The following is a 576,716-nucleotide window of genomic DNA, read 5'->3' as shown; positions in this document are numbered from 1 at the left end:
ACTGCAAATTAAAACAACCTTGAGATATCATTTTACACCTATCAGATTGGCTAAAATGATTGAGGAGAAAGGAACAAATGCTGGAGGGATATGGAAAAAACTGGTACACTAATTCACTCTTGGTGAACCATGAACTGATCCAACCATTTTGGAGAGTAATCTGTAATTATGCCAAAGGGCTATAAAGCTGTGCATACCCTTTCACCCAGCAATACCACTACTAGTTCTGTTTCCCAAGGTGATCAGGGAAAAAAGCAAAGAATCTGTTAAATGTTCTAAAATATTTATAGCAGCTTTCTTTGTGGTGGCCATTGTAGGGATGCCATCAATTGGGGAATGACTAAACACGTTGTGTTATATGATTGTGATAGAATACTACTCTGCTATAAGAAATGATGAACTCGATGATCTTAGAAAAACATGGATATATTTGCATGAAATAATGAAAAAAATGAGTAGAACCAGGAGAACATTGTATATAGTAACATAACATTGGGTTTTTTAAATGTGTATCTGTCTTTTTTTAATCACAAAAGTATTTTATTTCTTTCTAGTTACATGTAGAGATAGTTTTCAACATTTGTTTTTATAAGATTTCTAGTTTCAAATTTTTCTCCCTCCTCCCCCCTCCCCAAGACAGGAAGCAACTCTGATATAGGTTATATATGTACAATCACATTAAACATATTTCTGCATAGTCATGTGTGAAAGAAGAATTAGAGCAAAAGGGAAAACCCTCCAAAAACAAAAACAAAAAATAGAAATATTATGGTTCAATCTGCATCTAGATGCCATAGTTCTTTTTTCTTGATTTGGAGAGCATTTTCCATTCTATGAGTCCTTTAGAACTATCTTGGATCACTGTATTGCTGAGAAGAGTCAAGTCCTATCCCACATTTGACCAAACACAATGTTGTGATACTGTATACAATGTTCTCCTGGTTCTGCTCATCTCACTCAGCATCAGTTCATGGTAAGCCCTTCCAGGTTTCTCTGAAATCCACATACTCATCATTTCTTATAGCACAATAGTATTCTATTACATTCACATTCAGCCATCCTCGATGATGGGCATCCCTTCAATTTCCAATTCCTTGCCACCACAAACAGAGCAGCTATAAATATTTTTGTACATATGGGTCCTTTTCCCTTTTTTATGATCTCTTTGGGAAAAAGACCTAATAGTGGTATTTCTGGGTCAAAAGAGTATGCACAGCTTTATAACCCTTTGGGCATAGTTCCAAATTGCTCTCCAGAATGGTTGGATCAGTTCACAGCTCCACCAACAATGCATAGTGTTCCAATTTTTCCACAACTTCTCCAACATTTATTATTTTCCTTTTTTGTCATATTAGCCAATCTGATAGGTGTGCGGTAATACCTCAGAGTTGTTTTAATTTGCATTTCTCTAATCGATAGTGATTTAGAGCAATAGATAGCTTTGATTTCTTCATTACAAAACTGTCTGTTCATATCCTTTGACCATTAGCAACATTGTTTTAAGAACAATTTTGAAACAAAAGTCATTCTGACTATTATAAATATGCAAATTAAATACAAAGGGCCTATGAAGGAAGATGTTATCTATGTCCAGAGAAAGAACTGATAAATTGAAGTATGTATAGAATGGTTTTACGTGTGTGTGTGTGTGTGTGTGTGTGTGTGTGTGTGTGTCTAATGGTAGCCATTTTGGGGGAAGGGAAGAAAAAAAGAAAGTTACAAGGTAATTTTATTGTATATAAATAATAAGTTGTACATAATCAATTTGCAGTTTTATGTGCAGTCATATTTTCTATGTTATGGAAATGCTTGTTTTAGTTCTTAAATTCAGAATAAAATAAATAAAAATGCTTGAAAAGAAATAAAGAAAAGAAAATATGCTACAGTCTGCACTTTGAGGCATTAGGTTTCTCTCTGGAGATTTATAACATGTTTCATCATCAGTCCTTGGAATTGTGGTTAATCATTGTACTGTTAAGAGTTACTAATTATCTTTACAATGTTGTTTTTGTTATAAATTGTTTGTCTGGTTCTGCTCACTTCACTTTGCATTAGTTCATACAAGTCTTTTATAGCACAATAGTATTTCATCACATTCATATATTAGAATTTATTCAGTCATCCCTCCCAATTGATAGGCAGCCCATCAGTTTCCAGTTCTTTACCACCACAAAACGAGCTGCTATAAATACTTTTGTGTATTCCTTTTCCTCTTTCTTTGATCTCTTTGGGGTATGGACATAGTAGCAGTATTGTTAGGTCAAAGGATATTCACAGTTAGATGGCTTTTGACGGGGGGGGGGGGGGGGGGGGGGGGGGTGAGAAGAGTTTGTTTCAAATTGCTGTCCAGAATGGTTGGAGTGCATTCATATACCTGTTCTCCTGCAATACCTTCAGTATTTGTCATTTTCCTTTTATGATCATTTTAGTCAATCTGATGGGTGTGAGGTGATACCTCAGAGTTGTTTTCATTTACATTTATTCATTCAACTCATATCTCTAATCAGCTGCAAAATCCTGTCATTTCTCCCTTCACAACACTTCTCACATCCGACCTCTTTTCTCTCTTCAAACAGCTACCACCCTAGTTTAGGTTCTCATTACCTTTTGCTTGAACTTTTAATAGCCTCTGTGTTCCTTGCCTCAAGTCTCTCTCTTCTTCAATACAATCTCAATAGAGCCATGGAAGGGATTTTTCCCAAGGTGTAGGTTTTTCTGAATCACTCCTCTATTCAATAAACCCAGTACCTACCTATTGACTCTTTTTGGTTTTGTTTTTTGTTTTTTGTTTTTTTTGTTTTTTTGCAGGGCACACAGCTAGTAAGTGTCAAGTGTCTGAGACCAGATTTGAACTCAGGTACTCCTGAATCCAGGGCTGGTACTTTATCCACTGCGCTACCTAGTCGCCCCCAACCCTTTGACTCTTTTTTTTTCTTTTTATGGGGCAATGGGGTTAAGTGACTTGCCCAGGGGTCACACAGCCAGTAAATGTCAAGTGTCTGAGGCCAGATTTGAACTCAGGAACTCCTGAATCCAGGGCCGTGCTTTATCCACTGCACCGACCTAGCCGCCCCCCCCCCCCTATTGACTCTAAGATCAAATTTTATTTCATCGTTCTCATCCTTTTTTAATTTCTATTTTGCATTTTTGTTGTTAAGTCATTCAGTCATGTCATACTCTTCATGCCCCCATTTTCTATGGGTTTTTCTTGGCAGCTAGGTGGTGGAATGAATAGATTACTGGCCCTCTGAAGTTGGAAGGACCTGAGTTCAAATTTGACCTCAGAAACTTGCTAGCTGTGTGACCCTGGGCAAGTCACTTACCCCAATTGCTTTAAACATCTGGAGCCATCTCCAGTTGTCTTGATATATGTCTTCCCACTCAACCCAGATGACTCTGGAGGAAAGAGTGAGTTTGATGTCCTTGCACAGCCCTCCCTCACTTAAATCCACTTTACTGCAAGTCATAACATCACCCCAATGTCAAGTTCCCAAGGTCCCCTTCGAAAAGGACAAACAACAACAACAACAAATGACCCCAATACAAGCACCTACAGTAATATACACCTAATAAAAATTGAAAACCCCTTTCATATGAAGATATGGATTTTAAAATTTTGAAAATAATCATATTTGTGAAGGGGTATTCCCAATCCATTAAAAAAAAAGTTGAGCTAGAGTATCCTCTAAGGATAAGTATTGAAATCTCTCTCTCTCTCTCTCTCTCTCTCTCTCTCTCTCCTCTCTCTCTCTCTCTCTCTCTCTCTCTCTCTCTCTGTTTCTCCTTGCTCTGTCTCTCTTCTCTCTCTGACTCTTTCTGTCTATTTCTGTCTGTGTCTCTCTCTATGTCTACCTTTGTCTCTGTCTCTCTCTTTCCCTTTCTCTGTCTCTTTCTGTCTCTCTATCTCTATCTTTTCTGTCTCTCTCACTTCATCAGCTTCTATTGGTTCAGTTATCATCTCTTTTTTGGGGGGGCAGGGCAATGAAGGTTAAGTGACTTGCTCAGGGTCCCACAGCTAGTAAGTGTTCAAGTTCCTGAGACCGGATTTGAACTCAGGTCCTCCTGAATCCAGGGCTGGTGGCTTTATCCACTGCCACACCTAGCTGCCCCTCAGTCATCATTTCTATACAGATGACTTCCAGGTTTATGTATACATCCCTAATCTCTCTCCTTGAACACTGGACCCACATGACCAACTTCCTGCTAAACATCTCTACTAGCATGTTCTGTTAGTATCCCAAGTACAATATCCTCTCTATGTTGAGAATATCACTCCTCTAGTCCCCCAAGTTCACAGCTTTGGAATCATCCTTGACTCTTTCATCTCCCTAATTCTCTCAGATGTTTGATTCATCGTCAAGTCTTTTTTATTCCACGTCCGCAACATTCATTGAATTCATTTCTTTTCCTCCACTCATATAGCCACTACTCTAGCTCAGGCCCCCATCACCTCTCACTCATTCCTTTCTTTTAAAAATTTTTTAAATTAACAAAAATGCATATTCTGTGTCTTCCACCTTCTTCCCATTTAAAAGAAAGAAAAGAATAAAACCCTTGCAACAAATATGTATAGTCAAGCAAAATATATGCCTGCACCAACCATGTTTAAAATCCATGTATTATGCCATAGATCAGTTTTAGATGTGTGTGTGTGAGTGTGTGTGTGTGTGTGTGTTTGTGTGTGAAAGAGAGAGAGAGAGAGAGAGAGAGAGAGGAGAGAGATAAGGTGGGTTTCTCTAATGTGGATTGGGGAGGGAGGGAGTGAGGGAGCCAGTTTGGAACTTAAATGTAACAAAAAATTAATTTAATTCAAAAGATGTCTTTCCCACATTCTTATTCAATAAATTCTCTGTCAGGAAACTGTTAGCATGCTTCATCTAGTATAATAGTTATGGCATCCCATTGATGACAATTCTTATCTTCAAAGTTGTTTTGTATTTTCCATGTTGTTATACTGTAAAAATTGTTCTCCTGACCCTATTCACCTATTCTGCATCAGTTCTTCCCAGTCTTCCCAGGTTTCTCTAAAGTTGTGCCTTTGATCATTTGTTATGGCCCAATAACATGCCATTTTATTCATAAGCCATCATTTGTTCAGTCAGTCCTCAACCGAAGGCTCCCCTTAGATTACATTCTTCCTCCTACAAAAAAGAGCTGTTGTAAATATTTTTGTACTATGGGCCCTTTTTTAAAAAAAATAATCTCATTGGGGCATAGCCTAGTAATGTTGCAATAGCCTCTTTAATTGGTCTCCCAGATTTCATGTTCTCCACCTATACCACTCTGTCCTCCATAGAGTTGCCATGACATTCTCCTACTCCAAAAATCTTCAGTGTTTCTAGTATGAAATATAAATTCCTCAGCATGCCCTTCTGATAGAGTAGAAGAGCCACTGTTAAGGAGTCACAGGATATAGATTCAAATCCGCCTCTGATGTGTTACCTATATGTCCTTAGACAAGTCACTTAACCTCCATGCCTTCAGTTTCCCATATACAAAACGAGAATGTTGGACTAGTTGTCTTCTGAGACTCCTTCTAACTCTAAATATATGATCCTAAAGGATGCTGAACTTGGAGCCATAAAACTTGAGTCCAAATGTCTCAAAATTAGGAAGTTTGAGTTCTGCCTCTGATCAATATTGGCTAGTTAAGTCATTTCACCTCTCAGTTCCTCAGGCAGCACTCAGTAAATTACAAAGCATGTCTGTATTTGTAGAGAACATTTCCTAATTGGGAGTTTAAAATCAGCTTCACAAGTACAAGGTTATGAAAGCATTAGATTGTAGCTTGGCTGAAAAAAATCTGGAGGTTTTAGTGGACCACAAGTTCAATATGCACCAGCACTATGATTTGCCAACCAAAGAAGCTAAAGTGATCTCGGACTGCTTTGAGAGGTTTAGGACTACAAAAACAATTGTCCCACTGTCCTCTGCTGTGATCAGACCACACCTGGAGGATTCTGGGCACTATATTTTAGGAAGGACATTAATAAATTAGAGAGCATCTAAAGGAGAGCTATCAAGAAGGTGAAAGCCTTGACATTATGTCACACAAGGGTTGCAGATTTCTAGCCTAGAGAAGAGATGCTCTAGGGGAGGCATTATAATCACCTTCAAGCATTTGAAAGGTTCTTTTGTTAAAGAAGGATTTGATTTGCTCTCCTTGGCCCTAGAGAGCAGAACTAGGAGCGATGAGAATATAAACTCGATGTAAGAGGAAATTATGTAAATAAGAGTACAATGGGCAGCCTTGAGAGGTGATGAGTTTCCCCTCATTGAGGACACCAAGCCAACGCTGAATGACAACTTGGGTATCCTGTAGGAGGGCTTCCTACGCAGCTGCTGGTTGGATGAGATGGTTCCTGAGGCTCCATCCAACTCTCAGATTCTATGATTCTCTAACAAGGCTCCAGAAGTTTAGGATTTTAGTCGTGCTAAATATACATCCTATTTTTTCAAAAATGACAGAATTCCCATTCTCCTTCCAGTACTACTGCCAACAGATTCTTATAATCTGAGAACATAATTACCTTCCAAGAAAATCTTGAGACAGAACATATTTAAAATTGCAAAGGGCACCAGAGAGAACACAGCTAAAACAACATGAGAGGGTAATCTAGATAAACAACAAGATTTCAACAACCAGATTTGAAGCCTGTTTTCTTGCCAGCAATGCAGAAGAACTGGATACAAGTTTGATTTAATTCACTGAAAAGATTGACTAGAAAAAATGCATTAAAATCTTTTTTCCCCTGAACCATGGCAAGAATACAAATCAGAAAAGCAAGATTTCCCAAGATGTCTATAACGAACGCATTATATCTAACCGGGAAATAAAAGTGGGGGAGGGGAAACCTAATGTGATCATAGGAAGGGATTGGAAGATAACAGATCTAGACTTGAAGGAACCTCAGAAGTCCTCTGGTCCAATCCTTTCATTCCACAGAGGAAGAAACTGAGGTTCTGACAAGCCTAATAACTTGGCCAAAATTACGAGGGCAGAAAGCCACTGAGTTTGGATTTGAACCTAGATGTCCTCATTCCAGAGACAGAGTCTTCTTCCCAAACAGGTTAGGTTTTCTTAGTGTGCATAATAGAACATAAGCTAGCAAGAAGTTTCATTAGGAGTCCACTCGTACAAAACTGATCTCATTCCTGGGAAATAAGGGGCTGGTAGAAATTAGCTAGAATATAATTTAGGTGGAGAAAATGAGATGAAAATAGGTAGGGAGAATACAATTACAAGGGATGACTTGCTGGTGGGAGTAGGTTTAGGGTGGGGGAGAGGGAAATATTAGGAAATTAAGGTGATAAAAGAAAAGAGGTTCCAGCTAAAATAAGATTTTCTATTTAAGTGAATAAGCTAGATGGTCACCTATTAGGGATTCTTCTACTGGATATGACTTCTTTGGTAGGAAGGAGAGGAAATCAGGGTTGAGTGACTTGCCCAGGGTCACACAGCTAGTAAGTATCTGAGGTCCTATTTGAACTCAAGAGCTCCTGATCCTGGGGCAGGTGCCCTATCCACTATACCACCTAGCCACTCCTGCCTCAGTGACTTCTAAGATCGCTTCCAACATGAAGATTCTATGATTGTATTATATGAAAATTATAATAACAGGATACCTCTGTTAACTATCAAATACTATTAACAACCATCTACTATGAACAATCAAAACAGCTTATATTTCTATAGTACACTACTGTTTACAAGGTGGTTTTCCTCACAATATGCTTATGAGAAAGATAGAACTAACCAGCATGAAAATAACAGGGCCTGAGGGTTTGGAGGCTGTAGGGAAGACAGGTTCTGGTGCTTCTTTAGAGAAGCCCTGCCTTCCATAGGCAGAATCAGTCTTACCATGGTTTTTCGCTCCTCAGCCCCCATCTTTTTCTCACAAGGACATTGTGGGAAAGTCCACAATCGTGACTTGCTCAGAATCCTGTGGAAAGTGCAGACCGATTGTGCTATTCAAATTTAAAGTCACAGATAGTCTAGTCTGTTCTTTTGCTTGGAAGATCATCTCTAAGCCACCCCCTGAATATACCAAGCTCTCTCCTACCTCCAGGCTGCTTATTCTCTTCCCTTGGAATGCCCTCCTCATTCTTCTCTGTTTGCCCAGCTCCTACCCATTGTCCAATGTTCTGACTGCCTTCCTATGAAACCCTCTCTCTCTCCTTTACTCTTAGAATTGTAAAGGGTATGGGGACAGCTAGGTGGCACAGTGGATAAAGCACCAGCCCTGGATTTAGGAGGACCTGAGTTCAAATGCAGCCTTAGACACTTGACACTTACTAGGTGTATGACCTTGGACAAGTCACTTAACCCTCACTGCCCTGCAAAAAAAAAAGAATTGTAGAGGATATGCCTGGCAGAAGGAGCCTGGCAGGGACCTGAGTACTTGCTGGGTCTTTATTACCACATGAAATTCATTGGTGATAAAGCTTACAAAGGATGAGTTGCAGCAACAATGAATTGAATGGATAAAATCATGTCTAAGTCACAGACCCTTGAACTTGAGCTTTTAAAAAGTATGGGGTGGAGGGGGCGGGGGGGGGGGGATAGCTAGGTGATGCAGTGGATAGAGCACCAGCCCTGGATTCAGGAGGGCTTGAGTTCAAATCCAGCATTAAATCCAGACATGACACTTACTAGCTGTGTGACCCTGGGCAAGTCACTTAACCCCAATTGCCTCACACACCAAAAAAAAAAATATGGGGTGGGGGGCAGAGAGAGTCAGAGTTGGAGAGAGGAGAGGGTCTATGAAAAGAGTCTTGAACTTGACTCCCTGGAGAAGAAGCCTGCATGTCGACAAGGCCCCTCCAGAGAATTACATGACCCCAGAGAAGGCTAAGAAGAGAGGTGGTAGCAGGGCAGGAGAGAGAGAACCTCTCATGCCAGGCTCAGGCTGAAGAAGCACAAGCTGGCAACAGTGGAGTGGCAGTGGCAGATTGATGGCATTATTCCTAGAATAAGCCTCCTGGACCCAGTGGAGGAGCCCCCAGACCATGCCAAGTCCCTGAGCCAAACAGGAGGCATTGGACTAAATCCTTCAGACTCAGCAAAGGAGCTCTTGGGCCAAGAAAGCTCCAAAGCCAAAGAGCTACCGAAGATAGAGCCACAATGTGGAGGAGCAAACCTGTATCTCACTCCTCATTGGTACTGAGTTATAGGGATCCTACAGCTCCAAGGCGGGGTGGCTCTTTAGTGAGCCCAGGTATTTTCCTTTCACAAGAGACCCTCATTGCCAAGAAGTTCTTACAAGTCCAAAGGACTTTATTGGTCCCTGGCAAAGATGGGACTCTTCTTCAGAGGAAAGGGATTGCTTGACTTTAATAACCTCAAGCGCTTTTCCCTTGTGGAGAGGTGTGGGAAGCTTCATCACCAGTGATGTTCAAGTAGGGATAAAGGACCAGTGAGTAACTTGGACCCTGCCAGGCCACTTCTGGCACACCCTCTACAATTCTAAGAGGAGAAGTAGGGGTGGGGAGGCTTTATGGGAATTGGGGCAGAACCCTAAGGTAAAACTCTGAGTCTGTAGGACAGGCTGAGTAGCACCTGAGAGGGGGGAGGGAGGTGTCTTCACTGTTTGTGGGCTTGGCCATCTTTCACAGTAGGTTTGTTGTTGTTGGATCAAATAAAACCTGTGCTATATTCAGTGTGTTGCTAGCCTGAATACTTACAAGGGAGCTGAGGGCCCTTTTGCTTTTCTGTAGGGATTCAGATACAGTTCAAATTCTAATGTTCTCAGGGGAAACCATGGGTGGTGGCATAGGCCCACAAAAGAAATTGTATGAGAAGCCACTTAGCTTCAACCTGGTCTGTTTAACTCCAGAGGGTCAGGGTCTGAGCTATGAATTACAGAGGAATGGAATCATGGAATCTAGAGCTGGAAGGGCATTAGAGACTAGTGAGTCCAGCTCTCTCATTTTGCAGAGAAGGAAACTGAGGGCCAGAGGAGGAACTTGGCTTGCCCAAGGTCACACAGTGCCTGGCAGAACCGGGCAGGCACTCAGCTCCCCAACTTGAGCTACCCCTTCTAGCACTTGATTTTCTATTCTCCTCTATTATCATTTAATTGATTGACTATGTTTGGCTTAACTCTAGTAATACTGTAAGCCTTTCCAAGGGAGAGGCAGTGTCTTAATTGTTTTTATATCTACTGCAGAACAGGACACAAAACTGAGCTTACAACAAATCAAAAAGCATCTAAAACGTGATACATATGTGGAATCAAACCCCATTCCTTTTAAATGATATCTTCCTTCAAAGTCCCCCATTTTTTACACATCATCTAGGATTTACTCTGTAGGCTTCCATAATCCCAAACTACCCTCTTTCCCATACCAAATTCTCATTCCTTCAGCTTCAAAGTTCTTAACTATCAATTAGGTAGGGGAAAAATTCAATCAAAGATATTCTCACTAAGGTATGAATGGCTGGCAGGTTTAGCCCTAGTGGGTTAGGGTTTTTTTTTGTTTTGGTTTGGTTTTGGTTTGTTTTTATTTTTTAGTGAGGCAATTGGGGTTAAGTGACTTGCCCAGGGTCACACAGCTAAGTAAGTATTAAGTGTCTGAGGCCGAATTTGAACTCAGGTACTCCTGACTCCAGGGCCGGTGCTCTATCCACTGCGCCACCTAGCTGCCCCGGGTTTTTTATATTTTTAAAAAGAAGCTTGTTGAACCAAGTTCACCTCAAATTGATGGAATTCCTTAGAAATATGCAAGGAGCGGGGCAGCTAGATGGCACAGTAGATAGAGTACCGGCCCTGGATTCAGGAGGACCTGAGTTCAAATCCAGCCTCAGACACTTAACACTTATTGGCTGTGTGACCCTGGGCAAGTCCCTTAACCCCAATTGCCTCACCAAAAAAACCGAAATATGCAAGGAGCATGTGTAAGAAATATGTAACGGGCAGCTAGGTGGCACAGTGGATAGAGCACCAGTCCTGGAGTCAGGAGGACCTTAGTTCATACATGGCCTCAGACACTTGACACTTACTGGCTGTGTGACCCTGGGAAAGTCACTTAACCCCAATTGCCTCACCAAAAAAAAGAAAGAAAAAAAAAGAAATATACAAGTGTATATATTTATGAGATAGATATAGATATAGATATAGATATAGATATAGATATAGATATAGATATAGATATAGATATAGATATAGATATAGATATAGATATAGATATAGATATAGATATAGATATAGATATAGATATAGATATATCTTATCTCATTTCCTTCCAAATTCTCTTTGCTTACCCAAATTCCTCTTTCCTCCAGTGCCTAGGCCTAAAGAACAAGATCAGCATCAGCATCTTGGGACTCCACTTCTGGAAGGAGACCAGCCTTTGCTGTAGATCACCAATAGGCTCCCATTCAGGGTCAGCTCTCCAGGGTCCTGATGTTTGGTCAATGGCGGAGATAGAAAGGCTGGAGGCTGAGAGAGCTCTGACTCTCTTTGAGAGATGCTGCCATTTAACAGGGGCGTCAGGACTGTCACGCTAATTAAAAATACTTCCCTACTGGGAGGTTTTAGAATAACAAACAAAATTGGATGTAGAGGACAGAAAGACGTTTCGTTCTGGCTGAATGAAGCTTAGCATGATCAAGGGACTTTGGAGAACTTGGGACCAGCTTTCGTAATGAATTTATGTTCTGTCCAACTCTAGACACTTGTTGAAATATTGTTATTTCCTCTGTATGCTGGTGCAGTGACAGGCCAGGATGATTTGGAGAAGAAAAAGAAGGCTCCTATTGGTAGAATATATAGGTTTGAAGTGACTTCAGAAAATATCTGCCCTCTTTTCAAAAACTGGAAAACTTCTAAGCTCTAGAAAAGGAAGAGTTAGAACATTTGCATTCTAGTCCTAGCTCTGCTATTAACTCAATCTGTGATCTTGTCCAAATCACTTATTCTCTCTGAACCTCGGTATCCTCTTCTATAAAAAGAGGTGATTAGACTCAATGAAGTCTTTTAGCCCTCCTATTCGATGATTGCAACATAGTGCCCCCTAGGCACCACCTGTCAACTTGGGTTGGGTCCCCTGGAGAGATGCCTAACCCAGGTTGAATATCTTCTTTGTGTCCAAAGTTTATTTCTAAAACTATAGTTCATAGGCCCCCCACCAGTGCATTTTCCTTTAATAATCATCCAGAGGACACACAGCTCAAAGCAAAGGCACTTATTGAAATGCTATGTAGTAAGAACAATACTAACAAAACACCCTCACCCCCACCCAAGGCCTATCTTCTGACAAATGTGTATGTATGTGTGTGTGTGTGTGGCATCAATGGGAAGAGTGAGCACACACATACAGCATGGCAGTAAAAGGCACATAGGTAGTCAAAGCCACTCCCCCCTCCTGCACCAATGGCCTTTCTCTTCTTGTGATGTTCTCACACGGCTTCGCTGCTGGGATCTTGCTTCAGTGGGCACCCCAGCTCCACTTCTCTCCACAACTCCACTCCACTCCATAGATGAATTCTCTGGACCCAGTCTCTGCTGGTACAATATCCCCTCCTGGTCCTCTCCTATATAACTCCATTTTCAATGAGAGGGGAGGAGGTGAAAGAAATCCCCTTCCCCTCACCCCAAGGGGTGAAAGTCCCTGATAGCATGCTGGACTCAGAGTCAGGAAGAACTAGGTTTAAATCCGGTTTCAGATATTTCTAAGCTTTGTAACCCTGAGCAAATGACTTAACTTCTCTCAACCCCAGTTTCATTATCTGTAAAACTGGGACAATAATAGCACACCTACTTCCCAGGGTTATCATGAGGATCAGGTGAGGATACTCAGAGTGCTTTGTTGTTCAGTTGTTTCAGTTGTGTCTGAATCTTCATGATTCCATTTGGCATTTTCTCGGCAAAGATACTGGAGTTGTTTTGCCATTTCCTTCTCCAGCTCATTTTATAGATGAGGAAACTGAGGCAAACAGGGTTAAGTGACTTTCCCAGGTTCATTGTTTGTCCTTCATTCCTGAAGAGGATCATGACATCAGGTGAATTGGATTTAAGTGAGGGAGGGCTCATCCAGAGTCATCTGGGTCCAGTGGCGAGCTATATATAAGGATGACTGGAGACAGCCCCGGATGTTTGAGGCATTTGGGGTTAAGTGACTTGCTCAGGGTCACACAGCTAGTAAAGTCTGAGGTGAGATTTGAACTCAGGTCTTCATGACTCCAGGCCCATTATACCACCAGCTGCCCCTGTGATTATTAAAAGAAACCACCAAGTTGGAATGCAGTCCTTTGGAAAGGTTTTTCCAGCCCTCTCATTCAATTCTCCTCCATTCCAGCTCTTGTAGTGCTTTGGGCACAATCAATATCAGCATTCCCATGAATTTCTTTAACAGCACAAGTGGAATCTGTAAATACAGGGTACTTGGTCTGGTTTGGGGTATTAGATTTCCAAATCCCTTTTAGATCCAGAGCCTTGCATTTGGGAAGGGAACTTTCACTAAGGGGTTCCCTTATAATGCATTTAGAGGTGTACCTGTTACCCTGAACACAGCAAAAATAAAGCACTTAAGATAATATACTGTTTCAGGTTCTAATCCTATTAGACTCAGAACAGTGAGTATGAGAGGCAGCTAAGTGACACAGTGGATAATAATGATAATAATAACTAGCATTTATACAGCTATTAAGTTACTGAAGGTTTCTACAGTATTTAAAGGTTTGCAAAGCATTTTACAAATGTTATCTCAATTATCCTCACAACAACCCTGTAGCAGAGGCAGATGGAAGTAAAGTGACTTGCTCAAAGTCAACACAGCTTGTTGGTATCTGAAACTGGATTTGAACTTAAGTCTTCCTAACTCCAAATCCCGTGCTCTATCCACTGTGCTACTGAGCTACCTGTAATAAGGAAGACCTTAGTTCAAATATGGCCATAGACTCTTCCTAGATGTGTGAGCCTGAAGAATTCACTTAACCTCTGTCTGTTTTAGTTTCCTAAACTTTTAGTAAGTAAAATTAGTCAGTGAGTCAGTCAATAAGCATCTGGTAAGTACTGGCTTTGTGCCAAGTTCTGGGGATGCAAAGGGAAGTAAAAGATAATCCTTGCCCTCAAGGAGCTTACAATCTAATAGGGGAGACAACAAGCAAACAAATACACATGGATGAGTTATGTACAGGATAAATAGGAAATAATTAAGAAAGAGAAAACACTAGAATTAAGAAGGGTTGGGAAATGCTTCCTATAGAAAGTGGGATTTTAGTTTGGACTTGAAGGAAGCTGGGGAAGTCTGATGGTAGAAATGAGAAGGGAGAATATTATAGACATGGGGGACAGCCAGGGAAAATACTCAGAGCCAAGTGATGGAGTGTCTTGTTCATGAACAGCCAGATCAGTATCACTAAATCAAAGAGTGCATGGGAGGGGGGGATAAGGCATTAAAAAGGCCAGAAGGGTAAGGAGAAGCCAGTTTATGAAGGGCTTTGAATGCAAACCAGATGATTTTGTATTTTATCCTAGAAGTGATAAGGAGCCACTGAAGATTATTGAGTATGGGGGTGACATAACTGAACCTTTACTTTAGGTCACTTTGGTGATTTAATGGAGAATGGATTGGAGTGGGGAGAGATGATGCAGGCAGACCCACCAGCAGGGTATTCTAATAGTCCGTGTGTGAGGTGCTGAGGACCTGTACCAGACTGGTGGCAATATCTAAGAGATAATGGGGTGCTACAAAGATGAAATCAACAGACCTTGGCAACAGATTAGATATGAGGGATGAGAGATGATGAGGAGCTGAGAATAGAACCTAAATTGTAACCCTGGTGGATTGGGAAGATGGTGGTGCATTTGACAGTAATAGGAAAGTTGGCAGCAGGGTGTGGATTATGGGGAAAGATGAGTTCAGTTTTGGATATATAGAATTTAATATGTCTACTGGCCATCCAGTTCAAGATATCTGAAAGGCAGTTGGAAATGTGAGACTGTAAGTCAGCAGGGAATAGGTAGATTTGAGAATCATAAGCATAGAATTGTAATTAAATCCATTGGAGCTGATGAGATCACCAAGTGAGGTGAGAAGAGGACCCAGCTGGGACAGACCCCAGTGGGACACCTATCCTTAGTGGATGTGACCTAGATGATGAGTCAACAAAGGAAATTAAAGGAGTGGTCTGATAGGAAGGAGGAAAATATGGAGAGAATGGTACCCGCAAACCCTAGAGTGAAGAGCATGTCAAGGAGAAGAAGGTGATCAGTGGTGTCAAAGGCTGTAGAAAGGCCAAGAAAAATGAAGATTGAGAAAATGGTCACTAGATTTGGCAATTAGGAGATCAGTGGTAAATTTGGAGAGATCCGTTTTGGTGGAATGATAAGGTTAGTAACTAGATTATAAGGGGTTAAGAAGAGAGTGAGAGGCCCCAATTATGATGGATGACTCCAAAGCTATGAACCTGAATAACTGAAAGAAATGGTATCCTCTGCAGAAATAAGGAAGTTTAAAGGAGTGATATGCTTAAGGATAAATATAATGAATTTCATGTTAGATGGATCCAGTTTGAAATATTGATGAAACATGCAAGTAGAGCTGTCTGGCAAACAATTGGTGATGTGATATTAGAACTCAGGAGAGAAATTAGGGTCAGATGTATCTCAAGATATCATTTATGCTCATCACTACTTTAAAATTTCTATAGGTTTTAGATGCATGATGAGATCACAAGTGATTACCGTCTTCCTGTATATAGACACTTGTTTGACTACATATGGCAACTCTGGTAATCACTCAGCCATTCAGTGGTAAAGTGCAGTGTTCTTGTACTGGTAACCCAGTGCGAGGAGGTGAGTTATTCTCATTGTTTCTTAAAGTTTTGCAAGACTGGGTGATTCAAATGAGAGTAGTTAACTCTCCATTAGGCTGAGGTGCCTTTTGTAATATGAAGCATGTGAGCTATGTGTATAAACAACACAAGTTCAAGAACGCATGGCAGTAGAGATAGTGGTTGAAGTGTGTTATTTAAAGTAACTTCTTGGTGTGCTGTGATAGCGGTCAATGTGTACCATTATAAGTTCTGTGACTGGAGAGCTTCGTTCTTTAATTTGTTTTTCTCCTCATACTGCTCTTTTGTTCATTGTCTGGGTTATGAAATAAAAACACTCACATGCAGTATGTTATACAAGTAGTGCTTATGTCTTATTATTCAGTGAAAATACTGTGCATTTAAAAAAATTGCCAAGAGAAAATTGCAAACAATATTAGAAATGAGAACTATTATTTTTAGGAAAGCATAGAAAGCTACACAACTCTAGGAAAAGCAACTCTCAGAACAATAATAGCTGAATTGTCCAAGAAGGACACAAATCCTGGGCTGCTGCTTTAATCCTCACATCTATCAAAGGATTAAAAGTCATTAAAAGTATTGTCAAGTCCTAAAATAAATCAAAGCTATGAAATGAGGAATAAAGTCCTTTAATTGACATAAGAGGGTAGCAAACCTGCCATCCTGGGAGATGTCCAGTGGATTTCCCAACTCCAAGGCCCATACAAAAGCTTCTTATACCTTTAGGAGGAGAGGGGAAGAAGGTAGAATGAGGTAGCAAGGCCTGGTCATGAGACCCCAGTGGCCCTTGGCAATCTGGGCAAGGAAAGCCACCTCGTTCTATTTGTTTTCCCCTTCATGCCATGGATCCCAGTGGAAGGAGGCAAGGATATTAGAAGCTAAGATTCAGCTTGAGTTAGTTGGGCTCCTCCACAAGGCAAACTCCCTAACATGGGGGAGGGGGGACCTAGGGTGTGGTTCAACTCAATGTAATCAAGAGTAAATTTCCTTCCAAGTCATTCCCCAATCGAGAAATGCTCAAAGGATATGAACAGGCAGTTTTCTGATGAAGAACCCAAAGTTATATATTGCCACATGAAAAAATGCTCTAAATCACTATTGATTAGAAAAAAAAGAAAAAGAAAGAAATGTTAGAAAGAAGAAAGTATGTTAAAGACCATGCATAATTTGGTTTCACTTGCATTAAAGAACATGATGAGACATTAAAGCCACAGTCCTCTTTGTATGGAGAAATTCTTGTGTCCAATGTAGCCATCAGAGGGGCTACCTACCCCTGACCTCATGGTTGGAACAGGTTGGTACCAGTTGGAGCCAGTCTTGTGGCTTCTCTGGAAACTCCTCTTGGCTACTGCACCTGGAACCCCCTGTTCTGCCCAGATGTCACCACTCCCCAAGCCTCCCTAGCCTTGAGGTTTTTATAAAACCACTTAACTGTCCCTATTGTTGCCCAGCCTGAGCATTCCTCCCCGCTGCTGCCACTCCCAAGCACTCTTCCCTATTGAAGTGTATTTAAACCTTGCCCCTTCTGCCAATCCTGGGCATGCCGGTACTTTCATGCCACTTGGCATCCCCAAGTGCAATTCCCTTGCCTTTATTAAAGACTCTTGTTGCTGCTACTTTGGTAGTCCTCTTCATTTCAAGTTGTTGCTTGCAAATGGTAGTAAGAAGCTAGCAAGACTGAAAGAACACCTCATATCTGTCTGTTCTGATAATGCATCTAAAGATGCATGCTCTTTTCAAGGGAAGAAAATTCCATTTAAATTGAATTTGAAATGTAATTGAATTGAAAACTTGAATTTCCCATTACACAAAAACTATTTCTTGAAGCATCCTGCAAAGTTGCTTACTAGATTGTCAAATTAAAGATGTCCCCCACACCTGGAGAGTCATTATTATAGCCAAATGCACTTATAAAAGTTGAGCTGGGGGCAGCTAGGCGGCAGACTGGATAGAGCACCAGCCCTGGATTCAGGAGGACTTGAGTTCAAATTCAACCTCAGACACTTAACACTTGCTAGCTGTATGACCCTGGGCAAGTCACTTAACCCCAACTGCCTCACCAAAAAAAAAAAAAAAAAAAAGTTGAGCTGGTTATTCAGACTAAAACAAAGGGCAAAGGGGGAAGTGATTCCATTGTCAAATAATGGAATCCTTTCAAGAAAAGTGGACATTTCTCCTAACACTTTGAATCAGGCCATAGAAAAATTGGTAGCTTCACCAATATAGGTATTCCCTTTGTTATGCAACTGGATGAAACTAAGGAGGTCCCTCAGTAGCTACCTCCTTGTTTTTGTCTGCCCTGTGTATGCTGATATTCTTATCTTGTGAATAAGTCCCTTTAGGAAACTACAAAGGCCACTGAAGTTTTGGAAATGGTGACGTTGTTGAGCACCCTCCTCTTAGATATTTTTTCCTCTCTGGGTTGCCATGACACTACTAACTCTTGCTATCTTCCTTCCTGGCTGACCACTGCTCCTTCTCAGCCTCCCATGATCGATCATTATCCATGTTCACTGTGGGTATAACCCAGTGCTGTGTCTGGGTTCTCTTTTTCTCCCCACCCTACACTCTTCCACTTGGTGACCTTATAAACTCCCAAAGATACAATTGTCATTACTGTGCAGATAAACCCCAGATATTTACATACTTATACTTACACACACAAACACACACACACACACATCTTTAATCTCTCTTCTGCATCATCAATATCCTATTAGGCATTTGATTTTTATTTATTTATTTTTTGGGGGGGTGAGGCAATTGGGGTGAAATGACTTGCTCAGGGTCACACAGCTAGTAAGTGATAAGTGTCTGAGGTCGGATTTGAACTCAGGTTCCCCTGAATCCGGGGCCGGTGCTCTATCCACTGTGCCACCTAGCTGCCCGCATAGACATTTTATTTTTTTTAAGTTCATGACCTTCATTTATTTTAATTTTCAGTTCCAAATTCTCCTCCTCCTTTCATACCCTTTCCCACCCATTGAGAAGGCAAGAAATACAATACCCATTATATATATGAAGACACACAAAACCTATTTCTGCATTAGATATATTCCAGGAAAAAATTAAGAAAAATAGGGGATAGCTAGGTGGTACGGTGGATAAAGCACCAGCCCTGGATTCAGGAGGACCTGAGTTCAAATCTAGCCTCAGACACTTACTAACTGTGTGACCCTGGGCAAGTCGCTTAACTTTCATTGCCCTGCCCCCCCCCCAAAAAAAAAAAGAAAGAAAAAAATATATACTTCAATATACACTCTGATTCCATCAGCTCTCTAACTGGAAATGGATAGCATTTTTTATGATGAGCCTTTTGGAGTTGTGATGGATCATTTTATTGATTAGGGTGACTAAATTTTTCACCACTGATCATCTTTACAGTATTGCTATTCTTGTGTGCATTGTTCTCCTGATTCTGCTCACTTCAGTTTGCATCAATACATATAGGTATTCCTAGGTTTTTCTTTAATCATTTCCTTCATTCTTTCTTAAAGCACAATAGTATTCCATCACATTTATGTAATGTAACTTGTTCAGCCATTCCCCAAATGATGGATTTCCCCTCAGTCTCCATTTCTTTGCCACCACAAAAAAGAACTGCTATCAATCTTTTTTGTCCATGTGGGTTCTTTTCCATCTTTCTTTCATTGCTTTGGCAAATAGACTTAGTAGTGGTATTGTCAGGTTGAAGAGTAATCATAGTTTTATAGCCCTTGGGATATAGTCCAAATTATTCTCCAGAATGGTTGGATTAGTTCATAGTTCCACCAACAGTGCATTAATATATCTAGTTTTATACATCCTGTCCATAATTTGTCATCTTTTTTTCTTAGCTAATCTGATGGGTATGAGGTGATACTTCAGAGCTGTTTTAATTAACAATTCTCTAATTATTAGTGATTTAGAGCATTCTTATATGATTATTGATAGTTTTGATTTCTTCCTCTGAAAATTGCCTTTTCATATCCTTTTATCAATTGGGGAATGGCTCTTTTTATAAATTTGGCTCAGTTCCCTAAATATTTTCCAGGGGCAGCTAGGTGGCGCAGTGGATAGAGCACTGGCCCTGGATTCAGGAGTACCTGAGTTCAAATCCAGCCTCAGACACTTAACACTTACTAGCTGTGTGACCCTGGGCAAGTCACTTAAACCCAATTGCCTCACTAAAAATAAAAAATAAAAATAAAAAAATTTTTTCCAAGTTTCCTGTTTTTCTTCTAACTTTGGCTGCATTTATTTGATTCTGTTAGATATTTTGATTGGCTATCTTTTAGGCATCTCAAATTCAGCAAGTCCAAAACAGAACACACTGACTTCCCCCTGAAATCTACTCTTCTTCTGAACTTTCCCTATTACTGTTAAGGGAGCACCCACCTTCCAATCATTCAGATTCACAAACTCAGTGTCATCTAGGACAGAAAAGTCTACCCTCTCTCACATTCTGCATATCCAGTCAATTGTCAAATCATGTCATTTATACCTCCACAGCACCTCTTGAATTCATCCCCTTCTCTCTATTCATATGGCCACCACCATGGTGAATACTCAGGAAAGCTAGGTGGCAGAGTGGATAGAACACTGGCCCTAAAGTTGGGAGGACCTCAGTTCAAATCTTCCCTAAGACACTTATTAGTTGTGTGACCCTGGGCAAGTCACTTAGTCTCAATTGCCTTAAACATCTGGGGCCATCTCCAGTTGTCCTGATTTATATCTTGCCACTGAATCCAGATGGCTCTGGAGAAGAGACTGAGGTTGGTGGCCTTGCACAGCCCTCCCTCATTTAAATCCAAGTCACTGAAAGTCATTATATCACCCCAATGTCATGGGTCTCTACGAGAATGAAGGATAAACAACAACAAGTTAAGACCCTCATTAGTACCTTCCTGGAATATTGCAGTAGCCTACTATTTGACCTTCCTATGTCAAGTCTTTCCCTACTCTAAATCATACTCCATTGGTGCCAAAGTAATTTTCCTAAAGCACAGGCCTGGTCATGTCATCTCCCTACTCAATAAACTCCAGTGGTTCCCTATAACTATTACTACTACTACTACTACTTCTTCTTCTTCTTCTTCTTCTTCTTCTTCTTCTTCTTCTTCTTCTTCTTCTTCTTCTTCTTCTTCTTCTTCTTCTTCTTGGTGGGGCAATGGGGATTAAGTGACTTGCCCAGGGTCACACAGCTAGTAAGTGTCAAGTGTCTGAGGCCAGATTTTGAACTCAGGTCTTCCTGAATTCAAGGCTGGTGCTTTATCCACTGTGCCATCTATCCCACCCCCATAACTTCTAAGACCAAGTACAAACTCTTCTAAGGCCTAACCACCTTGGCCTGCTTCTTGTTCTCCACAGATGCTCTATATCCCATTCTGTGCCTTTGCACAGGCTATGTCCCCCATCCCTGAAAGGCTATCCCTCCTAACCTCTGCCTCCTGGAAGCCCCGATTGCCTTCAAAACTTGGTTCAAGTGCCTTCTTCTGCATGAGGCCTTCCTTGGTTCTGCTCCCCACCCCCTACCAGCAGTAACTTGTGTCTTGACCTCTAAGACACATAAGGTTATTCTATCAACTTTACATGTATTTCTTATTTACCTAGATGTATCTTTTGTAGTTAAAGAACTACCCCTTGGTTATATGGACATTTTGGCTATGAAAGGACTGGAAATGAATATGTGCAAAAATATATGTGTATACATATATGCACACATACCTGAGCATACACATTCCATATGTGTATACATGTGTACACATGTTCCATATACACATATATGTATATATATTTAATATATAAATATATATGGAACTCTGATAAAATCAGCTCAAGAAGAAACATAGCCCTTCAGATAAAAATGCTTAAAAAGAGATCCAAACTGTTCTGAGAATCTGAGAGAAAACTGTCCCTCAACTAAATGTATGGACCTGCATGAAAGCAGAGCACTAAATGAAGTACAACACATGAGGGGAATTTTGTCCATTTATTCCTTTGCATATGATTATTTTCAAGGTTTTGAGGGATATTGTTAACTATAAATCAAATAACTGTTTGGGAATTGTGGTAAAATGATTAGTAAGGACTACTGGGTTCATACATGACAGGAAGGTGGATTTTGTTGAGTATCATATCCTGAATGTACCAAGTTATCATCTAAGCCCAGGGAGTTTTGTATGCTGCTGTTTAGAGTTGATTCTGGATTTCTGGATTAGTAGAAAATGCTATGAACCTATATGAGAAGTGGAATTAATGTGAGAACTTGGGGAAATTCATATGTGGTTCCAAAGTATCTGTTGGCTAGCAGTCAGAGGCAATTGGCTTTTTGATTTAGAACATATTTTTTGTTATGAACTTATTGTACCCCTAGATCAGCAATATCAAGGGGGTTGCAGATAGATATAATTCTAGTCTAATAATGCTCTCAAAGACTGGAGAAAAGAAAGCTCAGCCTCAGGCGTCTTCTCCTGCTCCCTTAAGACAAATATAACAGTATCCTCAGGAAAAGGATGGATGAGATTCCAGAGAAACCATCAATGCCTCTCCTAAGCTACATTTAGACAACCCATGTAGACATACATATCTCACATGGGCATACACAATCTTATCTGGAATAGAGATGTGTCATGAATACCAAGACGACCTGATTTGAGGCATTAAAAGCTATAGGAGAGAGATAACAAAGAGAAGAGACTAAATATGAGGAGTCAGAAGAGGCCAGGGTAAAAGCCTGAAAAGGTGATTTTAAAAAAGCTTCTTGCAAAAGATGTAATATAGAAACTGGCAGGAGCCAAACAAAGCTGACAAGCAAACTTTGCATCTGAAGTGGGGAGCTATCTGATTGGAAGAAATCTCTGCAGCTGGAACCTGTTAGGAAAGCAGTATCTTTTGCCATTTGAAGAAATTTCCTGGGCTTATTACCTTCTAGCACCATCTATAGCCCAAGTGAGGGGAAAACTCTCTGAGGTGCCTATGTTGCCCTTTTTTGTTTTCTATATCTTAAGAAATGGGAGAGGAGGATTAGAAGGTAAACTTTGCAACTCTTGCTGGGAGCTTTATTGGTATATTTCTCCTAAAAGAGTGTAACATTTTCTTAGCACCTTGCCAAGGGTGGCAGTGTGGTAAAAGAGCTTGAAACTGCCTCAGCAGCCTGAGAATAGATGAAAAGAGCTTTGCACAGCAGCTGACACATAGAGTAACTTTTCTCTAAGAGACCAAGGCTAAAAAGACCTGTATCCATACTCATGAGTTATTTTGGGCAAATGGGATTCTCTACTCATGTGCCTTTCTCCTAGCGTTTCTCTAACTATACACCAACTCTCCACTGTGGACACTGTTCATTGGTAGGAGATTATGACCTAGGTTTATGAATGTATTGTAGTTCTATTATGATTATTTCTGGCTTTGCCTTCTATTGAATGAATATTATAATTATTCCTGCATTTTTTTAATCATTGAGTAAATGTTTTCTGTTTAAGAACCAGTGGTGGGGCAGCTAAGTTGCACAGTGGATAAAGCACCAGCCTGGATTCAGAGGACCTGAGTTCAAATCCAGCCTCAGACACTTGACACTTACTAGCTGTGTGACCCTGGGCAAGTCACTTAACCCTCCATTGCCCACCAAACAAAAAAAAAAAAAAGAACCAATGGTGTTATGACTTGTTTTGTACAAGTAAAAAGTACTCCAGTGGGACTCAAAAGCTACAGTGGCAAGCAGGAGTATATTTCTTCTCTCCCTCCCCCACCACACATACACACACACACACACACACACACATTAACACCAGGTCCTGGAGAAATTGAATTGTATCTCAGTGGTCATGTCCATGGCCACTTTATGCACTCACCACATGTGAATATAGGTTAGGGGGAAAGTGGGCTAGAGAAAGGAGGAAGCAACTGCCATGTTGATACATGCCTATGAGATACTTGCTTTGTGAGTGAGTTGGTTACTTGTCTCCCCATTAAAATATAGCTTCTGAAGGACAAACTTTTAAAATGTTGTCTTTGGATCCCCCAAACCTAGCACAGTGTTTGATAAATGCTTGCCTTAGTTGATTGATTGATTGATTGACAGGGGCCTGAACTTAGAACCAAGAGGACCCGGGTTCAAATCCTCCCTGTGACATTTAGAAGCAAGAGAACATGGGCAAGTCACTTAACCTCTCTAAGCCTCAATTTCCCCACATTGCCTAGTAAAGGCAGTGAACTAACAGTATCTAAGGTCACTTCCAGCTCTAAAATTATCTAGGCTGAGTTCCTCAATCTATTAAAAGGTAACAATAACTGCTAACACACCTATAATACAGCGTTGTGAGGACAAATGTGTAATAAGAAGCTACAAAAAAAGTATTGTGCTATTTTCTGGTGGATTAGTGTTCAAAGGATATGAAAAAGCAATCCTCAAAAGAAAAATTGCAAATTATTAGCTACTGCATGAAATATGGTTCCAAATCACTCACAATAAGAGAAATGCAGATTCCAACTCGTCTGAGGTCCCATTTCACACCTAGCAAATTGGCAAAGATGATAAAAAAAATAGTCAATGTTGGAGGGGCTATAGGAAGACAGGCACATTAACATATTATTGGAAAAACTGTGAATTTGTCTAACCATTCTGTAAAGGTATTTGGAATTAGACTCTTTTTTTAGTGACAAAAATGTGACAAATAATGACAAAAACATGCAAGTCCTTTTACCCACACATTTCTCTAATAAGTACATACATATATAAATGCATGTGTGCATGTATGCATATGCATGTGGGATATACATATGTATACACACGTGTGTGTCTAGTAGGGTATGTATACATGTGTGTTTGTCTGTATAGGCCTATGTACACATGTATATTTACACATATAAATATATGTGTACATGCATATATTTCTCCCAAGAAACAAAAGGAAAGGCCCTATAATATACCAAAATATTCAAACTAGCATTTTTACAGCAGCAAAAATCCCCACTGATGGCTGAACAAACTGTTACATGAATATAATTAAATATTACTGTAATATGAGACAGTGAAAAAATTGGAAAAGCACATAGAAACAGAGTAATCAGATCCAGGAAAACAGCTAAGAAAATGACAAAAAGATTCTGAATGCTATTAAGAATAATGCTATTGGTGAACTGATGATGAGTGAGATGAGCAGAACCAGAAGAACATTATACATAGTATCATCAACATTATGTGTTGATCAACTGTGATAGACTAGACTCTTCTCACCAATCCAACATACAAGAAAGTCCAAAGGACTCATGATGGAAAAGGTTCTCCAAATCCAGAGGGAAAAAAAAAGGAACTGTGGAATATGGATGCTGATTGGACCATACTATTTCTTTTGTTTTGGGTGCTGTTGTTTTTCTGTTTTGAGGTTTTTCCTTCTTGCTCTGATTCTTCTCGTATAACGTGACTAATACAGAAATATGTTTAATGTTACTATGTATATATAACCTATATCAGATTACCTGCTGTCTAGGGGAGGGGAGGAGGGAGGGGAGGAAAGGAGAAAAATTTTAAATTGGAAATCTTATATAAACAAATGTTGAAAACTATTTCTACATGTAACTGGAAAATAATAAAATACTTTTATTTTTTTAATGTTAAATTTTTTAAAAAAAAGAATAATGCAATTGGGGCATCTAGGTGGCACAGTGGATAAACCACTAGCCCTGGATTCAGGAGGACCTGAGTTCAAATACAGCCTCAGACAGTTGACACTTACTAGCTGTGTGACCTTGGGCAAGTCACTTAACCTTCATTGCCCTGCCCCCAAAAAAGAAGACTGCTATTAAGAAGAATGACAATAATCGTAATTTGGTTTTGAGACTGGGCTTCTGGATGTTGTCCAGGAAGAACGTTCAGTGGCCACTTATGGGTCTGATTCTGGTGCTGGTCAGCACACAAGCTTTAAACCTTGCTCTGTTTCTGTTCTTAGCTCCTTAAGCAGCCTGGTGTCTCACCCCACACTCTAAGGGATTCACTTTTTACCAATTCTAATTTATTTTATTTTTAAATTATGAATAAAACAATCATTTCCATAAAATTGTACAATAAAAAAGATGATTGCACATGAAACTGCAAATCTACTGTGCACAATTTGCTTTTCCTTTCAAATATACAACAAAATTATCATGCAAATTTCTTTTTTCTCCTTTTTTTCTTCCTTACCCACCCCTGTGTCCTAGAGATGGCTACCATTAGACTCAAATAGGCATTATATATGTAAAATTATTCTATACATACTTCTATTTATCATCTCTTCTATGGATGCAGATAGTGTCTTTCTTCATATTTCCTTTATAGTTAATTTGGAATTTAGACAAAATAACTTGTTTGCTCAGAGTTGTTCTTAAAACAATGTTGCTATCACTGTATATAATGTTCTCTTGGTTCTACTCATTTCACTCTTCACTATTTCATGCAAGTCTTTCCATGGTTTTCTAAAATCACTGAGCTCCTCATTTCCTACATCACACGTAGTATTCCATCACAATCATATACCACAACTTGTTCAGCCATTACCCAATTGATGGCATCACTGCAATTTCCAGTTCTTTGCCACTACAAGAACTGCTATAATATTTTAGAACATATAGGTTCTTTTCCTTTTTCCCTAATCATCTTTGGAATAGGCCAAGTAGTGGTATCACTGGATCAAAAGGGATTCACTTTAACCTCAGCTTTAGCCTCCTGTAGCTCAGAACTCCTGAGCTCAAACAATACACCAGCTTCTGACTCACCCAGTAGCATAGCAGGCATTAAAGGCGTGTGCCACCCACACCTGGCCATGCTGTATGATTATAATGATCAAGAATCAGCCCTGAAGAACGGTTGGGAAACTATAACTCCCTGCCTTTATTGGAGAAGTGGAGATTGTGGGCGTGAAATATTCCATATACTATCAGACATGTTTAATGTGCTGACGAGTTTTACTGAACTGCTCTTTCCCCCTCTATCTTTGGCAGGAGTGGGTGGGGAGGAAGGAAATAGCATTTATATATTGCCTACTATGTGCCAGGTTAAGGGCTAAGGGCTTTACAAATTAATCTCATTTGGTTCTCACAACAACTCTCCTAGGTAGGTGCTGTTTATTATTCCTACTTTACAGTTGAGAAAACTGAGGCAAACAGGTTAAATGACTTGCCCAGTGTCACCCAGCTACTATGTGTCTGAGGCTGGATTTGAACTCAGGTCTCCCTGACGCTAGGCCCAGTACTCTATCCACTGTACCACCTTAGCTGCCTTCAATCTTTATTACAAGGGATGGTTTGCTGAGAAAGAAAATATACAGAAATGAATTAACATAAAAACAATAAAAGCAATCACTAAAAAGATTAATCAATCAATATAAATAAGGCACAATTTTCAAAAGAAAAAGCATGATGTTGGTAATAGACTAAGCTAGTTTAAAACCTGTTGACGCAGAAGAAAGGAGAGAAATAGCTCACACCTTTCCATTCCACATTAAAGTTTACAAAATACTCTCCTCATGTCAAGCCCTGTTAAATATCTCATTGTCTGTTTCCTCTCCCAGAAGGAAACCAGGAAAAGCCAGGGAACTCCAGTCCCTAAGAGTTTCTTGACTTCCTGGGCCTCAATAGACAGGACTCCCCACCCCCTCCAAATATTACATTTCCTAAATTCTGAAGTCTCTCGTAGGAGGGAAACAGATAGCGAGGCAGAAATTGACCCACATTAGAGAGAAATTCTTCCCTGCCCTAGCCCCTTCCTGTTGCACCGCTGTGAGTGAGGAAGCTTCCAATTAGGCTGCCCATGGTCGCATCTGTTTTATCTTTCTTTTAAATGAAAACAAATGAGGAGTTTAATGGCCTTGAATTAGTTTTTTAATAAAACAAGGAAGTCAGGAAGCCAGCATGGTGGCACACAGCATGGGTGGGCACCCTGCAGACACAAATCACATTAGGGGGGCCATTTCTTGACTCTCTCTGTAACAAAGAAGTTCTTAATCAATCAACAAGTATTTATTAAGCATCTACTATGTGCCACCACACTGTGCTGGACTCTGGGGATATAAGTACAAAGATGGAACAATCCAACTCTACCTATCTTTCCTAATAGGATCATAACTGTGCCTGGTGTGGAAAGGAGAACTGGGTGCTCTGAAGTGAAGAGTTGCCCCAGGACTCTCAGAGAAAGGACCAAAGGCCCAGCACTGTCATCCCAGCCAAAGGTCACTGGGATATTAGTTACATCTTGTATGTATGTACCTGAAGTCAAAGAATCGTAGAGCTAGAAGGCAAGCTAGTTATCCCAACAGCATTTCCCTGGGTAGAGCAGGTATTTTACTAGACTTCTAGGTGCTTACTGAGTTCAACCCTTTTATTTTTGTTTTGTTTTGTTTTGTTTTGTTTTGTTTTTTGGTGAGGCAATTGGGGTTAAGTGACTTGCCCAGGTTCACACAGCTAGTAAGTGTTAAGTGTCTGAGGCCGGATTTGAACTCAGGTCCTCCTGACTCCAGGGCCGGTGGTCTATCCACTGTGCCATCTAGTTGCTTCAACCCTTTTATTTTATAGGTGAGAAGATACTGCAGCCCAAGGAGGGAAAGGGATTGGCCCAAGGCCAGACAGCAAGTTAGTGATAGGAGTGCCACTAGAAGTCAGGTCTCTTGGTCCAATACCCTTCCCAATTTAAGAGTTTCCTAAAATGCTGAAAGGGACCTTAAGAGTCATTGAATACGATCTCTTCATTTTACAAATGGGGAAACTGAGACACAGAGAGGCTAAGTAGCTTGCCCAGAGTCAGTCATACAGCTAGTATGTGTCTAAGGTAAGATTTGAACCCAGGTCTTTTTGACTCCAGGTTCAGCAACCTATATACTTAAAAATGCTTTAGATTTACAAAGTGCTTTGTAGACCTTAAGACTACAAGAAAGGAACTAGTAGATCAAAACCCATAGTATAGAAGGTGTGAATATAACTACCAAGATTTTAGATATATAAGAAGATTGAGACCTCCTGAGGAGAAATTTTGACTTCATAAGTATAAATGAGACTTGATGAGATGGCACCAATGACTGGAATATGATTCTGAATGAGTATAATTTATACAAAAGAAGCCAGATAGGTAAAAGGTAGATAGGGTGGGATAGCATTCTACATTAAGAGGGCATACTGGGGGCATCTAGGTGGCACAGTGGATAAAGCACCGGCCCTGGATTCATGAGGACTGAGTTCAAATATGGCCCCAGACACTTGACACTTACTAGCTGAGTGACCCTGGGCAAGTCACTTAATCCCCATTGCCTCACAAAAAAAGAGGGCATACTAATATGAAGAAATCCAGGAATCAAAGCAATTGGGTAAAGATCAATATAGGGAAGCAATTTTTTCATTGGAATAAACTTCAGACCATCTGGACAGAAAGAGGAAATAAATAATATCTGTGAGAAACAAATCACAAATCTAGATCAGAGATGATATATAATAGTCATCAGGGACATTATTTTTCTAGATATCTGTTGAAACTCTGCTAAAAGCAAAGCAATTAATAACTTCTTGACATATTTTAATGATAATTTCATCCTTAAAAAGTTGGAAGAGCCAATAAGAGGAAATTCTATGTTAGGTATGATTCTCACTAAGAAAGAGGAAGGGGTTGCTGGATTGGAAATTATGGATACTTTGGTGGGAAGGAAGCACTCCTTCCTAGAGTTTGTGTTAGGGGAGAATATAGTCTGGCATGAACCTTAGAAAGGGGATAGGATGAAAACAGCCCTTTCTGGAAAGGTGGCATTACAAATTAATGCTATTTAAATAGAAAAAAATGGATGCAAGGGGTACAAGGAGGATTATATATCATACCTTTATCTGAGGGAAGCAAAAAACAAACAAAAAAGAGTTAAAGAATAACAAAGTAAACCCAAGAAATTTGGGACTGCAGGGGGGGAACTAGAGGAGAGGAGATTGGTTTCTAATTATTATAAGCAAAATAATATAGAAAGATTAAATGGCAATTTAAAATAAAAGGCATATTTATATACATGCTCATGCATGTGTGCACAAACATGTTTAATATAAGAAAGCACAAGCTTAATAATCATCATCTAAAATGTGAATTAATTTTCTAATGAAAAGAAAAAGAATAGGAAGTGAGAAAAATGCCACATATAAAAACATTAAAATATAGATACAAAGAGAGTGAGAATAGGTAAATGGAAGAAAATTTATTGTTTCAAGTTACTCTATAAGAGCAAGAGTTTCAATTATTATCTCAGATAAAGAAACTATTAAAAATGATATAATGGAAAAGAAAAAAGAGAAATTTACATTATACCTAATGGCTCTATAGAAAATGAAAATAGTATTAAAGGTGCATACATCAAATGGCCTAGTGTGAGTAAGCTATTACAAGAAAAACTAGGAGAATTGCAAAAAGATAGTGATAGTAGGAGACTTTAATATTCTTCTCTCAGAGGTGTATAAATATAACAGAAGAAGAAAAATACAGGATCAACAAATTGCTGGGAGGAATAAACTAAATTTTATATGAACATGTAGACTTCTTAATGGGAATATAGATGAATATACATATTTCTTAGCATGCTGTGATACATTTAGAAAAATTATCCATGTGCTAGGGCATAAAGGAATCATAAACATGTTAAAAAGCAGATAAAATAAATGTATCCTTCATCTAAAATAACACAATCAAAATAATAATAAAGACTAGATGAGCAAAAGACAGAGGCTAAATAATAATATCTTGAATAATAAGTGGATTAAAGAACAAATCAGAAAATAATAAATAATTAACTTTTAAAATTATTTAAATTATGCTACTATGTGGCATAGTGGATACAATTCTGGTCTTGGAGTCAAAAAAGGCTGAGTTTAATTCCAGGCTTACACACTTAGTAGCTGTAACCTCTCTAACTCTCAGTTTGCTCATCTCTAAAATAGAGAAAACTGTAGCACCTACCTCACAGGGTTGTATGTAAGATCAAATGACATAACATGTAAATCAATTTTCAACTCTTAAAATACAATATAGTGGATAGAGCACCGGCCCTGGAGTCAGGAGGACCTGAGTTCAAATCCAGCCTCAGACACTTGACACTTACTAGCTGTGTGACCCTGGGCAAGTCACTTAACCCCAATTGCCTCACCAAAAAAACAAAACAAAACAAAAAACAAAAAAAATACAATATAAATACTAGCTATTCTTCTACTTCTTAAATGTAATGGTACTAAAATTTATGGCAAACAACCAAAGCAGTTCTAAGAGAATGATTCATATCTCTGAAAACTTATTTGAACAAAATAGAAAAAAAAGAATCCATCAACTAAGCATGAAATTAAAAAGACTAGAAAATGAATAAATTAAAAGCTCAAAACAATTAAAAAAGAAGAAGTCTTGAAAATTAGAGGAGAAATAGAGAAGCTTGAAAATAAAGGGTATTGAACTGATAAACAAAATCAGAATCTGGGTTTGTTTGTTTGGGGTTTTCTTTGAGACTAACAAAATCAATAAGCCATTAGCTAACCTAATCAAGAAGAAGAGAGAAAAATCAAATTGACAAAATAAAATATGAACAAGATTAATTCAAAACAGGGAGTCAATAAAAAGAATTGTAAGAAGCTATACCAGCAAAGTAGTGAATTCAAAGGAAGTTGATCAATATCTACAAAAATATAAGAACCCAAACTAACAAAATAAGAAATAGAAATCTTAAGCAATCCAATCTTAGAAAAAGAAATTGAACACACTATAAATGAACTGCCAAAGAAGAATCCAGTTGATGGGTCTATAAGGATCAAATTAACTGGATAATCTAAATCTTTAATTCATTTACTACCATGAGGGCACAGTCTGTGCATCCAATCTGACTTAATTTCACTGCAAGGACTTTGATTATTCCTCTAAGTTTATTTAGAAAACTACTTAAACCGTGAGGATAATCACCCTTCCCTTGGACTCAGTAATTCCCCCTTTTCTTGCCCTTGCCATATATCATTTATTTCTATTCGATTCTACATCAAACAGATCCCTCCACTACTCAACCCAGAGTTTACTTTTTAAATGAAGATTTCTTTGTTTATTTCTATTAACCTGAAAGGAAACATAAGTAATATTCTCTTTAATCAAATGTCCACTGAATGTGTTCAGTTGTCATTGGTGATCTCAATCTTCATCCTAGAGCTATTACTGAAAATGGATTTGTTAAGAAAAATGCAGCTGAGTTGGGAGACAGTGACCACAAAAACCTATAATTCATAAAAATCATATCAACTTGATTTACATCAAGACTGAATCAGAACCAAAAAGTCAACAGGTCAGATCAGCAAATCATAGGAAGTAATTAATAGTGATGCCTCCAGTTCACTGTGGGAGTTTGAGAGGGCAATACTATTGCCTTTAGGGGAATAGTCCCATTTTAAGATGTCTAAGTCCTAGATAGGTAGATTGTATGTGCTATATAACTGTTGGGGTGAGAAGAGGTAATTAATACAAAATTTCTTTATAAAACCCAGTGTGGGTAACCACTGTGAAACTGGATCAAATAAGCAGTTCAGAATAGTGGAAAGAGGACTTAATTGGGAGTCAGGAGAACCAGATTCTCTTCCTGGCTTTGCCACTGACTATATGAGACCTTGGACAAGTCACTTCATCTGTCTTACCTCTTCATTTCATTGTAACACTGGGAGTACTCCCCCTCAAATGTGAGTATTCCTCAGCACAGCTGCCCCAAGTTTGAGAGCCTCTGTGCATACTCAAGAGACCCTTTGTGGCATGTGTTTACTTTTCTCTAGTCAGCTAGAGACACAAATAGTTCAAAGCAAAGACATTTATTGAAATAGAAAAGTGGCAATAACATCCTCTCTATAAACCTAGGTTATACCTTCCCACTCATACATCATTAGTGGAGAATATGGATATGCGCATGACTCATACATGAGAGGCACACATGGTGTGTAGTCAGGGTATATGTATTAGGTGGCAACTCATCTACCAAGGCTGAAGGACCACTGATGTCTTCTGGTGCTGTCTGTATGCTGCTCTCCCTGGGCCAACTCCCTGCATGAGTATGTCATCTCTGCTGGGCGTGTTGCTCTGTATTAGTCTTATGGTGATTCTGGGAGCATAGTCTTAGTGGGGAATTGTTCCATAAGTCTTGAGGTGGCCACTTTACTTTATGTCATTCCACTGGTCCCATAGTAGCTGATGTTCTTGGGCATTGCTCCTGCCTCCCAACTTCTGGATTCATCTCTTCAGGGTGAATCACCTACCATCTTACCTTTAGTCTACTAGTGCAGAGGCATAAAACTCATGGTCCAGAAAAACCCCCGGTAAGGGGTTTTGGGGTGGAGGGTAGAAAACCAGCTTAAAATATAATTAGAAAATGTTTAATAAATTAAAATACAATACAACATAGATGGTGTTAATTTGTAGTTGTTTAAGTCAACATATGGCCTACAGGAATCCATTTCCTTTTGAGTTTGATACTACTGTACTAGGGCAGTTGGGTGGCAAAATGGATATTCTATTATATGATGGAAATGCTTGTTTTATTTTATAAATTAAAAATAAAATAAATACTTTTTTAAATGGATAGAGCACCATGCCTGGAATCAGGAATACATAAGTTCAAATCCAGCCTCAGACACTTACTAGCTGTGTGACCTTGAGCCAATAACATAACCCTGTTTGCCTCAGTTTCCTAACCTGTAAAATGAGAAGGAAGTAGCAAATCACTCCAGTATCTTTGTCAAGAAAGACCCAAATGTGGTCACAAAGAGTTGGACACAGCTGAAAACAACTGAACAACATCAGCAAAAACTACTGTACTAGCTTATAGAGGCTAGAACTTCTTATTATAAGGGCAGGCTGAAAACTTATCTGTCATAGCCCTTTCTATTTCATTAGCTGAAGCCAGGCAGGGGGAACTGCAAGTGAAGATTTTCTTTCCTTTTTAACTCCTTCATCTGGAGAGTCTAAGGAACTCTCTGTTATAGAGAACTATCCATCTTACGGTTAGACACAGTCGTCCCTAGCTTTTGTTCCTTGACTAGGAACAAAAGGTAAACTAAGGAGAGGACTTTGTTTCCCTATTTACCTAGTCAGAATGTCTGCCTTTACTCTGCATATCTGTCAGCAGCATATCTGTCTGATTACTTTGGTTTGATATTTTGGGTAGCAAAAATCCTTGTTGTCTCCCCACATCAACTTACTTTATTTTTTAGACTGACCTTGACTTTTCATTCAAAACTGCTTATTGAGATTAGTGGATATTGAGGTCTAGCCCAGGGATATCAAATTCAAATAACATATGTGCTCCACATTTCTTCCATTAATTTATATGCACAACCATCTAAATCCTTGTTTTCTTAGTTATTTTTCATTGGCAAAATGAGCCAATTAATCATCAGCTAGATGAATAATGAGGGCAATACCCTAACCTTACAAATAAGGAAATTTTATAGTCAAGTGAAATGTTAGGCAGCTAGATGGTGTGGTGGATAGAGGGCCTGGTGTCAGGAAAACCTGAATTCAAATGCAGCATCAGACACTTAAAGAGTTGTGTGACACTGGGCAAGTCATTAAGCTTTGTCTGCTTCAGTTTCCTCATCTGTAAAATGGAAAATAATAGCACCTCCCTCCCAGAATTGATGTAAGGATAATTAATGTAAGAGATAATATTTGTAAACATTAAAGTACCATATAAATCGTAGCAGCAGCAATAGTAAAAATAGTTACTAATTAATAAATATTATTTATTATTATTAATAGCAGTGATAGTAACAGTCATAAAAGTAGTAGTAGTATAGTAATACCAGTGATTGTAATAATATTCATAGTAACAATAGCAGTAGTGATAGTATTAGTACTAGTAGTAGTGGTAGTAGTAGTAATAGTAGCAGCAGCAATAACAACAATAGTAATAATATAAGTAGTAGTGGTAGTAATAGTAATAATACTAGTAGGGTACTCATGTATAGCTTATTTTGAATTGCTTGAGTCCTTGTGGGTGGGGGGTGGAAAGGGAGGAAAGAAGAGAAGTTGGAACACAAAGTTTTAAAAAATTGATGTTAAAATTTGTTTTTACATATATTTTGGAAAATAAAATTCTATTTGAAAGAAAAAATAATAATACTAGTGGGGTAGTAGTAATAGTAGTAGCAGCAACAAGAATAATAGTAATAATATTAATAGTAGTGGTGCTATTAGTAATAGTAATAATATTAGTAGTAGGGGTAGTAGTAATAGTAGTAGCAGCAACAATAGTAATAATAGTGGTAGTGGAAGTAGTAATAGTAATAGTAGTACTAGTAGTAATAGTAATAATATTAGTAGTACTGGTAGTATGTACAGAGTAATGAGTATGTACAGAGGCTCTTAAACTTGGGGCAGCTGTGCTGAGGAATACTCACACTTGAGGGGGAGTACTACCAGCATTACAATGCAATGAAGAGGTTAGACAGTAGTAATAGTAATAGTCATAATATTAGTAGTAGTGGTAGTAGTAATTATAATAGCAATAGTGGTAAATGTATTTGACACCTCTGCTCCATGCAGCTACCAAAATTATTTCTTTAAAGCACAAATGTGACTATATCATGCCTCTGTTCAATAAACTCTAGGGGTTCCCTATTGCCTCCAAGATCAAGCACAACCTTCTCTGTTTGGTGTTTAAAGTGCTTTCCTGGCTGGTCCCAATATATTACTGCCTTTCATATACTCAACAATCCAGCCAAAAGACCTTGCTCCCACATGTGCCCTTGCACAGTGTCCCCACTCCAACAATGCTGTCCCTCCTCTCCTCCTCCTCTTTGAATCCTTGGGTTTTCTTACAGACTCAAGTTGGTGGCCATTTCCTAATGAAGTCTTTCCTGATCCCCCTTCCTCAGCTGTTGATGCTTCCCCACTATTATCTCTTATTGATTGTATGTGTATGTAGACACTTGTATATTGTACTTGTTGTCTCCCCTGATAGAATATAAACTCTACGAGGGCAGGGTCCATTTCATTTTTGTTTTTATATCCCCAGCACATGGCACAATCCCTGGTATGGAGTAAGTATTTAATAAATGATTTTCGACTGGTTGCCTAACCCTCAGGGTTGTTTTTAGAAAAAAGCTTGGTAAACCTCAAAGTGATGCAGAAATGAAAACTAATGTTGTTGCCATGCAAAGGCATTGGGATAGGAAGGGGAGTTCGTACATTTGAAAGGAAATAGAAGAGAAGAGACACTGAATTAAAGGAAGCTTATTGTTGTGCTTGAATAACATTAAGGGAGGGAAGCAGCATCCCCCATATTGTGAAAGCTGGTTATTTTGTGCTGAGCATGCTGTCTCACCAGAGCCTTTTTAGGAATGATTCTGTGCTAAGGCTTGAAGAAATCCATTGGAAAGGGGGAAGGGATGGAGGGGAGGAGAGGGGGAGTTCTTGCAGGTGATGAGGGTTTGGGGCATGAGAGATAAGAGCAAAGTTGTCTAAGGCCAGTCTTCCAGACAAGGAGGCAGGTAGAGAGGTTGGATCTTGGTTTGCAATATCTACCCACTTATAAAAAGGGTACTGGGCAGGGGGTTGGGGGAGTCCTTTGCTTCTACTTTTGACAAGAGTGCCATATAGAATGGTAATAAAATGACTCAGTTGTTTACTCTTGGTCAAAGGAGATCCGATGAATTGCCAACAGACCAGACCTCCGACTGGGGGATCTATGTTCTAGGGTCGATCAGTCAGTCAGTCACCATTTATTAATCACTTACTTTGTTCCAAGCACTGGACTAAATGCTGGGGATATTAAGAAAGACAAAAAGAAAGGCTCCTGCCTTCAAAGAGCTCACAGCCCAATGAGGAAGACAACATGCAAACAACTTTGTACAAACAAGATACAGACAGAATAAATTAGGGGTAATCTCAGAGGACAGGCATTGAGGAGTGCTGACAAGGCTTCTTGCAGAAGGTGGGTCTTGAGAAAAGACTCAAAGGAAGCCAGTCAAGTAAGATGGAGATAAGGAGGGAGAGTTATGGGGGACAGTTGGTGAAAATGATAGGAGTCAAGAAATAGAGTGATGTCAGCAAGGAGGCCAACATCACTCAATCACAAAGTATGTGGAGAAAGTGTGTATAAACATGTAAGTGTGTATAAAACATTTTATTTTTTCTAATGACAAGTAAAAACAATTTTAACATTCATTTTTTTAAATGAGTTCCCAAAAAAATGAAATAAAATAAAATAAAATGTTGAGTTTCAAATTCTCTCTTTCCCTCCCTCTCTCCCCTCTTCCCTCCCTGAGAAGGCAAGCAATTTGATCTAGGTTATACATGTGCAGTCATGCAAAATGTTTCAATATTAGTCACATTGTTAAAGAAAACACAGAACCAATACAAAACAAAAACCAAGAAAAATAAGGAAAGGTTGTTTGTTTTTTTAAAAAAAGTATACTTCAATCTGCATTCAGATTGCATCAGTTCTTTCTCTGGGGGTAGATAGCATTTTTCATAAGTCCTTCGGAATTGTCTTAGGTCTCTGTATTGCTGAGAGTAGCTAGGTCATTCCCAGTTGATCATTGTGCAATACTGTTATTACTGTGTACAATGATCTCCTGGTTCTGTTTGTTTCACTTTGCATCAGGTCATGTAAATCCAGGTTTGTATGTTTGTTCTTCCTACATTTTTGAAGTAAAATTTAATTTGTAAACTAATCATAGTTAAGCCAATTAAATGTAACTGAGGCACTAGTCACTCCCATCTAACAATTAGGGGAACACAGCTGGTGGGGGCTTGGGCCAAAGGTGGTAGAGAAAGAGACACCCCACAAACTTTTCAGGGTGATGTAGAGCCCTGAGGGGTAATGAGGCTACCCTGGCTCGTGGAGAGAGGGCCGGACCACACACGTTACATTATCAAGTCCTTTCAAATACACTCTCTCACAGAATCTGAGACCATCAACTCCAACCTATACTTCAACAGGTTGGCCCTACCTGTTCTACAACATTAAAGATATATTTATATAACATTTTCAGGTTAACAAAATGCTTTACACACATGATCTCATTTTAATCTTCACAACAACCTTGTGAGGTAGGTGCTTTTATTATCCCCAAGGATAATAAGGACACCAAGGCTGAGAGGTTAAAGGACTTGGAGACATATAGCTAGCAAGTATCTGAAGCAGGATTTGAACTCAGGTCTTCCTGACCCTAACTCTAATAGTCTATCTAACTGTTGTTGCTCTTTGTCCTCCATTCTCTCTCTCTCTTTTTTTTTTTGCAGGCAAAGGGGGTTAAGTGACTTGCCCAGGGTCACACAGCTAGTAAGTGTCAAGTGTCTGAGGTCAGATTTGAGCTCAGGTGAATCCAGAGCCGGTGCTTTAACCACTGCGCCATCTAGCTGCCCCCTTGTCCTCCATTCTCAAAGAGGACCATGACATGGGGGTGATGACATGACTTGTGGTGACTTGGATTTAAGTGAGGGAGGGCTGTGCAAGGCCACCAACCTCATTTTCCCCTCCAAAGTCATTTGGGTTCAGTGGCAAGATATACATCAGGACAATTGGAGATGGCCCCAGATGTTTAAGGCAATTGGGGTTAAGTGACTTGCCCAGGATCACACAGCTAGTATGTGTCTGAAATGAGATTTGAACTCAGGTCCTCCCAACTTCAGGGCCAGTGCTCTATCCAGTGTGCCACCTAGCTGCCCCCAACTTGAAAAAATCCAGTGGTGGAGAACCTCTGCCTCTTTGGTCATCTCATCTCACTTCTGGACAGGAAATAACTGGGAAATTTTTTTCTTACATCAAGCTGCAATCTTCCTCCTAGTTCTACCCTCTGGGGCCCAGCAGAAGATAATCTCTCTTACAAATGATACATCCCTATATCTATCCCATGAAATAGGCAGGACAGTGATCATTCTTCCTATTTTACAAATAACCTGATGGAGACCCAGAAAAGGCAATGATGTGCCCAGGATCCCACAGCTAGATGACAGTTTGAGCTTGGACTAGAAATTCTGTTTCTTGCTTCTTTACTCAGATTTGCACATCCCCCTGCTAGAACACAGAGCACCCTGTGCATAGAGCTCTCCAGGGTCCCTGCCATCTGTAAGAGAAACAGTTTCCAAGGGGACTGGACCTAGGTTCTGACTCCACCCTCCCACCTTTTAGAGGAGCAGGTTACTACACAAACAGGCCACTGTCATTTGCATAAAAAATACATACTTGCATCATGTCCTATTCAGCTCATCTGGAAAGTCACTGCTCCCTAGAAAAAGCACAAGGCATGCAGATTCTGTGCAGGGAAGCCACAGAAGCAAGGATACCAAATACATATTTACACTTTCACCCGTCCCTAACTTACAAATATGCCAGGAAATGCCTAATAAAGAATTCACCAACCCAAATGAAGTCACACTTCTCCTCACCCACATTGATCCTCCCCATTAATTCTGTCTCTCTGAGGGCGAGATCCCACTGAATATATTCACAATCCTTCTGGGGTTGGGCAGTGACTGGTGGCAGACCACTCAGGCAACCAAATTTTGTGCTCCTGATGAGGGAGCCAGGGGCTATGGCAGAAAAAGTGTTTGTCCTGGGGTCTCCTGACAAGCCCTGTTTAACATATGGGGAATCACTCAAAAGGGAAGCAACTTGTCCAAGGTCATACAGCAGCAGAAGTTCATCTCCTCTTTCATGTCAGGGTTTAGATACTGCGATAATAGCAGGAGTTTTACTGGCAAAGACACTGGAGTGGTTTGCTATTTCCTTCTTCAGCTCATCTTACAGGTGAGGAAATTGAGGCAAACAGAGTTTTGCCCAGAGTCACACAGCTAGTAATTATCTGAGGCTGGATCTGAACTCAGATCTTCCCGACTCCAGGCCCAGCACTGTATCCACTGAGCCACCTAGCTCCCTCTAGACCAAATGACTTCAGCTCTAAGTCTAAGATCCTATCTTCCTCTGGATCATTCATTTTTCAATATAGTATCTTTTTTTTTTTTTTTTTTGCTGAGGCAATTGAGGTTAAGTGACTTGCCCAGGATCACACAGCTAGTAAGTATCAAGTGTCTGAGGCCATATTTGAACTCAGGTCCTCCTGAATCCAATGCTGGTGTTCTATCCACTGCACCACCAAGCTGCCCCTCAATGTAGTATCTTTATCTGTCTAAGAAACCAGATACCCAAAACAGCCTTAATTATATCTACACTCACTTAAGTTGTTTGTTGCAAGGGGTGGGGGGAGGTAGACATAAAATGATTATATTTATTTGTTGTGACCAGAATAGGTTCTCATAATGAGACTTTCCTTTTATAGTACATTTTTATGCTTTATTAATTTTGGATTAGACCCTCTTCTCCCACCATGTTTGATTTTAATTTCTGCTCCAATATCACATTGTGATGTAGAGGTGACTAGCCAGGAGTTATTTTACTTAAGTCAAAATCAGTGGGAGGAAAAGGAGAGAGCAGCAGTCAGACTAGGGGGTGGTGGTGGTGAGAAGAAATATTGGTGGTGGCTCACAGGACAGTCCAATTGCAGGTACAATTGCCCTGGGAGAAGAATCTAGCCCTCACCCCTGAGGGTTTGGGAAAGAAGATGAACCCAGAAGAAAGGCACCATAAAGAGGAGAACTTGGAGGTGAGAACCAATAGAATTGTGGTTCAGGCAGAGTATAAAGATGGCAGTCATGAATCAAAGATCTAGAGCTGGAAGGGAACATAGGGGCCATGGAGTTCAGCCATCTCCCTTTACAGAGGAGGAAACTGAGGAACAAAGAGGTTCAGAAACTCATCCTGTGTCATATAACTGAAAAGTATCTGAAACAGGATTTGAACCTGGATCTACCTGGCTCCAAGTTGGGATGTAATCACTGTGAAGGAAATGCACCCCACCGTGTCAGTGCCCTGAGACATAGCCCCATTTGCCTTGTGCTAGTTACAACTCTGATTCTGGATTCTTGGGAGCTATAGCAGTGTTACACAAGCTTCATGTCCTACCTATCTTTTTTTTTTTTACCATGGTAGAAAGGCTTCAGGTATGAGCGGAGAGTTGAATGTCCTTCATCTGAAGACCAGCAGAGGTCATTGAGCTCATTGAGGCTCATCACCAGATTGGCCACTAATTAATAAATCTTTGGGCCATGACAGACTCATGAAGGCAGCACTTTATTCTTATGGTCTTAGTGGAGAAGGTGCTGACACTTATGAAATTTAATTCAAGAAGCTCTTAGTAATCTCCTACTGTATAAAAGATATTGGACTGGGTGCTTGAGCTATAGAGCCAAAGATGAAAACCAACCCCCTGCCCACAAAGAGCTAACATTCTACTGGGGGATACAATGTGCAAATGTACAAGTAAATACAGGAGGTTTAAGGATGAGGCTAGCATCCACAGCTAGAAGGATGAAGAAAGGAGCTATGAGAGATAGCACTTGTGCTGAGCCTGGAAGGAATCAAAGGATTCTAAAAAGGCACCTTTTTAAGTGAGGAGGGAGAGAATTTCAGGGATGAAGAATAACCTGTGCAATAGTATGGAGGTGGGAAGTTGAATGCTGAGTTGGAAGAATGCTAAATAGATGGGTGTGGCTGGAACATGGAGTGTGTAGATGGAGGTAATATGAAGTAAGTCTGGAAGGGTAAACTGGAATAAGACTGTGAATAGCCTTAAATGCCAGGGGCTCAATATGCCTTGTTTGGGGTCCCTTCTCTCAAGAGTTGATCAATCACTAAGCACTTATTAAGCACTTACTATGTGCCAAACACTGTGCTAATCACTGGGGATACAGAAAGAGGCAAAAGATAGCCCCTGTCCATTACAGTCTAGTGGAGGAGCTTATAATCTAATGGTTTGTATTCTGTTGGGGATACATGTGCATATATAAGTGTAAAGGATAAAATTATCCTATTTCATTTCACCCTGATACATTTACTAGGCAAGAACATATCTCAATAAATCAACCAAAACTTTTAGACTAAGTCTGGGGAGAGTTCTTGCTCAATCTGCATGACATTTCTCAGGCAGCATATTCAAATTGTTTTAGGAAACTTGGTAATGCCCTGTGGACCATGGGTGAAACCAAATGGAGGAGGGTGACCCTTACACAAGTATATGTAATAATGATGATATTAGCTAGCATCTATAGAGTGTGTTAAGGTTTGCCAACCACTATATACATACATACATATATATGTATATACATATGTGCGTATATGTATATGTATACACACACACATACACACACACACACACACACACATATATATATATATATATATATATATATATATATAAAATCTCAACTTGATCCTCACAACAGAGGATCAATCTACCTTCTATCCATCTAGGAGGTAGATGCTATTATTATCCCCACTTTACAGATGAAGAAACTGAGGTAAATAGTTGCTAAATAACTTGCCCAGGGTCACACAGCTCAAAAGTATGTGAGGCAGAAGATAATTCCAAAAGTCCAATGATGAAAAATAATAATCATCTCCAAAGAAAGAATTGATAGTGACTGAATGCATACTGAAGCATAATATTTTTTCTTTCTTCTTTTTTGGTTTGAGTCTCTTCTACAAAATGACTAATATGGAAATATGTTTCACATGATTAATCTATATCAGACTGCTTACCATCTCAAGGAAGGGGGCATGGAGGGAAGGAGAGAAATTGGCACTCAATTTTTTTAATTTTAAAAATTATCTTTACATATAATTGGGGAAAAATAAAATATATGTATCTTTTTAAAAGCATGGGAGGCAGGATTTGATCTCAGATACAGTCTAGTCCTTCATCCACTGTGCCACCTAGCTATGAAATTATGCAGGTCAATTCTTTGTTGGGGAGAGAACACTAGCATCTGGGGAGGGGGAGGATAGAAAGAAAAGGCTTCAGGTAGAAGGTGGTACTTAATTTGAATTTTGAAGGAAACAAGGAATTCTAGTAAAGAATACTAATATTATTCTCAAAGGATATTAAATAGAGAAGTGGATAGATGGGAAAAATATTGTAGACAGAAACTACAGGGTTTGGTAAGAGATGGGGGTAGGGGGCAGCTAGGTGGCGCAGTGGATAAAGCACTGGCCTTGGATTCAGGAGGACCTGAGTTTAAATCCAGCCTCAGACACTTGACACTTACTAGCTGTGTGACCCTGGGCAAGTCACTTAACCCTCATTGCCCCGCAAAAGAGAGAGAGAGAGAGAGAGAGAGAGAGAGAGAGAGAGAGATGGGGGTAAGGGAGGGTGAAAAGGAGTCAAGGATAGCACCAGGGTTGTGAACCTGGGTGCCTGGTAGGATAGTGACATCCTGGACAGAAATAAGGAAGTGTGGATGTGAAGGAGGGGAAAGAAAATGAATTCTGTTTGGGGCATGTCTTAGATTCATATGCCTTACAGGGCATTCAGTGAGAAATGTCTAATAGGTATTTGGTGAGACAGGCCTGCATCTCAGACAGGAGACCAGGGCTGGATATATAGACCCAGGGGTCATATGCATAGAGCTGATCCTTAAACCCAAGGGAGCTGATGAGATTATCAAGAGAGAGACTCTAGAGAAAATAGGGCCCAAGAAAGAGCCTTGGGAAACTCCCACAGGTAGAGAATATCATATGGATGATCAAAACAGAAATATGTCGGTGTTTAATATTGTACTGGAACATTTTATTGGGTTTGTGAAAGCTCTACTTTCCAATTAAAAACAAAACAATTCCGTTTTGTCTGAGTGTCAACTGAGAGTTTAAGAGCCAGTGTTTCAAAATGGAAACCCAACTAAGAAAAATTGTCAGGATCTGAGCATTGTGCTTCAAGGAAAGAGAACTGGTAAACAGGTCACATGGAAGCAACAGAAGAGTATTTCAAGTGCTGTTACATGGAAGTGAGCGTTGCAGACATTGAGAGTGGAAGGGAATTCCAGGCTATCCATAGTACTCTTTCATAACTGTATAAAGACTCTAGACTTCTTCACACCTGGCCTCAGAATTTGATCTCTTCAAGAATGGTCACCAAAGTCTGTGAAAATTAGTGGGGAACCTTTGACCAGTCTATCAGAAAAAAGGTAACCAGCTCTCACTTCCTCCCTCCCTATTTCTCTCTCTGTGTGTCTCTCTGTGTCTGTCTGTCTGTCTGTCTGTCTGTCTGTCTCTCTCTCTCTCTAGCTCTCTCTCCCCCTTCTCTCTCTCCCTCTCCCTTCCTCTTCTCTTTCCCTCTCTTCTCTCTCTACCCTTTCTCTCTCCCTTCCCCCTCTTCTTCTCTGTCTCCATCTCTCCTTTCTCTCTCTCCCCACTTTCTCTCTCCATATGTGTACATATAGGCATGTCTTTATATATACATGTATAATGTATATAATGTATATATCTTGATCTTTATATACATGTGTGTGCAAGGAAAGGCATTCTGCAGAAAGTAGAATCCAAGCTGAGCCTTGAAGGAAGTTGGGGAAGCTAAAAGGCAGAAATGACAGAGAAGAGGAATAGTGTGTGTGTGTGTGTGTGTGTGTGTGTGTGTGTGTGTGTGTGTGTGTGTGTGTGTGTGTGAAAGAGAGCAAGCAAGCATGCTGGTTACCTTCTCTCTGACAGATCTGTCAGAGATCCCCACTAATTCTCATAGACTTTGGCAACCATTCCAGGGCATTCTTGGAGAGATCAAATTCTGAGGCCAGGTGTAAAGAAGTCTAGAGTTTCTATTGTTAATATAAATATATGGATCACCTGGATTTGATGGAGGTGCCTTATTATCCGAAAGTATTTTTTATGAAACCCTGGGTTAATAGGAGCAAAATGTCCTTCAACTGAACTCCAAACTGAACCCAGATAGCTAGCAGGTAAAAGACCCTACTTAGTGACTTCTTTTCCCTCAGGATAGAACGTCCCTATCTCGTGGGGAAATCTAGGCATCCTCATCCTTGCCAAACCCTTTTTTTTTGGAATCCTGTAATCTTATCATGATGCTTCAGTATTTCCTCCATACTTGTTATAACTGAAATTGTTAAACTGCCTTTGCTTCTGGATCATACTATTGAAACTGGTAACACTCTGTAACCCATGGACAAAAAAACCCTCATTTATACCCTCAGAAATGGGGAGTCCCCTGAGCTCTCATCTTAGGAAGGGAGTCTCCATGTGATAATGTTATATTTCTTCCTGGGACACAAAAGTAAATTGGTATTATGTTTTTGTCTGTCTCTGATCTGATTTTGTATCCATGTCCTCTGATTTGGTTAGTAGGAGATTAATTCTCTGATCTGTTTTGTAGGAGGACAGGTATGGAAACTAATTGTAGGAGAAATTATATAATTTTTCTGATCTGTTTATTAATTTTGCAGGAGAGATTAAAGATTAATTTCTCTGATCTGTTTGTAGGAGACAGACACAAAAACTATATTTTAATATTTAACACTATATAGTTATGAAAGAGTACTATGGATATCCTTGAATTCCCTTCTAGTCTCAGCTTCTTCAACATTCACTATATTCAACTATACTCAACATTCACTACATTCCAAACACATACATATATGTAGGTACATGCATATAATAGATGTATATGCAAATGTGTATATATGTGTGTGTTACACTTGTATCTATGTCTATTTCTATAGTTATTTACATATTATCCCTACATACATAGTAGAATGTGAACTCCTTGAGGAACAGGGATGGTTTTTGCTTTTCTTTGTGCTGCCAGCACTCCTGTCAAATTGTTGTTATTGTTGTTTAGTCATTTTTCTGTTGTGTCTGACTCTTCATGGTTCCATTTAAGGTTTTCTTGACAGAGATACTGGAGAAGTTGGACATTTCCTTCTCCAGTTCATTTAACAGATGAGGAAACTAAGGTCAACAGGGTTAAGTGACTTACCCAGGGTCACACGGCCAGTAAATGTTGAAGGCTGGATTTGAACTTAGGAAGATGGGCCTTCTTGACTCCAGGCCTGAGATTCTATCCACTATAACACCTAGCTGCCCTCAAATAGTAAAATAGTAAGTACTTAATAAATGCTTGCTGACTGACTGGCCTTTAGTAAGGTGGAGTGGGAGAGAAATCCCCAGACTATGGCTTATTATGATGATAAGTGACACTCACATAGTGCTTGTATATTTTCTCACAGTAAAAATCCCGTGAAGTAGGAACTAAGAGGAAAGGAAATAAGCATTTAAGTGTTGGCTGTGTGCCAGGCCTTGTGCTAAGAACTGAGGATACAGATCCAAGAAGACAGTCCCTGCCCTCAAGAAGGTTATATTCTAGGGGCAGCTAAGTGGCACAATGGATAAAGCACCAGCCCTGGATTCAGGAGGACCTGAGTTCAAATCTGGCCTCAGACACTTGACACTAGCTGTGTGACCCTGGGCAAGTCACTTAATCCTCATTGCCCCTCAAAACAAAAACAAACAAACAAAAAAAGAAGGTTATGTTCTTATGGAGGAAGACAACAAGGTGAACTCAAAGTAAGGGGTAGGGAATGAAAGTTGGGGCTTGGTTTTGAAGTCCAGAAGCCAGGAACAAGACTTGGGATGGGAATGAAGGTGAGGAGGAATTCAACAATGCTCCCAAGGGGCTCAGTCTTAAAGAGGAACATTTTAGGTTGATAAAGTCAAAGGGGCTATCAGATGCTCCAAGGCAAGAAGACCTCAGGTGCTATGGGAAGTTCCAGGATGAAAGAGAGGCCAGGACATGATTTTGAAATTTGGAAGTCAGGAACAGGGCAAGGAGAGCAGTATTAATACTACAAGTATTATTTTCTCCATTGTGCCAATAAGGAAACTTAGGACCAAACAGGTTGTGACTTGCCTAGGGTAATAGACAGAAGCAGGATTTGAACCCAATTCTTCCTGACTCCAAGTCTAGGACACTGTACTGGAGAGGATATTCCTTACCTACATCTCCTGAGGGTATCTTAGCTAGTCTTTCATTTGCACAAGGGTCGGTTCTAAGTATTAAACTCTGAATGACAGTGAGGAGGTACATAGGAATTGGTCTTTCTGTGTCTGATTCCACTTTAGGCTTGCCATGTAAATATTTCCTTAGTGACCCAGGAAATCAAAAGGTAAGTCATCCTCACCCAGTCAGTCCACGGCCCTGAGCCAATGTCCGCCATGTCCAGAAGCTTCCATCGAGCTCTGTGGAAAAAGAGAAAGAAAGACCGTCACAGCACATTCCACATTAAAGATCACTTAATCCAATGCATTCATTTTACAAAAGAGAAGAGTGAGGTTCACAGGCTTGTCCAGTGTCACAAGCAAGGTAGAGGCAGGGCCAACACTAAGGTATCCACTCCCAAGTTTCTGTTCTTTCAGCTACCCCACAGAGCCTAGAGCTAAGGGAAGTGAGACCCAGGCACAAGACAACACATTAGCATGTGCTAATCAATGCAGTAAGGGAGCCAATGGGAGGAGGTTTCAAAAACCCACTCCCCTTCTGGTACATGGGCTGAATTTAAAGACATCTAATATAAATTTTAAACATAAGAAATCATATAAAGCTTCCACTATTTGCCCACTTCTCTAGTTAGGATAGTATTAGGCTGGGGAAAAACACATAAGAACACAAGAAACTATTTATATATTTAGATAAGCAATCTGAGAAAATGATTAGGGGTCAGCAAACTTGGGCCTGAGGGCCAGATTTGGCCCTCCCTCATAATTTGAACATCCAGTAAGCTAAGAACGGTTTTTATATTTTACAATAAAGTTTTTGGGGCAGCTAGGTGGCTCAGTAGCTAGAGCATTGTCAGGGAGTCAGGAAGACCTGAGTTCAAATCTAGCCTTAGACACTTACTAGCTGTGTGACCCTAGGCAAGTCATTTAACCCCAATTACTCCTCCTAAAATAAAATAAAGTTTTATAATCTTTAACAATGTAAGAGCCATTCTTAGCTCATCGGGTATATGAAAACAGGCTGTGGACAGGTTTTCTCACCTTTAGATTAGAAAGTTGGCCTTGAAATCAGAATGACCTGGTTTCAGGTCCTGCTACCTGTGTGACTGGTTAACCACTTGGTGCCACTGACAATTCTCTAAAATAGCAATTCTCAAACCGTGGCCCAGAGACTCTTTCAGGGGGTCCATAAGGTCAGGTTTGGGGGTTTCTTTTACTGATACTAAGATGTTTTAATTTCTAATACAGTAAATATCAATAGATATAACTCACATTAACAGAAGCTCTTAAGAGGGGGTCCCTCAATAATTTTTAAGAGTGTAAAGGGGTCCTGAGGCCAGAAGTTTGAGAAGCATTGCTTTAAGACTATAGGTTACAACTGAGCTGCTAATCTGCATTGGAAGAGGGTGTTACGTCACCAAGAGTTCTTTATACTGCTGAAATCACAGGTTTGGACCCCCTTGCCAAGATTTTATACTTACATATGTATAAGTATATATAAGACTTGAAAAAAAGGCAATACACTTATTAGGCTATGCAACAAACATTTATTAAGCACTTACTGTGTTCTAGAACTATTTTTTTAAAAAGACATGGGTATGCATATATATAAGTTCACTATATATTTATATACACACATTTATATTACATTTGTAACACAAATATATTTATGCACACATATGAACATAAAAATCTATGCACATATGTTTGAACCACTGTCTTCTTAGCAGTAATGCTCAGAATTAGACAAATTCTTGCTCTGAACTGAAGTTCACAAAGACTGGCTTTTAAGTCAACTGATCCATTTCAGGTAAAGACCTACATTTACTAATTAATCTTTCCAAGAAAGAATTAATTTGGGAACTGGGTGATGAATTGGTTTGGTAATGGGTAGCAAATGAAAACAATGCAGAGCCTATTACAACTTGTCAATTTGCTTAATGCTTTTCCTGCTAAAAGAGTTTTACCTTGATTGACAGCTGGACATCTCAGTGGCCTAGGGATGATTCAGAGTGACTGAGCAGATAACAGCATTAGAAATAATGGCATTTCTAGAGCACTGTAGGGTTTGCAAAGCACTTTACATATGTTATCCCATTTGATATTTATAACAACCTTAGGAGATAAGTGCTGTCTTATTTGACAAATGAGGAAACTGAGCCAGAGAGCAGTTATGTGACTTGCCCAAAGTCACACAGCTAACAATAATAATAAGTAACATTTGCTATGTACTAGGCACGGTGTAAAGTACTATATAACTATTACCTCATTACCATGGGAGGTAGGTTCTATTACTATCCCCACTTTACAGATGAAGAAACTGAGGCAGAGATAGGTTAAGTGACTTTCTCAGAGTCACACAGATAGTGTCTGAGGCAAGATTTGAATCCAGGTCTTCCTGGCTCTGATTCCTGTAACCCTACCCAATGTACCATCTGGTTGCCTTTTACAGAATTCTCCACTGCCCTGACCCACACATCACTTGTGATCCTTCAACTAATGTTTCTACCATTTTCCCATCTGAGGGGCCCTATACTCTTCTTGTTTTTCCTCTCATAGACTCAGAGAACCTTATCCCAGAAGGACTGGGGGAATCTGATTGGCTTCCATGATGAGTTCCTCGTCAAGAAACAGGAGGAAGGAGACCTACTTAGCAGCTAACAGCTTGGCATAAACCATTCTAGAAGTTAAGATGATGCATACAGTAGGCACTAAACAATGCTTATTCAATCTGTTGAATTTGGAAAGGATTTTTGAGATAATCTAGAACAGTTTTCTCATTTGACAGATTTGGAAACTGAGTCACCCCATAAAATGAAGATAATAATCCTTTCCCTACCTAGGTCACATGGTTGTCTGTGAGCCTCAAAGAAGATAATGGATGTAACCCAAAAATCACTACATTGAAAAAAGCTTTTAGTATTAAGAGGGGAAAATGATTGTATTAGAGATGAAGTATTTGGTTGTCTTGCTGATGATAGAGATCCTGAAATAGAGAACTGGGGCAGCAACCAGTGACCCTCTTGCATTAGGTTAATAAAGGAAGGCTTCTCTTATGGAAGTGCTTGAAACCCATTCAGATGGACCTATGGGCCTGCGGACCTGGGCTTTCTTGTCAGTTTTGGAGATAACAATTATATCCCTGACAAATTTTGCTTGTGGGGAGTGTATCAAAGGATGGTAAACAGCTTCACAACCTGCTGGGGAAATGATTGATTGGTACAGTTGAGTGGCTCACCATTGTTATTTAAATGTATATACTTGCCCATCAGCTGAGACTCTGGATGTATTTACAATCTAAATGCACAGAATTCAATTTTTACCCATTTCCTGTTTCTGAAAATTGGGGACACGGGAAAGCCTAGAAATGAATGGGAGGCTGGAAACAGACAAACCCAGAATATGATGGACGTTGGTGGGAGATGAAGTTGCAGATTCACTGTGAGGAAGACCCAGCTCTACCCATGTGATCTTCAACAAGTCACTTATCTCTCCAAGCCTCAGTTTCCCCTTTGGTAAAATGATAGCATTGGACTCGAGTCACAGAATTATAGATTCAGAAGGGATCATCTAATGTAATTCCCACTTCATTTCATAGATGAAGAAACTGAGACCTTAAGAGATAAGAGATTGTATCAAGGTCACTCAGTGAGTGTTAGAGCCAGGATGCAAATTCAGGTCTTCTGGGTCAGTATCTTCCCCAAGACAATCCCATATGGGGTCACAAAGAGTCTGACACAACTGAAAAATGACAGAATAAAAAAACCAAGCCTCTAACCCCATGGCTCATGCTCTTTTCACCATATTACTCAGGCTACAATCTATTCCCAGGCTACCTTTTCAACCTTCTCTGTCACACTCAGTTCCTGATCCAATTCAGGCTACCCTTGTCTACATCTCTCCCCCACCCTGCACAACATATCCTGCATCTCCCTGGCTCATTAGGTTCAGAGAGGACAAATTGGAGGAGAATTAATTAATGGAGAATAATTTTAAAGCATCTACTGTATGCCAGTTCCTGAGGATAGAAATACAAATGTGATAGTCTTTGCTCTCAAGGGTTTTACATTTTACACTGAAGGACGACACATCTAGGGATGGGGAAGCAAGGGATGGGGCTGTGGTTTTGAGATTCACAGGGATTTTAAAGTGGAACAATAGGGCTATTGATTGTCATACCCCTTCTAATAGCAATGGTAGTATTGATTCCATCCCTGCTCCCAGAGCAAGATGTGGAAAATGGCTGTGGGTTGTTGTTTGTGTGTTTTTTATGAGGGGGGTGGGGGAAGTAACTGGCATGACCCATGTTGGAGGACAGATAACGAGATACCCAGGTAGCCCCTCTGGCTTCCTGGATGGATGGCTGGAGGGGAAGGAAAACAGGTTCAGAATCTAGCTAGTTAAGCATAAGTTAAGAAAGGGACAGCTAGGTGGAGCAATGGATAAAGCACCGGCCCTGGATTCAGGAGGACCTGAATTCAAATCCAGACTTGTGGGGAGTTGACACTTACTAGCTGTGTGACCCTGGGCAAGTCACTTAACCCTCATTGCCCTTCACACCCCCCCCCAAAAAAGAGTAGGTTAGGTGAGTTTTCACTCACTCATTCTCCAATCATGACAATTCATGTCCAAGAAAATCCCTAAATTGAGTGGATTAAATGGGGGGATTAAGCAGGAGATAGAGATGGTCTCTGAAGGCTCCCTGTCCTGAAGGGGAGAGGTGGGGCAGGCAGCATATCAAATGTCAGGTTCCCCTGGTGAACTCAAATGAAAACCTTAAGAGTTTAGACTTGATCCAGCTGTCCTGGGAGGCACCCAACAAAAGAGGGTAAAGCCTTGGCTGTGGAACTAGCAATCCTGGGGAATTGTGAGGCACCTGGAGCTTTGGTGTCATCTGTAATTTATAGACAAAATGCTAAGGAGAGAGAAGAAAGGTAAGACACAAACCATGTTAGAAAGAAATGTAATGTTTTCTCTCTCCTGCTGTAAATTATCAAGCTGTCTGCAATAAGCACCCAGAAGAAAATGCAGGATGCCAGCGCTGTTATGAAAAGCGACATTTTGCTGACGTACTAGAGGCATGTCTCCCATAAATCAAAACCAGGCAAAAGTGATGGAGTAGGGGAAAGGGACATGGATCTGTGCTGCTGTCTTTGTCTCCAAAAAATATTCATGGCCCTGAATCCTAAACTCCCCACCCCTAGAAAAGCTTGATAGGGGGTAGATTCCTGAGTACTTTAGGCTCTCAAAATCTCCATACCACTGAGGCTCTGCTGTCTACATTCAATGCATCCATTCCGGGACCTCTGTGTGATTCTTCCTTCCTTGGGCTTTAAGATCATAGGATTTAGAAGATAGAAGTGGCCTTAATGGCATTACCAATGACACCTTGGATAGTGGATCGCATATTGGATTTGTAGTCAGGAAGACCTGCATTAAAATCCTTCCTCATTTTATTAATTATTTGCTAGCCATAATTAATAAATTGATTATTAATTACCCAGAAATGATGCCTTCTGCAGGCTTCATTTTTCATAATCCATATACACATATATTACTGCATAAATACTAGCTACCAGTATTATCTATTGCAACTTCCTTATTTTACAAATTTGACAGGACATCCTAACATTTATTAAGCACCTACTATATGAAAGACTTTGTTCTAGGTGTTGAGCATACTTTTTTTTTTCAATGCCCTGGTCCCTGACCTCAAGAAATACATATTCTAATGATGGGGAAACTGAGGTATTGGGATGATGTGTCTCCCCTAGGTCACAAACCCAAGTCCCTTCACTCCAAGTGCGGTGTTCTTTCTACCCCTCCCTCATATCCTATCACTGAGCTATTATCAAAGGAACTCTTATCCCAAGCCTTATAGATCATAGAATTTGAGGGCTAGAAATGAGCTTAGACCCCAGACCTCATCCATTCCCACCTCCTCATTTTATAGCCCAAAAGACTGAAGTACAGAGAATGGAAGAAATGTGCCCAAAGTCACCTAACCCTGCAACTGTATACTCCTGACCTCACTCACTGCTGTTGTGACCATCTTTGTCTCTGGCAATCTGCCAGCCCATTGCTCAGGAATTTGGGTCAGGAAGTGAGGCAGCTTCACTAGAAACCACTGGTTGGCGTTTCAGATGCTCTGTTCTACCATGTAACAGCCCTGGGCCTTGGTTTTCTCCTCTGTGAAATGAAAGTATTGGACTAGGTGATCTGAAGACCCTTCCTGCTGGGGGTCCTGTGATCTCCAAGTTCCCAAGAATCATACCACGTGTGGAGTGCTGTCTATTCTTGGCTATGTATAGGGTCAGCCCTGGAAGCTGTGAATAGCACCTTTTCTTCTCTCCCTCTCCTCTCTCTGGAGGCCAAGAAAATAGCATGTGTCTGCTCAGTTGCAGGGAAACTTCTTTCTTTTGCTATTACCACCCTCCCCACACCTGCCCCCAGTGTTGAGGGAAACAAGCATTTATGAAGCATCTATTATAGGCCAGGCACTATGCTAATTGCTTTACAAATATCTCATTTGATCCTCACAACCTCTGGGAGGTGGGTGCTATCTATGTTTTACAATTGAGGAAACTGAGGTAGATGGAAGTTATTGCCCAGAGTCACTTGGCTAACAATCTGCAGTCAGATTGGAACTCAGAGCTTCCTGATTCTAGGTCCACCTAACTGTTGGTTACTGATGCTATCAATGGTAAGGCAGATGCTGTCATTTCTGGGGCAGGCATTCAGTGGGGTACAAGGCTGGGTGTCCTTCAACTAACCCCGTCTTCAAAAGTTAAATTGAATTGAAAAATGTTTTTTGAAATAGAAGAAAACCCTGCTTTCCTCACATCTAGAAAAGACAATTTGACACTGTGCAATTTAGAAAGCAAATCAGAGGTTTAGAGCCAGCTCAGCCAATAAGTTTGTTGAATGACTGAAAGCATTCCCCAGGAATCCTTTTTTTTTTTTTTTTAGTGAGACAATTGGGGTTAAGTGACTTGCCCAGGGTCACACAGCTAGTAAGTGTTAAGTGTCTGAGGCTGGATTTGAACTCAGGTACTCCTGACTCCAAGGCCAGTGTTCTATCCACTGCACCACCTAGCTGCCCCTCCCCAGTAATATTTTAACAGCTCCTAGAGAAGGCTTAAAGTATGCAATTTATCCAGCACCTTGTCCCATTAAACACTGTATTATCTGGCTGTTACTCATAAGAACATAGGTCTTGAGCTAGAAGGAACTTTAGACAGAACAATCAAGCATTATTTCATTGAGGCTGAACAGGGGAACACAAGTTCATTGGTTCATTTGGGTTTTTTTTTCCCCTCTCAGGGCAGACCTGTGATTTCCCAATGAGGAGGCTCCCTCCACCAATGTAGGACAGCAGGTATTCTAGCTTTAAGAATTACTTGGGATGTCTAACCCAGGATCACACAGCCCGCACGAGTAGAGGTTTAAAGGATTTTCAATTCAGAGCTTGAAAGGATCTTAAAAATCACCTGGTCCCCTTCCCTCATTCTACAGATGAATAAACTGAAGCCCAGAGAGGTGAAGAGATCTATCCGATGCTGGTCACACAGGAAGAGAGAACCAGAAATCAGGCCCTGGTGCTGTGAGTCCAAGTCCGATGCTCTTATCATTATATCATGGCGGCTTCCTCAGGTGCAAGGATTTGAATGAGGAAGATACCATTCATAGGTCAAAATGACCTGTTTATTGGGCAATGGATAGAAGACAGAAACATGAGCAGCATCAGTCATGAGGTCCCCTCTAGGTCTCAGGATCTCTGAATTCTAGGATATGCAAAAACCCAGGTGTCATTGCCAGGAGGTGGCCAGGTATAGTTTGGGGCTGAGAGTTCTGGTGATGCAAAGGTGATTCTGGCTAAGGGTTGTTAATTCAGAAAGTCCCAAAGCCAGAAATTCTATACCATTCAGTTCACAGGATCAATGAATGCCCACAATAGGGAATAACCAGTTCTGGTTGAGCAGTTAGGAGGGGCTAACCCAGGCAGAAGAAGCAGGCACTATTGCATCAAGGATGGATAGAGGAGTACCTAGATCCATTGGTTTCTTTCTTTCTTTTTTCCCCTTTTGGACCTATGATTTTCTGATGAGGAATGCCTCCATCAATACTACTACTACTAGTAGTATATACTAATATAGTAGTTTAAAGTTTGCAAAGTACTTTATAGATATTATGTGTTTACAAATATTTACAAATATTAGATCCTTATAGCAACAGAAGTTAGGTGCTATTTTCACCTCCACTCTACAGATAGGGAAAACTCTTATAGACTTACGATTTGTCCAGGGTTACACATCTAGTAAGTGTCTGAGGTCAGATTTGTACTCAGTCTTCCTGACTCTAGGCCCAGCAGCTCTATCCCCTACCTGCCTATGGCAAATATTTGAAGTCAACTACATAGGTCAGCAGCTGGTCTAAAATTTACAGCCTTAGAGGGCCACCTGGGGCACTCAGGGCTTAAGTGCTTTGCCTGAGGTCACCTAGATGACATGACACAGGTTTATAGGTTCTTAGGTCTAGCTCTAGAAGGGATCTTAGAGATCCTCTGTTTCAAACCTCTCATTTTACACATGAGAGAACCCAGAGAGGTTGACTTATCCAATGCTACCCCGTAAGGGATAGAGGTGACAATTTTGTTAAGGGTCCCCCCTCCCCCCCCAACTTGTTTTCTTGAGTTGCAAGTTGGTTATCAATTTGAATCCAGGTCCTCTGGTTCCAATTGTCCAAAGAAAGGAACAAGTTCAGGGACATGAAATTAGAAGGAGACACAACGACAATTTGGAGTTACAAAATAGACAGACAAAAGCAAATTTCCAGGTCTCTGCTAGCTAGGTCCTCTGGAAGGCTGCACTCATCACCTCTTTAATCTTTTTTAAAATAGTTTGTTATTCTTATTTTTCAATTAATAAGATTTTAAGTTAACCTCTCCCTCCTACTACTCCCCTCATTAAGTAAAAAGAAAAGGAAAAAAAGCCCCCAATCATAGCTGCATACATCTTCCAGCAAAACAAATCTCTACATTACTCATGTTCAAAAAAGCTTGTCTCTTCCTGTATTTTAAATTCATCACTCTCTATCCTTAGGTGAGTAGGGCAATGCATCTTCATTCTTTTGACTTAGTGGTTTATCATTGCACTGATCAAGTTCTAAAGTCTTTGAAGTCTTTCTCTAAAATGCTGTTTTATAGATTGTTCAATTCCATTTACTTTGTTCCATATCAGTTCATAGAATTCTTCTCAGTTCTCTCTGAAATTATCCATTTCTTCATATCTCATGGAACAATAATATGCCATTATATTCATATACCATGATTTGTTTAGCCATTCCCTCTAAGGAAGATATCCCCTTAACTGTCAATTTTAGGCTACTAAATGTGATGAAATAATGAGATTTAGCAGATACTCAAAGACCCACCTGGAGATTAATCTAGACTGATTGACTCAAGTGAGAGTGATTAACTGCTGATTAGCCTACTTCAAGTTAACTGGATTGTAATCACACCTTGAGAACACCTTCAGAACCAATGGATTTGGATGACACCAACCAATCAGCTTGAAGCAGTGTGTAAGGACCGCCTCTGTTCCAGACCTATAAAAAACTTCCACAATCAGTTTGCTGGAGAGAGTTCATGATTGAAGCAGGCTTATGGCAGAGGACTTGAGGAAAAACCAGACCAGGCTGGAACTCTAGGCTAAATAGGCTTTTTTCTTAACTTTCTGAATTCCATGGGAATATCTGTATGCTTTAATAAATGTTTAATGCCTAAGGACTGGTGCTAAAGCTTCTAATTTAAGGTGACCACAATTTAGATTTTAAACATCACATACAAAAAGAGCTACTGTAAATCTTTTTGGATGTGTGGGTCCTTTCCTTTCTTTCATCTCTTTGGAGTAGAGGTATATCAGTGGTTTAGGTGTACCAAAGGGTATGCATAGTTTCATAACTTCTGGGGAATGGTTCCAAATTGCCTCCCAAAATAGCTGTATCAATAATCCACAGCTCTGCAAGCAGTGTACTTGTCTTCCTGTAGCACCTCCAATATTTATTATTTTCCTCTCTTGTCATCTTTGCCCAGTCTGATAGGTTTGAGTTGGAAACTTAACATTGCTTTAATTTGCATTTCTCTAATTATTAGTGATTTTGCAGCATTTTTATATGATTACTGATAGCTTGAATTAATTCCTTAGAAAACAGCCTATTCATATCCTTTAGCTATTCATCTATTGGGAAATGGCTCTTAGTCTTATAAATTTGAATCACTTCCTAATGTATCTTGGATGTGAGATTTTTACCAGAGAACCTTGTTGCAAAGATTTTTCCCCCGATGCTTGGTCCTCTTCTCATTTTTACTACATTAGTTTTGTTTGTGCAAAACCTTTTAAAATTTATATAATCAAAATTGTCTGATTTATCATGAATCCATTTTATACATAAATCATTTAGTCATAAATATGAATATATCCCAAAGTAATTTCTTCCTTGCTCTTCTAATTTGTTTATGATGTGACCTTTCTATATCTAGGTCATGTATCCATTTGGAGTTTGTCTTGACATATAATGTGAGGTATTGGTCTAAATGTAATTTCTGATGACAAGTAGGATGATTTCAGAAAAGCCTAGAAAGACTTGTATGAATTGATATATAGTGAAGTGTGCAGAACCAGGAGAATTTTGTGCACAGTGACAGCAGTATTGTTTGATGAAGAACTATTCTCAACAATAAAATGATCCAAGACAGTCCCAAAAGGCTATTGATGAAGCATGCTATCCACCTCCAAAGAAAGAACTGATGTTGATTGAACATAGCCTAAAGCATGATATTTTTCACTTTCTTTCATTTTTTCTTTTATTCAAGTTTTCTTTTACAAAATGACTAATATGGCAATGTTTTACACAATTGCACATGTATAACCTATGCCTGATTGCTTACCACTTCAAGGAGTGGGGAGGGGAGAGAAGAAAGGAGAGATTAATTTTGGAACTCAAAATTTTAAATTAAAATGTTTATTATTTTAAAATAATAATAATAATAGATAATAGTTTTTGTCAAATTGTAAAGTCCTTCCTCTAGTCACTGAAATCTTTGGGTTTATTAAGCATTGTGCTACAATGTTTGCCTGGTATATACCTAAACTCTTCCACTGTCAAATCATCCTTTTATTTCTAGTATCAAGTTATTTTAATGATTACTGCTTTGTAGTACAGTTGGAAAGCTGATACAGAGAGCTTCCTCTCTTTTCTCCCAACTTTGTTTTAAATATTATCTTGAGATTCTTGATCTTTTTGTCCTTTCATATTCATGTCCATTTATTTATTATCTCCATAAAGTATTCACTGTGGAGTTTGACTGGTATAGTTACTAAATAAATGCATTAATTCAGGTATTTTAGGCATTATAATTTTTATTATATTGGCTCAACCTACCCATGAGCAATTAATGTTTCTCCAAATATTTAAATCTATCTTTATTGCTGCAAAAAAATAGTGTTTTATAGTTAGATTCATATAGTCTCTGGGTAAATCCTGGTAGATACAATCCCAAATATTTTAAAGCTTCTGTAGTTATTTTGAGGGGCAGCTAGGTGCCACTATGGATAGAGCACTGGACTTGAAATCAGGAAGATTTATCTGACTGTGTTCGAATCTGGCCTCAGACACTTACTAGCTGTGTGACCTTAGGCAAGTCACTTAACCCTGTCTGCCAGAGTTCCTCTTTTGTAAAATGAGATGGAGGAGTAAATGGCAAACAAAGCCAGGATCCTTGCCAAGAAAACCCCAAATAGGGTCACAAAGAATCAAAAACAACTGAACAACAAAAGTTATTTTGAGTAAAATTTCTTTCTAGTTCTTTCTGGATTTTGTTGGTTTTATGTATATGAATTTATCTTAAATACTCCAATTTTGCTGATGTTATTAATTATTTTAATTAATTTTAGTTGATTCTCTTTACCAGAGGAGCCAAACACTTCTGAGTATAGCGGGAATCAGATTAAAATATAATTGGGAAACATTCAACAAAGTAAATTAAATACAATAGAACATAAATAATCTTAATATGTGGTTTTCTAAGTCAATATGTGACCACAGGTATCCTCACATAGGATTTAGTGGCCTATTTCTATTTGAGTTTGACACCACTCCTTGATAGCATCATATCATGTGAGGGAAGTAATAATTTTGTTTCCTTGCAAGGATATATAGATAGACTTATTTGTTTGAGCACACACACATGAGTTTGTGTGTGTGTGTGTGTGTGTGTGTGTGTGTGTGTGTGTGTGTGTGTGTAATCTCTTGGAAACCAACCCTTCATCAGAGAAATAAGATACAAAGATTTTTTTTCCCCATTTGACTATTTTCCGTCTTATCCTAGATGAATGTCTGAGCAAAAGCTTTTCAGTTTCAAGTAACCCAAGTTATATATTTTATCTTTTGCAGCTGATTCTATCTCTTATTTGGTTAAGAATTTATCTCCTAATTCTATTGTGCTGTAAGAAACGATGAGCAGGAGTTCAGAGAAACCTGGAAGGACTTGCGTGAACTAATGATGAGTGAGATGAGCAGAACCAGAAAAACATTATACACAGTATCATCAACATTATATGTTGATCAACTGTGATAGATTATATTTTTCTCACCAATACAATGGTACAAGAAAGTTCCAAAGGACTCATGATGGAAAAGGCTCTCCAAATCCAGGGGAAAAAAAAGAACTGTGGAATATGGATACAGATTGAACCATACTATTTCTTTTGTTTTGGGTGCTGTTCTTTTTCTTTTTTGAGGTTTTTCCTTTTTTGTTCTGATTCTTCTCTTATAACATGACTAATGTAGAAATATGTTTAATGTTTTATATACATATATATATGTATATATATACATATATATTATATATAACCTATATTAGATTACCTGCTGTCTAGGGGAGGGGGGGAGGGAGAGGAGGGAAGGAGAAAAATCTGAAATTGGAAATCTTATATGAACAAATGTTGAAAACTATCTCTACATGTAACTGGAAAATAATAAAATACTTTTATCAGGAAAAAAAAGAATTTATCTCCTAGCTTACCTTAAAATAATAAGTACTATTTATCTAAAACCATCAGCAAGCATTATCTGTAATGAGGATAAGCTAGAAGCCTTCCCAGTACAATCAGAGGTGAAGCAAGGATGCCCATTATCACCTCTATCATTTAATATTGTACTAAAAATGTTAGATATAGCAATAAGAGAAGAAAAAGAAATTAGAGGAATTAGAATAGGGCATGAGGAAACAAAACCATCACTCTTTGCAGATGATACGATGTTATGCTTAGACAATCCTAGAAAATCAACTAAAAAAACTACTTGAAATTATTAACTTTATAAAGTAGAAGGATACAAAATAAATCCACATAAATCATCAGCATTTTTATAAACTATCAACAAAGTCCAGCAATAAGAGATAGAAAGAGAAATTCCATTCAAGGTAACTGTAGACAGTATAAAATACTTGGGAGTCTACCTGCCTAGACAAACCCAGGAACTATATGAACACAACTATAAAACATTTTTCACACAAATAAAGTCAGATCTAACAATTGGGAAAATATTAATTACTCATGAATAGGCCAGGGCAATATAATAAAAATTACAATCCAAACTAAATTAATCTATTTATTTAGTACATGTAAAGAATTAATTATTATTTGAGGTTTTTATGACCCCATCTTTTGGCTAGAATTAAAAAAAAAAACCTCAGCACATGCACTGGCCTCTGGGGCTCCGCAAACAGCATGGTGCTCCACCCACTAGTTATAGCTGTCACCATGGTGCTGGCACCTCACATCATCACCACTCACCGACGCCTACATGAGCCTGGCAAAATTATAATGATTAGAAGCCTAGTGAAGGCAGTCATGTGACTGTCAGAGCGGCCAGCTAATTAGTTGGGTGCTGCTGGGGTTTGCTGGGAAGAGGGAGGAGAACTGACCATTCTAGCTGGAAGCTTGAAGGTGACAGGAGTTCTGCTATGTATTCTCAGCTGATTCCTAGGTGGTGGTGTTTTTTCAGGTTGTATAATTTCCCTTTCCCCATTTTATTTCCTTTCCCTTGATTCTACTGATCCTATTTGTTTGTCCTAAAAGTTTGTTCTTGTTAAAATAAATCCTGTTCTGTTTCGAGGAAGGCTGTCGGTCTCCTTCCTTGCCCCAATATTGCGGCGAGCCGCTTAGCTAACACTCCCCAATTAAAAATTGGTCCCCACATACCATACCAATCAAACTATCAAAAGAATTTTATAGATCTAGAAAAAAATAATAACAAAATTCATTTGGAAGAACAAAAGCTCAAGTATATCAAGGGAATCAATGAAAAAAATACAAAAGAAGTTTGTCTAGCTGTACCAGATCTCAAATTGTTTTATAAAGCAGTAATTATCAAAAAAATTTGGTAGTAGCTAAGAAATAGAGTAGAAGATCAGTGGAAGGATAGGTAAGAATTGCACTATAATAAAGTACTATAGTAATCTAGTATATGATAAACCCAAAGAGCCAAGCTTTTGGAACAAAAACTCATTATTTGACAAGAACTGCTGGAAAACTGGAAAACTGGAAAACAGTATGGCAGAAACTAGATATAGACCAACATTTAACACAGTATATCAAAATAAGATCAAAATGGGTTCATTATTTACACAAAAAGGGTAATACCATAAGCAAATTAAGAGAGCATGGAGGGGCAGCTAGGTGGCATAGTGGATAAAGCACTGGCCCTGGATTCAGGAGTACCTGAGTTCAAATCCAGCCTCAGACACTTGACACTTACTAGCTGTGTGACCCTGGGCAAGTCACTTAACCCCCATTGCCCCACAACACCCCCCCAAAAAAAAAAAAAAAACAAAAAAAGAGCGTGGAGAAGCAATATTGTTTGATGAAGAACTGTGAATGACTTAACTGTTATCAGCAATACAATGATCCAAGACAATCCCAAAGGACTATTGATGAAATATACTATCCATCTCCAAAAAAGAATTAATATCAATTGAACACAGACTGAAGCATGCTATTTCTCACTTTCTTTCGAGGGGTGGGTTCTTTCTCTTTTTTTCCTCTTATTTGAGTCTTACATACAAAGTCATACAAAATGACTAATAGGGAAATGTTTTACATAATGGCACATGTATAACCTGTATCTGATTGCTTATTGCCTCAGGGAGAAGGGCAGGGAGGGAGAGAAAGAGGGAGGGAGAGAATTTGAAAGTCAAAACTTTAAATAAAAATGTTAATTTTTAAAAATTAAAAAGGGGGGAAGTATTCATTTTGTAGCCATATCTGTGAGGGCTATGATCTTTTTCTCTTCTAATGTATCCATTTAGAATGTATTATGGAGTGTGGTATAAGATGTTGGTCTAACCCTAATTTCTACTACACTGCTTTCCAGTTTTCCTAGCAGTTTTTATCAAATATGGAGTTTCCCCCCAGGCAATTTGTGTTTTCTGCTTTATGGCTTATATCTTCCTCTTGGGGTTTTGTTCAAGTTACGTTTTTTACCCTTTTCTGTTGTAAACACAGTGTTATGTTCTTTCAGTTGTTTTAATTTAATCTTCTTTTAAGGCAGTTCTGTTTCCACAGGCTTTCTTTCCCTCACCCCTAATTCCATTTTTTCATTTGTTACCCTTTTCCCTTTAGGATTTTATTAGTTCCTCAGTCCTGCTTTTATCTGCTTACATGATTTCTGTCCCATCTTTTTCCCTCTCAGACAAATAGATCTTTCCTTCTTCTCCTCTACAACTAGTCCTATTCATTGGCTTTTAAATTTTCATTCTTTGTGCCCCTTCCCAAAAAGAATTTCTCTCCCTCTCTTCATTGTCCATCTTCTCTTTCTGTTTACTCTGGATCCTTATTTTCAAATTCATGACTCCTTTGGTCATCTGGTCTCTCTCTTTTCTCTATATTCTTTATGGGCAGGTAAGAGGTACAGTGGATAGCGTGCTGGACCTGGACTGAGGAAGACTCATCTGGCCTCAGACACTTACTAGCTGTGTGACCCCGGGTAAATCATTTAACCTCATCTTTCTCATCTGTAAAATGATTTAGAGATGGAAATAGTAAACTACTCCAGTATCTTTTCCAATACCTTATGGACATAAGTGAAAATGATTGAACAACTATTTTGTTGTTCATCCTTCATTCTCAAAGAGGACCAGTGACATTAGAAGGGTGACTTGCAAGTGAACGGGATTTAAGTGAGGCAGAGCTGTGCAAAGTCCTCAGCCTCATGCAGAATCACCAGTCCAGTGGCAAGACATATGTTAAGATGACTGGAGATGACCCCGATGCAGTGAGAGACCTTGGCTTTTTTAAGCTAAAGTCATTCCCAGGTTTCACTTTGTCTGAGGTAACACCCATTCAATAATTAAAAGCTGGGTGAGAATTGAGGCAAAAGATGACCCAATTTGCCTTCACAAAAGAATCAGTCTGGGAGGTGAAGACCCTCAGAGTTTCTGGCAGAACAGAAGGGAACAACTGAACAATGCCTGAACAACAACTACAAGTTCTGCACATTGGAGGCAGAGTAGTACAATGATATAATCACCTAGTCTCTCTCTTTTCTCTGTATTCTTTATACTGTCAAAGCTTCCAAGGTATGCATTCTAGGGTCTGCCCTCTAGTAACCTTCTGCCACTTTCTTACTAGGGCTTATCCCTTGGGTTACTCTTTTCCACTGTGCCTCCCTCCCAGAATAATGCCAATTATTGTGGGTGTTAAAGAGGACACTGCTCCACAATAGGGATCTTCCTTTACCCTCTCCATTGCCTGGAAATTTCCTCCCTGTGTCCTTGCTCTTCTACTCCTCTAGTTTCCAGTTGCCCCCAGGGGTTCCAACTCCCCCTCCCCACCCCTTTCCCAGGACAAATAGACTTTCCAAGCTCCAAGTCCATCAGACCTTATCCGGTGTAAGATCCTCATTTCTCTTACAAGCCACCTCTCTTCATCCATAGGAGCACTCAACAGTGGAACCATCTCCCATCTCCAAAGTAAAACCTCCTTTCTCTCCTTTTTAATCTTCCCACTCTCCTCCTCACCCACTTTCCTATAGGCTCTTTTCTTTCTGAGGCCTGAGAGGTCACCTTCCTCTCATTGCTAGCACTTAACTAGACCCGAATGCATCTCACACTCCTCTCTATCTTCTGCTCCTCTCCTTCCCTTATTATATATCTTTCCACTTTGTAAAGTAGTCCCACAAAAAAAAGCATTCAGCTATAGGCGGGGTGTCACCAGGTTCTGTCCATAATGCCTTCCTTCTGCGTCTTCACTATTATCTCTACCAGATTTTTGCCCTTACCCCTGTTTCCTTGTGTACATTTAGATTGGTCTTTCTGTTGTCAAATAGTTGCTATTGCCATCCTTGTCTGCTGAATTTATTCACTCCTCCTGCCTTTCTGCTGTTTGGGGTGTTCAAGAAGCAAATAATCTCTTCAGTACTGGTTTTCTTTCTAAAAATGTTTCAACTTTTCTTTATTATTAAATCTCTATCTTATGCCCCATATGATTAAGCTCATATTTGCAGGATAGGTCACCCAGGCCTACATCTTGAGCTCCATTGCTCTTTGGAACACATTATTCCATTCCCTCCTCTTTTTTCTAGTGGGCACAGAATAGTCTTGTGTTATTCAAATGATCTTTCCTTTGTATTTGAAAGTCCTTCTCTTGAAGGATTGAAGAACTTGTTCTCTCTGAATTGAATTATAAAATTTAACCATTATGTGTTCTGGAGTTTGCAGCCCTGGGTTTTTGGGGGTTTTTTGTGTGGCTTTTTTTGGGAGGGTGGGGAGGGTCTGTCAGTTCTTTCAATTGTAATTTCATTTTCTATATTCATAAGTTCTAGGCAGTTCTCTTCCATTATTTTCTTCATTGCGGTGTAAAGATTTCTTTTTTGTTCTGTCATGTTCTTCTGGGAGATTTATGATCCTTAGATTGTCTTTGCATATTCTATCTTCAAGATCAATGTTTGGCTTGCATAGTGAGCATATTCTTTTAATGTTCTTTTTTTTTCTTCTATTCTTTTAGGTTGTCCTTTACTTTGGTATATTTTCATTTCCAATCTGTTGTTCTTCCTTTTGTTTCTTTCATGAGACTTGTCATTAAAGATTCAAGATTTTCTATTTTGCTCATTATTTTTGCAGTAAAGGAAATAAATTCTGTTCTCATAATTCTCATTTTTCTTTTAAACCACTCAGGGACAGCATGCTGTGGCTCCATGTTCTCCTCAAATTCCACAGGGTCCTCTGTCTCATCAAGTGTTGGATCATATTCCTTTATTTTGCAGTATTTATTCATAGATACCTAAACTCATTTACTACATTTAAAAGCCATAATTCCTTCAGTTACTATTTTTCCTGTTGATGTCTTCCTTTTTTTTTTAAAGTGAGGCAATTGGGGTTAAGTGACTTGCCCAGGGTCACACAGCTAGTAAGTGTTAAGTGTCTGAGGCCTGATTTGAACTCAGGTACTCCTGACTCCAGGGCCGGTGCTCTATCCACTGTGCCACCTAGCTGCCCCTTTCCTGTTGATTTCTGTGTTTGTGTTCTAGGTCTTTGAGTTTTCTTCTTCCTCAAATCTTTGGTCTTTTCCCTCCTCATTTCTCTTATCACTCACTTCCTGCCTCCCTCCCCTCTGATTATGGTTTCTTTAGGGGCTGGATCTCTAAGCATCTTAGCCTCCTCCACCCAAGGCAATTTGTGATTCACCAGCCCCTATCTCTGGCCTATCTGACTTTTGGGTAGTAAGAACCAGCCTCAGCTACATACTGTGCTCTTTCCCTCAGACTTGGTGGAGTGCTACACAGCCCCTCACAGGCACAGTGTCCCGTCTTGGTGACCTGCCCCACACTCTCTGTTCCTCAGTTCTGGCCCAGCACTAGCAGTTCAGTGCTTTGTAGCAATGTTGTTTCTCGGTTGCAGCTCTGATAGGCTTTTGCTCCTAAAAGGGTATGGGCAAACTAGCTGCTGAGACTAAAACTTCTACAGCCTATGGTTAGGGTCTCCATGGCATAGGAAAAAGAGAGGGAGGACCAGGGTGTTGGGGTGGGTTTCAATGCAAGTCTCAGTTTACCTGTGTTCTGTACTTGGGTCTGCTAGAACAGACTTGCTGCCAGTAGTGTGGGAGGTAGAGGAAGCGTGCTGAGTGATCTCAGGGTCAGTGAGTGTCATTTCCTGAGTTGTTGTTTTTAACCTTCTTTGGATTCTGGGTGTTATAAACCTTGGAGACCACTGATGTTGCTTTATCTTTAATATATAATTTCTGTTTTGGAGAGGTTTAAAGGGTCATGGAGATGGGAGGAAACTCCTAGATCATCCATCTTGTGGCTCATGTGACCCAGAAATGCTTAAATATCTCCTATTCAAACCTTCAGTTTTAAACTTGGGTCCCACGGCACCATCCTCCATATAAAAGGTATCCTCTGGTATTGTGACCATGGAAATGCTCTTTCCCATTCTGGGTCAGTTCATGATGAGATTGTAGCCATTTGTCTCCTCCCTCTTCCCAATGCAAAGTGCTAAGCCTTCTTATGTCAGTACCTCTCAACTGGGTCTTGGGTTCAGAGGAACACTACTCTCCCCCTTCCCCACTTCTTGTCTTTCTTCTTCTCCTCTTTGTCTGGGGCAGTTAGACTGAATTATGCCAATTACTCCAGGCTTTTTCTCAGCAGAACTCCCAAATGGAGTAGGAGAAGGGCAGAGCCAGTCCCTCCAGACTCAGGCACATTCACTGGAGAAGCTTATACCAAAAGAAAGGGAGACTTTTGTAGTCCCCTAAATACACCCTCTTCCAGATTTTCCTATTTCTGTTCAGAGCACCATAATTACTCCAGTCACCCAAGTTCATAACTTCAAAATCATCCAGAACTCTTCCTTCTTCCCCTCTATCTGATCAGACTAACAAGTCTCCTAGATTCTGCCTTTGGATCATATCTATCCTGTCTCATCTTCTCTAAGCTCACAGACAACATTCCAGTTCAAGCCCTATCGCCTTTTCCCTGGATTAGTGTTTTTGTTGTGGATCAGTCTTGCCAATGTCTTCATGACTCCATTTGGGGTTTTCTTGGCAAAGATACTGCAGTGGTTTGTCATTTCCTTCTCTAGCTCATTTTACAGGTGAGGAAACTGAGGCAAACAGGATTAAGCGACTTGCCCAGAGTCACACAGTTGGTAAGTGTCTGAGGCCAGATTTGAGCTCAGGAAGATGAGATTTCCTGATTCCAAGCCCAATGTTCTTATCCACTGAGCCACCTAGCTGCTGGGAGATCAGTGCTAACATTCTTTAATTAGTCACTCTGCCTCCAGTTCCTCCCTTTCTCAAGCCATCCTTCAGAAAACTGCCAAAATCATTTTCCTGAGGTACATGTCTCATAAACCTTCAGTAGTTTCCCATTGTCTATAGGAGAAAATACAAACTGCTCAGCCTGGTATTTTAAAACCTCAAAAATCTGTCTGCAGCCCACCCTTCAGCCTTAGCTCACATTACTCCCTTTTCTGCACTCCACATTCTAACTGCACTGCACTATTGGTTGGTGTCCATCCTCAACCCTTTATACTCTCTCCTCATTTCTCCCTCTTGGATTCCTTATCTTCCCTCAAGGCTCAGATCAGACCTAACTTTCTCCAAGAAGCCTTCCTCAGCTCCTCCAATTGTTTCTCTTTCTCTCTGTTTCTCTGTTTCTCTGTCTGTCTGTCTCTCTCTGTCTCTCTGTCTCTCTGTCTCTCTGTCTCCCCCTCACCCCCACTCCCGCCCATTGCTCCCTCTGGCTCTTTCTCTCCTTCCCCAGTTTACCTTGTGTTTGCTGATTTGTGTACATATTGTACTCCCCCAGTGAAATGTCACTTCCTGATGGCGAGGACTCTTGGTCTTTGTCTCTGTGTCCGCACCACCTGGCACAGAACCCTATACGCAATGGGTGCTTTTTAAAAAGTTTGTTGCCTGCTTTTATGTTGCAACCCCTGCTTTTGCAGGAGAATCTTTTTTGTTTCTGGTCCCAGGTGTCCACCAGTTTAGGCAGAAAGCTGGGGGATATGAAGGCAAGATCTGCCCGGGGAAACATCATCTCTATTGCTCTCCAGGGGCTGGAAACAGTAGGATGCAGAGAGATGATCCACCTGCCCCAATAGGGGTTACGATTGTGCGACAGAAATTGCAGCTGTTGGCATTATTGTTGTTGTTGATTCTCCCAATACCCCTGTAAGGAAACAGGACTGTGATTATCATCCCCATTGCCAGAGGAGGCCAATGTGTGGAGGCCCATGTGCTGGCACGATGTTAGAAGTCAGGGGTGGCCTAAGGCTAGATTGTGGAGCAAATGCTTTTGTGAAGAGAAAAATCATTTCACGCTGCAGATGACCAACCTCTAAGTCATCTCAATCAGCTTTTCATGTATCGGGTTTTCTTCAAATAGGGACCTACATAAAGCAGCAGCATTAATATACTTGAAAACACAGTGTTGTACATGGCGAGAGTAACAAAGACAATTCTCCCCCTGGTGGATCAGAGGCCAGAGCAGAGGCCTACACCTTCCCTCCTAGGGCTTCTGCAAGACAAACTGGACACTCCTCTACCAGGGGGCCTGGGGCAAGGGGCTAGGGACTGTCAGGGAAAGCAGGAGGTGGGGACTGGTTTCTCTCTCTGCAGCTCTAGGGGGAACGCTCCAGGGAAACTGGAACAGAACTAGATAAGATGTGTTTATATTTTTTACAAAAATGTTTTATTAATGCTTTTTGTTTTTATAGTACTTTTCAATACCACTCCTCCCAACACACACACACACACACACACACACACACACACCTTTCTTCTAACAAAGAAACACAGCTAAGTGAAACCAACACTGCAACAGCCTCTGATGGTGTGTGCATGCCTGTGTGCTTGCATTTTGCTGAAAGAGTTACTATATCTCCCAGCATCCCTTGTTGACATTCAGAGTAACAAACATAGGGGTTCATGGATTCCCCTCCATCTCTCCCAAAAACATAAATGTCTCCTGCTAAAGACTCTGTCTCTGTCTCTGTGTCTCTCCTTCTCTCTACCCCAACCTCCCTCCCTCTCTCTCCCTCTCTCTCTCTCCCCCCCCCCCCCCCCTCTCTCTCTCTCTCTCTCTCTCTCTCTCTCAGTTTGGGGTGGATTCTAAGTCACCGTCTCACTCTTGTGGTAAAGCATAGATTCAGGGAAATAGACAATAATGGGTGATTCTTGGAAGAAAAAATATGCAGATAGACTCCTTCACCTCGAAGTAGGAAGGAGGTAAGTTCTTGGAGATGGAAGATGGGCACCATGCCTGAAACTTCAGGACCCAGAAACCTCAGACACAGTTCTACTCAAGAGATTAAGAAAGAGATCAAAAGGAATTGTCATGGATTCCATCAATCATCTCTGGCCTTGTGAAACAGCATCACTGACCAAAGCCTGACTCTAGAGGTCCTGGGTTCAAATCCTGACTCTGATGCTTTCCTACCTGTGTGACCTTGGGCAAGTCACTTCTCCTCTCAGGGCCTCAGTTCTCTAATCTGTAAAGTGAAGGGGTTCAACTAAGTGGCTTCTGAGGTCCCTTTCATTTCTAGATCTATAGCCCTATGATCTTCAGAAACTTTCAGTATAGCCCACTGAGTGAGAGCACAAACATACAGGTAGGATAGTACAAGGGGAAGAACACTGGCTTTGGAGTCAGAGGACCCGAGTTCCAGTCCCCATTCTGCTACTTACTACCTATATGAGCTGGAACAAGTCAGTTAAACTTACTGGGCCTCAGTTTCCTCATCTGTAAAATTAAAGGATTGGACTAGATGTCCTCTGAGGTCCCTTTCAGCTCTAAACCTATAATCCTATGATTCTCTGAGCCAGACTCCCCCGAAACATACTGCTTTGTCTCCCCCAGACACACACCCAATGGCTAACAGCCATCACTGCAGTAGGAGGGCCGCCTTTATGGGCTGGCTATAGAAAGAGAGACACAGAGAGAGACATACAGAGAGAGACAGAGACAGAGAGACAGAAAAAAAAGACAGAGCTGGACAGAGACCACAGTGGTTATTGACAAAAGCCACTGCCTTCCTGCTCCAACTCCCCACTCAGCAGTCCAGCCTTCTTGCTTTCTCTCACACCCAGACTGATACTTGGTGCCCTTGCTGGGCCAAGTGGTCCCAGAAATAAAGAGTTTAGAACCAGAGACCATAAATGTGATTTTATTTCCCCCAAGTGAAACAGGGGCATTATTTTCCTTTTTAACATTTTTATATTTTCCTGGCTTACAAGAGCTGTAATAACTTTGCCTCCGGCCCTGCTGTCCTGTAGCAGATCATTAGCTCCCTGGAGATACCACCTCTGTTGATGATTCCAACTTAACTGCCTGTGACAAGTGGTCCTGGGCAGAGGAGGGGGGAAAAAAAACACACCACCACCTCACCTCCAAACGGGACCACATTTGCCAATTGGCTTATTAGGAACATTTTGCAGGTTGGTCTTGCTTGATGGAACAGAAGTGCTCCTGAAAGATTTGCCTGTAAAGAGAAGGCAGAAGACTTGACTTCAAATGTTGACTACTCACTAACCACGTGAAATCAAGGTGGCAGGGGGGGGGGGTGTCATTTAATTTCTTTTATTTATCGATAAAATAAAGAGGTTAAATAAGATAACAAATCACTAGATATGTGTGTAGGTATATAATATACAGGGTGTCCCAAAAGTCTTTGTGCAGCTTCAAGTTAATTAAAGCTGTGTGAATGTGTGTGTAATCTCATTGGATCTTCATGAAAGTCCTATGAAATAAATACTACTGCTATTCCCATTTTACAGATGAGACAACTGAGTCTGAGAGATTAAGTGACTTGCTCAGGGTCACAGGGTGTCTTCCTGGCCTTAAGTCTAGCAATCCATCACTCTAGGGTCCTTTCCAGCTCTAAATCATGTCTTTTTCTTTTCTTTACTTTTTTTTGCAGGGCAATGAGGGTTAAGTGACTTGCCCAGGGTCACGAAGTAAGTGTCTGAGGCTGGATTTGAACTCAGGTCTTCCTGAATCCAGGGCCAGTGCTTTATCCACTGTACCACCTAGCTGCCCCCTAAATTGTGTCTTATTAAAAAAAATACTATTTCCCCTCAACTTAGGTTACCCTTTCTTAAATGTTTCTTCTTCTTCTCCTCCTCTTCCTCCTCCTTCTCTTCCTCCTCCTCTTCCTTCTCCTCCTCTTCCTCTTCCTCCTTCTCTTCCTCCTCCTCCTTTTCCTCCTCCTCCTCCTCCTCCTTCTCTTTTTTTATTGAGCTGCAAAGACCAATGACTCCTAATACTTTCAGTTTCTCCACTTAGGTCCCTACCTTCAACACTTGCTATTTGGGAGGACTCCTGACCCAGATCGGGGGCAAGCTCACCCAAAGAATTAGAGGTTCATCACGAATCTTATAAATGAAAAGAAATGTATTAAGAGAGGGGAATATTGGCCAGTATACAGAACACTGTGGAGAACTGTCCTGCTGGAGTAAGAGAAGACCTGGTCTCTTGTATTTTTACAAAACAAAGAAAGGGGAGAGAATTACAAAGCAAGAAAAAATGCAAAAGACTGGGGCCAGATAACTAAGAGGGGATCTTTGATTATGGGTATTAGTAGAATATGCAGCATCCATCCATATCCTGCACATCGTCTCGAAGACCTTAGTAATGCTTCAGTGTAATGGGATCATGTACTACCACAGCTCATACCTGAGGTGGGAGAGAGCTGTTTTCCCTTGGCATTGGGAGGTGGGATCTTTAAGTTTCTTGAGGTCCCACTGAATTCCCACAATATTTGCCTCCTACAAAAACATCATAATGTCATAGAAAGAACACTAGGTTTTAATTCAGGGAGTCTAGATTGAAATTCTTTACCTGTGTAACCTTAGGTAAGTCATTTCCCATTTTAGGCCTCAGTTTTCTTCCTCTCTATCATGAAGAGACTGGGTTCAATGATCTCTAAGGAACCTTCCAGCTCTAAATTTTGTGAAATATATGATGAGTTATGAATAAATACTTTAATACACCAGGATAAAGCTTTACTAGATGAAATCCCTTTGTAAAACAAGGCATCGTCTTATTTGTAAATGTTTGTACTTTTGTAGGAAGATGTTCCCAAAAGCCCTTCATAACCTAGCCCCTTTATACCCTTTGATCACCTCTAGAGGGCAGAACTAGTTGCTGAGGGTGGAAGTTGTAGAGACACCAATTTAGACTAGATGTAAAAAAAACAAGAACAAAAACTTTGTACCTAGAGCTGTCCAAGAGTGAAAGGAGTTGGGCATGGTGAGCATGCCTGTGGTTCCTGTTACCAGGAAGGCTGCGGCTGCTGGTCACCAGCTCAGGGGTTCTGAGATACAGCAGAAAGAAAGATAATTGGGATGCCAGATACTGAATCTGGCACCAACATGATGAGCCCCCGAGGGAGGGGATGGATCAGTGGGTTCAGATAGGCTGTCTAAGGAGGGGCCCAGGTTAGAAATGGAGCAGGTCAGAACTTCCATGCCAATTAGCCCTGGGATTTAGTGGCCACTGGAAGAGGTAAAGAGACCTAGTCCAGGAGAAAAAAGAAATGGGGCAGGGGCAAGGAATGAACTGAAATATTCCACACTGGAGGTCTTTAAACAGAATCTGGGTGACTACTCGTTAGGAATCTTGGAAGGATTCCTTATTGTCAAGTACCGTTTTAATTGCCTGAGGTCTTCTCCATTTCTACAGTCCTATGATTCAGTGAACCCCAAGCAAATTATTTAACCTCCTTGGGTCTCAGTTTCCCTATAAATAAAATGAGGGGATGCTGCTAGGTGATTCCTCAAGGACTTTGTGGCTCTAAAAGTTTTATTTCACTTCCAACTTGTTCCTAAGTTAAATACTTTGGGGCATACACACACACACACACACACACACACACATATACACACATATACACCCCACTCCCTGAATTAGAATTCTTTTGTGATAAAGTCTGGTCAGCAGTTTGGGGAATTTTACTCTATTTGAGAAGCCTACGAACCAAACCCCTTCTCCTGACACACCAGTTCTTTGCTAAGTCACTGCATTCCCCAGAGCTACAAGAGGTACCTTTGTTTCCAGAGGAAAATTTCCAAGAATCACTTGTCAGTCATTTCCTTATTATTGAAATTCTTTCCTAATAGTCCCTGCGAAGGCCTGCCCATGCCAGTTTAGGGGAGTTTGAATGTGCTTACTTGAATATAGCTTTCTAAGGGCTCACATTTTTTTTCTGCATAATTTGACGTTTTTCTCAGGCCCCCACATAATTTTGGATTGTTTGCTGCATTTTAAGTAGGTCCCTTCATTGAGATTCAGGAGAACATCTGGGCCAGGGTGCTTTTCTACAGAAAAGCTGTGCCCCGAGGCAGTGGGAGGTCAACCTCTCTGATCAATGAGAATACTCCAACACTCAAATTGGAGAAATGGAGGGGGTGGCCTAAAGTAAAAAAACTTGTTAGGGATTGGGCTCAGTTGATGAGTTTCCTGGCCAAGAGTGTGTATATACTTGTCTTCTCTCCCCAAGATAGTGTTCCCAGAGCAGAGACAAAACCCTAGGGTCTATGGGCACTTCTGCCCAATCAATCGACAAATATTTCTTGAGGAAGGATAGTGGGAAAGGTACTGGAATAAAGCAGGAGACCAGAGTTTAAACTCTAACACTAACTCCTTGTGTGAAAGGAGTACTGACTCTGAAATCAGAGAACCTAGGTTCAAATCCCATCTCTGATGCCTACTACCTATAGGGCCTTAGACAAGTCACTTTAATCTCCATAAACTCAGGAAGATGAGTCTTCCTGACTCCAGGCCCACTGGGTCATCTAGAAGCACCAATATAGACCTTCCTAGCCTAATTTTTGTTTTTGTTTTTGTTTTTTTTGCAGGGCAATGAGGGTTAAGTGACTTGCCCAGGGTCACACAGCTAGTAAGTGTCAAGTGTCTGAGGCCGGATTTGAACTCAGGTACTCCTAGCTGCCCCATATCCTAATTTTACAGATAAGGAAACTGAGGCTTAGGGAGACTGACTTGCTCAGGATCACACAGCATTTGGATGATCATCAATAATAACAACTAACATTTATATGGCACATTGGGGTTTATGAAGCACTTTTCATATACTGTCTCAATTGGTCCTGATGATAACCCTTCAAAGTAGGTGTTATTTATTATACCCATTTCATAGATGAGAAAACCAGGGCTGAGAGAAGCTAATTGATTTGGCTAGGGTCATTCAGCTGTTAGGTCTCTCCTGACTCCAAGCCCAGCACCCTATTCACTACTATACTGTGTTTCCATGATAATTTAACCACACTCACATCTTGAAATTTACATGAATTTTCTCTTGCTCAGACTTCTAAGGAAATGATCTCCAATCTAAAAATCCATGTGTGGGATATGGTAGCTATTTCAGGGGTTAAAGGTGAATATGGAGTTTTAAAATAGCAGAAGTAAGAAGAGAGCAGAGTTTGAATCCATGGCCTTAAGAAAGGGAATTTAGAGATTTCCAGCCCAGCTCCCTCACCTGTCCCCCTGTTCCCTGTTGGGAAGTAGATCGGCTTGGAGAGTCTCCCTTTCTCCCCATTCTGGGGCTACCACTTAGGCACTTTCCAGTGTTCCAGTTCTAAAAGTCCCTCCTGCCTGCTCAAAGATCACATGTGATGAGCTGAGGCCAGCACGGAGGTTAGGAGTTTCCATTTCCAATTCAATTTGTTTTCCTTGTTAAACCAGACATGCTCTGTCCTCCCCAAGGTTGGGGAGTTGAGCTACACCCCACTTTTTTACTTCTCAGGCCCCCTCATCCATATAACATCTAAGCAAAAGCTGAGGCCTCAGCTCTCCTTAAACCCCACAACTGCAGCAATATGATTGTCTGAAGAATTACCTATCGATTTTTTTTCTTGTAATTATTACAAACTTAATGGAACACAGGGAAAGGAAATGAGTCCTCTATAATTTTTCACTGCAGAAAATCCAGCCTAGTATAAAGAAATGATGGGATTCTAGGGCTGGAAGGGTCCTTAGAGAGAAGGTACTCCAACCCCCTCACTGGACAGAGGAAGAAACTGTGGCCCAATGAGAAGATGTGACTCACCACCCAATGTCAAACAAAGATGAGAACCCAATCTCCACAAAAAATTTTAAAAGATAATGGAACTAAGAAAGAGCAATTGGAGCTTTGTCCCAGGGTACATTTCCTCCCCTTGGTAACCCACTTAAGCCACTTTCCTCATTCCTCAGAGTCTTCTGCTAGCCCCTGCATGATAGTTCAATGGCCCCTGCTCCTTACCTTGTCCCAAGTTTCCAGAGTACTGGACCTGGAATAAGATGATCTCTCTGAGTCATTTAACCACTCTGTGTCTCATTTTCCTTGCCTGTAAAATGAGGGGGCTGAACTCAATAAAATCCGAGCTCTCTTTCAGTTTTAATTCTATGATCCTCGGATTGCCATGGTGGCCTCTTCCAGGGCCCTCCTTCCCCATCCCCACAGGGGAACAAGATAACCTCTCTAGGAGGAAAGCCTTTCCCACTCCTGGTGTGACTCTCCCTAGGGTGGGCTGGCCTCTCCACTGCCCCCCTCCGCCTTCACTCTACTAAATGTGGATCATAGCATCACAGATTTAGAGCTGAAAGGACCTAAGGATGCACAGGTGGTAACTTTCATATCATCCAATCCCCTCATTTAATAGGGAGGAAATCTGAGGCCCAGTTAGCTATATGACTTGCCCAAGGTCACACAAAGTAGCAAGGATAGATTTTGAACCCACCTCTCAATCCAGGACTCTTTCCAAGATGCTATGCTGCCCCTCTGCCCCTGACACAAGAACACCAGGTTAGAACTGCTCCTGCTCCCCCTAGCCCATCTAGTCAGCTTTCTGGTAGATGACCCTCATCCCTCTTCTGGCCCCACTGTGCCCTGGGTGGGCTGACCTCTCTATTCCCCTCACCCCTACCCCTTGACTTATAATAGATCATGATCTTTGCATCTTCACTCTGTCATTATCCACAAGGGGAAAAGAGTTCTCTCTTCCTGTTGACTGAAGGCTGGCTATTCTCTGGAGTACCTGGGCCTTTTCAGAGAAGGCTAAAGTTTGCAGATAAGCCAGTGGGAGATGGGGGCAGGGTGAGGGGGTGAGGACGGAGAGAAGCATATTTTTGTTTCAGCATGTTTGTGCTTCTGTGGCAGGGTAATGTGTAAAGGAGGACTTGTTTTGATAGATCCAGGAGAGGCATATTGAGTTATTAGGTATGAGGAACCTTTCAGAATGGATAATATCTTAGGGAGATTTTTAAGAGAGATCCTTCCTGCTGTCACTGTGAATGGCTCCATCTATTAGACAGGCTATTTACGGTTTTGTTTTGATAAGATAACATCTCTGTTACTCCATTTTTCTTTCAAAAAGCATCCAGAGTATCTCAGCTCTGCCATAATTCTCTTGGAGTTGGCACTATCTCTAGCTAGCAAAGGATGTCTCCCTTAGATCTCTGACCAGGATTCTAAAGCAGTGGGGCTCGTATCCATAAGCCCTAAAGAACCTTAGCCACTGTCCCCACACAGGACTTGCTAGAGTCAGCCCAAGGCTTAGAGAAAGAGGGAGGGGGAATGGGAAGGAAGGAAGGAAGGAAGGAAGGAGGGAGGGAGGGAGGGAGGGAGGGAGGAAGGAAGGAAGGAAGGAAGGAAGGAAGGAAGGAAGGAAGGAAGGAAGGAAGGAAGGAAGGAAGGAAGGAAGGAAGGAGGAAGGAAGGAAGGAAGGAGGGAGGGAAGGAGAGAGAAAGCTGGATGCCTCATGAAGTCAGGAACCCCTGAATCCCCATGCTACATCAGACACTTACTAGCTGTGGGACTCTGGGCAAGATATTAGATTGTGAGTTCCTTGAGGCAGGGACTGTTTTTTTGCCCAGGGCTTGGCAAAGGACCTGGTCTATTTATTAGAAGGTATTTAATAAATGTTTTTTGACTGACACCCTTTCTAGGCCTCAGTTTCCTTACCTGCAAAGTGAGGGTATCAGATTTGATGGCCTCCTGGTTCTCTACTAGCTCTATCCAATGATCCTTTCTATGATTCTATGCCATAAGAGGGGTGTAAGCAAATTGCTCTGGAAGAAGCTATTGCTATGGGCTAGGCTTTATGAAGTGACTTTTGAGATGAGGCCTTGAAGCAGGGTTTTGACAGGTGAGAGGGGGAGGGGGAGGGGGAAGAGGGGGTGCTGCTGGCAGAGAAATGAATGTGCTAGAGCCTCTTGTGACTAATTGAGAGAAAATTTATACACTTTTGGAGAGTTGAAAATGAAAATTTCCAATTTACTGTCAAAAGCTATTTCCCCAGTCAGAGATAAATGAAAATTTGAGTCAGTCTTATCAGTGACTAATTCATTATGATGAGCAGCCTCCTTCAGTTGTTGCACCCCATTCCTATGTTTAGGAAGCCAGTCATGTCTAGCCTCATTAACAATCCAGTCTAAACCTGACCATGTTGGCAACATTGTTCGAAAAAATATACATATAAATACTTATGCATCTACATATAAATATCTATGTATGAGGATTTATCTCCAATCTAAGTAGCATTTGTTAAGTATCTAGGACTTATCTACTAAGTGGAAGGCACTGACCTATCTATGCATTGGGGATAGAAAAGACAGCACACAAAAAAAACCAGGTCCCTACCCTCAAGGAGCTTACATTCTATAAGGAAAGACAACAGGTATAGAGATGAGCATATACACATGAGGAGAGTGAGAGCACTGGCTACTAGAGGGATCGGAAAAGGCTTCCCTTAGTGGATGACCCATGAGATGATCCTTGTAGGATCCCAGGCATCCTAAGAGGTAGAGGTAAAGAAGGAGAACTTTCAGGTATTCCCCATGCAGAGCCAGGGAAACAGAGCTAATTCAGGGAATGGATAACAAGTCACTTTGGCCGAAAGGTATTGTATGTGGTTTTAAATGCCGAGCTGAAAAGTATGTATCTGTCTTCCCATCTCATCAATCAACTGAAACAACTGTCTCCAAAGTTACCAATGAGTTCTTAATTGTGAAATCTAATAACGGCCATTTCCTCAGCTCTCATCCTTCTTGACCTCTCTTCAGCTTTTAATGCTATTGATCACCTTCTTCTTCTTAGTATTCTCTTTTCCCTGTTTTTTTTATTTTGTTTTGTTTTGTTATTTGCAGGGCAATGAGGGTTAGGTGACTTGCCCAGGGTCACACAGCTAGTAAGTATCAAGTGTCTGAGGCCAGATTTGAACTCAGGTACTTCTGAATTCAGGGCCGGTGCTTTACCACTGTGCCATCTAGCTGCCCCCTCCCTGTTTGTTTGGTTTTTTTTACTTCAGAATGCCTAAGTCTTTCAAAGTCGTTTGTCTTTACAATATTGTTGTCATTATTTAAATTGTTCTCCTGGCTCTGTTCACTTCATTCTTTACCAGTTCATACAAGTCCCCCCCTCCCCAGGTTTCTCTGAAATCATCCCCTTCACCACTTAAACACAGTAATAATCCATCACATTTACATAACAACTTGTTTATCCATTCCCCGATTGATGGGCACCCCCTCAGATTCCAATTTTTGTCACCTCAAAAAACCACTATAAATATTTGTTGTATATTCTTAGTCAGAGGTTGTTTTGCTTAAGACTAAGCCCTCCACAAAATAGAAATAGAAAGGATCCAGTGATCACCTCCTGAGAGAGATCTTAAAATTAAAACTCCCAGGTCAAGGAGAAAATATTGCAAGCAACAAGAAGGAAATAATTCAAATATTGTAGAGCCAGTCAAGGTCACACAAGATTTTTCAGCTACAACTATAATAGAGCAGAGAATTTGGAATATGATATTCCAGAAGTCAAAAGAGTTAGGATTTCAACCAAGAATAATCTACCCAGAAAAACTGTATAATCCTTTGTGGGGTGGTGGGATGGATAGTTAATGAAATAGAGGACTTTCAAGCATTCCTGATGAAAAGAACAGGATTAATAAAAAAAATGACATTCAAACACAAGAGAAACATAAAAAGATAAATATGAATAAGAAATCACGAGATCCTTAAAAAGGTTAAACTGGTGGATAGAGCACTGGCCCTGGAGTCAGGAATGCCTGAGTTCAAATCCGGCCTCAGACACTTAACACACACTTACTAGCTGTGTGACCCTGGACAAGTCACTTAACCCCAATTGCCTCACTAAAAAAAAAAAAAAAAGGTTAAACTGCTTACATTCCTAGATGGGAAGATGATACACATAACTCCTAAGAACTTTATCATCATTAGGGCAGTTAGAAAGAGTCTACTTGAACAGAGAGCATAGGTGTGGATCTATTATGTTGGAATGATGTAAAAAAAAAGTAAAAAGATGAGAAAGAGAGATTTACTGAGAGAAGGGGGAGGGAAAGGAAGAAAAGAGGAAATTATCCCCCATAAAAGGAGAAATGCAAGGAAAAGTTTTTGCAATGTAGGGAGAAATTAAGGAAGGGCAACACTTGACACTTACTCATCTGAACAGGTTCAAAGAGGGAAGACTATGTATATGTATATTAATATTTGTAGTTATGAATGTATATGTATGTGTATACACACACACACACAAACAGTGGGGTATAACAATGATCCTACTTCAACAGAAGGGAAAGGGGCTAAGGGAAAGAGAGGGATGATAAGAGGGGGTGTAGATGAAAGGAGTGAGTGGTCAGAAGCAAAACAGACTTTTGAGGAGGGGACAGGATTTTTTAAAAAAAAGAAGGATAAATAGAGAATAGGATGGAGGGAAATACACAGTTAGCAATATAATTATGAATGTGAATGGGATGAACTCATCCATAAAACAGAAGATAGAAGAATGTATTAGAAACCAGAATTCAACAATATATTATTTATAAGAGGAAACATGAAACAGAAAAGACATACACATATAATGATCCAAGACAATTCTAAAGGACGCATGATGAAAAATGCTCTCCACATCCAGAAAAAAGAACTGTGGAATCTGAATGCATATTGAACCATACTATTTCTCCTTTTTTGTTTTTGTTTTTCTTTTTTGAGGTTTTTCCCTCTTGTTGTGATTCTTCTTTCACAACATGACTAATGTTGAAGTATGTTTAATGTGATTGTACATATATAATCTATATCAGATTGCTTTCTGTCCTGGGGAGAGGGGAGGGAATGGAGGGAGGGAGAAAAATTTAGAATTCAAAATCTTACAAAAACAAATGATGAAAACTATGTTTATATGTAACTGGAAAAAATACTATTAACATGTTTTTAAAAGAAAGACATACATAGAGTTAAAAACAAGGGGCTGAAGCATAATCTTTTATGCTTCAGCTGAAGTAAAAAAAGTAGGGGTAGCAATCATGATATCAGAAAAAAGAAAAGCAAAAATAGATTTAATTTTTTTTGGTGAGGCAATTGGGGTTAAGTGACATGCCCAGGGTCACGCAGCTACTACATGTCAAGTGTCTGGAGTCAGATTTGAACTCAGGTCCTCCTGAATCCAGGGCCAGTGCTTTATCCACTGTTCCACCTAGCTGCCCCCAATAGATTTAATTTAAAAAGATAATCAGAGGAAATACATTTTGCTAAAAAGGTACCATAAACAATTAATTAATATAAAATAATGAACAAACATGTACCAAATGGCACACCACCCAAACTTTTGAAGGAAATCTTAAATGAGTTATGGGAGGAAGTAGACAGTAAAAAAAATACTATACTAGTGAGGGACCTCAATTTACCCTACTTAGACCTAGATAAATCTAACCATAAAAAAGAAAACAAGAAGGAAGTTAAGGAGATGGATAGAATTTTAGAAAAGTTAGATATGATAGATCTCTGGATAATATTGAATGGGAATAGAAAGGAGTATACCTTTTCTCAGCTGTAAGTGGTACCTTCACAAAAACTGACAATGTATTAGGGTATAAAAACCTCACAAATGCAGAAAATCAGAAATATTATAAGAAAATTATAATTAATGATGGGTTTTTAAGCATATATATTATAGCTTTAATTTCTTCATCAGAAAACTGCCTGTTCATTTCCTTTGACCATTTCTCAATTGGGGAATGACTTGGATTCTTATAAATTTGATTTAGTTCCTGATATATTTTAGAAATGAGGCCTTTATCAGAAATACTGACTACAAAAATTGTTTCCCAACTTTCTGCCTCCCTTCTAATTTTGGATGCACTGCTTCTGTTTGTACAAAACCTTTTTAATTTAATGTAATCAATTTTTGTACAAAAATTTTTTAATTTAATGTAATCAAAATCTTCCATTTTGCACTTCATAATATTCTCTATCTCTTGTTTGGTCATAAACTGTTCTCCTTTCCATAAATCTGAGAGGTAAACTATTCCTTCCTCTCCTAATTTACCTATGGTATCACCTTTTATGTCTAAATCATGTACCCATTTTGACCTTATTTTAGTATAAGGTGTAAGATGTTGGTCTATGCCATACTTTCTTCCAGTTTTCCCAGCAGTTTTTGTCAAATACTGAATTCCTATCCCAGAAGCTGGAGTCTTTGGGTTTATCAAACAGTACATTACTCAAGTCATTTACTACTGTGTCTCCTGTGCCTAACCTATTCCATTGATCCACCACTCTATTTCTTAGCCATTACCAGATAGTTTTGATGATTGCCACTTTATAGTAAAGCTTCAGATTTGGTACAGTTAGCCCACCTTCCTGTGCATTTTTTTTCATTAGTTCCCTTGATATTCTTGACCTTTTGTTTTTCCAGATGAATTTCGTTATTATTTTTTCTAGCTCTACCTACATGTGTAGTCTGATTGGTATGGCACTGAATAAGTAAATTAATTTAGGTAGAATTGTCATTCTCCCATGGACTCTTTTTCTTGTGTTTGTTTTTTTGCAGGGCACTGAGGGTTAAGTGACTTGCCCAGGGTCACACAGCTAGTAAGTGTCAAATGTCTGAGGCCAGATTTGAACTCAGGTCCTCCTGAATCCAGGGCCAGTGCTTTATCCACTGCACTACCTAGCTACCCCCTCTCCCATGGACTCTTAAGCATTTTCACTGTCTGTGCCTCATGGCTGGAACACTCTCCCTCCTCATCTCCATCTCCTAGATTCCTGACTTCCTTCAGATCTCAGCTAAGGTTCAACCTTCTGCAAAAAGCCTTTCATAGTCCTCCTTAATCTTGATGGTTTCACTCTGAGACTACCCCCACTTTATCCTATATACCTTGTTTGAACAGAGTTTTTCACATGTTGTCTCCCTGTTAGATTGTAAGCTCCTAAAGGGGAGGTTTCTTCTTTTACCTCTCTTCGTATCCTCATAGTGTCCCTGCCGGCATATAGTGCCTGGCACATGGTTGTTGTGATGGTGGTGGTGCCCTTTCAGTCACCTCTGACTCTGCATGAGCCCACTTGGGGTTTTCTTGGCAAAGATAGAGAATTAGTTTGCCTTTTTCTTCTCTAGTTCATTTCACAGATGAGGAAACTGAAGCAAACAGGGATCAGTGATTTGTCCCAGGTCACACAGCCAGTAAGTGTCTGAGGTCAGATTTGAATTCAGGTCTTGCTAATTCCAGGCCTGGCACTCTGGCCTCTGTGCCACCTAGCTGCCCCTAGCACATAATAGGTGCTTGATAAATATTAGTTGACTGACTGAGAGAGGGAACAGATATGACATGTTATCAGCAATAGAATGAATCATTAAGACTTGGCAACTGATTGAATATGAGAGGGTTGTTGTGAGGATCCAATCAGATAAAAATCGTAAAGTGCTTAGCATAGTACCTAGCACACACCAGGTGCTTCATAAATGTCAGCTGCCTATGTAGGTTTGAGGGAAAGGGAAAAGTTGACTGTGACTCTAAAGTGGTGAACCTAATTGAAAGGATAGTACTACCCTCAACAAAAATAGAGAAGTATGGAAGAAGGATGGGTTCCAGGGGAAAAGATAATGAATTCCATCTTGGACCTGTAGAGTTTGAGGGAACTATGGGATATCCGGTTGGACATGTTAATGATTCAGGCTCAGGAAAGAGACTAAGGTTAGAGAGATGGTGATTGAACCTACATGTGTAGTCTTTAAGACAGGGGTCTCAACCTATGATCCATGTACTTGTTTTATTTTAACATTTTAGTAACTATTAACATTTAATATCTTTTTAATATGAATGGTTCCCCTTGTAATTCTATGAATTATATGTGTTTAAAAACATTATTGTGAGGGAGAAGTCCCCAAATTTTACCATACTGCCAAAGAGGCCCAGGATACAATACCAGATACAGAACCTCTGTTTTAAGAGAGGTCTGTCCTTAAGGAAGGAATTCACTAGCACAGGCTGCACAGGCTCTAGAATCAGGGTCTGGGATTTTCCCATCACTTCAAATCAATAGGCGAACTATTTGCTATAAATCCTGCATAATTCACTTAGCCCTATTTGCCTCAATTTCTTCATCTATAAAATGAGCTGGAGTAGGAAATGGTAAACTACTCCAGTATCTCTGCCAAGAAAACACCAAATGCATAGGGGCAGGTAGGTGGCCCTGGATTCAGGAGGACCTGAGTTCAAATATGAGTTCAGACACTTGACACTTACCAGCTGTGTGACCCTGGGCAAGTCACTTAACCCTCATTGCCCAGAAAAAAAGAAAATACCAAATGCGGTCCTGAAGACTCGACTGAAATGAATGAGCAACAACAACAATAAGAAAAGGCCAGTCATCATGAGCCTGCTTCTTCCTTGTCTCAAGGGCTGAAAACTCTACCCATCCATGTGCACCACTGGTATGAGATGGAGTAGGAAGAGCGCAGGAGGCGTCTGCAGTCTCCTCTTAGCTCTATAACCAACAAACTTCTAAACTTTGGGGAAATAAATTCCTCTGTCTAGGACTCAGTGTCTTTCTCAGTAAGATGGAAGGAAAAGGGGTCATATTGGACAAAATGTCCCTTCTGGCATTAATTAAGTCTGTGTATCTTCTCCCTCCCTTCTTTGCAGAGATGAGGGACTCTAGGTGCAGATCATTACATATACTGTTAGACTCAGTTAATATATTGGTTAGCTTTACTGAATTGCTTTTTTTTCTGTCTTGCTTATTCCTTGGTACAGGGGATGGCTTTCTGTGAAGGAGAAAGATATATATGGAAATGAAGGTGATTTAAAAACAAAAAATATCAATAAAAATTTTTAATAGTCTATGCTCTATTTGTTTTATAGGAATTTCCACTCTCTTATTTTCCCTCAGTATGTGAAAGAGAATATTTATTCCCCTCATTCCTTCCAGATTTTCATGTTGGGCATGCATTATGTGTGCTTCCTTTAATAGGGCCTCTTTGAAGTTACTTTGCTCTAAAATAAAGGCCTGCTTTTATAGAATTTCAAAATCGACAAGAGGCCCCATTGTTGTGCCACTGGCTATTGGTTTAGCTTCCTTTTCCTTCTCTTTCCTGCTCTCTTTGATATTTACCAAACCTGATCTCAAGGATGGGACCTGCAGCGAGGTAGCACCTTATGGGACTGATAGAAGCTGGGACCACAGTCAAAGATGCAGATCTCCAGATGAAGGCTGTGGGGCTTCTCCCAGGAGCCGGGGAAGTCTGCTCCCCACCCTTGGGGTGCCCTCCTGCAGGCTTTAAGCACTATTCAAATGCAAGTGACTAGTTTCTTTCTCGAGTCGGGCTCTCCTGATGCCCAGAGGCTTTCTATAACTGGAACAAGTCTCTTGTAAATGCTGCAGTGAAAGGCAAGCAGTTAGGGCACTCCCTGGGGCAGGATATTCAGAGGCTCCACTGATCTCTTGCCTGCACCTCCCCGCTTCTTCCCCTCCAACTTCCTTAAGATCACCTGAGATCATCCAGTCCAGCTGGCTCATTTTAGAAGAAAAGCTGAGATTCAGAAAGGATAAATGACCTGCTCAAGGTCATACATTCAGTAAATGACAGAGAGAGGGGGCAGCTAGGTGGCCCTGGATTCAGGAGGACCTGAGTTCAAATCCGACCTCAGACAATTGACACATACTAGCTGTGTGATCCTGGGCAAGTCATTTAACCCTCATTGCCCACAAAAAAAAATGACAGAGAGAACTTGGATTTGATCCTTCAACTCAAAATACTGTCTAGGGCTTTTTTTTTTCCCCCACTCCCCACCCCCACCCCCACCCCCAGCCCAGATGAGTCAGTGGTAGGGTCAGTACTAGAAGACAGGGTCCACAATTCCCAGTCCCACAATCCTTCCGGTTATCTTCCACTCTCCTCCCCACTCCCAGTTCTGATATTAAGGTATTATTACCTTTAGATCTTACCAAAAACAAGCAAACAAAAAAAAAAGGGTAAATTCACCTCTTTAAGGTTACACAGGCTAAAAGAGAAACATTCCATTGTTTCAAAGGGGAAAAATCCAGAAAAAATAGAGAAGTCTAAGAAATGAGCTCCTCCCCCACCCAGTCACAAAAAAGTGGGGGGAGGGGGAGGGGCAAGGAAGGGGACTATGTTAGGGGGAAGGTCTGAGAGCTTCGCCTGTTTGGAGGAGCGGAAGAAGGAAGGTAAGTCATTCACCTTCTGCCAGGGGGTCCCTGTGCTTCAGCCACTGACAAGGTTTTTGTTCTGTTCTCCATCCTTTCCAGGGGTGGTTGGGAGTGAGTATTGAAATAGCTGATTCTACTGTTTCCAAACCTATAACATCATTCAACATAAAAACACATTGCACTGCTCTACTCTGGAAACATTCTCCAATTACACACCCTGAGAACTGGCAGAGAAGGAGCCCACCCTCTCCCTCCCTTCTCCCCCAGCCCTGGAGTCCTTGCAAAATGGGATCCATGGATATATTGGAAAGGCTACCTGGGGTGAGGGTGGAGAGACAGACTGCTAAACACCAGCCACCCATTAAATCCCAAGCAGTGACTAACATGGCTTTAAGTGACATCTGTAGCTTTCACCGATTCTTCTTCCTTCTACCCCTCCTCAAACACCCCATTCCACCTCCACCCCACAAAACAAACAAAAAAAGTTCCCAGGCACTGGGAAAAGATAAGAGATAGAAACCCCAATTAATAAAATACACTTAGAATTATAGGGGAAGGGAACTGAAGACCATCCAGTCTAGTCTTCACATTTTACAGATGGGGTAACTGAGGCTCAGAGAGCTGTAGTGTCTTTACCCAAGTCTCCTAGACTAGCGCTCTTCCCCCACCCAAAACCACCTCCCCTTACAAAGTAGGCTAAAACTCATTCTTCTGGGTTAATCCATCTCCTGCCCAGGAAATGTACTTGTGGCGCACTTGCATGTTAGTGCAATTAGAGAAACGGCCATCGCTTTAGACATGAGGCCTCAAAAGCCCACAGGTACACATTCATTAAGTAAACAGCAGAACTGGGACTTGAACCCACATCCTTTGACACCAGATCCAGAATTCTTTCCATTATCATGGAAATACTTTGCCTCTTTGCTGAATGAGTTGGAAATGTCTCTATGTTAGGGGGCAGCACACAGGGAGGGGTGGATCAACAGACACAGAGAAGAGTGAGTGGGTTGAACTAGATCTCTCAGATCCTGTCTGACTTAAAATCCTATGACCCCAAATAACAAAAATCAATAATCTCCTTGAAATTCGCTCATTTAGCCTTTCCTGGAAAGGAGCTGAAGAACTATCACAGAATCAGAGGATTAGAAGGAAGCTGAGAGAGTTCCTCTAGTCCAACCTCTCACCCAAAACAGAAATTCCTACTACTGCCTGCTCCACAAGGGAATGCAGCCTGCCGCTGGGAAAACAGCACTGGTTTTCAAGTCAGAAGACAAGAGTTCAAATCCCACCCTATCCACTTAAGACTCAGGCACTCATTTCCTCTCTCTTGGTTTCCTAATTTGTTAAAATGAAGGGTTGAACTACAAGGATCTCCAATATTCCTTCCAGAGGCATCTGGGTGGCACATTGGATAGAGTGCTAGGCCTGTATTCAGAAAGACTTATATTCCTGAGTACAAATCTAGCCTCAGACACTTACTAGCTGTGTGACCCTGGGCAAGTCACTTCACTCTGTTTGCCTCAGTTTCCTCATTTGTAAAATGATCTGGAGAAGGAAATAGCAAACTGCTCCAGCATCTTTGCCAATGGCCAGTTAGTCCAACCCCCTCCTACTTTACAGAGGGAAAGCAGGAACAGAGTAGCTGTGACTCACCAAGGTCACACAGAGGAATTTAGTGGAAGATTGAGGTTTGAACCCAGGTCTCCTTGATTCCAAATTCCAGTGCGCTATGGAAAATATACTGTGCTGTTGTATTGATGTATCTCTTTCAATGTTGTTTCCTCTTGCCCCAGTAGAAAGCTTTTTGTCTTTGTCTCTGTATTCCCTGATACCTGGCACTATACCTATCTCCTAGTGCCGAGTGCATAGCAGGGACTTAAATGCTTGTTGAATTGAATCGAGCTACTTAGCAGAGGGTGTGGGGGAGGCACATCAGCCTTGTGCTCTTTCCACTTAGGCCTTAGAGGTCACCTCTGTATCCCACTAAGGGCCTCATGGAGATGGAGGTGACAAAGAAAGCCTCCTGGTTGTGGTGGCCAAGGCAGAGGGCCACATTCAGAAGGAGAGCAGGTTTTAATTTCTCCAAAGCAGAAACTCCCTTCACTTTCCCCTAAACTGCTTCTTGGGTATTTTATGCCTTTATAAATTTTTATGCCTGACATTCATTCTGCTTATGAAAAGATCATACTTGTAAATGGTAGTATTGTGCATGATTGGAGTTGTAAATGGAAATGGATGGTTATTTTTAAATTCTAGAGGCTGTTTTTGGCCTAGTCCAACCCCCCTCATTATACAGAGGAGGAAACTGGGGACCAGAAAATAAGTGATATGCTCAAGGTCACATAATGTGTTGGGACCAAAATCAGGATTAGAACCCAGGTCTTTTGACTCCCTGACCACAGCACTACCTCCTCCCAGGGGATAATGGGAACAACAGCAGGAGAACTGATTTGCTCCCTGTGCTATTGAGGCAACTTGGCACAATAGGTAGGTAGAAAGCTAGGCAGCAAGATAGCCCTGGATTCAAATCCTGCTTGTTACACTGGCCTGGTCATTTAATTCCTTATACTTCCCAGACAATTCCCTAGGACTTTACCGAGTCATAGGCCCCTCTGGATCTGCCTCAGTGGCAGATGTTCCCATACTAGATGCTCCTCACCCTGGACATACTCACCTGTTAACATGTTGCTTTCAGCAATAAAAACATAGGATTTAGAACCAGCAAGGACAGGTGTGGAACAGAGAAAAGAACACTGGTTCTGGAGTCAAATGACCTGGGTTCAAATCCTGTCTTTGATGCCTACTACCAGTGTGATCTTAGACAACTTGCTTAATCTCTCTGGGCCTCAGTTTCCTCATCTATAGAATGAGGGGCTTAGAACTGATGCCCTGTGAGGTCCCTTCCAGTTCTTAGACTGATCCCAACAATTCATTTTACAAGTAAGGAAACTGAGGCCCATAAAAAGTGGAGCAGCTTCCTCAAGGACACACAGGTGCTAAATATCAGAGCCAAAATTTGAACATCGATAGGACCACAGAGTAAACACCAAGGTGAACTCTTTAAGCCACAATCCTTTTAAAGGGAAGGCAGAAAGGGTTGGGGTTGAAACCTTTTTTGCAGTTTCAGCACTTACCTGGGGATTCAGGAGAGGTGAGTTTTCAGGTATGACTTTGGGCAAAGTCATTCTATTTTTCTAGCCCTGTTTTCTCTTCTGTAAAATGAAGGAGTCTAATTATATTATCTCCCAGGTTCTTCCATTACTTTAACAAAACAGGGGGCGGGGCGGGGGGGGGGGGCACTAGCCTTTATCTCATCCCCAATGTCATGATTCAGAAACAGCTCCTAAGATATTTGAACAATTTTATAAACTGGTTTTGTTTCCAGGGGAAAAGTCATACATTCCAAAGTAAATACAGTCTCATTATTTTCCCCTCCAGGTCACAATGTCCAGTACACTGGGGTCTGTGAGGGAAGTGTGACCCTAAAGAGTGGCTGTAATGATAGTGGGGGCTCCATGGTTCTGCTCTATCATGTACATCTGCTCAAAGCTTCAATACTAAGCCAGATGTGTCATTTCTCTATCGTTAATTAGCACATAGCAATTATCAGTAAAAAGGGTAAGTGCAGAATGCATTAATTGAAAAAAAATTGGAGGAAAAAGGAACATGGATTAGATACACTGTCTCTTTCTCTCTGTTAACAAGACCTTGATAATTCGAGGGTGAGGAATGGAAATCGTGCGTGCATTCATTCAAGAAACCTCCATTAAACACCTGCTCTAGACGTGGAAGGCAAGAGAGACAAAGTGGTCCTTTGCATAGAGGCAGTACCAGCCTCAGAATCAGAAAGACCTGCCTTTCAGCCCTGTCTCTGACACACTCATGCCAGTTGTGTGATCGTTGGCAAGCTGTTGAACCTCTCAGAACCTCAAACAACTCTCTCCACTTCAATGTTAAAGAGGAATTGCTCATTGGCATGGGAGGTGGGGATGTCTACACTGTGAATCCCTTTCACTGATCAATGATCTATCTCAGATCTATTCGAACCATGTTGTTGTTCAGTCATTTTCAGTCACATCTGCCTCTTCATGACCCCATCTGGGGCTTACTTGGCAGAGATACTGGAGTGGTTTGCCATTTCCTTCTCCAGCTCATTTTACAGGTGAGGAAACTGCTGCAAACAGGGCTAAGTGACTTGCCCAGGGTCACACAGCTAGTAAGGGTCTGAGGCTGGATTTGAACTTAGAAAGATGAGTGGGTCTTTCTGACTTCAAGCACGGTGCTCTATCCACTGCACCACCTAGCTGCCTTGCTATGTATCTCAACTGTGCCTCCCCCAAAATGTTCAAAATAAACTATTATACCTTCTTCAGATTTGGGGATCATCACTGGGATGAGTCAGTTGATGTCAGAGAATCACAGAATATTAGAGCTAAAAGGAACCTTAAAATATGGAATGGTAGGGCTAGAAAGAAAGGTTCTTAGAGACTCATCCAGTCCGACTTCTCTCATTTCATAAGTGAGGAAACTGAGATCCTCAGAAATGAGATGGCGTGCCCAAGGGAACAAAATGAAGCTAGTGGCAAAGCCAAGAGCAGGTCCCAGGCCTCCTGGGGGTTTTCCACAGTCCCATCTTAGCGGCTATCCACAGAAAGTCTCTTACCTACATCCTCCCTGTTGTCTGTGCCTTCCCATCCTCAGTGCAAATGTAAAAGATCTGCTCACCTTTAGACTTTCTACACTTCCCTATACTTGCCTAAAGCAGGTGGTTGATTCAGTTATTCTGTTGAGTTAAAATTGGCCCAGCTGGTTGCTTGTGATAATATAAAGTAACAAAAAAGCAGGCTGATTGGCTGAATTTCTTACTTTTCAAAGTTCTCACTAGCTGTTGCCAACTCAAGTTGACATCTAGAAGCATAGATGTAGAGATGGAAGGAGTCTTAAAGCTCATCCAGGCCAAACTCTCCATCTCATAGATGAGGAAACTGAGCCCCAGAGAAATGAAGTGCCCAAGGTCACACAGTCGCAAAGCCAGGATTTTAACCTAGATCCTCAGGACAGCAAAACCAGTTCTCTTTCCCCCATGCCAAGCGACTTCTCTTGTCCTTTGGTCCAAGTCCCCAAAAGCCATCTATAGTTCAGAGATTTGGGTCATCTGATCTTTACAACCACCCCAAGAGTCAGAAGGTCCTGAGTCCTGCCTCAAGGACTCACTACTCACTAGCTGTGTCCCCATGGGAAAGTCACCAAAACCTCTCTGAGGCTCCAACTCCCCATCTAGAAAGCAGTGCTTAATAACACCTGTGGTTCCTACTCTTCAAGACTGTTTTGAGGCCCGAGTGAGATGATGCACGTAATATACTTTGTAAGCCTTCATGTACAATGCTGCCAGGTATTATTATTATTATTTGTGTCTCCAATGCATATAATCTTGGAATCTCAGTCAGAACTGGTAACCTCCCATCCCATGTAGATAATCTCCTCTGTATAACCCAGGCTTGGTTTGGGAACCTCCAATGAGAAGGAGCTCACTACCACCTAAGGTAACCATTCTAACGTAGAATGGCTCTGATAATTGAGTAATTCTTCCTGATGCAGTGTGTCCCAAAAGTGTTCGTGCCATTTTAAGCTTGAACAGTTTAGATGCTTTAGAACTTTTAGAACACTCTGTGTTTTGTTTTGTTTTGTTTTTTTAGTGAGGCAATTGGGGTTAAGTGACTTGCCCAGGGTCACACAGCTAGTAAGTGTTAAGTGTCTGAGGCCGGATTTGAACTCAGGTACTCCTGACTCCAGGGCCGGTGCTCTATCCATTACGCCATCTAGCTGCCCCTAGAACACTCTGTGTTAAGGTATAATTTGCCTCCCTGAACTTAAAGGCTTGTTCTTAACATCCTTTCTAAACCTGTTATCTTCCAGCCTTCCCTCTCTCGTGTGAAGGGATCCCAGTTCCCTTATATCATCCTTAAACTTGACTCCAAATTCCTTCAGATGCTAGAGTTCCAGCCTCAACCCAAGCCTCCAAGCCTTGTTTAATTGTGAGAAGGAAGGGAAGACTGCCTTGTAGCTATCTGCCGTTCTGTTAGGCCTTGTCTCTCCCAGGATTCCTAGACAAAACTCAAAGAGCAGGCAGAGATATCCAAATGCAGGGGAGTCTCACTCCATCCATGGAAGCTAATGGGACTGGACAGGCTGGGCAGCACCAATACTCTGAGCTGCTGCCCTAGAATATAAAAACTCAAGCGGCAGCTGGTTCAGAGATTCGAAGATGGTCACAATATTCAGAAGTTGTTTAAAATACAAACAAGTCACCATCAAAGTGACTTAAGATGAAAGGCTGTAAATATTCCCATAAATTAACCCAGATTTCTATCAATATCATTTAATGGACGGACCATATCCGAACCAAATTATCTGTTTGGTAAGAATGAAGAGTCTAAATTCTCTCTCCACACATCCTCTGTGAGCAACGAATGCCATTTTTCACTGCCGCAGATGGAATAGCAACACAGTGTACCCAAACATCAGATTAAATTAAAATCAAAATAAATAAACATCGGAATGAGTTAGACTCTAACTGAGTTATCTCTAATGGCTCCTAACCTTCTGCTTTGCTTGTTCTTTCAAAAATAGCCTTAGACAAGAGAATGGAGCAAGGGACTAGAGAACTTTCTTAAACTCTCCTCTCAATTCCTTATAGTACACGAAGCATTCTATATCTTTTGGCTCTTGGTCACGGACTCTAGAGTCTCTTCCGTCTTGGGCACAAAATCCCTCACTCCTTACTGTCTGCAGAATTAAGTCCAGACCCTTTGGTCTGGCATTCAAGGCCCTCCTTGATCTGGTCCAAGGAGAGCAGTCATTATCACAAGGCACAAAGTGCTCTCTTTGCCCAGGGTGATTGTCCTGGGGTGGGGGGTTGGGGTGTGTTTTGTACCTGGGAGAGTGTGGTATTTGCTTTGCAATTGGTCTACCACTCCTGGAGTCCCATTGCCATGGTATCCCTCTCTCCAGGACCATCTTCTTCTAGGATCCCTAAAGAGGGAAGCACCAGACTCCTTGAAGAATAGGCCACCCAGCATCACTGCTTCTGCAGGACTGAACTGTGCACTAATGAGCTGTTACTGATCCAAGGGTATTAGAAAACTCCTCTCTCTCTACCAGGGAACCACTCTCAGCTCAGGAGTATGTGTCAGAGCTACACTGGCATCTACCGCGGACATGGAGCTCAACACTGGAAAGAGTGTGACAAGCCAGAGATAACAAAGCCATGCCCTTATTGGCCCACTGAGCAGAAAATACCAGTGATTCACTGAACCTTTAAGGGGGCACTACTGCTCACTATTTTTCCTCTCACACTGTCTCTGTGTGTTTTTGTCTTTTTATCTCTCTTCCCCTCTCTACCTTCCTGTTCTTCCCTTTGTCTCTCTTTCTATCCCTATATATATCTATAGCTCCCTATATGTGTGTGTGTGTGTGTGTGTCTCTGTCTCAGTCTCTCTCTGTCTCTCTGTCTTTATGTGTATGTGTGTGTGCGCATCTATCTCCCTATTCATCGATCTATCTCTCTATCAATCAACCAATCTACCTATTGATCAATCTATCACGCTCTATCTATCTACATAACTTTCCCTCCCTGGTTTTTCCCCACCCCAGGAGAAATGAATTATTTTTCTTTCATTTTAATTTATTTTATGGAATAAAACAAGCATTTCTGTAACACCATAATAAAAAAAGATAATTGCCCATGAAACTGCAAATCTATCATGTACAACTTGCTATTCCTTTTAAATATACAACAGTTATCATGTAAATTTCTTTTTTTCTTCCCTTCCCCTACCCCTGCCCTAGAAATAACCACCATTAGACACAGAAAGGTATGTATATGTAAAAGTATTCTATACATACTTCTATTTATCAGTTCTTTCTCTGGATACAGATAGCTTATTTCTTCATATGTCCTTTATGGTTAATTTGGGTATTTATAATAGTCAAAATAACGTATTTGTTCAAAGTCATTCTTAAAACAACATTGCTGTTACTGTATACAATGTTCTCTTGGTTCTGTTCATTTTGCTCTTCATCATTTTGTGCAAGTCTTTCCATGTTTTTCTAAGATCATTGAATTATGAGTACATGGAGTAGAAACATACATCTTCCAGGGCAAGCCTGAGCTCTGGGTCCTAGAGCCCTGACAGCCTCATGCATTTTTCTTTCCCTGAGCACAGATGACCATACATCAATCCTGAGGCACTTGGAAGCACTCTGATGGGTATGAGAAGTTGGGAACTCCTCAGTGCTCAGGCAGTGCTGGGTGCACTTTGAGAGGAGATCCTGGAAATACTCCAGTACTTCTTAGAGAAAATGACCACTAGTAGGAGGATGAACCTAACCACTGGCCTGACTTACCTAAAGATATGAGCCTTAAAAGATCAAAGGTGAAATGTGAAATACCAATTCAGCAGTCTGACAAATTGCTTAAGGTTTTCTCAACTTCTTGGGAGAATATAAAACAAGAATTCATGTTTTGAGTATTTAATAAAGTATACTTATGAGTCCCTTATATGTAAAGCATTTCTTTTATATGGAGGAAATAAATAGCTACCCCATACCTGATTTACATTGAACATTGAGCACCTTACAAGCTCACAAAAGCTCATGGCTAATGATATGTTTAGAGTAGGAGGGAACCTTAGTTGCCTTCTAGTGCAAACCCCTCACTTTACAAGTGAAGAAACTGGGACCAAGAGAGGGAAAGTGACTTATTATACAAGGAGTAAGCCTCAGAGACAGGATTTTAATTCAAGCCCTCTAATTCCAGAGCTGCTGCTCTTTTCACTGTATACTGATACCTCTTCTATTCTCCCTCTAGACATGAGCCTAACCTAAACTTTAAGCAATTGTCCCAGGACTATCACCAGGGGGTATAGAGAACCAAAGAGTGAAAGAAGGGACCTAACTCCTCTCATTAGTGGCCAGGCTCCCCTAGGACTAAACCTGGTCCTTCATGAGGCAGAGCTGAGAGGGTCCCTTCAGAGGAGAGCAAGACAGTAAACCTCAGTTCCAATAGCAGCAACAGCAACATATTGATACAGTAATATGTAGACAACCTACTTCACTTGGTTATTGTAAGAAAAGGCCTTTATAAATCTTAAAGCATTATAGATACATAATATTAAAGAGTGTCACTATCACAGAAGGTAGAAGGTTTCAGGTGTGGTGAGAGGGAACAGAGTTTGACCTTAAATAACTCAAATGCATGATTTTCATTCTTTTGTATTAGAAATGGGACTTGTGATTAATGTGTAATTGGAGGGAATAAAATATTTTTAGATATGACATATTATGTGTTATATTGTATACATGCAAAAAAAGAAATAGTATTTCTTATTACTAAGCTTTTCACCCCCTCTCTAACAGATTGTGCCAACTGGGTGGAACTGGCATTTTACCTGTGAATGGTCAAATAATATTAATATTTTGTCAATTGAAAGCTCCTTGAGGGTATGTTGTCTTTCCTCACTTTCCTCACTTCTTCACTTCCTCTCATCCTCACTTTCCTTACTTCATCCCCAGTACCAATCCAATCCTTAATAAGTGTTTGTTAAATGATTTATTAAATAGGAAAGGGGGTGTCAGGAAACACTGATGTACTACCCATCAAAATCCATCATTTTCTTCTAACTCACAGGGAGAAAAAAAAAAATAGAACATTTTTCTCTCCCTCTCCAGGGGACTTTTGTTTCTAGTTCTAAAACTCCAGGGAAAGTGTCAGGGTCATTCTTGCTGTTGTTGCAATACTGCGGAAGATTTTATAATGAAAGATAAGATTTTCAAATATTTTGGTGGCATAAGATGAAAGTCTCAAATCTACAGTGGGAACAGATGGTATTTGAAGGCTTGTGTTTTCGCCTTCACAAACCTTATTCATTTCACCTTAACATTTCTGCATTTGCCAGGAAGTCAGTGTTGGAATGTTTCTGGGGGAGGAAGAGGGGGGAATTCTGTGTGTGTGTGTGTGTGTGTGTGTGTGTGTGTGTGTGTGTGTGAGTGAGATAATAACTGGAGGGAAGCCTCACTAATTCTAACTGAGGGTGGTCTAAATTGTTTAAAGTCTGATTTATCAGGGGGCGGCTAGGTGGCACAGTGGATTAAGCACCGGCCCTGGATTCAGGAGGACCTGAGTTCAAATCCAGCCTCAGACACTTGACACTTACTAGCTGTGTGACCCTGGGCAAGTCACTTAACCTCCATTGCCCCACCAAAAAAAAAAAACATAAAAAAATTAAGTCTGATTTATCATTTTTTAAAAGCAATGTTGTTTTGCTTTCAAGTACAATCAGGGCAGCTAGGTGGTACAGTGGATAAAGCACCAGCCCTGGATTCATGAGGACCTGAGTTCAAATCCAGCCTCAAGACACTTGAGACTTACTAGCTGTATGACCCTGGGCAAGTCACTTAACCCTCATTGCCCTGCCAAAAAAAAATCAAGTACACACAATCACTCAACCTGATAAGTGTTTCCAGTACATGTCATAGGATTTGTGGGAGTGTAGATTTAAAGGTGGAAGAGACTTTGGAAGGTATCAAATCTAATTCCTACTATTCTAGATGAAGAAAATAGGGCACAAAGAGGTTAAGAGACTTTCCCAAGGTTATACAGTTAGAAAGGATCTGAAGTGGGATTTGCTGGACATCTTAGGTGGAGCAATGAATAGAGTGCGTGGCCTGGACTCAGAAAGACCAGAGTTCAAATCTGTCCTCAGATATTTTGGGTTCAAATACTGTTTCTGATACTTGCCTTGATTCCGAGGTCCCATCTAGCCTGAGGTCTGAGAATCAACCTGATCCTTGCCTAAAGCATGGGTATAGTAAGAGCCCCATGACCTCCTCTGTAAGGCATTTCTGGGACAAATGCTTTGCAATCCTTGAATCAGTCAATCAACAACAATTTGTTGATCATTCATTCTATTCCAGGAGCTATTCTGAGGATTGGGTATATAAGGTGCAACCCTTACAAAGCTCCGGAAATCCTCATCTTGACTCACACTTGCATTGATGAGTCAAGTCTCCCAGAGCCAAGTGACATTTCCCCCTCAGGGTGCTAGGGGTACCCTTGAGGGGTCAGGATGATTCTTCTCTAATGCGATTCACTTGAGCCCCGATTCTAGTATGTTCCAATAGGAATACCAGCCATTAGTACCTTAGTATCATTTAACCAATGAACGTGGACTAGCTTTTACAAAGGGGTATCTAATGAGAAGCTATAGCAAGAAGACAAGTATAAACATTTTTCACCAACACATGGGGATGCACTCTTCCCTCTACCACTTCTGGGGATAATGGTCTTAAATTTAATGCATGCAATTGCTGCAAAGATTTGCCCCATCAAGTTCATTTCCAATGGAAGAGTTACCACCACTGCCTTTAGCCTGCCTTCAATCACTTCTGTGCTGGGTAGTCAATCGAGTCACTCCTTATTAGGAACCATAAATGACCAGTGGCAGAATGCAATGATGATACTGGATGATATTGGTCACCCCAGAGTGTCATAAGTATGAACTGCTAGTCTACACATGTGCCCTGGACACCTCCATTTTCTATGAGTACCTTCTATTCATATGTCCTGGCCATGCTTGCCCCCTATATTTGTGCCCCTACATGTATGTTCCCTGCCACATGTAATCTCAACATGTGACCCCTTACATGTATGCCCTTGCCACATGGCATACAGGTAGCAAGGTGGCATAGTGGATAGTACACTGCAAATCTTGCCTGATACACTAGCTAATAGTCAAGTCAATCAACCAATAAACATTTATTAAGCATCTACTATGTGCCAGACACCATGTTAAGAGCTAGGGATACAAAAAGGGGCAAAAGACAGTGCCTTCCCTCAAGGAGCTCACAATCTAGTAGGAGAAACTACATGCAAATAACCACATACAATGAGGCTGTATGCAGGATAAATAATTAAGGGTGGGAAGGCAGCAATATTGAGGTGTGGGAAAGGCTTCCTGTGGAAGATGAGATTTTAGTTGGAAATTAAAGGAAACCAGGGAAATGAGTAGGTGGAGATAAGGAGGAGCAAGAACATTCCAGAAATGGAGGACAGCCAAAGAAAATGCCCAGAGCTGAGAGATGGAGTGTTTTGTGTGGAGGTGTCTCTGGATTGAAGAGTATGTGGTAGGGAGTAAGGTGTAAGAAAACTGGAAAGGTAGAAGGGGGCTAGATTGTGAGGGGCTTTGAACATCAAGCAGAGGATTTTATATTTGATACTGGAGGCAATAGGACATATTGAGGAGGGGAATGATGTGATTGGACTTGTGCTTTAAGAAAATTTTGTGACTGAATGGAGGATGGATTGGAGTGGGGAAAGACTTGAGGCAGGCAGACCCACAAGCAGGTTATTGCAATAATCCAGGTGGGAGCTGATGAGGGTCTGCACCAGAGTGGGGGCAGTGTCTGAGGGGATAAGGGGTCATATTGGGGAGATGTTACAAAGGTGGAATTGCCAGGCTTTGTCCACAGATTAGATTTGGGGCCAATGGTGGTAAGACAGAGTGAGGAGTTGAAAATGATTCCTAGGTTTGGAGGATGAGAGACTGAGAGGATGGTGTTGCCTTTTACAGTAAGAGGGAAGGTGGGGTGAGCAAAGAGGTCATAAGGAGAAAGATAATGAGTCCCATTTTGGACACACTGAATTTAAGATGTCTAATGGATGTCCAGATCAAGATGTCTGAAAGGCAGTTGGAGATGTGAGATTGAAAGTCAACAAAAATATTGGGGTAGAAAAGATAGATATGAGAATCATTAGCTCCTCTCAGCAATATATTGATCCAAGACAATTCCAAAGGACTCATGATGGAAAATATTCTCTACATCCAGAAAAAGAACTGTGGGATCTGAATGAAGATTGACCATACTATATTTTTTTTTTAGTGAGGCAATTGGGGTTAAATGACTTGCCCAGGGTCACACAGCTAGCAAGTGTTGTGTCTGAGGCCAGATTTGAACTCAGGTACTCCTGACTCCAGGACCGGTGCTCTATCCACTGCGCCACCTAGCTGCCCCAAGACCATACTATTTTTACTTTTTGTGTTGTTGGGCTTTGTTTTCTTTTTTGAGGTTTTTCCCATTTGTTCTGATTCTTCTTTCGCAACATGACTACTAATGTGGAAGTATGTTTAATGTGATTATACATATATAACCTATATCAGATTGCTTTCTGTCTTGGGGAGGGGGAGAGAAGGAGAAAAATTTGGAACTCAAAATCTTATAAAAATGAATGTTAAGGGGGGCAGCTAGGTGGCGCAGTGGATAAAGCAACGGCCCTGGATTCAGGAGGACCTGAGTTCAAATCCGACCTCAGACACTTGACACTAAGTGTGTGACCCTGGGCAAGTCACTTAACTCCCATTCCCCCGGGGAAGAAAATAGAAAAACAAACAAACAAACAAACAAAAAAGAATGTTGAAAACTATCTTTACATGTAACTAGAAAAAATAAAATACTATTAAGATTTTTTTTTAAAAGCGAATCATTAGATAGAGAAGGTAATGAAATCCATGGGAACTAATGAGATCACCATGTAAAATTAGTAAAGACAAGAGAGCCCAAAACAGAACCTTGTGGGATCCCTATGGTTAGAGGGCATGATCTGGTGAGGACCCAGCACAGGAGCCTGAGAAGGATCGGTCAGATAGGTAGGGGGAAACCAGGAGAGAGAGAGTGGTGTCTTGAAAACTTAGAGAGAAGAGGGTATCGAGAAGGAGAGGGGGATAGATAGTGTCAAAGGCTGCAGAGAGGTCAAGAAGTGGGACTTGTAATTAATGTGTAATTAAAGGGAATAAAATATTTTTATATATGACATATGCATTATATTGTATACATGCAAAAAAGAAATAGGAATGCTTATTACTAAGCTTTGAGAATTGAAAAAAGGCCATTGGATTTGATGACTACAATATCATTGGTAACTTTGAAAAGAATAGTTTCAGTGGAACAATAAGTTTAGAAGTCAGATTATAAAAAGTTAAGAAGAGAGTAAGAGGGGATTACGAGGGGAGTCAAAGGGGAAAAAATTGAGGTGTCCATTGGAGATGGTCTTTTCCAAGAGTTTAGCCACAAAAGGCAGAAGAGTTATAGGATGATAGCCAGGATGGAAGGATCATGTGAGGGTCATTTAACTTCAGTGTACCTCAGTTTCCTCATCTGGAAAACAGGGATGATTAATAATAGCACCTAACTCCCAGGGTTACTGTGAGGATAAAATGAGATATATGTAAGTCATTTTGTAAACCTTAAAGCACTAGATAAATGCCAGCTATCATCATCACCACCATCCCTACCATCATCATCATCATTAGTGAACCTTTCCTATGCATGACTTGGCCATGTGTGTTCCTGAGGCATGTTTACTCTTCCTACTGATTGTGTGTATATTTATATGAGAGTGTGTCCCCAGTTAGTGAGACAAAGGGATGTTGTTCTATTGTTCCTTTTCTTACATTGTCATATCATCACATGCCTTCGCTTTGAACCCATTGTCTCCTGTGGTTCACTAATAAAATTAGACGCATCAGTGGAGCTTATGAGTGACTACAGTTACTCAGAGTGCCTTGAATTTGGAGCAGTCTTTTCTGGAGGACCTGCTCCTAGGGGTGTACTCTTTGTTTTTTGTTTTTTGGTGAGGCAGTTAGGGTTAAGTGACTTGCTCAGGGTCACACAGCTAGTAAGTGTCAAGTGTCTGAGGCTAGATTTGAACTCAGGTTCTCCTGAATCCAAGGCCAGTGCTCTATCCACTGTACCACCTAGCTGCCCCTAGTATACTCTTAGGAAATACAGTACTAAAGTACTTAGTTCCCTCTGTATATGGCAACTCACTTCCACAGAGCTCAGAAGCTAGACTGCTTAGCAGCTATGTGGCCAAACTGTGACAATGAGACCATTAACAGTGAGGAAACAAGATGAGGATCATGGGGGGCGGGGGGGGAAACGCCTTAGAATAAAGAATTGTATTATTTTGGGAATTATTTTGGAATAAAGTTATTTTTTCACCACTGACAATCTATCAGTAGTATGAGCTCAATTGCCAAAGTGATTTTCCCATAGTGACCCTGTGACTCCTCTATTCAATAAATTCCAGTTCTCCCTACCACCTCCAGCATAAAATATTGCCTTTGTTTGGCATTTAATGCCCTTTCCAAACTGGCCCCTTCCAATCTTTTTTTGTTTGTTTTTTTGCTTGGGGCAATGAGAGTTAAGTGACTTGCCCAGGGTCACACAGTTAGTAAGTGTCAAGTGTCTGAGCTCGAATTTGAACTCAGGTCCTCCTGAATCCAGGCCCAGTGCTTTATCCACTGTGTCACCCTGCCCCTTCCAATCTTTCTGGTTTTCTTAACATCCTACAGTTCTCCATAAAGTCTACCATGCCGCCATATTGACCCACTTGCCATCCCTTTCACACAATGCTCCATCTCCTGCCTCCATGACTTTGCACAGAATGGTTCCCATGCCTGGAATGCTCTCTCTCCTATCCTATGACTCACTTTAAAAATCACCTCCTTTCCTGATCTGCCCAGCTGCCCATTGCCCCTCCCATCTCTGGTTACCTTCATCTACTCTGAATTGATATTGTATGTTCTGCCTTTATATATATATATATATATATATATATCCTATCCTCCATCAGAATGTAAACTCTAGAGCCAGGAAAACAATTTATACACTAACAAAAATATTGTAAAGACAAACAACTTTGAGAAAACTTAGTTAACTCTGATAAGCACTGTCACCAAGCACAGTTCCAGGGGACTCATGATGAAAGATGGCGCCCACCCCCAGATAGAGAAATGGCTGGTGGACTCACAGAGTGCAGATGGAGATGGAAAATTTTGGACCTGACTAATGAGGAACTTTTTTTGCTTGACTATATATGTTTGTGACTATATATGTTTTATTTTTCTTGCTGTCTTAATTGGGCTGGGGAAGGGGAGGTAGAAAGGAGAGAAAGTAGATCTGGAAATAAAGTCAAATTTAGTTTTTAAAAGAAGGACAGAAGCTCCTTGAGATGAGAAACCATGTTTTATTTTTCTCCCCAGCACTTAGCACAGTGCCTGGCACATAGTAAGCCCTTAATAATTGGTTGTCTAATTCCAAAGAACTCACGATGGAAAGTGTTCTCCACATCCTGAAAAAAGAACTGTGGATTCTGAATGCAGATTGAACCATTCTGTTTCTACTTTGGGGTTGTTGTTTTTTTCTTTATTGAGGTTTTTCCTTTGTGTTCTGATTCTTCTTTCACAATATGACTAATGCAGAAATATGTTTAATGTGATTATACATATATAATCTATATCAGACTTCTTGCTATCTGGGGGGAGGGAGGAGGGAAGGGAGGGGGTGAATTTGGAACTCAAAATTTTATGGAAACAAATATTGAAAACTATCCTTATATGTAACTTGAAAATAATAAAATACTTTTATGGTAAAAAAATTAAATGGTTGTCTACTGATTAATCAAATTGAAATCCGAATCAGATTCAAAGGTTCCATTTATGTAGTTGAAGAATAAAAAAACCTTTGAAAAACATGAGTACTCTACAAAATGTAAAGCATTGTTAATATTACAATAGGGGAAATTACTTTGGAGGATTTAACATGACTGAAAAATGGCGGAGTCAGAAGATTCTAAATGAGTTGGACTATGGACCATCCTTGTTTGAGTCTGCCCTCTCTCATCTTTGTGCTTTTGTTTATCCCTTAATTAATTTTTATGTCACTCCCTCAAATTCACCTCATACCCATACTTCCTGTCTATGTAGACTCCTCATTGCACTATTAGTGATACAGTTCTTAAGAATTACAAGTATCATCTTCCCATAATGGGATGCTTCTCTTAAGTCTTGATATTGGAAATCAAGTTTCTGTTCAGCTCTGGTCTTCTCCTTATGAAAGCTTGAAATCCTTCTACTTCATTGAATAACCTTTTCCCCCCTTGAGGGATTATTCCCAATTTCAACAGGTAGGTGATGCTTGGTTGTAGTCCTAGCTCCTTTGTTCATTCGTCACACCTCATGCCCAGAATGGACTCCTTTCTCCTCTGCCCATATGGCTGGCTGCTGAATTAGCCCTCTCCCTTCCTCCAACACTCAAGAGGGATCCTACATGAAGCCTTCCTTGAACTGCCCAGTTAAAGTGATCTTCTTCCTTCAAATATTTCAGAGCATTTTGCTTGGATCTCTCCTTCTTTCTGATTTCCTTTCTTTCATAGCAATTTGTATACTTATATTTCCCCTCTTCCACTAGAATGGGAGCCATTTGAGGGCAAGAACAATATTTGTGCTTATTTTTGTATCCCTAGTACTTAGCACAGTGCCTAACACATGATGTGTATAATAAATATTCTTGAGGGTGAAATGGAGAGAATGGAGTTAGGAAAGAGTCATCTTCCTGAATTCAAATCCAGCCTCAGACATTCACTAACTGTGTGGCCCTGGGCAAGTCACTCAACCCTAGTTGTCTTGGTTTCCTCATCTATAAAATGAGCTGGAGAAGGAGATGGCAAAACCACTCCAGTATCTTTGCCAAGAAAATCCCAAACAAGGTCATGAAGAGTCAGACACAACTGAAACAACTGAATGACAACAGCAGCAGCAACAATAACATCAAATACACGTTGACTGAGTGACTGCATATATTTGAAAGTCCTTTCGGGGCAAGACTTGCATTGCATGTGACTGTAGCAAGAGTACAGGCTTGCTCTCCTGGAGGGAGGCCAGTTACACCTTCTGCTCAGTGTTCCTGGGATAACTCTGAGGGGTCACAGGTGTCTTTCTCCAATGCTTTTGATTGGAGCCCTGATTCAAGGGGGTTTTCCCCAATATCAATCAGCAGTCATTAGTGCCCCAGTATTATTTATTAGGTGTTTACAAAAGGGGTATTTCCTGAGAAGATATAGCAAGAACAGAAGTATCAAACTCCCCCTCTCTCCCTAACATAGGGGCACTCTCTCTACTATCCCATCTCAGTCCCTTGGGAGAACTGGCTCAAACACTATTTTCTTTATAGTATTGGGGAACACCAAATTTACTTCTGAATATGGCCAAATGAATGGATGAATCAATTGAGTTTTCTCTTGGCTGGTTTTGATCTATGCTGGGTCAAACCGGTCACTCAAGACTAAAGTTCCCCCCCTTCCTGGCTGCTTGCAAAATCTGGCCTAGATTTCAGTTCCTAGACCACCATTCCAAGCTTTCAAAGCTCACAAGGGTCATAGATGTAATATTCCTTCACCTGAAAGCAGGAAAGAATGATCACAAAGAAACAAAGAACAGAGGGGAGGCCCAGACAGAGAAGACATGAGGAAGGAAGGAAATAAGGATTTATTAAGGGTCTACTATGTGCCAGGCACTGTGCTAAGTGCTTTACAACTACATTTGCTCCTCACAATTCCTAGGGAGGTGCTAATATGATCCCCATTTTACAGAGAGGAAACTGAGGCAGGCAGTGGTTAAATGACTTGCCTGGGGTCACAGCTGGTAACTGTCTGAGGCCAAATTTGAACTCAGGTCTTCTTTGATGTGTTCCAGGCCCAGTACTCCATCCACTGCACCCCCCAGCTGTGGAGGCCTCTCTAGAGACTTGTAGTATGTTTCACTAATGAAATCAATTAGCCTCTCTAGACTCCTTTTTTTCTCCCTGCTTACCATTCTGACCACATGATGGGGTGGAACTGCTCTTCTAACACTCCAAAATGAAAAGCCAGGAGAACAAGCAGTGAGAGGTTTGGGGGTGTAGTTGGAGGTAAATCACCTCTTTTAGGAGAAGAGATACTATTTTCCTTTCATTCTGACTAAGTTAAATAAGCCACATGGCTAGTGTAGGTTCGCTGCCCTTGTCTATGAATAAGGGAGCTTATTCAGACTGAGATCTCATGTGGTGTAGGGGTGAAGCAATAGATTTTCCTATGCCCTCAATAATTCTGAGCCTTATTTCATATTTTTGCTTAAATTCAGGATCCAGCCAGCACCCGTGGGTGGGAAAGGAGTCTGAGCATTTGTAGCTGACCACCCTCTGGTGTCCTGTGGGGAAGTTGCTGCTTTTTAAGAAGGTAGTTCCTCTGGGGAGAGCAGTTGGCTGGTGGATAGAATATGGTGCCACATGGTGAACAACAACCCAGATCTTATACTCCTTCTTTGGATAATTCATATAGTCACACACTGCCTTTCTACAATCTTAAGGAAGGCAGCACAGGCCCTAATACACAGAGCCATCTGCATGACTGCAGTATTTCAAGCATTGCACATAGCCTACATCTGTGCCACCATAATCATTCCCATTTCTATTAAAAAAAACAATGAGGGGCAGCTAGATGGCACAGTAGATAAAGCACTGACCCTGGAGTCAGGAGGACCTGAGTTCAAATCTGGCCTCAGACACTTAACACTTACTAGCTGTGTGACCCCGGGCAAGTCACTTAACCCCAATTGCCTCACAAAAATAAAAAAACAAAAAACAAAAACAAAAACAATGAAAACGATAATTAGGCTGCATGATAACTGACAGGACTCTTGCAACTGTACAACTGCGTCCTGCTTTCTTTGGACAAGTCTAGGGTTATCCCAGAAACCTGCGCATCCCTTAGCTTCTATTGATTTGCTTCAAGTGTCAAAGCTCAGCCCAAGAACCACCTTCTGCATGAAGCATTTCCTAGTTCCCGCCCCCCAAGCTACAAGTACTTTTCCCCCTCATCTTCCCCCCAAAATACATCATAATTTATTTTTTACATATTTGGAGTCTATCTATCTATGTTTGTATTGTTTCTCCACCCCCCCCTTATAGTCTGTAAATTCCTTGAGGGCAGAGACTCATTTCTTTACAGTCCCCTGTGGGTGGTCTGGTGCCTGGCACATAGGTATTTTATGAATGCTTGTTGACTGATTAAAAAACACAAAGGCCACTCACTCCCCGGGGCAGCCCTGGGATGGCAGACTCTGCTGACCTGTGCTCATTGACACTGCCCTGTTCTACAACTGGAATTCAGGCCTCTATACTTCTGGTTTTATCTGATTTAGAGTAAAAGGGGCTTTAGAACTCACTTAATGGCAGCCCCTCATTTTACAGAGGAGACCCATGATCTGATTCTGCATTGAAGAAAAAAACACAAACACCCACCCTTTTAAACCTTTCATAACCTGACCCGCTTTCCAGCCTTCTTACACTTTACACCCCACCAGCTGCTCTGTGATGCTGCCCTCATTGCTGCTCCGTACACATAATTCTCCATCTCCTCACTCTAAGGATTTTCTCTTGCCTGGAATTCTCTTTTTCCTAATCTCCACCTCCTGGCTTCCCCGGCTTCTTTCAAGCCTCAGCCAAAGTCCCACTTTCTTCTGCAAGAAGCCTTTCCCAGTCCTCCTCAATCTCCTTGCCTTCACTCTAAGACTACCCCCAATGTATCCTGTAAATACCTTGTTTGTACACAGCTACACTTGTATAAAGCTATTTACATATTCTCTCCCCCTTTATACTGTGAGCTTCCTTGAGAGCCTTTGGACTTTTCTGCTTACACAGGGCCTGGCACATAGTAGGTGCTTAATAAATGCTCGTTGACTCGACCCGATTTGACTCTAAACCACAGGAAACTATAGCCCGGGTCTGAGGAGTAATCGTTACTTCCCTGTGCTGATGATCTATATATTTTTTTTTAAATTAATTCTCAGGCATGTTCTTTAAATCCATCTTGAGGGACATTTCAATGTGTATTGTAATTAGCCGGAGAGAGCTTCTGCAAAGGGGATGTTTTGTTGTCTGGAGCTTTCCACTTGTTTATATTTAATAGAACATAACAAGGTCGTGCGTGCCCTAGAAAACAGATGGAGGAGAACAGCGGACGCAGGGAGCTCGTGCATCGAGTAATTGCTCTATGGATGAGTTTGCGCATTGGGGAAGAGTAGGATGTCATCTGGGATAATCTTTTCTTCTCCCTTCCTTTCTATATTTTGCACACTAATCATTTCTTCCGGGCTGTGTTTTCCCTTTATTTTACAACCTTAATAATGCTCAGCATTTAGATGGAGACCCGAGATTCAACATGGCCACTCGAGCCCTAATTAATTGATTTCCGCCCTACTTGAGGCCTCTGCTCGCTCTGCTGATTCATGTTGGCAAGCCACAGACCCAGCGTGAGCGGTAGTACAGGCCTCCACGTCAGAGGACAGCTTTCTGATGCTTAATGGAGAATATTTCTATAGGAAAGATAACACCTCATTTTTACTTAACACCTGCCTCCAAAGTCCTGGGGTCGGACCTTCCCAGAATATGAACCAACACCCAGGAGGAGCTGAAGCACTTTGGGAAGCCCCATTGACTATCAGGACACACAGCGGTGTCTGACTCAGTCACCACGTTTTTAAGAGGTAGGAAAAAATGAGCCGGACATCAGTTGCTGTCCCCATATTACAGAAAAGTAAACTGAACCACAGAAAAGGAGACTGACTTTACACAGCTAGTAAATGTCTAATCTGGAATTTGGAAGGCTTCTTTCCATTCCAACACGATGCTTCCATGTGAGAGCTGGAGTGTAACAGCAAGTTAGTACAGGGAATAGAGCACTGGGCCTGAATCAGGAAGACCTGAGTTCAAATCCAGCCTCAAACGCTTATGAACTGCGTGACCTTGGGCAAGTCACTTCATTTCTAATTGTCTCAGCTTCCTCACCTATAAAATAGGGGTAATAATAGCACCTTCCTTGCAGGGTTGAGGATCAAGCAAGATCATATTTGTAAAGCACTTAACGCAGTTCCCAGCACATGGTAGATGCTATGTAAATGCTTATTCCCTTTCCCTTATATTGGAAGGGACCTTAGAACATAACATGTCAGAACTGAAAGATATCTTAGAATAGAGAATGTCAGCACTAGTCAAACCTTAGGAAATAGAGCGGCAGAGCTGGAGTCTTAGAGGTCATCTAGTCCAATTTACAGGGGAAGAAACTGAGGCCCACAGTGGAAAAAATGTTTTGCCCAAGGACACATGGAAGTTAGTTGGCCAACCGGAGTCTAGAACCCAGGGCCAGATGGAGCAATACATGATGGCATAGAAAAAGTACTAAACTATATGATGGGCAGCTAGGTGGTACCATTAGTGCATAGAGCATCAGGTCTAGAGTCATAAAGATTCATCTTCCTGAGTTCAAATCTGACCTCAGATACTCACTAGCTGTGTGACCTTGCACAGGTCACATAACCTTTTTACCTCGGTTTCCTCATTTGCAAAATGAGCTAGAGAAGGAAATGGCAAACCACTCCAATATCTATGCAAAAACAAACAAACAAACAAACCCAAATAGAGTCATGAAGAATTGGATCTGACTAAAAGCAACTCAACAACAACAAACTATGTGATTCAGACTACCAAGGCTTTCAGGGTTCAGTCCACAAGTCCGGGCCTGGACTTAATAATACACAAAGCATACAATCTCTTTTAATATTTTCTAGTGAAATCTGTCTGTTCAGTGATAGCCCATCAACGTTTTGAGGCAAGAAACAGCCTCTTGGGACAATGGATATATGTGGAGAACTGGACCAGAAGTCAGGCAGAGACCTGGGTTCCAGTTCTAGTTCTGCCAGATGTACATAAGTTCCCCATTGAGGGGGCCTCATTCCACACACCCCCAACCCCCATGTAAAACGATGGGGTTGGGCTAGGTGGTCTCCCAGGTCCCTTCCAGATCTAACATTTTGTGTTTTAACACTACTTCTCAAGGAAGCCGTCAGCAATTCCTCCGCACCCCTAGTTGATCTCAACCCTCTTTGTATGTCATGTGGCACTCTGAGCCTCTCACGTAGACTTATCACATATTATTTTGTACACAATTATTTATGTTCATGTCACACCTTCTACTACTAAGTAGACCATAGGCTCTGTGAGGGCAGGCATTATACCATATCTAAACTTAGCATCCCCAGCCCAGTGCTCTTCACATAGTAGGTGCCTAATAAATCTTTTCTTTGCTGAATCCTGTGTTTTAATAGTCCTTCCAGCTCCAACACTCCCTTATTCTATGAAGGTACCATACCCCTGAAATGGTCATTCTTGTAAATTATGAAAAATTCCTCACTAATTTCCTTGTTAAATCTATGTTCTGAGGGGTGAAAAATATATTTCTGGATGTTCAAATTTGGGTAGAGGATTATATATGACAAGGCTGAGTATAGCGCTGCATCTATAATTAATTATTGTTCACACTTAATATAGTTAGATAATGTGGTCACATACTTTCCATTAATTTATGTGATGACTCCTGAATGCCACCTATTCATTTTCCCACAGGTAGAGTTAGATGGCTTCTCAAGTTATTAAATATTTAAATTCCTATTAGAGAGTTAAGTAGCCCAAAGCACAAGAAGCTTTTAGATCTCAGTTCAAGTGGGCAGTTCCCAAGTCCAACTCCCAGCCATGGCCTGCTTAGGGTTTATCTGTAAGACAAGGGAAGGGTTTGAACCAGGCTGTCCATGAGGTCCCTTCCAGCTTTGGCTTCCTCTCTTCTCAACACTTGTCCAGAGCCAATGTCTGCTGTTCTAAGGTCCCTTCCAGCTCAAAAGTTCTCTTTTCAGAGGTCCCTTTTGGCTCTGATGTTCTCTGTTCTAATGTCTTAAATCTTAGAATGTCTTTGTTCTAACATTCTACGTTGTTAGCCGATCCCTTCCAATTGTAACTATGTTCTATATTCTAACATTTTATGTTCCATGGCCCCTCTTACCTCTACTATCCAAGAATTCTAAGAGTCGAGATCTGATGAATAGTCATTGCTGGTGTCCATTTGGGATCGACTTCACCATACAATAAAGTGAGGAAGCTGACTAGAACAAAAGGAAATGATATGGGTCGGGGGTAACTCTCCTTGAGAAGCTAAACCAAAGAATGGACACACCTAAGAAGTAAGGGAGATAAGGCCATTCGGGGTGGCTGCTGCCAGAGGACAGAGATAACTCCAGAAGTCAGAACCACCACCCCTCATTCAAGCTTTCCCCACCCCCAGGTCACTTTTAACCCTCATTACCCCACAAAAAAAAAAGAAAGAAAAAAGAAAGTTCTGAGCCCTCTAAAAGGAAACCCCATTAAGATTGTAGCAGTGAGAGGCACACTCACTATGCCCCACTTTCCATTGCCAGGTGCTCACCCCATCTATCTATAAAAGCTTTGGCCTGTCTTCCATTCAAGAGAAAGAAGTCTCTAAACCATCTCCTCCCCTCGAGGTAGGCTTTGACTTCTCTCTAGGTCACTTCCTCCAGTCCAAATAAAAGATCATTTTATTCTAATTGGACTGTGTGTGAGTCGTAATTCTTTAAAGATGAATACCAAAGAAAAAAAGGGAAAAAAAAAGATAAGAAAAAGATGAATACCTAAGGACCCCCCCCCCCCCCGACCTATTTCCCCTGTGACAGGAAGATGCGTGTCAGGGAGCAGGAGGTAGTAAGTTTGGATAAGTATGTCTCGGCTAGACTATAGAGGGGCTTGAATGCTAGGAAAAAGTTGCTGGATTTATAATATCTGCACAAATACTTAACAAAACATTATTAAGTCAGTGAGTCAATTAAAACCTTATTATGTGCCCAGGCACTGTGCTCAGCTCTAGAAATACATATAAGAAAGACAGTGGGGGCAGCTAGGTGGCGCAGTGGATAAAGCACCGGCCCTGGAGTCAGGAGTACCTGAGTTCAAATCTGGTCTCCGACACTTAACACTTACTAGCTGTGTGACCCTGGGCAAGTCACTTAACCCCAATTGCCTCACTGAAAGAAAGAAAGAAAGAAAGAAAGAAAGAAAGAAAGAAAGAAAGAAAGAAAGAAAGAAAGAAAGACAGACAGTCCCTTCCCTCAGGAAGCTTACAGTATAATGGGGGAAGACAACACTCTGAACAAAGCTTAAAAGGGTGAGAGAGGCACCAGAGGGTACCCAGCTAGGGGTATGAGGGTGATGAGAAGATGCTGAGAATCCAAGCAAGCTTAGTCTCCATGCTAATGAGAGTTCCAGTAAGGGTTGAAACCAAGCAAAGTGCCTGATGGAGAATTAAGTTTTGGGGTTTTTTTGGTTTGTTTTTTTTTGCGGGGCAATGGGGGTTAAGTGACTTGCCCAGGGTCACACAGCTAGTAAGTGTCAAGTGTCCGAGGTCGGATTTGAGAATTAAGTTAACTGGAAAGTTCTGGGGGGCAGCTAGTTGGTGCAGTGGATAAAGCACTGGCCCTGAATTCAAGAGGACCTGAGTTCAAATCCAGCCTCAGACACTTGACACTTACTAGCTGTGTGACCCTGGGCAGGTCACTTTTAACCCTCATTACCCCACAAAAACAAAAAAGAAAGAAAAAACAAAGTTCTGAGCCCTCTAAAAGGAAACCCCATTAAGATTGTAGCAGTGAGAGGCACACTCACTATGCCCCTCAATTTTTTCATCTGTCCAATGGGGATAAAATATCTGCTCTACATCCTCCTCATCCCTGATTCCTGATTACCATCCTTCAAGTCCCAGCTAAAATCATACCTTCTACAGAGCCTTTCCTGCTCTCCCTTAATTCTAGTGCCTTCCCTCTGTTAATTATGTCCAACGTACCCTGTGCTTAGCCTATTTGTACATAGTTATTTGCATGTTGTTTCTGTTAGATTGTGAGCTCCTCTAGGGCAGGTACTGTCTTTTGCCCCTTTTTATATCCCTAGCACTTGGTACAATGACTAGCACATAGTAGGTGCTTGATAAATGTTCACTGATTGACTGATGTACTATTTCTGTGGGACTAAAACAGATAGATAGCTCAGAGGTCACAGAATCACAGAGCTAGAAAGGACCTTAGAGATCTTGTAGTTAAAGCCCTTCATTTTAGACCCTGAGTGGAGAAGTAATCAGCCCAAGGCCATTCAGTGAGTATAGTGAGTAGTAGCTCTGGTTCTAGAAGCCAGCTTCTCCACTGAGTCCATGTAGGGAAATACATATGGTGCCAGCCATGGAAGCATCCCTGTTTTGCAGGCCCACACTTGGATTGAAGTCTGGACATTCGTGAGGTTGGCAGCCAGGGGCCACCCGGAGCCGCAGAGCTCGGTTCAAATGGCCTTGTGCTTCTCACAATCCCACATCCTTATTTACTGTTTTGGATTTTAAACACCGTGGCCTTGGCATGAACTGCCTCAGGATGCAAGTGCAATTAAGGCAGCACTAATTAAAGCCACCAAACACATTAATTAAAAATATACCCAACCATGAGAATAGCGCAGAATGAGCATCAGTGTGGCCCAGGGAGAACAACTGCAGATTCAAATTCTTCAGTCGGGTCAGTTATGGATGCCCAGAAAGACACCTCAGAGGACAGGCAGACAGAGCTGGATTTCGAGGCAGGAGCCCTGGACTCAGAACCCAGTTCTTCCTGTTTGCTACTCTTGAGGAAGTCACAATCTCTCTGGGACTCGGTTTCATCATGTGTAAAACAAAGCAGTTGAATTAGATGATCTTTGAGGTCCCTTTGTCAGTCAGTCAACAATCATCTATTAAGTGCCTACTATGAGCCAGGCCCTGAACCAAGTGTTAGGGGTACAAAGAAAGGCGAAAGACAGTCCCCGTTCTCAAAGATCTCAAAGTCTAATGGGGCAAACAACTGCATACAAATAAGCTAGACACAGTATAAATTGGAGCTTTTCTCAAAGGGAAAGCACTGGAATTTTAAAATCTCAGGATAGGCTTCTTGCAGAAGGTGAGATTTTAACTGAGACTTGAAGGAAGATGGGGAAGCCAATAGGTGGAGATGAGAGGGAGAGTTTTCCAGGTCTGGGAGACAGCCAGCTCTAGATACGTGATTCTACAAATCTAGAAGGTCAGATCTAGAGGAGGCCTTACAAAACAGAATGTTAGAACTGAAAGAGACCTTAGAATGGAGAACATCAAATTTAAGTGATATAATAGACCTTAGAACAAAAGATGTCAGCACTGGATTGGACCCTCGATATGGAATGTTGGAGCTAGACGGGCCTTAGAATATAGAATATCAATGTTAGAAGAGCTCTCAGAAAGCACCAGCCCTGGATTCAGGAGGACCTGAGTTCAAATTGGGCCTCAGACACTTGATACTTACTAGCTGTTACTAGCTGAGCAAGTCACTTAACCCCAATTCCCTCACTAAGAAGAAGAAGAAGAAGAAGAAGAAGAAGAAGAAGAAGAAGAAGAAGAAGAGCTCCCAGCACGTAGAAGAATTTCAGAGCTGGGAGGGACCTTTGAACAGAATTTTAGGGCTAAAAGGGATCTTAGAACATAGAAGGTCAAAACTGGAAGGGACCTTAGAAAGCACAATGTAATAACTGGAAGAAAGCTTAGAACACAGAAGACCAGAACTAGAAGGAACCTGTGAAATCATCTGGTCCAGCCCTCTCATTTTGAAGATGACAGGAAGCAAAGCTTAGAATTAGAGAATGACTTCTCAGCAAAATCAAGATTAAAATCAGGGCCCCTAACTCCCAGGCCAGATTCACCCTTATACACCTAAAACCCTCCTGCCCAGGGAGCCTCACAGAAGGCCAGAAATATCCTCTTCCCTTAATCCAGTTGGCTTCATAACTAGGAATTCCAGCGCCCAGGGAAAACCCAGAGAGAAGAAGAGCTCTCTGGGGTGTGGACTGGCTTCAGAATCTTACTTCGGCAAGAAGCCCCGACACTGTGGGGCAGCTAGATGGCGCAGTGGTTAAAGCACCGGCCCTGAATTCAGGAGGACCTGAGTTCAAATCCGGCCTCAGACACTTGACACTTACTAGCTGTGTGACCCTGGGCAAGTCACTTAACCCCCATTGCCTGCAAAAAACCAAAAAAACAAAAAAAAAAAGAAGCCCCGACATCACTGCTGTTCCAGGGCATCTCCCATGCAGCATAAGTAGCCAGGCTCACAGGTAGCATAAAGTGGCCCTGGTCAGGCACTGTGAGCCTAGGGGAGAGGCACCAGTATCTTCTCCAGGGTGATAGTCCATTACCCAGGCAACAATTTCCGGTTCTCAGTACACAGACCCTGGGAGGAAGGGGGGAGGGGGAGGGGGAGAATGATGGGAACAGGTTGAAAGTGTAAGAAGAACACAAGAGGGGAGGCTAAAGATGGCATTTTGGGCCAGGTGAGAAGTCAGGGACATCGAATACACTACACGTACTGCTTAGTGTGGGACCAGCAGAAGTCTGAGGAGCACAAAGACAGCAGGCTCCCTTGTTAACGTGTGAATAGCTAATAATGGATTGATTTGTTTCTCCTTCCAGTGGTATTTGTGTGACCCTTGGCAAATCACTTAACTTCTCAGAAGCCCAGATATTCTAAGAGTATAATAAGCTGCAGAGTTTATATAATGGTAGAGCGACTTTTCTCACTAGAAATTCTCTATACCAGTGAAATCACAGACCTTTGCCTTAACTCAAAGAAGGAATCTAATGTTGGAATTCTGGTGGGCCAAATATGGATGGAGCAGGGGTGGATTTTAAGATAGAATAGAGGATTTTGATCCCATAATCAAGATTATATGTCTTACTCTCCTCCTCTGGGGAATTTGTCCCACCCCAATAACCACTTTAGGAAAGATGGTCCATGATGAGAGAATAAAAGGTACCACACAGTTTATAACATATTCAGGGACACTCGAAATTTGCATATTTTACATAAATTTGCATGCTTCATTTGCAAGTCCCTAACTCTAAATATGTAAAATAAAATTAATTAGAGAAACCTCTTGCCATGATATTAAAACTCAATATTCGTGGGGTGGGGAGGGGGAAGAGGAGACTGATTGGGATAGTGGAAAGGACACTGAAGGCAGGAGACCTCAAGTCTCTTTCTGTCTCTGAACCTCAGTTTCCCCATGTGTAAAATGAAAAGTTGGACTCTGTGTTTGTTATCCCACTTTTGTAGATCTCACAAGATTTGAGCACAGGGTTGTGGAAACATGTGGAAACATGCTTACTGAATGTTTATTTAACTGAATTGCCCATGCTACAGTATAGTTTCTGGGCTTGGAAGGGATAGGATCTTTTCCAAATAAAGCCCATTCACCAACAAAATGAGGAGGAAATTTAGGTGTATCCTGTGCCATTTGGATTGCCAAATGAATAGCCATTACCATTTGCTCTCCTTGAATCATCATTATCACACTGAGTAGAGAGGAAAATAACAATAATTCAAAAGACAGAGGACACGGGATACACAGGCTTTTAGACTGAATCCTGGTTTAGCAAATACTATGACGTGGAAAGAAGACTCTACGCCAGGAGTTTTCTCATTAGGAGTTTCTATACCAATGAAATCACAGGTCCAATTCAATAAAAACAAAATCTCCTAGGGATCTCAGGCCTTAACACAAAGAAAGAACCCAATGGTGGAATTCCAATGAGCCAGTGCAGAATTTTAGCAAATGATGAAAGACTCCCCACTTCCTATTCCCTCCAAAAATCAAAGAACCCTAGAATACCACTCTCTAGAGAGCAGATTAAAAGAACCCTAGACCATTAGAGCTAGAAGGCACCTGCACTACAGTTAATAGCATGTTAGATCGGGAGTCAGAGAGTTCTGAGTTCAAATCCTGCCTCAGATGCTTCCTAGATGTGTGACACTAGGCAGGTCACTTAATCTCTCTGGGCCTTCTATAAAATGAGAGGGCTGAGCTCAGTGGCCTCCCTAAGCACCCTTCCAGCTCTAAATCCATGATCATATCTTCTTTCTTTCTTTCTCTTTTCCTTTTTTCTTCCTTCTTTTCCTCTTTCCTTCCTTCCTTCCTTCTTTCTTTCTTCCTTCCTTTCTTTTTTTAATAGTGGAGGAAAACTAAGGTCCAGAGAGGGGGAAATGACTTGACCAAAAATTTGTGACAAAGTAAAAATTAAAATCAAGTCCTCCCAGCTCCACAGTCATTGATCTAGTCTTCAAAATCATCAGTCATGTAATCTTCTTTCGGTGACCCTCAAGAATTTCAGCCTGAATCAATGAATCCTTGAAAAGTTTTGTAAGAATCATTGCCTGCTTCTAATATTGTTTCCCTGCTGTATGTTCACGACATATTTTCACAAGTAATAATTAGTGACAGAAATACCTGACCTACTTACAACTCTGCAAATCCCACGCATTTGGCGGCTCCCGAATCGGCTCTGAGGCCGTCAGAGCAACCCTATTGGGGAATCGCTTTTTTTTTAACCTAGTTAAATGATTCTACTTTGGATGGTGTGGGAGGTGCACCTCTGTGCCCCCTGGTAAAACCCCAGCCCTTTTGCCCAACCCATTTCCTACTACCCTCGACTCTGGGGGTTCAAGCCCTAAATCCTTCTGCTACCTTCCCCTCTGCTTCTGCTTTCTCAGAAAGGTCGATTTTCTGTATTTGAAAGGTGGATTATATATGCACATAAGGTTTTTCATAGGAATTTCTGGTTAATTATTTGAATTTTTTTTGGTGGGGCAATTGGGGTTAAATAACTTGCCCAAGGTCACACAGTTAGTGAGTGTCAAGTGTCTGAAGTTGGATTTGAACTCAGGTCCTCCTGAATCCAGGGCCAGTACTTTTATACACTGAGCCCCAATTATTTGCCCCAATTATTTGAATTTTTTTAAAAAAGGAGAGATGATAATGGTTTTGGAATCAGAACACCTGGATTCTAGTCTCAGATTTGTCACAGTAGCTAGATGAATGTCCTGGGTGAATCGCTTCTCTCTAATCCTCTGGTCCCTGCTCTATAAAATGGAGATAATAATTGCAGGCTGCCCTTCCAATTGTGCTGAGTGTTGGAACATTTCTCTAGATTTCAGACCCCTTATCTGTAAAATGAACGAAGTTGGAGAGACGGCCTGAAGATCAATTCTAGCTCTAACCCTATGCCATCATCACACAGAAGGGACCAGAACTTAGACTTCCTGATGCCTAGTCCACAACTCTTTCCATTATTATATATTTGCCTGCTTCTCCCCAAGTACTCTTGCTTTTCCCCCAAGGAAGTTGGCTTCCTTTCACAGGGGGAAGCGTTCACTTACTTGTAAGAGTGTGTGTGTGTGTGTGTGTGTGTGTGTGTGTGTGTGTGTGTGTGTGTGTGTGTGTGTGTGTTGGGACATGGGGGCCTAATAAGGGTGGATCAGTCAAAGGAGAGACTGATGGAGCCAGGAAGCTTTGAAATGTTTCCATCTAGCTGCTCCCTGGGCCAGTGAGATAGCAGTACCCCTGTCTCTTCTCCCCTCTCTCTATGCTCCATTCTAAAGGTGACCAGAGATGTCTAGGCTGCCCTCTAGTGGAAAAAAATGCAGCAGCGCTGCTAAAAAAAATCTCCAGGCTTGAACTCAACTAGGGAGGGAAGTTGTTGGAGTAGTGGCGGGTCTCGACCACATAGGGGGTCCTGAAACTGAATGTGGGGGTGGTGAAAATTTTGGCAACAGTAAAATGTTATGTATACCTATTTTATATACCTATATACCCAGGGTCACATAAAAATTTCTCAAGTGAAAAGGGGTCACAAGTGGAGAAAGTTTAAGAAGCCCCGATCTAGGCAACCCCTGACTTTTTAGATTGGTACCATCCATAGACACGGGCATGCACTGTGGCCCCTCTTTGAGAGACCTGTTATACCTTGCTAGCTTTGAATTCAGGTCAAGAAAACCTGAGTTCAAATACTACAAGCTGTGTAGTCCTGGGAGCTTCTTAACCTATTTCAGGCTCAGTTTCCTCATCTGAAAAATGGGGATAATTCATTCTAATTCACAAGGTTATTGTGAGAAGCAGGTCAGATGATATATAGAAAACGTCTTGCAAGCCTTAAAAGACTACATACACACACACACACACACAAATACACATATATACATATATGTACACATATATGGTTGGTATTGTTTTATTTATTTATTTGGGGTTTTTTTGTTTATTCGTTCATTTGTTTGTTTGTTTATTGTTGATGTTATTATACTCTTTTTTTTTTTTTTTAGTGAGGCAATTGGGGTTAAGTGACTTGCCCAGGGTCACACAGCTAGTAAGTGTTAAGTGTCTGAGGCCAGATTTGAACTCAGGTACTCCTGACTCCAGGGCCGGTGCTCTATCCACTGCGCCATCTAGCTGCCCCTATTATACTCTTAATTGGTTTCCAATGACTGGGAGTTGTTTCAGAAATGACATCTGAGACACAGAGAGCCTGGACTCTTATTTTGGGGAATTAGTGCTCTTCTAGAATCTTCTAGAGGAACTTGAGGAGACTATTCTCTGCCATTCTTTTATCCAGAATTTTCTCTCCTTTGAACTTAGAAGGGGAGGGGCAGGGAATTTCTGCCCTTAGGCTCTGGCTGGTCCTGCCAAGCTGAAGAGGCTCTGAGTACAGATCCAGCAATGGACAGTGTGAATGTTGTCCAAGGAAAAGAGGCGCATCACTAGAGGGAAAGAGGAATTTCTGGCTGTGACAATTTATGAAACCATCTACTGAGGAGGGGCAAAGAGATAGTTATGGTGCTTTGATATGAGAAATCACAGATCTTTTGAAAATCTGAAGTAATAATACTTGATGGCCATGAGGTCACTCCCTTCACATCCTGGTTAAGTCTTATCATGTTTTTTCTTTTCTTTATTTATGTATTCATTCATTTAATTAATTAATTTGTTTGTTTATTTGTTTCTTTGTTTTTGTGGGGACAATGAGGGTTAAGTGACTTGCCCAGGTCACACAGCTAGGAAGTGTCAAGTGTCTGAGGTTGGATTTGAACTCAGATCCTCCTGAATCCAGTGCCAGTGCTTTATCCACTGTGCCACCTAGCTGCCCTTCCCCCCATGCCTTTTCATTAACAAATAACAACAACAATAATTACACAAGAAAAATAGTAGTATTATATAGTATTATTATCTATGATCCTGTGAGGAGAGAGATATGAAGATGATGGTTTTGTTCAGTTGTATCTGACTCTTCATGAATCGCCTTTGGGGTTTTCTTGGCAAAGATACTGGAGGGGTTTGCCATTTCCTTCTCCAGCTCACTTTACAGTTGAGGAAACTGAGGCAAACAGGATGAAGTGACTTGCCCAGGGTCACACAGCTAGTAAGTGTTTGAGGCCAGACTTGAACTCATGAAGTGGAGAGTTCTAGACTTCAGGCCCAGCAGTCTATCCACTGTACCACTTAGCTGCCCAATATAATAACAGCTTGGAAGCAGGCGAGAAAATAGGCTTGTCAGCTAGGAGATGGATGAAGGGTAGGAAGACAAATCCAAGGAAGAAGAATCAAATACTCCCCCAGTAAGGCTGCTATCAAGACACAATTCCACTTGCCTAATGCTAGTTCTGACTGATAATATTCCACATTCGTATGAAGAGAATTATACCAGGAAAAAAATATTGTATCAGAAGTCGGGCATATGGATTTTTGTGCCATTTCTGTAGGTCATTTACTACGCTCCCTGTGTAGCTCACAGGGACTCAGTTTCTACATCTGTAGAATGAAGGGACAGATTTAGAACGTCCCTTTGACCTCAAACATTCCCACGGACATTACCGTCCTTGACTCACTAGTCCATTACAGTTGACTGTATCATCCCATTTGATCTGAGCCTCAGTTTTCTCATCTATAAAACTGAACAGCGCAGTCATGCCTATATCACAGGGACGTCGTGAGGATCGAATAAAATAATGGGTGTGAAGGACTTTACAAACTTTAAATCCTTTTGTAAATGTCAGCTTGGATAATGGATTGTTCTTTCTATGAGCAATGCCTCTGTAATTCGGTGCGGTACTTCAAATGAACACAAGGTGGCAGCAGAGGACTAACTAATTGATTTACTGCTGAAGAGCGTATTCCTTAGGCATAGCCTTTCCCCTAAAAAGAAGGAGTGGGGCAGCTAGGTAGCGGAGTGGATAAAGCACAGGTCCTGGATTCAGGAGGACCTGAGTTCAAATCCGACCTCAGACACTTGATACTAGGTAGCTGTGTGACCCTGGGCAAATCACTTAACCTTCATGTCCTTTCCCCCCCCCCCCAAAAAAAAAAAGAAAGAAAGAAGAATGAATCCATCTACTCCAGTCCCTCATATTGCCTCCAGATGGGGAAACTGATGCCCAGAGAAATTAAATTATTTCTCCTCCTGGCAAACTCAGGATTTAAACATAGGTCCTTTAATTCCAGATCCATCAGCCTCTCCTTACTACACAGTCTCTCCATTAGTGTAGGTTGCAAGCCCAACATGTCTTAATTTCCCATGGTTCTTGTCAGCAAATTCTTCATAGTGACTTTGCTTAATTGCATTGAACAGAGGATCCACCCAATGTACTGAAGGGCTTCCTTTTGTTTTCTCAATATCTTATGGACAATGGGCTGCCTATCTGTGACCCCTCATTCTTCCTCTATGACCGATCCATTCTTTTCCAGTCATACATGTGTATTTGCCAGGTGGCACTAATAGCCACTCACCTGATCTGGTTTGGCAAAAAAAAAAAAAGACCCTGATTCTAAGGAGTCCCCTGATCATACTAGTAGTTATAGCACTTCACCCCTGATGGGGAGAGATGGGGTGCTGTTAGAAAAGAGCCAAGCCCTCTACAATTCTCAGAGAAGGGATGAGTTCCTACTTGGCCTGGCTTCTAATTGGACATTCAAACTCACAGATTAGCCTAGGGGGCCTTCACCTTTTTTGTGGGGCAATGAGGGTTAAGTGATTTGCCCAGGGTCACACAGCTAGTAAGTGTCAAGTGTCTGAGGCTGGATTTGAACTCAAGTCCTCCTGAATCCAGGGCCAGTGCTTTATCCACTGCGCTACCTGGCTGCCCCAGCCTTCACCTTTTTAGTGCCATAGAAATTTTGCCTCATACACTTACTGTGTATCATTTAACTTCCGTTTGCCTCAGTTTTCTCATCTTTAGAGTAGAGATAATAATAGCATTCATCTCTCCCAGGGTTGTTGTGAGGATCAAATAAGACAATGTTTGTGAATCTCTTTGTAAACCACAAAGCACTATCTAAATGCTATTATTATTAAGCCTATGGGTCCCTTCTCAGAATAATGGTTTTAAATTCACAAAATAAAATAAAATGCGTGAAATTACAAAGGAAGCCAATTCTATTAGAATACAGTTATCAAAATGCTTTTAAAAGCAAGTTCAGGGGACAGCTAGGTGGTGCAGTGGATAAAGCACCAGCCCTGGATTCAGGAGGACCTGAGTTCAAATCCAGCCTCAGACACTTGACACTTACTAGCTGTGTGATCCTGGGCAAATCACTTAACCCTCAGTGCCCTGGGGAGGGGGGCAGGGAGAAGTAAGTTCGTTCACACACACACTCAGGTTAAGAACTCCTTACAGCATTAATGTGAAGTTAAGACAAACACAATAACTCAGTTAAATGACAATAGAGAATAGACAAATAAGTGCTAGAAGTGCTCAGATGCCTGCCCAGCTCTGTCAAGCACTGTGTGATCTTGGGCAAGCCGATTTCCTCCTCTGGCCCTCGGTTTCCTTCTCTATAAAATGAGAGAGCTGGACTCACTAGTCTCTAATGCCCTTCCAGCTCTAGCATTCCATGATTCCATTCCTCTGTAATTCATAGCTCAGACCCTGACCCTCTGGAGTTAAACAAATCAAGTAGGAGCTCAGTGGCTTCTCATACAATTTCTTTTGGGGTCCTATGCCACCACCCACAGTTTCCCCTGAGAACATTAGAATTTGAATTGTGTCTGGATCCCTACAGAAAAGCAAAAGGGCCCTCAGCTCCCATGTAAGCATTCAGAGTAGAAACTCACTGAATATAGCACTGGTTTTATTTGATCCAACAACAATAACAAACGTACTGTGAAAGTCGGGCCAAGCCCACAAACAGTGAAGACACCTCCCTTCCCCTCTCAGGTGCTACTCTTCCTTCCCCAGGGTTCCCTACAGACATTCAGACTAAGAGTCCCGTCCTAGGGATGAGACCTTCCCACAAGAAGAAAGCACCAGGATCCAATAGAGTCCTCTGCTCCAATTGTCTAGTTCTTCCCAGCACCTCCATTTTAGGAAAGTGCTCAGGACAGCCACGTCTTCATTTCTCTCTGTGCTCCACTCCAGACTCTTCAGGCTTCCTTCATCAGCACAGGTATCTTCCCCTCATCACTCCCTCCCCTTTCAATTTCTAATTATTTCTGTCTTCCACTATTAGAAAGTAAGTTCCTTGAGGTCAGGGACTATCTTTGTGGTTCCATTTTCAGCATTCTGCTTTCCTTCTTCCTTCCAATCCCTTAGCACAGTGCACATTTTAAACACGTAATAAATACTTGTTGACTTGATTTGATTTGATTTGATTCCTTGACTCCCAATCCTTCTTGGCCCAGAAACTACTTCGCTGGCTCCAGGGGACTTAGTCCAATCATTCTTCTGCTTGGCTCAGGGACTTGGCATGGTCTGGGGGCTCTTCCTGGGTCCAGGAAGCTTGGTCTAGGAATAATGCCATCAATCTGCCGCTACCACTCCATGTTGCCAGCTTGTGCTTCTTCAGCCTGAGCCTGGCATGAGAGGTCCTCTCTCTCCTGCCCTGCCACCACCTCTCTTCTCAGCCTTCTCTGGGGTCATGTGGTTCTCAAGAGGGGCCTTGTAGACGTGCAGACTTCTTCTCCAGGGAGTCAAGTTCAAGTCTCTGTCTATAGCCCCTCTCCTTTCTCCAACAGACTACCCATCTAATTCCTATAGTCATCCATGTTCATAAGCTCCGAATTATCCTTTCCGGCCCCTCTCCCTCACCCCCCATATCCTATTCACTTCCAAGTCCTGTCAATTCTACCTTCACAAAATCTGTGTCTGCCCATTTATTTCCCTCCATTCACATAGCCACTAGCTTAATTCAGACCCTCATTGCCTCTTGCTTATATTATTTTTACAGCCTGCTGATAGATCTCCTTCCTTCTATCCTTTCTGCTCCCCCATCCATCCTCTGCATACCTGCCAAAATAACCTTTGTAAGTCATAGGTCTAACCATGTCACTCCCTTGCTCAAGAAATTTCAGTGGTTCCCTATTGTCCCAATGGTTCCCTATTGTCTCTAGGATAAAACACTAAATCTTCATCCTGGCTCACATCTACCTCTTCAGAGTTATTTCGTATTACTCCTATTCACATACTCCTTGTATCAGAACAGGGGTTCTTAGCTTGTGGCACCCAGGGGCTTCCCTAATTTGACATTCCATCTACTGGCACCACCTCCCACATGCTGGCTGTTCCTAAGAATACGCTGTCTTCAAACTCCTACCTTTTAGAATCTCAAGATTTGCTCATGTATCTTCTTCTCCTGTAAAAAGCTTTTCCTATTCCTGTCCTTCCCAATCCAGAAATTAATTCCATTCTACTTATCTATGTACATATGGTGTCCCCTCCCCCAACAGAATGGAAGCTCCCTGAGGAAGCACACTTTTTTGTTTTCTCTTCAAGCCTAAAGCAACACCTAGCCCAAGCAGGGGCTTCCTAAGTGCTTATTTAATGTATTCATATTGCCACCTAGAGAGGAGCAAATCACATGCTGGATCGTACAATTTGGACTATGGAGGCTAGAGGAGGTCTGAGGAAAGGGAATTCAAACTAAGGGGGACAGTGATTACGAGGTTTCGTGGAAGCCTCAGAATTTGCAAGCTGGACCTTGAAGAACATGCGGGATTGAAACCTGCAGTGAAGGGACAGTGAATTCATACAGATGGCCACAAGATGGCAGGAGAGAGTCATTTCAGACTGCCCTTCTCACATTCGAAAACATCAGTGATGGACGGGACCTTAGACCCCAACTCAAGTTCAGAAGCTCTCGACCTATACTGTGTCGTGGTCCACTTTGGCAGTCTGCTGAAGCCAGATCCTCTCTCAGGGGGAATACATAAAATAAAATATATGAGATTACAAAGGAAACCAATGCCACTGAAATAAAGATAGAACTTGTTGGGGGGGGGGGGGACAGTGAGAGTTAAGTGACTTGCCCAGGGTCACACAGATACTAAGTGTCAAGTGTCTGAGATCGGATTTGAACTCAGGTCCTCCTGAATCCAGAGCTGGCACTTTATCCACTTCGCCACCTAGCTGCCCCCAGAACTTTTTTCCTATCCGAGTTCCCAGCCCTCCTGAAAGCTATTGAGGACCACAAGCTAAGAACCCCTGTTCTGATACAATCTCTTCATTTCACAAATGGGGAGCCTGAGGTCCAGGGCAGAGCAGCTTCTTGCCCAAGGTTGTACAATGAGAGAGAGACAGCTAGCTTAGTCAGTTGATCAATGAGCCATCTATTAAGTGATTACTCTGTGCCTGGCACTGTTGCTAAGCTGATAGAAATACAGGCAAAAAGAAGGGCAGTGCCTGCCTTCAAGGAGCTTGCATTCCAATGGAGGGAGATAACTCATAAAAGGATACTGAAAAGTGGAAAGATGAGGGAGAAATGAAGCAATGGCTAGGCTGGAGGAACCATCCCATCAGAGGCAGGGGCCCTAGGGACTGGGAGGCTACTTCCAAGATGTGAATTCCAGGGCTGAAGGGATCTTCCAGGATGAAGAGGTTTCTGAAGCATGAAGAAATCTGGTTTGCAGCCTGGTAAGAAATGAAAAGATGACTGGCCTGGGAATTCTCCTTAAAAGGAGGTTCTGGGAGGAGTTATTCAGTGGCTAGAATGCTGTTCTGGGAGTTAGGAAGGCCTGAGTTTTAAACCCGCCTCAAATATTTGCTAGCTGTGTGACCCTAGGCAAGTCACTTAACCTCTGTAACATCTGTAAAATGACACTAGGAATAACATTTAGCTCACAAGTTCTGGGTAAGGATCAAATGAGGCACCTTGGAAGATACTTCGGGAACTTTACAAGTGTAGAAACAGATAGAGTTCACTCGGAGGCAGAGCTTATGTGTGGTGAGGACAGATGTCCTTGAGGGTAGCTCAGAGAGAAGCAGAATAGGCATCTCTAGCCCAGATCCTTCCCCAAGGGAGACCTTCATTCCTGCCAGGAGGGGAAGGAGGATACTGGCCGGAGGCCACTACTATCCTGTCCTCAGAGAGGGGCTAGAAATATATCCATCCATTCCTCTAAATATAGTTTATCTAGGAGAAATGACCAGGGTCCCTCTAACTTTTGGGTTTTTTCTCATTTTGGGGGTGAGTAGAGAGGAGTAATCCAAGCTTGACTCCATTCCCACCTAATATCAGTTCACAGTGAATACATAGGGGGCAGCTAGGTGGTGCAGTGGATAAAGCACTGGCCCCAGATTCAGGAGGACCTGAGTTCAAATCCAGTCTCAGACATTTGACACTTAATAGCTGTGTGACCTCGGGCACATCACTTAACCCTCATTGCCCCAGCAAAACCAAACAAAAAACCAAAAAAGAATAAGAAACACTGTGAATACATAGAGAATAGCAAAGCTGCCCATTTATCCAAAGCATAGCAAAAGAGAAATCAAAGATACATACAGAAGAATATGTACCAGACAATAGAGAAGGAAGGCACTCTCCCAGTGGGAGTAAGGGAATTCAGCTCAACCAAGAGAGAGGGTCCTGGATCTCACCCAAGGGGAAACTCCCCAAGTTTCTAGAGTGACAAGCTGGGAACAGGGATGTAATGGAGACTGCCTGCTCTGCTTGTGTCTAACCACAGTCTTTTCCTTCAGCAACCTGAAGTGGGATTGGCCTCTTCCATTTTCTCTCTTGAATCTGGAAGCCAACTCAATGCTCAAAGAAAACTTTTGCTTGGAGAGCCCCCAAAGGAAGACTCCCCCTTGAAGAGTCCCCAAAGGAAGGGACCCCTGAGACTGAAGTTCTCATCTCTCACCAACTCCTCCTGGCCCTCAAATAGGACAGAGTGTTCATCTCCACCAATAAGGTGTGAGGGCCTTATCAGATGCCAGTTGGCCAGGATTCCATCCAATCACAAGAGGAATACATGAAAGAGCAGACATTGAACTGTCACATGAGGGGAGACATGCATGAAGTCAAGGTATGGCCGAGGGAATGGCTTTTGACAAATGTTGAGGTTGGTTTCTCTTGGTTTAATTTTTCCCCACAATATTGTACAGATGGCTGGAAGTTTTCATCCCACCCATCTCATTCTACACCTGACTTCTATGCCCCTCCTATATGCCTGATGACATGGACGTCTCAATTCTGTTAAGGGCTAAAATTCTAGCTAGTCTGTCTAAAATATCTAATGAGTGGTCGCCAATAAATTATAAGCTTTAGCAAGAGTTAGGTTTTTAAGCATTTATTAAGGAGAATAAGAATTTGGTAAAGAGAGAGAGAAAGGCCTAGATTCCTATCTATTAAAGGGAGAGCACATTTCTAGCTCCCTTCTCCGCCAGCATCCTCAGGAAAAAGACCGAGACTGAGCGCCAGTCTCTTCCTTCCTCCTCCCACTAGTCTGCGTCACTTCCTGATGCCTGGTCTTGCCCTCAAAGACCTTCGCTTCATGGGCAGAACTCTTCTACAGTAAGTATCCAGCAGGTGGCGTTATTCCAATCGTTACAATTCCATGCATCTGATTAAGTCTGACTCAGTTTCCTACAATATGTTCAGTGACATGGACATATATCCCATCCATCTATTTTAAGTCTGGCATACTGCATGGGCTATAAATATTGTTCAAGTGTAGGAATGCCCATATCCCATCATTTCTCTGTTCTTTTATGGTAACCCCCATAATTATCTCAGGTGTCATGATAAATACAGTGTTGGATTTGGCCTTGACATCTGTTACCAGTTATATTAGATTTTTTAATTATAAATGACATGAGGATAATTAGGCAGGTGATGCAAAAAGTGATGAAACAAAGATAAAAATTATTTTTTAAAATAAATATCACAGCATTTGTCTTCTCAATTTATCCTCAACAGGGGGGACTATAGTAATATTAAGTTTTAGAGAATGTTTCAATTATTGTTTTATTATATGTTTCATGTATAACAACTAAGATTCTGAATTCCCTTAGGCATGTTTTTGAGAACTCTCATTGTTTGATTTGATTATTGACAAAGCTATTTTAAAGTTGTGTTAAGCTCAATTTTATAGTAAAGTTTCCTGGCTGATTACCAGCATCCACATATCAACCCCTGAAAAGACTTCCATTCCACGACTACACCCAGACAACATCCCAAGAATCATCTGAGAAAAGACTTTCCAAGACTTTAAATGAACAGTTTTGTTTTGTTGGGGTTTTTTTTTCCCTTCTGTTGTTATGTACACCATTTGTAATACGTATTCTCTGCAGAAGCCCTCCCTCTGCAGACTGTGTCAAAGTGTGAGTTCTTGAGGGACCACCCCTCTGGGCAAACTTTCCCCTTTCTCCATTTTCTGTATTGTTATTGACAGATTGTTTGTTAGCAAAGGGTATTATATTCTGTTTTTTATTGTTTTGTCAAGGAAACACTCCGTGTTCCTCAAAGAAACAAAGGGGGGACTGTAGCAATTAGAGTGATGTCACCTGCTGGAGAGTTACTGTTGGAAAGCTCCACCATGAGGAGAAGGCATCTGAGGGCAAGCCATGTGGCTTTTCCTTGGCGTCAGAAAGTGACATTTACTCGTGGGTACTGTCTATCAAAGCTACCAGCCAATTAGCTTGGAGCTGAGTGTGCTTGTGGATGGGATGTTCCCAGTTTCACAGGAGGCTTGTTTCTCACTCTCTTTCTGGAGGACCACAGGGGGGAGAGGAGCTGGAGACATTGGCTCCCTGAGATAGACAGCTGAATCTAGGCTTCTTTCTCTCTCTTCACCAAATTCTTATTCTCCTTAATAAATGCTTAAAAGTCTAAACTCTTGATAAAGCTTCTAATTTATTGGTGACCACTCATTAGATATTTTAGACAGTATAGCTAGAATTTTAGCCCCTTACAAAGGAGAGGCTTGTACCAAATGGACTGTTGTGCAGAGGTCACACAAGTGCTCTATGGGAGCTATTGTTGCTACCAGGCCTCCAAACTCTCAGCCTAGTGCTCTTTCTTCCACATCACCTTCCTCTCTAAAGGAGCCCTGTTTCCAACACCAGGCACAGTAAGAGGAGGGAGAAACTCTTCTGTGGCACACAAAGCACACCGAGCTGCCAGCTTCCCCCTTTGTATATGACAAGTGGTAAGAGATTTTCATTTTGATGCCAGGTGTTTATGCCAGCGACAGGTGCCACAAACCATGCCCCAAGAAAGGGGCACAAATACTGGAGAACTCCACTGGGGGTCAGGTGGTGGGGAAACATTCTTCTGCCCACGTGAAAGAGATAGAAACCTGATGAATCTTTCGGAAGGGCAGCAGGGTGGGATGGGGAAGGACCCACCTAAATTATCATTGCACAACTGAGTGCTGAACTGTTGTTTCTACAAAGCAGAAGCACTACAGGTGCTGCCAACACCCTCTGTCCTCAGCACTGGGCCAAAGCCCCATTGTCCCACAACTAGTTTGAGCTCTGTTAGCTCAAGTTATGCCTTACCATGCCTATAGGGTGGTTAATGAAGTGGACAGGATGCATATTTGGGGAAGGACAGTGTTGCCCTCTCTCTGGGGTGATGATGCTCCTTGGCTCTTTCTTCCTTACAGAAGCATGACTGTGGCAGCAGCCCAAAGCAGGCCATAGGCCCTCCTAGCTCACAGTGGGTAGCTTGTAGAAATTCCAGGCTGAGGACTTCTAAGCAACATAAGGCAGGGGACTGGACAGGTAGAGCAGGAACGCAGCTCTCGGCAGAGGATCCATTTTTCAGCTGAATATAATAGCAAGTCTCAGCCCGAGTCATAACAAAACCCTATAAACTCTCAATTAAAAAATGCATTTGGTTTCTCCTTACTCTCACTTTTAGGAGAAAGAGACCACTGATCATCAAATAAGCAGACAGGTAACTTGACTTCCTGGTTAAAGAACCAGGCTCAGAATTAGGCCAGGCTTCAAATCCTGCTTCTGACTACTCTTGGGTCGGTGACCTTGGACAAGTTATTTTGGGGTCTTGGTGCCCAAGGCATCCATCTAAGACTAAGTTACAGAGCATCTGTCTATTTGCTTTGGTAGAAGAAATTTATCACTGGAAGATTCCTAACCCTAAGCTCAGTCTATGCAGCACTTTACAAGTCAGAGGAATTTACAGTTTACCTAGGTTCTTATCCACAATTACCAAACTGTGATGTTAAGAACTGGGATTATTAGGCTACCAGTGACTCGCACACAGTTAGGCAGGAACCATGCCGGTATATTTCCCCTCCCCACAAAGCCACATAAAGTGATGTTCAGATGTTGGAAAGGCGGGGGTCCCTCTGCTTTGGAACTCACCTTTTGCCTTTCCAAGGTAAAGGGCCCCTTTCCAATGGGGAGTGAAATTATTTAAGGAACTGGTCTTTTCTCCGGGCTTTCTCTTCACTTAGCTGGCAGGGGGCGTGTTTCCTATACACTCCATCCTTGGCAAACCCTCAGGTCTGCTTCCCAGGATGGGGGGAAGGGGAGGAGGGCAGGCAGGGATGCTGGGAAGAAGCTGGGGGAGGGGGGATAGTAGCGCTTAGACCTATAACACAGTTAAGTATATCCTTGTCAGCAGATGCCTCTATGTGTCTTGTCAGGGGTGATTCACTGAGGATGTGTCCTGAAGGCAAAAGAAGAAACCAAAACTTGGCTTCTATTAGTGGGGCAGGCCTGGGACAGACATGCTGGCATCAGGGAAACTGAGTGAGGATAACTTTAGCTCTCGTCAATCTGGCCCGTCCTGGAGCTAGTCAGTGGAACATCTTCTCAGATGCTGATCTGCTTCCAGATGCAAAAGCATTTCCATGAACTCAGTCCAGATGCTGCCTCCACACATCTGTTTAAGTACAGCCTTGTCCATCCCTTACTCCACAGAGTGTTGAGTAAACAGCCTAGTTTATGCTCATCTGTGCCTGGGGAAATGGGCCAATTCGGAAAACATGTTCCCAATTAAGTGGAAAGACAAAAGCTTTTTATAGGGGACATGTTAACAAACTCGATGCATTCTCTCTAGACAAACCGTTAAGAACCAGCGAAGCCGAAGCCGAGCCTAGCCGCTCCCAAGGATTCCAAATGGCCTCATTCTCATGCAAGCCTGCAAGGACCTGCAGCACACTTCAGTACCAGCCCTCCCTGTGTGGTGGCAGCCCCTGAAGGCTGAGAGCTTTCATGGGGGCAAACCCATTTGCAGAGAATAAGGAGTTCAAATAACAGCCAAATAGGAATAATAATCAATGGCCCAGGTTCCCACACTTTGTCCCAACCCTCTAGCCAACAACTCCGGAAGACAGCTGGAAGTAGAAAACGAGGGGGCTGACCCAGTCGGAGCAAAATACAATAACAATAGGGGGCAGCTAGGTGGCGCAGTGGATAAAGCACAGGCCCTGGATTCAGGAGGACCTGAGTTCAAATCCAGCCTCAGACACTTGACACTAGCTGTGTGACCCTGGGCAAGACACTTAACCCTCATTGCCCCTCAAAAAATAATAATAAAATTTTTTAAATACAACAATAGTAGAGCAGAGGCTCAGAGATGAATGACTACCTGACAACTTGCCCTTTCAAGGATTCAGTTTCCTCATTTTGTAAAATTGCAGAATTAGATGAAGTGATCTCTAAGGTCCATTCTGTTCCTGAATCTAATTATCAACTGCTGTTATCAAATATTATTATCCTTAACATATATATTATCCTTAAGAAACATCCCACTATTGCCAAGGAACTAGTGGGATTGAAGGGAACATCTGCTTTAGGGTGACTTGGTAGCAAAACTGTTAATAAACATATGTCACTGCCAATAAACACACACATACACACACACACATACACACACACACACACACATTCAATCTTGGGGGGAGGGGAGAGATACAATAACCAAGCCATAACTATTTTGTATATTTATGTATACTTATACAGGTATATGTTGTCTACCCCCCATTAGACTATTAGCTCCTGGAGAACAGGACCTGTTTCAGGGCTTTGCACAGTGCCTAGTCCATTAAGTATTTAGTAAGTGCTTGCTGATCAAGTGATTGAACTAGCAGTTCTGGTCGGGGGTAATAATGATGGTAATAACAATAATAATAGCAGTAATAGTAGTAATAATACCAACTGATAATCATAAAGTAGTTTAGGTTTGCAAAGCTCTTTACACGTACTATCTCGTTTGATCCTTACACTAGTCCTATGAGATTAATGCTACAGGTATTATTATCCCCTTTTTAATCAATGAGGAAACTGAGGCTCGCAGAAGTGAACTGACTGTCCAGGGTCACAAAGCTAGTAAACATTCAAATCAAGATTTCAACCTAGGTTTTCCAAACTTCTCACTATACCAGGCTACCTCTAATAAAACAAAAAACTTGGTAATCCTCATTTTTAAAAAAACATTTATTTGAAGGTGGCAGGAAGATGCCTTAGACCATGGAACACAGGATCCCATGGTTGGGAGAGATGCCAAGACACTGACCTGTGGCAAGGAGATGGGTCACCAAGGTTTGGCCTGACTGCAGTTGAGGAAGTGACTAGGGGCGGAGGAGGGAGCAAGGTTGGACAAGTCAAGAAAGCACTTACCCTAAAGTACAGATAAAAGGCTAAGTAGCTACTAATTGTGACAGTGACTACCCTGCCTGAAGGCCAGGTGTTACATTTCACACCTTCCCCAGGGTTCTTGAGCACCCTGAAAGGGGCCTGGGACTATCGAGTCTCTGCCACTGGCTCAAGCTCCTGCCAATTGTGTTCCCTCAACTTTAGGGAGGTCCCCAGCACCCCATTTCTGTTTAACAATGTAACAGTCAGATTAGCTTTTACAAAGGAATATTTACTTCACAAGTATAACAAGAACAAACACACAACCACCCCCACCCCCAGTGCGGGAAATGACCTCTTAGGTGTAGTCCTGGTGCCCCCCCATACTTACACCATCTCAGCTTCCATAGACAGAAAGGGATTTGGGGTCACGGCTTAGCTTATTTGCTATACAGCATCAGAACTACCAAGTTCCAAGTCTGACACCCTTGGGCTCATTTCCCAGGAACCCTGGCTTCCAAGGGCTTTTGTGATGGGCAGGTAGCAGCACCAGGACTGGAATCCTGACTCCAAGCTTGGCATGGCCTCAGCTCCCAGGTCTGGGGAATCTCTTACCTGTATCTAGAACTGAAAAGGCAAGATAAAACAACCAAACCCCCAAGCTTGCTTCTGAAGGGTCACAGAGTCTACAGGGAGAAGGGGAAAGTAACCCTTCCTGCCTTTCCCCAACGCTTGACCCCTCACACCCTTGCTTTGGGTGAACAAGACCTCTACCCCATGGAGAGTGAGACTGTCCCAGCCTTCAGCCCATTCCATCTATGAGGCCAATGGAGAGAAGAAGCTCCTCGTGCTCACAGAGAAGATGAAACACAGGATGTCTTCTTCCAGCAACAGGCCCCTGCCATCCATCTTAGGTGATCTGGGCATACCCAACGGCCAATTACATAAGCTTCCTTGTTTCTAGCTTCTAAAGAAGCACAAGAGGTAGAGGCACTCTTGTGTGCTCTGAGACAAAATCCCAGTTACCCCACCCTAGTTACAATTTTTCAAAATCAACCCTAATCAAGGCCTTATGGTGTGACTGAAAGAACCCAGAAACCCAGATTTTAGTCCTAGCTCTAGATGTGTGGATTGAGCAATGGACTCTTCAGGCCTTATTTGCCACAGACAGGCCATGGGACCTTGGTTGGGCCTCACTCTTTTCTGTGAAGTGGGTGGGATGAACCAGAAGATCGCCAAGCCCTTTTCCAGCTCCGACATCCTCTGCCACGGCCATTTTTAACTGTCTCAGACCACTTTAAGAGAAAGGAATGACTGGGGAGCTCTTCAGGGGCCTGCCTGAAACGCTCTTACAGCAACAATGGGCTGGTCCCAGGAGCCATGTTTGTTTTGCCTTTTCTGGAACACTGAGCTCCAAAAAGGAACAGAAGGAAGCACTGTTGGAGAGTAACATGTATGTTTGTTGGGGGAGGGTGTGGGATCAGAGAAAGCCCTCCCTGTAGACTTAGATCAGCCCAGATGCTCCAAATCCCGCAGCAGCTTCATTTTGCTGGCTCAGGAGCAAGGAACTCATTCTTTTCCAGCCATACGATCTCTTAACGACCTTCTTTCCTGAAAGGCAAGCCAGGTCTCTCTTCCCCAGGCTGCTGAGCCCTTTGCTGAACAGGCCCTTCCTTTGGCTTCCCTTCCAATCCCTTGGCAGGCAGCATCAAGGGGTACAGAAAGGGGGGAGATGGGAGGATGGAATTTCCAGCCGTTTTTTTTCTAGGTTAGTTAGAAATCATAAAGGCTACCTTTTGAATGGTGGTGCAGTGAGTGTCAAGAGACTCATCTGCCTGAGTTCAAATCTGGTCTCAGATATTTACTAGTTGTGTGACTCTGGGCAAGTCGCTTAACCCTGTTTTCTTCTGTAAAAATGTAAAAATGAGCCAGAGAAGGAAATGGCAACCTCACCCCCAAGTATCTTTACCAAGAAAACCCCAAATGGGGGCATGAAGACTTGGACACAACTGAACAACAGCCACCTTCTGAGTGGGCCTCATTATACAATGACTTAGTCTTAAGTATAAGTGGTCAGTATAATCATTGAAGTCTGCTGTTAAGAAAAGAGGCTTCAGGGGGCAGCTAGGTGGTGCAGTGGATAAAGCACCAGCCCTGGATTCAGGAGGACCTGAGTTCAAATCTGACCTCAGACACTTGACACTAACTAGCTGTGTGACCCTGGGCAAGTCACTTAACCCCGATTGCCCTGGAAAGAAAGAAAGAAAGAAGGAAGGAAAGAAAGAAGGAAGGAAAGAAAGAAGGAAGGAAAGAAAGAAGGAAGGAAAGAAAGAAGGAAGGAAAGAAAGAAGGAAGGAAAGAAAGAAGGAAGGAAAGAAAGAAGGAAGGAAAGAAAGAAGGAAGGAAAGAAAGAAGGAAGGAAAGAAAGAAGGAAGGAAAGAAAGAAGGAAGGAAAGAAAGAAGGAAGGAAAGAAAGAAGGAAGGAAGGAAAGAAGGAAGGAAGGAAAGAAGGAAGGAAGGAAAGAAGGAAGGAAGGAAAGAAGGAAGGAAGGAAAGAAGGAAGGAAGGAAAGAAGGAAGGAAGGAAAGAAGGAAGGAAGGAAAGAAGGAAGGTAGGAATGAAGGAATGAATGAAAGAATGAAGGAAGGAAAGAAGGTATGATGGAATGAAGGAAGGAAGGAATGAAGGAAAGAAGGAAGGAAGGAAAGAAGGAAGGAAGGAAAGAAGGAAAGAAGGAAAGAAGGAAAGAAGGAAAGAAGGAAAGAAGGAAAGAAGGAAAGAAGGAAAGAAGGAAAGAAGGAAAGAAGGAAAGAAGGAAAGAAGGAAAGAAGGAAAGAAGGAAAGAAGGAAAGAAGGAAAGAAGGAAAGAAGGAAGGAAAGAAGGAAGGAAAGAAGGAAAGAAAGAAGGAAAGAAAGAAGGAAAGAAAGAAGGAAAGAAAGAAGGAAAGAAAGAAGGAAAGAAAGAAGGAAAGAAAGAAGGAAGGAAAGAAGGAAAGAAGGAAAGAAGGAAAGAAGGAAAGAAAGAAGGAAAGAAAGAAAGAAAGAAAGAAAGAAAGAAAGAAAGAAAGAAAGAAAGAAAGAAAGAAAGAAAGAAAGAAAGAAAGAAAGAAAGAAAGAAAGAAAGAAAGAAAGAAAGAAAGAAAGAAAGAAAGAAAGAAAGAAAGAAAGAAAGAAAGAAAGAAAGAAAGAAAGAAAGAAAGAAAGAAAGAAAGAAAGAAAGAAAGAAAGAAAGAAAGAAAGAAAGAAAGAAAGAAAGAAAGAAAGAAAGAGGGCTTCACTTCCCTGGGATCCAGTGGGTACCTACAAGTTCAATCAAAAGTCAATCAGGCAGCCTCAGACACTTGACACTTACTAGCTGTGTGACCCTGGGCAAGTCACTTAACCCTCATTGCCCTGCAGAAAAAAAAAAAAAAGCCCAGAGTCAGGAGATGCCTTGCATATGATCCCTCCTCTCCATAGCCCGTTATCACTTCTAACCTAGTCAATTACAACAGCCTCCCAACTGGTGTCCCTGCCTTGGCTATCCCCACTCAGTTCATCTCACACACTGCTGCCAACATAATTTTCCATAAGCTCAGGTCTGACCACGTAATTCTTTTATTCAACCAACTGCAATCATTTCCTATTACCTTCAGGATTAAATAGAAACTCCTCTGTTTAGCTTTTAAAATCCTTCCCAACCTGGTCCCTATGTACTTTTCCAAAGTCGTTGGATGTTATTTCCTCTCCCTTACTCTGCAATGCAGCTGAACTGGCCTTCTCCCTGTTCCTCACACACAATATTCCATCTCCCTTCTCCATCCCCTTCAATTGGCCATCCCACAAGCCTGAAAGTGCACTCCCTCCTTACCTCGACTTCAGTAACAGTTTATGTTTACATATATATCCAGGGTCACATAAAAATTTTCTCTGGTAAAAAGGGGTTGTGAGTGGGAAAAGTTTAAGAAGCCCTGTTCTAGGAAAAGATCCTGGAATGGTTTACCATTTCCTTCTCCATTTCATTTTACAGATAAGGAAACTGAGGCAAACAGGGTTAAGTGACTTTCCCAGGTTCATACTAGTATTTGAGGTAAGATTTGAACTCACGTCTTTCTGACTACAAGCCATGCAATCTATCCATTGTGCCACCTAGCTGTTGGGAATATCTGGTTCAATTTCCTCTTCAGTTCTAGCCTACATCAAAGGTTGAAATGTTTACTCTGAAACTGTCATGGTTTCATGACATCAAATAGAAGATATTTTCCTTCTTTTATCAGGTAAAAATCTCCACCTGCCAGTAGGCCAACAGTAGAAAGCAGAGTCGCGCAACACTGGTCTCATTCTATCTCAGTGACTACAAATTCCCCACCAACATCCTGCCTGCTCCTATCACAGTCAGACCCCAGTGGCTTCAGGGATTGGAGTGACTTCTGCTGAATCTGTTCTCTGATTTATAGAAGACTATTCCACCAAGAGAATCAACATACTCCCCAAATATTTTCCAGATTTATGCCCTGAAAAAAGACTTATAAAGGAAACATGTCCTTCCCAGAACTGACATTCAAGGCCTTACAGAATCCAGAAATTGCATGCATCACAGAGAGGGAGGCTTTGCCCAAGCTGGATGGGCACTCCCATGAGACCCCAGGGACCCTATAGTTGTGTGATGAGTCAAAACAAAGATTTTGCCCTCATTCAACAGGTATCAGCGGACAGGTAAAACCATTCTCAGTGATTCCCCCCAAGGCCCTGGCCTTTCTGGGGAGGAGGGGGATGGGAAAGGCATACTTCAGACACTGCACAGTTACTCAGAGGGGCAACTGCTAAAGAGGAGAGGCTTCTGTCATCTAGGGTAAAAGGGGGCTGATGGACACCATATCACCCCCAGCCTCACCAGCAGGACAGAGCTCTGAGCACTGCCCCTTCTCCTATCCTCAGGATGCCCTTTCTCCCTTCAAGGTTGCCCGTGATGTTCATTCTAACTTGAAGGAAATTGGGTTGGGAGTGACTAGGTGGCCTTGAGTAAGTCACTCCCCCTCTATGGGCCTCAGTTTTATCATTTTTTTAATTTTTTAATTTTTTTTTATTTTTTAGTGAGGCAATTGGGGTTAAGTGACTTGCCCAAGGTCACATAGCTAGTAAGTGTTAAGTGTCTGAGGCCGGATTTGAACTCAAGTACTCCTGATTCCAGGGCCGGTGCTCTATCCACTGCGCCACCTAGCTGCCCCAGTTTTATCATTTATAAAGTAAGATTGGGCTGGTTCGTCTCTGAGGTCCCTTCCATTTCTGACATTCTATGTTCCAGTAGCCCTTGAAGTTGTGACACTTTGGGTTATAGGTTCTTAGATGCCTTTCAGTTCCGGTATTATGTATTCTAACATTGTCTTGCTCCTCCCAAGGCACTAGGATAATAAAGGGCCACATTGCTGTCCTTTAAACAGCTTTCACCTTCCAAAGAGCCATAGGTCACACAGCTATAGTTGGTGTCTAAGGCTGGATTTGAACCCAGGTCTTCTTCCTGCCTCCAAATACAACATCCTATCTACTACCATAGGCTGCATCTCTAAATTGAAGCCTTTATGAAGCACCTTAGCTGATGTTAAACTCCTTGCCACAAGGCCCTGGCATGTTCTATAAACCAGCCACTTGGAGCCCAAACTGGCATGGGTTACATTGCTAAGTCTAATGTCCCACAATTCTAGAAATCTACCATTCCAGATCTGTGAAGAAATGGTCCCTGGGAAGTAGAGATGCCCGAGGGGATGGGTCCTGCACCCACCTGACAATAAGACAAACCTACCTTTGATGGTATTATATCTGACATTTGCTATAAACTGTTATATTTGGGGGCAGCTAGGTGGCACAGTGGATAGAATGCTGGAAAGACCAGAGTTCAAATCCAGCCTGACACTTACTAGTTATGTGACCCTGGGCAGGTCACTTAATCCTGTTTGCCTCAGTTTCCTCATCTGTCAAATGAGCTAGAGAAGGAAATGACAAACCAGTCCAGTATCTTTGCCAAGAAAACCCCAAATGGGGTCATGAAGACTCAATCGAAAAACAACAACAAAGTTATATTTTGGGAGATGAAGAAAAAAACTCCATCATAGATCTGCAAGTGAGCTGCTTTTATCCATTCATAAGTTGCTGTGGGCAAAAAATCATCACCTAGTGTGCCCCCCACACCTTCCGTTAGTGAGCTTCCCTACATTCAGCTGGGCAGCTTGTTGCCACATCCATATTAATTGGCCACATTCCTATGATGCCTTAAACTTTACAAAGTATTTTCCTCACAACAAACCTCTGGGGCAAGCAGTACAAAGTTATATTCATTTTATAGATGAGGAAACTGAGGCCCAGAGAGGGGACGTGACTTGCCCAAGGTCACACAGCTAGCGTCAGAGACAGAAGCAGAACCCAGGACGCCCAACCCACAGAGTTCCAGTACTTGTTCTATTACATTGTCTTCCTTTTCCAGATCAGGAGAACCAACCAGAGCTTGTGTGCCACTGGTGTAGCTTTCAAGAAGCAAGGATTACCTCTATACCACAATGAGGCACCACAGTAGGATGTGAATCCATGTAATAGCATGTTGCAGCCTAAGAGTGTGAGTTATATATAGAGATACACACGCATATATAAATACACACACACACACACACACACACATATATATTCATATACTCATACACATCCCAGAGTCCTGTAATTTGGCTAAAGTGCTGACTCTTTGCTCCCTCTCCCTCTCCGGTCCGGCGCCCAAGTGAGTTGGTTCTGCCCTGTCATCTCTCCCGTGAAGGCTCTATGTAGCGGGTTATGTTGACAAGGCGTCCTGCATGCCAGACAAGCAGGGTAATTATCCTCCCTGCTTGGCAGAGCCAGTCCTGAGCAACTTGGGAAAGGAGAAATTAACCTTGGGCACCTTCCACCCTGCCGTCTTATGGTGCCCTGTCCTGCCCCTCACAACATTCGAGGCTCCTAAGCTGCTTCTTGGCCACATAAGGAAAGTTGGGAAAGAAAGTTGCTAACAGTCCAAATTTAGCAGTCATGATTGCATATATGTCATCTTGTTTGATTTTTGAAAGGGTCAGGCAGGGGAGGGATTAATATCCCCATTTTAGAGAGAAGGGAACTGAGGACCAGGGAGAGGAAGCTGTGGAGAGAAAAGCAGATTTCAAATCAGAGAACCTGAGTTCATATCCAGTCTCTGTCACTTACTGCTTGGGAGACCTTGGAGAAGTCACTTGTCTCTGGGTCTCAGTTTTCTCCTTTGTAAAGAAGGGGATTAGATTAGATGATTTATAAAGTCCCTTCTAGGAGCAGCTAGGTGGTGCAGTGGATAAAGCACCAGCCCTGCCTCAGACACTTGACACTTACTAGTTGTGTGACCCTGGGCAAGTCATTTAACGCTCACTGCCCCACAGATATGAGAGAGAGAGAGAGAGAGAGAGAGAGAGAGAGAGAGAGAGAGAGAGAGAGAGAGAATAGATAGAATAATAAATATGTGAATGAATTAATGAATGAATAGATAGATAAATAAATAAATGGATGGATAAATTAATAAATGAATTAATGAATAGATAGATAAATAAATAGATGGAATAAAGTCCCTTCTAATTCTAAACCCTATCATCCTATTGTTCATCCAAGGTCATACAGCTAGTATATATTAGAAAAACAATCTACCATTTTTCTACTATACCACCCTGCCCATAATAACAATTATAATAATTCATATTAATACAATGCTTTAAGGTTTACAAAGCACTTTCTTCAGAACAATGCTTTGAAGCAGGTAGTAAAGTGTTGTTGTTGTTCTAACCAAGCCTGTAATTTCATTGATCTAGGAAACTTCCTGGTGAGAAAACTCTCTCTACCAATGCCTATTGGCACCTGCTCTGAAGCTTACAGCTGTTGAAGCCTTCCTGGGCTAGTAAGCAGGTAAGTGATTTGCCCAGGGGCACACAGTAGGTGTCAAGGGCAGAATTTGAACCCAGGTCTTCCTGACTGAGAGCAGTCCTCTATCCACTCTATCACAGTGACCTCCTAAAAGCAACACTCACTCCAAAATGAGGAAGTTAGACCAGATCAGCTATCCTCAAAGGGGGTGCTCTCATTAGGTGCCCCTGGAGTCAGAAGGAATCCCACGTGCATGTATGTGAGCCTCTCTCAGCCCTCCATGGTACGCCTCAATTCCTCACAACCAAAAAATAATCCTGTCCACAGTATTAGAAAGAAAAACAACTTTGAAGACTTTCGAGCTGTGATTGATGCAATGTGGCAAGGCAGGATTCCAGAGGGCTGAAGCTTTTTCTCTGACCTCCTGACAGAGCTGACGGGCTCCAAAGGTAAATGAGATCCATCGTTTTTTGGACCCAGTGATGTGGGAATTTGCCCGGCTTGACTCTGCAGACTTGTTACAATGGTTTTGTTTTTCTTTGTTGCTATTCTACAATGGGGGAGGAAAGAGGGGGAGAAGAAGTGGGAAGGAGAGAAAATAAACACATTAAGTGGGAAAAAATACTCAAATAACTTTTAAAAAAATAATTAGAAGCAAACAGCCCTGTGAGAAAAAAAAAAAACAATAGTCTGAAAAACCACTGGACTAGATTATCTAGAAAGTCCCCTCTGTTTCTTGGAGGATTCTCCAAGCCTCATTTTAAAGATAAGGAAATCCAAATTCAGAGAGTTCTGTGATTTATTTGCCCATGGTCACGTAGCTAGGAAGCGTGAGAGCTGGGATCTGAACTTGGGTCATAACAATAGCTAACATTTATCTAGAACTTGAAGTTTTGCAAAGCACCTTATAAATAATTATCTTGTTTTATCCTCCCACCAATCCCCAGGGGTTGGGGGTGGGGTGGGGGGTGATATTATTATGCCCACTATACAGATGAGCAAACTGAGGCACAGAAAAGTTTAAGTGATTTGCCCAGGGTCATATAGCTAATAATTGTCTGAGGCTGAATTTGAAGATGAACCCTATCTTTCTTTCTTTCTTCCTTCTTCCTTCCTTCCTTTCTTTTTTCCTTTCTCTCTCTCTCTTCCTTCCTCTCTTCCTTCCTTCCTTTCTCTCTTCCTTCCTTCCTTCCTTTCTCTCTTTCTCTCTTCCTTCCTTCCTTTCTTTTTTTCTTTCTTTCTTTTTGGCGCGAGGCAATAAAGGTTAAGTGACTTGCCCAGGGTCACACAACTAGTGTCAAATGTGAGACCAGATTTGAACACAGGTCCTCCTGAATCCAGGGCCAGTGTTTTATCCACTGTGCCACCTAGCTGCCCCCCTGAGGTTGAATTTGATACTCAGGACTTCCTTTATTCCCAGTCCAATTCTCTCTCCAGTGAGGTCTGTGACTGAGTCCAGTACCTATTTCATGCTGCCTCGTATATGCAGGTTAGGAGTAACTAAAAAATGATGGACCTAGTTTCCACAAATCACCCAGAAGAATCTATCTTTTTACCTCCCAGCCACTTGTGGACATGCATACATTGCACCAGATAGTGGCTAAGCAGTGTCTGACCCATAGCAGCACATACTTATTGACCTCTCAGCTCCCTGCCAGCTCGAACAGTCTAGGATCCCATGTAGATTGAACTTCTGGCACCCCAATATGAGGAGACGAGGCTGCTTAAAGAATAACAGCAGAATCTTCCAGCCGCAAGATTTCACTGTGTACTGATAATGTCCCGTTATCTTTCTGACCAGGAACAAGAAATTCCAGGGCCAGTGAGAGCCGAGGTGCACCGGAGCCTAGTATCAGGATGCAGAATGAGTAGAACACAAGCAAGCCTTAGTTCTTGGGGGCCTGAGACCGAGGCATCCAACAAGAGCGGCTCGATTTAACCGGAACCCAAACAGAGAGCTATTTTAAGGACATCAGACAGTCTTAGTGTCCTTAGCCTTCTGAGAGTAATTAGAAACATACTATTCAAACTGATAAAAAGGAAAAAAATTGTAGATGAAATTTTTTTCCTCTAGCTTCTCTCTATACTCCAGGAGCTGAAGGGCCCCATGCTGGATCCCAGCCATAGCACTGCCAAAAAAGGGGGGGTGGGGGGAGAGGAGTTCCTGCCTCCTCCAGACTCGTGTGAATTCCTTAGCAGATGCTGCCAGCTCTTTTCTCCGTGGCTGACTCCTGTGTACTCCTATATCTCCCTGGTGGTGACTGATCCTGGGCCCAGACCAACTCTGAATAGACAGGAGAACAAGAGATTCTAAGAGGCTTGAGTGGAAGACGAAGCCCGCCTTCCCATTTGTTTTCCCAGTTGTTCCTTGGAAAAGATCCCTCTCGCCTTTCTCCCAACCCCCATAGTGTGGATGTTGGAAAGTGGTGGTCTCTTAGCCCTAAGTTTTAAGAGCCTGTCAGGTGGTAGGGAGGATAGGACTTGAGCTATACATAAGGATACACAAGGCAGGAGCAGGGAGTGATGGAGGCGACTTGATAGGTGGGTGCTAAAAAAATAAATATTAGGCTGACATCCATCAACTGGCTCTTGAGGAGCCACCCTAAACTCTCTGTCATCTACCCCCAGCTACCCACAACCACCCCCCTCACCAAGGCAATAAGGGCAAGTTAAGGCTGACTTCTGTTGACAACACCACTTGTCCCCTTCCATAAACATCCCTTAAGCCATATTCAATTCAAGAATCCAATTCAACAATGATTGACCACCTGTGCACTGCCATGTGTTAGGCACGAGAGGGAAATTCAGAGATGAAAAAGGGACAGCATGGGGCAGTGGAAAGGGTATTTATTTGATTTACAGTGAAAGGTCCTGGGTTCAAATTTCGCTTCCATAACTACCTATGTGATCTGGGGCAAATTCTTTAATCTCTCTGGGACCCGGTTGCTTATTCTGTAAAGAGGCCTAGATGACCTCTAAGGTTGCTTCCAGCGCTGGGTTTATGTTTATTTGATCCCATAATAAAGCCTTGGCAGCTGTCCTTCCCCAAGGAGTCCAGCGTAGAGAAGGAGAGATAAAACATGTACCCAAATAACTATAACATCGAGAAAAATGCAGTAAGTGCACAAGAGAGTATGTGATCAGAAATGAGGAGACAACCATGCTCTTGCCCTCCTTCCCCTCCCCCTTCTCCTCCTTCTCTTCCTTGTAGGCCAGGTCAGAGTTAACTCACCAAGCCCCCACTCATTCTTGTTTCTTCTCCTTCCAAGAAATGTCTTCTGGGGCCATCAAGCTCATGTAGAGAGGACTGAGGTGGGGGTGGGGAAGAACAGGGAAATATGGGAGGTTCCCTCTTCTCCCAGGATTCTGAGCAGAATTCTCAGAAGCTCGTCGGGCACAAGATCATCATGGCAAGAAGAATAAATATGAGTTTATTTTGTCCACCAAAGAACTACCTGGAGTTCCTTTTTGATCCCACTGGTGCAGAATCTTGGGGAGCAGGGACATTGGCTAATGCCTCAGTCTCTAACGATGATAGAATAGCTGTCCCAAGTTGGCCAGGTTGAAGATGAGACAATTGATTCCTTCCATAGAGCCACTGAGCATGGTTTCCTGTCTCAAGCAAACATTGGTGACATCACTGTCAGCCCCCTCCCCAGTGCCTAGAGAATAAATGCCAAACTCCTTAGCCTGCCATTCAAGTTCCTGCATGATTGCGGCATCAGAGGATTCTACTGTGAGCTGGCCCCACCCCATTTTCCAGATTGATTTCCTCCTAATCTGGTACAGGAATCTTTTATTCTAGCCAAGACCATCCACTAACTTCTCCCCAGCCATACCCTCTTATTCTTTTTTTTTTTTAATAATAAACATTTTTATTTATACTTTGGGGTTCCAATTTTTGTCCTTCTTTCCTTCCTCTCCCCTCCCCCTCCCCAAGGTGGTAAGCAATCAGATATGGGTTATACATGCATGATTATGTAAAACATGACCATATTTGTCATTTTGTACAAGAAAACTTGATTAAAAGAAAAAAATGAAAGAAAGTGAAAAATAGCATGCTTCAGTCTGTTCCACCAATGTCCGTTCTTTCTTTGGAGGTGGCTAGTATGTTTCATCAATAGTCCTTTGGGATTGTCTTGGATCATTGTATTGTTGAAAATAGTCAAGTCATTCACAGTTCTTCATCAAACAATATTTCTGTCTCTGTGCACAGTGTTCTCTTGGTTCTGCTCACTTCACAATACATCATTTCATACATGTCTTTCCAGGCCTTTCTGAAATCATCCTGCTTGTCATTTCTTATAGCACAATAATATTCCATTACCATCATATACCACAGTTTGTTTAGCCATTCCCCAGTTGATGGGCATTCCTTTGATTTCCAATTATTAGCACCCACAAAAAGCTGCTATAAATATTTTTGTACAAATATGCCTTTTTCCATACTCTCTTATTCTTAAAGATGAATATGATACAAACCCAGTATCGTAATAGCTTATGAAAGCAGTAAGAGATGGTAGAAATAAGTCAAAACGAGTCAAAAGACCCAGTCTAGAGCAAAATCATTGCTTTTCCTATTTCCTTGACCTTGAGCAAGTAATTTAATCTCTCTTGCCCATTATCATTAACTATAAAATTAGATGTTTGAATTAGATGATCTCAAAGGTTCCACCCAATGTCAAATTCAATTAAGTATGTGCATCTAACTATCCTAGGCACTGGGAATACAGAGATGGAAAATGGCAACTGTCCCTATCCTTAAAGAGGATCAATCTACTGGGCTAGGGGAAAAGGGAGAGGCATGGTAGATTGTACAAATGATCAGAATGGAAAGTAGAATCCAATAGGATCAAAGGAAAAATGCAAAGTACTCTTGGGAAACTTGAAGAGATCACTTTCAGGTGGGAGATCTGATATGGCTACAGGAAGGAGATGGCATGTAAGCAGAATCTTGAAGGAAAAGGTTTTTAATAGGTGGAGACAAGGAAAGAGTATGTTCAGACAATGATCTGCAAGGAAGCACAAAGAGGCAGCAAGGTGAGATTACACCTAGCAGTTATGTGTGGTTAAAACAAATGCACAAAGGAGAATAATGTGAAACAAGAGTACGTTAGGGTCAGATTGCAGAGGGTTTTAAACATCAGACAAAGGAGTTTGTATTTTATCCTACAATACATAGAGAACCACAGGAGGTTTTAAGCAGGAGAGTTGCACAGTCACACATATGCAATAGGAAGATAATTTTGGCAGTTGTGTGAAGAATAGACATTTTTCATCCACCTGGCCTTTCCTATGTGGATGGTCAAGCTAAACTCTTTTGACTGGCTATGGATTTCTTCCAGGAGACTCTGAAATTTTCCAGGGTTGGTGCCATTAGCATGATGTCATATACAAACTGGAATATTTGGAAGATCTCACAGGGAATACTTCAACTTGTATTCTGCCCTTGATCTCTTGTATCACAGTGGCAAATACATCTGGCGAGCACGTGTATCTACTTGCCTTACCTCTCCCCCGATGCTTATCAGCAGAGGTTCATTGAATAAGGTTATTTATGTTGTTATATTTTTAAGAACTCAAATGATTGGGGGCAGCTAGGTGGTGCAGTGGATAAAGCACCGGCCCTGGAGTCAGAAGGACCTGAGTTCAAATCTGGCCTCAGACACTTAACACTTACTAGCTGTGTGACCCCGGGCAAGTCACTTAACCCCAATTGCCCCTCAAAAAGCAAACAAACAAACAAAAAAAGAACTCAAATGATTTTGATATATGGGTGGAAGATGTCATATAAGAAAAAAAAGTCTTTAAAAAATGCTTTGCTCTATAGAAACAAATGTTTTTTTCATAGTCAACCAGATCTAAGTACAGTGGCATATTCTATTCTTTGCATTCCTGAGTCAATTGTCAAATGGTAAAAACGTGGTGTACTATAGACAGTCCATATGATAGATAGATAGATAGACAGACAGACAGATAGATGTGTGTGTATATATGTATACACATATATAGTGTAATATATACACACACATATAGTATATAGTATACTATAGATAAAGCTCCCTGAGCCCAACTACTACTCTTAGCATGGGTGGGAACAGATGGCAGTAGATCATCAATAAGGAATTTCAAAGGTGGAAAGGAGAAAAAAATCATCACAAGAAAAAGTATGATAGGCAAATTCTTGTCCTCATCCTAGGGGATACAAGTTGATGTTGCTTTAAAGACCTTAAATTTCTTGTTCCTCGATCTATTAATTTCCCATGATCTATTCCTCCAATTCATCTTGTCATGCATCGACATGGCCATATTCTTGATCTTGGAAGTCTTGTAGTAGACTTCCATGTTCATGATAGGAACAGGGAAAGGAAGGTGCATTTTTATAGCACCTATGTGCCAGGCATTGTGCTAAGTGCATTTTACAAATATTATCTCATTTGAGTCACAAGACAACCCTGTGATATAGATGCTATTATTATCCCCATTTTACAGTTGAGCAAACTGAGGCAGGCAATGGTTAAGTGACTTGCCCAGGGTCATACAGCTAGTATCCAAGATTGGATTTGAACTTGGGCCTTCCCTGATTCCTGGCCCATAGTTCTATCCACTGAGCCACCAGCTGCCTCTGATCCCTGAAATTCCTTTATCTGATTATAATCTTTTATTTTTCCATTTTCCCCTATACTTCACAGTGTCTGGCTCCCTTCTTTGTGCTAACCACGACCTCTAATTTCTCCATCCTTCCATTCATTTCTGGCTTATCACCTTACACTGTCTATACTCTCCTCCCTTCCCTATCTCTACCTCTTCAGGAATCTCTATGCAGTTTCCTACACTTGAATTCCTTGCCCCCTTGACCTACTGATCTTGTCCTGCCAAGTCCCACTTCTAGATTTCTCCCACCATCCATCCATCCATCACCTTCACTCCAAGTCACATGCTGCTGAATGGAGTTGAAGGAAATCATAAAACTGATGATCTGGTTAACTATAAATTTATAGTATCAGGGTTCTCACCACAGCCCAACTTCTCCTCCCTAATTCATTCACTATTCAACTCTCTAAAGCAGCTGTTGCAAACATGTTTGTCTCTCTTTAGACCTTCTCTCACTCTCTTGCTGGGAGCTGCCTCATCTCCCCTCTCCCTTATCTCATATCACTCAAACATCTTCTCCAACTATGTCTCCTTTACACCCCCACTATCAGCCACACTCTCTTATCTTCAATCTTACCTCTCTCCCAGCTGCTTCCCTGCTGCCTATAAACACACTCAGATCTTTCCATCCTTAAAAACCCCTCACCTGATCCTACCATTCCCTCTGGGTATTGTCCTATATCTCTTCTCCCCTTCTCAACTAAACTCCTTAAGAAAACTGTCTATACTGGTGCTCCTACTTCCTCTCTCCTCACTTGATTCTTTTTTTTTTTTTTGTGCAGGGCAATGGGGGTTAAGTGACTTGCCCAGGGTCACACAGCTAGTAAGTGTCAAGTGTCTGAGGCCGGATTTGAACTCAGGTACTCCTGAATCCAGGGCCAGTGCTTCATCCACTGTGCCACCTAGCTGCCCCCTCCTCACTTGATTTTAATCCCTCTGCAATTTGACTCCAGATCTCATCATTAGATTGAAACTTCTCTCTCCAGAGTGAACACTGATCTCTTACAAAACTAATGGCCCCTTTTCTCACTTCTCATCTTTCTTGAATACTCTGTAGCCTTTAACGTGGTTGATAATACTAACTGATATTTATATAGTTCCTCCTATGTGCCAGGAACTGTGCTAGGTGCTTTACAATTATCTCATTTGATCCTCACAATAACCTCGGGAGACAGGTGCCATTAATTGTGCTCATTTTACAGATGAGGAAACTAAGATAAATAGTAGTTAAGTGACTTACCCAGAGTCCCAGAACCAGCCAGTATCTTAGGCCAGATTTGAATTCAGGTTCCAAGCCCAGCATTCTATCCACAGAGCCACCTTGCTGCCATCTTTTCCCCGTGGATATTCTCTCCTCTCTAGATTTTCTTTACACTGCTTGCTCTCTCCTAGTTAGCTTATCTAGCTTCTTCTCAGTCTGCTTTGCTGGTTTCTTATCTATGCTATGCCCATGACTGATACTTGTCCCCCAAAGCTCTGTCCTGGGCTCTTTTCTCTCTACTCTCTCACTTGCTAATCTCATCAGCTTCCATGGGTTCAATTCTCCTCTATATGCAGAAGATTCTCAGGTCTATATATCCAGCCAGAGTCCATCTCATGAGCAACTATCCCACATCACCAGCTTCCCTTTTGGACATCTTGAACAGGATGTCCTGGAGCCATCTCAAATTCCCCATGTCCAAAACAGAACTCATCATCTTCTCCTCTTCCCTTCCTCCCTTCCTAACTTACCTGTTATTGTCAAGGATGCCACTAACTGGGAGCAGCTAGGTAATGCAGTGGATAAAGCACCGGCCCTGGATTGAGGAGGATCTGAGTTCAAATCTGGCCTCAGACACTTGACACATACTAGCTGTGTGACCCTGGGCAAGTCACTTAACCCTCATTGCCCTGGGGGGGGGGGAGAAAGGATGCCATCAACCTCTCAGTCACCCAGGCTCACAACCTCCTTCATCCTCATCTCCTCACTCTCATTCACTCCACACATTTAATCTATTGCCAGATCTTATTGGTTTTACCCTCACAATATCTCTCATTTTCTCTACACGAACATAGCTACCATCATACTTCAGACCCTCATCTCCTCTGATAGGAACTATTTAAATAGCCTTATCATTGGTCTTCCTGCCCTAAGTTTCTTCCAAACTCTACTCATTTGCTAAAGTCCCACCCCCAACTTAATAGGCTTCAGTGGTTCCCTACTTCTTATAGGATCAAACATAAACTCCCCGGTTTGCTATTGAAAGTCCTTCACAGGGTGGCCCTAGAGACTCAACAGGGCTTGGCATCAGTTTGATCAGAGAAGGTAAAAGCAAATACTGGTTCTGCCATACTGGGGATGCCATCCACAAAAATAGGAAAATTGAGAGATCAAACAGTTTCAAGGAGACAATTAACTCAGTTCTGGACAGGCAAAATTTGAGGTGTTGTTGACAGATGCAGGTGGAGATATGAAACTAGAATTCAGGAAAAAAGCTTAGAGACTGGATATATAGACTCTGGCGGTCATCTTTACATAGATGCTGGTGTATCCCAAGAGCAGATGAGATCACCAAGGGAAAAAGTATAAATGTCCTAGGATAGAGCTCTGAGGGACACCCACACTTAGGGAGCAGGAGAAGGAAAATGAACCAGTGGTGAAGACTGAGGCCATGTTGTCAGACAGGCAGAAGAACCAAGAGGGAGTAGCTGACACTAGTTCTCTGCTGATCTGGAAAGGGGCACTTCGGTGGAACCACGGAATCAAATTACAAGAGGATGAATGAGTGGGTGAACAAAAGAATAAATGAATGCATGCATGGATGGATAGATGGATAGATGGATGATTGGATGGATGGGTGGGTGGGTGGATGAATATGAAAGCATTTATCAAATGCTATGTGCTAAGAACTGTGATAAATTCTGAAGAAACAAGTAGAAGCGAGGTCATCTCTGCTTTTACAGAGCTCACATTCTAATAGGGGGAAACAACACAGAGGAAGGTTCAACTACAGGGCAGATGGCAAGTCCCAGAGGTCCTTAGGGCACAGAAGCCGGGTCGTTAGTAGTGATGACAATAAGTGAGAGTATTCTCCATGGGCTTGACAGTGAAGGGAAGGAGGAAAGATTCCTTTTTTTAAGATGATGCTAGAGGCCTGAGGAAGTTTACAGGCAAGAGGGAAGGGGCTTAGCAAATAGAGAGATATTGAAGGCGAGAGAGAAGAGGAATGATGTATGAGCCAACATCCTAGAGATGAGAGGGAATGGATCCAGTATGCAATGAAGATCTAAATACTGTAATCTGAAAAGACAAGGACACGGCTAAGCATAGCATAAGGCAGGGTGTCTTGCTACGTCAGTCTGTCTGAAGGAGGGAATAATCACTTATGGCCCCGGGAATTAGGAAAGGAAGAAGTGCTGTGTAAATGAGGCCTTGAAATAAGGGGGGAAATTGAATAAGAGTGGAGAAGGGAATAGCATTAGCAATTGGGGAAGGTATGTCTGGAAGACTATGAATAGCCCTAACTGTATTCAAGCAGGTGGAATAATGAGAAGAAAGAATGGAAGTTCGGAGACTCTCAAACTAGACCAGGAAGCCTCAATCTGACTCAGGGTGCAGTAAGAACATAAGCAGAGCTGAGCATGCTGCCCTACAAGGAGAAAAGTGACTGTCAGCCCCACACAGAAAAGTACCAAATGGTTCTTGTTTTGTTTTTGCAGGGCAATGGGGTTTAAGTGACTTGCCCAGGGTCACACAGCTAGTAAGTGTCAAGTGTCTGAGTCTGGGTTTGAACTCAGGTCCTCCTGAATCCAAGGCTAGTGCCTTATCCATTGCGCCACCTAGCTGCCCCCAGTACCAAATGGTTCTTTACACAGATGATATGCTTAGAGAAGAGAGTTCTGTGTGGGATGCCCACCTCCACAGGAATGAATCTCTGTGAGTAGCTGCCAGGATGGAGCAGGAGATGTGAGCCCAGGGGGAAGACTCCTTGGTCATAGAAGCTCATAGGAGGTCAGAGCTGGAAGGCATCTGAAAACATAGATTGAATGAGAAGAGACCTTAAAACATACCACAGAACAGCTTTTTAAAAGGGCCTTTGAACATAGAATGTTAGCACTTAGAAGATTTTAGGACTTGGGATGTTGGAGGCAATGTGGTTCAGTGGTCCATTGAATTTGGATCAAAAGACCTGGGTTCAAAGCCCTATGTGACCTTGACTGACTCACTTAATTTCTCTCGGTTTCATTTTCCGCATCTGTAAAATGAGAGTGTGGACCAGACAGCTTCTAAAGTCCCTTCTCGGCAGCTAAGTGGCAGAATACATAGCCTGGAGTCAAGATGACTCATCTTCCAGAGTTCAAATCTGGCCTCAGACACTTACTAGCTGTGTGACCCTGGGCAAGTCACTTAACACTGTTTGCTTCAGTTAAGAAACTAAAAATAAGCAGAAAGAAATGGCAAACAACTACAATATCTTTGCCAAGAAAATCCCTAATGGGGTCACAAAGAGTTGGACATGACTGAAAACGACTAAACAACAAAAAAGTCCCTTATAAAAGTCCCTTTTAAGATTATGATCCTAAGGATCTAGAACATAGAATGTCACAGATGGATCCTAAGAGTTTAGCACAGGGCCTGACACACTTCGTAAATGCTTATTGGCTGACTGACTGGATAGATCATATAGCATCTAGGAAACTGAGGCCTGGGGAGGGAAGGCAACAGGAAGAGGTTAGAGGCAGAGCCAGGACAATAATCCCGGGTGTCCTTTCCTCTCCGGCACACTGTCTCCTTAGGATTCCACCACAAGCCCTGGGAAGCAGCTTCTTGCTGAATAGGAGAGCTGGACATCCCAATTAGCCATGCTGTGTTAACAGTAACCGTGCATTACAGAAAGTTAAATGCCATTCCTTTCAGACGAATGCCCATAAAACCAGAGCTGCAGGAAACAGTGAGATGCAGCAACTATAAAAAGCAACCAGATGCCTGCTGGGCTCCTTAATTAATCTGAGGCCAGCCCCTACCTTGGCAATGGTAGCTCTCCAAGGGCTGAAAGAGAAGACAAGCCGTGGTGTCATTCTGGAATGGAAGCTTATGCAAAATGGGAGGAGAGTCCTTAAACAGTCTCCGAACTTGCTGCTTTATCAGAGAAAGAACAGGTTTGTGGTGTCGATGCCCATGAGGCTTTGGGCACGTGTTGCTCACCTGAGACAAATCACCAGGCTCCAGGGGATTTCATTCAGAACATCTGGAACACTTTTTAAGCCTCAGTCACAGGAGAGAGAAGAGCCCTTTGTTACAAGCTGTCCTTCCTTTGATGATGAGTCTTTAGTGGCTCTCCCTGGCCTGTCCCTCTAGCCTAAGGACCAGGGCACTCCTTGATCTGGGTCCAGTTTAACCCTCCAGATCCCCCAAGCTGTACCCAGTGCTATAATCAGGCCAGATGAAGAGTCTCAACTCATGTTGGGGCTGGGGAAAATGAGAGGTATTAAATGGCTTAGACAGTCAGGATGGCAAAGAGAGCACTGACTTTCACAAAGTTGCAGGTGGCTGTCTCTGGCACCTCTAAGACTCGCCATCCTTCCTGAAACCAATCCCACCAAGGACAGCAAAGGAACACACCAGGGGCTGAGGGAGGCAAGTGGGATAAGGGCTGGTTACCGTGCAACCAGCAGTGATTCATTCCCTCCCTCTCAATCTCTAATGCAGCAGAGGGTGGATAATTTCCACCCTCAACAGGGAGACCCATTAGGGAGACTCTAATTAAGCCTGGCACATTAGCAGGTTTGCCAACAAATGTGACGCACATCAAGGACCCCCACATCACTCAGTCTCTTCCTGGCTTTTAAAGAATGTGTTTGCATGGTGGGGGATTAATGCTTGGGGGAGAGGGGGCAGCAAAACCTATGGATTAGACCAGTTGAACTGGTTTTAAATTGACCTAGATTCTTTTCCAGGCTGCTCTTAATAGCTTCCACTAAAAATGGGTAGTAATGCACTTAACCTCCCTCTGCCCAGCCTAGTGGCACACTGAACTGTAGGGTTCCTTACAATGCAGATTGTTAGAGATGGCTACCAGTTTAGAGTATAGCAAATGAGAGTAGGAAAGGCCCTTAGAACATAGACTGTCAGAACCGGAAGAGACCATAGAACATAGGATATTAGAACTGGAAGAGACGGGGGCAGCTAGGTGGCGCAGTGGGTAGAGCACCGGCCCTGGATTCAGGAGGTCCTGAGTTAAAATCCAGCCTCAGACACTTGACACTAGCTGTGTGATCCTGGGTAAGTCACTTAATCCCAATAGCCTCAACTTATTAAAAAAAAAACAATTTAAAAAAGAACTGGAAGAGACCTGAGACCATAGAATGTCAGAGCTGGAAGGGACCTTAGACTGACCACCAGCACTTGAAGACACCATAGAACATACGACATAGAGAGGACCCTGGAACAGGGAATGCTGAGGCCCTTAGAACGTTGACTGTCAGAGGTAGAAGATCCCTTAAAACAAATTAGAGCTAGAAGGGAGCTTGAAGCAGAACAGGGGCCAAAGGGACTCCAAGGGCCATGCAGCACCATCTCCCACCCTCTATGGGAATCCCCTGTATAGCATTACTGACAAGTGGCCATTGAGTCTCTACTCCAACCCTTCCCACCTCTCCAGGCTGCCGTACCATTGCTGGGTGAGCCTGGTTGTTTATATTGAGGGAAAGTTAGGCTCCCTGTAACCTTCTTCCATTGTTGCTAGTCTTTTCCTCTAAAGCCACATAGACTAAATCACCTCTCTCATCTACCGGGGTTGGGCAGCCCATCCCAGTCTGTGTCAGGTGGTGACTGAGAAAGCTGCTCTGGGCCAAGGCTGCCCAGCCCACTCCCAGACACCACCACTGAGGGGTTTTCAGAGCTTCACAAGATTTTTAGCTAGAAGGGCTCTTAATGGTCATCCATTCCACACCCCTCATTTTACTGAGAGCCAGAGGGGCTGTAAGATCATAGCCATAAATCAAAAACTAGAAGGAACCTTTGAAATTATCTAATCCAACCCCTCATTTTACAGAAAAAAAAAACTGAGGTACAGAAAAGTTGAGCCCCTTGCCCCAGGTCTCACAGCAGGTGTAGGTAGAGGCGGGATTCAAACCCAGGTCCTCTGGCTCCAAACCCAATATTCTTTCCATACTCTCTGATGCATTTTGCTCAAGAGCATACTCAGTAGGTAGTGGGGTTGGCATTAAAACCTAGCCCTGTGGGGCAGCTAGGTGGTGCAGTGGAGAGTACCAGCCCTGGATTCAGGAAGATCTGAGTTCAAATCTGACCTCAGACACTTAACACTTACTAGCTGTGTGACCCTGGGCAAGTCACTTAACCCAAATTGCCTCACCAAAAACAAAACAAAACAAACAAACAAACAAAAAAAAAACCAGCCCTGCCACAGATTTCAGAGAAACCTGGAAGGACTTACATGAACTGATGCTGAGTGAGATGAGCAGAACCAGGAGAACATTGTACACAGTATCAACAACATTATTTGTTGATCAGCTTTGATAGACTTGACTCTTCTCAGCAAAACAATGGTCCAAGATAGTTCCAAAGGACTCATGATGGAAAATGCTCTCCAAATCCAGAAAAAAAGAACTATGGAATCTAGATGTAGATTGAACCATACTATTTCTATTTTTTTTCTTTCTTGAGTTTTTTTTTTCTTTTTGGTCTGATTCTTTCATGACTAATGCAGAAATATGTTTAATGTGATTATACATATATAACCTATATCAGATTGCTTGCCGTCTTGGGGAGGGGGGAGGGAAGGGAGGGAGGGTGAAAAATTTGAAACTAGAAATCTTATAAAAACAAATGTTGAAAACGATCTCTACATGTAACTGGAAAATAATAAAATACTTTTATGAAAAAAGAAAATAAATAATTTTTTTTTAAACCTAGCCCTGCCCCCACCTCCAGACCCAAGGCTCTGGGATCCACACTGCAGCAGCCTGATGCTGAAAGTCTTCAAGCCCCATCTTGAATCATCCCCTGCCCCAAAGCACCCCCAGGGCAGGATGCAGCTGGCCAGAAGAGTTCTTTATTCCAAGGTCAGATTCCCATTTCTCACCCTCCTTGAACCCCAAGCTGGGAGAGGGCTATGTAAATGTGGTCCACTGTCCAATGTGCCAATACTACCCTAATAAACAAATCTCTCAGCCCCAATCACTCGCAACCTGGAGATGGCATCAGTGATGTGTATCATTATAACTTAGCAGAGGCTGTGCTCACTTGTGCACCATTTCATGATTTGTTTACAATATCTTGCCTGTTTTCCAATTACTTACCAATGCAACAATAATCACATATCCATTCATCCACCACCCACTGGACCTCTCCAGCTCAGATTGATCAGATCCCCAGAGAATAGGTGTTAAAAAGGAAGCAATAACCAATGACTCTCCAATCTTACTCAGCCCTACCTCCAAAAAGCCTCTTGACTTCGGGTTGCTTGATTGCTAAGTCTCAGTTTCCTCATCTAAAAATGGGTATAACTATGCTTGCACTATCTACTTCATGAGATGTTATGAGGAGCAGGTCAGATGGGTGTAAATTGTTTTATATAATTGCTTTAGATGGTGATGATGGTGGTGGTGGTGGTGGTGGTGATGATGTCTTCCTCATAAGTTATGTGTGGGTGATAAAAAATGTCAAACCAAGGTCCCAGTTCATTCATTACTCTGCTCAAGAGCCTTCAAATAGATCTCTGTTTCCTATCTCATCAAATCCACATTTCTCTGCCTGACCTTCAAGCCTTTCATTACTTACAGCCATGCTACCAGAGCTAGAAGGTACCTTAGAAATTATTTTGTTTAACCCCTTTGTTTTGTTTTTTCAGAGTTTTCAATTGTTATTGATATATTTTGTTGTCAGATCATTTTCATATCCAAAAATATCTATCCTCTCTTTCCTACAAGAAAGCTATCCTTTATAAAAATGCGGGGAAAGGGAGAGAGAAGGGAGTGGAGATAGAGGGAAGGGGGGGAGAGAGAGACAGAGAAAGAGGGACAGTGAGGGGAAGAACTCAGTTGGACATAGGATATCATATGTAATGTTCCATACCTGGTGCCCGACACACACCCCCCAACTCTCAAAGAAGGAAGGGGATTTTGTTGTTCTTTCATTTACGTGGCTTTAATCCCTTCATTTTAAAAATAAGGAAACTGAACCCCATAGAGTTGAAGTGACCCACCCTAGGTCCTACATCAATGGTGGAGCTTACATTTCTGCCTTTGAGCATCTTTTGCAGGGTGGGGGTTGGATGGTGGAAGCCCCCAGTTTTCCTCCACCAACACAAATGAACTCCTTGAAAGGGAAGGCCTGTGAGTGAATTCTCTCTTTGCTGACAAGGCAGGAGAATCCATCTGTTTCCCCATCACCCCCATAACATACCTACTTGGTGGTCCTGACACCTGGCATGGGCATTGCTCCAATCATTCCATCTTTACTACTAATCAGCCCAACTTTTACTTAACTTGACATTACTTCTTTACTAGTTAATCCAAGTGTGCTGGAAGGGGAAATTTCACCTAGGACTCCTGGGAGAGAAACAGCAGATGCTTTCTGGAGCTTGACCTTACCAGCTGTCACTAGGGGCCTTCCCAAGGCCAATCCCTCACCCACAACCCCCAGCCCTGGGCCTGAATATCTCCAGTCTGGATATTCTAGGCCAGCACTATTCTAAGCCAAAGCCCCCACCCTCTTCCTCTACTATTTTTAGAAGGGAGGCCTAGTAGGAAGTTAGTGTAAACCGTCCCAGAAGAAAGCAAGGTCAGTCTCTGGGGCACTCCACCCCATTGGCTAGTCTGAGTGGGCCCTATCCCCTGGAGAGGGGAAAAGGATCAGATCAGTAAAACTAACCAAAGTATCAACCACGTCTGACAGTATATATTTCACACCCATAGTGCTCCACCCCCACAAAGAATGGGGGTGGGAGGGACTAGTGGTTTTTCTCTTCTTCAGGGTCAAGTTTTGTCATTTTAATTATAGTGTTTAGTTTCTTGGGTGGTTGTTTCCATTTATGTTGTTTCTATTACATTGTTGAAATTATATTGTTAATTTCTTCATTTTAAAGATAAGATAACTGAGGCCCATATAGGCCAAGTGACCCACCCAAGGCCACGCAGGTTGTTACTGCCAGAGCCAATATCTCAAATCTTTAAACATCTGCTGTGCTTACTATCTATGTCCTTGGATATAGGCAGAAGCCCCCAGTTTTCTTTCGCCGCCACTGTTAAGGTGTTGGAAAGGTAAGGCTTCTGACTGTATTTGTTGGCAGAGGACAGGAAAATTCGTCTCCATCACCCCAACTTTTCCATATCATGCCTACTTGGTGGCATCTAGGTGACATAGAGGATAAAGTGTCAGACTTTAGAATCTAGAAGACCTGAGTATGAATCCTACTTCAGACACAAACCTGAGTGACCCTGGTGACCCTGGACAAGTCACAACCTCTCTTGGTCTCAGTTTTCTCATCTGTAAAATGGAGATGATAATAGCACCTAACTCAGGGTTGTTATAAGGATTGAAAAAAGATAACATTTATTAAGTGCTTTGTAAACCTTAAAATGAAATATGAATTCTAGTTATTATTATAAATAGCAGAAAAGGAGTAAGTATTTATATAGTACCTACTATGTACCAGGCAGTTAGGTAGCTCAGTAGATAGAGCACTGGACTTGGAATCTGGAAGACTCATCTTCTTGAGTTCAAATCCAGCCTCAGATACTTACTAGCTGTGTGACTCTGAGCAAGTCATTTAACCTTGTTTTCCTCAGTTTCCTCATTTGTAAAAATGATCTGGAAAAGGAAATGGCAAACCACTCCAGTATCTTTGCCAAGAAAACCCCAAATGGGGTCACAAGGAGTCAGACACAACTGAAATGACTCAACAAAATGTGCCAGGCACTGCGCCAAGTGCTTTTAAATATTATTTCACTATAATTTTATTGTAACACCATCATTGTCATTTTTATCACCTCACTGACTGACTATGGGAGTAGAGTGCTGTTCTTTTATTTTTGTGTGTGTATGTGTGTGTAAGGCAATTGGGGTTAAATGACTTGCCCAGGGTCACATAGCTAGTAAGTGTCAAGTGTCTGAGGCCAGCTTTGAACTCAGGTCTTCCTGAATCCAGGGCCAGTGTTCTATCCACAGTGCCACCTAGCTGCCCCGAGTGCTATTCTTTTAGATGAGAATGGGGATCCTTTGACCTAGGGCACAAAATCCTGGGCATTTGCCTCCCAAGATTGGGAGTAAATAGTTGTCTTTTCCCCCCTTGCAGACACAAATCATTCATTCCTCTGAATCTCAGTTTCCTCATTTGTAAAATGAGGATAATAATACAAGTCCTATCTCACAAAAATGTTGTAAGAATCAAGGGTGTGCTATGTGTGTCTGTAGGTGCAAGCATCACATAGGAGGCCCATCAGAGGTAGGCATCTATAACCTGGAATAACCCCACTCTGGGTGACTCTGTCATAGAATCTCTGAGTTGAAAAGGACTGTGTTGTGTTATTCAGTCATTCAGTCATGTCTGACTCTTCATGACCCCTTTATATGGGTTTGTTTGGTGTTGTTTTTTTTTGCAAAGATACTGGAGTGATTTGCCACTTCTTTCTCCAGCAATTTAAGACAGAGGTTGAGAGATTGGTCCAGGGTCACATAGTGAATGTCTGAGGCTGGATTTGAACTCAGGATCCCCTGACTCCAGGGAAAGCTAGGTAGCACAGTGAATAGAGCTCTAGGCTTGGAATCAGGAAGACTTATATCCCTGAGTTCAAATCTGGTCTCATACACGTACAAGCTGTGTGACCCTGGGCAAATCACTTAACCTTGTTTGCCTAAGTTCCTCATCTGTAAAATGAGCTGGAGAAGGAAATGGCAAAGCACTCCAGTATCTTTGCCAAGAAAACCCCAGATGGGGTCACAAAGAGTTGGAAACAACTGAACAACAATTTATTGACTCCATTCCCAGCACTCCATCCACTGAGCAACCTACCTGCCTCAAACATTATCTAATAATTTAGTTTGTTTTTGTGCAGGAATCACTTCTACTGCATTCTTTGCAAATGGGAGGGAGAAGGGACTAAGCATTTATATAGTACCCACTATGTGCCAGACACTGGTGCCAATGCTTTCAATTAATTAATTAATCAGTCAACTGATTAATTGACTGATTGATTGATTGCTTGATAAATGACTGAACAAATAAATTGATAGATAGACAGACATAGACAAATAGATGATTAAATAAATATATAAGTAAATGGATGGGTGAACAAATGGCCAGATAGGTGAATAAATAAGTAAGTAAATAAATGTAATCTAATTTGATCTTCACAACATCCCTGGGAGGTAGGTGCTATTAGTATGCCCATTTTACAGTTGAGGAAACTGTGATGGGCAGAGGTTAAGTGATTTGCCCAGGGTCACATAGTAAGTGTCTGAGGTCAAATTTGAACTCAGGTCTTCCTAACACCAGGCTCAGAGGTCTGTCTTCTGTGCCAGCAGCTGCCTATTCGTCCAATCTATTTTTGGAGACCTCCAGTGGGAGGGAACTGGCTCTCCCAATTTCATCTTTAGTCACATTTAATTATTGGGACATTTTTCATTACTTTGCACTAAAAGCCTCCTCTTTCCAATTTCTACTCATTATGCTTACTTCTGTCTCAGGAGTCAAGAGGTTAAAAAAAAGAAAGAAGGGAGGAAGAAAGGGAAAGAAGGAAGGAAGGAAGGGAGAGAGGGAGGGAGGGGAAAAGGAAGGTGGGAAGGAAGGAAGAGAAGAAAGAAAGGAAGGGAGGAAAGAAGGGAGGAAGAGAAGAAGGAAGGAATAAAGGAGGGAGGGAGAATGGATTTATTAAGTGCTTATTATGTACAAAGCTCTAGGGATATAAATAAAAAAGTAATCAGTTATTACTCTCAAGGAGCTGCCATTCCAATGGGCAAGGCCACAACAATAAAAAGTTTCAGCAGCATGTTAGATGAAAAGGTGCCAGGTCCTTGGGGTACAGCAGCCGAGTGGATAGTAATGCTTCTTCTTTAATATCATTGCTTCTGATAAGCTCCTATCATTCTCTGATATGGGTTTATCCATTGATACGGCAGAGCCAAGGACTTTGGTGGCAAGACTTCTCTCTTCTGGGTCTTCATCAGGATCAGGTGCCAGGCTGCATCTCCACAGGTGTTGTTTCCTGGAAAGATGCCCATAGGCACCAGGCTACCAAGGCTCTCACCACTCTTGGTCCTGGGCCAACATGTGAGGTGGGGCCCATGTTATACCAGTACATAGTTTCAAGAATTCAGTGGTGGGGCTTTTTCCCCCTTCCCTTCCTTCTCCTTGCCACATTCTTCTACTCTCCAACCTTCTGAGTCAGGCTAGGTTTCCCCTCCACCTCTTCAGACTCTTTTCCTTTTTCCTTTTATTTTCTAAGAAAGGATGAGGAAATTGGGGAGCAAGGAGAGAAGCTGCTTTGAGGCCCAGTCCAAGAGGTGCAGGTTGGACACTACAGACACCAAGAGATCATAGAAAGAGACGATTTGGGATGGAAGGCAATTGGAAGATTCCTCTGTCCCTGAAAGTAACACACCTATAGGTGACTTGGAGGAACTATGGGGGTAGAGGGAGGTCTTTCACAGGGAGGCTATGAGGGACCGGGATAATTCATAGATGAGAACTTTGGCCTCCAGATAATTGAAAGTGGCCCGTGGCTTCCCCTATCTGACTCAGTAGCCCAGACTTTTTAAGAGCTTCTTCTCCATAACCCAGGATGGTCTGGCTATAGCTTCCAGTGAAGAAAAGGGGAGATGGCACACCAAGCCCCAAGAGCTGGCTTCCTGACATCTTCCCCCACCCCTCCCACTCCTCCCTCCTTAGTCCCTAGGGTCCCAGGAGAGAGACAATGGAAGTGACTCTGTGGTGGAGCTGGAGACAGATTAGATTAGAGAACGAAGCGGGTTAACTATGGTTTAGGAATCGTATAATTTGTGGGAAAGAAAGAGAGACGTGGTTTCTTCCCTGTGTTTATGTTGCTCCTAGCCCAGGGTAGGGAAACTTGATCCCAGCGTGGCTGGTGCCAGACCCTGATTTGATGCCTGGCTCTGCTTCAGACCTGGAGATGGTTTCACAGAAACTTGAATTGTTAAGAGTTTGAAGGGGTCATGAGATCATCCTACTCATTCTACAGATGGTGAAACTGAGTTCCAGAGAACTGAGGTGACCTGGCCCAGGTAACACAGTGAGTTAGTGGTAGAGCCGGGGCTAGAAACCAGGGTTCCTGACTCCCAGGCCAGGCCTCTTCCCACTATATAGCCAGCCTGCTTTTCCTGCTCAAAACTGTGCTGGGGAGCAAAGCTTTCCACACAATTTATGGTCTGGCTTTAAGGGAATAGTAGCCAACAATTTGGGTTGGTGAGAATGGGTCTCCAGCACCACGGGAGGCTGAGCCATCAGCCTCATTCCCCAATGCCCTAGACAGCATACACTGTTCCCCCCACATGGGGCCCCCAGTCAATTCCTCAGAGTTCAATTCAAAACTCATTTCTTAAGTGCCAACTATATTTCAAATACTCTGCTTGACACTAGGCATAGTGCCCCTGTCCTCAGGGAGCTTATATTCTACTACTGCATATAGCATCATAATAAATGCTATACAAAAGTTAGAATCCATAAGTTGTTGTTGTTGTCGTTGTCAGTTGTGTCTGACTCTTCGTGACCCCATTTGGGGTTTCCTTGGCAAAGATACTGGAGTGGTTTGCCATTTCCTTCTCTAGCTCATTTGACAGATGAGGAAACTAAGGCAAAAAGGGTCAAGTGACTTACCCAGGATCATACAAGTAGTGTCTCAGGCCAGGTTTGAATTCAGGAAGATGTCTTTCTGACTCCTGGCCCAGCACTCTATCTACTATGCCATCTGGTTGTCTAGTAAGTCAGTAAAACCTGGGTTCAAATGCCACCTCAGACACTTACTATCTGTGTGACCCTGAGCAAGTCACTTAACCTTTCTTAGTTTTAGTTTTTTCATCTGTAAAATAGGGATAATAATAGTGCCTTCCTCAAAAGATGGTTCATAGTACTTGAAAAGCATTTTTCAAGCTTTAAAGGGCCATATACACCAGTCGTTGGTGCTGCTGCTGCTGTTGTTATAGCTGGAACTCTCATACTCAGGAAGTGTGTCATAGTTTCAGCACTGCCTCCCAGAGTCACTGCCATGTTGTCTCTCTCCCCCCAGTTTACTCCTGCCCACAGCACCCAAGGACATGGTTTGGAGCGACCTTTCATGGCATCATCTGAAAAAGTGAGGGATGTCCCCCTCCTCCAAGGTTCAGCTCAAGCCAAGTGTTTGCCAGGAAGTCTTCCCTGGCCCATATTAGCTTCTTCCTTCTCAGGACTCCACATATTTACTGTGTGAGCCAACCTGATGGCCCTTAGCACAGATTGGCTTGTGCTGTTCTCTCATTAGCTCTTAAGTGAGCATCTTGTCTCCACAGTAGAACTCTAAGTTGCATGAGAGCAGGGATTCTATATACTCCTTATGTATTCTCCATAGCACCCCATGCTGTTCTAGGCACATAGCTGGTACTCAGTGAATAGCATCTGCAGTCCCCTTAATATCTTTCAATTCATCATTCCCCAAACTAAGCAGTCCATGGAACACTTTCTGGCTTTAAAGATATCACACCACGTACTAGCTATGTGACCCTGGGCAAGTCACTTAACCCTCATTGCCCTGCAAAAAAACAAACGAATGAATGAATAAATGAATGAATGAATAAACAGATAGAAAGATTGATAGATTAATTAATTAATTAATCAATAAAAATGGGGCAGCTAGGTGGCGCAGTGGATAAAGCACAGGCCCTGGATTCAGGATGACCTGAGTTCAAAATAGGCCTCAAATACTTGACACTTACTAGCTGTGTGACCCTGGACAAGTCACTTAACCTTCATTGCCCTGCAAAAAAAACCTAAATAAATAAGATATCATGGGGCTCCAAACACTGTCCCAGGCACTGGAGGGAGATTAAGTCAGTGTCTGGTGGTGGAAAGAAGGCTGGGTCTCATATTGGAAGACAAAAGTTTAAAATCAGGGCTCCGCTGCTTACTAACAGTGTGACCTTGGATAAGTCACTCAATCTCTCTAAGGCTTTTGGTTCTTTAGATCTAATATGAGAGCATGGATCTGTTTTATCTCTAAATCCTATTCCCATTTGAAACATTAACTCCTCTCCAGTTCTAAATACTATTTATATTCCCAAGGTTAAGGGGAAAGAGGAGTTAAGGAAATTTTAAAGGAAAATAGAAGAAACTGAGTCTTTTCATACCAAAAAGATCACCACACATAATAAGTACTTTGAGTACATACAGAATTTCATATTTCATATTTGACAGGGGAAAATATTGCAATCATAGGAATGTTCTTACACAGCCCCTCTGCACACCACGGAGGAAGCCAGTGTTCCACAGAACAGTCTCAGAAATCCTGTTCACTCAGTACGCCCCTCCTTCCCCAAGGGCAGAAGGGGCCCACATATTTCTAGGCCCTAGGTCACCTCCTGTGGAAGCCCACTACTCCACATTGTCTGCAGAGTCCAGTGCTTTTACACGGTGTTTGGGAAGGGCAAAGTGGAAAACAGCTGTTCTCTGGCCTCTGTGAACTCATGCTTCCTAGACTGGAGGAAAAGCACTGGGGGGAGGGGAGGGGGAGCCCCCATGGCTAATTGTTGCCTGAAATTGTTTTATTTCAGCTAGCGCTTGTTGCATGCCCATTTAGGGGCATGCTCACAGCTGCAGCCAGCCTGGAGAATTTCCAAGGCTCAGAGTCAGATGTACCTCTAGATTCCTCCACCCCCTGCAAACCACCATCACCTTGGCCACTGTTGGACTGAGCTCTAGAGGCATACTAACCTCCTAGGATCAGAACGTCTTGGAATGAAAGTATTAGAAAGACCCCAAGTTCTGGGGTTTTAAATTTTGTTTATTTTTAGGCAAGGAAACCAGGGCCCAGAGACTAGAAATAACTTAGGAACATGGGTTTAGAGCAGACTGAGATCCTGGAGGCCATCTAGTTCAACCCCCTCATTCTACAGATGAGGAAAGTGAGGCCCACAGTGGCCAAATGACTCAGGTTCATAGTTAGAAGGGAACTTTTTTGTGGGGGGGGGCAATGGGGTTTAAGTGACTTGCCCAGGGTCACACAGCTAGTAAGTGTCAAGTGTCTAAGGCCAGATTTGAACTCAGGTCCTCCTGAATCCAGGGCCAGTGCCTTATCCACTGCGCCACCTAGCCGCCCCCCAGAAGGGAATTTTCAAGTCATCTAGTACAACTGGCTCGATGAAGTAACAAGCATTTAAGCACCTACTATGTGCCAAGGACTGTGCTAGGTGGTGAAGATACAAAGACACTAATGACAACGGTCCCTGCCCTCAGGGATGTTACATTTTATCAGAGGAGACAGCACATACAAATACAAGTAGAAACTAAATAAATACAAAGTCACTGGGGGTAGGTGGAGGGGCACTTGGAGGAATCAGGAAAAACTTCTGGTAGAATATAAAGCTAGAGATGAGGTTTGAAGGGAAGGAAAGACTTTAAGAGACAGCAGTGAGAAGGTGGAGCATCCCAGGCATGGGGAACAGCCAGTGAGTGCCAAGTCAGCAAAATAAGAGATGGAATGACATAGAGGTCTGTTTGGTAGGAACACAGGGTATGTGAAGGAGAGTAATGTATCAACAGGCTAAAAGGGGAGGTTAAGGTCAGGTTATAAAGAGCTTGAAATTCCAAGCGGGAGCCTAGATTTGGTCCTAGAAACAATAGAGTTTATTAAGTGGAAGAAGGGAGGTTGGCAGGGGGTAAGGGTGACTTAACCAGACCTGACTAATCAGGAAAATCACTTTGGCAGCTGTGTGAAGGATGGGTTGGAGAGGAGAAAGACTTGATTTGGGAGACAAATTCAGCGGTTATTGCAAGAGTCCATGGAAATAACAAGGGCCTGAACTAGCAGGTAAGGGTCTGGAAGCTAGAGGTGTTGTGGAGACAGAAATAACAAGATGTGGCAAATGGCTGGAAGTGGGATAATGGCAGAGAGTGAGAAATTGAGGATGACACAGGAGGTGCAAAGTTGGGTAAATGGAGAATCGGTAAAACCCCGAACATTTTGAGATGTCCCAAAGAGGGAACGTGACTTGCCCAGGGTAACACAACTAGTAAACAGCAGTGTTAGTGCAGAGGCCAGGTCTCCTGAATTCCCATCCAGGGTTCTTGTGCACTGTTACCTGATGAAACCCTTTGCAATACTCAAGCTAGAAGGTACAACCAGGCATAAGATCAGGAGAACAGCCCGAAGAACCCCCCAGTGAGGCAAAGCAGGCCCCTGGACAGATCTTCAGAGGCTCTGACACTACTGCTTCCCTCATTCTGAGGGAAAAGAGTCAGTGCCCACATCCTTCCCCCCTCCCAGGTCCTGGGCCATCTGCTCTGTTATTGTCTGGGGAAATGGAACATTAGTTTCAGTGCGGCAGGGAGGACCGGTTCAACCTTTTGAATAGTCTGGGATCCCCGTTTTCCAATGTCTCTAGTCTTTCCTTGCTAGCAGCCCCCTGACTGTTTCCTTTCATGGGAGCCCACAGATTGTTCCTTTGTCACCAACTATATGAGCTCAGTTCCTGAGAGTCCCATGTGGTGGTGACATCACCAGCTTCTGAGGGTGGGAAGAGGGACCCAGCAGAGACATCTAGAAGGGGATAAGGCCCAAGGTTCCTTCAGGGTCTGAGAGAGGAGGGGTCCAGCTGATGGCGACAGAGGCATTAAGAATGAGGAAGGGAGGGGCAGCTAGGTGGCACAGTGGATAAAGCACATGCCCTGGATTCAGGAGGACCTGAGTTCAAATCCGGCCTCAGCCACTTGACACTTACTAGCTGTGTGATCCTGGGCAAGTCACTTAACCCTCATTGCCCCACCAAAAAAAAAAAAAAAAAGAATGAGGAAGGGAGACAATCTTAGACAATGATGCTCCCCAGTGGGTTTGCCTAAGTAAGTGCTCTGAGAAAACACTAAATCTCACCCTCAAGTCTCCAGGGAATTGGGTTTCAGATAAATGTCAGGCTGTGGAAGCCAGGAGCTTTCTGAGGGGAGATTTCAGCCAAACATAGTGGATTCATCCCAGCAATGAAGGCACCCCTTGATCAAGGTTGTGTCATAGCCCAAGAGACTACTTGGCCAGAGTTACACTGGTAGTGTAAGGAAAAAACAGCAGTGTCCCACCAACAGCCAGTCCCACTGAGCCATCCACCCCCGCATCCCATCTTTGGTATTTATTTCTGATTCTCCTCCAGATGTTGTCCCAGCTAACAATGGCCCAACCTCCTCACTCCCAGGGGAGCTCAAGCACTACTTGAACTTGAAGTGGGGAGAAGGAGGAGGATAGAGAACAGGTCACAACGACTAACAAGTGACCTTCAAGTGGAGACACCGAGTAAATGATGCAGGGCATGAAGCCAGGGAATGAAGATTAAGGATGTTCATGTCAGTCTAAGGAGAACTCAGCTGCCAGATTGCTGGTGAGCTCAGGCATAGCCATTAGTGGGTCATATGAGTGAAATTGTTCTTCTTCTTGTCTTAATGACTCACTTCCAAACCATCAGATCAACCCAGTTCAGGCACATAAATCATCTACTTCTAGATCTAGTTTCTTCCATGATAAAAATCCAGCCAGGGTCAGTACAGGGCACCAGCCCTAGCTAAAGTCAAAGGCCCAAAGGATGCTTGGTTCGGCCCCTTGAGCCAGTCACCTAATTTCCTCTGGGTCTCAGTCTCCCCCTCTGTAAAATGAAGGCTTTGAGAGGGTTTGATGACCTCCAAGGTCCCTTCTTGTTCCAACAGTTTATGTCTAGTGGAAATATGTTTAACATGATAGTAATGTATAACCTATATCAAATTGTTTGCTGACCTTGGGAGGGGGAAACTTGGGGGGGGGGACTTGGAACTCAAAAAATATCTTTACATGTAATTGAGAAAATTTTTAAATTTAAAATAAGAAAAAAAACAATTTATGCCTAAAGCCGCAGAACTGTATAACCCAAGCTTGAACGTTCTCTGTGGGCCTAGATCACCTTTTAGAGAGGGTCTGGAGGGAGAGGAAGAACCAATTTCACAAGGCAAAGATGGGGGAGGGAAATCTCTCAGGGTTTAGTGGACTACATTCTCAGCATATGAGTCAACAGTGTGATAAAGCAGCAAAAAACGAGGCTGCATTAAGGTACAGGATCAAAAATGAGGGAGCCTCAGCCCCCAAAGTAGACTGTATCTGGAGCACTGAATGTTTAGACACATTTAAGATAGAACACAGGTGCTGAGGAATGTTCAAAGGAGAGTGACCAAGCTGGTGATGGGCTTTCTCTTTCTTTCTTTCTTCTTTTTTTTTGCTTTGAATAGAATTTTATTTTCCAAAATATATGTAAAAACAAATTTTAACATCAATTTTTTAAAACTTTGTGTTCCAACTTCTCTTTCTCCCTCCATTCCCACCCCCACCCACAAGAACTCAAGCAATTCAAAATAAATTATATTTTTTTAAAAATAAGTGATATCTCACTATATATCTAGACCTTTCATTTTTCTGTCTGTTTTGTTTTGTCTTTTGGCGTGTTATTTTTGCAGGGCAATAAGTGACTTGCCCAGGGTCACACAGCTAGTAAGTGTCAAGTGTCTGAGGCCGGATTTGAACTCAGGTCCTCCTGAATCCAGGTCCAGTGCTTTATCCACTGCATCAACTAGCTGCTCCCATGGGCTCTTTCATTCCAAATGAGGCTTATTTGATGGAATTGAGGGTGCTTGGCCCTGAGGAAGAGAAGATTGAGACAGGACATAATACCTTTCTTCAAGTATTTGAGAGTAAGTCCTATGGAAGAGGTCTTAGATTTTTTTTTTTGCTCCCCACCCCTCAGGTCAGAACCAGGAACATTGGGGCAAAGTTGCAAAAAGACAAGTTTCAACTTGTAAGGGAAAACAACCTTACAATGATGTCCATCCAAAAGGAGAATGGATTCCAGTGGGGATTTTACTCTAGAGGCCTTCAAGAAAAGGCTGGAAGGTTGCTTGTCAGGAACAGTGAAGAGGGATTCTGGGTCTCCAAGACACAGGACAGAAATGGCCGCTCTTTTTAATTTTCAGCACTGTGGTCCTCCCACTCTGCCCAACACCTCCCCCCACTCCCCAACCAAGCAGGCAGCAAAGGCTGAGCTGCTGAGCCAGCAAAATCTTATCCCCTGCAGTGAAAAGAAAAAAAGAAAAAGAAAAAAAGCCAAGCCCATTCCCAAGTTCCCAGAATAATAAATCCTATTTCTCTAGGGCTCTATGTTTACCAAGTATTTTTCTCACAACAATCCTGCTATCCAGGATTATTATGCCCATTTTATAGCTAAGGAATCTGAAGATCCAAGAGGCAGAAAGGATATCCCTCTCCTGCCATCTTCATGCCTCACCTATCTGCTCCAGACTCTTCCTAGTTCCCACCCTGGGGCCCTGGGGTCTTGACTGGTGAGAATTCTCCAGATCTAACCAGATCCAAACCCACCACTCTGCCCACAGGCCATCTTCATACTAAATTGCCACAAGTTACCCTTCCCTCCACCCCCCCCCATCCCTTTTCTACCGCTAGCTCTGGGAACCATAATCAAATCAGCACTGCCATTCCTGGAAAGGATGTGTTAACCATTTACCAGATAGCTCCACTCACATCCCTGAGTCTTCCCAGACCAAAACACTCCTCCTTGGCAACCCTGTTCCTAATATCTCTGTTATCTTCCTTGTAATGCAAGCTCCATGAGGGTAGGGACTGTATGGATTTTTATATTCTTTTCCCCAATGCCCAGAACATAAGTGCTTAATAAATGCTTGGCATTCATTCTTCATCTACATAGGTTTTCCAGCTCAATATAAGGCAAAACTTGCAAATATGTGGAGTTTTTCATTAAAAGTGGAATGAGTTATTTGGGAGAGAGTAAGTTCTGGGTAGTAAGTAAATATTGGAGAAGAGAAGGTATCCAAGTAGAGGCTTGATGATGACTTAATGGGAATGTGATAGAGGAAATTCCAGGGCAGATGTGGATTGGACAAACTGACCTCTAAGGTGCCTTTCAACTCAGATTCTATTTTTGTTGCTTTTGTTTGTTGTTTGTCCTTCCTTTTCTTTTTTTTTTTGCAGGGCAATGGGGATTAAGTGACTTTCCCAGAGTCACACAGCCAGTAAGTGTCAAGTGTCTGAGGCCGGCTTTGAACTCAAGTACTCCTGAATCCAGGGCTGGTGCTTTATCCACTGCACCACCTAACTACCCCTGTCCTTCCTTTTCAAAGAGGACCAATGACATCATGAGGATGATGTCTTGACTTGCTTGTGAATTGGATTTAAGTGAGGCAGATCTGTCATCAGCCTCACTCTCTCCTCTGGAGTCACTGAAGTCCGATGGCAGGACAAAGGTCAAGATGACTGGCTATAGCCTGGGATGAGATTCTGTGATTCTGGTTTTGTTCCTCATCCCCACAGAAGTAGAACGTCTTAGTGTTGAGAAAATCTTTGAGAACCAAAGCAGGCTCCAAGGGCTAGTTAGCATAAGACCTTTTCTCAGATATCAGCATGAGCACAGGTCAGAGATGGAAAGGAGCTAAGACAGTCTCTACTCATCCCTTCCTTTAACAGATGGGGAGTGCAAGGCCCAGGGAGGGGATGTGCCCAAGGTCACACTAAGTTAGTGCCCAAACCAGGCCATGAACCTAACTCTTAGATCTCTCCTCTTTCCTTAGCCTCTGTTCTCAGTAGCAGTAGATGTTGGAGGGTGGTGGTAGTGGATGGTCTTGTCAGATAGGGTCCTTCTAACAAGAACTGAGAAACCAAATAGAAGAACTGAAAAAGAGAGCTTATCCAGATTTGGTGACTGTCAAAAAAAAAAAAAACAAGCTCTGCTCTAGAGCCCTTTCCAGTGACCCAGTGGCTGCATCTGAACTCTCTGGTTTCTGCTGAGGGCACCACTTTCCTTCTAGTCAACCAGGTTCACCATGTTAGTCATCCTCCGATCATCCCCTCTACCCACGTCCAATCAGTTGACAAGTCTTGTTGATTTTACTTCCACAGTATCTCTCATATCTGCCCCCTCCTCTCCACCCCCACTCAAATCTCTCCTCTTCTATCCATTCTCCACACAGTTGTCAAAGTAATCTGATTAAGTCCCTATCCCTCCACTACTCAATAAATCCCAATGGATCCCTATTACCACTAGGATCAAGTACAAACTCATCTAGGTTGCATATAGAGCCCTTCACCACCTGAGTCCAATCTACTCTTCCAGCCTGATTACCCACTGCTCCCCTTCACATATGTCCAGCCAAAATGGCTTTCATGCTGTCTTCCATCTCCCATCTCTGTGTCTTTGGACTGGCTCTCTCCCAGTAGGACATCCCGATCCTCACCATTGCTTCTTAGAACCCACAGTTTCCTTTAAAATTCAGCTTAAGCTCTACCTTCTACACATGGCCCTTTTTAATCCTTCCAGCTACCATCTCCTTCCAAAATTTACCTTGTCATTATTTTGTGTGTACTTACATGTGTATGTGTTGTTTTCCCAATAAAATGTAGGCTCCTTTGGTCAGTCAATCAGCAAACACTTATAAAGCACCTACTATGTGCCAAGTACTGTGCTAGTCACTGGGGATTCAAAGAAAAGTAAAATACAATCAGTCCCTGGCTCTCCTGGAGCTGACATTCTAAAGCGGAGGCAGAGCAGGGATGGGGAGACAACAGGCAATTAAAGTTACATGCAGGATAAATACAGGATAAAGCTATGTACAGGATAAATCAGAAACAACCAACAGAGGAAAGGCACTAGATTTAAGAAGGATCAAGAAAGGCCTTGACTATTTATTTCACTTTTGAGTTTGTATTCCCAGTGTCTAGCACTGTGTCTGGCAAATAGTAAGTGCTTAATAAATGCTCATCAGTTGAATTTAGTTTGGCCTGTTTGCTATTTTTTTCCTGCATCTCTATCCCTTTTACCCCCAGAAAACCCCCATGTGTTGTATGCTTACACACAACAAGCTGCAGAGCAGTGTGGGGTAGGGGAAGGAGTCCTGTACTGAGAGGCAGGAGCCCCGAGGACCAGTCCAGGATAAGCCACTGACTCTATAATCTTATCACTTCCCCTCTCTGGGATTTGGTTCCTCCTCTGTAAAAGAAGGGGATTGGACTGGATCATCTCCAAGGTCCCTTTGTGCTGTCAAACTATATGCCTTGGACTCAATGAGATTGGGTTCTATCCTGAGAGGCAGAATCTGGGTAGAAGAACCAATTTGGCCTGTGGAGCAGACAGACAGTCCCTGGGGGCCCCAAGAGAAGAAATGGGTGACCAGGAGCTGGTCAGGATTAAGACATGTCTGGGGGGATTTGCACCATTAGAAAGCTCTGTCCCTAGACCAGCTCCCATAGCAGGCTGGGTGGTCCTGAATCCAGCCTCCTTTTCTATAAATAGCCTTCCTCCCTTGGGGGGGGGGGAGAAATGAAATCTGAGGTCACCAGCTGGAAGAGCTCCACCCCCTTGCAGCTGTTTAGCCTTCATTTCCCCCTGGACTTGACACTTCCAGCTTCTTTTGATTGCTCCAGCCCTTGGAGTTTGCCATGAATTAGCTCCGGGAACGTTGCAGACCCATCCAAGCAAAATCACCCCAGCTCCACCCCCTCTAGCAGATGGCTTGCATTATCAAAATGGTCTGACTTCCACATTCTCTACAATCAAGGGCCTTTGGGAGGAATGGAAAGGGTAGGTGGCCTTCCTTCCTCTGACTGCCTCCCTTCCCCCCAGTATATTTATACAGGTGGCTGTGGCAATCAAAGACAGAAACAGAATAAGAAGTCCTGTGGATAGAAAAAAGCACCAACCCAGAAAACCTGGGTTCCAGTTCTGGCTCTACCATCAATTAGCTTTGTGACCTTGGAGAAGTCACTTCCCCTCTCTTGGCCTCAGTTTCCCAATAGGTTATATGATACATATAGATGAGGTTACCTCTAAGGAGAAATGTAGTGAGGCGCAAAATGAGATAGTAGGTATAAAACACTTTATAAACTTTAAAGTGCTATATAAATTCCAGTTATTGTTATCACCACCACCATCACCATCCTATAGTGTGACTAGGCCTTCAGTCTGGTGTAGCTTCACTACCTGAATCTTCTACTGAACTCCTGCTGAGCTCAAGCAATATTCATAAAGCAATGCAGAGGTGTGCTGGTAAATGTTTAACAACCAGGTTCTGGGAGGGAGGGTGGGGAATGTATTCCCATACACACTTAAGTTTAATCTACCTCATTAACATTTTCTTAAGTCTAGACAATCAACAAAACAATAAATCAAACCCTGATTTGTAGTCATTGCAGATTTCTGAGGTATAATACTTACCCTAAAAATTGAACAATTCCTCTCCAGAGCCAGCTTGAGCTGACGCTAGCATACCCTTGTCTCTGAGCATCCTTTCAGCTCTAACATTCTTTGGCTTTATGGTTCTAAGTAGATAGTAATTGGATCCAGCAGAAGACAAAGCACTAAGCCCCCAAAGGTGGAGAGAGTTGATAAATGACCTAGTCTACTCCAGGGAGCCCTGGTGGTGCGGAGAGATTTCACAGAAACCTTGAATAGGAGCTAGTAGGTTGAACCAAGTTTGTGAAGGGCTTTAAATACCAAACAGAGGGGTTTTGTGTTTGGTCCTAAAAGATACAGGGAGCCACTGGAGCTTCTTGACTTTCCCTAAAGTAAAGCAAGCAAAGGCAGAAAAAGACACAAGGGAATGAGCACCACAAAGCAATCCAAAGTGTGTAGCTAAATTACAAAAGACAAGCAATATCTCAGAGAGAGATGAGATGACACCTCCATCTACTCCTTTGCAAAGTGGGTACTCCTGTCAGTGGGAACATTGCATGGAATGTTGGCTTATTCCATGTATTGATTGCTTTTGTGGCGGGAGTGTTCCTCTTTTTCTTTTTAATTCTTTGTTACAAGGGATTACTCTCTGGGAAGGGAAAGGATGCAGGGGAAAACCAAGTGATATAAACATTTTAAATATCAATAAAAATCTATTTTCAAAAACACTAATGTTCGTTGAGGTGGTTGGCCTGTCACAAGCACATGCCCCTATAGCCAATCAGTTCCCAAGTCTTGTCTTTTCTACCTCCATACCAACTCTGAGCTCTGTCCCCATGTGGCTCTCACACTAACTCAGCCCCTCGTCACCTCTCATCTGTGCTATTGCAATGGCCTCCTAATTGTATTCCAGTTTCTCCCCTATCTAATCCATACTCCACACAGCTACCAAAATAATTTTCCTAAAGAATAATAAGACTGACCATGCCTTGCTCCCTGCTCAATATGTTTCAGTTTATTTCAGGATAAACTATAAACACCTCTATTTTGTATTTTAAACTTTTAACAATCTTGGTCCAACCTGCTCTTCCAGTCTTAGTGCACAGACTTCCCTTGATCAACATTCCAGCCAAACTGCCCTTAGCTGTACTTCCTTCCTTTTGCCAAGCCCCTGGGTCTGGAATGCATTCTCTTCTCACCTCCGCCTCCCAGGCTCCCTCATTTCCTACGAGGCTCAGCCCACCAGAAGCCTTTCCTGACCCCTTTAGCTCCATCCTTCCTCCTCAAATTATCATATGTTTGCATGTTACATTCCCCAGGAGAATCATAGATTTCGATGATGGCTGAATAAATTGTGGCATATGAATACAATGGAATATATTATAATGCTATAAGAAGTAAGGAAATAGATGGTTTCAAAGAGATGTGGAAGAATTTACATGAACTGATGCGGCATGAAATAAACAAAACCAGAAGAACAATTTGTACTATAACATTAGTATTATAAAAATGAACAATTTTTTAAAATGAAAGATTTTGAAGAAATTTTTAAGCTCGTGAAGAATGAAATGAGCAAAACCAAGAAAATTTAGACCAAGATAACACTTTGAAACAACAAACTATTTGGAAAGGTCTCAGAACTATGATGGAGGCCCATTCACAATTCCAAATGACCAATGATGAAACACATTATCCATTCCTGAGAGAAAAGAGATAAACTTAAGATGCAGAATGATATCCCTACATATGTACTCACATATATGTCAATGAGGGAATTTGTTTTGCTTGACTGTGAGAAAGAATTTATGCTTCTTTTCTTCTTCTCCCCCCCTCCCCACAATGGGGTGGGGGTAGAAGGGAAAGAAAAGAAAATTGTTAATAATTTCTTTGTTTTGTTTTGGGGGGCTTTGGGGGGGCAATGAGGGTTAAGTGACTTTCCCAGGGCCACGTAGCTAGTAAGTGTCAAGTGTCTGAGGCCAGATTTGAACTCAGGTCCTCCTGAATCCAGGGCTGGTGCTTTATCCACTGCACCACCTAAAATTATTTTAATTAAGAAATTGGGGGTGCTACAGATATAGTGTGTCACATACACTTTCAAATGAGGTCACTGAATTGTTTTTTGGCTTGTTTTACTTTGTTACAAGAGACTTCTCTGTGTGTGTATGTGGAGGGGGGGTAATCTGTAAATGTAATAGAAAAAGAAAACACGTCAATAAAAAACATTTTAAAGAATATCACAAATTTAGAGGGGCAGCTAGGTGGCACAGTGGATAGAGCACTGGCCCTGGATTCAGGAGGACCTGAGTTCAAATCCGGAAATTTAGAAATGGAAGAGACCTTAGAGGTCATCTAGTCTAACTCCCTCATTTTATAAATGAGGAAAGTGGGGCCAAGAAGCAGGAAGTGATTTGCCCAAAGTTTTATATAAGTAATAACTGACAGCATCAGAATTTGGGCATAAATCCTTTGATTTCCGGACCCAACATGTTTCCTTCTGCACCATGACCTTTTTTTTTTGGGGGGGGGGAGGTGGCGCAGGGCAATACAGGTTAAGTGACTTGCCCAGGTTCACACAGCTAGTAAGTGTCACATGTCTGAGGCTAGATTTGAACTCACATCCTCCTGAATCCAGGGCCAGTGTTTTATCCACTGAGCTACCTAGCTGCCCTCTGTACCATGAATTCTTGTGCAGGCTCGGGATATTTTTTCTTTTGTCTTTGTCTCCTCAGCATCTAGCACATAGTAAGTGCTTACTAAATATTAGATTAGATTGACAGCACATTGAGGTTCAGGGTTGGGGTATTGAGAGGGGAGGAGGAAAGTGGAGGGAAAGCATGTCATGGGGATCTGCCACCTCCTGCAGAAATAACCCTTGGATAGTTTACTTTGGAATGATTAAGTATTTAGACAATTGTTTTTTCCCAGCATCAATCATTTAAAAATAGCAACAGAGAGATTGTAGACATGGAATGCCCCTAATGATTGCTCCCAGTTCTACTGCTGCTGGAAAAACTATAAGCCAGACTTCTAAGGAGGAAGGTGACAAAGAGGGAAATGGAAATTCAATCTGTTCCAGTATACCCCCAAATTTAGAATCGAAAGGGACCTTGTAGATAATCTCATCCAGCCCTTTGATTTCACAGATGGGCAAACTAAGACCCACAGAGGAGAAATACCTGGCCAGAGGTCACACAGCCAGAGCCCAGACCCCCTGAGTCCAAACTCAGTGCTCTTTACACTAGACAGATGATTGCCAGAAATGGAAAAAAATCATGGGGGTTAAGTGTGGTGTATAGGATTATGCACCCCCCCCAAAAAAAAGTGGGAGGGGGTGATTTTTGCACAGTGGAAAGGAATGTTTCCAAAATAAGTAGAAAATAAGCAGAGTGGGAGGAATCTTTGTGGTAAATATGGCTGCTTTAAATCTGACATCCAGAATCCATTAGGAACTAAACTAAATGTGTAAAATCAATACCCATTCCCCAGTGGGGAATGAATTACATATCCAAAAAAAATGTCAACAGACAATGTTTGAAGGAGAAAATACTAACTCATAATAGCTACTTGAAAAATTACACATATTTTGAAAATTGTACAGGGCTTCTAGTAATCATAGAAATGTAAACAATTTAAAACAATTTTACATTATACTTTCCCCTCTTTTTAATCATTTAAATTGTCCCAAAAAATCATTAAAAGTGATCATATTCAATGTTCCCAGGGCTATGTGGAAATAGGCTCTCAGCTACATTATTGACAGGATTGTAGATTGGCATAAACAGGTGTCAGTGTATAGTAAGAGCTGCAAAACGTATCCAACCTTTTGCCTTCTACTAGGGCTATACCCTAAGGATGTCATTAAAAGCAAAGACATAGCTGCATAAAAATGTTCACAGCTGTTTCATCTGTCATTAAAAAAAACTAACCTGGAAACAACCTATAAAGTTCAGCAGCTGGGGAATAGCTGGATAATAACAAAAGTTGGCACTTTATATATACAAACTCTTTTGAGCCTCACAACAGCCCAGCGAAGGAGGTGCTATAATAATAGTATAATACATAAGAGTATCATAATAATATAGCAGTATTATATAATAATAATATAATATAATATTATGCCCATTTTACAGATGAGGAAACTGAGACCAACAAAAGTTAAATTATTTACCCAAGGTCACACAGTTAAGTGTCAGATACAAGATTTTAACCCAAGTATTCTTGATTCCAAGTCCCTTGCTCAATGCACTACAAATACAGTGTTTCTAATAATGAATGAATGATGGTATCATCAATACGATAGCATGGTACAAAGTACTTCATGGCATATTCAATAGTGATAGAGTGTTGTAAATGGAGTTGAGGACATCTAGACTCCTGGATTTCCACCTGGAACATTGTGGAACCTCTGATAGGTCACTTAAACATTTCTGACTTTCAGTTTTCTCCTCTGAAAATAGGGATATTAGTAGCTATAGGATTGTATGAATGCCAATTTCTATTATTATACTATTCAAAACAAAACAAAATTAAAGAAAGGAGACAGCAAGATTTTCCACACACCAAAATACAGCACCAAAGGTACAGGCTTTCTTCTGCTAAAAGCCATAGATAATAAAAATAAGAATTCAGCCTAGGTGAGCAAAGTACTATGACCTCTTGTCTTTCACTTACCTTTTATTCTGGGTCAAAATCATCTACATATCAAGCCAGAGAGAATCTTGGGAATTCCTAACCCTAAATCAAATAGTTTTTTGTGATAAAGAACTGGAATCCCTTGACCTAGGAGCTAAAAGGAAAGTCTTGATTTTAGCCTAAGGGCACTCTTCCTGGCTTTTGTTAGTTGGGTATAGTGGCTCATTGACTGATTAGACTGCCTTTACCACAAAGATGCTTTCCAGTCACTATAGGAGTCAGTATAAATGAGATGAAAACCAACACTGCTCAGGAAAGGAATAGGGGAATAGGAGATTCCCAAAGGGCCATGTGTAGCAACTTGCCCAGGAGAAGACCAGGAAAAAGAATGGGGAAGGAAAATAACTATGATATAACACATAAGTGCAGGCTTAACAAAGAGAGTTCCCAGGAAAGAGATCTGGCCCAAGGAGAATAGATTGATGACATTACCAGAAGACATCAGTGGTCCTGTAGCATCCAAGGCATAAGTTGACCTTCTTTGTATGTACTGTAGATATATGTTTCCTGGGCATTGCATGATCCCTTTGAATGTCCACTCTTCTCATTGATGGAAAATGTATTTGTGGCACTGTGCCCCAGGTTTATGGGAGGGATATTTCATTATTATGAGGAAGAGCTGTACAAAGCCATCCCCCTCACTTTCTCTTCCAGAGTCACTGGAGGATAGCGGCAAGGCAAAAGTCAAGATGACTGGAGAGGCCCCCACCCCAAACTCTTGCCCTCATAAAGGAGACTTCAAAATACAGTGATATTTATCAAGAGCATGGAAAAGGAGAGGTACCAAAAGAAAGGAAAAGGGCAAATGTCACAATTTTCAAAAACAGAGAACAGAGTTTTCAGAACACAGACTAGTGAGGTTTTTTTGTTTTCAACATTTGTTTTGAGAAGATTCCTAGTTCCAGAATTTTCTCCCTCCCTCCCTTCCCTTCCTGCTCCCCAAGACAGCAAGCAATCTGATATAGGTTATATATGTACAATCACATTAAACATGTTTCTGCATTATTGACTTAAATTACTAGCAAAATTCTAGAACAGGTCATTAAAGAGATGGGTGGTGAATATCTGGAAAGGAAAATTGTGATTACAAAGGGCCAGCATGACTTCATCAAGAACAAGTCATGCTAGACTAACATTACTTTCTTTTTATAATGGACTTATTAACTAATAGAAGAAGGGAATGCTGAGGATATAGTTTATCATTATTTATCATTATCATTTATCACATAATTATCATCTCATACTATTCTTGTGGGAAACATGGAGAGATAGGGATGATAATATGATTAGATAAATTCAGAGCCAGTCAGATGGCTGGACTCAAAGTAGAATCGAACGGTTCGATGTCAACATGGACAGTGGGATATCCCAGGGATCTGTGCTTAGCCCTGTGCTGTTTGACATTTTTATCATTGACTTGGATAAAGACACAGGTAGAATGCTGCTCAGATTTGCAAATGACACAAAGCCAGGAGAGATGATATAATAGTAGATGAAAGAGTCGGGATCCAAAAGGATTTTAGCAGGTGAGAGCATTGGATGAATGTAATAAGATGAAATTCAATAGGGATGAATGTAGAGTCTTGTTCTTGAGTACTAAAAAAAAATCAACTTCACAAGTACAAGAGTGGGCCAAAAGTCACAATGCTTTAATAACTTTTTGAAATTTATTTTTTCTTTATTTTTTGCCATTTACAATATTTTATTTTTTACACATAATGTAAATTCATTTCTATATACCATATAAGATTTAGTATTATAAATTTAAACTTGTATTGTAAAAATTGATATTGTAAATTAAAAATAAAAGAGTTATTAAATACTGACACCCCTTTTTGACTTTTGGCTCACCCTATATAAGATGAGGGAGATATGGGTAAAGTGCAATTATTCAGAAAAGGATCCAGGGATCTTAAAGGACTCATGAGTCATCACAATGATGTGGCAGCCAAAAAAAAGTTGTTGTCATCTTGGACTTAATTAGGAGGGGCATAGTTTCTAAGAATAGGGAAATATCCTTGTGGGTGAAGGGCAGCTATAACCACAAGGTAGGTTTGAACCCAGAACCAGTTCTAGCTGACAATAGAACCACTAATCACCTCCTCACCTTGCCACTCAGAAAGAGAAGCAGGAGCAACCCAAGTTTGGCCAAATCAAAGGAGAAGACAGGACCACCACCTACCATCCTTCCAGCAGCCCTGCCCTCTTCCCCAGTCATTCTGAGAAGGACCAGGAGCACCTGTATCCACAGAGCAGGCCAAACCCAGACCCAGGCCCAGCCCAGTGTTTGTCCTTTGTAAGAACACTTGGAGAACATTAGTTTAACCATTGATCTGACATCCACCATTATTCCTATGACTCCTCCTTTTTCTTCCCATATCCCCTTATAAATCAATTATTGGCCACATAGGAGCAAATTGAGCAAATTGGAGGCAGCTAGGTGGCTCAGTGGCTAGAGATCTGGGCCTGGAGTCAGCAAAACTTGAGTTTAAATCCGGCCTCAGACACTCACAAGCTGTGTCATACCCTGCCTATGACCAACTGCTCACCTCTTCCACTTCCACTGTGCCCTCTGGAATTCCCATTCCACATTAAACCAACTCCCCTTAATCTTCAACTTCTTTCTCTCACACTCTTTCCATTTATCTCTTACTGAGACCTGGCTCCCTGCTGACAACACTGTGTACCCCACCATCCTATCCAGCTCTTGCTGTACCTTATTTTATTTTTTTAATAAAAAGATTTATTAGGAGAGAGGAATATAAGGCTGGGAGACAGAATCACTATGGAAAATCTGTCTCACCTGAGTGAGAGAAGACCTGGTCTTTTTTATGTTTACAAAACAAAGAGAAAAGAAATGTAAAAACTGGGAAGGGCAAGATAACTGGTAGGGGATCTTTGAATAAAGGGGTATCAGTAGGATATGCAGCATCCGTCCATAGCCTGCATATTATCTTGCAGACCTTGGTGTTATTGCTTATCTTGCTGCATCTTCTTTCATACCTTGGACACTAGTCCTGGGAAAGCTGAAACACTCCTTATTTTTTGTTGCCCCTCCTTTGAAGTCCACTCAATTGAAATTTTCAGCCCAATTCAAATGGTGAGGACTACAGTATATCAAACCCCAAGGCATTCTTCTTCCTTTTTCAGGGAGTCAGCTCTTCTCTTACCAGCTACTGTCCTTATACAAGGGGACTTTAATATTCACATACATGCTACCTCAAACTGCTTAACCTCCCAATTCCTCAGCCTCCTTAAACTTCTATCTACCACAGTCACACATGGAGGGTCACACACTAGACCTCACCCTTCCCTAGAGATGTTCCACTCCCCTAATAATAAATGCTGACATTCCCCCAGGGTATGCTGGAGCCAGCTCAAACCATCTTGCCAATCATTCCATTTTCAGTGTGAGCATTTACACTTTGAACGAACGCTACAAATCAGGGCTTCATTTATTGTTTGGTTGATTGTCTAGAATTAAGAAAATGACGGAGAATATGTTAATACATATTAAGCTTAAAAGTATGTTGTGGGTATTTTTTCCCCAGAGAGCTGCTAGCACACCCCTGCATTCCCCTATTTGACCACCATAACTGTCTACCATTCCACATTTCCCTCTATCTCACCCATCATAAATCTATTCTTTGCCCTTGTTGAAATCCATCACTCCTACCTATCATACCACTTTCTCAGGCCACTGCCACTGCTCTGACTTCATTTTCCTTCCTCCCCTAAATAATTAACCATTTCAACTCTACCCTGTGTGTCCCCCCCCCCCCCGCCCAGGCAATGAGGGTTAAGTGATGTGCCCAGGGTCACACAGCTAGCAAGTGTCAAATGTCTGAGGGCAGATTTGAACTCAGGTCTTCCTAAATCCAGGGTCGGTGCTTTATCCACTGTGACACCTAGCTGCCCTCTCTGCCCTGTGTTCTGATCTTGAATCCCTTGTCCCCTTGTTCTGTTATCACTCAACTTCTTCCTTCATTTGCCTCCCACACTCCTAATCATGAGCTGCTAAACAGGGCAGAAGGTGAAGTCTCACAATTATGCTAACTGGATTTATTACAGATTCATTCTACCCAAGCTCAACTAGGTTTTCAGGGCAGAAATATAGTCCCTTTTATTCCTCACTAATTGATTCCTTAGGACAGTTAAGTGGCATCATTAGTCCTTTGGGATTGTCCTGGATCATTGAATTGCTGAGAATAGTTAAGTTATTCACAGTTCTTCATCAAACAATATTGTTGTCACTGTGCACAACATTCACCTGGTTCTGCTTACTTCACTATACATCAGTTCATGCAAGTCTTTCCAGGCCTTTCTGAAATCATCCTGCTTGTCATATCTTATAGCACAAAAAGATTCCATCACAATCATATACTATTCTCCAATTGATGGACATTCCTTTGATTTCCAATTCTTAGCCACCACAAAAAGAACTATAAATATTTTTTGTACAAATAGGTCTTTTTCTCTTTTTTGGGATGTTTTTGGGATATAAACCTAGCAGTGGTGTTGCTGGATCAAAGGGTATGCACAGTTTGATAGCCATAGTTCCAAATTGCTCTCCAGAATGGTTGGATCTTTTCACAATTCCACCTTTATCAGAGATACTTGTTTCAACTATTTTCCCAGTTCTCTGCTTTCCTTATAATTTTGGTTACATTCATTTTGTTTGTGCAAAAGCTTTTTAATTTTATATAATCAGAATTATCCATTTTACATTTTATATTGCTCTCTATATCTTCTTTGGTCCTAAAGTCTTCCTCTATCCAAAAATCTGACAGATAAACTATTCCATGCTCTCTTAATTTTCTCATGGTATCACCCTTTATGTGTAAATCATGTACCCATTTTTACCTTATTTTAGTATATGGTGTGAATGTTGTTCTATACCTAGTTTCTACCTTATTACTCCTCAGTCCTTTACAATCTGGCTTCCAAACTCATCATTCAACCAAAACTGCCCTCCTCCAAAGTTACCAGTGATTTCTTCATTGCCAAATCTGATAGTCTTTCCCCAGCCCTCATGTCTCTTGATTTATCTGTTTTATTTGCCAGTGCTGATCACTTGCTATATATTCTTTTCTCTCTGGGATTCTGTTGCTTTACTCATTCTTGATTCTCTTCCTACCCAGCTAACTACTCCTTCTTGGTCCCCTTTGCTGGTTCATGATCCATATCATATCCCCTGAGTGTTCTCTCCTAGGTCTTCTCTTCTTGCTCTACACACTCTCAGTTGATAACTTCATCAGTTTCTCTCTATCCGTCATTTCCATAACTATCATCTCCATGTAGATGACTCTGTCACACAGGCACATAGACACACGCAGAAATACATACACACACACGCACACACACACACACAGATAGAGAGAGAGTACTCTGGCCTCACTCTACCAAAGATAGACTGCCTCCATTACCTTTAGGGTTTCAGGGGTACCTTTCTTTACTACCCTCAGCTCAAACTTCCATTTTGGGTGTGTTCCCTCTACTGTAAGCCACCAGTGAGTAGTGTTCCAATTCCATCCATTTAACCAACTGACATCCATTAAAATTTTAAAAGGGATTGTTACTTTGAATATATAGCAGGAACAGCAGCACGTCTCTCCCCCACCCCCAATACCTTAGAGATCCACCCTCTCATATCTCACTTCAATCTCTGGAAAGAATGGGCTCAAATGATGGAGTTTCTACTTAGCGTTGGTCTCTGATGTTCAAGTCCAAATGCAACATCAACTCTGGATGAGTCTTCATTTCAACTATTTCTAGGCTAGGTGGGACCTCAAAGGTCACTCCTCAGTCTTCAGGCATCAATGCTAGGCTTCTCAAAAAACTCAGCACGAGCTCACCTATGGACTCCCAGACTCCTGAACCTGAGATGACTCTCCTGACCTTTTGAAACTCACAAAGTCATAGTCTCCAATCTCTTTCCCCTAAAATGAGAAGACAAACACCAAGGCAAAGAACAAAGACCTGCATTCAAAGGCCACATGTCAACCTGTGATGAGAAGGGTCTGAGGCCTCTCCCCCTTATAGCATTGTCTCCTACCAGACGCCTCAGCCACAAAGAAGTCACATGAAGGATAAGGTCTTGGTCACCTAGTGCCTTTTGAATGTACCCCAAGTTCCATCTTGGCAGCCAATCAAAGAGGTTACCCTTCACCATAGGGCAGATTGAAACCAGTTACAGAACATGTGTGCATGTTCCAAATCTCTTCAAGGTACTCCTATGTCATCACATGAATCTCCTGGGAAGTATATATGTGTGTATGTATATATATGTATATATGTATATGTGTATATATGTGTATATGTACACATATATAGTATGTATATATTGTATATCTATTTGTATCTATAATACGTATGGGTGTATGCCTATACACTTGTATATATAAATATGTATATACAACTATATATAAGTATGTGTATATCCAGCCATATAATTATTTATATATAAAATAAATTTTTATATATTTACACATAGACTGTTCTCACTTTTATATGTATAGTTCACTATATACATTTACACATAATCCCCTGCTCTCCCATGGGCTTCAGTCTTACATCACCAATTACCTGTTAGAAATGACAAACTGTACGTCTCAGAGACATCTCAAACTCACCATATCCAAAACCAAACTCATTATCTTTTCTGCCAAATTTTCCCCTCTTCCAAATGTCTCTCTTCCTGCCCAAGGCACTATTTTTCCTCCAGTCTCTCAGGCTCATGACTTCACTATTAACCTCAACTTCTCTTTCTCTTTCTCTCTCAAATCTCATAGTTAATCATCAGTTACCAATTTTTGCCATTTCTACTTCCACAACATCAATTCCATTGTTCTCCTTGAATCCATGACATGGAAGGACTGGTGGGGAGGTAGAGTCTGGAGAAGACTCAGGAGACACTTCATAAGGATCTTCAGGTATTTGAAGGACTACCATGAAGAAAAAAGGAGATTTGTTTTGTTTGGCTCCAAAGGGCAGAGCCAGGAGCACTGGGTGTATGTTGAAAAGAGGTGAATTTAGGTTTGATGTCAGCAAAAAGTTAACAACTGGAGCTATCCAAAAGTGGAACGGGCTGCCCACATAGGTGGTGGCTTCTCCCACTTGGAGATCATTAAACAGAGGATGGTTAACCACTTGTTGAGTATATTACTATAATGGGGATTCTTTTAGTGTAAGCGCTGGACACTGAGGTACTTTCCAACTCCCAAAATCTTTTTTTTTTAGTTTTATTTTTTAAATGAATAGAAATCTATTTTCTTTCTCTCCCCCTTCCCTATCCCACTGGGGGAAAAACAAAGAAAAATTAATTCCTTGTAAGAAATATGTATATGGGGGCAGCTAGGTGGTGCAGTGGATAAAGAACCAGCCCTGGATTCAGGAAGACCTGAGTTCAAATCCAGCCTCAGACACTTGACACTTACTAGCTGTGTGACCCTGGGCAAGTCACTTAATCCCAGCTGCCTCACTAAAAAAAAAAAAAAAAGAATGAAAGAAACAAAGAAACAAAGAAAGATGTATAATCAGATTAAATTCCCTCATTGGCCACGTTTAAAAAGAAAATAGGCTTCATTCTTCACCCTGAATCCATCACCTCTCTGTCAGGAGGTAAAAAGCCTGCTTCATCATTGGTCCTCTGGAATCATGGATGGTCATCATGTTGATCAGAGTTCTCAGAAGTTTCAAAATTGTCTCCACAGTGTTATTGTTATTGGAACAATTGTTCTCCTGGTTCTGCTCATTTCACTCTGAATTAGTTTGTAAAAGTCTTCAAAATTGGGGGCAGCTAGGTGGCAGAATGGATAAAGCACCGGCCCTCTATTCAGGAAGACCTGAGTTCAAATGCGGCCTCAGACACTTGACACTTACTAGCTATGTGACCCTAGGCACAGTCACTTAATGCTCATTGCCCCACCCAAAAAAAATAGAAAAAAAGTCTTCAAAATTGTTCATTTTTATAATATTGACATTATAATATATATTGCTTTTCTCATTCTACTTCTTTCACTATGCATGAGTTCATACAAGTCTTTCCATGTCTCTTTGAAATCATTTATTTCCTCATTGCTTGTAGCTCAACAATATTCCATTACATTCCTGTGTTGTTGGTTCAGTCATTTTCAGTCATGTCTGACTCTTCCTGACCCCATTGCGAGGTTTTCTTGGCAAACATTCTGGAATGGTTTGACATTTCCTTCTCCAGCTCATTTTACAGATGAGGAAACTGAGGTAAACATGGTTAAATGACTTGCCCAGGGTCGCACACCTGAGGCCAAATTTGAAGTCAGCTCTTCCTGTCTCCAGGCCCAGCGCTGTAGCCACAATACCACCAAATTGACCCCACAATTTTTTTCTGTGATTCTGTGTTCTGTGAAGGAAACATTGGCAGATGGGAGGGGAAAACACTGGCCTAGGTGTCAATAGACTTAGATACTCCTGGCTCTATCACTGTATGTATCTTGAGCAAGTCTATCTCTGGACTTCCCATTTCTAAACTTCAGTATCCCCATCTGTAAAGTAATGGCTATGTCTAGGCATGGTCCCTATCAACCCACTGATGGAGTCCTTTGTGTGGCATTCATGACATCCCCCAACTAAGGCATGAAATTCCCCTTACCAGTTTAACTCCCTCTTAAGTTGTGAATTCTGGAGACTTGGAATGACTTGTTGATACCACATGGAGAATAATGTATTGATTCATCCACTCAGGCTACATCCTTGGATGTGACCTTTACAGGAGAGGCTGGAGATCTGTGGAAACACAAAGAATAAGAACAAGGAGGTCAAATGACAAAGAGAAGCTGGTTAGGCACTCCCTTCTCTGTTCCCTGGAGGGAAGCTTGTGCATTCACACCAGGGCATCAGTACCTGATGAAGAGGACCAAAGGAACTCCTGGGCCAAGCATGAGTCAGAGCCAAGGTGCAGCAAAGAGGGACAGTTACAAAATGGAGAAGCAAATCTAGACGTCTTCTTTCACTGGTATTGTGAGTTATGTGGACTGTGTTGGTTCCCAGAAGGGGGTCAGTTCTTTAATGAGCCTGAATGCCTTCCCCTTGGGGAAGGAGGAAAGAGTTAAACCTCAGGGTAGTCCTTTCTGTCTGAAGAACTTCATAAGTCCCTGGGGGAGGTGGGACTTACTGAAAAGGGAAGAAAAACTGTCTTTACTGTTTATGGGCTAGGGTGCAAGTCCCTTGGATTTTCTCTTAGGTTAAATATAGTCTGTCCTGTAGCCAATGTTTTATTAGCTTGTGCTTACATGGGAACAGAAGGCCCTTTTCTTTTTTGTCATAGAAACATAGGCAGAAGCCAAATTCTAATGTTCCCAGGGGAAACCCTGGGTAGGAGCACAAGCCAGAGTGTGATTCTGAGAGAAACTACCAAGATTGAATCCAGAACCTATAAACCCAGAACTTTAGTTCCAGGTCACAAGTTACATTTGTGGGGCATCTTCAGGGATGCTCACACATCTATTCATCCATTTATCTATCTATTTATTTATTCATCTGTTTATTTATGTATCTATCCATTCATTCATTCATTTATTCGTTCATTCATCCATTTGTCTGTTTATTTATTTAGTTGGGGTTTTTTTATGTATTGCAGGAGGTGGCTGGGAAGGCTAGCCTTTCTCAACTAGTACAGTTATCCCTTCCACATCAGGATTTTCCCCATCAAGGTTTCAATATATAGTGGGTAATCATAAGAAATTAAATGGGAATTTTGGGGGAGTTTTGCATAAGCCACAGATGACCAGCAGATGACACAGAGCCTATGACCAAAATATTTAACCCAAATTTTACAATAAGGTACTGTAAACACCACATAAAAGAAAAAAGAAAAAATTTAGACTTCTCTGGGATGAAGGGAGGGCCAAAAAATTTTATGGGGATTTTCCAGACTGGGATAATTGTAGTCTTGAAATGCCAAGACAGGTGTGAAACTAGAAGAGTATTGTTTTGTTGTGTGGTTGGAGGCAAGTTGTTGTCCAATTGTGGGACAGCTGAACCCTTACAAAGGACTATTGACTTGAGGAGTATACTAAGTATGACAAGGATACTACTGAAAAGATTTCATACAGTGTCACCCACTTCTCATCTAGAGCGCTATTCTGGAAAGAGGACAGTTTGATTGCTACACTGAACATACTGCCCACCACTGTCATACCTCCCAGGGTCTTGGGGATATATTCAGAATCCCAGCTGTAATCTTGTGTGTTGGAAGTAATTATAGTTTAATTTGCAGGGACTGCAAAATTTTTAAACTAGAACAAGGGTTCTTAAACTAGGGTCTGTGAACTTTTTTTAAAATTTTGATAACTATATTTCAATATAATTGGTTTCCTTTTTTATTCTTCTGCATTTTGTTTTATGCATTTGAAAACATTATTCTGAGAAGAGATCCCTAAATTTCACCAAACTGCCTAAAGGAGTCTGACACACAAGATTAAGACTAAGACTCCCTGATCTAGAGGAATAATGCTACCACCTATGAGACCTTAGACAAGTCACATTGCCCTTTTGTGCCTCAGTTTCCTCAATTATAAAATGAGTGATTATGAGATGTGATGTTTTGTCACACTTTTTATTAAAGATATAGGGAAAGTCCACTTTTTTGGATGCCAATTTATAATTTCTGGGATCTCCCTCTTAGTTACTGAAAATTGAAAGTTAAATTCTGGTGTGGTTTTTTTCTAGAAAATATGCTGATTTATTTAAAATTTTCTGCACCATCACCAAAACAGTTTTCATTTTGGAGCCTTCTGTCTCATTATTTGGTTGGGGGAGGTAGTTTCTTTTATACATAATAGCTCACACTCTTGCTCTAAAGATCAAGAAAAAATTCTTTTTTAATTTGGTACATATTAAGCTTAGATTAGTGATTCCCATACTGGGCCATAGACCCCTAGAAGCCCAGGGAGTGAGTTATTGAAAGGGGTCCCAAAACCTATGAGCACCACTTATTGTCATTTTAATTTTTATTTAGCGCCAACAAATTATCCAGATAAACAAACACTTTAGGATTTGTTCCTCTATACCATTCCCTCAGCCTCTTGCTTTGGTTCTTCCACTCCTGACTTCCAGCCCTGTCTCTTCCACACATAGCCAGGTGAGACACTTCTGCATCTCCTGCAGCTGTGCCCTCCTAACCCTGCTGGGCCTTGGCTCTGAGGATACAGGCAAACACATCTCCAGGCCTCAGAGGAAGCCAACAAATCCACCCAGATCACAATTGCTCTTCTTGGTATTCTACCAGTTGTGTGCATTTCTGTTGCAACTGAGCAGGCCCAAGGGACTTCTTTTGGAATTGTAGGACCTGAACATCACCACCACCACCACCATCACCACCACACTGTGACTCTTTCCAGCAAGCAGCATCATAGACATGCATAAGGCATCAGGGGGTGGAGAAGCCTCAGTTCCATCTTGGTGTAACCACTAATGACAGGATACCAGAAGTTCTGGAGCTTAGTCTGTTCACGAGATCTGTATTTTTAGCCCCAGGCCTGGGAGCTTCCCAAGTCCCAGACAGAGGTTCAGAGAATGCACCACAAGTGTATAGTTTAAAAATTCTAAGCTGATGGGAAAGTCTCTCCTGGGAAGGGGACCTAGCCAACATTTGTTAAGGACAAGGATCTAGGTTGGCATTTGAACAATTCACCCAACCCATTTTCAAACTTTCAAACTTTTATTTTATTATTATTGTTGTTGTTGTTGTTGTTCTTAAATTTTACCCATTTTTTGGTTTTTATCTATTTTTTGACAGTGGTGGTCAGGAGTAGGGATCAAACCTGTGATTTTAGGGAATTCCCTCTAACAATATAGGTCAACACCTGCTCTAATTTTAGAGTGTTGCCTGAAGCACTGAAGCTTGAAGCTAGGTGGTGCTGTGGATAGAGCACCAGATCTGGAGTCAGGAAGACTTGAGTTCAGATTTGACTTCAGACACTTACTAGCTGTGTGACCCCAGGCAAGTCACTTACCCCTGTTTGCCTCAGTTTCCTCATCTGTAAAATGAGCTGGAGAAGGAAATGGCAAACCACTCCAGTATCTTTGCCAAGAAGAGTTTGAAATGATTCAACCAACATTTATCCTGTATATAGTTTACTTTATATATATATATATATATATATATATATATATTTGTTTGCATGTTATCTCCCCATTTGATTGTAAGCTCCTTGAGGGTAGGGACCATCTTCTCCTCTTTTTGTACCCCCAGCACTTAGCAAAGTGCCTGGCATGTGATAAGTGTTTGCTAGATGTTTATTGATTATTGGTTGATAAACTATGCTGTTTCTCATTGAAGCTATCTGCATTTATGGTACAAGGTGACATCCAAAATAATAGGAGAAAATGCATAATAAGGTTAAGGTAAATGGCTTTAAAGGAATCAGCCCTAGATATAAGCACTACAGGAACTGGCTTCATGTAGATCAACCTAGAACTCTCCCTCCCAAGACCAGCTCTAGAACTGTTCTCAACTGGCTGCCTGACCCCTACTGCCAGGGAATGGCTGATCATTTAAGATTTGGCATTCTAAGAGTCCCTGTCTCTTTTGGGGGGGGCGGGGCAATGAGGGTTAAGTGACTTGCCCAGGGTCACACAGCTAGTGAGTGTCAAGTGACTGAGGTGGGATTTGAACTCAGGTCCTCCTGAGTCCAAGGCTGGTGCTTCATCCATTGTGCCACCTAGCTGCCCAACCCTGTCTCTTAATAAGGGGTTTGGACCCAGAAGATCAAGCCCCTGAGATTGGACTAGGACAACATGTGAGGCAGAAGGATAGATATTTAGAGACAAGGGGTCTGTCTGCTTTATCTCAAATCGCAGCAAGCTCCTTGACAAGGCAGCCCTGGGCAAGGAGAGTCAGGAAACAAAGCAACCAGCAGGAGAGCAGGCTTATTTGACTGGTGGCAAGCCCTGATTTGTGTGCTCACTCAGGACAATAGCCCTTTGTAGCAGGGGATGATGGGAGAAGTGGGCCAAGCCAGGAAGCAATAGGGGTGGGACATCAATAGAGCCCCCCAAGATACCCAATGGACTCTTTCTTACACATCTCTGAGGGAGGGAGAGATGAGGCAGAGGCCTGATCCTAAGGTACTGGTTTGAAAGGTGGACCCTCTCGTTGAGAACGCGGGCAGAAAAGAAAAAAAGAAAAAACCAGGTCAGGGCTGAATAGGCTCTTTTGTGGGAATAGGGAAAGTAAACGACTTTGTATTCTCTCTTCCTCTCAGGCAAGTGACCTATATAAAGGGTGAGATAGCTCAAAATCAAGGCCCAGCACACAGAACCAACTTCACTGGCAGCTGTTGCTGTTCAGTCACATCTGATTCTCTGTGACCCCATTTGGGGTTTTCTTGGTAAAGATACTGGAGTATCTTTTTCCTTCTCTAGCTCATTTTACAGATAAGGAAACTGAGGCAAACAAGGTTAAGTAACTTGCCTAGGGTCACACAGCTAGAAAGTGTCTCAAGTTGGATTTGAACTCAGGTCTTCCTGACTTCAGGCTCTGCATTTTATCCACTGTGCCACCTAGTTGCCATCTTCACTGGCAGGGACAGCCCTAATTATGTTTTTCCTACTTACCCCACCCTCCCCACTGCCCTCTGGGGCTGAGCAGAACAAGTCCAATGCCCCAGAGGAAGTCTCTGAGGAAGAAGTGGCCCCTCTTCTTGCCAATGCCAGCCCTTCTACTGGTGCTCTTGATCCCATGACCTCATGTCTCCTCTGGGAACTTACAACATTATTCTACCCCTTTTCTGTTGTTCTCCTTCCCCTACCCCTACCACCACCTCTAATCTTTAAGATGTCTTTAACCACTGGTTCCTTTCTGCCCACAGAAATCCTCATTTCTCTCTCTCATCCATAGACAGACAGACAGACACACAGACACACAAAATGACTTTGCCATCCTCTTCAAGTTATGATAATCCTATATCAGTTTTTTCTGCAGCTAAAATCCCTAAGGAAAAAAAAAACTTAGCACCATTGTCTCACCTCCTATTCATTTTTCAACTCCTTGTAATGTTCCACCACTAAGCTGAAATTTCTCTTCAGATACTTTGTTGTTTTTTAGTTGTTCCAGATTCTTCATGACCCCATTTGGGGTTTTCTTGACAAAGATACTGGCATAGTTTGCCACTGCCTTCTCCAACTAAGTTTACAGATGAGGAAATTGAAGCAAAAAGGGTTAAGTATCTAGTCCAGGGTCACACAGCTAGTATCTGAGGTTACATTTGAATTCAGATCTTTCTGACTCCAGTTCTGGTGCCCTATTCACTGCACTGCCTAGCTGCACAAGCTTCGAGTTCCTAATGTCTCCTAACTAACAAATCCAATGACTTTTTTGGTCTTCAGCCTTCCTGACCTAGATGCAGCATTTAACACTGTGGACCAGTCCTTTCTCCTGAATACTTCCTTCTTCTTGGGTTTTTAGGACACTGCTCTCTCAGTTCTCCTCCTATCTATCTGACCCTTCCTTCTCAGTCTCTTTTGCTGGATCATCATCCATACCCTGCCCCTAAGTGTAGGTTTATGTCAAAGCTTCATCCTGGGCCATTGCCTTCTGTGTGGCATTCAAAGCCCTTCCTTACCTAGCCCCCTCCTACCTTTCCAGTCTTTTTACACCTTACTACATACTTCTTACTTCTATATAGATTTTATATGTATTACTATATCATATTATCACATATTATATATTATATGTATTATTTCATTTTTTTATTTTATTTTGGGGGGGCAGCTAGATGGCGCAGTGGTAAAGTACCCACCCTGGATTCAGGAGGACCTGAGTTCAAATCTGGACTCAGACACTTGACACTTACTAGCTGTGTGACCCTGGGCAAGTCACTTAATTGGTGCCCCAATTTTTGGTGGGGCAATGAGGGTTAAGTGACTTGCCCAGGGTCATACAGCTAGTAAGTGTCAAGTGTCTGAGGCCGGATTTGAACTCAGGTCCTCCTGAATCCAGGGCCGGTGCTTTATCTACTGCGCCACCTAGCTGCTCCCGTATTATTTCTATATAGATTCTTTTTTCTTGGAGATCTCATTAGCTCCCATGGATTCAATGATCAACTCTATGCAGGTGACTCTGAATTCTAATATTTGCCATAATATCTCTCTGGTCCTACATTACCAACTGCCTGTTGGGCATCACCTACCCATTCATAGGCACTTTAGGCTAACCTATCTAAAATAGAATTCATTGGCTTTTCCCTTAACTACACCCCTCCTTCTAATTTTCCTATTTTGTTGAGTACATCACCACCCTCCCAGTCACCCTCCTAGGTTTACAAGTTAGGAGTCATCTTTAACCGATACTCATTCATTCTCCTTCATCTTCTACATCAAATCAGTTGCCAACTCTACCCCGACAATGTCTCCCCCCATCTCCTTCTCCCCAGTCATTGTCACCATACTAGTTTAGGCCCATATCACCTCTTCCCTTTACCATTACTAATTGGTCTTCCTGCCTCAGGCCAATCCATCCTCCACAGCTGCCCCATTGATATTCCTAAAGCCCAGCTGTGACCATACCATTCCTCTGATTCAGAAGTCTCTGTGGTTCCTCGGTCTTTTAGGATCAAATACAAACTTCTTTCTTTGGCATTTCCAAGCTTTCACAGTCTGGCTCTGGCCTATTCTTTCACATGACTACCCCTTCCGCACTCTCTGCTTCAGCCAAATTAACTTCCTTGGTGTTCCCCAGGCATTACGTTGATCTTCTCCTTCCATGCCTTTACCCAGGTCTTCCCTCCACCCTTCCCCAAACACCCCTCCTTTTTTATCTCTGACTCTTGGGATCCCCGGCTCCTTTTAAGACTCAGCTCAGGCATAGCTGTTTCTACATGGGTCATTACTTGCTCCTCCAGAGTTGTCAGTGCTCTCCCTTCCTGAAACCACTTTGGATTTATTTTATATTTGTGTGTCACTGAATAAATCATATCACTCCAGCAGAATATAAGCTCCTTTAGGTCAGGACCTATTTTATTTTTTTTCTGTACCCCCAAGGCCAACCATCTGAATGCCTTGCACATGTTAAACATTTTAAATGTTTGTTGAATCAAGTTCCACCTAACAACCCTTCTAATACCCAAAGAAAGGTATCCTAGCCCCTCCCCCTTTTTAATATTTTATTTATTTATTTTGGCAGGGCAATGAGGGTTAAGTGACTTGCCCAAGGTCACACAGCTAGGAAGTGTCAAATGTCTGAGGCCACATTTGAACTCATGTTCTCCTGAATCCAGGACCAGTGCTTTATCTACTGCACCACCTAGTTGCCTAGCCCCTCCCCTTTTAACCAACCCTCACTTGTCATGATATTAATGCCCTTCACCATCTGATACTTTGGGAGAGAGAACATCCTTCTTCTTTCAAATGCCCTTCTTAATAAGCGGCATCCAGAAATGAACACAGTAATACTGTTGTGGTGTGACCAGGGCAGAGTGTAGTGGGCACCATCTCTCTCTCATTTGGGACACCATGTCTCTTTTGTTTTGGTTTGGTTTTTTTGTTTTTGTGGCGGGTTTTGTGGGGCAGTGAGGGTTAAGTAACTTGCCCAAGGTCACACAGCTAGTAAGTGTCAAGTGTCTGAGGCCGGATTTGAACTCACATCTTCCTGAATCCAGGGCCAATGCTTTATCCACTGCACCACCTAGCTGCTCCCCACCATGTCTCTTGATGTAGCTTCAGATCACATTAGCATTTTTTAATTTCCATATCATATGGATGGCTCATATTGAAACTAGAGTCCAATAACCTCCCTTAACACCCCAATCTTTATCAGAGAAATTCATTCAGCCATCCCCCTCTTATTCGACTCTGCTTGAAATCTGTTGATATGGGGAACACAAGGCAGACCACTCCACTTTTTAACACCTCTGATTTATGGGAAATTCTTCTTTACATAAAATCTAAATCTGTCTCTTTACAGCTTCCATCCTTGCTCTTAATTCGGCCTTCAGGGACCAAAAAGAACCAATAAAATCCCTCTTCTACATGACATCCTTCCAGATACTTGTAGTTACCCAAGCCTTCTCTTCTCCAGGTTAAACCTCAATAGTTCCTTTAGCCAATTCTTGTGGGGCTGGTCTTTAGTCTCTGCCCATCCTGGTTGTGCAGGCTCCTCAGCTGGGATGGCTTAGAGATATCTTTGAAATGAGACAGCAGGCAGGATGACAGTTAAGGAGGGCATGGGGGGGTGGGGTAGCATATAAAGAACAGACATGTGAACTCAAGAAGATTAGCTGTCCAAGTTGGGGCAAACAATACTAGACCCTGAGGCTATCACTGTGTCACATCCCAGTACATCTTATGAACAGATCATTAACTAGGCATGCTTTATAGACCTAAACCTGGAAGGGGCCTTAGAGGTCATCTAGTCCAGACTCTAAATTTTACGGATGAGAAAACAAAGACCCAAAGGGTCACGTGATTGTCCCAAGGTGACTCAGCTGATAAATGAATGAACTGTGATTCAAACTTAGATCCTCTGACTAAATCCAAGGCTTGTACTCTCACAATAATGGCACTGAGTCATCGAGGAAAGACTGAAGGATAATGATAATAAGACGAGAACAAGAATAATGAGAACTCTTTTTTGTGTGGGGGGCAATGGGGGTTAAGTGACTTGCCCAGGGTCACACAGCTAGTAAGTGTCAAGTATCTGAGGCCAGATTTGAACTCAGGTACTCCGGAATCCAGGGCCAGTGCTCTATCCACTGTGCCACCTAGCTGCCCCGGAGAACTCATTTCTAAAGCTTTTAAATATTTACATGAGGGTCTCCTCACAGCTACCCTGGGGAGGAAGAATGGCATGAAGTAATTGCTACATACATTTATGTGGCTTGTGAATGGGACAGACTACTGCACTTTGGGAAATGAGGATAGGGAAGGTTTCAGAGAATTCTGAGACTTGTACAAACTGATGCATAGTGAGGTGAGCAGAACTAGAATGATTTATACAGTAGTAAGGATAAACAACTTTGAAAGACTTAAGAATTCTGATCAACTCAATGACCAGCCACAATTCTAAGGGACCCATGATGAATGCTACCCACCTCTTGACAGAGGACTGATGAACTCAAGGTGCAGAATGCAACATATATATTTTTTGGACATGATCGATATGGGAATTCATTTTGCTTGACTATAATAGCTAGCATTTATATAGTCTTTTAAGGTTTTCAAAAAAGCTTCACAAATATTATCTCCTTTGATCTTCACAACAATCCTGGGAGGTAAGTGCTATCATTATCCCCATCTTACAATTAAGGAAACTGAGGCAGAGAAGTTAAATGACTTGCCTGGGATCAAAACTAGAACCCTACAGGTTGTTGCTTACAACCTGTGTGATCTTGGACATCATTTAACTTCGCTGGGCCTCAGCTCGATGCCACTCACTACCCTTTTACTTCTACTGCTGCTGCTGCTGCTGGTCCACCCCCCAAACCAGATGTCCAGAGACTACCATGCTAAGCCATTCAATCTGCACTTCCTGGTACCGTACATCCTTATCTTCATCCCAGCCATTCCCCATCCTGCCATAATAGTGCGTATCCTCTCCTCAGCCCCTCTCTTCCTTCTGCCTCTTGCTCAGAGAACTGCAATCAAATCAGGGTCACCTTTGCCTCTGGAAATGGAATATTACTGTCCTACTCTAGCTTCCTGGACCATAACTCCCTTGCCTGACTGCCACCACTCACATGTTCTTTCTCCCCATTAGAATGTAATTACATTCCTTGAGAGTTGGTATTGCCTCACTTTTGTATTTGTGTCTCCGGTACTTAGCACAGTAATTGCCATGTAGTTAGTGCTAAGTAAGTGTTTTTCATTTACTCATTCACTCACTCATTCAGCTTCCTGGATCAGGGGTTCTTAAACCTGACACCCAAGGGGAACTTGGATGAGAATATGTAGAATATATGTGTGTGTGTGTGTGCATGTGTGTGTCTGTGTGTATACATATATACATATATTTACATAAATATATAGAAAACATATAATTATGTAATATTATGTGTGTATGTTTATTTTTGCCAACTTCTCATTGAAATGGCATTTCCATGGGAGCAGCTAGGTGGTGCAGTGGATAAAGCACCGACCCTGGATTCAGGAAGACCTGAGTTCAAATCTGGCCTCAGATACTTGACACATACTAGCTGTGTGACCCTGGGCAAGTCACCTAACTCTCATTGCTCCACAAAAAATAAAGAAAGAAAAGAAACTTAGCATTTCCTTCCATTAAGAAGTGGCTTAGTGTGGGGCAGCTAGGTGGCAAAGTGGATAGAGCACCGGCCCTGGAATCAGGAGTACCTGAGTTCAAATCCAGCCTCAGACACTTAACACTTAATAGCTGTGTGACCCTGGGCAAGTCACTTAACCCCAATTGCCTCACTAAAAAAAAAAGAAGAAGAAGTGGCTTAGTAGATAAAGCACTAGTCCTGGATTCAGGAGGACCTGAGTTCAAATCTGACCCCAGACACTTGACACTTACTAGCTGTGTGACCCTGGGCAAGCCCTACAAAAAAAAATAATAATTTTTTTACATGTTCTGAGAAGAGTTCCATAGACTTTGCTAGACTGTCAACAGAGTCCATTATGCCAAAAAAGTGAAGACTTACCAGACTAGACAGTCAACAGCTAAGTTTAAATCTATGCTTCTCTGACCCCCATGAAGTAGACGGTTAAATGAATGTTATTCCCAATTTGCAGGTGAGGAAACTGAGGGTCAGAGGAAGGGAAATGACTCACCCAGGATCACACAACTAATAAGATGTCAATCTCAGGATTAGAATCCAGGTCCCTTGACTTCAAATGCAGCACTCCCTCCATACACCAGCTGGATTCTTTTGTCCAGGGTACTATTTAAGAAGGCAAGGAAGCATTAGCTGTGGAAATTGGAAAGATTTCCATCTCAGCTGGAGAAAATAGAACATGTATTGACTGAAGGAGTAATCTGGAAAATTCTCCAATGGGGACCAGCTCAATCTCCCCATGGTGCCGCAGGATCAATGAGATGCTGCAGCAGAAATATATCCAAATCAATCATCAGCCATTATAAATGGTAACAGTTTCTAAACATGGCTCTGCCTCTCCAGGCTTCAGCTTTGTCAGGGTCTTGGGGCCTGTGGAGAGTCTGAGATGTTTCTGACATAGAAACAGAGGCCCCTTGCTCTGGGGGCCAGGATTCTCAGGCTCTCGCCTCCCTGTCTCAGGCCTCCCCAGGGAAGGGGAGTGTTCAGGGATGGACCCCTGGTGCAGGGTATTGCTAGGAGCTTCCCACTTTCCTGGGCTGTCAAACAGGAAAAAGCCCTCCCCAACTTTCCCTGCCCCAGTGTTTGGTCTTCCCTAGCAACAAACCAAGCTCCCTGGGATACAGCCCTGGAAACACCAAAAGCCAAGCTTTTCAAGCCCCATCTTTTTCTAGATGGCTTTGGAAATGTATTACAGATGTGGGGATACTTGTATGTGTGTGTGTGTGTATATATATATATATATACGTGTGTGTATGTGTGTGTTTCCCTCAGAAAATAAATGTGGTTTTGTTCCAAGGAAATTGGCCAGCACAAGGAATGTTTCTTAGCTGCATTAGAAGGCCCCCTCTCTGCCTCACTCCCCTCCCTAGGCCTGGGCTCTCATTTGACCCCTTGCCTCTCAATGCGGACATAGTTGGTGAGACTTCTGACTAAGCCCCTTGCTCTGCTGTTGACTGGGTTATGGCGAAGGGTCAAACCACCTCTCTGAGTCCAGTGCCTTTCACAATGAAACAGGCTTATTCACCATCCCCTGAAGGCAGTTCATGCTTTCCAGCCTTCATGTCATTGCCTGACATTTTTTCCCCTCTCCGGAATTCCCTTCCCACTCCTCTCTCCAGATGCTATATTCTGCAAGACCCAGATTAACTCCCCCCTCCTCCAGGAAGCCTTCCCTGACTACCCCCAGCTGTTAGTGATCTCTCCTTCCTCTGAACCCCAGCCTCACTCATCCTTCACATATACTACATGACTGGTGTGTTGTGGTCATTTATGTCGGTGTCTTACCTTCTCTGTGAGGCTAAAAAATTCCTAGAGGACCCAGCTTGTGTCTTAGTCTCTTCTGTGTCCCCCATGCATCCCAGCAAAGGACTTTCATGCATTCTCAGGGCAGCCTGGTGTGGTGGGGAAATGTGGGGAAAGAGGCCCTGGGTTTAAATCCCCAGTTCAGCTCCCGAGTTAGTCCCTGTCTGACCTCCAATAATCATCTTATTGTTTCTGGCCTCAGTTTCCTAATCTGAAAAATAAGAGAGCTAGTTCATAGGTTTCTAACTAATCATAGATTTAGAACTAGAAGAGAGCTGACAGTCCATTTAGTTCAATTCCCCTCATTTCACAGATGAAGAAACTGAGGCCCAGGGAGGTTGTGTCTTACCCACTGTCACACTGGTGTTAAGAAACAGAGCTGGGATTTGAATCCAGGTCCTTTCCCAGCTCCAAGTCCTCTGATCCCATAAAATGCTCGTTGAATAAAAGAATAAATTAACAAAGTGGATTGGGATCCGGGTGATCCGGGTCTGCGGCCAGCAGAGCTCACTGAGCGGGGGCAGTTTCTGCTGTTGGGAGAAGCCCCAGGTTCATTCCTTAGACTCTGCTATAGAGGAGTCACTGAGCCTGGGCTCTTTCAGGAGGGATGGAAAAACCATTATCTGCAAGATGACATCAGTCTGTAAAAATGCGTGCCTGGTGTTGCCGAGCAAACCCCAAAAGGAGAGGGGAAAGTGAGTCTAACCATGGAGAGAGAGCAAGAGAGAGAGAGAGATGAAGGGGAAGGAGAAAGAGAAAGAGGAGGGAAAGAGAGAAAGGAGGGAGAGCCAGAGAGAGAAGGGGGGGGTGGACTCTAGCCACAGAGAGAGAGGAAGGGTAAAAGGAAAAAGAGAAGTAGAGAAAGGAGAAAGAGAGAGGGGAGGGAGAGAGGGAAAGAGGAAGAAAGGAAGGGAGAGAGAGGGGGAAAGGACAGAGGGAGGGACAGAGGGAGAGAGTGAGGGAGAGAGCAGGGGAAAGAGAGGGAGAGGAGAGAGAGGCAGAGAGACAGAGAGACAGAGAAAGGGAGAGAGAGGAGAGAGACAGACAGAGGGAGAAAAGGACAGTGAGAAAAAGGACAGCGAGAAAGAGGGAGAGAGGGAAATAAGGGGAAAGAGGAGAAGATAAAAGAAAAAAGAGAAAGAGAAAAAGGAGTGAGAGGTTAAGAGGTAGAAAGGAGAGAGAAAGCAGGACAGAGGGACAGAGACAAGCAAGGGAGGAAGAAAAAAGAAAGGGAGAGAAAGAGAAAGGGGAGAGAGAGGGAGAGAGAAGGGAGAAAGGGAAAATGGAGAGAGGTAGAAAAAGGAGAGAGGAAAAGAAAAAGAGAAGAAGGAGAGAGAAGAGAGAGGGACAGAGAGAAAGAGGGAGAGAGGAAAAGAGGAAGGAGAAAGAGGGAGAGAGGAGAACAGAGAGAAGGAAAGGGGGAGAGGGGGAAGAGAGGGTGGTTGGGAGGGAAAGAGAGAGGGGGTCGGGAGGGCAGCTCCCCTCCTGCCCTCTGAGCAGCCTTCGGGGGCTTCAGCTGGGGCAGTTGGATATCCTGCTGGCCACTCAGAGCTACCCTTGCCCTAGGCCAGGTTGTTTTTCCCATCTGGGACAATGGAAGTAGACATTGTTGGCCTTGTTTCAGGCCTTTATCACACCCAGGCTCGGCCAGCTCAACCAAATTGTGTAGGAGGTGAGCCGTTGTCGGGAAAAGCAACCAGTCTGAGAGCTAAGGAGACCTGACTCTTAGTCCTGGGCTCTGTCACTAAATCTCCTCTCTTCTTTATAAAATGATAAGGAGGTGGACTAGATGACCTCTAAAGTCTCATCTGGCTTTGAATCTGTGATCCTGTGACCTCTATAACCCTCTCCAGCTTTGACATTCTGTGATTCTACTAAGCTTTGAAGTCAGAGGACCTGAGTTCAAATGCTGCCTCTGATACTAACTACCAGGGTGACCTTGGACAAGTCACCTAACACCCCTAAGCTTCAGTTTCCTCATCTGTTAAATGAGAGGGTTGGACCACACGGCCTCTGAGGCCCCTTCCAGCTGATCTCTTATAGCAGGAACCATCCCAGAGGTGGCCATGATGAGAGCAGCAGATCAGAAAACCTGGATTCAGGTCTTGCCTTAGCCATGAACTAAGGGCAACTTGGTAAAGTGCATAGAGGGCTTTGTGAACCAAGTGACCCTGGGCAATCCGTCTCTATAAGCCTCAGTTTTTTCATCTACAAAATGGGGATAAAAATGCTTACACTCCCTAACTTAGAGTACCGTTGTGAGGAAAGTACTTTGTAAACCTTAGTGTTCTACGAATAGGCTCTATAGTTCTCCACAGGGTTATCAGTTGCTGGGGTCACCAGTGCACTTTAGAGAGGGTTAATGCATCTAGCCTTCCCTATTTTTACTTTAAAGCTCCATACAAGCCCATTTGTGTTGGTACAAAAGGTTGCCCCCCAAAGTGCTCAAGGCATTCATTCCTTTAAGTGGGTTGAACATGCCAGCCCTGCATAAGGACCCCACAAGCCCACATGTCATCAAGTGTATCTCCCAGGGGTACTTACTGGCTCTCCTTAGCTCCTGTATCCTTGGCCTCATGACACCTTGGGATCAGCAATTACTACTCGAAGAGGTCTAAGCAAAAAAAAGAAGTTTGAGAAGGACCTCTTCTTCCTGAGCATACAAGGATAACTTGTAACTGGCCTAACACACTCTATGGGTACAAGGGGATCTACTTTACCAAATAGAGCCATAAAGAACTGTCATCTGTGAATGAGGAGGCCTGAATTCCTGTCCCAGGTTCTAGTCCTACTAACTAGCCATGTGATTTTGGTCAGGTCACCTTCCCTCTTAGAACCTCAGTTTCTCCAAATGTAAAATGACAGGTTTGGATTAAGTAGAGACAGAACAAATTTTGGAGTCAAAGGACCCAGGTTCAAATTCTGACCCTGTCACTCACTGCCCATGGACCATTGAACAAATCACTTTGATACAACCAACATGTATTAGGCTCCTAATATTTGTGAGGTGCTGTGCTACGTGCTAGGAATGCGTTCTAAAAGAATTCAAAATGGATGGGGAGGAGGGAGGAGAAAAATAAGTGAGACACAAGAAAGACCGTAATAGCGACAAAGGATGTAATCGGACTGCTGCACAGTTCTCTGGGGAATCTTGAGGCAACTGGCAGGATGACCCAGATGATGACCCAGGTCCTTGAGAGCTCTAAAGCCTAGAGGACCTAAGGAAAGCAGCGGTTTTCTCCCTCTTCTCCTAGATATCTTTTTTTTTGCAGGGCAATGAGGGTTAAGTGACTTGCCCAGAGTCACACAGCTAGTAAGAGTCAAGTGTCTGGGGTCACATTCGAACTCAGGTCCTCCTGAATCCAAGGCCAGTGCTTTATCCACTGCGCCATCTAGCTGCCCCTCTCCTAGATATCTTACTGATGCAAGCCTACTGTTCAAAGATTAAATTTCTCCTCATGCTGCTTTCAAAATGGTCCCCAGTTTCAAATGAGCCTTTTATTGCTCATAAAAAAGTCACAGTTTTCAAAACGCTTGCATATCCAGTAACTATATACCTGTAAACATCCCAAAGTATACCAAAGCATGGCTTTAGGCAAGTCACATGACTGGGCCTCAGTTTCTTCAGCTGTAAAATGGTAGAGTATGGCCTCTGAAGTGCCTTTCAGTCCTAAATCTACAATCAGTCCAGCAGAGTGGGAGGTCCACAGGACAGGGACCAAGGCTTAGCCAAGTTTTGTGTTTCTTTTCTTTTTTGGAGGTCACTGGGGTTAAATGACTTGCCCAGGGTCACAAAGCTAGTAACTGTCTATGGTCAGATTTGAATTCAAGTCCTCCTGACTCCAGGGCTGGTGGCTCTATCCACTGCACCACCTAACTGCCCCTTGTGTTTCTTTTCAGTGCCCAATACAATAGAAGTCTGCTAGATGGCTGATGAATGAATGAATGAATGAATGAATGAATGAATGAATGAATGAATGAAACAAACATAATTTCACTTGATCCTTACAAAATCCCTCTGGAGTAGACAGGGTGGAGATGATTTGTCCTATTTTACAGATGAGGAAACTGAAGCCAGGAGAGGAAACTTTAATTCCTAAATGCTGCGGTGTTTACTTTGGCTGCTCAGAGGCTATTTGTGCTCTGCAAGTTAGCATTATTGAAGTTTAGGGCTTTGCCTTCTTCAAGATGTCTTTCTGGATAGATCGTCCAGTTGTTCGCAACCATTTTCCAAATCACCTTTTATTTATTTTGCATATATCCTAGATTTATCTAAGAACAAGTTGTACTCCCCCTGTCCCATCCCCAGGAGAATGTGAACTCCTTGAGAACAGCCATCGTCTTAATTTCATATTCCTATCCCCAGCACAGCGCCTGGTATATAGAGTTAGGGACTGAACCTGTAATTTCATTGATACAGGGTGCCCCCAAGCCTTTAGAGCAGTATTATTAACATATTGGGTATTAAAGCTTCGATCTATAAGCTAATAAAGCGAAAAACTTCACTAAGACTTTTGGGACAGCCCGTATAAGGAAATGGTGGATGAGGGGACTTCCTCTTCCAATGTAGTCAGAGGGTCTACAACTTGAACTCTTGGAGATGTGCCATGGGCATTAGGCTGGCAGCCAAGTGGCACAGTGGCTAGAGCATCGGGCTTGGAGTCAGGAAGACTTCATGAGTTTTAATGCAACCCTAGACATTTATTAGTTGTGTGACTCTGGGCAAGTCACTTACCCTGTTTGCCTCAGTTTCCTCAACCCCCATACTAGGTTCTCTGGGCCCAAAGCTAGTGGGGTGGAGGCAGATTTGAGGGAGCTGACAAGGATCCTCCTGAACCAAAGCTTGAGAAAGACTGCTGAGGCAAGCAGGATAAAGAAAAAAAAAAGCTTTCCTTCCAGAAGGGAGAGAAAAGCAATTTATATTTCTGTCCAGAAGAGAACGGAAAGGAAGAGCTGAGCCTGAAAATAGAAAGCAGGAAACCGTGATTCAGGCCGGGCAGTGCTGGCCTGCGGCTTGGCAGAGCCCTTTGGCCATCGGGGCCAAGTGTAATCAGAGTCCCAGAGGCCAGTGAGGAAGGGTCCCCCCATGCATCGGCTCCCCCAGCCTGACATTCATGGTCCTGGTGCCAGGAGGCAACCCCAGGGCCGGCACTTGTCAGGGACCCACCCACCCCACACACCTACCCTCCAGCCCCCTCCCCCAGGCAACAGGGGCAACACCGGGGACCTAACAGTTCTGCCCTCCCCCGGTCTCCACTCCCTGGTAGCCCCAAGCCAGGGCTTCTGGTGCCTGCCACGGACCTCCCATGTAAGGAGGGGCTGAACTAGGTGCTCCTCGTGCTGCTGCCCCTCTCCCCCAATCACAGGATCAAACACCTAGAGCTGGCGGAAGGGACCTCGGAAGCCACGGGGTCTATCTCCCTCATCTTACAGATGGGAAAACTGAGGCCCCAATAGGCTAACAATACCCACAGTGCTTGTGTTCACAGAGTAATTTATAGTTTCCAAAGGACTTTACCATTTATTCTCTCAGGGGGAGGGGGGACTTGAAATACTCCTGTGAGGAAGAGAGCTAATCTCCCTGAATTTCCATCATCATTTTACTGACAAGGAAACTGAGGCCTAGAGAGGTAAGTGACTAATACAAGATCACACAGTGAGATAGCAGCAGAGCGGAGACCAAAATTACTTTCTAGGGACAAGAAACTGGAACCACAATAATGGGGGGGGAGAGGAACAGACCTGGTGGACAGGCAGTCTCCCCAGATTTCCAAGTTTTTCTGCCCCCCACCATGGTCCTGACCAAAGTCAGATTATACACCCCAAACTCTAATCTCCCTCCCAGCCCTCAAGGGCTGCTAGGATACCAAAGGGGCCCCCCCTTTCCTTCTAGTTTAACCAATAAAACTACACAATTCCCCATGATCCTTCTTTCTACTTCACAGAGCTGCCCCAACCCCTCATTTAAGGTGGGGGTGGGGGTGGGGGTGGGAGTGGCAGGGAATAGGAAAAGAAAGGGTTACATTATAATAACTCATATTTCTATGGTGCTTTACGGTTTATCAAGGGCTTCTCACAACAACTCTGTGAGATGGTCTAAAGGGTTCCCTCCCAACCCTCCCCCCCTTTTTACAGATGAGGAAAATGAAGTCCTAAGAAGTATAGTGATTTTTCCCTTGGTCACAAATGTGAAGTGTTAGAGGGCAGAGTAAAGCAAATTGTTTTTGAAGCTTTCCTAAGCCCTGGGGAACCACCTTCCCCAAGCTGGAAACAACCAGGAATGTTTGCTGCGTCCATTTCTCGTTATCTCTGGGAACACAAGGGTTTCTCTGTCCTGGCACAACTTGACATTGTGTCTACTAAGGGCACCGGGCACATCTGGCAGCGGCTGAGCCCTGCCTCACCCGCAGTTCAGGGGAGATCATGGAATCACAGACCTCATTCCAGCAAGAAACTGGAACATACGAAAAACAAGGAATTGCGAAGTCCTGTTTCATGGAAGAGTGTCAAGATCTTAGATTTAGAGCTTTAAGGGGCCTCAGAGACCATCTCATCTGATGTCCCAGTTGGGAGTCCATAATAATGGATGACCCAGAGAGTGGGGTGGGGGGCAGATAAGCACTTTCTTTAATAAAAACATATTAAGCAACCCCCAGGTCAAAGCAATCCACAAGGCAATGGAAACAACTAAGTGTATAGATGGGGGCTGGCCCTATAGCAGGCCCTTTCACTGATACTTGTTGATTGGTTTAAGAGATACATACAGTGAAAAAAGCAGAACCCAGAGAACAGTGACTACAGTAATGTCACTTAAAGCAACACCAAGGAACAACTGAACTCCAGATAAAAAACTAATCTTGGGGGGAGGGGGTATCTAGGTGGTGCAGTGGATAAAGCACTGGCCCTGGATTCAGAAGGACCTGAGTTCAAATCCAACCTCAGACACTTGACACTTACTAGCTGTGTGACCCTGGGCTGACTTGCCCCGGTCTCATTTGCCCTGCCCCAAAAGAACAAAAACAAAAACAAACAAACAAACAAAAAGCACAAATCTTCAGCCTGCAGTACCAATATGAAATATGCTTCCCTCCTCCTGGGAAAGAGGTGGGGTACTACAGGTGTGTAAGGGTAGATAGGCCTTCAGACATAGTCCCTTTGTCAGTTGGGCTGTTATTTAGCCTTTTCTTTGTTACAAGAGAGGGTCGGGTTTGGGGAGATGTATTAGGAATTGAAAAGCAAAATCATCCATAAGAAATACAGCTTCTTAAAGATGGGGAGGAAACTCAAAACCTAAATGAAAGAAAATTTCCTGGGGCCTCAGTACCCCTCCAGAATCCTAGAACTGTCTTTTTATTCCCAGCTCAGAGGGTCCACAGCTAAGGCCCAGATCAATCCCTCTCCAGGCAAGGTTAAGTCAGATTTCTGGCCCCTTTCCACTCTCACAACAGCTAAGTGGTTTTGGGGGTGTTAGAGTAAGGAGTCAATTCAAGTTTCCATGCTTCTGATTGTGCCTTAGATGGGGGCAGCTAGGTGGAGCAGTGAATAAAGCACTGGTCCTGGAGTTAGGAGGATTTCAGTTCAAATCTCACCTTAGATACTAGCTGTGTGACCCTGGACAAGTCACTTAACTCCAATTGCCTCAGATATCTGGGGCTATCTCTCATTTAAATCCAATTCACTTCAAGTCATGACATCACCCTGATGTCATGGTCCTCTTCAAGAATGAACAACAGGGGGCAGCTAGGTGGCACAGTGGATAAAGCACCACCTTGGATTCAGGAGGACCTGAGTTCAAATACGGCCTTGGACACTTGACACTGACTAGCTGTGTGACCCTGGGCAAGTCATTTAACCCTCATTGCCCCATAAAACAAAAACAAAAAACAAGAATGAACAACAAGTATCCAGGACCACAAAATATGGCCTTCTCATTTTATAGATGAGGAAACTGAGGTGCCAATTAAGTAATTTGCCTATGGTTACAAAAAGTATGTAGCAAAGTAGGGATATGAACCAAGTTCCCTGAGAATCCAGATCCAGCCTTCCACCCACTACAGAGCTCTGCCTCCAAGAAGCAGGCTCACCAGGGGAAAGGACAGCTGAGTGGACAGTATACATGGAAACTTCTTCTCCCAGGGCTTGGAGAATAAGGAATAAAAAAAGATACAGGGTATTCCCCCAAAGGAATCCCTGTTAGAGAAACTTAGGGAAATACTAAGTGCCATGTTATAAATAGGAATTGGGGGGCCCAGAGAGGGCAAATGCTTTCTCCAAAGACACACAGTAAGAGAAGGAAAGACCAGAAACTAGCTCTTCATCTAGGGGGTCTGGGCTATGTCAGGCTAGTCAAACAAACGTCCAGGAGGCCAAGCCCCCAGCTGTGCTATTTTACAGATAAAATATTCAATGCAGGGCTCCTTCAAACAGTTGCCCGGCTCCCTAGTGCACTTAAGGGTTTGTCTACAAACCATTCATTCATGGTGAGAAAAAGGAGTTGGGTAAGGAAAGGGGAGTCTCAGAGTTGTTCTAGGTCTATAAAAGGAGGGGAAAATCAAACTAGGGGAATGGGGAATGGCTCACCTCCACCATGGTCACTACCATGAGCCCAGGATGACGTAAAATGATGGGCAGAACCTTAGACATGACCTGGATTCAGGAAAGCCTTTCCTGATCCCCTGGACAGCTGGTGTCCCTCTTGTTCTTACTCACTTTGTATTGTTTTCCCTCCTATTTATGTGTGTTCTTGGATATCTCTCCCTTACGCTCTTTGTGAGTAGGCACTGTTTTGTTCATCACATCTGTATCTCCGGTGCCTTGCACAGAGTAGGCACTTAAATATTTGATCGATTGGAAAGAGCATTAGATTTAGGAGCAGACAGCATGGCTTGAAATCTGAAATTCATAACCTACTGCCTGGGTACCTGCAGCCAATAACTTAAACTCTTCCAAGCCTCAGTTTCTTCATCTGTAAGATGAGGGGATTGGACTAGATAACTAAATCCCCAATCCATCCCTCTCATTTTACAGACAAACATAGACTGTCAGAAAAGAACATTCAAGTGTCCCTAAAGATAATCTGGCCTGCCCCCCTTCATTTTACAGATGAAGAAATTGAGACTCAGAGAAGGGAGTGACTTCCCCAAGGTTATCCAATGAGCTGGTTGACCCCACACCCACATGATCCCCACAAGTCAACAGGAGACTATTTTCTAATGAGTTGGCACAGTCAGCGGATGCCAGTTCCAAAGGCCAACAGTTTGCTCAATGGACTTCACTGGGAATAATTTCACCCAGTACCCACTTTGAGGCCTTCACTATTATTGTTTTCTCTTGATCAACACTTGGCTGGAGGGTGTGGAAGGCCTTAGCAGGGGCCCGTGTGAAAAGGTCATAGGATCACAGTTGGTTTTGATTAAACAGAGGCTCAAAAAAACCTGCATATTTTCAGAGAAGGGGGGGAAAAGTAGCTCTTTTTTTTTTCTCCCTGTCCCAACAGTAACGACCCAAACTGAGGTTTGTCTCCAATTTTCCATCCACTTTCTCTTTGGGGTAGAAGCCCAAGAAAGAACATTTCTTGGCAAAATGACACTTTGGTAGAAGTTTATGAGATCATGCAAACAGCAGTGAGAACAGACAGCCACGTGCGAAATCCATGAAAGCATTGACCGCATGATTTTGACCTCAAGGTGAATATCTCTGCTACTAAAACAATTAGGAAGTGTAAAGAACAATGAAGAACCAATGGAGATCTTAGAAATATAGACTCATAAAATGTTAGGCCTGGAAGAGCCCTTAGAACATAGAAGGTTAAAACTGGAAGGGACTTTTGGGACCATCTCATCCAATTCCTCTTTTTACAAATAAGGAAACTGAGGTTCAGGGGGGTGAGATCTGTCCATAGTCAAATTGTGAGTGGGGTCAGAGCTGGGATTAGGACCCAAGTCCAGAGTCTTGCCAGCCAGCTTTCTCATGATGGTATCATGTGGGTGTTAGTATTTTACACCTTTCCTGACTCATGCACCAGATAACGGTCATTTGAGTAGAGAAGCCACATGGGACAGAGTGGATAGAGTTTTGGATTTGGAATAGGGAAGACTTGGGTTTGAACTATGAACAAGTCACTTCAGTTTGGGGGGTCTTGGTTTCCCCTTCTGTAAAATGGGAATAATATTGCCTCCCTTACAAGGTTGTGAAGAACAAATGAGATACTAATGCACGCAAAGCACTTTGCAAGCCTTCAACACTATATAAATGTCAACTGATCTTACTTGCTGGGCGCCCCAACAAAAAATGAGCCCTTCCCTTAAGGGACTTACCGTGTATTTGGAAAGATCAAACTGAGGCTCATAGAGCAAGCTGGGAACACTCAAGAGAGGCAGCAGGTCACATTGGTAAGATGCTGCTTTCCGGGCCTTGCCATTCATTTGCTCCTGCAGCATGCTTTGGGGGTGGGAAGGGTAACTCAGGGATCTGTGGCTGGATTTCAAAGGCCCTTACCTCCTTACCCTGTTTATCACAGAGATGGCTGACCAGGGCCCAGAGAATGAGCTCTGCCCCTCCGGGCTACTTCATCAGGGGAAGTTTAGGAAGTTTAGAGGAAGGGAATCAGTCATCGAGGCCCCACTCAGTCAGAGCAGCTATCTCAGTTTAAAGGAAGTCTCCCTTTTCACCAAACAACACGAAAGGGAAGGGAACCGAAAGCCAGTTTCTAGAAAGCAGTCAGAGGCGCTGTCCCCGAGCAGGGCTGGGGAGGGAAAGCTGTGGAGAGGGTAGCAATAGGCCTGGGCCATCGCAGAACCCACTTCCTGGCCTCCCTCCGGTGAACTGGGGACATGAACTTTAGCCTTTCTGACTAATACCAGCGGCTCCCTCTCTTGGGGCTGTTCTTGCCTGTTCCTCCAGGCAGATTCAAGGCAGCGGTGCTAGCTTGAGCACTGGTGACGCGATTCCGTGACTTTCCTGATTCTTGGCTATCAACTCTAGCATAAGAAGGGACCTCCAAGAGACCTGAGGGACCCGACTCACCTGACTTAAATTTTTTTTTTAACAGCAGCTCTCCAGAAGACAGGGGACTTATCCAAGGTGACACATCAGGTTAATGACTGATCTAGGATTTAAAACCCATGTCTCCCAACTCCCAGACCACTTTTCTTTCCCCTGTACTGTGAGGGATAGGGCTGGGCCGTTAGAAGGGAACTATGCGTGAAGGAATATTCACACTTGGTGGGATGGTGTCATTAAGTGGTGGTGGGAGAGAGAGTGATCCAGCCAGTAAAAAACCTGTGGCACGGAGGGCCTCAAGACAAGGGAGCCATGCCGAGTCTGGGCCTTAGCCTGGAGACAAACTATACTTTGAGATAAGAACACTCAAATCTGGAGACCCTGCATCTGAGTTTAAGTTCCAGACCATTTGTGGTCCTCAGCCCTACCTCACCACCAATCGCCTAGCGCTCCTCATTTCTGACTCAGCTGCCCATGAGCCGGAGCAGCACCAAGCTCCCCCAGGCTCCCCCAGGTGCAGGAAATCCAGGGACAAAGGGTGCTGAACAGAAACCTTCCTGCAGGTCAGCTGGAAACTCCCTCAGCTTTTCCTCCCGCTTAGGTCCACAGGAGCGGCGGCAGCTAATCTGCAGAGAATCGGCCCTTTCTTTGAACTGTCCCTGAACAAGCTGGCCTTCAACAGGATCACTCCTTTCTATCTCTGGGACCTCAGTGCCCCAGAATACTCTGTGGGATCATTGTTCTCCCCTCTGCTTTCAATGGGAGACATTCTGCCCAGAGGCCGGGAGTGCTGGGAACCGGGCTCTCCCCCAGCTAAAAATAACCCCGCCGGCTGGCCGTAATTGTTTAGTTCTTGCTCCCTTATCTGTCCCCCTGGAGGTCAGAAGCCAACTTCAGCCCAGAGCACAAAATGCTGTCCCTGACTCTCTTTTGGCAGAGACATTCCAGTGGGCTGTTGAATTGCCCAGCCCCCAACCCACTCCCCTCTGGGAGAAAGGCAGCTGGCTCTGGAATTTAGTACCTGGGCCAAGTCACTTTCCCTCTCTAGGCCTTTTTTTTTTAATATTTTTTTTTCTAATGAAGATCCTCTTTCTCTCTATCCCCCTCCCTGCCCCTGCCCATTGAGAAAACAAACAACAACAACAACAAAAAAAAAAACAAAACCCTGTAACAAACATGTATAGTCAAGCAAAAAAAACAAAACAAAACAAAAATCCTTTCATTGGCCACATCCAAAAAACATGCCTCCATCTTAGCCCAAGGCCCAAGATTGTTTCATTATCTTTAAATTATGGGGATTGGACTACAGATGAGAAGACAGTGACTGACACATAGTAAGTGCTTCATAAATGTTTATTGACTAAGATCTTTTCCAGTTCAAAATCCCATGATCCTTTTCATTTAAATCACCCTCTTCCTCTTAAGAGAAACTGGCATCCAAGATAGTACAACTCAGCCAGCTCAGGCTTCTAGGTGCCAAGACATGAGAGTATGCCCCCCTCCAGGAAACCTACTTTCATTTTTAACAGGGTCTTTTGGGAGATCATTCTTTAAACCCAAAGCTGGGGGCTGGGACTGTCTGCCCTCTCCCTTCCCCAAGTTGAAGCAGGAAGTCCAGTTGTGGTGGCATGGCACCCACCTTCCAACACAGAACTGCAGATTTACTACAGGCAGGGTCTTTAAATGAGAAAGCCTATTCAGAAAGGTTCATTTTTTTTCCATTTCTCAAACTTTATTTTCTTTGAGTAGCCTAGAGCCTAAGCCAGAGGGCCCCAGTGGTTAAAAATAACATGGAACAGCACTAAATTGATGGAATCAGAGAATTACAGAGTTGGGGGAGGAGGGGCGATGTCAGATATGATCTCATCAAACCTTTACCCAAAGCATGAATTCTATCTACACCCTCCCTGATAAATGGACTTGTAGTCCCCACATGAAACCTTCAATGACAGGGAATGCACCAATCTTCCAAAAGCAAGTTTCATTGGGGTGGGGGTGCAGAGTTAAGACAGTGTTTCCTCCTTTTTAAAGGTAAGGAGCTAAAATCTCCACCCCCTCTAATACCTTCTCCCCTCCTCCCCCCCACCCTCTCTCCCACTCTCTCCCTCCCTCCCTCCCTCCTTTCCTCTCCCTCTCCCTCCCCTCTCTCTCTTCTCCCCCCCCCCACATAAATTCCATTAATTGGTCCTGTAGCCCTTGTCCTCCAGGACCACACTAAAAGCATTGAATCTCTCTTCCACAGGACAACCTTTCACACATGGGAACATAGCAACTCTCCCTCTCTCTGTTCATTAAGACCCATGCTAAACAACTCCAGTTCCTTCAACTGATCCTGGTATGGCATGGTTTCAAGACCCCTCTCTATCCTGGTATATCCCTTGGATATGCTCTACCTTGTCAATGTTCTTCCTGAAATGCAGCACCCAGAAAAAGGCATGCTGTTCCCTCTGCGATTTTACCAGGCCAAGGACAATGGGACCATCGCAGTGACTGTTAGACGTCCATTAGTGCAGCCCAAAATTGAATTAACTTTTATGACAGCCACATCCCACTACAGGTCTGTATTGATTTGACACTAATATGCTCTCAAGGATATTCAAGCCAGAAGGGACCTCATAGTTCATCTCCTTTATCTTACAGTTAAGGCCCAGAGGGGGCTGATAATATCCAACATCACAGTGTTTCAGTGACAGAGCCGGTATTAGAATCCACATCTTCTGATGGGAGGCTAGCCTTCTGTCATCTTACCATCTCTGTGGTGGCAGCTACAAAAAAAAAAAACAAACCCAGAAACAAAAATCCAAACTCCAAATCAATTCCCTCCCTATTACTTAGCATTTGCAGCAAAAGGAACAATCCTGATAAAAAGAGCCAGCTCAAGGGTGGGGATGAAGTAGGAGGGAAGAGGAAGACAAATGCACCATACACTTCTCTTTTGGGACTATTTTTAACTTCACCCCCTCAATTGTCCAAGAGGCCAGCTGGGGCCTAAGGCATAATGGAGAGAAAGCAGAAGCTGACCCTTTGACTTGAGCAGATGAAGGGAATGGGGGGGAGATGGAAGGAGGTTGGGGTGGATGGATGGAGTGGCATGAAGGATGAACCAGAGTGATCGAAAGGAGCATTTGTGTGCCAAGTACTCTGATGTCACTGTCCCTGAATCAAGAAGGAAAGCTGGGCAGGCTCTTGGCAGGTGTAGGGAAAAAAACACCTGGGCGGGTTCCAGAGGCTCTCGTCGTGCTCAATTCTGAAGGAATGAAGCCACGTTAGTTCTGCAAATGGCTGAGGCTGAGCAGGGTGAGGTCCCTGCCTCATAGTGGGAATTCTGGGAGGAAAGAGGGAGGGGTCTGAGTTAAGCCAGGGAAGAGTGGGGAGTGGAGTTAGTTACTGACACTTATGGGGACACATGCAGCTGGAGAATGGTGAGAAGTTGGAAAGAAGAGCCCTGGGAAAACGATGCCCAAAGCCACGGCAGTGCCCTCCTGGCCCATACTTGAAATTTCCTCACCCACCCCAAAGAATCGTAAGAACTCCGGTTCTGGGATCCCATTTCGGAGCTGGAAGGAGCACAGACCACAGACTGAAAACACAACACCCAGTGTCAGGCATGAAAGGTGCCTTAGAACACAGCATGTTAGAACAGAACCACAGAGCTGCAGGACGAGCTGAGGAACTGCAGAATCTTTCTTCTAGGCAGCCCAACCCCATGCCCCCTCTCCGATGTAGTCAGCCCTTCCACCACACCTGGCCCGTAGCTGCTCCCCTCCTGGGATCCTAGATTGCATCAGCTGAGTTGGCGGAGAGAGCAGGAGGCCTGAGAGGGATGGATGGACTTTGTCATGAAGAGCACAATGACCTCCTAAATAGGCACGAGGTTGTCAATAGCCGTGCCATCGGCCCATGTGGCTGTTTCGAGCAGCAGAAGATGAGACCTCGAGAGCAGCCTGAGGATTACCCAATCGATTTCCTCTCAAGGACAGAGAACCATAAAACAGAAGTCAGTGCACATCCCAAGCCCTCAATGTCTCAGTCTTTTCTCTCATTACAGTTAACACTTTCTTTCACCTTCCTAGAAGGCCTGTGGGGCGTGTGCAGAGGTGCCCGTCGATTCCCAGGCTTATTCATCATCACCACAATAATTCCCGACACCTGCATAGCCCAGTGTAACAACAAAGTTCCTTCCGGTCATTGCCTCACACAACCCGGTGAGTTAGCAATTGTTCCCAGTTTGCAGGCAAGAAAACTGAGACCCAGTGAGGCTGTGCAAGTGGCGGAAGCCGGTCTATAACTAGTGCCCCCCAACTCGCCATCCAGCGCTCCTTCTGCTGGGCTGCGCTGCCTTTTGGAATGTGAAAGTTGCATCTCTAAATCTGCCATAATCTGAAGGTGGACCTGGAGGTTGGTGTCTTGGCTTTCTTTCTCCTAACAAGTCTCTGGGGATGTGTGACTTTAGACCAGGAATGAGAGCCACTCTCCCCCTTCATTGAATTCAGAGGACATAGGAGCTGCCTTCTGTGAACTCGCTCAGAGGTGGCTTACCCCTGCCCACTCCCAACCCCAGCCCTGACCATCCATGGTTGACCTTTGGGTTCCCATGGAAACCAACCCCAAAGGGAATAGAAAGCCAAAGAAGTCAGGATTCAATTTCGTTGAAACCAGCTGCCCCAGTTCCATTAATCCCAGTCCAGTTTCTTTTAGATGCTGTATGTGGAGAGCCAGGAATAACATTTAATAATGCTTTGTTCGTGACCTCTCAGGTATAAATAGATCATCCATGGCAAGTGGCAGCAGGATGCATTGGGGAATTAACATCAGCTGCAAGGTGGGGAGGGGGCAGGAGACTTGGGTTCTTCCCATCTCTTCCACTGACCCTGTGACCTTAGACCTTTGGGTCCTCAGCTTCTGCTTTGCAAAAATGAAGAGCTTGCACTGAGTGTCCTGTAAGTCTACAATTCAAAGTTCTATGGGGACCAACATCAGGAGAATGGTCTAGCCTTAATTTTGGAGAATTTCTATGGACTGGTTCCAGAGCTACCCTCTCTAATCCAAGGTATGGGCTCCTCAGGGCAGGAACAAGACATCTGTCTCCTTGTCTCTTTCTACCTACGTTCCTTTCCCAGAGCCTCCAGGTGGAACTTGTCCAGTGAAGAACAGAACAAGGAATCCTACCTGGGGGCTCCCTGTCCCAGCCTAGGCACATCACCTCAATTGGGAGCTGCTTTCCCTCAATCAGCAGCAGCTGGGATGTTGCTCTAGAATGAAGATCATGTGTGTGTTCCGTGTTCTAGTGTTCCTGTCCCACTGCTGACAGAGATTCAGACCCAGGAGGCAGGGAGTGAGGAACCCAAACACATGCCCACCTCTTCAACACTCGTATTCAGGGATCATTTATTAAGTCCCTATTACATAGCAGGCACTGGGGAAACCCCCAGTAGACTATATGCTCCTTGAGGGCTGGGATTATCATTCATTGTCTTTGTATAAACCCTGGTGCCTTTTGCACATAGTAGGTGACTTAATGAATGCTTGCTGGATTGGATGGGATTCTGACAGCCAAAGCCTGGTGACCAGAGCTAGGAAGAGGCTCCGGCAATGAAACAGTGGCTTCCTGGAAGGCAGGCTACCCATAAATCCCAACCTGGAAACTGGGGCCAGGCCAGGAACACAACTCTGGTCTCTGGCCACCTAACAAGTTTCCGAGCACTGGTATCTGCTGACCGACCATGTCAATTCTCTTTTCTCAGGACCCCAGTCTCTGACATACCTAGTGCCCAAACCTAGAAAAGCCTCCCGAAAGGAGGGGTATTTGAGGAAGAGATCAGATGGGGGAGGGGGAAAGAGGCTGAGAGGGATGATAGGTGTGAGTGGGAAAGGGAGAACGTTAAGAATCTAAGGGTCTCACAGCAAGGGAGTAGCAGAGTCAGGCAAAGAATCCAACCCACAGAGTAAGTTTCAGTGCTTCTGGTCCAGGGCTCCCACTGAGGAGGAACGCAGGTCAACTCCATATTTTGGGAGGCGGCCCCTGGGTCCCCATTGTCCCACTGGGTAACGAGGATGATGAAGTCTTAATGACCTCAGGGAGGTCTGTTAGAGTTCCTCATCGCTCAGAAAGGAGACTCATCAGCCCAGTCTCAGCTCTTATGGGGAAGCCTTCCCAGATGAGTCTAACCCACAGTGCTCCCCAAGCAGCTCAGCTCCCGCTGCATTTAGATTCAGCACCACACAAGTTAGCTCTTGATTGTTTTCAGACCACTTCCCCTTTAAATGCAGACCTCTCTCCAGGGGGCAAGGAGCCAGCTGCTGTGGGGATAGCTGAAGGTAAAGTTCTGATGCCAGGTGATCCTATCCACAGGCCCTACTGCTTCCTAAAGATGATCTGATGGAAACATCAATCCCAGTCTCTGGGCGGGTTCTGTCCTATCCCACACTGACCCAGGAGGAGACCATAGGTTTACAAGGACTGAAGGGGCCACATCGAAGAGGTTCAGATATAGAGTGGCAAGGGCCAAGCGCTCAGATGGCTTCCAGCCAAACCCTTCATTCTGTAGATGACATTCAAGGCCTTGGCTAAAGACACACAGGACTGCAGTGAGGGGCAGAGCTGGCATTCAGAGCCGGCTCCTAGCTCCAGCCTCCTTCTGACTCTCCCGCCGTGCCTAGACCGAGGTTCTAGTTCCATCACTCACTAGACAAGTCACTCCCTCTCTTCCCCGCTCTAGGCCTCAGTTCCCATGAGGCAGCTGGACTACATGGTGTGTAGGGTCCCTTCCAGCTCTATGAAGAGCTCTGCATTCCTCTAGTTCCAGATATCTAATAAGATACTCGGTAAGATCGAAAGATAAATCCTGTGGGGAACAGAGGGTCTGTAGCAGGCTGAGAAAAAAGACAGCAACCAGTAATAGAAGTCACAAGGGCCTTTTATTCATTCCATCACCTGGCTGTGTGGATGGTTTGGGAGCCACAGAAATAGCCCTCAGGGACCAAATGTGCTGTCCAGAGCCAGGCAGGCCCTTCAGAGACACTGCCCCTCTGGTCTGAGGGTCAGGCTTGCACGGCACTTTGTTCATATTATTGAACTTGAGATTTTCAACAAATAATATGTACATCCAGGGGCCCCAGCTGCCTGCTGCCAGGGGCCCCTGGGCAAAAACCAACCCTCCCTCCCACCCCAAATTATAAAAGTGTGTACACCTTCTTAAAATAGAACGGTCATTCTGCTTTGTAGCTTCCCACGAAAACAGATTGAAAATATTGCACTTGTAAATTAAGAAAATAAAGAGGCAAGGATTTCCTATTACAGAACAATGCATCAAGCATTCGGCTACAGTGTTGAAATAAATAAAATCCTGAGGCCAGGGCCCAGGGTGGGGGATGTCAGGGCGCTGAGCACCATGCCCAAGGGATGGCGCCTGACGGCCACAACCTACAGGAGGTCACCTGAGCACCTGCCACCTGGCCCAGGGCAATACCTTCCTCGCCCCTACCTTCTGCTACCCAGTTCTTCCAGGACCTTGATCACTGCGAAGTGACCCAGAAGGTGTGGCAGGCCAGATGCTTGGTGGAGCTCATAAGTTAGAGGTAAGGTTTCTGTACTGGTTGGTCCCCTATCCCCCCAGCTTCACACCTGCCCCTGGCTCCTTGCTGCCTGGACAAGAACCTTTCAGCCTGAACCAAAGCCCTGCCTATGTGCCATGCCCATAGGCCCAGTCCTGGGGCAGGCATCGTCGTACCAGAGAGCGGCACTGGGGGTGAGGGTAGGGTGCCAACACACATGGCACCAGCCCACTGGCTTCTTGAGTCCCCAGGGACTCTTGTAGTGCAGGCCTCAGGCTTCTCATATGCCCATGGGCCAGTCCAACAGAGATATGGCTTCGAGGAGTCACAGACAACAGAGTGGCCCATTCTCTCAGCCATCCTCAGGAGGGTGGGGAGGGAGAGGACAGACCACTTGCTGGGCCGGCTTCATGTAAACATACATGTCTCCCGGCTGCCCGGGGGAAAGGAAAGGGAGCCCCCTACAATGGAGGGCTCAGCTTCTTCTGGTTAATGAGGTCTAGGTAGAGCTCAGAACGCAGGAAGCGAGGATAGGAGTCCTTCTCCATGAGCCCGTAGATACGCTTCTGGGCCAGGTCAAAGCAGCCCTTGGTGACACTCTGCAGGTTGCCCTTGGTGTGTTCCCGGGTATAGGAGTCGAGGTTCACCTGGAAGAAAGGCAGATGCAAGGTCAAGCCCTTGACCTGAAACATGGTTTTGGGCCCCCAGGAGACCAGGCAGGTGACCTGGCTTTCCTCACCACCTTAGCCTTTTCAAAGTGAAGTCTGTACTGATACAACCAGTCACTCATCTCCAACCCCACCCCACCCCCTGACGCCCAAGAGCTACCCCTCTGGCTTTGCTAGCTCTCCCCTTGGTGGAGAACCCCAGTCCCTGTCAAGTCCTTTAGTGTGGCTCCCCAAGGATATCCTCAGTTCATGTCATTGAGCACAAAAGACTAACTGTCTGTCTAGGCTCCTCAATGTAGGAAGGCAATGAAGTCACCTGCACCCCTTCCCTCTTAACCAGTAGGGTGCGAAGAGGGGTATCTTTGAGATGGAACTAACAACTCAAGATGAAACATTACGGGTTCCAAAAGCTACACAACCTGAGGCCGGGGGAGATCACTCCTGTAGGAAGGGTATATCTGGAAGAGTCAATCAACCAGTAGGCATTGATTAAGCACCTACAACATGCCAGACACCGTGTTTGGCGTTCGGGATACAAAGACAGAAACAAAATAGTCCCTTCTTTCAGGGAGCTGACATTCTCCCAGAATGAAGAAGCGGGCCCACTCCTATGTGGCATATCCCACAGGGACAGCATCACCAGGCTACAACCCAATCCTGACTTAATGTCATGAGCTACTACCATACAGTAGGCTGATCACGTTTCCAATCATAACACTACTCTGAGGGCACTACCTTCTCCTGGAATGGTGCTTTGCCTATAGCTGTTTTCACATAACCAGTTAATGACATGGACTAGGGAATACACAGCCATGCAAAAAAGAGTTACCTCTTTACACGCCTGGATGGCAATATATTCTGCAAAGATTTTCTTTGCCTTGGATGCCATCTTGGATTGGGATTTGACTTTCTTGAAGTCCTCACATGCCAGCCAAAATTCCAGGTTCTCTTCACTGAACTCTGTTCGGAGGAAGGCACGAAACACTGCTAGTCCATCTGCCGAAAGACAAAGAGCCCGGGTTACATTGGGAAGAGACTGCCCAGTATCATATGAGATCCCTCCCAGCCCCAACATAGGCTCCATCAGGCTCCCAGAAAGAGGAAGACAGAACATATTCCAAACACCTCCTAGGATTCCCCACTGGGCCTGGCCCAGAAAGCCAAGGAATATGTTGGTATATTAGAGGGCTCACAGGGCAGGGAGCTAGGACACCTCTGTTAATTTAGTTGGTCTCTGCTACCAAGTCCTTGCATGACCATGGGCAAGTTAATTCACCATACTGAACCTCAGTTTTCCATCCATTAAATGAGATAGTTGGATGAGATGACCTTTAAGGGTCCTTTTCCATTTCTTTAAAAATGAGCCATGACAGACTCAATTCAATCCAAGAAACATTTATTAAATCTGTTAAGCCTACTATACAAGGCACTGTTCCAAATATTGGGTATGCAAAGACAAAAACAGTTCCTGTCCTCAAAGCTGCCCTATCTCTTATCTGGTTGTGGGAGGGATCCATTCTGGCCTAATGCCAGGCTGATGTGAGTACAAAGGTACAGCTAAAAAAGATTCCTTCACCCCCCACCCCCACCCCTTCTCTTGGGACACCCCCCCACTCTCAGTCAGGACTTTAGAGAAACCTGTAAATCCCAGTCCCATCAGAGGCTCAGACTTTTGAAACAGTGACTCCCTGAGAGGGTGTGTTGGGAGAAGGGGGGGTTGACATCCATCACGGACATTCCATGTAGGCTGTTTCTGTGCTTCCTCCTGGTGCCTGAGGAAGGACTTGGGACCCTTCGGAGAATGAGGATAAGGACTGGACAGTGACTAGGGGTTATGGGGTAACCCTTCCATATGTTTTCATGTGATACCTAGCTTCTACTCTGAGAGGAAAACAAGCCTGGGCCTGCGCAGAAAACAGAATCCTTCCCTTATGAACACTCTAATTTTTAATTTTTTAAAAAAATTTTGTGGGGCAATGAGGGTTAAGTGACTTGCCCAGGGTCACACAGCTAGTAAGTGTCAAGTATCTGAGGCTGGATTTGAACTCAGGTCCTCCTGAATCCAAGGCCAGTGCTTTATCCACTGCGCCACCTAGCTGCCCCCCCCCCCTTATGAACTCTAAACTGAAGGGAAGAAAAGGCACACAAGCCCCCAGGCTGAAGACAGGAAAGGAGGTAGGAGAGGGGGTGCAGGAGCAGGGGAAAAGGGAAGGGGATCTGACAATACACACACTTACATTTGTGCAACAGCAGTTTCTCCAGAGACTCTCCCCACTTGAGTGCCTCCTCAGAGGTGGGCCTGCCAACAAACAGGAGAGAGAGGATGTGAACTCAGCCGGCGCAGCCAAGGCTAGTGCTGCCTAACTCGCTAATAAGCAGCAGCAGCTGCGCCCGTCCAGGAATACAAGGTGATGGGAGCAGTGCTCTCCTGCCATGGGGCTGGCTCTCAGAGCAGGGCCTTTTCAGTAGATGGTAGAAATTAACCAGCAGTCTTCTGATACCCCCCCCCCACTATAGGGTGAGGGAGTGACAGGAAAATAAAAGATCCCAGATCCCTGAACTCTGGAGGGGGAAGCTGACCACAGCTGGCAAAGGTTCTTTTCTCCAGTCTTCATTCCCACTACTTCAAGAGAGGTTCTGAACCTTGCCGGGGTGTGTGTGGGGTGGGGGGTGGCAAGGATCTTTCCAAAGGAGCCTAGGTCTAGTTTAATATTAAGGGTCCTGAGGCAGGAACCGTGGGGGTGGAAGCAGAAGAGCATCTGATCAGGGTCCAGGGAAGGACTCACTTCAGGGATTTCATCCCTTTGTCTGCCTTGCCAGCCACATTGCCCCCAGGAGAGTCATTTCTTCTCCGGAAAATCCCCAGTCTGTTCTTCATATCTTTGGCCCTGAGAAAGAAGAGAGAGAGAAATCTTTAGCCTCAGGAAAGCAGCCGAAACAAGCAGCTACAGGCTGTGGCAAGGGCCAGGGCCTGTCATCCAAAAAGTTCTTGGTGCCTGATGCGGGGCTTCAGTCACACATACTCTTTCATCGTGTGTCTGCGTTGCAGGTTCCCATTCCGCGTCCGGTACATGCTCAGGAGCATCTCTGAGTGGAATTCAAGAGGCCCTGGCTTAGACAGATCTCGGAAAAAGGGCATGGCCCTGGAATCAAGTTGGGCCAATCTGGATGGACACTTCTGGTGGACAAGAAGCACACCACCCACCCAAGACTCCTTCCACAAGCCTTGCCCCCAGGCCTGGACAAGCAACGACTGCCCTCCACAGAAAACAGCCCAGGCAAGCAGGCAAGAACCAGCCTGGGCCAGTGTCCACTCAGAGCAGCAGGAATTCAATGTCTGGGCTGTGAGCAAAGGCTGAAGCTGGTATTCAGACAGGAGGAGTCAGGAAGTAGGAGGGGCTGGGAAAGCAAATGAACAGAAAAAAAAAATACAAGCCAAGCCTAACAGCTAGTGAAAGAGGCATGTGTCTGCAACGGGGCTGGCCAGCTCCCACTAAGGCCCGGCCCCCACACTCCAACCCCTCCATGGGGCTGAGGCAGGAAGCTGCTCTGAGCTATTTGTGACCAGGCCTCCTCAGTTACCATGACAGCGAGGGAAGGGAGAAAGAAAATAAGTCAGCAAATACCAGGGATGGGCATCAACACGTCCTGCCAGGATGGCAGTAATGGTTATTTTTAGAACAGGCTCATTTTTAGCACTTTCCCCCCAGAATGTCATTGGAAAAGTGGACGGCAAATTTCAAGATGGGGCACCCTTCAGGGGGGGAAACAGCATAAAATAGCTGGCAGGGAAGGGGTTAAACAGCCCATACTCATTACTGCTACCTATCCCAACCCTTACTCTCTCCCCAAGTCTTGGCACTCGGGATTAGGGATCTGGCCAAACTTGGGCAGTGCCAAGAGATGGGTGCTAGATATAGGCATCTGTCTGACAACTCTGGTCCCTCTGGGCTCTGGTTTCAATCAGCAGCACTGGAAGAATTCCAGGATCTAACCATGCCCATGCACAAAGGTACAAAATTAACAAACAAGGCAACCAAGCATTGTTGGCTCAAAGCAGAAGACTAGACTTTCGGCACTGCCAGAGGCTCAGCCCAGCTGTCTTGGCCCCCAGAAGCAGGCTTTCTAAGGGGCTGGGCACTTACAGCCCAGCCCGAGCAGTGCCAGCCCAATGAAATAACATAGGGTAGAAAAGCTCTAATCAAAACACAGAAAACAATCATTAGGACAGGGAGTGGGCCAGTGGCTTGGGAAGAGGAGTGAGCATCTCTGCTGTTTACCTTCAGACACTTGGCTCCCAGGGGAGAGAAGAGGTGGGGTAAGAATTCAGGTCTGGAGATTCTAGAAAGCCCCAACTAACCAGTTTGCTTCATTAATCCTACGTCCTCAATCAAGGGCTTTATGTCCATAAGGATAAAATATTACAAGGTTACAGTAAGTCACCTAATCCAACCCCCACATTTTTCAGATAGGAAAACAGAGCCCCCCCAAAATGGGGAAACTGATCTCCCTAAAATCACACAACTCTCCCAACTGGTATTTTTTCCACCACGTCTTATGACATATAAATATACCTAGGAACAACAGATGATCCCCCCAAACTCCTGTTGGTTATGAACCCAAATCTGCTCCTCTGGACAAATATGGACCGCTGCTCTTCTCCTGTGCCCAGATCAGCTTCGGGTGGAAAGAAGAAGGGAAGTGATAGCCATATTTGTTATGAGGGTTTTGCTTTTGTTTGTTTTTTCCAGGAGGTTGGGGAGATTAGAGCAGGGTGAGAAATAAATGGCTAATTAAAAAAAATTAAATTGAAAAAAAAGGAATCACTAAACAGGTTCCCCCCATTTCTATCCTGAAGCATGTCCTCTACTTCCCTTTGCTTCCTCAGGGCTACTGTCCTAGACTTATGCTCATCCTGAAGCCAAGAAAAAGAGAAGGAATGGACTTGCAATGATTCGTTCTCTGGAGGACCAGACCCTGGATAATTAAGCTGATTTTATTGTTGTGGGCATGTCACCAAGTGCTTACAGAGAGAAGTCTGGATACCCTGCTGACCCTCTCCTAGGACAAGAAGTGTGCCGGCAGCCCTGAGGTGCTAGCATGAAAGCACGGATTACTGTCCCCTTGTGTCCCAGGCCAGTGAGGACTCCTCTGGTATGTGACAGGTGACACTCCTTTTCCTATTCTCTTCACCCCCAACAAGAGTAGAGCTGGATGTCCTTTTTGGTCCAGAGTGGCAACGTGGCCAACAATGTCTGAGGTGCTCTGGACTGCTGAGAGAGGGGCAGGGTGAAAGACAGGCCTTATAAGATCTGAGAAGGGACCTTGAGAAGCCATCTAATGCAATCGTTCATTTCACAGATGGGGAAACCGAAAACCAAAAGGGTTAAGCCTGCGGTGCTGAAGGTCACAAATGGAAGTCAAGAGAAAGACAGCTGCTCATGGAGCCCCAGGGGAGACCACTGTTTTATGCCCTCTCCATTCCAAGACCCCTCCCCCGCCTCTGGTCCACTGTTTTCACTTCCACAGGCCCCTTTTCCTCCTTCCTTAGATTTCTTGTGCTGTCCTGGTAAGTGAAAGTGTTAGGACCCCTGTGGGGAGGTCTAGAGCAAGACCAGTGAGACTGTAGGAGTCTCCACGAGGCTTCTGTTTCCAAGTCTTCCATTAAGCTGCCCAATAAAATCACTTTCTCTTCTTGGGTCTCTCCTTCCAGAGTTCTCTCTGGGAACTCTCTACCTCTAAGGGCAAAGGATTAATGGGGCAAAGGGCTTTGAATTCCCAGGTGAGGTGGAGAGTGGAGAAGTTATTCCTTAATGTAAACATGACATTAAGGATAAATAATCTTCCTGACCCACAGAGCATTCGATGTCTATTCCCCATTGGCCTGCTCCCACAGAAACCCCTTCCTGCCTCCCATACGTCAACTTCTTTTTGAGTTTACAAGCATTCAGTATTTTTCTGCAGCTCCAGAGCTGAGCCTAGAACCACAAAGGCATGCGAATATGGGGGAATACTGTACCCCCAGAGTGCGTCCAAGCCTATTTATTTGCTGAGTTGCCTCTGTAGCCAACCACAACTACCTCACTGCCTTCTCTCCAAGCAGACATCTGGCCTAAGGAATGTCAAAATCCTCCTCCCCTAATCCCCCCCCCAACCAAATGCAGTCTTAGGAAACTATACGTCCCTTTCCCCTACTAGACTCCCCACTTTCCTGAAACTAGTTAAAATCTCCTCTTCTCTCTCTTTTTTTTTTTTTGGCCTGAGACACTAGACTTACACAATTGTTTTTCTTTTATCTTTTAGTTTAATTTTTTAAAAATATATACATATATATTATTTACATCATCTTCATTTCCAAATATATCCTTCCCCAAAGTATAATCCCTTGTATAACAAAATCATGAAAAACAAAAAGAAGTTGTTTAGCAAAACTAACCAGCAAATAAACCAAGCCTGACAGTATATCAATACTGTATATCCATACCAGAGTCCCCCATCTCTGCAAAAAACAAAGGGAGGTCCTTTTGCAGTTGTTTTTTTCCAAGAAAAGGGGCAGGGGTGGGAGGGGGAAGGGTAGAGTCGGGGGAGAGAAGAGAAATCTAGTCCACTAGCTCGGTTTGTAAATAGTTAGAAACAAAAAGTTTAGGTTGTATGCGGGGGTTTTTCCTGGAAAATCCAAATCGTTCCAGGCTGTCCACAGTGGGAGAGCTTCCCCAATCTGTGACAAAACTGGGGAGGAAGGGAGGAGGAGGACCAGGAGAGAACAGGAAGGGACTGGAGAACAGGGGCATCTTCTAGCAGTAAATTCAGGAAGAGAGTGTTTTGCCCAAATCAAGGTTCCAATAAAGGCTTCCAGGTTATAGGCAACCTTAGGGGAAGAGGGAAAAGAAACAGAAATCCTCTATGCAGGGCACCCTTTAGGAAAACCACGCCAAACCCCGGCTCCTACCTCTCTTGTCCCTACCCCTCACACATCTGGCTTAGTTCAGAGCTGTAAAATCACAAATCAGGGTCCTACCTTTCCAGGTACTTTTCAGAAAAGTCAACCATAGTGTGGTACATTGGGGAGAAAGCGGTCAGTTGAAAGCAGTGGGCCAGGCGCTGTGCTGGAGGCAATAGGCTTCCCAAGCACAATAAATAGTCCAAGGAGGCTGCCGGCAACCAAGCCCCTGCAGTCAGCCAATGGGAGGGCGCTTAGTCCCAAGGCTCCACAAGGCGAGGCCCGGGAAGGTCTCCTGCTAACCGCCTTCGAGGCAGGGACATTAAGACAGAGGGATTCTACTTCTCCCACACGCAGACTCCAGGGTCATCCAGCACCCTAGACTTTAGTCTGGTTTTTCTATAATCTAATCTCAAAGAGTATGTTAGGGGAGCAGGGAGGAAAGAATCTGATAAAGGTATCCTCAGCACCAGGAACTTCCAGCATGTTTTTGGAAAATATTATGACTGCAATGGTCCCATTAATTAACAGCTACATTAACAATCCAATATGGGGGAGAGGGGGAACAGAATTGGAAGGGGGCGGGGGAGAAGGGGAGGTAAGGCACTTAAAAGGATAACCAAGATGGGCCTTTGGTCTCACAGCTCCACCTGCTGGCAGTATTTAGGATATTATAACTGATTTTTTTTTTTTTTCCCAGTAATTCCTAGTTAGCACAAAACTCTGGTGGGTCATAGATCTAAGGTGGGAAAGATCCTTAGAGAGAATCTTTCCCAATCCTCTCATTTTTTAATTATAAAGGTATTTTATTATTTTCCAGTTACATGTAGAGATCGTTTTCAACATCTGTTTTTATAAGATTTCTAGTTTCAAATTTTTCTCCCTCGCCCCTCCCCAAGACAGCAAGTAATCTGATATAGGTTATATATGTACAATCACATTAAACATATTTCTGTATTAGTCATATTATAAGAGAAGAATCAGAGCAAAAAGGAAAAACCTCAAAAAAGAAAAACAGCACCACAAACAAGAGAAATAGTATGGTTCAATCTGCATTCATATTCCATAGTTCTTTTTTTCTGGATTTGGAGAGCTTTTCCCATCATGAGTCCTTTGGAACTATCTTGGACCACTGTATTGCTAAGAAGAATTAAGTCCATCACAGTTGATTAACACATAATGTTGATGATACTGTGTACAATGTTCTCATGTTTCTGCTCAGCTCACTCATCATCAGCTCACGCAAGTCCTTCCAGGTTTCTCTGAAATCGACCTGCTCATCATTTCTTACAGCACAATAGCATTCCATTACATTCATATACCACAACTTGTCCAGCCATTCCCCAATGGATGGGAAGCCGCTCCATTTCCAATTCCTTGCCACCACAACCAAAGCAGCTATAAATATTTTTGTACATGTGGGTCCTTTTCCCCTTTCTATGATCTCTTTGGGAAAAAGACCCAGTAGTGGTATTGCTGAGTCAAAGGGTATGCACAGCTTCATAGTCCTTTGGGCATAGTTCCAAACTGCTCTCCAGAATGCCAACCCCCTCATTTTACAGATGAGGAAACTGGGCCATACAAAGCGAATTGCCTGAGTTCATACAAAGCGGAGTGGCCAGGGTTCAAACGCATCCTGACTCCCAGTTCATAACTCCCCACTGCACAACACTGCCTCTCAGCATAAGATTCAGAGCTAGGCACCACCCTAGGAACCATCCCTGTCAACCCTTTCACTTTACATGTGTCAAAACTGAAAACCAGCTACGTTAAGTGATTTGCCTAAGACCAGGTAAGTAAAAAGAAAACTGTCTATAATCAGGGCCTCTTCTCCTCCTTCCACTGAACCTGCCCCCTCCAAAGTTACCAATGATCTCTTGTCAAATCTAATGGCCACTTCTCGGTCCTTATCCTTCTTGACCTCTCTTCAGCTTCTGATGCTATCAGGCTCTCTCTTCTCCCAGCACTCTCTCCTCTCTAGGATTTCATGACCCTACTTTCTCCTGATTCTCCTATCTGTTTGCACACTCCTTTTCAGTCTCCGCTGGATTTTCATCTGAGTAATGCCCACTAATAACCAGGGGTCCCATGGCTCTGTCTTTGACCCTCTTCTCTCTATATACAGTCTCAGTCAGTGATCTCATCAGCTCACAGGGTTTCAAAGATCACTCTATGCAGATGATTTTCAGATCTATTTGTCCAGTCCTAATCTCACTCCTAAATCCACTCTCACATCAACAACTACCTAATGGACATATTGAACTGAATGTCTTATAGACATCTCAAACTCAACACATTCAAAACAAAACTCATTACCTTTCCCCCAAACCCTCCCCTCTTCCAAACTTCCTCATTACATCAAGGTCACCGTCATCTTGCCAGTTGCCCAGGCTAGCAACCTCAACAATAGCCCCAACTCCTCACTTGGGCTAAGCCCACATATCCAATCTGTCACCAAGTATTGTCACTTCTATCTTCAAACATCTCTTACACGCACATGCTGCCTTCCTTACTCGCACAGCTGACACCCAGATGCAGGCCCTCACTGCTTCACAACTGGACTCTTGGCCTGCCACTGATCTCCCTGCCACAAGTCTCCCCACTCCTGTCTATCCTCTGCTCAGCTTCCAAAATGACCCTCCTAAAGATCCACGCCCCCCCCCCTCCCCATGAACACACTCAATAAACTTCAGTGGCTCCAGGATCAAATACAAACTCTTCTGTTCAGCCGTTGAAGTCCTTCCTAACAGGATCCCAGCCTGCCTTCCCAGCCTTCTTACGCTTTTGTCCCCTCCATGTATGATTAGTCCAGCAATGCTGGCTTTCTTGTTCCTCAAACAGGACCAGCCACCTCTTTACTCCAGGCCTTTTCATTGGCTACTGCAGAAGTCTGTAATGTTCTACCAGAGGGTTGCTAGAATCAACCAGAACTAGTTCCAGACAGCCAACAGTTAATTTTCAGTGTGAGCATTTATGCCTTGGAAATTGGCAAATAACACAAATTTGGGCTTGATATACTGTTTTATTAATTGACTTGGGAAAAACGATGGAGAAAATGTTAATCACGCAGATTAAACTTAAAAGTGCACCCTGCTTTTCAGATAGCCAGTTGTTAAGTGTGTACCAACATAGCTCTGCTCTCTCTACCTCCACCTCCTGGCTGTTCTGGTTTCCATCAAATCCCAGATGTTGCAAGAAGCCTTTCTGAATCTTTCGTCCTCCCCCCTTGCCATCCTCTGCCCGCTAGTGCTTTCTCTCTGAGATTTATATTAGGTTATATTGAATTAATGTATATATCATATTTAATATATGTACAGAGTTGTATATACCTAGTGGTTGCATGCTGTCTCCTCAGTACAATATGAGCTCCTTGAGGGAAGGGACAGTCTTTTTTTCCTTTCTTTGTATCTCCAGCAATTAGCATAATGCCTGGCATAGAGTACCTAAGCAATGCTTGTTGATGATGAAGTAGCTGAGTCAGAATTTGAACCTATGCTTTTCTACAACCTCCCAGTACAAAGATCACCCTGCTCTACCTCACTGCTGCTGCTGCTGCTGCTGCTCTGGCTAGAAGGGCTCATTTGTATCAAGGACCACTGACGGACGTGATGGAGATAAGAGTGGGCTTGCTCCCGTTTGATGGTTGGGAATAGGGCCAACATTACCCAGGGGCTAAGCATGAAGGACCTGAAGAACACCAGAAGGGCCCCCTTGCCCCAAAACCCCTAATAGAATCAGTAGAGTCCCATCACCTCCTCTGAGAAAACTGAGGTTATCTGACAAAAATTCTGTCAACTTCTCTCCATTTTCCTACCAATCCTCTCTCTTCCTCCTATCTTGTCTCATTCGAAGGGAAGATCCTTCATCCTCATCTCTCTATCTGTCTTCCAAGTGACCAAGCTCCACCAATTATCCCTTCCCTTCCATAAATCTCTCTAGGGGGGCCATGCCCCTAAGTCCCCCAAACTGGCCAGGTCACTTCTAGCCCCGGGTACCTTCCCTTCACCTGCCAGGCCCTCCAGCACTCTCCCTCTTCTTTTTACTCCTAAATTACAAAACTAGACGTCTACACCACTTAACAAACCTGTAACATTAAGCATGGTACTAGACAATACATGGAGATAGGGAGAGAAAACAAAAGCAAAGGGACTCTGCCCTCCACAAAACTTAACATTCTACTGAAGGAAACAACATTTACAGAGATAAGTCAGCAAAAAAAAATAATGAAGAGAAGAGAACTACTAACAATGAGGGGTATGAGGAAACATTTTCCATAGGAAATGGCTCGAAAGCTAAGCCTTGGAGTTTGTAATTCTTAAAGATGTTTGATTTATTCCCTTTTATTTGTATCATTTTAACTTTCCGGTAACTCCTCCTTCCATTTTCTCCCTCCAACAGTAATAATCCTGTCCTGTAGCAAATAAATACACCTGAGGAAAGCAAATCAATACAGTGGCTATGTGTGGACAGGCGTGCTTGTATGTCTACTGTAGACATCTACCATATAATCCAACACCTCTCTCTATGGAGAGGGGGAGTCATAAAGCTAAGAATGTAAGAAGCAGAAGTGAGGAGGGAGTATATTCCAGATACTGAGGGACAGCCTGTGGGAAGCATGGAGCCAGGAAACAGCATGTAGTTTGGCTGGGATAGAGACTAAGATAAAATAAATTTGGAAGAGAAGGCTCAAGCTAGAATGCCGATGGCTTTAAATGTGAAACTAAGCAGTATTTTGTTTTGAAAGGAATGGGGATCCACCAAAGCTTTTTGAGCAGAAAAATGACAGTCAAACCTGTGTCTAAGAAAATCCTTTTGTCAGCAATGGGGAGAATGAATCAGAAAGGAGAGATTAGAAGCAAGAGACGATTAGGAGCACAATGGAAGACAAGAGAGGTGAATGGGACTGAGCCAGGATAATGGCCAAGTGAATGAAGAGAAGCGGGTCAATGAGAAAGGTGTTATAAGGGCAGAATCGCTAAGACATGGAAATGGATCGGATGTGAAGGGGTTCAGGAGAGAGAAGAGTCAGGGATGACTTTAAAGTTGCAAGCCTAGGTGACTTAACTCTCCATCGCATACTCTGATCCAGTGAGCCTGGCTTCCTGGCTGTTCCACAAACATGATACTTTCTCTCAGTTCTGGGCATTTTCCTCCATGCCTAGAACACACTCCCTCCATTCCAAGGACTGACCTCCCTAGCTTCCTTTAAGTTCCATCTAAAACCCCATCTTCTACAGAAAGCCTTCCCCAAGCCCTCTTAATTCCAGTGCTTTCCCTCTGTTCATTTCCTATTTATCCTGTAGGTAGTTTACTTCATAGATATTTGTTTGCATGTTGTCTTTCCTATTAGATTGTAAGCTCCTCGGGGGCAAGATCTATGTTTTGCTTCTTTTTTTGCCCAGCACTTAGCACAGTGCCTGGCACACAGTAGATGTTTAATAAATGTTTACTGATTGATTGCCTACAGGAAGATGGTGGTACCCTTCCTCAATAGAAATAAGAAAATCCTGGAGGAAGGATCGATTTAGGGGGGAAAACAGTGAATTTCATTTTGGATACATTGAGTTTGAGAGTTGATGGGAATATCCCAGTGAGGGTGAGCAGCAGACAGCTGGTGATGTACTACTCGAATAAATAATAACTAAAACTGACGTCTGGTGCTTTAAAAGGTTCAGTGCCCTTTGTGTGCATTATCTCATTTGAGCCTTACAATAACCCAGTGAGGTAAATACCACAGGCATCATTATCCTCATTTTACAGATGAGGAAGCTGAGGCTGAGAAAGGTCAGGTGACTGAGGGGCTCACAAAGGGTGAAAGTCAGAGGCAGGATTTGAACCCAGGTCTTCCTAACTCCCAGTCTAACATTCTATGTACTGCATGCATCATGCTGCCTCCCAAGAAGAGAGACTGGAGCCAGACGGTCTTCCACATAGAGATGCTGGGAACAGATGAGCTCAGCGAGAGGGAAAGAGGGCCTAGGACAGAGACCTGGGCAACACTCATACTTGGGGTAGGCAGGAGATCCATAGGATTCAGCAGAGTAAAAAGGAAACTTGTTACAAGTGGGGAAAACAAGTCAGAGGACGGGAGTTCAAACAATGTCTCTCTTTAGTTGCATGACCCTGGGTCAGTCGCTTAATCTCTGTCTCCATTTCTTCACCTACAAAAGGGAGATACCAGCACCTACCTGCCAGAGCTGTAGTAAGGATAAAGCAAGAGAACATTTGTAAAGCGAGGTGCAAACCTTAAAGTGCTATGTCAAGGCTGGCTATAATGATTATTATGTGTGTCCCTGGGCAAGTCACTTACCCCCTCTATAAGTCTGCTTGTTATGTATAAAATAGGGGTTCTGGACTAGCTGGCCTCTGAAATTCCTTCTGGCTCCTAATCGATCATCCTGTAAGGAGTGGTCAGTCAGGTGGGATGGACATGTCACAAGAGCCAGGGAAGGAGAGACAGGATGTAGAGAGCACTCTTAATAGATCAGTGGGATCAGAAGCCAGATCCAAAGGCTTTAGGAATGAGTGGCGTGTGAAGAAGCAGAAGCCAAGAGTGTACACAACTTTTTCCTAAACATCTGGCTATGAAAGGCAAGGACAAAGAATAGATTCGGAAGGAAAGAAGGAAACAAGCATTTATTCAGCTTAACCTACTATGCGCCAGGCACTGTTCTGGCAGGTAGATATTATTATTATCTCCATTTTACAGGTGAGGAAACAGAGCCCGAGTAAGCTGGTATAGACGAGAAGACTGTCGGCCAGTAACAGGGCTTCCTTGGCATCCACTCACTTCTCAAACCTTTGGCAAAATGGCTTCCATCCCCTTATCTCTACTTAAGTACCTCTTTCTAAAGTCACACTTGACCTTATCATCACATGAAATGACCTTTTTTCTGTCCTCATACTCCTTGGCCTGCCTCTCTGTGTTACAGGACATGGTGAACTACCTTGTCTCTTTTCTTGGCTCCTACGACAGTCATTCTTTACGACTCGCCTCTTATTCTGTGAGTACTTCTTCTCTGTCTCATTTGTTGGCTCCTTGTACTCCTCCCACCTCTTTGATGTGTATGTTACATCACTGGCCCTCTTCTCTCTGTCGACTCTGGCCCCTTTCCTTCAATCATCATTTTTCTAGTCAATCATTTGAAACCTAGTAGCAGAGTGAAAGTAGAGGCTGCAAAATCAGAAAGCCTGACCTAGGAAAGGAGTAAGGGCAGCAAAGTGAGGGAGACTACAGAAGAGGTCCCTGGAACAGTTATTGGAGATGATGACTAGACATGCCTGAAGTTTCTGAAGAGGCCAAATAAAAGACTGCTTTCTATGTATAGGGAGCTAGGCCTGGTTACCTTTGTCCTAAAGATTCTGTGATAACTATGAGGTGTTCCTCGCAGAACAACTGTTCAAGTATAACTCCTGAGACTCTATCCCTGGCAGAATTACATGTCCTGTGCTTCACAGCCAAGGAACTGGTGGTTCTGAATCAGTCTACTGGCCAAGTCTCTGGTCTGAAGTCTGAAAAAGTCATCTTATTTGACATGTCATTTCCCCTTTCCTGAGATCAGATGGTCCTCTAAACCAACAATTAGATAAACACATTTATATATTTTATGCCTATTATTTGTGTTGTTCTATGTATTTATGTATGATGGTGTCCGCCTCCAGAAAAAGAACTGATATAGTCTAATGCAGACCAGCATACTATTTTTTTACTCTTTTTCTTTCTCTCTTCTTTCTTTCTTTTCACATCTTCTTGCACAAAATGACTAATATGGAAATGTTAAATATGATTGCATACATATAATTGCTTACTTTCTCAAGGAGGGGGGAGGAAGAGAGAGGGAGGGAAGGAATTTGGAACTCAAAACTTTTTAAAAATGAATATTGGGAGCAGCTAGATGGCACAGTGGATAAAGCACTGGCCTTGGATTCAGGAGGACCTGAGTTCAAACCTAGCCTCAGACACTTGACACTTAACTAGCTGTGTGACCCTGGGCAAGTCACTTAACCCCCATTGCCCTACCCAAAAAAAAAATGAATGTTAAAATTGTTTTTAGGGGCAGCTAGTTGGCACAGTGGATAGGGCACCGGCCCTGGAGTCAGGAGTACCTGAGTTCAAATCTGGCCTCAGACACTTAACACTTACTAGTGACCCTGGGCAAGTCACTTAACCCCAACTGCCTCACTAAAAAAATAATAATAATAAAATAAAATTGTTTCTACATGTAATTGAGGGAAAAATAAAATATTTTTTAAAAAGAATCTCCAGGTGAAACATTTAGGGAAGATTAACTTTACAAAAGATAAATCTTTTGTTCTTTCACAAATTTTTGGAAATGGGAGGACTTTGGAAATCATCTAGTTCAATCCCCACTATTGCACAGATGAAGAAACAGGCTCTGAGTCACTGTCATTTTCAAAACTGCTTCTGTACACATCAGTGCACAGCAAATTAAGGAGCAATAGCTCTAGGAATTTACTCTCTAAACCTTATAAGATAAAGATATTTTAAAGGTATAAGTATTTCCACTATGCAATAAGCAAAGGATTAGATCTAATACTATGATGAAGAAAAGACCCATGGGAGCTGCATGTCATGAGAATTACTGCTACTCTCAAAGTGAAGTGGGGAAAGCTTTGTGGAGCAGATGCAATTTCAAGAAGTGTCTGAATGATGAGAGGGAGCTTAGCAAAGGGAATTATGGAATCATGCTGTTACTTACACAGAGGAAGGAGGAACAGGAGCAGGAATCAAGTGGAAATGAAAGGCCAGCAACCAGTGCCCTAACAGATAGGAGCTGAAAAGGAAAGGATAAAAAAAGGAAGGGGGGGGGGCGCAAATCTCAAGCCTCAGAAGAAGATTTCTTATGCCAGGAGATTCACAGGGGGACTTCTCCTATCCCTCTATACTTTTTCACTTAGTTGATCTCATCAGCCCCCATGGATTCAGTTACTATCTCTATGCCAATAACTCTCAAATCTACTTATCCAGTCCCAACCTCTTTGACAACTTCCAGTCTCACATCTCTCACTGCCTATTGGACATCTGAAAGTGAATGTGCCATCTTAAATTCAACACGTCCAAAATGGATTCATTTATCTTTTCCCTGAAACTAGCCCTTCTTCTGAACTTCCCTATTAAAAGGACAGCTCGGTGGTCCAATATAGAGAGACCACCAGGTTAGGAGTCAGGAAGACCTGCATTCAAATCTGGCCTCTGACACTTACTAGCTGTGTGACCCTGGGCAAGTCACTTAACCTCTGCCTGCCTCAGTTCACTCATCTGTAAAATGGGCATCATAATAGCACCTCCCTCCCAGGGGTGTTGTTGAAATATTAATTATAATGTGTTTAGCATATAACCTGGCACATAATGTGTGTTCATGTAAATGGCAGCTATTAGTAGCTATTACTTGTTGAGCGTACAGTCATCCTATCAGTTGTGGCAGCTAGGCGGCACAATGGATAGTCCACTGAAGTTGGGAGGACTTAAGTTCAAATCTCGCCTCAGACACTTACTAGCAAGTCACTTAACTCCAATTGCCTTAAATATCCAGGGCCATCTCCAGTCATCCTGATATGTATCTTGTCGCTGGACCCAGATGGCTCTGGAGAAGAGAGTGAGGCTGGTGACTCTGCACAGCCCTCACTGGCTTAAATCCAACTCCATACAAGTCATGCCATTACCTCCTGATGTCATGGTCCTCTTGGAGAATGAAGGATAGACAACAACAACATCCTAGCAGTTAGCCAGGCTTAGTTAGAACATAGGAGTCATCCTCAACTCCTCTCTCTCTCTCACCCCTCTACAGCCAAACTATTGCTGAGACCTGTCAACTTTACCTTCATAGTGTCTCTTTTTTTTTGGTGAGGCAATTGGGGTTAAGTGACTTGCCCAGGGTCACACAGCTAGTAAGTGTTAAGTGTCTGAGGTCGAATTTGAACTCAGGTCTTCCTGAATCTAGAGCCTTAGCTCTATCCACTGCGCCACCTAGCTGCCCCCATAGTGTCTCTTGCGCATACTTTCTTCTCCTGGTGAAGGCCCTTATCACTTCATTCTAGGACTGCTACAAAAGCCTGATGCTGGGTCTGCCTGCCTCATGTCTTTCTGCACTCCAGCCCATTCACACACACACAGCCCAGCCCAGCCCACCCCCACCATTCAATAAACTCCAGTGGCTTCCTGTCACCCACAGGAGCAAATAAAAAATCCTCAACTTGGCATTCAAAGCCCATCATAACCTGGCTCCCTCCTACGTTCCCAATCTTCTTATACCTTACATCTTACACCTCTCTCTCTCTCTGTGTCTGTCTGTCTGTCTCTCTCCCCCTCCCTCCCTCCCTTTCTGCAATTCAGTGACAGCAGCCTTCTTGTTGTTCCTCCAACAAGACAATCCACCTCTTGACTCTGCATTGTCATTGGCCCATCTTTTACTCTCTACCTAACTTCCCTGACTTCCTCCAAGTTCTAACTAAAATCCCACCGTCTGCACAAATAAAACAAAAGCCAACCCACCTTTGCCAAGCCCTCTTAATGCTAGTCCCTCTGTTGGTTATTTTCCATTTATCACAGAGAGGTATGGATCTCCGTATCGCCTTTGTACACAGCTGTCTGCACACCATCTCCCCTTTTTAGACTGTGGACTCCTTGAGATCAAGTCTGTCGTTTTCTTTTCTTTGTACACCCAGCACAGTGCCTGGCATACAATAGGTGCTTAATAATTGTTTCTCAGCTGACAGTGAATCTAGGATGACAGCGTTTCTTCATCTTATGGACTTTAGCAGCAAAACACAAATACTCATTAAGTGCCTCCCATGCATAAGGCATTTGGCCAGATCTCTCTGTGCTCACAACTTATAAATTCCCAACGCTCACCTGAGAAGTTTGGAAAAACGGTGACATGGAGCCTTGACAGCAGCCACCGTTACCTCTCCTTCTAGGACACGGGCCAGAGTCCCAACACCTACCACAAAGCCAAGAGGATAATTGCTCGTTTCTTTCAGTCGCATGTCTGTACCAACATATGTAAGGTTCCTGACCAAGCCTTCTTACCTCTCTGTGTCAGCAAAAAGACAAACTTTTGATCCTGATGACTCTAAAATGGCATATTGTGAGCTGGATACTGGTTATGAACCAGCTTACAAGAGACACTTAAAAATAGTTGTTCCTATTACCCAAAACAGGAGAGATTTTCAGAGGGCAGCTACAGAAGCAGCAAGGGCTGCTGAAGAGCAGGAGCACAAGCTCTCGGCCTGGTGTAGTGGGAAGAACACACGCTGAATCGGGCCAGAAGACGTGGGTTTGAATCCTAGCTCAGCTACTAACTACCACACACTAGTCATTTTACCTCTTGGGGCCTTGATCTCCACATCTGTAAAATAACGGGATCGAATCCTTCTATTTCTAAATCCTCTACTCCTCTGCAGATATCTCCCCAGGGCTCCAGCTCTGTGTTTGTGTGCCCAATACCTCCACGGGAGGTTTGACCCCCACCGTCAACTGTCTAAACCAGCACTCCCCAGCTTCCATCCATCCATCCATCCACCCCCAAACACACACACACACCCTATCCCTTTCTCCTCTTCTGTTTCTGTTCATGGCACCTCCCAGTCTTCCAGGCTTGTAACCTTGGAGTCCTCTTCCCACTCTCTCACCCCATACATTCAATTAGTTGCCATTTTTTGGTCATTTTATCTTCCCAATCTCTTTTGCTATTTGGCCCCTTCTCTCCACTCTCCCTAAAACCACTTTAAGTTCATCATAATAGCCTCCTATCCCATTTTCCTGCCTTCAGACTACCCTTCAACCCATCCTTCATACTCTTAACCAAAGCAATATCCTTAATGCAATGCCATGATCATGCCACTCCTCTACTCAAGTGAATACCAGTTACTACTTATCAAATTCTAAATTCCCATCCTTGGCATTCAAGGCCCTCAACAATGTGGTCCCAAGCTATTTTCCCAGTCATAATCTCATACCTTTCACACATTCTATTTTCTTGCCAACTATACTACTCTCCGTCCCCCCACCCTTATTCTATCCTTATCCATTTCTGGAGCCTTTGGTCACACCATCCTCCATGCCTAGAATGGGCAACCCATCGCCACATGTTGAAATACTTCCTTCTGGGCCAAATCAGATACCACCTCCTCCTTGGAGCCCCTCCCTGATATTCCTTAATGAAAGTGCTCCTTCCCACCTCAAATTTTTCATATTACTTTGTATCATCTGTTTCACTCTCTCTTAGATCAAGGCAATATATACATGTCCTCTTCCCCCTCTCTATGAGGCTATAAGACCCTTGGCATGAGAATCTGGGTTGTATCTGAACTTTTTTTTTGCAGGACAATGAGGGTTAAGTGACTTGCCCAGGGTCACACAGCTAGTAAGTGTCAAGTGTATGAGGCTGGATTTGAACTCAGGTCCTCCTGAATCCAGGGCTGGTGCTTAATCCACTATGCCACCTAGCTGCCCCCCTGAGTTGTACCTGTATCTGTTATCTTCAGGGCTTCACACATTGAAGGCATTTAAGAAATGTCTGTTGAAATGAAATCAGATGATTTTCAAGCTGAAAATAATCTCAACAATCCAATCCAACATCCTCATTTTGCAGATGAGGAAACTGAGGCCTAGAAAGGGGAAGTGACTAAGACAAAGTCTCATGTTAATTTAGTAGTAAAAGGTTTGAATTGGAAGCCAGGCCTCCCACTTCCCATACTACTCTTTCGACTGTGCCATACTTGTAACCACTTCTGTATGGGTTCAGATAAGAAAACAGATATAAGAAGGGGAAGCGGTCTGCCTAAGGTAGTCTCCTAGCAAAGCTGGTTGCTCTGATTAAAAGGTTGACCTGGAAGGGGGAGGGAGGGGGGGGGTTGACTATCAAGCATGATTCGAGGTTTGAGGATCCTCTTAGGCTTCTTCTAGAGTTATAAAAATCCAGCTTGTTTTCCCCCTTGGGCAGAAACACCACTGGTTGATCCAAATTTCAGGCAACAAAACATGACTCTCCAGGGCTGATAGGAAGCAAGCGTAAAGCACTTTCTATCTCAATCTCAGAGGCAGAAGTGCCCATGGTGGGTTGAGAGGAACTAGTTTGAGAAGGAATTCAGTGAAATGGAGAGCAATCCCCAGCCCAGAGAGGAAGGAATCTGCAAGGAAATGGGAGAATCAAGCCAGTCAGAGAAACCCCAAAGCTGGCTGAGTCAGAAGATATGCCCTGGGAAAAGAAGCCCACCACAGAAGCCAATACCCTTTCAGACTTACAGTTTTTTGCTCCTCTTCTCAGACGCTTCAGCACCTTCATCACAGCTTGCCTCAGCCCCGCTCAGCTGGGGAAAGATGAGGAGGTTTTGTTTATATTAAGAAGGCTCTCGCTAGGACCGGGGAAGCCTAGGGGTCCAGGAATTCGGAAGCTCCCTCATTCTGAGGTGTTCCTACCCAGCCCATGGGGAAGCAGTGCGTATGTAGGCCTTTATCAATGAAGTGATACTTTGGGGACCAGGACTGGATTGGGAAATAGCTGTGGGGGGACACAACCTCCAGCAGACAGACTGCTATCCCCAGTCCAGATGAAGGAAGAGTGCTCTGGTTTCTGACTCACCATGCCAAAAGGAGGCTCAGCCTTGGCCTGGGCCAAGATTATAAATCAAGGGCTAACTTGGAGGTATGAGTCTAAAGCCCCCTCCCTGTCTGTCCTTGCTTTGGTCACTGTTAAACATCCAAGGTCCCACAGGGTGTATGTTAATGACAAAAGGAGGGACTAGAACCCTGGGGTCCAGTGCTACAGCCCCTCTACAATGATACCGGCCTACTTCCTTTGGCATTAATTTCATGACAGTTACCCCAACCCTACCTACCTTGTGACATCTTGATCTCCTCCTCATGAAGTTTATAGAATCATGGGATCATTGACTTAAAGTTGGAAGGTGCCTTAGGGATTCATCAAGTCCAACCCCCTTATTTTCCAGATAAGAGGGTGACTGATTTCTTATGGTCACACAGGTATTAAGGAGCAGAACCAGGCCTCTCCTTCCAGCCAAGCCACTCACTTCACAGCCCTGGCACTTGCCAGGTCAGTTCCCACCTTCCCACTTGCACTCCTGGCTTCTGCCCCTCCTTCCTCTCTAAAAAAAAAAGTTCTCCACTCTCCTTTTGACCTAAAGAAACCCTGCCCGTGCTTTCCGGCCTTGCCCAAGCCCCAGGCACTCTCTGCAGCCTTCCCAGCCTACTACACAATCTCTCCCTCCAGTGATCTGAGCCACACAGTTTAGCATTTGGTCAGGTTCCATCCTGATCTGCTATCTAATTGTTAAAAAAAAACAAAACCAATTAGTCTTATCTCTCCAACTAGACCTAAGCTTTTCTAAGGCAGGAATCCTGTTTTCTTTTATTTCCCACAGCACTGGGCACAGAGTATAGATATTTAATGAAAACTGGTTGATGGATTTATTGGCTGGAGCAGTAAATGTTCTGTGCCCCTGTTCCTATGCCAAGCTGGGCTGCCAATCGGGTGAGCTGGTATTTTAGCACAGAAGCTAACCAATTCTTACAAATGTGTAGGTTGCAGTATTTTTCCTTTTCTTTCTTATTTTATTTTATTGTTTTTAGTTTTGGGGGAAGTAACTACACACAGACACTCCATTTGTGGTCATAGCCTCCTTTTAGCACAACTCAGCCCCCACCTTCCTATCCCAGCACCCCTGCCCCCAGCCCCCGCCCGTGGGAACGAGCACCTCTGGCCCCTCAGCCTGGCGCTGGGCTTCCTTCCATTCTAACCTTAAGCTTCCGCAGTTTATCAGCCCAGCACAATGGTGCTCTGGAGCCCCTCCCACTCCCCCCTCCCTCCACTGGAGTTGGGGAAATCAAAGCAGTTCAAACATGGGAAGAAACTTCCTTCCATTGTTGGGCAGGACTTGTCCTGATTCTGGTGTCTGCTGGGATCTGTCAGGCCCAACCACAACACCACCTCAGCCCCCAGCCCCCCAGCCCCCACCCCATCCTCTCAGACTCCAGCCCTCAGGGAAGAGGCCAGGGCTCCATGGCACACTCACAGAATGGCACAACAGCTAGAAAGGCTAACTCACTCATTGTGTTCAAGAGGGCACTGTCCAAGGTTGTGGAGCAAGTTTCAATGCTCAGTCAGCTTCTTGAACATGGTATTATGTGTGGTTAACAGGTTGGCAGAAGTTAGTGGTGGTCTGGACATGAACCTCAAAGCTCCTGACTCCCAGGCATCATGACAGGCCCAGGAATAGCTTGGGGTGGGGGGGCCTCCAAAGGTAAAGGGAAGGGCCCCTGGGGGGGGGGGGGGACCCACCCGTTACTCTACTTCCTGTACAAGTAGGTAAAGGGAGACACTATGAATGGAAGGCATTTGCTTAAGGATTAACCCAGCAGCCCAATTCAATTCAACATCAAATTGAAATGAACTGGATTTCCAGGACAAATGGAGGTTTTTCTCCAAATGCCTTGACAGCTTCATGGAAAGGTTTTGGCTGTAAGCACCACACAGTATACCACCCTGCCTCTCTTTTCCCTGCTCCAACACTATCCTTGAGTGCATGGAGTGAAGCTGGGCCAAGACAGAAATCTTCCCGAGAGCAAAAATCTAAGACTAAGAAAGGTCAGCGGGATGAGGTAGGGATAGGTGCAGAATCCACCTGGGCCCAAGTCTGAGGAGGGGAATGACCTTCAACCTCAGAGTCAGGTGGACCCAGAAGAGTTTAATACTCTCATCATCCTCACTTACAAAGGCACCTTTCAAGCCTGGCAAGGAACTGGGATATTGCAGGATTTGACTGGCTTAGTCAAACTGCTGTTAAAAACAATCACCTGAAGATTCACTGGTTTCACTTGGAAAGGACAATCGCTAACAATGCCTGAATTCACCAGGCACAGCACTGATCTCTGAGACAGACATGGCAGATGCCCAGACAAGGCAGGAAAAGTAAGGAAAGCAGATAAGCTGGAAAGGAGTGGCCAGCAGGGGGAGCATGGGGCAGGGGAGAGAAGCCTGAATCTGGAATCTCAAGACCCAGCATGGTGGAAAGAGCACTGTATTCTGGGCAATGAACGTTAGCCTCAGTTTCCTCATTTGTAAACCTTGTACCAACTACTTCCCAATATCATTGTGAAAATCAAAGTAAAATTAGGTATACAAAGCAGTTTGTCAGGGAGGCTCAGTGTTATTGATATGACCCGGGAGAGGATTCTGATAAGGTCCATTTTTAGGGAGAGATTGGTATACCGGATAGAGCTCCGGACTTGGAGTTGGAAAGACCTAAATTCACACACTGATATAGACACTTCCTAGCTATATGTCTCTGGGCAAATCATTTTAACATCTTTTGGCCTCAATTTCTTCATCTGCAAAATGGGGAGAATAATAGCACCGAACTCAAAGGGTCGTCATGAGGATCAAGTGAGAAACAATATATAGAGTGCTTTGCACACGTTAAAGTGCTATGCACAGGTTGGCATGAGCTTCTGTGGCCTTCTTCAAATTCTACCTTCTGCAGAAGGCTCTTCTAGGTGTTCTCCCTGCCCCCTCCTATCCCACCTTCCATTTCCTTCTTCCTATCTGGAATGCAAATAGCTATCTCGGTGTTATCTCCTATTAGGATGTTGGCTCCTTGGGAGCAGAGAGTATTTTTGTTTTTCTTTCTCTGCCTCACATTCCGTACACTACCTGATCATGGTAAGCATAGAACAAATGCTTGTTGACTCACTAACAAGAAGTCATTACTTGTTACTACATTATTATTATTATTGCCAATAAGCATAATCCAGACCTCACTTCTACTCAAGGGAGGATCTTCTGATGAAGGGAAATGTGGGCTCTTAAGAGATCCTTTGAAAGGTGAATGATGATTCCACATTTTCTTCTGTGAGGGGGAAGGAGCAGGTCTAGGAAATCTATTCCCAAGTGGCAGCTTCAGGAAATTTTTCAAGAGAATGAACTTGTGTGGGTATGTAGACATGAAGGCAGGCAGGCCTAGGAATCAAGAAACCCGCGTTTGAGTCCTGCTTCTTTCACTGACTTACTTTGTGTGGATTTCCTTGAATAAACTAATCACACCCTGCTTTCCTCCTCTTCAACAGGACAGGGACTAGATGGGAGGATTCCTAATATCCCTCCCAATTTCAACATTCTATGATTCTAAGATAACTGGGTTGCTTTTTTCTTGGCTAAAGTCATGTAAACTGAGGAAACAGGACTCCTTTTTTGGAGAGAGCAGGGAAAGGAAGGAAGTGAAGAAGGGAGGAAGGAAGAGAGGGAGGGAGGGAGGAAGGGAGAGAGGAAGGGAGGCAGGCAGGCAGGAAGGATTTTAAAGCATGAAGCACTTTGAAGGAGTGGGAAGCCAGGTGATGCAGTGGATAGAGTACCAGGCCTAGAGTCAGAAAGACTCCTCCTCTTGACTTATTAGCTGTGTGACCCTGGGCAAGTCACTTAACCCTGTTTGCCTCAGTTTCCTCATCTGTAAAATGAGCTGGAGAAGGAAATGGCAAAACGCTCCAGTATCTTTGCTAAGAAAACCCTAAAATGGGGTCATGGAGAGTCAGACACTATTAAAAACCACTAATCAACAACAATACTTTGAAGGAGGGCAAACCTATTTGCCACTAGGCTAGCAAACAACCTCTGAGTGAGGCTCACTCTAAGTCAAGTCTGAGAGCTGAAATGGTACTGAAGACCATGGTCTCTGAACACAGTCGGAACGAAATCCCCACTTGGGAGTGCTGGTTTGGGTTTCTCTCCACTAGAGGGCAGGGATAAGCCAGTTTTCAATCTCTGTTCCTCTGATCCCAGGCCATTGGAACTTTTCCTCTCATCACTGCTCCCAAATGAGCTTTCAACCTTCTGGTGCCAATATTTCACTCAAAACCCCACGTTAGTCTTGGGCCCACACACTTTCAGGATTAATTTAAACATGGGCCCCACCCCAAACGTAGGGTCTAACCCTAATCCCATTCAACTCAACAAGCATGTATTAAATGCCTGGTATGTGAAAGGTGCTCTGCCAGTCACTGTCCAGTCCCTGTGTGACTTGAGGTAAGTGTCTGGCCCTCTCTGGGCATCAATTGTCCTACCTCTCAGAGAGAGAGGTGCCCTCTCTACTCTCCCAGGCAAGTCTAGAAAGACATCAGTAAATGTTTGGGGGCCAATGCATTATTGTTTTGCTTAGCTGCCCATCTTTGTTTTGAGAAAGGGACAAGGGAAAAAAAACAAAGGGACAAGGGAGTATCATTGGGAAGTGACAGCCACATAGAAAAAAGAGCATCAATAAAATACAGATTTCATTTTAAAAATAAGTAAACATCAGGGGCAGCTAGGTGGCACAGTGGATAGAGTACCGGCCCTGGATTCAGGAGGACCTGAGTTCAAATCCGGCCTCAGACGCTTAACACTTACTAGCTGTGTGACCCTGGGCAAGTCACTTAACCCCAATTGCCTCGCTAAAAAAAAAAAAAAAAGTAAACATCTCTGTAAGGTCTGAAGCTCAGGATGGAGGAAGGAGTTTCTGCAGTCCCTGAAGCCTGACCTACCTCCATAGACCCTGAGCCTCAATTCTCCTAAAAAAAATTCCTTGAGACCAGGATGACCAGAGAGAGAAAATGAGCCTTCTTTCCTTTTCTTTCTTTCTTTTTTTTTTTCAGGGCAATGAGGTTTAAATGACTTGCCCAGGGTCACACAGCTAGTAAGTGTCAAGTGTCTGAGGCCGGATTTGAACTCAGGTCCTCCTGAATCCAGGGCTGGTGCTTTATCCACTGTGCCACCTAGCTGCCCCCATGGGCCTTCTTTTCTGACATCTCAGTACCAAATCCAGTTTCCTCAACCTGTTAATCAAATTCACACCCTACCTCTCCAGCCTCAGCCAGTCTACTCACTGTCCACTAAACAAACCTGCCTTGTTGATTCCTGTCTCTGCTCCTTTCTCCACCTTCTTTCTTCTCCCCTGCCTCAGTAGAGCCAAATCATACCCATCCTTCCAGGCCCTGTGCATCTTCACCTTCTCAGCCCATTTCAGGGCACAGAGACTCAAGGGCCACACCCTCTGAATGCCTACAGTGGCCTGTGCCACACACATGGAATTCAGCATCTGCTGCCCTGTTACATCTCTGGTACTGTTGTATTGCTTGTTATTTAACGGTGTATGAGTGTGCTTTGTTTCCTTAACTAAGTTACAAGCTCCATGCATGAAAGCAAGGACTACTGTTCTATACTTTCTGATGAGCCCCACCTCTCCTGGTTGTCGAGCAGAACCCCTTCCTCAGCCTCTTCCTCCAGAGCACTGTCCTGCTCTATCCCCTTTTCCCCCAAGCTCTGGCGGAAGGTGTAGTCCAGGCCGACCAAATGGATCACAAAGGGCCGCCTGTCAGTTAAGGGAGGGGCCCTAAAGCCTGTGGGCACTTCCTCTTGAGGAAAGTCACTGGCAGAAGGCCTATGTTGTTCAGGTGCCCCACCGGCCACCCCCTCAGCAGGCAGGAACACCTTCAGGTTTGGAGCATGCTCTGCAGGTGGCTGCCGGGGGGGATGGGTCATTCTCAGGAGGTCTATGTTCCTGGACAAGGTTTCTAATCCTTCCTCTCATTGGCCCTGGAGTGAAGAGGCCCTCAGTTCAAATCCAACCTTAGACACTTACTACCTATGTGACCCTGGGCAAGTCATTTCATCCTGTCTGCCTCGGTTTCCTGATCTGTAAAATGAGCTGGAGAAGGAAATGGCAACTAACTCTAGTATCTTTGCCAGGAAAACCCCAGATGGGGTCACAGAGAGTTGGGACTCAACAATAACAACAATCCTGCTTCTACTATGTATTACTTGCATGGATTTGAGCAAGTCATCTAAGTTCTCTACGGCTCAGTCTCTTCCTCTATAAAATGAGGAGACCTGATTAGGACAAGCTCCCCTCCAGATCTGAATCCCTGATCTCAGCTCCTGAGGTTGGTGTTATATGGGTGAAATCCATCACTACCCCATGCTCAGCAGGGCCTTGGCTCAGGCCCCAGGATGTGTTCCCAGTCCCACCCAGGAGCCCTACCTACCTTTCTATGTCCTGTAAAGAAGAGTGAGAGGTGGTGCATGGAGCCCCCATTGCGAGCCAGCTCCTTCTTCACAGTCCTGGGGGAGGCCAGGCCCCAGACGCTCTTCTTGCCCTCTCCATCGGAGCAGTTCAGGGTGGTGTCTGAGGTGAAGCAGTGGCTCTTGGTCTCTTGCAGGAGGCTGCCCTCACTGTGGGTTCGTCGCCGCAGGGAGTTCTGCACCGTCAGCATGAAGGCCCCTTCGGTGCCCGACGTCTCAATCATGCTGCACCGCTTTGCCTCGCTCCGGTCTAAGTAGTTGTCGTCACTTTCATCGTCCTCATCCTCGTCTTCCTCCTCACCATCTTCCTCCTCTTCTTCAGCCTCTTCATCCAGTCCACCATCCTGCTCTATCCCCTCTGCTCCTAAGCTCTGACTGAAAGTGCAGTCCAGGCGGACCTCGGGAATCACAAAGGGGGGCCTGTCAATTAAGGGAGGGGCCTCAGAGCCCATAGCCTCTTCTGTGGGCACTTCCTCCTGAGGACAGTCACTGGCAGGAGGCCCATGTTCTTCAGGTGCCCCATTGTCCACCCCCTCATCAGGCAGGGGCACCTTCAGGTTTGGGGCCTCCTCTGCAGGTGCTTCCCCTTGGGTTGGATTGTTCTCAGGAGGCTTCTGGTCCTCGGGTGTCCCACTGGCCACCCCTTCAGCAGGCAGGGTCATCTCTGGGCTTGTGGCCTCTCCTGCAAGGGCTTCCTTTTGGGTACAGTTGCTGTCAAGAGGTCCTGGTTCCTCAGGTGCCCCACTAGCCACCCCCTCAGTAGAAGGGGGAACCTCCTCCTCAAAAGGCATCTCTTTTCTTTCATCCACGTCTGTCTCAAGCATCTGGAGAAAGAGGAGAAAAGAAAAAAAGAACAAGATGAGGCCAAAGAATATCAGATTGTGTAAAGGTCCCAGAAGTCTTAGCTCACATACTTAGGCCTGATGGCCACGGGAACCAAGAATTTTTAATTAAAAGAGATTTGAGAGATTATCCAGATCTTTGCTTTACAGATGAGGAAATGAGACCCAGAGGGAGGAATGATTTTCCTGTAGTCACAAAGGTACTAAGTAGCAGGGCTGCAATTTGAACTCAAGTCCTCTAGGAGTCCAAATGAAAGATCTTTTCCCTAGTCCTTCTAACCTGCCCACATCCCAAATGATAACCTGCTACCTGAGGACTGATTCCCAACCCCTGAGGGGACCACAAGTAGCCAGAGATCAAACAGGAAGTCTAGGCCAGGCATGCAGGGACAAGGGGCCTGCCCTCACCAGGAAGGCTTTGATTGAGCCTGGCAGAGGACAGAGGCAGTGCCATCGCATGAGAGATAGGACAGAGAGAACAGGCAAGTGAAAAGTAAAGGGGACATCTGACCAGCACTTAAGGGGTCGTTACCAGACCAGACCCCTAGGAGAGTAAAGAAGGACCAGCCTGATAATTTGATGTTTGCTTCTATGTCCCAGGGGCAACAGACCAAGGAGGCCAATTCTACTTTCCAAACCCTGAGGGTTTTTTGTCTAGCCTCTAGGTGCATGAAGAGACTGGGCTTTCTCAGCTGGGGTCCTCTAGGTACCCTTAGTCATATTAGAATCGTGCCGTTTCTGCTCAATCCTTGCTTGGAGCTAGGACCAGGCTGGGAGTTGGAGAAGTTCTGGAATCCCATCTGAAGGAACAAGAGCCAAAACACTGACCAGCCAGAAAAATTCAAACTGGCTTCTGGGAAACGCTGCTGGTAAGATTCCTCTTCCAGGATGGGGCCAGGTGGCCCAGTGAACAGAGAGGTCCCACTCCCTCCTCTTTCCTTCTCCCCCCTCCCCCATTCCCTTCTCTCTAAACTTGTCTCCTTGAGGATTTGACCCCCTTGCTCTTAGGTCAGTCTGTCCTGTCTGGGGCCTAGGCTGACAAATCTGCCTCGACAATCCACAAGGATGGCGCCAGGTTCTCTAACCTGGAAGATGAGAGGGGAGTTGGAGGCACAGGTCTGAGCCATCTCCATCATCTGCTCAGACATGCTCCACCCCAGGCCCCAAGAAGTGCTCCCTATTTCAGCACTGCAGTTTAGTGAGAAAGGCAGTGAAGAAGCAGGAAGGAGGCCTGGGTTCTAAATCCCAGCTCAACCCATTTACTGATTGCACAGGATTTGGTGAAAACTTAATGAGATACTCTCAAATAATACTCACGTAAGCACTTTGGACAGAAGAAAACTTTCTGAGGCCAAATGCAGAGCCAGGAAAATAAATGCAATATCTCCCCCGCAGCTAAAACCCCACCAGATTCCTGAGAACTGAAGCCTGTGGCCCAGCTCCTCCTCTGCTCCACTCCACTCTGCTCTCCCTCCCTCCTCCCCTCCAGCGCACACACACACACACACACACACACACACACACACTCACCCCAAGCAGTGCCCATTCTTGGAAACAAGGGCTGGACTTCAGCTCTGCAGGGCAGCTCCCTGACACACTGAATAAGGGATCTGAGGCGTGCCTGTTCTCCTTTACATGTGACTGAGACACTGCTGCTCCCTGAGAAGCAACTTCATCACCGCCAGGGCTCCAATCCTGGCTTGCCATCCCACTCACCAGAGGGGTTCATCAGCAAAACAGAATCCCCACTCTCCCAGACCATCCTCTACCTGCTTCCTTGTGCTCAGAAGAAAAAAAGATGGTAAACAGCCAGTCGCTTCTCAGCCATGGCCAGTGCAAGGCAGGGCGAGCCTCTCTCCAGGGAAGTGCCTAGCTCTGCATTTCCCCTTTCCTGGGGTGGCCTGGGGTGGGGTTCGGGAGGACAGGTAGGAGTGGCCCCAGCCTGCCCTGCTGGTGACTCCTTTGCCAACGCCCTGGTGGGCTGGGGGCTGCAGAGCAGTGACAGACCCAGAACCAGAAAGGCAAGTCGGGCAGCTCAGACCATCCCCACCGGCAGATTAGAGCAAAAACAAACAATGCCCAAAAGGGGAAGTGCCTGCTAACCACCACAGCCTCCATCAAGGGGCAGGTTCTTCTTGGTTTCACCACAGGGCAATTCTAGGAGAGATTTCCTAGCCAAAGGGCCTATTTAAGAATCATAGGATGTTAGAGCAAGAGAAGGTATTCAAAGTCACCTAAGTTCAAGCACCTCCTTGTTTTGTTTTGGGTTTGTTTTTTTTTTAAGAAAGGGAAGCTGAGGCCCAGGGAGGGAGAAAATGACTGGCTCAAGGTGACCCTTCTAGTCCAAGGCTCCCTCCCCTCCACCACATGGTCACTAGCTTCCTCTCCACTTCTACTGCTGGCCCGCCCTTTCAGCTACTGGAACACTGGGGCTTTTGCCTGGAAGTCTCTTGATGCCAGAGGGGCACCTCACCAAAAAGCCAGAGGGCAGCCACCTGGTCCAAGACCGGAACCCCTGATCTTTTCCAAGGGTCCAGGGAGGGGCAGTCTGAGCTACCAACACAACTTTCCTTCTCTGATTGCTCCAACCTGCCAGGGGCAGCTAGGTGGCTCTGTGGATAGAGCACCAGCCCTGAACCTGGGAGGACCTGAGTTCAAATCTCACCTCAGACACTTAATAGCTGTGCAAGTCACTTAATCCCAATTGCCTCAAACATCCGGGGCCACCTCTAGCTGTCCTAATGTATATCTCCCTGCTGGACCCAGATGGCTCTGGGGGAAAGAGCGAGGCTGGTGACTTTGCACAGCATAGCCCTTCCTCACTTAAATCCAGTTCAGTGCGAGTCATGGCATCACCCCGATGTCATGGTCCTCTTTAAGAAGGAAGGACAGGGGGCAGCTAGGTGGTGCAGTGGATAAAGCACCGGCCCTGGATTCAAGAGAACCTGAGTTCAAATTTGGCCTCAGACACTTGACACTTACTAGCTGTGTGACCCTGGGCAAGTCACTTAACCCTCATTGCCCAGCAAAAAAACAAACAAGAAAGAAAGAAAGAGAAGTGGGGGAAGGAAGGAGGGAAGGAAGGACGGACAAACAACAACAGCTCCAACCTGCGGCTAGCAGCTGCTGACTACAAGCCAATGTTGGCTGAGAGGGGCCTTAGAGGCCATTCAGTCCCAAGGCCGTCATTTTACAAAGATGCTGCAAATGTAGCTCTCCCAATTCCCAACCCAGTGCTCTTTCTCCTGTACCACACTGACTTCTTACACACAAATACTTGTGGACCTCTGAGAAATCCCAGAGGAAGGAGAACAGGCTGAGAAAACATTTGTCCCCACTATAATCTCCCTCCTAAAGATCACAAATAATTCCCCACTTGCTCCTGGAGAGAGTCGTGGGACCCTCAGTTCCCTCCTCAGAAGCCTCCTGCCAGGGAGGAAGCTGGCCTGGAGGCACCCCCTCCCCAGGCCTCAACTCAGCTGCACCTACCATTTCTCTACTGGTCCCTGAGCAGAGGGTTTGAGCACCCACCGAGGAAGCCGGCCACATGGGTATTTGAAGAAGCCGGCTTGTGCCTTCCTGTCCATTCTAGGCGTAGCATTCTCAGAGACCTGACTTTTCTCTTCTTCCAGGGAGATTTCTAGATATACGCCATCTCTTAACTTGGCTTAGCTATAGCTTTATTTAATTCTGCCCAGTGCCCACATCAGATAACAGAGGAGCAGGAAATGAACAGAAAGGAGGCTCAGTTTAGTATTTCATTAAATCCCCAACCAAACTCAATCCAGGGTTTTATGACTGCTGTAGAAGGTGCAGCTTCTCAGGAAATGTCATTTACCTTCTGACCTCCCCAGACTACAAGGAAAGGAACAGGACCTGAATTTTTTGAGGGGGAAGGGGCAGGGCAATGAGGGTTAAGTGACTTGCCCAGGGTCACACAGCTAGTAAGTGTCAAGTGTCTGAGGTCAGATTTGAACTCAGGTCCTCCTGAATCCAAGGCCAGTGCTTTATTCATTGTGCCACCTAGCCACCCCCAGGACTTGGATTTTTGAAGGACTGGTTGAGGCATTGGGATATACTGGAATGGGCTGGAAATTGATCAGGTATGGGGGTAGGGGAAATGAGAGCAGAAGGATGGGTTCTTGGCCTAAAAGCTGAGACTGGGCAGAATCACTAGCTCCTTCAGAGACAGGGGAAACCTATGGAAGGAGGTGTTCTTAGAGACCCTGGTGAAGTCAATTATAGACTATATGCTCCTTAAGGACAAGGGGAAGACCTGTTCTTCTATCTCATACAACACCAAATACAAGTCTAGGAGCCCCAATAATAGGTGATCAGTAAATACTGAGTAGATGAATGAGTAGTTGAGGATTTGGAAAGGTAAACCTTCCCCAAGTTCCTAAACTTAAACTTTATTTGCTGTGATCAACAACAACAAAAACTAAGAACAACCACCCATCCAGGAAAGCCCATTGGGAGGTTGAAAAATTAGTTTTGGCAGCACAGAAAGAATAGAATCGAGTTCATTTTCTCAAACTTCTGTTCACTGACTATGCGTAAATGACATGACCTCCCTTCTCTAAGAGAGAGGGCTGGACAAAATCAACAGTACGGTCTAAGATCTTAGCTCATACTTTCTGAGTCTGCAGTGAATGAGATAGGAGCTCAGCAGCTGGAGGGTTTGTGAAAGCCATCTGTATAGTTTTCCCCCAGCTGACCACTTGGTTTCTTGGTGTTTGACCCTGCCCTTTCAGGAGGAGGCCCTGGGGCCTCCACAAGGTTTGCCTACTACTGTATGTGTCACATGTTTACCTACCCTTGTGGCATAAAACAAAAAGCTCCCATAGCCTCAAAGGTACCCAAGGAAACCAGTCTGCCTAGGAAGAAGTAGACAAGTGTCCCCTTTTCCATTTCCATGCTCTCACACTTCATGCCTACCTCCAGGAAGTAGACAGTATTAAAACACAAACCCTTGGGTTGGTAAGATTCTTCACAGAAAAAACCTCAGTGTTAACTCGTATTTACTAGGAATTTCTCCAATACATTCTAGTACCTCAGAACAGGGGAAGATTTTATATAGAGAAAATCCCTACAGGAGGGATGGAACCAAGGTTTCCCACCAGCCTGGGAGAGCCAATTGTTAAATTTTCATTGTGAGAATTTACACCATACTACAAACTGGGGTTTGATTTATTGTTTTTTCAATTGTCTAGATTTAGCAAAGTAATGGAGAAAATGTTAATAGTATAGATGAAACTTTAAAATGTGGCACTTTTTCAGAAAGCCTGTTGTTAAACATTTACTAGCACACCCCTGGATGGAACCAAACAAACAAACGGAAGGGGGTAACTGGAGAGAACATTAGCCCAAATGACCTGGTCCTGCAGGTCCTGAATTTTATCAGGCCTGGCCCAAGATTATCATTGGGGATGTTGGTCCCCTTATCAAGGTCATCTCAAGGCACCTCAGTCCAAGATGAATGTAGCTCCTGTCCCACAGGTTGCTTGTAGGAATCTACACGTAGTCAAAATTCATCAAACCGGATTCAGCCATTTTCCATATCTACAAACCTGTACGCCATAGCCATCAACCTACATAAACTACTTCCTACCCTTGCAGGAAGTATATAAGGAATACCGAAGGTCAGACTTTGCTCACCTCAGTATTATGGTTCCTCCTATATGGAATCAGTTAGTGCCCTTTACCCACCCTACCTGACTCCCTGGATTTTGGATTCCTTACCTACCCTAACCTCTGAGATCTAGCTATTCTTTCTGAGGTCGGTGAACACTCTGTTGCCATAATATTGGGCTTGTTCATAACTTCTTATAACTACAGAATCCCTGGTCCTCATTTTGATTACTCAGCTTCCAGACAACTGGCTTCAGGATCCTAAGTTCTGGTTTGCCTCCCACAAGTGTTAGCCATTTTCTGACTCTCCTAGTCCCAGTCTCTAACTTGATGTGACACTAAACTCGTGCAGATTAAGCTGCAGCCTAAGTCAGAAACTTCCAGGATCCCAGAGGTGGGTATTTCCCACCCGTCTTCACTTGTCCAGTGCCAGCCTCCAGCCATGACACTCCTGCTATGTCATGACCAACTCTCCATAAGAAGACCACAGAGTGATAACTGGCTTATTCTCAGAACAAAATTAGTAACAGTTCACCTTTGTAAAAGATTCCAAGGCCTACAAAGTGCTTTCCTCACATTAACAACATGAAGTAGATTATTAGACATGAAAAGGCTAGGGCTCACAGAAATTAACTGACTTACCCACTGGCCACGCCAGGACTAGAATCCTGATTCCCAAGCCACCACACTGGGGAAAAAACAACCTTCCTTGGACCCTAATTCCACTTGGCTCCTTTTCAGTACCTCCATTTGGGATTCCCCAATGAGGGCATTGCAAAACTACAGCTCTCCTGACCTTAGGGGAATTCCCCAGCACCATGTGCCCAGAATCCTTGCTCTCACTGGCCCTTTGGCAAAGGTAAATGTCGTTCCTCTTCCAGACTCCCTCCAAGCTGCAGGGCAGGGACTGGGTCAAAAATCTCCCTTTGATCCTGTCTACACTTAAAGATCTGAGGTCCATTCGAGGGCCCAGGCCATACAAGAAGGAGTGTATGATCAACATCAGCACACAAGGGAAGGAGTTAGAAAGGGCACAAGAGCAATGTGAATATTACTATTGCTGTCTAAGATGAGGGGGCAACCCTCTCCTTCACTCACCTCTCACACTCATACCCTTTCTATAAGCAAAACGCCAACAAAGGGCAGCACAGTGGAAGGCGGAGCTGACAATCCAAGGGTCAAATCTTGTATATATTTGAAGAAAAGCACCACTATCTTCTGTTTATCTGGGGTATGTGAGGAGCTCAGATCATGGCTAACTTAATGGGGAAACTTAGGCATTAGGCAAGGGAGAAGGGACTTGCAAAAAGCCCTACCAGGAGGGGCAGCTAGGTGGCGCAGTGGATAGAGCACCGACCCTGGAGTCAGGAGGACCTGAGTTCGAATCTGATCTCAAACACTTAACACTTACTGGCTGTGTGACCCTGGGCAAGTCACTTAACCCCAATTGCCTCACTAAAAAATAAAATAAAATAAATAAGTGAAAAAGCCCTACCAGGAGAATGTGGTAGACCCTGAAAAGGTTAACTCAAAGAGAAGACTGTCTGAGGGGGAGAAACCAATGAAATCTACTTCCACCTTTCTTCTACTCCTTTAGGAAAATCATTGGCTGAAACTAGAACAGAGATGAATATTACTTACTAAGGAGCCTCAGCAGAAGGCTAGCCTTTGGAGTCCCCACTTCAGTAGGATTCCCAAGGGGCTGTTCTTGTGAACTCATGCCTGACTCAGGCATCCTGACAGGCTCTCTGTCCTAGTCTTAGCTCCCTCAGAGGACCACAGTCACAAACATCTCCCAAAAGAGAAAAAGACCGATTTGTACAAAAATACTTAGAGCAGCTCTTTTTGTGGTGGCTAAGAATTGGACATCAAAGGAATGCCCATCAATTGGGAAATGGCTAAACAAACTGTGGTATATGATGGTGATGAAATATTATTGTGCTATAGGAAATGACAAGCAGGATGATTTCAGAAAGGCCTGGAAAGACTTGTATGAAATGATGTATAGTGAAGTGAGCAGAACCAAGAGAATTCTGTGCACAGAGGCAGCAATATTGTTTGATAAAGAACTGTGGATGACTTAACTATTCTCAATGATACAATTATCCAAGACAATCCCAAAGGATTATTGATGAAACATACTATCCACCTCCAAAGAAAGGATTGGTGTTGATGGAACACAGACTAAAGCATGCTATTTTTCACTTTCTTTCATTTTTTTCTTTTATTCAAGTTCTCTTGTACAAAATGGTTAATATGGTAATGTTGTTTTTTGGAATTTTTTATTGTTTTTTTTTGGCAGGGCAATGAGGGTTAGGTGACTTGCCCAGGGTCACACAGCTAGCAAGTGTCAAGTGTCTGAGGCCGGACCTGAACTCAGGTCCTCCTGAATCCAGAGCCATTGGAACCCCAAACTATAAATTAAAATGTTTATTACTTTTTTTTTGTGAGGCAATTGGGGTTAAGTGACTTGCCCAGGGTCACACAGCTAGTAAATGTTAAGTGTCTGAGGCCGGATTTGAACTCAGGTACTCCTGAATCCAGGGCCGGTGCTTTATCCACTGTACCATCTAGCTTCCCCTGTTTATTACTTTTTAAAATGTAATTGGGAAGTAGTTAACAAAATAAAAATACAATAGGACATTTTTTTAAAGAATGTAAAAAACCAGTCACAAAGCAGGTACCTTCACTGAACCCCTGGGGAACAGGAAGCAGAAGTACTAGTAATGAGCCCATGGCCTCAGTAAAGCAGAAGTCAGTGAACTTAGGCACCTTCAGGGCAAAAGCTGAAACTCCTCCCCATCCAGGTGGCCAAACACCAACATAGCAGGGATCATCAGTGGGAGTGCAAGGAGCTGCCAAGGGCCCGGTAGTACCATGACTTCTATCCCTCACTGCACAGAACCAGTCATGTAAAGGAGGGACAGGAAGGAGGCATATTGAGAGAACATGCTTAAATCTTGTCAAGCAGGAGCCAAAGAAGCTTCCAGCTTAGGGCAACATTGGAGCCCCGGAGAGGTAGCATGGTGCAGTGGAAAGCAGACTGGTTTTGTTCAGGCCCTGGCTTACTAGCACTTAGACAAATCAGGGCATCTTTTTCTGCCTCGGTCTCCTCATCTGTAATATAAGGGGGATGAACTTAATGACACTTTAGCTCCCTTCTAACTGTAAACCTCTGGTCTTATGATCTCAGGTGCTATGGGAAATAAAGAAATAAAACAGGGCCAGGCTCTGCCTTCAAGAAACTGATAGCCAAACAGAAGAGACAGGTCACTGTGATTCACAGTACAGCGTGACGAGGGCCTAAGAGAGACACGAGGCACTGAGGAAAGCACCTGTGTGGAGGGCTTCCAAGACAGCTTCCTGAACATCTCTTCCTTCCAGTTACCCAAGCATCTCTGCTTCCTTCATCTGGAGATAGGAGGAGCATCGCCTCCCCAAGCAGCCCTGCCCTACAGCCCCAAAGCAGAGGGGCTGACTGTTTAGCAACCCCATCAAGCCCTCACACTTCCTCTGATTCGACTTCAGACTCAACCTCCCCCGGCCATATCAGTATCACCACATCCAAAGGCAGCACAAAGCAAGTGTGGATGGAGCAGGAAAGATTAAAGGTTGGTCTTCAGCACCCTTCTATTCCTTCTTCTCTCATCACAGTCATGGAAGGACCCGCAGAACAAAGCATATGACAGTACAAAATGTTAGAGGAGGTGGGGACCTTAGAGATCTGGTCCAACCCCCTGATTTAACAGATGGAGGAATTGAGGCCCAGAAGGAGAAATAATTCACTCAAAGTCAAAAAGCTATTAAGTAGGGGGCAGCTAGGTGGTGCAGTGAATAAAGCACCAGCCTTGGATTCAGGAGGACTTGAGTTCAAATCCAGCCTCAGATACTTGACACTTACAAGTTGTGTGACCCTGGGCAAGTCACTCAACCCCCATTGCCCCGCCAAAAAAACCTATTAAGCAAATAAAAGAATTCAGGACATCTACCTCTCGGTTTAATGCAGTCTCTGCTGAAATTCTTCTTAAAATCATGCAGAAAAATTACTCTAGTTAATGAAGGGTAATTAAATGGCTATAATGAACTCCTGGTGTGGTTATTTGGCTCAGCTGAAACAGATCAACAACCCAGCTACGACTTACAGAGTTGCCACTGCACTAAGAGGTTAAGTGGCTTGCCCAGAATTCCCAGAGCTAGAATATGTCCAAGGAAGGACTTGAACCTAGGTCTTCCTGGCTCTGAGGATAGCCCTCTCTCCATTGTGTTAGTTTGTCTACTGCTGGTTAGTTATGGTCCTGAAGATAAAGGCATTGTTGAACAGTCAGTCTTGGGTTTAAGACCTGATTTATGAATGGCTCCTACTGCCCAAACCACAATTGCATAAGTCAGGGATTTTTTTCCTTTTTTTTTTGCAGGGCAATGAGGGTTAAGTGACTTGCCCAGGGTCACACAGCTAGTGTCAAGTGTCTGAGGCTGGATTTGAACTCAGGTCCTCCTGAATCCAGGGCTGGTGCTTTATCCACTGTGCCCCCTAGCTGCCCCTAAGTCAGGGATTCTTAACCTAAGGTCCAAGGGGTCCATGAATTTGAATGGGGCGAAAAATTACATCTTCAGTTTCACTAACCTTTGGTTTCCTTTGTGATCTATGTATTTTATGCATTTAAAAACATTATCTGAGAAGGGATCCACAGACTTCACCAGAAAACCAAAGGGGTCCAGGACATAAGAAAGATTGAGAACCCGTGGCCTAAGCCTTCCCCTCAAATGCTGCTGCAAAGCTGTCTTGATTCAGGATTCTCCACCTGCCCTTCTCTCAAACCCCTGTGGGGTTCCAGATCTGGGCTCTGCAAGGCTCAGGGCCAGTATTAGTAGCATTTCAACAACACTTGGGATTAAATGGATCTTTGTGGGCTGGCTCAGGAACCTAACCACCACATGCCATTGTTTCTAAAGGGAAATGTGCTCTGAAATGGAAATAGTTCACTTACAAATGTATTCAAATTGAATGTCAGAAAAGGGTAAACTCTGAAGTTGTGTGCCAGGCAACATGCAAGGTCAGTCTCAGGGAGAAGGGAAGAATGCCACGGGAAAGACTTGGACGACATCTGGACAAGATCAATTGTGCTCCCCTCCCTTGCACATACTCCAAATGGGCCAGCACCCTCTGCTGTTACAGGAAAGCTCCTGTGACCTCTGTTAGGGAGCCCGTCTGTCCCCAAAGGCCCTGGACACATGGCTCGAATCTTCTGCTACTCCCTATGTCTAAGCCCACCATAGCTGTACTCTGCTGGCAAAGCAGAACTCTTTTCTTTGCAGAAGCTGGGTCTGAGGAACAAGGCAAGCAGCTAGCTCACCCAGACCCAACCCCAGGGAGAGGCGCCAGCCTCTCCCTACTCAGTGGGACTGAGCTGTAAACAAGCTTGTTTATTCCTGGGAGGAATAATAGCTTTCTCTGGAGTGATGACATCTTGGAAACAGCATAGCTTCACAAACAACAACAAACCTCTGGCCACTTGGGCTTTCTCACAAGAGCTGGGGAAGGATTTCCAATGAGAACTATTTGTCAGGCTCCAAAGAACTATCAAAGGGAAAGGGGGGGGGGAGCTGTTCCTGAATGAGTACAGATAAGACTTTTATCTGCAAGGGGAACCACATTTTCTACCCACATCACCAGGGGGAGAGGAACAGAAGAGAATTTGTAGTGGACCCTGACACTCAGAGACTATTCAGGCTGAAAGGAATTTGAGAACATAAAATGTTGTAGCCAAAAGGGACCATCTAGTCCAACTCCTTAACTTTATGAAAAAGGAAGCATAGGCCAAGGGAGGTAAAGTAACTAGTGTAAAGTCACATAGCTAATTTTGTCAAAACCTTCACCTTCCCCTCCTCTATAGTAGCTATCAAGCTACTGTCCTATCTCTCTCCCACCCTTTGACATCCAGTTCCTAGAAAAGGCTCTCTCTCCTGATTGCCTCCCTTTCCTCTCCTCTCCCTTGCAATAGGGCTTCCAACTTCTTCACCCAAATGAACATGTTCTCTCCTTCTTCTTGACTTCTCTGCAACCACTGATAGGGTTGATGACTTCTTCCTGGGATCTCTCTCTCCTCTCATTTTTCATGATCTTGTTCTCTGTTCTCCTCCCTAACTACTCCTCCTCAGTCTCCTTTGGTGGATCATCACCCATGTGCCCCCCTCCCTTGAGTGTGGGGTGCTTGAACGGAGGTTGAGGCTCTGTCTTGAACTCTCTTCTCTCTCTAAACTCTCTTACTTGGTGGTCTTATGAGCTCCCATGGGTCTGATTACCATTCTCTATACAGATGACTTATAGATGTATAGAATCAACTTTGGTCTCTCTCCTGAGCTCCAGTCCCATATCACCAACTACTTATTAGAAATTTTCAATGGAAAAAGCCCATAGACATCTCAAACTCAATGTGCCCAAAATAAAACTCATTATCTGTCTCACAAAACAACACTTTTTTTTCTTTTTTCACTTAATAGTATTTTATTTTTTCCCAATTACATATTTTTACAAGATTTTGAATTTCAAATTTTTCTCCCTCCCTCCCTTCCCAAGACAACAAGCAGTTATATAGTATAATCATGTTAAACATTTTCACACTAGTCATGTTGTCAAAGAAAAATCAGTGAAAATAGTATGCCTCAATCTACATTCAGACTCTTTCTCTGGATACGGACAGCATTTTCCATCATGAGTCTTTTGGAATTGTCTTGGATCATTGTATTGCCAAGAAGAGCTAAGTCTATCATAGTTGATCATTGCACGATGTTGCTACTGTGTACAGTATTCTCCTGGTTCTGCTCACTTCACTCAGCATCAGTTCGTGTAAGTCTTTCTAAACCACAAAGCCAACTCTTAACCTCTCTTCCTAACATCCCTGTTTCTGTGGAGATAGGAACCATCCTTTCTAACACAGCTGATAGAGTACTGGGCCTAAAGTCAGGAAGATCTGAGTTAAACTAGTCTTAGATACTTACTAGATGTATGACTCTGGGTAAATCACTTAACCTCTATTTGCCTCAGTCTCCTCAACTATAAAATGGGGATAATAACAGCACCTACTTCACAAGGTCGCTGTGAGAATCAAATGAGGTAATATTTGTAAAAAAGCACAGTGCCTGGCACATAGTAAGTGCTTTCTAAATGCTTTTTCCCTTTTCCCAAGACCCAGGTTTTACAACTTTGACTTCTCACCCTCCCTTATTGCCCATATTCAATCAGTTGCCAAGTCTTGTTGATTCTCCCTCCACACCTCTCACATCCATCTTCATATCTCTATTCACATGGCCACCATCCGAACTCGAGCCTTCAGCACCTCTCACCTGGACTATTGCAATAAACTACCTATTTGGTTTCCTTGCCTCCTGTCTCTTCTTCCTCCAAACAACTACTAATGTGAAACTCTTCCTAAAGCAAGATCTGACTATATCACTCCCTAGGATTAGTATACATTATTTGCCTTTTTGCTCTTCATAGTCCAGCCGAACCAGCCTTCAATCCACTGTTCCATCTCCAGTATTGAGCACCTTATATAATGCCTGACACAAATCAAGCACTTAATAAATGCTTACTGATTAATTGATTGATTAGTTGCATAGACTCAGGCACCCAGATTGCCAGTCCAGGATTTTTTCTACTATTACCCACCCCCAATCCCTCCTCCCCCCCACCCCCCATCCCTGGTTTCAGAGACCATTGTCACCTTTCCCCAAAAACTACCAAGCACCTCCTCAAACCTTATCCTCATCACCCTAGGGAGGACATGCATGAGCTTGGTTTTAGAGGAACCTAGGAATTCTAAGAGGCTGGGGTAAAGAGGGAGCTGAATTCTAGACATGGGGCATAAAGGCATGGAGGAAGGAGGGGGAATCATGGGTTCTCAAGAAGGACAAGAAGGGGGTAGTACATAATAATCCTGGAATAGTGGACTAGAGACAGATTATGACTAGTTTTCAATGACTGAAAAATTTGTATTTGATTTTAGAGGCCATAGGAAGCCACTGGAGTTTACTGGGGTAGGGGGAGTGCTACGATCTAATCTGTGCTCTAGGAATATCACTTTAGCAACTGTATGGATGATGGGATAGAGAAGGGAGAGACATGAGGCAAAGACACCAAATGGGAAGTTATTGCAATAGTCCAGGTGAGAGGTGTTGAGGGCTTGAACTAGCAAGGTGGCAACGAGTGGGAAGAAGAGCATGGAGGCAAAGAATCTTGTAGAGGGGGCCCAACATCTTGGGTGAATGAATGGAGCAGAACATTGGATAAAGGAAAGTGCTGAGTCTTAAACAAGACAGCCTATATCTAAATCTCCACTCTGATGTACACAGGGTCCTGTCTACCAATGGGCAAGCCACTCCATCTCTCCAGACCTCAGGTGCCTTAATCATCAAATATTTGCACAGGGTTATTGTGAGGAAACAGCTCTGGAAACCTTACAGAACTATGGGAGGGAGCAATTTTAACTGGAAGCCAGGGCTTCTTTTTTTCTAGGACTCAGTTTCCTTATTAGTAAGACAGAGGCGATGAATAATCCCTAAAGTCCCTTCCAACTCTGATAGTCTATTTTAAGCAGCATTGTTACTGATGTTATCTGAAGGAAGAAGCAAAAGGTGGAAAATTCTGTTACTAGGAGGTACAGCTGAGAATATCTGCAACTTGGCACTCCAGGAAGCCAATGGCCTTTTGTCCCCCTCCCCCACCTCTCTAGTCAGAACCTTTAACTGACAAATGCCACTCACCTGCTCTCCTCACAAAACACTAAGCAGAACACATGTTTTCCACTGACTATCAACACTCATTAGCCCCAGTTGAATACCCCTTGCTTTGGGAGTGTGACAGGGGCTAAGGCTTCAGTCAGTCACTAAGTCAACAAACATTAAGTTCTTACTATGTGCCGGGCACTGTGCTAAGTGTTAGGGATACAAAAAGGGGAGGAGCAAAAAAAATAAAAACCAACTCTGCCCTCAAAAAGCTTAAATTCTGATGGGAGACACAACACAAACAACCAAGTACATGCAAGGTTTATTCAGAAGAGACTCAAAGAGGGGAAAGCATTTTCAGTCTGACCTAAGTGTAATGATACCACATCTCTCTGAGAGCTGGGAGCAGAGCCACTACCCTGGGGCCCAGGAAATAGGTACAGTACCAACAATCAGTGTCCAGGCCCCTTGAGTTAGATAACATGATGAGCTACTAACAAAGAACATTCAATTTCCTTCAATCACTACTTCAGCTGGGCTCCAAGAAACCAACAAATATAAATATACACCAATACATTTTCAGGTGCCACACTTGAATGCATAAAAAAAACCCTCATAGACACAAGATACTTGTTCTCAGTGGGAGCAACACATCTAGAGCCCATCAGAAAAGTCCTCCTGTCTCCCCCACCACCATAAAGAACCAGAATTTCTCAGGTCCCAGCTCCCCATCCTGCCTAAAAACAGCTCCCCTCCTTCTGTAAATAGTTATGATAGAAAGCCTGATCTGGGTGGGATCATGTAGACACTTATGTTCTGAAATCTCTGTTTCCTGCAGAAACATGCTCTCCTTAATAGTTGAAAGCCAACAACTGCCTCCTACTAAGAGGAGATACATCAAATGTCCACCAGGCCACCCCAGACAACCAGAGAACTGGCTGGCCACGTCTCCAAAGCTGCCCCATTTCTGGGGCGATTCTCGTTGAAGTAACTTGGCAAGGGGAAATGTATGAGAAAAGGGAAGAAAGCTGCCCTAACCCCTACCACACCTCAAGTCAAATGTTAGTCAAACTATTAGGCTGACTGGAAAATTAACTCGTGCCAGGTCCAGTGAGGCAAATGCTTCTGACTGACTTGACTGACTTCAGCCCTTTGGGCAGCTGGGGCTTGACTGCAATCATTTTCTTTTTCCTTGTAAAGAACAAGCACACAGCGTGGAGAAAGCAAGTCATTCCCGTCAGCCTGAAACCACTGCTGGCTCCTGAAACAGCTTGATGACATTTGTTCTTTGGTCTCTTCCTTCTTTCCAGGGTCCATGAGTCTGTATAACTTAGGTGAGACAGCCCCCAACTGCCCCCCCCACTCCGCCTTGCAGAGCCCAGCCTGAATCGGCCCTTCTAAAAGTCAGTCTCTGAGAGAGAAAGCAGAGAGAGAGCAAGCTGTCTTGGAAGTGTGTTTGGGGAGGATCTGGCACATTTCATAAGTGACCCTGAATACAGAGTGCAGAACAAGCTGCCCTCAACCTTAACACTTTACAAGTGGCTCATTCTACATTTCAACAAAAGAAGCAAAGCCTCCTGTTTAAAGCCCATAGTTCAATCAAGTCATCGCATAGATTCACATTCACATACTTAAAATCGCCTAATCTCAGAAGTCTTTATGCCCTCAAAACAAAGAGTTGTAATAGTTTGAAAGTGGCACCCATCAGCATCACCGATGAAGCCTCTTACCACCAGCTGGGGCCCAACTTTCCATTCAAAGCTGCTGCTTTTAACCAAACAAACCCATTTGCTAGGTTGCTTGTTACAGCCACCACGTCCCAGGTCCTGGGACAGATTTTCTACCTATTCAAACTCCCTTCTTTCCCCAAATAAAATGGCATGCCTGGCAATAAGTCAGAAACCGGGGTTGGAAAGCAATAGGAACTGCAACAGAAGCCCACGTTCCCAAGAGCTTTTCTCCCTTTCCCTTCTTCTTCCCCTTCTCCAGAATTCAATCCCAATCTCTCTCTCTCTCTCTCTCTCTCTCTCTCTCTCTCTCTCTCTCTCTCTCTCTCTCTCTCTCTCTCTCTCTCTCTCTCTCTCACACACACACACACACACACACACATTCCCCTCTACCCCCCCCACCCTTTCTCTTTTCTCCACACTGACCGCCCCCCATACCACACCCAGCTATCTCAGAGCAATACACACCATTCTCTCTGGTTCAACATCTGCATCAATGGCTGCCTTAGAGAAGGTTTTTAAAAAGAAAAAAGCAATTGGAAGAGAATGGAGACTAGCTCTCCCAAGGCACCTACCCAGTATTCTGACGGGAATGAGCTAAGTCCCAAACACAATGAGCTAAATCAGCCCACCCCCAGCTGCAACAGTCCTCCCACGGCAGGGTCCCTGGGAACTAACGGCATGGGCGCCGGGATCAAGCCTGAACCAGGATCCTCCAGCAGGCAAGCAGCTTCTGAGCAGGGCTGCAGCACTTATTAGTGGTCGCGTCAAGTGGCTGCCTGAGACATGTGAAAGACTCTCCCCAGACAGAGTGCCTTTGTGTCAGCTAGGCTATTTATGGCACTTCCCAACTTCCCCGAGGGGACCATTACCTGCTGATAGAAGGAAAGCCAAAAGCCCAGCTTTCTGCTACCCTCCTCCATGTCTATGAATCCTTGAATCAGCTTTCCTCCTCCTCCCCCTCCTCTCTTTTCCTCCCCAAACATGCACCCCATCCTGCCCTTGGGCAACAGAAGGTAAGAGGTAGGAGAGACTCAGTTGCTCCTGCAAAGAGAAAACTCTGCTATTTGCTAAACCACTGTTGTCTGGAAAAATGAGTGTTTGATGTCTCTGGGAAGTAGATCCTCAATTCAAGGCTTCCCTCTCCCTTGCAATTATTGTACCTCCAAGCTCACCAAGGCTATGCATTATTTCTTTCTGATCTAGTCCCAAGAGCCACAGAGAATGGCTGGGGAATCACATTTTTCCCTCCCATACCTGGGAGGGACTACATTCCCCAAATTACCAACCTCACAAACACAGGATCAGCTTCAGTTTGTTTTCTCAACTTCAGACCCCATGACAGAGCCTGGCCAATTCCTCTCTAAGGGCTGGCTTAGGAGTCCCTATTGACCCGGCTGTCAGGCAGCTCAGAACACTGTTTCACAGAAAGAGGCATCCGTCCACCCATCCATCTCTCACACTCAACACTATTTCATGCTGAGACCTGGAACAGAGTTAACTCATCCCAACCAGAATTGCTAACATTTCAGTGCATCCTGGAAGAGCTCTGAGGGTCCAGGGCAAGGAGAACAATGAAGTAAAGAATAAACTTCAGTATACTTCCCAGGGAAAGATTCAGTCAAACTCTGTATCCTTATCGACTCCCTATCCCCAACCCCACCATTTTACTCCTAAGCAATTTTATTGGCAGGACATGCTAAACTTGTTCCAGACTAAGAATCCAGCCACCTCTAGGGTGTGACAGAATAGCCCTTTCTACATCCTCAAAGCAACACAGTTTAATAGTTGAGGATTCCTGTGCTAAAGGAAAACATTGCATAAATGGAACCTATGGGGTGAGGAAAGGAGAGAAGGGTAGACACAAAAACTCAAAGTGGAATCTTTCTAAGACCTTGGGTTGGGCCTAATGACCTCCATCTTGGGCCTCATCTGCTGCATGATTCCATTGAGCAAACATCTAGTAAGCACCTCTTCAGGGTCTGGACATACAAAGCACCATGGGATCAGTCTGGCTGAGCGGTGGCTGCAAATAAATAGAAAATGACCTTGGGATCTACAGTCATCTATTCACTTAGAGCTACACTGGGGAACTGAATCTAGTGTTAATCTCACACGGTGTTAGTCTTGCACAGAAAAAGACTTAGCTAAAAATTGACCTTTGCCAGCACTATCCAAGAGGCTTCCTCAAATACACTAGCTCCTCACAAATGTGGACTGATCCTTTGTCTTATCATTAGAAGGCAGAGACAGAGCAATCATTTGCAAAGCCCGGAAGTGAATTAGCATTGGCCTAGCATGGACCCATTCTTGAAGGCAGCTTGCTGTGGCACCCTGCCCAGGCCCAGTGGGATTACAGCTGCCAACTTTCCTGGTTTTCTTAGCTCTCTCTCAGCACTTGGGGGCAGTTGCCTGTTAGCCACCCAGGGAGCAAGGTCTCTGCCCTTGGCTTGGGAGGTAGAGTGAGTGAGACCTCTGGGAGGAGGTTCCAGAATAGTGTTTGAGAAGATAAAAGGAGACACTCAGAAGTGAAGAAGCCAGAGTCAAGCTAATGAAGTTTAGGCCTCTGTTCTGGTAGGTTCCTTGAGCTTACTTCACCATCGACTAAAGGTCCCTGACCCTACTCCACTACGGCCAAACCTCTCGCACATGAGGTTTTCTTATCAAAACATGGACTGGTGATACTGAGGCATAGTTATATGACATAATAAGTGTTTCTGATATTAGTTCGACAGCATCTCTGATAAAACTATACAGCCCAAGGCCATTAAGATCATAATTCTAGAGCTTGGATGGGACTCCAGAGGTCATCTAGTCCAATAACTACAATTTGTAGACAAGGAAGCCAAAGCCAGGAGAAGTAAAGTGACTTGCCCAAGGTTACAGACGTAGCAAAGGTCAGAGGTAGGATCTGAATTCAGGTCATCTAAGTCCAGAGCCAGAGCTCTTTCCAGCACATACCACTGACGAATTAAAGCTGCTCACATGGCTAGTGGAGGAAAAGGGTCTCTGTCTTTTGGGGAGAAGGTCCTCTGAAGGGATGTGGCTGATGGAGATGGGAGGAAGATGAAACAGCATATCTGCAGGCTCCTGCTGGACCACTCACTGGTAGGAGAGGCTGTTCCTTAAGCCCAGTGCCTGCACTAAAGCAATATTCTATTGTCTTTATTCAATATAACAGTGAATTAAGTGAGTTAAGTCTGTGCCAGAAACCACCCAACTCCAATGATCATCATGGCTCCAGATGACAATCAATCAGCAAATGAGCAGGCAATGTTCTCGTGTTTGTTCTCTCTCTCTCTCTCTCTCTCTCTCTCTCTCTCTGTCTGTCTCTCTCTCTCTCTCTCTGTCTCCCCCCATCTCTGTTCAGTCTTGCTTATGTTACAAAGTGAAGTCTCTCCCACAGCCTCCCTTAAAAGCTCAGTGGCATCTGCCAAATACCTTTCTAGCCTCTTCTATGCACTGACTTCTCCCTACTTAAAAGATAACATTAACCAGGCATCCTTTGGATCTTCTTGCGTGGTGTTGCTCTTCAAGCAGGCCCTGTCCTGGTAAGAGCTACAGTATTCTTATGTGCTCCCTATCCCCATTCCATTTAATTCACTAGCATCAAGTCCCTTAGGGCAACTCAGACCTGTGGCGCAAATAGGGAAAGCATAGGATGATAGAGTGTAAAGGGACCTCAGAGATCATTTAAACTAACACCGTTTTACAGCCCTAAGAAACGGAGGCCCAGAAACCTTCAAATGCAAGTCTTTTTCCACTGTGCCATGCAGCCTCTCAAGTACACTGCCCAGGCCACCCTCTCTGACTGCTCCCACACCAACAAGTATAGAAAGGAATAGGATAGGATACCTAGTGGAATCTGCTGACTCTGAAATAGCCTTTGAAACTCCCAGGGCTGTCCTACCATCAACCACAGGCTCTGGGCCCCATCCCCCTTGTGTTTCTTTACCACTAGTCAGATCCTAGGGTCTGATCAAGTCCTGTTGCAGGGATGTTGTGTCCTACCACAGAATCTTAACCCTCGGGAGGTTCTCTGGTCCAGTCAGCCCCTCACCTCCACGTAAGGTTGTGCTTCATGACCTAGAATTCATCCATTAAATCACTCAATGAATGTATTGTTTCACCATGGCAATATCTCTTGTACATGCCCCGTTCTCTTCTCTGACACTGCCACCACTCTAGTACAGGCCCTCATCATCTCACAGCTGGATTATTGACCCGGCCTGCTGGTGAGTCTGCCTGCCTCAAGTCTCTCCCCACTCCAGTTATTCTCTTTTTTTTTTTTTTTTTTTTTTTTGCGGGGCAATGGGGGTTTAGTGACTTGCCCAAGGTCAAACAGCTAGTAAGTGTCAAGTGTCTGGGGCCGGATTTGAACTCAGGTACTCCTGAATCCAGGGCCAATGCTTTATCGGCTGTGCCACCTAGCTGCCCCCAGTTATTCTCCATTCAGCCACCAAAGGGATTTTCCTAAAACATAGGTACAGTCATGACCGACACACACACACAACCTGTGCTTAATAAAGACCAGTGGCTTCCTATTGCTTCCAGAAGCAAATACAAAATACTCTATGAGGTACTCAAAGCCCCCATCCCCTTCCTCCCTTTCCAGTCTTTTTACACTTTATTCCCCAATACATACTGGCCTCCTCATTGTTCCACAAACAAGACTCTCCACTCTTGGCTCTAGGCATTTTCTCTGGCTGTCCCCCATGCCTAGAATGCTCTCCCTCCTTTGATCTGACTACTAACCTCCCCGGCTTCCTTTAAGTCCCAAATAAAAGCCAACCTTTTACAGGAAGCCTTCCCTCTGCTCGGCACTTTCTCTGTATGCCGGATATAGTGTGCAGCATACATGCTTGTCTACGTGCTGTCTCATCAAGTCTTTGAGGGCAGGAACTGTCTCTGGCCTCTTTTTGCATCCCCAGTACTTAGCACTGTATGTGGCACATAGTAGGCACTTATATATACTGACTGACTGATTTGTGGAGCACCTACAGCTAAGTGCTCAGTACTGTACAACAGACAGAAATAGAGAGAGGGAAGAAAGATAAGATTGCTCAATGTTAAAAACTGTTCATATGAAAGCTGGGATCTTATTTCAGGGAGTGGACCCAGTCCAGGGGAATTCCAGTTTTGCCTCCCTCCTAGGCATTCTACTCTAATACTGAAGGCTGGAATTTCTCCAGAACGCCCTACACTCCCATTAACCAGTGGGGAGGGAGTATTCTACTAGCAACACAGAGAGGTACTTGATATTTCTGACCCCGTAATTGTACGTGGGATTGGGAGGCCATTTGCCACAAGTGGTGATGTTGGTAGTGAGGAACGATCCCAAAACAAGGAGATCTTTGGTCACTACAGTCCTACTGCCCCTTCTCTTCCAACTCACAGCCCAAGGTTCTGGCTACAGGTACAATTAGTAGGTCAACTAGCATTTATTAAGCACTTGCTTTTGGTTTTTTTAAAGCTTTCTTTCTTTCTTTCTTTCTTTCTTTTTTTTTTTTGGTGGGGCAATGAGGATTAAGTGACTTGCCCAAGGTCACACAGCTAGTAAGTGTCAAGTGTCTGAGGCCGGACTGGAATTCAGGTCCTCCTGAATCTAGGGCCAGTGCTCTATCCACTGCGCCACCTAGCTGCCCCCCAAAGAACTTTAAGACTCAATATCAGGGTAGATGACAAATCTGAGTGGAAGGAATAGTTGGGAAATCTTGACCCATTCAAACGATATGAGCAGTCAATCAACCCAGATGGATTCTGGGCAGCCTGGCACCCTGAGAGATGGAGCAAAGGAAAGACAACGGGGTCCCAGGGTTGCTCTTGTAGAAATGTATTAGCACAAACACCATAGCAGAGTGTTTGATAAACTCAAAGACCTCAGTTACCAGAAGGTCTCACTAGATTTCATAAAAACTTCTAGAAAACTGGGCAGTAATCTAGGAGAAATTACATTTAATCAGTATCATAAACCAAGATAAGCTCCAAATGTTTTCATAATCTAAAAATAAAAGGTCACATCATAAAAATAATTAGAAGCACCAGCTCTGTAGTCAGGAGTACCTGAGTTCAAATCCAGCCTCAGACACTTACTAGCTATGTGACCCTGGGCAAGTCATAGCCCCAACTGCCTCCCCCCCAGAAATTAATAAATAAACAAATTAAAAGAGTAAGGAAGAAATAACCATTCAGATTATGGATAGAGAGGATCATAAAAGATAAAACCAACAATTTTGATTACATAAAATTTTAAAGGTTTTATACAAACAAATATAATGTAGTAAAAATCAGAAGGGAAACGGGTAACTGGGGGCGGGGGGAGGATCTTTGCAACCAGTTTTTCTGATAAAGGTTTCATTTCCAAGAAATATAAGGAACTGATTCAAATTTATAAACCAAAAAGCCACAATAAATATATGTTCAAAGGATATGAATAGGAAGTTTTCAGATAAAGGAATCTAAACTATCAACAACCATGTAAAAATGTTCAAATCCACTAATAATGAAGAGAAATGCAAATTAACTACCTCATACCTATCAGACTGGCAAAGATGATGAAGAAAATGACAAATGTTGGAGAAGCTTCAGGAAAACAGGTAAACTAGTTCACTGTGGGCAGAACTATGAATTAATTACTGGTCCAGGCATTCTGTAAAACAACTTGGAACTATGCTCAGAAAGTTACCAAACTGAACATACCCTTGGATCCATCTATAGAATGGCTAGGCCTAGACCTCAAAGAATATAAAGATGAGATAGAACTATCTTGGTGATTTAAGGTATAGCCAGAATAGCTGTTTTATACTGCTTTGTCCTGGAGACAGAACTAGAAACATTGAATTGGGGGCGGGGTGCAAGGAGGGAAAGGAGAAGAAGAAAGATAGAGGGAGAGGTAGGGGAAAGGGACTGAGAAAGGGAAGGGAAAGAGAAAAGAAAGAAAGCAAAAGAGAGATGGAAAGAAGAGAGAAGGAAGAGGAAAGGGGAGAGGGAGAGAGATGGGGAAAGGGAGAAATATTTGACGTAAAGAAAAACTTCTCAATAAGTCCACAAAAGTAGAATGGACGACTAAGAAACTAATGGATCCTTTTCACTTGAGGTCTTCAAACAAAGACTTGATGACTATGTGGTGTGTATGCTGTTATAGAGGATTCTTATTCAGGACCAAATAGCCTCTGAGACGCCCCCCCCCCACCTTAACTCTGAGATTCTGTGATTGTCTGAATTTCTATCATATAGGTCCCCATTATCTCAAAACATTTGTTCATGGAATACTATTGTGCTGTAAGAAATGATGAGCAGGAGGAGTTCAGAGAAACCTGAAGGGTCTTGCATGAGCTGATGATGAGTGAGATGAGCAGAACCAGAAGAACATTGTACACAGTATCATCAACATTGAGTGTTGATCTACTGTGATGGACTATATTCTTCTCACCAATGCAATGGCACAGAAGAGTTCCAGGGAACTCATGATAGAAGAGGATCTCCAAATCCAAGAAAAAAAAAAAAAAAAGAATTGTGGAGTATAGATGCTGAATGAACCATACTATTTCTTTTGTTTTTGATGCTGTTGTTTTTTTTCTATTTTGAGGTTTTTCATCATTGCTCTGATTTTTTCTCTTATAACATGACTAATGCAGAAATAGGATTAATGTTATTATGTATCTGATATAGGTTTATATATATATATATATATAAATAAATAAACCTATATCAGATTATCTGCTGTCTAGGGGAGGGGGGGAGGGAGGGGAGGGAGGGAGAAAAATCTGAAATTGTAAAGCTTGTATGGACAAAAGTTGAGAACTATCTTTACATGTAACGGAAAAAATAAAATACTTTATTAATTAAAAAATAACCCTATTAAAAACATTTGTTCAATGTAATTTCAAACTGGACATACATAAAATAGGCAGAAGTCACTATTTACCTCCTTTTCTGGGCCCCAGCCCAGCTTGGAAAGCATTTGCAGAGAGATTTCAGAGTCACTGGAGAAAATAACTGAACAAATATTATTGTCATGATTCCAAATGAGTGTAATAATTTTGACAATTCAGATTACTGGTAAGAGTTCATGACAAATCCCAATTCAGAAGCTCTGAGTGTAGGCTTCTCAGAAACTGGAGCCAAAGTTTTGGTCACTGCATGACCAATGCTTCCCCACTTTAGACCCAAGGAGTGCACTGCAGTCACCCGCTTAGCCAATAATGGTTTAACTCAGAGTCAGAACACCAGACAACTGTGGTTTTGATTTCCTAAATAGTCTCAAATTGTACACCTAACCCCTAGTAAGCTGTCTTGCACAGCTATGCTAATGGTCACATAAGGATAGTAAGCAAAAAATGGGATAAATTGCAATGTGCATGGTCCAGTACCAATTACCATCACAGTTATTCAATAAATATTTGATGACTGACTGGTATGAAATCCATCCTCACTACTTGGATAAACAACTCCAAATGATTGCAAATGGGGCCATTTCCATTGACAAAGACCTACATATTCTTCACAATATCACCTAGGAGTACAGAATGCTTGTAACTAGAAGAGTTAGTGCTAGACACACAGGCACTCAAAAACTGTTTGTTGACTGTAGGATAGGGTGACCAGTCTCCTGGCCAAGAGTAAGAAATCCAACACCAAATGGAAATATCCATCTTCAGAGCCCATTTTAGTGTAAGCTCCTAAGGGAAGAAATCACAACCACTTACTACAGTCTCTCCCCCCTCCCCCTTCACACCCACCAAGAGTTCAGTCCAAGTCTGTTTATATTGAAACTGGTGCAGTATGAGCCAGGGATGGTAGATGAGGCATTAAGTGCCCAGTCTCCACTAAAGAGCCAGTAACCCACTATCTGGCTAAGGGAAAGGGAAAAAAATGTATCAGGGATATGGAGAGATATGGCCTTCCCATCCCAGGCTAAGGAGCCAAAAGACTCCTTGGAACAAACCTAGGATGTGAATATCAGAAAGACTAAGGACTTCATGCACAGCTTCAACATAGGGGTTTGATGGTTGCATCAAACTGCTGACCATAACTTAATAGCTTTTGACCAGATTTCCCCTTAGTTCTCTGGAAAGAACTTTGAGGTGGGATTGCAGCAATGTCTAGTGCTTGCCAGCCTAGGATAAATGTGCTTACTTAGACTCTTTAGAAACCACATATGTACTTTAGTTAGACAGAAAGCTAGTACAACTTTTTTTTTTAATTAATTAAATTTTTTTCAACCAAATATCTGCCTTTTCTTCCTCTTTCCACACCGTTAAGGAAGCAAGAAAAATAAAGCTCCCCTGTTACAAACATGTATCATCAAGCAAAACAAATTCCCACAATACCCATGTCCAAAAATATGAATATGAACTGAGTTCATTAGCTCTTTATCAGGAGATTGGTGTCACATTGCATCATGAGTCCTCTGGAATTATGGTTGGTCTTTGTGTTGATCAGAGCTCCTAGAACTTCTAAAGCTGATTGTCTTTACAATATTGTTGTCATTATACAAATTATTCTACTGCTTCTCCTCACTTCACTCTGCATCAATTCATACAAGTTTTCCCAAATTTCCCTGAAACTGATCCTCTGCCTTCATCAGTTCCAATAGCACAACAGTATTCCTATACCTTTACTTGTTCAGCTATCTCCCAATTGACAGATACTGACTTAGTTTCCAATTCTTTGCTACCAGAGTAGTTATATTTTTGTACGTATAGGTCCTTTTCATCTTTCTTTGATCTCTTTGGGGGTACAAACCTAGTAGTGGCATTACTAGTTCAATGGGCATACATAACTTAATAGCTTTTTGAGCATAGCTCCAAATTGCCCTTCAGAATAGCTAGACTACTTCACAGTTCTACCAACAGAGCAACAACGTACCTGTTCTCTCCCAGCCCCTATGGTATTTGTGATTTTCATTTTTTTTGTTTGTTTTTGGGGTTTTTTTGTTGTTTTGGTTATTTTTTGCGAGCAATGGGGGTTAAGTGACTTGCCCACGGTCACACAGCTAGTAAGTGTCAAGTGTCTGAGGCTGGATTTGAACCCAGGTACTCCTGAATCCAGGGCCGGTGCTCTATCTACTGCGCCACCTAGCCGCCCCCGATTTTCATTTTTTTTAATCAACTTTGCCAATCTGGTGAGTATGAAGTAAAACCTCAGTCATTTTAATTTGTATTTATATAATTATTAGTGATTTAGAGTATTTTTTCATATGGCTACTAATAGAGCTTACACGTTTTCCTCTGAAAACTCCCTGTTCATATCCTTTGACTATTTCTCAATTAGGGAATGGCTCTTATTTCTATAAATTTCAATCAGTTTCCTATATATCTTTGAAACAGGACCTTTATCAGAGAAATTTGCTTCAAAGATCTTTTCCCATTTGCCTGCTTCTCTTATTTTAGCTGCATTAGTTTTGCTTACGCAAAAACATTTAAATTTTCTATTATCAAAATTGTTCATTTGACCTTCTGTGACCTTCCCAATCTTGTGTTCAGTCCTGAATTCTTCACCTATCCATTGACCTTCCTTGCTCATCTGATTTATTTATGATGTCACCCTTTATTGTTGTACCCATCTGGAGTTTGTCTTAGTAGAGAGCATGAGACATTGGTCTACTAGACCTAGTTTCTGCTGACTGCTTTCAAGTTTTCCTGACAGTTTTTGTTAAATAGTGAGTTCTTACCTTAGTAGCTAGTGTCTTTGGGTTAATCAAATAGTAAGCTACTGCGCTCATTTGATTCTGTATATTGCATTCCTAACCTGTTCTGCTGATTAACCTTTTTCTTAACTAGTATATGTGTGTGTGTGTGTGTGTGTGTATTTGATGATTACTACTTTCTAATATTATATGAGATCTGGTATTGCTAATTCCCTTCCTTTCTACTTTTTTTCATTAATTCCCTTGAGATTCTTGACCTTTTATTCTTTCATTCCTCCTGATGAATTTTTGGGGTTTTCTTTAGTTCTGTAAAGTAATCTTTTGGTTGTTTGATTGGTATGGTTTTGAATAAGTAAATTAATTTAGCTATTATTGTCATTTTATAGTACTGGCTAAGACTACCTATGAAGAGATATTTCTCCAGTGATATAGATCTTTATTTGTGCAAAGAGTATTTTGTAATTGTTTTCTATGGTTCCTATGTGTATGACTATGGTAGACTCCCAATTATTTTATATTTTCTGTAGTTTGTTTTTTAAAATGGAATTTCTCTATTCCTGATGGATTGGGGGGAGCATCATATCCAGAAATGCTAGTGATTTGTCTGAATTTATTTAATATTCTGTAACTTTGCTAAAGGTGTTGTTTCAATGAGTTTTTTAGTTGATTCTCTAGGGTTATCTAAGTAAATTATCCTACTATCTGCAAAAATCAATAATTGTTTCCTCTTTCCTATGCTTATTTCTTTGTCTTACTGCTATAGCTAACATTATTAGCACCATATTTGATAATGGACATCCTTGCTTTATCCATAATCCTTTTGGAAAGGGCGCTAGTTTATTTCCATTGAAGCTAATAGTTGGTTCTTGGTTTTAGAAAGATACTACTTATTATATCCAGGAAAAATTCATTTATTACTATGCTTTCTCATGTTTTTAAAAGGAATGGGTGTTGTATATAAGCAAAAGCCTTTTCTGAATCAATTGATATAGTCAAATGATTTTTGTTGTTCTTACTATTAACATGGTCAATTAAGCTTCCAGTTTTTCCTAATACTGAACCAGTCCTGCATTGTGGTTTATAAATTCATCCTGTCTTATGTTAATAAAGTCTCTTTACTTATCTTTTGATGAAAATTTTTATATCAATATTCATTAGAGATATTGGTCTATAGTTTTATTTGTCTTCTCATTTTTGACTGTCCTTGGTTTTGGTATCAAGACTACATTTGTATCATAGGAGAAATTCCTTAGGTTATCTTATTTTCCCTTTTTTTCAGTTTATGTAATATTAGAACTGTTCTTTAAAAGTTTGATATATTTCACTTGTAAATCCATCCAATCCTGAAATTCATTTTATGGCTTGTTCAATTTCTTTTTTCTGAAATCGGGTTAAGTTCTCTATTTCATGTTCTATTGATCTGGGCATTCTATATTTTTATAAAAAATCTATTTCATTTAGAGTGGTATTTAGAAAATAGTTCCTAATAATTTCTTTTATTTCTTCTTTATTGGTTGTGAATTCTCCTTAAATTTTTGTGCTGGTAATTGGGTTTTATTTTTTCTTTTTAAAAAATAAAATTAGCTAATAGTTTAACTATTTTATTTTTTAAACCAGCTCCTAGTTTTATTAATTTTTTTTGGTGAAGTACTTGGGGTTAAGTGACTTGCCCAGGCTCACACAGCTAGTAAGTGTCAAGCTTCTGAGGCCAGATTTGAACTTGGGTACTTCTGACTCCAGGGCCAGTGGTCTATCCACTGCACCACCCAGCTGCCCCAAGTTAATTTCATTTTCTTAACATTTTTTAAAATTAATTTGATTTTTTTAAATTTCAGTTTTGTTAAATTTTTAGGATATCTATTTTGGTGTTTAATTGGTGTTTTTAATTTTTTTCATTTCCAGGGTTCAATTTGCTCAATTTGAAATCTTCCCTTTCTCTCTTTTCTTGATGAAAGTGTCTAGAGTGTTCAAGGACTACTTTGGCTAAATCCCAATAACACTTTACTTTTTTCATTGTCTTTAACAAAATTTTTGTTTCTATGATTTATTGTTTGACCCACCCATACTTTAGTATTAAATTATTGGGTCTCCAATTAATTTTTAATTATTTTAAATGGCCCTTTATTGGGCATAATTTTTTACTGTATTGTTGTCCATAAGATATGTGTTTAATATTTCTGCTTTTCTGTATTTGTTTGTGGATTTTTTATGCCCTAAATAAATGATGATTGATTGATTTTTGTTCAGGTAGCACACACAGCTGGAAAATATTCCTTTCTATTCCCATTCAGTTATCTCCACACTTCTATCATATTTGATTTTTTTTTTTGCAGGTCAATGAGGGTTAAGTAACTTGCCCAGTGTCACAGAGCTATTAAGTGTCAAGTGTCTAAGGCTGGATTTGAACTCAGGTCCTCCTGAATCTAGGGCCAGTGCTTTATCCACTGCACCACCTAGCTGCCCCTTATCATACTTGATTTTTCCAAAATTCAATTCAACACTTCTTATTTGTTTTTTCATCTGAATCCAAGTCTGAGAGGAATGAATTAGGGTCCTCCACTATTACAGTATTCCTATTTCCCTTATAACTCACATAACTGCCATTAAGTATTTAAATGCTATGCTATTTGGCACAGATATGTTCAAAATTGATGATATTCATTGTAAATCTCTCAGCAAAATATAGTTTTCCTGTGTATCTCTTTTAATTAAGCTTATTTTTATATTGTTTTGTCTGAGCTCACGATTGCTATTCCTGCTTTTTTTTTTACTTCAGCTAAAGCAGCTATCTCAAATATATTTCTTGTAAACAACATATTGTTGGATTATGCTATTGAATCCATTCTGCTATCCTCTTCCATTTTATGGGTGAGTTCATACCATTCACATTCATGGTTATGGCTATTAATTTTGTGTTTCCTTTCAAACTATTCTCTTATACTTTTCCTTCTCTTTATTTCCTGCCCCTTCTTTATAAAGAATATGAGGGTGGTGAAAGAGGAGTAAACTCAGCACCAGTGCTCTAGGTTTAGTGTAATCTGCTTATGCGACCCTGTCCCTCTTCTCTTTCCCTCACCTAGAACCCAGCCATTAGTACTTATCCTTCTATTATTTTCTTTTAAATATATATATATTTTTATTTTGTTTTTGTTTTTGTTTTTAGTGAGGCAATTGGGGTTAAGTGACTTGCCCAGGGTCACACAGCTAGTAAGTGTTACCTGTCTGAGGCCGGATTTGAACTCAGGTACTCCTGACTCCAGGGCCAGTGCTCTATCCATTGCGCCACCTACCCGCCCTTAAATATATTTTTTAAATTAAACCTCCTTTGAGGTGGTTTTTTTGCTTAGAAAAATCCCTCCTTTAATCCACCCTATTCTCATTCCAACCTCTCCCTATTTTCCTTTCATTCTTGTTTTTCTGTTGAAATACATTTCTGTACAGAACTTTGTGTATATTCTTCCTCTTCTTTGATCAATTCATATGAAAGTGAAGTTCAAGAGTTGCCCATTCCTTCCTTCCCTTCCTCCTTGTTTGTATAGACTTCTACTTGAGTGACCAAATTACGCAAAATAATTTCCCCTATCTTTCCTCTCCCTTTACTCTCTTTTCCAATGTTTTTCCAATGTATTCAATTCTTCTTTTAAGATCATCAAAACATAACAGAACCACTCCCAGACCCTCAGTCTAATTTGATTCTCTCTATGGTACCTGATGATGATGAGTTCTAAGGGGATAATCCATGTATCACCTTCCCATATTAGAATGTAAACAGTTTAGTCATTTTAGTCCTTTATATATGCTTGTTTTAGTCCTTTATAATTTGCCCATTTGTATTTTCCTTTTTATCTCTCTCTTGAATCCTGCATTTATATTTCAAAGTTTCTACTCAGCTCTGATTTTTTCATGAGGAATTACTGGAATTACACTGTTCCACTAAAGATCCATTCCCTCCCTTCCCTCTTTCTCTCCATAGTATTTATACTTAGTTTTTTCTGCATAAATTATTCTTGACTGTAAGCCTTCTGAAATATGGTATTAGCTCTCTGTTTCTTTATAGTGGTGGATTTTAAATCTTGTGTGATTCTGACTTTGGCTGGCTCCTTACTATTTTAATTATTTCTAGCTCTTTATTTTGGCTATAATATTTCTGAGTTTTCATTTTGGAGTATCTTTTAGGTGATGACTAATAGATCTTTTCTATTTCTATTTTGTCCTCTGACTGTAAGAGATATAGGCAGTTATTTTTGTCTCATGGAGTCATTAGCTTCTGTTTGGTCAATTCTAATTTTCAGGAGTTTTTTCCCTTAGATAAGGTTTTGTATCTTGTTCCAGGTTCTTGATTCTCTTTCCAAATTATTCTTCCATAACTCTCATTTATTCTCACGTTTTTTCCTCTAGTGCTTTCAGTTGGTTTTTTAAATAATTTTAAATAGTTTTAACTCTTTTAAAAAAATTCTTGCTTTATTTTCCCCAGGAATTTTAGTTGAACTTGTGTCCAAGCTGTGTATTTCTTTGAGAATTTTCTTTGGAGTCAATCTCTTCTTCTAAGTTTGTATCACTATAATAGCTATTTATGGTGAAATTGTATTTTTGTTTGTTCATTCTTCCAGCCTACTTACTGGCTTTAGATTTTTCTTAGGGCCAAGCCCTAGACAATCCTGAGAAGGGTGTCTAGGTTGAGCTTTTGTTACCTTGGGTTCTTCTGCTGCTTTCTGAAGGGTAATAAGTGTTGTGTTGCTCCAGAATCTCAGGGACAGCTCAGGCCCTGCAGGTCCCCTAAAAGCTTTCAGTGCTCCCAAAGTAATGTGATCAAGAGCAAAATCCAATTCCACCTTCCTGATCTGAGCTCTACAAGTTCCTGACCTGGACCTGAACAACCCTCTTGTTGGCTTGTCTCTTTGGCTTATGTAGTAGTCTCTGCTGGAGGCTTTCTCTTCTAGATGCCACAATATGAAGTCTCAGGTTTGGGCTACCTGAAGAATATCCAGTTTTGTGTTTCATGGAAAGAGTTGTCTGGCATTTAATAGCTTCCCTCTTCTATCCCTACTTCCTTCTGTAGCCAGACCCACATAGCCCTTTTCTACTTTCCTTACCTTGCTGTTGAACTTGTCAATTCCCCTGAAAAATGAGAATTCTAATGTTGTATCAAGTAACTGTAAGCTGTAAAATCCTAGGCTTCTGCTAGCTCAGCCCCTAACTAAAAAGCAGCTAGAAACCTCTTCTGATTCACAGTAATAGCTCTTCAGGCTCTTTTTTGGTCTGGAATTCCTGCCTGAATTATTCCACTGCAAGCTTCAGGCTGGGCTAGAAGCTGTAAATGAGACCCTGCTCCACTCTTGGGAGTCATAGACACACAAATTCTGTTTGTTTCTGAACTTGCTTCTTCTTCAGTATTTAACCTACAGTCCAGCTATAGTGACTACACCTCACCCTAGAACACCATCTACTGGGTACAGGTCTCCTCCTCAATCCACCCTGAATCTTTGACCCAGACTGGGGTAGTGAGTAACCAAGTTACCAACTGGTATCAGTTCCTACATCCTGCACAAGGTCAGGGTCCCCCTGTAGAGGTCTGTAACCTCTTTTTGGCCCGGTGCACAGCCTTGGCCCTGTTTTAGTTCCTGTAAGCTAGAATGCTAAGTGCAGGACACTCCTGGCCAGATTTTCTCCCCAGCATCCACAGAACTCTCTGTATCCTTATGCTGACCTAGGTTGAAAATATGAATCATGATTTTTTTCCTTTCAATTTCTCTGTCAGGACTTGATCTGGTACATTTTCTAGATCTTTGTGAAGGAGTTATATTATGGGAAAAGTCCAGCTGTCCTTCTTCCTGCTACTCCACCGTCTTGCCTACAATTTTCTGCAAACTGCCATCAAGGAAGTTTCCTTAGATTTGGCTCCTCTTAATAAAGAGGTGGGCCGTGCTCCACTGCAGCAAAAGAACAACCTAGCACAGAGTTAAAACTGCACTCACATGCCCAAATGTTTGGGGGATAAGAATGAAGGGGAGAGAGAAGGTCTAAGCTCTTCATGGCTACAAAACCCAATCGTTTGTTTTAAGCCAATGAGGGCAGGTCCTTAGGAAAGCTAACCCTGATGCAGCTCCAAGGAAGAGAATTCCGCAGCTTCAACAGAATACCTTCTGCGGCAGTCTGGGCTAGTGTTCAATTCCTAATTAATGAGATTTCCACCCTGGTCCCTAGGGAGCCCATTTCATAATCCAATTGTCTCCATCACCACCAGGAAAATATGCCAGATAATCAGCTTGAGTTTTCCTTTAATTCTGTCCCAGGGCTCCTAGCTGTCCCAACTTGTACCATACTAAATTAATGGTGAAGGTGCCTCCAAGCTGCTACCAAAGGTTTTCTTTGGTCATACCATTCACATTCATTATGTTTTGCTATATGCCTCTCAATCAACAAATATTCACGGAACTCCTACTTACAATATGAGTTCAGGTAAATCACGGTCTCCCACATCTCAGTTTCCTATGAAATAAGAGGGTTTGGCTAGGTCACTAAAGTTCCTTCCAGCTCTAACAGTCTATGAAGCCCTCTGAAGCACTCTGCTAGGCCATGGGATATTCAAACAACAAAAGTATCATTATTGTCCTGAAGGAGCTTAGTTTCTATTTGTTGGTGAGATGTCACTAACTTATGTTGCTCTGATACAAATGGATGTGTCCTAAAGCTGACTGCAGCTCCCAATGGGTTGATCCCCATCAGTCTTAAGGAACTCATCAAATGAAATCATTTCTACTTCTAAGCAGGCCAACTCTGGTACTAAAACCTGAAAAATGATGAGGCTCTCATAGTTTCACTGTCACCTTATCAAAAAAGTTTAGATTTGCTCATTGGCTTGAACATTTAGGTATTTAAAGCTTACAGTTACCTGATACAACATTAAAATTCTCATCTTTCAAAAAAAAAAGAATTCTCATCTTTCAGGGGGAATTGATAAGTTCAACAGCAAGGTGAAGAAAGTGGAAAAGGACTATATAGGTCTGGCTACAGAAGGAAGTTGGGATGGAAGAGGGAAGCTATTAAATGCCAGAGGGCTCTTTCTATTAAAGACTAAAATGGACATTCTTCAGGTAGTCCAAACCTGAGACTTCATATTGTAGAATCTAGAAGAGAAAGCCTCCAGAAAAGACTACTAGATAAGCCAAAGAGATACTAGTGTTGACTCAAGCACCACAAATTTCAAAGTCTGACCTTCCCAAATCCTAACTTCATCTCAACTTTGTTGTGTGATGCTACTTTCCCTATTTACATAGCAAATGGAAATAGAGAAAGCTTTTTTTCTTCCCTGCACGACCTTGTTCTAACAGAGCAATTAGACAGCTGGAAAGGAAGTTCTTAAGCCTAGGAAAGGCCACCAGATTTCTCCCCGAGTTCTCATCAGATTACTATTAGTCCCATCAAAAACTAATCTCCTCCCCCTTTCTCTTGACCCTAAAGCCTAGAGAGATGAACCAAGGCTCACCTAGGGAGGAGCAGTATTTTTAAAAAGGAAGTGAGCAGAGCTGGAAGGAGGATTTGAGCAGAAGTCAAGGCCAAAAGGACACTAGCCAGAGGGCTAGGAGTCTGAAAGGCGACTCAAAGGAAGTGTCTTCCCATCCGGCCCCCTGGATTTCCCAGGCTCTGTTTTTGCCCAGGGTCAATAAAAGACCCACGGAGAAGCCTGCACTCTCCCTGATGAAGCAACAGGAAAAAAATAGCTTTATGTTCTGAAAAAAAAGACTTATTCTTCCCTTTATCCTGCCAGGCCCTTTCTGGACAGTGTTGGGGTACTTCAGATAAAGTGATTCTCCAGCCAAGCTACTGTGTACACTAAACATGACCTAAGCAAAAGCAACAGGAAGGGGCTGAGAAGCCACTGCTCCTCCCAGGCAGGGACCCAACTCCTCCTTAGAATTGTTCTATGCTTGAAAGCTATTTTTAGGGCAGACTTCGCAGGGTGCTTCTTCACTAGTCCCATGTTTTTCAAGGTCCAGGTGATTCATCAGGGCCCCATTCATTCTGCTCCAGCAAAAGCAGCCAGGAATTTATAGGCAAGTCAGTTAGCTAGGCCAACTCTTCCAAATTCATTAGCTGATTTCTTGCTATTTCCATTACAGCCTGAAATGGTGACTTAAATTTCCCAAGGACAATATACTGGACTGGTGAGATGGGAAAGTCAAAAACATATCTGGCATTATTTGTCCCTTCCACCCTCCCTGGCAAAGTTTTCAAAGACTATCAGGCACAGAGAGGCAATGAGATGTAGCAGAAAGAGCACCAGAATGGTACAAGAGTCAAAAAACCTAAATTTATATATATACACACATATATACATATGTGTATATACATATATATATATATATATATATAGCTGCAGCTCTGCTGTATATCCAGCTGTGTGACCTCAAGCAAGTCATCCCCCCTCACCCCTGCCCCCAGGCCTCCAACAACTGTAAAATCAGGGCATTAGACTAAATATTCTCTAAGGTTTCTTCTAGTTCTAAAATTCCATAAGCAGACATTGCACTACACCGCCCCCCGCATCTCCACAAGGTAGTGGGGAATGAATGAAAGAAGCATTTATTAAGCACTTACTGTGTTCAAAGCACTGTGCAATGATAAAAAAACACCCCCTCCTGTTACCACTTCCCATTCATCTCAGCCCTACTTTGCCCAAATCCCAAACCAGTTTTGCTTTTCTCTTTCATTGTGCCCCCAACAATGTTCTATCATTAACAAACTTCCCTTCATCTTAAACGCCTTCCTCTTGTGCTCCTACCATCTTCTGACAGTCACAGAGACCTGGCTCTCCCCAGAAGACACTGCTTCCTTGCTCATTTTTTCCACCTTCTCTCATGTCCCTTCCCCCATCCTGCAAGAGAAGCTGGCACACACTTGCTCCCCATGCCATTTCCACATTCTCCCTCTGCCACCACCAGCCAACAACCTCTTCTCCTTTGAGGTTCATTCTATCTAGATACATCCCTCTCTCCAGATCCTGAAGGCAGTTATCTAATGGACCATTCTTTCCCAAGGAATTTATTATTTCCCTTCTATCCAATCCCTGCTCTTAACCAAGAGGACTTTAGACAAAAATGTTCACTCAATCACTCTTGCCTCCCAACTCCTTTAATCTCAATTCCTATGATATATTCCTTCACTCCACCTCAGGCGATACACAGGAATAGTCTCAATATTGCTCTCACCATCATCTATAAGTGTACTCACATGAGCAAGAATTCTGAAATTCTCCCTCCCATAACCTTCCATCATTCCATCTCTCCCTATGTCTTACTCCTCTAAAATCCATTATTTGTCCTCGCCATGATCTCTAATCTCTCCACTCCTCAGTACTCTACCAAGCCCAGAATTCTCCCTATTCTGGCTTGACTTTCCTCCCTTTCTCCCTTGACTGCATAGTTAATCAGTTCAACTCCATAATGTCCTCTTCTTTCATATCCCTTACCCCTCTGTCTTATCCTCACTCATACCTTGTGAAACCTCATCCCTAGATCATTCCTCCAACTTTCTTTACTTCTACTCATATATCACTGAATGGAACTGAAAGAAGTCTTGCCATGAGGCTGACTGGCACCCTGTGAAGTCTGCCCTATGTTTATGCTTTCTCAACTAGGCCCTCATTGATACAAAGCAATCCTTTTACTCCTCCTTAATTCTCTATTCTATTTCCCACAGTAGCTGTTCCAAACGTTGTCTTCTTTCCTCCATTGTCCCATATCAATATCTTCCCCCACCCCCTTAGAAGAGGACTTTCTTACTTTACTAAAAAAAAGGCCATTCACCATAAAGTCCCTCTTTTCCCCTTCTAACCCACCTCAGAATCTCTTAAAGTCATCAATCACTATTCTCTTCACTTTTACTCTAGTCTCTGATGAAGAGGCAGAGCTGCTCATTACCAAGACCTACCCCTCTACTTGCATCCTTCATCCCATTCCCTCTCATCTTCTCCAGTGGATTGTACCAATGACCATCCCTACCCTCTCCCTCTTATCTTCAATCTCTCCCTATCTACTGGCTCCTTCCTTCTGCCTATAAATACTCCCAACTCTCTTCTATCCTTAAAAACCCCTAACTTGACCACACCACCTCCTCAAGTTAACGTCCCATATCTCTACTCCATTTCACAGTCAAATTCCTAGAAAAAGCTATATATGGTCATTGCCACCACTTTTTTTTCCTCTCATTCACTTCTTGGCCCTTTGCAATCTAGCTTCTGACTTTATCACTCAACCAAACCTGCTCTCCAGAGTTGATCTTGTGCTTGCTAAATCCACTGGCCTTTTCTCAGTTCTCATCCCCCTCGATTCAACCTCTCTGTAGCATTTGACACTGTTGACCACCTTCTTCTGAATATTCTCTCTTTTCCAGGTTTTTGATACCACTCTCTCATATCCTACCTGTCTGGCCATGGCATATCAGTATCCTTTCCCACTCCCTAGCCATGGGTATTTATTTCCTCAAGGTTGTCCTATATCCTCTTCTTTCCCTATGCTCTCTCTTTCCAATAATGATCAAACATTGATATTAAAAAGACAGACCTTCCTTTTAGGAAGAAGCTTCCTTTCAAGAAGAAGTTATAAAAAGAGCTCTGCAATTTCTTATAGGAAATCCAGCTCATTCTCTTACCTTATTTTGGGCCTAACTCATTGTCCCTTTACAGTGACTGTCTAAGGGATATATCCTGATAGACAAGTTCTATAAGTTGTTCATCTAACTGCATATGATAGTCTGAACAATATTCTTCATCCACTTAGTTTTTCCTGTGTGGACTACATAATCTCTAAATGTGGACTCTTCTGTGAAGTCTACATGGACCAAGCATGCAGCCTTTGTGTACTCACTTGCCCTAAATTCACCCACCCGCACATATAATCCATCTATATATACAACTCAGTCTCCAAACTAGAAATGAATTGTATTCCAAGTTTGTCAGTTATTTGAAACTTGGAGCATATTTTCCCACAGAAAGTCAAGCCCATTTATCATAAGCTTCCTTATATCCCCACTACCCCACACTTCAAATCCCTTCTACGTCTTCACCTGTCCTCCTTTTCCTCCAGTCTCTAAAGAAAATATGACCTTTCTCCTTGCCAAGGACAATGTATCTTTCTGTATCTTTGAGCAGATTCCCGCCCCCCCCATCTCCTCAAGAAGCTAGACCAATGGATTATCTACTCTCTCATTTTTAATCTCCCTAACTACTACCTGAAAACATGCCCAGGTCTCTCTCATAGTTAAAAGTCCTTCCATCCAGTATCTTTTCTTTCCTTTCATTGCTAAACACCTAGAGTCACCTATAATCACTGTTTATACTTCTTCACCATACACTTCTTAACCTCTGAGTCCCAGCACCATCACTTAATTGAAACCGTTCTTCCCAAGGTTATCAGAGGTCTCTGATGACCTTATCCTAGTTTTTATACTCCTTGACTTCTCTCCATTTTTTGGATACTATTGCTCTCCTAGACAGTGCTTTCTCCTGGCATACCTCCTCCGTCTTACTATTCCCATTTAGGTGTTTGCTGCTGAATCATCATTCCCCTAAGTATGATATATTCTGTATACTCTCTCCTTTAATGATCTCGTCAGCTTCTGTGGGGTTTATCATCTCTATTCGGATGACTCCCAAATCTTTATCTTCAGTTCTAATTTCTCAAGTCCCATATCACCAACTTGCAATGGCCACCTAGATGCTTTGTCACCATCCCAAAATCATGATATCTGTAACAGAACTAATTATCTTATCTACATCTGCTGCTCCTCCAAACTTCCTTATTTCTGTTAAAGGTACCACTATCCTCCCAATCACCCAAGTTTCATAACTTTAGAGCATGATCTTTGACTCTTTCCTCAGCCTCACTTGCCAAATCCAGTGAGTTGACAAATCTAATTAACTTTAATCTCCACATCTCTCAAATCTATCCCCTCTCTATTCACAGGACCACCACCATACTAGCCCTCTCACTGAATTATCAGAATAATGTCCTAATTAGTCTTCTTGTTTCTAGTCTCTCCCTTCTCCCATCCAGCCTTCTCATGGTTGCCAAAACAATCTTCCCCAGGCACAGATCGGCTATGTGGTTCCTCTCTGCCCCCAAACCTTAAGTGTCTGGGACACAACAGATCTTCCTACGTCATATAAGCCACCCAAGCCCCAATCTAACTCCATACTAGCTTCCTACCTTCATTTCATATTTCCTTTCACACACTCTCATTCCAGTGAAACTTCACATAGGCCACACCCCACGTCTGCAAAGTACTTCCTTTTTAGCTCTATTTTCCTTTGAGAAGCCTTTCAGGTGTCACCTCCTCCCTGAAGTATACCTGATCCAACCTTGTGACTGTTCATGTTTTCTCCCCTCCTCAAATTTCCTTCTTTTTACTTCTCTGCATACACATCATTTTCTAAAATGCACTTGATACATTCTGCCTTTATCATGGTTGCATCCATATCTTATTTCTCTGAAAGCTGCTCAAGGATAAGGTCTATATATAATGTTCCAACTCTGCACCCCTCGCACTGAACACTGTTAGTCCATGCTTAATGTTTGCTGAATTAACTGACCATCTAATGTTACCCACAAAATGAATGACTTTACTTTTCCTTGACATAAGCATCTAACACCATTCATTTCTATCAGTCAGAATTAGGGCAGTCTGGAAGGAAAGAGTCACAAATGGAACAGAGGAAGGAAGGAAAAGATTGTTCAAGAAAGATTTTCCTCAACATAGACGCAGAAGAGATGGGGATGAGGGAGAAGATATACATCCATGTACATGCATGTAAGAGAGAGAAATTAACAGAAGAATTCTTGAGCTGTGATTAGTGAGAGGAAAAGGAGGAGGAGGAGGAGGAGGATCGAAGAACAGCATGCATAGAATTTCTTGAGGAGGAAGAAAGGAAATGGTAAGGAAGAGCCCGTGGATCAGAAACTCTGAGTTGGCTATTAGGTGATATCATCAGTTCAGGACTGCTCAACTGTTGTCCAAAGATTGGTTGTCAGTAGAGGAAGACAGTGTGTAAACTATCTTTTATATATTTGAAATGTGCATAAATCCAAAAGTTTACAATCCAAGGTTCAATTTTATTTGAATGGGTTTTTTGTTGATGGTTATTCAGTTTAGAATAATAAAAAATGAACTTTATTCAGTTATTCCCTGAGCACCACAAAATAAAACAAACTTACTTGGGGGAAAATAGCATATTAAATAAAAAAATATTACAAGTAGTTCCATAGGAACAATGCTATAAAGGGGTGGTAGGTCAAATAATGTTACAGTAGCATTTAGTGATTAGATAGTGGCATTTAGTAATACTGGGGTTTTTTCCGTTTTTTTTTTTTTTTTTTTTTTGACGGGGCAATGGGGGTTAAATGACTTGCCCAAGGTCACATAGCTAGTAAGTATCAAGTGTCTGAGGCTGGATTTGAACTCAGGTACTTCTGAATCCAGGGCCGGTGCTTTATCCACTGCGCCACCTAGCTGCCCCCTAGTAATACTGTTTTAATAATGTCAAATGTATATTGCTGGTCAGGGTAACCTGTTATGTATACAGATAGGTTACAGATACACACAGAGTATACAGAATCATCTGTGTAGTTTAGTCTCTGCCTACTAACAAATCTTGTTATACCAGCATCAACATTGGAATGTAATTTGTTGAGTTTTCTAAGGATATTGTCAGAGAGTTGGAGTCTAGCTTATCTTCTAAAAGTCTTTATAGCACATATATAACTATGTTAAGAAATCCTCAAATATTTGTTATTGAGGATCTTGATGAGGAAACTGGACCAGATTCTATCCTAGAGCAAAGGGTCCCTAAATTTTTGTTAAAAGGAGCTGATTTTTAGTTTAGTTTTTATTTTCCCCAAACCTCAAAGTCACTAGGTAGGTAGGGAATAGGAAGGAAATGGTCACAGAAATCTATAAGCAAATGGGGAACTACCCAAAAATCACAGGGAAAAACTGCACAAGTGGCTTTTGGCCAAACCCCCAATCCCAACACCAGAAATGCCCATAGGGAATTAGGAGGGTTGAAAGGCTGTGGCTACTGCTGCAAACTATCCAGCTGTGCTTTGAGATGAGCCATTCTGCCCTAGACTCCATCAACTCAGGAGTCCTAGATCTTGTTGTTGTTTTCCTTGGTTTTCTTTTTTCTTTTTTTTTTCTTTTTTGAATGTCCTTGGTTTTCAAAGAAGACCATGAAATTGGGGTGATGTCATGACTTGCACTGAACTGGATTTAAGTAGGGGACGGCTGTGTGAGGTCATCAACCTCACTCTCCTCCAGAGCCATCTGGGTCCAGTGGCAAGATACATATCAGGATGACTAGAGATGGTCCTGGATGTTTTAAGGCAATTAGGGTTAAGTGCCTTGCCCAGGGTCACACAGCTAGTAAGTATCTCAAGTGAGATTTGAACTCAGGTCCTCCTGAATCCAGGACTAATGCTCTATCCACTGCACCACCTAGCTGCCTGTCCTAAATCTTCAGGAATGTTTTAGAAGCTAGCACTTCCACTGAATGAGGAAAAGTGATAAGAGGAACTAAGGATAGGACTGGGGGAAAAAAGAGGTTGCTTTTTTCTGGAACTGCAAAAGCAGCAGCAAGATATCTGCAATTAAGGGCAAGGTCAACAGTTTCTACCTAGGATTATATTTCTGAACTCATCTGTAATTGACCCCAAATTCCAGCAGTTCATTCTTCTTTTCTATGCACGGGAATGGGAAAGGAGTGAAGCTGGAGCACTTCCGAAGGGAGCTAGGTTTGGTAGAACCAAAGGCCTTTAGATACTTCTAGCTCCTTACTTTCTGTCTACAGCCCTAGAGAGGGAGGCCAGCAGCACTTGACACTTCTTAGGAAAACATTTCTGCTTCTTTAAATGGACATCTGAAATGCAGTTTGATTAAAGTGACATTTGCTTGGTCATTTAACAATACTTTTGAGAACTGGACAAGAGAAATCTAAGCACAAGGAATGGGCAGAGCAAAGGCCCTTCCATCACACTGCGCCAGGCTCTCCCTCATGAGGTTTCTAATTGCCACATACACATGAAAGTCAGGACCCATTTTTTCTACTTGTAACCAACATCAGAATATCAGAATCCTGCCCATCCAGTCCAGGGCTCTCCTTCCTACAAAGACACAGAGAGAAGGGCGTGTTTGTTTTCGGTAAGAGCAACCTCAAACATCCCACTGCTCTTTAAGATCCCCCTGTGGAGCTGTAATCCACACATTTCTTTCAACTTTTTCAAAAGTTACTTTTATTCTGAACAGGTATTACTTCTTGGAATTAGGACTTCTAGATTACTCTTTTATTTTTCCTAACTTCATTTATTTCAAGCTTCGAGAGAGGTCTTTTCCTTCTTATGTCACAGCATTTGATGAGTCTGGAATAAGTTTCCCTTCCATTCCCTTCATGGGACCACACGATACTTGTTTATTAATTAATCCGTCTGCTCTTTGTCACTGTCCTGATTTCTTTACCGTGAATGACATCCTTCGTTTCTGCTGAAGAATCATTTTTTAAGGTCCAGGCTTGTGATTTCATTCCTAGTGAGCAAACTCCCTTTGCTGATGCAGATCAGCACCCATTCAGAAACTTACAATCCTAGCAAGGCACTGAGAAGGTAAAGCCAGTCTGTGTCAGAGGCAGGTCTTCACTCCAAGGCAAGGCCAGGCCAGACCTCTAGGCACTTCTGCCTCTCTGTATATGTGCCACAGACTCTGGTGGCAGAATTTCCTTTTAAAAAACACCCACAAAGACATAAACAAATAAATGACATCATAAAATACAAGTTCAATGTTCTTCCGATACTCAGAAGCAGAGCAAACACAGAACAACAAATAACCAAGTCAGTACTGTCCACAGAAGTGGTAACATTGTGAAAGGCCTGGCATCTGGACAGATATGAAAACCAAGTAAAGATAAAGTGCTTATCAGAGTGCCAGGGACTAAAATAATCACTATGTATTCAAACAGCCAAATAACCTCAACAACAAATGGTTGGGTTCCCTTCATCTTAGCTCCTGGGATTTAAGACACCAAATTAAGACAATTGGCTAACTGGCATGGCGGCCACTATGGAGCCTTTAAAGTGATTGATGGAGAAGAGAGGGGGTTGACTCTTTGTTATGATTATGAATTTTAAATGCAATCCATTTCGATAGATTACATATCATGTATGGACATTTGTGATAGACTGAGGTGATGTACAGCAAAAGATACCAAGTCATATTTCCTCCTCCACAGCAAATGAAGCAAGATGAATTAGTTCATTGATTTTTGAGGGAGAACAGCTCACCATAATCAACAGCTAGTAAAGTGAGGCTCTGATAGAAATGGATGCTTAGCCTTAACAACTAAACTCCTACTTTGGCAGGAAGTGTCTCGTGTCCCCTCTCATCACCCAGCATGGGATAGTGTAACAAGCAATGGATTTGGAGAAGACCCAAGTTCAAATCTCACTTCTGCTACTTCTTCCCCATGACTTTTGGATGGTCACATACACGAGCTGGGCTCAATGACAAAATGAGGGAGTCACACTAAAATTGAACATGCCTTCAAAGTGCCTTCCCACTCAATCTATGATGTTCTCTTCCAACTAATCTGAATTCCACAGGAAAGCTTCATTCCCCAGCTCAATTGTGTCAGTGAATGAGGACACCAAACCCAGGAGTCCTGGAATATTCTCCCTTATTTCTCCCATTTATCAAACCCTGTGCCTGATGCTCATGAAGAATCCCCAAGACACCTCCACTGAGAAGCAAGGAGGAGTCACGGTAAGGCAGCCGCTCACTGCTTTCCCAGAAATGTAATTCTCCTGAGTCTCACTCACTCACTCCCTTTAATGTCATTTCTGAGCAGAATCAAATGAAATCAAAGGGCATCTTACTGTCTGTACAGATCCTGGCAATACATCTTTAGAGGTTCCAGCTGTTCAACCTGTCATTCACCTGATACAGCTCAGCATTAACCCTGAATGGCTGGTCACTGGCTGAGCTGGCCTCCATTTCTTCCGAGCCCACCTTGCCTCTGACCCCAGCCCCCTATGTAAGGACAGAGCGAGATCCTTATTATAATTCACTTTGCTCTTTCCCAGGGGTCAATCTTCTCTCCACTGTGACTAAGGTTCCAATGGATATACCCATTATATAAATTCATGTGGGCAAAGCAGCCCAGAGTTTAAAAAGAAATCAGGCAATAAGCTAAGGAAACTCCCACAAAAGAATGGACAACACAGTCCCAGTGTTCTGCTGCACCATACAGAGAGGGCCAGGGGTAATGTAATAGGATGACAAAATGACACTTGGGCAAATCACTTTATTTGATCTGAAATTCCAGGGTTTATGACCCTAGTCAGACGGTTTGTGTGCTTGAGTCCCTGAGACTCATAAAGATTTTCTCTCTGGCTTCCCTCTGAGATCTGGCCAGATAATTCTGGTGAGATACAAACAATAAACAGCTCCCCTAGGCTTCATTACCACTTGGAATAAGATAAATGACAGTAGCTGGAGAGTCACAGGGGCCATTATGGAAAAAGGCTCTTCTTAAAATACACCTATACAGTAAGTCACCCACCAAAGTCAAAGGCTGAAAACCAAGGTCTAGCACAGGGCATCTACAATCTGTAGAGAGCTAAAGATAAGCTTACTCACAGTAAGTGAACCTTTCTTAATCTAACAGGAAGCAAATAAAGAGCTCCCCTAATGTATCTCCAGACCTCAACTACTCTACAAATGCTGCCATTTGTCTTCCCCTCTAAAATTCACTTTTAGCACAATGGGAAATTGGAGTTTATTGCTTTGAAAACCACCTTTAAGGAAGTGAGAAAAAATAACTTCCTGCTAAGGACTGAGGCTATATCACACTCTCTAGGATATGAACATATTAAACCTGTTGGCTCAGTTCAGAGAACCTAAATGCATTTGAACTACATAACAGCATATTTCCTACCTCCCTTGGCAGTGACCATATTCTTTGGCAAAATATGAAAGGTTCAAAAAATCCCAAAACACTCTTGACCCATCTGCTAAGTGTACTGATGGGAACTGAGAGAAATATTTAATTTCTTCCCATCCAAAAACCTAGCTGCCCCATTCCTGAGCCTATAATCTTCAATGGTTATATCATTTTTTCCATAAATGTACGTCCAGGCCTTCTGAAAATGGGAGGCTTCCTAGAAGCTAATTCTACCCTGGATTAAAAAGTCCCTCTAGCTATTTCCTGCCCTTTCAAGGGAGAAGGAGGTATTACAGGGAATGAGGAAGGACCAGTGAGATGTTATTCATTTCTTCCTCATCAGGAAGAACTCCGTCAAGTCTCCTCTAAGTCTCCTCTGTTATGGACCATCAGGTACCAATCCACACACTCCCTTGGAGGCCCTCTCTTGGGACAGCCCTGCATGCCATCGAGGCCACCATCTTAGTTCTCCACATTGAGGTGAAGTTACTGTGAAATGGATGAGACTCAAGTGGAAGATACCCAAGAAAGGGTCAAGTTGTTAGAAGCAGAGTCCTGCCCTTGGGTTTGATCATCCAATGAGAGTTTGTCCTGATGATGTAAAGCTTCTATGCTGAGTTTCACAGGATGAGTTGGCTGGCGCTGCCTCCTGCTGGAAAGAGCTGTGAGGGTGGAGTTTCTGTGGAACCAGACAGAACTGGAATTAGCTTTCTGTCTACTTCAGTGAGTTCACTTCAGTCAGACTGCTAGACAGCAAGCAGAAGCATCTGGGTAGTTAGACATTGGTTACCAATCTCTATTTTCCCTTCCCTAGCTGCCACAGGGGAATGACAAGATAATAATTGCCTCATGGTCAGACTAACTCAGAGGAAAATGAAATCACATGTAGCTCAGAGTGTCCTGTTTCCACATCACACAGCCTCAGTTTCCCTACTTGCATCCAGATGCTCAAGGACAGTGATGCAGAGAACAGGGAAAACATGGAGCTGTCCTTTTATTCCTGCTCAATATGGGTTCAAGCTTCACCACAAATGTCATCCCCCAAACTCATCTTCCTATAAAGCCACTTTCAACATGCTCAAAAATTCTCAAAGACCCTCTGCTGCCTCTAAAAGCAAGCCCCTGTTCTTTTGCTGTCATTCCAGGCTCTCTATAATCTGGTCACAACCCACCTTTCCACAAATAATGTCTATTTCTAGGGACACATTTTCTACTTCAGCTAAACTGGATTGCACCTCCTGCTATCCAGGCCATCCTCCCCTTCTAGAAGGTCCTCTCTCCCTCTTTCTGCCTATCTAAATCCTGGCCTATCCTTCCAGGTTCAGCTCAAATCCCGCTTTTTCTGTGAGTCCATCTTTGCTTTTTTCCCCTCTTTTTAGGGTTTTTGTTTTTGTTTTGTTTTTTGTTTTTGCAGGGTAATGAGAGGGTTAAGTGACTTGCCCAGGGTCACATAGCTGGTAAGTGTCAAGTGTCTGAGGCCGGGATTTGAACTCAGGTCCTCCTGAATCCAGGGTCAGTGCTTTATTCACTGTACCACCTAGCTGTCGCCCCCTTTTTAGTTTTTTCCCCTTCTTTTCTTTTCTTTTTTCTTTTTCAATTTTTTTGCAGGGCAATGAGGGTTAAATGATTTGCCCAAGGTCACACAGCTAGTAACTGTCAAGTGTCTGAGGCTAGACTTGAACTCAGGTCCTCCTGAATCCAGGGCCAGTGCTTTATCCATTGCGCCACCTAGCTGCGCCCCCTTTTTAGTTTTTTAATTACTCATTATCCTTCCCAATTTATTTGATGCTTATTATACAAAACTTTATTTCATTTGCTATCTTTTCATGTTAACAAGTCATCTCCCTAGACTAGTTCTTAAATGCAGAATCCAAGTTATATTTCTTTTGTAATTCCCACAATATCTGGAATAGTACCTTACAAAGCAGAAACACAATAAGTACCTGGTGACTGCCCAAAACAACAAATATTCTTCCATGCTCAGGTTACCTTAGATCTTAACTTGATGGTGGGCAGGAAACATTTTGTGCAAGGTATTCCAGAGTAGTGATGTCAAACTCAAATAGAAACAGGGGTCACTAAACCATGCATAAGGAATCCCGCTTAGAAAACCATACTTGTCTTATATATTTCATTTTTCATTAATACTTTAAACTACATTTTAGTCTGATTCAGGCCACATTCAGCAGTGTGGTGGGCTACATGTTTAACATTTCTGTTCTAGGGAATATTGACCAAAGCATCACAAACGTATTGGAATTTTATAAAAGTTATGCAAGGAAGAGAAAGGAAAATAATTTCCCTCTAAGAAGGTAAAAAGGTAAGCATAGAGAGGTGTAAAGAGAAAGCTATGATGAGAAGAGGCTAAGGAACAGAAGAAAAAAACAAGTAAAGAAAATACAAAATTAACCCCAAACTATTAAGCAGACACAACAACTCTTTAACAATACTATGTAGGAACGTGAGAAAAGGCATTGAGTCTCCCGAGGGAAGAGTCTCAGAGCTACCTCGTCCTGCCAACACACTCTCCACCACAACCAGGAACCTCTGTTGCCATAACTGGGATCCCCATATCACGGAAGCACAAAACCTTATCCCAGGAAGGACACCCTATAGCCAACAGGAAACGGGCACAGCACAATAACCTTGCACAGAGTTCCCCTCTGGCCTTCCTCTCTTTCAGCCTCCCTAGATAATGTGCTTGGTCATATCATCAAAATCAATCATTTTTAAGCATTTCCAAAGGGAAGTAAATGTCTTTTACTACCATTTGTTAAAACTCTGAGGCAGTGACTCCAAACCTTTATGGAAACCCTGTTATCCTAATCTTAGAGGCATTGCTAGAATCGTAGCTCTAGAAGGCACCTCTGAGACCATCTAGTTCAATCCCTTCTTCTTACAGATGTTTAATATGGAAAGTTGTGACTAGAACCCAGATTCTCATTACACTGACTACACTGCTCTTTCCATAAACCTCATTGCCTCCCTTTGCTTATGATTCCGTGACATCTTCCCCCTTCCCACCTACCCACCCTTAATTCAAATGTGTTAGATTGGTACACACTCAACTTTAAAGAGAATTCAAAATCAGTTTTCCTAAAGCAAGTATAAATCAGGGAGGTTATTTTGTTGTTGTTGTAAAATATAAAGGTCTTTGTCTCCCATCCCAGACTATACTTCTCCACTCCTCAGACTCTCTCCTTTGTTGAGTAAATCTGGCAAACAAATGCCTGGGCAGAACATCTTCAAATTAATGTAAATGGCTTTGAGGTTGCTCCCTATCACATTTGTGATCTGGTCTAACAGGCTTGGTATTTGGCAAGGAAGCACATCATAACAGTATCAAGTTGAGGAAGACAAGCACAACAGAGGGCTTCCTAAAGTCAGCAATAGGCAAATGGCCAGCTTAACATACCCAGGGGGCTTTCTCAAACCTAAATGCATAGAGAAGCTTCGTTCAGCTTTAAAATCAGGAAGTCAACATATATTAAAAATGGAAACAGATCTAGTCTAGCAGGACTAACTAGGAAACATTAAAGCTGAGATTTATTAAAAACTATTTATTTATTGATATAGTCACGTGACTTTTGTTTCTTTTTATTACTAATATGGCTACATTTATAGTTTTCCTAATATTAAAACATCCCTGCATTCATGGTTATAAATCCAATTTAGTCATAGTATATAATTTTGGTGATATGTTGTTTTAGCCTTGTTGCTAATATTTTATTGAAAATTTTTACATATATGTCCATTAGGGATATTGGTAGGTTGTTGGGTTTTTTTCAGTTTTGACTCTCCCTGGTTTATAAATAAAAGATTGCATCTGTGACAGAAAGGAATTTGATGATATCTTTTTTTTTCAAACAGTGTAATATTGAAATTGTTCCTTGAATGTTTGATTTAATTCACTTATGAATCCTTCTGGTCCTGGAGTTCTTTTCTTTGGAAGTTCATTTGCAACCTGCTTATTTTCTTTCTCTGAAACTGGGTTAAATTATATTTCATGTACTATTAATTTGTGCATTTTATATTTTACAAAATATTCATTACTTCACTTAAGTTGTTGGGTTTGTTAGCATACATTTGGGCAAAATTGTTTCTAATATCCTTTATTTCTTCTTCATTTGTTGTGAATCCTCATTTTTCATTTTTGATATAGGAAATTTGGTTTTCTTCTAAGTAAAATGGCTAATGGTTTATCAATTTCATTGTTATCTTAAATCCTAGTTTTATCTATGAATTTAGTCTTTGTTTTTAACTTTGTTAGTCTCCTCTTTGATTTTTCAGGATTTCTATTTTGAAGTTTTTAAATTTTGTTAATTTTCTAATATTTTCCACTTCACTGATCTGTTCCTTCTCTTGTTAATTAAAGAATCTAAATATACAAATTTTTTCAGCTTTTCATCTCCAAAGTTTCTGTATTTTGTCTCACTGACTTCATTATTTTTAATGAAACTGTTTCTAAGATTTGTTATTTAATTCCACTCATTCTTTAATATTAAGTTAGTCTCTAATTGTTTCTTCAGTGACTATTTAATATAATTTTTATTGCATCACGGTCAGTAAAGGATGTGTATTTCTACTTTTCTGCATCTGTAAGGTTTTTATATCCTATAATCAGTTTTTGAAAAGGAGCCATGCAAAGCTAACAATATGTGTGTATACTTCCCCCAAGGTCTATGACATAAAATTTTTCTAAAATTTTATTGAAGCTCTTTAATTCTTTCTTGTTTACTTTTGATTAGATTTTTCTAGGGCTAAAACGGATATAGTGAGGTACCTCACTATTATAGTTTTACTGTCTATTTCTCATTCTAATTAATTCAATTTTTCCTTCAGTATTAAGAAGCTATGCAGGGGGCAGCTAGGTGGTGCAGTGGATAAAGCACTGGCCCTGAATTCAGGAGGACCTGAGTTCAAATCCAGCCTCAGACACTTGACACTTCCTAGCTGTGTGACCCTGGGCAAGTCACTTAACCCTCATTGCCCTGCAAAAAAAAAAAAAAGCTATGCTATTTGGTACATACATGTTAAGTATTGAAGTCAATTCATTGTCTATGTTATCTTCCAGAAAATATAGACTTCCTCATTACTTTTAATTACTTTTGCCCTTGCCTTGTCTGAAATAATAATTGCTATTTCTGCTTTTGTGTGTTCAGCTAAGGCATAATAGATTTTGATCTACCCTCTTATTTTAACTCTGTGTGAGTCTTTATGCTTCAAATCTGTTTCTTGTAAATGGTCTGTCACTGGATTTTGCTCAGTTATGATAGCTAATTATTTCCTTCTTATTCTTACACTTTTTCTTCTCTGTGCTACTTGCTCCTTGTTTATTTCAAGTCGCAACTCCCCTTTTGTCCCCCTTTTAACTTTCCCTTCACTATCCCCTCTCTCAGCTTACGATTTGTTTTATGACTAATCTCTCCTTGTATCTATCATACCTCTTCAACTCTTCTTTTCCTTCTTTTTATTCCTATCTGTATCCCTGCAGCCCTGTTGAGCAAACGTATTTCTAAACTAAATTCTTTGTGACACTCTTCTGCCCTCTTTTGACCTGTTTATATGAAAGTAAAGTTGTAACAATGTCTGTTCCCCCATTCCTTCCATGTTCATATATAGTTCCATTTGTGTAACTCTATTATTATATATCCTGTTAACAAGTTCCTCCACCTTTTCCCCCATTTTCCCCTACTGTATCCTTCTCCCCTCCTTTCATGTTTTTCTTAAAGTCCTTTCTGATTGTTCCATTGTATTATCTTTTTATTTTTCTCTTAATTCCCATATTTGTATTTCAATGTGTTCCTTTTCAGCTCCAGTTTTTTCATCGGGATTATATGAAAGTCCTCTATTTCATTGAAGGTCTATTGTTGACACGTAGGACTACTTCACTAGGTAAATTATTCTTGATTGTAGACCTTTGTCTTTTTGCCTTTTGCTTTTTGGAATATCTCACTCCATATTCTCTGCTCTTTTATATGGATAAATGAAAAATCTTGTGAGATCTTGTTCTTCAATATTTGAATTCTTTCTTTCTGGTTGCTTGCAGTTTTTTTTTTTTTATCTGGAAGCTTTGAATTTGTGCAATGAAATTCCTGGGCATTTCCATTTTGGCGTTTCTTTTAAGGACATAATTAGTGGTTTCTTTCTATTTTCATATTACCCTCTTATTCTAATGTGCCTGTTACTTTTGCTTGATGATTTTTTTTAAACATGATACCCGTGGAGGGTTTTTTTGGTAATGGTAGTAATCTTTTGAATTGTTTTCCAAGTGTTTTATATTAAATATCTTACATTTTCCTCTGTTTTCTCATTCTTTTGATTCTGTTTTAAGAACTCTTGTTTCCTAGAATTATTCCTATTTGGTCAATTCTGATTTTTAGGGAGTTTGATACCAGGATAAGGTCTTATACCTCTTCTGCTAAGCTATAGATTCTTTTTCTAAGTCGCTCCTCTATACCTCATTGCTTTTATAGTTTTTTTTTAACTCTTGCATCGTTTCTTCAAAGAATTTTAATTTTTCTTGTGGAAAAGCTTTTTTCCCCTTTTTCTTTGAGGTTTTAATTGTAGGTGGTTTTGAAGTTATTCTCTTCTGGGTTTGTCTCCAGCATTATAAAAGTCCCTTATTTTTTTCTTTGCTCATTTTTCTCACTGAGGCCTCAGGAATTTAGTTCTAGGTCTCCCCAACTCTGGGTATCAAATCAAGCTGAGAATCTTTCCTTTGCCCAGGGGTCTTTCTTTAGGCCAGACTCTCTCTTTCTTCAGGATAGGGTAGGATTTCAACCCATGTCTTTTCCTTTACCAGGATACCACAGTTCTCCTCTCCTGTGATCAGCCTTAGTTGAAGCCCTTTAGATGAGGAGAGAGGAAGGAGAGGCCTTTTCTTTAATCCTCAGTTAAATCCAAGGTTGCCCTCCTCTGGTGAAATAATCTAGTTGAAGCCTTTTCCATGAGGGGAAGGGAGAGGGAGTAGGGACTTTTTTTTTAATTATTTACCTTGATACGTTAAGGTCTTTTTCCTCCACAACACGCTAAGGACTATCCCTCCCTCATCCCCTTTTTTTCCCCTTTCTAAAAGCAACTGGAAGACTGCCTAAGAGACTTCCCACACACACACACCTTCAAACTAATCCCCAACCTCCATCCCCATCTTCTTCAATCTTTCCCCTCCCTTGTCCCATCCCAATTCTGCCCACTCCTTCCATGGTGTCCTTTGGAATTCCCATTTCATAATGAACACACTCATTCTGGATCTTCTCCTCTTACTCCTTCCATCTACTTACATTTACAGAGACCTGGCTTCCCCAGTTAACACTACACTACAGTTAACGAATCCTCTGCTCTCACATTCTTTTCCTCCTTGTCCTTTCCACCATTCATCCCTTGCCAAACCCCAACCCTAGATTATTCCCACCATCCAATTCCTCTGCTCTTCCTCATGTTTTCCTGAACAGAGCTGAATGAAGCTGACCAGATACACTACAGTTATTAAACCTCAACTGAGCCCTCACTGCATGGCATCTTTGTATTCCTCCCTGATTCCTTATCCTACTCCCTAAACCTTCTCTCCTCAAGCCTGTCACACTTTCCCTTTCCCTCCACCCTATCAGCTGAGAACACTGACTCTTAATTTTACTAAGAAAATTGAGACCATTGGCTGGGAGCTTCCTCTTCTGTACTACTATTTATCCCCAATCCCTTTGACATTAAGACTTGCTCTTTCCTCCAGTCCTTCTCCACAAAATCAACCCCTCTACAAGTGTTCTTGATAATATCCCTCATGTCCTTTCTTTTTTTGTGGGGCAATGAGGGTTAAGTGACTTGCCCAGGGTCACACAGCTAGTAAGTGTCAAGTGTCTGAGGCTGGATTTGAACGCAGGTTCTCCTGAATCCAGGGCCGGTGCTTTATCCACTACACCACCTAGCTGCCTCCCTCCTGTCCTTTCTACCAGACTGCAAAATTCAATCACCTCCCACCTCCATTCTTCAAACTCTCCCTATCACTTCTACCTGTCTCCAAACATGCACAAGCTATCATCTATCCATACCATTCCTCCCTTTCTCAGTTTAACTCTTAGAAAAAGCTGTTTCCACTCACTGTTTCTACTTCCTCTCATAAACCCTTTACAATCTGGTTCTGACCTATCATTCAGCTGAAAGTGCTCTCCCCAAAGTTACCAGCACTCTTTTGATTGCTAAATCTGATGGCCTTTTCCCACTCCTCTCATCCTTATTGACCTCTATGCAACATCTGACAGTACTGATCACCATCCTGAATATTCTCTCTGGGTTTTTGTGATACTGCTTTTGCTTGGTTCTCCTTCTATCTGTATAAACACGCCTCAGTCTCTGTTTCTGGATCATCATCCATGTCATCCCTTGTAACTTGTAGGTCTTCCCCAAGACTCTATCGAGGACTCTCTCCTCTCTCTACACTTTCCCTCTTCTTGACTTAATCAGCTTCCAAAGGTTTGTTGTGGTGGTGGTGGTGGTTGAGTCATTTTAGTCATGTCCCCATTGGGATTTCTTGGTTTACCATTTCCTTCTCCTGCTCATTTTACAGACAAGGATACTGAGGCAAATAAGGCTAAGTGACTTGCCCAGGGTCACACAACTAGTAAGTGTCTGAGGCCAGATTTAAACTCAAGAAGCTGAGTCTTTCTGACTGCAGGCCCAGCACTCTATCCACTATGCCATCTATCTATCATCTTTATGCAGATGTTTCAAAGATCTATATGTCCAGTCCCTTCTCTATTACCTGAGCTCATTTCACATCATTAACTGTCTTTTAGACATTCCAAATTAGAGACATCTCAAACTCAATAGTTCCCAAAAAGAACTTGTTATCCATCCCTCAAAATCCCTCCTCTACCAAATTTTTATTCTATTTCCAGTTTCTATCTGTAAGGGGCTAAAATTCTAGCTAGTCTGTCTAAAATATCTAATGAGTGGTCACCAATAAATTATAAGCTTTAGCAAGAGTTACGCTTTTAAGCATTTATTAAGGAGAATAAGAATTTGGGGGAGAGAGAAAGGCCGAGATTCCTCTATCTGTTAAAGGGAGAGAACATTCCTAGCTCCGCTCTCTGCCAGAGTCCTGACAAAAGAAAGCGAGAGCACCAGCTTCACCCCCTCTTCCTCCCACAAGCAAACGTCACTTCCTGACGCCAAAAAGCCGCGTGTCTTGCCCGCAGACGCCTTCTCCTCATGGGGGAGCGTCCTGCAGTAAATCTCCAGCAGGTGGCGTCATTCTAATCATTACATATTTAAAACACCACCAAATTCATAACCTCAACATCCTTAATTCCTCCCTTACTCCAAATATCCAATCAGTTGCCAAATCCTGACATTTCTACTTCCATAACATTTTTTTCATATATACCCCCTTTCTCTTTACTCACAGAGCTACCACCTTAACTCAGGTCTTCATCTCTCTCCTGGACCATTGCAATGGCTTCACAATTGGTTTACCTGCTTCATTTCTCCCCACTTCAGACATCCTCCACATAGTTTCCAAAGTGATATTCCTTAAGATCCAACATGTCACCCCTCTACTCAATAACTCCTGTGGCCATCTATTGTCTCCAGGATAAAATAGAAGTTCCTCTATTTGGCCCTTAAAGTTCTTTAAAACCTGGCCTTAGCCTATCTTTCCAACTTCATTACATATGTTGTTTCAGTCATGTCCAACTCTTCAAGACTCCATTTGGGGTTTTCCTGGGAAAGACACTGGAGTAGTTTGCCATTTCCTTCTCCAACTCATTTTACAGATGAGGAACTAGGTAAACAGGATTAGGCAACTTTCCCAGAAGCACACAGCTAGTGTCTGAGGTCCAATTTCAGCTCAGGTCTTCCTGATTCCAGGCCCACCACTCTATTCTCTGTGCCACCTCACTGCCCTTACATATGACATGTTCCCTTTTTTTTGTACTCCACAGTCCAATCAAACTGGCCTGCTCTCTGTTCCTCCCATCTGGCACCCCATCTCCCATCTCGAGGCCTTTTCAATGGCCATCACCCATGCCTGGAATGTACTTCCTCCTCACCTCCATCTCAGAGAATTCCTCATTTCCTTCAAGACACAGCTCAAGCATCATCTTCTCTGTGAAGTCTTTTCTGATCCCTGAAACTGCAAATATCTTCTCTCCTGAAGTATTTGTATTTAATCACCTTGTGCTTTTCTTGTCTTTATTCTATCTTAATTCTCTATATACTTACATATGTACATGTTAACACCCCGCCCCCAAAGAGCACAAGCTCCCTGAGAGTAAAAATTATTCATTTTTTGTCTGTTTTCCCAATACCTAGCATAGTGCTTGACACATATTAGGAACTTGATAAATGTTTATTAATTTAATTGACATGATAACTGGCTTCCAATATCTTTAGAGTCATCATGCAGAAGAAGGGGCAGACTTATCATGTGAGACTCCACAGGGAAGAACTAGGACCAATGGGTGGAAGCAATAGATCAGTAGATTTCAAGTCAATACAAGACAGAACTTTCTAACACTTAGGGCTATGTTCAAACAAATAGGCAGGATACCATGAGAGACAGTGAGGTCCTAATCCCTTATGGGTATTGAAGTAATTGCTTGATAACCACCTGTCAGGAATGATATAGGAGGGATTCCTACACTGGATAAGAGGCTGGACTCGATGACATGAGAGTGACGTTAAACAAAATCATAAAATGTCAGAACTTGAAGGGACCTTAGTGACTTACCTAAGCTCACAGTGGCACAAGTGAGACAAGAATCAAAATCTCCTGACTCCTTCTGTGGCCAGCTGGTCTTTAGGGTCCCTTCCAATGTTGAGACTTTATGATTTTATAATTTCATGAGAGAAACTCTCAAGGAAGTTGAAGAACAGTTCTTTCTACCACCTTATAGCTTTAGCATTAGTCACCATCTTGGCAAGGCCTCCTGTCAGGTAGCCATGTCCTCATTATCATAACCCTGTGTAGCTTACCATAGCTCTGTCACCACATACATCTAACAGCTCAGAACGGGGCCAGAAGGACAGCCTGTTAGGACTGGGGCAACTGGGGTTGAAATGGGAATGGGAAGAGGGAGGCAGTGGAACTCTTGGGTGCTTTACCCATCTTGTCTCTTACTTCACACCTTTGAATTCTTCTGTTCATTTGCCATCCTAACTTAGGTAGGATGCCACTCCCTGACCAACACAAGCCAAGTTAAAAATTAGTTGCCGTAATTTGAAAGATATGAGAAAAGGCTGATTTAGGAGAAGGGGGGAAAACCACTCTCTAATCTTTGAGGTATGCTGGTTAAAATGATGCTTTTCACCAGCCTGAAAAAAGTATCTTCCTATGGTCATTCTCCTTGTTTGCAGTGACAGGCAAAAACCCTAGGATTAGTGGGAAAAGTTGAGACACAAACTGTATTAGAACTTAAGGGCTCGGTTTCTTACACAGATAACTTGTCACAGAACAAAAAAGAGAAAAAATGTCCATCAGCCACTAGCTGGTGCATAAAATCCCTACATTAGAGCTTCATTCTTTTAAGGCTTCAAACCCTGGTAAGATACAGATCTTACTGAAAAGGTTACACTGTAAAATATCATCAGATAGAGAAGAAGAAGAGTATGATACTCCTGTTAGGAGAGGAGACAGAGGAAGGGATGCTGCTCCAAAGGAGATAGAGACTCATTACACCACAGACAAAGAACACTATACTACAGACTTGCTAAGGGCTATATTTCAAGATTAATATCTTCTAGGGTGTTCAGGTCTTGGCCCAACACCCTGTCCTTTCCAAGTCAAATGTCCTGGAAAAATCTGATCTACTCTGCAACCCTAATTATCCATATCATCCAGTGGACCAGGATAATCCAAAACAACCATTAATCCTCACATTTTTTTTCTTGCTTCTCTTTGACCTACATCGTGTGATTTATGTTGCCACAGATTTATTCTCAAAATTACATTTGGCTTAGGTTAATATTACATATTAAAATATGCCTCTCTGAGGATCCTCATAAATATTTGTTGAATGAAAGAGTATGCAGTAACTGATGGCAGAGAGAAGACGGATGCTTTTCTTTGAGGTGGGGGGAGGGCAGAGGAGGTGGAGGAATGAGAAGGAAGGGAACAGAGGAAATAAACCTAGTTTAAACTCTAGCCCAGATAATCTATAAGTGATGAATAGAGGATCCTCCTCTTGTTTCCACCTTGCCCCTGCCACTTCGGGTATACTAGGGAGTAGTGGGTTCAAACTTCTTGTTTGACCATGGCTAATTCCCTTCAGCTGCCTAATAAACACTTAGGGGAAAAACAATGAACGCATCTGTGCCAGAGACTGGTTCAGCAGATGTAAATAAATCCCAAAGATTCCAATCAGTTTTCCCACAAGCTCGATGCCCTGGGTTCAGAGGACTGAGTTCACAGTCAGATCCAATACTTACCAGCCTGTGACCAAAGCCCTAGCTAGCACTGCCCTGTGGAAGGCAAGAGAGCTTGGGAAAAGTGCAGTCAGGCATCCTTACCTTGCTCTCCGGTGGCGCTGCTGCTGCTAGCTGTTGCTGCTTGGCAATGTTCTCGGACAGGCACCAACACACCCTCTTCTTCTGCTCTTGTGAGTATGCTTCCAAAGTTAATAAGCACTCCGCCTTCTGACGTCAAGGAAAACAGAAAGAAGATCATCACCAATGCCCCACTGCTGTTTGGTTCTAAGCATCCTAGACCCTGCACCCATCTCTGAGAGAGAGAGAGAGAGAGAGAGCAGCAGCAAGTGTCCGTTAAAAGCCACAAATGCACATTAATCTTGGTTGACCCAGAGGCCGGGAAGAGGAGCGGGGAAGCTCACTGATTCAGTGGCCAGCTGGCAAGCCCCTAGGAAAGGCTGGGGTGGGGGGGAGTATGAGGGCTTTTCAGTTCCCCAGAGAGTAAAGCAGTGTAATGAGGTAGAGAGCAAATGTCAGTGAGGTCATACCATGTGACAGACAGCACAATGGAGAAGGCTGCTGGAGCAAAATCTGAAGAATGAAAGTGCTTGGGTATTTTGTACCAGTGTCATGAAAGGCTGGCCCCACCCCAGCCCAACAGTGATCTTTCTTGGTTCTGAACTCCAAGGGCATTTATTGTCTACGTAGCTCCTCCGGAAGCCTGCTATAGTGGAAAGCCTAGGATTAAAAGCCAGAAAGCCAGGATTCTAATGTCAGCTCACCCAACGATCTGTGTGACTTTAGGCAAATCACTGAACCTCTCGGAGCCTCCATTTCCTCACCCTCAACACAGATAACAGAATCTAATTCACCAGTTGTTGTAAGGGATAAGTAAGATCTGAAAGTATTTTGTAAACTGCAAAGCACTATTCACGTAAGTTTATTGTTCATCTTGTACTCCTACATACTGTTAGCAAATTACTATTTAATACCTATATTTTATTACCCTTTTCACAAGTTATATACTTATTTCTATGCCCCCACATTACAATGCTAAGCAATTATTTGGTAAATGGTGAATGACTGATGGAGACTTTGGGCATGAGATGAAACCCAGATGTCCAGGACTGAGTTAGCCCCAGAACTCCTGGGGGCATTCATGTGATACTGAATAGGAAGGTGTTTCAGGTCTTTGGAAAAACCAGTGTCAGCAACACAGACACTATCATAGATCACAAGTGATCTTCCCCACAAAGCCTGAATTAAGTTATTAACATCCCAGGGCCGTGACTTCATAAGCATAGATTTGGAACTGAAAAGGACCTAGGATGTCATCTAGTCCAATCGCTTCACTTTACAGATGAGGAAACTGAGGCCCAGAGTAGTTAAGAGACACCCAAGATCACACAGGCAGAATCTGATCCCAGGTTTTCAAATATTTTTTCTACCTGTACCATGAAATCAGTTGGCTACTCAAAAAGTCAGGCTAAAAAACTATACTTGAGTGGAGGCAGTGAGAAAGTCTAGATCAAAGTCTTCTCTAGTCCTGCCATTTTGGGTCCACAATAAAAGCAGATGCTTCAAAAAAGAGATCTGAGGTGGCTCAATACTAACGCCCTGAGTAATTCTATTTCCCAGTTTGAATGTTTCCAAATGTTCTGTTCACTACAAATCAAGAAAAACTCAGTCATATTCTAAGCAATACTAATTTTTTGTGGGGGGCAATGGGGGTTAAGTGACTTGCCCAGGGTCACACAGCTAGTAAGTGTCAAGTGTCTGAGGTCAAATTTGAACTCAGGTCCTCCTGAATCCAGGGCCAATGCTTTATCCACTGCGCCACCTAGCTGCCCCAGCAATACTAATTTTTTTTAAAGAATAAAAGAGACCCCCCAAAAAAATAATAAAAGAAAACAAAAAGAAAATATCTCCATCCACTCTCGGGGAACTGTATATCTTGAGCTTTTGGAGTGAGGCTCCCCCAGCGTAAAAGACTAGCAGAATGCTGATATCAGTTAAGTTCCTAATGTCAACTGTGATAGCCTCCCCTGTTAGGAAAGGGGATCATTGTGGTGACAAGTGCTTGAGAGGAACACTTTTGAAATCTACAGTATAGATCCCAGTGAAGGAAGTTGGGAAGTACAGAAAAGTACAGGATCCTTCCTGCCTTCCATGGTATCTTCTACTGATTGGATGTGACCTAACACCTAACCTCCCCAATTTCCCTCTCTTAGAAAATTACCTGCCAGGATTTCATGCAACTCTTCAAAATCCATTAAGATTTCTAAAGTAGAGAGAGCAGCAGCATTTACCAGGCAGTGCTGATATTCCTTACAGACTAGACCCGAAAGGTAGCAGGAGCTCAAATCATTTACAAGAAAAATCAATAGGATCTAATAGGCTTAAAAGCAAGTGCAGAGTCACCTGGCGGGCTGTTGATAGTTTCATGCACAATTATGCTTTAGCACCAAGTACTTGGTAGTTCCTTTTAGGGATGCTATTGGATAAACTTTGCCTGGTCTCTCACAATAAAAATTATGCATTTTGGGGGGCAGCTAGGTGGCACAGTGGATACAGCACTGGCCCTGGATTCAAGAGGACCTGAGTTCAAATCCAGCCTCAGACACTTGACACTTACTAGCTGTGTGACCCTGGACAAGTCACTTAATCCTCATTGCCCTGCCCCCCCCCCAAAAAAAGAATGATGCATCTTTCCTCAAATCTCAAAGGTATTTACCTCAGGAATTTTATCCATTCTCTCTTCCTTATGCAAAATGGATCTTTCAGTACTTGGAATGTAAACTATTAATTCAGGGAAACTGGTCTACTATTACTCAGTGATATTTTAATGTGGGCTCCTCTTGGCCCTTTAATGACCCCACCTTCCAGGTTCAATGTCTAAAAGTGCTATTTCTTCTGCTAAAGTCAAACCTGGAGCATTAACCGAATTAAGTAACGTCCCTAATTCAAAAGAATTCCAATACAATATGGTTCACTGTTATATTGGTTTTGATAGATGATAATGACCCAATAATAAATGCATAGAGTTAAATCTTATTATGATACAGTTGGCCTATGACCTTAACCCTATCAGCTTTATAAGGGGTTCCACTGCATTCCTAAGGACAGATACGAAGGATTCACCTTGCTCCCTTTGAATCTGGCAGTTTAGAGAAAACATTTTCCACCTTCCTTCAGGAACAAGAGAAAACTCCTTGAATTTTCTCTGGCTCAGGAGCAGCAGCTGCATTTTCAGTCTTAATGAAACTCCAAGTGTCCATCTCAATATGTGAGTCCTTCAAGCACTGCCAGTCATAACTAGCTCAACTCACTACTTAGATAAGGGAGGTTATAAAAGTCTAAATAGTCTCCAATGTACCCACAGGGAAAGCTGTACCCCACAGAAAATGGGACAAGTGACACTTAGCTGCAAAGCCTGACAGGGAGGAATCTGAGTTTAATTCTGCTCTCGAGGACTCTCTCTTCTTCACAATCAAATATAATTTACTGAGATCCTAAAAATAGGCTTGAAATCATGCCACTGGAGAAGAAAAGTAAAAGAATGTAGAAGAAAACTGGACTAAGAAAACAGGTAGGAAAGAATCACACAAAAATATATTTTTAAAAAAGCTTTTATACAAATAAAATTAATGCAAAAGAAAAGCTAGGGATATGAAAAATCTTTGCATTTAGTATCTCTAATAAAGATCAGATGTCCAAAATCTATAGGGAATTGATACATATCTGAAAGATGAAGTAGAATTCCCTAATATACAAATAGGTCTAGGATATGAACAAAACATTCTCAAAAGAAGAAATACAAAGTATAAATAACCATTTGAAAATCTATTCAAAATCACTAATAAAAATGCAAATTAGAGTCACTCTGAGTATTACCTCACAATCATCAAGTGAACAAATATGGGAAAAGATGAGAAAATTCATTATGAGAGGGGCTGTAGAAAGATGTGCTACTTTACTGCTAGCAGAGCTAAAGAATTCACTCAACTCATCTGGAAAACAATTCAGAATATGCTAGAAAAATTATTAAATTGTTCATCTCTTTAATGCACAGGTTGCACTACTGGGACTATGCCCCAAGAAGATCCACCTATACAAAAAAAAATTCATAATAGCTCTGTCATTAAAAAAATGGAAACAGAGTATGTGCCCAATGATTGGGCAATATCTGAGCAAGGCATTGCATATGAATGTAATGAAATATTACTTAAAAATCAATTTCACAAACACAAGGTGGGGAAAGTGTGGCTAGCTATCTCCCTAAAAAAAGATCTGAGGGTTTTAGTGAACTACGGCTCAAAAATAATTCAGTAATAAAATGTGAAACCCCCCAAAAGAGGCACTGCTTCTAGAAATGAGGAGACAGTTGTTCTGTCCTGCCAGCAGTAGCAGAGTAGTGTTTAGCTGTGGGTGCCACATTTTAGAAAGGACACTGATAAATTGGAGTCTGTATCATATAAGAATCAGTTAGGGGCAGCTAGGTGGCGCAGTGGATAGGGCACTGGTCCTAGAGTCAGGAGGACCTAAGTTCAAATCCAGCCTCAGACACTTAACACTTACTGGCTGTGTGACCCTGGGCAAGTCACTTAAACCCAACTGCCTCACCAAAAACAAAACAAACAAACAAACAAAAAAGAATCAGTTGAGGGAACTGAGGTTATTTAGCCTGAAGGAAAGAAGACTCAGCTGAGAACATGAAAGCTGTCTTCACACATTCAGTCGGTCAATAAGCATGTGCCAGACACTGTGCTAAGTGCTAGGGATATAAATACAGGGAAAAAAATAACAATTCCTGCCCTCGAGGATTTTACAGTCTAGTGGGGGAAGATAACATACCAAAGAAGGCTGAAAATCAGTGAGTACGGGGATGGGGGGAGTTGAGAGCGCTTCTGGTTATGGGGGAGAACTCAGAGAAGTCCCAATATTGTGCAGCCAGGTGAAAAACGAGTGGCTGTTACGTGGAAGAGGCATTAGACGTGCTTCCTCCCCTAGTTCTATAACCTGTTAGGCCATTCCTCAGTCTTCTTTGCTGCATCATCATCATCCAGGACTAGGTCACAGCCCCTAACTCTGGGTGTATTCCAAGGTTCTATCCTAAGTCCTCTTTGTTTTCTCTCTGTACCTTCTCACTTGGTAACTTCATTAGTTTCCATGGGCTTATTTATCATCTCCATGCTGATGACTCACAGATCTATATATGCAGACCTACTCTTTCTTTTGAGTGCCAGTCATATATTACCAACTGTATAATAGTCATTTTGAACTGGAAGGTCTCAAATTCACCATGTCCTAAAAAAAGCTAATTTTTTTTCTTCCAAAATCAACTCTTCCCTATCTCCATTGAGGGCACTATCAGCACCCTTAATATCGCCTACCTTGCAACCCTGGTGTCATCTTTGACTACTTATTTTTCCTTACCCCATATCCATATATATATATATACACACACACACATACATATATATGTATGTATGTGTGTATGTGTGTGTGTGTGTGTGTGTGTATTTTGGTGCAGCAATGAGGGTTAAGTGACCTGCCCAGGGTCACACAGCTAGTAAGTGTCAAATGTCTGAGGCCAGATTTGAACTCAGGTCCTCCTGAATCCAGGACCAGTGCTCTATCCACTGTGCCAACTAGCTGCCCCCTTCCTTACCCTTCATATCTAATCAGTTTCCAAACCTGCCATTTCTAACCTCCACAACATTTCTGTATAAGAGTGGGGACTTCCACCCAAATTAATATAATCACAGAGGCCAAGCCAGATGACTGAATTAATCAATCAGAAGTATAAACTAGGTGTGAATAATTCTTTTATTATTTTGAGGGGAATAGAGTTCTTTCATCATTGGGTAAAAATAAATGACACCAAACCAGAAATACCTTGTGACTGGCTGAAAGTATCAAACACAACTCTCAGCCTATGTATAAAACAGCAAACTAGTTCAGAGTCACACCAGTGTTTGTTGTTGCAGCAGCTCTAGTCAAGCCCCTGAGACAGAATTGCTTGGGGGAAAGAAATGTTTTGTCCCCCTCTCTCTCATCCCCCACCACCGGGTGACCATGTCAACTTGGGAGATCCTTAGGTCCTGTCAGAGTCAGTAACAGAACCTATCAGAGCTGGTAGCAATAACCATGGCCATTGGGGGGTAACCAAGCAGCAACTCTGAGACAGTTATGCCTTACTAAGGCATCAATCCCTGGAACCTGGCAGAGAGCAACCTCTATGGGCAACTTCATGAAGATTACACAAAAAGAGAAAAGGACTTCTGGTAACCAGGAGTGTGAGCTTCCAACCAACAAAAATTACTTCATATTTCTTGGTGTAGCAAAGGACTAGTAGAAGTTTTTGAACATTTAAAAAGCTTGAGAGAAGAAATGGTCAAATCAAGTGTCCAAGAGGTCTATGGAAAGAATTGTGCTTTTAACTTTAGGAGGCTAAATGACACAGATTACCAATGCAAAGGTCACAACAATTATAAAAGGTGACAGTTAATAGATGTATTAAGTTGTTCAGGGTATGGATGAATCCCTGAAACTTCTTCAGACAGGTTAAAAAGAAAAAGACAAGATACATAGAGAAAGGATATTTTTGTACATATCATTTTACACAAATTCAAGCAGTGTCCAATCCCTTGGTACAAAATACAAAAAAAAATGGTTCTTTGCAATATTTCATGTTGAACAATTGGTCCTACTAATGCTTTAAAATCTATATGTAGTGAAAAAGAAGACATTTTTTAAGAAAAAAATTCTTCCACAATAATCATACCACCTGTCTATTGGAACCCCAAATTGAAATTTAACCTGTGTCTCTCTAACTTGATATCTTGTTCCTTTTTCTTAGCTTTAAAGATTCCACACAAGTAAAATTGATTCTTTTTTGCTGAAATCCTAATTCAAGTCTCATGAATAGGTAAAAGGAAATTCATGCTAAGTGGTTTTTTAGGAATGTGAATTTGTCCTTTAATTTTAAAATAATTGAATATGGCATCATAATTCTGCAAACAGTAATTCTTCTCAACTTGAGAATCAAGTGGGGAAAAAAGACTGGTAATTAAATCTAAACTTTGTCCTAATAAATAAACAATTTTAAATTTTATCCTACTAGCTATTTAAGAAATATATAAGAATATAAGGTTGAATTACTATCACTTCTTTAGCCAAGAGGAGAAAACTTGTTTTATACATAATGGGAGTGGGGACAGACTAGCCCATGAAGGCCAGCCCTTGTGCACTGAAGGTGATGCATGCATGGATAGTTCCCATGCCCAGCTGCAGTTCAAGTGATCATGTGGAAACTTGGGAAGAGCTGGTTTCAGATTATTTGTGACTAAAAGATTGGTATTATGTAATGAAAAAAAGGTCTTCTAATGGGCTGTGGAGCTAGAAGAACTGATAACTCAAGGTTACTGAGTAAGAACTGAGTGTGTATACAAAAGGTGCAACCAGCATCAGTTGAGCATTCTATGGTCCAGCAGCACATCAACCAGATGCCATACCATACAAAGAGCCAGGCCAGCTGAGCAATAAAAGACTCATTTATTGTCAATACCATACTAAAGGGGCAGCTAGGTGGCGCAGTGGAAAAAGCACCAGCCCTGGATTCAGGAGGACGTGAGTTCAAATCCAACCTCAGACACCTGACACTGACTAGCTGTGTGACCCTGGACAAGTCACTTAACCCTCAATGCCCCACAAAAAAACCAAAAACAAACAAAAAAAGAAAACATACTAAAAAGCAAACTTTGTAAGGACCTCGCAAAGGGAAAGAAGGATTTCCAGGCCTAGGAGCCTCAAGGTACCCTTTTTCTACACCTGTTCTCTACACATGTGCCTCACTAAATTTACACTTTAAGTTAGTACCCAGTTTCCCCAAGGCCTAAATGCAAGGGTGTATTGGGAAATGTTTAACAACCAGCTCTCTGGGGGGAAAAAAGTCTATACATGACACACTTTTAAGTTTAATCATCATTATTAACATTTTCTTCATCACTTTCTTCACTCTAGACAATCAACAAATCAATAAATCAAGTCCTGCTTTATAGCGCTGGTTGGTGTCTGAGGTGTAGATGCTCAAAATTAAAATTTTAGGCTAAGTTCTCTCAAGCTGGTACAAGCAGCCTCTAGTACTCCATATCTGTAGGAGAATGTATTCCAAGCCTGTGCTTCTAGCAGTGTTTTATAACTGCTACTCTTGCTATACCATCTTAATAAATCCTTTTGTTAAAAAGCTAATCAATTTGGTTGATTATCAATGGGGAGCCCATCAGTGGGGGTTCAAGAACAAAAGCATTAGAAATCTCAGCTCCCCAAGGGACTCTAGAACCCTGAGCATAATAATACCCTCTAATGACTCAGCCTGTAAGTTCAAGTGGAAATTGAAGGAAGAGGCTCCAGGAGAAATCTACACATAAACATGGGTAACACTCTTATTTGAGGGCAAGTGCAATTCAAAGTAATGGAATTAAAGGCATTTACAGGAACCACAGTAAATCACCATAGTTTTGTTAACTTTCGTATAAACTGCCAAAATAGTACTTCCTACAGATAGCGTTACTGTTTAGTTTTGCAAGTGTGAGATGTTTTATTAGTCAATAAAAACTAATGGGAAATTAACAAACTAATCAGGGGGTTAGTGAAAGGAAAATATTTTTATATTGAAAAATTAGAAAAATCAGATTTATACAAAATTAGAAAACATAGATAATATGTTACAAAGTAAACAAAAACTCATTTTAAGTTACAGGACTAGTTAAAGCAGGAATTCTTAGTATAGGATCTATACATTTGCTTTTTAAAATATTTTGGTAACTGTATTATAATTGGTTTGTTTTATAATTCTATGTATTTAATTTTATGCATTTATTCTGAGAATGGGAACATAGGCTTCAGCAAACTGCCAAAGGGGTCCATGAGACAAAAAAACAGAAGAATCCCTGAGGTAAAGGCTTTAAAAGTTGTTAAGTAGAAGCTGAAATATATAAAAAGGCAAACACAATTTACAAAAGAAAAAATAAAAGGGATTTAGACTAGACAGTTTCTAAGGTCCCTTCTAGCTCTAAATTCAATGCCAGCTGGTCCAAGATGAGACTCTTGATACAGATGTCATGAGTGCTCTCTCACTCACTCACTCACTCACTCGCTCCACCCCCTACCTCCGCAACAAGTAAACGCTGCTAATATCTGAGGCTACAGAGAAATAAGATGAACACATCTGGAGAACTGTGCCTCCTCAAGGCTGAGATGCAATAAGGAGTATCAACTGGGTCCTTTCCTTTCAAAGCAATCATCGATGACAAATAAGCTGGGAATAAATTTAAAGAAAAACCTGTTCACAACCCAGGTAAACTGTAACCTGATCCAAAGACAACATCATGATACTCTGGTGAATGCAAAACTTTCCCAAGTCATTTCCTTGGCAAAAGAGAAACACTGATAAGAGATTGTGCTGGACCCACTGCTGTCTCTCCAACTAAAAACAACATCTTCTATTGTTTGAACCTCTGAAGTTGGCTACAGCTTTGGTTGCTAGTATAAGTAAAGAAAAAATCAAGCTGCGAGTAGCAAATACTGAAAAGGAGTATGCAGATAGTGCTAAGAGGACATCAGCAGGGGCAGCTAGGTGGCGCAGTGGATAGAGTACTGACTCTGGAGTCAGGAGGACCTGAGTTCAAATCCGGCCTCAGACACTTAACACTAGCTGTGTGACCCTGGGCAAGTCACTTAACCCCAATTGCCTCACTAAAAAAAAACAAAAACAAACAAAAAAAAGAGGACATCAGCCATTTACCAACAGATAAAATGGTCAATCACCAAGACTTCTGTCAGGTGCTCTATACTTGGACTATTTGCACTTCTTTGAAAAACATGTTTTCCTAGAACCTTCCCAATAAGATCAGAGGTGAAGCAAGGAAGTGCATGATCACCACTATTCAATATTGTATTAGAAATGCTACTGGGGCAAGCTAGGTGGCGCAGTGGATAAAGCACCAGCCCTGGAGGACCTGAGTTTAAATCCAACCTCAGATACTTGACAACTTACTAGCTGTGTGACCCTGGGCAAGTCACCTAACCCCAACTGCCTCACCAAAAAAAAAGAAAGAAAGAAAGAAATGCTACGGTAAAAGCAATATTATAATGATGATTGGTTGTGAAAGGTTTAGCTACTCTGATCAAAACAATGATCCAAGATAATTCAAATGGAACCATGATAAAAAAAAATGTTATCTACCTCCAGAGAGAGAACTGATGAACGCTGATTAAAGCATACTTTTTTCACTTTATTTTTCTTGGGTTTTTTTTATGTGTTTTTTTGGACAACATGGCTAATATGGAAATATGTTTTCATGACTTTACATGTATTCAGAGATATATTGCTTGCTCTCTGAAAGAGCAGGAGAGGGGCAAGAAGGAAGGAGGGAATTTTGGAATTCAAATTTTTTTTATTAATGTTCAAAATGTTTTAAGCAAGTGGGAAATGATTAATTTTACACACACACGCACACACGCACGCACGCACACACATAAAGCATGGTTTCCCTACCAGAGTAGGACCATTTTCCCCCTATCAAGTATAACAGAATCTGTTTTCTGCCAAGCCAAGGCATCATCAGGGAACAGAGAATGCTAAACTGTCAGGGGCTTGGAAGACTCCATATTATTGATTTCTTAAGCACTATCTTTACAAACCTATAAAGTAAATAGTACAAAGACTATGTCCATTTTTACATGTGAGGAAATAAAGGGTGGTTTATAAAACCTTAAGTAAAGTCTTCATATATAAAGTTTCCATACGTTGTGATGGTCTCTCTTGAAAACAGTAGACAAAACCAGAGTCCTAAAGCTGCAAAGGACCCCAAGATACAACCAAGCCTAGCTCAGACCATCAGAAATAAATAGCTCTCTATTCCCTTCTTTAAAGTTTCTAAAGTTAAAGACTTCATTTCTTCCTTGGATCACATGTTCTAGTATTTTATCACTTTGGTAGTCAAAGAAGTTCATCTTTATGGCCAACTCAGAGCTTTGTTGTTGGTTGTTTTAGTTGTGTCTGACCCTTCATGACCCCATTTGGGGTTTTCTTGGCAAAGATACTAGAGTGGTTTCCCATTTCCTTCTCCAGTTCATTTTACAAGTAAGGAAACTGGGGCAAACAGGGTTAAGTGACCTGCTCACAGTCACACAGCCAGTAAGTGTCTGAGGCCAGATTTGAACTCATGAAGATGAGACTTCCTGACTTCAGGCCCAGAGTGCTATCCACTGTGCCACCTAGCTGTCCTTTAATTTAAGCAAATTCTCTCTTGCTCAGTCTTTGTTTTGGGGTTGTTGTTTTTTTGGTGGGGAAATTGGGGTTTAAGTAACTTGCCCAGGGTCACACAGCTAGTAAGTGTCAAGTGTCTGAGGTCAGATTTGAACTCAGATCCTCCTGACTCCAGGCCCAGTGCTCTATCCATTGCACCACCTAGCTGCCCCTCTTGTTCGGTCTTCCATAGAAAGCTAAGACTGAGAACATAGAGAATAGCTCTTTAACATTCCACATAATCAAACAATTACAGGAAGAAGGGACCTTTAGAGGGCATCCAGTCCAATGTTCTCATTGTAGCAGTGAAGAAGCTGAGGCCCACAGAGGGGAAGCAGTGCCCAGGGTCACACTAATATTAAGTGGTAGAGCCAGGACTCCAGCTTGGATGTCCTCACTCCAATGTCCAATGTGCTGTTTTTGTCTCCTGTACCCCCACCCCACCCCGGAAACCACATATCTGCTACAACCCACTCATCAGTGACCCCTTTTCTTTCTATTTTCTCAGATTAGGAAGCCCACTATTCCTGCAATCTCTCCTCACAGAAAGAATGAATTTCATTGATCTGATCTTTTTTTGGTTTTCTTCTCTCTGGCCTTTGTCTATTTTCTGAATGTCTTTCTTAAAGTGTGGTGAACAGAAATAGACACATCATTTTAATATAAAGGAAAGCAGAAACAAAGCTTCCTAGCCCTTGCTTTTCTCAGTCTTTCTAGCATATCCTAACCCTCATCGGTTCTTTCCATAATTGCTTAAGAGTGACCCATTTTTAATACTATGCAAATGAGACAATGGCCTGGTATGTTTTAAACCAGAACAACAATGATGACCATATCACACTGTCCCATGGGGCTCGTCTTGCATGGCTGGTGCTTGTCAGAGGCCAAAATCCTCTTTCAACCCTCCTGCAGCCTGAAGCATTGCCAGGTTTTGGTTTTTTGTTTTTGCTTCTTTTGGGAGGAAGCAGATTGTTGTTTCTTTCTCTTTTTTTTTTCTCTATCTTGCTGTCATGGCTCTGAAGGTGGTGATGTATTAAAAGAAAGCCCTAACCTTACCAGGAGGTAGAACCCAAAATCCAACCACAGCTTGCCTGGCAAACTTCAATATGTATTGTAGCATGTCAAAGCTGGGCACAGAATTTTGCCTATCTCCTGGGCTCCAACAGGTCAAGAAACGGGCACCAAGGATATACTCAAGAGACTTGAATAAACAATTTACAACTGCATCTTCACCTCACACCAACCTGGGTAACATTTAGTATTTTATTCCATGGAAAGCACATCATTTTATCTGCTTGATAGATAAAATCTCTAGTTTCTCCTTACATATAATCAATCAATAAGCATTTATTACATGTCTACCATGTGCCAGACACTATGCTAAGTAATGGGGATTCAAAGAAAAAGAAATTCCTGCCCTCAAGAACCTTATATTCTAACAGGGAAAACAATGTGTAAATAATATGTATTAATATAATTAATGATATCAATTATGTTAATAATATAACTTGCATGTTATGTAGAATATTTTATAATATATTGTATGTAATATATATAACATCTGTATTGTGTGTGTATATGTATATATATGTAAACACACAAAGAAAATACACACAAAGTAGAGGGGGCTGGCAGCATATTTCCTACCAGAGGGTAGAGAAAAGAAGGGAAACTCCTTAATAGCCATTCCAATAATATGTCTGGACATTTGAAACTACCATATAGGCTAAACTGTGGGTGTCTGGACTCTCAACATAATTCACTTATAGAAACTCTTCCTGGTAAATCCTGGGTCACTCATATAAATGATGCTGCTGATCTATCTCCCCTTTCCCTCCCTCTCTCCTCTCTCCCCTCCTTTCTCTCCTTTCCTATTTCCTCTTTTCCTCCCTATCATTCTAGCTTTCCCCTTCATTATAATTACTATTCCATTAAGAGAAAAGAGATTATTCTTCAGTCACTACAAAATTTCCATCCCTAAATCCCTCTGCATCAGATTAGCAAAGATACTCTCTGTATATCAGTGAAGGGAAAGGCCCCAAACCAATATGTACTCATCAATCATTAGCAGAGTGGCAGGCTACAGGTCCCTAGAGATCAATGACCCAAGGAAAAGTGTTTTTCTTTGCGAAAAACAAACTGAGCCTAGCAAAATGGAATTTTGCTAACCATTAAGGAAATGAAGGGTCTCTGTACAGATGCTACCCAGGAGAGCTAGAATCACGGAATCAGAGTCAGAAGGGACCTTGAGAGGTCATCTAGTCAAGTCTCCCCGCTTCAAAGAAAGTGATTCTCCTAAACCAGGGCTTCTTAGACTTTTTCCACTCATGACCCCTTTTTGCCTGAGAAATTTTTATAAAACCCCAAGTGTATAGGTCTATAAAATAGGTATGCATAACCTTTCACTGTTGCCAAAGATTTTGTGACATTCAGTAGCATGACTCCATATGGGGTCACAACCCACAGTTTAAGAAGCTTTGTTCTAAACCACGGAGGAAGAATGGCTATCTATTCTCTTGAAGTTCTCCAGGGAAAGAGATTCTACACTCTCCCTCACTGTTCTATTCTAATGCTATTACCTAGCCACCAAAGAAGTTCTTCCTCATGCATAACCCAAATCTCTTCATTAATTTGAGATCATTTCCTCTTAGAATCACAGATGTTAATGCTCAAAAGTACAGTTAGAACTAAGAAGCATCGTGCAGAGAGTGTTACTGGACAGGAAATCAGGAAGGCCTGAGTTAAAATCCTGACTCAGATATTAGCTGTGTGACCCTAGTCAAGTCATTTAACCTCTCTCAGCCTCAGTTTCCTCATCTATAAAATGGGGATAATAATAGTACCTACCTCATAGGGTTGTTGTCAGAATCAAATAACATGTGAAGTGTTCTGTAAACTTTGTAAGGCACTACATTAAAGCTAGCTTATGTTATAATCATCATCATCAAAGGGACTTTGGAGATCATCTAGTTGAAGCCCCTTTCTTTTACAGAAGCAGAAACTAAAGGCAAGAGAAGCGAAGCTCTTTGCTCAGTCACACATGCTTGATAAAAGCCAGAACGATCCAATTCACTGAAAACTAAGAACAACATAAATCAAGCCACAAGTATTTATTAAGCAGCTACGATGTATTTGGCACTGCCACTGACCTTCTATTTGAACAGAATTACACTTTTGAAACAATTTCACATCTATTATCATTTTATCCTTTTATCACGTCTGTTAAGGAGACAAGGACAAAGATTATTATTATGCCTCTCTTAAAAAATACAAAAACGGAGGCCCACAGAGTGTCTTACATGGGCTCACATTTCAACAGCTTTTTTTTTTTTTTGGTTCAACAGCTCTTTTTAGGTTTCCAAAGTGCTTTTTATACAACCCTGTGAGTTAGTGCAAGCATTATTATCCCAACTTTACAAATAAAAAAAGTGAAGGCTCAGGGAAGGGAAGGGAAGGGAAGGGAAGGGAAGGGAAGGGAAGGGAAGGGAAGGGAAGGGAAGGGAAGGGAAGGGAAGGGAAGGGAAGGGAAGGGAAGGGAAGGCACTTGTCTATGCCAGGACTCAAATTCATATCTCTTGATTCCATGCTCAGCCCCCTTTCCACTGAACTGTACTGCCTCACAGAATGTGCTATGGTAGCAGAACTCATGGGCCTGGAATGCAGGCCCTGCAAGCCAAAGGCTCGGCCCACTCCACTGCCACTGAAGAACAGAGGGCACCACGGCCATGCTGTTGCACAAGAGAATGAGCCCAAATACAAAGTACTCACCTCTGCCAAATAGAGTACGCAGAATTTCAAGTCTTCTGACAAACCTTCAGAGGAAAAAAAAAGAAAAACACTAACATTAGATACCCACTCAAGGTGCCACTAACAGCCTCTAGCAAGCAGTATGTTCCCTATTTCCCTGTGGAGTATACAGCAGCCAGCTTCTCAGATCTTTGAAGAACAATACTATATGCACCAAACCAAACCATACAACAACATGCACATGTCCACAAAAGCTAAAATGATATAATTTAGCCAAAGAAGAGAGCAAAGGGGAGACAAAGATATGGCAGATAGGAAAAGAAAAAAACAGAATGGGCAACTGTAGAGAACAAAGGATGGCTACTGAGATATCCAAGTGTAAGGGTCTGACAAAGATTAAATAGGAAGCAAGATCAACTGAAGATCACAAAGGGAGTCTCTGGAAGCAACAGGAACACACCTACCACACCTGAGCCTAGCCATGAGGAGTGTGGGGCTAAAATGGAATACAAGAAAAGGAGAACTGGCATATCGGAGTAGTTCAAGGTGACAGCAGGCCCCGGCCAAGGGAGAGAGGGTGTTCTGAACTCGAAAAGTGAGTCCTCTTCTTTTGACAAAAATAACGCTAGAGAATGGAGGGGCATGAATCATCAGAGGAAGATTAAAATACCATTTGAGAACATCCAATTCCTTTCACTCTGATTCAATTGTCACTAAACAACCTTTTGAACTGTCATTTAGGTTTCCTGCATGTGCTGGTCCACGGAGTAGAATGGGTCTTAAGAAGAACATTAGCCGCTCTTTCTGACACTCTATTCACTCTCATGGAAGAATGATTCAAAAACCTTTAATAAGTCCCTACTGACCACAGAATAGAATCTAAATTCCCTAGCCTGGCATTCAAGGCCCTTTATAATCTGGTCCCAAGCCGCCTTTCTTCTCCTACCACTTCCTTCCAGGAACTCTACACTTTATGCAGACTGGTCTCCTCACTCTCCTTGTGATGGTCTTCCTGCCTCTGATTCACCCTTTCTTTGCATGCTATGCCTCTTCTTCATCTCTCAAACTCTAATCACCCCTCAAGGCCCTCTGTGAAGCCCTTCCTGATTGCCTTGCCCACCATGTATCCCTGTCTTGCAAAATATCATGGCATTTAGTACCTGGACCCTTTCATCTGACACATACAGCTATTTTAATATGCATTTGCCTTATTTCTCCAATGAGAACAACCAGACTGTAGCCAGCTTGAGGGGAGGACTATGTCTTGTCCTTCCTTTTATCACTAGAATCTAACACAGGGAGAGGAAGTACGGTATGATCTGTATTCAAACACCACTTCAGACACTTAACAACCGTGTGACCATACACAAATCACAACCTCTCAGGACCTTATTTTCTTCTTCTGTAAAACAAAGACAATAATATTTGCAAAGGGTTGTAAGGGCAACATACTTAAATCTTTAAAGTTCTATATAAATGTGAGCTGTATATTAGTATTATACAAGAGCTGGAAAAAAAGATTTTTAAAAGCATACTGAGGAGGATGACTTGCTGTCTGCTGCCCTCTTCCCAGAATGAGACCCAAGAAGGTAACCCTAGTCCATCCTTTGGCAATCCTAACCTCGGAAGGACAGAGAGAGATGGGAAATAATAGGTACTACTTCAGAGATTCCCCAAGGTTGGAACTTGAGCCAAGTTCCCAGGCTTGAGCCCCTTCTTCCCCCCCCCCAAACACACGTATTCCCCCCTGGGATGGGTGGAGCCCCAAAGAAACAGCTGGAAATTTCCCAGCCCTCTCCTAAGAGAATAGAGGCCCATTCAAGGAAGAAGCATTGGGGGAGGGGGAACAGAAAAGGTGGGGGCAGGGAAACATAGATCAGCTCAGTCAGGCCTTAGGGACAGGACACAGTACATTGTGAGACAGATTTGCTCCAGCAACTGGTGTAGAGCACTGCAAAGACAGGAAACGTCACAATGGCTCTCTGAGAACCGGAGATGTCTCAATTGTTAGAGCCAGTCCTCCGCCTGTTCCCATTACAGTACTGCTCAGTCACTCAGAAGTGCAGGAGAAAGTGCTTGCCAAGTGAGATAGGCAGGTTGGACTAATGCTACTGCCCAACTGTGTGAAGACTAGAGTAACAAATGGTCCAAAGATCAACTGAGCCCCAGGTGCTTTTAATTCTCCTCCAGATTCCCCCTTAAAAGTAGTTAATCTGAAGGAGCAAAAGCCTCCTGATAGCCAGCAAAGCTAAGTGTATTTAGGAGAGAAACAATTAGACAGACATCTCCACTAAAACCTTTGGTCCCTGGATTTCCTTTCCCTCTCACCCCTCCCCTCCAATTAAAAGAACAGCTCCATCTTAACAGCAAGGAGACTGGGTGTGGTTACTCATAGAAGGAAACTTTCTATAAGTGTTTTTAAGAGAGATGAACAATTTGACCTTGTAATCCCACCACTGGGCCCAAGGAGGTAAAAGAACAAAAGCCCCCCCCCCCAAAGAAACCAAGATGGGAGCAGCACTGTGGGTGCCCACTGATTGGGGAATGGCTGAACAAATTGTATAGGAATGGAGCAGAATCCTATTGCACAGGAAGAGATCGCGAACATTAGAAAGTCAAACTTGTAGGTATGAGGAGATCATGGGTAAAATACGTAGAAGCAGAAGAATATGTACAATGAAATGAAAACAAAGATTTGAGACAATCAAACTCAGATTTGTTTCAAAGACCAAGCCTGAAACCCAGAGAACAGACACTGGAATGGAACACACTTTCCCTGTCTTGGGAAAGAGGCTCGGGAACTACGGAAACAAATGGTGTACTTGCTAACCATGGCAGTTGTTTTGATTAACTGTTTTTCTTTGTTACAAAAGAGGATTTTATGGAGGGAAATATATTGGGAAATGACCGGGAGGGCAAGAACATTTCCTTTTATGTTCGTATCCCCAGCTCTGAACTTGGTGCTAGGCACATGATGGGAGCTTAATGAATATTTGGTGAATCGAATTCAAAATGAATTGAGGGAAAGTGAAGTGTAGAAAACCAGGAAAACAATTTCTATGATAACAACAACATTTGAAAGAAAAGCCACTTTGGAAAACTTGAGAGCTCTGATCAATGCAATGACCAACCACGATTCCAGAGGAGAGATGACTAAGCTTGCTATCTAACTTGACAGACTCAAGATGCCAAATAAGACACAGCCAAAGTGGGGATGTTCTCTTTGACTATACACATTGGTTACAAGGGCTTTCTTTTTCTTTTTCTTTTTCTTTTTCTTTTTCTTTTTCTTTCTTGAAGGAGGGGAGGGGCCAGGGAGGTAAGAGGGAAAGGGGACAGAGTAGCAAAAAAAGAAAAGAGGGTCTTAGAGGAATCTTTTTTTTAAAATGCAGAGAATGGAAAGAAGGCCAGAAAGCACAAAGAAAAACAAGGGGTGAGAAATAAATATCTGCCGATTCAAGTACTATCCTCTTCTTTCTGTTCTACCATGTATATGCAAATGGCCACTTTATTTTGGTGTTTATTAAGTGCAAAATAAATTTTTTTTAAATGAACTGAAAAAGATGAAAGAAAAATCTAGTTTTGAGCAGTATTAAATCAGGGGGCAATTCTGCCAATGGATGTTTTGCCTGCCCAACACCCCGACAACTCTGTGTGGGGAAATCTATCTCCTAAAAGTCTCTGCAGGGTAGATTGGCAGTTCTTGGGAGTGAAATGGAGCAAGGGGCAGGGGAGGTGGGGGCTGGTCCCTGATTCTCCTACTTGATTTTCAGGAGATGAGGTGAGTGAACTTCCTAGAGCCTCTGGACTTACTGGATCAGTCTCAGGAGATGTAGAGCAGGGGGGAGGGAGAGATACTGCCCAGAAATATGTGAAATATAAATATAAAGTGCTGTATAAATGTTCAATATCATCAAGTCATTTCCTTAGCTTTCAAGGACTCCCCATCCCCTCTAAGAGACACTTTTCTAGTGTTTGCTAAATGAAATCAACTAAAGTGGGGCAAGGCTCTTTGTCCACACAAAGCCATGTTAAGATCAAAACTAGTGTGTTTGCACATGCATGGGCACACAAATACATACACATACACACTGCATGCTCTAAAATGCTTTGCTGGCCACAGCAGACACTACTGTGTTAGTTCCTCCAGCCCCACACTACAGATTAACAAATTGGTCTCTGAGGTGAGCAGCACCCCCAGACCCTCCCTCTGTCTCCCCTATCTATAGGAAAAGGAAGTGGTCTATAACCAAAGAAAGAAGTTACACATGCAAAGGTCACTTGAATTTTTTTAGCAGTGTATCGAAGGAAATGGAACCTCTCCTCCCTTAGAAGATGTTTCTTCCATCATGAATGTGTGAAACCCTCTTCCCTCCCACCACCCTTTCCCCCAACACTTAGGGTCTGATATGATTACCAGATATTCCATTGATAGTATTTATAACCTACCACATCCATACCCAGCCTGAACCCAGTTTTAGCAATAGAGACTAAAAGGAACCTTTAGCAGGTTCTGTTTCTGGGCCTACATTAGCCCACTTGGGTTTTTTAAAAGTCTATTTTTTAAAAAGATTTGGTCCAAAAACAAAAAAAATAATTTAATTAAAAAAATAATTTGGTCATAGAGGTGAACCAAACTGCAATTCCCATCCACAATTTCCACCACTGTCCTAGTGGAAGGTCTGACCAGTTTCTAAATAATTCCATTCCTAAATGCTACCAAGCTAAAAGATGGGAATAGAACTGAGAGATAAAGTATGCCAAATGGTTTCAACTATAACCTACAAACAAAAGTTATCCAATTATGATACATTCTTGGAAGCTAGAAGTAAGGAATCCCAGTTCTAATACTGAGTTGCCTGAGATTAACAACTGTCATACTTCTACTGACCAAGCCATTGCTTGCCCCCTCAACTACAGAATGCCCAAAATGCCTCACCAAATCAGTACACTCACCAGTACAGAAGTTTCAATAACAGAAACCCCAATTCCTTTCTTCTCATCTCCTCCTAGGCCTACCTGGACTCCAAAGGAAGGGATTAAAGGGCCTGGGATTGGAAAGTTCTCTGCATCCTTTCAGTGGTTAACTGAATCCCTCATCAGCTCTGAGGTGCCCATGACAGATCAACAACAGGTTGCTATTGTGTCTTATGATACCCAAATCTTACTCTGTAGCAAGGATCAAAAAGTAGCTAGAAACTACTGAGACACTAACGATTGCCCTATATTGCAAGTAGGTTCTTTCACAATTCCAACTGGATGTCTACTTAATAAACAATTATTAAACTGTATCAAAAACAAAAAGGGTGAATATACCATTAATGAAGATGAAATTAAAGCAACTATTAGAGCAATTTTGCCCAATTATATGACAATAAATTTAACAATTAAAGTAAAATGGAAGAATACAAAAATTACAAAAATATAAATTGCCCAGATTAACAGAAGAGGAAATAGAATATCTAAATAAACCAATTTTAGAAAAAGAAATTGAATAGGCCATAAATGAAATTCCTAAGAAAAAACATCAGAACCAGATGGATTTCCAAGTGAATTGTACCAAACATTTAAAGATCAACGAATTCCATTATTAAAGAAATTATTTGGAATAGGCAAAGAAGGAATCCTACCAAATTCCTTTTATGAAACAAAAATGATGCTGATACCTAAAGCAGGAAAAGCAAAAACAGAGAAAGAAAATTATAGACCAACTTTACTAATGAATATTTTGAGTTTTTTGGGTTTTTTTGGTTTTTTTCGGTAAGGCAATTGGGGTTAAGTGACTTGCCCAGGGTCACACAGCTAGTAAGTGTTAAGTGTCTGAGGCCGGATTTGAACTCAGGTACTCCTGACTCCAGGGCCAGTGCTTTATCCACTGCACCACCTAGCTGCCCCTACTAATGAATATCGATGCAAAAATCCTAAATAAAATACTAGCTAAGAGCCTACAACAATATATCACAAAGATTATACATTGTGACCAAGTAGGATTTAAACCAGGAATGCAGGGCTAGTTCAATATAAGGAAAACTATTAACATAATTTATTATATTAATAACAAAATCAACAAAAAATCATATGATTATATCAATAGATGCACAAAAAGCTTTTGACAAAATACAACTCATTCCTGTTTTAAAAAAAAACACTTGAAAGCATAGGTGTAAGTGGATTTTTCCTTAAAACGATAAGAAGCATCTACCTAAAACCATCAGCAAGCATTATCTATAACAGGGATGAAATTAGAAGCCTTCCCAGTAAGATCAGGAATGAAATAAGAATGCCCATTATCATCAATATTATTTACTATTGTACTAGAATAGCAATAGCATAAGAAAAATAAATTGAAAGTCAGAATATGAACATAATTATCAAATACTTTTTATACAAATATTAAATGCTCATAAGATGAGCAAACGTAATAAAAATGACAATTCTACCTAAACTGATCTATTTATTCAGTGCCATCCCCAATAAAACTACCCAAAAATATTTTATTGAGAAAGAAAAAAAATAACAAAATTCAATTGGAAGAACAAATGGTCAAGAATATCAAAGGAATTAATGAAAAAATGTAAAGGAAGGAAGTCTAGCAATACCAGATCTTAAACTGTATTATAAGGTGGTGATTATCAAAACTTATCTGGTACTGGCTAAAAATAGAATGGTGGATCAGTGGAATAGAGTAAGTATACAATATATAATAGTAAATGATTATGGTAACCTCATATTTGATAAATGCAAAGTTTACAAACTTTTAAGAGAAGAACTCACTACTTGATAAAAGTTGCTGAAAAAATTAGAAAGCGGTCTTGCAGAAACCAGGTATAGACCAATATCTTATACTATTTATCAAGATAAGGTCAAAATGGATACATGACCTAGACATTAAGGAAGATACCTTAAATTAGAAGAGCATGGAATCTATTACCTATCAAATTTATGGATAAGAGAAGACTCTATGAATGAACAAAAGATAGAGAGCATTGTGGGGTATAAAATGTATAATTTTGATTACATTAAAAAAGTTTTGTACAAATAAAACCAATGTAGCCAAGATTAGAAGGAAAGCAGAACATTGCGGGGGGGGGGGGGGGGGTGGCCGGGAATTTATAGCCAGTTTCTCAGATAAAGGTCTCATATCTCAAATGCATAGAGAACTTTGTCAAGTTACAAGAATATGAGTCATTCCTCAATTGATTCAAAGGATATGAACAGGCAGTTTTTGGAAGAAGAAATTAAAGCTATATGTAGTTATATGAAAAAATGCTCTAAATCTTTATTGATTAGAGAAAAGCAAATTAAAACAACTGTGAGGTGCCATCTCATACCTATCAGATTGGCTAAAATGACGGAAGGGGGAAATGACAAATGCTAAAGGGAATATGGAAAAATTGGGACACTAATACACTGTTGGCCGAGTTGTGAACTAATCCAACCACTCTGGAGAGCAATTTGGAATTATACTCAGAGTTACATAAACTCTAACCCAGCAACATAACTATTAGGTCTATTTCCCAAGGTTATGAAAAAAAAAAGGAAAAGAACCTATATGTTCTAAAATATTTATTGCAGCTCTCTTTGTGGTGACAAAGAACGGCAATTGAGGGGCTGCCCATCAATTGGAGAATGGCTAAGCAAGCTGTGGTATATGATTGTTATGGAATAACACTGAGCTGTAAGAAATGATAAGCAGGATGGTTTTAGAAAAACATGGAAAGGCTTGCATGAAACAATGCAGAGTGAAATGAGCAGAACCAAGAGAATGCTGTGCACAGTAACAGCAACATTGTTCAGAGTAACTGTGAGTGACTAAGCTGTTTTTTGAGTGTGATCGTTTTTGTATAATTTCAGTATGATATATGATTATTCAAATCAACTACAAAGGACTTATGAAGGAAAATGCTATCCACCTCCAGAGAAAGAACTGATATATGGAAATACATATTTTATGGATCCATATATATATATATATAGACACACACACACACACACACACACACACACACATATATCTCAAATGTTGGTCTTCTCTAATGTGGGGTTGGAAAGAGACAACTCAGAACTCAAAATGTAACCAAAAAGATAAAATGAAATTTAAAAAATTCAAAAAAGCAATTATACTGTGTTTGAATTGAATGACTATCCTAAATGAGAAGCCAGTCTCGTTCCTACTCCTATCATTAACTTGGAAGACTATTCATGCCAAAGTTTCCTTCTTCCTAATGCAGAGACCAGAAAAGAAACTTACTTCCCCAAGAAGGGAACAGGATGGGGAAGGGGAGAATATAAGGAAATGTGTAGAAAGTTCTTTGCTAAGAGAAGAGACTATCAATTATCTATGAACATTAGAACAGGAGAGAACCATAGGATCATTTAACCTAGCTTCTTCATTTTATGAATGAAGAAACTGAGGCCTAGAGAAGTTAAGCGACATGTTTAAGGTTGCTCAGTTCATTAATAGCAGAGTTAGGGTGCCTCGCTAAAAACAAAAACAAAACAAAACAAAACAAATAAATAAATAAATATGCATTTTTTTTTTCCAATCCAAGTTCACAGACACCCTGAAATCAATCCACATACCTTTTAGGGGCCCACGGACCATATGTTAAAAACCCTTGCCTTGGATAATTAGTACCTAAGTAATTGAGAGGAGTCTATGAAAGGTTCTTACAGTCAGTGAACAAACATTTACTAAACATCTCCAGGATGTCATGGTACTTTACAAAGTATTCAACTATATTAAGGGAAAAGTCTCTATTCTCCCCAAGCTGTATGCCAAAGTGCACCTATGTCCTAGAAAGCAATAAAGCTAAAGTTCTCTGGGCAAGACAATACCTGTGTTTGGTTATTTAGAATTTGAGGGATTGAATTAAGGGATGGAAATTATGGCCAAGAAAGAGGGAAGTGTCTATTCCAAATACAATGTAACTTTACCCTCTGTTAAATCTCAGAGATTAACAGAGAACTATATTATATCATTCAGGGACCTACAAAAGCAGTGATAGGTGATGCCTAAATGCCTGGGCCACTAGGCAAAAGATAGTCCAGTGAGGGAGACAGATTACTTTCCTTTAAAGAAGCATTAGTCGGGGCAGCTAGGTGGCGCAGTGGATAAAGCACCGACCTTGGATTCAGGAGTACCCGAGTTCAAATCCGGCCTCAGACACTTGACACTTACTAGCTGTGTGACTCTGGGCAAGTCACTTAACCCCCATTGCCCAGCAAAAAAAAAAAAAAAAAAAAAAAAGAAGCATTAGTGGACTTTCACACATTGACCGTATCTAAGGAGCAAAAACAACCAATGAACTGACTCCACAGGATGGGCTAACAAATAGCCAGGAAGTTTTCCTGTAGCAACAGCCATCAAAACAGAATTATTTAACTTGGTAATATTTTCCTCCCATCTCTTGCCACTCTTTCTCAAACAAGTTTGTTGCTTTTGGGTGTTTTTTTTTCTTTTAAATAATCTGAAAGAGGAAATCAAGCCTCTTTACAACAGAGACCTCAGGCGCCAAACTAAACTCAGAACAGATATTCCCAGCTGGATCCAAGTTCCCGGAGTATAGGAGGGTATGATGGAAAGTTTGGACTTGAAACCCAGTTCACATCCCCATACCCTACCAACTTCCCATCCCCCATCTCCCCCTCTCTTTTTCTCATCCCCCTCCATCTCTCTGTCCCCTCCTCCTCCTTTCTCCTCCTTCTCCTCCTCCTCCTCCTCCTCCTCCTCCTCTCCCCCCTTTCTCCAATGGATCTTGGGACACACCTGAGGGAGATCAAGACACAGCTTCTTTTTCCTCTCCTCTTCTCCCCTACATCCACACCTGTGTCATTAGAAACCACTCAACAAAGCTCAGGGGAAGCAGGGCAGGGTGGGTAGATGGGTAGGTATGGAGTGAAGCTTGGCCAGAACAAAATGAAATGTTGAACTCTCCAGTTTGAGAATTGTAAACTGCATCATTGACAGTTACCAGTGTGCACCAGGAAGACAAAAAACTAAGTGACCCAAACTAAATTTTGTATTCATAGGTGCAACTATGCTCCCTGGGAAAAGAAGAGGCAGCACAACTGAAAATGAAGTGGAAAGCTGAGGAGGACTTCACTTACCTTCCTGTAGTTTTACACTCTGGAGGTAGAGTGGGTTCCTCAGGACATTGCACCGTCCTGGCTCATCCTCCTTGGTGAAGAGCAACAGGTCAGAGTATACAAACAACGTCACCTGGCAGGGAGAGAACCACATGGGATAAAATGCAACCTGCTTTTCCTCCTCAGAACAGTGGAGAGCACTGTCCAATAAGCAAAACCACAGAAGGCCTCTCAGTCAGGAGGACAGATACCAAGTCTGATGTAAACTTTGTGCACCCTCAGCACCTCTTACAGTACTCTGCACATAGTAGGTGCTTAATGTAGGCTGAATCAATTGCTAACTTGCTGAAAGAATAGAGTCATCATCTGACTTACCAGACTTGTTCTATCTGACTGAACAAGTAGGTCTGGTACAACATCTTCGGCATCTTGCCTGAAGCAATTACTGGCATGGAGTGAGGAGTTCACTGTCTCACTCTCAATCCCTGGCCCACTAATTATGAAACAAGGGGCAAGTCACAGCTCTCTGATTCTTCTATTGCCACAAAGCATAAAACAGGGAAATCTCCACAATGGCAGACAGTGCTTCCCAGGCCCTTTCTTCTGCTCTGACAACCATGCCCATTGCCATGATCAAGGTGCTTACCATTAGACTCCTCCAGCTCAGCAACAGAGCATCTAAAGAACCCTTGTGCTTAGAGGATCATTCCTATTATCTTTTATTTTGACCTATGCATCTAGAGCTAAGCCAAAAGTCTCTCAGTGACAACTTTAACTAGCATTCAGTCAAGAACACTTCTAGAAAAGCAATGATATTCATCTGTTACGTGTGTGCAGCACTTTTCAATCTGCAACACACTTTCATAGACATCAACTCATTTGATTTTCCAATAGCCCTGTGGGAGGAAGGCAGAAGAGATGACATTATCTCTACTTTTACAGACAATGAAACTGAAGCTCAGGAAAGTCACACAGCTCTGACTCCACAAAGGTAGAGCCTATGGGACTAGAACTCACAACTGGTCCAGTGTTCTTCCCACTGTACCAGGTCTCTGGTTACTGTTTCCATTATTTACTGTCTGACAAAAACATGTATGTTACCTATGTGGCCTCTTTTTGCATTGTTCACATCAAAAATCAGCACTCAAGGGGCAGCTAGGTGGCGCAGTGGATAGAGCACCGGCCCTGGAGTCTGGAGGACCTGAGTTCAGGTCCGACCTCAGACACTTAACACTTACTAGCTGTGTGACCCTGGGCAAGTCACTTAACCCCAATTGCCTCACTAAAAAAAAAAAAAATCCGCACTCAAATTACATCCCAATTAGATGGACTCAGGAATATGTGGTTCTTCCTTGTAATCATTCTTGAAATGTTAACTTCCATATTTCTACATTCTGAAATTCCCTCTAGAACCTGCCATACTCCAGATTAGACTGAACATGATCTTTCTTCTGGGAATCCCACGGCAGCCACTGGCTTAAAGCAATAAAATGTAACTAACCTAAAACCCTCAAACGAAAGCATTTTAAGTCACTGTGTGGATGCATTTTTGCTAATACCCTTTTCTGCCCCTCTAGCACTTGACCTTCTAGAGTGGAATTCTTAAACAATTTTAGAACTTATTCTCATTGTTAGCCCTTAGGAGACACATGAGCTAGAGATAATAACTTGAACAGGTATACAATATTTTATAAGGTCTTATACGTTTTAAAGACGTGGATGCTGAGGTCTCTGGGGAGGTTAAGTGACTGCCCAGGGCAGATCTAGGCCTAGATCACAAGACTTCTGACTCTTGACTACTGTGTTATAAGGGACCCCTATTTGTCCTCATCATTTTCTCTAATATCTAGTTTTAATCTTTTTTGAGTCCTGGTCCCACTGGGCAAGTCTAGTGATGCTTATGCACCCCTTCTCAGACTAATGTTCATTGCTTACATTCATTATTGGAGGAAATGCTAAGTTTCAGTTAGAGACTAATGAAAGTAAAAATGTCATTTGTTTTCCATCCAAGTTCACAGACTTGTTACAAAACCATTCACAGGTTCGTCTGAACCTTGTACCCAAAGTTAAGACCTGCTGATCTAGAGCTCTCTTCACTACTGAATGACAAGAGCTACGACTCAGGCCCAGATTTTCTAGTCTAATGTATTTACACCTATACAACTCTACCTTCGTATGACCTACCAGTAAAAGAATATGATTATAACCTTCTAAGAAACTTTTAAGGCTAAGAGGGAAGCAAGATGGGGTCAGAAGAAAGGGAGAGAAAAGAAAGAATATCATTAGTGAAAGAAGAGTATAAACAATAAGACAACCCACATGAATATAAGAAAAGGATTTAAGATGATAGGTGAGATGGAGGCAAGGGAAAATTACTTTGGAGGCTAGAGCAGTGGGGAAAAAAAAAAAAGAAAATCTTATACAAAAAAATCACCTCAATCTTTCCTCTCCCCTTCCCTCAACCCAAGCCACAAATAGGTAGCAGTGGGGTGGTGGGTAGGATTAAAACAATGTCTGCAAGCCAAAAAGGTCACAGAGGCACAGAAGTGAACAACAAATGAGGGAAAGACAGCAGGGAGATGAAGAGAGCTCAAAATTAGTTTATTAACTCTCCAGAGTCTCAAAATTGAAAAAGCATGGTTTTAAGAAAACTGTTAAAACAGGAATCACAGTGTAGTCTAGACAGGAAGTGATTAAGGACTGAATAAAGAATTTCCCCAAAGGTCAGGTCAGGGAAAAGGATGGAGTTGGCAAAAGTCTGGAGATGGTGACAGAGGGTGAAATGTTAGAAGTGGAGTCCAGACAGACCTTTAATCTCACTTTCTTCTGGCTGGTCTTAGTTGGAACCCCACCAAGAGCCCTCTGAGAAAAGATCCAGGAAGGGACATAACAGAACCTCAACCCCCAGCACCCACCTCTAAGAAAGAATAAGGAACACAATATTGCAAGGCTCCAACCTTTAACTAAGTCTTAACACGGCCTCCTTTCCTAGGGATCACAATGAGCCAGAATATCTTGTTTCCTCCTATCACCCTCACATCAAAAAAAAAAATCTCTGTTGATCTAAACAACTACAATTTTGTAAAGGAATCCCCTCTCAAAGCCTAGAGATATACCCAGAACATCCCAACCTTCTCCTTAACATCCTGCTATAAATCTATCATCTAGAAATTTATCTTAAGTCTTTTTATTTGGGGCTTGTGCAACTCCTCCAAGTATTAAGCTTCAGGTATTTCCTATTCTCGGATTTTAAACATATACTTTTTTTTTCTTTATATCTTATTTAAGCTTTATGGGGGACTTACTAATTCAGCAACTCTGATGATTAGTTATTCTGTGGGGTTTTTTTAATAACAACTATAAAATAATAAGATTGGCAATGTAGTGAAAAGTTCTGGGAATATCCAAGTCTTTGAGGGTGTCCCAAGTTGACAGGAGTCCTTATAAAAGGAATTATCATAAAGTAATGAGAAGACTACCTATGTGAAAACCAGAAGACCTGGGTTCCCATTGCATCTCTGACATGAGCTCATGGCATAACCTGGGCTAATTCATTTCACTTCTCTGGGCCTCAATTTCTTCATCTATAAAATGCTTAATAAGTAAACAAGCTAGGATTATCATATACCGCTTAGTAGCCCTGGTTCAGTGAATTGCTCTCAGGATCATACAGTCAGTGAGGTATATGTCAGCAGTGGGACCTAAACTCAGATCTTCCCAGCTTCAAGGCCAGCTCTTTACCCACTGATTCTACACACAATTCATACATTCAAATGAATGCTGTCCTTCAAAGTAGCCACCGTGGGGGTTGGAGAGAAGAAGTACACTAACTAAAATGACACTGCCATTTTTTCCAAATACTTCTGTTCTCCTTCTTTGTACACTGTAAACCTGTCACACCTCATTTTTTTTTAGTGAGCCAATTGAGATTAAGTGACTTGCCCAGGGTCTCACAGCTAGTAAGTGTTAAGTGTCTGAGGCCGGATTTGAACTCAGGTACTCCTGACTCCAAGGCCAGTGCTCCATCCACTGTGCCACCTAGCTGCCCCCACACCTCATTTTTAAAACTAAGATAATACAGATTGCTTGCCATCCTAGAAGGAGATATAGGATGGGAGGGAGGGAGAAAAATTTGGAACTTAAAATCTTATAAAAAAAGGAATGTTGAAAATTGTCTACGTAATTGGGGGGGAAATACTATCTTTGAAAAAACATAAGATAATACAATTCAGTCTGATTTCATTTATTCACTAAATCAGCTCCTAATGAATAATAAGACCATAGAATATTAGAGGAGGTGAGCACCTTAGAAATCATCCAGTCCAGTGACCAGTTTGATCTGGTCCTGTTTCATCATTTTAAAAATGAGGAGATTGATGCCTAGACACTAAAGAGCCTTGGCTTATGGCCACTTCCAAAAATCAATTCCATAGTCAATTCTTCTTTCACGGAAGGTATTCAAAAAGTGTTCTGCAAACCATAAAGGTCATTACTAAAGGGGAGTGCCTAAAATATTTGATGAAATTCCCATAGCAGCATCATTGGGATAAGTGATTATTCTTCCAAAATGGCTAGTTTGATAGGGACAACACTCGTTTGGATGAATAGACTGTTGTTGGGGTTTTTTTTCTTTAATCCATTTTTACCTGAATGGCACCAAAAGAAATACACAGAACAACAGGTTCTCTCCACAAAATAAAGTATGATTAAAGTCCATCTCTGATCCCAGAGGTGAAAATCTAGTTGGTGTAGCAGCAAAGTCAAGCTCAGGATTTAATCCATGATGTAGTGGGTCCGCAGTGGCTGCTGCCCAAAGGTAGATGATTCCCAGATTCACTGTGGTAAGTAGAAACAAAATCCACAGCTCCCAGAAAGGTTCTGCTCTAGTAACCAAGATCAAGTCAGACACTTGAGGCTGAAATGGAACAAGCCAAGTCCCTGGAAATGGGACTAGGGATGAAACTCACTGGGGTACTTGCCCAATAGCGTTCTGGGGATTTCCCTTTTAGAGAGCTATCACTAACTGTGCTAGCTGGAAGTGATCCCAAAAACTGTGTAGAACAAATGGAAATAGCTGCTCAGCTACTGAGGATGAGATGGACATAGTCACAAGACAGAGCCTCAACGGTCTTAACTTGGCAGAACTGGAGCCCATAAATATAGAGTACATTTTGGACTTGTACAAGTGTGGACAGGAGGTGCCAAGATAATGAAAATCTCCCAATAAGCTAAAAATTCCATTTCATTCGATCAATAACCTCCATTTCTCCCTCCTCCCAAACCTGTCAACAGTGTTGGTCTCTGTTTATCCTCTTTTCTCTGTCTTTGGAGATATAAAAGAGCGACAAAATGGCCCCAATTCTAGCAAGGAAGAGGAAAAGTCAGGTGCCAAGAGTAATTGTGAGTTCATTTAAGTATCTTACCTTGGAAGTTTTGTTCCTCCCCTCATAAAGCATAAGTTCCTCAGCCAGCAACAGAGTCCGAGCTGTGTTACAGAGATCTAGGGGCTGAAAACAAAGCAAAGCTTGAACTCACAGGTTAGTGATGAAGAGTTCTGATGGGGAGAGAGGGAGAAGAGAAGCCCAGGGTCAGGGCTGGTCCCACTGGAGGCTGGGGAAGATATGAGCTAGCTGAAGCAGCTGGGAACATAACTTTATCAGTGGAGGAGAGGTTGCTGACTGGTTGCCTAGAACGGAAAAGGAGAAAAACCACCCACTTGCGCTCAACACCTACACAGCCCACAGCCTCAAAAAAGAGGGAAAAATGCAACCACTGTCCTTGTGTGAAGCTCCTGCAGCTGATACCACTTCAGCCTCACAGAGAGCCATGAGCCAGCTCTGAGGAGGCTGCTTTCTCTGGGCAGGAAGGAAAACCACACACAGTTTAGCCCCTTTCTAGGCTCCCCCCCCATACCCTGCCTGCCTCTTTGCCAGTTACCTTACCCACACCATCAATAACCTAGTGCCACTCAGTTAAGAGTCAGAACGAGGATCTCTCTGGAAGTCAGATTAGCTCCCTCCATAGGCTGACTAAGCAGTATGCAATCCCTATCATGTTCTTTTATCCTCATATCCCCTGATCACAAACCAAAAAAATTCATACTCCACTAGCCATTGGCTTTGATCCAGCAAATGTTCAAAGCCTTCCAACAAGCCCGTTATTGCCATCACTGCAACTTTCTTGATCAAACCGAGGAGTTCCAACAGAAGTCTTGGTCCCCAGCCCTCTGGGCCAATTCGTCCCAGTGTTAACCAATCCGTACCATCTTTCCCTATTATATCTCCTCTGAAGTCCTCTTCTCTATCCAGCCCAAATAAAAATGTACATGACAGGAACAGTACGTGTACTCACTTTGAAAAAACATAAGATAATACAATTCAGTCTGATTTCATTTATTCACTAAATCAGCTCCTAATGAATAATAAGACCATAGAATATTAGAGGAGGTGAGCACCTTAGAAATCATCCAGTCCAGTGACCAGTTTGATCTGGTCCTGTTTCATCATTTTAAAAATGAGGAGATTGATGCCTAGACACTAGCAATCTTTATTGAGGCTTACTGATAAGTGCTTAGCACTGGGTGATATTCTTAAAGAAAAAGATGAGTTAATCCTAACACATTTCTACCTTCCAGTCTAAAATGGACACATAAAAAATGAGGCTCTGCATACATCAAGACATATTCTAGGCTGACAAAATTCAATGGACAGATATAATCTATATGCCAGCAAAATGTATTTGTTTTCTAAAGTATATTAGACACTATTGGTTCCAAAACAGATAACCAATGGGATAGGAGCAACTTCAGTCAGAGGTGAGGGGGAAATAAGACTACAACCTAAGAAAGTCTAGGGAAAATGGCTGGACCCCATGGAAAATCATTTTACAATCATACATGTGGGGAAACTGGGAATTCAGACCAAATGAGAAGAACAGAGTAGGAATCACATTATTAAGATCTCAAGGCTCCTACTCAGTAATTTCTAAAAGACAAATTGCTGGTGTCCAGCACAGAAGTCAGAGGAATAAGAACCTTTTACATTTACATCAAGAACATATGGAAGAACTGGCTCCCAAACAAGCAGGAAATCATACTCTGCCTGCCCCCTTATCTTCAAATACAATCCCTGGGCAAAAATAAAAATCCCTAGAGGAGAAGAGTAGGGGCCAGGCATGTTGGTGCACACCTGCAGTCCCCGCCGAAGCTGAGACTTCTGGGTAGCTTGAGATGAAAAGTCCTAAGCTATGATGGAGTAAGCTGATCAGGTGTCTGCACTAAGTCTGGCGCCAAGATGGTGAGCATCAGGCTGCCAAGGGAGGAATGAACTAAGTAGGATAAAGCTCCTGGCCTGATCAGTAGTGGGATTCAGCCTATCAGCAGGAAATGTATTCACAGCCTAATGGAGATAGGGATAGCTAGCCTATAAAAAAGGATAAAGACAACACACAAAAGTGGGGAATATCTTCCCTTAGTCTCCCTTGGTCCCCCTTAGCCATTCAAGGGCCTACTTTCTCTTCCTGATACCTCTTGCCCCTCTCCCCACACCTAACAATATAAGTACTTCAATAAAGAAAAGCCTGTTTAATTCCTATAAGTTACTTGAAATCCAAAATGACATATCACACATTTGGATGGGGTTACCCAGTCCAGTGCAGAATCCTCACTCACTAGTTATTATTGCCTTAAACCATGATTTTATCCTTTTTTAAATGGAATTCTCATAGACAGTCTAAACCAAGCTCTCAGGATGACCACACCACTCCACCCGGAACCACCATCTCACCTGTACAAAAACAGGAAACACCAAGACTTTAGGAGCCAGTGTCACATAGGTGCCATAGCTTGAGTGTGGGCTGTGGGGCTTCATGATGGTACAGTTCTGGTAGTTACCATAGCCCTTCACGTTCTGCACTGTCTTCATCAGTCTGGATTTCTTCCCCAGGCCTGTGTGGGATTTCCCTTTGCTAGTGTTCCCTTCATCTGCAGGAACAAAGAGGGAAGAAATGAAAAGAACCAGACACCCAAGATTGTTGACACAAATTCACAAAGTGTAGATAACAAACAAAATGAACTAGAGATCATAACACAAGGCAAATTTGACTCCTCGGGTCTTGGTAAAAACCATAACAGGAATATGGCTCCAGAAAGGTGGTATGTCTTATTCAAAAGGAACAGGATAGGTAAAGGTGAGGGGAGTGAATTAGCTTTGTATGTTAAGGAGATAGACTTGTGAAAAGTTGTGGTATATGATTGTAATGGAATATTACTGTGCTATAAGAAATAATGAGCAGGCTGATTTTAAAAAAACCTGGAAAAACTTATAAGAACTGATGCTGAGTAAACTGAGCAGAACCAGGAGAACATTGTACAATACTGTACAGTACTGCTGTACATCAGCAATACTGTACAATGATCAACTATAAATGACTTAGTTATTCTCAGCAATACAATTATCTAAGACAATTCCAAAGGACTCATGATGAAAAATGCTCTCCACATCCAGAGAAAGAGCTGATGGAGTCTGAATACAAATCAAAGCATACTATTTTTAACTTTCTGAATTTTTTGTGTCTTTTATATTTTTTTTCTTTTGGGTCTGTGCCTTCTTTTACAACATGACTAATGTGGTAATATTTTTTGCATGACTGAACATGTATAACCTATATCAAATTGCTTACCATCTCAGGAAGGGAAGACATGATGGAGGGAGAGAGAAAATTTCGAACTTAAAATTTTTTCAAATGTTAAAAATTGTCTTTACATGTAACTGGTGAAAAAACATTATTTTTTTTTTTTTAGTTAGGCAATTGGGGTTAAGTGACTTGCCCAGGGTCACACAGCTAGTAAGTGTTAAGTGTCTGAGGCCGGATTTGAACTCAGGTACTCCTGACTCCAGGGCCGGTGCTCTATCCACTGTGCCACCTACCTGCCCCAAAACATTATTTTTTTAAAGGACATGAGAAAATCTGGGAACTAGTGAAGGAAGCATAATAAAGATCAAAAATGGGCGGGGAGGCAGCTAGGTGGCGCAGTGGATAACGCACCGGCCCTGGATTCAGGAAGACCTGAGTTCAAATCCGGCCTCGGACACTTGACACTTACTAGCTGTGTGACCCTGGGCAAGTCACTTAACCCCCGTTGCCCCACAAAAAAATAAAATAAAATAAATGTCAAAGATCATTTGAATAGAAATCAACAGAGGCATAAAGAAAAGTTATATTGTCATCTGAGTTTACCACAGACTACCTACACAGAAAGAGAACATGATTGAGAAATTTGAGAAATAGATCACAAGCTTGGCATAGAGGCTTGATTGAGTAGTGACAGGAAAGTTCAATTATTCAGATGCCTGCTGAACTTCAATTATCCAGATACCTCTGCCAAAAGTAAATAATTTCTTGACTTGCTAAAGTGATAATTTTGTCCTCCAAAAGGTAGAGTAACAAACAAAAGGAATATCTATCTTGAATATAATTCTCATTAACAAGCAAGAGCTGATTGCTAAGGTGGGAATAATGAAAACCTGAGAGGAAACCAACCACTCCTTAAAATTTGTGATAGAGAACAGGAAATCTAGGCATAATGACACATACATCATAGATTTTGAGAGAGCAGCTTTCAGAGGGTTCAGGGGAAGGATAGATGGATGAAATGGATGAAAATCCTCTTGGGGAGTTTAGCCTAGAAGGAATTAGAAGTTCTTAAAAATGAAATTCTAAAGATACAAAGAGAATCAATTCCAATGAGGAAGAAAAGAAACTACTGTATTAAGTATGGATACACAGGAAACCCACCAACTAACTTGCATTTTAGAAAGACATGTACAGAAAATGAAAACAAAGACAGGTAACAATAAACAGCAAAATGAGGTATATATCTATCTGTAAGAATAATTTCAGGAATGCTCAAAATGAGCTGGAGTTGGCAAGGAAAATGAAATCAATCTACAAGTATTTATGAAATGCCTACTGTACCAGGTACTGCAGTAGGTGTTGAGGAGTCAAATTCAAAGAATGAAACAATCCCTTACCTGCAATGAGTTTACATTCTTCCATTTGTGTTCCATTTTTTTTTTTTTGTGGGGCAATGAAGGTTAAGTGACTTGCCCAGGGTCACACAGCTAGTAAGTGCCAAGTGTCTGAGGCCAAATTTGAACTCAGGTCCTCCTGAATCTATGGGTGGTGCTTTATCCACAGCAGCACCTAGCTGCCCCAACTTTACATTCTTTAAGTCCCAGCTACTATCCCACCTTCTACAGGAAGCCTTCAGTAATCCCTCTTAATTCCAAGGCCTGCCCAGTGCTAATTATTTCCTATTTATTCTGTATATGGCTTGCTTTGTATATATTTGCATGTTGCCTCCCCCATTAGACTGTAAACACCTTGGGGGCAGGAACTCTTTTTGTATTCCCAGGGCTTAGCACAGTGCTGGAACATAGGAGGCATTTAATATGTTTAGTGATTTATTCTAATAAGGGAGAGGAGTAGATATAAAAATACAGCATAAACATAAAGCTAACAAATACATATACATGTATTTATACAAAGTTGTTTAAAAAAACAAAAACAAAGTAGTTTAGAAAGGAAGAGTGCATTAGCAGTTGGCAGGGTCAGGAAAAGCTCCATGCAGAAGATGGTGCTTCCATTGCATCTTAAAATGAAGAGATGGATCATTAGGCAGAGGTAAGGAGAGAGTGCATTCCAGGCAAGGAGATGGGAGATGGAGTTGCATGAGAGAAGAACATGGATAGCAGAGTGGGGGAAGGGAAGTAATGTCCAATGAGGCTAGAAAGAAAGGTTGGGGCCTTACTGCGGATGGCTTTAAAAGCTAAACATATTTTATCTTAGATGCAATAGGAAGCCATTATAGTTAGCTGGGTAGGGGATATTCAGATATGCACTTACGGAAAATGGACTGGATTGGGGAGAGGCTTTAGGCAGAGACCATTAGGGGTCTGTCCTAATTATCTAGGCAAGAGGTGATCAGGGCCTAGGCTAAGGTTCAAGAGTGAATGGAGAGAAGGGGTCCTGTATGAGGTATTCTGAAGGCAGAAACAGCCAGATTTGCATGTGTGGGTTGAGGGAGTGTGAGGAATTCAGGATAATAGCAAGATTACAAACCTGGGAGAGCTAAAGAATGGTGGTATTAAGTTTGGGAGTGGGGACAGTTGAGGAGGAAAGATGGGTTCGGTTTTGGACATAGTGAGTTTAAGATGTTTCCAGAACACCCAGTTTGAAATATCCAGCAGGCAATTGGTTATGAAGGACTGGAGTGTGCAGAGTAGACTGGGGATAGTGATGTAGATCCATCTGGGAAGCCAATGGATAAACTCGCTAGTTAAATCCATGATGAGGTTACCAAGAAAGTACAGAGGTGAAAAGAAGAGGACTGAGAAGTTTCATGAGTACCCTCAGTGAGGGGGCAACATAGAGAGCAGAATCAGAGCCAAAAAGATCTGTACAGACTAAGCTGTTGAGCCAAATCTAACAAAAGGAAACTTAATATGGATAGATGTCAAGTTTTATATTCAAATTCAAAAAACCAACCTCACAAGTAGCTCAACAACCATTTGTCTGTAAAATATCACCAGGTTTTGATAGGTTATAAAAAGCTCGATATTATTCAACAGTCTGATATGGTAGCAATTGAGAGGCACAATGTTCAAGACTTGATATATGAGACTACGTATGGAGTTTTATCTTAGAAAAGGCAGTGATAACCTGGGCAGTATGTAGAGAGTGCCACAAGAAGGATAAAGTAAAGGGCCTTGAGACCATGTCATAGGAAAACTGGTGGGAGGCAGTGCCATCTCCCACCTCCAGAGTTTTGCACCAACAGTTCCCCATACCCAGAATGCCCTCCTTTCTTACCTCCACCTCTTGGAATCCTTAGCTTTCTTTGAGGTTTGCTCCAGTGCCACCTCCTGTTCAAAGACTTTTCTTATTCCCCCAGTTGTTAATATTCTCTCCCTCCTCAAATTACTTTGCATTTACTTATCTTGCTACATGCTGTAACCCACTCACCCACCCATTCCATGCCCCAGTGTAAGCTACTTGACCGCTGAAACTATGTCTCTGTACTCCTAATCCCTAGTAGTTATTTAATAAATGTTTGTGGAATTGGACTGGATTATTTGTCTATTTTTAATGCCTTGGGGGTCGAAGTAGAAGGGGAATGATAGAAGACAGATTAAACTTGTTCTATTCGACCCCCAAAGACCAGAATTAGGGTCAGTGAGTGGAAATTACAAAGAGGCAAAATGATATTTGATGTAAGGAAAGTCTTCCTAACCATCAGGGTCATCTAACATGGAAAGGGCTTCCTTGAGGGCTAGAGAAATCTCTAAATGATAACTCGGGGATGTGATGAATGGGATTTCTGTTCAGATGTGGGTCACGTTATTTGTTGGCTAAGATTCCTTTCCATTTCAAACTGTTCTCTTCTTCCTAATAACTATCACCTTTCAATGACATTCGCTCTAGAAAGATCTGCAGTGAGACCTAAATATGTAAAGACGAGACTGGAATAACCTCCCAGTAGTACTGTAGAACTGACTTTAATTGATGTCCAGAATGAAGTGGAGTTACTTCTTGCTCCAGTTCTGCCAGAACAACAATAAATTTTGAATCTGAACACATTTCGGTTTGAATCTGGCCTCGGTCTCTTACTGTCTCTATGACTATTTGCCCAGTAATCTCACCTCTCTGGGCCTCAGCTTCTTCATCTATAAAATCTGAGGTCCCTTCAAAATTTAAAAATTCTATAATCCCCAAAGTAATTTCACACATCATCAAGTGATAAAAAAAGAGACATAAGGTAGAAAAACAAAATCAAAAATTTCTTAGGAAATATCCTCAAGTCTGCAGCAGTACAAACAGCTGACCAACTGCCACTAGCAGGCAAAAGAGCCCTCACAGCCATTATCTGTGGAAGTAACTCCTAGGAAGAAGGGGCCGATCCCCTCACCAACTGCTACACACAGGGCGGGTAAGCCAGCCTCTCTCAAGTAAAAGAGCGCCCTGAGACAGGAAGCAGCATATGCCAGAAAAGTCCAACCACCATCAACCACCATCTGCCTTCAGACCCTAATGGGGACAGTGCAGGACCCTGAACTCGAGAGTCTTGGGCATAGCAGTGCTCCCCAAATCACCAGACCTGCTTTTAGCTTTTACCTCACAGCTGTAATTAAGGAGAAAAATCACTGTGGAGAAGGTGCCCATCTTCTTCGTCAGCACCAGAAACAATTGCTGACCAACCGTCACCAATAGGCAGATGGGCACAAGAGTAACCGCCACCTCTGACCACCTTTCCTGCTCCTGACCCAGCTGTCAGGGCCATCATCCACAAGTGCCAACTAACTGCCACACACAGGGCAGGCAAGTCAACTTAGATGGTAGCCTGAGGGAGAGACGGGAGTCAGCGTGTGTCAGCCAAGTCAAACCACCACTACCATCTTCCTTCAGCCCCTGATGGAGACAGACCCTGAACCCAAAAGCTCTGGGAAAAGTGACATAATGACATTAAACAAGAGACATTGCTGTCTGCTTTCCCATTGCACCTAAGGACCATGGGACCTTTCCATCGGACTTAAAGGTGAACCCTTCCATGTGTGTTGTCTCCTCCATTAGAATGGGAATTCTTTTCTATTGTGCTGTAAGAAATAATGAGCAGGAGGAGTTCAAAGAAACCTGGAAGGACTTGCATGAACTGATGATGAGTGAGATGAGCAGAACCAGAAGAACATTATACACAGTATCATCAACATTATGTGTTGATCAACTGTGATAGACTAGATTCTTCTCACCAATCCAACAGTACAAGAAAGTTCCAAAGGATTCATGCTAAAAAAGGTTCTCCAAATTCAGAAAAGAAAAAAAAAGGAACTGTGGAATATAGATGCTGATTGGACCATACTATTTCTTTTGTTTTGGGTGCTGTTTTTCTTTTTTGAGGTTTTTCCTTTTTGCTCTGATTCTTCTCTTATAACATGACTAATGCAGAAATATGTTTAATGTTATTATATATATGTGTGTGTGTGTGTATATATATATATATAACCTATATCAGATTACCTGCTATATAGGGGAGGGGGAGAGAGAAAAATTTGAAATTTGAAATCTTATATAAACAAATGTTGAAAACTATCTCTACATGTAACTGGAAAATAATAAAATACTTTTATTTTTTAAAAAAGAAAGAATATTAATTCCTTGAGAGCAGGGGCTGTCTTACTTTTCTATTTGTATCCTGAGCATTTACCACAGTGCTTTGCATATAGGAAGTGCTTAATAAATGCTGGATATCATTGACTATTTATGACTATGAGATAGGAATGTTCCCTCATTCCACAGACTGTCTTGTGAATTCTATTTGGATATACAGATGATCCCCATTTTGTTCCTGGATACCACATCTAAAATGAATTCTCATGGGATGAAATTCTGACTATGTATTGTTTCCTTCATCTGTTCAGATATCAATGGAGATCACTAAACAAGTAGATAAACATGGCAAAGTGAAATATCGGTCTTTAACAGACAGTATTGCAACTCCTTAGAAAGTTAGGTCACACAGGTGCACATGCACACACACATACACATATATATATTATATATATGGCAAGGTGGTACAAAAAGGTTTCTGTGGCCATTTCTACAGGCCTTTTAGCTGCTGCTGGGCAGTCATTTAACAATAGGAACTGAAACTATACAATGTGCCTCTTAGGCTAGGAGCCTGGCCTTGTGATGGTGCTTCTCTCTGCCCCTGAACCATAAGCAATGCCAGATGTCCCACACTACCTGCTAATTGATTAAGAAACACAAAATTAAGGTTTCACAATGTGGGACTCTACCAAATTTGTCACCCACCACCCAGGAAGAAAAAACCTGATTACAAAACACAAGGTTTGGGGGTAGCTAGATGGCACGGTAGATAAAGCACTAGCCCTGGATTCAGGAGGACCTGAGTTCAAATCTGACCCCAGACACTTGACACCTACTAGCTGTGTGACTCTGGGCAAGTAACTTAACCCTCATTGCCCCACAAAAAAAAAAAAGTAGAAAAACAACACAAGGTTCTGAGTTCTCTACTCACCCTGCTACATCTCAAGGAGGGAGGAAATTGTTTGGCTAAGAGACACGGTTGGCTTCCCTCCAAAACTGACCAGCAATTGTGATAGGTGTGACTGGGCACAATATTAAAACCATTAATAAAAATCAATTTAAAAACCATATCCTGCTTATCTTCAATATGAAGGTATAAGAAAAATAAAGAAAATGCTATCAGCGAGAGGAGTGAAGGATAATTTGTCAATTAGGAATCTCTTTCCTGCCCTTCTTCTCCAACAAAGCCCAATCTTGATACACTGTTCCCCTGGGTTCGTCCTCTCCTAGAGTGCTGCCCTCCAGCAGGCCTCCAGAGAGAGTATTGACAACCTAGTGTTTCTAACTATCCCCAACTGAAATGCCCTCATACATGCAGATGTATTTTTACCTATTCAGGACCTAACAAGCTGGAATCACAGATCCTAACACTGCGCTTGAAAAGACCATTGAGATAATGTAGTTCAATTTCTTCATTTTGAAAAGGAAACTGACGTCTAGAAAGTGACTTGGCCAGTCACAAATAGAGTGGGAAAGGCAGACCTAGGATCTGGGTCTTTGGGTTCCCAGTCCAATGTTCCTTACATTATATTAATCTACATGATAAGAAAAGGCTAAAGGAAAAGTACTTGGAGGCAGTTGAACCTTGAGCATCTCTGAAATCACACTGTACCTACCTTACTTCCTCATAGAGCCAGATCCTAGAAGAAAGAGTCAGTTTTAAACTGAGAGACTATACTGTAGAGACTCCCAAACCATTATCCCATAGAAGCACACTATTGTTTAAGTCTTGGCATCCACCTGAACTAAGAGCCACATGCTTATGAAGCTCTAAAATGGTTGCTTTGAAATTTGATTGTGTGTGTGTGTGTGTGTGTGTGTGTGTGTGTGTGTGTGTGTGTGTGTGTGTTTAAACAGCAGCACTTTCCAACTACAGCTCTCTGGCCTTTGCAGCTTAGCTCATTCATCTCCTGCTTATTCTCTTTTCACCGTAGCAATCTCTTCCTCTTCCCCTAAAGCCCAGATTACAAAAAGGCTTTCTTTCCCACCACCTGCTCCACTGGCCATGCACGGTAATTACACTTCTCTCCCACTGCTTCTGAGTCCAACCCTGGCAGCAAGACTAAATCAATTGTTGGGAGCCTAAAACCAGGCATTTTCAGGTCAGGAGACAATGCTGAGGGTGTACTGCTGCCCTTCTCACTCCCCTGCCCAGGAAACAAGGCCAAACAACATGTTGTCCATGTGCCACAGAACAATCTGGGACTCTCTATCCCAAAGAATCTCTCAACACTGTATCCGAAATTAGCACTCATAAGAATGTGGTATGACCCACTTAGAAGACTATGCGTCGACTTTTTAAGGAGCCTATTTATCAGGTCCATTATGAGAATGGGATGCTTGGGCCCACTTTCAAATTCTGTGCCTCAATTTCCACAAGCTAAAAAATGGAAAATTGTCCCTCCTTGGGGTTATGCATTATTAGCAAGATCAAATCTGTTAGATACCCTGAAGCTGCTCATATAGGTAACAGGTATATAGACAGGGAAGGGGCTGGTTCCCTAGCTACAAAGGTCCCCTTAAAGGAACTAATTATAGATTTAGAGTTAAAAGGGGCCCCAGAGATCATGTGGTCCAGCAACCTCATCTTAGATAAGAAGAAACAGGCCCAGAGAGATTACATGACTTGCCCAGGATCAAGCAGAAGGTAAGCACAGCTAGGATTCACTCCCAAGCCCTCTGACTATAGATGCAATGCCCTTACAAGTCTCAGGAGATCTGTGATCTCATTGCTATGGGGACACACTCAGGGCAAGATCCCTGCGCTCTCATCCTCTCTGACTATTGTCCATGTTCTCCTACAGATCCTTCTTAAAGGACTACCCAAGATGCTGGAAAGCCTTCTTCTAGGCCTTTCTGGATTTTCTAGGTTTCAGAAGGAACTTTCAGGTTGGATACATCATGCCCCATTCCCCTTTTCCAGAGAAACATTTCCCCAATAGCCTTTACACCCCTGCTTGTACTTACATCATCATTGGATATATGCTGCAGCCAGTTTGTGACCACCATACATCTCTCCATCTCCTTTTGGGTCACCAGTAACTTTGATTCTTAGGATCATATAAACATAGATTTAGAAGGAGAAGGGATACAACCCTCTAATTTTATAAACAAGAACACCAAGGCCCAGAGAGGATAAAACACTTGCCTAAGGGACTGTGCTACTCCTAGATTCACATATGAAGTTTCCAAAACACAGCCCTCCTCTATTCTCTCCTGTTAAATTCTGGGCTCAACTAACTATCCATCTGCAGTGCCTCTCCCAGATATTTGTGCTGGTGTGCCAACTCAATGGAGCAGCTGTCCAACTATTCATCATAATCCAAACAATAGACAATTTTCATCCATTTAGTTTTTCCTTTATAGAATGGCAGGCCAATCGCCTCTTAGCAATAATGGATCTCATTGGAGGGAACCATGCAATGTTCTGGTACTTGGTGTAATCAGAGCGATGTCATCTGCCAATGGTAGCATCCGGAAGACTCACTCTGACAGGGAATTCCTCTCCCATTTGGATCTTGCCAGGACACTCTCCATAGCAGTGCTGAGCGCACATCTCTCTGATATGTGCCTTACCTGACAATCCTCAAAAGAGCACTCAGCAGAATGGTTGTATTGATCAAGGAATCGTTAATGGTCCTAACATGGACATGCATGACAGACTCATGTTGCAATGCAAGTTTTAAAGTTCCATTTTGCTCTACCAAGTCATATCTTCTGACAAGCAATAAGCAATAAATATAAAGGCTCTCTGAACCTTTCAACCAATTGCATGAATAGAGAAATGTTATCATCTGTAGAGAATTGATTGCCAAAGCCTGTCTTTCCTTTTTTTATCAGGTCATTCTCATAAAAATAATATGATGGGAAAAGTAGGCATATAGGTAGGCAGTTATGTCTTTGATTTTTTCCCATTCCTTTGGTATCTTCCCCTCTCCTAAGATATCTTGCAAAACAATGCTTTCAAGACTTATGACCTCTGGCCCAGATTTCTTTAGTGTGTACTTAGTCTGGTCCCACTGCTCACTGTTCTTCCCAACTTCATCAGCTTAAGTGGCATTTCTACTTTCTTGTAAGCTACGTTAAGAACTGAGGCATTCTGATGTTCCACTATCACTGCGGGTGAAAAGAGATTGCTACAGAAACACTGACAAATTTGTTTCATTTGTTGTTCTCCTCCCAGTTTCATCTATGGATGCTCTTCCAATGATGTGGCTCAGTTGGATTTCATGCCAAGTTTTCTGTAAACTTGTTTTTGCTTCCACTGCTTTGTGCTGCTCATAAGGGGATAGTGCTCGTCATCTCCTACCACCTTCTTCCGTAGTGTCTTACAAATAAGTTTGTGAAATCTGATGTCAATTTTGCTCTTTAATTAGTTGATGATATGATTGTGTACAGAGGACTTAGTTTTAATATGGCTTGCATATCAGTAACTCGTCATTTCCTATCTCTTACAAAGGAGTCAATTTCACTTTTGCCATATTGCTTGGGATTCATCAGGTGCAGCACCTCCCAAGTCTCTTCTAGAAGAAAGAATTAATAATTCATAGTTATGAAGTCTCTAATCCTTATTGTAAAGATACTTTACTATCTTGCTGGGCCCTAATCTGACTGGGGGGCCTAATCTACCTGGAGGGCCTAATCTATGGGCTTTTGACTGGCTGGCTATCTGACTGCTATTAATTTAATATGGGCCATTTATAAAGTTCCCCCACACTTGCTCCGCTCCCAAATTGATAAGCAAATGGTTAAGAAGCCTCTTAACTAAATAATCAAAGCAGAGTTTATTTATGATATACAATTTAAACATAAAAATACAGGGAAATAAAATATACAACCTGAGTGCTTTCCGGCGCGTCTCTGCTGCTGCCACTGAACCCTGAAAACCCCTTACTCTGTAATGTTCCTTCCTCTGTCTGTCCACCCCCCCTCAGTGTCTCTACCTTCTTTAGCTTTCTCTCTCTCATGGACCTCTCAGTGTCTCTTGCCTTCTCTCCCTTTCTCCCCGCTCTGGTGTCCCTTCTGTTCTCTCAATCTTCCGGCCTCCTCCTTCACTGTCTTCTCCGCTGTATATATGTTCCTTCTCTCCCCTCAAACCTCAGGCTCTGTGTGCCCCCGCACATGCCAAGTTAATCCACCGGCCTTGCTAGTGCTAGTGTAACGATTGGAATAATGCCACCTGCTGGATACTTACTGTAGAGGAGTTCTGCCCATGAAGGGAAGGTCTTTGAGGGCAAGACCAGGAGTCAGGAAGTGACGCGGGCTAGTGGGAGGAGGAAGGAAGAGACTGGCGCTCAGTCTCGCTCTCTTTCCTGGGGACGCTGGCGGAGAAGGGAGCTAAAAATGTGCTCTCCCTTTAATAGATAGAAATCTAGGCCTTTCTCTCTCTCTTTACCAAATTCTTGTTTTCCTTAATAAATGCTTAAAAGCCTAACTCTTGCTAAAGCTTATAATTTATTGGCGACCACTCATTAGATATTTTAGACAGACTATCTAATGAGTGGTCGCCAATAAATTATAAGCTTTAGCAAGAGTTAGGCTTTTAAGCATTTATTAAGGAAAACAAGAATTTGGTAAAGAGAGAGAGAAAGGCCTAGATTTCTATCTATTAAAGGGAGAGCACATTTTTAGCTCCCTTCTCCGCCAGCGTCCCCAGGAAAGAGAGCGAGACTGAGCGCCAGTCTCTTCCTTCCTCCTCCCACTAGCCCGCGTCACTTCCTGACTCCTGGTCTTGCCCTCAAAGACCTTCCCTTCATGGGCAGAACTCCTCTACAGTAAGTATCCAGCAGGTGGCATTATTCCAATCGTTACACTAGTGCTGCAGCTAGGCAGGGGCTTGAGGGGCCCATGCATACCACACCCAGGGCTCCAGGGGCCCATGCCCCCTGCTGTGCACCTGGGACCTCTGCAAGAGCTGCACCAGATGCCCATCAATTGGGGAATGGCTGGACAAGTTGTGGTATATGAATACAATGGAATACTATTGTGCTGTAAGAAATGATGAGCAGGAAGAGTTCAGAGAAACCTGGAGGGTCTTACGTGAGCTGATGATGAGTGAGATGAGCAGAACCAGAAGAGCATTGTACACAGTGTCATCAACATTGAGTGTTGACCTACTGTGATGGACTATATTCTTCTCACCAATGCAATGGTACAGAAGAGTTCCAGGGAACTCATGATAGAAGAGGATCTCCAACAACAAGAAAAAAAAAGAAAGAAAGAACTGTGGAGTATAGATGCTGATTGAACCATATTATTTCTTTTGTTTTGGGTGCTGTTGTTTTTTTTTCTATTTTGAGGTTTTGCATCACTGCTCTGATTCTTTCTCTTGTAACAGGATTAATGCAGAAATAGGATTAACGTTATTATGTGTATATATATATATGTGTGTGTGTGTACATATATATATCTATATATATATGTATAGAGATATATAGATATAACCTATATCAGATTACCTGCTGTCTAGGGGAGGGGGGAGGGAGGGGAGGGAGGGAGAAAAATCTGAAATTGTAAAGCTTGTATAAACAAAAGTTGAGAACTATCTTTACATGTAACGGAAAAAATAAAATACCTCATACATTTAAAAAAAAAAAAAAAAGAGCTGCACCAGAGGCCGGCCTGCACACGCCCAGGATCTCTGGGGTAGATCCTCTCAGGGCGGAGGGAGCTGGGGCTTTTTCCCCCAGCCGGCTGACCTGGCATCCTGTAAAGCCCACGGGGCTTTTTGGCTCAGCTGAAGCTGAGGGGGAGGGGCACCAGCCCCCCTTACACAGAAAAAACCCTGAGGGCCTAAGGCTTTTTAACCTCAGCCCAAAGGCAGGGTCCCCAAGTCAAAATAAATTTCCACATTATGTTAGTTATATTATAGTTATGAAGCCTATAATCCTTTGGCCTCTTTTTTTCCCCAAACTTCTACCATGTTTTCCAACGTAACTTACACCATCCTCCCCTGTGCACACCTTCATATTAAGGTCTCTAAGTATCAAAATATATATCAGCTTGATTTACCAAGTTCTTAAGTGACTGTATCAATTTCTTCATAGATTTTTCTTTGCCATCACTCTCTGCAACAGATGTCAGTAGACAAAATTAGGCAAAAACTAGTCACTAGACCAGGTACCTCCAGTTAAGACATTTATAAGCAGTCTAAAAACTATGTGATTCTCAGCACTCTCTGCTTTCTTTTCGACCATTCCACCCCTTTCTGAAGAGGCACAGAGAAGCCACACATGCCTGAGGTTCTTTTCTTATTTTGTTTCAGGGACTGCCCAGTCCAAAGAAGCCATCACCTTGTGATCAGCCTTCCAATGACAAGCCTCTGTGCACAAAGTCAAATTGGTCCTCAAATACTCCAATTCATTCTGTACCTAAAACCTTTCCAGCATAATAGATTGACAAAAGCTAAAAAGGACCTTAAAGATCATCTAGTCCAACCCTCTCACTTTTCAGAAGAAAATGAGGCCAAAGCATAGAAATCAACTTGTCAAAGATCTCCCATGACCAGGTGGCAGATCTGGGATTTCCCGGTCCAATCCCCTGGACTGTCCATTATACTGCCCCTCTAACCATAAGCGCCTCAAGCCTGGGCATTTGGGATTCCTGTCCCACTCCAACCCCCAGCTCCAGAGTGACTGTGAATGAGTCATTACACAATCACAATCTGCTCCTGGCAATAGGAGTTAAGGTCTGGGGACTTTTGCTTCAGCCACTAGCAACAACATCAATAAACTATCTGCACTCTTCTATGATACTTAGCATTGTTCCCAGAGTAAGGATTCTGTTCCATTTTCCAGGCAAGCCTGAGAGAAGAAGTAACCTATCTCTGGTCACCAAGTTGTCAGCTAATGGCCAAACCAGGACTGGAATCCAGGAGTTTTCGTCTCAGTTGCAATTCAATACATAGCTAGTTTCTTCCCCAGCACTTCAGTTATACTTATTTGTTTGAAGCTAATTAAGTGCTTTATCTTCAGGAAGGAATCAAATCATGATGAGCTGGACATTGGTGGTCTCCTAAAGAGATCTATGTTGCTGGAAAATAAATGCCCCTGAGCAATAAGCTCTTACTCTGCAGCTCTTCGAAAGTGTCCCACCTCTTCTTTCTCACCCACGTCATCGGGGTCAGCTTCCCGCCACACCAGGACAAGCCACAGGACAAGTAAGGCATTAGTCAGCACAATGAACTTATTTTGCTGAAAGAAGAGGAAGACTTTTCTCTTGCTTTGTTCGACTTCCAACCAAGATCCTTCTCCCTTTCTGGTGGAATATAAGCACTTTGGTTTTTTGTTGTGGTTGTTGTTGTTTTTTGTTTGTTTGTTTTTGTTTTTGTTTTTTTGGCGGGGCAATGGGGGTTAAGTGACTTGCCCAGGGTCACACAGCTAGTAATTGTCAAGAGTCTGAGGCCGGATTTGAACTCGGGTACTCCTGAATCCAGGGCCTGTGCTTATCCACTGCGCCACCTAGCCGCCCCCGAATGTAAGCTCTTTGAAGGAAGAGGCTGTTTTTTCCCAGTCCTGGCTAAGGGCCTTGTATATATCAGGCATTTAGATTTCCAATGAACTGAATTTGCTACTCAAAACTTTTCAATCTCTTCCTTTCAAAATATAGACCTTACTCCTCCTATACCTAACAAAAACTCACTTCTCAGACTCAGGCCCACAGGGGCACCATCTTGGAAGGAAGTGGCACATTCCCTCAGCCCAAAGGCAGACAATGGCTATTATTACCAACGTTCATGCTCTGTGAGCCAAGAGGGTTTTTGCTTGCTCAACAAACTGAGCCAAATCAAATCGGGACCCTTCCCATTTAGACTCCTACAGGGTTTGAGTTCAGAAGCTGGTTCCTGCCCTCACTGATTGGGTGTTTCATCTGATGGTGACAGGAGGAGAAGATAAAAGAATAGAACAATACCAGCTGATAGCAAACCAGAGATCAACTCTGTATTGACCTAGCACCTTTCACCCCTAAGTTGGAAAAGATTTTCAAACTTATCTAGAAAGAAGTATTGTCCTTGTTTTACATATGGGAGGAAAAAAAGACAAGGAACAGTGACAGACAAGACAAAGGCAGCTCTGAAGAAGGACAAAGGTCATTCTGAGAAGCCTTCAACATTTCAAACCCAGAAGTTATGCACTCTGTTCATTCTAGAGGGTTAGTCTCCAGATTCCAGGTACTTTCTACTGTATTTAGGGACTCCCTTCCCAAAGCAACGTAAGGAAGGGCCAACCTTCTCTCCCAAAGACATGATGAGCTATATAAGTCAATGACCCCTGCTGGAATCCCTGGACCTGAGCTTAGCCAAATTCTCCACCATATAAAAACTGATATCTTCGGCTTCCTGGAAAAAGCAACTGCTTTTCAGAATACAGCAAACAAGTCCAAATTTGTCTCTTTGGCTCCAACTCAGTAAGTAACATGATGCCGAAAGGCCCTAGTTCTATTTCTATGGTGGGGAAGAGAGAGCTCAATTTTTAAAAATCTCAGTTAGTAGCTAAACACCCAGGAAAAGCAAAAGATACTCACTCCCTTAAAAGTGCTTGTTGAAAGATCTCTTTGCAGAAATGATGTGATTTCCCAGCATGGCATATCACAACAGGACTTGACACTTGAGGGAAGAGGCAGCATGGTGTAAGAGAGAGAATGACAGACTAGAAATCAGAAATACTATCTGGCCAGCAAACAGATTTCTACTCTGCTTCCTAACTTCTTCAAGTTGACCAGAAGGATTTTGAAAATCATTGTAATACCTACCCAAGCTGGAGGCCTGGATAAGAGCCCACATGGTTCCTGTTTCTGTCAAGTTCCTGTCAGCAGCACATACCCACCTCTGCTCATGTTCTTGCTACATTAAGCAAAAAGAATCCAAGCCTAGGGCTATACTCTAGCTAGAGCTAGGGTCACAGGACTCCAGGTTCTGCTGTCACACAGTTCATCCCAGTTTCAGGAGATCAAAATAACCTTGAGAAGAACCAATCTACCCCCTCACCAGTGTAGAACATTTTCTTGAGTTGGGAATGAAGTCTGCTGAGTCAGCTCAGAAAAAAGTAAAAGAAAGAGCCAAACACCCATCAGGGCCCCTTGACATCCCTTGTGGTTGCTCCTCAGAATCTAGGCAATTATGGGGAAATTTGAGGTCAAGCTGCGTGCAGTGTTTTCATTCAAGAACCTCATAATGTCAGGGTTGGAAGGCACCTTGGAGATCATCTAGCTCAAACTCTGTAATGTATAAATGGGGAAACTGAAGCCCAAAGAGATTACAGCAGCTGCTTGAAGGCCATATTCCTACTCAGAGACAGTCAAAACTAGCACCCAAGTCTCTCCCTCCCACTCCAGTGCTCTCTCCACACCATGGTACCTTGCCATGTCAAGACCTGCAGAGTCATGGGAGTTCACCCAGATCCAATGGAAGAAGTTAATTTGGCCAGTTCCCTAAAGCAGCCCCTAGTCCTGGGGTCAGCCAGTCCTGTGCTCACTCACAAAAAACCAGAAAAACCCCAACACTTCCCAGAGGGACCTGCACATCCAACAACAGCTGGGTAAATGACACTAAAGAAATCAACGGTTCCAGAGACGGGACTTGAAGATACTAACTGGGAGAGACTCCAGGCTTCCCGGGAATGGCTGGTTCAGCAAACCAGAGCCAAACCTAAGACTTCACTCACCTCAGCACTGTCCTGATTCCTTCTTCACCTCACAGAGCAGAGATACAAAGTGTTTTATACCACAAAGCACAACAGCATCCAGAGAGAGTAAAAGAGCTATTTTATATGAAGGAGAGTAAGTGCCTTCAGTCTACAATATTCCAAACCTTGAAGATGCAACCTCTTGGGAGGCCCCCCTTTGCTGTCATTCTAACTACTGCAAGAAAGGGTTGAGATGGAAGTCTCCTCTGTTTTAAGAGAAAGAACCACGTGTCTTTGGAGAAGATGTCCATTTCGATATGACTGGGAGAATTTATAAAGAAACAACAGAGATCCAGTAACGGGGGTTAGACAAGATGTGAAGATTAAGTTAGCCTAAACGATTCTATCCCCTTCGTTCACTCAGACTCTATTAGAGTCGGTTGGTCTGTTAGAGGTTGGTGGGAGTGAAGGGAAGGTCCCTGATGGCTTTGCTCTCTACACTGTAATGATCTGGATCATAAGAATCCTAGAGGGAGAGATACCTTTCCATTTTTCTGGTTCTCTCCCTGTGATCACTCACAGTATTGCAATCAAACTTGGTAAACTGAAAAAAAAAAATCACAGAGGAAGGGTGACTAAGCCCAGGAAAAAGAGGTAGGTAGTCCCACTTTCTTCTCAAGGACTTTTATGGTAGTAGAAACTGGCAGAAAACACTTACCCTCTGGGATACTGTCCTCTTGATACAAGGGCCTCAGAAGCTATAGGGGGAAAAACAAAACAAAAAGCACAGAACCAGTAGCTTAAGTACTGAAGGAAGTCCTCTTGACTCTCCCTCTACCTTTATTCCAACATCCCTTCCCTCCTCTTCCCCCAGCCCTCACCATCACCTTTTCTGCCTACTGCAATCATCTTTCCCAGGTGTTCTGTGCTCCCAGTTTTCTTTCCATCTACCCCAACCCTGACCAATGCCATCTGTCTGCCTTCCTAACACTCCCAGGAAATCATTCTTTTTTTTTTTTTTTTAGTTGGGGCAATTGGGGTTAAGTGACTTGCCCAGGGTCACACAGCTAGTAAGTGTTAAGTGTCTGAGGCCGGATTTGAACTCAGGTACTCCTGATTCCAGGGCCGGTGCTTTATCCACTGCGCCACCTAGCCGCCCCAGGAAATCATTCTTACCCACAGGAACATGTCGCTCTTTAGCTTTAAAAAAGAAAAGGGCTTCAGGGACTATTGTGAGCTGAGTAAAATTCAAACTCTTTAGCCTGATACCCACTACCCTATACCATCAGCCACCCACCTGCATTTTCAGCATTGTCTCATAGTATTCCCTTCCAAGTACTAGTGTAAGTTAGAGCACCCTCTGCCCCTTTTAACATTTTCCAGGCTTTGTCCACACTTTCTCCCATACCCAAAAAAAGCCTTCCCTTGCCCTCTTAACCTGTTCAATTCCTCCTACCCATCTTTTTAAGCACAAACCAGATGCTGCCACATCTAGCTGGACCTTCCTACATAGCATTTTGCATTGTACTTGTATGTATAACTCACTTATCATGTAATGTGAATTCTAATTATCTATGTTTGTATCTATTAAATTTTAAATTTCACAAGAATAGGAACCCAAGTCTTATCTAAAGTGTGCATCTCTGCTAGGACTTAAATACAATTATCTGCACACCATAGGCACTTAATACATGTTTATGGAATGAATGAATGAATGCAAAGGGGAGAAGTAGTTAGGGTCTTGAGAGGAGATTCCCTTAGGGTAAAAGCTTCAAGGAGAAAAAGATACCTCCTAAAATACCAAATGACTTGCTCAAGGGAAGAGAAATGGGGGGGGGGGGTCAAATAATCATGAGCCGGGATCCCAGGATGTGCAGAAGGTAGGTTTCATTACATAAACAGGGCACAGGGAAAGAACCCTGACTCTGGAACCCCTGTTAAATCCTTCCTCTGATGGTGCCCATGTGGGACAAGTCACTTATGAGTCCTGAGCCTCAGTTCCCTGCATGTAAAGTGAGGAATTAGTCTACTTGCCCTCTGGGGTCCCTTCCAGCTCCAGATTCATGATCTATCCCATGACCTGGCACAAACTCAGTGTATGGCCCAAGTTTCCCTTTCCTTTCTCAGCTCTTCTCTGGGACATAACCTCCCTATCAGGTAAAGCACATGTTTTCAGACAGTTCTTCCTACCCGCATAATCACAGTAGCAGAGTATGAATTCTTACCTGGCTCCCTGGGTTCAAAGGGGCCAAGATGATGTAGTTGGGGTCAGTGGGAGCTGAAGCCCGGGACAATGGTGGCAAAGTGTGCTGGGTCCGTTTCCCCACTTCACTGTAGCGCTCCCAGCCACCCACAAGTAGCCCATCAGAGCTATCACACACCAGATGACAGCTGCGACGCTGCTCAGGCCTGCTACCCAAGACACTGTTCTTCTCCCGTTTATTGGGGGGCGACTGGAGGTCATGAGCTGACTTGCAGGAGGCCCTTCGTAGGACACCACCATCAGGGCCAGGTTTGATCTGAGGGATAATGCGCCACACTAGCAAGATGATCTCACCAGGGCAGTTCCTGAAAGAGTAGGTAAGGAGACAAGGGGGGAGAGAGGGGATACCAATTAGCTTTGGGGAGTCACTGATAAACCAAAGGGGGGCTAAAGAAGAATTCGAAGGCGCAGTACTAGGCAGTGAGGTTAGGCGAGATATAGCAACGTGAGACAGTGTAAAGGGAAGGAAGCAAGGGAGAGGGTCTGTGAACCTGGGAAGGCGGAAGGCTTAGAGAGTCTTCAAGTGCTTGGGGCCCTGTGCCCTTCCCACCACCATCAGTCACCTGATCTCATGTGCCAGCTCCACACATTTCCAGTGTTCCACAGGCTGCTCATTCAGCTGTAGCACCGTATCTAGTTGCTGCAACCCTGCTCGATCTGCAGGGCCCCCTGCCAGGAGAGACCACCACCACTCAGTCACCTTGAGGAAACCATCACAAGCCCCACATTGCTCTATCCTCCAGGCACAAGACCAAGCAAGGTCTGACAGATACATGTATGACTTAAGAGCCCTGAGACCATTTCCTGCACATAAAATGAGGAGTTGTTGTAGATGTCCCCCAGAATTCCTTTTAGTTCAACATCCATGAGCTATCCTATGACCTCACCCAAACTAAGTGTATGACCCAAGTTTCCCTCTCCCTTCTCAGTTCTTCTCTGGGACTGTCATGTAAAGACAAGTGTCTGCCACCAAAGTCACTCAACACTAACTTGGACTCCCACACTCCCCAACCATCCCTGCCTCTCTAACCACACTCCCTCCCTCCCTAAGCCTTCCCTATAAATGTCCTGACACCTCTACCTTATTGCCTGCTTTCCCCATCTATTTCCTCAGGGAAAAGGGAACAGTTGCATGGAGAAAGATGACAGGTCTGGCTCTGCCAACAACTGAGGGATTTCAGGCAAGTTATTTCACCTCTCTGGGCCCTTTTTCCTCTGTTATAAAAATGAGCATGCTAAGCTACATGGTCGTTGAAGTATCTTCAAACTCTAAAATTCTATGACTCATTCACTCATCTCTGTGTTCATCAGAAGTTGTAAACAAATTGAATTTTGATGAAGTTAAATTCTGAGAATATTTTTAATAAACTACATAGGTTTAGTTTTGGTTCAAATTTGTCCCCTAGTTTTTTTCCAAGAAAAAGTTTTCAGTTTTGTTTGCAATTCTTTTTTTTAATTAATGTTTGGTTCAGGGTTTTTTAAATCACTACGATATTTTAGTTTTTGTTTCACTATTCAAATCCCTGTCTGCAATCTAGACAAGGCAACAAATCCATGGAACTAAAAGCTTGGACCTGAAAGGCTACAGCCAAAAAGCTGCATCAGAATCATTTACTTACCAGAATCTACAGCTTGAACTCGAACAGGAGAGTCACAGCAGATGGTGAAACCAAAGCCGTCCCTTCCCCTCGGGATCGTGATCTACAACATAAGCCCACAGCCAGTTATTCCTGGAAGCCTTTACTTCATGGATCCCTTCATTTCCATTTCCCAGGGAAGCGATATGGAGGAGCTTACAGTACCCAGACAAGCTAGAGAGTAGCCCCAGCTTGAGAGAGAGAGTTTTGAATGCTAAGACAAAGTTGTGTACTGTCAGGGAGAACTCAACTTGCCAACCAGCTCCCAGAGGGGAGCTCAGCCTGTGTGATCTCCTAGTATTCCTACAAGTTGTACAAGATGACAGGTAAATAATTTAGGCTGACAAATTGCAGCACTTGGCTAATACTTCTGAACATGGTTTACAGGTCAAGGGAACCACATTGGTTGGCAGGATACAAGCTAGGAGACCAACTTTCCCTCCCTACCTGTTGCAATGTATCCTGCCCCTTTCCATGCCCTTTCCATACCCCAGGTTTTTTGACAGAGTGATGGCGCCAAGCTCCTTAACCCTGATTCCCTACCCAGAAACCCTAGGTGAGGACTGGGGCTCAAATAGCTAATGAAGGCTCCAAGGACATTCCTCACAGGGAGGCCTCACCACACTAGAAAGTATGTGTCAATGCAGAAAGGGAATCAATATAAAAACTCTTTCTTGAACACCCCTTTATGTGCCCACCCCTATGCCAAGTGTTTTAGGAGATAGAAAAGAAGTAGATGATATAGTTCCTGGTTTCAGAAAGTTTAAAACCTAGCTGTGGAAACAAAATAAAACACACACACACACACACACACACACACACACACACACTTCCTTCGATTCCCACTCCCTAGAGCCCTCCACAATCTCACTATCACGTCTGTCTCATCAGTCCCCTATGCTCCTTTGTTGGAGGTAGCGAGTGGAAGGAAGAGCCCCATTTCAGGAGGGCAGCTCTGCCCAGAGCCAACCATTTCTATTCTTCTCAAGGGGCTCCTCCTCTGAACTGAGCCAAACCCCCTCCACTTTCAGATTCCTTTTGTGTATCATCTCCCCCAATAGATCATAAGTTCCTTGGGAGCATGATGTGTTCCCCAACACTTAGCACAGTACCTGGCACCTAGTAGACACACAACAAATGCTTATTGACTGTCCCATACAAGTGGTTAAATAGCAATTTAAGGTTGTATAGAATTAAGTGCCAAGTGAGCAATACTTATACAACCTATTGGAATGAAATGAAAGGAAAGATCAGCATAGACTTGAGGTTTGGCAAGGCTTCATAAAGATGATGAAGTATAAAATGGGCCCTACAGAGTGGGTAGCTTCTAAACAGATACAGAAGGACTTGTAGGACATTCTAGGTAAGCTGAGAAAACTGACCTGCCTGAAACATAAGGTGTACGTTAGAAGTAAAGTTGGCAAATTATGAAGGGCCTTAAATGTGAGGTAGAGTCACATAAGGAAAAAATTGATCCTCCAACTAGCCCTTCACCTTGGGTGAAAGTTTTTTCCTTTAAGTAGAGACTATCTCAGGGCCCAGACTGGGTCAGAGCATCTAAAAGAAACTGGTTGCCCTGAGTTCCCAAGACCTGTGGGGAGGCTCACTGGTTGGCCTTGCTGCAGCAGCTCAGGAGGTTCTGTTTCCTACCATCCCTGGAACTCAATTCAAAGCAAGTTTATAAAACAGGAAATATGACAGACAAGAAGGGAGGGGTGGTATGATGGGGAACCCTAGTCCCATAAGAATTCTGGGAAAACACATAGCCAAGGCAGGGGGAAAAAAAAGAAAAACAAATTTCAGCAAAGAACACACACACACACACACACACACACACACACACACACAGAGTCCATGTCCAAGCTCCAAAGGCAAGCCCCAATAAATTCCAGAAGCTGTGCACAGCACCAGAGGACAAATACATCCTGATATTGATGAGGATGAGGGGAATGGAAGAAAAAAAAGGGTGGGAGTCAGCTAGTTTCCACTAGGATCTGCACACCAGGAACAGAATCTAATAACAGTAGTACTCGCTTCTATCATGCTTTAAGTTATAAAGGTAAAAGGCGGCACTCGTTCCTACCGTTTCTCTTACTGTATCCTGACAATATTAAAATCCAAAAGAACTATGTTCAGTGTCTACAAAATACTGAGCACTAAAAATTCTGAGTAGAAAATAATAATAAATTTATTTTTATACTTAGGCTTCTAAGCACATTATACCTATTATTCATTCATATTTTGCAAATAGGCAAAGTGAGGCACAAAGAGGTAAAAAACTTGAGCTCCCGTTTCTAGATGTCAGAAACAGCCCCTCTCTCTCACACCACATTTCAAAAACCTTAATGTACTTACCATCTTCCTGATGGGATTTAGCTATTCCCAGCAATGGACCCTAGATCCAGAGTTGGAAAGCATATTTAAGATCATGGAATCCAAACTTTTCATTAAATAGTTGCACAAACTAAGGACTGAAGAGGTAAGTGGCCTGGCCCAAGAACAGACAAGAGCCAAGACAGAATTGGCTGCAGGAGAGCATGGCTTGGACAAGGTGTCTACTTTCAGCAGAAATCATATAATATCTCCATGCCCGAGTTCAAGGTCTTCTTCTCAATGATGCCTCATGCCTACTGCTCCTGTTTTGTTTTGGTTTTGTTTGTTTGTCGGTTGTTGTCATTGTTGTTGTTTTATCGGCTTCCTTGCTTTGGCTTCCCATGCCAATGGGCTCACCTGGCTTCTAAATGCAGGATCTGATCTCGGCTTTTGAGTACTCACCAGGTATGCCAATTCCCAGCCTCAACTTTGCCCAAGTTTTCCTGGTTCCAGTATCCCACCCTATCTCTGTGATTTACTCCTGCTCCCATTCCCCAAGTGATAAACTGACTCCCAATTTAGAATTATGTCCACTATACCTTGCTGCCACCCAACAGTACAGACACTTCTAGCCATGCTGATTGTCCAAGTAGCTGAATGGTGGGGGGCAGAAGAAGGGGGTGAATGAGAATAAGGGTCAGAGCAAAAATCTAAAAACTATTGATCAGAGAGGTGATGCAGAAGAGATGGGAGCTCTACACTTTAAATTTCTGCTCAGATGCTAAAAGCACAAGCTGCATTCAAGGTAGGTGAGAGATGCTCCCCGACCCAGAGGCAGTCAGCAACAACTGGAAGTGTTCTTACGGGTTTTGCCCTCTGCCAAAGAAACCAAAGAGGATTCAAAGAACATGAGAAACAAATCAAGTCTTACTCAGAGAGAACCAGGCTGCCTTACCTAGGGTCAGAGAGATACTCCTTGCTTTCATACTGTCATTGCCTTCTTTAAAAATAAAAAAAAAAGCTTCATTCCCCCTCCTATCCTCTTAACTTTGAGAGTATATATGAGCCTTCTAACCCTGGAATTTAAGGAACGACATGTCCCTCATTCAGAAGAGCTCCAGAGTCCATCAATAACCTCACAGGATCTTGGTCCACCCCACAACAACTTTGTTGGGGGAAGGAAAAGGATACCTCTCCTACCTACCTTGGGGAAGTGTTGATTCACTTTGCTTCTTAGACCTCAGCTTTCTCCTCTGCAAAGGGTAATGGACAAAGCCAGTGCTAAAATCTTTTCTAATTCTAAAGCCTATTACCCTAAGCCCCCTCCATTTTTCTTAACAACAAAAACTGACTTTACACAGGCCTTTAAAGTTTGCAAAGTATTATTTCAAAGTAGTCTCACAACCCAATGAGGTAAGAACTACAACTACTATTAGTATCTTCTTCATCTTGGCAGATAAGGAAACTGAGGCTTACAATGGTTAAGTCCATGGTCACCAAGAGGCAGGATTTGAGACCAGGTCTGTCCTCACTCCAAGCCCAGCTCTCTTTCCACTACACCACCCTGTGTCACTCTCAGAGCTAGAGCTGCCCTTCATGAAAAATTCTTTTAAAATAATTTTTTTAAGAAAAAGGGAAGGAAATATAAGGATGGTTTTGAAAAAGGAAAACCTACTCAATGCTTAGAATCCAGTATGTGGATTTTCAAGATGAGAGGTTATTTTGACAGTGAGAAGAGAACAGAAGGTGTAAGATCCTTTGAATCCCTTGGATTTCTAGGAGGATCTCCAACCTACACTCCAAGTTCCCCCTTCATTCCTCATGTTCTTTGAATCTTCTTTGGCTTCTTTTCACACAGCTTGTCCTTTTAGCATCTGAGCAGAAATTTAAAGTGTAGAGCTCTCACCTCTTCCGCATCACCTCTTCAATCAATAGTTTTTAGCTTTTTGCTCTGCCCCCTATCTAATGCCTTTCACTGAGGTCAAAAAGAAATTTGCCAAGCAAGTATAGAAGAAGAAGTCAGGACACAGAGTGAGGGGAGAGGATAAGACAGTAAGACTGAGTTCCAAGCAAACAGCCGCTACCACCCCACCCCCACAGTCTTACATTCCCAGAAATTGGGTTTCCACCCACCTGTCGATAACGCCTCTCGGAGCACACTTTGCAGAGCCCATTGAAGCGATTCATAGCTACAGGTCCCAGCTCAGCTGCTGCCCCATGAAAACTCAATTCCCCAAAGCAGTAGGAGTCCTAGTCACCCTGGAGTACGACTGCTTAGACTGAGCCACAGTTAACTGGCATAACCGCCCATGGGAACCCAGCTCCACAGAAGAATGGCAGGAAATCACCTTTCACCTCCCCAAGCCCTGTCTGAGCTGTATGCCTCTTTACGATAAGCCAGAGAGCTTCCTGAAACCTCTGAATGACAAGGAAGAGAGAGTTTTATATTAAAATTCCTGTCAACTATTTAGTATTCCCTAGCCCCTACACTATTGATGTCACTTTTGTTCTGGCTGCATTCTTGAGCATGGAGCACTTTGTTATTTCAGTGTTCTCACAAACACTGCCTAGATGGGAAGCCCAGGCAGAAAACACAGCTCTCTATTGCACCCACTCCCCCTCCCTTCAATTCAGCACAGAGACTGCACAGTCTGGGATAAGGAGGAAGAGTTGGGCTTAGGGAATCTGAGAAGGACCCACAGTGGTTTGTATCATGACATCCCATCCTGCTTTGTGTTAAACACAAAATACAATTGTGCAAAAGGGCTACCCCCAGGGGATCCAAAACAAACAATGCTATGTGCCTTCCTAACCCCAACATTTCTATTTGTGTGAAATCTGCTCAGAATGAACACTGAGGGCAGGTTGGAACAAGAATAAAGAGAATAGTCACAAAAGGGCAACATGCAAACTGAGGGATGGATAAGGAAAGGGGTCAGGGAGGTGTACCAGGAAGGCACACCCAGTGTACTAGAAAGGACCCTGGGCTGGGAGAAAGGGGACTTCCAAAAAATAAGTGTAATCTTCATACTACCTCCCTTGCAGGGCTGTTATAAGTGAAACATTTTGTAAAGTGCTACATAAGATTTAATTCTAATCATTATGACATGATGATTGTACAACTCTAACTTTTGATGTCTCTTTGTCCTGGGCCTGACACAACTCCAGATACAAAGTCCCCAAAGCAGGATGGAGCCCACCAAAACCTAGGTCCATCACCACAGTTTTCCTAGAGACAATTCTGATGGACCGAATTAAAGCAAGCCAAATGAGACTGCTGGGCTTGACACTAAAGCCCCAAGTCTTTATCAAGCCAGGTAGAAACTTGATCTAATTCTATAAAATGCCCATAAATTTTCATAGATACTCCCTGGTCGTGTTCATCCTTGTGTTAGGTTAGGATACAGAAAGGAAAAATGATTCTATACAATCCCTCCATCAAAGCTGAAGAAAAAGTCTTAGGTCCCAGTCCCAGGCAAAGGACATCCAAGCTACTAAAGGCCTGGCAAATTGTTTCCAACACCATTAAGTCGTTACTTGGCATCAGCACTGCTTATATTTCCCAAAATTCTCTGATCATCTTAGTTCTCCCATTCCTCACCTTGTTAGCCTAAACAAATACACCTGAGCTGGTGTTTGGGGTGGTTGTTGTTGTTGTTGTTGTTGTTGTTACAGAGGCAACAGTAGTAAGGACTCAAGGCCAAGAAGAAAGCCATTTCATCCTACTGGGCTGTCAGCCATGTTACTCAGAGGGTGCAGGAGGGCCGTTTCTGGATAGAGCAATAGAGAAGTGTGGCCCAGCCTCTGAAGTCCTGCTGCCACAAGTTACCTGAATAGTAGAGTCAGCATTTAGAGCTAGACAGGACTTTAAATATCCTTTCAAATGGTAGGCAATTAAATGTTTGATGAATTGGACTATCCCAATCATAGCATCATAGAATTCAGAGTTGAAAATACCTTTACAGATAGTGGCAGCCCTCTCCTTTTACAGAAGTGGAAAGTGAGGGCCTAAAGAGGGGAAGTGACTTGGTCTTGGTCACATAGCTAGTCAGGGACAAAGCCCGGGCCAGAGTATAACTCTCCAGACTTTCCGGCCAGAGTTCTTTCCACTCCACCAACATGCCTCTCTGGGAGATAAAGGTCATGGCCATCACTGGAAGCCAGAGAGGCCACAGTAGTAGTAGGAGCCCAAGCTTGTTCCCCTGGCTGCAGCTCAGGGAGATGAGAAAGGGATGGCCATGTGAGTGGACCTCCCACTTCTGAAACACAAGCATCTCCAAACTGCAAATAGACTTGGTGTCTCCCACCCAGATACAGTCCCAGAGGAACCAAAATGAAAGGAAATTGAGAAGGGGCACAGAGCCAATTCCATTTCCATGAAAACCAGGAGCCATGGGCCAGTATTATAATCTACCTTAAGATCCCACTACAAGAAGTCATCAACTTTGTCACTTTTGCTGACTTTGCCACTAACCAGCTGTGCTCAACCCAAGAGAGAAGCAAAAGTCAGATCTTTTAGCTCCCAGTCCAAACTGTGTTGGCTAGGACCATTACAAATTTATGGTGTGCAATTTCAACTAAGCCCTAAAACTACATACCAAATATTTTAATTCTTCCATAAATGACTCCCTATCTCGATCTCTGAAGCATGTTTCAAAGCTTCTCTTTCCTCCTTAAGTCACCTACAGCATCCCCGTGCCCTCCCCTCTCAGAAGACTGAATTCATTATCACACTTCACTGAAAAAACTGAAATCTCCCTCTTCTATGTGCAGGATATAAAAGGTGGAGCTGCTGAGGCTAATTTGAAGGACTCCTCCTGCATCCTGGGATTCCAGATGGCCATAGTCAGTCAATATAGGAAGCTTTAGCACAAATAAAAATCCCAACAACTCCTTCCTCTTTTATGCCCAGATTTCTGCCTGAGTGTCTGGGGAGAGAGGGCCCTCAGAAATGTCCAGGCAGAGGGAGCTTAAAGAGTTGCTGTTTTCATGCTCTGGGTAACACTCCACAGAAACCCAGACTGGCTACCCTGGGAGCTTTCAGAGACAGTTTTGATTGTGCAAAAGGAAGGGAGGGGAGAATAGGCCTTGGGTTTGTTTGTCTAGCAAAATCCTACAGTTTCAAACAAAAAAGTAAAAATGTAGCCAAAGGAAAGCAGCCAAACGGAATTGAATGCGATAAATCACTGGCCTTGTTGAGGCCAATTTCCTATTGGGGTCCAGTGTTGTATGGCTATTCCCCATCTCAGTAGTTCATATAAATTAAGGACAGTTGACCCATATCAGGGCATACGACTCCAAATCCCAGGGCTGCAGACAGCAGTACCCTCTTAGCAAAAGAAGTGCCTACATCAAAAGAGACAACCTACTCCTTAGCCTTACGTGGCTACAGAACAGACAGCTCTTTACTAAACAGCTCCCCAAAGTTACAAACCCAAATCCCTATTCATTCAGAATTCTTTGGGGGGGATGAAGTGGGGGGCAATTAAGTTTTCAGGACTGGAACCCAGGCTAGGTTTTTGCATTGCAGCTACCCTGTGGGGTGTCTCCTTTAGCCTGAGAAGAGACTCAAGAGATATGGCTGCCAGCCAGATGTGTGTCACATCCAGCTGGGGCACTGGACTGAGGCCAGGCAGACCTGCTCTGGGGCAACATGGAGCCTGGCACCAGCAAATACTATGGAAAGGCTAATATGATGTCAAAGTCAGAGCCTTATGTCTCTACTTCTACCCAACCAGTCAGTCCCTGGAACTTCGCTGGAAGAGGCCCAAGGTCTCTGTGAGCTAATCAAGAACCTGTGGTTTGTAATACCAATGCCAACACTGCCAGAAGAGAAACCCTTAAGGTAAGAGAAAAGGTTCTGTGACCTTGTTCAAGTCATGTAATTTCTCTGGCCTCAGTAGCCTCATCTCTAAAATGAGTATGCCAGTTTACCTGATTGGGATGGTGATTAAAACAGATCATCTTTAAAAGTTCCTCTCCTTGCTCTAATATCGATGAGTCTAAGTTGTGGGTCTCACAGTCTCAGTGCCAGTCCATTCACTCTGAGAATAGGACCAAGGAGGAACAGTGTGCATCCTAGTTTACCTCACTCCTCCAAATGGGTGGAGAAGTGAGAGGCTTGTCTCTTTATTCAATAGAGAGAAAATATTTCTATCTAAAGAGAAGGGTATTGCTCTCCCTTTTATGACTCCAAATGCACTTATTATTTTTATTATATACTTAGTGTTTCATTATACAAGGTGTCCCCAAAAATCTTAATGCACTTTTAAATTTTAAGAGCTTCTAATTGCACCAAGACTTTTGGGACACTGTATATATGGTCTTATCCCTACTGACTTGTGGCTTGGTGTCCTGACTAGACTATAAAAGCCCCTGGAGGGCCCATGTTTCTTTTGTGCTTCTAGTAATGTCAGGTACAGTGCTGGGCACAAGCAAAGCCTCTCTAATGAACTAATTAGTGTGTTTCCAATAACATACCATGCAAGAAAAAGACAAAATTTCAGGAATCCTCCCCATGTCCCCCAGGTGGGGTTCCATACACCTAACCAATGAAACGCCATGCAGTCTCAAAAATCTAGGAACAATAAAATTGTCAGCTGCCAATATCCTAAGATATTACACCCACCTGACCAGTGGAACGATGGGTCCTGTAATGATTGGAATGATGCCACCTACTAGAGACTTACTGTAGAAGAGTTCCGCCCATGAAGTGAAGGTCTTTGAGGGCAAGACCAGGAGTCTTTTCTTTGGCATCAGGAAGTGATGTTGGGTAGTGGGAGGAAGAAGGAAGAGACTAGCGCTCTGTCTGGCTCTCTTTCCTTTGGACTCTGGTGGAGAGCGGAGCTAGAAATGTGCTCTCCCTTTAATAGATAGATGGATTTGGAATGAGGGAAAACTTAGACTAAAGAGAACCATGACCAGAGGAGGGCTTATCAGACTGTGTTTTATGTGGCATGAGGAATTACAGGAAGAATGGCCCAAATATGGGTCATTTGATCCCAAAACATTGAAGCATTTGCAAAGAACCCTAAGTAGATGTCCACCTGAACATTTACATTATTGGAAAATCTGGGCCAGAGCAAGCGAAAATTATCATACTAAAAATATAAGACGAAGAAAATCCAGACCCCAAATTGACAAGCCTAAGCTTGTAGACATGGCCTCCCAAACCTCCAAACCCGAGATTGAATGCAAGGCCGTTCAGACTGAAATTCCAAATGACCCACTCTCATTCCCTCGCCCTCTACTTCCTCCATGCCAAACAAACAAATTAAGAAATAAATGATTCCCCTGTAGAGGAGACAGGGAAAGTAAGAATTTTTCCCCTTCAAGAGATCCTCACCCATGGTCAAAAAGGTACTATACGTAAGCTCAGACAATACACACCTTTTACACCCAAGGATTTGGCTTTATGGGGACAAAGCACTCCTAAATTTGATGAAGATCCCACAGCAGTTATCAGGCAGTTTAGAGCAATTTTTAGAGCATATCAGCCGATTTGGAATGATGTTACTGACCTTATGGAAACAATATTGTCCCCAGGAGAAAGAGCAGATATAGTAGCTGCAGCAAACAGCCTGGAAGCCACGGGAAAGGTTGATATTGGGTGGCCTATTCAAGACCCTGACTGGGACCCCAATAACCCTAAGCATTTTGATATGTTGAAAGATGCAAGGGAAACATTGCTGAAGGCAATGGAACCCTGTATTAGAAAGACTGATAACTGGCAAAAATTTATAGATACAGTTCAGGGACCTGATGAGAGACCTAATAAATTTTATGACAGGCTGTGTAAGTATGCCAGGCAATATGCTAGACTAGACCCATTAGACAGTAGAGACGCCCATATTATCTGCTCTCATTTTGTAAACCAGTCCTTACCAGAAATTCAGAAATATTTTAAAAAGCAATGTCCCGGGTGGAATAGTTTGAGTCCTGACAGACTTAAAGAAATAGCAACATATATTTACGAAGGAAATGAGAGAGAAGAAAGGAACAGACAGGACATTTTAGCTCCAGTACAGGAAACAACAGGGCAGAGAAACTGGAAAATTGAAAATCGTTATTAACCCCCTAAATTTTGTGAGTACTGCAAAAAACAAGGACACTTCTTGAGGGAATGTAGAACTAGAAAACAAGACCTTAAGAGGACAATGACCGAGAGCCTTGAGGAATTCTTTGGGGGAAATCAAAATAATTTTGGAAACTTTTATCAGAAAGGAAACAACCGGAGTAATTATAGGCCTTATTACAGGCAGAATCAAAATGGATATAAATCTTTTCAGGGGGATACAAAGAGACAGTATCAGAATAACCATAGACCCTATCAGGGAGGAACAAAAGGACATAACCAGAATCAGGGTAACTGTGGACTCCCTCAAAGGGAGGCACAAGATTGACAAGAGGAAGGGGAGGAATGGAACATAGATAATGAAAGCAACATATTCCCAGATCCGGATTTTTTGAATGCACTTGTGCCAGTCCATTCACCTCCCCAGAGTAATGAACCTCATGTGACCCTCAAAGTAGGGGACACGTATTATGACTGTTTGCTAGACACAGGAGCTTCTAAATCAGTTTTAGTAAGCAAACCAGATGCTGGGTGTAGACCTGTAGGATTTTTGAATGTAGTAGGAGTCTCAGGAAAGAGCCAGAGAGTGGCAAAATTGAATCCTCGAATGGTATCTATGGGGACCTTATCAAGGACCTCTTAGATGCCCTGAAACTGCCTTCTTCCCTAGCCGTTGTACATTGCCCTGCCCACACAGGGAATAGTGATCCTGTTTCAAAGGGAAATGCATGAGCCGATTCTGCAGCCAAGCTTGCTGCATTAGAAGCTCCTGAACATGTATTTAACCTTTCACCTTCTGAGGATATTCCTTCCAACCTAACCTATGACGATTCTGAAGTAGAAAAGTGGAAAAAGAAATTTAAGGCGAAACAGATCAATGGCATCAGGGTGTCTCAGGAAGGTAAGGCACTTCTTCGCCGGAAATTCTACCACCAGGTATGCCTCTCTGTTCACAGAAAAGGCCATTTTGGTACACAAGGCATTGTAGACTCTATTAAGAGAACCTGGATAGCACCAGGTGTGACTAATACAGCATCTCGAATCTGCTCGGGCTACTCCACATGTCAGTCTTATAATCAGTATGCTTTTAAGGCCAAAGCTTATGAAGGGCGTCCTCTAGCATATACACCTTTTGAGCACTTACAAATTGATTATATTACTATGCCAAAAGCAGGACATTATAAATTTTGCCTTGTTATAGTTGATCAGCTCACTCGGTGGGTGGAGGCATTTCCCAGCCCCCAAGCCACAGCTGCCTTTGTTGCCAAAATTCTTCTTAAAGAGATAGTACCTCGTTTTGGCCCACCAGCCCGCATCGATTCTGACAAAGGCACACATTTCACTGATTCGATTTTATCCCAAATCTACTCTTTCTTGGGAGTGACTCCAAAATTCCACACGCCCTACCATCCACAAAGTTCAGGCCAAGTTGAACTATGAATAAAGAGCTTAAGAGTATGATTGGCAAATTATGTACTGAAACCCATTTAAAATGGCCTGATGTTCTACCATTGGCATTATTCTATCTACAAAGTAGACCAAGAGGAGAACTTCATATATCTCCTTATGAAATGCTTTTTGGTCACCCTCCTATCCAAGCTAAAACTTTTTCCCCAGTTTATACATCACTGGTGGGAGGTGATACTTCTGTTGCCTCCTATATACAGGAATTACAAACCAGGCTACGTGAACTCCATGAGGCAGGAGCTGTGGTCCAGGCAGGACCATTAGACTTTTCATTGCATAACTTCAACCCAGGAGATAAAATATATGTAAAGAATTTTCAGAGAAACAGTGGAACCCAACCTGCCTGGGAAGGACCTTTTCAGGTATTATTGACAACTCCTACTGCCATTAAAATTGGTGAAAAAGACTCATGGAGGCAGCTAGATGGTGCAGTGGTTAAAGCACCGGCCCTGAATTCAGGAGTACTTGAGTTCAAATGCGGCCTCAGACACTTGACACTTACTAGCTGTGTGACCCTGGGCAAGTCACTTAACCCCCACTGCCTGCAAAAAAAAAAAAAAAAAGAAAAAGACTCATGGATTCATTGCTCTCGTGTAAAGCCTGCACCATTCATAGGTGAAGAGATTTCAGATAGACCTGAGGTAGAGGCTAAAGAGCTAAAAACCCTAACGATAGCAACTGTTAAAGAGCAAAGAGAGTTCAGAGGAAATAAGCAGTTCCCATTTGATAATCCCACTGATCAGTTAAATGCTTTGGGACTCAGTCTTCGTAAAGTATCAGGAGATGGAAATTGCCTTTTTAAAAGGGCTTTAGCAGACCAGCTAGAAGGTCACTGTAGAAATCATCTCAGACATAGACAAGAAGCTGCTTCTTACATGATTAACCATAGACAAGAGTTTGAGTCTTTTAGAGTAAATGACTCCCCTTTTGAAGAATATGTTGACGAATTAAAGAAATTTGGAAAGTGAGGAGGAAATGATACGATTGTAGCATTTGCTAAGCAGCATCAGCTGAATGTGGTAGTTCATCAGTTAAATCAGCCCTTATTGAAAATCAGTGGCACAGACAAAACTGATGCTAGAGAACTCCACATTTTCTACCATAAAGAACATTATGACAGCATTAGAAAGATCAATGACAATTCAGAAACCCCTGCCACTTTGGCATGCAGAGAATTGGGGAACCAGTTAAAACAATGTGGCATACCCCAAATTCTAGAAGCTTAAATACCTTAAAATTTAACAGGCATTTCCTTCTACAGGCAAAGCACTGAATGAAGCACATGGCCTAGTTTTCTGGCCCACCTCAATTTCCCCCACCCTTTCCCTACCCTATACCTATTTTTTTTAATCCTTTTTGTTTTTTGTTTTGACTTTTGAAAGTCACTGAAAAGACCTGGAATTCACCACACCTTTAAGTTCTTTAAGAGCACAAAAGGGTGCTTAGCGAATCTTTTGCTTTTTATTTTTGGTTTTTGGTTTTGCTTTGTTTTTTTGACTTTTGTTTCTTTTGCTTTTCTTTAAAACTAAATTTTGTAAACTAAGTGACTTTTCAAAGACATTTTAAGTATATGCTGTGGGTGAGGCCATCGGGCCTCAGAAACTACCAGAATTCTTTTTTTTTACTCTTTCTTTCTGAGAGAACCATGAGTTCTAATGAGTTTTGGTTTTTTTCTCCTTTCTCTTTTATGTTGTTCTGTTTAAAAAAGACCAGAAAGGGTTATTGAACCCTATTGCTTTATACCTCACTGAAAACATTGAATATTGAATCTTGCTAATTGAAGTCTTATTTCTTTTTGATAAATTAATCACCACTTTAAGTATCTGCTACTGTTATACTAGAGAATTCATGTATAAGATGATGTGGTTTACTTGCTAAAAGAAGATTATGTAATGTCTAATATAATCAGCTATTTACATTCATTTATTATTTATATGTCATTATACTCTGGGTATGGTTTGGAATTATTGTATATATCACTAATATATTCTCAGTTATGCAGCATAGCACACATTTTTACCATCATACTGTCTTTGGTGAAATTAATGAGATTTCGGAAGTATGGAAACTTATCATTTCAGAGACTAACTTGCTGTGAACTCTGATGCAGGCCCTGGAGAGAATATATGTGCAACAAAAGGAGAGACAGGTATACGTAAGTCCATGGTTTGCTTATGATGGTGACTATGTAGAGCACAATTACTAGGCACAATCCAGTATTCATCCTCTCTCCCTCCTAATTTAACCTAATTTAACTGAACTTATTTATCTTTTTATCTCACTCAGTTGAAAACTCACCTGTGGCCTAGCACGATCACTGGCTGTCTTGGAACCATGAGATATGGTATGATAACCTTTCCATAACATTTTCAGGTGTCACGAACACATACTAAATTTGGCTTTGATCCAGACACATGGTGGTAAAAAGTGTTACAGATTGCATAACTACCTCAACCCTCTATTAGAAGTCTAAGGATATAAACGAGGGAATGTAATGGAATTTATTAATTTGATCATTGACAATGCTATGCTAAGGTTTAGTAAAAATACAGCAATTCAAACAGTTAAAGAAGATAATCCAGCTTTCCAGACCAGAGTCCAGAATCCAGCTTTCCAGACCAGAGTCCAGAATCCAGTTTTCCAGACCAGAATCCAGCTTCCTCCTGATGACATCTTACCACTTCAAGAAGACAAGAGAAATCAGAGACTCTATATGAACTGGTTTGTTTTGTTAGTTTCTACTATCTCCTTTCTGTTGTAATATACATCATCTGTAACATGTACCCTCTGCAGAGGCTCTCCCTTTGCAAGACTAATGTCAAAGCGTCGGTTCATGAGGACAAAAAAAAAAATCGCCCCTCTGGACAAAACTTTCCTCTCTTCCTTTTCTATATTGTTGTTCACATATTATTAGTTAGCAATAGTTATTATATTCTTTTTACTGTTCCGTCAAGGAAACATTTTGTTTCTTGAGGAACAAAAGGGGGTACTGTAATGATTGGAATGATGCTACCTACTGGAGACTTGCTGTGGGAAAGCTCCACCATGAGGAAAATGCCTCAGAGGCATTGTGGCTTTTCCTTGGCGTCAGGAAATGACGTTTGCTCACGGGGGCTGTCTATCAAGGCTACCAGCCAATTAACTTGAGGAGCCTCCTATGGTCTGGGAGGAGACAGGAAGGAGGAAAGGGAGCCTGCAAGGAGAGCTCTGGGGCTTTTTGGGTTCCTGACTTGATGGTGGTGGCGGCAGAGGACTTCACAAGAAATTTGAGGAAAGATAGGAATGCCAGGCTGTTGGAATTCTGTTCTCAATCTTTTTCTTTCTGTTTTCCAATAAACCCTTAAAAACCTAAACTCGTTTTATCAGTGATTTTAGTCAGTTTCCCCCAAAACTGGGGGAACAGATTAGAATCCACATTTAGAATCTTAAATTACACAGTCCCATCAACCCCTGGATGAAGCAGAGTGTACTGAAGAGCCAATGGGAGAGGGAAGGGAAGGTTCCCAGAGTCAAAGCAAGATGTGGTCCTCCCTCACAAGCTAGGGTTCTGTTTCTTCCCATTCCCTTAGTATGGAGACTAAGGCAATAACTAAGAGGGAAGAAAGGCTAAATAATGGGAAGAAAGCACTTAGCTCATAGGGAAGGACTATAGTCAAGAAATAATAAGCAACTTAACTCAGGAAGCTGTTGCTTGCTGAGTCACCACCAACCATGTTGTCCTGTTGAAGTGCTTCTTGGGAAATACGGAAAAATGAAATCACAGGCTCATAGCATTTGGGGCTGGAAGGGCCCTGAGAAATCATCCAGTCCAAACCTCCCACTTTACAGAGGAGGTAATTGAGGCCTACAGATGATCAGTAAGTGGCAGAGGAAGGATTCAAAGTCAGCTTCTCTGACTCACAGAATCACTAGATCACAAAGTTAGGAGGAGTCACTTAGTCAAGTCCATAACTAAAAATGAATCTCTCTCTCTCTCTCTCTCTCACACACACACACACACACACACACACACACACATACACGCACGCGCGCGCGCGCACTTGTCCAGCCTTTGCCTAAAGGCCGCCAGAGAGAGAGAACCCATTACATCCTGTGGCAACTCATTCCATTTTTTGGATAATTCTAACTGATTGACCTCTGAAATTTCTATCCATTCATCCTAATTTTATCCTCATGTGTTTGATGACAGCTCCCATGTCTGGCCTCCAGACCAAACATCCCCAGTTCCATCAATCTTCAGCTGGTCCTAATTTCCCGGTTCTGTTCGTCCTTCCTTGTCAAAGGGGACCAACGACATCATGCGGTGATCTTGACTCGCATGTGAATTGGACTTAAATCCTCCCAAACTAAGAGTCAGCTTCAACGCTTCATTCTCCTTTAGCCATCATAACCAATCAGCTGCCAAGTCTCGCTGATTCTATCCTCCACAACATCTCTCAGCTCTGCCCCTTCTCCTTATTCTCTGATTCAGACCCTCGTCCCCTCTCCCCGGGGTAGCCTCCTAATTAGACTCCCAATCAGTCATTTCATAAAGAGGGCCTGTCCTGATCTGCTGCCCCTTCTCAAGGGGCAAAGTCCTCCCACTTGAAATTACCTTCTATTTACTTCATAATGTGAGAAAATAATGGGGCTTGGCAGATACTCAAAGGCTCACCTGGAGATTAATCTAAACTGACTGAATTAGTTGAGTGTGATTGACTTTGCTGATTAGCCTACTTCAAGTTAATTAGATCATAACCACACCTGGCCCGCCTTGTTCTCAGAAGCTGAGGACTTTGAACTCAACTTGAGACCACCTTCAAGTCCAGTGAACGAAGGGATTTGGATGATGCCTACCAATCAGCTTGAAGCAGTGTCTAAGGACCGCCTCTGCTCCAGACTTACAAAAAGCTTCCACACTCAGTTTGGAGTTCGTGGTTGAAGCAGGATCATGGTGTAGGACTTGAGGAAGAACCAGACCAGGCTGGAACTCTAGCCTAGATAGGCCTTTTCTTAACTCCATGTGTTCTTTTTTCTTCTAATACCTAGTATGCTTTAATAAATGCTTATTGCCCAAAGACTGGTGCTAAAGCTTCTAATTTAAGGCGACCACTCATTAGATTTTAGACATCATAGCTAAAATTTTAGCTCCTTACAGTATCTTATTTGCATTTGCTGTTAAGCTTCCCTCATGCTGTTTCCTTCAATAGGAGATAAACTCCTTAAAGCTAAAGACTGTTCATTTTTAACCCCAACTTCCAACACATGGGAAGTACTTAATAATTGTTTGCTGGGTAATTCAGATAGCATGTACCCAAAGGTCCTCCACCATTCTGTTACCTTCCCCTGAAATACAACCTAGCTATCAAGAGGGAGTTTGAGCTGCCTCCAGAGCAGCCCTCTGTCCTTCCTTTCAAGGCTCATTTCCCTACACTCCCAACTCCCCTTTTCAACTTCTCAGTATATGTTGTGTTCCTCCATTAAAACATAAACTTCTTGGGACAGCTAGGTGACACAGTGAATACAGCACCAGCCCTGGATTCAGGAGGACCTGAGTTCAAATCTGACTTCAGATACTTGACACTTACTAGCTGTGTGACCCTGGGCAAGTCACTTAACCCTCATTGCCCCACCAAAAATAAAAAATAAAATAAACTTCTTGAGAGAAGGAATAGTCTTTTTGCTTTTATTTGTATTCCTAGCATTTAGTGCCGAGTCTGGCAGTACTACTAAGTGCTTAATAAATGTATATTGACTCCACCTGACAACTCCAAAAGCTAACTAGCTAGCGCGCTCACTCTCTCTTGCTCTCTCTCACGCGCTCGCACTCGCGCTCTCTCTCTCTCTCTCTCTCTCTCTCTCTCTCTCTCTCTCTCTCTCTCTCTCTCTCTCTCTCGCGCGCGCGCGCGCACGTGCTCTCGCTCTCGCTCTCTCCCTCCCCAGCTCTTCAATGTCCTTCCTAAAATATGATGGCTAAAACCAAACATGAGATTTCAAATGTAGTCTGACCACCACAGATTCAGCAGGATTATCACCTCCTTATACCTCAAAATTATTTATGCCTCTCTTACTGTAGTCCAATAAAGCATTCGCTTTCCTGGCTGCACTCTCATACTCTTGACTCATATTGAGCTTGTAGTCCACCAAAAAGTGGGAGTTTTCTTAGCAAAGATACTAAAATGACTTGTCATTTCCTTCTCCCGCTCATTTTACAGATGAGGAAACTGAGGCAGAAGGGTTAAGTGACTTGCCCCAGGTCACACAGCTAGTAAGTATTTGAGGCCAGATTTGAAGCCAGGAAAATGAATCTTCCTGACTCCAGGCCTGGCATTCTATCCTTGCACCACCTAGTTGCCCCAAAGACTTTGCCCGTATTCCTATTAAATACAGTGCTGTAACAAAACCAAGTTACCTCTCCACCTTGTGTGATAAAATCTCTTTCTCGCCTTGCCACAAGCCGTGTTTCTGATACATAACACTCCATGAGGAACTCTGAGAAATTTCAGAGTGGAACTTGATTATTTCTACCAATTAAAAAGTAAACCAGTAGAAAGCAAGCAGAGGAATCTAAAGCCTCCATGGACCATTTCTCCAAAAGGCAGCTTAGAGAAGCGCCCAGTACAAGACCAGCTCAGAGAACAAAGATGCAGAACCCTCAGTCTCCAGTATGTTCCTCTGTACTAGATATCCCCCATTGCTCCAGCATTCTCTCTCACCAACAAACATCTAGTGGCAGCTGGTGTCACAGACCTGGGAGGGAGAGGTAAGTGAAAGGCAGCTAACTCATAGGCTCAGGGATCCTAGTGGAAGCAACAATAAGTAGAAAGGCAATAGGCAAAGGTCCTCACAAAAGCCTTTGGGCCCCAAAGATATAATAAATCAATACTTCGGGGATCTATGACTTAGTCAATGGAGCACAGAGATCACAGAGAGTTCCCTGAAACTCAGAAAGATTAAATGCCTTATTCATGGTCACATGACCAGCAACCTTGACCATAAACAGTCCACTAGAATAAAATCTAGTGTTCTTCTAAGCATACCATGGTGTCTCGGGTCTGGACTATCTGGAGTTTCCATTCCTCCTAGGAAGTAAATCCACCTAGGCCCCAAATGTTGCCCCTGCTCTCAAATCTAGCAAAAGGTCTCTGAACAAAGTCTCAGTTGATGTCACATATTGACTCCTAATCCTTAGATGGCTGGAATCAACCAGGTTTCCAAACCACTCACTTTATGGAGCTCCATGGAGCTCTGTTTTAAATACTAGACATGGTACCTCAGTAACCAAGACAGTGCAAATTATAGCAGATTTCCCATTGCCTTTCAGGTATCTTATAAGATGACTCAACTAGAGGTAGATTAATGGATGTCCAACAAGCTATAGACAGTGAAGCCCTCAGAAGTGTTCTGATGGCTAACAGCTTATCTCATTACCAATTGGTACCCAAGTCTCCCATTCACCCACCTTGAATACTTGCATGTTTTCTGTGTCCACATGTTTCAGTGCCAGCTCAGGCTTTCTCAGTAATAGATCTAAAAGGCAACCAAGAGAAGGAAGTCATCAATAGGGACATGCAAACTAGTTCCCAACAACTGTCTAGCACCAGATCATTTAAGCAGTCTTCTCAAAGAGATGGATTCCAAGAAAAGCTCCCTAAGGAATTACATTCTCAGTGTGGCTGCATGGTCCTGCCCCTAAGCTTATAGAATTTAGCACATAACCAATAACATCCTCCTCTCTGAAAGAAAACCCAAACAAGAGAAATAAAGGTCCCATAGCCTCACTGCCTAGGAAAGCTGCCCATCTACCTGTGGTGGGCAAATCATTAATACCATGTCCATCAAGAGAAAGACTGATCCTTGACACTATTCGCTTTTACCAAAATATAGGCTTAACAGGCTCTAATACAAACCCAGAGACAGAACTGTCTAGACATCTGGAAGGAGGTGGGGGCCAGTGGGGGCATTGGTAGGAATGACATTAGAGTGGTCTCCAAATAAAACTCCATTATAACTATGTGTCAACATCCAGACTAGGGCTTGAGACTATGGGAAACCTACCTCTGCTCTGCTTCAACCGTCGAGTTGCCACTTTAAGATGTTTTGTTCGGCCCAGGTCCTGTCCCAGAAGATAATACCAGCCACTGATCTCCTAGAGCAGGAAGAGCATTAACATGGGTAAGGAATAAAGTGGAGTCAAGTTTGGAATTGGAAAACAAACTCGGAAGGAGTGGGACAGCAAAGACGCCATTATCAGATCTGACCACCATTACGGAGCATCTATAATGTACAATGAATGCACTGTTAAGACAATGAGAGATGGGGGCTATCTGAACAGCTCTCTCACAGAGAGCACTGAGGAAGGTGCTGCTGCTGCTACTGCTGTGGCTGAGAGAGGAGAAACAGATGTGGGGCTCCTCAAGTAAAGAAACCATCCCCAATTCTGAGAGAAAAGACTCAGCTCCATCCCTTTATCGGGAGCAGCAACATCTCTCTGGAACTAGTCCCTGTTTACAAAGAAGGCCCAGAAGAAGTCAGCCTCCTGCCCTCCCAGGTGCCTCTGGGAAACAAGAAAGCCAAACAAGCAGCACAAGAAGCAGTCCCCTCCACATCCTCTTGAGTTCTTCAGACATTCTGAACCCAGTTTTAAAAAGTCTCCCCCCTGCTTCTCTACCACTGCCGACAAGTAGAATGTAAGCTCCCTGAAGGCAGAAATGGTCTCACTTCTGTCTGTGCCCAGAGTACAGTATCACCTACACAGTAGGTCTTTAATAAATTCCACTTCAAGTTCAGGATACAAAGCTCATGAAATCTGTCTGCTCTGAATCCATGGTAGACACACTGACACATGAACGATGCACCACTCAGATCATATTATTCCTTTCTTTTCAAAGGCCTTTGGAGGCTTCCCACTGCCTAGGGGACAGAGGTCAAACAGCCTGGTGCTCTAGGCCTAGGTCAATCCAGCTGCTGTTTACCTTGTCAGCCTTAAATCATGCTAGCCCCTTGCACATGCTGCACTCCAGCCAAAGGCGCCTACTTACCATTTTTGAACACATTCCATGCTTTCCCACTTCTCTACTCTTATCTCCACCCTGGGAAATATTGCCCATGTTCCAAAGTCTACTAGAGACTTCACCTTTTCTGTGAGGCCTCCCCTAATTAAGGCAGATGAGAGACAGAAAGCTGAGAAGCAGAAGGCATCAGGGAATTTGGGGCTCGGCAATGGAAGTAAAATAATAATAACAACCTACATTTAGATAGCATTTTAAGAGCACGTAAGAGAATTTAACAATTGCCACAGGAGAAAGTGTTTTTCCTCACTCTTACAAAAACATTTTGAAAGCCACATCACCACTTAGCCCATAGGCAAGAAGGCAGCAGTAGGGCATTCAAATAGGGCAGTTCTAGAACAGAGAAGGCTGAAGGCAATATAGAGTGCTGAACAGGTAGCCAGGGGTCTGGGTTCTAATCTTAGCTCTGGAATTTGCTAGCTCTGTCCCTTGGGTCAAGCCTCAGTTTCCCACATCTATAAAATAGGAATAGACTTATTGTGAGGATCAAATGAGATAACAAGTATATTCCTTTATAAATCTTTAAAACTATATTGAAATGTGAGCTATTTTCATTATTACCTTTTCCTCTCCTTTCCCCCTACTTTATATCCTGAAGAGGTCTCCCAGTACACTGGTCTGTCCCCTAATTAGTGATCAAAACTTGCCGAGTCTTGTTCTAGTCAGTCCACCTATGAGAAACCCCAAAGCAAATGGTAGCCTAGGACAGTGGCTTACTCCCTTTGTGAAAGTTGGAGAGTCCTTGGGAGTCAGGGAAAAGGTGAATAATTACCCACAGTATAACCTTGGGAAAGTCACTGAAGCCTTAATTTCTTCATCTGCAAAATGGGAACAGTGATATCTGCACTACCTACCTCACATCAACCATGATAATGTACACAAGTGGAGATGGTCAGTAATTTTATATTCTAGCCCTTTCCATCCATCAAAGTCCTCCATTTTAAACAATATCCCTTCCCCAAAATTCTGCTCCTTTTGGAAGAGTCCCAGGCCAGTGGTTTACATAAGGAACAGCAAAGGCTCTAGCTCAGTCAGACTTGGTGACAAATATATCTTCATTCCACTACCCAGTATCCAACTGCAAATAATAATAATATTTATATAGTGCTTTAATGTTTGTAAAATGCTTTTCAGGTGTTATCTCATTTGATTCTCACAAAAACCCTGTAAGAGAAGTGCTACTATTAACCCATTTCATAGATGAAGAAACTGAGATCGAGAAAAACTAAATCACTTGCCTAGGCTCACAAAGTTAGGAAGTATCTCAGATAGGTTTGATGTCAGATCTTCTGACACGAAGTTTAATACTCTATCCACTGTGCCACTCAGCTGTCTCTTTGTTGGACAAATAGAGTCTATCTCAGGGGCTTGGTTTTCCTCCCCCCAAAGTTTCCAGAGAAAGTTGCCCAAGCCTGCATCCCTCTCAAACTAATGATATCACCATGCCTTTCCTAGGGACCTACCTTGTCAGGGGCCAGGAGAGACTTTACCCCAAAGCTCATGCAGCCAATGAGTTGACTCTGCCTAGAAGAATAAGAAAACTTGATGTTAAAACCTTCCCAAAAGTTTCAGTAACCCTGACTGGGGGCGGGGGAAAGACTCATTATCCTTTTGAAAAACTAAGTAGAAGATAGATTTGGAGCCAAATCCACATCATGAAGAAAATCTAGGATGGACTAGAATTGCTTGTTATGAAGATCTACTGATTCAGGGAAGACATCTGGACACTTATCCGAGAGATAATCTATAACCAGTGGCATATGAACACTGGAACACACTGCAGTTAGTAGGAAGAAAGTGGAATTATTGGTCCCATAACCAAAAATGTCTGAGCTGGCCATGTTCCAACTCCTCCATTATCTTCCCCACACTCCCTTAGGTCCTCACTTCAGTTACAGAACCCCACAGTGGAAATGGAGGGATGATGAGATCACTGGGCACTGTTACAGCTTTTAACATTGAGATTCTTTTCCCATCCACATTCTCATTTCATTCTTACCATTTTCCTGTATAGTAGACAAAGTGGGTATCACTCTCCCTGTTTTATGGGTGAAGAGACTAAGGCATAAAACTGAAATGACTGGCTTGAGGTCACATAGCTCTTCCATGTAATACACTGCACTCTTTGCACTCATAACTGGAGCAATGAGAGTAACAAAAGAGTGACTTTGATGCTTAACCATTAATCAGTATTGTCCAAGGAGATCACCATGAGGGATATCAACACCTGTATGAATAGTGATGACAGATAGGTTCAACATGGAATGTCTCAACAGTGACAAGCATCATGGAAACACTTTCAGATTTACACAGATAGAAATCAATCATGGAAATACAAAGGTCAACCAAGAAAAATACAGCCTATGGAATCAATAATATAGGTGGGTGGCACAGTAGACAAGAGCACTGGGCCTAGAGTCAGAATGACTGAGTTTAAATCCAGCCTCAGACACTTAACAGCTGTGTAACCTCAGCTAAGTCATTTAACCCATTTGCCTTTGTTTCCTCAACTGTAAAAAGGGGATAATGATAGCACCTACCTCCCAGGGTTGTTGAGGATCGAATGAGATGCTACTCAAAGCACGTAGCACAGAATGCTGGGTATCATTATCATCACTGGTGCTGTAGGGACAGCAGGGGACATCTGACTAGTCCTGAATAAGCAGCATTCAAAATATATTAAAGATTCTCCTATTTAACCAAGCATTTAGGACTTTCTTACAGGTATGATAGCTCTTAATCTGGCAATGCAGAGCAAAATGCTAATCTGCATTGGCAAAGGTTCCCTTTTCTCCACAGAGGTGACAAGCAAATGCATTCAAAGCAGTTTCGTGATACCAAACCAAGAGGTAAAGCGTCCAGAGCACTAGCTATCTGTGAATTGATCCAACCATTCTGGAGAATAATTTGAAGCTATGCCCAAAAGGCTATAAAACTGTGCATACTCTTTCACCCATGCTGAAGGAATGCAGGCTGGCAATAAGAAGGGCTACAAGGAGAGAATTTACTCTACTTATACAGAGATGATGACAGGTATGTAAAAGACCTGACACCCCCCCCCCTCCAAAAAAAAAGAGCTGACAGCTAAGCTTCTAGTCCCTAAACTGAAAAAGAGGAAGTAGCCCAGTTGTCCTCTAAAGAAGAAGAGGTAACACCTCAGACAAGGACTCCAGCTGAGGTCAAAAGCTGAGAGCAGAGAGAGGCCACACGACCACATGCCCAGCTAAGCCACTTCCTGGCATCAAAGCTCCATTTGGTGGAGACTTCACAGCATGCAACACAAGCCAGGAGCAGGCCCAGCAGAAGCAGCTCAATGGCACTACCAAATGACGCCTGCTTCCCCACACCATCCTCCAGCTTATGCTCTTAGAGATAGGCATTACCCTTTTGGCCATTTCTAAACCATGGCACCTGCATTCTGGCCTTCAGCCTCCTTCCATCAGAATACAGACTTTGCTCAAGGATCCTGGGTTCTGAGAAGGGAGCTTTCACTTTATCTTGCCCCAGACCAAACTACCACCCCACTTCCAGGCGGCTTTCACACAATGCTGCCCCCTCCTGGACCCGCACACCACTTTAGCAACCCTTGCTCTCCTTCATGTGTCTTCTTCCCCAATTAGAAAGTAAACTCCTGGATGGCAAATGCATGCTTCTATTTGTATCTCCAGCATTTATCACAGTGCTGGCACACAGTAAGTGCTTAATAAATGTTTATTTATGAATAAATGGTTCTTATATGTGCACTTCTCTACAAGTGTTCCCTAGCCACACCTTCCCACACATATTCGCTAAACATGTCCACTCTCTTCCCACTGATAGTGTGTAGGAGAGCATGTCCCAGATTTATGGAAGAAAATGTTAGGGTGATCCTTTTCTCACTGTGAAATTTCATTAAATGTCTTTGCTTTGAATTAATTGTATCCTCTGGCTTACTAGTAAAAGCAAACACACTGGTAGGTGCTCATGAGCAATGGTTTTAAATGAATGCCAACACCGAGTGCATCAATCTGCTGAAACTGGCTTTTCTAGGGCCTGATATGAGAAAGGAGATGCCCTGGATGCTGTAGAATTTTTGCCATTGTGGGGAAATTAAAGTGGCCATCATAACATCTGTAAGGCTGACTTAAGATGTTACTCCAGAAAAGCATACAACCTTTGTGAAAGTCTTATATAAATGTTTAATACTAAATGGCAACTCATTCAAAAGATATCTGATATTTGGGTACACAAAGTATTCCAGTGTACTATTTGAATCTTGGTATAGTAAATATATGCTATAGGATTATGAATTTTATACTTCTATATTTCTTCAACCACAATCTCTTGACCTAAGAAATATGGCTTCTATAATATTCTTTGGGAAGTAAAATTCACATTCCCAAATGAACTGAAAGTACTAAATTGTTAATAACTTCCCCACAGCTTTGCTTCTTACTCTGGCGTCAATGTTCTCACAATTTTAGGTACAGTAAATTGTCACAATTAACATTCATAAGTAGAAATCTCTTAAGTATTCTGTGGCTAACTACTTCTTACTTATTGTACTTAAAGCTATAAAAATTATTTATATGTAATCTGAGTATAGCTCAGTTTATAGGTCAATAAATACCAAAAACACTGCCCAAAAACTTATACTCAATCCAAAAACTGTGCCCCTACTATGCACAAGAAATGCAAGATGTAATTCTTCAAGTTGATTACAAGTGTCAGCAAAATAAGAGAAAGACATGAAAACTTAAATAACAACATAAGAGCTTTTTAAAATGGTTCAGGATGATACAACAGAAGCCATATGGCATGGTAGAAAAATGACAAGAGGAGACCAGGCCAAGAGGTCAGTAATATAAACAATATTAAATCAAGCCTCTAAAAGAATTCTGGAGTGACAAAATCTACAAAAAGAGTGAAACAATTTTCCAGCTCAAGATAACTTAGAAGGACTTCAGGAAAGGTCTGTCTCACTTGGAAAAAAGAGGAGCACAGCCCAGTGTAGGTGGTGCCCAGGAAAGCCAGTGGGAGGCTCTAAGCCATAACACAGATCAACAGCCATGGTCCCAAGATCCTGGCTCAACCAGCCAGTGGCACAGCATGCCAGCTATGAGGCCTCTAGCCCCAGTGCAGCAGGCAAACTGCCAGCCCCAGAACCCAGGGCACAACAGGCTCAACTAGGGCAAGCCACCCTAGTGCAGTGGGAAAGCCTCCAGCCCCAGAGGCCCTGGCAAAGAAAGCCAATTACTAGGCCCCTGGCCCCAAGTGCAAGAAGTTTGGAACAATTCCCCTGTAGCTCAGGAGCAGCGCTCAACTTTTTAAAATTAGCAAAAAACAAAAAAGGAAATAATCAATTAAAAAAGGAGCCTGACCATAGAAAGCTACAATAGTGACAGGGAAGATCAAAACACAAACTCGGGAGAGGACAAAAATGTCAAAATGCCAACATGCAAAGCCTCAAAGAGGAATATGAATTGGTCTCAAGCACAAAAAGTCCTTTTGGAAGTCAAAAAGGATTTTTAAAAACAAGTAAGGAAAAAAAAAACAACTAAGGGAGGTAGAAGACAAATTGGAAAAAAAATGAGAGTTATGCAAGAGAATTATGAAAAAAGTCAACAGCTTGGAAAAGGAAGCACAAAAATTGACTGAAGAAGACAACTCCTTTAAAAGTAGAATTGGCCAAATGGAAAAGGAGGTACAAAAGCTAACTGAAGAAAATAATTCCTTAAAAATTAGAATGGGGCAAGTGGAAGCTAATGACTCTGAGGCATCAAGAATCAGTTAAAAATCGAAAGAATGAAAAAATAGAAGAAAATGTAAAATACCTCAATGGAAAAATAACTGACCTGAAAAATAGAACCAGCAGAGATAATTTAAGAATTACTGGACTGCCTGAAAGCCATGATCAAAAAAAGAACCTGGACATAATCTTTCAAGAAATTATCAAGAAAAACTACTCTGATATCCTAGAATCAGAGGTTAAAATAGTAATTATAAGAACCCACAAATCACCTCCTGAAAGAGATCCCAAAATGAAAACTCCAAACAACATTGTAGTCAAATTCCAGAATATCTGTTCAAGGAGAAAATAGTACAAGCAGCCAGAATGAAACAATTCAAATATCAAGGAGCCATAATCAGAATTACATAGGACTTAGCAGCTTTAAAGGACCAGAGGGCTTAGGATATGATATTCAAAAAGGCAAAAGAGCCTGGATTACAACCAAGAATCAACTACACAGCAAAATTGAACATAGTCTTTCATGAGAAAAATGGACATTCAATGAAATTGGGGACTTTCAAACTTTTCCGATGAAAAGACCAAAGCTGAACCGAAAATCTGATCTTCAAACACAAGACTCAAGAAAAGCATAAAAAGGTAAACAGGAAAGGAAGAAAACCATTGTATTCAATAAGGTTAAACTGTTTACATCCCTACATGGGAAGATGATATTTGTAACTCTTAAGAACTGTATTTCTATTAAGGAAGTTATGAGTATACTTAGAAAGAGGGTGTTGACTTTGATGTGATGATTAAAAAAGTAATTAAGGGGTGAAAAAAGGATTGTCCTAGGAGAAATGGAAAGGGGGGGGCAGAATGGAGCAAATTATATCATATGAAGACACATGAAAGACCTATTACAGTAGAGGGAAAGAAGGGAAGGGGGTGAGCATTGTTTGAACCTTACTGTCACCAGATTTGTCTCAAAGAGGGAATAACATACACACTCAGTATATGTTCCCTATAGGGAAATAGGAGAGGAAAGGGCAAAGAAAAGGGGGGAAGGCTTACAGAAGGGAGGGCAGAAGTAGGAGGGGGGAAAGGAAAGAAAAAGGAAGAGAAGCTGATAGAAGGGAAGGCAGATTGAGGAAGGTGGTGGTCAGAAGCAAAACACTGGTAAGGAGGGATAGGGTGAAAGGAGAGGGAAAAGTATAAAAAGGTGGGAAACAGGACAGAGGGAAATACACAGTTAGTAATCATAACTCTTGAGTGTAAATGGGATGAATTCTCCCATAAAAAAGAAAGTGAATAGCAGAGTGGATTTTAAAAAACCAGAATTTTACAATATGTTGTTTATCAGAAAAACACATTTGAAGGAGAGACACACACACACAGAGTAAAAGTAAAAGGCTGAAGCAGATTGTGCTTAAGCTGAAGTAAAAAAAGCTGGGGTAGCAATCCTTATCTCAGACAAAGCAAAAGCAAAAACAGATCTAATTAAAAGAGACAAAGAAGGAAACTACATCTTGCTAAAACATACCATAGACAATGAAGTAATATCAATACTAAATATATATGCACCAAGTGGTATAGCATCCAAATTCTTAGAGATGTTAAGTGAGTTACAGGAAGAAACAGACAGCAAAACTATACTAACAGGGGAACCTAAGTCTCCTCCTCTCAGAACTAATTAAATTAACCACAAAATAAACAAGAAAGAAGTTAAGGAGGTAAACAGAATTTTTTAAAAGTTAGATATGATAGACCTCTGGAGAAAACTGAATGGGGATAAAATGAAAAATGACTTTCTCAGGGTAACATAGCACCTACACAAAAAATGACCATGTATTAGGGCATTAAATCAATCAAACGCAAAAGAGCAGAAATATTAAAATCATACTTTTCAGATCATGTTGCAATAAAGATTACATATAGTAAAGGTCCATGGAAAGATAGACTAAAAATTAATTAGAAACTAAATAATCTATTCCTAAAGAAGGAGTGAGTCAAATAACAAATCATAGAAAAATCAATAATTTCATCAAAGAGAATAACAATAATGAGATGACATACCAAAATTTATGGAATGCAGCCAAAGAAGTACTTAAGGGAAATTTTATATCTCTAAATGTTTACATGAATAAAATAGGGAAAGAGTAGATCAATAAAAATTGGGCATGCAATTTAAAAAGCTAGAAGAAGAACAAATTTTAAATCCCCAATTAAGTACCAAATTAGAAATTCTGAACATCAAAGGAGAGATTAATAAAATTGAAAGTAAAAAAAATGGGGGGCAGCTAGGTGGTGCAGTGGATAGAGCACCAGCCCTGGAGTCCGGAGGACTGAGTTCAAATCCGGCCTCAAACACTTAACACTTACTAGCTATGTGACCCTGGGCGAGTCATTTAACCCCAATTGCCTCACTAAAAAAAAAAAAAAGAAAAGAAAAAAAAAGAAAGTAAGAAAATGATTGAACTAATAAATAAAACTAAGAGCTGGTTTTATGAAAAAACCTATAAAATAGATAAATCTATGGTTAATTTGATTTCTTTTTAAAAGAAAGAAGAAAACCAAATTACCAGTATCAAAAAATGAAAAGGGTGATTTTACCACCAATGAAGAGGAAATTAAAGCAATAATTAGGAGCTTATTTGCCCAATTATATGCCAATAAATCTGACATAAAAGTGAAAGAGATGAATATTTACAAAAATATAAATTTCCCAGATTAACAGAAGAGGAAATAAAATGCATAAGTAAGCCCTTCTTAGGAAGAGAAATTGAACAAGACATCAATGAATTCCCTAAGAAAAAAATCTCAAGGGCCAAATGGATTTACAAGTAAATTCTAGCAAACATTTAAGAATAATTAATTCCAGTACTATATAAACTATTTAGAAAAATAAATGAAGGAGTTCTATCAAATTCATTTTATGACACAAATATGATGCTGATACTTAAACCAGGAAGAGCCAAAACAGAGAAAGAAAATTATAGAACAATTTCCCCAATGAATATTGATACAAAAAATTTTAAACAAAATATTAGCAAAGAGATTAAAACAACTTATCACCAAGATAACATACTATGACCAGGTGGGATTTATTCGAGGAATGCAGGGCTGATTCAATATTATGAAAACTATTAGCATAATTTACCATATCAATAACAAAACCAACAAAAATCATATTATCTCAACAGATACAGAAAAGGCTTTTGATGAAATATAGCAGCCATTCCTATTAAAAACACTAGAGCATGGGAATAAATGGAGCTTGTCTTGAATGATAAGCAGTATCTATCTAGAGCCATCAGCAAGCATTATCTGCAATGGGGATAAGTTAGAAGCCTTACCAATAAGATTAGGGGTGAAGCAAGAATGCCCATTAGCACCACTATTATTCAATATTGTACAAGAAATGTTAGATTTAGTAATAAGAGAAGAAAAAGAAATTGAAGCAATTAGACTAGGAAATGAGGAAATAAAACCATCATTCTTTGCAGATGATATGATGGTATACTTAGAGAATCCCAGAGAATCAACTAAGCTATTTGAAATAATTAAAAACTTTAGCAAAGCTTCAGTATATAAAATATATATAAAACATCAGCATTTCTCTATATTATCAACAAAACTCAGCAAGAAAAGATAGAAAGAGAAATTCCATTTAAAATAACTGTAGACAATATAAAATATTTGGGAGTCTACTTGCCAAGACAAACCCAAAAACTATATGGACACAATTACAAAACACTTTTCACACAAATAAAGTCAGAGCTAATAAACTGGAAAAATATGAATTGCTCATGGGTAGACTGAGCTAATATAATAAATATATAATAAATATAATAAAAATTACAATTCTACCTAAATTACTTTACTTGTTCAGTACCATGACTATCAGACTACCAAAAGATTATTTTATACAGCTAGAAAAAATAATAACAAAATTCATCTGGAAGAACAAAAGATCAAGAATATCAAGGGAATTAATGAAAAAATGCAAAAGAAAGTGACCTAGCCATACCAGATCTAAAACTATATTATAAAGCAGCAGTCATCAAAACTATCTGGTACTGGCTAAGAAATACCGTGGTAGGGGCAGCTAGGTGGCGCAGTGGATAAGGTACTGGCCCTGGATTCAGGAGAACCTGAGTTCAAATCCAGCTTCAGACACTTGACACTTACTAGCTGTGTGACCCTGGGCAAGTCACTTAACCCTCATTGCCCAGAAAAAGAAAAAAGAAATAGAGTGGTAGATCAGTGGAACAGATTAGGTGTACAAGACACAATAGTAAATAATTATAGTAATCCAGTGTTTGATAGATCCAAAGACTTCAGTTTCTAAAATAAAAACTTACTATTTGACAAAAACTGCTGGGAAAACTGGAAAAGAGTGTGGCAGAAACGAGGCATAGACCAACATCTCACACCATATACCAAAATAAGGTCAAAATGGGTACAATTTAAACATAAAGGGTGATACCATAAGCAAATTAGGAGATCAAGGAATAGTTTACCAGTCAGAGGTATGAAGAAGGGAAGAATTTAGGACTAAAACAAGAGATAAAGAACATTGTAAAATGCAAATTAGATAAATTAAATTAAATTGGAAAGGTTTTACACAAAACCAATGCAACCAAGATTAGAAGGAAAGCAGAAAGATGGTGAACAATTTTTACAGCAAGTGCCTCTGATAAAGGCCTTATTTCTCAATATATAGAGAACTGAGTCAAATTTATAAGAATATAAGTCATTCCTGAGAAACGGTCAAAGAATATGAACAAGAAGTTATCTATAGTCACATGAAAAAATGCTCTAAATCAACACTGATTGGAGAACTGCAAATTAAAACAGCTCTGAGGTACCACCTCACGCCTATCAGATTGGCTAATATGACAAAAAAGGAAAATGATCAATGTTGGATATGTGGAGAAATTGGGACACTAATGCATTATTGATGGAGTGGTGAATTGCTAGTGTGAAAACTGGAACCACACCCCCTGCTGAGAGGGACCTCAGGCCTGAAAAGAAAACATGTGACTTCACATCCAGAAGTGACCTTTCTGGGGTTTCAAAAGTAGGATTGGTATCCAGAAGTTGTGTAATGCCTGTGGGTCATGTCAATCAGTGCTACCAGCCAATTAGCTTGAAGCTGTGTGTGAGGACGTCCCTGCTTCCTGTTTCACAGAGGACTTCTGGGAGAAGTGGCTAAGGATCTAGGTCTTTCCATCTGGACTTTGGCATGGTGGAAGAACTTCACATGGACTTCTAGGAAAAGCAAGGGTTTCTCTCTGGATATACCAAATAGCTAGCAAGGATTTTCCATGCTATAAGGAATCTGTTCTCAATCTCTCTCTCTTCACTAACTTCCAAATATACTTTAATAAATACTTAAAAGCCTAAACTCTTGCTGAATTGATCAGTAAATCTTAGCTAATTTCTCCCCCACACTGGGCTCAGGTCAGGTGACCACACATTAGATTTAAACATCACAGCTAGAATTTTAGACTTTACACTACTACCATTCTGGAGAGCCATTTGGAACCTTGTTCAAAGAGCAATCAAACTATGCATACCCTTTGATCCAGCAATATCACTATTAGGTTTGTATCCCAAAGATATCATAAATAAGGGAAAAGACATATATGTACAAAAATATTTATAGTAGCTCTTTTTGTGACAGCAAAGAATTGGAAATTGAGGGGATGCCCATTAGTTAGGGAATGGCTGATGTGGAAATTTATTTTGATTTGGGGACCCTACCTTTAGGCTGAGATTAGAAAGCCTTAGGCCCTCAGGGTCTCTTCCCCTCCTCCTCAGCTTCAGCTAAGCCAAAAAGCCCCGTGGGCTGTACAAGACACCAAGTCAGACAGCTGGGGGAAAAAGCCCCAGCTCCCTCCGACCTGAGCGGAGGGATCAGAGAGACACCGGGCTTGTCCAGGCTGGGCTCTGGTGAGGCACGTGATGCTGGAGCATCCCCCCAGCCCCAGCCGCAGGCCCAACTGACAGATTAGCTTGGTCTGTGGGGGCGCAGAAAGCCCCGAGATTTGAGTGGAGAGAAGAAAAGGTATATATAGACCTGGGAGTTAGACTAAGGGAGGAGGCTGAGGAGATTAGAGGGGTTCGGTTGGACAAGGACAGATGAGAGAGGCTGAGAAGGGGTTCGGACAAGGAGACAGGGGGCTGAGAAGAGGTCAAGAGGGCGGCTGACGAGATTAGAAAGGAGAGACGAGACGAACAGCAATGCAGGACTAGGAGCAAAGGTGGCAGAAGACAGACTGACCAGGAAGCAGCTGAGAGCACAGAAGCAGTCAGCACAGAGTACAGGTTGGAGAAAGTGAAGATTAAGAGGAGTTAGAAGAAAATAGCTGATCAGGGAAAGTGTAACGTGCCCTGAGGCCAGAGGTGGCTAAGGCCCTTATTGTATTCAAGAAGTTTGAAGCGCAGCAGGTGCAAAAGAGACCGCAGGAAAGCAGTCAGGTTGTACACTTTATTTCCCTGTATTCTTAATTTTCAATAGTATCTCATAAATAAACTCTGCTTTGATTATTTAGTTAAGAGGCTTCTTAATATTTTGCTTATCAATTTGGGAGTGGAGCAGTGTGGTGGAACTTTTAAAACGGCCCACATTAAATTAACGAAGTCAGATAGTGAGTTAGTCAACAGTCCCCAGATTAGTCCTCCAGTCAAATTTAGCCCCCCAAATTAGCCCTAGTCAGTCAAAATATTTCTACATTTTAATGGTGACCACGAAGGGATTTACGGCCCAATTATAATTTCTCTAAACCTATATTTTTTCATATAATCATAATTTTTCTAAGTCCAATTATATAAATTTTCCCAGGTTAGATAGACTTATTAATAATTAATTTTTTTACACTGAACAAGCTGTGGTATATAAATGTAATGGAATACTATTGTGCTATAAGAAGTGATGGCCAGGCAGATTTCAGAAAAACCTGGAAAGATTTATATGAACTGATGATACTGAGTGAAGTGAGCAGAAGCAGGAGAACATTGTACACAGTAACAGCAGAATTGTGCAATAATCAACTATGATTGACTTAGTTCTCTCAGCAATACAATGATACAAAACAATTCCAAAAGACTCATGATGGAAAATGCTATCCACATGCAGAAAAAGAACTACGGAATCTGAATGCAGATTGAAGCATACTATTTTCACTTTGTTGGGGTGGGGTCTGTGGCTTTTCCCTATTGTTCTGTTTCTTCTATCATAACATAACTAATGTGAAAATACGTTTACATGATTGTGCATGTATAAACTATGTCAGATTGCTTACCGTCTTGGGGAAAGGGAATGGGAGGGAAGAAGGAAAATTCTGAAACTCAAAATGTTATAAGAAATGAAGGTTGAAAACTATCTTTATGTGTAATTAGGAAAAAATAAAATACCATTTACAAAAAGAAAAAAGTTTTTTTGATTTTGGGGGGTTTTTTTGGTGGGGAAATGGGGGTTAAGTGACGTGCCCAGGATCACACAGCTAGTAAGTGTCAAGTGTCTGAGGCTGGCTTTGAACTCAGGTCCTTCTGAATCCAGGGCCAGTGCTTCATCTACTGCACCACCTAGCTGCCCCAAGAAAAAAAGTATTTAAAAAGAAAAGACACAGAAGTTTTCTAACCTCAGCTCTGCCTGTAATTAACCTTAACCATACTCTGTCACAAATTTTCTCATTTGTAAAGTAAGGGAATTAAACTACATGATCTCTTCCAGTCATAACAATCTATTTTCTAACATTCTATGTCCTACATTCACCTCCTGCTCCAAGTCTGTGATTTCAAATCTTACAAGGGAAGCATGTGATTAACTACCAAAAAGCAGAACAAACCATATTAGCTAAAGCAATATGAGAAAAGATCAGTTCACCCTTGGGAAGTAAGAGAAGGCTCAAGGAGGAGGGTGGGTTTGGCCCAGAGTTTGGAGGACAGGAAAAATCCAGATAAACAGAGAAGTGGGGACTACAACAGACAAAGTGGCTTCTGGGAAGACACACTTAGAGAGGCTCTAGAGCCCCAAGAATACATAGACAAGAAAGAGCTAAGCCTATGCAAAACACAAGTAGAAAACCAGTATGGCTGATGTGAAAGTCTATCAAAAATGATCCAATGTGGCTGTATTATTTTAAGATCATGATGTAAATTCATTAAATTTTCTTTTCAAATCGACTGATGATGATACTTAAGAAAAATGCTCAGGGGGCAGCTAGGTGGTGCAGTGGATAAAGCATCAGCCCTGGATTCAGGAGGACCGGAGTTCAAATCCAGTCTCAGACACTTGACACTTACTAGCTGTGTGACCCTGGGCAAGTCATTTAACCCCCACAGCCTCCCCCCAAAATTTTAATTTAATTTAATTTAAAAAAAGAAAAATGTTCTTTGATTTAGAAACACATGCACCAGTCTGGGTAGTATTCTTCACAATATTTTCCTTTTGCATATTATGAAGCTATAAAGGCATTCTCTCTTAGAAAGATGGATCAGGGGCAGCTAGGTGGCGCAGTGGATAGAGCACTGGCCTTGGACTCAGATGGACCTGAGTTCAAATCCAGCCTCAGACACTTAAGACTTACTAGCTATGTGACCCTGGGCAAGTCACTTAACCCCAATTGCCTCACCAAAAAAAAAAGACAAAGAAAGAAAGATGGATCAGTGACATGCTTCAGCATTATTCATCAAGTTTGTGTTCAACATCTTGAGTCATGACAACGAGAACTGAAGATTTGCTCTTTATTAACAACTCTTGATGGCTTTTCAGTAAGTCTGTCAATAATACAATTCAAGGCAATTTGAGACAGTTATATATGTGTCTCTTTCTTTGTATGCTTTTTTATTTGGAGTGCCTATTATGGGTTTTTTGAATAGGGAATCATACTTTCCCAAAATAGGCAAGAATATGAGAAACATCCCCAAGTACATTGTTGTATTGCTTCAACTTGATGCTGACTCATTCGCTCCAACATAACTGTGCCTTTCTTTGCCAATAACTTGAATTAACATTAATCACTCATTCTTAAACTGCACTTTGCTTAATTTATTCTACTGTCACAAAATTCTAGTTGTAATATAGAGAGGTGAATGGCTGTACCTCCAAGAGTTCTCATCACACAACAACCAGTACAGTAAAATAACTTTATAGCTTAAATTGATCGTCTACTCATACACATATCTATATCCAGCATGCCCTGGACAAATAAGTTTTCTAGGATCTGTCTCTATTCAAATGTTAAGCATGTACTGAACAAATGTCCAAAAGAAGAAAATTAACAGCAGGATGCCATTTTATATCACTATGATGACATGCAGTTTCTATTTTGAGGTGAAGGTTGCTACTTTTTACAGGGTACTACTTTTTTTTTTCTTTTTTTGTGGGGCAGTGGGGGTTAAGTGACTTGCCCAGGGTCACACAGCTAGTAAGTGTCAAGTGTCCAAGGCAGGATTTGAACTCAGGTACTCCTGAATCCAGGGCCGGTGCTTTATCCACTGCGCCACCTAGCCGCCCCTCAGGATACTACTTTTAAAAGCATTCCAATTAGTTAACTTTAGAGTACAGGGGGGAAAATCAAACCAAGGGTTTGGCTGTAAGCCCACAAAATTTTCTTCTGATGGTGAATGAGATAAATCTGCAGTCATATAGCAGCACTGTCACCTCCTAGTATTTGGTTCAGATAAGGAAGGATAAAGTAAGAGAAGGAAGCATTTATTAAGTGCCTACTATGTACTAGCCACTATACTCTGTGCTTTATAAATATCCTCTCATTTTATTCCTACTACAGCCCTGGGAGGTCAGGGCTACTATTATCTCCATTTGACAGTTGAGGAAACTGAGACAAAGGTTAAGTAATGTGTCCAAAGTCACACAGCTAGTTAAGTGTTGGAATTCAGGCATGAACTCATGTCTTTCTGACTCCAGGCTAAGTGGTCTACCCACTGTGTCACCAGCTGCCTCTAAGAACAAGTGTCTGCAACATGGGCCAATTGGAAGCTATTCCTTGAAGGATGTGCAGATATCCCACGCCTTCTTCCACTCCACCATGTGGAATCTGGTGGGAAGAATGGGGGAGAGGGTAACCCTACTTCTGGCCTGTACTGTTTGATGATGGAAAGTCCCTTAAATGACTACTCAGCCTGAAGAACTGATGAATCAGAGAATATACAAAAGGGAGCTCCTAGGATCTGACTCTCTCTCTCTCTCTTTCCCACCATGAAACATGTGGACCATTTGGAGCTGGTCCCAAGAGGCAGGTTAGGTAAAGGGCGACTGCCCTGCCGCCCCCTTGGCTTCCATGTGGTCATGAGCATGTGACAACCTCTGTCTCTTTTGTATTTGTTCTTTCCTGAGCTTAAGCAAATGAGTGTCCCGTGGTGGATGTGCCTTGGACTTGTGATGACTCTGTGAGGTTACTCAGTCAGCAATCACTTATTATGTGCCAGGTACTCAGCTTAGCTCTGGGGATATGAAGAAAGGCAAAAGCAGTCCCTGCTAGCATTCTCATAGGGGAGACAACACGCAAAGCACCATGGGACTTGGCAGGGTATGACTGGTGGAAGGATGCGGAGGGCAAGGAACCTGATAGAACCTGAGAAAAGAGACTAGTGCAGAGGTGAACTGGTTTGCCAAGGGATCGAGATGAAGAAGGGGAAAGAGTATAGCCAAAAGAAGAATGATGACCTGGGAAATAACTGAGGGTTGGAGGGATTGGAAATCACAGTGAGAACAAAGAACTGGGCTAGAGGTTGTAAGGCAGAAGGAAAGATAGAATGATAAAAGATGATGACAACATAAAGGAATTTCATTCAAGGAGAACACTTGTGGGTAATGGCAAGATGGAGGGCATAAACATCTCTGTATAAACTGAGGTAGGGTAAGAGAAGATCACAGGAAATAAATAAGTCGAGGACCTGGGAAGTTAGGATATTTGAGGGAGTATGTTGAAATTCCTGTAGTATAAGCGAAGAAGTGAGGGAGACTGTGAGGCAAACACTGAACTCACTAAGGAAGGAAGGTCATTTTCCTGGAGGTCAGAACCTTGACTGGATGGTAGATATGGATTTAGTGAATCTCAAAGGAGAAGTTATCGAGTGATGGCAGTAGTGGTAGAGCTTGGAAGTGACAGTGGTTAACAAGGAGTATTTCCATTCCCCACACCACAAACATTGAGGTGGGGGGCAGGTAGGGAGGTGACACAGTAATGAGTGAAGGGGCAACCAGTGCTGAAAAGGGTGCACAGGGATGTCATGTCTTCTGGAAAGGGAGTTAAGTACCAGTGAGTTCAAGAAGATGGAGAGAGCGAGAAAAGAAAAGGTTTAGGCTGAAAACAAGTTTCTTAACCATGGAACAGGCATTCCAGAGAGCACGGTGAAAGGAGCGTGTAAATCTGTTGTGGGATAATGGGGGTGTACAGTGAGAATCAGGTTGAGATGGGTATAAGGAAGCAGGCAGTAAGGGAGGAGGAGCAAGGTTTATACAATGACACCATGGGACTTGGAATCATTAGTTTGGGGAGAATATGACAGGGAAGGAGAATGCTAAGCATTGAAGAATGAGTTCAGGCAGATTATCAGTAACTGGAAAGAAATCCATCAAAGGAAGGAAGTGATTATATTGTTCAAGGCTCTCCCTCAATGTCCAACTGTGGATGGTATGTATAACACATCTTATGAGATACAGAAGACCACCTCACAACAAGTAGGAACAGGTGGAGGTAGAGCAGGAGAGTCCTGCCACAAGGCAGGACCTGGCAAGGAATGTGGGTTAGGTGTCTAAAAGTCTCCTGAGCACTAGAGAAGGCTCTCCCATGAAGACAAAAATCAGAGGTCTGAGGCCATCATCCAGAGCTGACATAATGCATCCTGGGAAGCCGCAGGAAAAAGGAGGGTACAGGCCAACTGGCTGGATTAAGGCTAATTCAGGGATGAAAGCAAGGGGCACAGGTGGACAGGTTGAAATCAGGCCTCTCCGGAAAGTTCCAGGGGCAAATGCAAAGAACATACATAGCTGGAGCTAGATCCCAGTGAAGCAACATTACCTGAAAAAACCCAGGCAAAAAAATTAAGGCAGGGCCTATCCGTTAGGGAATGGTGCACAAGTTGTGGTTCATGAATGTAATAGAATACTATTGTGCTGTAAGAAATGATGAGTAGCAGATTTCAGAAAAACCTGGAAGGACTTAAGTGGACTGATGCTGAGTGAAGTGAGCAGAACCAGGAGAATACTGTACATAGTAACAGCAACACTGTGAGATGATCAGCTGTGATAGACTTAACTCTTCTCAGCAGTGCAATGATCCAGGACAGTTCCAAAAGACTCAGGATAGAAAACACTATCCATATACAAAGAACTAAGGAGTCCAAGTACAGATGGGCATACTATTTTCACTTTTGTTTTTTCTTTCTCATGGTTTTTCCTTTTTGTTCTGGGTTTTCTTTCACAATATGATTAATGTGGAAATATATGATTGTACTGTATAACCTTTATCAGATTGCTTACTATCTTGGGAAGGGGAAGGAAGAGAAAAATTTGAAACTCAAAAATCTCACAAAAATAAATGTTAAAAACTACCTTTATATGTAATTGGGGGAAAAAAAATAAAATACTATTAAGTGGGGTGGGAGGGAACTGAGGCAGTTCTTAAAGGAGATGCATCCCAGTGCTCCCTAGGGAGTCCCAGAGGCTAGAACAGAGACCATAGGCCTCAGGCCAGGCTGGATCAGGCTGAAGCAGCTCCCTGGGAAATGCCAGATGCAAATACAGAAAGGCTAAATCCAGGCAAAGTAATGTTCCTTGGAAACATGGATATAAAAAGACAGTCACCCAAAGGAATAAGGTAGCTTGAAGGAATGTGGCCCCTTGTGGCAGAGAGAAATGCCCGCTATTAACTCAAGAAAGGTGCCTATCTGAGTAGCCTCCCCATTAAAGAGCTATATAGCCAAAGGAAGCTGTGCGAGGGCCCTATGAAAGGAGACATTGCTAGTAATTGTGGGTTATCCCTTTACCACATATATTTATTACATGTGCACCTCACTACCATTGTACTCTAAGTTTGAGTCCACTCTCTCCACAGATACAGTGTGTTTCTGTAGGAGAATGGGCCCCAAGTCAAGGAGGGACATTTTTTTAACTACTGTTTTTGCTCTGCCCTTTGAGTGAATTCCTTTGACAGGAGCCAATGACTCTTATCCGATTGATCGTGAATGGGAAGCATATGGATCAGAGCTCAGGAATTATAGTGTCAGTAATAGCATGGCTCCACATCGTGAACTCTAGAACCCTAAGAAGCTTCCTCTGGAAGACTTAAACCACAAGTCCAAGTGGGTGGAGTCACCCCAGAAGGAGGCCATATGTCAATAACCAGAACGAGTGACTTTATATAGGGCTTTAAAGTTCACAAGAGCCAACTTTGAAGAGATGCACTGTCTCTTTTGTAGCCATGATGGGTTCACTCATGGGGACTCCTCTGTTTGAAGGGTCTGGGTAGTATTGCCACTTGCAGATATCATTCTTCTCCAGACAGATTTCCAATAATAATGATAAATAATTCCTCTACTTTGTTGCCTCTTTGTCAATTTGGTGGACTTTTCTCCCCTTCTGTTCCTCTCGTTTTTACCCTCTGTCTCATAGCACTGCCCTCTTTTCTCAGTGGCCAGATCCCACAGAAGCTTCTTCATCTACCACCATCTGCCTCATCTCCCTCGATGCTAGTTGGCCCCCTCTACTGCAAGGTGAGCCTGCCCTTGTGATACTGCTGTTGCAGCTGTGGCCCATCCCTTTACACTGAACTTTCCAGGTTGCCTTTCACAGCTAGCTCCTCTTTAGAATTCCCTTCTATTAACCTTCTATTCCACCCAGAGCCATTCCACTATCTAATGTTTCTGCACACTTTTGCCTTTATAGACCTATCTCATTTTCCCTGTCTAGAATGCTTTCCCTCCCATTTTTCCAAATCTTCCCATTACTTTAAAACCCAATTAAAATCCCACCTCTCTAGGAAGGCCTCCTTGAAAACACCAGCCCACAGAGCTCCTTTCCTCCTCTGAATTCCTAAAGGCAATAAATACAAATTTGGCATTTATCATATATACCCCTTTACTGTTCCTTAGCTTTATGGGTCAATCAATAAACCAAACAACGAGCATTTACTAAGCACCTGCTAAGGTCCATTTGCCTTGCAACTCTAGCCACCAAAACCTAAACAGTGTCCGACCTTTCCATTTGCTACAAAACCAAATTCTTCTTTATAAAGTGTCTCACCCAGTCAGAATCTAAGCTCCATAAGAGCAAGAACTGCCTCAATTCTCTATCTGTATCTACAACACAAAACACAGTGCTTGGGTACATAGTCAGCACTTAAATGCTTTTCCACTCCACCCTACTCCCTACACGTCAGCCCAAGTTAGGTGCAAGGGATACAAAAACACAAACAAAAACAGCCCCTGGATCAAGGAGCTGACCACCTAGCAGGAAATATGTGTACAGATAGATATATACAAAATGGATACAAGGCAAACTGGACCAGAAAGGCACTAGCAGCCAGGGAGGTCAGACAAAGGGTGGGGTTGAAAGTGGTTAAGGCTTAAAGGAAACTAGAGATTTTTCAAGATGAATATAAAGAGAAATGGAGGTGAGGCAGGACTAAATTGTAAGCTCTTTAAAGGCAGAACCCCATGACCTCTTTCTATATCCTCAACCTCAGAGTGAGTGACTTGTAGCATCAACACATGAGGTGACAACACAGGACAGCACCCGAAAATGAGGTAGGCAGATGGATGGGGAGCGCCAGCCTCTGATGTTTGGAAATCATCAATGCAATGGCGTTTTGGGTGGCAGCAGATGTCCCTCCCCATTTCTGCCCAAAGGTCCAGTGGAGGGATACATTTCTACCCAGGAAACCCTTCTTACCTATGGTCTCTCTCTCTGTTCCACACAGCAACCAGAAGCCGCTTCTGCTCATCTGCCTCTTGGATGGGACTGCAAAGTAAGTCAAAGGCATCAAGAGCCTTCATGGTTGACACAGGACCCCAAGTTGAATCAAATAAATATTATTACCATTAAGTCACCTTTGTGGTCATGATCCAATGTAGGGTTTTATAGCCATCTGCTGAAGAGCTTTGGAGTAAAAATCCTGTCTTTGGAAACCAGCCACTATTCAAAAACCTCTTCTTCCAAAGTTATCCATGCTATAAGCTTAGAGAGGGAACACCAGCCACTCCTCTTGCCTTGCTAAACTCAGACCTCAAAGATAAAGACTTCAGCAAAGGATAGACCCCCAGAAATGGGAGCAGCTCAACCAGAATAAATTACTGGGAAATTGGCTGGTATATTAACATGTATAGTTAAAAAACCTGAAAGAGTTATGAAACAGAGATGAGCTATGCTACCAAAGCATCACGACCAAGCCTAACTTGGAGGAAAAATGCAGACCCGTGGAAGGGAAATCGAGTCTGAAGTTATATATGCACTCTCTGGTTTGTCTGAGAGAATGTTTCATCAGAAAGCAGAGAGCCCAAGATTTCCTTCACCTAACTACATAGGCCCAGAAATCAGAAGAGAAGAAAAAGAGATCTCATTCTAAATACTCTTCACACGCCAAAAGGCCACCAGAGAACATCCTAGCTTGAAAGACTCCCTAACCAAAGGAAGCTTCAGCAACACTTGGGCCAGTGCTCCTTCAAGCAAAATTTTGTACTGAGGCCCTTACTTCAGCCCACCAGACCTAGAAGTGCTCTCATTCCTCACCCCTAGGATTCCCTCTCTCCAGAGGCTGAAGGTGGTTCTAGCCATAAACCTAAGGCATTTCAAATATAAGAAATAGCTAAATCACATCTAGCACATCAATTTTATTGCCACATATCAAGTATTCTGTAGATCTACAAGGAAAAAAACCCTGGCCTTTGGAAATAAGCATGGTTTCAGTTGGATTGTTTAACTTATGAAACAAAATTATATACCCCAAAAAATCCCTTTTCCACCAAAGAAGAGACAGGCAGGGTAAGACAGAGTTATAATACAAAAGATTTACTTACAAGAAAAACCGTTCATGAAAAGCTGGATTTTTACAGTCTGGGATAGTCTGGGTTTTCTGCCTCCGTTTTCGATCATTATCAGGTACCACAGACACCTTGAAATGGAGACAAACTTGTATTAGCTAATCATAGCCACTCTCAATCTGATGCAGTTTATTACCAACCACTGCAATTATCATTAATCACCTTTGTTCACCAGCTCAAAGTTGCCAAAAATGCAAACAGTGGCCAAATATTAAGTGCCTTCCCAGGGGAGCCTCTTGTCTGTCAAGGAGAGACCCCCCACAACCAAACATCAAAAAGTACATAAAGGTATCAACTTCTTAAAGTTAAAGGTAGCTCTCAGAAGAGTCAGCACAAGGCCTTAGGGTGTCATACAGAAGACAGGCCCAGGCTAAGCTAGAAACAATTGTTCCCAAAGAATGGGCTTGACTTCTGGACTCTTGGTTAGGCCTTTGGGTAAAGCTGACTTTTCCAATGAAAAAACAATTCTCTATATTTTCACTATTCATAACCACTCAACTAGAGGAGTATGGAACTCAGGGTGGCACCTCAAAAGGTTTCAAGTCAAAGAGAAGCCTGAGATGAGTCAGGACAGCCTTGGCTTCTTAGTTCAAATTCTGTTTGTTAGTCTCTTTAATCAGACCAAGACAAATGAAGCTCCTGCTCTGTTCTCCAAACCTCCCCACCTAGAATTCAACCCTGAAATTTTACAAGTGTCTAGAGCAACAGTGAACAGTCAGAAAGCATAAGAGTGTCTTATCACCCTTCTGTCTGATGCCTGGTTCAAGGCCCACGCCTCTACTCTGTTCCTGATTCATGACTAAGCTATGAATTAATTCAATACTCTTTTTAATCTTTATCATTATGGGTACTCATTTTACCAATCCAGATCACAATCTCTCCATCCCTCAGTAGACAATTCATGAGTTACGAGAGCCAAAACATTCATCATCAGATGGTTAACTTGCTAGTGATGAGACTCCGAACTTGGTTAGGCGGATCTTTAGGTGACAGATTATTGCTAGACCTAAATTCAAAGCATGTAGAGCTTTATAGGACCTATCAGACTTTACACTCCCCAGTAGGTCCTAGAAAAGTTTGCACTCCTGTGGTACAGCCCTCAAGAACTGAAGTTACCCCTGAACCACAATATGTCATCATAATAGAATCTTGGTTTTTTTGTTGTTTTTTGTGGGGGGGTTGGTTTTTTGGTGAGGCAGTTGGGGTTAAGTGACTTGCCCGGGGTCACACAGCTAGTAATTGTTAAGTGTCTGAGGCCGGATTTGAATTCAGGTCCTCCTGAATCCAGGGCTGGTGCTCTATCCACTGTGCCACCTAGCTGCCCCCATAATAGAATCTTTTTTTTTTCTTTTTTTTTTTTTTTTGGTGAGGCAATTGGGGTTAAGTGACTTGCCCAGGGTCACACAGCTAGTAAGTGTCAAGTGTCTGAGGCCAGATTTGAACCCAGGTACTCCTGAATCCAGGGCCAGTGCTTTATCCACTGCGCCACCTAGCTGCCCTCCCATAATAGAATCTTAATGGACAAGATCTCGCATAGGGAAAGAGGAAAAGGGATCATCTTACTCCCTACCACTAATCTCCCTGGAAAAGACAAGCACCTGCATCTGGCAGACCCCACCCAAGCTCAGTAGCTAACAGGAACCACTGGCTACCATCCTCTCCATTGCTCTGCTCCTCTCTATCAGCCACCTAGGTGAAGGATCAGACCCATGCCCAATCCAGCTCCCTCTGCAACATCCCTTGGAGACTGAGCTACTCTACCCACTTGGCTCAATATATCCCACTGTGGCTTCTGTTGGTTCTCTCCCTATCCTTGTAAGAGCCATTTAAGAGAAAACTGTCCCCAGCACTTTCATCGTGTTATTTCATCCACATTCCCCTCAATTCTACGCCCCCCCAGGTCCCATTGCAACCTTATCCACCCCTTATGTTGTGCCCTCTGGAATTTTTATTCCAACAAGAACAAGCTCCTCTTCACCCTGGACCTCTTTTTGTCATACTCTTTCCGTGTATTAGCCCTCACTGAAACCTGGCTCCCCCTTGATGACACTATATCTTTACCTAGCTATCATCTCCTTCTCACATCTACCATCACACTTGTCTTACAAGAAGAGGTCAGAATACTCCTTGTTGCTCAATTTCACTTCCAGACCTTCCCTTTACCTCCTTTACTCAGTGATCCTTCCTTCTTTGAAGTCCACTACATCAAAATTCTCCACTCAATCAAAATTATGTTCTTTCTCATAAAGTGCTGCACCTGGCTGACCATCGGCCTCTACTCCCCAACACCTGCTATATATTCCAGGGCTTTACTATCCATGCGGACTCAACCACCTTGAGTCTCATGACATATTCTTTCAATCCACCTCAAGTCATTGAGGCCATCTGACACAAGTCTCTCTACTCCAATTATCTTCCTTTCTTTTCATCAAAACCCCTTGACATTATCTACCCTTCTCCTCCTTTGCTCTAGACTCTGACAAAGAAGTGGCCTTCTCCTTGCCAAAACCAGCCTTTCTAGAAGTATATTTGATGCTGTCCTCTCCATAAGATTGCCCTTAATCATTTCCTTCTCTTGAATCTTCAACTTCTCTCTATTAACTGGTTCCTTCCCTTTTAAACACATACACATACATACACACACACACACACACACACACACACACACACACACACTTTCCAATTCTTTTTTTTAAGTTCACTAGAGTCTAACATCCCCTCAAATTTTCTCCTCCCTTTCTCAACCAGATTCCTTGAAAGAGTTGTATATACTAACTTCCCTTCCTCTCCTCTCACCGGCTCCTTAATCCTTTGTAGTCCAGGTTTCAACCTCACTATTCAACTGAAACTGCTCTCTCCAAAGTTACTAATGATCTCTTAACTGCCACATCTGATGGTCCCTTCTCAGTCCTCATCCTTCATCTGCTTCATTTGACAGACACTATGACTGCCCCACCATCCAGACAGTGTCTCCTCTCTAGGTTTTTGTTACACTGCTCTCTTCCTGTGTGCCTCCTGTCTGTCCAACTGCTCCTTCTAGGTCTCCTTTGCTGACCCATCATCCACCTCACATCCCCTATGGTTTGTTCTATAAGATTCTGTCCTAGGTCCTCTATACTCTTTCTCCTGATAACTTCCTCAACTCCCATGGGCTTCGTTACCATTGCTATGCAGATGAGCCCAAGATCTCTCTCTCCAGCCCCAGCATCTCCCCCACCCCCAACTTTCAGTCCCACATCACCAGTTGCCTATGGCACATGTCCTGGAGGCAGCTGAAACTCAACAAGACTAAAAAAAGATTCGTTCTCTTTCCTCCTAATTGCTCCTCTTCCAAATTTCACAAGTTTGTCATTTTGGCTTTCTACTGGACTCCTCACCCTCCCTCAAACTCCCCATCCAAGTAGGTGCAAAATCTCTCCATTTCTACCTTTACACCACCTGCCATGTAAGACCCCACACAACTACCACCTTAAGTCAGGTCTTTGTCACCTCTCACCAAGATTATGGCAAGAGACTCTTGTTTGTTATCCCGCCTCAAGCCTCTCTCTACTCCAGCCCATCCTATACACTGCTGCCAAAGTAATTTTCCTTAAGTGAAGACCTGGCCATGACTTTCCTCCTCAACCAACTACACAGTGGCTTCTTATTGCCACCAGGACAAACTATAAACACTTCTGTTCAGTTTTTAAAGTCCTACAGGATCTGGCCCCAAACCACACTTCCAATCTCATTAGACATGACTCCACTTCCACACTCTGCTATCCAGCCAAACTAGCCTTCTCTCCTTTCCTCACACACACACAACACTCCATCTTCTCTCTCTATGCCCTTGCACTGGCCACCCTCCACACCTGGAATGCACTCTCTCCTTACCTCTGCCTAACAGTCCCTCTCTTTCTTTAAGATACAGTTCAAACACCACCTTCTGCATGAAACCATTCCTGAACCTGCCTGCCAAATGATAACGTCTGCCTCTCTCCCAAACTAGCTTCTGTCAGACACAAGGGACATAAACCCCACACATGCCACAATCCCTACTAACAAGGAGCTCATATTCTAATGGGGAGACAACAAGGAGATACGTGTGTGTGTGTGTGTGTGTGTATACCCTTATACTTATATACAAAATAAATTTCATCTTGGAGGAAGAAAAGGGATTCTGTGAGGCAAAAGTTAAGAGGGAGTCATAACATCCCTTCCAAGGATGTAGGGGATTACAGTAGTCCAGGCAAAAACTGATAAAGGCCTGCATTAAAGCAGTGGTTATGTGAATAGAAAGAAAGGGACAGATGCAAGAAATATGAAGCAAGAAATGACAAGAGTGGGCAACTGATTGGATATGCGGGGTGAAGAAGAGTGAATAATCAAAGATAACACTGAAATTGTACACCTGGGTGACAGTAAGGACGGTGGTACCCTTGAAAGTAATAGAGAAAACCAGAACAGGAGTGGGTTTGAAGAGAAAGATAATGGAGAGAAATCTGTATCTATTCACACATGTTCATGCTGTGCAACTCATTCTGTCCTACTAGAAAAAAAAAAGGAGAAATGGAGGTCACTACTCTGGATCATAGAGCCCACCACTGGAGGACATTTGCCACAAGCATGAGGTCATCTGGTGGACAAAGGGTAGGGATCCTGGAGGAGAAACACCTATACAGCTGCTGCTGTGGGTGCCCAGATATCATTTGGATCACTCACTGCCACAAGAGGTTGTGGCTCAGCTCAGAAGGGAAGAGGTTAGGAGCTTGCAGAGCAAAGGGAAGGGGCTGATTTAAGGATTGCTAGAGGGCAAGCTCCCCGGGCAACTATCATAGGGAAGGTGGAACATAAGTCATCTCACCACTCTCCAATTGATCACACACTCCTTTGGGTCAGACCATGCTCTCAGTTTGGAGACCACTAATCTAAGGGTTCATTAAACAAGCCTTAGAATTCTCCTCTTCTCTCCTACTGCCCAATTTTTAGCCAGTTTGTACTGATAATTCTAGTTGAAGATTTGGTGGGATTATCACTGAAGCTGCTAGCAGAAAGACAGTCTTGGGTTATATGTGAATTTCAAACATTCATCTTTCATTCATTAGTGTTACTGAGAGATGATTACAGCTCTAAGCTATTAACTGATCAAATGAAATAATGGATGTAAAGATATTCTCTAACTATATAAAATCCTATATATCTATGTCTGCTGACACAATGGAATGACAACCAGTCAAGATGAAGAGAATGGAGTTATTGCAGCACAGGGTATAATGTACAGTAGGTACTCAAGCAATATTTGGGTTGACTAAACCCTAACATCTACAGTCTGGAAATAGATTCCACTTCTCAATACCCTAAGGGCACTGAAACAGGGGAGTCATGTTAAATGGCATCCTTCCCACCTGCCCCCACCATTACCTACCTTCACATAAGCATCACAAGGTCCAGGATCTTTGGTCATGAGATCTTTGGCTTCTATGACTAAAGAAAAGTACATAGTGGATAGAAGGATTAATATTGGAAAATGCACATGCCCCTGTATGTGCAAGACTCCCTCCTTTCCTTTGTGGTATTATTATCCCTTCCTCAAATATGCCACAACCCCCTTCCCCTTCCCCAGCACCACCCCATGCTAAATCATAATGAAATGAAGAAGCACAAACTAGGCCAAGCAGTCAAGGCCAATGTTGTCAGGTAACCAAGTATGAATCTGAAAAAGAGTGTATGGAGAGGCAGAGGCAGTCATGGAAGCAGGCCCTGGCTTTTGTAGCTAAAGTCTAAAAGAAATCAGATGGTAAGCCTCAAGGAATCAGAATCTATTCTGCTCTTCTTTTCCATTCTCTTTATCTGGTTTCAGCAGGAGGCTCTGCAGGAGTTTATTGCAGGCTGGGCCTTGTGTCCTTAGCCTAAGGCCCTATGAAGCAAGACAAAAGAGAGGGAAATGACCGTGAAGGAGACAAACACAGGTGGAAACATAGATGGAAGCAAAGGAAAAAAAATCCACTACAAATAAAGTGATCGTCTTGCTGTCAACTAACTTTAAAAAAAATTTGTTTGCACAGAGTGGGGTCTGTGACTGAAAAAACTCTTTCCCTGTTCCTTGAGAACACTCATAAGCTGATAGTCAAGAAATCAAGAGCAGGAGGAGGAAGGCAAGGAGAGGTCCTTCCAGTGGATGCTTGCTTAGGGAATTACAGAATACTGCAGACAGAGAAAGCTGCCCCCAAGGGTATAAAACTGCTCTGGCTGAGCAAAATGGCCTGGGATATGAGCCCAAGACATATGAGAGACAAGAGCAGAGAAACTGCCTTACAAAAAGTCTCACAAAAAAGCCACACTTGTTCAAAACTAACAGAACAATTTTGCAAAGAAAATGGAAGTCAAAATCAGTCTGAAAACAATGGAAATTATCTGTCCAGCCCTTACTGAATGAGACGTGTCAAAAAAAAATACTTACTATGAAGAAGCAAAACTCGGTCTTGTTTGTCTATCGACAGTTTCAACTGACCTAAGGAAAAAACACAAGCAATCCATTTTATCCCCTGTATAATCCAAAAATCCAATGGCTAGTAATAGACGTGGTCTGTTTTTATCAAACAGTTCTAAAACACAAAGCATCCAAGGAACCAAGACCCACATCAGATTTCCTAAGCAGTTCCTGCTGCCAGTTTCCACCAAGGTATAGCAGCAATGCGGCAAAATCCAAGAAACTCGATCTCACAACTACAGAGAGAAGGGCACAAGGAAGCAGCCCATCAGCTAGCTAAGGCAATCAAGCCCTTTGTGAATCTCAATTCCAGCCTGTCCTTCCAACGAGCCCCTGAAAAATGGTCAGACTCCAGATCCTCTACTTGCTATGCAATGAAGATGCCAGTGTCATCTTCCATGGCAGGATATGAGTGTAAAAGTCACAGCCAAATTATAAAGGTTTTTTGCAACTGATAAAGTCAATGAGCCTGGAACTCCATGGAGTCAAAGCCAAGGACCCTGCTGGCCTCTTGGGCCTTCCATGTTAGACACATTCCCCATTAGAAGGATAAAGTACATTCCTATGGGTGATGCCTGATAAATGTTGAGTGAACAAATGGATGAATCTATGCTCTCAAAACTACAGTCCCAGCACATTCTGAATGTAGCAAACCTTATATTCAGCTCTCAAATCAATCTAATTTCCCTGGGACCCTCCTGCCCAAGAGAATGATCCCAAGTGCCCCCACTCTCAGTACTGGTCCTAGAATGAACATCAAGGAGCAGTCCCCAAGACTCTACGACTCACCCACCCTGGGCCAACTACTTCCTCCTCCCTGGGCCTCAATTTCCACTGGTGTATAATAGAGATAATAATACTGGTTACTTAACCTCTGGGGGATTAATCAGATAATTCTAGAGGGTACTTTAAGGTATTTGGATGAAAGGTATCACAAAAGTGCATGGTGTTATTATCTGAAGTTAGAGGCAATTACTATTTCCCACAGTCATGTTCTTTCAGTCACTGAACAAAGACAAAGCAAAAACACTAAATGGTGAAGGTGAAATGCTTGCTAGAGTTAACACTGAACTACAAGAACATGGGACAACTATGTCTTTACCTCTTCAACATCATCCTCACCATCCAGGGTTAACTGGGTGAAAAATGATAGGACAGGGTCAGGAAAAAAACAACAAAAAAGCTGATTGTCATCGATTGTAGTGGCCATGGCACTGAAGGGCTGTGATGCTGTATTCCACACTTAAAACATACTTGTTGACTGGCTTCTACCCTGCCCGCTTACTCAGTTACTGATGCCTGTGACATACAATGAGCAACATGCCAGCAATATAAAGATACCTCAATTGAGGACTTCCATTGCCTAACACCGGATGCCCTCATCACAACAGATAAGATAAAGTTCAGTCATACCAGGGCCTCAGGCAGTATTTCCAAGAGTGGCAGGCCATGGCTGCTCCCTTCTCTCTCACACTGTCCCTACTGCAAAGGTATAGTTGCCTGGCAGGCCACCAGGTAGATGTCTAATTGCCCAAGAAAGGTCCCATGTGAAATGCCTAACCAGTATACTATACCGTGGTATTCCTCTCTGCTCCCTAACCCAAAGAACCTCATGTTGATCTGGCACTTGAAAGCATCCATTTAACTCCAAACATTACAACTTACCAAAGGTTCTAGGAATAGATTTTTTCAGGAAAAAAAGAATAGATACAAATCAAAAAATAAGGGTGAGAGTCATCTGAAATATCTAGGATCCATCTATGAAATACATACACACACACACACACACACACACACACACACACACACACACACACCCGCCCCTTCCAAGTTCATAAGCTTACTGAAGGAGATTCTTCTCCCCTCTCCCCTCCCTGAAAAAAGTCTCCCAAGTTTAGGAAGAAAAGAAACTTATTTTTAGAAGTCATCAATTGCATCTCTTTAGTCTTCTCCATGGCCTTGTCCAATATAGAAAAAAAATTTCCCCAAAAATTAGCACTATCAACCCAGCCCTGGCTTGAATACATTTAAATTTCCAAAGTTAGAGGAACCATTTAGTCATAGATTAATTAGCACCTAACAATAATTATTTCTGAGAAAGAAATTCAATCTAAGTAGGCACAAGTCAGTTTCCAAAGCATAGGACCAGCCCAAAGTAAAATCCCATTGTGAGAACTGTGGTGTGAGCCAAAGACCAGTGTCCTCATCTGTTAAACATTACCATCTACGATCCTATGCAATGGGACTAAAATTCAATTCTACCAATCCTTATTAAATCCCTAATGAACGCAGAGCCAGCATGCTAGGTATCGGAGAGAGAAATGGAAAGTTTATATAAGAAACAATCCCTTTCCTCATGATGGTGATAATCATATGTTCTTGTGCCTTTAATCATTAGCAGCTGGGAACTTCTCAGGTGAACTGTCCCTGGGATGTAGTTATCTGCATCTCAAAAGTAATCCCCAGAATGGAGTCTCTCCAAAGATGTATTTAATCTAGAACATGCAATTAAACCATAGAAGTTAAAGCAATGTAGTATGGTACTCAGTAATGGGCAGAAGCTGACAGCAAGATACAGAAGGAAAAGCCTCAATTGCATAACATAGAAAGCATTTTCATAGAAAATTCATAGAAATTCATAGAAAATTCATTTAAAAATTGCCAGAATGTTTTTTGTAACCTTTTTGTTCTCAGAGTCCTAACTTTCAGACCTTTTTGACATACTATGCTTATTGTGTTAGTCCAAAGGCTGATTGTTATTTACCGTCCCTGTAGATCAATGGTGCCAAACTCAAATAGAAATGGAGGCCACTAAACCATACATAAAGACCCCTGCAGGTTGCATATTGATTTAAAAAACCACATTTATATTTTTATTAATACAATGACACATTAAAGCAAGATGGGATCTGCATTTTAATTTGGTTCAGGCTGCATGTTTGACACCTCTGGCTCTAGATAACCACAGATCCGTGGCCATGGTAAACACAGCTGCTGTGCTTTTTTTTTTTTTCAAAGAATGCATTAAATTGCTGAAAGAAATGGAAAATTTGAACCCGTTGGTTTTTCATGGATTGATAACATTCAAATTAATTGCTATGGTATGTTTCAGAAGATAAACGTGGAAACATTTTAACATTTTAAAGCTGCCACCTATGAAAAGGATGTAGTTTTTTCATTCATTTCTTTTATTTTTATTTATTTTTTTTTTTTAGTGAGGCAATTGGGGTTAAGTGACTTGCCCAGGGTCACACAGCTAGTAAGTATTAAGTGTCTGAGGCCAGATTTGAACCCAGGTACTCCTAACTCCAGGGCCGGTGCTCTATTCATTTCTTTTAAAAGGTTCAATATTTCTTTGCACAGGAGCTAAAAGGCTTGCTGACTTCCTGGATTCTTTGATGAACAAGTTCTATCATTAGTCTCCTGATGCAGCCAAATTAGGCCTAAACTACATACCCCAAATTCCAGGTTAGTCTTACTTATGGAACATCTTTCCAGGAATATTATTACACGTCCAAAAAAAAAAGTCCTTTATTATGGAAGATTTTTAGTCATCATTTAGAGTTGAAAGTAAGAAGAATATCTCAGTGCAGTGAGGATTAAAGTCTGGGATGACCTAGATTTGAATCCCTCCTTTAATATCTTTTGTTTATTTTTAATTTGTAGAATAAAACAAGTATTTCCATGACATAGTTATAATAAAAAGATGATTGCACATGAAACTGCTAATCTATTATTTAAAACTTACTATTCCTTTTAAATATTATGTAAGTTCTCGTCCCCCACTCCCATCATCCCTAGAAATGGCTACCAGGCTACCATAAGACATAAATGGGGGAGGGGGGTGTAAAATTCTTCTACACATACAATCAGTTCTTTCTCTGGATACAAATAGTGCCTTTCTTCATATGTCCTTTACAGTTAGTTTGGGTATTTCTAATAATCAAAATGCTTTATTCACTCAAAATCATTCTTAAAACAATATTACAGTTACTGTATACAATGTTCTCTTGGTTTTACTCATTTCACTCTTCATTATTTCGTGCAAGTCTTTCCATGCTTTTCTAAGATCATTGAGCTCATCATTTCTTAAAGCACAATAGCATTCCATTGCAATCATGCATCACAACTTGTTCAGCCATTCCCCAATTGATGGGCATTCCTGCAATTTCCAGTTCTTTGCCACCACAATAAGGGCTGCCATAAACACCCTAGAACATATAGGTTCTTTTCTTTTTTCCCTAATCATCTCTGGAAAGAGACCTAGCAGTGGTATTGCTTGGCCAAAAGGTATAGGCAACCTAATAACTCTTTGGGCATACTTCCAGACTGCTCTTCAAGATGGCTGGATCAAGTCACAACTCCACCAACAATGAATTAGTGTTCCAATCTTTCCACTCCTCCAACATTTGTCACCTTCCCCCTCAAATCATTTTAGCCAATCTGATAGGTGTAAAATGATCTCAAGATTGTTTTAATTTGTCTCTCTCCAATCAATGACCCAAATTTTTTCATATGACTATAAATTGTTTTGATTTTTTCATTGAAAATTGCCTGTTCATATACTTTGAACATTTATCAATTGGGGAATGACTCATATTCTCATAGATTTGACAAAGTTCTTTATGTATTTGAGATATGAGACCTTTATCTAAGAAACTGTCTATAAAATATGTTTCCCACTTTTCCACTCTCATTCTGATCTTGGCTACATTTAACTTTTTAATTTAATGTAATCAAAATTATCCATTTTATACCTAGCTTTCTTCTATATCTCTTGTTTGTTCACCTATCCATAAGTCTACTAGGTATATTATATTCCATGTTCTTCTAATTTTCTTGTAATATCTCTCTATATCTAGGTCATGTATACATTTTAACCTTATCTTGGTACATGATGTAAGATATTGGTCAAAGCTCAGTTTCTTTTCCAAAGTGCCTTCCACTTTTCTCAACAATTTTTATCAAATCTGAGAAGTGTAAAGACTTATTTTGGGAGGATAAGAATTCGTTATTTTAATCCCTCCTCTAGTAAAAGCAGTGTGACCAGGAGGCTCAAACAGGGATAATAAGACTATAATTCCCTGCTCTCAAGGAGTTTACAATCTAAAGGAAGAGCTCACAAATTTCCCAAGTTTTTGCTCCAAAATTTCCAGTTCAGGAACATTTTATAAATTATACCAGCAGTAATTTTATATTTTAAAACCCTTCTCTATTGTAACGATTGGAATGACGCCACCTGCTGGAGACTTACTGTAGAAGAGTTCTGCCCATGAAGCAAAGGTCTTTGAGGGCAAGACCAGGCTTCAGGAAGTGACGCGGACTAGTGGGAGGAGGAAGGAAGAGACTGGCGCTCGGTCTCACGCTCTTTCCTCTGGACTCTGGCGGAGAAGGGAGCTAGAAATGTGCTCTCCCTTTAATAGATAGGAATCTAGGCCTTTTTCTCTCTCTTTACCAAATTCTTATTCTCCTTAATAAATGCTTAAAAGTCTAACTCTTGCTAAAGCTTATAATTTATTGGCGACCACTCATTAGATATTTTAGACAGTTTAGCTAGAATTTTAGCCCTTAACAGATGGCTGACCACGAAGAGGAAAGCTAACCCTCAGTCTTCTTCTGATCTTCTGGTTGGGTAAGAAATTTCCCCTCCCTCTCCCTTTAACTGCTAAGTACTGGTGTACTGGCTGTGTTTTCCTTTAAATTTTTTTCGAATGGACCTTTTAAACTCCCTAATTATCCTATTTTTGATTTTAGTCTGTTTAACCAGACAAATGGGAGATAAGATCATGTTAATGCTTTGTTTTTGTGGATTTTCTATTTTTCTTTTTATTTTTGTTAAAAGAGCCAGCAACTTACTCACACAAGGAAATATCTCTCCCTCTCCCAACCATGCTTTTTCAGAGAAACCTGAAGAGATTCCCGCAGCTTTTCCCAGTTCTAACAGTAATTGTTGCTTTAATTTTGCATGCCTGGAGGCAATGACCCACCCTCTAGAAGCTTTTAATCCCCTAGCACCTGGAGGCAAAGTGGGGGAAGAGGAATCCAGGCCTGAGTTCAAAATCAAGTCTGATTCAAATTGTGCTGGTCCCTCCCCTCCTCTCCAGACCCCACCCTCTACTCCTCCCATGGCCAAGCCCATTGCTTCCCCTGCCTGGGAAGTCCAGAGATCTGATGCGCATGCTCAACTTTCTCTAACTACATTTGCAGATTCAGGCTCAGCCCTTCCCCAGCCTGGCTGTGCTTCTGAGACAACCTTAGAAAACCCTTTAAATTCCAGATATGCTCGTTTTGTTGATAATTTTGCTAACCTGCTTTTGTCTTTCATTAGTAATCTTATAAAGCATTTGTATGGTGAAAAGACTGACAGACAATATAGAGGGGTTAAAGAAGAAAAACTTAAGCTGAATAAGAATGACAATCATCACCATAGTTCAAGACTCTGCTTCTTTTGCCATGGAAGGGTACATATTTTACAGAAATGTAGAAGTAAGCAGCAAGGTATTGATATGAGTATTGGGGATTTTAGATATCGGAATCAAAAGTGTTCTGAATTCACTCAGAGTAATAGTATCAGTTCAGAGGTTACATAGGATTTCTATGCTATTATATATACATTTTGAAATTAATGGTATGGGTTTATTTTCATAGAGATTTTCATGCTTTTGAGATTGTGTCTTATACTTAGTTTTTAAAACAAGGAGAATATTTGTAAAAGCTTTTTAGTCATGTGATCAAGTTTATATTTTATAATACTCTTTAAGTTCATGTTCATTTAGATTTCCTTAGTTTGAATTTCACTGTCTTTTATTGTTCCATGTGTATTTTCTTCTATTCATTTATCTAATTTTGAAAAAATTGCAAGATGGTTTTGATTTCATAATACAGTGTTAATTCTAGGAGTATTGTGCTCCCATATTCTGAGTTGTTTGTTTTTGTTATTTTTTCTCAACTGATTATTTGATCAAACTCTTTAAAGCATTTCCCTAGCAAATTGTTTGCCATGGCAAGTGTAAATTGATTCTAGAAGTATTATTTTTGATAAGCATATTCCAAAAAAAAAAAAAAAAAGAGGGGAACATTTGTAAAAGTTGTCTTTGAGATTGTGTTGTGCTTTAACTTGTATTTAAATATGTTCAGATTTTTCAAAAAAGTAATTGTATGCTAAGTAAAAAAAAGGTATTATTTGAAATTGTTGCATAATTATATATTATATTCTGAGTCAAGATGTATTCACATTTTTTGCAATCATTTATTATCCTCAATTTTTAAATCCATATGAGACTTGGATTATGGGAACTTATCGTTTAAGACATTAATTGCCTTTATTCTGAGTTATCAGATGCCAGTTGGCCAAGATGCCATCCAATCACAAGAGGAATACATGCAAGAGCAGACACTGAACTGTCACATGAGGGGAGACATGCATGAAGTCAAGGTATGGCCAAGGGAATGGCTTTTGACAAATGTTGAGGTTGGATTCTCTTGGTTTAATATTTATTTTATTTTTCCCCACAATATTGTACAGATGGCTGGAAGTATTCATCCCACCCATCTCACTTCTACACCTGGCTTCTATGCTCCCTCCTATATGCCTGATGCCATGGACATCTCAATCCCATGCATCTGATTAAGTCTGACTCAGTTTCTTCCAATATGTTCGGTGGCTTGGACATATATTCCATCCACCTATTTTAAGCCTGGCATACTGTATGAGCAGTACATATTGCTCAAGTGTGGGAATGCTCATATCCCATCATTTCTCTGTTCTTTTATGGTAACCCCCATAATTATCTCAGGTGTCATGATAAATAACAGTGTTGAATTTGGCCTTGACATCTGTTACTAATTATATTAGATTTTAAAATTTCTCATAATGGCATGAGGATAATTAGGCAGATGATGCAAAAAGTGATGAAACAGATAAAAATTATTTTTAATAATTAATATTGCAGCAATTGTCTTCTCAATTACCCTCCATAAGGGGGGGACTATAGTAATATTATAATTTTAAAGAATGTTTCAATTTTTGTTTTATTATATGTTTCATGTGTAACAACTAAGATTCTGTATTCCCTTAGACATGTTTTTGAGAACTTTCATTGTTTGATTTTATTATTGACAAAGCTATTTTAAAGTTGTGTTAAGCTCAATTTTGTAGGAAATTTTCCTGGCTGATTACCAGCATCCATACCTCAACCCCTGAAAAGACTTCCATTCCATGACTACACCTAGAGGACATCTGAGAAAAGACTTTCAGAGACTTTAAATGAACAGTTTTGATTTGTTGTTTTTGTTGTTTTTTTTTCTCTTTCTGTTATAATATACACCATCTGTAACATGTATTCTCTGCAGAGGCCCTCCCTTTGCAAGACCAATGTCAAAGCGTCGGTTCATGAGGACAAAAAAAAAAAATCACCCCTCTGGACAAAACTTTCCTCTCTTCCTTTTCTATATTGTTGTTCACATATTATTAGTTAGCAATAGTTATTATATTGTTCTTACTGTTCCGTCAAGGAAACATTTTGTTTCTTGAGGAACAACAGGGGGGACTGTAACGATTGGAATGACGCCACCTGCTGGAGACTTACTGTAGAAGAGTTCTGCCCATGAAGCAAAGGTCTTTGAGGGCAAGACCAGGCTTCAGGAAGTGACGCAGACTAGTGGGAGGAGGAAGGAAGAGACTGGCGCTCGGTCTCACGCTCTTTCCTCTGGACTCTGGCGGAGAAGGGAGCTAGAAATGTGCTCTCCCTTTAATAGATAGGAATCTAGGCCTTTTTCTCTCTCTTTACCAAATTCTTATTCTCCTTAATAAATGCTTAAAAGTCTAACTCTTGCTAAAGCTTATAATTTATTGGCGACCACTCATTAGATATTTTAGACAGTTTAGCTAGAATTTTAGCCCTTAACACTATGTTTATATGTCATGATGATTTTGACCTGTCATGTGTTTAATGATGACATTATACAACTCATCAGAAAGGATCTCACTTTATAAAGGATCATTTTCCATGACTAAATATATTTTTCAAAGAAAACCAATGACAAATATAGTCATTTCAATATAATATAATATAATACAATGGAGAAGTTAACCATTTTGTTTCTATTTACTTATTTGTTTTTGCTGTAATAGTGCCATTTCTGGGGAACAAAATCTACCATTCATTATACTGTGAAAGAGTTAACCTAGACCTACTAAAAATCTTCATTATCAAAAAGAACTCATTAAATACTTATATGCATTTGATGAGAGAGGTAGTATGGTATAACAAACAGCTGGCCACAGGGTCAGGAAGACCTGTGTTCAAGTTTTACCTTTGACACAAACTTAACTGTGTGACCCTGAGCTTCTCAGTGCCTTTCTATATAACTGGCACAGGTAACATTCTATATAATTGGCATAAAAGGTGCCAGTGTGCACTGGCAAGAGGAAGTATCTAAAAATGTCCTACAGAGATAAAACCATAGATTCATTTTATTTTTTTGTTCTTGTTTTTTGCAGAGCAATTAGGGTTAAGTGACTTGCCCAGGGTCACACAGCTAGTAAGTGTCAAATGTCTGAAGCTGGATTTGAACTCAGGTGCTTCTGAATCCAAGGTCAGTGCTTTATCCACTGTGCCACCTAGCTGCCCTCAAGTGTTTTTTTCTTTTAAAATGAATCTATGAGGGGGGCGGAGCCAAGATGTAGGAGGAAAGACATTAAATGCACAGAGCTCCTGATACAATCACCCCAAAAATAGCAATAAAATGAATCTATGAGGGGCAGCTAGGTGGCACAGTGGATAAAGCACTAGCCTTGGATTCAGAAGGACCTGAGTTCAAATCTGGCCTCAGACACTTGACACTTACTAGCTGTATGACCCTGGGCAAGTCACTTAACCCCCATAGCCTCACAAAAAAAAAGGATACAATGGCTGTGCCAAAGAAATCCAGAACTATCCAGATTAAAATAGGGTAGTAAAAGCAGAGGTTTTCAGGGTCTCTTATACACTAGGGCCATCAGTGTATATCTGTTCAGGATACTTATCTTATTTTTTTTTTTGGTGAGGCAGTTGGGGTTAAGTGACTTGCCCGGGGTCACACAGCTAGTAAGTGTTAAGTGTCTGAGGTCAGATTTGAACTCAGGTCTTCCCTAATCCAGAGCCAGTGCTTTATCCACTGTGCCACCTAGCTGACCCATAGGATACTTATCTTTTAGAGGCCCTCAGAGCTGGGTTACTATCATTAAATGGAGAATGACCCTTAGGTTCTGCTCTGTCCCACTAGGACAACCATAGCTTCTAACTGAAGCCAATCCCACTGTTCAGCATATTTCGATAATGCGCAATCCTATGATCAGTTAACATACATGCATTATGCATCCAATATGTGCCAGGCACTGTGCTATCTTTGCCTACTTCCAACAATCAGTTTATGTTCCACACCTGTAGTTCTCAAACCCACGTTTTCATCTCTAAGACCCCTTTACACTATTAAAAACTATTGAAGACCCTGCAGAGCTTTTATTCATATTTATCATATTAGAGATTAAAATATCTTAAAATTATTATGAAAATAGTTTTGACCACACTTTGAGAACTGCTGCCCTACACTAAACTGGGGCAACTGTTCAATATCACACAAATTGTCCAGGCCCAGAAGAAAGAGTCAGCACATGGACTTTTCAACCACCTTCCAAATGGATTATTATTCCCAAACCCTCTGCTTCAGGACAGCCACTGACAGTGAAAAGTACATCCATGAAAACTGATGGCCAGGGCTACTTTTCAAGATATTTTAAACTCAGATATAAAGAGAAAGCGTGTGTGAGCACGCGCATGCACATACACACACACCACTTTTCAGCATCCATCAAAAATACCTTGCCCTGGTGCTTCTGACAAGGTCACTACATCCCTAGGCAGCAAAACTGGCTCTGCATAGCGACTAGCAGAGCCGGAGTTAGATGCTGAGGACTCAATCCCTCATGCTCAATATAGGACCTCCATCTCCTGAATCCTTAACAGGGCTGAATGCTCCTCACAGAGCAGGCTCATAAATTCCAGGAAGAAGCCATTCACCAATTCCAGGGACTGAACCCTCCGTTTAGGGATTGTGAAGGGCCTTGAGTTCTGCATGAGGACTAACTGAAGGAAAAGAGCAAGTTTAGTCTGGAGAAGACCCAGGAGGGGCATGTGAACTAAGTCCAGGAATTTGAAGGGGGATTCAACTTGTTCTGCTTGGTCACTGAGAACAGAACTGGGAGCTGCAGAGAGTAGGCTTAATGTAAGGAAAGACTTTAACAATAAGAACTATTTGTAAGTGAGATGGGCTGCTTCAGGAGGCAAGGAGTCCCTGGATGCCCCACACTGGAAGTTCCCAAGGTTGAGCATGTGGTCAAGGAGCTCCTTTTCTGGAGCTGACCACTGAGGTCCCTTCCCACTCTGAAGCTCTCTGCACATGTCTATCTGTATTGTTTCTTTCCTCTGTCACCACTGGATAGATGGGAAAGAGGCAGGTTATCCCCATGTCCTCCCCACAAATGTCCAATTCAGTCCTGCTGCTAACTTCCATGGAGTTTTTTCAACTGACCATTGTCCCTAGTTGTTTTCTTTTGCTTTTTTTTTTAGCTCCAAGCCCTCTGGGGAGTGGAGGAAAGGCACCTCAGTACACTATCAATCTCAGTCTGCCTTCAGAGACTGTTTTCCCTGGCCTCAACCAGCCTCTTCCCCTTGACTGGGATGGTCCCCAAACCAGCTGGACAGAAACAAAGACTCCCCATGGTGAGCTCCAGCTTCCAAGACAGAATCAGTAGTCTGCCTCCCTAGCTACCTATTCCCTCAAATCTAGGGAATGGCAGGAAATCCCCCAATTGAGCCAAGAAACCCTGTGTTTTTTTCATCTCTTTTAACCCTAAACTTCCCATGAACTGCCAGCTAATAAAGAACATTCTGTATAGCAAATCTGAACTCTGAAAGACTGAACACTGTGCAATTATTCCAGCCAAGTGAGGCGGAACCAACCAGATTTGGTGCTAATGGGAGGACAGCAGTTGATTCTCAACAGTTCGGAATGCCTGGGTGTGCATAATTCCGAGCCCCTTTCCATGGGAAGAAGCTCAGAAGCCACTGAGAGGGAGTTAAAGAGAAGGTGCAGCTAATGAAACCCGGAGCAAGCCACCTGTCTGAGGCTTGGGGATCAGAAATGGGAAAAGGTTAACTTTCCTGGGCGTGTGGGCCCCGTGTGATGTGGACTCAGGATCCTGGCTGCTCCCTGCTGGGAGCCGATGGGGGTACCCCCGGCTCAGGAAAGCACTCACCAAAGCTTGTGAGGTAGAAAGATGAGTCCCAATGGGCATCTCTACTACCGAGGGAGACCCGGTGTATGTTGTCTGGCTCCATGGCTCTCCCTCCTCCCAAGGAGTCTGTAATTGGAGTCCTCTGTGTTGCTCTCCAGTAACCTAAGCAGCCGTTAAATCACTCCCCCTCCCCCGCAGCATACACACAGCAGTGTTTCTGGGGAAGGCAGGGCAGTTGTAACCGCCATTCATTTGAATGGGGCACAAGGGGCCCAGAATGTGATTGGCCATGACGTTGTTTGAATAATGATGATTTCTACCTGACTGAGCAAACAAGTTCCCACCCAGCCCAGCCAGGATGGGGAGGAGCCATGCCCCTTCCCACCTGCACAAAATGCTGCTCCCTCCCCAGAGGCACCTGTTTGAACTAGAGCACCTGTGAAAAGGCCACACCCAGGGGCCGGCACTGCAGAAACCCTCTCCAGCGGCTTTCCCTGCTCATTAACCCGGGCAATGACTCCCTGAACTGCCTCTCATCAATCCTTCCTGCGTCAAGGGGCCTGGGAACGTCAGTAGAATCAAGAGGCCACAGTGCTACTGCTAGGAACCTTTCTTCAGTCTTTAAGACGTTCCTTCCTTCCTCTCCATTAAAGCAAAACACATACTGAGGAAGCTCCTCGCCTCTACTAGATGATAAGCAATTAGCTAATGGTTCTGATGTTCTTTGAAGCTCAGACATATAATTATTCCTGACACTAAAAAGGAAAGGTGAAGGAAGAAAAGAATGAACTTTTCTAAAAGTCGGGTTTATGGAAAGGGTTATCAAGTCTGGATTTAAGAAATTCTCACAATGCACAGTGACCCTCTCTGACCCTCACCAATTCCCATTTTGATAAATTCTCACAAAATGATAACAAAGAGTAATTCCTTTTAGAAAATGAGAGGGGTTTTAATATCTAGAGCACCCTTTAGCAGGTATCCTAAGGATCTGACAGCAGCAAAGACCCTCAGCGCAATGAAAACATCCTCTTTCCCCCATTCCTGGGAGTGAAAAAACCGAGAAGAACATGCCCCTTTGTGAATAAACATCAAGCTACAGTAACTCCAGGGAGAAAATCTCACACCATGACATCTGATCATCAAAATTTCAGTGACTAGAGACTGATAAAAAAAGAAAGATTAAAATCTGAGGATCGCAGGCATCCTATGCCTTAAATGTCACTGACACATGCCTCTCCTCTGATGGATCCAATAAGTTCCTCTCCAGAAAAGCCCCGAGCAGCAGGACAGCAGAGACTCACAATTACAAAATTTGAGAATTAGAAGGACTCTCAGTGACCACCTAAGTCCAACCCATACATGAATGGTATCCTTACTAGAACATCCCTGATGTAGTGGTCATCCAGCTTCTGCTTGAGGACCTACAAGGAGGAGGGACCCACCATCTCATGAGGCACCAAGTTTTTCAAAATCAAATAAGCCCAAAATGGCACTGGAAAGAATAAAGGCACAGATAACAGGAACGAAGCAGGGATTAGGGAATTTCACTTAATTTTGGCATTAAGTATCATATAATCTGCAAGGGTTTAGCAAGGAAGCAACTGATCTAGCTGCCTATTACTAGATGTTTTACATATTAGTATCCTCATTTTAAAAGGCTGTTGTTTGTCCTTCATGGATGACGCCTTGACTCGCACATGAATTGAACTGAAGTGAGGCAGACTTGCATAGTCATCAGCCTCACTCCCTCTACCTGAGTCATCAAAGTCCCGTGGCATGACAAAAGTCAGGATGACTGGTGATGGCCAGGAATGCAGTGGGTGACCTTGGCATCTTTGACGTCTGATCAAGCTCTAAGTGCTCCACAGCACCCACTTCAGACACTTTCATGGCTGTTGGAACAAACTCTTCTCACCCACCCCTTCTGCCAGGGACAGTCTTAACAAGGTTGGTATAGACACTCCACTAACTCAACCACAGGTTTGAGGCCTATCAGTTACCCTCCTGAAGAGTGGCCACTGCGCATGCTATAGTGTCTTGGAGCCATAGGAGAGAGCTGAGTGCCACCAAAGGTTGCCCTGAAAAGGGCTTGACAAGTGCTCACACCAGTGGTGCTAGTCCTCCCTGAATACGCCATCCATTTAAAGAGATAACAAGATCAGAGAGGTATAGGTGATGTTCCCATGGTCACACAGGTAGTAAGTATAAGAAATTAGAACCCAAGATTCCCATCTCGTCTATAAGAATGATTCTAGGGGCAGCTAGGTGGCGCAGTGAACAAAGCACTGGTCCTGAATTCAGGAGGACCTGAGTTCAAATCCAACCTCAGACACTTGACACTTATTAGCTGTGTGACCCTGGGCAAGTCACTTAACCCTCATTGCCCGGCAAAAAAAAAAACAAAACAAAGCAAAGAATGATTCTATAGCCACAGTGCATATAATATATATATATATATATATATATATATACATATATATATGTGTGTGTGTGTGTGTGTGTATAATTAGTCTACAGCTATTACTTCTAGTCCAGTACTCCTACCACTATACCACATGCCACTAAATGTAGAAAAGTGTCTAAATTATGTAGAAATTAAGAATAATTATAAATAGTAATTATATAGTGCTTTAAAATTTGCAAAGCAGTTTATGCAAATGACTTCATTTGCTCCTCACAACCCTGTGAGGTAGGTGCTATTATATTCATTTTATAGAGGTGGTAACTGAGGCACCTGAAGGTTAAATCACTTGCCCAGGGTCATCCTGAGACTAAGTACCTGAGGCAGGATTTTAACTCAGGGCCTTCCTGACTTTAAGTCAAAATCTAAGAAATCTTTTTTTAACATGACCAAGGACATTCCACTTTTGCACAGCTCGAATTGTCAAGGAGTTTTTCCTGACATCAAGCTTAAATTTGCCTCCTCACAACTTCTACTCACTGCTCCTACTTGTGCCCTCTGAGGCCAAAGAGAACAAGTCTGATGCCCCCCTCCACACAACAGCCCTTGAAATACTCAGAGTCATCGTGTCCCCAGGCTTCCTCATAGGCCCTTCCCCACTCTGACTGTCCTCTTCTGAGAATCTCCGGGTTATCCATGTTCTTCTTAAGCCCTGGGGCTGTCTGGTGCCTTCTTTGTGTACCCCTGGTGCTGACACAGTAGCAGTGCTCTTTCATGCCTTCCCTCATGATGGCAGATCTCACCCCATTCCATCAAAGGCAACCAATCTAGTGCCATGCACCATTAGAGGAGGAGAACAGGGAGGAGAGCAATGCAGCATTTTTTCAGGCTGGGTTGGACCCCGACCTGATGCAGCAACAGAATAGGTATAAAACAGATTAACAGAGAAAGAACACAGGCTAAGGGATGGAATTGATTTGGCTCTTACAATTGTTTACATGCTCAAACATGTATAATGAGATGCAAATTATCCTCAAGTTAAATACTAGAGTGTTTATCAATGTTCATTTTTGTAGGATTTTTAATTCCAAATTTTTCTCCCTCCCCAAGACAACAAGCCATCTGCTACAGGTTATAAATGTCCAATCATGTTAAACGTATTTCCCACATAGGGTATGCTTTGTAACAACAGGCCTTCAGCTAGGGTTAAAGCAAACTTCATTCATTCGTAGAGTGGAGACTGCACAAGTCCTACCCTCCTCACCCATCAGGGGCATAGCTAGTTTTAAAAGGACCTCTATCTCTTCAGCATCCCCAGCAAGACAGTGAACATACCTGCACCCTCAACCTGCCAGCGGCTGATCCTCCTCTTGGTGTTCGCCTCCGGCTCTCTTTTCTCCTGGAGTAGAGGAAATACCTGGCCCTGTCTTTCCAACTTCCCAGGTGCCATGTGGCCTTCAGAGAGCTGCTCTTCCTCTCTTTGTTCCAACTGAGCCATCTCACCAGGAAGCAACAGGAGGCTGCAGGAAAGTTGGCACTGGGACCAGAAAGACTACCCAACCTGGAGGAACAGGTAGAATCAAGAGCAGTCATGCGCCGTTTGACAGGATCTAACGGGGCTACATATACTTCCCTCCCCCAAGTGCCACAGTGCATGAAATACTTCCGTTATCATGAGCTTTTGGCCTTTTCCAATATCATCTGCTTTTCTCTAACAATAGGGGAGACCTAGGCTTCACTAGGGCATGGGGAATTTGAAGGAAGACCAAAAGGGGCACCAAATAAGGAGTTGGGGTGGTAAAAAATAAAGTTTGCTTCTTTTGTCAAGGGTCAGCGCTGGTAAATCAGCATGCTGGCATTCCCAGAATTGCTGTGGGTCCTACAAGAGTAAACTGCTCATCAGGCTAAATTGGGAGCAGCCCTGTTTAATGACTTTCTTCTCTCCTGATTCAAACTACAAGGTCAAGGATGGTTCAGAGACCTAAGGATGATGTATTGGAAGCTACAGCTCAACAAGCTCTGGCTCCCCTCAGCAAGCAATGGAACACAGAGGATCTTTGGATTTTCTTTCTTTCTTTTTTTTTTTGCGGGGCAATGAGGGTTAAGTGACTTGCCCAGTGTCACACAGTTAGTAAGTGTCAAGTGTCTGAGGTCGGATTTGAACTCAGGTCCTCCTGACTCCAAGGCCGGTGCTCTATCCACCTAGCGCCACCTAGGTGCCCCTGGACCTTTGGATTTTTGTTTCTGTTGTTTGTACTTCTAGGTGCTAGCAAGAAGACAGAAGCCATTGCCAGGACCTAAGGAAGGCCATTTCACTTCTGTAAAGTAGCCAAGCCTACCTAGCCCCACCCACCCCCATGCCCCCCATCCCCACCCTCAACACACACACACACACATACACACACACACACACACACACACCATCCCTGCAGCTCCCTCAAACCTACCAACCTCTGTTTGTTTGCTTTCCCCTAATCCCAAAGGAAGTCACACTGTTTATCTCAATGGTCTTTAATCCCTAATACAAAAGGAACACAAATCTTGCTATTTCCCTAGGATGAGCAACTCTTCACCTCACAATCCTATTGCCTTTGGCAACTCTATCCCCAGGCAGCTACCAAGAGATCACTCTTCGAGATCTCTGAAGGTCATTCTGTTTCCAAACCAACATCCTGTCACTGCTCAATTAAAAGAAACCAAATGGTATTTGTGCTCACCTGGCAAAGAAGCCTGCACAGCCCTGGAGAGATTTGTATTTGGAGAAAGTTCCTGCAGCTAGGTGGCACAGAGGATAGAGCACCTGGTCTGAAGTCAGGAAGACCTGAGTTCAAATCTAGTCTCAGATAGTCCCTGGGCAAATCACTTAACCCTGTTTGGCAAACTACTCCAGTATCTTTGCTAAGAAAACCCCAAACGGCAGGATCACAAAGAGTCAGACATGCCTGAAAGGACTGAACAATAGCTCCTGTTCTGAAAAGTATGTTCCCTGTTCTCCCAAGGCAAGATGGGCAATGAAGAGGAGAATTAGATGCACAGGCCCAAAGCTGCATGAAAGCTGACCTGGCTCCAGGGCTTGAGCAACCAGACAGGGTGCTACCACAGCCTGTTTGCCATTCCCCATCCCACTGCTCCTGGCTAGGCACCTCACCAAGGCCAGTGTGATCCCAGAAATCAATATAGCTAGCTTGTCTTCCCCTAGAGGGAAAGAAGCAGCGATTAAGGATGCTAGGAGGAGTCTCTGAGGGTTATTTGATTTGGGGGCCCAGTGCCAGATGGTTCTGTATTACTTCAGAGATGAAGTAACAGAAGACCAGAGGGGGCAGAAGACATTGCCATGTCATAAAATAAGTAGCCCAAGAGAAATCATCTATAGGAATTATTCTATAGTTATAAATATCTCAAATATGTCACATGTGTGATATATACATGTGTAGGTATTAATCTATCAGTCTATATAGCTATTATTTCTAGCCTAGTACTCCTACAACTAGTACCACTCCATAGAAATGTATCTAAATTATATGGAAATAACTACAAAATATTTTCTCTTATCACCACCCCCAACTTTAAGTCAAGATTCAAGAATATTTTTGTAATATAACTGTGGATCTGGAGAAAAAAAGTAGCTTCCATTGGGTTTTGTAGTTTGAACACTTCAAAGAGAACTTAGCAAACCAGAAGCCAAGAAAAATAAATGCTACATTAAATACTAAGTTCAGAGGAGGGACAGATTTTGCAAAGACCTTACCTCCTACAATGGCTTTAGAGAGACTGAAGAAGCCGAACTATGTAGAAAGCACATGTCATCCTTAGGTGAGAGATAATGACAATGTGGGGCAGCTAGGTGGCGCAATGGATAGGGTGCATGGCCAGGAGTCAAGATGACCTGATTTCAAATCCACCCTCAGACACTTCCTAGCCATGTGACCCTGGGCAAATCACCTGACCCTGTTTGCCTCCATTTCCTCATCTGTAAAATGAGCTACAGGAAGAAATGGCAAACCACTCCAGGATCTTGCCAAGAAGACTCCCCAGAAAGGGGTCAAAAAGTTGGACATAACTGGAAGAAAAAAAAAACAAAAACAAAACTACAACTTCTGATAAGGTATTCCTTTAAGGTTCTTCAGGCAGCTAGATGGCTCAGTGGATAGAGTGCTGGTCCTGGAGTCTGGAAGACTTGAGTTCAAATCCTACCTCAGACCCTCACTAGCTGTGTGACCCTGGGCAAGTCACTTAACCTCTGTTTACCTTACTCCAGTAGAGAAGGAAATGGCAAATCACTCTAGTTATCTTTGCCAAGAAAAACCCCATATGGGGTCATGAAGAGTCAGACACAACTGAAAAACAACATCTTCTTGAACAATTTAAAGTTTTGGGCATCTAGGTGGCACAGTGAATAAAGTGCCAGGGCCTGGAAGCAGGAAGACTCATCTTCCTAAATTTAAATCTGGCCTCAGACACTTACTAGCTGTGTGATTCTGGGCAATTCGCTTAACTCTGTTTGCCTCAGTTTCCTCATCTATAAAAATGAGCTGGAAAAGGAAATGGCAAATCCCTCTAGAATCTTTGCCAAGAAAAGCCCAAATGGGATCACAAAGGGTCAGACACAACTGAAAAATGACTGGAAAACAATAAGGATCCAGGTATACTTTGGGGACCTCTAAATTTCTTTAGTTCCTTTGTCCCCACCAAGGTAGAACCCAAAAGTGATCAGTCATCAGTATACCTTTTTACAAGCACTAAAGTTCACAAGGCATCAAAAATAGAACCAATTTTATTTACACAGGAAAGGACATAGAACTCACACCCAGGTCCATACTGAGGAGAGAGTTCTTTCCTCCTCTGCAAAGTGATGCCTTTTCCCTATTCCAGAAATCCGTACAGTTGATATACCTCATAGCACTGCACTGGATCAAGCTTCATTGAAGGAGAGGTCAAGGTTGTACCTCTTATTGCTCACCCTGGTACCTCCCACTGTTGGCAGGCACAGCACTCTAACCCCCAGCCAGCATTATGGTCCTCCTCATCATTGTTGCTGGGCTCAATCCAGCTTAGTAAGCAAGCTGCCTGAAATCCCAATGAACAGTTTCATACCTCCAGGACCAGAATGATTTTCTACTATTGACTCATTTTGTTCTTTTATAGTAGGTCCCACTACAAAGGCCCTCTTCAGATGCTTCTCATCCTACTCAATCAAGTCTCCATTTCCCATTCCTCTCCAAGTTAAGAGTAATCCATCCCAGGGCAGCTAGATGGCACAGTGGATGGAGCACCAGCCCTGGACTCAGGAGTACCTGAGTTCAAATACAGCCTCAGACACTTAACACTTACTAGCTGTGTGACCCTGGGCAAGTCACTTAATCCCAAGTGCCTCACTAAAACAAACAAACAAACCCAAGAATAATCCATCCCGTTTATCTCCTGCCTCCCCCCAAAACCCAAGCAGTATGACCCCCACACACTTGTTTCAGTACCTCTCACTGAGTCCTGGGGGGCGTAAAGAAAAACAGTAGCTCCTTTTCCATATGCCAGCCCACTCCTGTCTTCCTCCAGGAAAGTAGATCCAGACCATACAAGTTAACCCAGAGCTCTGGAAAAGAAAGCAGGGAGGTACTACCCTGCCCCTGAGAAGCTGGCAAAGATTCATCTGAATCTCATTTAAGACTGTATCTGGTGGTAACAATTAGAAGGCAATTGAAAAATCTAGGCATGAGTTGATAAGGATGTTCATTAGGATGAAAGTGGGAGTGGAAAAGAAGAAATAGATATAAAAAGATTGAAAAGATGATGGAAGATCTGATGTTTCACACTGAAAATGTGTCAGCAATATTAAGCCATCTTTTAATGTCAATAATCCTGTAGGATGAGAGCATTTGGGATAGGAAACCAATATGATTAAGGCCAACAATATTTGCCTATCTCAGAATCAAATACTGAGAAGCTCAACATGAATGAAAAATCTAATTCACTGTCACATAAAAATACTCTGGGCCCAAAGCCAAGGAGTATTCTTGGACTGGACTTTTTCAGCACCCTAAATTTAACCAGCTGGAATTATTTTTAAATACTATTTTACTCAACCCCTTAAATGAAGGACTTGCCTTTTAATAAGTTATTTTCATTTCATCTTGATGGTGTATGGAACACAGTGTCTGTAGGTCAGTAATTCTTCAGCAAAGCATTTATTTCTTGCTGCAAAGATCAGCTACAGGGGCCTTCGAAACTTTTATATGCCAAACAGCATCAAGAAGACTTGATGACCTAAATCAGCATGTAGGGTCTGGGTAAGAAATAAAATAGAAATACAAGCTTTCAAACTTGGGAGATTTTGCTCAGAAATATCAAAGACCAAACCATCTCTACCAACTGGGCAAATCATTTCCTCTTTCTGGGTCTCAGTTTCTCTTAATGGTCACCTTACAGTTCTAACATTCCATAATCCCATGATTAAGAGCCAGCAAAGAAAATATGTGTATTTTGGGGAACTGCAGCAACATTTTATATCACTGCAAACTTTGTGTGGGGCTATCCCACATTTAATATCTTCTGGTGTCATTTATATCACAAATGTCAGTTCCTCCAGTTGTGTCTCAACTCTGGATACTGAGCAAAGAGCTCATATTTATTGAACATTAGTTAAAGAAGTTTGTAGATGGTCTAAAAACTGTGATTCTTAGAACCCTCTGCTTGCTGTCCTGCTTCTGTCTTTCTGCCACTATCACTGCCAAATCAGAGAGGAGCTATTCTGTTCTAAAGGCTCTGTTTTATGTTTGATTTCTTTTCTGGGTCACAGTGATCAAAAAAATGTATCACCCTGGAAGCAACCTTCTGGCAGTAAGCTATCAGAACGATACTTTAAACCTTTCTCAGCTTTGTAGAACATGCCAAAGTATTGGCCTGTATTTTGAGAACTCTGGGTCAACTCCATACTATGGGGAAACATCAGAGTGGAGTTTTTGTGTGGGAAGGAGATATGTACATGTATATATACAGGCATATTTGTATACACACACTCATATACACATACATACTATATAAGAAAGTTGGACTGCACAAATGAATGGCCAAATGGCCAAATAGCTATTAAAGAATTATATTCTAGAAGGTGAAACAATTTTAAAAGCTTTTGAGGAGCAATTTTCAAAACATCTCAGATTCTAAAATACTTGGAAAAGCTGTTACTATTTTTAAAAGTGGGGGGTGGCTAGGTGATGCAGTAGATAAAGCACCGGCCCTGGATTCAGGAATACCTGAGTTCAAATCCAGCCTCAGACACTTGACACTTACTAGCTGTGTGACCCTGGGCAAGTCACTTAACCCCCATTGCCCCGCAAAAAAAAAGGGGGTATCAGGAACACAACTACCAGTTACTAAGCATATTCTCATTTCTCTGAAATCCTTAATGATAATGGTCTGTGCATATTTGGGGGGGGGTGAAAATGTAAGGAGAGCAGGGGAAAGGAAGGTAGAAATTATCTTCTACAGCAGACTATATCTGCAAAATAATTAAATGAGATGCAGACAACAGAAGATCTTATTGTTTCTACTGTTTGTTGACGGCAAAAAGGCATGACTCAGAACAAAAACAACATTCTTAAAAAGTTTTTTCCAACCAATTGTCTGCCATGCCACAAAGTAATTTCATAGGTACAACCATAAAGATAATCTACCAACCCTCTGAGTAGCCATACCAAGCAAGGTATATAAAAAAGACATGTTTGCTAAAGGCATTTGCCAGTGTTATGGAGGGTGTATCCTATTCAAAGTCCAAATGGAAGAGAGATTCCTCACTGATGGTAAGATGCTCTGGATGCTCCACTTTATGGGTGACATTGATCTGATTACACGGAAACCAAAAACTACAGTATCACTTCAATGAGATTCACAGGGAAAATTACAGAAGACTAATTGAAAGAGCTCTCAGAAGACATCTAGGTCAATCCACACCCGAACATTTATCTCCTCTACAATATGCCTGACAAATGATTAACCTGCCTTTGCTTGAAGAATTTCTATGGAAAGGATCTCACTTCCTGAGACAGCCAATTATACTTTTGGATAGCTCTATTAGGGAGTCGTAATCTTCCTCACTGCAACTTCTACACATTATTCTAAATTCTTCCCTCTCGCATAAGCAGAATAAATCTAATTCCTTTTTCACATACTACAAATACATGAAGACAACACATCCCCCCTAAGTCTTCTCTTCTCCAAACTATTCCCAGTTTCTTTAATCAGTCCTTATATGGCACGATATCATCGAAAGAGATGGGCCTAGTAATTAGCAAAGGAAAATTGTGAAGAATATGTATTGCCCAGATTATGACAAACAAATAGGTAGCCCATTGAGTTAGTCCAGGTACTGCATATGGACAATAAGACAGAATTGAATAGGAAGAAGAGAACAGGCTAGATTACATTTGGGAAATTACAAAGTGCTTTCAATGATCTGAAGCTGCTCTCTTCTGTAAAAGCCCATCTTTTAAATACCAATATCCTCCCCCTGATGTCATATAGATGCAAATCGTGCAATATCCCTCTCTCAGAAAAATCAAAATTGCCAATGCCCTAAAAGGCCGTGGAAAGACACATAATGTAAATAGTATTCAGTGTATCACCAGCACTTATTTGCACGTAAGAAGTAGAGTGGCATAAAAGATAACATCAAGGACACGGAGGATAGAAAAGGAATTGGACTAATCATGTGAATAAGAAATAACATATGGAGAGCTTTATTGCTGTACTGCTATTCACACAATATTAAAAGAACTAGAGGAAAGCATCTTATTGCTGTTTCTCTATGAAATATTTATGGAAAGGCACGAACAAAAATGATACAAGGTGAAAAGGCATGGATAGAATGCAATCTCCACTGGTGGACAGAGTAGCCACACCAATAAAATCAAAGATCCATTGAAGCTGCTCCAAGTATCCCTCTCTCAAAAGGCCAAGTAATCTTTCTCCTACACATGAAGTATTAGTGATATTTATCTGGTCTCTAACCTGAGTTTGATGATGGAAAAGTTTTTCTACTTTAAATAATATTAAATCCAGGGCATGGATTGAGAAACTAAAGAACACTTAAGAGATCTGTGCTTATTAGAACTGGAATATTTCATCTAAACTGTGGTGAGATCATTGCAAGAGTCAAATTCCAAGGAAGCTATTAACAATTTAGCATTTGTTGTTTGCTGTGGGCATGTGGATTCCACTTAGTGAAAAACAATAATATGGGAATGCTTGCTATAAACTCAATGTACTGAAATCAAGGGGGTTGGGATGTTCAGCTATATTTTCCTCAACTTTGTTACACACCAAACTTAAATATAAAGGGGGCAAACACCACTCTAAATTAGCTTCCTGTGCATGTAATGTTGATAGTATAAAGGAGTTGTTAACAGTATAAAGGAAATTGGGAGAAAACAGTTGATACAGAGGAAAGAGGCAAGAACATCCCAAACTGACTCTAGTTCACTCAGGAAATCTTAATCTATGATTTCAGAGCTCTTGAATGCTTCAGGTGCAGTTGTACTTGCAAGAAAAATGATCTTATACCTCCCCGCTCTCATTTTCTCACCACTTATTTGTTTTTGGTTTTTGGTTTTTGTTTTATGTTTTTTGGGGGGTTTTTTTGGTGAGGCAATTGGGGTTAAGAGACTTGCCCAGGGTCACACAGCTAGTAAGTGTTAAGTGTCTGAGGCCGAATTTGAACTCAGGTACTCCTGAATCCAGGGCCGGTGCTTTATCCACTGCGTCATCTAGCTGCCCCTCACCACTTATTTTTAAGTCCTTGAAATTTGATTTTCATCTCCACAACAGCAACTGTAACTTTATCAGTGACATCCTAATTACCAAATCCAATGATAATTTTTCTTAGTCCCAAATCCATATTCCCGACCTGAATTTACTCGAGTTCCAGTCCCAAATTTGCAACAACCTGCTAGACTTTTCCACCTAATTGCTCCACTAACACTTCAAACTCAACATGTCAAAATTGAAATCATTCCCTCAAAGCCAGTTCCTCTTCCTGAGTTATTTCTGATCATCTCCCACCATAAGCCCAACTCAAAACCAAGGATCTCTGCCTTATTCTACTTACTCATTCTAGCCCTGTCCTTCCATCATGACAGGTCCTCTGGATTCATCCTCCTGTCAATGTGTCTCAGAGATGTCCCTACTCTCCTAGCTCAACTACTATCATCCTAATGAAAGTTCTTACTACCACATGCTTAGATTTTCAAATGCCTCCTGTCACTGATGGCTAAATGACATCTCAATCTGCTCCAATCCATTCTTCATACCTCTACCAGGTTAATGCTCAAGTATTGCTTCCATGTCACTCCCACTATTCCCCACCCCCCACCACCATTCAAAAACCTTTAGTAGTTCCCCATTGCCTTCCAATAAATTCAAAACTCTTTAGCCTAAAGTTAAAGCCCTAAATAACATGGCTCCAACTTTCCTTTCTTGCATTATTCCCTATCAGAACACTGAGCTCTAGCCAAGCAATTATTCACCATTCATTAATTCAACAAACCTTTATTAAGCATCATTTATGTGCAAGGCACTTTCTAGGTTCTAGAGATACAAAAACTAAATATCCCCTGCCCTCAAAGACCTTGTACTTTCCTGCCTCCGTGCTCATGCTATTCCTTTCACATCAATGTCCTCTCCACCCCAACTCCACTTATTATAATCTGAACCGCCCAGTTTTAATCCCACCTCTTCCATGAAGTGTCCCCTATCACTCCAATGATCTCACCTCCACCTTAACTCCCACAATTTGGCCATGCCACTCATATGACATTTGCCATATGGAGCCTTTTATTTTAATATTAATATTAATAAGAAGCTAATATTTGAGCTAGTTGTATCCATCTTCCAATATAAACTTCTACAGGGCAGGGAATAACATTTTTATATTTTTGTATTCCCCACAAAGCTGAACAGGAGCTAAATAAATATTTGTTGAACAAATGTGTTGAACCATTTAAGAAAAGATAATTAGATGTTAGCTAAATTCCCTTCTAGCTACAGGAGTCTAATCCTAGAGTTAAAGTCCTAGAATTAACTAGAGACCTCAGAGACCTGACCTTTGAAGCGCTAAGAGAAACTTTTCAGTAGTGCAGGATCGCCATCTAGTGGTTACTGATCAGCTCCAGCTGTTGGTTGGCCAAAAAAAAAAAAAAAAAGAGCAGGCTACTGCTGTGGGACCACATTCACCCGGAGTATCCACGCAATCTCTAACTTTTCCCCTTACCAACACTGAAAGGCTGATTCCTTAGGGCTTCCTAGGACCTATGTGTTCATCCTCTGGAAATGAACTAAACAAGATCTGGTGCCTGGAAGTGAAAACTTCACATAGATTCTTTCCCAGATTCTTTCTGACTTCATAGAGCCCCACATACCTCAATTAGTTCTAAGACAAAGTCATAAGGCATCTTAGCACAGGCTGGGCTGGAACAACTTCAGAATCATTTAACCAAATCATCAGTTTCTTCCACCAAGAGTAAAGGCAACTCCCAAGAGGAACAGATTAAGTACAGACATTCTTCCCACAGGACTCCCACCAATCAAACCCCACCTCAGATGTGAATGCTACCTCAAAACTAAAAGATGAGGTGAAGAACGTCTGAACACACTCCCAAGAACACGTCGTTTATATGTAGAACCAATTAGATGCCAGCCCATCAGTACTGGAAAACAAGGTCAGCCAACTAGAGTTACAACAAAGGAATCCATTCACGGAAGATATCCTGGAGCCGCAAGAATCATGCTGGGAAACTAGGAGCTCAGGTATATAGTGACTAGGACAATTCCCAGCCATACTGAGTCATTTAAACTTCTTGGCCGAGACCATTTGACTAGACATCTTACAACCCTGGCCTTTAAGGTCTCACTGCCCTGGTCCTAAGACGACCCATTTGTCTCAGTGGTTCTTTACTATTTGTGGTGAGGACAAGGCAGTTAGTGACAGTTACCTTGCCCCTCCTCTCAGAACATTGGGGGCATATCCCCCCCCCAGAAGGTGGGGGGAGGGGTATGGGGTGGCCTTCAGTAAATCCTTCTTCACCTGTCCTCCACTATTCCTCTTAAATCTCATAAGTTCTAGCATCAGAGGGGTAGCCTTGGGAGTCTATCAGGAAAATTGCCCACATAAAACTTCATTTTCCCAATCCATGAATATTCAATTAAATGTAGTTGATTCTTTAATAGAGTTGGAAAGTGGCACAAATAATGAAAAATCATTTTGGTATGGCTTTGGAACGTAGTGACAAGAGCAAGTGGGGAGAAGGGAAGAGACAGATGTACCTTGCTATTTCTATTTGTTTTAGGCTGATGGATTGACATTCCAATTGGGACATATACCCTTTAAGGACAGGGAAAGGCCACTCAAAAAGGAAGCCAAACTAAGATTAAAACATTTACCATGGCTCATTGTGAAAAGACATCATTCAGTAGAAATACCGCTGGTATAGGGGCCAGTGGACCTGGACTCTGTGGTATAGCAGAAAGGGAATTAAACTTGGAGGACAGGACATCAATTTAATTACTGCCTCTGCCACTTACTACCTGTGTGACTCTGGACAAGCCACTTCTCTGAGACTCAGTGTTCTCACCGGTGAGGTCTTGAAGCTCTACATCTATTAATCTAGTCCCTCAGAGTCCCTAGCTGTGCCACTAATCTCTCTGGACCTGAGAGATCATCTCTGAGATAAGGAGTCAAGAAGCCTAAGGGTCAGGGGAGCCTTGATGATCTCTCTGACTTCCTGCTTTGGAAGAAGAACACAGGGAAGAGCATCTTCTCCACCCCCTAGCTTTGAAGTAAAGTTCATCCTGAATATTGTTCACTTTTCCCCAAATCTAAAATTCTAGATAGACTCGATTTGAAACAATATATTTTCCTGTAAGTTCAAGCACACCAGAAACTAGAGTTCTTTAAATCACTACTACTACTAACATTTTTCTTAATAATTGCCCTTTTGAAGCTTGCAAAGTGCTATATATATGAATATGATCTTGGCCTCAATAATCTTTTTTAAGTGACTTGCCCAAGGTCACACAGCTAGTAAATGTCAAGTGTCTGAATCTGGATTTGAACTCAAGTCCTCCTGAATCCAGGGCTGGTGCTTTATCCACTGTGCCACCTAGCTGCCCTAGGCCTCAATAATCTTACGAAGGGGATACTATTATCCCCATTTTACAGAATAGGAAGCTGAGGCTCAGATGGGTTAAATAAATGACTTGCCCACAATCACACAGCTAGTGTCAAAAGGAGGATTTGAACTCCAGCCTTCCCAACTCTAGTTCAGTGCTCTTTCTACTATATTACACTTAGTCCAGTGTCAAGTGATAGGGGCCCTTAATATTATTTGATAATGATTCCACTCCCCCTAGGGAGTGTCTCCAGAGAATTAATGGGCAAGTCACCCTGGTGGACTAGCTCACAAATCAAATCCCTGCTCTGTGCTGCACCTTCCACCTAGGAAGCATTCTAAACCTCTCAAGAACATCACAAGTTGGGGGCAGCTAGGTGGCACAGTGGATAGAGCACAGGCCCTGGATTCAGGAGGACCTGAGTTCAAATCCGACCTCAGACACTTGATACTAGCTATGTGACCCTGGGCAAGTCACTCAACTCCCATTGCCTCACCAAAAACAAACAAACAAAAAAAGAACATCACAAGTGTCTCCACTCCACTCCACTCCATAGTGTTTATGTGAAAGAGTAAAAAAAGGGATAAAATGGTATTTCTACAAGAAACATTACATCTGTGCTCCTATTTCTCTCCTCCTCCCATCCTGAACTGTCCCGCCACCAGAACAGACACGTGAGTCTTCTGACCAAAAAATGGCTATTTTAATCATTAAGTCAGAACCACTTGAGAACAATAATCCAGATTTGATTAACAGCCTTCCTAGGCTTCGAGGAACCTATTCACAATCCCCTTCCCTTTTCTTACCACCTTGCCACCTACCAGAAACAGGTAGAAGGGAGAGAAGGTAAGTAGTCACAGTAAGGCCAGCATAAGGGCTCCAGAGAAAAGAGAAGCCAACTCCTTTCCCCACCAGGAAAGTGGAGGAGTCAAGCTTATCCTGAGAGCACTGACTACCCTCTAGAATGGGGCTGACAAGTATAACTGACATCTTCAATATCCTATTCTCACTCTCGGCTAGATGGTGGGGTGAGCAGCTCTTCCTCTTGCTCGTCAGAAGTCTGAGGAATCTGGATGGGGTGTGGAGATTCCTCCTTCAAATTTTCATGCATGGCCAAGAAAGATTTAGAAGTTTCCTTTGGTTCCACTTCCTGGGCTTCAAGCTCATACAGTTGTGTCTGCTCAGTAATGCTGTCCTCACTTAATGAGATGAAACCTGAAAGAAAGATAACACCTCTAATGGTGTTTTTGGTCTTTCCTAAATCTCCATAAGCAGCAGAGGGACTGGAAAGGAAAGGCAGGGCAGGGGCTCCAAGGAAGTTCCACCTGGAGGAGGGAGGTCTCATCCTGGCCCCCTAGGCCCCAGCTTTCCCCACCCTCTGCCACTTGCACAGTCTTGTCCCAACCAGACACTTACTGTCTTTTTGAGGCAGGAAGATGTCACTGAAGGAAACTCGATGTAACTCCAAAAGCTCCTTGCTCTTCTTTGATTCCTCTTTGAGCTCCTGAAATCCATATGATTCAACAGGTCGATAAGCACATAAGCTCAAAAGTGTGTGATTGTGTGGCTGTGTGTGATACGAAAAATGAAAGAGAAGAGAGATCTGAAAGACTCTTGGATACTAAAGTGACTTCTCAAATAAACTCAGCATCTAAGACACAGGAGACACTTAGAGACTGGAGAGCACCTTACCATCTTGTGTCCACTCCATGATTAAATATCCTGAATACTTAAGAGTGTCCACCTTCACTTGATACTCTGGCTGCCTGGAATGAGGACAGGGCCAAACTTTCCCCCATTATACAGAGGCTTGGTGGAGGCACCTAGGAACCTTCCTCATCCCTAGGGCACCTTCACCATCACTCACCATCTCTGAGGGTTGTAATATCTCACTCTTTGAAAGACTTGGTTTTCTGTCAATTTTGTCAGTTTCCTTTGCTGTAATCTTGGGACCTAGTGAGCAAAAAGCCAAATGACTCTTCTTCTGTCATTGTACATTTCATCCCTAAGCTCCCATTTTACCCCTTGTTAATAGCCAGTCCTCCATTCTCTCAGTGAAGGACATAATCAATATGGTGGAGGGTGGGGTGGGGTGCTATTCAAAGCTCCAAGTAACTGTTCATCCAGGATTATTACACACACATACACACACACACACACACTACAGACAGGGGACAAGGACAATGTCTGGGAAGTGACCCTGGACAACTGCGTGGAGCCAAAGTGGCCCATTCATGCACATGAGGGCCGTGCCTCTGGCCCTACCTTTTCTCTTCAGCTTAGGAGTTGCTTTGGGCATTCTGGAATGTAATTCTCTTATATTTGCTGGATATCTCAACACTGGACTCTGAAGAAACATAAGAAAAGTTCCAATTTGAATGAATTCTTTTGCTTCAGTCCTTACACCTAACTCTTCCCAAACCATGTCCTTCAGCAAACATGTACTGAGGTCCTAGGACACATACCTGACTATGTCCATATTTCAATATCTGAAAGATCTTTGATTTTGTCCATGTGGCACTGCCCTTACAGACACAGAATTTAATCCTGCTGTGCCTTAGGAAACATGTTTTAGGACAGTGTCCAATCTGATAACGAGTTAGCCTCTCCAAACTTTACAGGGTTTGACTAGGTTAGTCCTCAGAAAAAAAGACATTCAGCCAAATCCCAAACCCTTCTGACCTGGTAGTGCCTGGCAGAGTTTGGCCAATGCTGACACAACCTTCCAGAACCCAGACTTATTTCTTCACTAGGTTTGAGGCCTCACAGGAGGACTTTGCACTAGTAGGTGGTATCATGTAAGAGTGGCACAAAGTATGCAGAAAAAATGGAAGACACTGTCCCTGCCATGAAGGAATTACAATCACAGGAGAAAAACTAAAACAAAAACACTGCTTTTCTCAAGAATTTTGCTGATTCCCTTTTCCTTCTTCTATATCATTCCACTTTGGAGAAGTTAGACTTTTGGAGGAAAGGGGCATGAGTTGTGCCCTTTTCTTATCCAAATCATCTGTAGACATTTAAATATCACTGACCTTACAGGTCATCTGTCTTCTGTCCTCCGCCCTCCCCCCTCCCAGGAATCCTTGTTACTATTGGTTCCTTGGACTGAAAGTGTAAGCCGAAATTATAGCATCTTAGGTAAAGGCCAACTCCAAAATCTCCCTTGGATTTTCTCAATGACCCTGGCTAAACAAGTGTTCAAGATGCCCTCTGTGTTATTACTAACTAGGCTACCCAGAGAGAACAGGTCCTACTCACTGCCTTGAGTAACAGAACTTAATTAGTATCCCCATCCCAGGATTGAGATGTCCCTTGCTAGAGTCAGCATGGTAACAGAAAGAGCTGGGCTGGGAGTTAGGGTTCTAGTCCAAGCTAAGCCACTAACTAGCTGTATGACTTTAGCCAAATTGCTTCTCTCTGGGCTTTAGTTTCCTCCTCTGTAAATGGAGAATTTGCAATCTATAATCTATAGAACCTCTCTGAGCTCAAAAAGTCTAAATCTTCTCTTCAGTAGCAGTAAATGCTTAATGCTCTAACAAAGGCAGGAAACTGTAATAATGAACACTTGAAAAACCACAGGCAAAAAAAGGAAATTCCATTAAAATTCTAATGTCAAAGAATGAAAACAGCTCCAACATTACATTTGTTCCATGCTACAGTGACAAAAAAACACCTCTACTATCATATTATATACATGATGAGTGACCAAGAGCATAACTTCTAAAGTTCCAAGTCATCTTACGTGCATGTTTTGTCTTTGAAACTTGATTCTAAGCTTCTTAAGGACAAACACCTTATACAGATTCTCAATACTGCAGGTCATCATAGCCTGCTTAAAGAGTACATGACCCTCAGAGAGCACCAGCCCTGGAGTCAGGAGGACCTGAGTTCAGGTCCAGGCTCAGACACTTGACACTTACTAGCTGTGTGACCTTGGGCAAGTCACTTAACCCCAATTGCCTCACACAAAAAAATAAGAGTACATGACCCTCCTTCTCTGTTAGTGCTCCTCTGAATAGATACTTCCCAAGACCAGCTCTAACAACAAGGTTGCCAGTGCTGTGGACTGCAGTGCTCATCCACAGAGCCTAGTGCAGTGAAAAAACATCTTCCTCTTTGGTCCTCCTTGATCTTACCTGAAGTTTTATTCTGTGCACAGCCAAAATCATCTTTGTCTTGGACAATCTAAATTGATGCCCTTTCCGAAAAAGGCTCTCTTCACTTATTATGTCCAGTTGGTCCATCCTCAAAATTGTTCTCTCTTCATCAGACAAAGAGCTGAGGGGAAGAAGGATAAATGGAGAATAAATAGTAGCTTTATTCTGAAAGAATAGAATAAGGGGTTAAAAATGGCTAAAAGGGGGGGCAGCTAGGTGGCGCAATGGATAGAGCACCGGCCCTGGAGTCAGGAGTACCTGAGTTCAAATCCAGCCTCAGACACTTAACACTTACTAGCTGTGTGATCCTGGGCAAGTCACTTAACCCCAATTGCCTCACTTAAAAATAAAAAAAAATAAAAGGTCAGTGAAATTTCCCTATCTAGACGATGAAAGGGGTCTGCACAAACCAGTGCTCTATCTATAAAACCATCTAGAAGTACAACTGCCCATCTGTGCCCAGCTGAGAACCTAAGGCAAGGGTAGAAACAGATTAGATGGGGAAATGCATTGTGCTTATCCTTCTTGACTCAGAAAGAAGCAGGTTCATCTTCACACAAAAGAGGAAAGAGGGGGAGGAGAAAAGAAGGAAGAGAAAAGGGAGTTGGGGAGGAAAAAGAAAGGAAGAGGAGGGTAAAGAAGAGTGGGAAGGAAGGGGAAAGAAGAAGAGAAGAACTCAACATTTACATCATGCTTTTGGGCTTCAAAGTGCTCTATATACATTATCTCATTCAATTCTGCCAATAATGCTATGAGGTAGGTGCAATTGTCATCTTCATTTTACAGAGGAAAAACCGAGGCCCCAGAGGGGCTGTGATCCTAAAGTCAAACAGCTAATAAGCATCAGAAGGAGGATTCAAACCCAAGTCTTTCAGACTCCAAATACATGGTTACACCATGCTATACTCTAAGGAATGCTCACCTTATTAATGAATGCTTGGGGACTGTGAAGGTCCAGGAAGGCAAAGATTCCAAGTATGAAGGTGGAGTGACTGGAGATGGTGGGGGCACCTTTAGCCATCGATGCATCAACTGGGCAGAACAGGGCTGCCCGCCAGTAGGGACATGTGTTGATTTCTTTTTCTTGAAGAGAAACAAATAGTGAAAACAACTCCCTCATTTTCCTATCACCATCCCAGGGTTCCTGTTTCTTCCAATCCACACTAGCTTTATCATACTAATCCTAACTTGTCCCTTACTTTTTTCTAAGCACAATTCCTGCTTTATTTTACACAACTTCTCACTTCCCATAAAACACCAATCTTGACCCATTTTCCACTCTGGTAGCCAGCTAATCCTATGTCATCTCCCCTGGCACTCAATTAGAGGTGTCTCCTCCAGAAAGATCTACAAAGAAAGCTTTTCTCCCCAGATAGAGAAACATAAGTAGATAAGGGAAGAGGCTTTGGGGAGTGGGAAGAAGTTCAGTGACTCCAAATGGAGGAGAATGTCTTCTGGATGCTTTCCTTAATTGGGAACTGAGGAGAACTGGGAGGAATAAAAAAATTAAACTCACAAAACGAAAGCATCAGTGCTTTGATCAGTGAGACCAAACAAAGAGTTTACAACCTTCTGAGCTGCTCTTCTGCTGCTCCACTCCTGGCATGGTATAATTTTGCTGATCTTCAAGGGTATAAATGACTTCTTATCTGGGCTCATTCTAAGCAAACTAGAGCATAAAAAAGCTTATGAATTTCAAGCTGTTCAGGAACTTCTCTATCCCCTCCCAGTCACCTTAAATTCAAGAAACAATGATTATAAGAAATATAAGAAAATGATGGGGGCCTCATCTATGATGCTGGTTGAGAACAGTGGTGATTTCTCTCTCTGACATCAGCCATCTAAGTGAGTTGAATTCAACACAAAGGCTTGTGTAGAAGCTGCTAAGTAGAAGTATGTACCCAAAGTCGCAGGGTCTGCTCTGTTACGTTAGTTCCTCACTGCTCAGCATCTTTAACATTGCTCAATTAGAGTTTGAGATCCCCAACAGACACAAAAGTCATCATTTTTCCTGTTTCAGTTGTAGAGGTCAATTAGACCTTTTGCTCTCTGCCATGTAGAACCCTAGGATACTTTGTTTTGTACAAAAGCACTAGGTTGGGAGTTATCTTGTGCAAGTATAATTGGCTTTTAGGGTTGAGGTGAAACGGCTAAGAAAGGATCCACCTAAAGGAAGCAGTGCTTTGGATTACTTCTGACAAGTAGGGGTAGGGGAGGAGGAAAAGGAGAGGAATTCTAATTTTGGTTCTGAAAAATCTTTACCAGAGAGAAATCCAGAGGTAGAGAATCTCTAGGAGTTTTAAACAGGTATAAGATGGGGGCAGCTAGGTGGCGCAGTGGATAAACCACTGGCCCTGGATTCAGGAGGACCTGAGTTCAAAGGCGGCCTCAGACACTTGACACTTACTAGCTGTGTGACCCTGGGCAAGTCACTTAACCCTCATTGCCTGCCCCCCCCCCAAAAAAATATATATATATAAAAGCAGGCATAAGATCTAAGGACTCCAAAGGCTAGGAATAGTGCTCACTTTGTCCTTTGATTCTGGTCAGGTTTCTTGTGTTTCCCTTGTTCATCTGGGATCCATACCATAACTAAATTCCCACCATCTGGATATTTTGGAAGATGTGTTGCATTCAAATTCAGCACTGGGAGCTATAACAAAAAATGAAAAGATACAAGCAATGCTAATTTGCCCCCTGGGCTTATAAGGCCCAGGTACTCAGTTCCAATTAAGTACCCAAGTGGCACAGGAGTGAGGAAAAGTGGTAACAATGATAACAGCTGACATTTATATAGTGTTTCATGGTTTATGGTTTAAAGAGCAATATAGATGGATATGGGGATATATATTTTGAATAAACATATACTCATTAGAGCCTTCCAACATATATCTATTTTTTACTCATTAAAACCGTACAACAATCCTATGACATAGACAAAGTATTACTATTATAATTTTATAGATCAGAAAATTCGAGGCTCTGTGAGGTTACATAACTTTCCACAGGTCACATCCAAGTTAAGTGATGGAGCCAGGATTTAACTGAGGCTCACTGACTCTAAATCTAGTATGTGTTCCATTAGCTAACATTGCCTCTAGTAATTACATCAATATAGTGCTTCCCAAAAAACCAGTCAGCTCTGGTAAAATCTAGATGTGTTCCATTAAGTGAATGATACTTCTCCCCTACAGAGTCTAATGCCCAGTACTGTTTTGTTCAACATCCTTACACATCTCAGTCAGCTTCTGTAGATGAGATTATTTGTTTCCTTCTGTGAACACCAATTATATTGCCCATCCTCCCCAGGAGTTAGCCCCAGAAGCAGGTGTTGAGACAACTCTGAAGTTGGGTAGACAATTAGGGAAACAAATGCAATGTATCTTTCTAGGTTCTCTTTGTGGCCTGTCCACCACTCCTGGGATCTGACACCCAATGTTACTTTACTATATCCTGCTATGTTGGGTGTTTTATATGTGTGTGTATGTAGATGTAGATGTGTATGTATATATGTGTGTGTGTGTGTGTGTACACATATTATATATGATATATATCTATAGATGTTCTATAGTATCCTATAGGATATGTATATGTGTGTATACGTATGTATGCACGCATGCGCACATGTGTGTGTCTATCTCCTATAGGATACTATCCTAAGGAGGCTGTAAATTTCCTCTTTAAATTTGACTATTCAGTTAGAAAGGTATTTCCATTTCCTCGCTCCCAAACCATCAAGTCCTCTATCAGCCAAGGACAACTGCCCTGGGTCCTGTTTAACAATAATTTAATAATTTCTATATATATAGGTCTTCTTATTAATGATCTCCCCAAACTGACTCTGTATACTTCAGGGGTTAGGGTTTCTTTGGTGGTAAAACAACAGATACTACCCAAGAATATTGTTCAGTTGTTCAGTCATTTCAGTCATAGCTAACTCTCTGTGACCCCATTTGGGGTTTTCTTGGCAAAGATATTGGAGTGGTTTGCCATTTCTTTCTCGAACTCATTTTACAGGTGAGGAAACTGAGGCAAACAGGGTCAAGTGACTTGCCCATGGTCACACTGCTAGTACGTGTCCACATTTGAACTCAGGAAAATGAGCTTTCCGAACTCCAGGCCCCAGCACACTATCCACTGTGCCACCTACCTGCCCACCCAAAAATATAGGGTATTAAATAAGGACAAGACATTTTATTCTGTCATATGCAGTTCAGCTGTAGAGACATACCATACTATATGTATGGATTATTTTTCTTTGTGACTTACTTTGACAGGTTTTCGAGGCTTCTGGGCAAAACCCTGACCACGGAAGTCTCTAAAGGATTTGAATCCTAAAAAATGTGGTCCTTCCAAACTGAAATAGAGATAGAAAAGAGTTATCAGAGAAAGTGAGAGGAAAATAAAGGCTAGTGGAGGTAAGATCTTGGAGTGGCCCTTCCTTGTGCTTATAGAAGTAATGCTTCTACATAATATCTTACTACTTTATGGTTTCCCTTTTTTCTTTTTTTCTTTTTTCTTTGCAGGGGCAATGAGGGTTAAGTGACTTGCCCAGGGTCACACAGCTAATAAGTGTCAAGTGTCTGAGGTCAAATTTGAACTCGGGTCCTCCTGAATCCAGGGCCAGTGCTTTATCCACTGCACCACCTAGCTGTCCCCAACTATGGTTTCCCTTTTTAATCTCTGCTTCCCAATCCAGTGACAAAGAAATGCATCATGATCAACAGACAAGGTATGGAACATCTAATATGTACAGGATATGTGATTAGGACACAAGGAAGTATAAGATACAGTCCCTGTCCTCGAGACTTATTCTAGTTGGGAAGATAGAAAATGTACATGATAAATCAAAGGCAGCATGTATTAGCTATATAATGAGTTGTTCTTGAGTCATTTTCAGTCATGTACAACTCTTTTGTGACCCCATCTGGGGTTTTCTTGGCCAAGATACTGGAGTGCTTTGCCATTTCCTTCTCCAGCTCATTTTACAAATGAGGCAACTGAGGCAAATAGGGTTAGGTGACTTGCCCAGGCTCACACAGCTAGTTAGTGTCTGAGGACAGATTTGAACTCATGAAAATAAATCTTCCTGACTCCAGGGCCAGCCTTCTATCCACCATGCCACCTAGCTGCTACAAGAGCTCTGAGGAAATGACAAGACCAATCACTCCTAAAAGACAAAAATCAGATAAGATTTCATGAAGACAGGAGAACTTGAGTTGGGCCTAGATAGGCAGTCCAGTGAGCTGGCAAGACTGTCAGACTGGACTCAGGAGACCTGGCTTCAGGTCACAGCTCACTTACTGGATGTGTGACCATGGGGCAAGGCACTTCACCTTTCTCAGTCCAGGGTTCCCTCACATGTAAAATTAGAATATTTAAAATACCTCCCTCATAGATTTAAAGTAATTAAAGCCTTAAAGTAATAAGTAAATATAATTTGTGATTGTAATTGTAGGACACAAATAAACTGAAAGGCCTATAGAGGCCATTCCAAGTGGTATAAACAATATAGGCACAGGGGTGAAAATGAGAATTGAGTGATCAGGGAACAATGGATAGACTAGTTTAGCTAAAGGGTAAGGTTTGTGTAGAACAGTGGGAGATAAAGTTTGAAAAGGAGCAATGCCTAGAATAACAAACCCAAGTTTTGGCTTTATTCTATAAGCAAGACATGCTAATTAGTGTTTTAAGAAAATCAGTCAGTAAGGCAGAAATATGTTTAATGTTATTATGTATGTATGTATGTGTGTGTGTGTGTGTGTGTGTGTGTGTATAAAACCTATATCAGATTACCTGCTGTCTAGGGGAAGAGGGAGGGAGGGGAGGGAGGGAAGGGAGGGAGGGGAGGAGGGAGGGGAGGAGGGAGAAAAATCTGAAATTGGAAAGCTTGTATAAACAAAAATTGAGAACTATCTTTGCATGTAACGGGAAAAAAAATTAAATACTTTATTAAAAAAAAAAAAGAAAATCAGTCAGGTCTGGGTGTACAAGTTAGGAAGTTATTGCCACAGTCTAGGCATGAGTTGGTTTCCTCATGGGTCCGAATGAATATAGCAGCCATAGAAATGGAAAGTAAGGAAAGTAAGGGGCAGATAAGACATACATTAATATGGTAGGATTGACTTGATATAGCAGTTCCCTGCCAACTTTACACTATCACTTTAGGCTAGGAGAAAAGTATGAATGAATGCCAACCACATGTCCAACCTTCATATGGTGAAAGAGGTAGTGTTCCATTCTTTTTTCCTAGAGAGCCTGAAAATGGTCTTATCTTTTCCTCGATTTTGCCCTATCTCATAGAGCCCACCAGGAACCACTGAGCAGGAAAAACTAATCATTGTAAAGTACATCAAAGGGCCAAAGATCCACTTTGCAATTCAAGTATTTATTGTGCAACTAGTTAACTATGTGCCAGTTACTATGGTACATACAAGAAAGCAAAAAACAACTCTCTGCCTTCCAGAGCTTACAATATAGTTTCAAGCAGGAAGCAATTAGAGTAATCCAAGCAATTAAGAACCTGAAAAATTCTTAATCCATTTGCAGCAACTGACCATATACACTTCAATTAAGCATTTCTATTGGAACCCCAAAAGGGGAATATTTCTTTCTCTTGCCTCAATATCTACTCACCACTTCATTTCATTATTAGAAGATAAACCCTTTCTTCCCATAGCAAGCCCACTGTGACAAGATGGCACAGTGGATAAAAGCACCGGCCCTGGATTCAGGAGGACCTGAGTTCAAACCCAGCCTCAGACACTTGACACTCACTAACTGTGTGACCCTGGGCAAGTCACTTGACCCCAATTGCCTCACCAAAACAAACAAACAAAAATACCACATACCAAATTCTGGGGCATGGTTCTAAAAAATGACCACCTGGGATTCTGAGGCACATGGTTTCTGGTGTTTCCATGATGATTCACCTGCTTTGGAAATCCGAGTCAAATTTAGAGTCTCCCATTAAAGAAGTAGGATGCTTGAAGAACTGGGATGAATCAGTGATTCTCTTGGCCAAAATGGAAGAATCAGGTAAAGATAAGTCTACTATCTTGAGAGTTGGCAATCCATCTAGAAATGTAAACCAAAATAAAAACTGGTCAGAGAGGAGGCCAAACATACCAAGTATATGGATCCTAAGACAAATGTGAAAGGGCCTCATCAATTCACCTTCACTTTTCTTGGGAGCTCTGGAAACTGGTTGAAGAATTCGAGGATGGCCCCTCTGAAGCCTTTGGACTGTTGCCCAACAATGTGGATGCTGGCAAACAAGTTGTGGGCAGGTGGTCTCATCCCACTCACTGACATCTGGCAATCTGATATTTATCACAGGTTTACAACAGAAACCAATCCCAAGATCATTAGCCATCTAGGAAAACAAGAATTAAATAAGCTAGGTAATATTACACAATATTGATAGTTATATCTCCAACATATAGCCAATATCTTAAATTATGAATGTCACTTCAAAAAAAAAAAGAAGCATTAGAATGAGAAGGAAGGAGTTGATGGTTCATTAATCTTTAGTGAAATTAAAGAGAAGTGTCAATTCCCTACTGCAAACACAGCCACCAAACTAATATAATACTGAGGCAGAGGCAGATAAACAAGGTGTAGTGAAAAGACTAGACAGAGGACCTGCGTTTGAAAGAGGAGAAATTCTGTGACCTTGGAGGAGCAATTTCTCCTCTTTGCACCTCCGTTTCCTCATATATAAAATGAAGGGGTCAAATGGTGATTCCCTTCCCTTGTGTGTGTGTGTGTGTGTGTGGCAATTGGGGTTAAGTGACTTGCCCAGGGTCACACAGCTAGTGGTGTCAAATGTCTGAGGCTGGATTTGAACTCAGGTACTCCTGACTCTAGGGCCAGTGCTCTATCTACCGTGCCACCTAGCTGCCCCTCCCTTCCAATTCTAAATCCTATTATCCTGTGAAATGAGTACAAATATATAATTATCTTGCATTTATATAGCAGGTTCTATTTTTCAACATACTTTCACATATATCATTTCATTTTTTCTCACAACACAAGCTTGTTAATAAACTATGTATAATGTTGTACACTACTACTAATGATGTGTTATTGCTTAGAACATCTAAAAAATGTAAACATCTCCAATCGAAAGTTTCTGCAGCCAAAGGAAGCAGAAGCCTAGTCCTGAGGTTCTTACAAGAAGAAACGGGCAAAATTGAGAAGCCAAACAAGCCTAAAAACAAAAGAATTCAGGGAGCTTGGGAAGGTCAGAGAAAAGGAAGAAAGGAGGGCAACAGAAAATTTAGAAACCGTATTAGAGGCTGGGTCAGAAGAAGCAGGGTTAGCAGACACCAGGATCCAAATCCTGCCCCCATACATATGGGCTGCTCGACTCTGGGTAACTAAGATTAGAAATCGCTGAGAACTCGCAGCTCTGCACTGGAAGAGCAAGGTCCTGAGCGAGAGCTCCCTCCACCAATGACATTACAGGTATGGTCCAAAAAAGGAAAATGGGGCAGGTCACAGTGAGACACCACAAGTACGGGGCACGGGGAACTTGGACGGGGTGCTCTAGAGAGGAGTTGATGGAGAAGTTCAGGACAGGCTTTGGGGGACGAGGCTTGGGCGGGGCACAGGTGTTCCCGGGTTGGGACAGGGCTGGGAAGGAATGAGACCGAGGGCAGTCGCAGCCAGGGTCAGGCGGGACATAGGGAGGAACAGAACCGCGAAGAGGGATCGGGGCAGGTCACGAAGGCAGAGACCAGGAATCAGGACTTGTGAGTCAAGATGAAGCAACACCCCAGGGTCGGCGAGCACTGCCAAGCGGTAGGATTGGCTGGGAGGTGCGGAGGACGTTCCGCAAGGAGGGATGCGGAAGCGCGGCTCTGAGGCGTTCCCTGCCCCCGCACTGAGGTCCGCAGAGCTTCCCGGGCTCGCGACTGAGACGTAGGTAAACTCTGCTTCCACTACGTCCCCGCGACGCTGAGTAGATGAAAGAAGTCTCTAGGCAACCGCGCGCTGCACCATGGGGGACCAACGGGAAGGGCGGGGCTTTAAGGTCTCCCGGCCAGGCCAAGCGGGCCTTGGATTGGCCGAAAACCATCGGGGGAAGTCGTAAATCGAGAGTGCACGAGGCCGGCGCCACTCCCGGACGGCGTGGAACGCGCTGGGGCGGGGAGGCGGGTGTACGAACGGAAGCCTAGGCGGGACACGCGGTCGGGGGCGGGAAGTACGGACGCCGGAGCGGCGCCCTGGGTGAGAAACGCTACCGGCGTAGGTCCGGGGCGCAACTGCCGCCCTGTCCCGGAGGCCGCCGGCGGCCTTGTTGCGGCTCTCCCGGGGGAGACGAAAGACGAGGTGGCCATGGCGGAAAGGCCAGAGGACCTGAACCTTCCCAACGCCGTCATCACCAGAATCATCAAGGAGGCGGTGAGCCGGGCCGGGTCGGGCAGGGGTCGGGGCTGGGGTTGGGACCGGACGCACCCCACTAACCCCAGTGCCGTCTCCCCTTGCAGCTCCCCGACGGCGTCAACATTTCCAAAGAGGCCCGGAGTGCCATCTCTCGGGCCGCCAGCGTGTTCGTGCTGTACGCCACGTCCTGGTGAGGTCCCCCGGGGGGAAAGGGGGGGGTCCTCTTGTCGGAGGCTGACGGGGCTGCTTTCACTTCCGTACTCCGGGCCCCAGCCCCCCTACCCCGGTGCCCGGAATGTACCCCACTTAAATCCCCAGCTCCCCTCCATGCTCCGGCCACCTCCCCCAGGAATCTTTCTCTGCCTTTTCTCCTAGTTATTCCTTATCAGGTTATTTTGTTGTATTTATGTATCTGTTCACATATTTCTACCGTAGAAAAGTAAGCTTTTTGAGGGCTGGGACAGTATTGTGTTGGACTTTGTACCCCCCAGAAACTACTAGATTTATACAGGGAGAGAGAGCTTGAGAAGCTTGTCTCAAGTGCAGCGTGTGACCGTGTAGTGGAAGTCACTTAATCTCTCTACATGCCCCAGGCAACAATCGAAGACTGAATTTCGGAGGAGTGGATTTGCTTTCTAGAGGAAGTTTTCCTAAACTGAGTGCGCCCTATAGCAATGAAATCATAATAGGTCCAGTGACAGTCCCCTCTCTTCAGCACCTAGCTCAGTGTTACACATTTAAGACACTTAAGAAATATAGGTTGAATGACTAAGGCAGATATATGTTTAATGTGACTGTACATGTATAACCTATATCAGATTGCTTTCCCTCTTGGGGAGGGAAGGGAGGTTGGTAGAAAAATTTGGAATTAGAAATCTCATAAAAACAAATGTTGAAAACTATCTTTAGGTGTAACTAGAAAATAATAAAATACTTTTATGATTAAAAAAATACAGGTTGACTCCAAGATAATCTAGTGCAGCTTCCTCTTCCTCAAACTGATCTCTTAGAGACTTAGTGGTAAAAAGACCTGAAGGTCCCCAAACAAATTTAACAGAATTAGGACTTGAAACCAGATATCCTTACTCTTAGTCCAGCTCTGGTTACTCCTTCCACTATGCTGTGCTGCCTCCTTCAGGAAGTGAGCTTGACCACCCACAGTCCTCCGTGGGAGCAGAGTTAGAGAAGGGCCTGTGGTTAGAGGAAAAAGCCCATCCCTTTAAGAAGAAAAGCACCTGACAATAGCAAACCCATCTCTGGGCCTCAATTCCCTCATTTGTAAAAATTGTTGGGGGAAGTTGGTCTGGATTAGTAGTTAACAAACTTTTTGGTCTCTGGACCCCTTTACATTCTTAAAAATTATTGCAGACTATCCCAAAGAATTTTTATTTAATGTGGGTTACTGCTATCATTGTTTACTGTATTCGAAATTTAAATGTGTTAATATTATGAAAATAGTGTTGACCTCATGGACCCTCTGAAAATGATTTTAGGGGAGAACCACTGGTCTGATCTCAAAGGTCAGCTTCTCTTTAGGCTTCCATTTCTACATTAGTAAATTAAGGAGTTGAAAAGATGATAAGTAGGGGCAGCTGGGTGGCCCAGTGGATAGAGCACTGGCCCTGGATTCAGGAGGACCTGAGTTCAAATCCAGCCTCAGACCCTTGACACTAGCTGTGTGACCCTGGGCAAGTCACTTAACCCCAATTGCCTCACCAAAAAAAAAAAAAGAAAAGAAAAGAAAAGAAAAGATGATAAGTAGTAATAATAGCAAACATTTATGAAGTTTGCACCCTGCAACATCGTCTTTGAGGTAGGTGGCCCTTCAAGCTCCAGATGGCTTAAGACTACTGTACCTGGTATCTTTGACACTTTGTTTCTTTCCTTCCTTTATCAAACTGGAATAATTGATTTGTAATTACAGGCTAAAGTTTGGGGCTACTCTCCCAAGATGTGGGGCTTGGTCAGGTGATCAGATTTGCTTATTATATGTTCCTGTCAGTTGTCTTCAAATGTCCTGAGATAGGAGTTGGCGGAGATAATTCATCTCTCTTTTTTTTCTTAAGTGCAAACAACTTTGCTATGAAAGGAAAACGGAAGACCCTAAATGCTGGTGATGTACTATCGGCTATGGAAGAGATGGAATTTCAGCGATTTGTTTCCCCTTTAAAAGAAGCACTAGATGGTAACAACCCCTGTATTTTCTTGGGCTGCTAGATAATAGCTTCTTGGTAAAGTGATGGTCATGTGATTTAACCAGTTGGACTTAATATAGTATTGAGTAGGGGGCAGCTAAATGGCGCAGCGGATAGAGCACCGGCCCTGGATTCAAGAGTACCTGAGTTCAAATGCAGCCTCAGACACTTAACACTTACTAGCTGTGTGACCCTGGGCAAGTCACTTAGCCCCCATTGCCTCACTTAAAAATATATATATAGTAGTGAGTATTGGATGTGTCTTCATTTAAACCTGTCTCAGGTTCCCTTAGCCTCTCTATTTTTTTTTGTTTTGTTTTGTTTATTTGGGGGGGGGGCAGGGCAATGGGGGTTAAGTGACTTGCCCAGGGTCACACAGCTAGTAAGTGTCAAGTGTCTGAGGCTCAATTTGAACTCCTGAATCCAGGGCCGGTGCTTTATGCACTGCGCCACCTAGCTGCCCCCAGCCTCTCTATTTTTGAAATGGAATAAGCTATTAGAATGAAATAATTTGGTTCTGTTCGTTTAGCCTTATGATAGCTTCCTTCTACTTGTAGCATATAGACGTGAACAGAAAGGTAAGAAGGAAGCTTCAGAGCAAAAGAAGAAGGATAAAGACAAAAGGACAGATTCTGAGGAACAAGACAAGAGCAGAGAAGATGATAATGATGAGGATGATGAAAGAATGGATGAGGAGGAACAGAATGATGAAGAAGAGGTTGACAATTGAGCTTCATGGAGAGAATGTAGAGTCAGATGATGAGAAACTTGGGGCTCAACACTGTTGCCTTCATTGTGCTGTCGGACAGCGGATTCTGTGGCCTTTTTCCTCCACTGCTAAGAATGCCCATTTATGAGGACCTAAGAATACTTATTGAATAATCCCCAAACCAGAGTTTTTCTGAATTAGACCTGTATTTTCTATTTACATAATCCATAAATTCTGGCCTTTTGACAAGGTAGGTTATGAATTGCCATTTAGTCAGATTTTTATGGGAGAAAAAATGTAGAAGATTTATATATATTTCACATCCTATTTTATGACCCAAATGTTCATACTGTATTTAGGGGCTGTAAAGAAAATTGGAGAGGTTTGAACTCTGAGTATAAGTAGCCTCTGGTAGATAGAATGTAGCTCACTGAAAGAGTGATCAGGGCACTCTGGATCTGGATTTGGATCTGGATCCAAAAAGTCTGGGATAGAGAATGAAATTCTCATCCCTTTGAAGTAACTTTCAGTAACGTTTCTGCTTACTTTGGTTTGTAACTGATTATCTTCTGTTCCTGAGTCCTTTCCCCTGGTCTCTTGCTGAGTTTGGAGCTTGGTTCCTTCCTATTTGCCACACCCTACTCAGCACTTTGAATATGTTTTGAAGTTTGTACTTCACTATATTAGTGGAGTGTTGGGTCTAATGTAAAGTTGGCAATACACCTCAAGATTCTCTTCCCCTACCCCTACCTACTGAACAGAAGTTTGAAAACAGACTTTCTGGTATACGTAATCCCTTTACTTTTGGTTTTATAGTGAACCTCACATGTGTCTCAGCCTTGGCTATTTTGACAAGCTCCAAAATTCATTTCCTCCAGGCCCTACACAGTCACTCTCTCCAGATTGTTCTTTGCTTTGCTAACTTGTGACCATAAATCCAGCTTAATTTAAGAAATGTTAGATTTCTTCCAATCCCAGAGTTCTGGCTCTTGTCTTTTAAAGACAGCTTGATAGTATAACTGTTAATGAAATCTAATAATGCTTAGGAATGTAATTCTAGCAAACCACCTTTCTGAAGTGGTTTTGATGGGGCCTTCATCTTTTGTTAGGCTCCCCTTCCATTCACTCCCAACATCTCTGTCTTCAAGTTAAGTGGTTATTTCTGAAGGTTAAAAGCTCCCAGAAGACCTTTGTCACCATGATAAAAATCTGTTTAACTAGACGGGGCTCCCACAATGACCACATTCAGTCCCTCTATTAAGGGCTACCTTGAGAATTAGGAATAAGAGTTTTTGCCAACTTCTCCCCCTAGTCAGTCTCATTTTTTTGGTCTATAAAATACAAACTGACCATTCCAACTGAAGTATGACAGGTGAACAAATGTAGTCTGGTACCATTTACTCATTAATGGATTATAGGGATAAGTTTGTTGACAAATAAGGGAAGAATCTCATTTCACTCTACATTCAAGGGAAGAAAATGTAATGGTTTGTATAAATAAAGAATGTTGTTTAAATCGTTACCTTTTGCTGTTCCACATCTACTCATGGTGACTATTTATTTACAAAGAACTGACCTCTTCATAGAAAATGAGTTTGTAGCACCCTAGATGGCCAGTAGGTGTTCCTCAAGTACCAGAAAAAGTAATAGCTCAGCAGTTCTGTTCTTTGCAACACTGCTTTCATTGATTAAATCTTTTCAAATCTTGAAAAATATTTGAAATTATTATCTCAAAAATCCCTGTCCATTAATCATTCGGTCTTGTTAATTATTCTTTCATACATACATTCTTTGCCCTCTAGGTTATGTCATAAATGAATATTTGTTGAATATTGAAAGAACTTGGGGGGGTGGGGCACAGCAGATCAGAGAGACAGGACTGTGTTGCGCCTAAGCATGAAAAGACTAAAGGGGAGGGGAAGATCTGATTGCTGGTCTTTAAAATACCAGAAGGGCTGTTATTGGGGGGGGGGGGGAGAACATGTTTGTTTTATTAGGCTCCAGAAGGGAGAAGTAGAACCCAGTGAATGGATGTTACAGGAAAGCAAATGCCAGTTCATCCTATGAAGGAAGCTCTTTCTAGCAGGCTGTCCAGTAGAAGAGGTTGCTTTGTGGGAAAGTGAGCTTCCTCTTCCTGAAAATAGTTAAGAGCCTGGGTGACCACCTGAAACTGAAGAAGCAATTGGCTTTTGAGGTTTCGTGGTTGTTTTTCAGTTAACATGCATTTTCTTCCCCCACTCCCCAATTTGAAAGAAAAAAAATGCATAGGGGCAGCTAGGTGGTGCAGTGGATAGAGCACCGGCCCTGGAGTCAGGAGTACCTGAGTTCAAATCCGGCCTCAGACACTTGACACTTACTAGCTGTGTGACCCTGGGCAAGTCACTTAACCCCCATTGCCTGCAAAAAAACAAACAAAAATGCATAGCACCTACCATAACTGTTGTGAGAATTAAATGAGAGAATATTTGTAACATGGTGTATAAATGCTATTATTGTTATAGCCAGGCAAAACAAATTCCAATATATTGTCTGTCCAAAAAAAATGTGTACCAACTCCTGCCTCTTGAATCCATCACAGTTAGGTGGTGGGTTCATCATCACTTCTCTGGATTCATAGTTGGTCATCACATTGATCAGAATTCTTAAGTCTTTCAGGATTGTGTAGTCTTTGCAATGGTGGTGTACAACCTTTTTGGCAGTTCCAAATTGCTTTTCATAATGGAAGTACTAATTCATAGGTCCACTATAGTGTATTATTGTGGCTGTTTTACTACAGCCCTTTCCAACATTTGTCATCTTTGCCAATGTGGGGGTAAGGTAGAACCAAAAAGCTACTTTCATTTGTATTTCTCGATTAGTGATTTGAAGCATTTTTCAGATAGCCTGGAAATAAGTTTCTTCTATGTGCTCAGAGGTTGGACTAGCTAACTTCCAAGATTCTTGTTGGAGTTCATGTCCTGTCACACCTGAATTATTGCACCTGCCTTTCAGCTATTTTTCCTTGCCCCCTGGTCTTAGTTTGTACAAAAACCATTAAATGAGTTTTAATGACTGTGTTGCCTATTTAGCAAGTCCAGACTCCATTCAGGTATTGAAGGGCTTCCATAAATGTGGCCCCAGCTTACTATCCAGCCATATCCTTTGCTATTCTACATACACCATTTGCCCCCCTCAATCCAGTCTCCTTAAAATATTTTGTCATTTTCCAATGCCTTTTCAACCCCTACCTTGCTAAGAGCAGTCTCAAAGACTCCCTCCCTCTTAGTTCTAGCTCTTCTTTTAACGCTCCCTGCATTTGTTTTCTAATTCATACGTGAACCCCAGGTTCTCTGTTTCACAATGTGCTAAGTAAGCCCTGTCTCCAACGATGTTGTAAGCCGGCAAGGAATGTCTTCATCGTCTCCTATCACCCAGCTTGGTTACACATGGAAGCTCAGTGAATGCTTGATGTTTGTCCTTCCTTCTTTACTGGAGTCAAAAACCACATCCTTCTCACCAACCTCAGTGGGTTATTCTGTAAGCGGTTTCACGTAGGACTCTAAAGCATCTTAGTAGGACGGGGGTGTTCTGATGCTAGTTACCCTACGAAGATGGGTAAAGTAACAGGCGCTCACGGGTACAGCCACTGAGGGGACAGCAGAGGGCTCCGAGGGGGCGGGGCCTGGTCGGGGAAAGCTGCTTCCGGGTGAGCCCGCCCCACCCCCACGTGGGTAGACTTAGGAGAGCAGCCCCGAGCTTTGCAGTCGGCAGTGGGCTTTGGATCTCCTCGGCGGCTCCTGGTAAGCAGGGACCCTGGTTACGGGTTGGCACCTACTGACTGAGCAGGGAGGAAAGGGATAAGGAAGCTGGGGCTGAGCGTCTCCGCGGCCAGCCCTCCCGGAGACAGCGTGCTCATCCGCATACACCCCCTCCCCCCTCCCCGCCACCAGACAAGGCAGCCCTCCCTGGAGGGTCGCCTCCCTCTCTCCCCGCCTCCTCCGGAGAATTATCGCCCCAAGCTTCACTACCCCGGGCTGCGGCCTCTGCGCTCCGTGAGGGCGCGGAGCGGGAGCGGGAGGCTTGAATGAGAAGTCCGAGTTCATAAACCACAGGATGTTTCGGCTGAAAGAGACCGGCCAGTCCCTCCCTCCAGGTTTTACAGAGGAAATAGACTTAAGAGAGGGAAATTGACCTCGAAGGTCACACTGCCAGTGAATAATATAGTCTAGTCTCTTGCCCCTCCTAGACTTATATTATTAGTCCTAGACTCTTATTTCTGCCCCAGGCTAACTCAGACGACTTCAGTAGAGCCATCGTTCCCCCACTTGCCACCTCCAAAATGCAAGTTTCCCCCGGGTCCGAGCTAACCCAGGCATGAGCCCTCTGACATGGGCTGGAGAGCCCGCATTCCCTACCGCTTCGTTCCTCTTTACAAGGTCCCGGGGTTTTAAATGCCTCTGGTTCGGACTGAGTTCCTTTCCTTTGATTGCTACCACAATTGCAAATCTGTGCTACCCCTGCGGATATGGAAAGCGGAGTAGGAGCTCAGAGCCAGGGCTGGGGTCACATGGCCTGCCCTTGAGTATGCCTTGGGGGCCCGGACCCAAAATGACCAACCAGCCTGGACCTTTGCCCTCCAAGAATTGACCTTAGGATTTTTTACCTTCTCTCCCAACTTCCAGAACTAGTACTCCCAATACCCGGATAGAAAAAGCTCACTAGATCTTCAAAGCTACAAGGGCAAATTTACCAATCTAAGGTAATGAGAGTTTAGTGACCTTTTTCTGACCGAGTAATTTGAATTCTCCGTCCAGACGCTACGCACCCCCCCACTTCTTGGCAAGGAGACTATATTTTCCAGCCTGTTAGCTTGGGGAATTTTTCTGTTTCTGCCTGGCTCGCTTTGCCATTGTCTACTCCTTTAATGTCCTTCCAAGCTTTATCTTGTCTGATACGATGGCTTAAACAGTGGCTCCCTCATACCTCTTATAACCCAGCACCCTCAGTAGGGTCTGCTGAGCCTAGCTAGCATCCTGTAACTTTACCACTCTGTCTTTGAAACTGGAAGTTGTTGCCCACTTGTTGCTTGACCAGGTGAGTTAATCTCTCACCCTTAAAAACAAAGTACAAAGTTTGCTGATATTAGATGTGTTCTAGTAGAAAGAGCATTTGGACAGGGAATGGAAGACCAGGATTCCAGTTCTGGCATTGCTACTAACTGTGTGACCTTGGGCAAATCATTTCCTTGCTCTCAATTTCCCCTGAAAAATGAAGGAGTTGGTCCCTTCTATCTCTAATGTTCTAGGATTCTATAATGACAATACCATAGCTGATATTTGGCATCTGAATCTTTTTGTCTGGTTCCCTGACCCTGGTTGCTGCTGGTAGCAAGCTGTGATCACAGACTCCTTCGTTGAATCACTGGTGACAAGATAGGATCGTATTTGACAAGTAGATGTGCTTTTAAAGGATATTCTTAGCCTTTTCCCTAGTATCTGGCAAAGCTCCCCAAATCTAGAACAACTCCACCTAGGTCTGTAAGCCTGCCTAGGACCTGACTTGCAGAGAAGCCAGGCCTTGTGAAACATTTGGAGTTTTGGCTGAAGATGTTGAAGTGGTTGACTCAAAGGAGGTGATTGAATTATCTGGGATTTCACCTATCCAAGACTAGCCCTGTCTCCATAGAGTGATATGCTGATATCCAAGAACTGGTTGTTCTTGGGATTGCTCAAGGTCCTTCCTATTGCATCCCTAACCTTGAACCTGCTGAGGATAAGGAAAGGGATAATAGGATGACGTTGGTTCAAATACCCAGCAAAAAGGTGTCTCACAAGATCTGACCTTCAGAAGCCAGAGAATTGGAATGGATGTTAGTTATCATCTGCTCCCTGCATCTTTCTTTGGGTTCCTTTGCCCCTCAGAAGTTTCAGAAATCATATAAGATGTCCGAGGAAGAAGAGACCTGCAAGGGCTTCTCGATCTAACCTCTTCATTTTACATATGAGGAACCTTGGGAGGTCTGTGGTATATGGGCACTTGGCCATCTGCTTCTCTCTCTCTCTCTCACACACACACACACACACACAATTTGTAAAGCTGTAGCTCATTTCTGTCCCTGTTGTGCCCTATCATGAAGTGGCAGTGGCCCCAGGATATGCTTTTAGAGAGAGAGATAGAGTGCTGAGTGTATGTACCAGGGAAGGTGGCCATATCTGAGGGGGAAGGATCCTGGAGTGGTAGGGAACATGTTGGGGGTGGGGAGGAAAGGTAGTATGTTGACCCCAGGGTGTAGCAAGAACCCAAGGCCTTGTGTTTCTAGTGATAACAAAACTACCAGATAGGCACTGGGCCTTGAAAATTAAGATAGGGAAACTGCCAGGTGCAAAGAGTTCATCCACTGATGAACTCTAACCTACTGGCCACATTGGGGCTGCAGGAGACCCAGCCTGGGGTAAACCAGCCTAGAAAACTTGGTTGGCCCTACATCAGTTGCCTGCCACATTTCTACCTGCTGGAATTCCTATTATCACCTCAAAATTTATGTGTTTCCAACTATACTCACATCTCTACTCCTTACACCAGCCTCTTATCTTAATTCATGTGCCTGCCTCTGGTTTCTTCCCCTTTCTAGGCTTTACTGTACCTGCTGCCAGGTGCAGCTTCCTAAGGCACGGCTCTGACCTTCACACAATTCCTTTGCTTCTCTATTACCCGAAGAATAAAAGGTTCCAGTTTTGGGGCAGCTAGGTGGCGCAGTGGATAGAGCACTGGCCCTGGATTCAGGAGGACCTGAGTTCAAATCCGGCCTCAGACACTTAACACTTACTAGCTGTGTGACCCTGGGCAAGTCACTTAACCCCAACTGCCTCACCAAAAAAAAAAAAAAAGGTTCCAGCTTTCCAACCTGGTCATCAAGGCCTTCTGCAGAATTGCCCCTACTTGCCCTCTCCCGTTGTGTGTTTGTCTCTGCTGTGCTGTGTCTATATACATATATATGCATACACATGAGTATCTTTTTTTCTCTTCAATGAAATTGTAAGATTCTTGAAAGCAGGCACCATGACTGAGCCTCCTTGGTCTTGCTGTGGCTCCCAGCAGAGGGCTGGGAATGGAGCCTTCAGCAAACGCTTCTCTTTTGTTTGTCTCCAGGACTCCCTCTGAACCCCAGTCATGCAGCCCCAGTCCATTCTTCATAGCGGTTACTTCCACCCCCTTCTGCGGGACTGGCAGGCAGCAGCCAGCACCTTGGATGCCTCCAATCTCATCTATCCCATCTTTGTCACGTAAGCTCTTGGAATACGTCCCACTCCTGTGGTTTGGCAGTGGGGAGAAAGGCCTGAGGAGGTCAGCTGAGTGTCCCTAGTACCACACTGACCTGATACGGGCACATGGCTACTGAAATATGGTTCTCTGCCTGCCTTTTCTCTTCCTGGGGGAACCATAAGCCATCTTTAGAAATTACCTTCTCCTAACCCTCCCCTTCTACCAAGTTGAGCAAGCAACTTCTCTTTGAGCTTGTAACTTGTCTGTAAAATGGAAATGATGATCCTCGGGCCCAGCTCACAAAGAATGATGATCACATAGTTGGCAAAGTACTTTGAAAACCATAAAGCTCTCACAGAGTCAGAAAATCGAGTTGTGGGGGAGGAGGAGGAGGAGGATGGGTATCACAGTTAAGAGATGATGAGAAAGAGTTCAAGTGACTCTTCAGGCTAGCCCTCATGAGCTACTCAAGACCTGGTGTGAGCACCATAGGACAAACATCTTGTTGTCTATTTTGCTGGGGTTCAGAAAGTCAATTTTGTTATTATAGCAGAGATAATTAGGCTATGGAGAGACCTTTCACACCCGTAAGACATACAAGAAAAGCAGAAAGCAGATGTACTAATCGCGAGTGTGAGCTGTTAGTGGCCCCATACAGGTTACTGGTCTTTTGCCCAGGACACATCCCTATACATCCAAGACACTTCTCCATTTTTATGTCTACTCAGCCCCACCAATCATCTTTCCCCATCATCCCTTACCCCCCTCTTCCACAGCTTACCCCCTCTGTTTCCTGCAGGGACATTCCTGATGCTGTGCAACCAATTGACAGCCTTCCTGGCATTGCCAGGTAAGAGATACTCCTGTAAGATCCTATGACATCTCCAGGGGAACAGTTGAGTGGCTATGGTAGAAAGAATTCTGTTAGAAATCAGGAGATCTGGGTTCTAATGTAGACTCACCCACTAACTAGCTATATGACCCCCAAGGTAAGTCACTTTAAACCCCCTGGCCTTCAACTCCCACCAGATGAGAATAATTCAATCTGCCCTGCCTAGATCATGGAGTCTTTGTGAGGACTAAATGAGACAATGGATATAAAATCCTTTTGGGAAGTATGAAATGTAATGTAAAGGCCCCCCACACACTCTATAATATGTGGGGAGGGGGCAGCTAGGTGGCGCAGTGGATAGAGCACCGGCCCTGGAGTCAGGAGGACCTGAGTTCAAATCCAGCCTCAGACACTTGACACTTACTAGCTGTGTGACCTCGGGCAAGTCACTTAATCCTCATTGCCCTGCAAACACACACACACACACACACACACACACACATAATATGGAAACAGTAAACAGTATAATATATGGGAATCCCTATCCTGCACCTTCCACTCCTGCCTTGATTAGACTTTTGTTTAATACCTGTGCAGGCAATGCCCTTCATAAGAGAATGACACAGATAGGTCCAGCCCCTCTTGTCCTGCCCCACCTCAATCTGAGAGCCTAAGATAAGGTCCCAAGAAGGACAAGCAGGCCATCTGCCCAGGGTTCAGGCTGGCTCACCTCCTTCCCCAGGTACGGCGTGAATAAACTAGAAGAGATGCTTCGGCCCTTAATAGCCAAGGGCCTGCGATGTGTCCTGATCTTTGGGGTACCCAGCAAGGTCACCAAGGTGAGAATATGGGTAACCAAGGTGTGGAGGTGGGGGAAGGAAGGAAAGGCTAAACTATCAGGGGAAGGGAAGAATGGGGGGGGGGGGGCCGGTGGCTGTATGCTGGGGGTGGGAGCTGAGGACCTGCACCTTGAGGGGAAGCCTGGATATCAGCAGTAATGCCAACCTCACTCACCCAGGATGAGTTGGGCTCAGGGGCTGACACAGAAGACACCCCAGCCATTCAGGCAATCCGTCTGCTGCGCAAGGTCTTTCCCAGTCTTCTGGTGGCCTGCGATGTGTGCCTGTGTCCCTACACCTCACATGGTCACTGCGGTGAGTCCTGAGCTCCCCAGCTCTGCCCTACTTCCCAGCAGAGTCCACTTGTGCTATGCACTTTTCTCCCCTCCAGGCCCATCTCTTTGCTCTACTTTTGCCAACAAGGCTAAGTCTTGGTAGTGCAATGCTGGAGTTTCCCTGAAGGGTTGGGAGGCAGAGGGGGATCCCAGAGCCCTTCCTGACTCCCAGCTGGGTGTCCTACAGGGCTCCTGAGGGAGGATGGCTCCTTCCGGGCTGAGGACAGCAGCAGACGGTTGGCAGAAGTCGCTCTAGCCTATGCCAAGGCAGGTAAGTAACCAAGTACCACAACATGGCCTCTAATGGAAGGGGAAGAGAAAGAAAGCCTGTTCTAGGTATTTGAAGGCCTGATTAGAGTTCTGTTTTGTCTGAAAGACAAACAAAATACAGACTCGGACTACATTGTCACAGAATCAGGCAAGATTAGAGCTGCCGGAAACCTTGGGGAATGTCCGCTTCAGCTCCCTCCCCTCTTCTAACCCCTCCTCCAGGCTGCCACGTGGTAGCTCCATCGGACATGATGGATGGGCGAATTGCTGCCATCAAAGAGGCATTGATCACCCATGGGCTTGGCAACAAGGTAAGTGGGCAGGAGGGGGTGGCTGCCAGGGACTGAAAGCCCACCTAGGCCTTGAGTCCAGGACCTCCCTATTGGCTCAGAGGATGGAGATCCAGAAAGTCCTCCTGCCTCGTTCTGCAGATGAGGAAACTGTCCCCCAGTAGGGGGTTTAGCCAGAGTCCCAAAGCAGTAATTAGAGCTGGGACCTCACGGGGCTCTTGACCCCAAATTTAGAGCTCTTTTGGCAGAATACTCAGCCTGAAGAACTATCTCCTAACAGGTATCGGTGATGAGCTACAGTGCCAAGTTTGCTTCTTGTTTCTACGGTCCTTTCCGGTGAGTGAAAATTAGAGGGAATGAGAGGAATTGGTGCCAGGCAGTCCTGGTAAGACCCCAGGAGCCACGGGCTAAGTTAATTCCATCCTGATGACCCAGTCTTTTCCTTACTCCACAGGGATGCAGCACATTCCAGCCCAGCTTTTGGTGACCGGCGCTGTTACCAGTTGCCTCCTGGGGCTCGGGGGCTGGCCCTTCGAGCTGTGGTGTGTAAATGGAGACTGGCCCTTCCCCTGCCCCAGCCATTCCTTTCCATCCTCCCCTCCTTCCCTAAGAACCTTGCTCTACCTGCCTCCTTCCCCCAACCCCAGAATTCCCTACTGTCTGCCTTAGAAGTGGGGTTAAGGGGCATCTAGGTGGTGCAGTGGATAGAGCACCGGCCCTGGAGTCAGGAGTACCTAAATTCAAATCTGGCCTCAAACACTTAACACTTACTAGCTGTGTGACCCTGGGCAAGTCACTTAACCCCAATTGCCTCACTAAAAAAAAAAAAAGAAGTGGGGTTAAAGGAAGAACTTCAGAGGTCAAAGACTGCATCCCATGTGCCTTAGGATCGAGACGTCCGGGAGGGAGCGGATATCCTGATGGTCAAGCCAGGGTTGCCGTACTTGGACATTATAAGAGAAGTGAAGAACAAGGTGAGTCAAGGGATAAGTCAGAAGCAGAACTGAGAGGAGAAAGGAGGATTCTGTGGCATTTCTGAATCCCAGAATGAGTGGGAAGGTTACATTGAGTCCAGTATCTGACCCAGTATCAGAGGCCTCCCCTGTAGCTATCATCTCTAACAGATCATTCAACTTCTGCTTGGATCCTTCTCGTAACAGGGAACAGACCACCTCAGAATAAAGTTAGTCAGTCACTTATTAGTCCTAAAGTTTGACAGATGAAAAAGGGTTGCTCAGGCTCAAAGGCTGGGGCAGAGTTCAGAGAAGCTGGGAACATGCTTCCTTAGGGGCACCATCGGCCACTCCCTGTAACTTACCTCATTGCCCTTTCCAGCACTCTGTCCTGCCCCTTGCTGTGTATCACGTTTCTGGGGAGTTTGCCATGCTGTGGCATGGGGCCCAAGCCAGGGCCTTTGACCTCAAGACCGCTGTGATGGAGGCCATGACAGCCTTCCGAAGAGCAGGTACGTAAGGCAGGGATGGGGAAGGGATTAGAGCGAGTGGAGAGGAGCCTCCTCCACCACCGATGTCCTTCTCCCCAGCTGGAATACTGAAATAAAGAGTGAGTTAGTATTATCTGTCTGCAAACTCAGCTGGGGTGGGAGCTTTGTCCTTCAGTTCAGGCTCACAATGAGGATATGGGTAATGATAGGAGCTTAAAACTAAAGCTTTAAGGTTCATCAGATGATTACTTCCCAAAAGCCTTGTAAGGTAAAGAGCACAGATATCCCCATCTTACAGATGAGGAAAATGAGGCTCTAAGAGGCAAGGGATTTGCCTAGCTCAGATGTGTTGGAGGCAGAGTCAGTGAGCATTGATTAATCACCAAGCACTGTGCTAATGGCTGGTCTGAGGTGGCACTCCTGACTCAAGCTAAAGTCTGAGCCCTCACCCACTTCATCATGTTGCCTCTCTAGTCTCTAAAACACACGATGCTTCCCTAGTGGCCACAAATACTGCAGAGAGATCCTGGCGGTGTCCTTTGCTCCTCAGGTGGGCAGGGCACACAGGCCAGCCATGATATTCCCACCCCCCTTGTCTTTCCCTCTAAATGCAGGTGCCGACATCATCATCACCTACTACACACCTCAGCTCTTAGAATGGCTAAAGGAGCCGTGATAGACAGAGAGAGTACAAGAACTAAGAACTTTTTAAAAAATGAAGAAAAAAAAAAAAGAAAAGAACCCAGAGGCCTTAGCGAAGTGCAAATCAGAATAAGAGATGATTCAAAGCTATACTTTCTACATTCTTGCTGCCCCAGAGCCCATGCTTGGTGAGCATGCAGTACGACCCTCGTGGCATGCTCTCTGTGGCCTCCTGTTCTCTGGGTGCAGGCCCTGTCACTGCTCCAGCCACTCCAGACCTGTGGCCCTGCCCCTCTTTCCTGGGCACTCCTCTCCTCTGGCTGCTACTGTCAGTTTCTCTTAGAAAACCTCTGGGCTTTATTTAGCTCCTCGAATGTGAGAGAGACCCGACCTTTTACTAGAATCATTTCAAGCCAACAAAAACCATCCAACAGTGAGTAAACAAGGAGTGAGGCTTTGGAAGAGTGACATTGGCATAGCAGAATCACCAGGAGTGAGGTAACAGTGGTGAATGGGCCCCAAACTGTGTGGGAAGACATCTCCAGCAGAATGCTTGCCAATGTCAAGTAGTGGAAGAATCCAAAGATCTATATTCATCACTCATCCCCTCTCTGAACCTCAATTTTCCTCATCTGTGAAATGAGGGTCTTACTACTTGTACTGCTTTCCTCACAGGACCTTTGTGACAAAAGCACTTTCTATTTGCTATGAAAATGTGAATCATTGTTATTTCCATTATGATCTCTAGGACTGAAGTTCGCCGGTCTAAAGTGAAGGTCTTGCTCTGTTGTTGTTGCTGCTGCTACTGCTGCTTTATGTGAGGAGTAGATTCTCAAACAAAAAAAAAAAAGAAAGAAAGAAAGAGGGGCAGCTGGGTGGCGCAGTGGATAGAGCACCAGCCCTGGGGTGAGGAGGACCTGAGTTCAAATCCGGCCTCAGACACTTCACACTTACTAGCTGTGTGACCCTGGGCAAGTCACTTAACCCTAATTGCCTCACACACACACAAAAAAAGAGTAGATTCTGTGATTCTCTTATAGGCCAATGATGTTCTCTGTACCTGGTGTCATTTGTTTGATCATCCCCTGCCTGTAAAGATAAAATGCTAGGAAGCAAGATTATGTTGAAGAACAGAGGGAGTCGGGCCTGGTGAGTTGAGGAGGAAAAACCAAATACCACCACCCTAGAGCTAGGACCATACTAGTCTAGTGTCCTGGTTTTATCCATCTGGCTGGCTGTCGCTCCGCTACTTACCTGAGCGAACATGTGAAAGTTTTCTCTTCTCCGGGCCTTAGTTTCCTCCTTTGTAAAATAAGCATCATAGAATTTCAAAAACTAAAGGGACCTGAGGGGTCATTAGGATGTTAAAATGTAATAAAGTTCTATTTTTCTGAATGCAGCTTTATTCAGTTTGAGGACAAGTATATGTTTCTCAGCTCAAGTTTGTTTCATTTTGATTACATTTTCTGCCCTGAATCAAGCTTCCCATGATGAGCAGATTCACAAGGGGGAGAAGGGGGAATAGGCCTTCATCCAGATAGGGCCCTTTCCCTACATTTACATAGTACTTACTGAAGCTGTTCTATCTGCCTCATAGCAAACTTGTGAAGCAGATAGTGCAGATGATATATTATACCCATTTCAGAGGGGGAAACTCAGGCTGAGGCTAATCACACAGCCAGTCAGTACTGGAGCTGGGATGCAGACCTTAGGCTCTTGCCTCTAATTGTTCTTAGGCATTGTCACATGAAGTCATTTCTTTTATATGATTGGATGCTCCTGCTCCCTTCATTAAAAGACACCTAGAATTGGGTGTGTTGGTTTCTTTTAGTGGAGCGGATTGTGTGAAGTCCCCAGCTCAGTGTCCCACATAGTCCAGGAGGTGAGTAGCTGAAGTCTAGCATGGTAGTGGGGAGAGAGAAGAGCACGTGGGAGGGTCTGGGCCAGAGCAGTGTGCTGTTCTATCCAATGTTTGAACTGAGGGAGGGGGGACAGCAGCAGCACCAGGGATTGTAGGCTGGCTGTCCAGTGAGAGGGACAGTGCAAAGTGCTGGAGGATCCAAAGAATACTTCAGCCCGGGGAGGTTAGGGAAGACTTAATAACAAACCGGGGAAGCCAGCCGAGCCTTAAGGGACAGGCAGGAGTTAGCTGAACAAAGAGAAGAGGGAAAGCCTGCAACTGTGCCATGGTATGAGCAAAGTCATGCAAGCAGAAAGGAGTGTGTCCTCTAAAGGGAGTTGTGAGTCCGTGAAGGGGGAGGACTAATGGGGAGAAGAGTGGATGGATTCAGTGGAATGAGATCAGAGACAGCCTTCAGTGTTTGCCGGAGGAGTTTGGACTCTATCCTTTAAGTAATGAGAACCAAGGATGCTACATGAGATGATGTTTGTAAAGTGCTTTGCCAACTTTAAAGCCTTCTGTAAGTGTCAGCTATTGAATGTTTAGGGAAAAGTTTGTCAGCGGAGGGGTGCGGGAATCCTGCTTCTACTGGGTTGTTGTGAGGGTGTAATGAGATCGCGTATAGAAAACTGCTTTGTAAATCATAAAAAGTTCTATATACATGTAAACTTGTCATCGTCATTATTGGATGGAAGAGAGCTCAATCAGTCAACAAATATTTATTTAAATGTTTACTATGTGGGGCAGCTAGGTGGCACAGTGGATGGAGCACTGACCCTGGATTCAGGAGGACCTGAGTTCAAATCCGACCTCAGACACTTGACACTTACTAGCTGTGTGACTCTGGGCAAGTCACTTAACCCCAATTGCCTCACCCCCCCCAAAAAAATGTTTACTATGTGCCAGGCATTGTGCTAAGTGCTGAGGACACAAAAAGAGACAAAAACAGTCCCTGCCCTCAAGGGGCTTACAATCTAATGGGGAAGGCAACATGCAAACAAATCTATATGAATTGAGCTATATACAAGATAAATGGGAAACTAAATGAGAGGAGGTTTCCTATAGAATGTGGGATTTTAGTTTAGTTAAAGGAAGCCAGCAGAAGAGGCAGAGCATTCCAAGCATAGAGGACAGGCAGAGATGATGCCCAGAACTGAGAGGTGGAGTGTCTTGTTCATGGAATGGCCAGAAGACCAGAGTCGCTGTATCCAACAATTCCACGTTGGGGAGTGAGGTATAAGAAGACTGGGAAGGTAGGAGGGGACTAGTTATGGAGGGCTTTGAATGTCAAACAGCATTTTTGTATTTGATTCTGGAAGGGAGAGAGTGGTTGGTGCGTGACATGATCAGACCTGTGCTCTAGGAAAATCACTGTTGACTGAATGTAGGATGGATTGGGGTGGGGAAAGACTTGAAACAGGCAGACCCCCTTAGCAGGTAATCCAGGAATGAGGTGATTGGATGAGACCCAGTGCTCCTTGGGAGCTTTGACTAACAACACTAACATTTCTCCCTAGCATTCCCTCCCTAGTCCTCCCCACCCTCCGGCCTCTCTGGGGTCTGACTCACTCTCAGGATCTTAAATCTTCAACCTCAATCTCTTCCTGACACCTCCCTATTACCCCAGGGATGGGAAGAGCTTCAGCAGGCCCCCAAAAGGTGCCCCCTCCCCCACCACCCTGCCCTCAATCACAAGTTGTTCGGGTTTCCGTCACTTCTTTGGCCAAATCTGGCATTTTCCAGCACATTTTGGTGAATGGCTTTTTACCTCATTCCCATTTTGCAAAGACACCCATTTCTCTAATGACAGCTAGAATGGATTGGAACTTGGGCTTCAAGGTTTCCAGTCCATTCCTACCCTTTCCATTGGCCACACTGTCTCATGAAAGGGTTGAAGAAGAAAAAGGGGGGGGGGGAATTGAAGAATCTTTAACCCATTTAATTCCTCAAGGAGCTTACATTCTCTGCTACATTCTTATCTAGATACTCTGTTCTTCAGGTGGAGGAGGTACCATTACCTGGATCCTTGGTGCCCAAGACTAGATAAGAAAATGTAACAGTGAATGTGAGCTCCCTGTATTCTCAGCACCTAGCACAACTCCTGCTATGTAGTTGGAACTTAATTAAATGCCTGTTGAATTGGATGTGATCTGTGACCAAAGACTAACTGTTTTGTCCTGTTGCCTCTTGAGGGAGGAATAGGGATTGATTTAGGTGCAAGCAGGATTGGTATCTTGCTGACTATGGAGGAATAATCTGAGATGAAAGCATGGTGGGGGAAAATCCACTTTCCTTGCCCACCTTTGCCATGTTTACCTTCCTTCCATGAACACTCATCTCCTAGACATCCCTATCACTATGTAGTTTGGTAGTCAGGTTAAGTCTTCCTGTGCCTCCCTCCATGATGCACAGGATCTAGGACCTGCCCAAGAGTCTTCCTTAAAGTTTTATTCAGTTGGCCCAAAGGATCAAATCACTGAACCAAAAACTTCCCACTCTTTCCATGCTTTAAAGAAGAAGCTATGATGTCATCAGTGTTCATACTCCTTCCAAAAATGCAAACAGCAGCCCAAACCCCTGCTGCTCTTGTCCTTGGCCTCTGAAGACCCAGCTACGGGCCATCATCCCCTTCATCTTCCTTCAGGTTTCTTGACATGGCATGGATACCAGTGGAGCACACAGGCTGTCTCAGACTCACACTTTTTAAGTGAAAAAATTATACTTCAGTTTGCATTTAGAGTTCATCAGTTCTCTTTCAGGAGGTGGATAGCATTTCTCATCATAAGTCCTTTGGAATTATCTTGGATCATTGTATTTCTCAGAATAGCCAAGTCATTTACAATTGGTCATCATTATTACAATGTTGCTGTGACTGTATACAATTGATGTGGGATGGAATTTGGGGTCAAATTGATCATGAGTCGTCCCAAAAGAATTACAAGACTTGGTGACTCAGTTTACCAAGTTTTATTGCAATACTGTGAGTAATCACAGGGAGAGAACCAGAAAAGTGGAAAGTTATCTCTCAAATAAGGAAAGAAAAGATAGTTAATGATCAGTTTCATTATAATAATCTCCACCTTAGGGAGGTACAGGGGAAGTCCTGTCCTAATTTGGAGTTCCTGGGGTCCTAAGCCAACCCCTGAGGCGGGTACCTTTTTCTATGGAGGTATGTATTTGGGGTTTACACACATCATAAGGTGAATCTGGGGACAAATTTGGCCTTTTCTGTGCATGTCTCTTTCTGGTTCCCATGCTTAGTTTCAAAACATCTTCATTTTTCTTTTACTTCTAGTAAGTTTTGTGATGTTTAAAATTTAATGTGTTGTCTAAAAAATCTAATGTGTCTTGGATTCAGGAGTACCTGAGTTCAAATCCGGCCTCAGACACTTGACACTTACTAGCTATGTGACCCTGGGCAAATCACTTAACCCCAGTTGCCTTGCAAAAAAAAAAAAAAAAAAAAACCATTACCACGATATTCTTATTAAAAGGTAAAATGATACTAAAATAAGGTCAAAATGGATACACGATTTAGACATAAGAGGTGATACCATAGGTAAATTAGGAGAGAAAGGAATAGTCTACGTATCAGATCTTTGGAAAGGAAAACAGTTTTTGACCAAACAAGAGATAGAGTATATTATAAAATGCAAAATGGATGATTTTGATTATATTAAATTAAAAAATTTCTGTACAAACAGAAGCAATGCATCCAAAATTAGAAGGGAGGCAGAAAGCTGGGAAACAATTTTTGAGGCCAGTACTTCTGATAAAGGCCTCATCTCTAAAATATATAGGGAACTAAATCAAATTTATAAGAATCCAAGTCATTCCCCAATTGAGAAATGGTCAAAGGATATGAACAGGCAGTTTTCTGATGAAGAAACCAAAGCTATCTATTCCCATATGAAAAAATGCTCTAAATCATTATTGATTAGAGAGATGCAAATTAAAACAACTCTGAGGTACCACCTGACACCTATCAGATTGGCTAAAATGACAAAAAAAGAAGATAATAAATGTTGGAGAAGCTGTGGGAAAATTGGAACACTAATTCATTGTTGGTGGAGCTGTGAACTGATCCAACCATTCTGGAGAGCAATTTGTAATTATGCCCAAAGGGCGATAAAGCTGGGTCCCCTTTGACCCAGCAATTCCACTTTTAGGTCTTTTTCCCAAAGAAATCATGGAAAGGGGAAAGGGACCCACATGTACAAAAATATTTATAGCTGCTCTTTACGTGGTAGCAAGGAATTGGAAGTTGAGGGGGTGCCCATCAATTGGGGAGTGGCTGGACAAGTTGTGGTATATGAATACAATGGAATACAATTGTGCTGTAAGAAATGATGAGCAGGAGTTCAGAGAAACCTGGAGGGTCTTGCGTGAGCTGACGATGAGTGAGATGAGCAGAACCAGAAGAACATTGTACACAGTATCATCAACATTGAGTGTTGACCTACTGTGATGGACTATATTCTTCCCACCAATGCAATGGTACAGAAGAGGTCCAGGGAACTCATGATAGAAGAGGATCTCCAGTGGATAGAGCACCGGCCCTGGAGTCAGGAGTACCTGAGTTCAAATCCGGCCTCAGACACTTAACACTTAACTAGCTGTGTGACCCTGGGCAAGTCACTTAACCCCAATTGCCTCACTAAAATAAAAAAAAAAAAAAATTAAAAAAAAAAAATAAAAAAAAAAAAAAAAAAAAAAAAAAAGAAGAGGATCTCCAAATCCAAGAAAAAAAAAAAGAACTGTGGAGTATAGATGCTGATTGAACCATACTATTTCTTTTGTTTTGGGTGCTGTTGGTTTTTTTTTCTATTTTGAGGTTTTGCATTACTGCCCTGATTTTTTCTCTTATAACAGGATTAATGCAGAAATAGGATTAATGTTATTATGGATATATATGTGTGTGTGTGTATAGATATATATATGTATATGTATATAGATATATAGATATAACCTATATCAGATTACCTGCTGTCTAGGGGAGGGGGGGAGGGAGGGGAGGAGGGAGAAAAATCTGAAATTGTAAAGCTTGTATAAACAAAAGTTGAGAACTATCTTTACATGTAACGGAAAAAATAAAATACCTTATATGTAAAAAAAAAAAAAAGGGTAAAATGGGTAAATCACTTAACTTATCAAGACCTTGGGTTTCCACATCTCTAAAATGAGGGTTCGACTCAACCTCTAAAGTCCTTCCACCTCTAAATCTATCATCTTATGGGCCTAACCTTGTTTTCAGGGAGAAGTTTGGGGGTGTTAAAAGCACTGGCAATTTCCCAAAAGCAATCCAGCCTCTCCACTTCAGCTCTGGGTCCAGCTCATTGTCTTCAGGTGTCCCATTAGATTTTTGGAAATGCCAAGGAAGGCTGGTGCTCCAGGCTAATCAATATTCATTATCATGTAGGGGTTCACCTTCACTTATCAGTTCTAATGCATAAAAGTGTGGATGGAGTGGGGCATGTCTGGGAAGGAGAGGAAATCTAGGAAAGGCTAGTGAGTCCTGTCACCCTAGTCAATTTTCACTTCATCCTGAAAATCTAAGCCACAGACCTAGTCAGTATACATTTAGGCAGTTAGATAGCATAGGAGATAGAGCACAGAGTGAATGAAGTACAGGAAGACCTGAGTTCAGATACCCCATCAGCCCCTTACTACCTGGGTGACCAGGGGCTAGTTGTTTGACCTGTCTCAGTTTCTTCATTTGTAAAATGGGGATAATTAAAACATCTACCTTGGTTATGTGGAAATTTATTTTGATTTGGGGACCCTACCTTTAGGCTGAGATTAGAAAGCCTTAGGCCCTCAGGGTCTCTCCCCCTCCTCCTCAGCTTCAGCTGAGGAGAAAAAGCCCCGTGGGCTATACAAGACGTGAGGTCAGACAGCTGGGGGGGAAAAAAAAGTCCCCAGCTCCCTCCGACCTGAGCGGAGCTATCTGAAAGATAGCCTGTGCTGAGGCCCGTGAAGTGGCTGTGCACCCCGCCCCCAACCAGCCGCAGCCCTGGCTGGCGGATTAGCTTGGTCTGTGGGGGCGAAGGAAGCCCCAAGATTTGAGTGGAGAGAAGAAAAGGTGTATATATAGACCTGGGAGTGAGACCTTGGGGTGGGGGCTGACGAGAGGAAGATGGACTAGATAGACTAAGAGGAGAAGGGCGGCCTAGGGGAGGTCAGACTGGAAGAAGACTCGAGGACGGACTAGATAGAGGGACTAGAGGGGTGACTAGAAGGGAGCGCAGATGAGGACTGAGGACGGAGCAGAAGACTGACCAGGAGGCAGCGGAGAGCACAGAAGCAGGTCAGCACAGGGTACAGGTTGGAGAAAGTGAAGGTTAAGAGGAGTTAGAAGAAAATAGCTGATCAGGGAAAGTGTATCATGCCCTGAGGCGGGAGGCAGCTAAGGCCCTTATTGTATTCAAGAAGTTTGAAGCGCAGCAGGTGCAAAAGAGACCGCAGGAAAGCAGTCAGGTTGTACACTTTATTTCCCTGTATTCCTAATTTTCAATAGTATCTCATAAATAAACTCTGCTTTGATTATTTGGTTAAGAGGCTTCTTAATTTTTAGTCTATCAGTTTGGGAGCAGTGTGGTGGAACTTTATAAATGGCCCACATTAAATTAACAAAGTCAGATAGCCAAATAGTCAAAAGTCCCCAGTTTAGTCCTCCAGTCAGATTAGCCCCCCAAATTAGGCTAGTCACCAAAAATATTTTACAGTTATGAGAATAGAGTAAAGTAACACTTAGTAAAGTGCCTTGCAAACCTTCAAGTCCTGTGTAAATGAGTTCTTATTCCATATACCATTCCTACCACAACACTCCAACCCAGAGACTTTTTCACATGTTACCTGTGATGTAGGATCACAGATCTAGAGTTGGAAGACGTTTGTGAGACTAAATAGTCCAGTCCCCTCATTTTATAGATGAGAAAACAGGCCCAAGATCACACAAGTAATAAGCAATCCTTGAAGACAAAATTTAATGCTCTTTCCCATGTGCCGTGTCTTCAAACTTCCCATTTCTGTGTCAAACTTCACAGAACAAGCTTATGGCTCAGTTGGTTAAGGACTTCTGCTGCAAGATGGCACAGTAGACAGAGGAATTGGAATCAGAAAGACCTGAGTTTGAATCCTGCCTCAGTCTCTTCCTAGCTCTGTGACCCTCAGACACATCCCTTTTCTTAGACTGATTTTCCTCATTTGTAAAATGAGGCATTTGGACTTGGTGACCTCTAACATCTCTAGTTAAATCCATGATTCAAATATAACTGTTGGGGGCAGCTAGGTGGCGCAGTGGATAGAGCACTGGCTCTGGAGTCAGGAGTACCTGAGTTCAAATCCAGCCTCAGACACTTAACACTTACTAGCTGTGTGACCCTGGGCAAGTCACTTAACCCCAATTGCCTCACTAAAAAAAACCAAACAAACAAACAAAAAAACAAATATAACTGTCAATGGGGCAGCTAGGTGGCATAGTGGATAAAGCACTGGCCCTGGATTCAGGAGGACCTGAGTTCGAATCTGTCCTCAGACACTTACTAGCTGTGTGACCCTGGGCAAGTCACTTAACCCTTATTGCCCTGCAAAAAAAAAGTAAGGCAAATATAACTGTTGTCATAATAGAAATTAACAAGAATTTATTAAGCCCCTTCTTTGTGCTAGGTACTGTGCCAAGTACCGGGAATACAAAGAAAGGCAAAAACTCTCGAGGGGCTCACATTCTAATGGGGCAACACAATGCAAACAATTACATGCAGGATACAGACCATGTAAATGGTGTTGAATTCCAATACAGACCACAGAGCAGAGCCTTGTGAAAATATATGGCCTTCCACACCTTTCCCTGAGAGCCTGACACCTGGACCACCAGGGCCTGGCCTTGCAGGTGTATACTCCAAATCAATCACTGGTTTCAAAGCCTAGAAGAGCAGAATCAATCAGTCAACATGCACTGAGCTCCTACTAGCTGCAAGTCACCTTGCTAAGGATAATACAATTATGTATAAACTATGCCCCATGCCCTCCTATGGCTTCTGATCTGATGGAAGATTTCCAGACATTTGAAAAATAATAACAAGAAATCTCAGGACTGCAGGAGGTGGGAAGAAGGAGAGGTGTGTATTTGGGGAATCAACCAAGAAATATTGGGTGCTGGGGGCACCTAGGTGGCGCAGTGGATAAAGCACTAGCCCTGGATTCAGGAGGACCTGAATTCAAATCCATCCTCAGACACTTGACACTTACTAGCTGTGTGACCCCAGTTGGGCAAGTTACTTAACCCTCATCACCCCACAAAAAACAAAAAGCCGTGATGTCAAAACAGAAGATATCAATAAAATAACCACAAAAAATAAGATCTGTGATAGCCTGACTTCTGTCTCCATATTTAAAAAAGGGGGGGGCAGCTAGGTGGCATAGTGGATAAAGTACTGGCCATGGATTCAGGAGGACCTGAGTTCAAATCCGGCCTCAGACACTTAACACTAGCTGTGTGACCTTGGGCAAGTCACTTAACCCTCATTGCCCCACAAAAAAAAGGGGGGGGAATACTGGGTGCCTTTTTGGAATCCAGCTCCATGTTGTGAGGACACATAAGTATAACACAGTCCCTGACCTCAAGGAACTTACAATCTAGGTGAGATGATAGACAAATGCACACAAATAATTAAAGATGCAAAACAATGAGTTAAATTGTGGGCTGTATATTAAGGATCATGGGAGATCAATGAGCTGAAATTGGAATAGGAATAGTCAAGGAAGGCTTCATAGAATCGGTAACATCTAAGCTGAGTCCTGAAGGATGTGTAAGATACAGAGAGAAGAGCTTCCAGGTAAAGTAGAGGACTGTGAAATAGTTAGGCTGGGGCCAGATCATGGAAAGTCTTGAAAAGGCCAGCAGAATTTTTCCAAGGTGATATAGGGCAAGGGAAGTCATTGGAAGCCATTGAGCAGAAGAGAGGTCGACCAGAAGACTAGTCTAGCGGCAGGTGTGTTAGGAGGCTAAGGAGAAGGGGAGCTGGAGCAAGTCAGGTTGAGATTTAATTAAGAACATTACAGGCAAATAAAATCCCTGCCCTTAGGGACCAAAAAGAATTTTGGCACCACCCACCTATCACTAAACTTATAATTAGAATTTCTGAATCTTCTTCAAGGTCATCAAGTGAAAGAGTAAATTAACTACAGTGAAAAGTGAATCTTGATTGCTAGTGGACCAACTTCCTCTTCAAATGATCATATTCTGCATAGGCTTCTATCTTTACATGTTGAATTACACACACACACACATACATATACATTCACACTCACCACACACCAGACACCACCAAAATTATGCACCTTAAAGTCAAGGGATTATTTTTTGCTTTGTCTTTGTAACCCCAGTGCCTAGCCAGAGCCTAGCACACACTAAATATACTTGATGAGTAGCCCATCTTACACTTGCAACACTGTGACAACACAAGCAGCCCACATCAAGTTGTGGACTTCCCTTCTGTAAGCCCACAGAAAAAGCATAGTATCATTCCATTATTTAAACAGTAAGAGAGTAATCTATATATATTTTCCCACCAGGTGGTGCTCTACTTAAGTCACCGGACCAGTAGTCTCATCAAGGTCTCTCTGACACATAAGCACAGATAGTCTCCATTTCCCATATATAAAACTCACTCAGCCATGCCAAAAGTTTACAAAGAGGAAGGCAAGAAAAAACCACCTCAGTGATAGGCTTCTGAACTCTATCTAGCCTATTTTAGGGGCTAAAATAGTGTCCAGGATTATGAAGTAGAAAAATCTATACAGCCCTAAAAGCCCTAGCTCACAGTTGGTAGATTTCCTGACTGCACCCTCTATATTACACAGGCAATAAATGTTCTGTAGCCACATGGTTTGTTTGACATAAAGATATAAGGAGAAAAGTTTCAGAGCTATAGAGGTATTCTGTCCAACCATGTCCCAGTGTTTCTTTCCACACTGCAAGCTCATGGAAAGGGGATAAAGGGATTGGTATTTGTGTCTAGGGCCAGATTCTAGACTAGAACAATAAAAGGAAGGGAGAAACTGGGTGAGGGGGCGGGGGAAAGTTGCAGAAAGTGAATCTGTCACCCAGATTTCTCTTATGATGAAGTTTTTGGAAGCTGTGTGTCTCAGCCACCTGGTACACATTCACTCCTCCACACTGATCTCCAACTGGGAGCTCTATGGACCCACATGACCCTGCTCTGGCTTCTAGTGCAAATTCAACTCTCCTGCCAGCATTCCCAGCTTGAATCCAAGTGCAGCCATTCATGACCACCACAACTGTTGTCTCATCTTCCCCTCTCCCCAACTTTAACCTCAACCTCTAGCGAATTGTTTTTCTTAAGGGCAAAATGGCCAGAGATCAAGCAATATCTGTTTCAGCTGCATTCCCTGAAAGAAATGGCCAAAGGGAAATTTAGGGGGTGTTGGAGCCAAGATGGCAGAGGAAAGGCAGTGACTTACCTGAGCTCTCTCCAAGAACACTCCAAATACCTTCATATAATGCAATAAGACAATTGCTGGAGCAGCAGAACCCACAAAAAAACAGGGGGAAATAATTTTCCAGCCAAAGGCTACTTAGAAGGGCAGCAGATGTCAGGGTCTTGGGTTCAATCCCTTGATGGAGGTTGAAGATTGGAGATGATTAATCATTGACACATTAGCACCACATTATATGTAATTAACTGTGTGCAATTTATTATTCAGAATAGCTCAGTATTTAAAGCAAAAAAACCACAAAGTAATCAAATAAAGTCTCTGCAAGAATAATTCTAAGAGAATAAGAGAAATTTTTCAACCTTTCAGTCTTGACATGTCAGAACTTGTCCCAGGCCTTAACAGAGCAGGGTTTGCACAGCTGAGTCTTTGGACCCTGGAAGACTGGCCAAACATTGTCTCTGGAATCTCTTGCTGCCTCAGTGACCACGGCCCAAGTATGGGGAGGGGGAACTCAGTCAGAGGGGTGACAGAAAGCCTCCAACAAGCAGGAAATGTCTGTTGTACCTGGGTGAGAGTGGAGTACAGCCCAGTGCAGACCACAGCCCCAGCCCCAACAAACCAGGAGCAGGCCTTGGGATACTCTGAATCAGCAACAGCAAATCCTTTTGGAACTCATCCCACAGACATTAAGGGGGTCAAACAACTGGCAAGAAGGAGATTACAGGGGGCAGCTAGGTGGCACAATGGATAAAGCACTGGCCCTGAATTCAGGAGGACCTGAGTTCAAATCTGACCTCAGAAACTTGACACTTACTGGCTGTGTGACCCTGGGCAAGTCACTTAACCCTCATTGTCCTGCAAAAAATAAAATAAAATAAATTTTCTTAAAGGAGATTACAGGGATCTCTTTGCTAGCACTGAGGAAGGACTATTTTATTTTCCCATACTCCCATCTGTGAAGGAGGGATAAAAATTGGAACCCAAAACTACAACTAAAATGTTTATTACTTTAAAAAAAGAGCCTATATATCATCTTCCAATAAATTATCAGGGAAAATTGCCCTGACATTCTAGAACCAGAAGGTAAAGAAAAAATTGAAAGACTCTACCAATCACCTTCTGAACGAGATGCCAAAATGAAAAATCCCAAGAATATTATAGTCAAATTCCAGAGCTCCCAGGTCAAGGAAAATATGCTGCAAGCAGCCAGAAAGAAACCATTCAAGTATTGTGGAGCCACAGTCAGGATAACACAAGATTTTAGCAGCTTCTATGTTAAAGGATAGGACGGCTTGGAATATGATGTTCCAGAGGGCAACCAAGAATCACCTACCCAGAAAAACTGATTATAATCCTTGAAGGGGAAAAAATGAGAATTCAATGAAAGAGAGGACTTTCAGACATTCCTGATGAAAAGATCTGAGTAAAAAAGAAAATTTGATTTTCAGATACAAGACTCTAGAGAAGCCTAAAAAGGTAAATAGGAAAAATAAATCAAGGGATATTAAGAGGTTAAACTATTTACATTCCGAGATGGGAATATGGATACTTGTAACTCATGAGAAATTTCTCATTAGGGCAGCTGGATGGAGTATATTTAGACAGAGGGCACAGGTATGAGTTGAATATGAAGGGATGATATATTTAAAAAAAAAAAAACAAAATTATGGGGCAGCTAGGTGGTGCAGTGGATAGAGCACAGGCCCTGGAGTCAGGAGGACCTGAGTTCAAATCCGGCCTCAGACACTTGACACTTACTAGCTGTGTAACCTTGGGCAAGTCACTTAATCCCAATTGCCCTGCAAAAAAATTAAAATAAAATTAAGGATTGAGAGAGGAATGCACTGGGAGAAAGGGAAAGGGAGAGGTGGAATGGGATAAAGTATCTCATATAAAAGAAGCAAGAATAAGCTTATACAGTGGAGGGGAAGATGGGGGAGGTTCTGGAGAGTGAGTGAACCTTACTCTCATCAGAATTGGCTCAAAGAGGGAATAACATGCACACTCAATTGGATATGGTAATCTATTTTATCCTGCAGAAAAGTGGGAGGAAAAGGGATAGGAGTGGGAGAAGAGATGATAAAAGGGAGGACAGATTGGGAGAGGGGGCAGTCAGAAGCAAAACATTTTTGAGGAGGGACAGGGTGAAAGGAGATAGAGAATAGAGTAAATAACATGGGGAGGGTATAGGATGGAGGGAAATACAGTTAACAATAGTAACTGAAAATTTTTTGAATCTAGTTTGTCTGATAAAGGCCTCATTTCTCAAACACATAGAGAACTGAGTCAAATTTATTAAAATATGAACCATTCCTAAATTGATAAATGATCAAAAGTTATGAAGTTTTCAGATGAAATTATGAAAGCTATCTATAGCCATATGAAAAAGAAATGCTCAACAATTCTGGGGTCCTACCTCATACCTATTGTATTGGATAACAGGACAGCAGAGAAAAATGAAATATATTGTAGGGTATGTGGGGAAAATGAGACATTAATGCACTGTTGGTGGAGTTGTAAACTGATTCAAACATTCTGTAGAGTAATTTGGAACTATGGCCAAAGGGCCATAAAACCATACATACTCTTTGACCTAGTAAAACCACTATTAAGTCAAAATAAAAAAGGGATAAAAATCAGAAAGTTAAAGGACCTATATGTACAAAAAAATATTTATGGCTACTCTTTTCTGGTGGCAAAGAGTTCGAAATCGAGGGGATGCCCATCAATTAGGGAATGGCTGAACAAATTGTGGGATGAGATTATGATGGAATACTGTTGTGCCATTCGAAACGATGAGCAGGATGCTCTCAGAAAAACCTGGAAAGACTTGCATGAGCTGATGCAAAGTGAAATGTGCTATATACAAAGTACCAGCAATGTTGTAAGATGATCAGCAGGGAATGACTTGGCTATTCTCAGCAATGCAATGATCCAGGACAACTCTGAAGGACTTATGATGGAAAATTCTATCCATCCCCAAAGAAAGAACTGATGGTGTCTGAATATAGATTGAAGCATAATTGGTTTTGGGTTTATTTTTCTTGAGTTTTTTTTTGGTCTGTTTTCTTTCACAACCTGACTAATATGGAAATGTTTTGCATGACTACACATGTATAACTTATATTGAATTGCTTTCATTCTTAAGTGGAGGGGGGAGGGAGGAAGAGAATTTAGAGCACAAAGTTTTTTAAATGGACATTAAAATTGTTTTTACATGTAATTGGGGAAAATAAAATTCTAAATAAATGGGGGGAAGGAAATTTATCTCAAGGTCAAAGGGAGGAAGGAAAGATCTCATTCCCCCTCCCCCTACAGTTTAGCTTCATGCTTTTATCAGCATACCATCCTGGTGAGGGAGAAGGACATGGCAATCTTCAATGCTCTATCAGTCCTTTCTTCTGTGTTCTTAAATCATCATCATCCTGTTCTCTGAGATAAAATAATTCAGAAGTGGTAAAGGGGCCCGAGTCTGGGCACCAGTAACATACAAGTGAGGTAAGTGAGGCTGCAAGAGGTGTTTCATAACTTGCCCAGGATCACACAACTGCTAAATATCTGAGATAAAATTTGGGGGGCAGCTAGGTGGCTTAGTGGATAAAGCACCAGCCCTGGATTCAGAAGGACCTGAGTTCAAATCCGACCTCAGACACTTGACACTTACTAGCTGTGTGACCCTGGGCAAGTCACTTAACCCTCATTGCCCCTCAAAATAGAAAGAAAGAAAGAAAGAAAGAAAGAAAGAAAGAAAGAAAGAAAGAAAGAAAGAAAGAAAGAAAGAAAGAAAGAAAGAAAGAAAGAAAGAAAGAAAGGAAGGAAGGAAGGAAGGAAGAAAGAAAGGAAGAAAAAGAATAAAATTTGAACACAGATCTTCCTCAGTAGGTGACAAATAACTACTTGGTAGATTGGACTAAATTTTGATACTGTGAAATCGGAAAAGTTGATCTTTTTTTTCCACAAGTGACAAAGAAGGGATATCTTTACTACTTCCTAAAAAATCAGGATTAATCAAGAACAGGGGGAAGAACCTGAAATAAAGGGAAACTACATGGGGAAGGAGGGGCAGGAAGGGAATTAATCATCTATTCAATATGACAACATGCTTGACATTTTCAAAAGGAATTTAATCCATCACTTCCCTAATTAGAGAACAGGTCCAGAAGCCCAAGAGGGTTTATTTACTTATTCCAGTTATTCCTAGTCTGAGTTAAGATCTTTGTGCAAGAATGGACAGTCACTGCCCTGGGCTCTACTGCTTACTTACCTTTATGACCTGGAGCCAAGTCACGTCCTCACCCTCAATCTATTCATTTCTAAAATGAAGGAGTTGGATGAGATGACTTCTAAGTTACTTCTCTTGTTGCCTCTTTCTTACTTCCTTCTTTTCTTCCTTCCTGCCTTACTTTCTTCTTTACAGTATCTATCATTTCATCAGTGTACAGAATTTCTTGTGAGAAAACTCTCATCACCAATGCAAATCAAAAACCATTGTGCAATCTATAATCTCAGAGAGATTCTGGGACATTGAGAAACTAACTGACTAGTCCAGGGTCACACAGCCAGTGTCAGAAGTGGAATTTGAACCCAGGTCTTCCCCTCCCTTCCTCTCCACTCAAAGGCTGATTGTTAGTCCATTATACCTCATTGTCCATTTTATTAAAGTCAATTTATTTATTTTTTTTGTTGCTTTAAAAAAAGTTATGTAGAGGGCAGCTAGATGGCGCAGTGGTAAAGCACCAGCCCTGGATTCAGGAGTACCTGAGTTCAAATCCGGCCTCAAACACTTGACACTTACTAGCTGTATAACCCTGGGCAAGTCACTTAACCCCCATTGCCCCATAAAAAAAAAAAAAAAAAAAGTTGTGTTGACATTCTGTGTCAGGGTAAGGCAAACTGATAGGGCCTATGGCAAATAAACAGCCTTGAACCCATCTAATTTAATGCAATTCCATTCAACCATTTATTAAACCCCTACCATGTATAAGGCACTACTAAATAGTCCCTACCCTCAACAGGGTGAAAGAAGATAGAAAATAGAGTTAATGTCAAAGGGAGGGAATAGGATGGAGGGAAATACAGTTAGCAATAGTAATTGTGAAAAAAATTGGAAGCAAGCTTGTCTGACAGGCCTCATTTCTCAAACACATAGACAACTGAGTCAAATTTATTAAAATAAGAGCCATTCCCTAATTGATAGATGATCAAAAGATATAAAGTTTTCAAATGAGATAAAGCTACCTATAGCCTTATATTTATTTTTTTTTGGCAATGAGGGTTAAGTGACTTGCTCAGAGTCACACAGCTAGTAAGTGTCAAGTGTCTGAGGCCAGATTTTAACTCAGGTCCTCCTGAATCCAGGGCAGGTGCTTTATCCACTTATAGCCTTATTTTTAAAAATGCTTTAACTCACTATTGATTGGAGAGATGCAGGTCAGAACAATTCTGGAGTACTACCTCATACCTATTAGATTGGATTATAGGACAGCAGAGGAAAATGACAAATGTTGTAGGGGATATGGGGAAAATGAGACATTAATGAACTATTGGTAAAGGTTGTAAACTGATTCAAACATTTTATAGAGCAATTTGAAACTATAACCAAAGGGCTATAAAACCATGTATACTCTTTGACCTAGTAATATCTTCTACTAGGTCAGTATCCAAAGAGATTAAAAAACAAAAAATTGAATTCAAAATTGAGGAGATGCCCATCATTTGGGGAATGGCTGAACAAATTGTGGGATGAGATTATGATGGAACACTATTGTGCAATAAGAAATGATGAGCAGGATGCTATCAGAAAAACCTGGAAAGGCCTCGGGTATGAAATGTATACAAACTAATAGTTAAGATGATCAGCTGTGAATGACTTAGTTATTTTCAGCAATACAGTGATCCAAGACAACTGTGAAGGAGTTATGAAAAATGCAATCCAGCTCCAGAGAAAGAACTAATGGTGTCTGAATACATATTGAAGTATAATTTTTTTTAGTTCCTTTTTCTTAAGGTTTTTGTGTGTGTGTGTGTTTTCTTTCATAACCTGACTAATGTGGAAATGTTCTGCATGACTAAACATGTATAACTTATATTGAATTTCTTGCATTCTTAAGGGGTGGTGGGGAGAAAGGGAGGAAGAGAATTTGAAACACAAAGTTTTAAAAATCAATATTAAAAATTGTTTTTACATGTATTCGGGAAAAAATAAAATTTTAAATAAATAAATGCAGGCGTAGCTAGGTGGTGCAGTGGATAGAGCACCGACCCTGGAGTCAGGAATGCCTGAGTTCAAATCCGGCCTCAGACACTTAACACTTACTAGCTGTGTGACCCTGGGCAAGTCACTTAACCCCAATTGCCTCACTAAAAAAAAAAAATGCAAAAAAATCCCTACCCTCAAGGTGCTTATATGCAACTTCAGGAAGGGGTGAAGTAGGAATACTATATATGTAAAACTAAATATAGTATAAAGAAAATTGATGCGTGGAGAGAATGATAACTGCAGGAATCAGAATTGAGCTTCAATGGAAGACAAAGGTTCCAAGAAGTAGAGATGAGGAGGGAGTACTTTACAAGAATGGGACATGACTTGTGCAAATAATGCATGGAAGTAAGATACAAGTATTGATTTCAATGATGTTTCATTTTTTCAGCCCTATCTGATTCTTCATGACCCCACTGGGGTTTTCTTGGCAAAGATCCTGGAGTGGTTTGCCATTTCCTTCTCCAGCTCATTTTACAGATGAGAAAACTGTGGCAAACAGGGTTGTGACTTGCCCAGGGTCACACAGCTAGTAAGTGTCTGAGGGTGGATTTGAATTTGGGGAGATGAGTCTTCCTCACTCCAGGGCCTGTATTCTATTCACTATACCACCTAGCTGCCCCATTTTTGAGTTCAGGAAACAGCTAATCATCTAGTTTGGCCAGAAGACACAGCTTATGAAGGGGAGTAGTATAAAAAAAGTAAAGAGAGATAAGTGGGAACCAAAGTAAAAAGAGACCAAAATTCCTGTCTAAATTTATGTTTAATCATCAAGGCAATAGGTTTGATTTGGTTTGGGGTTTTTCTTTAACCAAGGAATGGTATGGTAAAACTTGATGTTATAATGGATAGAGCACCCAGCCTGGAGTCAGGAACACCTGAGTTCAAATCTAGTATCTGACACTTATTATCTGTCTGCCCTCAGGCAAGTCACTTAACCCCTATTTGCCTCAGTTTCTTCATCTGTAAAATGGAGATAATAATAGCACCTAACTCCCAGAGTTGTTGGGGACAGCTAGGTGGTACAGTGGATAGAGTACAGGCCCTGGAATGATGAAGACTCATCTCCCCAAATTCAGACACTTACTAGCTGTGTGACCCTGGACAAGTAACTTCCAGCTGCCTCAGTTTCCTTCTCTGTAAAATGGGTATAAATAATAGCACTTGCCTCCAAGGGTGGTTGTGAGGATCAAATGAAATCATATTTGTAAAGTGCTCTGCAAACCTTAAAGCACTATATAAACACTAGCTATTCTTATTAACAGAAATAGAAAAATTAAGATAAGGCGCTTATCCGGATTACATTATCAGAACAAGAAAATCCAATTAGTGGTACTTTCTTAGGTTGTTGTTTTTTTCTTAATAGAAAGGAAGTTAAAATGAAAATAAAAAGAAATCCATGATGTTGTAATAGCTGAATGACCTTGAATAAGTTCCAGGAGTCACTATGGCAGGTTAGGAAAAACATTGACTCTAGTCTCAGCAAGCCTCGGTTTATATCCCACTTCTGTTTAACACTTGTATGACCCGAGGCCAGTCACTCTCTCCCTGGGCCTCAGTTTCCTCATCTGTAAAATGGGGTGGCCAGAGTCAATTACTTTGGAGGTCTGCTGTCCTTCTAGTATCCTTTCTCTATCTGTAGCCTCCCTTTCTTCCTCTGTAAAGGGGCTGGAGCAGATCATCTCTGACATTCTACGAAATGTTTATCAACAGCACAGCTCTTTATCTTCTCCTCCAAACATTCACTGCCCCCACCCCCAGTCCTTCCCACACCCACTTCTGAGAAATTGAAATTCTTACACAAAAACCTGTTCTACAGGGTGGCCTTCTCCAAGTTCTTGAGATCGCGTTACCTCCTTTTAATACCCTTGTGACCTAGCAGTTTTTTAGTCTTCCAGGTTTGAGGGGATAGGGGAGATTGTTTGGAAAAGCCAAGAGTAGAACGGCCCTTGAACCTACTAAGGAGTCGATCTCCCGCAATTATTTTCTCAGCAAGTCAGGCTATTAGAGTTGGGAGGGACCTTGGAGAGCAGCCAGCCTTTCCATTTTATCGAGGGGCAAAGCAGGATCAAAGAGAGAGTTGTCCATGGTTTCCCAACCGGTTAACGGAGACAAGATTGTAACTCAAGATTTCTAGCCCTTACTCAAGGCTATTTGCTAAAGCAGGTTCCATCCATCAGGAAATCTGCGGTTCAGGATGTAGGTGCGCCCTATGAAGTCAGTGAACTAGGCTTCAAATTACAACCCTGCCGATTACTACCTATTAATGTGACTTGGGAAAAATCAATCTTCCTTCTCTGGGCCTCAGTTTTCTCATCTGTAAACTGAGCTCTAAGGTCCCTTCCAGCTCCAAATCTTACGCGAACTATATTCAGCATCCAATCTGAGGTATCTTTGCCATCCCCCAGACCAGCCAGGAGCCCTTGTCCCCTGGCCAGCTTTCTCCCGATGTAGTGCAGCAACACCTGGGAAGATGGTAGTGGGGGGAAAGGAGGTACCGAGCCTGCCCTGGGAAGAAAACGGAAATCACCGGCTTCCTCTATGTTGCTGCTTTGCACAGCCAGGATTGCAGCAGCGCCGCCAAAGAGGCCCTCCCATCTCAGGCCCGCACACGGTGAGTGCGCGGTGCAGAAGGGAAGCACAGAGACCCCACTCAGTCCCTAGGAAGCTCACAACCCAGCTCGTAATTTACAATGCCCGCCTCCCCTTTCCATCGTGGCAAGCCGCTCCAGTCCCTGAACTGGTTGCACCAATAAGCGAACAGTGCTGCCTCTTTGTGGTCATATCCGGAATCGCACCCACTGCTCGCTCCCCGCTCCCCTTCCCCCCTTAGCCCACTTCCCACTTCTCGAAACTACCTGCTTTGTCTTGGTACCAGTGCAGACCGCAGAGCACCAATCCAGATCACCGTGCCCTAAGGGAACAAGACTCACCGATTCCTAGGGAAGCTACTATTTACGCTTGAGGAGGGGGTGCGCTTTGGGCAAAACGACACAGAAGGATGTGTTAATTTCTGCTTTGGGGGCGGGGGGAGGATTAAGTGACTTGCCCAGGGTCACACAGCTAGTAAGTGTCAAGTGTCTGAGGCCAGATTTGAGCTCAGGTCCTCCTGAATCCAGGGCCAGTGCTTTATCCACTTCTACACCTAGCTGCCCCTGAATGTGTTGGAAACCACACAGCTTTAACTGACTGTCAAGGAATGTAGGTTACATTGTTTGGGAAATATCTGGCTATCCTACCAAAAGCTTGAGTGTTTTGAGTGATGTTCCTGAATTCCTGTTTGGTACAATCCTAAATTGTAGGGGGCAGCTACATGGCACAGTGGATAAAGCACTGACCCTGGGTTCAGGAGGGCCTGAGTTCAAATTCTGCCTCAGACACTTGACACTTACTAGCTGTGTGACCCTGGGCAAGTCACTTAACCTTCATTGCCCTGCAAAAACAAAATTAAAAAAAACTAAACTAAATTATAGGGGGTTTGAAGGATGGTTAAGACTTGTTCTCGGGGCAGGTAGGTGGCGCAGTGGATAGAGCACTGGCCCTGGAGTCAGGAGGACCTGAGTTCAAATCCAGCCTCAGACACTTAACACTTACTAGCTGTGTGACCCTGGGCAAGTCACTTAACCCCAATTGCCTCACTTAAAAAAAAAAAAAAAGAGTATTTTGGGGCAGCTAAGTGGCGCAGTGGATAGAGCACTGGCCCTGGATTCAGGAGGACCTGAGTTCAAATCCGGCCTCAGACACTTAACACTTACTAGCTGTGTGACCCTGGGCAAGTCGCTTAACCCCAATTGCCTCACTAAAAAAAAAAAAAAAAAAAAAAAAAAAAAAAAAGACTTGTTCTCTCCTCCTCCCCAGGCCACTGCCCCTTAACTACCCTCCTCTTTTACCCTCTATTAAATCTTATTGTAATTACTCCTGAAGAAACCTGGAGAGAGGGAGAGTATGGGGGTGGGGGGAAGAGGAAATTAAGAAGGCGGGCAAAGGAGATGTCTGCACTTTGTAAAACAAAAGTACTGAATTATAAATATACTTTAAAATAGTAATGGCTGCTTCTAGTAGTATGAATGAATACTCTGTTTTTTAAAAAGAGTTCTTTTCAAAAAGAACTTTCTCAAAAAGACAGATTGCGGCCAGACTGTGAAATGCTTTAACTGCTTCGCTGAGGAATCGACTTCTTATACTAGAATCAACAGAGAGCCCCCCCCAACCTTTTTGAGCAAGGTCAAACTCACCAGAGGAAGGTTCCTTTGATGGTAATATCATAGCTCTGGCACTTTGGAGGCCCCCTCATTTTGCAGAGGCCCAGGGAAATTCTTACTTGCCAAGGGAACCCAGGTCCTCTCATTGCTTTGCTGCACTCAGGCACAGTATGTGGATTTAAGAGGGAAAAGGCTAGAAGCAGAGATTAATTAGGATCCTGTCATAATGTCCAGGTGAGAGGAAGGCCAAGGTAGATACCACATAATCATAGCTAGTATTTCTCTAGTACTTTTCAGGTTGCAAAACATTTTGCACACATTATCTCATTTGCTCCTTGCCACCACCCTGTGAAGTAGGAGCTATTATTAGACCTATTTTGCAGGGTCATGCAGCTGATAGGTATGACTGAGTCAGGGTTTGACCTCAGGACTTATTCTAAGTCTGGCACACTACCTACCATTCCATCTAGTTGCCATACTTACATATGGCAGTAGGTTCTGAGTGTAAGAACCCTCCAAATTCAATCCATGATTAGGTCTGGGATTAAGCTGAGTGTTCCACATTCATGGAGGTCAGATGCATTTTTTCTTCAGATGGCTTGGTAAAGGGTAATAACATTATCAAAGAGTTCTGCATTACCCAGAAATGAGGTGGATTCTGATGAATGATGCCTGCTCTCTCCCTGGAGCATCCCTTGTATCAGCTGACTCTTCTCTATCCCTGGTACAGAGAGGGTGTAGAAATAGGAAGGATGACACATTTTTCCTGTAGCTAGAAGGAAATTCTCCTACATAACATTTGAGAGGGAAAAAGCCCAGAGCTTACCCATACCAACACCTTCCCTGGCTCCTGCCTCTCTGGCAAAACCTGCAGCTGGCCTGTTTAGCAGGGGTCAGGCCCTCCCCAGATCCTGACTCAGTGATGAATCATGCTCTCATCTCTCAAAGGAAAACCCCTTCTCAAGCCCCTCAACCTTTCTTTGTTTCTGTTCTTGTCCCTACCCATAATGACTTCTAGCTTATTTACTAGGGGTGGAGCATGGGGAGGACCATAGAGCAAACAAAGAATGCTCATTTCTCACATATTTCACAAAGTCAGGGGCAACTAGGTGTTGCAGTGGATAAAGCACTAGTCCTGGAGTCAGGAGGACCTGAGTTTAAATTTCACCTCAGACACTTACTAGCTGTGTGACCTTGGACAAGTCACTTAACCTTTAAAAAACATCCAGGGCCATCTCCAGTTGTCCTGATGTATATCTTGCCACTGGACCCAGATGGCTCTGGAGGAGAGAGTGAGGTTGATGACCTTGCACCCTTCTGTTCTGGCTCATTTTGACTAGCATGGCAAGCCAGAAAGAAGCTTAAGAATTTCTAACCCTAAATCTGTAATTGTTTGAGAAAAAGGGCTGTGATTTCAGCCCAAAACACAGAGTTTAAAAAAAATCTTATAATGGTGGCAGTCTATTTGGTTGGTTTTTTGTTTGTTGCTGTTGTTTTTTAGCTGTGTATGGTCTAGTCTTTACAAAAGACTAGTTGGAGAGTGTGAGAAAATAATTATTAATAATGGATTTCTAGGGAGGACCCAGAGATCAGTTTCAGTCCTTTCTCTCCCCCACTCCAGAAAGTTCAGCTCCTGCCTGGGACAAGCCTAAGGGAACAGAAGAAATAGAGATAGACTCTTCTGTCCAGCTCACTGAAGAACCATACCTAGATACAGGACTTAGCCCTTCAGTGAGGGTCTTTTGCATACTCTTCCCTGAGGTCATCTGTAGAGTTCTTCTTAATTTAGACCACCCTCAAGTCATGTCAATGAATGGAACTGAATGATGCTAACCAATTAGCTTTGATCAATGTATAATGACCTGCCTCTATCTAAAGAGGATAAAACCCTTGGCCACACCACTTATATTATTCCTGTCCTACTTACTTTATTTTATTTATTTATTTATTTTTGCGGGGCAATGAGGGTTAAGTGACTTGCCCAGAGTCACACAGCTAGTAAGTGTCAAGTGTCTGAGGTCAAATTTGAACTCAGGTCCTCCTGAATCCAGGGCCAGTACTTTATCCACTGTGCCACCTAGCTGCCCCCTGTCCTACTTATTTTAAAATGTATTATAACTTGCCATTGCTGATTGAAATTTTTTAATCACTTCATTGTATTTTCTAGGCTCAGGGAAAATTCTCTGAGGAAAATTAATATTAACACCCCAATCCCCCCCCCTTAGCATAGGAAAAAAAATATTTCCAAGATTCTATCTCAAGTCATTGTTTGTAAATTCTATTTTTAACAGAAGGTATGTATCTTGTATACATAAGTATATTTTAGACACACCCATGGAAAATAAATAAAAGTTTACTCAATACAAAAAAAAATTGTTTGTTTGATGGGGGTGGGGGTGGCAAGGAAATGTGATTCTTTCCATACAGACCCAATCAGTCTCTCTAAATGGTTCTTCCTAAAAGTGCCTCTCTCTCCCTTCCCTTCTAGGGCTCCTCACCAATCCCACTTCCCCAGCTTCCCACCCCTTAGCATAGATGGAAAGCTACAAGTTACATGTAAGGATCAAATGAGTTAACACATGTAAAATGTTTTGAAAACCTCAAAATGCTATAAATGATTGCTGCTGCTGCTGTTACTACTACTATTACTACCACCACCACTACTCCTACTACTTGTTTGTCCTTCCTTTTCAAAGAGGACCAATGATATGATGGGGTGATATTTTGACTCATGTGTGAACTGGATTTAAATGAGACAAAGTTGCACAAAGTTGTTGGTCTCACTCTTTCTTCCTGAGTCTTTGAAATCCGGTGGCAAGACAAAAGTCAGAATGGCAGGCGATGGCCCAGGATGCAGTGGATAACCTTGGCATCTTCGCTGCCTGACCGAGCTCTAAGTGCTCCGCAACACCTGTGCTTTAGCTACCTTCGTGGCTGTTAGAACAAATTGTTCTTATCCTCCCATTCCACCCCAGGAGAAGTCTTCACATGCTTGGAGTAGACACCCCGCCCCCAACTCACTGGAAGAAGAGGACATCATTCCATTTAGGAAGGCATTCGAAGTGATAGAGTGCAGGGCTACTACTGCTGCTACTACTACTACTACGACCACCACCACTACCACCACCACTTCTCCCACATAAGGAAACGCCATACTTGGCCTCCATTCTCACCATTCACCCCTCCCCCCCCCAAAAAAAAGTCCACCTTGTTAATGGAGCATTTTTTAGCCCATTCTTTCCCTCCATTCCCCCATACCAATGAAATCAAGATACACTATAGCTATGGATCATGGTCAATAGCCTAAGGGATTTTTTTCAATGTACACGAGCAAATGAGAAAGGTTAGACGATGTTAAGAATTTTCCTTTATACTCAGGTCCATCTGAGAGAGACAGGGCATAAAAAAATTACTGGAAAATCAGTGGCATATTGATGTAATGCAATATTATTGTACAGTAAGAAATGACAACTATGAGTGTTATCCATGGTCTGGGGATGGGGGAGGGCACCTCTCCCACAAGAAGCCCTGACTCTGAACTCATACAGTCCCAGGTTCAGTCCTAAGGAAGGCTTTTCTCCAACTCTCTGACTTATTATTCCCAGAGACCCAGAGTCTTAGGGAAAATCTCCCAAGGATTAGGTATAGGTTCTGTCTAATTAACAGGATGCCTTCTAGAAAGGTAGACTTTGCACAAAGTAGATAAAGGTAAAGGCCAGTTATTTACTTCCACCACAGAATAAATACTTAAAACACAAAAGACTCATGAGCATCTATTAGCAAACTGAAAACATGAAATAATCCTTCACTCTTAGGATACTCTCTGGGAATGGGGCAGGAAATAAAGACTCCTGGGAGATTTATGGGACTGCTGAACAGATATTTCAAATTCATCTCAAATCTGTCCTGTCTGAGCAGCAACTCAAGGCCTGTATCTTCTGGCCAGCCAGGCAGTCATGGCTCATCTTCCTATTGGTGGTCATCAATCAATCAGTAAACATGTATTAAGCACCTCCCATGCAGCAGGTACTGTGCTAAGTGCTGGGGGTACAAAAAGAGGCAAAAGACAGTTCCTGCCCTCGAGAAGCTTACAATCTAATGGGAAGACAATAAGCAAACAAACATGTACAAACAAGTTACATACAGGATAAATAGGAAATGATGAACAGAGGGAAGGCACAGGAGTTAAGAAAGGTTGGGAAAGGGATCCTATAAAATCTAGGATTTTATTTGAGACTTAAAGGAAGCCAGGGAGGTAAGCAGTCAGAGTTGAAGAGAGAGAACATTTCAGGCATGGTCGTGTTCTTGTCTGAGAAGGATGGAGTATAAGGAAGCACCCACCACTAGATAACCAGCACCCAATTCAAGGACACTAGACCCCTCAAATTCTGGCACAAGATCGCTGTCAAGTCTGGAAATATTCTTCTCTCAGGATTACTGTTCATTGATCTATGCTCAGGGAAACAAACACAAGGCAGAAACATCTGGGACTTGAGATCTAGTCTCAGGTTCATATAGGGTAGTACATATTCTCACTGTCCTGTGTGTCTGTGTGTCTTTGAGAGAGACAGAGACAGAGACAGAGACAGAGACAGAGACAGAAAGTAAAAGACAGATAATGGAGGGGAAGGATGGGGGAGGAGAGGATGGAAGAAGAGAGACAAAAAAGAGAGGAGAAAGGGGAGGAAGGAGAGAAAGAATGGAGAGGGGGAGAAACAGGAAGAGGGAGAAGAGAGGGAGAGAGAAAGGTCGGGGAGAGGAAGAGAAAGAGAAAGAGAGGAAGAGAGAAAGGGGAGGGAAGAGTCCCAAGTGACATGTTCAAATTAAAGACAGAGGCAGAGACTTTGGCTTCCCCTTCTAGACCCTTTTAAAAGGCTTCTAAAAACCATTCCAAAATCTGGTCACTGCCTTTGTTTCACATCACTCCCCTTCACAACTTCCTTCAGCAGTTCCCAATCCTTTTTGGTTCGGTGTCCCCTTGTTATGGGGACCGAAGCCTCTCCATGACCCCATTTGGGGTTTTCTTGCCAAAGACACTGGAGTGGTTTGCCATTTGCTTCTCCAGTTCATTTTACAGATGAGGACACTGAGGCAGAGTTCAGTGACTTGCCCAAGGTTGCACAGCTAGTGAGTATCCGAGGCCAAATACATCTTCTTGATCGCAAGAAGATGAGTCGTCCTGGTTCCCAGCCCAGCGGTCTCTCCACTGTGCCACCTAGCTGCCCCTCAGGTTAGCCCTTCCTACCTCTTGAGTCTTCTTACACTTTACTCCCATCTAGTACTTTTCAATCCCATGACACTGGCCTCCTGGTTATTCCACATACAAGACACTTCATCTCCCTTCTTTGGGTGTTTTCTCTAACTGTCCCCCATGCCTGAAACACTCTCCCTCCTCCTCTCCATCTATGACCTCCCTGGCTTCCTTTAAATCCCAAGCCTTCCCCAACTTCTCTTAATTTTAAATTCTAGCCTTCCCTCTATTAATTACTTCCTGCTTATCCTATATATAGCTTGTTTGTACATATTTGTTTGCTTGTTATCTCCCCTATGAGCCTATAAGCTCCTTAGAGGGCAGGTACTGTGTTTTTGTCTTGATGTATGTCTTGCCACCAGACTCTGATGACTCTGAAGGAGAGAGCCAGGCATAACCTAGGTCCTTGGTTAAGGGTCTCTAAACAGCATGGACATCAACATTGTGTTTAGCACAGTGCCTGGTACACAGCAGGTATTTAATAAATGTTTAATGATTGATTGATTGTCTTTGTATCCATGTTTTATTTCTGAGTAGAATGCAAATTCCTTGAATATAGACATTGGGGGGGCAGCTAGGTGGCTCAGTGGATAAAGTACCAGTCCTGGATTCAGGAGGACCTGAGTTCAAATCCAGCCTCAGACACTTGACACTTACTAGCTGTGTGACCCTGGGTAAGTCACTTAACCCTCATTGCCCCACCAAAAATAAAAAAAATTTTTTAAATTTTTAAAGAATATAGACATTTGGTTTTTATGCCCAATACCTAGTAAAGGGCCTTAACTCTAAAAAGACTCATAAATGTTTTCTGAGTTGTTTAATTGAGCCTACTTCAACTGGCACTTTTTTTTTTTTTTTTAGTGAGGCAATTGGGGTTAAGTGACTTGCCCATGGTCACACAGCTAGTAAGTGTTAAGTGTCTGAGGCCGGATTTGAACTCAGGTACTCCTGACTCCAGGGCCGGTGCTCTATCCACTTCGCCACCTAGGTGCCCTAACTGGCACATTTTGAAGATAAGAAAACTGAGGAAGAAGGAAGGAAGCTAACAAGAATCTACTATGTGCCAGGCACTTTGCTAAGCACTTTATGAATTTTAACTCATTTTATCTGACATCAAGGAGCTTATAATCTAATTGGGGAGACAATACATAAATGTGGCAAGGGCTGCCCCTCACTTGTAGCCTGGGGGTGTCATTGTAGCCATTGAAGGGAGGCAGAATAGACATCTCTAGCCCTTCTTCTCCCCCCTGTCCTCCCCACCTTTCTCCAAGGGAGACTTTAATTCCTGCCAGAAGGGGAGGCAGCCCTTGCTTCTCCACTCTGTGTGAGGAACAACAAGAGGGCCAGTTTGGTTGGACCATTGCGTGCAGGAAAGGGAGGAAAGAATTTTAAAATGAGGGAATAATAAGGTTAAAGTGGTACATTGGAGCCAGGTTGTAAAAGGTTGGGGTTTGGGGTTTGTTGGTTTGTGTTTTTTAGCTAAAAAAGTAACTTTTAGGGGCAGCTAGGTGGCGCAGTGGATAGAGCACCGGCCCTGGAGTCAGGAGGGCCTGAGTTCAAATCCGGCCTCAGACACTTAATACTTACTAGCTGTGTGACCCTGGGCAAGTCACTTAACCCCAATTGCCTCATTAAAAAAAAAAAGAAAAAGTAACTTTTATTTTGCTTTTTGTGGTACTTTTTCCATGAAAAATGTTTAGGCATCTATGGATTTATTTCTTGGATTTTTTAGTCTATTATTTTTCCCTAATTACATGTAAAAATAATTTTAACATTTTTTCAAATTTTGACTTCCAAATTCCTTCCCTCTCTCCCTTCCTCACCTCATTGTGAAGGCAAGTGATTTGACATAAGTTATACATGCACTGTAGTACAAAATATATTTCCTCGTAAGTCGTGGTGTGAAAGGAAACACAGACAAAAAAAAAAACAAGAAAAACAAAGGAAAGAAAATGTATGTTTCAATCTCCATTCAGACTCCACCAGTTCATAAAAGATTTTAAAAGCTAAAAAAGAGGTGCTTATATTTGATCCCTGATGAAACAGGAAGCCAATGGAGTTTACTGATGTAGCCCTGGCTGCCATAGTTATTTCCTTCATCCTGAGTTTCTCTGGCAATACCACCATGGCTGCATTCAGTAAGGGAGAGACACCAACAGATCTGCACTTAGGAAAATCACTTGGCAGTTGTGTGGAGAGAGAAGAGATGATAAAGGGAGATCACTTAGGAAGTAAGTGCAATAGTTCAGGTAAGAGTATATAAAGGTCTGAACTAGGGTGATAGTTGTATGGGTAGAGAGAAGGGGACAAGGACAGCTAGATGGTGCAGTGGATAGAGCACCAGCCCTGGAGTCAGTAGGAACTGAATTCAAATCCAGCTTCAGACCCTTACTAGCCGTTGTGACCTTGGGCAAGTCCCTTAATCCTAATTGCCAGAGACAGAGACAGAGGTGAAGTATCATAGAGGTAGAAAGAACAGCTGATTGGATAGATAGGGTAAGGGACAGTAAAGCATTAAGGTCATGAACCTTCATAACTGAAAGGATGATGTTGCCTTCAACAAAAATAGAGTTCTCAATAATCTTGAAAAAATGGTCCAGGTTCCTCCTGCCAATCTCAGCAGCTGCAGACACAGGAGGTGATGAATACCATGGCAAAGGGGCTGCAGCAGGAAAACATCCACAAGGTACCATGCACTGGTGCAGTACCAGCTGCTGCAAAGATAGCCAGGCCTCTGTGCAGTAAGTTCATTAGTGCATTGGGTGCTGCCATGCACCCTTAGGCCAGGCCCAGGCCCTTGTGACCATCCAACTGGAGAGATTCCAAGACCGCCTGGCACAATGCACTTTGATGACAAAGCCAAACTCTTTTTTTGTTTGGTTTTTGCAGGGCAGTGAGGGTTAAGTGACTTGCCCAGGGTCACACAGCCAGTAAGTGTCAAGAGGCCAGATTTGAACTCAGGTCCTCCTGAATCCAGGGCTGGTGCTTTATCCACTGTGCCACCTAACTGCCCCCAAAGCCAAACTCTTTTTTAAAATCATAAAACTATTTTATTATTTTCCACTTACATGTAGAGATAGTTTTCAACATTTGTTTTTATAAGATTTCTAGTTCCAAATTTTTCTCCCACCCTCCCCTCCTTCCCCCTCCCCAAGACACCAAGCAATCTGATATAGGTTTTATATGTACAATCACATTAAACATATTTCTGCATTAGTCATGCTGTGAAAGAAGAATCAGAACTAAAAGGAAAAACCTCAAAAAACAAAAACAAAAAATGTTGAAATAGTATGGTTCAATCTGCATCTAGATTCCACAATTCTTTTTTCTGGGTTTGGAGAGCATTTTCCATCATGAGTCCTTTGGAACTATCTTGGACCATTATATTGCTGAGAAGAGTCAAGTCTATCACAGTTGATCAACACACATTATTGTTGATATTGTGTACAATGTTGTTCTGGTTCTGCTCATCTCACTCAGGGTCAGTTCATGTAAGTCCTTCCAGGTTTCTCTGAAATCCATCTGCTCATCATTTCTTACAGCACAATAGTATTCCATTACATTCATATACCGCAACTTGTTCAGCCATTCCCCAATTGATGGATATCCCCTCAATTTCCCATTCCTTGCCACCACAAAAAGAGCAGCTATAAATATTTTTGTACATGTGGGTCCTTTTCCCTTTCTTAGGATCTCTTTGGGATAGAGACCTAATAGTGGTATTGCTGGGCCAAAGGGTATGCACAGTGGACATAGTTCCAAACTGCTCTCCAGAATGGTTGAATTAGTTCACAGCTCCACCAACACTCCATTAGTGTTCCAATTTTTCCACAGCAAACCCAAACTCCTGATGGATGCCAAGAGCAAAGGGCAACAGGTGAAGAGGCAGACAGAGGCCTGTGTGACTAAACATGTGGATGACCACATGCACCTCATCCCCTCCATGCCCAAGATGAAGGATTCCCTGGCATCTACTGCAAAATAGTCATTATCAATACTCATTCAGGGTGGGAGAATAGGTCAGCTCGTAAAAATGTATGGAAAAGGGGCAGATAGGTGGCTCAGTGGATAAAGCACTGGCCTTGGATTGAGGAGGACCTGAGTTCAAATCCGGCCTCAGACACTTGACACTTAACTAGCTGTGTGACCCTGGGCAAGTCACTTAACCCTCATTGCCCTGCGCAAAAAAAAAAAAAAAAAATGTATGGAAACATTTACCTTTCAGTGAAAATTTAGGACTGAAAAAATTGACACTGGTGGCAAGTTTAAGAATACTTTTATGGGAATTTGGCATCAAGAAAGGAAGAGAGAAAGGGTGGGGAGAAAAGAAGGAAGGGAGAAAGGAAGCAAGGGATGGAGGGAAAGAGAGAGAGAAGGGGGAGAGAGAGAGAAAGAAAGGAAGGAAGAAAGAGAGAGAGGGAGGGAGGAAGAAAGAAAGAGAGAGAGGGAGGGAAGAAGAAAGAAAGAGAGAGAGGAAGAAAGAAAGAAAGAAAGAAAGAAAGAAAGAAAGAAAGAAAGAAAGAAAGAAAGAAAGAAAGAAAGAAAGAAAGAAAGAAAGAAAGAAAGAAAGAAAGGAAGGAAGGAAGGAAGGAAGGAAGGAAGGAAGGAAGGAAGACCTGCAGCCAGTAGTTACCTGTTTTGATAAGTCTCAGGATTTTTGTCGTGGCTTGAATACACGCCCAGAGAAAACAGACTTCTTTTTTTTTTATGGGGCAATGGGGTTAAGTGACTTGCCCAGGGTCACACAGCCAGTAAGTGTCAAGTGTCTGAGGCCGGATTTGAACTCAGGAACTCCTGAATCCCGGGCCGGTGCTTTATCCACTGCGCCACCTAGCTGCCCCGAAAATAGACTTCTTTACTGGTATTTTCACATTGACAAATAGCTGCCTCAGTATGCCTTAGCAGGAAGTCACCCACTACTACAATAATGATCTCTCATAGAACTAAATTGATGGAGCTGCTTTATCATTTCCTGGAGGAAAAGCAGCTGCTTCCTCTTTAGAGCTCACAACTCCTCCTCTTCATGAAAAGTCTCAAATCTGATTCTTAGTTCCAAGTATCCATGGGCTCTTCTTTCCCTCTTCCTCTGGGTGTCATCCTTCTATTCCCCAACCTTGTGGTACAGTGAGAAGGGCACTAGCTCTGGAGTCTGAGGAGCTGGGTTAGAACTCTGTCTCTGATGCTTACTTACTGTGTGACCTTGGGCAAGTACAAACCAAGGCCTTTCTTTATAGAAGTGTGTTAAAATTGTATCTTGTTCTGGTCCCCCTAACCACTCCTCCCCCCTCCACCCACCCCCAGCCCCTTCTAGTCAGTACTAGAAGTAAGGGCAGCCAGGTAGTAAAGTGGATAGAGCACTGGCCCCTGGGTAAGTCACTTAACCTCAATTGCCTTAAAAACCTCAAACAGGGTCACAGACAGTAAAGCAGGACTGAAATCACCAACTCCAGCCATCCTAATATATGTCTTGCCACTGGACCCAGATGTCTCTGGAGGAGAGAGTGAGGTTGGTGACCTTGCACAGCCCTCCCTCACTTAAATCCAATTCATTGCAAGTCATGGTATCACCCTGATGCCATGGTCCTCTTGGAGAACCAAGAGCAAATAACAACAACTAGAAGTAAGTTAATAAGTAACCAGTATGGGGCAGCTAAGTGGTGCAGTGGATAAAGCATTGGCCCTGGATTCAGGAGGACCTGAGTTCAAATCCAGCCTCAGACACTTGACGCTTACTAGGTGTGTGACCCTGGGCAAGTCACTTAACCCTCATTGCCCCACCAAAAAAAATAAATAAATAAGTAACCAGTATAAAGGGGGAATAGCAGGAATAGCAAAGAGTAATCTGGAAGTCACATACATACTGTTTCAAAGATCAAGACAGCATAATTTACAAATTATATTATATATTTACCAAAATTCACTTCCTGATAACATGTTTTCAACAGAAGCCGTCTAGGTGCCTCTGTCAGGGTTCTGGTCTTAGGTAAATTCCAGACAATTCCAAAGGTGCTGATAACTTTGAGATGATGACTTGGAAGTTTTACCAATAACTTTGAGATGATTTGGATATGTTAATGAACTAATCCCAAGATGGCACAGATAGGAGTTAGTCTGTTTCCCCTCCCAAAAAAAAACCTATTAAAATGAAACCCAGGGGCAGCTAGGTGGCACAATGGATAGAGCACCGGCCCTGGAGTCAGGAGGACATGAGTTCAAATCCAGTCTCAGACATTTAACACTTACTAGCTATGTGACCCTGGGCAAGTCACTTAACCCCAATTGCCTCACCAAAAAAAAAAAAAAAACAATGAAACCCAAATTCCTCCTCCACCAAGCACTCTTTTATCTCCTAAGGGTCCATCATGCTCCAGTGGTCCCAACTCTAATGCCCAGTTACATTAATGATGCATCCCTCCCCATACTGTTCTCCACTCTGCCTGCCTTCAGCAGCCCATCCCTTGTTCCCACGCCACCGTCTGCCTCCATGTCCCTTCCCACTCTCCACCACTTTTCTCTGTCTTTATGGACTTTTTGCCTCCATACCCATATGCTTAATTAAAATGTGATTGGTGCCCTGTTTCCCACTGACAATCACAGTTTCTTCCCAGTTACTACCCAAAGAACCAGGTGTGCCTGCCCCCATTTAATAATTTCACAAATTAATGATCAATTCAAGAGGTCTCAAACTTTTCCAGCTAACTTCATTTACCACGGCAGTTAGGTGGGGCAGTGGATAGAGTGCTGGGCCTGGAGTCAGGAAGACTCATCTTCCTGAGTTCAAATCTGGTCTCAGACACTTACTAGCTGTGTGACCCTAGGCAAGTCACTTAACCCTGTTTGCCTCAGTTTCATCATCTGTAAAATGAACTGGAGAAGCAAATGGCAAACCACTCTAGTGTCTTTGCCAAGAAAACCCCAAATGGGGTCACAGACAGTCAGGCAGGACTGAAATCACCTGAATAACAACAGCTCTACTAATTGGACTCCTGGAACTTGTGTCTCTCTCCTCCTTGGAAGGCTGGAGGACAAAGCAAAGAACTCTTCCCAAGGACTTTTTTTTCCAGCCAACATCATTTACCATCAACTGAACTAGTTGGAATTGACTCCAAGAACATCATCCTCCCATGGGAGGGTCCCTTCCTGCTCTAGCCGTGTGATCTAAGGGTCAGGACTTCCTACAGAGGCTGAAGATGCATTTTTATCTTTCTTTCCTTTCACATCGAAGATTTTCTTCAGGGTTTCACCAAGGAGCATGGCATGGTCCCTACTTACTTGGAGAGCAGAGGGGTGCTAAACAAGGCCCTTTCCTTTCTCCTCCAAGAGAGCCACCATCTTTCCCATCTCTCCTTTCCATTTCAATCTGTCCACAGCTCCCTTCAGCAATCCATGCCCGTGCAATTCTAAGGTGTCAAAGGTTTCCTGCTTCACCTCCTGATTGAGATATCAGGGAGAGCAGGTCCAGATTCCAACATTCCTTCCTTCCCCTCCCAGGTCTCAACCTTTTCCCATGAAATGAATGGCCATTTATCTCCTGTCAAAGATCAAAGGCATTATAGGAATTTTTTTTTCCTTTAGTTGTACAAAGACAGCAAAGCTACAGGCCTGCAGAGAAAAAAAAATAATTTCCTCTTTTTCAGGTACAAGTAAATCACTCAGAAATTCATCAGCTTCCTCATCACTTCCTAGAAGAAGTTAATAAACTCTGGCCTGGATCTAGTTATACAAAAGGCAAGTTATTAACTATCTTGTTTAAAATTTTTACAAAGTGGGGCTTCTTTGATTAGTTCCTTTTTTTTTTTTTTAGTGAGGCAATTGGGGTTAAGTGACTTGCCCAGGGTCACACAGCTAGTAAATGTTAAGTGTCTGAGGTCGGATTTGAACTCAGGTACTCCTGACTCCAGGGCCGGTGCTCTATCCACTGCGCCACCTAGCTGCCCCAAAGTGGGGCTTCTTAAAATGGTTATCTTTTATTTTAACATCACCCCCACTTCCAAACACATACCACCTCCTTCCCCTTCTCAGGAATCTATCCCTTATAACAAAGAAACAAAAATGAAAGTCAGACTAACCAACTGAGAAATTTTGCCTGATAATATATATAATAAACCTAATAGAACCTCACTTCCAACAAAAAGTAGAAAAAAAGGAGAGAGGCCTATTTTCTTCTCTCTTCTCTGGGGCAAGCCTGATCATTAGAATGACCAAAGCTAGTATTTATATAAGGTACACAATCTCATTTGATCTTCACCACAACCTTATGAGGTAGCTGTTATTGTTTTCTCTGTTTTGCAGATGAGGAAACTGAGGCTGGAAGAGGAAGTGAAGTAGCTTGTATGGGATGAAACAGCTAGTCTGAAACAGGATTCAAACTTAGGATTTCTTGATGTCCAGTCCAACATTCTACTGCACAGTAATTCTGCTCATTTCACTCTGTGTCATTTCATGCTGCTCATGCCTCTCTGAACTCTTCCTATTTGTTCTTTCTCATGTCTGTAAAAAAATAATTATTAACTTGCTGGCCTAATCTGAAAAAATTATATCTATAAGCTATATGAAAAATTATAGCTAGCTGAAAAATTATAATGATAAGAAAAATTATATGTGGCCCATAAGTCCTTCCATGGTTGCCATTTAAATGTAAAAATTCTTTTATTTTACAGGGCCTAATCTGTGGACTTCTGGCTGGCTATCTGTTTTAGCTGGTAAAGCTAAGGCAGTCTGCAAGGGCCCTTTAAAAATTCCCACACTGCTTTTCCCAAACTGATATGCAAACAGCCTCTTCCAATTAAAGCTTGGGTTTATTTATAAAAATAAATGTAAGAGATAAGGGTAAAGAAATGCAAAGTATACAACCTGAAATCTTTTTAAACTTTCTCTCCTGCCACCTCAAATCTCTTGCCTTGAGGGCATGCTGGCTGCTGCTCCCCTTTCTCACTCTCCTTTCTCTCAGTCAGTCCCCCTCACTTTCATTTGTTTGTTGTTTTTTTTTTTTGGGGGGGGGGGTGAGGCAATTGAGGTTAAGTGACTTGCCCAGAGTCACACAGCTAGTAAGTGTAAAGTGTCTGAGGCCGGATTTAAACTCAGGTCCTCCTGACTCCAGGGCCAGTGCTCTATTCCCTGCACCACCTAGCTGCCCCCCCTTCCCTTTCACTGCTCCCCTCCTCTCTCTGTAGCTGTAGCATCCTTGTAGCGTCCCCCTCCTCTAACTTCTCTGTAGCTACCACCCTTTCTTTTTTTACTGTTTCTCAGTTTCCTTCTTCTAGCGTCCCCCTGACTGTCTGTCTACCCTGGTATATAAAAGGCCTCTCTCTTTGGGAACCCCAGGGCCAAGCCCCCACACACAAGCTAATTGGTTAGCTGCCCTAGGGCCGACACGGAGCCAGGTGTCTGGTGCTCCGGGAGCTGGGGGCTGTGTGAAGGAAGCTCCAGCGTCCCTCAGGTCTCCCATGAGCCTCCCCTCTGTGTGGGGCTTGGGCTCCCGAGGCCTCGGGGCAGGCTCGGGAGAGCCGCTGCTCTGGGAGAGGGACAGCCTGTTCAGGACATCCGGAAGCTAATTTCTAGTCACTCACACATGTAGGGGTAAAATTCCATAATCATTCCAATTTGAGGCAGCTAGGTGGCACAGTGAATAGAGTGCCTGGCCTGGTGTCAGAAAAACTCATCTTCCTGAGTTCAAATCCAGCCTCAGACACTTAGCTAGCCATGTGACCCTGGGCAAGTCACTTTACCCTATTTCCCAAAGCTTCCTCATCTGTAAAATGAGCAAAAGATGGAAAATGGCAAAACACCCCAGTATCTTTACCAAGAAACCCCTAATTAAGGTCACAATATGACTATGGCTGAACAACAAAGTCCAACCTGACAATTATATCCACTTTAAATTAGATTTTTCTCTTTGGTTTATTGTATTGACATGGGCTTAGAGTAAATCAAAAAGGTTTCTCCTGTGAGAAACAAAACCAAAGATGACCAGATAACAGGACAAACATCTAGGAATCAAGGGACTATTAAAGTTTTGATTGACCAACTAGATATGAAGACAGACATGCCTAAGAAGTATAGCAGGAAAGTCAGTTAGGCATGTCAACTACCTGACCAGAGCTAGGAAACAGAGATAACCCCAAAGGTCAGGACCATAATTTCAAAAGAATCCCCCTCAACTCTCAAGAATATGACAAGCACCTAAGCTTACCCCATCCCACCCCAAAAGGGAACTTTTCAGTTTTCAAGTGGACACCCCATCTATCCTCTATAAAAACTTTTGCATAGAGGGAAGCCCCCCTCTGCAAGGGGTGAAGTCTTTGACTTCCCACTCAGTCACTTTCTCTTGCATCAAATAAAAATGACTTATTTGTTTGTTTGTTTTTTAGTGAGGCACAACTGGGGTTAAGTGACTTGCCCAGGGTCACACAGCTAGTAAGTGTTAAGTGTCTGAGGCTGGATTTGAACCCAGGTACTCCTGACTCCAGGGCCGGTGCTCTATCCACTGCGCCACCTAGCTGCCCCTAAAAATGACTTTAAGTCTAATTGGACTCTGTGCAAAAGTGTAATTCTTTATTGAGGAATTCCTAAGGACCCCCACTTCTCTCCCATGACTGTACTGAACCACAGTTACATCAAAAATTTTTGGATGCAGCCATTCATTCGTTCCTCTAAAAATACATACAGACTGTGTGTGTTTCATTTAAAGTTCTAATGCAGGAGGCAGCTAGGTGGTGCAGTAGATAAAGCACAGGCCCTGGATTCAGGTGGACCTGAGTTCAAAAATGGCCTCAGACACTAGACACTTAATAGCTGTGTGCCCCTGGGGGCAAGTCACTTAATCCTCATTGCCCAAAAAAAAGAAAGAAAGAAAATAGATCTCTACATGCCTTTAAAATGGTATTGCCTAGGGGAGGCTAGGTGGCGCAGTGGATAGAGCACAGGCCCTGGATTCAGGAGTACCTGAGTTCAAATCCAGACTCAGACACTTAACACTTACTAGCTGTGTGACCCTGGGCAAGTCACTTAACCCCAATTGCCTCACTAAAAAAAAAAAAAATGGTGTTGCCAGCAAAGACTTCTTATGCCTCTATGTGGTAAGGTATAGTAACTGTAGTGCAGTGTAGTTAGTAGCCACAGGACTGGTTTTGGTGTCAGGTAGACCTGGGTCTGATCCTGCCTCTGACACTCACTGGCTGTCTGACCATGAGTAAATGACATACTCTTTTCTTTTGTTTTGTTTTGTTTTGTTTTTCAGGGCAATGAGGGTTAAGTGACTTGCCCAGGGTCACACAGCTAGTAAGTGTCAAGTGTCTGAGGCCGGATTTGAACTCAGGTACTCCTGAATCCAGGGCCGGTGTTTTATCCACTGCGCCACCCAGCTGCCCCATACTTTTTTTTTTAATGTAATAAACGTTTTTATTTATAGTTTTGGGTTCCAATTTTTATCCCTCCTTTCCTCCCTCCCCTCCCCCTTCCCTGAGGCAGCAAGCAATCAGATATGGATTATACATGTATGATTATGTAAAACATTACCATATTTTGTCATTTTGTACAAGAAAACTTGATTAAAAGAAAAAAATGAAAGAAAGTGAAGAATAGCATGCTTCAGTCTGTTCCATCAATATCAGTTCTTTCTTTGGAGGTGGATAGTATGTTTCATCATTGGTCCTTTGGGATTGTCTTGGATCATTGTATTGTTGAGAATAATCAAGTCATTTACAGTTCTTCATCAAACAATATTACTGTCTCTGTGCACAGTGTTCTCTTGGTTCTTCTCATTTCACTCTACATGAGTTCATATAAGAATGACATACTCTTGATGTTGTTTTCTCATGGGTAAAATGGGGGTGATGATACCTAGAATACCTGTCCTGCTGAGCTGGGATGAAGCTCAAATGAGCTTGTGTATGTAAAGCACTTTGCAAACTCAATGTCATGTTATTATTAAATGACCCTTCCACTTCACATAGCACACTGGATGCTGTTGCGTTCGAGTCCAAATGTGGTATTTCTCTTGTGCTCAGTCAGAAGAGTAGATATCTATAGAAATGTTGGTATCTGTGCTCTTTTTTGCTTCTATTTGCTGATCTAATTTCATCTATAAATGCTCTTACTTTGGTTGCATCTCATACCAAGCTTTCTTCCCACTTTTTCCTCTACTAATTTTCACTGTTTTGTGAAGTGATACGGCTTAGGGTCTTCCACCATCATTCTCTCTATGGGATGACTCTGATGACTATCTACCTTGGTTTCCATACCTCTTTGCTTGGCAAGGAGAACACATTTCCTGGCTGAATTGGTTTGTGGGCATTTTGACATACTTGTTGTGAAATCTTTTTTAACAGTTAAACTTCTCTAACAAATTGTGAAAGGGAAAAGGGAGAAAGAGAATCAGCATTTATTAAGCACCAACCATTTTGCATTCAGTCATTTTGCTAAGTGCTTTACAAATTGTAACTCGTTCAGTCCTCATTTGGACCCTGGGAGGCAGATGCTATTAAACCCTTCCCCCCACCCCCACCCCAGTTTACAGTTGGAGTCCTTCAAAGGTGAACTCAGGTAGCCACTCCCTTTACTTAGCCTTCCCTGATCCTTCCCCAAAATTGATTGTCGTTCTTGCTCCCCGGCTGTTCCTAGCACACCTTCAGTGTTCTCTCCTTTGCCCTTATCAGTCCCTACTTTGCATTTTTACTCAAATAGAGATATGTTCTATCACTTTCAGTAGGAAATAAACTCCTCATAGACAGGAACTATTGTTTTTGTCATTTAATATGCGTCTTTATGTAAAACTATAGCTGGCTCAGCATCTGTGGGCTCTTAGCAGCCTCGACAACTGTTAACTCTGTCTTCCCCACTGAGCCAATCTGTAAGGGCCTGCCCCCTCCCCAACTGCTTCTCCCAGACTAGCAAGAAACAGGATTAAAAAGCCTCCTTTCAAATAAAAGCGAAACACAGGGTTTATTGATAAGAATAAATGTAGGGGGCAGCTAGGTGGTGCAGTGGATAGAGCACCGGCCCTGGAGTCAGAAGGACCTGAATTCAAATCCAGCCTCAGTCACTTAACACTTACTAGCTGTGTGACCCTGGGCAAGTCACTTAACTCCAATTGCCTCACTAAAAAAAAAAAAAAGAATAAATGTAGAAATGAGGACAAAGAAAAGCAAAATATACAACCTGTCTATCCCCTGCGTCTTCTCATCTCCTCCAATAGCCTACACTCTGTGGGTGTGGCTAGCCACTCTACCCCCATCACTCAGTTTTCATCTTTTCATCTCTACCTGTCTCCTCCGGTCACTCTATAGCTCCTTCACTTTACCTCCCCCTTTCTACTACTGTCCCCCCTTTCACTACTCCCGCTGCTTTTTAAAAACCCTTCTCTCTCAGAAACCTTGGGCTGGCTGCCCATGCACCCCAAGCTAATTTGCTGGCACCCCCAGGGCCATGCCCAAGGCCGGCTGGGGCACAGAGCCTCCGTGCACACCCTCCCTTGGCAGAGCAAGACTGCATGGGGCCTCTGTGTAGGGTATACCACACCCGAAGCTTTTGTGCCCGGGGCGCCTGAGGCTTTCTAATTTTAGCCAAAGATGGGGTCCCAAATCGCAATTGATTCTTACACTTAGCACCATCCCTAAAATACTTGTTGGACTGAACTGAGTTCTATTGAACTGAAGAGTTTTTGATAGGTGACTATAATGATAACTGTGTTCCATGATCCTCCTTATCGATATCAAGAGAGGCATAAACATGGGACCCTCATCCACTGTTGGCGGAGTTGTGAAAAGATCCAACCATTCTGGAGAGCAATTTGGAACTATGCCCAAAGGGCTATAGAACTGTGCATACCCTTTGATCCAGCAGTACCACTGCTAGGTTATATCCCAAAGACATCCCTAAAAAGAAAAAAAGGTCTATTTGTACAAAAAATATTTCTAGCAGCTCTTTTTGTGGTGGCTAAGAATTGGAAATCAAAAGAATGAAAAAAAAAATTTTTTAAAAAAGGAAATCAAAAGAATGCCCATCAGTTAGGGAATAGCTAAACAAACTGTGGTATATGATGGTGATGGAATATTATTGTGCTATAAGAAATGACAAGCAGGACGATTTCAGAAAGGCCTGGAAAGACTTCTATGAACTGATGTATAGTGAAATGAGCAGAACCAAGAGAACTTTGTGCACAGAGACAGCAATAGTGTTTAATGAAAAACTGAGAATGACTTGACTATTCTCAACAATACAACGATCCAAGACAATCTCAAAGGACTAATGATAAATCATACTATCCACCTCCAAAGAAATAACTGATATTGATTGAACATAGGCTGGAGCATGCTAGTTTTCACTTTCATTTTTTTCTTTTAATCAAGTTTTCTTATACAAAATGACAAATATGGTAATGTTTACATAATTGCACATGTATAACCCATATCTGATTGCCTGACACCTCAGGGAAGGGAGGGGAGGGAGAGAAGGAGGGATAAAATTGGAACTCCAAACTATACATAAAAATGTTTATTACATTTTTAAAAATAAAATAAAATAATTTTTTTTTTTTTAAGAGAGGCATGAACCAAAGACGGATGCTCGCCAAAGGTTGTCAAGGCTGTCCTGTAAAAGTCCAAATGGAACTGGGATTCCTTACAAATGGTGAGATCCTCCAGCTGGTATTATTCTGATAGTACTGATCTTCCCCTGAGCACCACTGTGGGGGGGAGGGAAAGGAGGGCTTTCACGGTGTGATCTATGACCAAACATTGCTGCTAAAGCACTCTACTCTTGAGTAAGCTTTAGGAGCCAAGGAAAAACCTGTGTTTCTTATGGGAACCCCTAACACATACTTATGAAGTACCTGTTATGTGCAAGGGACTTTACTAAGTGTAATACAAAAGAAAAAAATGAAAAATTGTCCCTGTTCTCTGGGAATTATATATTCATCTTGGCAATGCATCTTCATCTTTATAACAACCATTTCATTTTGCTCTCAAATTGATAGGGCTTTTTCTCCATCCCTAACCCCCAAACTCTTCTCAACCTGTTGTTCAGTAGTTTCAGTCTCGTCTGATTCTTTATGTCCCTATTTGGGGTTATCTTGGCAAAAATACTGTAGGGGTTTGCCATTTCCTTCTTCACTTCATTTTACAGATGAGGAAACTGAGGCCAAAAAGGGTTAAGTGACTTGCCCAGGGTCACACAGCCAGTAAGTGTTTTCCTGATTTCAGGAACAGTGCTCTCTCCACTACCACATAGCTGCCTCTATCAGCCTAGGGTCCTACAATGGGCTTACTTACCCAGAAAGATCCCTTGCTCCTAGAAGGAAAATCTGATGAAAATAAGTTGTAGGGCCAAATTCTCCAGGTGCTGAAACAGAGAGAAGATATGTGCCACTCATAGCCTGACACTGCTCATCTCTCTTTACTTCTGTAAGATGTGTGTGCTCCACAAAGGTTATATATATTCATAGGGGTTGTCTAAAGTATAGCGATGCACCTCATGAAACTTACATATTTGTGAATGAGGTCCTTTCAGGGAGAGATGCTATCTCGGCTCAAACCAAGAGAAATCTGATCTCACACAAGGAGAAAGGCTCTAGAGAGGCAAGCTAGGATACAAGGAAAGAGTGTGGAGCTACCTTGCCCTAGGTGTCTGCAGCTTCTAAAATCTCTCTTCCTCCTTGGATTTGGTCCATTCACCTCTGGTCCTGACTGCCTTTGGCCTTCCAATAAAACTTTAGTAAATGGGAGGAGAGGAAGACATAGAATGAAAACCAGAGAAAATAAGTGTTCTAGGAGAAAAATTAGTAGGAAAAATAAAGGGGTGAAAGGTTCTAACCAAAGGTAAAAGGTGTGAAGGAGGGATGTTTGGGCAGATTAAGACTGAATTTGTTCACAAGTTCTTCTATTTGAGCTAAAATGTGCTCTGCAAGACAGGTAAGAAGAATCAAAGTCCTCTTGTCACTCAGTTCCTTTTTCTTTCCTTGTCCTCTTTTATTTAGAGCAAATGTGATTTATAGGGGCAGTCAGGTGGCTCAGTGGATAGAGCACTGGGTCTGGAGTCAGGGAGACCAGAGTTCAAATCTGGCCTCAGATACTTACTAGCTGTGTGACCCTAGGCAAGTCACTTAACCCTGTTTGCCTCAGTTTCCTCATCTGTAAAATGAGCTGGAGAAGGAAATGGCAAACCACTCCAGTATCTTTGCCAAGAAAACTCCAAATGGGGTCACAAAGAGTCAGGCAAGCCTGAAAAATGACTGACCCATGACTTAAAGAGTCACAAGGTGATAAAACATACAATAATGCTCGTTTCAATTTTTTAAAAAGGCTAGCTGTCATTCCTCGAAAGAAAACTGATGCAAATACCCCAGATTTAAAAACACACATGTGAGGTTCTGCCCCTTTCGTATGTGAACACTCTGGTTGCTAAAAGATACAGGAAAAAGAACATTTGTTCAAGGAACATTGATAAAATCAGGTTAAGACATACAGTCTCCGATAAAAAGTTGAAGACAGACACAGACAGTTCTGAGGATCTGAAAGAAAACTGCCCTTCAGATAGAAGTGCTGAGAAGACCCGTTTGAAGGCAGAGCATTCACTGAAGAAAGATACATAAGTATAACAACTAATCTTGGCCCAGAAGGGAGAAAATATGCCTCCCTCCTTTTTTTTTTGTTGTTTGTTTTGTTTGTTTTTTAAGAGAGAGGTGAAGAACTATGGATTTGTGGAGCACTATATACATTGCCAGACTTGGTTGATGTATTGGTTCTACTGAAGTGCTTTTTAATACTCTTTCTTTTTAAATCTTTGTCAAACGGAATGGTTCTCTAAACAAGGGAGGAAAAATTGGTTGATACCAAAAAAATAGATGGAAATGTTTGAAATTTTAAAATGTTTGAATGTTTTCCATACTTCCAAGTATATTAGGAGCAAGTAAATCTTCAGCAATTAAAATGTGTTGCTGCAGACCGTAGGCAACTGAAATCTCTTGAGTTTATAATAGTCAGGGCAGAGTCCAGTGCCTGGAGTTACTTAGCTACCTTTGGCCCATTTGTGCAATTTCCAAACAACTGGGGGAGGAGGTAACAGCTCAGTTTCTGCAGCCGGGACTTGGGCAGAAGCTTAACAATCATTGACTAGAATGCTAATTAGACAGGGCCTTTCTAACTGTCTAGTCTATCCTTTATAGATGAGGAAACAGAAATATGAAGAGCTATGTCCAAGGTCCAATTGACTCTAACCCTTTTATTACAACCCTCAAGCAAAAGGCCAACACCCCAATCCTACAGTGGACTCAAGGCTGAAGTTATAAAATGGGGATGGGTCAAGCTAGGCAGCACAAAGATCCCACCTGAAATGTGATCCCAGATCTTAAGGCATTGTGTCAAAGCTCCTGGGTTTCCAACTAGAGGGAAGACTGAAGGAAACAAGACCTGGAATCGAGGGCTACTCAGGTGCCCCCATTTTCATGAGGCCTTTCCTCATCTCTCTAGCTTCTGAGGCACCTCCTCCCCAAACTACCTTCTATCTATTTTGTATATAGTAGAGCTATATAAATAGATGCAGGTAGATAGATGATATATAATACAGTCAGCCCTCCCTCACTTAAATTCAGTTCAGTGCAAGTCATGACATCACTCCGATGTCTTGGTCCTCTTTTTTTTGTTTGTTGTTTGTTTTTGTTTGTTTTTTTTGTTTTAGTGAGACAATTGGGGTTAAGTGACTTGCCCAGGGTCACACAGCTAGTAAGTGTTAAGTGTCTGAGGCCAGATTTGAACTCAGGTACTCCTGACTCCAGGGCCAGTGCTCTATCCACTGCGCCACCTAGCTGCCCCTGTTTTTGGGGGGGTTTTGCAGGGCAATGAGGGTTAAGTGACTTGCCCAGGGCCACACAGCTAGCAAGTGTCAAGTGTGTGAGACCAGATTTGAACTCGGGTCCTCCTGAATCCAGGGCTGGTGCTCTATCCACATCGCCACCTACCTTTCCCCCCCACCCCCCCCACCCCCGTCACAGTCCTCTTTAAAAAGGAAGGACAGGAGGAGCAGCTAGGTGGCGCAGTGGATAGAGCACCAGCCCTGGAGTCAGGAGGACCTGAGTTCAAATTCGGCCTCAGACACTTGACACTTGCTAGCTGTGTGACCCTGGGCAAGTCACTTAACCCCAATTGCCTCACTAGAAAAAAAAAAATCCGGCCTCAGACACGACACTTGCTAGCTGTGTGACCCTGGGCAAGTCACTTAACCCTCATTGCCTCCCCCCAAAAAACGACAAACAATATAGTATTAGATATCAAAGCTATGTGTTATCATATATGTATATATTATATGTTATATCTTATAGCTCTATTCTATATAAATAGGTATACATCTAACTGTATGGGCTACATGTTGAATCCTCCATTAGACTGTAAACTCCCTGAGAGAAGAGGCCGTTTTACTTTTGTCTTTGTAGTATTCCTAGCTCTTGGTGAAGTGCCTGGCACACAGCGGATATTTAATAAACCCTTGCTGTTTAACTGATTGCCTTGAGCCCGGAGTTCCAAAGCCAGCTTCTACTGCCCATACAACGTAGGCCTCAGTTTCCCCAGCAGTAAAAGGAGGGGGCTGGACTAAATGTCCTGTAGAACCTCCTAGAGCCTCAGCCCTCGTGGTTAATCCCACATTCTGGGATTCAGAATTCACGCAGACCAGCGCCCCCGTGAGGCCGGCGGTGCGCTAGAGAGAAAGAAACGAGGAGCGTAGAGTGAGGCGATGCTTCCCGCCCTCTGCCGAGGTTAGGGGTCCAGGCTGCGCCCCGCCTCCCGGGAGCCGCGCCTGCGCGCTGCTTGTCCCGGCTGTGCGTCCTGCTCCCCAAGCGGAATTCTAGGTAAGAGCGCTCTCTTCCCACGCGGATCTTCGGGACAGTGCGGGTGCGTGGGATGAGCGATTCCGGGGCCCTCGCTCTTCAGATCATGGTACTTCCTTTTCCTGCGGCGCTTTCTGCCCCACGGGGGTCTTTGGACCCTCCCCAAAAGGGATCGGGACCGAGGCGCTTAACGACCCCAGCCGCCCCCTTCTTCCTTCCCACCCTGGGGCTCTTAAGTTCCTAATAGCCCAAGCCGGGCCTGCGGGCCCAGCCACCCGGGGGATTGCATCCCTGCATTCACACACTCCCACCGCAGCCTCGGGGGCAGAGTGCTTTGAGATCAGAGGGGAAGGGGGAGGGTCAGGTCTTCAGGACTCCCACCCTGTGGTAGCCTTTGACTCTTCCTCCCTCTCCAGAGTCTGATGTAGTGGAAGACACTGGAACCCAGACTTGTAGCCCTGGCCCTGCCCCTTATTCATTAGATGATTTTGGAAAAGATCCTCCAATTTTCTCGTCTATAAACGGAATCGATGATACTAGATGATCTCTAAGGCCCCTTCCAGATTTGAGATTCTGCCCTCTAGTTGTTCGATTTCACTCCCTTCCTCAGCCCCTAGCTGTTCCTTTCCTTCTGTCCGACCGTCAACCCTTCGGAAATCTCACACTTGGGGCACAGGTAACTAACTAGGCACTGGACTCTGCCCCTTCCGGGGAAGAAACAGATTTGTGGGGACTCTGGTGAAACCTGCCTCCACAGTTGGGATGCATTGATTCATCAGACCCCTAGGGGCCTGGCCAGGAAGACCATTTATGAGGTTGGCCCAGACAATAATGAGTACCACCCCGTTTGACCAGTCAGACCAGCGGAGTGGACTGTTTTTTGGCAGTTTGATCACCCCAAGAGGCAGCCCAGTTCCTTAGGCAAAGGGTGATGAGTCTTGGGGAAGCCCTGTAGCGCTTGTCTAGGCTACAGGTATATTTCTAGCTATTGTTAATCCTATACCTGATTCACACACCTCTCTGACCATTCTTATTACAATCCTTGGCTCTTAGATAGTTTTTTTTTTCTTTTTGAAGCCCAAGTAACTACCAAATAATAAAAGAACTTGAATTTAAGAAATTTATCCCAAGAGCCTCTCACCTGCAAGAACCTGGTTTACTAGGTCTAGGAAAAGGGGAGAAGGGATTTGTTGGGGCAAGTGCAAGAATCATTCTATTTAACCTTCATCCCCTGGGCCCTGAGTCTGAGGAAGAAGAGTTAGACTATGTCTGACTCTCTGTCCATTGCTGGGTATCCATCTCTTAGGTCAATGGCCCCTAGGCTGCAGCTGCTGACATGGGACGTGAAAGACACATTGCTTCGACTCCGCCATCCAGTGGGGGAAGGATATGCTGCCCAGGCTCAGGCCCATGGGCTAAAGGTGGAGGCAGCAGCCCTTGGATCAGCCTTCCATCAAGCATACAAGGCCCAGAACCAGAAGTTCCCTAACTATGGGCTAAGCCAAGGCCTCACCTCCCGACAATGGTGGCTGGATGTTGTCCTACAGACGTTCCACCTGGCAGGAGTACAGAACTCCAAAGTCCTTGAACCCATCGCCAACAAACTCTACAAGGACTTCAGCAGTGCTGAAAACTGGCAGATGCTGGAAGGGGCTGAATCCACTCTGCAGCAGTGCCGTGAACGGGGACTGCGACTAGGTGTCGTTTCCAACTTTGACAGGAGGCTAGAAGATATCCTGGCTCAGTGTGGTCTCCGGAAGCACTTCGATTTCATACTGACATCTGAGGCCGCTGGCTGTGCCAAACCTGACCCCAAAATCTTCCAACAGGCCCTGCAACTTGCTGATATAGAGCCAAGCCAGGCAGCCCACATCGGGGACCATTACCTGAATGATTACCAGGCACCCCGGAAGGTGGGCATGCACAGCTTCCTGCTGATGAGTACCAAAACCCAGGACCCCTTTCCAAGAACTGTTTCAAAGGAACACATCCTGCCTTCCCTCCCCCACCTTCTGGTTGCCCTCAACCACCTGGAAAGCTCAGACCCAAAGCACTGAAGATTGTTGGGGAAGGTGAGATGGTAAAACCCGTGCAAGCTGAACCTGCCCAGTGGGATGAGGCAATGGAAATCCCAGGCAGCTGCGCCTATTGTTGGAGACATGTAGCTCCTTCTTCTCACAAGAGCAGCATTCAGAGCCCCTTCTTATGCTATCATAAAGTCAATGACCATGGTTAATGATCTTGTTGCTTCTTATTCATAGCATTAGAGAATACAGAGCTGGAAAAGGTCTCTAAAGCTGTTATTGTTTGGTGGAAAGAGTATTTCTGATCCCAACTGTGAGCTTGGGCAAAATACTTAGAATCTCTGGGCTTCCATCCTCTCCTCTGACATATGGGTGTAGATTAAACTAGATGAAGGGTTCTTAACCTTTTTTGGGTCACAGGCCCCTTTGGTAATCTGAGGAGACCTATAGCTCCCTTTTCAGAATGTTTTAAAATCTATAAAATACATGCGATTATAAGGGAAACAAATTACATGGAAATAGTAATTTTTTAAATGAATTCATGGACCCAGGTTAAGAACCCCCTGGACTAGATAATTTCTAAGGTCTCTTCCTGATCTTGGCCAACCCCATTGCAGAGAGAAAACTGAGGCCCAGAGAGGGTTTTGAGATCCTAGATCTAGAGTTGGATGCAACCTCAGAGACCACCTGAGATTCAAGGAAGGGAAGAAGGTTACCCAAGGCCACAGAGATACTAGGTAGGAGAGCCAGGATTTGAACCTAGGTCTTCTGACTACCAATCCAAGGTTGTTCACACTAGCTGCCATGTTTTACACACCTTGCTTCTTGCAAAGGGACTAGGTGCTGTGCGATAGGTCTTCGCTCTAGGAATGTATTCTTCAGCTGAGAAAGTAAGACCTGGGCAGCCAATGGTTAGGTCACACTAAAAAGTCCTATGGGATTAGTACCAAAAGAGGACCACAAGGGAACTCTGTGTGGACTGATCAGGGAAAGCCCCATGGAAGTGTGGGATTTGTCTAAGCAGAGAGCAGTAGGAAGACCGTCGGGGTGTGGGGTGAGAAGAGAACAGAATAAGGATCAAAAGGACAGGTGGGAGTGAGTATGGCAGATAAAGGTGACAATGAATGAATGCCAGGCTGAGTTTAGAATTGACCTTAGAGACAAGAGCCACTGGGGTTTGAGTTTGGGGGCGGGAATGAGGGTGGCAGGAGGGGTGTAAAGGGAAGTAGATACCTTGGGGAGGGAAGGGCAGCCTGTTATTCTGGCTTGGCCACACCTGACGTCAACTTCCTGAGATTTGACTTCTTTGCTGCTGAGGACATGACTCTGTCAACTCAACTCTGCCAGAGGCTCCCCAGTCTTTGGAAACCAAACATTCAGTGTGACCTATTGTGTGACCGATGGCTAGCCTAGCATCCATTTCAGATGATTGGAAAGGTGGTGTGCTGTAGTGTTAAGAATGCTGGACTTGGTGGTCAGAAACCCTTGTTCAGATACCAGCTCTGATACTAGCCATGTGATGCTGGGCAAGTCATTTCATCTCTGAGCCTCAGTTTCCTTTTCTATAAAATGAAGATAAAAATAGTTGTACTAGGTAGCTCACAGGGATAGAGAGAGCTATGTAAACTTTAAAGCTACAACACTAGATACAACAGCAATTTACAAAGATGAATTTTTTGTTATTCAGTCATTTCAGTTGTGGATGATTTTTCATGACTCCATTTGGGGTTTTCTCGGCAGAGATACTAGAGGGGTTTGCCATTTCCCTCTCCAGCTCATTTGACAGATGAGGAAACTGAGGTCAAATGAGTTAAGTGACTTGCCCAGGCTCACACAGCTACTGAGTTTTCTGAAGTTAGATTTGAACTCTTCCTGACTTCAAGGCTGGCGCTCTATCCACTGCACCACCCAGCTGCCCAAACCCAAAGATACAATAGCCCACTGTAAAACATAAAAAGAGACATTCTTTTTCTAAATATAACGCCATGTTGATGAAGAAAGTTAGAAGATTTGTCACTATTTGAGTTTTTTGCAGATATTACCACAGGGACCCAGCTAGCACCTCAGCATCCCTTCCTCCCTTCACTTAGGAATGGGGGAACAGAGGCCAGGAGTCCAATGAGGTGACTTGCTATAAATATCTAGTTAAAGGTAAAGAACCCAAATTTCCTGGGTCCTCAGCCCAGTGTTTTCCCATCATTCCCTCTTCCAGTTTTGGGAAGGGATATGTGAGTGGGGAGTGCATGTGTTTTCCAGCACAAATAATTGTACAAGCTCCCAGAGATAGGACCCTAATGGGAAGTCAGGACATAAGAGTATACTCGGCAAAGGACAGAAGAAAGTATGAAATTTGACTTTTTTTCCAAAACTTTTTAATAATTTAAATGTTTTCCACATCCAGGCACCTCCTTAGGAGCCTGCCCTGCCATGAAGTATTCACGCTTCCTCTCCTTCCCCTCTCAAACTCCTTATTCATGTGCCCAAACCCTAGTCTTAGAGAATGAGTACTGCTGAGTCAGGAGGAGGTGAAAGGCAAGAGACATCTATCTGTCTATCAGGCTGGGTTAGGCCATCAGCTACCAGCAACCCTTAGCAGGACTGGCCAAGGACTCCAGCTAAAATTAGCACCTGGCAGGAGAGCCTACCTAATTGAGCCTAGGATGCAGGGCTCCAAGGAGTGTACCCTGTATCCAACGGGTGAGAAAGTAGACCCTGGTGAGTCCCTGAACAGAAGAAAAGGAGTTATAAACAGAGACCTAGCAGTCACAAGCTGTCACTGCCGAGGAACCAGAAACGGTAATTACCAGTGAGCTGTGTAGCTGTGTGTCCCTGGGCAAGTCACTTAACCCCAATTGCCTCACTAAAAAAAAAGAAAGAAAGAAAGAAAAAAAAAACAGTGAACTGTGTACACCGAATGTGAGAGCTAATGATCATCTCAGCTCCTCTACCCTACAGATGAGGAAACTGATGCTTAAAGAGATCAAACAACTCGTTCAACATTTCACCAAGAGTTAGTGGCAGAGCTGATACCAGAACCCAGGCATTTGACTCCCCGTCCAATCATTCTTTCCACTGCTTCCCTTGATCACTTTTCCCCGTCCTCCCATATCAGGTACTTTAAGAATGGATGATAGGAAAGAGACCTGTGTCCCAGAGTGGTGAGGGTAGGCTCCTCACCAACACCCAGTACCTGAAAGGTAGGAACCCAGATTGGAAACCCACCTCAGCCCCATCTTCCCACCAGTATCTGCCAAAGGTGATGGCTGCTGGGCATGCACAATGGGGAAACCTGGCACCACGATGTTGAGGGTGGGTTGGGGAGGGAACCCTATAAGCATGGTGAAAGAAGCCCATCACTGAACAATGGAGATATTCTGGTCAGCCACAGCAAAGACGGGAAAGATGGGGCCCTCAAACTGGGTGTGGTAGGAGCATAAGAGGGTACCCGAGGTGGGCTCATAGAACAACAGCTCACCCGCTGCCAAGTCCAACAGCACCCCAATGCGGTCTGGACAGCGTAAGAGTGCCAAAGGCTGGGGCTGGCCACAGTGCAGGAACCGAAACTCCTGGTCATACCGGGAGAAAACCCAGGAGAAAGCATTGTGGCCAAGGCGGGTGTCACTGCCAGCCCCCTTGCGAGGCAGCTGGCTTGAGGAGACTCCCACCTTATAAGCACAGCTGTTCTCTACATGCACCATCCAGGCATGAAGCCCACTCTGGAAGGAGGTTGAGGCCAGGGCATTGGGCCAGTGGTCAAAGCGTTCTGGGCTATCTGCATAGCCTTTGGACTTCTTGGGGTTGAAGGTCAGGGTCTTCCTGTCCTCTGACAGCTGGAGAAAGGGACTGATGGTCCTCTCATCCACACGAATGTCCTCGGTACCTATAGGAAATATAGTTTTAAAGGAAAATTCCTCAGGCCCCTTTGAGTTCCCCAACCCTAACCAACTCCCAAACAAGAGCCCTCACCTAAGCCTCCAGGTTCTTCAGAAACTCAATAATAGTGACAAAGATACCATACATTAACTGTCATCTGAGCCTCACAACAACCCTGGGAGGCAGACAGGACAGCTGTTATGATGATGATTATTTATACATCTAGATCTCCCCTACAGAATGTGAGCTCCTTGGGGCAGGTTGTGTTTTCTTTTTTACTTTGCACCCCCAGTCCTTAGCACAGTGCCCAGAACCAAGCATGGGGCTCAATGAATGTTTTATTGATCAACTGATCCCCACTGAACAAATGGGGAAACCAAGGCCCAAGAGGTGAAGCTGCTTGACTGAAGGCACAGAGCCAAGATGAGGGCCCAGGTTTTATGACTCCCAGTATATGGTTCTTCTCACTAAACCAACTCCCCTGATTTAGGCACAGTCTTCTGTTAAAATACTAGTACTCCACAAAGAAATAACATTAAATCTGTTGGCACATAACTCCTTAAGGTATATGAATATAAATTCATACTATCTTTTGCACTAATGGCTTTAAGACCAAAAGCCCACAGAAGGAAAGGCTTGGTAGAGGGATGGATATGTCCAGACCAGCGATAGTGTCAGGGGAGGGCCCAAAAAATAAAAGATGGAGAGGAATGTGGTTATATGGGAAGGACCACACTCATTTATATATCCAAACTCCCCCAGACACCTATGCTTACAAACCCAGAAAGTCAAGCCCCCTGGCAAGTCAGCCACAAAATCCTCCTTAAGCATGGAACACATGGATTTCTATTAATGGTTCTGAGCCGTGTGACCGGCAAAATCCTGACCTGAGAGGCAGCAGAGAACGGCTGATGCCCAGAGCTGGGTTAGTAATGGGCTCCGCACACATTTCTGATTAAAATTTAACTTCTCAGATTCCTGGGGATCCAAGATTCCCTCAGCTTCCTCAGTCCTAATGAAAGAAAACATACAAGGTTACTCTGCAAATTCCAGAATGTTCTGCAAGGGACAAAGGGCCTGAACCATATAAGAGAAAGGAAGCAGGGCCCCCACAAGGCTCCCCAGGTCCAAGAGGGATCCTCGAGTCACTCATCCATGGAAGAGAGCCTCGGGATCACTATCACCAGATCTCCAAGGAATTCAAAGGAGGGAAGGATGGAATATGAAGGAGACTTCCTTTCCCAGTTCCAGGGGAGCACCAGTGATACAACATCCACCTACTTGAGGTATAACGTCCTAGGTCTTGAGAATCCCCACTCCAGACCTGTGATTTCATCATGCTAAGGAGTTCAGGGTGTGGCACTTCCTCTACCAATATATATGTACACAGTTGCTAGTGCTACGTAAAATTCATGGATGGGTGGATTCATGTTCACTGATGGTTACGATGCAAATAGGGAGAGGATATGAAATAGGAGATAGCACCACTCATCTTTATTCCTTAGTGTGTGTTCATTTGTTCAGACCACTTTTCTTCTCGACTAGTCAAAATTAATGAATCGAGATTTGAAGTTGTATGGAAATAAGGGAGAAGAAGAAAAAGAACTTGCATGCAAAGGAGGCAAGGTATCTCAGACCTTCTTCCCTTATTGTTTTGCCCAGGGGGGCACTCTCCATTGAAGTGGACTTTGGATTGCTTCATAGCCCCTTGCCCCATGTCATATAGCCACCTCAGAACTCTAGGAACAACCAATCCTGACTGCCATTTCCCCAATCCCAGGTGAGTCCAGCAAGGAGCTCACTCCTTGCCTGAGAAAGTGATCTCTCAGAGAGACTGCTTGGTGTGATAGATAGATAGAACACTGGACTTGGTATCTGGAAAGAAGTGAGTTTGAATCCTACCTCTGACACTAACTAGCAGAGACACTCTTAGCAAGCCACTTAACCTCTCTGAGCCTCAGTTTCCTCATCTATAAGATGGGGTCAGGGGTGTAGGACTCAATGATGCTTCTAAGTTTGTGAACTCAAATTTCTCATAGGTCTGTCTTTGGATTCCTCCTTTATATTTCCATTCTAAGTTGTATTCATAATATGTGTCCAACTCATATCTCTCCTACTAAATTATAAACTCCTAGGATTTCATTTCATATCTTTCCATCCCCAGTGCTACTAGAACACAGCATCTTGCACACAGCTGGTGTCTAGTGAAAGTCTGTTGAATTAATTAGGGTCACTTTAGCTTTTAAGGGGCCTCAAGGTTTAATGGCCATAGCTCAAATAGCCTGGAAGAAATTGTTTTCAAAAAGAGAATCACACATGGGAAAATGAAGACACCAAAGAGAAATAAAGCAACAAGAGCCCTAGATAAGAGCAAAGCTAGCTTTCCTGCTGAGTCCCTGGCAAACAAAGCCTCTTTGTAATAAAGACAAGAGAGGAACTGTCTCTCCTCCTGACAGTGCTGCATCTCCAATTAGCTGCCCATCCTGGGCAGAGCCCTCCAGTTTGGCGTGGGGGCAGGGAGAGAACCTTCATTCAAGTCCCTTTCAGAGCCCTCACTCTCTGGAGAGTGAGAGAAGCTCTCATTCCAGACTAATGGAGTCCTAAAGCGGGTGGGTGCTAGACATCGCAGGGGGTCTGGTAAGCCTTAGTGCACTGGTGAGGGGGGAAAAAGTCATTCAGATAGCTAGATATGTCAGAGTTTCAGGTCATGGCCTGGACTTGTCAGGGAATGAGAGACATCACCTTATCCTCCCCCCCCCCTCCTCCCTGAAGCAGATGACATTTCTCAGTTTGAGAAGCAAGTTTCCAGCAAGTCACTTGAAGACTTCTGAAAGCTACTGCTGCTCCGCAGCCTCACCAAATAGATGACATTGAGGTATCAAAAGAAAGTATCCAGATTCAAATTGGCAGCTGTTGTGGGGAAAGTACCTGAGATTCTCAACCTGGTCCTAACTACCCATGTGGGAAACACAGCAAGAACAGGCAAAGAGAATGCTATGGGTAAGGGACACAGAGATACTGTCCCAAGTCTTTCAGTGGGCCCCCAGGGCTCAGAATCCTCATCATATTCCACAAACTTCTCAGCAGATCATGCCCAGAATCCTTGAGCTGAAAAACCACCCAAGCAACAATTGAAATCTTGAACTGAGCATGTGGAGAAAAAAGCTTCAAGGCTCCAGACAAGAGATAAGGGAGCACCTCCCCCTACCCTTTTGATGGGGGGGGGGGGACTATGGAATGTTGTATATATCATCAGATGGGGTCTCTTAACCATGTTTCTTTGTTAAAAGAGAAGGTTTATTTGGTAGTGGGTTGGGGGTGGTTCCCTATCTGGAAACAAAATAAAACCTATTTAGGCGCTGCTGTCCTCAAACAGGTGTCCTCAAGGAAGAAGCAATCTCAGGATTTAAGAACTGGATGAGACCAGAGATCATTTAGTCTGACATCTATCTCATAGTTTCATAGGATTAAGAGCTGGAAAGGACCTTAGAGTTCATTCATTTCAATTACCCATTTTGTAGAAGAGAAAACTGAGGCTGCCAAATAAGTGCCTTACCCAGTGTAGTACAAGGTGCTTACAAAACAAAGCAAGGACTAGAATCTGGATCTCATACTGGTCAGTCTTCCCAATACATATGCTGGCCCCCACTGATCTCCCTGGCTCCAGGTTTACACAGGCTCTGGAAAACAAGTCACTGACTCACCTCTCAAAAATCTCCCGCTCTGATTGCTGTAAAGGGAAAAAACATTTAGCAAGTTAGATATTTTTCTTGACATTGAAAAGCCAGCATTTTGTCAAGAACTGGATACATTAAACCCAGTTTGGAACAAGAAAGAAATTAGCGATCCTCCTTCTTATCTGTCAATTGTCATGGAACTCAGTTCTCAGGAGGGACCTGGACAGGGACATCTTAAGTAGGAGGTCCCAGAGGAGGATACCCAGAGGCCTCTAACCTCTGCTTCTAGATGAAGTGGTCAGATGTACCTCCAATGACCCCCTATTACCTAGAGTATAAGATTTCATTCTTTAGCCTGGCCCTTCACAATCTGGCTCCGAATTCCTTTTCTGGCCTCCCCTATTACTGTTCACCTAAATGAGTAAACCCCTGTGCTCTAGATCCACTCACTGTCCCCCAAATACACTTTACGCTTTACTACCCACAGACCTTTGTCCAGACTGTTCCTCTCACCTGAAATTTCTCCCTCTCTACATTTTGAATCCTACCCATCCCTTAAGTCCCACTTCTTCCAGGCATTTTCTTCCCACCACCTCCCCTTCCCCCAGCCCAGTGATCTCATCCTTCTCTCGACTCCTACAAGACTCACTCTCTGTACCCATCTTGCATTACTTAATATGTAGTGCCCTATATTATTCATTATCTTTTCCTCTAGCTAGTTTCACCAAGTAGATGAAGTTCTTCCAGGGCAGAGACAGTGTTTTGCATGTCTCTGACCCTTTCAAGCCCAGCTCAGATGATTACTGCTCCAAGAATCTTACCCTAATTCCCCTGAATGATAGCATTCTCCCTCGAACCTCAACCATTTGGTTTTGTGTCTCTCCTGGGCATTCATCAGATAACTGTGTGTTTGATAAACTCTCATTCATATTTGCTACCTGAATGACTGCACCAACCATGGTCCACTAACTAATGGAGCTATCTCCCAAACCTTCAGGTTGTGATGCTAAGCAAGACAAGTCAGATGCCTTCATTGCTGCCCCGCCCCTTCCTTAGTCCATACCTGAGGGCAGGAGGCTCCTCTGTTTTGTTTTCCCTCTAAGGCTCACATCTAAACAAATTTCACTTATGCTTTGGCCTCTTTCTTTCTTCCTTGACTATCTCTCCTCCTACTGGAGCCTCCTAAAAGAAGGGTAGCCATGTATCTACATACTGCCAGAAAAAAAAAATGCCAGTTCCTCCCCTCCCCTCCCGTGGTGTTCCAACTAAAAACATAAAAGCCTGGTCAAGAAAAAAAAAACTAGGAAAAATAGTTTTTCTGGATGGGGGGGATGGGGTAACTACTTAACTAGGTAGGCCCTGTTGAGGAGACAAACTAAACAAACAAAAAACTTTCTCCGACATTTTCTAACTTTTTTCCTGAGCCTTCACATCTATGATTCTAACCCCTGGAAATAGCACAGAGCTTGGCACAGGTAAGTACTTAATAAATGCTTTTTCATTCATTCATTCAATAACAAACAACATAATAATTTTAAGAACAAAGTTATATGTATTTTATATTTATGACCCCATTCATTCATTGCATGACATTTGATCTGTAAATGGTCCTAGAAAATACAGTACACTTCAATTTCCCCCCCAAATTTCCTTCCCTCACCTTCATCCCTAAATGAACCCAAGGAAACTTGTATCACAACACCTGCTTCCCCTAATTCACCCAAGCCCCACCCCCAGCCCTGGCTTACAATAAGGCTGTGGTCATCAAGATCAGTGAGCATGTCCACTAGCTTGGTGCGGATGGTGCCGAGCTTCTGTAAGGCCTCCGTCCAATGGGACCGCTGGGTCAGGATGCTCTGGTGGGCTCGCTCCTCCTCAGCGTGTACCTGCTCCAGCAGCCGCTGCTCCTCGCTCTCACACACATTCCTCACCAGGCCCAGCCGCTGGATCACCACCTCACGGGCCCCACTGGCCATGGTCTGGAGAGGTAGGGTAGAAAAGGAATCAAAGCAAAGTTTTCTTAAATTCCAGGATTGCCAGAAAGTCAAGCACAGAAGGACTGGTTGTCAGCTCAGACCGCTAGAATGCACTCAGGGGTTCTGGTCCTACTTCTGTGGCTATCTCACCTGCTCTCCTGACCTCTTCACTTGCCCTGTCTCCCTCCACTAGAAAGTGAGCTCCTCAAGGACCGTCTTTGAACTCAGTGTAAGCACAAACAAATCCAAGCATGGACAAATCGCACCCTCTCTTGGAGGCTCAGATTCCTCATCTATAAAATTGGGGGGGAGAGGAGGAGACTACAGATTGTCTAGGATCCTTCCGTGTTCTAACATTCTATGTTCTGAGGTTCCTTCCCATTCTTTTTTGTTTGTTTGTTTTGGGGTTTTTTTGTGGGGCAATGAGGGTTAAGTGACTTGCCCACGGTCACACAGCTAGTACGTGTCAAGTGTCTGAGGCCAGATTTGAACTCGGGTCCTCCTGAATCCAGGGCCGGTGCTTTATCCACTGCGCCACCTAGCTGCCCCCTTCCCATTCTAACATCCCATGATTCTTGTCTCTGCTACCTTACAAGAGCGTACCCTTAGTCAAAAGCATGTAGCTGTCTCATTGACAATCTGTTCTCACTACTGGGGATACAACTCAAAGTGCATAACCTACTGCAACCTTAACAGAGTGAATAAGATAAAAGAAGAGGAGGATTGGGGTTTGGGAGGCAGAAGGGTGAACAGAATACATGAGTCTGGGGGAGTTAAGTGTGATTTCTAATTATTTATGCATTTCATATCTGAAACTGTCATTGAGATCATTAAAAACAGGGTGTTTGGGGGGGCAGCTAGATGGCACAGTAGTAAAGCACTGGCCCTGGATTCAGGAGGACCTGAGTTCAAATCCGGCCTCAGACACTTGACACTTACTAGCTGTGTGACTCTGGGCAAGTCACTTAACCCTCATTGCCCTGCAAAACAAAACAAAACAGGGTATTTTACAGCCACTGACTCTTGACCCCTGTATGGAACTAGAGGCTGGACCCCTCTAACACATGGGAAAGAAAGCCAAGGCTTAGAGATGGCAGGAAGGAAGTAATCCTTCCCAGGATATCCAAATCTGTCCAGTAAGTAGTGATGGAGCCAGGTTCCCATGTTAGGGTGGCTGCAAAGAGAAGTCCAGGGGCTCTGGCTTCTCGTGGCCAGAGACACCAGGATCTGGGTCCAGGGATCCCAGGACTGTACTCCTGGGAAGGGGGTCAGGGAATGGGAGGGGGGGTTAGTTACCGCTGTGTTTTGGTTTTTCCGAGGCAAGACTTCGGCCATGTATTTGGTGATGCCAGCGCTCTGTAGCTGCAGCTTCTCACACTGATCCACTATCTTGTTCTGAAAAAAGAGGCAATAGCTGGGGTCTGGACAGAGGCTTCCCCAACACATGTGTTTATTAAACCTTTACTTACAGGAGACAGGCTTGACTTGGCCCCTTTTTTCTCTCTGCTCCCAAGCTCTACCCCTTCTCCCTTCTTTAATCCTTTCTATCTGCAGCACATCCACCATCCGAAATCCATCCCTCTAGTTCAGAGCAGTGATCCCTGTTGGAATTCCAATCTACAAGAGGAAGTGAGGCCCTGAACCTTTATCGGCTACTGACAAGTCAAGGTGACAGCAATAGGCACCGAGTCCCTGAGGAGTGGAGGGGGGCAGGAGGGAGAACTAGAAGTTACTGAAGGACTTCAAGCAGAAACTTTAGCCTCTTCCCAATCACAGTTTTGCCTTGATCTGTTCTTGGCACCTTCTATGCTGAGTGCTGCAGTGGGCCCCATAGTAAAAGACACTGTTTGCCTTTAATAAGCGTCCCCTCTAGTCATGAAAAAATAGAAACTCCAAAGCCCTTCGGAGTAAAGCTCTAGCCAGTCTTAGCAGGTGAATTCTACAGTCCTCCCCCTCACACACTCTGCTTTTCTTTCAAACTGGCTCACTTGCTATTCCTCATATGTGAGATTCCATTTTCTTCCCAGGTACCTTTGCGCAGGCTGTTCACTCCTGGTCTGGAAGGCACTTCCTTCTCATTTCTACCCCGAGTTCCCTAAGCACCCTTCAAGTCTCAGCTCAAGTGCCCATGTCCTTTAGAAGAAGCCTTTCCCTATCAGCAGCCCCAACTGAGAGCAGCTAGGTGGTACAGTGCATAGAGTGCAGGGCCTAGAATCAGAAGACCAAGGTTCAAATCTAGCCTCATATACTTCCTAGCTGTGTGACCCTGGACAAGTCACTTAACCCTGTTTCCCCATTTCCTCATCTGCAAAATGAGCTGGAGAAAGAAATGGCAAACGGCACCAAATGAGGTCATGACTGGAAAGTCAGGACAACCCCCAAATGAATGTTAATGCCCCTCCTACATACATTCACATATATCATCTGTGTTCTGTCTATCCACCGAATGACAACTACGACAAAAAAAAGTAAGCTTCCTGAAGGCAAGGGCTCTTTTCATTTGTGTGTCTCCATATTTCTAGCACCTCAGCACAAGTAAGGGCAAAACAAAAGTTTATTCCCTTCTCCTTCCCAAGAACTGAAAGGAAGACCAATAGAGGATGAAGATTGCCCAAGGCAGGATATGGTGAAAAAAGAGAGGCAAACAATGAAGAAATATAAGGTGGTCCAGATCAGTATCTTTATGTAAGAAGAGCAAGGGATTAGACTAAGTATGTGTGGCTCCAGAGGGCACTAAGGCCCCAAGGGGGGAGTTAAAGGCAATTCAATTTTAGCTCAACAACTGGATGTGTCCAAAAAGATGGAGGAGAAAAGATTGCAGTCATCCACTGGAAACATCTGCCCAGAAGCTGAGTGATCTTATCATACCGGCGAGGTTGTACCTCTGAAAGATCAGATTTTGCCTTATCTTGGGGGGGAGATCTGTAGGCCTCCAAGCCACTTCCCAGCTGCCTCCGCTCCTGCCATGGCCACCACATCCTCCCCATGGTAACCCAGTCGAAGCTCTAGGGTGCCTTGGCTGTGAGGTCAGCTCATTTTTTGCCTTGCCTGGCAAGGGCCCAGCCTCCATACCATGTCCCCACTCAGCCCACTCCTAAGGCCCACCTCTCTATCCCCTTCCCATCTCCCTTTCTGTATAGTCTTCCTCTATTACATTTTAAATTCCTTGAGATCAACAACCTGCTTGCTTGCTTATATTTGTATTTTAGCATAAGGTAAGCACTTTGCAAATAAATGCTGTCTGCCTATATATCTATCTGTCCATCTAGCCCATACCCAGACAATGACCACAACTTCTTAGTCGGGGAAGTAGGATTACTAACTATTCTCAAATTCCTTATCCCACCAATGTTCATTAGTGCATTCCCTGATCACCTCCACTTACAGAAAGTTTTCTCTTGGTTCGAAGGCCCAATTCAGATATTACTTCTCCACAAATACTATATCAAACTTTCCTTGACTTCCTCAATTAAAAGTGATTTTTCTGCAAAAAAAAAAACAAAACCCAAAACAAAAGAGAAAATGGAAAAAAAAAAAGGGGGGGGGGAAGCTAGGTGGAGCAATGGATAAAGCACCGGCCCTGGATTCAGGAGCACCTGAGTTCAAATCTAACCTCAGACACTTGATACTTACAAGCTGTGTGACCCTGGGCAAATCACTTAACCCTCATTGCCCCGCAAAAACAAAACAAAACAAAAAAAAATGGAAGAAAAAAGTGATTTTTCTCTCTCCTTTCCCATTTCAATTATTGTTGTTGAGTTGTTTCAGTCCCGTCTGACTCTTCATGATTTCATCTGGGGTTTTCTTGGCAAAGATACTGGAGTGGTTTGCCATTTCCTTCTCCAGCTCATTTTGCAGATAAGGGACCTGAGGCAAACAGGGTTAAGTGACTTGCCCAGGGTCACACAACTATTATGTGACTGAGGCCAGATTTGAACTCACAAAGATAAGTCTTTCTGGTTTCAATCCACTGTGCCACCTAGCTGCCCAAACCTATTTTGATTAGGCCTCCCCTTTACATTGATCACTTTATAGTTTGTATCACACTTACCTGAATATGTATACTCCAAAGCTCCTCTCCCCTTCTTCTACTATTAAACTTGTAACCTCCTAGGACAGAGACTTGCTTTTATTCTCCCTCAATCTTTGAAATTCAAGTATTAGCACTGGGCTCTTGCAATGTATTAGATGATTAATGAATTTTTGGTCAATTAAATCAAATTAGCTGCCATAAAGTGAAGTGAGTAGACATTTGCCAATGTAACTGACCCAGAGGAGAAAAGAACCCAATCATGTAATGGATTATTGTGCCAATGAATATAAAGAATTCAGATAAAACTTAAGAAAACTTGTATGAACAGATGCACAGAAAATGGAACCAGAACAAATTACACAATGCAAATAACCCTGAAAGGCTTTAGAACTCTAATCAATACTGTGACAAATCATGATGTTTAGAGGACAAACACAGGAAATATGCTTCCTATATCTCCAGAATAGGGGTTCCCAACCTGGGGTCTATGGACCCTCCCCAGAGTCCATGAACTTGGATGGGGGGAAAAAAATCATCTTTATTTTCACCAAATGTTGGTTTTCTTTGGAATCCTATGTATTTTATTTTATGCCTTTAAAAATATTATTCCAAGGAGGGGTCTAGAGGCTGCATCTAACTGCCAAAAGGGTCCAGGAAACATAAGTGCCTTGGGGTGGGAGCACTTCAGGGACCATGAGCTCTGACTAAATATCTGAAGGATTGGCATAGAGAAGAGGAAACAGGTTTGTTTTGCTTGGCCCCTGAGGATAGAAATAGGATCTAGAACTAGGGGCTAGGGAGGAAGTTAGAGGTAGACAACTCCAAAAGGGAAAATTTCCTACCAATTATTGAAAATAACAACTCACACTAATATAAGCACTTTTAAGATTCCTGTGAAGTACCTTCCTCAGGACAACCCTGTTGTGAGTGAAAAAAAGCAAGGGGCTGCCTCGGAAGGAGTGAGCTCCTGCTCCTGCTCCTGTTCCTCATCTTCTTCTTCTTCTTCCTCCTCCTCACCATCACCATCGCAAGGCAGAGGCTGAATGGTCACCCTATTAAGACCTCTGAGGCCCCTTCCAGATTCCATGCAGTCCAGTAGCCGATGTTTGAACAAAGACTTAACCAGGACCTCCGAGGCTGCCCCCAATGCCTTAGGGCTGAACTTGGGGGAGGGGGGGGTAAGAAGAAAAACACCTATTTAGCTAAACTGTAAGGAAAATCCCCTGAGGTTAGGGAAGAGTTTCAAATGAGAGAAAGGTTGAGTGCCAGAGGCTAATTTCTGATGCCATCTATACACTCTGGGGCCCCCTTTTTGAACTTCTATGGCATCTAGTGGGTGGAGGAGGGAACAAAAACCTGAAAAGGGTTTATTTTCCAGGTCCAGTCTGAAGGGGCCTCCTTAATGCCCCAGCAACTTGGAGGCCTGAGAGGTCCAGCCAGAGAGACTATCTTGACCCAGAGGATTCCTGTTGTGGTCCTCCTATAAAGCTAATGGAAATGAGGGGATTAAAAAATTAGTCTCCCCCCAGATCCTTCAGACCTCTCAGCCAACTTATAACAAAAGTGGCTTTCCCTGGGGGTAGGAGGGGCCAAGGACCAATTACACTCTACTTTACCCAAGTTTATCCAGGTGAAATCTAGTTAAAACCAACACCCAGGGCTGCCAAAAAGGGATAAAGGAGTCTCCAAAGGCAATGGAAAACCTCTGTGCACTATACCACCTTTGAGGTTTCAATCCAGATCTGCCAATGTGTGACGTTGGACAAGTCCCCTCAGCTCTGAACCTCATTTTCCTCATGTATAAAATTAAAGAATTGGTCTTCTCTAGATTCAACTCAAATATTTAGTAAGTACCTAGTCAGGCACAGTGTTTAGCACTAGAGATATATAAAGAGGTAAAAGACAAGCAATCTAACAGGCAAGACAACCTGCAAAGGAATATATACAAAGCAAGCTATATACAGGATAAATAGAAAATAATGAAAAGAGGGAAAACACTGGAATTAAGAAGGGTTGGGGAAGGCTTCCTGTAAAAGGTGGGATTTTAGTTGGAACTTAAAAGTAGATGGGAAGCTAGGTGACTTAGTAGATAGAGTGCCTGGGTCTGGAGTCAGGAAGACTCCTCTTCCTGAGTTCATATCTGGTCTCAGACACTATGTGACCCTGGGTAAGTCACTTAACCCTGTTTGCCTCAGTTTCCTCATCTGTAAAATAAACAGGAGAAGGAAATAGCAACCCCTTCCAGTATCTTTGCCAAGAAAACCCCAGATGAAATCATGAAGAGTCAGATACAACTGAACAACAATAAAGAAAGATGATTTCTAAATTCCCTTCCGTTAGTAGGTGATTCTATCTCTACGAGGTCAGTTTTTGCTTTGGGGTAGTGCTTGCATGTTTACCATCCTCAGGTCCTTTTTAGCATCAGGTGGAAGAACTTTCCCTGCTGCCTCCCTGAGCCCAGGCTGACCAACAGCAGCTCCAAGCCAGCTAGTGGCCCAACTGCTCTGCCTCCCTCCAGCCCCATTCCCCCCACCACTATTCCCTACCGACCCCCTCCCTCTCCAGCTCCCTGACTCCCAGCTAGCTGCCCAGCTCCCAGCCTCCCAGGCTCTGCCCACGTCAGGCCTTCTACTACACCTCTCCCCACCCCTCGGACCGCCAGCATCTCCCCGCCCCGAACACGCACAGATGTCCCTTGCCCAGCTCCAGCCCGGGGCGGAAAATGCAAGAGACGGACACCCACCCCACCAGGCTGGGAGCTGGGAGAAAGAACAGGAGCCGAAGGAGCGGCCCCAGCCCTCCCCGGCCACCCCCGGCCGCTCAGCCGCCTGCCCACCTGCCCGGAGGCTGATCCGAGCCGCCTCCTCCACCTGCCGCCGGGGCTTCCTGCGCCCCGCAGCCCAGCCCAGAGTCACATTCCGAGGAGACGAGTCCCCGGCTCGTGGGGCCCAGGGTCCCCCCACGCACTGCCCCATTCCCGCTCACCCTCAGCTCCTCCGCCCGCTCCTCGGCCCTCCGGACGTGGTGTTCGCGGCACCGGCCCCCCGGCCCCCTGCAGCCCGCGCACACGAGCCGCCGCTCGGCGCTGCAGAACCATTTCAGCTCCTGGGCGTGCTCGGGACATCGCGGCGCCGACCCGGCCGGGGGCAGGAGCTCCAGGTCCGGCTCCTTCTGGGACATGACTCCCGCAGCCACTCCGGCAGCTCCACCTGTCTCAGGTGGCAAGGGCGGAGGGAGGGCGGGGCTCGGGCCCAGTGCCCACGGCCCGCCCCGTCCTAGAGCCCGGGCTCGGGACCGCCCCATTCCTCCCCTAGCTGTGGGATTCGGGCCGAGCCCAGTGATACTGGGAGCTGCCCGGCCGGCCCCTCCCCGGCCGCCCACCCTCGAGAAAAGCCCCCTCAGCCTCCTTTCCCGCGACTGTCCGCGGCCTCCACTCACCCCCTACCCTCCCCACGACCCCGCTCCTGGGGGCACCCCGATGATGCTGCGGACCCACTGACTATAAACAGCATTCCTGACCCCTGAAAGCCAATTTATCGTTCCATGTCGGGGCCTCTACTCTGGAATTGTGGGATTTAAGAGGATTCCATTTCGTGAGGACTTTAGACATCATCTAGTCCTGTCTCCGGATTTTGCAGATGAGGAAGTCAAGGCCCAGGATGGGGAAGGTTATAATGCAATTAGAACCCAGATCTCCTGACACCCGGTCTTGTGTTTGGTTTCATTGTCCTGCGGTGGCTGGGTTCCAACACTCCACCCCCACCGCCTCTCCCCAAGGACCCGGGACGCAGGGACAGTTAGATCGTGGGGGTCTGACTCCAAAGGGTCAGTGTCTCTCTTCTTGGTCTCATCCTGTAAAATCTTCCAAAATGGAGTTTAGGTATAAGTTGCTGTCTAGGTTTCCCCAGATGTAGGCGATTAGGGTTCCCAACTCTTCACAAAGATACTCAACCTACAATATGAATACCAGGTAGCCCTACCTTTATTTAATCTACCGTAGAAAACGGAGCCCGTAAACAAATACAGAAGGGCAGCTAGGTGGCGCAGCGTCTACAGCATGGGAGTCAGGAAGACCCGAATTTAAATTTGACCTCAGACACTTACTGGCTGTGTGACCCTGGGCAGGTCACTTCGCCCTGTTTGCCTCAGTTTCCTCATCGGTAAAATGAGCTGTAGAAGGAAATGCTATACTACTCCAGTGTCTTTGCCAAGAAAACCCCAAATGGAGTCACAGTCAAAAAGAATGAATAACAAAAACAAATACAGAGGGGCAGCTAGGTGGCGCAGTGGATAGAGCGCTGGCCCTGGAGTCAGGAGAACCTGGGTTCAAGTCCGGCCTCAGACACTTAAAACTTACTAGCTGTGTGACCCTGGGCAAGTCACTTGACCCCAATTGCCTCACTAAAAAAAAAAAACAAAAACAAAAAAACAAATACAGAAACATGCATCACTCAAATAGCCCATTAGATTCATTAAGCTCCCCCTGAAAAAGAAACTTTAAAAATTACTCTCATCACCTTCCACCTACACTAGGTAAGGAACTCATAGTAATATCACAGAGCAAGGTGCCATTCTACTTTCCCTTCCCCCATTCTCCCATTCCTAATTTGGCTGGAGTCTTCCAGCCCTAAGAGCCCACCAGGTTGATGGTCTTGTCCAAAGAGCACACTCCCTGCCCTCCTTTACCTTACTGAACTCTTACTCTCTTCCACCACAGCCCTGAAGGTAGAGGCTGATCCCTGAGGCAAAGTCCTAGGCCAGGGTAGGTTGGGATCAGTTAGCCTTACAACTCCATCCTTCCCACCTGAGAAAGGAATTGTTGAAGTGCCTGGAAAAAGTCCTGACAGAGGAGGAGTCTCACATAAGTCTAGTAAGGAAGGAAAATTCATCAGCATGCACTAGAACAGAATTGGGTCAGTATCCAGCCATAATGTTCTCAATGACCCATACCAGGGGTATGGTCCAAGGACCCCTGGGAGTCTTAAAGAACCTTTCAGAAGGTCCACAAAGTCAAAAACTATTTTCTTAAGAATAGTACCAACCATAAAAAAAAAATTGAAGCTGGGGGGACATACCTGGGGTCGTACAGTGGGCGACTGTCTTGTGTCTGAGGCCGAGTTTTGGCTGGGATCCCCCTGGGTCCAGGGGTGATGATTTGTCCACTGTGTCACTTAGCTAGATGATAACACCTTTAGAGTTAAATTGAGGGGTGAAAGGAATTCACTGGGAATGACAAACAGGATGATCCCCGAAAAACCTTGAAAGACTAATGAACATCAATGTATAGTGAAGTGAGCAGAGCTGAGAGGACCCTGTGCGTAGTGACAGCAGTATTGTTCAAGGAGCAATTGTGAATGACTTAACTACTCTCAGCAGTGCAATGATCTAAGACAATCCCAAGGAACTAATGAGGAAGCTTACTATGCACCCCTATAGAAAGAACTGATAAGAAGAACACTTGTGGATTGTACATATATAACCTGATTGCGATCTTGTGGAGGGGGGAGGAAAGGGAGGAAGGGAGGGAGAAAAATTTGGAACTCTAAATCTTATGAAAATGAATGTTGAAAACTACCCTTACATGTAAATGGAAAATAAAATAAATAAATAAATACAAAAATAAACCTATTTTAGAAAAAAAAAAGAATAATACTAAGGGGACCTAGAGTTCCGTTACCCGAGCCTTTTCGTTCCGTCTTGCCAACATGCCGAAGTGTCCCAAGTGCAAGAAAGAAGTTTATTTTGCTGAAAGGGTGATATCCTTGGGGAAGGACTGGCATCGCCCCTGCCTGAAATGTGGAAAATGTGGAAAGACACTGACATCAGGAGGCCATGCAGAGCATGGAGGAAAGCCCTATTGTAACCATCTGTGCTATGCAGCCATGTTTGGGCCCAAAGGCTTTTTGGAAGAGGAGGAGTTGAAAGTCATACCTTCAAGTAAACCCAGGTTCTGGGAAGCCTCCTCATCTGTGCTGTTTCCCTCGAATCTACAGGCAAATGTCAGCTGGTCTTGACTCCTTGTAATCAGTCATGTCCCCAATAAACCCTAAACACACACACACACACACACACACACACACACACACACACAAGAATAATACTAAGGGGGCAGCTAGGTGGTATAGTGGGTAAAGCACAATCCGGCCTCAGGCACTTGACACTTACTAGCTGTGTGACCCTGGGCAAGTCACTTAACCCTCCTTACCCTGCAAAATAAAACAAAAAAGAATAATACTAAGATTCTATTTTATTATTTAAATATTCCTCCCTTTTCCAACTACATATCTGTGTGAGACCAGATTTTCTTTATATACTTCAACCCACAACATATCACAACAGATTGAATGCAGTAGCAGATTTGACAATCCTGCTGTCTTCTCTTAAGCTAGACATTAAAGAGATTTGCAAAGATATGTAAAACAATGCCACTTTTCTCACTAATTTTTCTTGTTTTGGAAAACATAACTACTTTTTAATTAAAATGTTAACATATAATAGATTTGCTGTTGTTATTTGGGGGGGGATGAGACAAGGACATTTATTTGGGGGGAAAGGGGAAAACAGATGGAAGATTCACAGATTCGTCAACTGCTGGAGGGAAGGACCCTGAGGATCCTGAGGGTGGCTGGGGATGTCAGGCACGTTGCCATCATCTCGAACAGGGTAGCTGTAAGGTGTAGCTTGGTTGATCATGGTTGCATGCTTGGTATAGGATAGGGGCTTAATGGAGATAAGAGCAGAGTCATAGTTCCAATGGCAAAGGACACCATCAACACCGGGTCCTTGGACCAGGCCTCCTTCAGGAACAGCAAATCTGGCCTCCTCTGCCCGCCATGTTGGCTACTTTTCTGGTATTATTATTTTTAATGAACTAATAAATTTTTTAAATGAGCTAATAAATATGTTTAATTGTTATCTGTTTTAATTTATAATACAAGTAAATATTTTTGTTTGTTTTTGTTTTTTAGTGAGGCAATTGGGGTTAAGTGACTTGCCCAGGGTCACACAGCTAGTAAGTGTTAAGTGTCTGAGGCCGGATTTGAACTCAGGTACTCCTGACTCCAGGGCTGGTGCTCTATCCACTGCGCCACCTAGCTGCCGCATAATACAGTAAATATCAACAATTATAACCTACATAAACAAAAGCTCTTTGAGGTCCTCAACAACTTTTAAAAGTGTAAAGGGTTCCTGAGGCCAAAAAGTTTGAGAATTCCTCACATATGCCATCAGCCCAATCACTAGGAACCAATTAGAGGATTAGCTGTGCCCCCATAGCAAGCTCTACTTCCATTTGAGTCACACTTAGACAAAAAACCATATCCTGTAATCTCATCAAGTTGATTAAATGGGTGAAGGAGAAGATACTTATCAAATTGATCCTGAACTTCCTTCATAAACCTCTTTTATATCCTATAAAACTTCCTCCTCACAACTTGAATTTCTATTTACCCTTTCTTACCCTACACCCTTGATTGCATTTTACATCTATAGAACCCCTTAAGATTCACCACTTACTCTCTTGATGACAACCTTGTAAGGTTGTTATTCAGTTGAGTCCTAATATTTGTGATCCCATTTGGGGTTTTCTTGGCAGAGATCCGGGAGTAGTTTGCCATTTCCTTTTCCAGCTCATTTTACAGATGAGGAACTGAGGCAAACAGGGTAAAGCAACTTGCCCAAGGTCCCACAGCCAGTTATTGTCTGAGGTCAAATTTTTGTTGTTGTTGTTGTTGTTGTTTTGTTTTGGTTTTTGGTGAGGCAATTGGGGTTGTGACTTGCCCAAGGTCACACAGCTAGTATGTGTCAAGTGTCTGAGGCTGGATTTGAACTCAGGTCCTCCTGACTCCAGGGCCAGTGCTCTATCCACTGCGCCACCTAGCTGCCCCTGAGGTCAAATTTGAACTCAAGATGAGCCTTCCTCACTCTAGCCCAGTAATCTATCCACAGTGCCACCTACCTGTAAAAGTAGGTGGTTCTGGGGTAGCTAGGTGGCGCAGTGGATAGAGCACCGGCCCTGGAGTCAGGAGTACCTGAGTTCAAATCCAGCCTCAGACACTTAACACTTACTAGCTGTGTGACCCTGGGCAAGTCACTTAACCCCAATTGCCTCACTAAAAAAAAAAAAAGTAGGTGGTTCAGATTATTTTACAACTGAAACAAAAATTAAGGTACAGAGAAGGAAAATTGACTTGCTAAAATTCATACAATAGAATATGAAATCAAAGGAGCCCCTAGATGGCAAAGTGAATAGAGCAACAAGTCCCTGGAGTCAGGAGGACCCGAATTCAAGTGTAGTACACACATTCACACGTACTAGCTGTATGACCCTGGGTAAGTCACTTTACCTCAGTTGCCTCCAAAAGAAAACAACAACAACAAAATCTCCTTGAATTCAAGTCTTCCAACTCCAGAAACAGTGATCTTTTCATTATGCCACATTCCATATTTCCATTATACCATATCATGCCTCCCCTTCTACCCCATAGCCAGATCAAAAGATCTCACAGAGGCCATTAAGGCAGCACAGTGGACAGAGAGCTAGACCAGAAGTCAGAAGATCTGAGTTGAAAATGGGTCTCAGAAAAAAAAGAAAGAAAAAAAAAGAAAATAGGCCTCAGACACTCACTAGCTGTGTCTAGTGGGTCATTTAATCTCTGCCTGACTCCATTTCCTCATCTGTAAAATGTGGATAATGAAAGCACCTTCCTGCTGAGGTTGTTGTGAGACTAAAATGTGATAATATTTCTAAAGTGCCTGGTACACAGTAAGCTCTTAATAAATGCTTGTTTCCTTCTTTATACATCCTGCATCAGGGGCAGCTAGATGGCGCAGTGGTAAAGCACCGACCCTGGATTCAGGAGTACCTGAGTTCAAATCTGGCCTCAGACACTTGACACTTATTAGCTGTGTGACCCTGGGCAAGTCACTTAACCCTCATTGCCCTGCAAAATAAAAATAAAAATAAATACACATCCTGCATCCTCCTAGCCTAAAGCTGTCCCTATAGAGATGTCTAATTTGTATTATTATAACTCATATTTACATAAAGATTTAAGGTCAGAGAACTTACTTTCCTCTTTACAAGTCAATGAGATAGGAGACAGCTAGGTGGCACAGTGGATAGCACACAGACCCTGGAGACAGGAAGACCTGAGTTCAAATGGGGCCTTGGACACTTACTAGCCCTGTGATCCTGGGCAAGTCACTTAACCCTGACTGCCTCCAAAAACAAACCAACTAGCCAATGGGGCGGGTATTTCAAGTACTATCACCTCCATTTTACATATGAGGAAAACAAGGCTCAGACAGGAGAGGGGACCTGCCCAAGGTCATATCTTTTAATAATGGACTTGAGACACAGGTTGTAGCTGATTCCTAGTCTAGTACTCTTTCCACTACATGACACAGCCTTTTTCTTTCTTTTCTTTTTTTTGGGGGGGGGTTGGGGGGGGATAATCAGGGTTAAGTGACTTGCCCAGGGTCACATAGCTAGTAAGAGTCAAGTGTCTGAAGTTGGATTTGAACTCAGGTCCTCCTGAATCCAGGGCCAGTGCTTTATCCACTGTGCCATCTAGCTGCCCCAGCCTTTCAAATCCATTACAAATCCCCTCATTTTGCTTTCTCTTTCCTTGGAACCAGCTTTGGGGTTTTTTCAGAGCAATCATGTTAATTCACCAAATTTTGGTCATACCCCACATTCCCTGGGCTCTAAGCAGCAAGCATTTCTCTTGAAGTTTTTCTTAACCTGAGCTCCTGGCCTTCCTTTATCTGTCCACTCCTCCCCTCCTCTTCCCTCTCACTCCCTCAAGCAATAGCCAGCTCACTGCAGAGTCCAACCTTCCCATCATCCTGCTATAGCCCTTATGCCCTCATGCATATTTTCTGTGGATTCTGGAAGCCCTCTGACTGGTTTTTAACTGTCTTGTGCCAGTGACAAGACTGCCAAACTGTGGGTTTCCTTTTTTTCCTCCCATCTTGGTCATATCTATTTTCTTTTAAGTACTTATTGGGGGGGTTTGTTTGTTGGTTTTTGTGGGGCAATGAGGGTTAAGTGACTTGCCCAAGGTCACACAGCTAGTAAGTGTCAAGTGTCTGAGGCCAGATTTGAACTCAGGTCCTCCTGAATCCAGGGCCGGTCTTTTATCCACTGTGCCACCTGGCTGCCCGAAGTACTTATTGTTTTTACTGTAACATATATTATTTGTACAGTATCACAGTATATGGTCTATCCCAAATGCTGCATTAATTAAAGTTAGTGTTCCTATAGAAGGAAATGGGAAACCACCCCTGTATCTTTGCCAAAAGAAAAAAAAAAAACCATGGACAGTAGTACGGTCCACCGGGTCACAAAGCAACAGATACAACTAAATGACTGAACAACAGCATCCCCTCTCCCCACCCCACAATGAGGGAGGTAATAGTCCTGCTATCCTCTGAGATGGTCACTGAGCTTATCTGGAGTACTGTCTTCATTTCTGGGCACTATATTTTCTTTTAAATGCCATAAATTTAACAATTAACTGCTTCTAATTAACAATTAGCTTCTTTAATACTTCAATGGATCTCTCATGAATGTAGGTATCCTTTTCCTTTCAAGGGTACAGATTACACAAGCCATTCATTCTTCATCTGGTTTATTCCAGACATGCAAGAGAACCAATATAAGGACACAAAGATGGGAGAAAGGGAAGGTGAAAAGCATTTATTAAATGCCTGCTCCATGTGGACCTCTGATTTCTTCATGTCAGGTATTGTGCTAAAAGCTTTACAAATATTATTTCGTTTGATCCTCATAACAACCCTAGGAAGATAGGTATTATTATTATCCCTACTATACAAATGACAAAACTGAGGAAGACCAAAGTTAAGTGACTTTTTTCAGGGTCACACAGCTATTAAATGGCTGAATTCTGATTTGAACTCAGATCTTGTATGTTCAAAACAGCAAGTTGGCTGGTAGGGCTGGAGAGGAGCAATATGTAGGAAGACTAGAAAAGAAGGAAGGGACCAAGAAGAAATTTTAATATCAAGAGTTGGTATGATTGATTCTAGGCCTAAGAAAAAATCATGAGAGTTTATTGAGCAGGAGGAAGGAGACAGGGATGTGCTGATAAATTTTTTACAACTGGCTCTCCAAAAAGTACTCATCAATACACTTTTAAACTTAATCTGAATTATGAACATTTTCCCCAACATTTTCTTAAGTCTAGGCAGTCAACAGAACAATAAATCATGCTCTAATTTATAGATTGAGGATCCCAAGGTATAAATGTTCACACTGAGAATTTAACATTCAGCTACTGAGATCCAGTTTGAACTGCCTCCAGCACACCTCTGGAAGGATGTGACAGGATCAGACCTGCTTTTAGGAAGATCACTTTGTTAGCTATATGGACATTAGATTGGAGTGAGAATAAATGAGTTATTAAGGGCCCAAATTGGGATAGTGACTGTGTGTCAGAGTAACAGAAAGAAATACATCAAGGTTCTACTTCCTCTGCTCCTCCAAAAAGATCTAGAAAACAACCCACTAAATCTTCCTCAGAAAATGCAAGAAAAAAAATCTCCAGGAGTCATTTTTCCAGCTCAGATTGATTTAGGGAGACAGAGAGATCCCAGGGGAATAGACACATACAGACAGAGACAGAAAGTATCAACCTCTGAAAAAAAGAGGATCAGAACTAAAAAAATTAAGAGAGAGAGGAATTTGAAGTGGACACTGAGGCAGAACCCAGGGAGAAAAGAATGAAGTTGAAATGTTACACTATACTGGCTAACTTGGTGTTCTTATAATAGAACCCTCCATCTCCCATCTCCACACCTTTGTACTGGTAGTTGTAGAATGCTTGACCTCCTCACTCCCACCCCCAAATTAAGTCCATTTTTATACCTGTTAAAGCCAATTAAATGGTGGGTATGAGGGAGGATGGCAAAAAATATTTTGGAAAATATTACTTAAGGGTATGAAATGAGAAACACCAAAGACTTGTTGGACAAATAATTTGTTTCCTTCCTTCCTTCTTTCCTTCCTTTTCTCCCTCCATTTCTCCCTCCCTCCCTTCCTTCCTTTTCTCCCTCTCTCCCTTTCTTCTTTCCTTTCCTTCCTTCCTTCTTCCTTTTCTTCCTCCCTCTTTCCCTCCCTTCCTTCCTTTTTTATCTTTCTTTCCTATTGCAAAAAAAAGCAATTGTTAAAATCCACATGGGCACAGGCTATGTCCTTTTTTTTTTTCTTTTGCAGGGCAATGAGGGTTAAGTGACTTGCCCAGGGTCACACAGCTAGGTAAGTGTCAAGTGTCTGAGGCTGGATTTGAACTCAGGTCCTCCTGAATCCAAGGCCAGTGCTTTATCCACTATGCCACCTAGCTGCCCCTATGTCCTTCTTTTAATACCACACTCAGGATATAACCTTAGCAATGAAATTATTGTGACTCATTGTACATTACCACATTGCTCTATGAAAAGCCCATAATAGAAGCCCAACAATGAAATAGAGCTGGCCATTGCATCTTATTGTGTGGGGTTTTTTGTTGTTGTTGTTTTGTTTGTTTTTGGTGGGGCAATGAGGGTTAAGTGACTTGCCCAGGGTCACACAGCTAGTAAGTGTCAATCATCTGAGGCCGGATTTGAACTCGCGTACTCCTGACTTCAGGGCCAGTTCTCTATCCACTGCACCACTGAGCTGCCCCTGGCCATTGCATCTTTTGTTGTTGTTGTTGTTGTTGTTTTTAGTGAGGCAATTGGGGTTGAGTGACTTGCCCAGGGTCACACAGCTGGTAAGTGTTAAGTGTCTGAGGTCAAATTTGAACTCAGGTCCTCCTGAATCCAGGGCCAGTGCTCTATCCACTGAGCTACCTAGCTGTCCCCTGGCCATTGCATCTTTTTTTTTTTTTTTTTGCAGGGCAATGGGGGTTAAGTGACTTGCCCAGGGTCACACAGATAGTAAGTGTCAAGTGTCTGAGGCTCGATTTGAACTCAGGTACTCCTGAATCCAGGGCTGGTGCTTTATCCACTGTGCCACCTAGCTGCTCCCTGGCCATTGCATCTTAAGAGACACTAACAAACTGGATCAGGTCCAGGAGAGGGTAACCAGGATAGCATGTCCCAGAAGTACAACTGAACAATCTGGAGAAAGTTTCACCTGAGGAATGAAAGACATAACCCACAGCCCAAAAATGCTGGGTACAAAGAAACACTCAGACCAATTCAAAGATCGAAATATCTGAAGAGAGTAATCATGTCCCCATATGTCTTTCATTGAGCACAGCTTATCTCAGTCTCCTGGATTGTAGGTTCCTGGAGAACTTTGTATTTCAAACAATTTGCACATAATAGATATTCAGTAAATGTTTATTCAGTGCATGAATATATGAACGGTACCAGTTTCTCCAGTTAGAAGGAAGCACAGATTGTTTTTTCCACCCCTCTCATCTTACAGATGAGGAAACTACAGCCAATCTAAAAGGGTCACATAGAGTGTGGCAGAACTGAGACTAGATGCCAATCTTCTGACTTCTAGTCCAAATTTGTGGTTCTACAAGCATCACTTATTTTCTAGGGACCCCAAAATGGTCTGTGAAAGGGCCATTGAAGGAAGCTGATATTGAGGAAAATTACAGTTCAAAAAAGGAAAAACCCGCCAAAAAGAGGCCAGAGGGGCTCCCCTTCAAAGCTACATTGCTAATAAAAGACAAATTCCCTCTTCTAGGCCCACAGCAATCTGGCTGAAATCTCCTAGGGCTTAGTTTTAAAAAAACTCCCAGGAGCATAGCTAATTTATTTGCTCAGTTAATAGAGATGTGCCCTTCTTTACTCAGAAAGATGTTTATTCTTCATAAAGGGATCAGAGGATGCTATTCTTGTTCACATATTAAAACCTCATGGGGCAGCTAGGTGGTGCAGAGGATAAAGCACCAGCCCTGGATTCAAGAGGACCTGAGTTCAAATCCAACCTCAGACACTTGACACTAGCTGTGTGACCCTGGGCAAGTCACTTAACACTCATTGCCCTGTCCCCCCAAAAAAAATTCTTTGTGATGACATTCTATGATTCTATCAACTGGGCTGAGGGGAGCAGCAGAGAAATCACACCCCCACCTAATTTATACAGCCCATCCACTATTGACTATCATCTACCAACATTCTCCTTCTCTCCCTTTTCTTCCCTCTCCCTAAGATGGTAAACAATGTGACATGTGTTACATATGTTCAATCATGTAAAACATATGTCCATATTAGTTATGTCACAAAAGAAGAAACTGCTGCAAAAAAAAGTCTCTTTCTCCTCCCTCTTTAAAAATCCCTTTCTTATAAAAAATAAAAACAAAGATGGGGGGAAAACCCATAGTTTGGCAAAACTAAACACAGATCTGATATCATTTGTGGTACATCCTCCACCTCTGCAGAGAAGGGAGAGAGGTAGATGCTACATGTCTTCTTTGGAGCCAGAAAGTGAAAATAGCCTGCTTCAATCTGCATTCAGACTAAAGTGAAAATAGCCTGCTTTCAATCTGCATTCAGACTTCATAGTTCTTTCTCTGGACGTGGAGAGCATTTTCCATCATGAATCTTTTGGCACTGCCTTGGATCATTGTTTTGCTAAGAAGAGCTAAGTCTATCACAGCTGATCATCACACAATGCTGCTGTTACTTTGTACAATGTTCTTCTGGTTCTGCTCACTTCACTCTGCATCAGTTCATGTAAGTCTTTCCAGGTTTTTCTGAAATCTGCCTGCTCATCATTTCTTACAGCACACCACCACCACCCCACCTCCCCAAGTGAGAAGAAAACAACAGAAGGCCAAAGGGAATGAACCACAGACCAGCCCAACAGCTTTGCAAGCTACACATTGAATTTAGTTTACAGTATACTTAAAAAGAAAAGCAAGCACTAAACAATATTCAGTTCCACATACAATCCTCTCTTGTTCTGCTATAGATGGAGATGCTCATTTTATTTGGTGTTTGCTAAAATATGAGCATTTTTTAAGTTAAAAAAAATCATGGGATCATATATGTCTGAGGCCATCTTGTCCAACTGCTCATTGTACAGATGAGAAAACAGGTCCTGAGAGGGTTAAGTGACCTAATAATAGCCAACTTTTACCTAATGATTTAAACACTTTACAAATATTCTCTCATTTGAGCCTCACAACAACCTTGGGAGGTAGGTGCTATTACTCTTATACTCATTTTGCAGATGAGGAAATTGAGGTAGACAGAGGTTAAGTGACTTGCCTAGGGGTTACACGCTGCTCAGGTGTCTGAGGTCGAATTTGACCTGGGTCCTTCCTGACCGCAGTCTCAGCGTTCCAGCCACTCCACTGCACCACCTAGCTGACTTGCCCAAAGCGACACAGCTCTCTGACAACAGTGGCAGAATTCGGACCCTGGTTGGGAGCCGATGGAAGGGGCAGCGGCCAGGTACCTTTCCAGGCCGGGGTAAATCACCTGTCCCGTGGGGACAGTGGACTTCCCGAAAGAGCCAGTCTGCGGATATACAGGAAGCCCTCGGGCCACGGTCAAGCCGAGCGCCAAGTGGATACCGAGAGCAGAGGGCGGGGAGGGGAGTGGGGCAGCCCCGCCCAGAAAGGAGTAGCCGGGCACGGCCGAAGGCGGGGCCTCTCGATTAGCGGAACCCTCCTCGGCCCCTCCCGTGCTGCTGCCCGGACGCCTTTCGCGAGCACACGGCCGCCCTAGCGACGGGCGCCTCGTTGCTAAGGGACGTCCTGAAGCACGGATTCCTGCGCGCATGGACACCAGAGGTTGCAGACCCCAGGCCTCTTCGCCAAACCTGCCTCAGCCCCTGATAGTGCGTATGGGGTGGGGATGGCAGTGGTGGGGAACGTGTGGGGGGAAGGGCCGAGCCCGTGCAGCGTGGGACACCAGGTCCCCCGGCATAGGCGGGGGCGGGGGCAGGCGAGGGCCCCACGAGACTCCCACCCTCCAGGAAAGACGGGAGTCGCGGCCCTCGAGGTTCCACCTCCTCGGCCTCTCTCTGGATGGTGCTGGGGCGAAAGCCATGGGTCTGGACTCGGAGGACCTGGGTTCAAATCCAGCCTCTGCCACCTGTGTGCTCTTAAACTTAAGTTCCCTCAACCTCAGTTTCTTCATCTGTGAATGAGAGGATTGGACCCCATGACTCACAGAAGCCCTTCCAGCCCCAGGTCATAATCCTAAAAGATTAGATGACCGTTAAATCCATCTTCCAGTTTGAATCTCTCTGACCCAATGACCTTCATCCTTCTGCCACACACACACACACCCCAAACCCCTGCTTTTGCTGGGTTTCCAGGCCCCCGATCTGAAGGGTATTCTAGGAGTAAAGCTCATACTGTACTCTCTTCTTCCCTGGCTTCCTCTTTCCTTCTCTCTCCATTAGTCGTCCCACAGGAGCTCATCGTCCCTCTTACTGGCTCTTTGTGTGACAGTGAGTAATAATTTTCCTTGTGTAGGCCTCAGTTTCCTCATGTGTAAAATAAGATTAGATTAGATGGTCTCTAAGGGCCATTCTAGATTTGACATTCTATTAGTCAGTGAGTCATGCTGATATAAAAAATATATGTTGTTTTAAATAGGTGAAATTGTGATCACAAAACTAGAAATCTGGGACTCCAGAAGAACAGACTATTTGATGAACAGAGTAACAACACGTTAGTGGAATCTAAGCTTATCCTGATAACATTTATGGGGAAGATGAACTAAATTACATCTGAGGTTTCCATGTATATCATTTGTTCCTAAGAATTTTTGTACTACTGTGAATTTTTCCAGTTGTTAGAAAAACTGATATTCTCAAAATTTGAATGGTTCTTTCTTTTGAAAAGAAAGATTACTTTACAAATCCTTTTGCTATGGCATTATATGGCCAACGAGAAAGAATAACTGTATGGGGCAGCTAGGTGGCATAGTGGATAGAACACCAGCCCTGGAGTCAGGAGGACCTGAGTTCAAATCCAGCCTCAGACACTTAACACTTACTAGCTGTGTGACCCTGGGCAAGTCACTTAACCCCAATTGCCTCACCAAAAAAAGTTTAAAAAAAAAAAGAACTGTGTATATTATTAATTGCAGTGACTAGGAAGGGGCTATCCAAATCATTTCTCCCAGAACAAGTTTTGGAAATCTTTAAATATATTCATTTGCCACATAGATATGATAGGATTCAGGGTGAGTAAATTTAAGTTATCTTTTTCAATGGCATTTTTGGGGGGCAGGGCAATGAGGGTTAAGTGACTTGCCCAGGGTCACACAGTAAGTGTCAAGTGTCTGAGGTCGGATTTGAACTCAGGTCTTCCTGACTCCAGGGCCAGTGCTTTATCCACTGCGCCACCTAGCTGCCCCAAGTTATCTTTTTATTGTAAATCCCTACAGATGCTTTTTTTCCCAAAATATATTTTATTTATTTTCAGGTCTGCATTCTCTTCCTCCTGTCTCCTCCCTCACCCTCCCCCCAAAAGGAAAGAAAGATAAACAACATCTATATAGTCAATGAAAACAAATTCCCACGTTGGCCAACCTACTACAAATGCCTTTTACAAATAAAAGTTAAGAACCATACCAAATTATTTCAGACTGAGACCAGTGCAATTACAGTACCATATGTAGACCAAGCAATGCCATTTTTGTTTTCTCTTTTAAAATTTTTCATAGTTTTGGGAAAAGGAATAAATTGGTAGATTAAGATCACAGACATCTTGTCTACTTAAACATTTAAGCAGCATCTGCTACACATGCAAAATACTCTCTAGCCACAACTGAAGTGTATCCCTAGAAAGGGGGGTTATTAGAAGAAGTAAGTAGATATATGTACAAGACAGAGTTTCTTTTCTTGAGGCTGTTGCTTCCCATGAATTCCTTTTTATTTTTCTGTGTAGACTAAACCCCCTCGGAGAAGAAGAGGGGTGGAATTTCCCTATCTCTGTTTACTTCTCCTAGCTTCCTAGAAATGTGAGTCCCAGGAAGCAGGTGTCTGGGGTTTTTTTTTATCCCATCTCCTCTCATCTTCTCTAGAAGATTACATCCTCAATCGTCTTCCCTCTCTTTTCTCTCAAATCATCATCTGCTTCCCATCTACTGGTTCATCCCTTCTACCTGCAAAGATGTTACCTAAGCCTTTGCTATCTTTAAACAACCTTCACTAACCCTACCACCCCTTGAAGCTCTCATCCTATATCTCTACACCAAACACCTTGAAAAAGCTCTTGATGTTGTTTTTACTTCCTCTCCTCTAACCAAGCTGTCAGCAAGCCTTTGCAGTCTGGCTTCTGACTTCTTTCAACTAGACCTGCTGCCTCCAAAGTTACCAGTGTTCTCTTAATTGTCAAATGTCAAATATAACGGTCTTTTCTCAGTCGTCATCCTTTCTCTGCATTTAATACTGTTGTTGACTCTCTCCTCATGGATATTCTCTCTCCTCCTGGTCCTTTTCCGACCTGATGATTCCTTTTCCGTCTCCTTTGCCAGCTTATTATCCATATCACACGCCCCCATCTGTGAGTGTTCCCTAAGCGTCAGTCACATGCTCTCTTCTTGCTCCATGCTCTGTTTCTTAGTAGCTTCGTCAATTTCCATGAGTTTTACCTATCATCTCTATGCAAATGGCTCCCCCATTTCTATATATAGCCCCCATTTCCTCCCTATAGCTCCAGTCCTGACTCTTCAGTCGCCTCTTGAAGATACTTCAAACCCAGCATGTCCAAAATTGTACTCATCGTCAATCACCCAAAACCTTTCCTGTCCCAAACTTCCCTATTTTTGGTGAAGGCATCAGCATCTTTCCAGTCTTTCGGGTTTGTTATCTCCACATTATCCTCACCTCCCCAAGTCTCTCTCTTTTTTTAAATTTTTTGCGGAGCAGTGTGACTTGCCCAGAGTCACACAGCTAGTAAGTATTGTGATGAAATAATGGGATTTAGCAGATACTCAAATACCCACCTGGAGATTAATCTAGACTGATTGAATCAAGTGAGAGTGATTGACTGCTGATTAAGCCTACTTCAAGTTAATTGGATTGTAATCACACCTGGCTAGCCCTTAAGAGGGTATTGTTCTCAGAAACTAGACTGTGAACTCAACTTGAGAACACCTTCAAAGCCAATGGATTTGGATGACACCAACCAATTACCTTGAAGCAGTGTGTAAGGACTGCCTCTGTTCCAGAACTATAAAAAAGCTTCCACAGTCAGCTTGAGAAGGAGTTCCTGATTAAAGCAGGCTTGTGGAGGAGGACTTCAGGAAGAACCCAACCAAGCTGGAACTCTAGGCTAGGTAGGACTTCTTTTTCATAACCTTCTGAACTCTTTATAAATATCTGTATGCTCTAATAAATGTTTAATGCCCAAAGACTGGTACTGAAGCCTTTTAATTTTTGGCAACCATAATTAAGATTTTAAACATCACAGTTTGGCGACCACAAAGGGACCTTAAGGACCCTCCCACCCTCCCTAGTTTGGCCACAAACCAGCTAATTTGGTGGATTTTCCAAATACCCCACCTCCCCCGGACTTTCCCTTTGCCTAATCTCCCTTAAAGCCTTTAAGCCTCTAAAAGCCTTGCTTTAAAGGGAAAAAGCCAGTCCAGTTTAAAGGGCAAAATATGATTGAATTTCTCATTTTCCCTTTGCTTTTTTTCGTTTTTTCTCATTGGAATGTATTGGGGTAGCATACTGTTCAAACTTAAACATCTAACTTACTCGATATTCCTTCATTGTGTTATTGGTTCCCTCCTCACTCACATAGCAAAATCTTTTTGGTATAATGGTATGAGAGTAACTGTCTCTACTGAAAATGTGTTTAATATTAGTAGGAATTTTATGCCTACAGTTGAAATAAATTTTAATACCATGCTTATGATGGTTCACATGACTATAACTCTCATTATGGGTATTATCATGGTTGTAATGTGGAAAGAGATTAAAGGTAGACCACATGGTGAGGAAGATGTTAAGATAGCTCCCTCTGCTGGAGGTAACCCAGCTTCAGAAACAGATATTGGCCAGTCTTTAGAATCAGATCAGCAGAAACTACTCCCCGTGTAGGAAGCTATAGAACATAGTAAAAAGGGAGTGCCAATTCAAGTCAGAAAACATAGCCCCTTTAGACCAAGTGACTTGAGCACATGGAAATCAATCATCCCTAGTTTTGAGAAAAATTCAAACACTGTAATTTCACAGTTAAGGACTATATTTAATGCATATCAACCCACTTGGGCTGATGTTACTTGCCTTATGGAAACTTTACTGTCCCCAACTGAGATTACGGATATTATCTCAGCAGGAAATGCCCTTGTTGCGAAGGGTCAGGCCGATATGGAATGGCCTTTAAGGGATCCAGAGTGGAATTATAATAACGACAGGGAATTCCAAAAATTAAAAGATGCTAGGGAAACACTTCTGAAGGGAATGGAATTATGTTCTAAAAAACCCAAAAACTGGACAAAATTTATGAGCACATTTCAGGAGGCTAATGAAAGACCAAGCAGATTTTACGATAGGCTTTGTGAGACTGCCAGGCAATATACCAGATTGAATCCAATTGATTTAAAAGATTCTTATATTATCCTCAACATATGTTTGTTTGTAATTCACTGCCAGAAGTACGCAAATATTTTCTAACTCAGTGTCCAGATTGGAGGAGCTTAACAGCTGATAGAATTAAGGACCTTGCAAATTATGTCTTTGACTCACGTGAGGAAAGTCCAGATCGCCCTAAACAGAGCATTCTGGCACTGGCAATTCCTAGTCAGCCATGTGAACACTGGAATAAGGGCACTAAGGTGTGTTGTTACTGTTGTAAGGAAGGGCATACATTGAGGGAATGTAGGACTTGGAGAAGAAATTCTAATTACAGGCGAAATCAAAATAGAAATAGATCTTTTCGGAGGAATACAGAGGGAGAGTATCAGAATACCAGTAATAGACTCTATCAGAGGAATACAGAAAGGCAGTACCAGAATAATGGTAACCAAGGTCCCCCTCAGAGGAGGGCACAGGAATGATGGGGTCTTGAGGAGGAATGGAACATAGATAATGAAAGTAACATATTCCCAGATCCAGATTTTTTGAATGCCCTTGTACCAGTCCATTCACCTCCCCAGACTAAAGAACCACACATCACCCTAAAAGTGGGGGAGATTTATTACGATTGTCTGCTAGACACAGGAGCTTCTAAATCAGTATTAGTAAGCAAACCAGACCCTGGGTATAGACCTGTAGGATTTTTGAATGTAGTAGGAGTCTCAGGAAAAACCCAGAGAGTGGCAAAATTGAACCCTCACATGGTATCTATGGGGCCCTTAACAGTGGAACATTCATTCTTTTTTTTTTTTTTTTTTAGTGAGGCAGTTGGGGTTAAGTGACTTGCCCAGGGTCACACAGCTAGTGAGTGTTAAGTGTCTGAGGCTGGATTTGAACTCAGGTACTCCTGACTCCAGGTCCGGTACTCTATCCACTGCGCCATCTAGCTGCCCCTGGAACATTCATTCTTACTCATGCCTGATGCCCCTGTAAATTTATTAGGTCGTGATCTCCTTTGCAAGCTTAGAGCAACCATATCTTGTGCTCCAGATGGGGCTATCTCCCTACAATTGCCGGAGGATACTGTTCATTTATTACCAATTTTACTTACAGAAGCTCAAGGAACAGTAGGGGAAGTATCCAAAATTCCCTCGGACATTCCTGAGTCTTTATGGGCCTCATCCCCTAATGAGGTGGGGCTCCTTAAGTCTTCCATGCCTGTTACCTTTAAAGTTAAGGGGGGACCACCCCCCTCCATTCCACAGTATCCATTGTTTAGGGAAGCAATAGAAGGGATCACCCCTGTAATTGAGGCTTTAAAAAGCCAGGGTATTATTATGCCGTGCCATTACTCTCCACTCTTGGATTCATTGTTCTCATGTAAAGCCTGCACCATTCATAGGTAAAGAGATTTCAGATAAAACTCAAGTAGACACTAAAGAGCAAAAGAAGATTACGTAATAATGTCTAATATTATCAGTCATTTACATTCATATATCATTTACATGTCATTGTGACTATGTATATTGTGGGTATGGTTTGGAATTATTGTATACATTACAAGTACATCATCAGTTATACAGCATAACATACATTTTACCATCATACTGTCTTTGGTGAAATTAATATGAGATTTATGAATTATGGAAACTTATCATCTCAGAGACTAACTACTCTTACAATGAGTTTGATATAGGCCCTGTAGAGAATATATGTACAACAGGAGGAGAGACAGGTATATGTAAGTCTATGGTTTGCTTATGATGGCAACTATATAGACCACAATTGCTGGACACAGTCCAGTTTCTTCCTCTCTCCCTTCTAAAAGTTTTCTTTTTCTTTCACTAAGTCTGATGGCATGGTCAGAATCTATCCACCTGTGGCCTAGCACAATTACTGGATGTCTCGAAACCATGAGATGTGGTATGATAACCTTTCCATAACATTTTCAGGTGTCATGAATACATTACTAAATTTGGCTTTGATCCAGACACATGGTGGTAAGAAGTGTTATAGATTGCATAACTACCTCAACCCTCTATTATATAAAGGAGGGAATGTAATGGAATGTATTAAATTTGATCATTGGCAATGCTATGCTAAGGTTTAGTAAAAAATCCAGCAATTCAAACAGTTAAAGAAGAAGAATCCAGATTTCCAGACCAGAATTCAGCTTCCTCCTGATGACATCTTACCACTCCAAGAAGACAAGAGAACTGAGAAAAGACTTCCAAAGACTTAATTATTTTTTACTCTTTCATCTAAGAACACCTTTTCCTAGAAGAAACAAAGGGGGGAGTGTGATGAAATAATGGGATTTAGCAGATACTCAAATACCCACCTGGAGATTAATCTAGACTGATTGAATCAAGTGAGAGTGATTGACTGCTGATTAAGCCTACTTCAAGTTAATTGGATTGTAATCACACCTGGCTAGCCCTTAAGAAGGTATTGTTCTCAGAAACTAGACTGTGAACTCAACTTGAGAACACCTTCAAAGCCAATGGATTTGGATGACACCAACCAATCACCTTGAAGCAGTGTGTAAGGACTGCCTCTGTTCCAGAACTATAAAAAAGCTTCCACAGTCAGCTTGAGAAGGAGTTCCTGATTAAAGCAGGCTTGTGGAGGAGGACTTCAGGAAGAACCCAACCAAGCTGGAACTCTAGGCTAGGTAGGACTTCTTTTTCATAACCTTCTGAACTCTTTGTAAATATCTGTATGCTCTAATAAATGTTTAATGCCCAAAGACTGGTACTGAAGCCTTTTAATTTTTGGCAACCATAATTAAGATTTTAAACATCACAGTATCAAGTGTCTGAGGCTGGATTTGAACTCAGGTCCTCCTGAATCCAGGGCTGGTGCTTTATCTACTGCACCACCTAGCTGCCCCCTCCCCAGTCTCTTTCAACCCACATATATAATCAGTCACCAAATCTTGTGGTTCCTACCTTCACAACATCTTACATCTTATCCCTTCTCATGTAGCATATCTCATGTATATCTTCCCTTGCAGTTTGGGCCTTCCACCCCTCCTCATCTAGATTATTACAACAGCCTTCTGTTTTGGTCTCCCTGCCTTAAGACTTTTCCTACTCCAGACAATTCTACACAATTGCTAAAGTAATTTAACTTATGTACAAATATAACCCTGTCAGTAAACTCTAGTGGCTTCCTATTATCATCAGAATAAAATGTAACCTTCTCTTTAGATTTTAAAGCCCTAGGCAACCTAACCCCAAGCTGCCTATCCAGCCTCACTGGACATTACTCTACCTCCTACACTCTGCTCTCCAGCCAAAGTGACCTTCTCTCTGTTCCTCACAGATGACACTCCCATCTCTCATCACTGGCTTTTTGCGTTGGCTGTTCCACATACCTGGGACACACTTCCCTCTTTCCTTCTCCTCATAGAGGCCCTTTCTTCCTTTAAGACATAGTCCACCCTCATTGCCCATCAAAAAAACCCCAAAAAGACATAATCCAAGCATCTTCTCCATGAATCCTGTTCAGTTCCTGCTAGTATCCTTCCTCCCAAATTACCCTGCATTTCACTACTCTGTATATATTTGTATTTATTCACTATATATTTATGATATATATTTTACATGTATTTATTGTCTCCACCATTAGAATATTAACTGATTAAGAGCAGGTACAACCAGTTTCACCATAATTAGACCAAAAAAGCACCACACTATACCAGATCTCTCAATAAAACATACAGGGGAAAATAGGATTGGGGCAAAATGCTCAAAAACTTGGTCAGTGACACATAAAAAAAATAGGAACTTTATAAAAAATAGTAGCCCATTGGGGCAGCTAGGTGGTGCAGTAGATAAAGCACTGGCCCTGGAGTCAAGAGTACCTGAGTTCAAATCTGGCCTCAAACACTTAACACTTACTAGCTGTGTGCCCCTGGGCAAGTCACTTAACCCCAATTGCCTCACTAAAAAACAAAACAAAACAAAACAAAACCACAGCCCAGTTTTGTTCATGTCAAATGGTTAAGGAACACACAAATACTACAACAGATAGTGGCCATTTCTGTGGACAGCTGCTACTTGACCTCCCTCTCACTGTCCCTACCCTCCCTTGCAGGAGCATGCTAAGAACTAGTTGGGCAGGCTGAAACTCTGAGCTTCTGCCTGAGGACATGTCAGAAGGTGTAAGAGCGCTGTGAACCAGCCCTTTTCCACCCACAACACCTGCTACACCAGAAGTACAATAAGTATGGCACTTTCCCCTTGACAGAGACCTAAGTTTTGCTTGTAGAAGTGGACTTTGGAAGGGTTACTGCCTGTGAGTTATTGTGAAATGATCCAGTTTTCTGCATTCTCACTCTTTCTCCCTGGAAGAAATTGGGCAGAAGCAGACTTGAAGTTAGCATTCTGCTCAAAATGTTCCCTAATATACCAATCACATCAGAACAAATTTGCATTTTCAAAACAGTCATTATAGCAGAACTGATTTTTTGGTTCATTCTTTGTCTTTTTATCTCCGTAGTTCCTGGCACATAGAAGGTGCGTAATAAGTATTTATTGGCTAATTCATTGATTGATTCCTTGGTATGGAAAGAGAATCAAAAGGCACCATATTCCTTAATCAATAATCAGATGCCCAGTAGCAAGTCTTCTGACCATCTGCCCCTGATTCTTTATCACTTGTGGAATTGTTGCTGTTCTTGTTCTTCTTGTAACATCCAGGTGACATAATTTCTACAGATTTCCAGTAATGCTGGCTCAAATGTGCCAGCAGTGGCAGGCTACGTTGGCAAAGGTGTTGACCGAGTGCTTTGAACCATGGGGAAACTCCAGAGCAAAATCAAACATAACACCTACAAATACAGGTACAGAGAGACCTTGCCCCTGATCCTCTCCAAGCTTTCCAGCCTGGAGCCACGTCACAGGCCACATCAGCCTGCTACTAGACAAAACAGCTTGGGGAAGGTGGCCAGTGGCTAAGTTGCAAGCCCTTGAAAGACTAGCTCATGTGTTTCTGTGGGGTTGGATGTGGCCTGAAAGTCTGCCACAGCTGGTGCCTGTTTCTGAAGCAGGAGAGCTTTGTAGGAAATTGCCTGCGCAGTAACCAGACCTATTTGCCTGTCTCTAGTCAACTTATCTGAGCATTTACAGAATAATAATAACTCCTAGTTCCTAGAATTGAGCCTCTGATTGTCCCCAGTAATTTTCTGTTCTGCAATTCTCCTATTTACATTGTCTCAAAACCCCCATCTCACCTCACATCCTTCCTCCCCCTGTGCTCCCTCCTGATCCCAGTGACTTCTTCCTCCATCCTCCTAACATTTTCACCTTTGATTTGGATCCCCTCTCTATCAGAACCGAAGGATACGTGGAAGAGAATGGTTCTACTAAAGCGGTCCAGGAGTACAGACAAGCCCATGCTGATGCTGTCAACTCAGTCACTGCTCTGAACTCAGAAGTTTGTGTCTCAGGGGGAAAAGACAAGGTAAAGATGGCAATACCAATTGTAACATGGCTGAGCAGAATCATTAGCGTGACTCTAGGAGAACAGATTGGATTAAATGTAGCTGATAATCAGAAAATTCAAATTTAAAAGTTAGAGTTAGAAATAGCCATACCCTACTGTTACAGATTTAGGTGCCATTGATTAGCTGAACTAGATCATTCAACTTGTTCTGTGCTGGTAGCTTCATCTCCCTCTTTGGGGAGCATGTTCACACTTTTTTCTAGAAAGCCCCCCAGCAATATCACATTGCTTTGTTTCCTATGTTTTTATACATTCTTCATTTTCTTTTTCTTTTCTTTTCTTTCTTTCTTTTTTTTTTTTGGAGGCAGCTGGGGTTAAATGACTTGCCCAGAGTGACACAGCTAGTAAGTGTTTGAGGCCACATTTGAACTCAGGTCCTCCTGACACTCCAGGGTTGGTGCTCTATCCACTGTGCCACCTAGTTGTCCCTGTTTTTTATATTTTCTAATTCACACAACTACTCTATTAATAGAGATTAAACCTTCCCCCTGCTCTGCCCTGAATTGTAGTATACATGATTGACTAGTACTCTTAACAGTGAATGGAGGATGGGCAGTTAGGTAGTGCAGTGGATAAAGCACCAGCTCTGGATTCAAGAGGACCTGAGTTCAAATTTGGCCTCAAACACTTGACACTTACTAGCTGTCAAGTCACTTAACCTGTGCAAGTCACTTAATCCTCCTTACCCCACAAAAACAACAACAACAACCAGAGAATGGAGGACAATCATTCTTAGCAGTTTACTTTTACTCTTTCTGAAAAGTCCAATGGAAAATTATTCTGGAAAACAATTTGGACTTTTTCAAGAAAAGGAATTAAATTGTTTATATCTTTTGATGTTCTGAGCATATACACTAAGGACAAAGATAAAAAGATTCAATATATACCAAAATATGCATCAAACAGTTGTGGGTTTTTTTGCAGGGCAATGAGGGTTAAGTGACTTGCCATGGGTCACACAGCTAGTAAGTGTCAAGTGTCTGAGGCCGGATTTGAACTTAGGTACTCCTGAATCCAGGGCCAGTGTTTTACCACTGTGCCATCTAGCTGCCCCACATCAAAACATTTTTTGTGTTGGCAAAGAAGTGGACACAAAGGAGGTGTCTATCAGTTAGGAAATGGCTAAACAAATTGTTCAGCTAGGTGGTGCAGTGGATAGAGCACCTAGCCTGGGGTCAGGAAGACTCATCTCCCAGAGTCCAAATCTGGCCTTGAACACTTACTAGCTGTATGACCCTGAGCCAGTCACGTAACCCTGTTTGCCTTAGTTTCCTCATCTGTAAAATGATCTGGAGAAGGAAATGGCAAACCACTCCAGTACCTTTGCCAAGAAAACCCCAAATGGGGTCACAAAGAATCTGAAATGACTGAACAATAAATTGGGGTATGTAAATGTGATTTTCTTGGATAAGGATGAAGGAGGAGGTGATATAAGGGTAGGGTCTGAGGCCTGGGAACTATAGATGTAGTACTTTAGTATTGATTTGAATCAAAAGATTGTGGTCAAGGTAAATGGTTCTAACCACTCTCTCTGCAGATGGTTGTGGCCTACAATTGGAGATATGGAGATATTATGAAACAGTTCAAAGGACATGAACGGGAAATCACCAAGGTATATTCAGTTTAATTCACTGAACATTTTAAAATACCTGCTATATGCAAAATACTCTCTGGGCTCTGAGGATACAGAGGCAAAACCAAAGCCATCTGCTTTAAAAGTGTTGACAGTTTACATTCTGGGGAAGGGAGGTGGGAGTAACCTGTGTGCATAGGGAAGTGAACTTTATACAAAGAAACAGTCATTTTTAGGATGGAGAAACTACTAACAACTGGGGGATCAGAAAAGGAAGTTGGACCTGAGCTGTATGTGGAAGAAAGCACAGGAGAGGAGGGAGGGGGAGGGAGTACACTCTAGGCATATGAAGGACCCTGTGGCAGAGGCACAGAGGCAAAGGAAGAGGCAGAAGATGGAAGGGCCCATTTCAGGAGTGGAGAGAGTGTGAAGGGTTATAATGTAAGACTGGACAGTCTGGCAGGAGCCATACTGTAAAGGGCTCTCAATGCCAGCCTGAGGATTGTTGCATTTTATCCTAAAGGCAATAATAAGGAGCCCAGTGAAGATTTTCAAATAGCAGAGTGATATATGATGTGGTCAGATGTTTTAGGAATATCAATTTGGCAGCTGTGTGGAGAATGGATTAGAGAAGAGAGACCAGAAGCAGAGGGACCAGTTAGTTATTAAAACAGCCCAGGGGGGCGCAGCTAGATGGCGCAGTGGATAGAGCACCGGCCCTGGAGTCAGGAATACCTGGGTTCAAATGCGGCCTCAGACACTTGACACTTACTAGCTGTGTGACCCTGGGCAAGTCACTTAACCCCAACTGCCTCACTTTAAAAAAAAAAAAAAAAACAGCCCAGGTGAGTGGTGATGAATTGTCACTGTAAAGGGAGATTAGTGAGTGCTACATAATCAGTGGTTCCATATCACTTGTAGGATTAACTATAAACTCTTCTGTTTGCATTGAAAGCTCCTCACAAACTGGCTTCACCTGACCCTTCCAGTCTTATTAGATGTTGCTCCCCTTCACTCCATAGCCCAGTCAAAATGCCATCTTCCTGGGGGCAGCTAGGTGGCACAGTGGATAAAGCACTGGCCCTGGATTCAGGAGGACCTGAGTTCAAATGCGACCTCAGACACTTGACACTTACCAGCTATGTGACCCTGGGCAAGTCACTTACCCCAAATGCCTCACACACACAAAAAAGTTAAATAAAACTAATAGATTTTAAAATAAGACAATAATACAGGAGGTGTCTTAAGGCATTATATGATAAAGTGCCAAATGAATAGCATAGAGCTGTTCAGTGCTCTGGCTTCTCAGAGGGAGGAGAACTCTGTGGCGCTTCGTTGGTCAGGAAGAGTTTCACCAAGAAGGTAGAATTTCATGGGGCAGCTAGGTGGTGCAGTAGATAGAGCCACTAGCCCTGGAGTCAGAGTCAGAAGGACCTGAGTTCAAATTTGGCCTTAGACACTTAACACTTACTAGATTGTGACCCTGGGCAAGTCACTTAACCCCAATTGCCTTAACCAAAAAAAAAAAAAAAGTAGGATTTCAGACACATCTTGATGGATGAATAGGCAAAGAGATAGGGAGCTATGCCTACAATGGTATGGAAATGGAGATTGAAACTGACCCTGACACCTAGTGAGCTTGAACAAGTTCCCAGTTTATACCTTAGGAGTTTGAGGGATCCACAATCTCCTCATCGTAGGTATTCTTGTACAATTCTGGTTCATGTCTCCCCACCTACCCCCCACCATAAATCTGCCATAGAGGATCTACCTAGATTGCTGAAGACCTTCCTCTAGAACTTTTTTTTTTAATTAATGTTTTATGGGCATTACTATAGCAAGCTGTGTTGTTCATCTCTGTTGATGAACTCTGTTATCCTTTATCCTTGTTTCATGACCAACATCTCTTCCTCTAATGAAAACATTTCCTTAATGATATGCCACTTCTTGGGCATAATTCATAAGTAGTTGGCAATATGCCTAAGTCATATTAACCTTTTTCCCCCTATAATTTTGATTTCATGTTAATCGTTTTTTAAATTATTCACAATCATATAGCATTGGAAGAAATACATTGGCATTAAGAAGATAGGCTTTTGTCTCAGCTCCATATCACTGGAAACACTTTAAAGTTTTCCAGATGTGATTCAGTCCTTTCTCTTCCTCCTGTTCATTTCTGTTCCTAGCTCTTTAATCAGCTGAAATGCCCATACAAGATATGTGTACTGGTGAACTAATTTAATGTACTGCTCATCCAGCGTTAGCCTTAATCTAAGAATATGTGGTCATTGTACACTTGGGGGTTTTGTATGAATTACTTGGCCCATCTCTTTTGAATGATTATGAATCCCATTAAGTGTAAGCTTTATGGTATTCTGGGACTTAATGCAGTCAGCTCCATTTCAGCTGAGGATAGGCGCATTGGGAGGGTTTCACCACCTATAGGGAATACCTCTTACATAATTTTGCCTGATTATGGGAAACACCTTTGGGAAGCTTATATATGTCTGTTTTATGCTTTGCTTGATATTGGTAAGCAGAAGATTGTTGGACAAAGTTACCTCCATATTTGCATCAGTCAGAAATCTTAGGTGGTTTTAATATATGCAGGGGAAATGTCTTGTTACAGGAAAACCTTTAAGGCTATGTTTTGTTACATCCTGTAGAATGTTTTTTTATAATCAACAATCAGTCATCACAGTGGGATCTTCTATTCTCTGTACTCTTTCAGTTATCTGTGTGACTGTGAAGATTTGGTTGATAATTATCTGTGAAAGCTTTCCTGTTTCCATATCATCTATTTTTAGCAAGAATATACTGGGGGCAGCTAGGTGGCGCAGTGGATAGAGCACCGGCTCTGGAGTCAGGAGGACCTGAGTTCAAATCCGACCTCAGACACTTAACAGTTACTAGCTGTGTGACCCTGGGCAAGTCACTTAATCCCAATTGCCTCACTAAAAAAAAAAGAATATACTAGATGGGGGGCAGCTAGGTGGCACAGTGGATAAACCACTGACCCTGGATTCAGAAGGACCTGAGTTCCAATATGGCCTCAGAAACTTGACACTTATTAGCTGTGTGACCCTGGGCAAGTCACTTTACCCTCATTGCCCCACCCAAAAAATGTAATTGGAAAATATTTAATGAAATAAAAATGTATTAGAAAAATGTGTAAATAAAAAAGGGGAAAAAAAGGAATATACTGGATACATGATAGATTGTCCATACCAAGATTTTTTAAAATGAGAAGAGTAGGCTAAGTGAAATAGTAGTTGCTGATGTCTTCCCCTTCACTTTTGGGAAAGATGATAGAATCCAAGGTTTTTCTCCTCTTGGTACCTTCCTTACTTTTTAGATGTAAGGTAGCTTTTTAGCATCCATGCTTCTAAGCAAGAGGAGGAAAAAAAGTGACCTTTCCTTTTGACTCAGTTTTGTTCCTATGCTTTTACTCCTTTCACTTCCCTCTGTGTGCTAGCCAAACTGGCCTCTTTATTGTTGCTTACACACCACATTCCATCTCCATGAATCCGTACAGGCCTTCTCCCCTTCCTGGAAGGTAATCCCTCCTCATCTCTTCCTCTTACACGCCTTCATTTCTTTCCACTAAAGTTGCCACCACCTTCACGAAGTCATTCCTGACTACCCTTAGTGCTCTCCCCAAAAAATTGTTTTGTATTTGCTTCACATATACTTTATATCTCCTTATATGTGTCCATATAATTTCCTCTGATAGAATGTAAGGTCCCTAAGGGCAAAGACTGTTTCCTTTTTTGTCTTTGTATCTTCAGAGCTTCATACAGTGCGTGGCATATAGAAGGTGCTTAATAAATGTTTGTTGGTTTATTGTTTAATTGATGTAACAAGAGTGGGTCATAACCGATGGCTAGCCTGAATGCTGTGTCAGAACCCATGAACGTGAAAAATCCTTTGTTAACATGGAACCATGTACCCACTCTCTCATTTCCAAACCCGGATCTGTCCATTTCTGCAATTACTTGTTCCACATCAACTCCATTTATAGTCATAGTCCTTCAGCACCTAACCTAGAGAAAGGCCTCCAGCAGATGAGCTTGATACACATGAGTGTATATGGGAGGACATGGACAAACCTTGTATAAGATTAAAAGACGTGGATGAGTTGTCAACTCCCTCAACAGAAGGAGGAGGATCTATGAGATCTATGCATCTGTCAAAGTACTGAAGTGTCATTTCCTCTAATAGCTTATCAACTCACTGGTTGTAAGCCAAGAAGACTATCAGTTACATAAATATTTATAGATTATCTAAAAACTGTGATCCTTAGTACCCTCTGCCCTTAGCATACTCTGCCACCATCACTGCAGAGGTAGATGGAGCCAATGGAGCACTAAGAGTCTTTTTGTGTTTCTCTTTATTCCTGGGTTGCCATGGCCAAAGCATTCATCACATAGTGGCCATATTTTTTGTAATGAGTTTTTCCATATTTAGGTTAGTCCTTGGACAGCATGTGTAGTCTGTCACTGGCACTAAATCCTTTCCAGATTTGTAGAACCTGCTAGAGCTAGTTCCACTCACATAGTTTTCAAGAACCAAGGATCACCACCATGCTACAATGAAGAATATTGGATAGGATTTTTGTGGGGAAAGTTCTTAACATGCTACTTTTTTTTTTTTAAGTGAGGTAATTAGGGTTAAGTGACTTGCCCAGGGTCATACAGCTAGTAAGTGTTAAGTGTCTGAGGTCGGATTTGAACTCAGGTCCTAATGAATGCAGGGCTGGTGCTCTATCCACTGCACCACCTAGCGGCCCCAACATGCTACTTTTGATAAGAGAGTTGTGTATGTAACTTTTCTCTCTTTCTGAAATTTAGCCTATCATGGACATAAAACTATGGATCTTTTGCCTTGTTTTCTAAACAGGTAGCCAGTGTTTTTGGATCAAACCAATTTTTCAGTGCATCTCGTGACAAGACAGCAATATTGTGGGAATTGAATGGACATTCACAACCAATACAACGGTTTCTGGGCCATGATATGGTGGTTACTGGATTAGCTGTGAGTCCAGGTGAAGCCTATATCAATTTGTTTCTAACCTGCAAAGCTTTTCCTATGAGTGTGCTTTCCTAAATCCCATTTAAAATAATAATCTCATGAACTCCCTTCTTTTTGTTCTTTTAAAAATTTTTGTTATTTTTAATTTGTCTTAATTACATATAAAGATATTTTTTGAGTTCCAAATTTTTCTCTCATTCTCCCTCCCCTCTCAAGGCCAGTAAGCAATTTGACATGTTATATATTAAAATCATGTTAAATATATTTCCACATTAATCAGAACAAAAGGAAAAAATACAAGAAAGAACAATAACAAAAAGCAACAACAAAAGTGAAAATGGTATGCTTCAGTCTGCATTCAGACTCCATAGTTCTTTTTCTGAATGTGGAGAGCATTATCCACCATAAGTTTTTTGTCATTGTCTTGGATTATTATATTGCTGAGAAGAGTTAAGTCTGTCACAGTTGATCATCTCACAATGTTGTTCACACTGTGTACAATGTTCTGTTGGTTCTGCTCATTTCACTCAACATCAGTTATGTAGGTCTTTCCAGGTTTTTCTGAAATCCATCTGCTTATCATTTCTTATAGCACAATAGTGGTCCATTATATTCATATATCACAGTTTATTTAGCCATTCCCCAATTGATGGGTATCCCCTCAATTTCCAATTCTTTGCTACCACAAAAAGAGTAGCTATAAATATTTTGGTACATGTGGGACCTTTTCCCTTTTTTATGATCTCTTTGGGATATAGACCCAGTATAGTGGTATTGCTAGGTCAAAGGGTATGTACAGTTTTAAAGCCTTTTGGGCATGGTTCCAAATTGCTCTCCAAAATGGTTGGATCAGTCCACAGCTCTACCAACAGTGCATTAGTGTTCTAATTTTCCCACATCTTCTCCAACATTTTTCATTCTCCTTTTTTGTCACATTAGCCAATTGGATAGGTGTGAGGTGGTACCTCACAGAGTAGTTTTAATTTGCATTTCTCTAATCAATAGTGATTGAGACATTTTTTTCATATGGCTATGGGTTTTTAATTTCATCATCTGAAAACTGCCTGTTCATATCCTTTGACCATTTCTCAATTAGGGAATGACTTGTATTCTTATATATTTGATTCAGTTCTCTATATATTTTGGATATGAGGCCTTATCAGAAACACTGTAAAAATTGTTTCCCGGCCTTCATGGACTCCCTTCTTAAAACCATTTATAGATTCTTCACAAATATGTACTGGTTCTCGGGACAACACACTCTGCATGTGGGATGTAAAGACTGGAGAATGTCTTGAGAAAGCTACTATTTCAAGAAACCTGGTAAGGATTGAGTAAAAAAGCAATGTCCATAGCAGGCATTGTGGTCTAGGGGTAAGATTATACTGGATGGGAAGTCAGTAGCTTTCTGGGGCCCAGTCACAGCTCTGCTACTAACTAGCTGTGTGGTATTAATCAGATAACTTCATCTCCTTGGGCTTAATTTTCCTACTTTATCAAATGAAGGGATTGAAAACAAAAATCTCTTAAGGTCCCTTCCAGCTCTAAGAATTATGTTTCCATGATTCTGCATAGTAATAATTATTATAATAGCTGACATTTATGTAACATATTAAGATTTACAAAACACTACAAGCATTCTCATTTAATATGGTTATGCCTTGGCATTAAATGATCTCATCCTTCCTGACTTTATGAATCTGTGGTACACAGAAGACTATCCAAGGGATGTAGTTCTTGCCTTTATTTAAATAGATAGAATTGTTTTCTGATTACAGAGACCAGGTTATGAGAAAAGATCCATTTACCCTTGTTCTCTCCTTGGTAGGAAGAATTCTGTTAATTTTGAAAACTCTCATGCACCCAAACCAGCAGGGGGCCACATCAGTAATGAGAAAGGATAGAATTCTGGCTTCCCTTGTTCCCAGTGCCGACGTATTGAGTCCTCAGAGATACAGTGAGTTTGGCCATAGATTACTCCTTTGGCCTTCCAGACCTTCCTTCCACTCATCTGGGTGTGGGCTTTAGGCATTCCATTGTTTGCATTAAGGACTGCCCATAACACAGAGTCCCCAATAACATAGATCTTCAGAGGGGCTTAAATATGAAACAAACCAAGGAAAAGAGAGAAAACTACCCTGGGGACTTGAGGGGGGTTGTGAGGGGGAAGGGGAGACAGATGAGAGAAGAGAAATGGGGATTTTGCTAACAAATTAGAGTCAGATTATAATTAGTAATCATTTCTTGTATGACCTCTGGTTGCTCCCCAAAAGGTGACAAGAAAGGATTTGAAGTCAGTGAAGGAGGCTTATTGGATAGTTGATAGAAAGTCATTACAGTCTTATAAATGGCAGAGACTATATACATGTCTACTTTGTTGGTTTGTGTGTTTTTATGAAAACATAAGAAAATTTTATTTTAATGCCTGACATAATGTCTTTTTTTTTCTAACATAGTGTCTTGAAACATCTGAGCTACTTCCAATCTCTTTCTCAAATTCTGTAGGGGAAGGGGGGAAACAGAGAGAAACAAATGAGCACTTATTACATAGGAGATGCTTGATAAATGTTTATTGCTGATGATGGCTTAAAAATAAGACATGTGGGCATGAAGTGGTACAAAGTCCCTTAAAAGAACATCTTCTTGGGCAGCTAGATGGCGTAGTAGATAGAGCACCGGCCCTGGAGTCAAGAAGACCTGAGTTCAAATCCAGCCTCAGACACTTAACACTTACTAGCTGTGTGACCCTGGGCAAGTCACTTAACCCTCATTGCCCCACCAAAAAAAAAAAAAAAAGACCATCTTCTTGTTCATGGATATATGAGAGGAGGTACAAGTGTATTTTCTGTGAAACAGTGATCTGCTAGAAACTATGGAGAGATTAGGGAGTGCCTTGTGTGGGGGGGGTTATTTTGAAGTTTTTTAAAAGTTCATTTCTTTTAGGTCACTCATCTGTGCTGGATCCCCAGAGAACCCCTTCTTCTCCAGACCTCTGAGGATAAAACCATCAGGTGGGCTTGTTCATGGAGTAGGGATCTATAGAGCTTACCTTATTCATTTGGGGAATAGGGTGTCTGGGTCCGTGCTTCCGACTTGATTCTCGTTTTTCACTGTTAGCTTCATTCCTCTGCTGAACCTTCTGGTCCCTTGGAAATCCCCATGTTGAAATCAGAGGAACCATATCTGTCCCATGTACAACCCTAGCTAGCTAGGAGATCCTTCCAGTCCTAATGAACTCTGCCACTTGCCACCATGTCCCCATTTGGGAGGTGCTTGTTTGAAGTTGGTCTCCCCCACCTTCAATCACTACCTGTTCTTGCCTGATCTCTTCCTCATTTCTCCACTTAGCTGCCTGATACTTCTCTGTGATTGTATACTTAACCTCTAGATGTAGCCCTCTTTTTAACTTCTAGTCTTCTTTTTTGGGCAGCTAGGTGGAATAGAATGTCCAGTCAGGAAGACCCGAGTTTAAATCTGGCCTCAGACATTTGAGGCAAGTCACTTTACCTCCATCTGCCTCAGTTTCCTCAACTGTAAAATGGAGGTGATAATAGCACCTACTTCTCAGGGTGGTTGTAAGGATCAAATTAGATAATATTTCTGAGGTGCTTAGCACAGTTCCCAGCACATAGTAAGTACTTAATAAGTGCTTATTCATTTTCCCTGTCCATTTTGGTGCAGAGACTATCAGCACTAAGATAGATTGGAGAAAAGGTGGGGTTGGGGAGGTGTTATTTTTTAAGTGTGGAGCAAAAGCAGAATTATAATTAATAGAATTAAGGGAAGAGTCTGTATTCTATTTTGTGATGGCAGGAACTCTAGATTATGACATAGACTCTATATAGAAGGTGCTGGAAACCATGTAAGAAAATGTAATGAAAATAATCCCATGAATTGACCCCATGTGTAAGTTAGGGAATATTTGTAAATCTTCTGTATCTGATTTCCAGAAAAATGCCTAGCTCTATTAGAACAGTTTCCTTATCATGTACAAAATAGATCTCACAGTATGATTAGAGCTGGGTCACCAGCCCCAAATCACCTGGAAAAATTAAGTCATTTTATTTAAAACCTTGTCAAATAAGTCTTTGAATAGAATATTCCAGAATGTCAGCAACGGCTGTCATTTCTTCAAGCTACTGTACCGACTCTGGAAGCTTGTGGGCAGACCCATTTCTGGGAGCATTGTCTCCTAGACAACACAGGACATTCCATTCTGTTTTGGGCCTGGACAGTAAAGAGCCAGATATTTTCTGTTAGCAGATTATCTCATGTAGGATATTATATATGTTTGATCCACTTCATTTCCAACCCAATTCATTTCAGAATTTGGGACAGTCGGAGGTTGCAAGTGGCTCATAAATTTCCAGCAAAGCAACATATTCAGACCTACTGTGACATCAGTCCAGATGGTTATTACTGTGTCTCCTGTAGCAGTGGCTTTGGAGGGGAAGGCTGTGAAGCAACGGTAAGAGATTATATCAAAAAGAAGAAGGGGCAGCTAGGTAGCACAGTGAATAGAGCACTGGCCCTGGATTCAGGAGGACCTGAGTTCAAGTGCAGCCTCAGACACGTAACAGTTACTAGCTGTGTGACCCTGGGCAAGTCACTTAACCCTCATTGCCCCACCAAAAAAAAAAAGGTCACTATTGTTACCACACAACAGCCCTTTAGATAATAAAAATATGGCTTCTGTAAGCCCTTTCTTACACACAAAACATTCCTAGTTCCCTCAGCCAGTTCTCAGAGGACATGGTTGCTAAACCTTGCACCAGCTTGGTCTCACTGCTCTGAGTGTGCTTCAGGTTCTTAGTGTTCCTCCTCCTCCAACCAATCTGACACATAGGACAGTGGGGCCAGTTGCCTCCCTTGTTCTGGACGTCATGCTTCTGCACATCATCTGCATGGTGACTAGAAGACAAAGCCAACATGACCATGCCTTCAATTCATGTACTTATAGCAAAGACCCTAGTACACCCCTAAGACACCTGGTACACAGCAGCTGGAGCATTTCTCTGGACAGCAAGGCCACTGTGTGCTCACCCTAGGCTGTGGCTATCTGTTCAGAAGCAGTCTCTCCCTTAATAAGAAGAGTTTGAAGTACCCACATAAACTAAACCTACAGAATTCAGATTCCTTCTCCAGTACTTATGTGTGGTCAGTGCCTTGCGCATGGTAGGGGCTTAATAAGTATTATTCAGTAGATGGATAATTGATGGATGACTGGGTGCTTGTCCTGAGAAATAAAGAGACTAGAGGAAAATGTGTAAGGTGGTTCCTTTTTACACCTGTCATTCTGTTACAGTTGTGGGACCTAAGACAGACTAGAGGTAAAATATGTGAGTACAAAGGACATTTCCAGACAGTGACCTCCTGTGTCTTCTTGCCAAATGGGTTATCTTGGATACCAGCAATTGCCACCTCATCATATGACAGCAAGGTGAAGATTTGGAACCAAAACACTGGAGGTGAGAGACCTATGTGTTTCTCCCAAAGTGCCATCATGGTAATGATTGTTTCTTGTAAGCATTCTCCTTACACTGATTGTATGTATGCAGTGGCTTGGGTGCCTGTCCCACTAGCTGCCTACCTTCCAAGTGCTTATTAGAGGGTCACACTCAGATACTGGGACCATTCTCTCCCTCCCCCCTGGTGGAAGCAATTAGAGTGGTGTTCTGGTTATTGTCACTACTGAGCCAGTTAGCCTTCACATTTTAAATGGCTTTTATGTCTGTGCACATCAAGTTACATCCCCTACTCACATGTAAAACCTAAGACTCAAAATAACAGTCAAGAAAATTAATGGAGGCTTGGCAGATATGAGGGATTAAAATGTGAACCCCAATTCTAGAAGTTGTCGCAAATGTGCCTTCCCCTTTGCAACAAGAGCTTGGGTTTCCAGATTCTGGTAGGATCATTAATACTTCAGTGCACAAGGGAACCAAGTAGCCAGAGAGAAAACATTTCAGGGAACATAGCTACCCAAATTAATAGGGGTTAGCACACTCCGTCCTGTATGCTGAACACATACAGTTACTTAGATTCTATTTAGATAGAGATCTAAATAACTAGAAAACTTCAAATCCTATTTTTATGCAGAAATCACCCAGAATATTTGTTTTGCAGAAGTGGGAGTCAGTTTGACTCTTTTGGAGCAAAGATTTAAGGGCTGAGGCACAAGTGTGCCAGATACACTGGGAACAGCAATAACCCAGTCACAGACTGAAAGGCAGTCTTTTGTATATAGGACTTTTTTTTTAATTAATAAAGTATTTTATTTTTTTCCATTACATGTAAAGATAGTTCTCAACTTTTGTTCATACAAGCTTTCCAATTTCAGATTTTTCTCCTTCCCCTCCCCTAGACAGCTGGTAATCTGACATAGGTGTTATTTATATATATACACACACATACACACACACACATATATATATATATATATATATATGTATATGTATATACATACATTGTATATAATACTTTAAAAGTTTCTCTTCACACATTAGTTTTTTAAGCTACATAAGGATAACATTAGCACCTGTGAACTGTGAGTGTCCAGGTAGATTTATCTATTTTATGTTCATTTTGCAGTGATTATTTGTTCAAATAATCCATAGAGGGGGGCGGCTAGGTGGCACAGTGGATAAAGCACCGGCCCTGGATTCAGGAGTTCCTGAGTTCAAATCTGGCCTTAGACACTTACTGGCTGTGTGACCCTGGGCAAGTCACTTAACCCCCATTGCCCCGCCAAAAACAAAAAAAAACAAATAATCCATAGAGAATACTGGTAAAAATGCTTGGATTTATCCACAAAACTAGATTAAATGACCTTTAAGCAACTATCTCTCAGCCATTTGGAACAGGCAGGATTCATTTTCCATGATCTCTTTCAGAGACAGGCATTAAACGTCCTCTTAGTTTCCCCACAGTTGGCAGTTTATGCTACGTGTCCTTAGTAAATATGGCTTTAGTGTTTTATTTAACGTCTTTTATTCCAGATCACAAACTATTAGAGCTAGAAAGAACCTTAGAGATGAGAGAAGGAATTTGAGGCTCGATGAGATAAAATGACTTACTCCAAATCACAGTCGTTATTAGAGCCAGGACAAGAACCCAAGTCTTCTCATTCTTTCTGAGTTTCTCAGTTTGGCCCCAATGCCTGTGGTGCCCTCTGTCTACCCCCTGCCTCTTAGGCTCCTCAGGTGCCTTCAAGGCCCAGCTCAGAGTCTGCTCCCTTCCTGAAGCCTTTCTTGATTCTTTTCATCTTTCCCTCATCAAATTAGTTTGTATTTGCTCATCCCCGAGTCTATATCTGAGTAGAATATTGTCTCTTAAGTACAAGCACCATTTTGGGGGTTTGATTTGGTTTGGTTTTGCCTTTCTTTCCTCAGGACCTAGCACAACACCCCTTAGTCAAGTCAACTCCCTGTAAGCATTTACTTTGTGTCAAGCAAAGGGCTGAGAGCTCGGGATACAAAAAGGCAAAAACAGCTCCTGCCCTTAGAGAGCTCACAGTCTAATTGGGGGAAACAAACAAGATAGATACACCATAAGTTGAGGGTAATCTCAGAGAGAAGGCACTAACATTAAGGAGTCCAGAAAAACCTTCTTGCACAAATTTTAGCTGACTTGAATGAGGAAGCCAGGAGGAAGAGTTGAGGATGAGCCTTTGAGAGCTGAGTAGAGGACAGTCACATTTGAATTGATGAGGTCCTGGCTGTATTAGAGAAGAGATGTATATTTACCAGAAGTGTAACTAGAATCCATAGATTGGCTATGGAGGATGAAAGAGTGAGGAGGTGAGGGTGACATCAAAGTTTCAAGCCTGAGTGACTAGGAGCCTGGTGGTGCCCTTCACCATAATGGGGGAATTTAGGAGGGAAGGTTTTGGGGGAAAGATAATGATTTCAGTTTTGGGAGCCAATGAGATTACCAAGTGAAATAAGCTAGCAGGACAGAGCTCTTGAGGACCTCCAAGATTGAACAGGCACGTCCTGATAATGATCCAGCAAAGGATACTGAGAAGGAGCAGCTGGACAGGTAGGAGAAGAACAATGATAAAGTAGTATCAGGAAAATCTAGAGAGAAGAGTATCAAGGAGAAGAGAGGGACCCACAGTGTCTAAGGCCAAAGGGAGATCAGGAAGGATGAAGACTGAAAAAAGGCCATTGGATTTAGCATTTAAGAGACCATTCATAGCTTTGAAGAAAGCTGTCTCAATCAGATGATGAGGCCAGAAGTCAGATTGCAAAGAGTTAAAAAAGAAAGTGAGAGGAAAGGAAGTAGAGGCACCAATTGTAGACAGCCTTCTCAAGGAATTTAGCCATGAAAAGAAGACATAGAAGATGATAGATGTCAGGGATGAACAAATCCAGTGAGAATTTTTTGAGGATGAGGAAAACATGGACATTATTTGTAGGCAACAGAGAAGCAATCAGTCAACAGACAGTGGGTTGACAGAAGGGGTAATCTTCTGGAGAAAACAGGATACAGTAGGATCATTTGTACACACCGAGGGATTTGCCTTGGCAAGAAGAGGCTGCCTTGTGAGGGGAGATGGTGGCAGAAGGCATCTGAATGATATGAACAGGAGAGAAGAGAGAGCTGCTGGTAAATGGCCCCAATGTTTTAGTGAAATATGAGGCAAAGTTCTCAGCTGAGAGGGGGAGGGGAGGAAACCATGGGAGTTTTGAGGAGGGATGAAAAGGTCTGGAAGAGCCAGTGTGGAGAGTGGCTTGATTAGGGAGGCATAGCAGGGTTGTTTTGCTGCAGTGAGGGTCAGGGTGAGGTGATAACTTTGTAGTGATTTTCTCCAGCTACATTCAGCATGAGAGCAGATAGTGGAAGTAATCCAAGGCTGAGCTTGGCAAGACATGATTGATGACTGGATGAGAGAACGAGGGACAAGAGCATGGTCTAGAGTTGAACTAGATTCACCAAGGAGTTGAGATACAAGGCTGGGAGGAGAGTGGGTAGCTAGTATACGATAGATAGCTAGAGGGGATTGCAGGTCAGAGAGGACAAAGAGCAGGCTAGGGATCGGGAGGCAGAGGGAAAGGTAGTGTAACAAAAAATTAGTAGATAAAGGAATTTTGTGGCTCATGAACAAGGAAGGGGAACATCTGTGGGGTAATGGCAGGATGACCTATGGCTATGACCATCTCTGTGTGAGGCTGAAGTGGGCTGGAGAAGTAGATCATGGGAAACAGGCTGAGGAATTGAGTGACCATGTTTGAGGAGGTATCAGCATGTATGTTAAAGTGCCCTGGTGTGAAGGCAGGAGTTGGAGTGGAGGGAAAGAGTGAGCCATGAACAGAACTCCTTGAGGAAGGGAGGAGGGTGTTCTGCAGATTGCTGAGTAACAACCATCAAAGTCTTGAATGAGAGCAGCTACTTAATAAATGTTTGTCGAATTGAACGCAAGTTGAATAAAATGTTTTATGGAACCTACTTCATAAGATTGTTGTGAATTTTAAGGGAAGTAGTATCTTTAAAGTGCTTTTCAGTTCATAAGGCACTATTGTACTATGCTGTAGCGTATCACACGGCACCCTGCACACCTCGTGAGAGGTGGTGTAACATGGTGGGTGGAGGGCTAGTCTCAGTGCCAGGGTCCATAACGACTTCTGACACACAGCGGCACCTCCCAGTTCTCCAGACAACCCTCTTCGACTGTCGATTATTAGGAAGGGCGCCTACGCCTACATTGTTTGCTCACATTTCCAAAGAAACTAATAGCTGCTTCTTCTTTCCAGCCTGCCTTTTTACCCTCCCTCTGGATGGATCTGGTCCTTTGGCTTCCTTGGCCATCTGTGACACCTCTTCCCTACTTTGTGCAAGTTTCAACTCTGGAATTCACTTACTCAGGATCAATAACAGCAAAGGGCTGCAGATTCAGGAAGCAGCCAAGTTTTGATGCCCTATCACCATCCTTTGTAAAGGGACCTCAGGCAAAAACAAATCCTGGAACTTCCTCTCTCAGTGTAAGCTTTTTTTCAGTTGTGTATATGCCATTCAGGAGGGCCTAAGGAACACATTTAGAAATGATACACCAATGTTAGCACAGAGGTTGAAACAAATCCATTGCTTCAAAAACAAGATTATTTCATTTAATTTAGAAATACATGTCAGCTATGAAGTTCTTAAGCTGAACTTCATCTAAACATATTCTGATTTTAATTTAACTCTTTGCCTCACCATCCAAAAGTAAATGTATTCCTCAAAATGTGCCCACCTTGGTTGTGATAGGTCGATAGGGACTGGGTGAAGAGATTACCTCTGCTGATGCCAGTCAACACCTTCTGTGAAACTTAGCATCTTAGAGAGCTGTCCAGAGGTTAATTGACTTGTCCGGGGTCACACAGCCAGGATGGGTCAGAGGTGGGATGAAATCAGGGCTTCCTGACTTGGAGGTCAGCCTACAGGCAGAATTAGGAAGAAACAAATAAACATCGTAAGAGCTAAGGTGGAGCCAGGTGAAAATGTATCTAGATCCCATAAGACTCTATTCTGTGTCCCAACCAGTGTTTTATCCTCAGTGGAGATAAGTCCTGACTTTTTGGGCCCATGCTTCTTCCCTTCTCCTTTGACGCTGACCCCATTCTTGCCAGGTCTCCTGGGCCCATGGCAACCAGGATAGAGAATAGAAGAAGGACTAAAAAGTATGACTATTTTGGTGAGTTCCCAACTCAAGAAGTAAACTAGGAAATAGCAATGAAATAACTAGTCAGAGTAGTGGATTTGAGGAGTAGACTGGCAATTACCTTATTAGAGGATTTTAATCTTAGATTCCCCCATGCAGCAGAACTTCCAGAATAGAAATGTAACCTATACAGACTGAGCATACTACAAATAGGGCCTACTCCACAGAGTTGATACCCATTTTGTATCTGAAATTCTCATAAAAACATTCACCAGCCGGGGTTGTTTTTGGGTCCTGGGATTACTGGATCTTTGTATAGAGTTCTGTCTCCTCTCTTTTTTGCCATTCGTAGCCATAGTATTAGGTTACCTTATTCTTAACAAGTCACAGAAGCCAAATGGTACAGAAGCTTAGGTGGCAAAGATCAGTAAGTATAAAAAGGAAAATTGAACCAGAGATTGGAACAGAGAGGAATCATGTGCTCTTTTTTTTGTTTGTTTGTTTAAATTCTCAGCTTAATATGTATCAAGTAAAATGAGCGTTTCCTTACGTAAAGTAGGACAGAACAAAAGGGGATCATACATGAAACTAAAAATCTCATATATGTTGCTTACTTTTCTTTTAAGTATTTCTTAAAGCTTTGCTGCTGTTTGCTTTTGTACTTCCTTTTTTTCTGTACATTTGGGGGGGGGGACGGGACGACAGTGAGGGTTAAGTGACTTGCCCAGGGTCACACAGCTAGTGTCAAGTGTCTGAAGCCGAATTTGAACTCAGGTCCTCCTGAATCCAGGGCTAGTGCTTTATCCACTGCATCACCTAGCTGCCCTCTTCTGTACATTTTTTTTTAAATGCTAAAAAAAAAAAATTAAAAAAAATGCTTCAATTTTTAAAAATGCTTCAATTACCTCTTTTCTTTCTTTTCTTTTTCTTTTTTTTCTTTTTTTTTCTTTTTTTTGGGCAATCCTATTGCTACCCTCCTCTTTCTCCTCTCCCAAATTAAAAAAAAAAAGACAAGTTTTGTAACATAATCAAAAAGGATAGGGGGAGAAATCCTACACTGGCCATGTCTTTGTATGTTTCTTTCTGAACCTTGAGTCCATCACCTTTCAGTTGGGAGAGGGGAAGCAAAGCTTTCATGGACACAGAGCAGAAAGTTTACTCTTCATATACAAATTCCTGCTTTCCTACCTGCAAATATCACTGAAATGTTAATCCCACATTTTCTAAATATACTTCACACCAAATGAAGTATAATGCCTATTTTCAATCGAAGTTTTTATGCACTCATTTAGAGCAACCTTCCTTGCTCTGTGAAATATAGACTCTCCCTGTCTTCAAGCAAGACCACATTTAAATCATCAGTCAAATTTATTTTCCTTTGTAGTAAGATATTACATACACTTTGTGTTCTTTCTCTCTCTCTCTGAGTCTCTGTCACACATGCCACTATCTTTCAACTTTCCTAATAACCTAACTGTATTCTCTTTGTACGGTTTAAGTATCTTGTGTTTTTTTCTCTTCATTGGAGAGGAACCATTCTCTATAGAACAACTAAGTTTTCTTTTCTCCAAGTTAAATAATTCTCATTGCTTTAGCCTTTCCTCATAAATCTTACTTTCTATTTTTGTTATTTCCCTTTGAACTCTCTCTGTTACTGAGCCCCATGTTTAAATAATCGAGTTAACTTCAGCAAATATGTATAAAATGCCTTCCCAGTACAAGGTATTATTAGAGTAAATGCTGGGGATACAGGCGGTAAAAAACAGTATGGTCCCTGATCTCAAGGAGCCTGTCATCTAAGGTTTAAGGGTGTACTACCTTGTATCTATCAAGATAGCTATATACAAGGTGGACTACAATAGAGCTACAGTACACAACAGAAGGAAGAGAGCACGTTAATGCTCTCAATTTTGTCCAATTGGCTTTCTGCCTCGATAGGAGCCGTAACCTATGCATTTGGCTCCCTGAAATCTCTCTGACTTGTGTCAGGGCACCATTCTGCAGTTGACGTCCTCTCATTCCTAGAAGTAGGAGACAGTGATCTGTGGGGAGAAGGAGGGGAGGAGGCTCAGTCAGGAAAATTGAAGCGAATCAGGGCCAGCCATGATAGGCCTGAAAGCATTAAAGGGAGGAAAGCTTGCTGATTTAGCCTTTTCAGACCAGTAGTTTCTCTCTCTAGCTCTAGCTGGCAGCAGCTCCTCCTTCACTGGTCTGTGTAGGACCTAGAACTGAGACATAGTAGTGGGGGGGAATAAAAAAAGCACTGGGTTTGGAATCAGGATTTGGATTCAGAGCTCAGTTCTGCAGCACACTGGGCAGCCTTGGGCAAATCAGTTCACCTCTCCGGGCCTCAGTTTCCTCTTCTATAAAATGAGGAGGTGGGACTAATTGACTTCTGAGGCTCTTTGTCTCCAAATCTCTGACTTGTATAAGTTTTACTTGGGAAAAAAAAATGTTAAGCTGTGAATGGCTGATTAGGATTCCATTTCTGGTGTTTACGGAAGCTGTGTGCTAAAGACCAATGTAAGTTTCTTACCAGTGTATTTCTGTCCAATTCAATGAATGTTTTTTGAGCACCCACTATAACAAGTTCATTTTGGTCAGTTTTAACTACCCTGAACCAGATTGTCCAAGTGCCCAAATGTTCCTCTTGAAAACAGCACAAACTCCTTTCTACCAAGAATAGTTTTTCTAAGTAGTTGCTTCAGTTATGAAACAATCCCTAGCTCCCAAAGAGGATTGATTTGATCTCAGGTAATGGTTTTGGCACTTGGAGAACATGATCCACTGTATCCCAAGGGTGGTGTGACTGTAAATGTTTTTTGTTTGAAATGTGAGTAAATAGAAATGTTCTGGGTCTCCATGCAGAGGTCATATTGAATCCCTTGATAATGATTTAGGAAAAAGAACTTATCTTGATTTTGTGTTTTTAAATGTGATTTTTCCATTAAATAACTGTTTTTATATTTGTCCTATGATTGGTAACCAGCGATAATGTATTAACTGCTTAACCTAAGCAGATTCAATGTGAATTTTTTAAAGTCTACTCACAAGTTGATTGGTGAATTGTATCAAACAAAAGATTTTGATCCATTTACTCAACACATATTTATTGAAAACTTATGATATATATCCAAGGCACCAGTGGCACTTTTGTTTGGTATTGTGAAATCAGATATTGAACATTTATTTCATGTGGCATGTTTTTTTGTATTAAATACTGAGTTAAAATAAATGAATAAAATAGAAACAATAGACAATATGTTGTTCTTATGTGTGCTTCTGAATAAACAATACCAATTACACTAAATTCAGTTCAGATGGAAATATTTGGGAACTTGCCCTTACGTACATTTGTATATGTGTCCAACGTTAGTTGCCTTTTCTGACATATTCTGAACTCCAAAATAGGAGTCCCTCACTTTCTTGTGACTCCCTCGTGTCTTTTTATCCCTTTCAGTTCTCATTAATCTACAGAGTACATACCGTTTAAAGGGCCAGTTGTGGTTTTAGTCACAAGGGGAGCAGCACACATTCAGTCTGGGGATCTGCATCTGCTAGGGAAGAAGTAGAATTCATGGATATGGAGTTGCCTTTCTCTCCCTGCCTGATCACTAGTGTCCATAACAACAGCAAATTGTCCCAGTACCTTGCATTTCCTGTACTATAAGGATCGGAAGGGACCTTAGCAAAGTCTAGTTCAAGTCCTTTGTCTTACAATGGGAAAACTCAAGGGAAAAAAAAAACTTGCCCAAGGCCACACAGTGAGTCAGTGACAGAATCAGAACTCATGTCAACTGATGCCAACTTCTCTAGGCCATTTTGGCTCTGTGGCTCTCCTTCACCTTCATATCTCCCTTTCAAAAGGCAGTCCAAAGCTGGACCCGGGACCTAAGGAAAGGTCTGCAGCAGCGCTCCCTCAGTGGACATCAAAGCCCACTCTGCCAGACCGAGGCCCAGCCCTAAGCAGCCGTCGAATCTGTAGGACTCAGAGAAGTCTGAATGCCCTATGAGAACACCTAAGAGGGAGGGGGGGAGAAGGCAGAAAGAAGGAAAGGCAATGACAGCCCTGTTGTTGGAAGTCATTTGTACGTGGACAGGATGATAAACAAGGCCAGTATAAGAAGGAGACAGAGAAAAAGCATCCTCCACACTCAGAGGACCTGGCAAAGTTTTCTGCAGGAGAGTCTCGGGCTGTGATGGACAACCACCCATTCTTCTGACTCAGGCAGCTGCTGCTGTGACCAGCAGGTGACCATGGTCTCTAGGGCTGGCCCAGCATCCTGCCTGAGCTACGGCAGAGGGTCTGCAGCTGGGACAATGGAACACAGTTTATTTCCCTCCAACCAGACATCAGGCAAGATTTGCATCCATGGAGAGAATTTGCCTAAGATCTCCATGTTTACTGGGACCCTTCCTTCCCTGGGCGGTGGGGTGGGGTGGGGACAAAGGAAAAACTGATCCGATGAGGAAAAGAAATTCAGGATAGACATTCCATGCAGGAGGTCTGAGCTCAGGGGAGGAGCAGGCAATTCCGGAAGGCACTATTGTAAGTGCTGTAGCAGACGGGCACTCTGGGATGAGCCTCGGCACAGAGCTGGGCTCAGTCAGACTTGGAGGGAAGACATTTCTTTCCATGGGACCATATGGAACAGCAGCAGTATTCTTGAAAGCACCAAAAGCCCCCAACCTGGGACTGAACGATCCCTTTTCAGTTGGTCCTTCTGGTACAACTCAGTCAGTAATAAACTGAGCCCTGTACTTCCTTGTAGCCTTAGCCAGGCTGTTTGGAGACTGTATTGCCTTAGTAACTACCCTCCTGAGTATGTGAGGGCAGGAGACTGCCCTCTCTTCCTTTCCTCAATTAGCAACCATAGTGATCTTTCTCCAGACAGCACCCCTCCTCCACATTCCTGACGCACAGACACACCCCCACAGGGATCATTGCACAAGGCTAAGGTACAGCATTACGGTAATCATCATTCACATTCCTATGACACTTAACGGTTGACAAAGCCCTTTCCTACCATAACCCTGTGAGGTGAAAAGTCTAAGGATTATCAACCCTATTTTGTAGATAAAGCACAGTGGCTTAAAGAATTGAAGGGGTTCATCCAGAATAAAACTAAGTTTCAGAGCTGGGAGTCGAACTCTCTCCTCAATCTAAGTTCAGAATTCCTTCCACTTTATTACATTTCCTCTCAGTATCAATCTCTCTTTCCACCTACAGGTCATGCCATTCCCATGCCCTTCCTTCAGCCTCATCCCCATCCCATATTCTCATGACCCCATCCATATCCCTCATCTTCATTTGCATCACCATCTCTCAGCCCTATCCCCATCTCATGCCTATCTTTCATCCCCATCTCCATCCTGTCACTATCCCCATCTTTTATCTCACCACCCACAAGGTCACACATATCTACACCCCCTGACCAGCCTCACTTGTAAGTGAAATAGGGAGCACATAACATAATAATAATAACACAAAATGTGAGGGAAAAATTCATCCTCTTCTCAATAATTCTCAGGAACTCAGCAGCGAAGTGACAAAGGCTTTATTTTCTTCTCATGAGAAGGAAGCACCCTAGTATGCAGCTACTGGGTGCCCAGAAAGGGGGCTCACAGGCCCTATTTTATACCCTTGTCCCTAATGTGAATGGACCCTCCCCTTTTTCATCACTGGTGGGGTTACAATCTACACGCAAAAACTAGCTAATCAGAACGCAGTATTCCCACCCCTCTTCCTTGTGTGGGCATAACTCAAGAGTGGACCTTATGCTTCCTTATATGGACACAACTCTGGAGCGGACCTTATTGAGACCAAGGCTCCTTGAACCGTGTGACCTTGCTAACCTGAGGGGGAGGAGGGGATGTGAGACCTTTGTCCTACAAACAGGTCAGGGGAAGTATGACTGACTGTTATATCCACATTGAGAGGAGACAACTACCCATTTTTCTCACACATAATAATAGCTCACATTTATATAACACTTTACATATATTATCTCATTTGATCCTCCCAACAACCCTAGGAAGTTGCTGCTATTATTTTTTTTAATATTGTTTTTTATCATTCATTCCCATGAGGAAAATGAGGCTGAGGTGAAATGATTTGCACAGGGTTACACACCTAGAAAGTGTTTGCAGCAGGATTTGAACTCTGGTCTTCCTCAAAGTCCAATGCTCTATCTATTGTACCAGCTAGATGTTCCCTCCAGAAATATGTGAAATACTACCACCAAAAAATCATTCCACTAGCTGTGTGACCCTGGGCAAGTCACTTAACCCTAATTGCCTCACCAAAAATTTATTTTTTAAAATAATTCATTTGAATTAAGCACTGCCCATTGGAATGAGATATTTAGTCCCTCTTTAGTGAAAATTAGTTTAGACTTTCCTAGCAGAAACAGGGCTGGGCTGCCTTAAGACATTAATTAAAGGAAATCACTGAAGGGTAATAGAGGCTGGGGAGAAGTGGTAGTCCTTAAAACAAACTTCAGATTTTCCTGGAGCTAGCCCTTTACTGCCTTATGCAAGGCTGTTCTGGTAAATGCTTAACAACTGACTTTCAAACCATGATGCTTTCAAATTGAATACTTTTCTCTATCACTTTCTTAAGGCTGGATAGTCACCAAAACAATTAAGTCAAGCCCTAATTTGGTGGCATTTGCTGATTTCAGAGGCATAAATATTCCAGCTGAAAATTTAACAACTGGTTTTCAAGAGCCACACCCCTCCTCCTGTCTTTTTCTGAACTAAAATCACACATCCCCATACTTTATACGGAATCAACACACAGCCTTTGAATTGAGAAAAAGTTGCCAAATTCACCTGAATTCTACTTGTGACTGACTCTCATTTATTTTGTGACCTTATAAATGTCACTGTCAGTCTCTATGGCAGTTTCCTCTTTTGTGCAATGAGGATAAGGAATGCCCTCCCCCACCCCACCTATTTCCCTTACAGGGCTGCTGCAAGGCGCCAAGGAGATGGTACCTGGAAGATACCAATGCCTCCCTATTGCCTCTAAGAGCAAATAATTCAATTTTACATTTAAAGCCTTTCACCACTTGGCTGCAACCAACCTTCCCAGCCTTATTCTCTCCCCTTCTGGAACTTTCCAATTTAGTCAAAATAGACTTATTCCTGTTCCTCTAACGTGCGATGCCATCTCCTGTCTTTGGAACAATAATTCCAATATCTGGAATGCATAGCCTCCTGGCCCTTGCCCCCTTAGAATTCCCAGCTTTCTTTAAAACAGCTCAAATATCCTCTCCTACATGTGGCCCAGGCTGACCACTCCAGCTGCCAGTGCTTCCCTTAAAAACCTTGAATTGGGGGCAGCTAGATGGCGCAGTGGATAGAGCACCGGCCCTGGAGTCAGGAGTACCTGAGTTCAAATCCGGCCTCAGACACTTAACACTTACTAGCTGTGTGACCCTGGGCAGGTCACTTAACCCCAATTGCCTCACTAAAAAAAACAAAACAAAACAAAACCTTGAATTGACTTTGTATACATTTTGTCTATTCTCATGTGTGTACATGTCCTCCCTGACAGAATGAAAGCTTCCTGAGGGCAGGAACTACTTCATTTTGGTCTTTATATCTACAATGCCTGGTAAGACTCAGAGGATTTGAGATTGGAAGGGACCTCAGCTGGTACAATTCATACACTAGAAGATTTACTATAACATACCCCAAAAGTGGCCTTCTAGCTTTTTGCCAAAAAGCCAAGGAGGGAGCCAAGCAATTGGCTCTCAAGGTCACCCATCCCACTTTGGACCGATCCAAATGTTAAGAAGCTTTGCCTAGGGGCAGCTAGGTGGAACAGTGGATAAAGCACTGGCCCTGGATTCAGGAGGATCTGAGTTCAAATCTGACCTCAGACACTTGACACTTACTAGCTGTGTGACCCTGGGCAAGTCATTACCCCCCACACACAAAAAAAAAGCACCTTTGCCTCATCTTGAGCCCAAGTTGGTCGCTTTGACAGCTTCTAACCACTGTTCCTGGTTCTATGCTCTGGAGCCAAAAGGAATAACCTAATCCTCCTTTCCCCAGGATAGCCCTTCTTCAATGAGACAGCTGTGTGTCCACTCCATATCTTAGCTTCTCCAAGCTAACCATGATCAAACCAATCCTCCTATGTCACAAGTTCCAGGCCCTTCCTCATTCTGGTTGCCCCCTCCTCCAGACACTCCCAAGCTTATCAAAGTCCATCTTAGACCACAGCACCAAGCTGTCCTCCAGATGAGGCCTGATGAATGAAGAGCACTGTGGAACCATCAATCCCCTCTTCCTGGAAGATGTGGCCCCACCTAAGGAAGTCCAAGACAGTATTAGCTTTTTTTTGGCTGTCCCATCACACTGCTGATTCCTGTGGAGTTTACAGATCATTAAAACCTCCAGACTGTCCTCAAAATAACCTGCCTTGTCTTCCCCAACTATCGTTATAACATTTTATTTGAAGTTTTGAGTTGCAAATTCTATCCCTCTCTCATTCCCCTCCCCCCTCCCTGAGGTAGTAAGCAATCAGATATAGGTTATACGTGTGCAAACCTTCCCCACCTATCAGTGGGGACTCCCTTCCCCCTTGTCTTGGCTTCGTCCTTCTCCTGACAACCTTTAAGATGCTCAGACCCCATCAGGGAGGTTGGTGAGAACAACATGGCTGTTTATACTATTTGCGAAAGTTGGGAGTCACTGGTTACAAGTCTTTCAGTGAGATGGATGACCATCAAGCCTTACAGGTTTGTACTGCTATTATACCCTCCAGATACCTGGGCACTGTGAGTTGCCCTACTGCTGCACCCTAAGGACCAGTGGACCTTCCCATTAAACCAGACTCTTCGAATTCAGGGACCTTTCCATCCAATCTGCAGCCAAACTCTTTTAGTTGCATAGTCTCCCTCAATTAGAATTGGGGTCTTGAGAATAGGGGTCGTCTTATTTGTTTCTCTTGGTATTTGTTTCTCTAGGTAGCACCTAACACAGGGCTAGACCCGTAGTAAACACTCAATGAATACTTTTTTTACTCATTCCTCTTATACAACGGGTTTGATTTAGAGCCTTGGAGGTCCCTGCTAGCTTTGAAATCCTGGGATTCCATAGGAGGGAAAGAGAAGACTCTGGTGGACCCACGATTACCAAATGCCCCCTTAAAAAAGCAGCTTTGGGGGCAGCTAGGTGGCGCAGTGGATAGAGCACCAGTCCTGGAGTCAGGAGTACCTGAGTTCAAATCCAGCCTCAGACACTTAACACTTACTAGCTCTGTGACCCTGGGCAAGTCACTTAACTTCAATTGCCTCACTTTAAAAAAAAAAAAAAGCAACTTTGAGGACTCTAGGGCTGAAGAATGAGAAGTCATATTGGCTAGACAAAGAACTGAAATTCTATTGAGAATCTACTATACCAAATGGAGGCTAAAATAGCCCATGAAGAAGAAGAGAAATAGAGGACTGAGGTGGCTGGCAAAGGGCACTGAGGCAGCCAGCCAGGAGCAGGGGCCCAGTGCATGACCAGGAGCTTCAGGGTGGCACCTCAGGGCCGGTGCCTTCTCCACTGCACCTCCTAGCTGCCCTCTCTCCTTCTCTTTCACTCTCTTCTCTTCCTCCCTTTCCCGTTTCTTTCTCTCTCTCTCCCTTCTCCCTTATTCTCCCCCCCCCCTTTCTCTCTGTCCCTTTGAATAGGCTGCAAAAGTTAATATAAGGGGGCAGCTAGGTGGCACAGTGGATAAAGCACCAGCCCTGGATTCAGGAGGACCTGAGTTCAAATCCGGCCTCAGACACGACACTTACTAGCTGTGTGACCCTGGGCAAGTCACTTAACCCTCATTGCCTCACCAAAAAAAAAAAAGAAGAAAGGAAGGAGATGGGGCACCTAGGTGGTGCAATGGATAGAGTACCAGTCCTGGAGTCAGGAGGACCTGAGTTCAAATTTGGCCTCAGACACTTAACACTTACTAGCTGTGTGACCCTGGGCAAGTCACTTAACCCCAATTGCCTCACTAAAAAAAGAAAAAAGGAAGGAAGGAGACCTAAGGTAGGGCAACTAATCAGGAAGATGTTACAATAGTCCAGGTGAGATGATAGGGCCCAAGATGTGAGTAGCTGCCCTATGGGTAAAGGGTTTGAAATCTATGGATTTGAAAGACATAAAGATAAAATAATAAAATTTTTAAAAAGATAAAATCAAGGAGAATTGACAACTGATTGGAAACATTGAATGTGAAGAGCCAGTATAATGCTGTGATTGTAAAGCTAGGTGACTGGAAGAATGGTGTTACCTTCAACAGAAATAGAGAGGCCAGGGATGATATTTGGGGAAAAGATAAAGAGTTCTGTTTTGGATGTAACCAAACTTCTACCAAAGATCGGGACAGTTTTCCTGAAGGATAGGCCTCACGGGGCAGCTAAGTGGCACAGTGGATAAAGCACTGGCTCTGGATTCAGGAGGACCTGAGTTCAAATCTAATCTTAGACACTTGACACTTACTAGCTATGTGACCCTGGGCAAGTTACTTAACTCTCATTGCCTTGGAAAAAACAAAGAAAAGAAAAGAAGGATAGCCCTCAAGTCCAAGTGTTCTATGTAAGAAGAGGGAGATGTGATTCTGGATTGGCTGAGAGAATGCCAAGCACTGTGCTATGTAATTGTGTTCTGAGGACACTTGAAAGAAATATTTGAGGGGAGACCCGTAGAGACAAATATCTTTGAATAGGCAGATACTTTTGAATAAAGTTCAAAGCTTTTTGAATAGATCCTCTGGAGCCATAGATTTAGGAAAACCAGTCTCTATAATGTTCCTTGACGTCTAGCACTTGCAGCCCTGGAGAGCAGCAGATAGCACTTGATGAGATCATATCCTCTCCTCTCCTTTGAGCTGAGATCTTAATTCAATCCCAGATGAAAAGCTCATTTACTCTTGTGTATTCTTTGGTATATTCTAATCTGCAGCACTCCAATTTGTTTGCTTTTTGGCTTGGATAAATGCATTTGCTTATTATTCACTATTCATGATGGTCTTTTGTGTAATCAGCTTTTTGTGGGAAAAGGTGAAAAGCTAACAGTTACCCTCCCTTCTTGGGTAGGGGGTTGAGGAAACAGTTTCTCCTTCTGAATCCAGATTTGTACCCCTAGATTAGAAGATATCTGAGGCTAATAGATATAATTCTAGGATGAAACTCCTCGTAGAGACTAGAGGAAACATCATCTAGTCTTTGGCAGTACCATCCTTCTCCCCAAACTAGGCTTTTGGTGGTACTGCCATGATTCCCCTCCTACTCTATGGAAAGGT

At 42.7% G+C, this 576,716-nt stretch overlaps 7 protein-coding genes and 2 pseudogenes across 22 annotated transcripts; 6 read left to right on the top strand and 3 right to left on the bottom strand.

The window, feature by feature from the left end:
- Positions 1-214,195: 214,195 nt before the first annotated feature.
- On the bottom strand, positions 214,196-432,288 carry RGS3 (regulator of G protein signaling 3). 10 transcript variants are annotated; one of them, XM_043981823.1, is made up of 25 exons: positions 432,149-432,288; positions 423,644-424,449; positions 419,505-419,730; positions 403,462-403,512; positions 402,427-402,485; positions 396,999-397,093; positions 395,875-395,943; positions 376,708-376,768; positions 374,232-374,322; positions 373,636-373,703; positions 354,323-354,404; positions 353,267-353,372; positions 352,666-353,008; positions 351,159-351,198; positions 333,440-333,636; positions 331,079-331,162; positions 325,677-325,788; positions 315,588-315,631; positions 300,608-300,733; positions 242,509-243,369; positions 235,726-235,790; positions 218,305-218,406; positions 217,756-217,817; positions 216,348-216,514; positions 214,196-215,497 (listed from the first exon to the last, which is right to left on the bottom strand). In XM_043981823.1, exons 3-25 carry the CDS (start codon positions 419,665-419,667, stop codon positions 215,312-215,314), a joined length of 3,234 nt encoding a protein of 1,077 aa, XP_043837758.1. In that variant the 5' UTR covers positions 419,668-419,730; positions 423,644-424,449; positions 432,149-432,288; the 3' UTR covers positions 214,196-215,311. The 10 variants fall into 10 exon arrangements, with proteins under 10 accessions (XP_043837758.1, XP_043837759.1, XP_043837765.1 ...); XM_043981824.1 differs by lacking the exons at positions 373,636-373,703; positions 374,232-374,322; positions 376,708-376,768; ... (5 more) ...; positions 423,644-424,449; positions 432,149-432,288 and adding an exon at positions 358,787-359,066; XM_043981831.1 differs by lacking the exons at positions 214,196-215,497; positions 216,348-216,514; positions 217,756-217,817; ... (11 more) ...; positions 423,644-424,449; positions 432,149-432,288 and adding exons at positions 286,717-288,782; positions 358,787-359,067.
- A 16-nt stretch (positions 432,289-432,304) lies between these two features.
- C2H9orf43 (chromosome 2 C9orf43 homolog) lies at positions 432,305-444,355 on the bottom strand. Its single transcript, XM_043981834.1, has 12 exons — positions 443,777-444,355; positions 442,664-442,862; positions 442,420-442,564; positions 439,757-439,844; positions 438,016-438,140; positions 437,057-437,156; positions 436,410-436,570; positions 435,467-435,608; positions 433,593-433,674; positions 433,195-433,280; positions 432,744-432,831; positions 432,305-432,542 (listed from the first exon to the last, which is right to left on the bottom strand). The coding sequence occupies exons 1-12, from the start codon at positions 443,843-443,845 to the stop codon at positions 432,334-432,336; spliced, it is 1,494 nt and encodes a 497-aa protein (XP_043837769.1). The 5' UTR covers positions 443,846-444,355; the 3' UTR covers positions 432,305-432,333.
- A 2-nt stretch (positions 444,356-444,357) lies between these two features.
- POLE3 (DNA polymerase epsilon 3, accessory subunit) lies at positions 444,358-449,303 on the top strand. The gene is made up of 4 exons (XM_043981835.1): positions 444,358-444,895; positions 444,982-445,067; positions 446,944-447,062; positions 447,630-449,303. Exons 1-4 carry the CDS (start codon positions 444,830-444,832, stop codon positions 447,800-447,802), a joined length of 444 nt encoding a protein of 147 aa, XP_043837770.1. The 5' UTR covers positions 444,358-444,829; the 3' UTR covers positions 447,803-449,303.
- A 2,160-nt stretch (positions 449,304-451,463) lies between these two features.
- On the top strand, positions 451,464-459,800 carry ALAD (aminolevulinate dehydratase). 2 transcript variants are annotated; one of them, XM_043984679.1, is made up of 12 exons: positions 451,464-451,560; positions 454,910-455,043; positions 455,823-455,873; positions 456,598-456,694; positions 456,874-457,009; positions 457,217-457,300; positions 457,522-457,610; positions 457,870-457,925; positions 458,044-458,131; positions 458,477-458,563; positions 458,925-459,054; positions 459,648-459,800. In XM_043984679.1, exons 2-12 carry the CDS (start codon positions 454,931-454,933, stop codon positions 459,707-459,709), a joined length of 993 nt encoding a protein of 330 aa, XP_043840614.1. In that variant the 5' UTR covers positions 451,464-451,560; positions 454,910-454,930; the 3' UTR covers positions 459,710-459,800. The 2 variants fall into 2 exon arrangements, with proteins under 2 accessions (XP_043840614.1, XP_043840613.1); XM_043984678.1 differs by lacking the exon at positions 451,464-451,560 and adding an exon at positions 452,495-452,519.
- Positions 459,801-490,365: 30,565 nt separating this feature from the next.
- On the top strand, positions 490,366-491,733 carry LOC122739716 (annotated as a pseudogene).
- Positions 491,734-506,469: 14,736 nt separating this feature from the next.
- On the top strand, positions 506,470-508,801 carry HDHD3 (haloacid dehalogenase like hydrolase domain containing 3). Of its 2 annotated transcripts, none has more exons than XM_043980351.1 (2): positions 506,470-506,586; positions 507,872-508,801. In XM_043980351.1, the coding sequence occupies exon 2, from the start codon at positions 507,876-507,878 to the stop codon at positions 508,620-508,622; it is 747 nt and encodes a 248-aa protein (XP_043836286.1). In that variant the 5' UTR covers positions 506,470-506,586; positions 507,872-507,875; the 3' UTR covers positions 508,623-508,801. The 2 variants fall into 2 exon arrangements, with proteins under 2 accessions (XP_043836286.1, XP_043836285.1); XM_043980350.1 differs by having other exon boundaries at positions 506,560-506,674.
- Positions 508,802-510,907: 2,106 nt separating this feature from the next.
- On the bottom strand, positions 510,908-525,496 carry BSPRY (B-box and SPRY domain containing). Its single transcript, XM_043980012.1, has 6 exons — positions 525,134-525,496; positions 519,412-519,510; positions 517,888-518,118; positions 516,167-516,192; positions 513,350-513,474; positions 510,908-512,469 (listed from the first exon to the last, which is right to left on the bottom strand). Exons 1-6 carry the CDS (start codon positions 525,449-525,451, stop codon positions 511,943-511,945), a joined length of 1,326 nt encoding a protein of 441 aa, XP_043835947.1. The 5' UTR covers positions 525,452-525,496; the 3' UTR covers positions 510,908-511,942.
- Positions 525,497-527,816: 2,320 nt separating this feature from the next.
- Positions 527,817-528,089, top strand: LOC122737986 (annotated as a pseudogene).
- Positions 528,090-537,803: 9,714 nt separating this feature from the next.
- On the top strand, positions 537,804-566,110 carry WDR31 (WD repeat domain 31). Of its 5 annotated transcripts, none has more exons than XM_043985315.1 (10): positions 537,814-537,956; positions 547,367-547,509; positions 548,000-548,129; positions 549,709-549,783; positions 554,644-554,788; positions 555,998-556,098; positions 557,719-557,786; positions 559,102-559,243; positions 560,081-560,243; positions 564,531-566,110. In XM_043985315.1, exons 2-10 carry the CDS (start codon positions 547,463-547,465, stop codon positions 564,689-564,691), a joined length of 1,032 nt encoding a protein of 343 aa, XP_043841250.1. In that variant the 5' UTR covers positions 537,814-537,956; positions 547,367-547,462; the 3' UTR covers positions 564,692-566,110. The 5 variants fall into 5 exon arrangements, with proteins under 5 accessions (XP_043841249.1, XP_043841250.1, XP_043841248.1 ...); XM_043985316.1 differs by having other exon boundaries at positions 537,826-537,956; positions 547,385-547,509; XM_043985312.1 differs by lacking the exon at positions 537,814-537,956 and adding an exon at positions 541,359-541,414.
- The last annotated feature ends 10,606 nt before the right edge of the window (positions 566,111-576,716 follow it).

The sequence above is a fragment of the Dromiciops gliroides genome, chromosome 2, assembly GCF_019393635.1.
Source record: "Dromiciops gliroides isolate mDroGli1 chromosome 2, mDroGli1.pri, whole genome shotgun sequence".
NCBI lineage: Eukaryota > Metazoa > Chordata > Mammalia > Microbiotheria > Microbiotheriidae > Dromiciops > Dromiciops gliroides.
Note: the sequence above shows the minus strand (reverse complement) of the source record. Positions and strands in the feature narration are given on the sequence as shown.

What these genes read in the sequence shown, in the direction of transcription:
- RGS3 (XM_043981823.1), bottom strand. Translation starts at nt 419,667, where the DNA reads ATGGCTCAGTTGGAACAAAGAGAGGAAGAGCAGCTCTCTGAAGGCCAC. An exon ending in AGAGGACAGTATCCCAGAGG is followed by an intron (nt 333,637 to 351,158) that starts GTAAGTGTTTTC and finishes TTGTTCCTGCAG; the next exon opens with ATGAAGGGAACACTAGCAAA. An exon ending in GCGTACTCTATTTGGCAGAG is followed by an intron (nt 300,734 to 315,587) that starts GTGAGTACTTTG and finishes CCTTGACGTCAG; the next exon opens with AAGGCGGAGTGCTTATTAAC.
- C2H9orf43 (XM_043981834.1), bottom strand. Translation starts at nt 443,845, where the DNA reads ATGTATGGGGGCAGGATTTGGATCCTGGTGTCTGCTAACCCTGCTTCT. An exon ending in TGCACAGAATAAAACTTCAG is followed by an intron (nt 433,675 to 435,466) that starts GTAAGATCAAGG and finishes ATGTTTCTTCAG; the next exon opens with AGTCCAGTGTTGAGATATCC. An exon ending in TATTACAACCCTCAGAGATG is followed by an intron (nt 432,832 to 433,194) that starts GTGAGTGATGGT and finishes TATGGATTTCAG; the next exon opens with GAGCTCAAAGAGGAATCAAA.
- POLE3 (XM_043981835.1), top strand. Translation starts at nt 444,830, where the DNA reads ATGGCGGAAAGGCCAGAGGACCTGAACCTTCCCAACGCCGTCATCACC. An exon ending in GTGCTGTACGCCACGTCCTG is followed by an intron (nt 445,068 to 446,943) that starts GTGAGGTCCCCC and finishes TTTTTTCTTAAG; the next exon opens with TGCAAACAACTTTGCTATGA. An exon ending in TTTAAAAGAAGCACTAGATG is followed by an intron (nt 447,063 to 447,629) that starts GTAACAACCCCT and finishes TTCTACTTGTAG; the next exon opens with CATATAGACGTGAACAGAAA.
- ALAD (XM_043984679.1), top strand. Translation starts at nt 454,931, where the DNA reads ATGCAGCCCCAGTCCATTCTTCATAGCGGTTACTTCCACCCCCTTCTG. An exon ending in CACCTCACATGGTCACTGCG is followed by an intron (nt 457,010 to 457,216) that starts GTGAGTCCTGAG and finishes GGTGTCCTACAG; the next exon opens with GGCTCCTGAGGGAGGATGGC. An exon ending in CCCATGGGCTTGGCAACAAG is followed by an intron (nt 457,611 to 457,869) that starts GTAAGTGGGCAG and finishes ATCTCCTAACAG; the next exon opens with GTATCGGTGATGAGCTACAG.
- HDHD3 (XM_043980351.1), top strand. Translation starts at nt 507,876, where the DNA reads ATGGCCCCTAGGCTGCAGCTGCTGACATGGGACGTGAAAGACACATTG.
- BSPRY (XM_043980012.1), bottom strand. Translation starts at nt 525,451, where the DNA reads ATGGGGCGGTCCCGAGCCCGGGCTCTAGGACGGGGCGGGCCGTGGGCA. An exon ending in AGCGGGCGGAGGAGCTGAGG is followed by an intron (nt 519,511 to 525,133) that starts GTGAGCGGGAAT and finishes CTCTTTTTTCAG; the next exon opens with AACAAGATAGTGGATCAGTG. An exon ending in GGAAAAACCAAAACACAGCG is followed by an intron (nt 518,119 to 519,411) that starts GTAACTAACCCC and finishes CTACCTCTCCAG; the next exon opens with ACCATGGCCAGTGGGGCCCG.
- WDR31 (XM_043985315.1), top strand. Translation starts at nt 547,463, where the DNA reads ATGGGGAAACTCCAGAGCAAAATCAAACATAACACCTACAAATACAG. An exon ending in CTACTATTTCAAGAAACCTG is followed by an intron (nt 556,099 to 557,718) that starts GTAAGGATTGAG and finishes CATTTCTTTTAG; the next exon opens with GTCACTCATCTGTGCTGGAT. An exon ending in TCTGAGGATAAAACCATCAG is followed by an intron (nt 557,787 to 559,101) that starts GTGGGCTTGTTC and finishes AATTCATTTCAG; the next exon opens with AATTTGGGACAGTCGGAGGT.